At 42.2% G+C, this 576,716-nt stretch overlaps 2 protein-coding genes and 1 long non-coding RNA gene across 11 annotated transcripts; 2 read left to right on the forward strand and 1 right to left on the reverse strand.

The window, feature by feature from the left end:
• The first annotated feature begins 41,755 nt into the window (after window positions 1–41,755).
• LTBP1 (latent transforming growth factor beta binding protein 1) lies at window positions 41,756–405,868 on the forward strand. 7 transcript variants are annotated; one of them, XM_030557132.1, is made up of 32 exons: window positions 41,756–42,632; window positions 43,811–43,881; window positions 71,548–71,836; window positions 125,280–125,455; window positions 147,781–147,948; window positions 193,160–193,384; window positions 202,478–202,755; window positions 217,242–217,344; window positions 222,518–222,589; window positions 252,715–252,837; window positions 262,812–262,979; window positions 267,273–267,506; window positions 271,979–272,001; window positions 273,149–273,251; window positions 274,448–274,546; window positions 279,163–279,288; window positions 281,594–281,719; window positions 288,235–288,354; window positions 292,337–292,459; window positions 294,390–294,512; window positions 297,483–297,605; window positions 312,866–312,991; window positions 325,696–325,821; window positions 335,043–335,186; window positions 348,513–348,695; window positions 349,870–349,956; window positions 354,737–354,865; window positions 356,264–356,404; window positions 358,681–358,851; window positions 392,994–393,116; window positions 398,573–398,722; window positions 404,912–405,868. In XM_030557132.1, the coding sequence occupies exons 1-32, from the start codon at window positions 42,187–42,189 to the stop codon at window positions 405,079–405,081; spliced, it is 4,869 nt and encodes a 1,622-aa protein (XP_030412992.1). In that variant the 5' UTR covers window positions 41,756–42,186; the 3' UTR covers window positions 405,082–405,868. The 7 variants fall into 7 exon arrangements, with proteins under 7 accessions (XP_030412992.1, XP_030412993.1, XP_030412994.1 ...); XM_030557133.1 differs by having other exon boundaries at window positions 41,757–42,632; window positions 274,451–274,546; XM_030557135.1 differs by having other exon boundaries at window positions 41,758–42,632; window positions 267,438–267,506.
• On the reverse strand, window positions 319,248–403,415 carry LOC115648877. Its single transcript, XR_003999682.1, has 3 exons — window positions 403,335–403,415; window positions 336,678–336,822; window positions 319,248–319,318 (listed from the first exon to the last, which is right to left on the reverse strand). It is a non-coding gene; the product is annotated as an uncharacterized LOC115648877 (long non-coding RNA).
• Window positions 405,869–448,890: 43,022 nt separating the features above from the next.
• On the forward strand, window positions 448,891–568,073 carry RASGRP3 (RAS guanyl releasing protein 3). 3 transcript variants are annotated; one of them, XM_030557140.1, is made up of 17 exons: window positions 448,891–449,006; window positions 505,782–505,973; window positions 507,929–508,031; window positions 508,704–508,766; window positions 510,254–510,385; window positions 513,078–513,225; window positions 529,542–529,715; window positions 530,189–530,305; window positions 530,630–530,905; window positions 536,713–536,790; window positions 543,098–543,214; window positions 547,137–547,252; window positions 556,532–556,679; window positions 561,915–561,951; window positions 565,126–565,251; window positions 566,309–566,673; window positions 567,215–568,073. In XM_030557140.1, the coding sequence occupies exons 2-17, from the start codon at window positions 505,904–505,906 to the stop codon at window positions 567,221–567,223; spliced, it is 2,079 nt and encodes a 692-aa protein (XP_030413000.1). In that variant the 5' UTR covers window positions 448,891–449,006; window positions 505,782–505,903; the 3' UTR covers window positions 567,224–568,073. The 3 variants fall into 3 exon arrangements, with proteins under 3 accessions (XP_030413000.1, XP_030412999.1, XP_030413001.1); XM_030557139.1 differs by lacking the exon at window positions 448,891–449,006 and adding an exon at window positions 482,806–482,863; XM_030557141.1 differs by lacking the exons at window positions 448,891–449,006; window positions 505,782–505,973 and adding an exon at window positions 482,816–482,863.
• The last annotated feature ends 8,643 nt before the right edge of the window (window positions 568,074–576,716 follow it).

The following is a 576,716-nucleotide window of genomic DNA, read 5'->3' on the forward strand; positions in this document are numbered from 1 at the left end:
TTCTTGACTTTTTTCAATGTCATCGTATGTCTACTGCATGCTGCTGGTAGACGCGGTGCTGTGGCACTGAACAGCAGCATCCTCTCCCCTCCCTTCCCTGGTGGCAGACAGTACAGTGCAGAAGGACTGGCAGCTGTCCTCGTCATCATCCCATGAGTGCTCCTGGCTGGCCTCAGGTGAGGTTGGCTGGGGGCGCCTGGGTAAAAATAGGAATGACTCCCGGTCATTCCGGGCAGATGGTACAGAACGGCTGGTAACCGTCTTCATCATAGCAACTGGGGGCTGAGCTCCATCAGCCTCCCTGCCTTTCACGTCTAAAGAAAAGATTCTGTACTGCCTGGACTATCATAGCAGCGGGATGCTAGGCTCCTCTCCCCCACACTGTTTAATGTCCTGCCTGGGCTATCATAGCAGCTGGAGACTGCCTCCCCCTCATTTTATCTCACTAAAAAGTCAGTGTTTCTTATTCCTGCATTCTTTATTACTTCATCACACAAATGGGGACACTGCAACGGTAGCCCAGGAGGGCTGGGGGAGGAGGGAAGCAACGGGTGGGGTTGTTGCAGGGGCACCCCCTAGAATGGCATGCAGCTCATCATTTCTGTGGGATCTGACACAGAGCAGCTGTGCTCTCTGGTACACTGGTTCTCTAGTACACTTGCCCCATATTCTAAGCAGGACTGACTCTATTTTTAGATACAACATAAAGGAGGGAATGACCCGGGGAGTCATTCCCATTTTTGTCTTTGCACCCCCGGCCGACCTCAGCGAAGGTCAGCCAGGAGCACCTATGACAGCAGCAGGCGGTACAGAATGACTGATAACTGTCATCTCATCACCAATTTACAATGGCATGGCAGACGGTACAGAACAACTGGTAACCATCTCTGCTACCTTGCAAAGGCAAATGAATGCTGCTATGTAGTGCTGCAGTACTGCCTCTGTCAGCGGCATCCAGTACACATACAGTGACAAAAGGCAAAACGGGTTCCATGGTTGCCATGCTATGGCATCTGCCAGTGCAATCCAGGGGAAAAGGGCGTGAAATAATTGTCTGCTGTTGCTTTCACGGAGGAAGGAATGAGTAATGACATTTACCCAGAATCACCCACGACACTGTTTTTGCACCATCATTCATTGGGATCTCAACCCAGAATTCCAATGGGCGGGGGAGACTTCGGGAACTATGGGATAGCTACCCACAGTGCAATTCTCCAGAAATTGATGCTAGCCTCGGTACATGGATGCACACCACCGAATTAATGTGCTTAGTGTGGCTGTATGCACTCGATTTTATACAATCTGTTTTACAAAACAGGTTTATGTAAAATCGGAATAATCCCATAGTGTAGACATACCCTTAGAGACTAACATTTATTTCAGCATAAACGTTCATGGGCTACAGCTCACTTCTTCGGATGCATAGAATGGAACACAGACAGGAGATATTTATACATACAGAGAACATGAAAAGGTGGAAGTATGCATACCAAGTGGAAGAGTCTAATCAATTGAGGTGAGCTATCGTCAGCAGGAGAAAAAAACCTTTGAAGTGATAATTGAGGTGTGAGGAGAACTTAACATAGGCAAATAGATTCAATTAGTGTAATAACCCAACCATTTCCAGTCTCTGTTTAAACCTAAGTTAATTGTATCTAATTTGCATATTAATTCAAGTTCACCAGTCTCTCTTTGGAGTCTGTTTCTGAAGTTTTTTTGTTGCAAAATTGCCACCTTCAAGTCTGTCACTGAGTGGTTAGAGGGGTTGAAGTGTTCTCCCACTGGTTTTTGAATGTTATGATTCCTGATGTCAGATTTGTGTCCATTTATTCTTTTGTGTAGAGACTGTCCAGGAAACAGTGAAACAAGGTATTTAGTCAAATACATTAAGAAACTGAAAGAATAGGAACATTAATTTCTCTAATCTCTGTAAACTATACTAGTCTTTTGTGTTACATATAACAGTCTTTTTTTTTTTAATCAGACCGCAGTGTGATTTTTGGACTTGCTAGGGTCCCTGTTAAATGTGTTTTAAATTTGTTTTGCCCTTGGAAATATGCTAAGATGTGCTTAAAAATATGTAAATCATTTTCCAGGATTCAGCTGAATGTGTGCTATTGACTTAAGCTCTTTTTTATTCATATAAATCAGTCTTGAAGCCATCCAGGATCTTGATTTGCTGATGAATCTAATCTTGTTAGTACATGCTGTCCTTATTGTTGGTATGTTTTTAGAAAATAGCACTAAAATACCCAGACCACAAACTACCAACAGACCACAAACTACCAACCCAACACCTGTCTTACTATAAACACTAATGTGAGAAACAAAATGTAGGGCTTGACTACATGGACAGATAGTGTGCTCCAAGCCACGGTATGACTCTGCAGGGCACTAATCTGACACTGACTAACTGGCAGTGTGGACCCTGCTACCACACACTACAAGTTCGGTAGAGCAATTTGACCGACTGCCCTTTCAAATGGGAGTATGTCAAAGTGTTCTCCATAACTTTTAGTGTGAGGTAGCAGGGTCCACATAGCCAGTTAGTGTGCAACAGGCTAGTGGACTGTACATTTGTATCTTGACTTGCTGTGTACTAATTCTCCATGTGAACACGCCCTTAGGAATTAGTCCTGCATTTGGATCCTGATAGCTCCTTGCACCCATGCAGAGACCCACTGACTCAAGCATCATGTATGAGGGCCAAACCCCACAAATGTGTACACATTTGTGTAACTTCATGCATGTCAGCAATCTCATTGGGTTACATCACCACCTCTGAGCACCTCCCATTTAAAAGTGATGAGAGGGGGTTCTTTGGGAGGAAGTCTCCATTTGGATCTCCTCTTTAAAATAGCCCCACTTCATCATATTGTGCAGCAAAGTCTGATTTTCTGAGGAAAAAGGCCTGAGATCTGCCTCCAAACCTAGTGGATCCCTAAAAATCTGCAGAGATTCAAGAGAGTCTGTTGTGGAGGTCCTGTGTCTCTGTACCAGCTCTGGCACTGCTTCCAAAATGACTTGTCATGTATTGTAGTTTTCAAAATTCTATGTAGGCCATTCATTCTGGCCTTTTAATACTTAAAAGTCCTTTAGGTGTCTCCTTTGCCAGTCTTGAGTACATTGGGTTGGCATGGGTGGGGTTGTGGGTGTATGAAAAACAGACAGAACCCTTTGCAGCCTAGGTCATAGAGTATTAGTAAAGTCACTCTTTGGCTGTTACTGCATTGCCTGGGCTTCAGGGACAGCCACAGTCCCTGAGCCTTTCCATTACATGATTGGGGAAGGTACTGTTTGAACCCATCTAGTCATAGACATAATGAATCCAACCCTGACCTCAGACTTGCCTTTGAAACTGCATGGCATGTAGAAGGTTACATGCACGCGTCTTGTATGATTTCTCAAAATTCTGCCCCTGCTCCCTGTAGAACTGCACTCAGGAGGGGGAACAGGAATTGCCCCTTTCTGAATGGATGGGGATTTTTTTTTGTTTTTATTTATTCATTCATTTTGCTTGGATGTAGATGAAACTGTTCTCTAAATAGTGAATTCAGGAAAGTGACCATTATAATCCTTTATAGTTTATGAGCTTTGAAAAATATTCTGAATGACACTGAGCAATTAAGATGCCTTTTTTTTATAGTTCTTTCAAGTGTAATCAAGTGAGTAATTGAATAAAACTGAATGAAGGCCACAGCAGGCCACCCACATGTACATTGGCTTTCATGTGCGGTTACAAATAGATGAATAACTCAGGGTGGGGGAAGGTGCAGTGTGGTTAGGTGGTCCTATTTATGTACTATTCAATGAACTTTAGGCATAGAGCTTTCAGTTTAGAGCTATGTTTTCTGTGTATTTTTAAACAAGGATGTTCAATGGCTTATCAATGTTTTAGACTATGTTGTGGTATTTATTTTTTTCAATTTATACAATGTGCCTCTTACAAAGCTCTTGGTGGATAAACAATCAGCATTTTAAACATCACAGAATGTATGTTGTGCCTCATTCTCCGCTGCCTTGTAACTTGTGTGGTTATGTGTCAGCATTTGTGCAAAAATGCTCTAAAACACTACATAGATCACAACAGCACAGTATTACAAACACTTTGCACTCATTTGCACAGGTGTAAATGACACAAGGGACACTGGTAGAGAAGAATCAGGCCCATAGTATTTGAGTGTTTGTGGCAGAAAAATAAGTGAATTTGAAGCAGTGAAAGATTGTAGTTTTAGGGATAATAATTCCTTATTCTAATATATTTTCTTGTTCAGCGTTGGAAGAAAGCAACTTGTTCTACAATTCTGTACCATTGTCACATGACAGATGAAATGCTGGTATTACTCAAAATAATTAGAAATAGTTTACATGCCGATGTATTTCAGAAGTGTATTCTTTTGTACAGGAGTCAAGATGTTCAATTGGAATCAAATCTATGAAAAATGTTGGCATTTGAGAAATCTTCTGCTTCAAATAAAAAAGCATTGGAGTTATATTTGGAGAACATTTATGTGAATTTGATTTTGCATACATTGCACTGGAGTTCCTGATATGAACATGGGAACAGGCATTGGTTGAATACAATAGTCTCACAATATTCCCTATTCAGATCCATAAAATCTCACACTGTGTTATCCTCCTCCAAATCCTTCCTTAAGACTCCCCTTTGCTATGATGCCTTCAGGGCACTACCAGCTGATAACAGCTATATAGGTGGTGAGTTGACCTATTATGCAAAATGTGCTCATTTCACTGTTACCTTGTCCTCTTCTCAGCCTCATTTTCCCATTTCCATTTCCTTTTGCAACTTGTCTTAAATCTGGTCAGTGAGCTCTCTGAGAAAAAGACTCTTCTCGTTATTTGTTTATACAGTGCTAACCCTGCCTAGAACAAGGCCCTGCTCATTGTTTGTAGGTGTTAATGTAGTACAAATATATGTTGTTTTTTTCTAAGATGTGATTCTCTCTTTCTGTTGCATTCACAAAACAACAGAAATTCCCTCTAGGGGGGCAAAATAACACCTGTAAATTTCCATAGATTTTCACTCAGATCTGTTTGGCTGAGGAACTAAAATGTCTGCTTTACATGTGACTTCACTGAGTTAAGTTTTATTGGAAAACCTGTGGAAGGAGCCAAAATCTGTGAAAAAGAATTCAGAAGAGTAGTGATCCAATGTGTGTCAGATCATAGGAATGCAATTGGTGACACTCTCAGATCCACACTTGGTGTAGCTGCAAAATCCATTTCCAGATACTGAGTCCCCAGATATCATGTTGGAGTAGGCACAGAGCACTGAATGTCAACATGTAGGCCAACTATTGGAGGTGGAGTTGGCAGCAAGCAGCGCATTCAGTAGGAGACCTCAAACAAACTTTACTCACTCAGAGGACAAAATTTCCTGTGCACACCCAAACTGGACCTTTCTACAATTGGAAAAAGAAGATTCCTAGCTCTCCATTGACAAACACAGCCCTTGCTTTTCTCATTGGAAGATCTCAAGATACTGGACTTTAAAAGTGTGGCATTTTTATGTATAGAAAAACAATTGGACTGTAAGTCATTTTAGAAGTTTCTATGGCTCCCTCTCAGTCTGGTATAGTTAAGCTCATGGAACTAGGGCATGTGGGTATACACACACAAGGATTAAAAAAAAAACCAGTACTTAAAATAAAAAATCCTTCAAAACATTTTTTCCTTTAACATCTGTGGCGTGTACAAAATACCTGGTTGCACACGACTTTGCCATTTATGAGTGTGGTGGGGGCTTCCCTCTCTGACAGTTAGTTTCAAATCCATACCCCTTCTGAGAAGGCAGGGATTCACCCAGAAATCACTTCAGCATATGTCTCTGTAACCAGCAATTTTATCAGCAGTGGTCACCTTTATCAGCAGCCAAACAGTCCAAGTGCCCTCCAGCATCAGTCCCTCAGTCATCCAAGAGCGTGCTTGCTTCTCTTTGGGCTCTGGCTGATTCTCCTGCACAGAGCAAGCTCATATGGGCAATGCATGCAGGCTGCTTTCTGGGCTTCCCCCCCAGCTTCAAGCTCAGACTCTTTTTTCTTGCTGTGGCAGTAGCAGCACACTTCCTGTCTAGCAGCCCATGCAGTCCCTACTCAGAAAGCGTCCCCTTTACCAACTGAAGGAGAATAGGAAGCTAGGAGTGGATTTCCTGCCAGCTTTATGCCAGCCAAGGCTCTGTGGGTAGAACGCTGTCCCTTTCACAATGTTGGTATGTCGGGGTACCACAGTGAGTAAGACAAAAAACATCCCAAATTCATGCCAAAAAGATAACATTTATATAATCTCTAGTGTATAAGTAAGTACAATATATATGCACTCACACTGTAGGGACTGTGAGAGCTCGTAGGCCAAGAAATTAGTATCCCAAGGGAAGTCTCATTACTTGAACATATTAAAACTGGGACAAAATATTGCTCTAGTGAGCAATCCTGGAAGGAAGTGGACAGGATGACTTCAATTCCTACAATGCATAGAATTCTACTAAAATTGACCCATCACCACAAGTAAAGAATATTTTTTATACCAAGCCCTCTGTTTATTACCTTACATGCTGCTGAATAAATCAAATGTATTTTCCAGTATCCAGGGTAATATCAAAAGCAGATCTGGTCAAATACTTAAAAATTAAATTATTCCAAGAAAAAGGACAAAATTCACCAAATTATTTATTCACTGAATAGTATTTGACCAACTCTATGAAAGTGTCTGGGTAAAATGTACCATTATTAAATCATAACTTTGGATTCCCTGCTAACCACAAAGAAGGCTTCTGTAGTATTCTTGGAGAAGCAACAGGGACACAGGTTTCAGTGAAAATGCTTTTATTTAACAATTCATGTCAATATAATGGATGAAATTGAATACTCAGAAATCACTAAACTCTGTCTGTTGCCTGTCCCTATGTCTCTCTTAAGCCTTCTTCCTGTTAGGGCTTGTCTATGTCGGGGCGGGGGTTAAACTGGATTGATTTGATGGGTATAATGGAACATGCAATATGCAAGCTGCATTAATAGTGTGCAAATAGGATGTCTGTGTGCTCTTTTAATTCACACCATGGTCCTTTGCATCTCTGCTGAGTACTATGCATTCTGGAATTTTTCTCACCATGCATTTGTGGGATCCATCGCATATACCAAGCAGTTAAAATTATGAGAAAATCCCATATGTCTGCTGTCGCTGCCCATACTTTGTTTCTCTGTGGGCCAGTGCCATTGTTTGAATTATTATCAGCCAGCATGGACCTAGCAATGCTCTGTGCTGCTGTGCTGGCAACTATAAATACCCTGCATGGTGTCAAGTATGAGAGGGGTAGCCGTGTTAGTCTGGATCTGTAAAAGCAGCAAAGAATCCTGTGGCACCTTATAGACTAACAGACGTTTTGGAGCATGCGCTTTCGTGGGTGAATACCCACTTCATCAGATGCATGACGACAAAGTGGGTATTCACCCACGAAAGCTCATGCTCCAAAACGTCTGTTAGGGTACATCCAGACTACCCCGCCGTATCGGCGGGTTAAAATCGATTGCTCAGGGATCGATATATCGCGTCTAATCTAGACGCGATATATCGATCCCCGAGCGCGCTTATATCGATTCCGGAACTCCATCAACCCCAACGGAGTTCCGGAATCGACACGGAGAGCCACAGACATCAATCCCGCGTTGTCTGGACGGGTGAGTAATTCGATCTTAGATATTCGACTTCAGCTACGTTATTCACGTAGCTGAAGTTGCTTATCTAAGATCGATTTCCTCCCCCCTAGTCTGGACGAGCCCTCAGTCTATAAGGTGCCACAGGATTCTTTGCTGCTTTTACAAATACACTGAGGGCTTGTCTACATCAGAAAGTTGCAGCGCTGGTGAGGGAGTTACAGCGCTGCAACTTTGAGAGTGTCCACATCTGCAGGGCATCACCAGCGCTGCAACTCCCTGTTTGCAGCGCTGGCCGTACTCCCGTTTTGTCTCGGGTGTAGAGGATCCAGCGCTGGTGATCCAGCGCTGGTAATGCAATGTAGACACTCACCAGCGCTTTTCTTGACCTCCGTGGAAGGAGGAAGCCTCTGGTAATCAAGCTGGTTTCCTTTCCCGGTTTGCTCTCTCGGTCCCGGAGCCAGCCAGCAAACCGCAGGGAAGGAGACCTGCTTGCTCGGGGTTCCGGGACCGAGAGAGCAAACCGGGAACGCCGCGGTTTGCTCTCTCGGTCCCGGAGCCAGCCAGCAAACCGCGGGGAAGGAGACCTGCTTGCTCGGGGTTCCGGGACCGAGAGAGCAAACCGGGAACGCCGCGGTTTGCTCTCTCGGTCCCGGAGCCAGCCAGCAAACCGCGGGGAAGGAGACCTGCTTGCTCGGGGTTCCGGGACCGAGAGAGCAAACCGGGAAAGGAAACCAGCTTCGCCGCGGTTTGCTCTCTCGGTCCCGGAACCCCGAGCAAGCAGGTCTCCTTCCCCACGGTTTGCTGGCTGGCTCCGGGACCGAGAGAGCAAACCGCGGCGTTCCCGGTTTGCTCTCTCGGTCCCGGAACCCCGAGCAAGAAGGTCTCCTTCCCTGCGGTTTGCTGGCTGGCTCCGGGACCGAGAGAGCAAACCGCGGCGTTCCCGGTTTGCTCTCTCGGTCCCGGAACCCCGAGCAAGCAGGTCTCCTTCCCCGCGGTTTGCTGGCTGGCTCCGGGACCGAGAGAGCAAACCGCGGCGTTCCCGGTTTGCTCTCTCGGTCCCGGAACCCCGAGCAAGCAGGTCTCCTTCCCCGCGGTTTGCTGGCTGGCTCCGGGACCGAGAGAGCAAACCGCGGCGTTCCCGGTTTGCTCTCTCGGTCCCGGAACCCCGAGCAAGCAGGTCTCCTTCCCCGCGGTTTGCTGGCTGGCTCCGGGACCGAGAGAGCAAACCGCGGCGTTCCCGGTTTGCTCTCTCGGTCCCGGAACCCCGAGCAAGCAGGTCTCCTTCCCCGCGGTTTGCTGGCTGGCTCCGGGACCGAGAGAGCAAACCGCGGCGTTCCCGGTTTGCTCTCTCGGTCCCAGAACCCCGAGCAAGCAGGTCTCCTTCCCTGCGGTTTGCTGGCTGGCTCCGGGACCGAGAGAGCAAACCGCGGCGAAGCTGGTTTCCTTTCCCGGTTTGCTCTCTCGGTCCCGGAACCCCCCTTGAAGCCGCCCAACAGCGCTGCAGTGTGGCCACATCTAACACCACTTGCAGCGCTGGTTGCTGTAAGTGTGGCCACTCTGCAGCGCTGGCCCTATACAGCTGTACTAATACAGCTGTAACAACCAGCGCTGCAAAATTTTAGATGTAGACATGGCCTGAGACTTCTTGGCTCTATTTCAGCTCTCAGACCTGGAGCTTCGATTTTAAACTTAGCCCACTGCACAACTGAGGAGATGATGTGGTGGCAGCTGCAGCAGCAGGAACGTCAGCAGCAGCAGAGAAAGCAAAGCGAGGAAGAAGAGGACACTGTCATGGTATAATCCCCACTTTGAACCTTAGCGTCCAAAAGATGGGGTATCAGCATGAATCCCCCTAAGCTTAATTACCAGCTTACATCTTGTAGTGCTGCCACCAACTAGGACTTGCAGTGCCTGGTATACTCTGGTCCCCCAAAACCTTCTCAGAGGACCCCAAGACCCAAACTCCCTGGATCTTACACAAGGAAAGTAAATCCTTTCCCCCCACTGTTGCCTCTCCCAAGCTTTCCCTCCCTGGGTTACCCTGGAAGATCACTGTGATTCAAACTCCTTGAATCTAAAAACAGAGAGGAGTGCACCTTGCCCCCTCCTCTTTCCCCCTCCCCAAGAGGTAATACAGATTCAAGCTCTGTGAATCTAAAACAAAGGGATTCCACCTTCCCCCCCCCTTCTTTTTCCCTGTTTCCCACCAATTCCCTGGTGAGTCTGTACTTGAGCCTCAACAAGGGGAAAAAATCAATCAGGTCTTAAAAAGCAAAACTTTTAATAAAAAGAAAAAAAGTAAAAGTTGTCTCTGTAATTTAGATGGTAAATATTACAGGGTCTTTCATCTTATAGACACTAGAGAGGAGTCTTCCCCCCAGCACAAATACACATTAAAATCATTTCAGCAAAATACACATTTGCAAATAAAGAAAACAATCAAAAAGACTAAACCGCCTTCTACTGTTACTTACTATTTGAATAGAAAATTAGAGAGCCTGTAGGTATGTCTGGTTAACCTCTCAGAACCCAGAGAGAACAACAACAAAGAAAACACAAACAAAGACTTCCCTCCACCGACATTTGAAAGTGTCTTGTCTTCTGATTGGTCCTCTGGTCAGGTGGTCCAGGTTCACTGCTTGTAACCCTTTACAGGTAAAAGAGACATTAACCCTTAACTATCTGTTTGCAACTGCTGCTACAGGAGCTGTTCCTTAGGGCAGCTTCACATCATGCAGCACCATTTCTGGGTTTGGGAAACCACTGTGGATTGATCGGAAAGGATCATTCTGCAGACCTGGGGTGATCAGCACTGGTGAGACAATTTCCGGGTGGTGATGGGAACCTTTTTAAAGATAGGTGCTGCAGCGCATACCAATATGAGGTGTGTTCCATACCTGTGGAGAAGCAGGTTGCCATTGCCATCTAGAAGCTGGCCATTCCTGGATGCTACTGGCACTAGACAACCAATTTGGCATAGGATGATGGACCTTTGGGGTCACAGTCATGCAGATGTGTGGTAACACAGAAAAGGTGCCATTGCACCAGGTTAGAAAGCTTTGTAGTACTCAGAAGATTATTGACAGGTTTGCATGAATGGAGTTTCCAAATTGTGTTGGGGCAATTGACAGAACCTATATGCCTCTTATTTGCCTTCACCTCACCCCACTCTAGGCCTCAGAATTTATAAACAAAAAGGGTTATTTCTCCATGGTGCTCCAAGGGCTGAGTGATCAGCATGGCAGGTTTACATACATATATGCAGAATGGTCTGGAAGAGTCCACAATGTTTGGATCTTTCAGAACTCAGTAATATCTACCTTAATGGAGAAAGAACTCTCTCTCACCAGCATCATTATGGACATTAACAGTGTGGAGAATGTTCCAGTTATCCCGGGAGACCTGGCTCATCCTCTGCTACCTGTGTTAATGAAGTCACTCGCAGGCCACTCAGACAGAAGGAAGGAACTGTTGAGCTATTGCATCTGTAGTTGCAGAATGACAGTGGAGTGTGCATTTGGCTATTTGAAAGGAAGGTGGTGCAGTTTGTGGAATAGGTTGAATGCTGCAGAAAAAAATTGCCCAATATTATAGCTGCATATTGTGTTTTGCACAATATTTGTGAAAGTAAGGGAGAAGGCCTTAATGATGGCTGAGAGGCTGAGGAACAGCAACTTGCTCAGCAGTCTGAACAACCAGCAAGCCATCCAATAGAAAATGGAAACAGTCAGGGCAAGACTGGCAGAGATGCCTATTGCTCATACTTTGAGTCTCTGACCGGTACGTCCAGCTGTTAACTTGTGGATGGGGCTTGAGGGGTGAGATGGATTGTGAGCTGTGCAGTCTTATTTATGGGTGGTGGAAGTGGAATGTTGTGGCCAAGGGCGTGCACAAAGGGGGGCAACGTCCACCCCCAATAATCATCCAATGAGGAGAATGAGCTCCTGCCAGAGTGGGGAGGCGGGGAAGAAAAGGAAGAATGAGCTCCTGCTGGAGTGGGAGTCGGGGGAGGGGGCACAGAACAGGCCTTTCCAAAAGGAGTCAAATTTAAATTTCTGCATATGCCCCTGGTTCCAGGCATCCTTATTTTACCTTATGTCTATGCCTGGATACTTTTGTAAAAACCCTGTGAATTATTTAAAATTTATGGATTTGCTGGGAGGGTGGAGGGTCCCAGAGCTTGGGCTCCAGCCTGAAACCGAACATCTACACAGGAATTTTTAGCCTCGCATCCCAAGCCAGCTGACCCAGGCCAACCATGGCTATGCTGCAGGTCTTTTATCCCTGTGTAGACGTACCCTGTGAGCACAGCTGTGTTGGCAAAGCAGGGAGCAGCTGCTGGTGTTCCTGTGTTTTGCTGGGGCTCCAGAATATGGCATGGTCCCAGTTTGAAGCACTGCATTGCCTGCTGCTCTAACACCAGCATGTGCTGTAGCAGAGCATTGTGGCTCTGTGTGGCCTCCAGGAATTGCCTGTACATCTCCATGTCTTTCTCAACAGTGTCTTTTGCCATGCCATTGGCAACATTGTCCCTGGCCACTGCAACACTGTCTTTGGTCACTCTAACAATCTCTTTGGAACATTTCATTACCTCTTCAGTGTCAAGTACAACCTCTACTTCTGCATTGATTTGGGAGTCAGCAGTGATGTCTGCAAACATCCCAAGTTTTTTTGTTTTTTTCCCCCTTCAGGTTAGCCAGCTGCTTCGTTGTTGATAAAGGCCCTGTCTTTGAGGGTCTGTTTGCTGCAGGTGCCATGGCTGTGGGAGTAGGAAACAAACCACAAGCAGTGAGTGTTCATATTCCAAAGAGACTATCATAGCATTTTTATATGCATGTCTGACTTTAGCACCCTGAAATTCTTCCCTCAGAAGACCTCAAGGGAACCTCAGAGATGGCAAGTGATGTGTGCTTGGGAGGGCTGCATCAGGATTATTTGGCTGTGTGATACATGCTGTTTGTGTTTGTCATTGTGCCAGGGAGGCTGGGTGGGTTGGGAATTAGGTTCCCAGTTTTGCTTTGCAGTTTTGCTTTGCTTTGGAGGTGCTTGTATGGTCTTAGAGGAGTTAGTGGAGGGCGTCTGGGACAAACTGGAAGGTAATTCCCTTTAGAATGTCTGACTCTCGATGTGATACTGAGGAGGGTGACTAGGAGGCGGAGAATGATCTAATTTAAAAAGGCAAAGGGCAGATCAGTGAAATATGCTATGAAGTTATCCACCACGATGGTTCCCCCAGAAGTGCTTCAAGAGTGGAGTAAGTTGAGAGCTGTACCTGGGGGAATGACAATGCAGTTATCCCCAGTATTGTCCAGACCAAAACTAAGGCATTTTCTCCATCTTAGATTCTTTATCTCCCCTGCAGATATGGTGAAAGTGAAGTAACATAAAATGAATTAAGGCCAATTTAATTTTGAATCAGTGTGTCCACACAGGGGTTTAATGCAGTGTAACTAATCCACAACATTAGTTAATTCAAATTAAGCTTCTATCAGGGCTGGCTCCAGGCACCAGCGGAGGAAGCATGTGCCTGCGGTGGCACAGCTAAGCAGCGGCATTCCACGCATTCTTGGGGCGGCAGAGTCCGAGTGGCTTTTTTCTTTTGCTTTTTCTTCTTTTTTCCTTCAGCAGTTCTGGCAGCTTTTTTTTTTTTCCGCTTGGGGCAGCAACAATGGTAGAGCTGGCCCTGGCTTCTATAGATAAGCCTTGAGCAGAGGTGGATCAAGATTTTGTGCCCAGAGCAAGTGGGGAGCTCCTCCCCACCCCTTCCACCTGCAACCCTGCCCATGGCCCCACCATGTTCTGCCCCTTCCCCTTGCCCCTCCGTTCTGCGTAGTTTGACTTGCTGTACTGGGGTAAGGTGACTAGACAGCAAGTGTGAAAAATCAGGACAGGGGGCTGGGGTGGGGGGTGGTGTAATAGGAGCCTATACAAGAAAGACTCAAAAGTCAGGACTGTCCCTATAAAGTCAGGACATCTGGTCACCCTATACTGTGGGGACATGTGCATGCTGAAGCCAGTCCCCTTGGTTCACTGGCTCCCTCCCCCTGCTACAGTAGTACCTGGGCTGTCAGTGCTGCGAGGACAGGACGGCATAACAGAGGAGCCCCAGCTGCTGCTGGCAATTACTCCAGCACTGGCTGCTGCAGCAGTGTTACTGTATTGGTGCTGCTGCAGTCCTAAAAGATGTCCTAACCAAAATGGGTCAAAGAGAGAGGGACTCAGATGACATCCCCAACCCTGCCAACTCCAGCTAAATCCCAGACACCACCAGCAATAACAGTCATTATAATCTTTAACACCATCTAAAAGGCTATCAATTAAGGGGGCTTTTCCTTCTAAAATTGAACTTTAACAACAACAGCAGCAGCTGTTCCAGCCCATTTCAACTCACTTCTGTTCCACAAAAGAACAGTTACTACCATCCAGGGCTGTCCCTACAGGGGTGCAGGGCCCGGGGTGGAAGTGATGGATTCATCTCTTCCGGGACCAACCGCGCTGGTCAATTGCACCAGCCCATGGGGCCAACCAAAGTGCATGAGTGAAAGTGAGAACAGGCATTCACATGGCACTTTTGTAGTCGGCGTTGCAAGGTATTTATGTGCCAGATTTGCTAAATGTTCATATGTCCCTTCAGGCTTCAGCCACCATTCCAGAGGACATGCTTCCATATTGATGTCACTCATTTAAAAAAAAAAGTGTGTTAATTACATTTGTGACTGAACTCCTTAGGAGAGAATTGTATGTCTCCTATTCTGTTTTGCCCACATTCTGCTATATATTTCAAGTTATAGGAGTATCGGATGATGACCCAGCACATATTTGTTTTAAGAACATTTTCATAACATATTTGACAAAATGCAAAGAAGGTACCAATGTTAGATTTCTAAAAATAGCTACAGCACTGGACTCAAGGTATAAGAAGCTGAAGTGTAGTCCAAAATCTGAGAGGTTTGGAGCATGCTTTCAAAAGTCTTAAAAGAGCAACACTCAGATGCAGAAATTACAGAATCCAAATCACCAAAAAATAAAATCAACCCTCTGCTGGAGGCATCTGACTCAGATGATGAAAATGAACATGGGTAAGTCCCCTCTGCTTTGGATAGTTATCGAGCAGAACCCATCATCAGCATGGAGGCATGTCCTCTGGAATGGTGGTTGAAGCATGAAGGGACATATGAATCTTTAGCGTATCTGTCATGTAAATATCTTGTGACGCCAGCTACAACAGTGCTATGCGACCACCTGTTCTCACTTTCAGGAGACATAGTAAACAAGAAGTGGGCAGCATTATCTCCTCCACATGTAAACAAACTTGTTTGTGTGAGTGACCGGCTGAAGTAGGACTGAGTGGACGTGTAGGCTCTAAAGTTTTACATTGTTTTATTTATGAATGCACTTTTTTGTACATAATTCTGCATTTGTAAATACAAATTTCACGATAAAGAGATTGCACTACAGTACTTGTAGTAGGTGAATTGAAAAATACTATTTTTGTTTTTTACAGTGCAAATATTTGTAATCAAAAATAAAGTGAGCACTGTACACTTTATATTCTGTGTTTTAATTGAAAATAATATATTTGAAAATGTAGAAAATATCCAAAAATAGTTAAATAAATAGTATTCCATTATTATTTAACAGCGCGATTAATTGCGATTCATTTTTTTAATCAGTTGACAACTAGTGTGTTTATAGTGCATTTGTATTTTTACCCCATAAAACCCCTCAAAAAAACCAACAGACCTGCTAAAACTTAAAAGCTGGAAGCTTGTAATTACACAAGAACAGCCTCCCTTGTTATAAATTCAAGGAACAATATGTTCTTGGAGTGAGAATTTTCTTTCCATTTTAGCTAGATTTTGGGCCTCTCCTGAATGGATAGAGACCATGTCAAATTAACTGCTTGTCTTTTTGCATATGGCCTATTTAAAAATAATTACTGCTAAATTAATAATGATGCCTATATATATGATTTATAAGACAACAATTCTGGATATTAGAGTGTGATTACATGTCTAACTCCTTGCATTTATAACCCCAAAATAGTTTAGTTTACTTTCTCCATGGGGACACAATTTTCTAATCTTAAACCACAAGCAGCAATTTAATGTTAAAAGATTAAAGGATTATTTTAAACAGACTAACAGTTTTAATCAGTATATAACTAAACTTGAATCCCAGGGGAAAACGATTAGAATTAAATAATCTATTATTTCAGGGAAAATACACTTAAGAAAGGGCTGTAGTTTTCTTAAAAGAGACAAATATTAGAAAACTGGTATTTCAAAATTAAGGCTCCTCTTAAAAAATCCAGATATTGGAAAGTAGAAATGCACAATTAATACCAAATAATTATCATGGCTGATGCGTTGAACAGGAAAAGTGCATTAGACCAATTATTTTTCTAATGTTGACACAAGGTATATTTTTATGTCAGCGCATGGAAAAACTCAGTTGTTAGTGTATTTATACTTTGCAGCTAGAAATATACGGATATACTTAAAATCAACTGTGAATAAATCACATCTTCTAAGAAACAGTTTATCATTGTTTTACAGAGAGCACATCCAAATACTCAAACATATGATTTGAATTTTACTAAAACAATTGGAGGATAGTAACCAGCAGCTCCTGGCTGCTGAGCACTTTTGAAAATTAGGCCACTTATTTGGTGCCTAAATATGGATTTAGGGGCCTAAGTTTAGTTAGACGCTGGCCTTAGTGCAGTGTTGATCTATGCTTCTGTTTATGATTCAGTTGGTTCTCCTACTGGCAAAGAAATTCTGAGCTGTAAGAAAGCCACACCATCAAGCAGCTAACATAACTAATCAAATATAGAATTTTTTAAAAAGCTAATATCATTCATTTGTATAGTTTGTGGTTGGGTCTACGATGGCTGTGTAGGAGAATAAGGGGGTGCGTGTTCTCTCACTCATTCACCACTACATCAGAGCTACTTGGTTAGTAACTCTGGGTGCAGGAAGGAGGGCAAGGGCTGCTTGCTGGATGCCACGATGTAGGAGCAAGTGGGTATGTGGTGGACAGATTTCTGTCTCCTTGGCCACCTTCCTCCCTCCTCCCATGCCCACACATATGCCAGCAGAACCAGATGGGCACACTAAGGGAAGAGTATGTTGTGCCCTGAAAAGGTCTATGGCAATGTTCTACCTCCACCCAGAGAAAAAGGGGAACGTGGTAGGAAATGGGCCTCTCTGAGGCATAGTTCCTTCCCAGGGCTCCTTCTGTGGCAGCACAGCTACGTGCTACCTCTTAGACTGAGCCTTTGAGTTCAGCCCTATATAACGCATTACTAGCAGTCAGCTCATTTTTCCCTATTAGGAGGGGGGAAACCCCTCTTTGATGTCATGTTATCATGGGAGCACTGCACGTAAACAAGAGCCCACATTGAAATACACCTCTGACAACATGGGAAAGCTCTAGACAGGGAGGAGAGGTGGAAAAGGAACACAGGATGCACAGACAGAACCCTAAAAATAAAAGGCTATAAATGTATTGCACAGTCAAAAATGAGTGAAATGTTTTCAGAAAATCCTAAAGGGAAGAGTGGAAGAAAAGCAGACCAGCCCTCTGGGAACTCTGCTTTCCTAAGTCATAAAAAACTTCTGGTTTCCCCTGTCTGGAAAAGTTGTCCACAATGCTTGGAACAATGTGTTTTTATTTTTAGTCTTTTACACCAAACAACCATGAAACATCATTTTGATGTAACCATCTATTAAGAGGCAAAAAATGTCTGTCTTTATATGTAAAAATAAAAAGGCTAAAGTTAGACAGGAAAGTAAAACTACAGAGGAAAACTAACAAATACATTTAATGTGCCAAGAAAATGTCTATGCCTTCAACTAAAACAAAATCATTTCTATTTTCCAAACTGCATTATTGTACTATGCTATATATAAAAATGCATTTTATTTTTTCTCCTCCAGTTATGAAATTCATAGAAGTCTAAGATCTCTAGAAGTTTTCAAAAAGAGGGATGTCAAATATGGTAAAAAATAAAACCATACTGTACATTTTATTGAATGAAATGGTTTGAAAACTATCCACTAAATCTGAAGGGAGAATGTGCTTGTTTTTTATTTGTTTTTTTTTCCTGTGGGGATCTCACTGTGTAGGAATGCTTAGTTGTAAAGTTTATGGGTGGACAAATAATCAAAAACTTTACTTAACACTTCAATACATAATGTATTCATTAAATTATAATATATATATTACTCTTTTGTTCTAAACAGTCGTGTGATACATATATACATATTGAGTCTAATGCTGTAGTCTCTAGACTGGCAGAACTCACATAGAATTTTAACTAGGGCTGTCAAGCGATTAAAAAAAATTAATCGCCATTAATCGCACTGTTAAACAATAATAGAATACCATTTATTTAAATATTTGTGGATATTTTCCACATTTTCAAATATATTGATTTAAATTACAACACAGAATACAAAATGTACAGTGCTCACTTTATTTTTGATTACAAATATTTGCACTGTAAAAAACAAAACAGTATTTTTCAATTTACCTAATAGAAGTACTGTAGTGCAATCTCTATCATGAAAGCTGAATTTACAAATGCAGAACTATGTGCAAAAAAAAAACTGCATTCAGAAGTAAATCAATGTAAAACGTAGTCCTACTTCAGCCAATCACTCACACAAACAAGTTTGTTTACATGTGGAGGAGATAATGCTGCCCGCTTCTTGTTTACAATGTCACCTGAAAGTGAGAACAGGCATTTGCATGGCACTGTTGCAGCTGGTGTCTCAAGATATTTATGTGCCAGATGTGCTAAAGATTCTTATGTCCCTTCATGCTTCAACCACCATTCCAGAGGACATGCCTCCATGCTGATGGCGGGTTCTGCTCGATAACAATCCAAAGCAGAGCCGACCGACGCATGTTCATTTTCATCATCTGAGTCAGATGTCACCAGTAGAAGTTGATTTTATTTTTTGGTGGTTCAGGTTCTGTAGTTTCCGCATCTGAGTGTTGCTCTTTTAAGACTTCTGAAAGCATGCTCCAAACATCTCAGAATTTGGACCACACTTCAGCTTCTTACACCTTGAGTCCAGTGCTGTAGCTATTTTTAGAAATCTCACATTGGTACCTTCTTTGCATTTTGTCAGATCTGCAGTGAAAGTCGTCTTAAAACAAGTATGTGCTGGGTCATCATCCGATACTGCTATAACTTGAAATGTTTGGCAGAATGTGGGCAAAACAGAATAGGAGACATACAATTCTCTCCCAAGGAGTTCAGTCACAAATGTAATTAACACACTTTTTTTTTTTTAAATGAGCGACATCAATATGGAAGCATGTACTCTGGAATGGTGGCTGAACATGAAGGGGCATACGAACGTTTAGCATATCTGGCACATAAATACCTTGCAACGCCACTACAAAAATGCCATGCGAATGCCTGTTCTCACTTTCAGGTGACATTGTAAAGAAGCAGCAGGCAGCAGTATCTCCTGTAAATGTAAACAAACTTGTTTGTCTTAGTGATTGGCTGAACAAGTAGTAGGATTGAGTGGACATGTAAGCTCTGAAGTTTTACATTGTTTTGTTTCTGAGTGCAGTTAAATATTTTTGTACATAATTCTACATTTGTAAGTTACACTTTCATGATAAAGAGCTTGCACTGCAGTACTTGAATGAGGTGAATTGAAAAATACTATTTCTTTATCATTTTTACAGTGTAAATATTTGTACTAAAAATGATATAAAGTGAGCACTGTACACTTTGTATTCTGTGTTTTAATAGAAATCAATATATTTGAAAAAGTAGAAAAAATCCAAAAATGTTTAATAAATTTCAGTTGGTATTCTATTGTTTAACAGTGTGTTTAATTTTTTTTAGTTAATCGCTTGTGTTAACTGTGATTAACTGACAGCCCTAAAAACACAAAATTTCCAGCGCAGTGCAGCAAAGAGATCACCTCCAGTAAAAGAACATTAGTAAGGTTTCAAAGTTAAGCACTCAGGTCAAGAAATTCCAGAAATAAGACTGCTTGTGCAACCTTAATTCAGCCCTCTTAGGCATGTGACACAGTCTTTAAGTACATGATGACAAATTGTACAAAGCCCATGCCTCGTTCAGCTCCGAATACAACAAAGCACTTAAGCACATCTTTAATTTCTCATTGGCATCAATGGGACATAAGCATATGCTTAAAGTTACGCATATGTTTAAGTGCTTTGCTGCATCAGAGCCTCAGTGCAGAAGATGGATGGTGGTTGTCATAAACAGATAGCCAAGGGTTAATGTCTCTTTCACCTGAAAAAAAAGTAACCTGAAGCACCTGACCAGAGGACCAATCAGGAAACAGGATTTTTTCAACTCTGGGTGGACGGAAGTTTGTGTGTGAGTCCTTTGTTCTTGTCTTCTGCCTGTATGCTCTCTCGGATGAGAAGTGATTTCTGTTTCCTGCTTTCTAATCTTCTGTTTCCAAGTTGTGAGTACAAATATAGTAAGACAGTAAGGTTTCTATTGTTTATTTGTATTTACGTGGATATAGTGGCTGGAGTGCTTTGAATTGTATTCTTTTTGAATAAGACTGTTTATTCATATTTCTTTTAAGCAATTGACCCTGTATTTGTCACCTTAATACAGAGAGACCATTTGTATATATTTTTCTTTCTTTTTTATATAAAGCTTTCTTTTAAGACCTGTTGGAGTTTTTCTTTAGTGAGGGACTCCAGGGAATTGAGTCTGCAGCTCACCAGGGAATTGGTGGGAGGAAGAAGTCAGGGGGAGATCTGTGTGTGTTAGATTTACTAGCCTGACTTTGCATTCCCTCTGGGTGAAGAGGGACGTGCTTTTGTTTTCAGGACTGGAATTAGAGAGGGTGGACTCCCTCTGCTTAGATTAACGGAGGTTGCTTCTGTGTATTTCTCCAGGAGCACCTGGAGGGGGGAAGGGAAAAGATTTATTTCCCTTTGTTGTGAGACTCAAGGGATTTGGGTCTTGGGGTCCCCAGGGAAGGTTTTTGGGGGGGACCAGAGTGCCCCAAAACACTCTAATTTTTTGGGTGGTGGCAGCAGTACCAGGTCCAAGCTGGTAACTAAGCTTGGAGGTTTTCATGCTAACCCCCATATTTTGGACGCAAAGGTCCAAATCTGGGACTAGGTTTTGACAGTGGTCTTCATCTTTTCCCTTCATCACCAACACTGCCAATTCCTGTTTAGTGGGATCCATACTACACGCTTGCTCATGACATCTCCCTGTCGCTATGACCACTTGTCTCCTTGGTCTTCTCTAATTCTGCAGCATGTTAGGTAGTGTTCCAGTTGTAATGGGGTCTTCAGATGTGCTGCACCTGCCTGGGCCCATGAGTGTGTCTGTTAGGTGAGGTATTAATGGCTCCTGCTGAGATTGTTGTTCCTGAGGCTAGAACTGCTGCACTAGTTTGGGGATGTGGGAGTCCTGTTAGGACATTAGAAAATGCCATATAAATCACCATGCTCTTCTTTCGCCTGGGCACTTGAAGCTCTTTGTGATCAATTAATCCATTAAAAAAAATGCCATGAGTTCATAGAGGAAACAACCCCCACCCCCAGTTCAGCCATGCAGCTGTTTGGAAATTCTGGTGTTACCCTCCCTAGCCTTCAGGTTTCCCCTGTGTGAAATGGGGATAGTTCCTCACCTCTGTATGTGCTTTGAGGTTTATGGGTGACAAAGTGCTATGTAAGTGCAAAGTATTATTATGAGTTGTCTAATAGAACTAGATACAGTATTGTAGAAAATGAACCTGAGACAGAGAGTGTACTGAAATGGTGTACATTTGTCCTAAATATCCATTTGTTAAGGTGTGTGTGGGGGGGAACTTTCAGGGTTTGGTTATCAGGCACTACTGATATATGAGACTCTTGCTTAAAATGTTTGCAGGAAATAAGTAGTGGCTGTGGCATCTCTGTGCTCCTGTTCAAGATTTCTCTCTAGAACAATGAAATATGATGGAAGGGCTTTTATGCTGTGAATCTGTGGGTCATGGTATCGACGGCAGAAATCAACTTTTGGGCTACCTGATTTGGAAATCTTCCTCTATCTTGTTTTCTGGCGTAGTGACAACCTAAAGTAACTTTTGACTGACTGGTTTGTCCTCCCCTACAAGTGGGTACTCTGTTTTCAGTGCACAAACTGCAGTTAGGAATTAATCCTAAATCCACAGGATGAGGTAGTTTACATTGATCAGGAAAGAAGACCAGCAATTCCTTATCATGCTGACAGGCTGTTCTAGTTTTTCTGACCTAATGTAATCTACTTAGGGCTGCGCTGATGCAACGGCACTGCTGTAGCATGTCTGATGAAGATGCTCTATGCTGATGGGAGAGAACTCTCCCTTTGGTGTAATTACTCCACCGCCACAAGAGGATGAAGCTATGACAGCGGGAGAGCATCTCCCACCAATTTAGCACTGTATGGACAGCACTTAGGTCACTGTAACTTGCTGTGCTCAGCCACATGGCTTTTTCACACCCCTGAGTGATATAAGTTATATCAAGATAAGCGCTAGTGGAGACCTGCTCTCCATGCACCCTCTCTAGTGGTGGTTGAGCCACATATAGAAGTTCATACTACAAGCTTGGGTAATAGAGCTGAATCTTTTAGCTCAAGAAGTAGATACTTATGCATTTAGATGCAAAGATCTCAGATTTAATCCCTATTTTTGGTGACCCATTCATGGTTGCAGCACTACAAGTGGTGGCCTGCACGGGGAATTGAATTGGGTGAATCTCTGACATTTAAAAAAAAGCTTCCCCAGCCAGAAGGATTGCATAACATGCCCAGCGTGGCATTTTGTCCCCACTCTCTTTTCCAGCTCCCATTTACTTATGCTTCCCAATGACTCTCCATCCCATCCTGCCTGCTACTGCTTTCTACTTCTTTACTTAAAAGTTTGGTCCCGTCTTTTCATTTCTGCCTCCTCCTCTTTTCTCCCAAGTATCTGGCCCCTTTTCATTTCCTTCTACTGCTGCCTCCCAGCTACTCCTTTCTTTAGGGAAGGGTCTTTTGCCACTACCACCCACTGTTACTTTCCACCCACTCCACCTGGCCTCTTTCAGTCTGTCTGTACAGCATCTCATACACAAGGCCATGGCCTAGTTAAAGTGTTACTGTAATACAAATAATACTATGTATAATTCAGTTTTTTAAAAAGCTTGTTTTATTAATATTTTAAATATATTTCTTGCTGCTGCTGCTCCTGAGTTTCCAGTTCGCCAATGAATTCCACACCAGGTCTTGCAGAAACTGGATGGCTTTGCTACAGAGTTTGGGTCCAGCGTGTCACAGACTATGTTGGGTTTGAACATGATTTTTGAAGAATCAAAAGGAAACTTTTTTACATTGCTACTGGTAATAGCTACATGTTGAAACAGTACATTGAATAATTTTCAACTGTACCTAAACAGGTAGTATCATATCAGGAAAACTGGACCAATTGTTCCAAAAGAATTTGGAAACAAAATGCTGCAGCTATTATGTTGCAGACATAAGAGCAATTATATATGCAGTGCTAACCTAAGTTTTTATTTCAGACAGTACTGCCAACTGTGAACTTGTAAATATAGTACTGTGGGCATGCACATGTTTAAACAAGTGGTTTCCTACCTTCAGGTTAAATTGAGTCATTTATATATAATTGTTTATGGGTTCAGAAAAGCCAGACATCATGTATAATGATAACAAGAAAGTTAAAACACGCAGTCATTTCTCCCATCACAAGTGCCTTCTAGAAAACAAAATATGAACCTGTAATAAAGTTTAGAATCTTTTCCAGGATTTTTAACTTAATCCTTCTGAAAGTATAATGCCATTTGTTATAAAATATTAATAATGATAATAACTTAGCTTTCATATATTATAAAACTTACAACTAGAAAAAAGAGAGCTAATAAAACAAATGCACAAAGAACAATTACATGTTCATAAATGAAACAATTCTGTAACATAATTTGTGCCTCTGTAGTGCTCACACACAAGCCTGTGACCCGAAACATCTTAAAATGATGGGCTCGGGCAGCTAAAATTTGGAAATGTAACTCCTTTTGGATCCCTCAAGCTACCTTGTGGCTTAACCCCCTACTGAAACTCAGAAAAGTATTATTTATCTGTCACAAGTGGCTAGACTTCACCATTCACACACATGGAACTGTCCTGGAAAATTAAACTATGAAAACATTCCAAGAGCTTCAACAGGCTCATAGTTTGTTGAAAGACCATCTTGGACTTTGCTGAGAACTTAGCATATGTATCATCATGGGATCCCATAAAAATTAAACTCCACCTTGGGACCAGTCTAGTTGGTCTACAGTAATTCAAATAAGAGTGTCTTCTATGCAGCTTCTAATACCATATATACAAACTGTTAAGACTCTCACAGCTTCCACCCCAAGGTTATAGATACTGTAGGAATAAATATATACTCTGAATGTAGGCCTGTGTTGTCTTTCAGATATGTTGAAAGAGAGAGAAGTTTGAGGTTTGACACAGACTCTGGAGAGGGACAGCCTGTGACCCATGGCGACAAACTGAGTGAAAGCAGCAAAGAGTCCTGTGGCACCTTATAGATTAACAAATGTATTGGAGCATGAGCTTTAGTGGGTGAATACCCACTTCGTTGGATGCATGTAGTGGAAATTTCCAGGGGCAGGTATATATATGCAAGCAAGAAGCAGGCTAGAAATAACGAGATTAGTTCAATCAGGGAGGATGAGGCCCTCTTCTAGCAGTTGAGGTGTGAACACCAAGGGAGGAGAAACTGCTTTTGTAGTTGGCTAGCCATTCACAGTCTTTGTTTAATCCTGAGCTGATGGTGTCAAATTTGCAGATGAACTGAAGCTCAGCAGTTTCTCTCTGAAGTCTGGTCCTGAAGTTTTTTTGCTGCAGGATGGCTCTCTTTAAATCTGCTACTGTGTGTCCAGAGAGATTGAAGTGTTCTCCTACAGGTTTTTGTATATTGTCATTCCTAATATCTGATTTGTGTCCATTTATCCTTTTCTGTAGGGACTGTCCAGTTTGGCCAATGTACATAGCAGAAGGGCATTGCTGGCATATGATGGCATATATTACATTGGTGGATGTGCAGGTGAATGAACCGGTGATAGTGTGGCTGATCTGGTTAGGTCCTGTGATGGTGTCGCTGGTGTAGATATGCGGGCAGAGTTGGCATCGAGGTTTGTTGCATGGATTGGTTCCTGAGCTAGAGTTCCTATGTTGCGGTGTGCAGTTACTGGTGAGAATATGCTTCAGGCTGGCAGGTTGTCTGTGGGCGAGGACTGGCCTGCCACCCAGGGCCTGTGAACGTGAGGGATTGTTGTCCAGGATGGGTTGTAGATCCCTGATGATGCGTTGGAGTGGTTTTAGCTGGGGACTGTACGTGATGGCCAGTGGAGTTCTGTTGGTGAAGAATTTCCTTGATTTGGACTCTTGGTGGTATGGATTTTCCTTATCCCAGAAGAGGTGGAGTTTTTTAGTCTGTCATGATAACTAAACTAATTTACCAGTGAGGGGAAATGTCCATGTTCTCAAGATGAGAAGGTAATGTTCCATGATATTGGTTAAAGAAAGCTTGCTGAATATCCCCACTTAACTAGTTGATGACAGAGAATTTCACAAGAGGGGAAAAGACATTTAAAAAGACCCATTAAAATATATTTTTGTGCTTAATGACTTTAGAGTCTGGTAATAGAGCATTAAGTATATATTCTGACTTTAACTCCATTGTCATGTTAACAGCTTTAAGTCTGTAAAATGTCTCCTTATGATTTATTTACTCTAATACTTGCCAGGTGCTTTTCAAACAGTTTAGGATGTCACTGTTCTGAGGAGCTTGGGCTCCCTGTCACCCCACAGGCAGCCATGTACTCATTCACAAAGAGCCATCCACTGAAGAGCCTGGTTTAAATTCCTTATATATATAATATTTAATATACACATACACATAGTAATATGCTGCAGGATTGAAAGAAGGACCATTTATTCATCTCAACTTCTAGCTAGAGCTAAATTACTCAGCAGGGTTATCCAAAAATTCTGAGTTCCTAAATACCTACCTATTCCAATCTTAAAAGGTGACTTTCACACTATAGTAGTGATAAGAAGACAAAACTGATTGAAAAAGAATTGTGCAATGGTGGGCCTAAAAAACTTAACAGTTGTTTTAGATAATGAAATATTGTGGTTGGATAATCTCAGTCATTTAAGTATTTAAGGTGCATCCTACAGTATAGAGACTTACAAGGGAATGCTACGGATACTGAGACCATTACTTAATTTATCTTAAGTAACACTGGTAAGGCTTTAAGGACCACCACTATCTTTTTGTCTAACTATTTTAAGGACTTAAGTGGAGCATAGTGCCTTCTTCAGGATCTCTGTACTGGAGCAAATTTCACCCAAATGGAAGAGTAATCTGACATCATAACTAACTTTCATAGATATTTTTCCAAAGAAACTTCAGCTGTCTTCTTTGGAAGAACCATTTTATTCTCTTGCCAGGTAAGCTTGATGGGCATCTTCAAATTCAATACCCTCAGTTGTTAGTTGACAAAGATAACTGTACAACCTCACACAGGAAATGAAGGACAATATAAATAATTTAATGCCACCCAAAATGAATAGAGAAATAATTTGATTTTAGGTCAAAGACAGTCATCTATACTAATACCCTGTGAGCAGGGATAGTCAAAAAGCTTAACACAGAACTACAGAATCTCTGTCTGTAAAATTATCTTCAAGTAGGAGTTGATTATGCTTCCTGTGATAGTCCCAAACTCTGGCTCTTCTAAGTTGCTTGCTTGTTTGTTTCTCTCCTTTATTCACATTTGGAAAGGGAGAAATAGATTTTTATTATTAATTATTATTATGTATTAAAGATTAGAATCTGTAGAAAATACCAAAAGTACTGAAAAACTACATGTACAAGTACAAAAGTACAGATTCTGATTCTATTAAATTTCTAGTCTTCCTGCACATGAGCCAAACAAAGGTTCAATACAAATATAATGGGAAATAGGAACTATGGCTACATAGTTGGATACTGTAAAAGCAGCAAAGAGTCCTGTGGCACCTTATAGACTAACTGGACTCTTTGCTGCTTTTACAGATCCAGACTAACATGGCTACCCCTCTGATACTTGATAGTTGGATACTATTTGCTGCAAAAAGTTAGAACTGTTATCGTGACCAGAGTAAATAAGGGCTCAGCCCTCTATTCCCCACATACCATGTGACTCAAGGAGAAGCTTATTCACAGAGAGAGTATTCAGCATAGAGCCACTTACTCTGGTAATATAAAGGAATTTCCCACCACTTCAACAGATTTATTTCTTTTTATGGTTTCTCACATGAGAAGTGAGTCCAATCCCGGATTTGCAAATGCAGTTGCCTGTCTTGCAAGTGTAGTTGTCATTAGGGGGAGGGTTTGAGGCGTTGGCTTTATGACATACTCTTGTCTCCTGCAAAGACCTTAGATGTCACCCCTCAAAAGTGGACGTGGCCTCCTGGCACAGACCTCTCCATCTGGGTCTGTTCAGTGCAACAAGTTCCTAGGTTTTAATATGTATCTTTGAGGTTGGCCTTTATATCTGAAGTTGGGTTGACCCTTAGAACGGGTTCTTATGCTCAGCTGGCTGTAAAGCACCTCTTTTGATGTATGAGAAATCTCCATGCAGACCGTGTGTCTGACCCAGTGAAGTTGAGCCCTGATGAGCATGCTCACAATGCCATAGTTCAGTGTTGAGTATCCTGTCCTGCCACGTGATGTTACAGATGGATCTTAGGCAGCGAATGTGGAAGCTCTCCATCCGTTTGAAGTGGTATCGGTGGAGCATCCATGTCTCATAGCTGTAGAGGAGTGAGGTGAGTACAACAGTGTGGTAAATTGTAATCTTGGTTCTGAGGCAGACTGTATGCTCCCTTCAGAGTCTGTGGGTGAGCCTGCTAAATGCCAAGTTGGCCTTTGCCAGATGCTGAGTGATCTCATCCTCCAACATGGTGTGGTTGGAAAGTATGCTAAACAGGTAGCAGAATTACCTAACTGTGTTGAGAGGTGTATTGTCAGTTGTGATGCTGGATCGTGGTACTCGTGATGCTGGTGGTCTGGCATTGGCTGGTACATGACTTCTGTCTGTCTTAGACTTATTGTGGAACAAAGCATTTTGAGGCATAGGCAAAATGATCCATGATAAGCTGAATGTCCTTGAGCATATGTGCTATGAGGGCACAAACATCAGCAAACAGGAGCTCTGTTAATAGCTTATTCAGTTACCTTGGCACAGGCTCTGAGTCATTTATAGATTGAATAGACCACCCCCCCACCATCCAATCTGAAAGGGTTGTGTACACCTCTATCTAAGTCCTGGAATGTAAACAAAAGCATGGCTGAAAATACAATGGCAGAGAGGACTGGAGCCATTACACGTCCTGATGAGTCACCACACTCCATCACCCTGGCCCATCATGCCATTGTGAAATGAGCATATGACAGCAATCATCTTCTTTGGGGAACCAGATTTATGAAAGCGACTCCATAGGCTCTCATGATTCACTGTGTTGGCGGCTTTGCTCAGGTCAACAAACATCATGTACAGGTCCTTGCTCTGTTCATGAACCTTCTCTTGTATTTGCTGGGCTGCAAAAATCACGTCTGTGATGCCACAGCCAACATGAAAGCCATATTCTGACTCTGGATACACCAGGTGAGAGATGAGCCTGTTGAGGACAAACTGTGCAAGGATCTTCTTTGCTATAACAGCACTGAGATAGTGTGGTGGTTGTCTCAGCTAGATATGCTTCCCTTCCTTTCATATAGGTAAACTATGAAAGCATCCTTATACTCCTCGGGCATGGTACCCTGTTCTCATATAGTCTTGAACAAGCTGGTGAGTTGCCTGACCAGGTAGGCACTTCCACATTTGTACACTTCAGTGGAATGCCTTTGTGGCCTGGACAGTTACTTGGTGGCTTTAATAACCTTTTCTAAAGAATGGGCCATGGACAGCTTCTCCAGGACAGGATACTGTGGGAGTGAGTCAAATGCCTTCACTGGACATAGTGGATTGATAGTCCAGAAGACTATCAATGTGTTCTGCCCAGCAAGAGAGAATATTGCCTTTGTGTGTGAGTAGCCGGTTACCATCTGCTGTGAGGACAGGGGTTGTATCTCTGGATTTGGGGCCATACACAGCATGGAGACCTTAACAGAAGGCTTTCATGTCATGCTTGTCAGCTACTTCCTGTAGTTCTGCAGCCTTCTGCCCCCACCAGTGGTTCTTCATTAGCCTTAATTGGTTTTGTAGCATTTGTTTGGCCTTATGATACTTGGCCTTCTTTGTTGCTGATTTCTTGTCCAAGATGTAAGACTTGTGTGTAGTGTGCATGGTCTCCAGTAGCCTATCTATCTCAGGACATTCTAATCAAACCAGTCTTGGTGTTTCTGCCTTACAAAGCTAAGAACTTTGGATGCCATAGTATATGTGACATCTCTGAGCTTCTGCCAGGTTGCTGCAATGTCTGTGGAGTTTTCTGGGACCTCAGATGACAGAGTCTTCAGTGTCTATGCCAACTTTTCTTGTTTGGTGGGGTGTTTCATGGCAGCTACATTGATCTTCTTTGATGGTTTGAGGCATCTTCTGGACACCTTGGTAAGAAATGTAGTGACATGATACTTCTCACAAGCTGATGGTCTGATCACCATTCGGTGCCTCTCAAAGAGCAGGTGATGTACATATCTTTAATATCTCTAGACCTTACAATTACATAGTTCAACATGTGCCAGTGTTTTAACCTGGGATGAATCCATGTTGTTTTATAATTGTTGACCTGTTAGAAGACTGTGTTGATAATAGTGAGATTGAACTTGACACACTTGAAGAGAAATAGTTGGCTGTTGGAGTTTGACCTTCCAGTGCTGTGATGGCTTACCCCCCTGCTCCAAGGGGTCAGAGTTGGGTCTCACATGAGCATTAAAGTCTCCAAGGACAATGAGTTTGTCCTGGTGTGGTACCCCTCTGATGATCCTTCTCAGATCTTCATAAAACAGCTCCTTGATATCATCTGTATGAGTCATTGTCTGTGTGTAAGCACTGGTAATGGTGGCATACTGGTCTCCGGACAAGTTTATGTGGAACACCATAGTCAGTCATTGACTCCCTTGGGGAACAAGTCCAGCTTAGTGTCAGTGGAGAGGATGGCAATGGAGCACATGCCTTGTGATGGCATATAGGAGCAACCTGTATTATTATATATGCAGCTATTGGCCAACCACTAAATCCATGGGAAGATGACGCTCTTTGGCTCAGGTAGGTAGCTCATCTATGAGAAGGACACTTCTGAATACAAATCCTGCACCAAAGTTAGCTGCTGTGCTTGTGGCATTTATTGTACCAGTGCTGCAACAGCTGTTTGGGAGTGTGAGAGAGGTTCTGCACAAAAGCTCTTTCACCTAAATCCATTCATAGTGCATGTTGTTCAGCTAACTCAGTTCATTCAAGTCATTTAACCTAATCAACTCACTGGAGTCCTGTGGGGAAGGGGAAGTGGCGAGGTGGACAGCAGAGGATGCTGCTGGCAGTCCTTAGTCACAGCTCTGCATACAGTAGTGATGGTCATTCTCCACAGATCAGGGCAGAAATGGAGCTTGTATCCTCCCAAGGTGATAGAGCAGTGCTGCTCTCCCAAATCTGGGGAAAGGGGACTGAAAAGGAACCCTAAACACAGCCTGCCCTTTCTGTACTGTCAGATTACTGTTCCTGGGTAGTTATCAGCCATCAAAATAATTCAGCCATCAAAATAACGCAAAGATTCACAAACTGACTTTTGGGTCATGGACTGTCCGAACGCTTCTTGATGATGACCAAAGCCCGGAGCAAAGACTAGCTCTTATTGCCAAAACACTGAAGAGGTATAACATAGACATCACTGCCTTCACGGAAACCAAACTCACTGCTGAGTCCCACTTTGAGGAGGTGGGAGCAGGTTACACCTATTATTGGACTTGCAAGGCTGAGACAGTCGAGGGTACGGTTTACCATACCATGTGATGTTACCCACAAGCCACTCAGGAATACAGTCACTACCATTTCAGGATAGGGGTGCTGAGATCCTGTGTATGTTGGTGTAGCTCCTAGATGGGGCGTGAGAGTGTGTATGCTCATAATCCTGCATATTAGTATAATCAAACACACTAGCATGTCTGTTTTAAGGCTGTGCATGTCTTTGTGGAAGAATCTTCCTGAAACAAAGGCACGCTGAGTTAACCAGTTAGTTTCCACTGTACCCTGCCTTATACGTGCATCTATCTGAACTGTTCTGGAGGACTGAGCTTAAATGGAAAAAGTAAATGAACAAATGAATGAATGGTTGACACCCCCAACCTCCCATGTACACCCCTTTTGCTGGTGTGGCTTAGCAGTGGGATGAATGACTCACTGGCTGACTGTCACTGGAATGTCTGAGTGCAGGAAGATGTTGGGGCCATGCTCTGGACCACAAACTGCATACTGTCTAGATTTGTTTGCTATTGCTTTAGGTAACCACAGTAAATTACAATGGCAAGCTTCAAAAAAAAAAGTTGGCAACTACCGGTATTTATTTTAGACACAACTGTTTAGGGCAAGATGCAAATGAACATGTTTCACTTTCACCATCAAATACTGGAGGTCAAATTCCTGGTCCCAACAGCAAAGCCTGAGTAAAAGCCTGCAGGAACTAAAAAGGTGTCAGGGATGTGACTGAATCCTGTACAGACAGTATCAGCTGTACAGGGTATCCTTCACCCTACCATATCATATGGGCCTCAATCCAAAGCCCATTGAAATCAATGGGAAATCCTTCCTTTGGCTGTGGCACAGGCCCATGGAGAGGAGAAGCAGATCTACCTTGCTATCCCCTCTAATCCACGCACTTGTAGGGCTGTGACCCAGTGGATGCACTCTGTGATCTCAATTCTCCTCAGTGAAATCTCTAGGGAGCACTGCTCCACAATGTTCAAGCGTTATAAAAAATCCTGTATGTAGGGTTGGGAGGATGCCCTTTTGCACAGGAGACTAAAACCATTTCAACTATTTTTAGAACTCCCTTGGGTGCCCCAGGATTTGGCCCTTAGGAAACTGGCATGAGGATCATGTGATGAGGGCACTATTGCCTGGTAGTTTGTTCCCTTATTCCCACCCACCTATCTACTTCCTCTTTCTGGTTTTCTCAGCCAGACTGGAACTAGGGTTGCCAACCCTCCAGATTTGGCCTGGAGTCTCCCAGAATTGGCATCGATCTCCCGGTGACTATTGAAAGGAATCCAGGAGATTGTAATAGGATATTTTAAGAAAATGAGATTGTGAGGCTGGGGGAAAAAATCTCCCGGAATAGCTTCAGTCAGAGTTGGCAACCGTAGCTGGAACAGCTGTGATACAGCTGCTCTTGGGTCCAAGTCACTCAATCCCCATTGACTGGGTTTGTTGCATGCTCTGCATTACCATTCTAACCCTGCTGGCTGCCACCACGCCCCTGCAGGCTAACTCTCTTCCACATGGGACAGATTTAAGTCACTTTTCCCTAACTATTCTCCCTACCCCTTGTCCTATGCCCCCAAAGCAGGTTTAACTGGCTGCCCCCCTAGTCCCCTCCCCTTATCTCAGATTTCCTTTAAGACAGCTGCAGACAAGGCCTGGTTTAAGCTGTTCACAGAGTTGTTTCCAGGCTTTGTTTGGGCCTGCTGTATTCCTTCAGGCAGCAGCACATGGTCCAGTCTGCAGCCTACATGAAGCAGTCTCACCCCAGCCCTACCCTGTAGGGCTATTTTTCAAGGGTATCTGAGCCAGTCAGTTGGTCAAATGCCTTACTTGTCTGCACCTAGGCTGGGCTCCTTCTGAGGCATGACATTCCAGATTTGTAAACATCCTGAAACCAAAAACAAGGAGATTGCAGACTTGCATATATTTAAACAAATCTGCATAGACCTGTAGAGAGATGGAGGTGGGGGGGAGAGTGAAGAAGGAGATGGGGGAAGGAGACCTAGCATCTCATTCTCTTCCCCTCCCCACCCTACCTCCAAGCACATTTATTTTTTGTTCTCCCACCATTCTTATTCAGAAGCTCGGAAGGGCAGCACATGGAGGAACTTCACATATGCATCTCTCAGCTGCCAGGGCTGAGGGAGCAGTGCTGGGACCTTCTTCAATCCTGATATTACAAGAGGACATCTGCTGTCCCTGGGAAGAGGTGGGCTCTGCTGCCCATAACCAGTTGTTTATCCTGCTGAGGAAGATAACATTGAGAACGCTAACCTTCTGGGTATGTGTTTAAAAAAAAAAAAAAAAAAAAAGTGAGTGGCAAGTATGCCACAAAGACCCAAATCCTCTTCCTAGCACATTGCCCAAAAGGTCAGGGCATGAAGCTGATGCAGAATTAGTGACTTGGCTGCCTTTTAGATGGAGGTGCCACTCTGCTCTTTCATATTTTCATACCCATTTCTATCTGCTTTTATACCCCTCCACCTATGCAGGTGGGGAAGAAGATTAGGCCCTGACTGCCTGGATTTGTACAGTTATATAGCCTTTAGCAGTCTCTCCAATGTGGATTAAAGTCAATGGGATGGCCCTATAATGATGTTTTTATTTCACACAGATAACTTTCCCCTGAAACTTGAATACGTTTGAGAAGTGCACCATGTAACAGTGCAAATCAGGATTAAATGCTGAAGTTTATTTTTGTAAAGGTTAGTGTTCCTGGCATATGACATACTCATGCTGCTAGAGTTTTCAAATATTAGTTATAATATTTACTTTGGTTTTGTGAAGAACGTGTTAGCTTAAACATGTCTATTCCTAAGGTAAAGTGTAGTAATTAAATTTATTTTTTCATTTTTGTGGTTCATTCCATCTAATTTCCCCCACAGGATGTTTATTTTTAGTGTGTATGGGATTGTACAGAGAAACAAGCAATAGCGGGGATAAATAATCTAATTAAAAAATTCAATTGCTATTTTAATTGTTTTGTGGAGAAGAAATATTTACTTCTTTGAGGGGAAAAATAACTGCAGTGGAATACTATATAGCGGGTGGATTTTTTTTTTTTTAATCCCATACATTTCCAAATGTATTATTTTGTGGGTAAGTGTACTGCAGAGCTCCTAATTTATCTGTTGAAGATACTTCTGCTAGTATTGGGAGTAGGTTTTGAGGGTACATAAATGCACAAGACTACTTTCAGTGTGACATTTATGTCAGCATATTGAAAGGAGGCCAAATCCTACTAGTCTTAAGCAAATAGTTTTTTTGGGTATGGCAGTGATCACTAATGATGGACAGATGCATTAGGTTTTGTCCAAGTGGCTGCAACTTTTATTATAACTTACTAAACAAGGTAATCCCTTAAAGGCAGCTTGTTCTGGTAGCTGTGAAAGAGGAAGAAAAGAGTTGCCCCAAGCTGTCACCAGCCTCTCCGCTTTCAGTGTTTAGATCTAGTGCAGCCTAGCTGTCTGTGTTCTTACCAGCCTGATTAAACCCAAGCTGTTGATGGATCCATTGTATTCCAAGATCTGCATTTACATGCAGGCTACCGCATAGCCAAACCCTACCCCTCACCATGAGAGATTGTTGTCTCTGCAAATCCAACCAGGGATCTAACTCATGCTGCTGGAGTATACAGAGATGCCATTACTCTTGAGCATAAATGGAATACCCCCCAAGCAACCTTCCAACCAATTCTTGATCTAGGTCTGTATGTCCCAATCATCAATATCAGCTGCTAGAGATGTTATCTAGATGAAGGTGTCCAGGGTGCTGTTACAGAGTTTCCCTCATGCATTGGTGTTTGGTCATCAGCTCAAAATGTCTCAGTGCCAGATGAATGTTGTCCTCCGCCCAATCTATAGTCACCAGTCTGAGCTTATCTGTCTGAACCATAGTAGTTTGGACAAACTGAATTGGCCATTGGGCACAGCTACCCTATGCAGCCCAATTCCATTCCACTTGTGGAACTGTCTTATTGTCCACAACCAAATATTTGTCCCTGAGATGGAAGATGATTAACTTGGGGGAAGGAGGGGAAGTATTGTTGCTAAAACTCATAAATTAAAGGCAGTGTTGTTGTAGCCATGTCAGTCGTAGCTGGCTATATCACATGACACAGAGTTGAACCCACAATAGTCTAGTCTCAACAAAAACCCAATGGTGATCTGTCTGCGAACAGCTGCCCGCGTGTGATCTCAGTGAGCAATACTCCAGCCAACAGTACAGATCAAGAGAGGAGCCTCCTGCTCCTATCCTGCCAGGCCAACATGCAAAACTGAAAAAAGCAAATAATGATGTGAGATTACATATAAATTAATGCTCGTTTATAAGAAGAGGGCTGTGGTTGATGGGTGGGTGGGGAGTTACTGAAAGCCACCTATAAGGCTAAGCTGGTAGGCTGTGAGCATTCAGTGAAGGGATAGCTAAACTCTGATGGACATAAGTCCAAGAGCAGATAGAGCACCCTGACCCAATGGTTAGATGTTGTTTTCCAGAAGGCCAGCCGAGGCAGTAGCTGCCCCAACTTGGAATAAACAACAGCAATAGGTCTGTGGGTCCTGATCTACAAAGTCTTCTGAAAAATGGCAAAAACTAAAATTGCAAGAGGGTTGTAGAGTCAGCATGCAAAACCAAATAGGCCTTAACCCTACAGTTCCAAGAGAGGCAAGCAACCATGTCCCAAACCTGGACTTATGCTCACTGAGGCAGAGCCTGTTATTCTGTGTGTACGGTGCCTAACACAATGGAACCTCATTCTCTGTAATAACTAATAATAATAATAATTACTTATTCAGAGAGAAACAACTCTTGGAGAGGAGGAACTGAAAAAGAAACCATAAAGTTGTAGCTGGCACCATAACGTACAAGGAGAAAGCTTGCTTACCCAAGGGCTGCAAAGTATCCAGCATGAGTCTTGCAGCACTGAGACATGCATGGGTTGACCCGTAAAAGCCCCTTAAAAAGGGAGGGCCATCATTGGCCAATAGTCTGTGGTCACTTTCCAAAGCCTGAACTTCAACCCAGTACTGGCTTGACTAGTTGGTTCCCCTTGATATACACCTCTACCCCGATATAACATGACCCGATATAAGACGAATTCGGATATAACGCGGTAAAGCAGCACTCCAGGGGGGCGGGACTGCACGCTCCAGCAGATCAAAGCAAGTTTGATATAACGTAGTTTCACCTATAACAGTAAGATTTTTTGGCTCCCAAGGACTGCATTATATCAAGATAGAGGTGTACTTATAATTACTTGCATGGATAGGTTGAGCAGGATTTGGCCTTTTGTGAAATATTATTTAATATTTATATTGTGGTAGTACCTAAGTGTCTTAACTGGATTTGGCCCCTATGGGGCTAGTTGCTATACCAACAGAGTAAATGCCACTTTCTGCCCAGAACAATAAATAATTTTCCATATAAAATGTGCAGTGCTGCTATGAAAAATTACTATGTGAGAATTAAAGTGACACCAACACATTCTTACTTGGCAGATCTGCTTCTGGTAGTCAGTCATATTTGCTTATTTTAGTGGCTACTTTTTTTTCCTGTTAGCACTATGGCACCAGCGAAGGTAAAAGTGAATGAGCTGGACTCGATTCCTTCTTGTTCCTTATCAACAGGATTATCTACTAAGTTCCATGCAGTATTGTTGTAGCCATGTCGGTCCCAGGACATTAAAGAGACAAGGTGTGTGAGCTAATATCTTTTATTGGACCAATTTCTGTTTGTGAGAGAGACAAGCTTTCAAGCTTACACAGAGCTTTTCAAGACCAGAAGAGCTGTATTAGTTTGAAAGCTTGTCTCTCTCACCAACAGAAGTTAGTCCAATAATAGATATTACCTAAGTTCTAGTCAGTTACACCTGTGCAAAGCCACTGACGAGAGAGGGGGTTGTGCCAGTGTAACTACAGGCAGAATTTGGCCTACTGGTAGTGATGCACAAAAAAGAACCAACTCTAATGGTTGAGTCTCAGGTTGAGTTTGCAGGACTAGCAGTTAGAAAAACTGATTCCCAACATTTATCTCAGAAAAAAGTAGGATTAATGCCATTGAAACCAATGGAGTTTCACCAGTGTATAACTGTCCTGCACCTTCTCCAGTAATTTATACCTGTACAAAGTGGCTTTATAACAGAGCATTGCCAACCTTAAAGGTTCAGAAATCATGAGTCACACCATGAAAAGTCATGAGATTTACAAAAAAAAATTACATTGCGGTTTTGGTCAGTCTGTCTTTTGATATTTTTTAACTCATCTGGCCCAATTGACACCCCCCTGCCATACTGTGTCACTGAGAGAGAACACTACTGCTCTGATTTGATAGCTGTGACAGTTCTGGTTGAGCACCCATTACTGGACACTCACCAGGCAGGTATGTTTGGCCCCACATATTGGATCCATGTGACCCTAAGCTCCCCTGGGACTGGGCAGGCTCCAGCCACAGTCTTTGGCTTCAGCTTCTTGGGTACAATTCCCAGGCACAGACATTCTGCCTGGTATCACTTCCAGGGAATGGATCCCTATGGTCCAGTTGCCTTAGGCCCCCAGGACCAGTGTTGACTCCCCAAGACAGCCCAGTCATACAAACATACCCTCCCCAGAAATCCACCCTGATGGGTATTCTGGTTTATAGGTAACCCTTCAGAGACATGTGATAGTTGAAGCAAGAAAGACAGACTGCAGGAGGATTTCTAAACTAATCACCTCTTTACTCTTATACAAGTCATGAGAGCTGCAACTCTAGGCAAAACAATAAAGCACCTGTACACTGTTCCTCAGAGTGTTACTGCTCTTGAGCGCTCTTTGGGATTTGGTCAGTGTCTTATTAGGAGTTCGAGGTTCTTCCTGGACCTCTCTTCTCCAGCTCAGTCTTCCCTTCCTGAACATGATTTCTCCTTGTTGACTCCATTCAGCTTGGTCTGGTCCAGCAGTCAAAAATTCCCTCTCTCTGAAAACACATTCCTTTGTGTTCCTTGAAGTGCCCAGCATCCAAGCTTTTAAGAGCCAGTTCTAACATCTTTGTTTCTTTGTTCCCCTTCTGGGGACTTTCCACTGCTCCAACCCTACCTCTTGCAGACAAGGTGGGGACCACTGGTTTTCCCTAGGTGGCAGCCATATCATTGTTCTGCTGGGGCAAGGTTATTCAATTATTGATGATCTTTAATGACCGTCCAATTCAGGTGCCCATCCCTTTCCCCTTAACAGAAGAGGAATGAATGCAGTGAAAAACAACCATAAGGCTGTAAACATACAAACACAAAACCAAACTGGAATTCATAAATTCACACAAATTTCCTAAATAGTCGCCGTAGCATTTTACATTCGTTTTGTATAGATGTAAGTGGCTATGCAAGTTGCATGGCAGTAGAAAATCAGGCTCTTAGATGTCAAGCTTCAAAATGTAATTGTATTTGGGAAAATGTTTGTCTGATTTGTCTTTCACTTGTGCAGTTACACACTGGTGTAACTTATTCCTGATGGACACTGGGGTGACGGGAAAATCAGGCCCATGGATCTTTTTGGAAAAATCAATAGAGATTCTTACTGTTAGCTCCATAGAGTTTAAGGCTAGAAGGGACCATTAAGATCACCTAGTCTGACTTCCTGCATACCAGTGGTCCATAAAACTTGACTCCAGAGTTCTTGCATCAAGCCCCGTAAGTTGTGGTTGAACCAGAGCATATCTAGAGAGTGGTTACTCTTGAAATTAATGGTGTGGTATAAGTGGTTTACTGTTACTTTTGTGATTTGAAATTTGGAACATTTTTTTACTTTTAATTTTACTTTTATTTACTCACTGATGTAATTCTCACTTATTAATTGTCAATTACTTTGATTAACAGCTTCACAGTATTTTTGTAATCATTTTGTATTTCTCATTGCATTTTTATATGTTGGTTTAATAATAAAATATAGCAGATTAAAACATTGGCCTCCCAGGGGGCCATTTTCATAGTTACTTTTCAGAATATAACCTTACTTTATTATTCAAAACCATAATAGTTCTGGCAGCACTTTTATCACTAGATTTGTTAGCTGGCAAATCTAGTGCTGAAACGAAACTAACAGATTCTGAGGGAAACTTCACTCCAAGCAATTCTGGTGTCCATTGTTCACAAAAGAAAGATATAGCCCCAGACTTAGTTTTCTCTTGTACTGTTATCACACACATTATACACTTTAGCTTTGCTCTTTATATCTTACTGTACATTCAAAGTCTGTCACATCTTTTTGAGCATTTGAATTGTTGAAATCTTGGTAGCGCTATGATAAACCTCTACAAGTGAGATTCCTCTGAGGTCCATAAGGCAGAACTTGACTTGTATTCTGTTCTTCCTGCTTATATAGAACATCCTTCAGCATCAATGGAATTTCCATTCATTTAGACCCAAACATAGAACCCAGTACTCAACCTGAGAAGGCAGACAGGGCACTAACCAGTTGTGCATATGGGAGGGGAGGAATATTATTCCCTCATAGATCATACAGTGGCTTTGGAGCCTCTTCCTGGAAGATACTCCAGCCAGTAGTGGGAACAGCCTTGGCTACTGCTCTTTGGCCCTGCTCTTAGAGTGTTCTTCATGTTGTGGTCAGATGTCATACTTGTATCCAGCCTCACATTCTCATGCATCAGAACCACACTTGCTCTACTGTCGAGGGAACCTCTAGAGCTACAGAGGAGAAGGCTAGATTTACTCCACGGAGGAAAGAGAATTTTGGATCCAAGATCTGTCATGTAGATTTATGTCAATAAGTCTGTCAGTTCTTTCCATTTGCCCTGAGTATTATTCATTTTTAAAAAATTCATATTTCTATTTATTTTATGAAGGACTTCCAGCTTCTTGGACTTACCTTCTTTGAAGACATACAAAATAAGCAAATGTCCTCACTGTTTGCAGATACAGTAGCTACTAATATGCCACATTTGTCCTCTATTTGACATGATTTAAAACTGTGTTTCTTAAAAGCAACTGGCTTCTGCTTTGGGATGACACAGGTGTTGCTCTCTGTATAAAAAGCCCAGACACACATGTAGATGTGATCTCATTCTGAAAAATTTCTGAATGGCAGCAGCCCCGTGCAGTGAAGCAATCCTGAGTATCCCATCAGTTTGCCTCTTGGTGCTCAGTCCCCACCCCATTTAAAGGTAGTCTTTTTAAAATTATTTTAAAAATATGTAACTTTTGAAGGTATAACACTAAAAATTATGCATTGTTATTCTGCATGCAATAGACCAGCTTCTGCATTAAATAAGATGTATAGGCTCTCTGAGATGGGGGAGAAAGGGCTGGTCTTACAATTAATTTCTTAGGTATATTAAAAGTAGGAGCTACTGTCAGGCTGTATCCTCCCTGTTTAGTTTTTTTCTGCACCGCCTAGACTCCTAGGGCTATTTTGAATGTAGCCTTTACCTGCGTGCCTCTTATACTGGTAGCATTTTCTCTTCAAAGCATCACTGCTTAGTGCTGGGGGGAGGGGTGCAGAAGCCTTTGACACTGATGCTGTGGTGTGAATATTGCAACCCTGAACTCATCTATTTAAAACATCTATTTATATTTGAGGAGTTTTAAATAGATGAGATCTGGAGGGGAGGGAGCTGTTATGCTCATTATACTGACTCTTCCCTGTAGCCTTGTCAATTTAAATGGCTTCTGTTTCATATACAGAATTGAGTAGCTGTGTCAATAGCTCTTAAGCACAAAATCCAGTCAGCTTGGCCAGGCTCAAACTTCTAGAAGTCCTGGAAAGGAGAACCCAAGGAGGAAGTCTTGGGTTACAACCTGTCCAGTTAATGTGAAAGATTTTATTGTTTTCTCAACACCTTGTTCCATTTCCCATCTAGAAAGGTGCACTGTGGATGGCTCTCACATATTAGATCCCAAATACTTCAAAGGATGGAATCTTCAGGGTATCATATTAAATAAAAGAAGTAAAAGTTGTCTGTGATACTGAAGAAAATTATTAATAAAATCAATGTTAAAAAAAGAAGTAAATGGAACTGGGACAAGTTTATCCCCAGCATAACTCTATGTTGGTGGAGTTACATCAGGGAAGAATTTGGGCAATTTGGTTTATCTATTATTTTCCAGCGGTGGTAGTTATTATTTATATAGTCCCTTAGATGTACATAGTGCTTTATAGTAATAAAAATAAAGTCCTGCCTTTGAGGAACTTACAGTCTAAGGCCCTGATCCTGCAAAGATTTAAGCATGAGTTTATCTTTACACATGTAAGTAATCTCAGTGACCTCAATGAGATTGCTTACATGTGTAAAGTTAAGCATGTAAAGTTAAACCTTTGCATGATTTGGAGCCTTAGGCCCCAGTCCAGGAAACTGATCCATACAGATGGATACATGGAGCCTCGCTGGACTGTGTTTAGTCATATTCCTGAAGTTAGCATCCTATGCCTATGCTCTTTTATAAAGATCAATTGGATAATTAAAATTCAAATAAGTCTTAGCAATCAAATAATTTAAGTAGAAACTTACTAAACAGTATTTACTTTGTGAAATGGTTACTTAATTTTTAATAAAGTATCACATGATAGCATTCACCGGGAAAAATGTACTTTTGAGGTGTGAGGGAGCCATTAAGAATACACATTTGAGTTATACATTATAAGCGGATGCATCTGCATCAGATTATACCATCTTATTTGTCCATATTAATCTATACAGTCTCTACACCACTGTTTAGCTAGTGTGCGTGTATAAGGGGATTCTCATATAGAAAACAACTTTATTAACACAATAGCAACCCACTCTTAACTAGTAAAATCCGAGAAGTAACAGATCCCTCAATGACTCCATTGAGTTCTTTGTCCCTTTCTTATAAAAGTGGGGAGGCAGAAAGCCCCTAGCTGTGGCTTTCTAGACCTACACTAACTATATTTTAAAGTGTATTGTGACTGAAGTCTCAGCCCCATTTTATGGTTTTTCCAATTAGGATTTGCTGCCTGACGTCATGTCTGCCCGAGATTGGCTATTCAGTTCTGACACTCAGGGCAGCTACATATTCTCTCTCTCTCACGCAGAGAAACTTTAAAAAGAGTTTTTGAGCCTTATCTGGCTTAAAGACTCTTTCTTGCACACACAGAGAGATCACTGGCAGCTCGAGCAGCCTAAACATCTGCTCCTTATTGAGAACCCCCTTCCATTGCTGTTGTTCCTCCTCCCCTTTTACTGCTGCTTAGAGCTCAGATCGTACCCAGACCTTCCTTTGCTCTAATAATGTTTTCCTGCTCCATGGGACAACTTGTTTGCTGAAATTTCCCAACCTTTTGGGGGCGGATGGGGGAGAACTAAGTTACTCTCCTAGGAAAAAGTAAAGGCGAGTGGAAGCGGCAGCACGCCGGGGGCGGTGCAGCTTGCTCGCAGGCAAAGTGAGTAGTTGCACACACATACAAACTTTGGAGGAGAGGAAATCCTTGCATCGGGAGCGTTGTGGAGTTTGTTGGCTATAGGGGCTCTTGCAATGGAAATGGCTTGGATCAGGTGGGGCTTTTTGCTCTGTGCATGTGTATTTTTGTCACCGGCGCTCGATGCCGCTGAAAAGAGCAGGCTGAGGAGAATCACATACGTACTGCGACCCGGCCAGGCAGGCTCCCGGCTGCAGAGCTCGGCTCCTCTCGGGGGGCAAGGGCAGCGGCAGCGGCAGCAGCAGCGCACTTTTAACGTCGAGCTGAATACCCGGTACAGCACCAGCACCCTAGAGCGGACTCGCAGGATGAGCAAACCGGCAAATCCCAGCATGCAGCTCCGCTTGGGCTCCAGCGCGCAGCTCCATCACAAACCCGGTGGCCCCGCAGCCCCCTTCGCCAAGCCAACCAGGCTGGTTCAGCGCTCCAAGCTGCAGCAACGGGAGACCCGCAGCAACAGCAGCTCTAGCCCGCAGGTTCACCAGAAGCACCCGCTGCAGGGGTAAGGCGAGTTCACCTTCCCTATTAACCACTCCCTCCCTCCAAGCAGCAGCTTCGGAGGATCCCTTAGTGGGCTGCGGAATTAATGAAGTTATCATGCAAATGCATGCCTCAGACTCCCACAACAGTGCAGGCGGGGCGGGCAGTGGCTTTTGCGGTCACCCTGGGGGGCATCTGAAGTAAGAGATTAATCGGCCGTGGGGGCGGGGAGGAAACGTCACGTAGCTCAACATCAGAAACTAACAGCAAGTTCATTAAGGTGCGGGTACATACGGAGGCCGGTCCTTGCCCCAATACAGTACCCGCGGCAGTGATATCCCTGGGACATTCCTCATTGTTATGGTTTGATTGATTGCTGGAAAGTGGGGAGACACCCGACGTCATTGTCCTTTCGTGCCATGGGTTCCCCGCTCGTTTTCTGGGCTAGCCCTGCTGCAGCAGCTCTTTAAAACTGTGCCCATCGCTGCTTTTCGCCGCCTCCTCGCCCCGCAGCGCGAGTGCTGCAAAGGCTGCAGGGCTTTGTCTGTCTTCTCCCCAGCACCTGAGCGTGGGGCTGCCAACCAAGGCAGATTTTAGCCCTGACGGAACTTTTCTTTTTTAAAGCGGGGGCGGTAATCCATCTATCGTGTGTGTGTGAGTGAAGCGGGGAAGAGTCGGATCCAGGCTTCGGAGTCTAATCTTTGGGAAAGCCACAAGCAATGCAACCAGCTCCGAAATCGGTAATCTCTCTCACATGCCCCTGTAGCTGGGCGCCGGGTTGGCTCCTCAGGTCATGTGCAAGGAAAGAGCTTGTGGCCCCAGCTGTATCCACAAACCCAATTCCCTTTGTGGTAGCAGGGGAGACCCCATTAGAGGAGGTATTGAAAACAATGAGCTTCTGTTATGATTTAGAGCTATTGTATCTTTCAGATTAGGGGGTTTCTCCTGTGGGCTTTAAACTCCATTTCCAGCCAACTCCTGAAATAGGTTATAGGGAGCAGGAGTTTGTGGAGTGCTTGTCGTCAGACTCCTTCCCGCCTTTTCTCCCCTCCCGAAGTGTAGAACAGTATTTTCTGGAAGCAATAATTCTCCAGCTGTGAGCAATGTTGAATTACAGGGCACTGCTCTTAAAGCCCTACACCTGGGCACACAGGTAGCTTGTCAAGGGCTGTGTTGGACTGTTCTCTTCCTTTACTGCAGGGTGAACGTCTGTGGAGGACAGTGCTGTCATGGCTGGAGCAAAGCTCCTGGCTTCCAGAGGTGCACCAAACGTAAGTGTCTATGTGGTAACTAGGGATGTCTGGCTAGCTGGGAGGAGAGTTGATAGCCAAAGGTGTAGCCCTAGGCAGTCATTAATCATCAGGAAATACCCTGTGCCAGTCAGCACCTACAAATTGGGGGGGTGAGGGTGGGTGGGGAAATCCAAGGCCTATGAATTATTTTTTATTAGGCAACAAGATACTAACAAGCTCGCTGAACTGAGTTTTATTGTTTGGCTAGTAAATTTGCTTGCTTCTCTCTCAATGTTTTATTTGGGGTTTAAATATTTATACACTTGTGAGAAGGTAGCAGTGCTGTAATCTTAGCATTTGGATTTTCATTCCATTCTAAACCCCTGTTTCCTGGCCCTCACAACTTTCTTAAAGAATGAGCATTTCTCAAGTTGATTCTCTGCGCAGAGGTGAAATTTTGGGGAAAACTTTGTAAAATGTCATTCAGATGTGTTTGAGTGATCAGAGTGTGGATGAAACCCTGATGTTGATATGTTGTGACATTTGTGAGTGGACGGGACTCAGGACCTGACTGGGGTAGAGAAGCCCCCAAACATGCAGAAGTGGGGAGTAGTGACTCTGCAGCATACACTCTCCTGGCTTCAGAGACCCATGTGAGAACTACATGGTCAAGCTCTGCAGAGGGGTGGAGCACACTGGGGAAAGGGTGGAGCTGGAGAATGGCCATGCTGTAAGGCAGTGGTCCCCAACCTTTTGGTGGCCAGTAGCACGTTCATGTTTTCAGAAGAGTGTGGCAGGCACCAACAATTACTCACATACAGGGCCGGCTCCAGGCATCAGTGGAGCAAACACGTGCCTGGGGCAGCAGAGGCTACAGGATGGCATTCTGTTCATTCTGCAGAGTCGGAGCATGTATTTTTTTTTGTTTGCGCCAGTTCTGGGCAGTGCAGAGAGAAGCCAGGAGGACAGAGAACACTGGTGCCTGCAGCCCCGGAGTTCTCTGTCCCCAGCAGGCGCAGGGACGCGGCTTCTCTTCCCTGCTGGGCATTAGGCAGGCCCTGTGCCTCCCGGGGACAGAGAACACCAGCGCTTGCAGCCCTGGAGTTCTCTGTTCCTGGTAGGCGTGGGGCCACAGCTTCTCTCCGGCTTAAGCTGCAGCCCTGCGCCTGCTAGGGACTGAGAACACCGGCGCCTGCAGCCCCGGAGTTCTTGGTCGCCAGCAGGCGTGGGGCCACGGCTTCTCTCCCCTGCTGGGCACTAGGCGGGCGCACATGAATGCCTCGGTGAGCACCAGGGTGCCCACGGGCACCGCATTGGGGACCACTGCTGTAAGGTGTCCTCCCTTGCATATCTACAGGAATTAATTGTGTAAAATAATTCTGGGTGGGTTGATATTATTATTCCTTGCATAAGGAACCCTTGCTGAGTGGGGCAGGATTCAGGGGTGGCTGCATACTTCTTAACAGATGTACTGTTACCCTGGGTCTTGGGAAGAGTTGGAGGCTACTGCAGGGACTCAGGATCTCCACATGGGTGGCCTAGCTTCTGCTAGGTGTCCAGAAAATCAAACAGACCCTGGGACTTTGATCAGTTTAGCAATCAGCAGTTTGTTTTTTTTGTTTTGTTTTGGTTCCCTGTGTGGGATTTTCCAATGTAGGGGGGAGTGTGGCTCTCAGTCTTCAGTGAAGTCATATATCTTCGACCTGTATGGAGAAATGTGTTAAGAACTACAAAAATTTATATAATAGAATGGGTAGCTAAAGAGAACACACAGCACATGATTTCCCTTTCCAATTTCCTTTACATTGAATGCAGTCTTTCAGACTTGCATGTCCTCAAAAATGTGTGGATTGAAATAAATGTTGCTGTGTTTATTTCAACAATTAAATGTTGCAATAAACATTCAAGTAATAGATTTGATTACCTATATGTGTAAGTAAACAGTAATATTTTAATGTGATTAATTACAGGGCTAGAAAAACATACCTGATACTAAGTCACTAACATGGGTAAAAATACCTGCATCACCAAGCTCCTGCAATTTAAGACATAAAACAGTTGTTCATTGTGTACTGTATTTAATTGCATCCTGTTGTCAGTCAAATATTTTCAATACATTATAAAAATTAATTTACTACATCACATTTTTCATTTTTATACCTTCTTTCTCTTCCTGACTTTATTCTGCTACTACTCTCTTGTATTTCCATTAGTTATTAGTGTCTCTTTTTTGAGCAGTTTCAGTTCTTTTTCTCTTTCTCTCTTTCTATATCCCTTTATAGCTTTCTTCATAATAAATTGTGTTCTGTCTTCTCTCTTATAATTTCTGCGTCTTTCACTTCTCCAAATTAGCCATTGATTTTTTCCCCTCTTTTCTCCTTTATTGCTCTTTTTTCTAACTTTCAAGTTTTTCATAAAAGTCACAATCTGACAATCAGAACCATGTGGGGCAGACCCCTGTACTTGTGAGGCATTTCACTTAAGTCAGTTGCCCTCTGTGGAGGAGCAGGAGTTCACTCACAGCTATTGCAGGATTGTCGTCTCATATTGTAATCCTATCAGAACAGGGACCTGTCCTCTGTGAAGCATCGAGCCCACTTTGGTTGCCATAAAATTATTAATAATCAATCTGTCCTCCTTTCCCACCCACCTATATTCTCACTTGCACCCATTCACATACAGTCTCATACCTTTCCACCCACTCTATTATACATTGCCTTAGTCCATCATGTGCTTTGCTGCACATTGGGCTACCCACATTTGCCATCCTTGCCTCTCAACTGCCCTTCTCTCCAAATCTTCCCATTTCATGTTGAGGTGCTTGATGTCATTCAGAACTGTTGGTTTCCATGTTATTTGTGGTCTTTCTTCTTGTGTTTGCTGGCTTCCATTCAAGAGCAGTATTTGGTAAACGTTCTTTTTCCAGTCTCAGCACATGTACAAGCCAATGATGTCTTTTTTTTGTAGATTATTTGTGAGAGGGTTCCTTGTCCAGTAATTTTTCTGATGTCTTCATTCGTCTTCCTATCTCTCTCTGTTATTCCCAGTGTTCTCAGACATTTACATATCTTTCTTGGTAAGTTGCCATGACTCACTGCTATATGTTGTGATAGCGATAACAACTGCTTTGTACGCATTCAGTTTTGTCTTGAGGGAGATATTTTTTAGTTGCCAGATGTTTGAGTCTTCCAAATGCAGCATTTGCCTTCCCGATTCTTATTCTTTCCTCAGAGCTAATACCATCTTGGCTGATGGTACTTCCAAGTTACGTGAAATAGTCCACCTTCTCCAGTTTCTCTTCTTCAATTTTGATTTCTGTCCCTATTAACATATTCCATTCTTAGGTTTGAGATACAATGCAATCTTCTCCATTTCTTCTTTTACTTGGTTTGTGCATTTGTGTAGTCTTGTTGTCATCTTCACTGATAAGAATGATGGTGTCAGCAAAGTCTAGATCAAATAGTATTGAATTGTTCTATTTTAGGCCATGTGTATCACTGTCACATTGTTTTAATCCATAGCTGATGACTAGCATAAACAGAAAAGGAGACAGTACGCACCCCTGCCTTACACCTGTCTTGATGCTGAATGGCTTACTCAATCCATTTTAATACATATGGCTTGAAAAATTTACCAGACACCTAACAGACAGAAGATTAGTAGGGAAAACAGTCTCTCTAGTCCTACCATCCTACTTTAGAGTCTCTGATTTTGGCTCACCCTCACCAGTGAATATCTTCAGTGTTTGTCTCTGCTGCTTCTCAGTTTCTCAAGATGTAGTACAATGGCATTGACCTGGGTCTTCTGATATTGGCTTGGCCTACACTTAAAAGTTAGGTTGACCTAGCTACGTCAGTCAGGGGTGTGAAAAAACCCACACGTCTGACCATCATATCTGTGCTGACCTAGCCCCCAGTGTAGATGCAGCTGTGTCAGTGGAAGAATGCTTCCATGAATGTAGCTAACTTTTTTTGTTTGGGGTGGAGTGTTCCTACACTGAAGGAAAAAACCCTACTGTTGGTGTAGGCTGAGCCTTTGCTGTAGAGTTATGCAGGCATAGCTATGCTGGTACTGTCTCCATAGTGTAGATATGGCCTAAATAGCATTCACTTGGTTGCAACTTGGCAAAGCGGTGAATAGCACCAGAGGTGCTGGAGATGTCTATATGAAGACGTAGGATGATAGCACTGTGTTAGCTTAGGCCACGTCCAGACTAGGTATTAAAATCGATTTTAGATACGCAACTTCAGCTACGGGAATAACGTAGCTGAAGTCGAATTTCTAAAATCGAGGTACTCACCAGTCTGGACGGCGCTGCATCGATGTCCGCGGCTCTCCGTGTCGATTCCGGAACTCCGTTCGGATTGATGGAGTTCCGGAATCGATGTAAGCGCGCTCGGGGATCGATACATCGCGTCCAGACTAGACGCGATATATCGATCCCCGAGCTATCGATTTTAACCCGCCGATGCCGCGGGTTAGTCTGGACGAGGGCTTAGTTTTGGAAGGTTAACTCCACAGCCAGAAGAGCCAGAAACCTCTTTTTTTTTTTTTTTTTTTTTTAAAAAGAGAGAGCTTGGATTTGCAGAAGTTGATGGCTTTCACCTATAATTACTACTCCCCCTAAGTAAGTAGATTTTTTGAGCCCTGATAAATATTTTTTTTCCCTACTGGAATGGCTGTATTTGGTAGGGGACATCTTCCCACATACACAGCCCTCTGCAGGGGTGGTTGGACCTGTAGTGCCTCCTATTCCAGGGGGTGGCAGTCCCTCCGGGACACCCTGCTTCTAACAGAAGCAGCTGCTGAGCTCCCCCAAGCTGCTTTAATGGCAGTACTTGGTACACCCTTTCCCCAAACAGTGGCAATAGGGGCACTGGAGCTGATTGTGTGCAGTCTTAGGAAGATATCACTTACACATCATGTACTGAGTGGGCAAGTGGATTTTTCAAACTCTGGTTATAAACTACATCGTTTGGAGCTACACTGCTTGCAGCATTTACAAGTTTCATCACCTCTATTGAGCTACTTGATCTTACAATCTGTTCCTGCTTCAGCGGGTGAATTTATGCATTCCTGTAAGTAACTAAACAGCTTTGCAGTTAATTGCCTGTAAGTAAATGTGCACCACATCCAACTTTAAGCATGTGATTTTCTCCTGGAATGTTCAAATGTTCAATCTTTCCTTTTTTTTGTTTTTTTTGTTTTTTTGTTTTTGTTTTTTGGATGTTTAAAGCTTTATTTTAAAATAAATCATTTTCAAGCTTAGCAAAACTCTGCTGCTCAGCAATCACATACTTATTGTGTAATAAGTATGGAGTTGTAAAGTTCCGCTTTAAAAGAAAACAATATCTCTGTGTTTAGAACTATTTGACAATGGGAAAATAACTTCAAACCAGCTGAGAAGATTTTGCTCAGACTCTCAAACATTCACCTTTAGATACAGGCCACACATGGAAAATTTGAGCCCAAGCAGTAAATATTTTGGAAAGTTGTGAGCAAGTGAACTGGGCTTGGCTGTAGTGGTTGTAACAAGTAAAAGTGCAATAATCAGGCACTGTCAAATTTTAAAATGTCACTCTGTTTTTATAATATGTTTAATAACAGCACTTAGTATTTGTTGCATTTTCAAAGCATTGTGCAAACACACACTATTTTAATTAATTCTCCAACATTCCTTAGAGGCAGCTAAAAAAGCATTATCTCTTTTGTTAGCAGATAGGGAAATGAAGGCAGTGAGAGGGGTTAAATGTGGCCTTGGGCAAGTCACAACAACTGATTGGCAGAGCTGGAATTGGAAATTAGGAGTTCCTGGCTCCCAGCCCCATACCCATTCTGTTGGGTCATGTTATTTTTCAACTGTGGTATTTGGTAATTACTAGCAAATTCCTGTGTATTGGGTACAACTTCTCTTTATAGAGTTGCCCCTTTCTTTCATTTTGTTTATGATTACAAAGGTGGCTTTTTTTTTTTTTTTTTTTTTTTTTTTGGTACTTGGGAAATTCCAAAGATTACTCCCTGCTGTTTGCAGTACTTGGAATCTCCCAAATAGTGCGTGAGAGCATTTTATAATTATAGCAGAAAGAGATATATTATAAACAGTACACTGATACAGCATGTTAATTTGAGCTGTTTCTTTGCATGCCCAGTGTAACTGTTGCATATCCTAATAAAAATACTGGTGCCTTGAGGAATTCTAGAATCCATTAATGGACTGGGACTAATGAATGCTGGGGGGCAGGTGGGGACAGAGTTGTTGGGTTGTAGTTGAGAAAAGGAAACACCAGCATGTGGTTGCAAAGACGTGGGGAAGGACACCTACCAGGTCAGGTGGATGAATAATCTGTCATTAAACTTTTCCATTTTACTATTAACTATTCCTATGTTTTCTGCTCTCTCAGAACTAATTTACAAGTTGATTCTTTTGAATCTTCTTTGGTTTTACTTTTAAGCACTTGTCTTTCAGTTACTCAAATTAATTTGGATACTTTGTTTCTACCTTAGCTAACTGTTTCCTTTAGACAAAAGTTGTTTTCCTTTCAGATAGAAAGATGGTCCTCAACTGCAGTATTATTACTGTGTATTTATTTGCAGTAGTGCCCATTATGTGCTTTCCTTTCACACGCTTATTGATCCATGGAGAAAGAGGAAAGAGCCTGATTGTTGTATTTACATTCTGCTAGAATGCCTTATTGACCTGCCTGCCATTTTTATCTGTCAGTCCCATTGCTGTGGGGATGGGAGAGAGTTATGAGTCCTCCCGTCAGCAGAAACAGTTCAGCTGTCAGTTTGCCCTTTCTTTGGGGAGACAGACTTCTCACAACTCATACTAGGTAAGACTTTCTCCCCATTGTCTTTGTACCCCGACCCTGACCTTATCGGAGTAATAAACTCTAAATTATGTTTTTCTATCTGTACTTTGAGGGATCAAGCAGTTTGTCCTCCTTCTATTGAAAATCAGATGCTATGTTGTGATGTGAACTGGCACTCATTACTGCAATGCGTGGGTGTTAAATAGCATATTCAAATCAAATTTCTCAGGCTCTTCAGTGCATTCAAACAGTTAAATAGGTGTCTATAGAGGACTGAAAAGAAAAGCTGTCAAATCTAGGTCCTTTCTTGGGTTGGTATAAATATGCAGTGGTGTTAAGACTTAACCACATCCATTTTTCAAATGGTATTAGGAGGAGACTATGGGCCCAGTGTTTTCTCTGTGGGACCTCCTGGCTATTTGCCTTAAATGTTGTGCACTGTGCACTTCAAAATGCACTCTTGGGTGCAAAACCCAAAAACTTGAACAGAATGTGTGATGATTGCTGTGACACTTTGGGGTTCAACCCAGTCCAATAAGGGGTTGTTTTTACCTTTTGTCCTGAAACTTTGGGTGCCTTCACTGCTGTGAGTCACAGCCCTGATGCCAACACCCCGGCTTCTGCTGCCCAGTTATTTTTTTGCAGTGTGACCCCAAGCCCTCCCAGATGGCTGCCTTCCTTTCTGTTTGGGAGAAAGAATGTTTCTCCTTATGTTTGGTCACATACGTTCTACAGAATAATAGCAGCAGGTATCCATAATTCCTCACAGTGTTAATGCATACATTTCAAAATGATATTAATCACCAGTGTGTCCCCACTGGTGATAGTGGAGTTGTTACCTCCCCTCCTTGTTAGCTTTGAGGGCTTTGTTTACTTTATATGTAATGTATCTTAATTATCTCTGCCTGGCATCCAGGCTGGTCAGAAAAGCAAATACACATTCCTTTGTTTAAGGCAGACTGTTTATGCACTGCTTGCCAAACACATTATAAGAACATAATTCTAGTGCACATTTATAACTCTTTTTGTACACACACCTTACAAATTAATGATCAGTGACTTGTTAATTTTTCAATCATATATGTCATGCCACCTTTTGGGTGTATATCATAACGTGTTAGGTGTAGTATGTCAGACTGATCAGGTGCTGACAGAGTAGTGAATTCCAGTGGTCCTCATCACAATTGAACATTAAGTAAGCAGCAACAAGAACATAATTTGGAGGAGGTATAGGGTGTAGAGTTGCATAAGTACTTCCTAGGTTAAGATGGACTGATTTCATAGGAAAATCTTCCTGATGTCTTGCTTGTGCATCTTGGTTTATGCCTAGAAAAAAGTACTTCCTCGTAATAAAATGTTCCTTTCTCATTGGCATCATTTCATCCTTCACTTTAATTGCACATAAGAAAATAAAATGTCTTCCTTGTTAGCAAGCTTATTTAAGTAAGGAGACAGAAACATCTTTCTACATTTAGATTCAGAAATTTGAGTAGCCACTTTTTAATAAAAATGAAGTGGTTCTCAGTCCTCTCTAGCAGGAACAGACACTCATAATCCAGACAGATTTTCTGTTATCTCTAGGTGGTGTTTTAGGCTGGGATTTTCAAAGGATCCTAATAGTGAGGGTCTCAAATCCCATTTAAATTCAGTTGTGTTTGAGCATCTAACTCCCTTAGGTTCTTTTGAAAATAATTCAATAGCTTTAATGATTTATTTTCTCTAATCGAATTAATGGAAGGTTCTCCAGTGCTAGATATTTCTTTCAAATATTTTTTTCACAGTTGAGTTTTAAGTATTGGTTTAATTTGAACTCTGTTAAACTCTGGATTTAAAATTAAATATCCTAGCTACAAAGTTGTTCATTTATGAATTTTTATTTAACTCTACTATGTTTAATTTATTGTCTCTTTCTTCCAAAATATTTTGTAGCAAAGCGAGCAAGCACTTTGGTGAGAAGGGCTAATATGATGTCTAAGTGTTGGAGCCCTAAAACTCCATGCCACAATACTTCTGTAATTATTGGGGTTATTCTATTTCCCAACCCCCTAGGGTACTAGTAGCATGCCCAGTGTACTGTGTCTCAAAGGCCAGTACTGTAGGTGCGTCAGCAGCTAGCCTGTGGGCTCTAGCCCTGGTGGGTCCCCCAAACCGCTCAGACACATGGCTAAGTAAAAGTGTATTTTTACTAGGGCTGACAGGAAAAGCGAGACGTTGCAAGTACTCTGGGTACAAAAGCTTAAAGAGCTACAATTCAAAGTGAGCAATAGCGGTTACTGTTTGGGTCCCTGGGTGGTCCAATTGAGTCAGGGCTCTTCAGGTGTAGTGCTTGGGGTGTCCTCTCCAGTCCAGTCTTTGGCCAAGCAAATAGACGCTTGAAGGTTTCCAAGCCAGGTTCAGTTAATGTGTCTCAATGGGGCTACTTTGCACTAGCTCCTGCCACGCTGCTGCTCCCACATAAGTCCCCCACACAGACCTGTGATGTCACAGCCTGTTCTGAGTGTGGCTCTGTCCACAGATTCTGGGGCTTCTCTTCAGCTCCCTGCTGCCATGCTGCTCACCCTCTAAAGATCCCAGGCACTTCCTGGTTCAGGACCTTTTCCCTTAACTGGTCAGGGAAAGGGGAGAGAGCTGATGGGAAATGTAATCCCTGCTTACTCAGGAGGAAGGGGCTGTCCAGTGGGGAGGAGGCTGGTGGGAGTGTTAGTCCTCTGCTTGAGTTCAAAGTGTGATGGATCTGCAAAGCAACATTGATGACATCAGTGCTCTGGTCTCTTTGGCTTTTCTGTGTATTGGGGACCTGTAAGGATAGTGTGTAGGGAGAGGACACTTTGGGGTCACTGTATTTGGAAACAAAAGAAGGATGTGCAGCATCTGAAAACTTAATTTAATTTTGCTTGCACTTTCAAAACTCATTATATTCTTATCACGATGCACTTAAAATTTTTTTTCAGATCACGCGTTTCACCTTAGTATATGCTTTATAAGCTATGTTGAGCACATTGTTAGTCCAGCATTTCAAATATAAAAAATGCAATATGCGGCTTGTAACATGAAATTTTCAATGCCTCTAGTTGAGTCCGCCTTTAATTTCTGATGTACTTTGGCATTTTAAGAATATTCCATAAAGTTGCAAAGAGAAGAATCTTTGAGAATGTTATATTGTCATTATACTAGCCACACACTTATTTTTATATTGGGAGCAAAAGACTAAGAATATATAGTGAAGGGATTGTTTTTGTCCCATTCCTAGAGGTCATGTTTACACAATCGTGGAAGTCAGTATAGGAATGTGTCAAATGTTTTGAAATGGACCAGTTAAGAATTCCAACAATGTTGCACACTTTTATTAGATGCGTATTTAGGAAAAGAATTCCCTTTGGCCTCACAGTTATGATAAGAACAAAGTCCATGTGTGGAAAGATATAGATGGTCATAATATTTCCTCCACAAGAATTACAAGGATCATATCACTTTTCCAAAGAGTATAGTATTGTTAGCTTTTTCTGAACTAAAAAAAAAAAAAAGCTGAATGAAAAATTATTTATAGAACTATCTTCAAGATGGCTGATACATTTCTTTCAGCTGATTTACAGTCAAATAATTCTCAGTTTTAATGATTTAATGATGTAATCCTATTCGTTATCATTCTTGCAGAAATAAAATAGTTTGTCAAATCCACTCAGACATAATTTTTGAAAATTATTCCTATGAGATATATACCAGTAATCAGATTGTTGTGGGAAAAAAACCTGAATGGCCAGTAATTTGTAGGTGTGGTGTCTTTGCTTGCTTCCTTTGGAATAATGGTTTGAGATCTATAGATGAAAAGAACCATATAAGTGCTAAATATTGTTGATATGTGTATTTTATTTTTAACTTGTTAATTTCACAATTAACTTGTTAATATCAAGGTCTCATCATTATTCCTGAGTTCAGTCATTCTACCAATTCAGTGTCAACGTTGTTTGAGTATGAACTGTAGGATGGACCTAAGTGTATGTCTACACAGCAGTTACACATCTGTGGTTGGCCTGGATCAGCTGATTCGGGCTTGTGGGGTTTGGGCTGTTGGGCTGTAAAATTGCTGTATAGAAATTTGGGCTTAGGTTGAAGCCTGAGCTCTGGGATCTCACAAGGGGGAGTCCCAGAGCCTGGGCTCCAGCCTTAGGCCAAACATCTACACAGCAGTTTTTATCCTGCAGCCCAAGTCAGCTGATGTGGGCCATCTGTGACCATGCTGAGGGTCTTCTATTCCAGTGTAGTTGTACCCAAAGAGACTATTGACACTTACAAAATCATTGCAATCATAAATGTTCTTATCTCTGGGCTATCTTTTCAAAAATGTTGACTATCCTCCTTGTTCAAATTTTATAGAGACTATGCCATGGCTGCACATTCACTCCTCCATAATACAGTTCAGATCTTAATACTTAACAGACAGTTGTTGATCTGATGTCCAAATTCAGCTCTCTGTTTCAGCGATGTAAATCCAGAGTAATACCATTGAGTTCAATGCTATTACTTTGGATGTTCACCATTGTAGTGATAGTAACTGAAAGACTCCAATGAGTTTACACAAGTATCTAGGTTGTTCAAATAAACCTAATATTGAACTTCTAATCACACAGGGTGAAATTTGATGCATACAGATGGCCTGCAAAAGGTCCAGTCCTTAAGACCCACTTATCCTCAAAAAGAGGTTTTTTGTTTTTTGTTTTTTTTGGCACAAGGGTGAATTTCGCTCATGGAGAATACTGAAATATCACTTAAATATATATACAAATATAAACATTTATATTAATTAAAAAACAATGCTTACCATGTCCTGTTATACCACACTTGTACGAACCTATTTTAGTATGGTATCACTGCTTCTGGAGAAGGTGGTATTGTCACAACTCGGCTTTTTTCTCTTCTTGACCTAAAATTGATCCAGACATCTTTTCCAGATCTTATTACACTGGAATCTGAATCAATGCCACATTTATGTTGTTTTAATCTTACCTCTAGTGACTATATTTTTTTAATTTACTCCTATTGTGTGCATTTTTTTGACAATTTACTCTATTTTATATGGGAGAACACTGCGAAAAGAGATCAAAGCAGATATTTTGGAAATTAATAAAGGATGGGCAATATTTCATCAAGCACATGGAGACTGATACATATTGTGACAATGTGTGCAGTAATGGAGCTATTGGGAAGCCACTATTCTATTTGAACTGATGGCTGGCTATGTGCTGTTAAGAAATAAAAATTCAGCGTAGATTTATCCTTTGAACAAGAAGGAAATGTTTAAGGTCTGGGCTCACTAGAAATAATACAGGGCTTATAAAGTTATGAATTATAGTCATTGAATTTTTAATTAATTAAAAATTCAGTTTTGAGAGTGAAAAATATCTGAATCCACCACTCAAGAGACAAGCAAAAACCAGTTGTCTGATAGACCTGATCTTTAAACAAAAGTCAAGAATATATGGAGAGCTTTGAAGAGACTTTTGACAAAGGGTTGCTTTGTGAAAGTGATCCTAAATGTAGGTTTCACTGTATAGTTTAGTGTCTCCAGTGTAGCCTTTAATAAATTGAAGAAATAAACTTGTAAACAAAATGACATTATCAGAACTTTACCGTTCAAGTTGAAAATCAAGGGTGAAGTTTTTAAAACCCACAATTGAGGTCACATTCTCAAAAGTGCTGAGCATTCAACAGCTCCCATTGGAAAAAAAATGTGATCACTTCATTTGAGTGCCTAAATACGAGCTGATGTCTTCTGAAAATCTGTCCCAAAATGTATGGACGTTTTGGATTAAATTTAGCCCTGTGTAAACAGGCACAGATATATTTGACTTCAGTGGAGCTATATTATCTTATACTAAGCCTGAATTTGACCCTATTTGCTCTCTTATATGAAACTTTTTTAGGTTGAAATTGTTTTGTTTTTTTCCTTATATTAAATCTTATCTTCGTTTCTCTGTTTACTATTCTTTACATAACATTAATAAAAGTCCTTGTAAATTCATTAATACTCACTTAGCCCTGGTCTACACTGCGGGGGGGGGGGGGGGGGGATTCAGCCAGTAGTGAAGACCTACACTTTGAATTTGAAGACTTTAAGTAATGTTCTGTGTTATCAAGTGATCTTCAGGCAATTTAAGAATAAAATAAAAACACTTATTGTATAATATTCCTAGACAAAAATTATATTAAACTGGAATTAAAGTTGAGAGTACATCTCAGTAATTTAGGAAAAAATACATTACAGGGAAGTTGGTAGTATCCTAAAATCGAGTATTATAATCCGAAGAAATTTAAAGTTAAGCTTAAAAGAAACCCAAACATGCATATATATGGAAATGTAATTAGGGCACCCAAATAACCTTAACTTTTCCCTGTAGTGATGCCGTCTAGTAACCCCTATGATAATGATTGGGGCATTATATTGTTTGTGGTTTGAGATTAAATGCAATTTTTAAAAAAGACACATTAGATTTTTTTCTTTTCCTCCTTTTATGGTGTCACTGTGAAGCAGAGTTATGATTGTCTTGAGTGCTCCAACTGTGCAGTTCTATACCTGAATATGTTTGGCTTTCTTTTGGGTTTAATCTTAACTCTGAATTTCCTGGGTTTATAAAACTACGTTTTTGAGAGGACCGAAACATTCTTGTGATGTATATATTACCCTGTATTACTGGTAGGTTTTTTCAGCCTTAACTCCATTTTAACATAGTTTCTGTCTAGGAATTTCCTTAGCTGTTTTATTTAATTAAAAATTCCATGAATGAACAGAAAACAATAAATTCAAAAAGAATGTTAGCATGTGGGTATTTAAAAAAATGTACATATGAAATATCAACTTTTAATTTTAAAACATATCTTTTTATAACCATATTCACCAGTATGTTCTAGCTGCTTTATGCCACTCTGTAGTAGCATGTAGCAGCTAGAATGAACGGGTCAATTAAGCTGCTTTGCAGCACCAGAGCAGTGCAAAGCAGCTGGAGTGTATGCCCTAGTTTCCCCTTCCTTAGTGGAACCATGTGGTCAGACCTATAATTACAAAAACATTACATTAGGTGCTCATCCCCCAGCCTCCCCCACTTTTTTTTTTTTTTTTTTTTTTTTGAAATTTACAGCTCTAATCCTCCAACACTTCTGCATGTGCTTAATTTTGAAACTAACCCCATGCTTATTGTCTCCAACAGAACTACGGTACTCGTGCTTCTAGTTAATAGGCATGCAAATATTTCCAGGATAGGGGCCTGAAAGTATAAGGTTTACAGAACTGAAATCATTCTACAGACATTTATTACTGGTTTAAATGTGTACTACATTAATTTATTACATTAAATTAGTAAAGTAACTAAATATATTGACTAAAAACTAAAATATATTGGAATGGCAGTTTACATTTAAGTGATTTTATTGTAGTTGCATTTTCTTTGGTGGTGCCAGAGGGAATATATATCAATTGTTGAATTGCAAGAAAAGAGTATTTTATTGGTACTTAGAGATTATTTTATGGTGAAATATTATAGGAGTTTCAAGGCTTTCTTTCAGTTGATATCACATACTGACACTTGATAACTTTCAAAGTTCTCCTTCCCCAGTCTTTAATTCTTAAAACAATTGTTTCACATTTAGAGCATTATTCACAAGAATATTGCTTGATTAAATGTGTGATTAGAGTGAACTTCACATGGGTTTTTTTTTTCCCCCTTTTGCAGAGTTATGGACTAACATTTCATGCTGAGACTTGGAAGCTTTTTGTTTATTTTGTGATTGAGACCCTTTGACCTCTGTGTTGGGTGTGAGATTGAAATGATCGGGTCTGAGTGCTATAGGATCTGATACAGATGGTATAGATATGCTTCTGTTAACCACCTACTTTTCTATATCTATATATAAATATATAGATATAGAAAAGTATATATAGATAGTGGGCTTGATTCAACACTGCATATTCCAGTTTTAAACCAGTGTAATTTTATTCATTTCTTTAAACCACTATTGTGACCTCCAAACTCTGGCTTGACCAATTCCCAGCATAATTTAAAGCAGTCACTGTATTTTATAGTGGCTTCTTAGCCACCCATGGGCCACTCCATAACCCAGAAATAGCTGGAGTACTGAATACTGAGGACAACACCAAAACACAGGGCCGCCCAGAGAATTCAGGGGGCCTGGGGCGGGGCAGGGCCGGGTCTTCAGTGGCAATTCAGCGGCGGGTTCCTGTCGGAGGGAAGGACCTGCCACCAAAGAACAAAGCGGCGGTGGTAGAGCAGCGTAAGTGCCGCCAATTGGCAGCACTTCAGCGGCGGGTCCTTTACTCGCTCTGAGTCTTCCGCTGCACTGAAGGATCCGCTGCCGAAGACCCGAAGCGACTGAAGTGCCCGCTGCGGAAATGCTGCTGACAACCTGGAGTGGCTTGCGGGGCCCCTGCGGGGCCTGGGGCAAATTGCCCCACTTGCCACCCTGCCCTCCCCCCTGGGTGGCCCTGCCATAGCATCTCTCCTCCCCTGCCTTCTGCAAGGCCTCATGCCAGGAGGCTACAAGGGTGTGGAGAGCAGTGAATGGCCCTATACCATGCAACTCTGGGAACCTCTACAGAGGAATTCCTGATTGGCTTCTGGCCCCTTTATGCCTCTAAAACCTGATTATTTACTTGTTTTGTATTTCAGTGGGACTTAGGGGGCCCAGTCATGACTCAGGGCTCCATTGTGCTGGGTGCCATACAAACACACAATAAAAGATGGTCCCAGTACCAAAGAATTTACAATCTAAATATAAGACGAGATAATAGGTGGCTACAACAAACAGATGGGGAACATAAGGTAACTATGAGACAAAACTGCTCAGATGAAAAGCATTGGTCATAGAATACCAGTCCCTTACTCACAGTTTAGTTTTTGTTGGCATCGCAGCAGAGGAGTTTTAAAGAAGATTTGAAGGAGAAAAATGAGGTGACTTTGCAGCTTTTATCTCTGTCTAGATAATGTTCTTTGTGGAAATTCTTGGTATACATCTGAAAGGTTTTTTGCATAGGATTCCGAAGTTTTGTTTGTTAAACTTTATATCCGATTTTTTAAAAATTTTAAATTAAATATATTACAATTAATTTTGAAATTGGCAACTTATATTAAGGCCTAAACTTATTAACATTATTTAAATTAAATAGAAAAAGTAATATTAAGCAGTACATATTTGCTGCCAAGTTTTAAAGTCAGAGCACTGAAGTGGTGCAAGTACCTGGCTAGGCACCTGGAATCAGAGTTTTGTGAAGTACTAAACCGGTTTTTAGAACAGACTGCTCTCATAGGGGCAGGCAGACTATTTTCTACATTTCAGTTTATTCAACTAGCTCAGTTAAATGTCTAGTTCATTCAAAGTTAAGAAACCAATTTGGGTGCTGATAAATCAGGAAAGCTTATTTACCTCTTCCAATCTATGAATATAAACTATATATGAGCTCTACTAATCATAAGCGGTGGATATAATAGGCCAGGTGAGGCTCAGCCTCCCCCAAGCGCAGCCGCTGCTCTGGACCCCATTGTGGTTTGCGGGTGGAATTTTTGCTTTTAAATATGCCCCATGCAGGTTCCAGGGTGGGTGAGAAGATGGTATGTGCTATTCAGCTTCCTGGGTTCATCAGTAATCTCCCTGGACTCCAGGGAGATTACTAATGAACCTGGGATGCTGAGTAAAACATACTGCCTCCTAGGGGCATACCTGCATGGGGCATATCAAAAGCTCAGGTTCTCTGGAAGAGAGAAGAGCTTTTGAATTTTTGCACAGGGTGGCTTGGAGTCTGCAGAAAGGGAGGTGTGGTTGTGGGGGCTCTGGTCAACCCAGGGCTCCTCTGACTGCGGGGTGGGGGGAACAAGGGGTCTTGGGGCTCCTCCCAAAGGGAATGGAGGTGGGGGGAGGTGGAAGGGGCAGAGCCGGGGGCTAGCCTCCCTGAAGTGGGGCTCCACCCGCTGCACATGCTACTAATTGTAAAAACTTGAAGCACATGTTGACCAGAAACAATCAGTTCAGTACACTAACTACAGATAATACTTCCTGTGTTTAGTCAATTAGTTTTGAATGTAAAATGTGTTAAACGTTTTTTCTTGTATATCCAGCACATTTAAGATAATTTTGTTTAATAAAAAAATTAAAATGCTCTTTGTGCATTTTAATTGAATGTACATTTCATCCAAATAGAGCTTGACACAAATTGCAAATAAAAACATTAATCTAGTAAATAAGAAATGCATCAACTATTTTCTAACGTGCTAATAAATGTATCCTGCAACTAACTGAGTTGTAGGGCCACCATTTGTCTTTATATCTAAATGGGCAGTTTTTCTTCTGGTAGTACCCAGGTTTTCTCTGGGACCCCCATTTTATAGATGGGGAACTGAAACCTTTTAAATCACCCAGGCCCCTAGGCAATTGCCCCCTTTTGATCCCCTCCCCCCATTGGCAGGCCTGGCTAACAACCTTCCTTTAGGTAAATAACTAAAATTACAAATTCAAAACACGATTAAACTTGATTTATTCCTGCTTAGTTATTTAAACCATGATTCCTTGCTGATTAGGCCTCAACTGGAGTACTGTGTCCAGTTCTGGGCGCCACATTTTCAAGAAGGATGTGGACAAATTGGAGAAAGTCCAGAGAAGAGCAACAAAAATGATTAAAGATTTAGAAAACATGACCTATGAGAGAAGATAGAAAAAAATGGGTTTGTTTAGTCTGGAAAAGAGAAGACTGAGAGGGGACATAACAGTTTTCGAGTACATAAAAGATTGTTACAAGGAGGAGAGAGAAATTGTTGTTCTTAATCTCTGAAGATATGACCAGAAGCAATAGGCTTAAATTGCAGCAAGGGAGGTTTAGGTTGGACATTATGAAAAGCTTTCTAACTGTCAGAGTGGTTAAGCACTGGAATAAACTGCCTAGGGAGGTTGTAGAATCTCCATCATTGGAGATTTTTAAGAGCAGGTTAGACAAACCTTTCAGGAATGATCTAGAATGATAATACTGTACTTAGTCGTGCCATGAATGCAGGGGACTGGACTAGATGACCTCTTGAGGTCCTTTCCAGTTCTGTGATTCAAATCAGTGATTTAAATAATTTTAATTTAAATTAATCCATTCTGACTGTGGTGGTATTGATCTTTGTAGTTTGCAACTAATGAGACACCCCTATTGCAGTGTATTTTAGAAAAGTAGCAGAAATGAAAATTACTTGAATTAAAACAACTCGCTTGTATCATAATGTTGACTTCAATGAGAATTACAGATCCCCCAGAACTGCAGAATGTGGCCCTTTGTCTGTTGTGTTCTCAGTTACTATGCTTACATACATAGCATTCTCTATCTTTGCCAACAAATTTATTCCTAATTTACTGGAATCAGCTGTGCAAGATTATACCAGAGACTAATGCAAGACTTATCAATACAGCATCGTTTCTATCATGAAACTTCTGTATCCTGGGCATCCATTGGGCCTAAAAATGGGTCCGAGAGAATAATTTGATGCAGAATTGGGCTTTTCTAATATTATGCATTGGGTATTTAGGTACTCTCATTAAAATACATAGATCGATAGAGATTCTTTGTTAAGACTGCACATGTACCTCCTTTACTGCACTGTACCAGCAGGCAATGTGGGACACCTGTCACGTCAAAGCCAAAAAAGTGCTTTCTGCCTACTTTAACAGAGTGTGTGTCTAGTGAGAGGAAAGTCCCGGGGAGGTAGAAAACTAAGTTGAGGGGCTGCTGGAAAAGTAAAATATTTTACACCTCCCTTGGGGAAAAAAAGAAAACAGGATGAAGGGAAGCCATTTTACATTTCCCCAGGGATTTTAAAACATAATCCAGTTGGCTGAACTTTGGTATGTTGTCATATTTTAACTAATAAGTAAAAACTTTTTTTGTATTTTTCAGATTAAACAAGTTTAAATAAAACCAAATAGTAGAGTGAGCAAGAACAGTTCGTATCATCATAGGATTCATCAGACAATATGCTGGCATAAGCATGTAAACATAAAGAGAAAATTGAAAAAAATCACATGCTTTATAACAAAAACTATTAGCATTAAGCTTAGAAAACACAAACTTGGATTGATTTGGCATTCAATAGGTACAAAATGAGCGCAATTTACATGCAAATGGAGCAAGAGAATGTAGCAGTAAAGGCAGCCAAGGAGGAGATGTAAGATAAATCAGCTCTGCACTTCAATTTACCCCTGTACCATGCCCTGAATTCTGATGGTAAAATGAGTCTCTGTGCAGAAGACCAGCACAAGGCCTTTCCACCACTTTTATCTCACTTCAGCCTAAGGGCCTTAGGCTGGCCCTCTGCAGAAGGGTGAATTTCACCCTCCACAAATACAAAATCAGTGTAAAGCTTATTACTTTGCTACTTACCTTGCCATTTTCTGACTAATTTTATACCCGTATTACATTATTATGTACATCACTGCTGAATTTTGGCCCTAGTGCCCAATTTTGCTCTTATTGAAATCAGTAGCATAACTCCCATTGACTTCCAGAGCAGCAATGTTGGTCCCATGGTTTTGCTATCAGATCTGTACTTTAACATTCCACATTTTAGAAACTCAGCTTTACAGAAAACAACGGTGTTCAAACACAGTAATCACTGTGCATCTAGTTGAAGTTAAATTGTAATAATTAGGTCATATATTTGTGGCATGTTGCAGATGCCTGTCTTGGGTATTTATTTATTTAAAAAAAAAGCAGTGACATTTTAAAGTGGGTATAAGGAGACAATAGACAGTTTTATGATGTATTACAAATGTGACCTCCCATTTTGTCATCCTATGATCTGATAGCAGTCTGTGGTGGTGTTCAGTAACTTCAATAAAAGGGCAGCTGGGCACTGCTGTGAAGATACAATGCAACAATTCTTCATGTGCTGTTACTGGTCACATAAAAAAAATGGATTAAAATTTCTCCCCATAATGTGTATTAGACATGCTGTTGTCTCTTGTCTTATAAGAGTTGATAGTAGAGTAATGCAGTTTGCTCTGCAATGCTTCATATGTTTTATTTACAAATTGGAGAAACTCTTTGGATTTATCCTGCTATAAATGAGATCAGAATCTGACTTGTATGATTATAAATCAGATTTAAAGAATTTCAAAAATTACTTTCTTGGGTGAAAGAAGTTAAGCTGATTTTAAAAACAGAGTTCAAATTCTACTTAGTTGTATTGGTGTAAATCTAGAATAATTCCATTAACTTCAGTAGAGTTACTCAGGATTTATGTTTGTGTAGCTGGAGCAGAATTTGTGATGAGGATCCTAATTATTTGGGTATTTTTGGCAAAATTATGAACTTGTCATCTGAATTACCATTTCATTTTATTTTTGAGAATGATAGGAATTTTGTTTATATTTTCAGATATCCTGGTTGATTGTTTTGTTATGCAGGCTTGGGATGTTTTGGGTGGGTGGTTGTCTTAATTTTATGTGTGTTTTAAACTTGTTAAAGAGCCTGGAGGTTAGGATAGGTGATTTTAATATATTTTAGGTGTCAGTAGAACACAAATTTTCAGGGTTCGTAAAATGTGACTGATTTTATTTTTTTATCCCTGACTCCTACCCAAAATGGATGATATCTGTCTGTTTCTGTGTCTGCATAACTTTATCATCTTTTATAAAGTGTCTATCACCATAGCATCTGGATGCTGTGTGAGGATTACAGAAAAATGGCATGATGTCTCCAGAGAGGCAGCTGTTCTCTGTCTTACTCTTGGGTTAGCCACTGAGCTCCTATTTACCACCAGGTGTGTTTAATAATGCTCTAGCTATGGAGGAGTAGCACTGTGAGCTTCCCTTTTCCACCTGCATTGTCTGGTGGTTTCTGTTTGCAACTCTCTGACCCCTTGTGTCATGATTTGGCAATGTGAGTCTATTCATACTGAAAGAGAAACAAAGTATTATGAAGAAATTTGGCATTTCCTTCATTGAGTGTCTTTATGAACATGGTAAAATACAGTGCAAGTAATTGCCCTCTGATTTGCTGAGCTAATGAGTATAACAGTTATCCAGTAGTTTCTATTTAATATCTTATGCTTTGTGGAGTGTTAAGCTGGTGATGAGGTAGCCATTTTTATATTGTATCAAACAGAATTTCTAAAACTGATAATCCACATTCTTCGCTTCCTTTTTGTCTGGACATGGGCATTAATATAATCAGAAGTCCATTTATCCATCAATAACAATGTACTTAAAATATAAGTGAAATCATTTCTTAAATTGTGATAGTCTTCCAGTGGTCAGACTGATTGCTATGAAGAAATGAAAATCTATGTTGATGTAAAGGATTTTAGATGGAAGCGGAAGAAGATTTGTGTATCAGAGTGGTCCAGTGTGGCCATTAGTTGTGGAGTTCCATTTACTTTGTCATTAAACCTCCAGTTTGAAGAATATTGTGCATGCTTAGCAAGTGTTAAATCTTCTGGATTTCTCTTTGAAATTAAAAGGTCAAAGGTCTATTTTTTCAAAGGCCATGTACATTGGCTAAACTGGACAGTCTCTATGCAAAGAATAAATGGACACAAATCAGATATCGAGAACTGTAACATTTAAAAACCAGTAGGAGAGCACGTCAATCTCCCTGGACACTTAGTGGCAATTCTTCAACTAAAAAACTTCAGAAACAGACTTCAATGAGAAATTGCAGAACTGGAATTAATTTACAAACGGGACACCATCAAATTAGGCCTGAATAAAGACTGGGAGTGGATGGGTCACTACAAAAAGTAATGTTCCCTCTGCTGATACTCTCACATTGTTATCAACTGTTGGAAATGGCTGATGTCCACCTTGATTGCATTGACCTCATTAGTACTACAAAAGTAATTTCCCCTCTCTTGATATTCACCCCTTCTTGTCAACTGTTGAGACTAGGCCACTTCCACCTTAATTGAATTGGCCTTGTTAGCACTAACCCCCCCACTTGGTAAGGCAACCTCCCATCTTTGTGTGTGTGTGTGTGTGTGTGTGTGTGTGTGTGTTCATACTGCTTACTGTATTTTTCGCTCCATTAATCTGACGAAGTGGGTTTTAGCCCACGAAAGCTTATGCCCATATACATTTGTTAGTCTCTAAGGTGCCACAAGGACCCCTTGTTATTGTTGCTGATACAGAATAACAGGGCTGCCACTCTGAAACCTGTAGTAAAAAGGACTTTGAGAAAAGAAATACTCTTTCTTTTGTTCTCATTCTTGCATATTTAGGATGAGATTTTCAGAAGCACCACAGGGACTTGTGCTCCTAAATACCTTTGGTACTTTTGACAGTCTCTCCTTTAACAAATACTGGATTGGAATGAGTTAATAAATTATGTATGCAGGCCTTTATCTTCAGCTTTGATTTGCATTCCAAATTCAGAAACATTCTTTACCACATCTGCCCTCACCTTCTGCAACCTCCTCATACATCATTATGTTTGGGGCAGCTGTCTTAATCCTTTCAACTCACTCTTCTAGCTGTTTCACTACTCATTGTGATCCTTTCCCTTGTTAGCCAATGGCACTTTTTTTCTTTCAGCTCCACTTAGCAGGTTCTGTTGAAATGTTATTGGCAAAAATGCTATTAAAGATTCTAGACTGCATTTTCTAAATATGTGATATTTTTATTTGGGTTGTATAAGAATCACCTCAGCACTGTACACACTAGCAGGTTATTGCTGTTGTTGGAATAGTTTTAAATACAGTTGTTGATTATGAATAAGGTTGCAAGTCTGTCAAGGAAGGCACAGATTCTGTGACTTTCCAGGACCTCCGTAACTTCTGCAGTGGCCGGTGCGGCTGGCGCAGGGGCTGCCTGAGCAACTTGGGTGGCTTCCTGGAAGTGTGACATGTCCCTTGGCTCCTAGGTGGAGACATGGCTGGGGATGCCACATGCTGCCTCCGCCTCGAGTGCCTGTTCCGCAGCTCCCATTGGTTGTGCCGTGCCCCACTCCCAAGCGCCCAAGATTTAGTCAGGGGTATATAATATAAGTAATGGACAGGTCACGGGCTGTAAATTTTTGTTTACTGTCCATGACTCTTACTAAAAATACTGTGACTGAAACCTAGCCTTAATTATAAAACAATTTTTGGGATACTGTGGCAAATTAATAAAATCTGAGTCCAGAGGCAAAATGCAACTAAAATATTTAGTCATGAAGATTTGTTTTTATATTATAAAATATTTGTTACTGTAAATCCTCATGCCATCTTTCTGAGAGAAGGAAAAAATCTCTCCTAAAACCAACCAAAATGTAAACAAATAAATGTAAAAACAAATATAAACAGACTTTTCATAAGGGATAATATTTTTATTCTCTTTGTATAGTGCTTAGCATGTGTCCTGATCTATGACTGGGATTCCTGTGTGCTATAGTAATACAGATAATAAACAATAACATAATATTTGATTCCTCTGGTATCAAACTTTCTTCAGCTATGTAAAGTTCAAGAGGAGATGTACCACCGAAGAACACATTTATTAAAGAACATGACAATATGGAAAACATGTTGAGGTTACATAAAATATTCTAATTCCGACTTAACACTCACGTCATGCACATGTACCATTAATTGAAAAATTCTCAGTGACTAGCACCCAAACAATCTTAATTCCACCCTACCTTCGTTTTTAAATATTTTAAGGACCAATCCAACTTTCATGAAAGTCCCAAGTAGTCTTTCCTTTGACTTAAATGGGTATTCACCCAGGGCATTGCATATTTTTTTTAACATAAATTTGGATAATTGAATATACTTGTGTATTTATTATTTGTTATGTGGTATCAGATTTGATGGTTTGTTGTGACCTAAACTGTTCCAATTTTAATATAGTGGACATAATGTTATAATCTGGTATCAGTTATGTTTAGTCTATGTTTAAAGAATAACTTTATCTCTAATGATATTAGCGGTATATACAATTATTATGCTCAGTAAGAAGATGTAGTTTGACTGACTGTGATTAAATTCTACAATGGGGGCTGTAAGAAGTTACCTTTTAGATAGATATTTGAATTATATTAAGGTTGTTTTGAATTGTTTAGTGCAATAAACTTTAATTTAAATTGAATTGTTTTCAAAAGTAGTTGGTGAAGCTCATTGAAGTGAGGGATGGGCTGTAACATGATATGAGTTTTATAATAGATTCTTTGCTGAATAGACTGCAAGACGGATTGGGAAAATAGGAGCACCATCCTTGGGTGAAACACAACAGTTCAAATAAAAATTAGAGGTTTAATGCTAAAAGTACATGTTAAGAGACTAGAGAAGAACTGGAGCTGACCAAAAATAGCCAGTATCGCAGAGAAAGAAACAGCTTTAAAATTCTGCAAAAAGAAGCCTCTGTTTGCCTGTTGATGTTTGTTGGTTAAATAGGATTGAAATATTCTGGTTTAAGTGGGCTAATGAAAGAGATTACCTACACAGACCACTAGCTCTCCCACAGCTGGAGATTTGTTATAGGAAGTTTATTGCATCAGGATTAGCACAACTTTCATTAATCATTTCTTTTTCTCACATAAATTAATTGTTATGGTTAAGCAGGTGTTAGGCTGATGCTGGCTTTGAAAAGCTGTCTGTCATTACTAACTAATATAACTAGACATATTGAAAGATCTATTGAGACAGGAAGGAAGAAAAATGCAGAGATTATGATATACATTTGTCTGAAATTTGAGAACAATGTGATTGTTTAAAAAGCCCTGCTTTTTCGTTTAGATGGAAATTACTCCACCAACTTTACTACACATGGCATGAATCTTATTTCAAAAGGGGAAAGAACTGTTTTCTATTTTAGAAGAGACAGTGTTTTGTTTTTGTCATGGTATAATTCCCCACTCTGAACCTTAGCCTCCAAGAGGCGGGGTACCAGCATGAATTCCTCTAAGCTCAATTACCAGCTTAGAACCTGTAGCGCTGCCACCAACCAGGAATTTCAGTGCCTGGTACACTCTGGTCCGTCCCCCCCCCCAACCTTGCCCGGGGACACCCAAGACCCAGACCCTCTGGATCTTAACACAAGGAAAGTAAACCCTTTCCCCCACCGTTGCCTCTCCCAGACTTCCCCTCCTTGGGTTACCCTGGAAGATCGCTGTGATTCAAACTCCTTGAATCTTAAAACAGAGAGGAAAATCCACCTTCCCCCCCCCGTCCTTCTCTTTCCCCCTCCCAGACTCTCCCTGAGAGAGAAAGTAATCCTAACACAGAGAGAAAATTAACCTTTCTCTCCCCCTTCCCTCCTTTCTCCCCACCAATTCCCTGGTGGATCCAGACCCAGTCCTCTGGGGTCTCACCAGAATAAAAAAAAATCAGGTTCTTAAACAAGAAAAGCTTTTAATTAAAGAGAGAAAAACAGTAAAAATTATCTTTTTGTAAATTTAAGATGGAATATGTTACAGGGTCTTTCAGTTATAGACACTGAGAATACCCTCCCAGCCTAAGTAAACAAGTACAAATTAAAATCTTTTCAGCCAAATACACATTTGCAAATAAAGAAAATAAACATAAGCCTAACTCGCCTTATCATCTAGTGCTTACTATTTTGGATCTATAAGAACCTGTATCAGGGAGATTGGAGAGAAACCTGGTTGCACGTCTGGTCACTCTCAGAACCCAGAGAGAACAAAAACCAGAATCTAACAGCACACACACAAACTTCCCTCCCTCAAGATTTGAAAGTATCCTGTCCCCTGATTGGTCCTCTGGTCAAGTGACAGCCTAGCTCACTGATCTTGTTAACCTTTTACAGGGAAAAGAGAGATGAAGTACTTCTGTTCTATTAACTCTTATATCTGTTTATGACAGTTTTAAAAAGCAAACTACTTTGACAGAAACTATACAAAACTATGTCCTCCACCAAAAATAGGGAAAATTTCTACTTGCTGATGGTTCAGAAAATCACAGCAAGGAAAAAAACTCAATGATCTTACGTGATAGGTAGGATAATGTAACTATACATTTTGTTGCTTTACGTCATTGTTTTACAATGCTGATATTGATATTTATTATTACTCAATTTTTGTTTTTGTTCTTTTAAGGCCAAATTCTGGACTTATGTGTCTGTAAGGGATGCAGTATAACAGTGGCTCTCAACCTTTCCGGACTACTGCACCCCTTTTAGGATTCTGATTTGTGTACCTCCAAGTGTCACATCAATTGACAGTTACATGCTTACAAAATCAGACATAAAATCCCTGAAAAATAGCTTACTTTCTCATTTTTACCATTATAATTATAAAAAAAAGTTGACTGGAATATAATATTATTATGCGTACATTTCAGTGTATAGTATATAGAGCAGTATAAAAAAGTCATTGTATGAAATTTTGTTTGTACTGACTTCACTAGAGCTTTTTATGTATCCTATTGTAAAACTAAGCAAATATCTAGATGAGCTGGTGGCCCCTGGAAGACATCTGCGTACTGCCATTGTACATGTTCCCAGGGTTGAGCCCACTGCAGTATATTCTTACTGCCACCTGTACTGGTCCTTCTTTCACCAGGCTGACTGATCCTGATGTATAAGTAGGTGCAGTTTGGGATAGACGGGAGTGGAGTGATGGACATCAGCTTTGTTTTTAGAGGTTGGAGTTGGGCAGCCACCTCTCAGAGGCTTTGTATCCCACAAGATTTGCAGATACTTGAGTCTGTTATGGCTGCAGAACAGCTGGGGCCAGGATTTGCAGGGTTTGGTTATTTGTTTTCCAAGATGGTATAGATGCATGCAGTTTAAATTTTAGGGAAACAATATGGTCTAGTAGATTGAGCATGAAGGTGAGAATGTGGAGTTCCCCGAGTTATAATCCTGACAGATCTAAATAATCATTTTCATAATGCTAAGAGGCTGGGTTTTGGAGACTGACCTTCTCTGTCCTCTAGTTCTTTCTCAAGTGCTCTGTAACTTGTGCCATGTTTGTTCATGAGGGTATTACAGTACTTAGCTCTGAGGGAGGTTTTGCTGCAGTCTGTGACATATGCTTTGAATGCCGTTAAGGATTAATTATTGCTGTGCTTTTGCTTCAAGGAAAGCTATTTTCTTGGTGGTGTTGCTAGCTAGAGCTAGGACCACCTGTATGTATGTGGTGTGGTTTTTTTTTTTTTACTATGGCATATGGATGTAAGGCGTTTTAGTCTCCGCTTTAGTGAAAGGAAATAGGTGACTCATTTAACCTTTCTGTTCCTCGTTTTATTGCTCTGTGAAATGAGTGGAACAATTCCCAATAGTGCATTGAATATTTCTGAAGAGAATCTGGTTCGTTGTGTCAATTGTCAAGTTATACACCTCTACCTCGATATAACGTGACCCGATATAACACGAATTCGGATATAACGTGGTAAAGCAGTGCTCCGTGGGGGGGGGGTGCATGCCGGTGGATCAAAGCAAGTTTGATATAACGTGGTTTCACCTATAATGCGGTAAGATTTTTTTTGGCTCCCGAGGACAGCGTTATACCAAGGTAGAGATGGATAACTTGCACCAATTTGATGTTTAATGGGTGTGCAAATGTGTCCAATTTACACATTGAAAGGTGGAAAGCTGGGGAATGAAGCAGAAAGCTACTAACAGGAGGGTATATAATAAAAGTAGCCTCCCACAGTTTATCTTATCTTCTGTTCTTTGTTCATCAGCCTTCTGCCCGTCGTCATGTAAGCATGCACCTTTAATGTCAAATCAGTGTGAGTTACACATCTTTACCACATATACAGTTTATATCACTGCTGAATTTTGCCCATTTTGTTTTTAACCATAAGCTTTAATTCTGTCTTTGGGAAACTCCATAATGTTGCCATTGTACTTTCGGGGAGGGTTTGTTGTTTCCATAATGCTTTGCTTCACCAGTACTTTTTAAAATGTCTTTTTTTCTTAGCTCACTGTTCGCCACCATGCCAAAATGGAGGGATGTGTCTGCGACCTCAGCTTTGTGTGTGTAAACCAGGGACGAAAGGTAACTCCTGTGAGGATACTGCCATGCAAGATACTTCTTCCACTGGAGGTCAGGGCCCTGTGGCTCCACCATGGCCAATTCCTCAGCAGGCTGCTCAGCAGACGTTCTCTCAGAAGGTACAGGTTCCACAGAAAGTCAGCCCGGTGGCTCAGATGATGTTCACTCTCAAACAGAAGTCCCCCGTTGGATTACCTCAGCAACTGCAATCACGGTAAGTTCCCCCCGCCCCACCTTCTTTCTTTCTTTTAAAATATATTAGATTTAAGGAGAGGCATAATTTTAAAACAAAATATTATTCCTTTTAACTCTCTCCGCAAAGCTGCGAGACTGTTTATTAGCTTGGAGATCTTTTCAAAGTTGTTGTGTAAAAGTATTTTTTTTTTTTAACCTCATTAAGTAGATCCACTGTGCCTTTTATAACATATGGGGCAAATCCATTCAATGTACTGGAGAAGTGCCATTGAAGTCAGTGTGCCTGATTCTATTCTCACTATGATTTTTACACTGATGTAACTGTTGATATTAAAAGTAAACTCCATTGATTTACACCTGTGTAAGATGAAAATAAGGCCCAAAATGTCACGACTGTTTGAGTTTAATTGAGAACAGAATCCAGCATGGTAGGACTACACACGAACGAGGGGAGTAAAATTTTACCTTTACATTGTGCTCTGGTGGTTCTTGGCTTTTTCATTTATGATATGTCTTAATGGCTAGAAAAGTTTATTGCTTTTTCATGGTAAGTTTCACCCATCTGTCAGGATGGTTACTTCAACCTGTTTGGAACTTGAGGGCAGAACCAGTCACTGGCAACAGGGGAATTTTCCCCTCCTGAAGTTCCCTCCAGTTTTTTCTGCCTCCACAGTGGCTGAGGGAAATGCCAACATTTGTTTACAATATTTAGATTAACAATTTGGCTCAATAATGTAGCTGTCTAATTCTGTGCTGTGTCCCAGAGCTGCATTTACCTTTTGGGGAGATTTATTCCTCCACTCTGCTTCCCCTCTCAGGCATGGTGCCCCTGTAGGTTTCAGAGAGAACTCTGATCAGAGAAAACCCAGAGACAAAAGGCATGCTCTGTGTCTTCTGCCTGGTGTCTGATGCTTCTTGGGAAGGTGTAAGAGAGGGATAAGGATTTCCTGTCACACCTAAAAGATTGCTGCTGCTGCTATGAGTCGTCATGCCCTAATGTCCAGATTATTATTTCCATCTTCTGTTTATTCTGCCATGCCTTGTCACTGCCTCTATCTCTTCCTCCAGCAGTTGTCTAAGGAATGAGGAGAAGGACAGCATCCCAGATGTGGAAGAACTGGCAGGCAGTAAGGGGCCTCTTGGCCACTGTAAAAGGGATGTGTCTGCCCTGACCTCCCTATCACGGATTCTCAGGAATAATCCAGAGATTTATGCTCAATAACAGCCCCCCTTTTTGAGGATTTATTTATTAACCTAAAATAAATTGAAGTTCAAATATCTTCTGCCCTAGTCTCCCACAGGGCATAGCCCTCTCCCCCAGAATTCTGTCGAATTCCTCTAGGTTTCTCAAAATAAAGTGTCTGTCTACTCACTGCAGTCTCCCACTGGGCATAGCCCCTCCTCCTTAAGGTCTATCTGGCTCCAAGCCTTTCTGCTAGGCACAGTTATCGGCCCTTCCCAGGTTCTGCTCAGTCTCTCCCTATGAGGTTAGGGGGTTGCCCAGGCCCCTTTCTTGGGGCTGTGTTTACTGGACTCTCAGGTCATTCCTCCGGCAGCTTCCAAAGCTCCTTTCTTCCTGAGTCTTAGCAGCAGAAGCAACTCTCCTTTCTCATCTCTTACCTTCTTAAGGTATGAGAGGTCCATGGGTAGCTCCTCCCCTGCTGCTTTGTCTCCCTTTATAAGGCCCAGGTGCCTTCCATTAAGCCCAGTTGGGCAGCAGATACTCATAGGTGCACTGGACCCTGCTTCCTCTTAAAGGGGCCAGTCACCCTTTGACAAACACTGTTTGTTTCTTTCTGCTCTGGCCTCCATTTTATAAAGGCAAAAGATTCCTTAGTGTGCGCCAGTTAAAACTTAACCTGGTATCACTACTGAAGATAAATGTGTCTATTGTCCCTGGTCATCTTGGACTCTGTGTTTCTAACTAGGGGAGATTTTTTAACTGAAAGAGTGGCAGGCTCACTATACAGGCCCTTCACATGTCTCAGCCCCCTCCTTTGGGCATAAAAACTCTCAGGGGGCATGAGACTAACAAAAATAGTCATCCAATACCTTAAGTACCTCCATGTGCTTTCACAAGCAACACTAATATGGGTGGACAGTATTACAAGTGTGGTCCCTCTCAAACTAAAAATCACCTGGTTAAGGGCTTCTTTAGGGGGAGAGTGGGATTCGACTTGTTTCATGTAGTTATATGAGGCTTTGGTCCTTGGGATCAGATGCTCAGATAAATCAGTTCTTTGAGTGCTTGCTCATGTCGATTCTAAGTAGGCATGTGCGTGCTGTGTGCACAGTTGCCGGAAGGTTTTTACTCTAGTGGTATCCATTGGGTTGGCTGTGGAACCCCCTGGAGTCATCCCTTCAAGGCAGTGTATATATGTCTCTGCTGCCTCTTAAGTTTCTTCTTACTGCCAGTGACAGTCGTTGGAGCTGAGCCTCTCTCTCTTGCTTTGGCAAGTGTTTCCCCAAATATCTCTCCTTTTGTCAGCCTGTAAATGGTTAGTGTTAGTTACAGTAGTTAGTTAGCATTGGGGTCATGCCCCAGTTCCTTCCCCTCCTGGGGTTCGGTGCATGCCTTGATCCCAAGGCTTTAAACTGTGTGGAATCTGCCACCAGCCCATGCCAAGGGATGACCCCCATGACTCCTGCCTAAAGTGTCTGGCGAAGACATCAGATTGCTGCAAGATCTGCAAAAGCTTCTGCCTGATGCTGTTGGAGACTCCTGCTAGAGAGTGCCAGATGGAGGAGATGGAGCTCCCTTCCACCTCGGATGCATTTCAGGCAGTCACGGACCTGACTGCCATGATGGCACCACAGTCCTCCGCCAGGTGGGACAAACCTCTGGCACTGCAAGGCACAGCGCCATCCAGAGATAAGCCTGCGATGATGAGGCACTGCTCACTGTCCCCATGGCACCATTCCCTGGCACCATTCTGCTCGGCACCACTGTGGTCTCTGCCTCTGAGTCCGATAAAACTGGGACTCAGAGCACAGAGTCCTATTACTCCAGGCGCAGCTGGCACCAATCAGAGTGGTGCTGCCATAGACAAGAGGCGGGGATAGTGCCATGGCCAGTGCAGTGGCAAGGGCCTTCGCAATGACCTTTCTGGATCCTGCGGGCATATCATCAAGCCCAGCGCACTTATTCCACCAGCTCCCAATCAATAGTTTTGGAAGGGCATGCCCCTTTACCGCCCCGGAACCATCCCCAATCACAAGGCACTGAGACGACTTCAGACCCTGGCACAGAGCCATGTCTAGGTCCCAACTCCAGGACCAAGGCCGCTGCTGGTGCCGAACAGAGCAGCACCGGACAGGATGATTCCAGAGAGACAGGAGGGACCCCGTTCTGCCTAGGACATCTTTGTCATCCTCATCTGACAAAGTGGTGTCTGGTGGTCTTCCTCTGGGCCACCTCCCATTGATAATAGAGCACATCAGGAGCTGTTATGCAGGGTGGCTCATAACATAGGGCTTCAGGCTGAGGGGGTGGTCAGATCAGTGGACCCCAGGGTCGATATCTTAATCCCCAAGAGGCCCCACAGGGTGGCATTACCCCTCATAAAAACCATTCAAACCACCACAAAAACCTTGTGGCAAATTTCTGCTTCCATTCCCCCTACAACTAACGGGGTGGAGAGGAAGTATTTCGTCCCTTCTAAAGGATTTGCACATCTATTCACTCATCCACAGCCTGAGTTACTGGTTGTAGCTGCTGCAAATGAGAAAGAAAGATGGGGGCAGCAGGGCCCAACTCTGAAATCGAAAGACTCAAGGAAGCTGGACCTCTTTAGCAGGAAGGTGTATTCCACTAGGGGGGGATCCAGCTTCGGATTGCTAACCAGCAAATTATCCTCAGTAGACGTAACTTTAATTCATGGAATACTATGATGAAATTTGAAGAGTTAATCCACACAGATTCTAGAGCGCAGTTTGCAACTGTGATGGAGGAGGGCAAGGCAGGACCTCTTTACAGGCCTTGCTGGATGCGGCAGACTCAGCCATACAAACAGTGTCCTCTGCCATAGCCATGAGGAGCTTATGGCTCCAAGTGTCCAGCCTCCTACAGAGGTTCAGTAAACAATTCAGGATCTGCCCTTTTCGGAGCAGACTGATTCCAAGATCCATAGCCTCACCCCTGTTACCCTGAGGAAACATTTTAAACCCCAACCCCCTCCGTACTTCTACCCTCCACAGCCTAGGCAGGACTTCTCCAGAAAGCAGGCCAGGAATGGCAGGCCCAAGCCTCCCCATCTGACTCCAGGCCAAGGCTCAATGAGGCAGTCCTCTGGCTCTACGCATGCCTTTTTGAGGGTTTGCCCCAGGGCAACCAGGGCCGGTGCAAGGATGTTTGGCGCCCTAGGCAAAACTTCTACCTTGAACCTCCCCCCCCCCCGTGCCCCTGCCCTGAGAGAACCCCCCCCCCGCGGCAGCTCCCCACCCTTTGCCCTGAGGCACCCCCCCACCCCAGCTCACCCCTGCTCCGTGCATGAGCACAAGCTCCGCAAGCCTGGGAGGCAGGAGAAGTGAAGCAGCCACGGCATGCTCAGGGAGAAGGCGGGGCAGGGGTGAGCTGGGGCGGGGAGTTCCCCTGTGTGCTGCCCCCCCTTACTTGCTGCAGGTGGCCCTCCCCGTGCTCCCCTGCCCCAGCTCCCTCCACCTAAGAACTGGCGGTGACCAGGGCGGCCGAAGATCCAGCTGCGTAGTTGCTACCGAAGAAAATGGTGCCCCCCAAATCCTAGCACCCTAGGCAACCGCCTAGGTTGCCTAAATGGTTGCACCGGCCTTGAGGGCGATACATCAGTCCAGTCACTGAATCATAGAATCATAGATTATTAGGGTTGTAAGGGACCTCAGGAGATCATCTAGTCCAACCCCCTGCTCAAAGCAGGACCAATCCCCAAATCCCTGAATGGCTCCCTCAAGGATTGAGCTCACAACCCTGAGTTTAGCAGGCCAATGCTCAAACCATTGAGCTATCCCACCCCCCTCTTCACCTTGTTTTCTGAACTCTCTGTCCTACTTCTATTGTGCTTGGGTCCAGATAACCTCAGATTTCTGGGTTCTCCACACAATAGAAGTGGAATATTCTCTCCAGTTCTGTTCCTCCCTTCCCTTTCCCCTTCCCTGTCCCTCTTCAGGTACCCCTCTCACGAGCAACTCCTCATGCAGTAGGTTCAAACGTTCCTGGTCGTGGGAGCGGAGGTTCCTCAGGAGCTACGGGACAAGGTTTTTTTACTCCCGATATTTCCTAATCTAAAGGGGGTCTCAGACCCGTTCTTGACCTGCGAGGCCTCAACAGATTCATGAAGAAGTTGACATTCTGCATGGTCTCGTTGGACACCATCATCCCATCCCTGGATCTGGGGAATTATGCCACCTCAACCTGAAGGATGCGTACTTTGACAAATCAATAGTCCCATCCCACAGACGCTTTCTCAGGTTCATAGTGAACTGCAATCGTTACCAGTTTACAGTCCTTCCCTTCAGCCTGTCAGCAGCCCCTCAAGTTTTCATCAAGTGCATGACAGTTGTAGCCGCCTTCCTGAAAAAAAGGCAGGTGCAGGTATTCCCATACCTCAACGACTGGTTGGTCAGGGGCCGCTCCACAGTACAAGTGGAACAACATGCCAGCGTGATAAGGTCTACCTTCAACAGGCTGGGTCTCATGCTGAATGTACACAGATCAACTCTATTCCCTACCCAGATAATAGAGTTTATAGAGGCAGTGTTGGAGTTGGGTCAAGTCCAAGCCTTCTTGCCGGGGTCTAGTTTTCAGACAATGCATGACATCCTAGAAGGCTTCAGGCAATACCTCACCACTACAGCAAGGAATTGTTTGAAGCTCCTCAGTCATATGGCATCTTGTATGTATGTAGGCTGAGGCTCAGATGTCTCCACTGCCTGGCTGGCATCAACTTATCGACCTGGCCATGACAGCCTGGACAAGGTGGTCACATTCCCACCACAAGTTCTTGGATCTCTCTGATGGTGGCTCAATCCACAGGCTGTGTGCGCAGGAGGTCCCCTTCACCAAACTGCATCCCTTGCTGTCGCTGGTCACAGATGCGTCAGCGACGGGGTGGAGAGCACATCTTGGAGAGATCAGGATGCAGGGCCTTTGGTGCCAAGACAAACTCTCACTTCACATCAATGTCAGGAAGCTGAGAGCGGTTTGCCTGGCATGCCAGACCTTCCAAGCCCACTTTAAAGGGAAAGGTGTGTCGGTGATGATGGACGATACGACAGCAATGTTTTATGTAAACAGGCAGGGTGGAGCTCACTCCTCTCCCATATGTCAGGAAGCCCTCAAATTGTGGGACTTCTGCATAGCCCACTCAACACATCTAGAGGCATCCTACCTCCCAGGTTCTCAGAACAAGCTGGTGGACCATCTCAGCAAATCCTTCTACAACCATGAGGGGTCTGTTCACCCGGATGTGGTGAACACCATTTTCCAATGGTGGGGAGTTCCCCAAATTGACAGGAAGTGCCTGCAGTTCTATTCCTTCCTGAATCACAGTCCAGGCTCGCTTGCAGACTCATTCCTCCTCCCTTGGAAGGACCACCTGTTTTACATGTTCCCACCTATCCCACTTGTCCACAAGGTTCTGCTCAAGATCCACAGGGAGGCTGCAGTCATACTGATAGTGCCAGCCTGGCCTTGCCAGCGCTGGTACTCCATGCTTCCGAAGCTATCAGTGGACACCCTAATCTCCTTGCCCTTCCAGACCTGATCACTGAAGACCCCTGCCATCTCCAGCATCTCAGCCTTGAGTCTCTCCACCTTACAGCTTGGAAGCTTCATGGTTAAACCCGATAAAGCTAATGTGGTTCCAAACCCATTAGGGAGGTTCTCCTTGGCAGTAGGAAACCTTCCACCTGGGCCACCTACCTGGCCAAATGGAAGAAAGTCTCAATCTGGTGTTTGCAGAGCCACACCCCTCCGATGCAGTCATCGATAGTCCAAGATGAGAGGTATTTGGTACACTTAAGCACTGTCAGTCTCGTCAATAAGGGTTCACCTAGCTGCCATTTTGGCAGTCCACCCAGGAGCAGCTGGCCGATCAGGCTTCGCCAACCCGATGGTCAGTTGGTTTTTTAAAGGTCTTGACATTTATATCTGCAAGTTAAGCAGCCGATCCTGGCTTGGGACGTTACTCTGGTTATTTGAAGAGTTATGCCCCCCCCCTGCCACTTCAAGCCCCTAGCGACTTCCTCATTACTCTATCTGTCGTAATAATATCAACTAGGAGAGTTTCCAAGCTTAAGGCCCTAACTTCTGACCCTCCTTACACCTTTTTTAATAAGGACAAAGGTGCAGCTTAGGTCTTACTTAGCCTTTCTCCCAAAGGTCATTTCTCAGTTTCATGCCAATCAAGACATTTTTCTTCCAGTTGGGAACAAAGACTCTGCTCTTTGGATGTTTGGCAAGCATTGACCTTTTATATTGAACGCACAAAACCGTTTCATAAGTCGAACCAGCTGTTCATCACAGTATCAGACAGGATGAAGGGCCTCCTGATGTCTTCTCAAAGAATTTCATCTTGGATCACATCCTGTATCTGGGTATGTTATGGTTTGGCAAAGATACCTGCCACTGCACTGATGGCACATTCTACAAGGGCACAGCCTCCTCGATGGCATTCCTGGCCTAGGTTCTGATTCAGGAGATCTTCAAGGCAGTGACATGGTCCTTGGTCCACACCTTCACTTCCTATTATGCTATCACTCAGTATGCCAGGGATGATGCAGCATTCGGCAGAGCGGTGCTTCAGTCAGCGATTCCATGAACTCTGACCGTGCCTCCTACTTAAGGCTTGGGAGTCACTACTTGGAATTGACATGAGCAAGCACTCAAAGAAAAAGCAGTTACCTACCTTCTCGTAACAGTAGTTCTTCGAGATGTGTTGCTCATGTCCATTCCAAGACTCACCCGCCTTCCCCTCTCTTAGAGTATCCACCAAGAAGGAACTGAAGAGGTGGTGTGTCAGTGGGGACCTATATACACCGCTATGAAGGCGCAACTCCAGGGGGCTCCACAGCCGACCCAACGGGGACTACTAGGGGAAAAACCCTCTGACTGTGCATATAGCATGTGCATGCCTACTTGGAATGGACATGAGCAACACATCTCAAAGAACAATAGTTATGAGAAGGTAGGTAACCATTTTTTCCCAACTATCTTAGTGATACAATGGGAAACTTTATGGAATGCGGAGGCTATTCAGGAGTCAAGGAGAAGAGTCAGTTTACAATCCTGACTCCTGCCAGACACTACAGAAAGGAATACAGCTCACATGACAAACTGAAACAGTCCATGGAGTACAACAGGAGAAAATACCTGTTTGCGAGAGATAGCTAGGACAAGCGCAGGGTCAGTAGCTTCTCACTGTTGCATCAGAGCTATAAGCAGGTCTCCAAATTAGCTTTACCTGGAATTAGGCCCCCCGGTTGGTACCAGGCTCTCTCTCAGTTTGGGAGCAAAAGAGCTTATATGTAGCTTTAACTAAATGAAATCACTGGACGTTGCCCAGAGTGGGTACCCAATAGAGCTGTACAAGAATTACAGGAACAGCTTTGTCCCATTCGCAGTCTTAGCAAACCATGCAAAGGTCACAACATGAATGAAATCATCCATCATCTACTTCACGTCAGAGCATGACAACCTGTTTCCCATCCTGTTTTTATCCCCTGAGAATCAGGGCTCTGCTCTGCTTGTTGCTCTCTGAAACATCTAAATAAGTTCCTCATGGAGGCTTGTCTTCAAAGTGTTCCCGTTTTGCCATCCTCAGACAGTTCTTATGTTTTGCAGATGGATGGCAGCTTTTTTCTTTTCCCTGCTTTGATTATTACCATTACATCTGCTCCCAGGATCCCTCTCCATGATCATGGTAGCAATAATATTGGCTTTAGGGAAGAGAGAAATTCACTTAAATCTTCCTGGACAATTTTTTCTCATCAAAATTCTGAACAGAGTGAAGGTTGAAGCCAACAAAGTATCTTGGATTCAAGACAAAACAGACACGTGGTCCAAGAGAAGTCCATTCCACGTCTGTGTTGAGGATACAAGGTCTCATCTCAGAAGAATGTTAACAGAAGATGAAGATTGCCATGACTGAAAACAAATGGTGTCACAGAAACAAAAAATCAATACTTATTGGAGCCTGTTGGGAATTCTGATCTGATACACAGGCATGCTTTTATGATCCAAGTTCATAATATACCTATCTAGTAATTCTGAGCATTCCCGCCTCATCTCCCTTTATCTTATCCATTGGCAGAGATCCAGCACCAGTTGTATATTCTCTGATTCCACAACTGGTGAATGCATAGAATCGGGTTTTTTTTTTTTTTTTTTTTTTTTTTTTTTTTTTTTTGTTAAGGGATCTTCCCAAATCAGTTCAAGGAATTGGTACCAGAAGGAGAAAGCATGGTATCCACCATTTGGAACACAGTGATTCATTGAATTCTTGGAGCTTTGCTTCTTCCATGGATAACAGACCTGTTCTGGTCATGACAGTTAATGAGTCTCATTGTGTTCTTCTTTCCAGTTATTATGAAAACTCTATCAGTTCTCCTCCAGAGAAGTTCTCCTGTTCTAGGTAGAGCAAAATTTCCTATTTCTATGTGCACTGCTCACCAAAGGAGAGATGAACTCCAAGACTTACATGGTAGAAGTTAGGTTAGCAGAGTGATTCCGACACCCAAAAAATATTTCATTCATTGTAAGTCAATTTGGAGGGCTGGTGACCAATTTCTTTTTAGATCTGGAAACAGTAGATAAAGTACCCTGCCTCTCTGAATGTCAGGACCTGTGATGCGAGATCGTGAATGACATCTTGCAGAGCCAGGCAAGGTCCAAGCTATGTGCCTTCCTACCTATTCCACTGATCTCCTGGGGAATACAAAGGATAGAAGTGAGAGAATAGTAGTGATATGGTTTCTGACTTTTTGGTTAACCTAGAGCCTGATTCACCTAGCTCTGGACCTTCAGATGTGACTGTCATAGAAGAGCTCTGCTACTGCAAGACCAATCCTCCACTGGGGACCAGACAGATTTTTTTGGATGAAGTGATTATTGGTCTCATCGACCCCAAAAGAGAAGTGAATAAATAGAACATATTCTGCTGACTGGTGCAAAGTCCATACTTTACCTGCCATGTTGAAGCTTTGAGTGGCCATAGTCAGGAGGGCTTTATTATGGATGTATAAGTGTGTCTAAGGAAAAAGATCAAGTCTCTGTAGTATAATGCTCTCAGCATGTTCAAGAGAAGAGTTTTTGTACAGATCCCTATTTTAGATGCTTCTTTAGGATGCCAACTTTATCCAATCATGCAAGGTCATAGAGCATGATCTTGGAACCTCATTTTGCTCTGAACAACGCTACCTGTATTGAAGCTCTGCAGAAGATGATGTTATATTTCCTACCCTCTAGGGTAGGTCTCCAAGAGCCTATTGCCTAAAATCACACGAGTATTCTTTATTGGAAGTTTGAACTTTCTCTAACTAAACCCATTAATATACTTTTAAATCAGTCTGGTAGTCCCTCACAACTGTCATAGCATTCATTTCCAAAGTACATTCAAGAAAAATTCCTCCTTTGGTTAAGTTTCAAAGTTCAGTCCTTAGGAACAATGCAATATTAGGGCAAAATAGTGATGACTGCTGTACTGAGATCTGCTAGATGGCCATTAGTTAACCAAATTCTACACATTGGTCATCCAATCTTAGTGAATGACTTTTTTCCTTTCTTTTGGCTGAAGTCTTCCTTTGGTTGTTATATTAAGGGGAGGATGGAGGAGATATTTATATGTAATCTACTTAATTTTGAATTGGCATAGAATGTTTTGGACCTTGAGGTTATATACAGTTCCTTTCTTATCTTTTGTTGTGATCCTGTTTAGCATATGATCTCAGCTGTGCTTGAATCATACTCTTGTTAGATTTTATCTGTTATTTGCTGTTCTTAGCAGTTTTAGGTATTTTAGATACTTTGTCTAGTGTGTTTAGGTTTGTTTGTGTTTTTTCTGTGGTTAGAACACTTGATTCCATGGCTAGCTCTGTCTTGGTGTTGATCACATTGCGGAGCTGAGAAAGGGGTTCAAAAGGTGCCCTGATATAGCCCACACCAGGGGTGATCCATTCTGGGAGGCATAAGAATGGCCATACCAGGTCAGACCAAAGGTCCATCTAACCCAGTATCCTGTCTTCCGACAATGGACAGTGCCTGGTGCCTCAGAGGGAATGAACGGAACTGGTAATCATCAAATGATCCATCCCCTGTCACCCTTTCCCAGCTTCTGGCAAACAGAGGCTAGGGACACCATCCCTTCCCATCCTTGCTAATAGCCATCTAAAGACCTTTCCTTCATGAATTATCTAGTTCTTTTTTGAACCCTGTTATAATCTTGGCCTTCACAACATCCTCTGGCAAGGCTTTCCACAGGTTGACTGTGCGTTGTGTGAAGAAATACTTCCTTTCCATTCCTTCTAACTGAGGTGAGTCTGGCTCTTATTCTAAGGGCCTACAAGGATCAACAAGTGAAATGTCAGACCTTCCTGATTAGGAAACCCTTGTGTGTGAGCTAAGGCTGGTTCAAAATTTTGAATCTAAACTGTTTTTTGAGGAAATATTGGGTTTTTAGCTCTGATTTTTGTGTGTGAGGAGAATGCCTGCCTGCCTGCCTGCCTGCCTGCTTTCCACAGAAAATTTTGTTTCTCACCCCCCTCCTGTGAAAACCCTAAAATACTTGGATTTCAAATGGTGATGCAGTTCCTCATGGCAGTTGTCATTTGATTGCCTCATCATGACCCCATTTTCCTCATGACCTGGGCCCTCTGGCCAGTCTACATCTTCCGTGATGCACGAAGGCCAGGGACTCCCAAATGCAATGTTACCCCCTCTCCAAGAGATACAGATTGACCTGCATCATGAGAAATGTAGTCTGATCAGGGAGCCTGGCCTGTAGAGGAGTATTGAAGCATGAAGCACCTGATCTACAAGTCCTGAGGCACCACAACAATTTTTCCAAATAGCAAATTTTAAGTTTTCGACAAATTTTTTCAGTATTTGAATTGTTGATCAACTCCAGTGGACCCATTAGGTGACCATGGCCGTTGTTCCATTAATAATTCTATTCAGTTATCTTTGACTTCCAAAAGCCAAAATGCAAGGGCTTAGAAGTCATTTTACTACAGTTTTGACACCGCTGCTGGCCATGAAGCTCAGTCTCATGACTAGAGAGATTCTGCCTGAGAAAAAGAAGACAAAGTCCACAAAGGCTTTGAACAGTGCCATGCTCTCTGCAGCATCAAGGCTCTGATCCCTGGTATTACCAACCTCAAGAGATCAAAAATGAGTGGCCCAAAAAATCATAACAAGGAGTCCGGTGGCACCTTAAAGACTAATGGATTTTTTTGGGCATAAGCTTTCTTGAAAAAAAAAACAACACTTCTTCAGATGCATGGAGTGAAAATTACAGATACAAGCATAAATATATATTGGTATGAGAAGAGAAGGGAGTTACTTTACAAGTGGAGAACCAATGCTGAAGGCCAATTCAATCAGGGTTGATATGGTCCACTCCCAATACTTTATGAGGAGGTGTCGATACTAAGAGAGGGTAAATTGCTTTTGTAGTGAGCCAGCCAGTCCCTCCCTATTCAAGCCAAAATTAATGGTGTTAAGTTTGCAAATGTATTGAAGCTCTGCAGTTTCTCTTTGAAGTCTGTTTTTGAAGTTTTGTTGTTTGTTGTAGGATGGTTACTTTTAAATCTGTTGTTGAATCTCCCAGGAGGTTGAAGTGTTCTCTTACTGGCTTTTGTACGTTTCTATTCCTGATGTCTCATTTGTGTCCATTTATCCTTTTACATAGAGACTCTCAGGTTGGCCAATGTACATGGCAGAGGGGCACTGCTGGCACATGATAGCATATATCACATTAGTAGATGTGCAAGTGAATGTGCCCCTGATGGTGTGGCTGATGTGCTTGGGTCCTATGATGATGATGCTAGAGTAAATATGGGGACAGAGTAGGCAACAGGGTTTGCAACGGGGTTGTTTGCTATGGGATTTGACAGGGATTGGTTCCTGGGTTAGTGTTTCTGTGGTGTGTAGTTGCTGATGAGTATTTGCTTCAGGGTGGGGGGCTGTCTGTAAGTGAAGACTGAGATTTTTTTTAAATAGAAAACTATACTGTGGGATTTTTGTTTTTGGTCTTTTCCCATCATGAGAGAGAGAGTTTTGCCCACTCTCCCAAATTTATTGGGTAAGCGAAGTCTGGCACCTGCTGAAAGAGCTTTGACCCCCACATCTACCATCATCTGCCCAGCCATTAATTCTGCCTCTGTCTAGCCCCCACTCCATCAGTTCAGGCCCATTCAGGTCACTTCTCCAGCTCCAACACCAGTTCTGGTCCATTGATTCAACCGCCCAGCACTCAGTGGTTCAACTCCTTCTGTCTCTATGCAGGAGGTGGGAGGAGCAGGAGAGCTGTCCTATCTCTGTTGCTCCAAGTAGGGGAGTGGGGAGAAGAGCCATCCTTAGCTGTTGGGCTCTTTTTGCTCCTTCCTTTCCCATCCCTTCTTGTGAGATAGGCTTTGGGTTCTCAGAGGGAGCAGGAATGGGGGAGAGCTCAGCCTGCAGCAGCTATAGTTGGTTATTCTGTGCCAGGCGGCGGGCAAGTGAGGTGGCTAGCCGCTCAGATTCAGTAAAGGGTGGCTCTTCTCCCTCCCCAACCCTCCCTCTTGGGTCATCATGAGACTGGCTCCAGTACCGGCAAAAATCACATCACTCATGAGAAGAAATCACAAGAGTTGGCACCACTTGATACGCTCCCTGACTCTGACATTGATGGGAGTCATCCAGTGTCAATCCATTAATGCCAGTGACTGGTAAGGGGATTGTGCAGGGTCATTAGCTGAGGGGCTTCTTTCAGCTAATCTGGTGTCACAGTACCCTCGGCATAATTTTCAGGTCTTCAGACCAACAAGCTCGTTAGGATTATGTTAGGTGTAAACCCTAGTTTCATTTTCCTCCACATTCTCTTGGAACATGAACTAAGAGGAAGTGGAGTGGGGAGAATTTCTTGGTGCCCAGAAGGTCAGCACACACCAAGAAAAACAAGCATCATTTTTAGGATTGGAGATTGGATCTAGAGTCCTCTGTACCAGGGATTATGATTCTGAGTTATTTATTTATCTCTTCAGTGCAGATCCCTATTGTGCCTACTGTTTCCCCAGTACTGAAGCCCTGTTGCACCAGTTGCAGGCCTACTCATGCATAGGTGGATCCATTTTGGATCAGACTACTCATCTCCCCATTATGAGCTTTCAGTTCTGGGTGAGGTCCAAATTGGCCTTCGTACCATCTGAAATGGATTTTGAGTCCCCTTTTGGACAACTCCTGGAACAAGAGGGTGGTTGGTCCTAGACGTAAGAACCTGCAGGGCTGGAATCTGGGACCCATGGGTGTTCTGGGCCGCTGACACCTCCGCATCGCCATGGGAAGCTTAGGCTGGGTTCTCACTGGAGGACCCTGTGAGGTGGGGCTTGGCAGGAAGTACCACCCAGCAGGACCTCTGGGGTAGCTCCACTGAGCGCACTGATTGGCTGATACCAGTACTTAAACCAGGACGCACGAAGGGGCATCAACACAGACTGCCTGCCCATCTCTGCTCCAGACCCTGCTTGCAATAGAAACTAGACTCTGGCTTCCCACCCTGGTTTGTCCTCTAGTTCGCTATTTGATTGCTGTCTGTAACTTGGTGCCCAACCCTAATCACCTAGTAACTTGACCCTGCCTGCGTCCTGACACCTGATTCTTGGTCTGCCTACTGTCTTGTCTTGGACTCTGACTTTCTGGTACCAGACTCGACCTAACTCCAGATTCCCTCACTGAATACTAGGTCTGACTGTCCACATCCCAGTCATGACACTAGGAACCATGGTTTCCTTGTTAGCTCTCACAGGAACTACAACTGTACTATATCATTCTTCCGTAGCAGCTTGGGGACAATATTTGCAGGTCACTTATTTATACCACCATATGATGGTGTGTCCCTTGTGGCATAGTCTTTCTTGTACAGTTATACTAACAAGTAGAGTGTACCTCATAGTAGAGCCTCAATTTTTTAATTAACTTATCAGTTATTTTCTTTGAGAGATACGGGAGTAAGTTTAGACTGGAACGTCTGTTGGTAACAGCAGAATATTCCATAGACATTACAAAGTAAATATATTCCATATTCTTGGGAATTCTGCTCTTTGCTTTCAGGGCATTTCAGGAAAGAGACCTGCTTGTAAAATTACACCACCAGTTAAAATGTGGTTGGTTGAAATGGAAGTTGCAGCCACTCTATCCTAGGCTGTAGTGTTGTCAAATTGTTTTAGTTAAACTGGGTTGTGATTGGCTGGTCAAGACATGGATGAGAGGCTTTGACAAATATGTCCAGTTTTAATGTTCATTTTTACTTGACACCATAGGTTTCTGTCTTTTTTTTTTGTTTATGGGTATGTGATCTTCCAGCACTGCCTACCCAAGACTATCCCAGAAAAAATGGCATTTTGACATACGCCTCAAAGCTGTGTCTTTTCTCTGTACAATTTCCCCTCATTTCTAACACTTCCCCTCGCTCCAAGTACAGTACCAAAGACAGTAGCTCTAGAATACACAAGGCTTTACCTGGCTAGGAGCATTTTAACTCCTTTGCTGTTTACCACTGTTCAGGACAAATCTAGATAACATAGTCATGCAGATGCTGGCATCTTCTTTATGTTAGAACTCCTACCATTGATACTACTAGTGGAGCTTCACTGATGAAAGAAAGGGTTTAAAAGTTGGGGGTGGGGAATAGGCCAGTGCAGACAAGGCTGATTTAATTACAAAACTGAAACTGTACTAAGGAGTTGTTTAAAACAGCAAAAGAACTACCGGTGAATATTTATCATTTCCAGTTCTGGAGGGGTAGAGTAACAACTTCCTAGGTGATAAAGGATCTGTATTTCTCTTGGAAACAGAAACACCAAATCTCCGATGATGCTATCTGAAGTAGGACAAAGTGTAATGGAATTTGTTTCTGGACAGCATGGACCAGATTATGCTCCTATTAACACTGGCATAAGTCCAAAGTAACAACTAAAGTCAACTTTGGGAAAGCTGAGAAGCACTTTTGGCATGATCTAAATATGCAAGCATGTTAAAAAGCAGGAAAATCTGTGAAGTGCTTTAGGGAATCTAGGATATTGTAATATACTAGGAAAAACTGTTTTCGATCCTACCCAATAACAGACACTGTGTGCTTGATTTGTGATTCTACTGTAGGGCAGTAGCTTCTGGCATTATACCAAACAGCAGGCCATGGTTATGGCTGAGCTGGCTCTGTCTGTGCTGGAGATAGTTATAGCTATAGAAAACCCCTTTCCTTGCGGGAATCGCTCAGGGCTTGTCTACATGGTGCCTTAGCCCACATTAGAGGGGTGTAAATTCTAGTGCATGCTAGCATGTTGTGCACACTGGCCCATGTGGACCCTGCTAGCATGTACTCAGAGTTCCCCCATGTGCGTAAATGTATTAGCAAATAATTATAAAAATAGTGTTAACTGTTCGCACCTATAAATCTGAAAGCTGGACATCAATGTCTATCAGTGCATGGTCTGAAACAGAGATGTCCTGCATGACCAGGGCCGGCTCCAGGCCCCAGCATGCCAAGTGCATGCTTGGGGTGGCATGCCACGGGGGGCGCTTTGCCGGTTGCCGGGAGGGCGGCAGGCGGTTCCGGCGGACCTCCCGCAGGCGTGGCTAAAGAGGGTCCGCCGGAGCTGCGGGACCGGCGAGTGGCAGAGCCCCCCCCGCAGCGTGCCACCGTGCTTGGGGCGGCGAAATGGCTAGAGCTGGCACTGTGCATGACTATATCTTTCTGTAGAAAGAATAAATCTAGTCCAAATATGAGGTATGCCAAGGCTGTGGGGGCAGGGGGAAAAGGACTTGTCTCCTAGTAGCATTAAGTATTGGTGATGGGGCTTAATGCAGGGACGCATTGTGTTGGAGGACTTTCCTGTGAGTTTCAATGAGTCCTATACAATCTCCCTCCTGAAGACTGCCCCAGCAGTTACTTTTCAATTATATATAACTTCTTGATTTGTACATGATTCTCCTAAACTTAGCTGAGGAGTTGTTCCTCAGTAAGAAATATTTACATGTGAAATGTGGAGGTATTCAGTCTCCCAGATATTTTTGAATTAAAAATCTGACAATACTTTGAAGACCTTTTTTTCCCACTTCTTCAGTAGCACAATAATGGTTTGATGAGATTTTCCTCAAATGTTCAAAAACAAAACTGAAAAAGAGAATATGCTAGTTTAGATTAAACATGAAAACAGCCTCAAAGGAAAAGTTTTCAACAAATTATGAGCATGTGAAAATAGGCCAGTAATGAAGGTCCCAGTGTAAAGTTTAGTTTAAGAAACTGTAAATATCTGTAGAGATCTATGTACAAAAAAAATCCAATAAATTCTTCTATGATGGATTCAATGTAAATTGCAATAACGTTTGGATTTTAAAGTATGCATTAAACAGAAAATTGTTTTATTATTCCATACCATCCAGCTTGAGGACAGATTTGTAGAGCACATGACATTGCTGGCATGTTTTAAAAGAAATTCCTCACTTGTCTGGATGCTGTAATAAACAGTGTTGTAGTCTTGTCAGATATTTATTATATACACCTCATATAATATTTTACAACATATTTTAGTTAGATGAGAAATATTGCTTTTGGATAGTCTAAGCTGTGGCTTGACATGCAGTTTCATTAACACTTTTTTTGAGATGCAATTCTAGGTATGCTATACCAAGGACAAATGGGTTTCAAAAACAGAAAAGGAAGAAAGAAACTTACAAGACAATATTAGCACTTACTATTATGTCACTGGGCAGTAGGTGGCAAGCTTTGCTTTTCATTCTCTTTAAGACTTATTTATAAGCCAAAGAATGCCAGAATTTGAAAAGGGGTGGTTTTGAATTCACTGGAATATGTCATTTCCTGGCAGCACATCTTGAACCACCTATTTTGTTCAATGTGTATAATTGCCTTTCTGTTGAATGCTGAAATGGGCCTTCTCTTCCTCAAATGGCAGATGGATATGAATGCGTACATATGAGCTCTTTTTTGTTCTCTTATGGCTTCAGCAAAAGATTACTAATACACAAAATAAATTAGAAACAAGTGAACTGCTGTCATGGGCAATCCCAAATAATTTGTTGGGTGAGGCCTTGCCATATCCTCTAAACTGGCTGTGGAGCAGCAGCACCTCATTTCTAATAAAGAAAAACTAAATTTTTCTGTTTACCATTCCCCTGAAACGTATTTTCAACTTTTGCCTGGTCAAGCAGTATTTTTGTAATTTACAAAGTTTGGAGTGGGGAAGAGAGTAATAGCAAAACAGTTTTGGCAACTGAGACAGGAAGCAACAAGAAGAACACATCCTAAGATAAACTTCTTTTTGCTTGGAGCTTTTTCTCCCAAAACCACTCTACTGTGCTCATATATTAGATCAGAAGCTGGTGCACTAAAGTGTCAGAAAACCTCCACCCAATGGTTGTTAACTTTTGGTGGAAAAAAGAGAGGATTTTAGAAAATATTGATTTCAACTGTCGTAGGGCCAAAATGTCCATTTTCGGGAGGGGGGAGAAAGAACAGGGGAGGGGGCAGATTTTGTGCCTCCTTTGAGAGACAGCAGAGAGAGAAAGTGGTTCCTGTGGGGGGGTGGGGAAGCTCCTGGAATAAGTTAGAACAGATCCCACAATGGCTACCCATGGGTTGCACTATTGCCTAGAATCTTGTAGCATTGAGAACTCCTTGCATTGGGGCCTGTGGAGGAGTGGGGGCATTATAATATTACTTACATTGATCTATGCTGGTCCAATCCTGGGGGAATTCTCCCTCAGCCCATTTTAACTCATTCTTTATATGCTACTTGAATAGGCAAGAGCCAGAATTGCCCTCTGGGCAACCGAGAAATGCATGTTGATCTTTATTAAATGGTTTTGAATTCTGCATGGTAAGTAGGGTTGCCAGCCCTCTGGGATTGTCCTGGAGACTTCAGGAATTAAATATTACTCTTTAATTAAAGATAATGTCATGTGATAAACCGCCAGGAATATGTCCAACCAAAATTGGCAGCCCTAATGGTAACTGTGAGTGAATTTAGCAGAATTGTTGCCATTGCTAAATTAGTTTACATGAAAACCCATAACATTTGTAGGTGTAGATGGTTTTTATTTAACCACTAATTTAATATATTTTTATTGAAACATCACAGAACACAACAATTAGCATCTGCTATGAGCACCAGCTAGCCGAAGTCTGTTTGCCTTTCTAAAATGGAGGATTATGACCTTTTGATTTCTCCAGTCACACCCTTACTAACAGAAGCTGCTTCACAAAGCAATGTTCATTTATGGTTTTCCAGCTGTTACACTGATCCAGACCCTTAGCGAGGAGTCAGGCACTTTCTTTAGTAGATCAGAGGCGTAGTGCTTCAGGGAATATCTTGTATCCTGAAATATTTCCCCACCTCTGAACTATACAGGCTGCTTTTTGATGGAGCTGTTAAAAGGCTGGGAAGTTCCCACACTGAATTGTCCTTTGATCTGATCTTCATTCTGAAAATGAAGGTAAAACAGATATAACATACATGTCCGGTTCCTCACCCCAGACCTCTCTCAGAGCTGGGAGTTTTTACAGGGCAACCAGGACAGAGAGAAGTCCTGAATGGAGTATGTGGTGTAACCTCATCTAATCTGCCTTTAATTCCCAGCATCTGATTTAAAAGGGCTGCTGGAGAGAGTGTAAAGAGGGGCTGTTGCTAGTTTTTCAAGCAGTTGTGTGCCGATCAGAGAGCTCAGACTTGGGGCTGGGTTCACAGTAATTGACCTGCTGAACAACCCTGTAGCACCTGCCATCCTTTCATACAGATGGTGTTCTGCCTCTTCCTCCAGGTTCCTGCTGGGGAAGAGAGACACACAAGCTCTTCCCCAGCCTTCCCTGCCACAGCTGGATATTTCATTCTGGGGTGTGGGGGGAGGTAGGAGGGGTGTTTCTCCATCAACTCTGATTCCCAAGGCTGAGGGGAGGAGAGGGCGCAGGTACTCCTTCACAGCCCTCTCACTCTCTCTCCTATCTTTGATGGGTATTTCCAGTGTTACCCCAGATTCTTGTGTTCATGGAGTTTTATGGAGGAGGTGCCCCTTTCTCCTCTAAGAAGCACTATGCTGCTTGTATCCTCACCAACTTCTTTGCTTCCAGTTATAACTGCCTAGGGAATATATATAGTAATTCCTTTACACAACTCACAGCTGCAGAATGGATGGGAGGGTGAAGGGGAGAAGAAAGGAACGGGATGGGTTCCTTAAGTTGGTATCAGATAAAATCTTCCCTGCTCTGTAGAGATGTTTTGGGGTTGGGCTCGCTGTTGCTAATTGCCATGGGGATTTATATTCAGCCCAATGGGTTTCCCCTGTCTTCCTAGGTGAGCTCCATTTTGGATATGTCTTTAGCCTGTATGGTTCCTTACAACTCCGGTCCCTACGAACCTTCTCCCTAGCTGAGTATTAATCAGCCAGAGAGGAATCTGTCCTTTGCTGCGATGTCAAGAAGGTGATGAATGCTGTCTGTGCCTCTCCCAACTTCATTCACAAGTGCCTGACATCCTTAAGTGACAGTTGGGTGGGAGATGTTGCAGATTCTACCCTGAAGAAGTAGGAGGAATCGGACAACTATGGAACAAGTATGAAGCCACTTCGTTGACTGGTTACCCTCTGATACCCTGTTACCTGTGCCCCCAACAGGGTTTCAGAGCCCAGGCTGAAGCCTGAGCCTGAACTAGGGTGACCAGATCACAACACAAAAATATCGGGACACATTGGGGTGCTGTCAGCTCCACCCACAGTCCAAACCTGCTTCTCCCAGGCTCCACCCCCACTCTGCCCCAGGTCCTACCCCCTCCTCACTTGCCCCCCCCCTTCCTCATCCCCTGGCCCCTGCTGGCTTGCTGCATCCTTCCTCAGTCCCCCACCCACCGCTTGCCTCCTCACCACCGTGCCCCGGCCACTGGAGCACCCATGGAGTCAGCACCTCTCTCCTGCTCATCTCCTTACCTGAATGTTGGGACAAATGGTGTCCCGATCATACATTGATCGCGACATGGGACAAAGGGTTAAATATCGGGACAGTCCCGATTTTATTGGGACATCTGGTCACCCCAGGCTGAACATGTACACTGCATATTTTATAGCCCTGCAGCCTGAGACCCAGGAGCCTGAGTCAGCTGACCTGGGCCTGGTGTGGCTGCGACGGAGGCCTTTTGTTGCACAGTAGATATACCCCAGGTGTTACAGTAATACAGTTTATCAGGTCAGTGCATTCTCAACAAAGACAAGTGTAAAAAAAGTAACGGATATTCTACTTATTTCTGTCAAAAGCACGGAAATGTTAAATACACAATGGCAGCTATTGTTAATCATATGTTTTTGGTTTTAAATGCTTTCCAAAAATATGTCCTTAAAACAGCCATTTAAAAATTGTGCATCAAAAAGTATGTTGTTTTAAAAACTTCAAAGCTTTTGAATATTTAAGAGGTGGCCGTGGAGACTAGGTGATGGCTCCCATTTTAAAAGACCTATGTTTTTGTTGGCTCTAATCATGTTCTGAAAATGTCATTATGTGCACTGTACAATATTTTCACATTATTCCCTAATTTAATTTTCTGCAAATAGGCAAATTACTTTCCCCCATTAAGGTGTGCTAAGATTTTAAAAATCAAAATTGTTGCTGTTTGTTTTTTTCCCCCCAAGTTATTTGAGCAAAAAAAGAATCCTTTCATTCCTCCAACTGGGAAATGTTCAAGTGCACTCCTTTTCACGTTTGGCAAAAAATAGTTTCCACCTTGAAATGAGACCAAGTGTGCCAAGTTTCACCTTGAAAGATTCCTCTTCCCAGCAAATGTTTTATAAAGTATGACCCTGCAAAAATTGGAGGAGTTGTATGCCAGTGCTTATAGTTCCAAACTTTTACTATGGATCATTTTCTATTAATTACAATACACTCCTAGAAAATGCAACTAAGGAAATTATACAGTTCCATTGTGCTTGAAAATAAGGCAATTACTACATTAAATTACCTGTTTCCTGACTGTTTGAATATTATGTTGCATGTTCCTGAAAAAATTGTTGAAAAGGTTTTGCCATCATAAAAGAATGAAACCAAAGAGACAGTGAAAGCTGATACTTGTTACATACTCCTTTTTATTCTATCCTTGGTGGTCTTTAGTTGTAGATACAAAATTCTTTGGGAATGCCTGTTAAATGTTTCTCTTACCACAAGTACAGTTCAAAGTCAGATTTCTTTTTGATGCTGAAAAGGGTAGATTGCCTAAAACACTCTGTGTATAATTGTTGCCAAGTTGTTTGACATAGTGTGAATGTTGCTGTGGTTTTGTTAGGTCTGCTTCTCTTAATATTCAGAAAGTTCTGAAGTATTCCTGACTCTCAAAAAGGGATTTATATCTGATTCAACTTCCTGCCTGGTACACAGGATATAATATATACATTTTTAAGAATTTCAGTTGTAAGTCTTCTCTGAAAATGTGGATCCTATAGTACTTATATATATTAATTTTCTTTTTAAAATAACAGCAATGGCAATATAAATAATTTGTCTGAAGACATTTGCATGCTTCACACATGTTTTTAATCGTATACAGATATGCCTGAAAATGCGTGTGGTGGTTGTTGGAAACTTGCTGGTTTTTGTCCAATATTAAATAGTGCAGGTAAATGGTTAATTTGGGATTATGCGAGCCCTATGCAATCCACCATTGTTATCAAGGAAATGCAGCATTTTAATTCTCTCAAACGTATTACATTAGGTACAGAATAATTAGATGTAAAATACGGTAAATTTTAAGTAAAAATGTAAAATACTGGATTTTGCTTCCTCCTCCTCCTCCTCTGTAGAAAGCCTAGTGTATAGTTTAAACCTATTTAATCATTGGGTAATTACTTTCACTGAAGTGTTGAAAACAATTGTATAAAACAAGCATAAATAAAATGAAAATAAACATACAAATCTGTATTTGTTAGTTTCTTACAAAAACTAGTGTTAATGAAACCTAAGTTTGAGAAATCCAATGAGGAAAAGTCAGAAAATGTAGAGTTTAAGGCCTAAAGCTCAACTTCCGTTCTGCCTCTGTGTGCTTATGCCTGAAAACATTTTCTCTTTATATTATTACAAATTATTTTATAATTAATATATTAACATAAAATATAACTGGAATTTCTTATGACCTTATATAGTGTAAGTTACAGTACAATAAATATAGATCACAACTTTAAAAAGTGAGTGCCTAAAAGTAGAGTCCTAAATCCATATTTTGATTATCAAATGTGCTCAGCAGCCTGCAGATTCCATTCAATTCAGTGGGAACTTCTGGATGGTCAGCACTTTTGTAAATCAGGCTACTTTTTTAGGTGTCTGATGTGGATTTTTCTTCTCAGACTTCTTTATCAGTCCAGGGATATTTGAGAAGAGAATATCAAAAGCCCCCTCTACCTGCAAAACCTCAACACAGCTGCAAGTGTTTTTCCTCCACCTCCTCCGGCCTCAGATCCAGATAAGGTGACCAGACAGCAAATGTAAAAAATTGGGATGGGGGTGGAGGGTAATAGGAGCCTTTATAAGAAAAAGACCAAAAAATCAGGACTGTCCTTATAACATCGGGACATCTGGTCACCCTAGATCCAGACCTTCCAGGAAAAAAAATCTTCCCAGCAACCATTAGGGGCAGGGACTTATTTCCAACTCCATCCTCCTATACATCTAGTAACAAAGCCTCTGCTAAGCATTCCTGATATTACAGAGCAGATCTGAGAGAATTCTAGGTTGTGCTTTCCAGGAAGAACAGAACAGAAGGAGGAAGAAGAGAGAAGAAAAAAATTATTCTCTCTCTCCCCCCCCCTCCCCACTTACTAGTGATAATGACCAGCATATAGTGAGGATTGAGTATTTCACAGAGGAAACAAAATCCGAGAGTCATGGTGCAAAACAGAGATCGGCAACCTTTCAGAAGTGGTGTGCTGAGTCTTCATTTATTCACTCTTAATTTAAGGTTTTGCGCGCCAGTCATACATTTTAATGTTTTTAGAAGGTCTCTTTCTGTAAGTTTATAATATATAACTAAACTATTGTTGTATGTAAAGTAAATAAGGTTTTTAAAATGTTTAAGAAGCTTCGTTTAAAATTAAATTAAAATACAGAGGTCCCCAGAGCAGTGGCCAGGACCCAGGCAGTGTGAGTGTCACTGAAAATCGGCTCGAGTGCGGCCTTCGGCACATGTGCCAGAGGTTGCCTACCTCTGATGTAATATAAGGATTGCAGCTGAAGATGATGCAGAGCCAGGGAAGATGGAGCTCATCATGAGAAAGGAGAGAGGAGGAAGAAGTGGATGTTACAGAGGATCAGAAGACATCCCAGAATCTTAGGCACAGAAAAGAGGAGACTAAAGAGGACCTATCAATCATAGAAATGTAATACTGGAAGGGAACTTGAAAGGTCATCTAGTCCATCTCCCTGTGCTGAGGCAGGATCAAGTATACATAGACAATTCCTGACAGGTGATTGTCTCACCTGTTCTTGAAAACCTCCAATGACAGAGATTCCACAACCTTCCTTGGAAGCTTATTTCAGTGCTTAACTATCCATGGTAGTTAGAATTTTTTTTCTAGGTCTGTTGATTAATCGCAGTTAACTCACATGATTAGCTCAAAAAATTGCCATTAAAAATGAATCACATTGTTAAACAATAGAATACCAATTTAAATTTATTAAATATTTTGAATGTTTTTCTACCTTTTCAAATATATTGATTTCTATTGCAACACAGAATACAAAGTGTACAGTGCTCACTTTATATTTTTGACACATTTGCATTGTAAAAATGATAAAAGAAATAGTATTTTTCAGTTCACTTCATAAAGTACTGTAGTGCAATCTCTTTATCATGAAAGTGTAACTTACAAATGTGGAATTATGTGCAAAAATACATAACTGCACTCAAAAACAAAACAATGTAAAACTGTGTGGCCTATGAGAAGCACATGGCAAAGAGCACCCACACTTGTCTTGTTCATGGTGCCTCGGGGAGGGCCACCAAAAGGATCGCTGTAAGATCTGCCATGAGTTGCGCCCTAGAACTCTTAAAGAAAGGGAACAGTGGCTTAAGGTGATCCTCATGGAGGCAGCTGTACACCCCCACTCTGACCCAGGCTCAGTGGACTCTGCCTCTAATGCTACATCCTCGACGCAGAGCACACCGGCACCGTAGTCAAGCTTGACGCAGAGAAAGGACTCATTCCAAGACGCTAAGCACCAACACAGCACCGATCCCACTTGCCAGTCTCTCAGAAGAAAAAGAAGCCGGACAGCCGCTCTCCTCTGGCTAAACCCAGAGATTTGAGAACCCAGATGGGCCACAACTCCAGATCTGCTGCTGGGACCATGTCAACTCCTGCCCAAGTCAGGCAGTTGAGTCTGGCCCACCCTTGGTCGCCGGTCCCTACCACAGCAGCTACAGCTCCCTTCAAAGCCAGAAGCTTACCAAGCCGCTTGGGATCTCCTGCACCTTACAGCGCTGTTCTTGACCCCAAGGAGGGAAGAACCTTCAGTGCTGGTGGACCCGCCCCGTCCCCTGGTGCAGTCAAGAGAGAAGCCGGCTATGATGTTGAGGTGCTCCCCCTCTCCATATCCGGCACTGGCTCACTCAGACAGAGAGCCTACCCCCCCGCCCTGAGCTCTCGATGCTCCGGGCACTGAGGCTTAGCTTCTCTGTGATCTTCAGTCTCAGAGACCTGGGAGTCAGTCCGACTCCTATCACTCCAGGAGAAGCAGGAGTTATAGATCAAGGTCTGGGAGAGACAGGAGGGAGCCCAGACGTGGCCTCTGCAGTGGCAGAACTCACCTCAATGGCCCTTCTGGACCCCCTGGGCCTTTCACTGAGGGAAGGGAGGAACCCAAGGTCACTGCTCTGCGATGTCTTCTGTGGCCTCAGCCGCCTTTGTCCTGCCATCAGATACACATCTGCCCTCTTTGCCAATGCCTCTGACAGCGGCACTGTCGACCCTAGAACCATGCTTGGGACCGCCCTTGCAAGTGTCCTTGTGCCAGTCTCCCACACTAGCAGCATTGTTGACGTCGACTACAACAGAGGCACCGATGGCCTCAGCGCCAATGTTGGCATTGAGCCCTCCGCCTTCATCGGTGCCTGCGAGTGGATCGACACTGGCTCCATTGATTGGTTCCTCTCGTCATACTGGTGGCGGTGCTACCATTTGATCCAGTGTCCGCAGCTCTGGCACCGTCTGGCGCAACACTAGCCTGCACACTCCCGCCACACAACGGAGACACTTCCTACCTGCAGCCTCCTCTGAGAATCCATCATCAGAACCGACAGGACAGTTCTCGGAGGAGGAACAGGAGTGGCAGGAGGAGACAACTCCCATCCTCAGGCCAGGGCCTTTTGAAGGTGAGGTCGAGGATGCACCAGATCAGAGACTTTTATGATAAAGAAATTGCACTACAGTACTTGTATTATGTGAATTGAAAAATACAACTTCTTTTGTTTTTTACAGTGCAAATATTTGTAATAAAAATAAAGTGTATATAATCCTACCCTATACACTTTGTATTCTGTATTGTAATTGAAATCAATATATTTGAAAATGTAGAAAACATGCAAAATATTTAAATAAATGGTATTCTGTTAATGTTTAACAGTGTGATTTAATTTTTTTAATTGCTTAACAGCCCTAATACTTAGGCTAAATCTCCCTTGTTGCAGATTAAGCTGATTACTTCTTGTCCTATCTTCAGCCGATGTGGAAAACAGTTGATCACGATCCTCTCTATAACAGACCGTAATATTTTAAGACTGTTATCTCCCTCCGTCGTCTTTTCTCAATACTAAACATACCCAGCTTTATTAACCTTTCAGTATAGGTCAGGTTTTCTAAACCTTTTATCATTTTTGTTCCTCCCCTCTGGACTCTTGGCAATTTGTCCACACCTTTCCTGAAGTCTGGCACCCAAAACTGGACACAGTACTGCAGTTGAGGCCTCACCAGTGCCAAGTAGAGCGGGTCAGGTACTCATGTGTCTTCCATAAGGCACTGCTGTTAATACACCCCAGACTGATATTAGTCTTTTTTTGTAACTAAGCCAACAATATGATGTATATTCAATTTGTCATCTGTTGTAACTCTCGGTTCCTCTTCATCAGTATTATTGCCCAGCCAGTTATTCTCCATTTTGTATTTGTGCATTTGATTTTTGCTTCCTAAGAGTACTACTTTGCACTTGTCTGTGTTGATTTCAGACCAGTTCTTCAATTTGTCAAGGTTGTTTTGAATTCGAATACTGTCCTCCAAAATGCTGTCATCCACAAAATTCTATAAGCATCCTCCATGCCATTATCCAAGTCATTAATAAAAACATTGAATAGTATCGGACCCAGAACAGACCCCAGTGGGAGCCTACTAGATACAGTTTGTCAGCAAACAACAGTTACATAGTTTTCCTTAGTAAATGGTTCTGGTACAAATTTGATGTTAAATGCAGATTTGGACTTGATTTACACTTAAAAAAACCCACAAAACTTCTGTCTAAAACAAAATATTTTTCTTCACTTACACTCAAGAAGCCTCATTGTTTTTGAAGATAAATTTTTATCACCACCAATAAATTGTGAAATACCTTTGAAATGCTTGGTTTCTTAATATTTGGTAATTGTACAATAAATAGACGGGGAAAAAAGTGCATTTAATAGACTGGATTTCACATTAAGCTGATAAAACCAAATGTGACAGGGTGTTGGTTAAAATGATACAGTGAGTAGTTCAGGCGATGGATCTGAATAGTAAATCTCACTTATTTCATTATTCAAGGTTACATAAACATTTGCCTTTTCTTTAACTTAGAATTAAAAGAATGTCGAAGTTGTGCCTTGGAAAGCTAAAAGAAATCTTTGAATGTCAAATTTTGGGAGTATGAAATTAAACCGAAGCTGTTATCTAAATGTAGTAATTCTGCAACATTTAAGAAATAAGTATATGTACTGGTAATCTATTAGTATTTGTGCTGTTCTGATTGATACTTTTGTGTTCGCTTTCTTACCTATGAAATAGTAGGTCATTTCTAGGAGGTAAGTGTGTTTTTTCTTCTAGTTTGTTGAACAGTAACAGGATGTGTAAGATAATGTAAATTTGTTGAATATATTGGGAATTCAAGCATGTGTTGCTTTGAAGTCATTAAGAAGAAGGGAGAAAAAGAGAGCTATAACAGATGTTTCAGTAATGAAGCATGTAAATCAAAAGAATGTGAAAAGAAGCTTCTAAAACTAAGCCCTAAGGATGTAATTTCAAACACCTTACAACTTCTCCTTTTTTATAGTTTAGACTTTCTTTAATGATAGTACTCAACTTCAAGACTGAACAGAAAATGCTTATATAATAGAGGGGAAAAAAGTACCATAAAAACTGGTTTACTGTTGTCCCTTTTTGTTGCCCAAAACTGAGATTGTGACCTTACACTTTATCTGATATACAGATATCAAGCCAAAATACCAGCACTGGGGACCAGGAAAGAGTCAGGAAAAAAAAATCCAAATATTATAACTGCCTTTTTCAAAATATACTTGGAAAAATTCTAAACAAACTTTATAGTTTTTAGATAATGTAAGTTTTTTTTTTAATAGAAAAAAAGAGAAATCATAGACATCCGTAAAACCAGAGGAATGCCTTATAGACTTTAAATTTACCTACTGCACATAGGAAAACAAGTTATTTCTAGACCTCTGGTATGCAATCTGGGCTTTTGGTCACACTACTTTAGAATATAGGCAAAGTGGTTTGGAATAAGAGATCCAGCTTCTTCCAAACATTGTTGGTTCAGGCATATGTCAGAAATTCTTCATAGCTGCCTTCTTGCAAGCTGACATTAAACTGCAGTTAGACCTATTTTTATAATAAAGAGTTAGATTCCTTTTCACATACTTTTATCCTTGTGTTGATCATGGGCTGAAGTCAGGGATACAGTGTTCTTTTAAGTTTGTTTGCATTTCATTGCATTCCAGGGTGATGAATGTGGGTTTCAGAAACTAGAATTAAGTACCAAGTGGAATCTCTACTTCTGCTTTCAAAGGAAGGGTAAAAGAAGTTGAAATATAGTTAGGGTGACCAGATAGCAAGTGTGAAAAATTGGGATGGGGCTGAAGGGTAATAGGTGCCTATATAAGAAAAAGCATGAAAAATTGGGACCGTCCCTATAAAATCAGGACATCTGGTCACCCTTAATATAGTGTTTACGGATCACAAGGCCAAAGGTGGGAACCACTGTCTGACAAAAAGCAAAGTTCTGGGGTGAAACCCTAGCCCCCTGAAGTCAGTGGGAGTTCTTCCTAGAGTGCTTGCTCATGTCCATTCCATATTAGGTGTGTGTGCTTGCCACATGCACCGGTGCTGGAAGTTTTTCTCTCAGAAGTGTCTGTAGGGGATTGGCCCTGGCGCCCCCTGGAGTGGTGCCTGCATGGCGCGGTATAAGGTGTGCCGCTGGCCCTCCCCCACCCTCAGTTCCTTCTTGCCACCAGTGACAGTGCTGGAACTTCTGCTGCTTTGGCTAGTGTTGTTTTGTTCTCTGTTCTTGAAAACCTGTAATACAGTTGTATATAGTTAGTAATTTCTTAGTTACCCCTTAGTAGTAGTTTTCAAACTCTTCATTAGTACCGAATGGGACTCAGCCGGGGGAGGGGCATGCCGCAGTCTCCAGGCTTTAAGCCCTGCAATTGCTGTAAATGACCTGTGCCCATCAGCGATCCACATACCAACTGCCCAAGGTGCTTAGATGAGAGGTACATAAGTGACGTGCCATATCTGCAAGTCCTTCAAACCTAGGATGAAGAAAGAGCTCAATATCCATTTGCAAGTGCTCCTAATGGAGTTGGCTCTCACTCTGGCACCAGAGCAGCGGTCTGACTCCGGACTGAGCACCGCGGCCTCCATGCATGGTGCTCTGCTGGTGCTGTCTCTGAGCTGGCACCAGTCCCCCTCCACAGCTCCAGTCAAGAAGCTGAAAAAGACTGAGGGGAAGATCTCCTACCTTCTGCAAGGGAAAAGAGGGGGCTGGGAGTGAGCGCTGACCTGTGTTGGGCAGCTCAACATCCCTCTCAGGAAGTTGGGCCCTAGCTCAAGTTGAGCGGTGCAGTACATCTCACGCTTTGTCTGTGACTCTGGATAGTGGCGCAGGCCCCGGCTACTTCAGGTGCTGTTGATGCCCAAAGCCCTTCAAGCAGCTCAGGAGATCCTGACGCTCTCAGTGCTGCCCACACCGGCTCCAGCAGTACCCCAGTTTTGAAGAAAATCCACGCTGGCACTTATGCATGTGGTCCCCACCTCAGTGGCACTGTTCCCCGTCAAGAGTGACGTCCTGCCATCGCTCTCCCGCCCGAAGCCATCACACCTCAGGACTAGAGATGCAGGCTCAGCAGAGCCCTCTTTGGTTGCCACACAGAGGGCACTGATCGAGGGACTCGAGGCATACGTTGTCGGTGGATTGGCATGGACCCTCTGAGGCACGCGCCACGCAGCAAGAACTTCTGGATCGGCTCCAATTGTCTCCAAGGGCACAGGACAGATCGAGGATCAGAGATCGCAGATAGCTAGGCCGTCATTGCCCGTCTCCTAGCAGTAGGTTGCCCTACTCGGAAGATCCTCCTGGCAACCGGTCAATATTAGCTCCTGGTCCTGTTCGACGTCCCGGTACCAGTCGAGTAGCATGAGGGCACGGATTGTCGGGTCTCTGATGCAGATTTGCCGAACACTGTCAGCCCCTGAGATCCTGACCAAGACGCCCATTTCGCTCAGACCGGTCAGCTTCAGGACGCATTGAGTGGCACCGGTCGGACAAGAGCTACTGTTCCATCCGATCCTAGTTGCCCAGTACCAAACACTCCATTTACACCTCTGGCACAGAGTGAGACTCCCTGAGTGTGCGTCAAGCCCCCATACTTGCAGTGCTGCCTACATCATTAGCTCTGAAACCTGTCCCATGGCCCCAGGCGCAGTGGCTGGCACCATGGTACCTGTGGAACCCTTTGGGATTCCCCCAACTGTCCCAGGGTGCCTGATTGGTGTTGGGAGCCTTGGAGAGGCCAGTGGCCTTGATATCCTGTCCTCCTCCGGTGCTCACGAAGAGGTTTCCAAAATCACTAATTTCCTGTGGTAGACCTCCTCTTCCCTAGCGCCTATCTCTAAAAGGGCCAAATGCACATATTTTGTGGCAACCAAGGGACATGAGTACTTATACTGTCACCCTGCCCCCAGTTCCCTCATGGTAGAAGCAGTTAACCACAAGAAGAGGCAAGGACAACCAGTCTCCTCAAGTGTTCATTTTTGTGTGTGGCCCCAGGATCAGTTTGGGCATAAGATTTATTCATTGTCCAGCCTTCAGCTGAGTGGCAAACCACCAGCCCTCCTTGGCCGATGTGACTTTAATATGTGGCAAGCCACAACCAAGTTTGAAGGGTCGCTCCCCGAAGCTGCCAAGAAGGAGTTCCGAATGATCTACCTCCCTGTCCCTCTTCAGGGACCTCTCTCATGAGAGTCTCCTCACGCAGGAGGTTAAAGGGTTGTTACAGCTGGGTGCAGTGGAGGAAATTCCTCTCAAGTACATGAACAAGGGGTTCTGGTCCCAGTACTTTTTAATTCCAAAGTCCAAAGGTGGTCTGCGTCCCATCCTGGACCTGTGAAACCTCAACAAGTACCTAAAAAAGCTAAAGTTCTGCATGGTTTCCTTGGCCTCTGTTATCCCTCCCTGGATCTGGGAAACTGGTATGCTGCCCTCTATTTGAAGGACGCATACTTCCACATAGCAATCTTTCAACGACACAGATGCCTCCTCCGGTTTACCGTGGGGTCGCACCACCACTAGTTTGTGGTCCTCCTGTTCGGCCTGGTGACAGTACTGTGAGTGTTTTACCAAGTGCATGTTGGTGATAGCGGCTTACCTCAGGCTCCAGGGATGTCCAGATCTACCCGGACCTTGATGACTGACTCATCAGGGGCAGCTCTAGGTCTCAAGTCCAAAGGGATGTTGCGGTGCTTCAAGCCACATGCCACTCTCTGGGCCTACTGGTGAACAATAAAAAGTCGATATTAGTGCCAGTGCAGAGGATAGAGTTAATTGGAGTGGTCCTCGACTTGACCTGCGCTGGTGCATTCCTGTCGCTGGAAAGGTTCCACGCATTGATGAACCTCATCGCAGAAGTCCTCCGCTTTCTCTTTGACCACAGTCAGGGTCTGTCTGTGCCTGCTGGGTCATATGGCAGCATGCACTTACATGGTCCGCCATGCCAGGCTCCGGATGCTGCCTCTGCAACAATGGCTGTGAACGGTCTACTCAGGAGGTCCCAGAACCACTGGAAAAGATCATTACCATTTCCCAGGCGATACTTACCTCACTGCAATGGTGGACCAACCACAGGACAGTCCTGGAGGGGGTTCTATTTGACAGCCCCCCTCACTCTGTTGAATTGGTGTCGGACGCCTTGAACCTTGGCTGGGGTGCGCACTTCGGCAACCTCCAGACATGGGATGTAGTCCCCAGAGGGGGCAAAGTTTCACATAAACGTCAAAGACCTCCAAGCAGTCCAGCTGACGTGTGGAGTCTTCCTGCCCTGCCTGTTGGGCAAAGTTGGTACGAGTCCTGATGGACAACACAGCCTTGATGTTCTATGTAAACAGGCAAGGGGGAGTGCACTTTTCGGCTCTCTGTCATGAAATGCTCTGTCTGTGGGACTTCTGCATCAGCCATGAAATCCACCTGGAAGCTTTTCACCTTCCTGGTGTCAAGAATACGCTGGCTGACCAGCTCAGCAGGGACTTCTCCTCTCACCACGAGTGGTTGCTCCATCCAGAGGTAGCCTGCATGATCTTCCAAACATTGGGAACTCCCCAAGTGGACCTGACAGAACAGGAGGTACCACCAGTTTTGCTCTCGGCATGGTCTGAGCAAGGGCTCCCTCTCCGATACCTTCCTCCTGTTGTGGTCAAGGAGCCTGATGTATGTGTTCCCTCCAGTTCCATTCATCAGCAGGGTCCTGGCAAAAATCAAGAGAGACAAAGCACAGGTTGTCGTGATCGCCCCAGTGTGTCCTCGCCAACATTGGTTTGGTATGCTCCTGGGCTTGTCAGAGAGCCCTTCCTGACCCTTGCCCAACTCCCCAGAACTGCTGTCACAGGACCACAATCGGCTCCTACACACTAACCTAGAGTTCCTCCACCTCTTGGAATGGATGCTGTGTGGCTAAACCTGGATGTCCTCCTGGGGAGTAGGAAGGCCTCAACCAGACTGACTTACCTGGCCAACTGGACGACGTTTTCCCGCTGGGCATCCAAGTATGGCATCTCTCCCTCACATTTTTTCATACAGGCTGTCCTGAACTACCTGCTCCGTTTGAGGAACCAGGGCCTGGCACACACTTCCATTAGAGTGCATCTTGCAGCCATCTCCGCTTTTCACCCACCAATCCAAGGACAGATGGTGTTTTCCCATGACATGAAGGTCAGATTCTTGAGAGGGCTTGAGAGACTCTTCCCACAGGTATGGACCCTGTCCTGCAGTGGGATCTTAACTTAGTCCTCTCTAGGCTCACAGGCCTGCCGTTTGAGCTGCTGTATTCCTGCTCCTTTTCCCACCTATCATGGAAGGTTACTTTCCTGGTGGCGGTCATGTCGGCAAGGTGGGTCTCTGAAATTAAAGCATTGACCTCAGAATCGTCATACATGGTCTTCTATAAAGACAAGGTTCACCTTCCCTGTGATCCAGGACATCTTCCTGCCGGTGTTCTGTCCCAAACCGCTTAAGACCGGTGAAGAGAGGCGTTTTCATGTGCTGGACATCCGAAGGGCCTTGACTTTTTATTTAGAATGTACCAAGCCTTTCCGTAAATCAACTCAGCTCTTCATTGCTACAGCGGATAGGATGAAGGGCCTTCTGCTGTCCTCAGAGTATTTCCAGTTGGATCAGCTCATGCATAAGGACCTGTTACGAGCTGGCGGGGATTCAGTTGCCAGCAATTGTCAGAGCCCACTCAACGAGAGCACAGGCGTCTTCGGTGGTCTTCCTGGCACACATCCCTATCTAGGACATCTGTAGAGCCACAGCGTTATTCTCTGTTCACATGTTCACAGCTCATTAAGCCATTACTCAGCATGCTAGAGACGACACTGGATTTAGTAGAGCTGTGTTGCAATCGACATGTCCGTGAACTCCTACCCACCTCCAGTCGCTTTGGAGTCACCTACTAGGGAATGGACATGAGCAAGCACTCAAAGAAGAAAAAAGAGTTACCTTTTCCATAACTGGTGTTCTTCGAAATGTGTTGCTCACGTCTATTCCACAATCTGCCCTCCTTCCCCAGTGTCAGAGTTTCTGGCCAGAAAGAACTGTTGTAGAAATTCAGTACCAATTCTGTTCCCACTGATTTCACTGGGAGATGGAGCATGCACTTGGTAATGTGCACTGAAATTTGGGTACAACAGTTCTTTCATTTTTTTTTTTTTTAATTGCTGGGATTTGGCAAACATGGAACAGCAAATATAGGAAAAGGTGAATTTATGATACTGGAAATATGAATAATTGTGGGCTTTTAATAGGCACTTCCATTTTCAGTGAGTGGAGTGACTCTCTTATTCATTGCTTGAGAAATGGAAAAAAGCCCATCAGAAGTTCATTATTAAATATTCCTAGGTTGAGAGAGTGTATTAATTAAAAAAAAAAGCAAATTGAGCAATTTTTAGCACAGAATTATTTTATAGCTTTAGATGTCATTGACCTACTTTTTCAAATATAATTTTCACATATTATTTTACTTTCAAAAATGTATCTAGTTAGAAATGACAAAGTAGGAATCAATGTATACAGTCCTGATCCTGTAAACCTTCACTTACATGCTTAACTTTACACATGTGAGTAGTCCCAGTGAGTTCAGTTTTACTGAGGTGTGTAAAATTAAGCACGTGCATACATTTTTACAGGATCAGGGCTTAGATTATTTATGGTCTGATCCTGCAAGCACTGCACATGTGGAAATTCCATGTATTTCAATATAAGCTTAGCGGGAGTTTAACGTGTGTAGAGCTACCATGACTGGTACCCTAATGAGCCTTTTCCATCTCTGATTTCTGTAACTGAAGGAATAATGATTGAGTGTGACATAACATTAATTGTAATATGCATTGGTCTCCTTATCAATGGAACACTAAACTTCATTAATCAGTTGAAGTATATAAAATTTACTTTCAGAGTTGCATAGTATTTTGTTGAAAATCAGAAAGTTAACCAAAAACAAAAGGAAATAGGCCCAGATTTTTAAAGGTATTTAGCCATTGCTGCACTCAACATTGCAACACCTAACCGATGTAGAAGCCTAAATCTCATTTTCAAAAGTGATTTAGGTACTTAGGAGCCTAAATCTAATCAATGGGATTTTGGCTGTTAAGAACCTAAATCCTTTTTGAAAATGAGACTTAGGCTCCTATATCTGTTAGATATTGTAATGCGGAGTGTCCAAATACCTTTAAAAAATTTGGGCCATAGTCTTTCTGTTCTGTGTTCATTTAAAAAAAAAATCTGTTTTAACTTTCATTCTTTTAAAGAAATCAACTTTTATACTATTTTAAGAAAACCCATTTCTGTATCACTAATCAAATGTTAAGACTTTGTTTCACATCTGTTGTAGATCTGAATTATCAGCCTTACCTGATGTTAGAGTTCTGTTGGGCACAGAAGGGGGGTAGGTGTTGTACACCATAACCTGGGTTCATGTATGCTCTTGGTGAATAGGGCCTTTCTCAGAAAATCCTGTTTGTTTGTTTGTTTTTTCTTATGAAATGTTTCAGAGCAGTGACGGCATAGGCAGCGGTATTGCCTCATCCCTGTTCTGGGAGGATAGGCCAAAAAGCTACTTCCATTAATACTGAAGAAACTTTTCAAACAAATATTGCTTCTCATGTAGCAGGATTTGGCCTTTGATAGAACAAAGCCAACAATACTGTTCTGGTGACTTTTATGTATTGGTTTTGATTTTTTTATAGAAACAAAAATAATGTCAATTTTCTTGTTAAGCTGTCACCGAGCTTCTTTGTGTAAAATCCTTGGCTTGTTTGAGAAAGGGAATACAAAAAAGACTGCAGAGGAATTTTTCAGGCCATGACCCTGAATAATGCTATATTAGTTGCTTTAGCTTTTGTCAGTTCTTCAGTTCCGTTTCAGGGACCTTTTTATGTCAGGAGTCTTGTCCCAATACAAGTAGGATTAGAGCTATCTCTCATTATTCTTTTTAAAGGCATAGCACCTTGTAGATTTGAACCCACAATTTCTTCAAGTGTTGTTTCATGTGAAAACCCATAATGTAACATTAGTTGTGGCATTTCTTATACTTTTTTTTGAATGGACAAGGTCATTGCCTAAATTTACCAAAAGGTTTTGAAAACTGCTGTCCTCTAACAGTGAGTGATCTTAATGTACTACCTAATTGACAAGAAAAACATCTTTGTAGGGATTTAAATTGAAATGCAATCAAACTATTACAATGTATGTTGTTTACACTTCCTTTCCCCCCAGTTGGGACTGAAAAGTGAAACATTCCATTTTTGTGATGATCTTGTGAACAGAGGATAATCACTATCTATTACTCATTATTGTGGTATGAAAAGAATAGATAGGGAAATCTAGTTAACTTAGAAGCTGCTTTAGCTGTACATTTGAAAGTGTTTTATAATGTGTATTAAAATTCTCCTGTTTCTTATTTTTTCTCTTGGCAGTTCCTTCCAGAGCTTTCAGATATAGATTGTCATACCCTTCTGAGCCTTCTGGCCCAGCTGGCCAATGTGTAGGAGGGACAGCATTATGGTTCTACTTCTTTTCCAATCTTTCCCCTTTGGAGTGGCTAGCTTCCATGGGGCCAAGAGAGGAGAGCAGTCTCAGCACTTGAGGGACTACATGGACTGTAATCTGGCCAGCAAAGCTGCTTTCATCCTCTCATCCTGTATACATGTACAGCAGTTGGCATTGGCTGGCCCTCAGGACTGAGGCAAAGAATTTTAAAGATAGTTCCAGAGTATTTTCAAAGGTGGGGCAAGATGTGTGGATGGCTTATGTCATCCTTTCAATTGATGTATGCCTTACTTCCTAGGGCACTAAAAGGATTAAGTCATACTCTGATTTAAGAAGGACCATTTACAGTCCTTGTTGTTTTCTTTACTGTATTTCTCATTTCCTTCCAAAAAGACATCTATATCTTTAATTTGCTGGACGTAGTCCACACAACATAGTGGTTTATGATGACATAGTATAGTAAAAATGAGTTCCTTGTGCAGAAATATACACTTGCTAAGCTTGAAGACTAAATTTAGGCTTGAAAGTTTCCATATAATTTGTAATCTAAAATAACATGCACATTTCTAGACTCTCCATTTATTAAAACATAATTTAAAATAGAAAATTCATTAAAGTGGAGTTAAGATTTTGGTCGCACAACATCCTCTTAAATTCTTCACAGTGTTCTAATCTCTTCACTAACATAAATATTTTTGTGTCATCTGTGTATTTTTTACCATCCAATTGTACACCTTCTCTGGATCATTAACAGATATAGGCCCAGTTCAGCAAAAACTTTGAGCCCATGCTTAAGACCCATTAAGTCAATGGGGCTTAAGTGTTGGCATAGTTAAAGCAGAAACCTCCCTTCCCCAGTGTAGTGCTTATATCAGTACAGCTTATTCTGGTTCACTGAAGCAAAATAAACGATACCAGTACAAATCGTCTTATACTGCTGTAACTTTGTCTACACTAAAGCTTTTACTGGCATAACTTTAGTCAAAAATAAAAAACCAAACACACCTAACCAACACAGTTATGCTGTTAAAAGTTGAAGTGTGGATCAGGCCTTAGACGTGTGCTTCAGTGTTTTCTTGAATTGGAGTCATAGTAAGTAACATCAAGCCTAGTATGGAAAGTTGGGGGCAGGGCATCCTGCTGTTAACCTTTGACCATGCAGAAAATTGACCATTTATTTCTGCTCTCTGTTTCCTGTCTCTTAGCTCATTTCAGTTTCTTGACATTATTTTACTTCTCATCCCATGACAATCTAGGTTCCTTGATAGCCTCTTATAAGGTACCTTGTCAGAACCATTTGAAAATCCAAATAAATTATATAGGGCTGTCGATTAATCACAGTTAACTCACACGATTAACTCAAAAAAAATTGATTAAAAAATTAATTGCAATTGCACTGTTAATAAATTTCTATTGGTATTCAATTGTTTAAATATTTTGCATGTTTTTCTACATTTCAATTACAACATATAGAATACAAAGTGTACAGTGCTCACTTTATATTTTTTATTACAAATATTTGCACTGTAAAAATGATAAATGAAATAGTATTTTTCAGTTCCTCATACAAGTACTGTAGTGCACTCTCTTTATCATGAAAGTGCAATTTACAAATTTTTTTTGTTAAATAACTGCATTCAAAAACAAAACAATGTAAAACTTTAGCGCCTACAAGTCCGCTCAGTCCTACTTCTTCAGCCAATCGCTAAGAGAAGCAAGTTTGTTTACATTTATGGGAGATAATGCTGCCCACTTCTTAATTACAATGTCACCTGAAAGTGAGAACAGGCATTGGTATGGCACTTTTTGTTGCTGGTGTTGCAAGATATATACATGCCAGATGTGCTAAAGATTCATATGCCTCTTCATGCTTCAGTCATCGTTCCAGAGGACATGCTTCCATGCTGATGACGCTCGTTTAAAAAAAAGTGTTAATTAAATTTGTGACTGAACTCCTTGAGGTTGAATTGTATGTCTCCTGCTCTGTTTTACCCACATTCTTCCATATATTTCATGTTATAGCAGTCTCGGGTGATGACCCAGCACATGTTGTTCGTTTTAAGAACATTTTCACTGCAAATTTGACAAAATGCAAAGAAGATACCAATGTGAAATTTCTAAAGATAGCTACAGCACTGGACCCAAGGTTTAAGAATCTGAAGTGCCTTCCAAGATCTGAGAGGGATGAGGTGTGGAGCATATTTTCAGAAGTCTTAGAAGAGCAATACTCTGACGCTCAGAACCCAAACCACCAAAGAAGAAAATCAACCTTCTGCTGGTAGCATCTGACTCAGATGATGAAAATGAACATGTACTGCTTTGGATAGTTATCAAGCAGAACCGTCATCAGGATGGACATATGTCCTCTGGGATGGTGGTTGAAGCATCAAGGGATATATGGATCTTGAGCACATCTGGCATGTAAATATCTTGTGATGTGAGCTACAACAGTGCTATGCAAACTCCTGTTCTCACTTTTAGGTGACATTGTAAACAAGAAGCAGGCAGTATTATCTTCTGCAAATGTAAACAAACTTGTTTGTCTGAGCGATTGGCTGAACAAAAAGTAGGACTGATTGGATTTGTAGGCTCTAAAGTTTTATATTGTTTTATTTTTGACTGCAGGGTTGTTTTTTACATAATTCTACATTTGTAAGTTCAACTTTCATGATAAAGAGATTACACTACAGTACTGGTATAAGGTGAATTGAAAAATACTATTTTTTTTTTGTTTTTTACAGTGCAAGTATTTGTAATAATATAAACTGAGCACTGTACACTTCGTATTCTCTATTGTAATTGAAATCAATGTACTTGAAAATGTAGAAAACATCCAAAAATATTTAAATAAATGGTATTCTATTATTGTTTAACAGCACAATTAACCATAATTAATTTTTTTAATTGCTTGACAGCCCTGAAATTATATCAATCAATAGGATTCTTTGACAGTTTTGTTAACATACTTGAGAATTCACATTGAATAGTGATGCATGGCTTTCCTTTACAGCAGCTGTGCTGTCTTATTGTTATCATATTATGCCCATTGGGGTATTTTGTACTTCCATTTTTAATTTCTTTTCAACAGACTTTTCTAGTACCAAATTAAGGTTTACTGGTCAGTAGGTCATAGGATCATCCTGGAGAATTCTTTGTCCTAAAATCTATTTATTTTATTGCATATATTACAGAAGTTGAATGTACAAAATGTACTGCTAACACCATAAAAATGAAATTTTGATGTGGAAAACTTACTGTGAAATATGGAATAGAGATCAGTGTTGTTTCAATGAAGACTGTACGTTGGACTTCGAGCAGGAAGAGGTTTGACATACTTATAATTAAGCTATCCAGCCATCAAATGGTGGGTTTATTCTTGAATCGCCAGTGTATCATAATGGTGGTGCCTTGTGGTCACATTCTTAATACAAATCTTCATGTGACTGGCACCAGGCCTTTTTTTAAAGTGATGTTGCTGGAGGAGGAGGGGGGTTGGGTTTGGTTTGGTTTTGGTAACCTCCATAAAAAATAAAACTTTTCGTAAGGTGGACAAGTTAACAGAATAGTTAGTCATTTCTCTTTTTCTTGTGCTTTGCCAGTAGAGCGGTGCATATCCTCTTGAACATGTGCATGTGGCTAATGGCTGTATAACATAAATTCGACACCTAGCTAATTCAGTCCGGAATTTTGAAGCATCACTTTGTCAGATGGTTTGATAATGTTATGCAGGGAGTAACAAATCATTATTAAGTATCAGAGGGGTAGCCGTGTTAGTCTGGATCTGTAAAAGCAGCAAAGAATCCTGTGGCACCTTATAGACTAACAGACGTTTTGGAGCATGAGCTTTCGTGGGTGAATACCCACTTCTTCAGATGCATGTGGTGGAAATTTACAGGGGCAGTATATATATGCTAGCAAGCAAGCTAGAGATAACGACGTCAGTTCAATCAGGGAGGATGAGGCCCTGTTCTAGCAGTTGAGGTGTGAAAACCAAGAGAGGAGAAACTGGTTCTGTAGTTGGCAAGCCATTCACAGTCTTTGTTCAATCCTGAGCTGATGGTGTCAAATTTGCAGATGAACTGAAGCTCAGCAGTTTCTCTTTGGCCAAACTGGACAGTCTCTACGGAAAAGGATAAATGGACACAAATAAGATATTAGGAATGGCAATATACAAAAACCTGTAGGGGAGCACTTCAACCTCCCTGGCCACACTATTGCAGACCTTAAGGTGGCCATCCTGCAGCAAAAAAACTTCAGGACCAGACTTCAAAGAGAAACTGCTGAGCTTCAGTTCATCTGCAAATTTGACACCATCAGCTCAGGATTGAACAAAGACTGTGAATGGCTTGCCAACTACAGAACCAGTTTCTCCTCTCTTGGTTTTCACTCCTCAACTGCTAGAACAGGGCCTCATCCTCCCTGATTGAACTGACCTCGTTATCTCTAGCTTGCTTGCTAGCATATATATACTGCCCCTGTAAATTTCCACCACATGCATCTGAAGAAGTGGGTATTCACCCACGAAAGCTCATGCTCCAAAACGTCTGTTAGTCTATAAGGTGCCACAGGATTCTTTGCTGCTTTTACAAATCATTATTAGTGGTTGCTGGTTTTCAATTTGTGTTTTTGTGATGTTTTCAAATACATTTAAACGGAGACTGCCTGCACAGTAACTTTGACTAGCCTGTTTGCTGGTCACAGTTGTTCCACACATAGCTGAGCAATGATAAAGCACCCCTGAGGGCCGTAGTGGCAACTTTCCAGAAGCCAGAAAGTTGTACCTAATTTACATAAAATAGAGCATATTGCAGCTATTTACTTCTTTAGTATGGGGGTTCAGCCCATTGAGGCTACAGATCCCAATATGCAATGCTCAATCTTAATCTAAACAGAATGTAATACCGATGTTGAATTTTTAAACCTTAACGCTTCCCTTTCAATATTTTCATACTATTGTAATTTTTTTCCTGAAAATGTTATGGCTATTCAAGCTACTTTATCTGTTTCTGGAATGTGTTATTGTGAACAACATACATTTCTAAAGCAGAACTTTAAGGATGGCTTAATTTTTCTGTTTAATTTTCTGGATAATTTATAAATTGAATTCATAAATTCTGAACAAATGACTTTATAATTATTTTAATCATTCTAGTATAATTAAAACATTCTAGTCCAGCCAGATGCTTCATAGCAATACTACTATTCTGTTGTGATATTCCTATTTTGAGATGATTAACCTGCATACAAAAGTTTAATTTTGAGCCTCCAGTTTAGTTGGCAAGAGAACAAAAATCATATACTTCATAGCCTTCAAGTGTGATTGAAATGAAAACAGACTTTGAAGCTAGAAGATTGCTTTTACTTACTTTCTTTCCTGTTTTACTGGCTGTTGCTAAAATTTGATACTCTAAGAAGGTGTTGAAGCCTACACTTTCTGGAACCTGATAACATTCTGAAAAAAGCCAATTTATACACACATCCAGGTGAAAAGGCATAGTAAACAAACCTTCCTCCTTTTATTAGTCATTCTTCTAATTAATGTGATTATGCCTTTTTATGATTTAATACCTTTTCAAGGTGGTTCTTTAGCATATTTGGTCTTTGAATATTCACATTACATGAGAATGATAATCTGCTGTTGGATGATTTGTTTATAAGGGATTTAAAACTATCTTTGTGGAGTTGCTTGCAGTTGGTTTTTGATACTTTATGCTGGTACAGTAGTGAATAAGCTTACCAAAACTGTTCTTGTTTCTTAAGAGACCTTTCCCCTTTTGAGAGCTAGGAAACATAAACTGCTGTACATGGATTTTGGAATACTTTTGGGTTACCCCTCTTCTCTTTATAAGCAATGAAAAGTGTTCAAAATCTACCAAGATCTCAACTTTAATATATCTTGCATACAAATAGGAATTTAAACACTTGATGTGTGTAGCACTTACCATATTTTAAACTGTTTGAATTCTCTTTTGTGTTGATACAATATTTTATACAGCTATACAGCCCTTTTCTCCACAAGAAAGATATTGTTATACTGGCATAACACCCCAGCTGGTCACTCTTCTTTTGCTTTGAGTGGTTTTTTCAATTTAGTTTAACCCCCTTCCAGGTGATATAAACTAAAACTAAAAAAGTCACTTTTGTACCAGAAAAGCATCTACACTGGGTTTATACTGGTATAACTGTTAGTTTAAATTCACATCTTACAGTGAAAAGAAAACTTTTCTGTGTACACAAGGCCACAATACTCAGTGTATATAATTACCTTTGATCAGACCAAACCGGGGACTTTTTCTTCTATTTTCCTGCACAATTGTCTTTAGAGTTGCCAACCCTCCAGGATTGTCCTGGAGTCTCCAGGAATTAAAGGTTAATCTTTTATGAAAGATTGTTGTGTGATGAAACCACAAGGAATACAGCCAACCAAAATTGGCAACCCTAATTGTCTCAATTCATTCAGTGTATTTATAGTTCTGCGAATGTTGGTCCTGGTGTATATTCAGTGTGGCATGTGTATGCACTCTGTGTGTCCAGTGTCAGAGACCAGGACATGGGCAGTCGTGCCTGGTGGTTGTAGCAGGAGTTATATCTAGAGCAGGAGTCAAGTCTAGTGCTTCGAACAGGAGGCAGTGGCCAGGAATCAGAGCTGAGGGTCAGAACTGGAGTACTTACAATGATGCAAGGCTGGGGCCAAGGCAGGAGTAGGGCTGGAGCAAAAGCTCAGTTTAAAAACAAACTTTTGAATGAAAAAGCAGCAGAGAGTCCTGTGGCACCTTATAGACTAACAGATGTATTGGAACATGAGCTTTTGTGGGTGAATACCCACTTCGTCGGATGCATGTAGCGGAAATTTCCAGGGGCAGGTATAAATATGCAAGCAAGTTCAATCAGGGAGGATGAGGCCCTCTTCTAGCAGTTGAGGTGTGAAAACCAAGGGAGGAGAAACTGCTTTTGTAGTTGGCTAGCCATTCACAGTCTTTGTTTAATCCTGAGCTGATGGTGTCAAATTTGCAGATGAACTGAAGCTCAGCAGTTTCTCTTTGAAGTCTTGTCCTGAAGTTTTTTTGCTGCAGGATGGCCACCTTTAACTCTGCTATTGTGTGTCCAGGGAGGTTGAAGTGTTCTCCTACAGGTTTATCTGAAACTAGAAACTTCCTAATTTTAATGTGGTAACTTTTCAGATATAGTTTAAAGATTAATTGCTCCTGCACTGTGACTTTGTGAAGTATACCCGGGAAGAAAGATTTTTTGCTGAGATATTAAACTTTCTAATGAAAATGCTAACTTAACTTTTACTATTCTAGCAAAAATACAACACAATATATATGTTGTGATGCTTGGACTATATCCCAGTGACAAGATTTCATCTGTACATTTCAGTTTAATATGCAATTTTTATGAGACTGAAAAGAAGAATGGAAAGTTTTGAATGCTCCCTGCTCTTGAAGACATTGTGAAATAGGCCATATTTTATTAGCACAAAGATATGAAGAAATCTACATACTTGTCAGTTTGAAAGTTAAACCTTGTCCACAATATTTTTAAATATACATAAGCAATTTATTTGAAGAAAAAAACAGCAATCAGAGGGCAGGGTGCACTAATGACTGTATTTTTTTATTTAAATGGAAGGAAAAATATTGGTTATATTTTCATCCTTTCGAAATCCAGGCCTGAATAGTTTCTTAATTATCACAAGAGTTTAAGAAAGATCAAATAATCTTTTGTTATTGACTCTTCCATTTTATTTTGGGGTGAATGTGTAAGAGGGGGAGGGAGTTGTCCTTTGGGGCCATATAAATAGATTGTTCTTGCAAATCAGTATTCCTTAATTATTACTAGGTGTGGGGGCAGAGCATGAAAGAATCAGACTTACAGTAAATAACATGAATTTAGAAGGAGGCAGCCTGAGTCAGGCTTGGCTTATTTAGTCTAGACAGGACTTTTCATGCCAAATGTTGCTGCTTTCATTTCTGTCTGCCAAATCTGTTTGATAAAGGCAGTCCAGGAATGCTATATATCAGAGTAAGAAAACTTTCTTTTGCATGCAGGTTACTTAGTGACATTGAGGTTTATTCCTCCAGTGATGTGCTTTCATAACTTCATAAATACTTGTGATATTGTATGGATGCATTGAAGGGAGAGGTGGCACAATGAGAGATCTGTCATGTGGCTCATGTACACTTTCGCCAAGGAGCTCTTATTAGTCAAATGTATTTAAGTTAATATCCATTTTAACAATTTATTTACAGTATCACTTGCACATATATTGCAGCTGTATAAATCTATGTGAAATTAAATCTTATTTCAAGATCATGCTTGATTATGCAATTCTTAATTTTAATCTTGCAAAATAGCATGTATTAGTATTATTTACATTTACATGGCTGTAATGCTCAGAGGCCCCACTGAGCTATGTTCTGTCCAGACTCATAGGAATAGACAGTCCCTGTCCCAAGGAACTTACGGTCAGAGAAGACAACCAACTTTTTAAAGTTGGGGGCAGCGAGAGTGGGAAACAGTAAGATATGTGGTGCTGTTTATAAATCATTAAAAGAAGGGCCAGTTATCTTCAGCAGTCACTCAACTTGCCTATCACTAATTGGTTGATTTCTTATAGGTGTCATGATACATTCGCTTTGAGGAGAGTTTTATTTTGAGGCAGTAAACAAACGAGACTTCAGAGTTTGTGACTAGGAAGGCTGAGTAAGAGGGTGTCAAGGCGAGAGGAGAAAGGCCATAAAATATGTTCAAGTACATATCAGTGTGGATCCCACTATTTGGTGCACATGTATCTTATGCACACAAGATTGGATTTTTTTTTTTTTGAATAGCAGTGTCCACTGTGGCTGTGCATGCACCTTCCACCACCTAATGCTGACATAAAGTGTGGAGCAGCTGCTACCCTGCCTCAGTTTCCTCTTCCCACAGCTGGCAGCAAGACTGAACCCAGCGAGTGTTGAAACTGCTGTTTCTACTGAGCTCAAATTCATCCTTTTTCAACTAGTTTAGTGAAGAAAACCTGTCTCCACATTCCTTATTCTTTCTTTTCTTAATTTGAACATTCCAAAGGAAAAGACACGACAACCCTGTTTCAGTGGGGCAAGGTGCCTGGTCCCTACTGCCAGGACAGTCTTTAAATTCTTAGTGTATAAAAAGTGACTGAACCACAATGAACTCATCCCTCCTGGGCAACCAGCATAGTTGATATCTACTCTGCCTGGGGGAGAGTCTCATCCTGGATAAGTATTTGATGTGTAAATCCTTCTTGTCAAGGACTTGCAAGTCAAGGGATGCACTCATCTAGAAGCGATCCTTTAGGAGTACAGGGGAAGAAGCTTCAATTCCTGATATTTCTTTATCCCAAAGAAGAAGAGGTGTGTGGAGGGAGGTCCTATCTTAGTTTGGAGGAGATTGAACAAATACATATGCCGCTTTAGAAAAGGAATCCATCATTTCACCTCTGCAGGCTCAAGACTGGTTCATGGCTCTTGACTAGTCAAGTGCATACCTCCACATAACCAATCACTTGGTCCACTGGAAGCACTTGAGTGTTCACAGTGTGGTCAAGGCATTACCACTGCAAGATACTTGCACTCAAACTCTCCACAGTACTGTTGGTCTTTCTGAAATGCCTAGTAGTGGTAATCGCCCACCTGAGAAGACAGGGAATTCACATCTACACCTACTTAGGTGCCTGCTCCTCATCCCCCTGCCTGGATGCTGTCAAATTCTGCTCATTCTTCATCTTCTGAGAGTCAGCAGCAGCCTAGTGGATTTCCTGTGTGGGCAATCAATGGCAAATCACAAATGGTCATCGCACAGATCTGTTGTAGAATCAGTGTTCCATCATTTGTGAGGACAAAGTCAAGTGTCAGAGCTACTCTTCTAGAGGAGGCTTGAGTCCAGGACTGTTACCAGATGCTTTCCTTTTGCATTGGAACAGAGGCCTACTCTCTGCCTTTCTACCAGTTTCACTAATTATCAGGATGATTTCCAAGATCAAAAGAGGCAAAGCCATGATCATTCACACAGCTCTGGCAGGGACAATTTTGTCTGATAGAGCTGCTGCAGATGTCCCATCAGCCTCTTATGCGCCTAGACTTGTCTCACAGCACCACAGCCAGATACTCCATCCTGACCTAGAGTCACTACACCTGACAGTATGACTGTTGGCTGGTTAAGTACCATGGCTAGAGACTCTCCCAACACATCCAGGAAATCCTGAATCAGAGAAGGAAAACATCTACCAGAAGGACATACTAATCTGAATGGAAGACGTTCTTGATATGGGGACATACCAGGTCCAGGCTTTGCAACTGAAGATCCAAGACTTTCAGTTACACTTAAAACAAGCCAGCATGTTGTTCAGCTCCAATAAGATTCACTTCGTAGCAGTCTCATGGTGCCATCCAACTGTACTGTCACATTTGGTTTCCTCTCTCTCCATGGTACAGAAGTTTCTCAAATGGCTATTGCTCGCTTAACCACCTGTTAGAGAACCAACTTCCAGCTGGGACCTCTAATATAGTCCTGCAGCTCAAGGAGTCTCCCTTTAAACCTCTCTGAATGGTCCTTATGTGATATAAGCCTTCTAGGAAGGTACAGTTGTCACACTTCTTGTACACTGTTTATTCAGTCTTTGGCTTTCTGGTACACGCTTTCTGCTGGGGCAGAAACAAGCCAAGGAAAGGGCAGCTGCAGGCTGCAGCTACATAGTGGTAGAAAGTTGTTACCTGTTATAGTCATAATAAAAGGTTTATCCTGACAGTAAATGGCATGTCTACATTTACAGCACCGTAGTGCTTAGTGTGAAGATGCTACCTCCACTCCACTCAGTGGAGATATCCGCCTCCCTGAGAGGTGGTAGCTATGTTGATGGGAGAAGCCCTCCCAGCAACATAGCGCTGTTTACACTGGGGGATTAGATTGGTATAACTTCACCACTCGGGGTGTGGATTTTTTACAGCCTTGAGTAACGTACTTATACTGACATAAATTCATAGTGTAGACCAGGGCTAAGATACTGTGTGTTGTCAGAAGTGGAAGGCACAGCATGCAGAAAGATCCAGAGAGAGGTAACATTGAAATGGCTGCTGCAGAGCCCATGCAACTGCATGTAACTGCCCCACCAGCACTGAGAATCGGGGGGAAATGCTGAATACAGCGATTTGAGCTGGATATGAAGGCCATGAGGCAAATAAACTGGAGGATGAGCAAAAGATTGCTCTTCCCTTAGTGGTGAGAGGTGCGGAATCCCTAAATGTACACAGTGCATTCCATACAGGGGTGATGGGGAAAGAGAGGAAAGCTTTGCAGAAATAATGAAAATGTTTTGAGGATCATGGTGTTCCTAGTAAAATGTTACCTGAGAGAGAGAGAGCTGTTCTGGATGAGAACACAGAATGAAAGAAAAGCAACAGAGGAGTTTGTTACAGACTTAAAACTAAAAAGTCAGTCGTATGAATATGGAATATTAAAATTCTCTGATTAAAGACCAGATTGTCCTAGGGTATAACAATAAAAGTGTCTGTGAATGGTTACTAAGGGAGATGGATTTGACACTAGAAAGGGCAATATGTATTTTCCAAGCAGCAAAAAAACACAACTAAAAAGTGTAGAGAAAGGCATAGAGCATTTGACTGTGAGTACGATAACTTTTCCCTTCCTGGTTTAGCTAACAGAAATTCAATTGGCCAAAGACCAAAACCTGGAAAGCAGGAAACAATTCCAGGAATGTGGCAACCATCATGAGTATAGGAAATGCCCTGCATTCTGGCAAATATGTAGAAATAGTTATAAACCCAGCCATTATGCTGAAAGGTGCAGAGAAAGCAAAAAATTATATGTATTAATTGCAGAAAGGTTTCCTCAAGTGAAGAACAAAAGTTATTTTAAGCACAACAGAGGAGGCTGAAAATGCAAAAGATGGACTAATTAAAATGTGAACAAATGGCACGTATATGACATACAAGATAGACATTGGGGCACAAGTAAACATAATAACAGAAACTGAAATAGAGAGACGTAAGGAGCGCATAAAAGTGGAAGAGGCAAAAGTGTCTGTGAAAGGCTATAATGGAGCAACAGTTCCAATATTGGGAGAGTGTACATCAACAGTTAAAGATAAAGGGAAATTGATAAAACAAGAATTTGTGGTGGTACACAGAGGCAAGCAACCAGTCTTGGGTTTACACATGCTTGAGGTGCTTAGTCTTGCTAAGAGGATGTATACAAGAGTGAGTCAGACAACACAGAACCAGATATGAAAGTATTAATGGCATCTTCTGAAGATTTAATCACAGGAAATGAGTGCCTCCCAATAACTTCTAAGACTCCAGAAGTATTTCACTGTACAGTGATCCAGAGGGTGGACAGTCTAGCAGGTGTGAAAGTGTACGTTGATGATGACCTAATTTGGGGCAATACTGCCATTGGCCATTTGGGAGAGACAAAGGTGGGTTAGCTAATTTCTTTTATTGGACCAACTTCTTAAAAGCTCTGTTCAGTTTGAAAACTTGTCTCTTTCACCAGCAGAAGTTGGTCCAATAAAATATATTACCGCCCCCACCTTCTTTCACTAATATCCTGGGTCCAGCATGACTACAACAACACTGCAAACACTGAACATCTGTGATGACTGAAGAGAGATTGCAAGAGGTAATAACCTTAAAATAAAAAGGTCGAACGTCAGTTTCAAAATAACATAGTTGGGATAAAGAATGACCTCCAAAGGACTCTTACCTGATGAATCAAAGAGTCATGCAAAACTGAACATGTGGAAACCTGAAGATAAAAAGGGAATTAAAAGGCTTTAGGCATGTTGAATTGTGTCAGCAAATTCATACCTAACTGTACAGTTCTCAAAACTCACCTAAGACAGCTGCTTCACAAGGACATTTTTGAGCCACTGAAAGTTTTGAGCCACTGAAAGACATCAAATTATCCACAGCTGCCTTCAACGGAGCGTTGGGAACAGTACTATTACAATGTAATGGAACTGATTAGCTGTCAGTGTCACATGTATGTTGGGCTGTGACAGCCATAGAGAAAATGTTTATACTAATTGAAAAAGTGACACTAGGTCTGGGATATGGTTGTACAAGATTTCACAACTTTCTGTCTGGTTGTAGCTTCAGTGCAGAAACTGATCATAAATCACTGATTGCAATACAGAAGAAGGGACTTGGAGAAGCAACACCAAGGATGCAGTAACTACTTTTATAAATACAGAAGTATGATTTCAGCCTGGAGTTCCTACCTGGATGCCACTTAGTAATGGTTAAACACACCCTCAAGAGCATGTGCTCCATCTGACAATACGCAATCTGATATCTGGATCAATCAGTGAACATACATGTGAATATGATAAGTGTCACGCTGTATCTCCAGGTATATGACATGAATTGGAGACAGAAGCAGCTAAAGATGAAATGCTGCAGGCAGTGGTATAAGTGATAAGTAAAGGTGGAGACAAAATCAATACTTCCCAACTTCCTGTTCCCACTATAAAAATGAGCTTTCGGTGATCTCAGGAGTCCTCTTGAACGGGATCCAGACTGTGGTTCCCACAGTGATGTGAAGGAAAACATTGGAACGAATACATGAAGGGGACCTAGGAATGGCCAAATAAAAAAAAGGAGAGCTAGAGAAGTTGTGTTCAGACCACAGATAAATATTGACATTGAAGAAATGGCGGTTGGAATGTCAGAAGTACAGAGATTCTCAGCAGAAAGAGCTAGTTATATTCCATAAAAATCTTGCAGCTCAATGGGAAAAAGTAGGAATTGACATGTTTAACCTTGAAGACATAATCACCTGGTTATAATGGACCTACTTGACCACTTTCTCAGAAATAGTCGTGCTTGAAGATACCACAGCAGCAACAGTTGCACAGGCACATTAAATCTGTATTTGCATGTCATGGAATTTGAAAAATAGTAATAATGGACAACAGACCACAGTTCAAAAATAGGGAATTTCTGGGCATTCATCTAATCCGACATATCTTCAAGCCAATGGATTAACTAAATGTGGAGTATGTATAACGGGTCGGCAACCTTTCGGAAGTGGTGTGTCGAGTCTTCATTTAGTCACTCTAATTTAAGCTTTCGCGTGCCAGTAATACATTTTAATGTTTTAGAAGGTCTCTTTCTATGTCTATATTATATAACTAAACTATTGTTGTATGTAAAGTTAAAGAAGGTTTTCAAAATGTTTAAGAAGCTTCATTTAAAATTAAATTAAAATGCTGCTCTTACACCACTAGCCTGCTCAGCTCGCTGCCAGCCTGGGGTTCTGTTCACCTAGGCTGGCAGTGGGCTGAGCAGGGCCTGCAGCTGGGACCCCAGACTTGGGGGGGGGGTCCTCGGGTCAGGGCAGAGGGCTGGAGAGTGTGAGGGGTGCAGGGCAGAAGGCTGTGTGTGGGGGGGGGTTTGAGGGCTCAGAGCAGAGGGCTGTGGGGGGGGTGCAGGGCAGAAGGCTGGGTGTGGGGGGGTTCAAGGGTCAGAGGAGAGGGATGGGGGTGTGTGGGGGTGTAGGGCAGAAGACTGGGTGTGTGGGGGTGTTCAGGGGTCACAGCAGAGGGATGGGGGTGTGGGGGTGTAGGCAGAAGGCTGGGTGTGTGTGTGGGGGGGGTCAGGGCAGAGGGCTGAGGTGCTCGGCTCATGGGGGTGCTCCCAGCCCCCTGCCCTGAGCGGCTCATGGCAGGGGTCTGGAAGGGATATGCCCTGTTCCACCCCCTTCCCCAAGGCTCCATTCCTACCTCTCTCTGCGTCCTCTGTGGAGCTGTGTGCACGCTGCCACTCCTCCCTCTCCCCCTCGCAAGGGCCATTAGCTGATCGGCGCAGGGAAGGAGTGGAGGAGGGGCAGGAAAGCACCATGCTGTGGGAAGAAGCCAGGGCGGGGGGAAGCTTGGCTGCTGCAGGACCAAGCTTCTGCCTCTTGCCCCCACAAGGGAGAGCAGTGGGCTGGGGGCCGGGACCGCGGCAGGCAGTTGCATGCTACTCAAAATCGGCTTGTGTGCCATGTTTGGCATGTGTACCGTAGGTTGCCGACTGCTGACGTATAGTGAAGAACTTGCTCAAAAAAGCATTGGATACAAGATAAAGATCCATCTTTAGCACTACTCAATTTATAGAGCTGCATCGCTGAAATGTGGAAATTCATCTGCTGAACTTTACAACAGAAGTATAAATACTTGAGTACCAGATATGGGACAAAAAGAAAAGATGAGTAATAATGAGGAAATGAGTGGGAAAGTACAGTCAATAAGGGAGCAAGATCCCTTGTGCAGTTAAAAAACAAAGACTTGGTAAGAATTTGGAAGGCGCTGGTCAGTCAAAGGTACAATGATCAAAGAAGTGTACCTCTCTCATACTCAGTGATCACAGATGAAGGCAAAATCTTCTGAAGGGATTGTAACTATTTGACAACTTGAGAGAAATAAATGAAGTGAAAACACTTCATCAGAGGCAGGAAGAAAGCCAAGTAGCAACCCGTAAGCATGGTGTGACCCTGATGAAGCCTAGAGTAAGATTCTGGCTTTGGTGTTGGCTAAAATGGCTTGGGGCCATTTTTTGGTTCCTGCTGCCTTCAGAGAGGCAGGTCTTTTTATGTTCCTTGCAAATATACAAGATTGCATCAAAGAATTTACCAGACTTCATCATCAATTTCTACTCCCAGTTGTGACATCCCTAGGGCCCTGAACTTTAACTAGTTGCTCAGGTCAAAAAAGGGGTAGTAATAATTACAATAAAAATACCTCCTTTAAAACACACTTTTAAATGGTAAAGATTTTCACTGTTAATCCATATTAAAAAGGAGGGCTCACTGAATACATTTCTTTAAAATTCTTTCATTTTGCCTGTGGACTAGTGTAAAGTGATTGTAAACTTAAATGCTTTAGTTCATAAGCCAACTACTAACTGACTAAGGAAGAAACTTCCCTAATGAGCAAGTTATATAATTATTTCTTATATTTTCAGCTGAAGTACTTGGTACAAGCCATTGTAGGAAACAAGAGAATGGCCTAGATGCATTGCTACTTGTCTGATCCAGTCTGGAAATTCCTATGTTCTAACAAAATTAAGTTCTGACTTGGACTTCAGAGGAGAGATTGCCCCCTCAACCGTATATATTTTTTGGTAATCTGTTAAATGATGTCAGTGCTTAGTAGGAATATCATAAGACAATCTCTGCAAGTTTAATAGATCCCCTTTGTATGATGAGCTATGGACTGACAAGGCTAGGAGAATGCTAGAGGCATAACTAGGTAGAATGAATTGAAACTCAGTTGCTATGTTTCAAAGCCAAATACTTTTATCCAGTAAGTTTTCCAAACTTTATTTTGAGACCTTAAAATGAGTACAGATGCATTATCAATAATTTTGTGTGTGGTGTGTGTGTTTGCTTCCATGGTTAATTTATTAATTTCCCCTCTTTGTTTCCTTTAAACAGAATGATACCCCTTTCATCTCAGACTTTGATGATGAATCTTCATCATGGCCAGACACAAGAATATGTGATCAAACCCAAATATTATCCTGCAAAGAAAGTGATTTCAGGAGAACAATCCGCTGAGGATTCATTGCCTCTAAGAATGGGCCGGGATCAACTTGCATCACCTTTCCGTTGTGAGTAAACTCTATAGCATAGAGAAAACATAGTTTCAAATCTTGGTGATATTTTGTATGATGTCTGGATGGCTCTAACACGTCATAACATAAGTCAAAATAATAAAAAAACAAGATAATTTTCATACAAACGAGATGGTCATTAAGTATGGTTTCCTGTTTATAAAAAACATTGAACCTGACTCATCTTTAGAATTGTGTAATGGTATTTCCACATCATGTCATCTTTTCAGATAAAAAATGCTCTGTGAACTCTGCTAGATTTAGATATAACAGAGAGTAAAGCCAATATAAACTGACAGATCCCTTCCTACAATCTTATATCCAGAACACACACTTGAGAAGCTGGCATTCTGATCATTGACTTTTTTTAATGTTTAATTTATTATGTGTTTATGTACTTTTGCACAGTAAGGAGAGCTTTTAGTTTGTATTTGTAAAGAATGGTTTTATAGGTGCCCAGCTTGTTGCCTTGGCTCATGTCTCATCATGTGGACAGCTCAAGGACAAGCTCTGTCTTAAAGGGTGGAGACTATGATGAATTATGAGTTAGGCATTACAAAGTGATTGCTGGCTTGATCCGAAGAAATGTTCTGCGCATTAAAAGGTCATGCAGTCAATTTGAGGAAGTAAGGTGCTTATCTTCTATTGCCAACAAACTTTTTCTGCCTAAACTTGATTTCATTATGTGTTAATGGCTATGTATTGTAGTAGAGAGGAACAGTTTCTGCTGTGAATTTAGAAAGAAGGAGCCTCAGACTAGTGAGAGTAGTTGAAAAGTTGTGAATATAGCTTCCATATGCAGTTCTCTGTTTATTTCACTACGCTATAAATCCGTTTTAGTTTGTTTAGATATTTATATTTAGATGCAAACAAAAAGCGTATCCACAGTTTTGGGTGCACTGACAATTAATTAAAATCTCAAGCCACGCAAGAGTAACCACCCAGCAACATAATAAACAACAATGAAATTAACATAACCAGATAATAATTCAAAGCAACAAAATAAACTACCCACAGAACCTCATACCCTAACCTTTTCTCGTATGATAGTCAGTCAGATTGGCAATATCAAGTGATGGTTCTTAAAGCAAAGGCTGAACTTCAAGGCAGTTGGCAATCTGCCCTCTCTAAGAGAGGTGGTGTTAATCTCCAGCAATAATGGACCCAGTCTTTCCTCGCTGGTCTTTACCATTATGAAAGGAAATCAGATTAGCACCAAACAAATCTTAGATTTTTCAGATGCTGTGATGTGTAGGAAAATAACTGTTTATTTGGCTCCTTTGCAGCCACAGCCTAAAAATAACAAAATTATTCTGCAACGGCTACACCAGGGGTTCTCAAACTGGGGGTTGGGACCCCTCAGGGGGTCGCAAGGTTATTACTTGGGGGGGAGGTCACAAGCTGTCAGCCTCCACCCCAAACCCTGCTTTGCCTCTAGCATTAATAATGGTGTTAATTATGTTAAAAATTTTTTTTTAAATTTATAAGGGAGGGTTGCACACAGAGGCTTGCTCTGTGAAAGGAGTCACTAGTACAAAAGTTTGAGAACCACTGGGCTACATGAATGTTCTGTATTTGTATCTATGTAAATAGCTAATAGATAAAGTGCTAGTAAATGGCACTCAAGAATATGGAGCATAATTCCTGGATTTTATAGGACCAGTACAACTTTTCGTTGTGCTCTACAAATGACTTAGTCTATGCAACGCTTTACATCTCCTCTTAATATCAACTGGCAGCCCTAGCAAATAGCAAATCCCCTGCCAATACTCTAGCTGTCTTCCCTCTCACTTCATTTGTTGCAGGTCTTCCATAAAGTAGAGTGACCTGTGAGAACAGTGCTAGGAAAGAGGATGCCTAATAGCCACCTCATTAATGGTGAAGTACAAAAGAGTATTATAAAGGCCTATCAAATCTCTGAGAGAGTGGCCTATTTGAGACAACTGGAAACCTTCTGGTTCTATTAACTTCTGGAGCCTGATTAAAAGAAGTTTCATGACCTGACAAGACTTGTCATGAAGTAATTATAATTTCCAATTGCCTATTCTCCAATCCCAACAGCAGATCCAGAATGTGACCAACTGTATGAGTTGTGGATTTAGTTTGGCTTCTAATTTCTAGAGGCATTACAGTGGATTCTGAGCTCAGAAAACTGCTATGTCTTTCAACATGTGATATTTTAATACAAAATAAATGTCTGCTGCAATTTAGTTAAGTGACTATGTTTCATAAGAGTTCTGCTTAATTAAACCACTAGAAGGAGTAATGATGGCAATATGGTGGCATCCAGTTGAGCAAGAAGGGAAAGGTGAGGTCTGATTAGTAACTATTAAAAATACCCAAGCTTTTCTCTCAACCTAAATTTAAAAAATCTGCTAGTAAATAGAGGTTTTCTTTTAAATCCTATCTATCTTTAAATAACTTTTGAAAAAGATAAGATAGAATATGTTCTGGGGCTAACCAGGAATTCAAAGATAACAATAAATAGAGTGCCAAACAAATGATGCTGTGAGTTTAAAACTAATTCTCGTAATTTTTGCATTCAGTTTTAAAGCACAGATGGCTGCTGCTTTGGTTGAAAGCCAATAAATGTGGGAGGGGAGGGTAAATCTTTTGGCCATGATTTTGTGTATTGATTACTTATCTCCTTCTTGTGTGGTATAAATTGTTCTTTCGAAGTTAGAGTTTGACACCAGGAAGCAGGTCTACTTTTGATCTTGATAAATTCTACTGCCAGGTTACAGGTTCACCCAGGAATTGTTTGACATTCTGACTGAACTGCATCCAGCACTAACCCTGTCCACTCAAGCAGCTTCTCCCATGTAAATGTTGTTAAATAATTTCATGAAATTTAAGCATCGGTTTCTTTTCTGAAATCGTACATTGGAAACTTCTGCTGATAATAGTATACAAAAGCAAACCATGTAAGAGCTTGATAATTGTCAAACCAAAGAATAATGAGAGAAGCCAAACATTTTATTTCATGTGATAGTTTATTTTAGATTCCATTTCAGACACATTTTTTGGCTCAAAATATTTTTTTCCTTTTACACCTTGAATCACTGATTGAAAGAAAATGACAGTTGTTTTACTTGCATTTGTTTGGTATAAAAGTGCTTTTCTGAGATTATCCAGTTTTTAAATATTTATTTTCCTTTGTGGCATATTTTAATCTTTTCATCTTCAGAAGCTAGAATAGCATCAATTTGCAGTAGTTAAAGCCTAAGAACTGCCACATAGCTAGCTCATAGACTCTTATATTAAAAGTAAGCAAAATCCATCTGATCTTTATATACAAGAAAGACTTAATTGTTTTAAAATGCCATATTCCTATATCGATTTCTGTTAACTCCTTAGGTAGTTCCATTCCAACATGGTTAACATCTGAGGTTAAGTTGGTATAATATAAGTCCTAAATAATTGCAGTATAAGACACACCTTCAAAGACAGATCTGCCTTGGGCCATTGTTAGCTTGAGAGGGGGCAAGGAGAGGGGTCGATATAGACCTTTAGGGTGTCTGAAGAGTAAAACTATCAACTCTTTTCCTGAGGCAGCAGCCCCTGTTGGCAAACCTGAAATTCATTGGCAGAGACGTCTGTGCTGTCAGACCAACACTACTGGGAGTAGATAGGAGAAAAACATACTCTGAAGCCAGTAGGCAGAATGGTCTACTGACCCCTCCAGGACCTGGGATCTGGACTGAGCCGTGCTCCATCCTTCTTCTGAGATAAAACCCTTCTCCTGCTGCTAGCCAATGCACTTAGTCCTGTAGCTCAAATGGTGGCACTAGATGCTGAAAGTTCATGGTTCAAACCCTATTGATGATGCGTGATGGAATGGTTATTACAGTTGCACATAGCAGAATTTGTTTATACGCTTTCCCCTTTAAAGAAACCAATAGAGAGACTGATAAAATCCAGTGGATTTCTACAATCTTTGGAGGCTGGATTGAAATACATGAGCATGGGTTTTGATATAGCTAGTGAGGGGAAATAGCTTCCAAGCTGAAATGGATGGTTACATAGCCCACCCAGTATGAGTGAACTATACACCACAAATATTTAGATCAGACCCAGAGGAGAGGCCATGTCTATGGCCTGCTTTATGGGAGCTCTCTGCAAGCCAATAGGTAATATCCAGAGAGCACATTGATTCCAGGAAAGTACATATCCTCACAGATGAACTGTCATTTGCCTGAACATAAAAATCCCCAGGGATAAAAAAATTCTCAGAGATTCCAATGGTAACATTAGCACCAACTTAGAAAACTCACCTGTGAAATTCCCCATTTATAAACCAGCAAGCAAATAAAACTTATAGAGATTCAGATAGGACTTTCTGCCATAAAATTCCATTGAACTTTACTCTTTTAAAACAGCTATTAAATAAATATATACTAGCGAGCTTGAGTTTGAACTTGAATTCTGTAAATATTAGTGCTGGGTTGATGGCTTCTATAAATTAAATGCTACAGAGAAGTATAGACTAGAGGGACTCTGCGGTGTCTTTTAAATTCATGAATGTTTAAATGATGATGAAGTAACTCCTGAACAAAATGTACTCTGCTCCTGGCATTACTGTCAGCAAAATTATTGTGATAATTACTTACTAGACATACCATCTGCCACGCAGTCTTCAAATTCATGCCGTTGACAAATTAGAAGGTACAAAAAAGAGGGATAAACAAGAAAGATTTCCACAGGTTTTTTTTTTCTTCATTTGCTTCTTTTGATAAAGTTGCAAAATCTTTTGTTGGGACTGGGCCAATGCAGAATCAGGGAGCATAACCAATTGCCTGATTGTCCTTCCTGTGCTGCACTGAGCAGAACTCAGACGCAGGGGAGAACTGAGCATAAGAAGGAAAAGGATGTCCTCAGCTTTCCATAGGGATGCACATAATACTCACTCCTAGCTCTAGATAGACCCAAGATGATATAAGAGTCCCACACTTTCCTGGAAGGAAAAGCTCTTTTTAGGCTATATTTAGAGGTTTTAGGTTCCATTTGAGTCCTTTCCAGTTGGATTTATGGCCACACTAAAGTCAATGGGATTTTGCCATTGACTTCAGTGGGGACAGGATATGACCCATGGTAACTAAGGCACCAATCTTAACAAGTAGAGATACACAAAGATAATTTCAGTGAAATATTGAAAACTTTACTCAACACATTTCCACCAGTGCTGAAGCATATGGTCCCTTGGGATCTTAATCTCGTTCTCTCCACCCTCACAAAGCCACCCTTTGAACTACTGGCAACACGCTCCCTCTCCCACCTCTCGATGAAAGTGGAGTTCTTAGTAGCTGTTACTTCGGCCAGATGAGTCAGTGAACTCACAGCCGTGATGGCGGACACCTCCCCCCCAAACACACTTGATATTCTACAAGGACAAGGTGTCCTTGTGGCTGCACCCTAAATTCCTTCCAAAAGTGGTGTCTGAGTTCCACCTCAATCAGTCTATCCACCATATGGTTTTCCACCCCAAGCTATGCACCACCTCCACTAACAAGGCCTTGCACTCCCTCGATGTCTGTCACACACTAGCATTCTACCTCCACAGGACTCGACTGTTTTGCAAATCGCCAAAACTATTTATGACTATCACTGACAGGCCAAAGGGCAAAGCCCTCTTGTCCCAGTGAATCTCCAAATGGGTCTTGGGGTGCATATGTGAATGCTACAAATGATCCAACATACTCCTGCCTAACAGTGTCACAAAGCACTCTGTACGGGTGCAGGCCGCCACTTCAGCCTCACTGGCTGATGTATCCTGATACGATATATGTTGAGCAGTGGTGTGGTGATCTGTCCACACATTCACGGCACACTATGCCATCACACAAGCAGCAGCTACAGATGTAGCCATGGACCAGGCTGTACTGCAGACTGCACTTCCATTTGCATCTTCACATGCACTGTCTGCGCTGATCACTGCTCACGAGTCACCAATGTGTGCAATAGGGCCCATCGCTTGAAGAAGAAGAGGAGGAGGTTTTTTACCTATAATTGGAGGTTCTTTGAGATGTGTGGACCCCACTACCCCAACATCCCCTCTGCTTTGGACTTGATTCTATAATGGTAAGAGGGAAACTGGAGAGGCATTGATCCGCACTACCTCTTACACCTTTGGCTGAGAGCAGAAGGAGACGCACGACATGTGGGCCAATGAACACTGCTAAGAAACAGTTATGGACGAACTCAGGTGCATAGCGCCTGTGTACACCCATGTATGGAATATAGATAGTGAACACCCTTCAATTACAGGGACATAACCCAGTCTTTCCAGGAATGGCCTTCAATTGTATGACCCGTTATCTGGGTCCTGATTTGAGACTGCTCGGACCAGATTCTCAGAAGGGTTGGGCATTTACGTCTCTAGCTGAAGTCAAGGGGAGTGGTGGATGGTCAGCACTTCCAAAATATCAGTCCTTTGCTCTCAAAATAGGCATGTAGTCATTGTGACTTCCAGAGTTAGTGGATACTTTTGCAGATTTTTGCCTTAATCTTTGTTTGCCAGAGTTGCTCATCTGTAAAATAGGGATACTAATACTTCCCTACTTAAAAGGGGTGTTCTGAAGAGAAATTAGTTTGTTTGTTTGAGACGCTGCACTGTGGTGATGAGCTCAATAGGGAAAACCCATGAAGAAATAAAAAAAATCCTTATTTAGTTCAGGATATAAAATAACCAAGGCTTGGGAGGCACACAATGAATGAGGAGGATAAAAATAAATATGGAACAGCTGCCTGATTAATTAAGTAGTCATTCTGTGAACTCATTGAGGCAAGGGTCCTGTGGAAAAAATACTGTGGGATCATGTAATTAAAGACTGTGTCAGTGTATGAGGGAGCATGGACAAGCTTTTATTCTGGCATTTCCTAACTTTTGAGAACTTGTCTTCACATTCAGAATATCATTCCTAATGTCACTTCTTTGTACTTTAATTAAAACTGCAAACCACACCTCTACCCCGATATAATGCCACTCAATATAACATGAATTCGGATATAACGCAGTAAAGTAGTGCTCTGGGGGGGCGGGCTGCGCACTCCGGCAGATCAAAGCAAGTTCGATATAATGCGGTTTCACCTATAATGTCACTTCTTTGTACTTTAATTAAAACTGCAAACCACACCTCTACCCCGATATAATGCCACTCAATATAACATGAATTCGGATATAACGCAGTAAAGTAGTGCTCTGGGGGGGCGGGCTGCGCACTCCGGCAGATCAAAGCAAGTTCGATATAATGCGGTTTCACCTATAATGCAGTAAGATTTTTTTTGGCTCCCAAGGACAGTGTTATATCAGAGTAGAGGTGTATATTTAATCAGGAATCAGCATCTTGCTTATCTAATCTATTTCCATGCCAATCACTGCTGTATAAGCACTGTGCTATTACTTCATCCATTGTTAAAATGCACCTACTTCTGGGATAGCAGTTGGAAACCTTTGATCAATAGTGCAAAACAATAGTTATATTCTGGCTACTGTTCTAGATTCTATCTAACTGAAGTTTAGACAGGCTTTTGCATTATCTTTTAAATATTTCAATGATTCATTAAATAGAAAAACACAAAATGATTTCATTATATGGTTATCCCTCAAATATGCATAGATATCTCCTGTAGCTTTGTATAGAGGTTGCACATGTATCAGAATATTAATATGAAAATCATAAAACAATCATTCTTAATTACTGCCGCACATAATTGTTCCATGTTTATGGCACCTATGTGCATTGTGTTTTTAAATTATAAATACTATTTATTATTGTGAGAAATATAGCAAGACTTGGAATTCTGTTAAGTGTAGAAGACTTTGAGTTAAAATTTTGCCATAACAATACATTTATTGCCTATGAAAATTTAATTTGGATAAGTTCTTATTTAAACCTCAGGCCTTATGCTAGATTTGTTTTGGGGGTGGGAAGAAGGTGAAACTGGATCACTATCTCCATTGCATGATGACACTATTGCCTGTCGATAAGTGTGGGAAAACAGTTGTGGGTACAAGAGGTGTTCTAATAATGAAAAAAGGCTTTCACAGATAGACGTATGTGATTAAACATTATAGTGCAATTCTATTTTAGCTATTCGATATGTGTTGACTTTGGGGAAAATCTCAAACAGAAGCAAGTCTCAGTGGACTGAATATCCTTTTTTTCTTTCTCTTTTGATATTTCACTTTAAAACAACATTGCATAAATAACAAAATAATTCTTCCATTTTGCTTGGCTTAACCAGTGAGACATTTCCCCCAAAAGAGACACAGGGCTACATCTTAATATCTTTTCTAAAGAAGCTCTCCTCAAAGATTTTACGCCAGACTGCAGCAACATCAGTTTAACTATGCAGTAACTAAGTAAATAATCATTTGCTTTTTTATTTAAAAAAAAATTGCTTTGGCTACAGATACTATTAAAATTAATTTAAATTTACTAAAGTATTTAACAATACAAGAGTAATGTTTGTAAAGTTCTTTGAAATCCTTGGAGCATTATATAAATGCATCTGTACAAGTGCAAATTATTATTTTAATAATACTAAATCTTTAATAACAAAAATGAAAAAATCTACAATGGAAGCTGAAATTGATGAACGGTAGGCAAATACAGTTAGTATCTACCCTTTGGTTCTCTAACAATACAGGCATATATATTAAAGATTCTGGTCTACTTAACATGACTTGATAACTACAAGGAATGGCTCCATTTACCATTTCAGTACTCTTCTAAAATGTCCTTAAAGGTTGCTTCCAGGTCACCCAGTGCTTAACCCTCGCTAGGTCAGCGTCACAACAGATTTTTTGAAAAAAAAGAGATTACAAGGATCTTAACATCAGAATTGTTGTTATAGAAGTCTTAAATACCCAGAATTAGTAGGAATTTTGTAAGTAGCTAAGAAGTCGTCTTGTTTCACTCATAAAAAATTGAAAATAGTTTTCTCTTGCAGGCCTGAGTGATGTTACTAACAGGCTATGTCTACACAGGGATTAAGCCTTCAGTGGCCTGAGTCAGCTGACTTGGACTCAGGCTCCAGGTCTGAAAACTTGCTGTGTAGATATTTGGACTTGGGCTGGAGCTCAAGCTCTGGGACCCAGCGAGAATGGATGGTCTCCGAGCTTGAGCTGCAGCTGGAGACCGAATGTCTGCACAGCAATTCTTAGCCTCACAGCTCAAGCCAGCTGACCCAGGCCAGCCGTGGCTGCACTGTATCATCCATGACAAAGAATTACCGCGGGAGAACAGCCTGGAAGCAGCTCTTTATATTCTGTGAAACTAAGATTTCAGTGTCAGTGACATACCTATTTATTTTGGGAATTTACACTCATAAACCAGTTCTGGGCTTTTTTCTGTGTTAAATGAGATGATTTTAATGGAGATTCAGTATATGGAGAGAAATGAATATATTCACAAGTTATCTCCCTGATGACCTGTTTTTGATGGCTCATCCACATATGTCACTGTTTACAGTTTGTTGACTTTCTTAGTACTTTTTAGTTGCTTGCTTCCTTTCAGTAAATGTAATGTTACATTAATGTGCTTTGTAAGCTCATATGCAGTTCTTCTTTATTTCACTTACTTCCTTGAAATGGTGGACAATTTTTAGTTTACACCTTACATTCAGTATCATATTGAGGTAAAAACAACGAGGAGTCCTTGTGGCACCTTAGAGACTAACCAATTTATTTGGGCATAAGCTTTCGTGGCCTAAAACCCACTTCATCAGATGCATGGAGTGGAAAATACAGTAGGCAGGTATAAATATACAGCACATGAAAAGATGGGAGTTGCCTTACCAAGTACAGGGGTCAGTGCTAACGAGGCCAATTCAATCAGGGTGGATGTGGCCCATTCTCAACAGTTGACAAGAAGGGGTGCCATTGGCCATTGGCCAAAACCGGACTGTCTCTACCCAAAAGAATAAATGGACACAGATCAGACATCAAGAATTGTAACTTTCAAAAACCAATAGGAGAGCACTTCAATCTCCTTGGACACTCCATAACAGACTTAAGTGTCCATTCTTCAACAAAAAAAAAAAAACCCTTCAGAAACAGACTTCAACGAGAAACTGCAGAACTGGAATTAATTTGCACACTTGACACCATCAATTTAGGCCTGAATAAAGACTGGGAGTTGCTGGGTCACTACAAAAACGTAATTTTCCCTCTATTGATACTCACACCTTCTTGTCAACTGTTGGGAATGGGCCACATCCACCCTGATTGAATTGGCCTCATTAGCTCTACAAAAAGGTATTTTTCCTCTGTTGATATTCACCCTTTCTTGTCAACTCTGGAAAGTTTCCTGTTAAGTCAGTGGCTTTTGGATGAGGCCCTTACACAGAGACATAATGATCATGGTGACCTTAATAATCTGCTTTCATCCATCCTTGGACCACCTGAATCCTGTTGCATCTTAGTCCGTGTGGAAAGTTGTTGAGTTCAACAACTGATCACACATTCTTGATGTTTATTGCATCTTTATATGTTTTATTCGAGCCCTCAGTGCAAATCCCTATTTGGGATGTTGGGTAAAACCAGCAATGCCACTCTGCCTCTGTGATGACCAATAAATAATGCTGGTTTCTGTCCTGTAGCTCTGAAAGATAATCTGGTGCCAAGTATGGATTTACTGATTTGGGTCCCCTACAAACATTAACCTGAGGAATTATGGTAGAATTTGATTATTTTTTTTTAAAAAACAAGATAAACATGACAAAGCAGAATTGAAACCATTTTGTTAGGCACCACAAACCTTCTGTTCATTATTTAGGCCGCTCTCTTTTGCTGGAATGCCCCAAAGCTTGTTGCCAGGAAACAATAACAGTATTGCTCACACTGCTATTAGGCATGTTTTTACATTGTTTTAAACATGGAAAAATGGCCATAGTCCAAAATCCTCTGTTTGAGGATACTGCACAGAGACTTGATGGTAGTAAAATATACAAGGAAGAAGAAAGGTGATTCATAAAAACCTTTTGACAGAGACCCCAGTTTCCTAACCCAGTCATGATTGTTCATATGCTACACGCTTTTGCAAATGAACAAAATCAGTTATTATTGTCCGCTCCTCTGATTCAGACAAAAAAGTAGTGTCAGTCTCAGAGGGAATGCTTTATCTACAAGAGATCTCTGATGCAGAGGTGTATAATATAGTTACAAATTTCTTGAAAAACCACTTCAGCACTTGTGCCTGCATGTGTAGCAGCTACTTTTATGGTATAAGGAGTGATGCTCATCATTGTGTAGGAGGGAAGGGCAGGATCAAACCTTTAACATTGTGGAATGAAGAAACTTTTTCAGAATCTGTCTGGGTTAATGAAAAAAGATTACTTGGACAGAACAACTTTTGCTATGGTGAATTATTTAACCAAGATACGTTGTATACTTTCTATTTTATCTTAATTCAGTATTAACTACAAGAACTGAAGTGCAGACTTTTTTTATAAATGGGCCAGACATGTTTTCATGCCATGTGTAAGATTGCTTGTTTAATGCAATCAACACAAGTTGTTTGTTGTATACCCCTCTCTGTTCTCCCATCCTGTGGCAGTAGAATGAGGTATGGATTGTTGTGTTGTTCCCAATGGGAATCAAGAAGACAAAGAGTTGCGAATCCCCAGCTCTGATTATGAGAGTCTGAAGAGAACCTCTTTCCAAAGATCTTTTTCTCTCCACCTCAGAAGTACAGAGCCTTCTCCTCAACTCTCCTACTCTCTCCTCTCTCTTTCTTTTGTATTACAGGGATACTAAAGAAGAAAGAGACACCAGTAAATAAATAAAAATAAAGAAAAGAGCAAGGGCAGAAGTACGAAGTCTAAGAACTCTGCTTCACACTGGAGGGGGAAAATGAAAGGCAGAGCACCCAGTACTATGGCCAAATTATATAGAGCAGGCCAGCCATTGTGTCACACTGTCAGAAGGATGCTGGATTAGCTTGATCAGAAAAGAATGGGCTCCCTCGACAGGAGCATCTGCAGCTTTAGCATGCTGTCTGCCTGTTCTCGGCTTGTAGCCTTGCTCCACAGCATACCCAGTGGGAGAAGTGAAGCTGAGAAGAGAATTTGTGAGAGTGAAAAGGGGGGCTTATATGTGGAGCTGGGGAGATTTAAGTAAAGAAGGCAGTGGAGCTCGTGAGAACAGAATAATGAAGAGAGACGTAAAGATGTGGAGAGAAGAAGCACATGAGGAAAAAAAGGGAGGTTAATGGAGGTGAGTACAGAAGGCATGACCTAGAGGTGGAAGGAGTTATATGTGGAGGTGTAGCCTGAGTTGTCATAATGGTGACTATGAGCAAATATTGGAGAAATACAGGAGCATAGGTAATAATGGCAGCACTGAACTTAAGAATGACATGGTGAGAAGGAAGCTATTAAGGCCTCAGTTCTGTCACCCTCCTGTTACATAGTACCTTGCTCTGTGAGTAGTCCCGTTGGCTTGCGTAAGGATGACAGAACTGGGTCTTTAGATAATAACAAATATATATCAAAGGTGTGGCAGTCCTTAATGAAGAAGGCAACAATGAGACAATAGAACTGTGGCAAAAATAATTGAGGGGCAGAGTTTTTTAAAAATGGTAGGAAAAAGGCAACCAGTAGTTGATGGCAACAATGTAATTGTAGAGGTGTATAGATTCATAGATTCATAGACTCATAGACTCTAGGACTGGAAGGGACCTCGAGAGGTCATCGAGTCCAGTCCCCTACCTTCATGGCAGGACCAAATACTGTCTAGACCATCCCTGATAGACATTTATCTAACCTACTCTTAAATATCTCCAGAGACGGAGATTCCACAGCCTCCCTAGGCAATTTATTCCAGTGTTTAACCACCCTGACAGTTAGGAACTTTTTCCTAATGTCCAACCTAAATCTCCCTTGCTGCAGTTTAAGCCCATTGCTTCTTGTTCTATCTTTGGAGGCTAAGGTGAACAAGTTTTCTCCCTCCTCCTGATGACACCCTTTTAGATTCCTGAAAACTGCTATCATGTCCCCTCTCAGTCTTCTCTTTTCCAAACTAAACAAACCCAATTCTTTCAGCCTTCCTTCATAGGTCATGTTCTCAAGACCTTTAATCATTCTTGTTGCTCTTCTCTGGACCCTCTCCAATTTCTCCACATCTTTCTTGAAATGCAGTGCCCAGAACTGGACACAATACTCCAGTTGAGGCCTAACCAGCGCAGAGTAGAACGGAAGAATTACTTCTTGTGTCTTGTTTACAACACACCTGTTAATGCATCCCAGAATCACATTTGCTTTTTTTGCAACAGAATCACACTGACGACTCCTATTTAGCTTGTGGTCCACTATGACCCCTAGATCTCTTTCTGCCATACTCCTTCCTAGACAGTCTCTTCCCGTTCTGTATGTGTGAAAATGATTGTTCCTTCCTAAGTGGAGCATTTTGCATTTGTCTTTATTGAACTTCATCCAGTTTATCTCAGACCATTTCTCCAATTTGTCCAGATCATTTTGAATTTTGACCCTGTCCTCCAAAGCAGTTGCAATCCCTCCCAGTTTGGTATCATCTGCAAACTTAATAAGCGTACTTTCTATGCCAACATCTAAATCGTTGATGAAGATATTGAACAGAGCCGGTGCCGAAACAGACCCCTGCGGAACCCCACTTGTTATACCTTTCCAGCAGGATTGGGAGCCATTAATAACTACTCTCTGAGTATGGTTATCCAGCCAGTTATGCACCCACCTTATAGTAGCCTCATCTAAATTGTATTTGCCTAGTTTATCGATAAGGATATCATGCGAGACCGTATCAAATGCCTTACTAAAGTCTAGGTATACCACATCCACCGCTTCTCCCTTATCCACAAGACTTGTTATCCTATCAAAGAAAGCTATCAGATTGGTTTGACACGATTTGTTCTTTACAAATCCATGCTGGCTATTCCCTATCACCTTACCCCCTTCCAAGTGTTTGCAGATGATTTCTTTAATTACTTGCTCCATTATCTTCCCTGGCACAGAAGTTAAACTAACTGGTCTGTAGTTTCCTGCCTTAATGAGTTTGGCCACAACTCATTAAAAGAGAGTTTCCCAAATCCCTATTCCCTCTTATTCCTAATATTTGTGTAAATATGATCATTGTACACACACACTTTACATAATATAGTATGCCCGTGGGTACTTTTTATATAATTCAGTCTAGTATAAGGCCATCTAGATCTTGGATGAACTAAAACTGTGGTGCTATGTCTAGTTTCCGTGATCAGCCTTGTTCCTCCCCACACCCTCACAGCTTCCTGGAAATATTCCTACGAAGCTAGTGGAAATGGGATTGAATGTGGAGTATGCAAATGCAATCAAACAGTGTATCTAAAAAGAGGGAAAACATTTTATCTTTGCAAATAGGTTCCCTAAATCAGTGCTGTTAAAGTATTAGTATGCAACTATGGAAAATCTTTTGGAATTCATGAATGTTCTAGTCTTTGCTCAGCACTCATGGCTATCATTAAAAAGACTAAGGGCTATGACTGGTCTTTATACAGATAAGGTTTGAGTGGTGGAGATTTTCTTTCCATGACTGAAATGCATAAGGGCCACAGAAGTGCTCAGAAGTGTGCAGATTCTGCTCCATTCCTATTTCCCCAGGGGTAGTTGGCACCCTAAAAGGAATGTGGGGGGTGGCTATGCTCACCTACATTGACCTGCAGAGTGGGGCTGCGCGGCTGTGAGAATAAGGTGAATCTTGTAGTGTTTAGGACTAGATAATGCATAGCTCAGAGTAAGGGTTCCCTGGACCCCCTAGAGTATGCTCCCCCTGCACATTAGCAGATTCAGGGAATCCTTACTCTGGGCTATGCATTGGGCATCAAATTGAAATGTTTTTTGTCTAAATTCCTTTGCTCCTAATGTAAATTAATCTTCCACACCCTGACTGATAAAGGAACTGGGCAAAATCTTCTGGGAGTTTTTAAAGCCGTAGTTTAAATTGTTCTAATCTCTAACAAATCAACAAATTTCACCAATGATCAGGATGATTTGTTGTTCATGACTCAGTGGTGCTTTCCCTGTGTATTGTTAACGGTTAAATAGGTCATTATTAAACAAAAAGTATAAATAAACTTTTTACTTCCACAGTAGATTTTTATACAATGTCAGCTTTCCTTTTGGCCGAAAAAACAAATCTGTTGGGAAGAATTAAACCAAGTGGGGTGGTACAATAACTGGGAGAGACTAACTTTGGGAAATAAGTCATTTCCTTCTAATTTTTTTTTGTCAGCAATTTAAAAAAAGTTGGTCAACTAAAGAGTTCAAAAAAATTGAATTTATAGCTTAAGTGGGAGTACTTTTAACAAGAGAGGAAGAGAGAAAATATAGAGTTGCATTCTTGAGGTCTCCGAATTCTTTCAAGTTTATCTATTGTGTTTTGCACAGATATTTTCCTTGTTAAGACTGTTTGAAGTTGCCTTTAGCATCCCCATCATAATGTCTACAGTCCTATGGAATGACTGGTTATTTAAAGGTACCTTCCAAGTCACACAAAAATTAGTACTATAATGTAATCAAGGAACAAAAGTTGCGAGTGGAGACTCTTTTTCTGCCCTCTAAATATATTTAGGTATACATGATTTTTATTAAATTTGTGGATAATTTGCTCCTTCCCATTCGTCACTCAACTTCACATACGGGATGATACAGTCTTCTTCATAACAAGAGCTGAGAATGGGTGACAGGGCATGGATCACTTGATGATGGATCACCTGTTCTGTTCATTTCCTCTGGGACACCTGACATTGACCACTTCGGAAGACAGGATACTGGGCTAGATTGACCTTTGATCTGACTCAGTATGGTCATTCTTAACGTTTTTAAGAGCCTGATCCTGCTCTTTCTGACATCAATAGCAAAACTCTCACTGACTTCCTTTAGAGTAGGTTCATGCACCGAATATTCACCATTTAAACTATAGAATGTCATCATGATTAGGAAGCCTGCAGCATACTGTAACTGTGAGGATAGCCATGTGAACTTCAGAGGGATGTGTGTAGTTCAAGTTAATAAAAAAAAATATTCCACATACTCATAAAAGCAAAAAAAAAAAAAAAAAAGTATAATTTTTCCAGAAAGAGATCTGGACAGATCAGAATTATAGATAAAGTGGCCCAGGAGGTTAACCTGAGGGATTCTTATACCTTATAACCCTGTGCCAGGTATGGCCAAAGCAGCCGTCAGGGCCATCTGGTCCTAGACCCCGCTAACTGCCTCACTCCTCAGGGCATTCATTTTTCCTACTAAAATATAACAAACCAAACCCCCACTGTTCACAATGGAATGGGAGGAGGAATATCTGTGTTTGGCTTTTATTCTCCATTTCTGATGCTACTAGATTTTCAGGTCTTCAGGGTAGAGACTGTCTTTATTGTTGTTCATGGTACAGCACTGAGTACATTTTGAGTTCTATACTAAACAATTAATATATATTAAACATCTGACATGCTCATCACCACTCTGTCTCAGCACCTTCCAGAGGAGAAGGAAGACAAAGTGAAGAGTGTGTGAATATGTGATGCCAGTTTGAGATGAAAATTTGTTCTTAGTTGCACCTTTGCAACTCCATTGTGAATTTGGCCCAAGATAACTTAACAAACAATACCTATTTAGCACTGATTAGCACATGCTTCCAGCAGTCACTGTAGGCAGTGCTCTTGTGGACACGCAGAAATAACTGAAACTAGCTCTATATAGCAGAAATATCGAAGGAAGTGGTAGTAATGTTGGCTGAGTTCTCTCAAGGTAAATCTATCCCTCAGCTTATGCACTAAAGACAATGGTGGAGCCAGGTTTTGCAACCAGAGGATGAGGATTGGGCGGGGAAGAGGGGGCAGGGCAATGGTTCAGTAGTGGCGCCACCTTCAAGTATACTTTTCAGCTTGCTAATTTCACCAATGTCTGTGTATTATGACCCCTTCCCCCATCTGGTAAAAAATGGTATTTGGGAATCCTTTAAAACTGCACCTCCATTTCAAAAGGGATACCCCATGGAGACAGGAGTGACCCTTTGTGGCCTCCTGTCACCTCCTCCCTCCAGGTCAGTTCCTCTTTCAGGATGACAGAGTGGCAAATATAGCAGCATACTTCTCCATGCACAGACTGTCTTGGAAGGATCCCCACTGGGGTCCTCCACCCCAGAGAGCCAGCAGTCTAGCCTCAAGAGCACCATATGCTGGGACTCATGGCATGGGGCTCCATCTGCCCCACCCCTAATTGGCCTTTGGCCCTCCCGTCCCAAGCAAACTCCTCTGGATGTCAATCTGAAGGAAACCCTAAGGTGCAGGGGAAGAGGGCAAGAGCACCAGGCTGGGGGTGGGGGCCCGATATGAGGCAGGGGAAGGGGCAGCATGCAATATATGGCTGGAACAATGGTGGGATAATACCAGAGGGACTGGCTTCTGGACATGGGGTATGGATGGGGGCAAGGACCCAAGAGAGACAGGACACAGAGGAGTGATGGTGTGAGGTTCAGGATGCTGTAGGACATAAATCGAGTGGGAGGAATTAGGTCATGGAGGCAGATGGGTGGGAAAGCTAGTAACAAAGGGGCAGGGAGCAGATCATGGGGTAGGGAGATTTGGACGGGCACAGATGGGGCAGAAAGCTAGAGAAGGAGACTGATGACATGGGGGGCAGGACTCTAAAGGGTAGGAGGATAGGAGAAGGGGACAGACCCTAGATGATCAGAGGGCAGATGAGGTGGCAAATGAGCTAGGACAAGGGGGAAAAGACAGAAATCAGGAAGGCTAGGATGAGACCATTAGGGCATGGGGAAAAATAGAGGGCAGGACCCCAGGGGGGCAGGTGGGATGGGGATAGGACAGGGGGCACAGAGAGGGGCAGGAGTACTAGTGCAGAGATGTGCCCCAGAGGGCTGCGCAAGGCTGTGGGCTCCCCCAGGCTGCCCTCACCTGGCTAGGCCCTTCAGCTGCATGATCTTTGCTGATGCCTCTGCACACGTGACGCACATTCACAGGTGGTTGTTGCACTTTGATTTAGTCCTGTTTCAGAGAGGACTAGATAGAAGGGCTTGGCTACACTTGCAGATGTAGAGCACTGGGAGTTAAACCAGCCTTCGGAGACCGCAGCAGGGAAACGCTGCTGTGTGTTTACACTGTCAGCTGCCAGCACACTGGCGTGGCCACATTAGCAGCTTTTGCAACGCCACAAAGAGAAGTGCATTGTGGTAGCTATCCCAGTGTGCAAATGGCTGCAACATGCTTTTCAAATGGGGGTGGGAATGGAATGTGACAGGGAGTGTGTTTGTGTGTATGTGGGGGGAGAGAGAATGTTTTGCGGGGGGCTGAGTGTGTGTCAGCATGCTGTCTTGCAAGTTCAGACAGCAGCAGACTCCCCTATTTCTCCCCCTCGCCTCCGACAACAGCAGAATTCCACACCAATGGTTTGCTTTGTCCTGGGGCAGATAAGCATGCTGGTTGTCAGAAATGGAGCTTTGAAAGGGGATATCCTCATGCCGGCAGCCTATTTCAAAACAATGAGAAGAGTGGCCAGTCGAGATTATGGGACATTTCCAAAGGCCAATCACAGCTCAGTAATGCAACACCTCGTCCACACTGACGTCCAGGCATTTCAGCCAGGGTGCAGCAAGCTTTATGCTTCTTGTAGAGGTGGATTACCAGGATGCTCCTGCTGCAGAGTTCAGGCACTCTACTTGCCTTGCCAGTGTGGAGACCTCAGGAGTTAGGGCGCCCAGGGCTGCTTTAATGCACTCTCACTTGTGAGTGTAGCCAAGCCCTAAGTGCAATAAGGAACTGTTAATGCATGTCAGGGTGTATGTGGACAGTGAGTCTGTGCAGCAGCAGGCTAGTCCACTACAGATCACACCAAAGCTTGCTATGAATTGGCTGCGCTAGGCAGCTGCCTACCTTGCTTATACCTAGAGCAGCCTCTATTTATTATACCCTTGAAGAGACACCACAAGGACTCCTAAAGGCTGCTGGGGGGGGGGGGGGGGATGTGCCCCCCATCCCCTTATAACTCTGCCATTGACTGAAGACATAGTTTACACCTGCCTCTTCTACCTTGAGGAAATCAAGACTTTTAAATCCTCTCTAGTTCTATGGTTAATTTTCTCAATAGCTTTGCCATGTCTCTCTTATCTGCTCCTGGAGCCTCTTTTCTTCCTCATGTAGGCTCATTTGCTTATCCTGTTTTGCCATTATTTTGCTATTATATTATTATGAGCACATCATATGGAAAGCCAGTTATATAGCAAGGTTTTCCATTTCCATCTCTTTCTTTCAAATGGATCATGAGGTGCCTACACTATACTTCGGTCTATAAATAAAGAACATGAGCTAAGCTGTGGTGCTGATGTTACCACCATACACTATCATAAATTTGTTTGAAAAAGTAGAAGCTCTAGTTTTGTTCCTGTCAATAGCACAATGGCATTATCTTCTGAAGTTCATTAGGTAAAGATGAAGTATAATGTGTGCCTTACCTTAAATTGCATTGTCCTCCCACACCATAAATTAAGCAAACTTGAGGAAGGTGTCAAGGCTTCCATAGCTGTTCTGTACTTTGTCAAGCCTGAAATAATTATTGTTTTTAACATCAACTCTGCCAAATCTACTAAGAAAGCATTGGAGGATACTGTTTCTCAGATAGGACTAAGTCATACTCTCCTGTGAAAAACCCACAGAAGAAGGGAAGAGGATGCAGAAAACTCTGAGCTCACCTGGCAGAGTTTCTGCCAAAGGCTTTCTTTCAGAATAAAAGTTTGTGGTTTCTCTTTTTTCCCCCTTTCTTCTATTTAGGGATATATATCATGCTCATGAGTATTGTATCTGAACCTGAGGATATGCAGGGAAAGTAAGGTCCATAATTATAAGAGTATCTCTTGTCTTTCTTTCTTTTTTCCCCCTGTGGTCCATGAGACCCCTCTTTTCCCCAGACAGATGCTCAACACACACCGTACAGGGGTGCTTTCTCCAACTTTACACCCTATCCATTTGTTTGGCTGAGGGAGTAGAAGCTAAGGGTACTTGCCAGCCAGGCAAGCAAAAGAAGAATGCTAGTTCCAGGGATGCCCTGAAAAAATGAATTGATGATCTATCAAAAAGATTGTACAACTATTCCAATCACCATTTGGCACTTTACATCCTGAGAGAGAGAGACACACACACACACACAGCAGTGGTAGACTGCAAATTTATAATCGGAGAAGTGAGAGCTAACAGAATGTTGGGTCTAATCCTAAGAGTCAGGCCCACCAATCCCCCAACACATTCCTGTCATGGACATTTTCACGGCAATTATTACCTGCGTAGTAAACATAATTTTATTGATCAAATTGTATTTTAACTCTGTTCCCAAATTGTGGTACTGCTCAGGACTTAGCAGTGTTGTACAGTGATTCCGGAATACAGTTAGAACATGGTTTAGTTTAATCTACACTGGCAAAACCAAATTGTATTTTAACTGAGTTGGGACACGAATGGGAGTCTCCCAATACAGTCGTTTTTACAGTGTAGGTGGGACCTACTTTTGTTACTCAACTAAGCATGTTTTTTTACTTAGATCACTTCATAAAGGAAACCTGTTACAAAAATGTCTTCAAAATATAAAATAGAAAGTCTTTTTTTCCTGGGAAATAAATTTATTTTAAAGAAATCTTCCAAATAAAATGTAAAACACTAATATTTCTTGTGAAACTGTCTTAGGTGTTTTTAAATCTGTCTTTTGGAAGTCTTCACGATTCAAGCCATTTGATTTCTGTTTGTCAAGGGAAGGTGTATCAGCAGTTATTATAAACAATGGCTTAACTTCTGAAAAATCTAAAGTGCCTTTAAATTAATTAAAATTAATGAAATCAGACAGTTGACTAAATGCTTTGTTTTTCTGTATTTCTAGCCTATGCTTGTTTTTTAAGTATTGTTTAGGATAAGGTGGAAGCATGTGTAATGCAGCTGCTGGTCAACTAGAGTTATGCCCTTTGTTGCAGAAAAGACAGTTGGCACAATTGTTTTAATTTATTTTATAAAGAGCCAGAAACAATATAAATTTATATTATTTTGAAGTAGGAAGATTTTCTTCATCTTCCTGAGCTTTATCAAAAAATATTTACCTAGAGGGTATTTCATAAAGTAGATTGGACGGCTTGTGGGTAACCCAACTGCTCTTGCTGCTGGAGCAGTATAAAAAAAGAGTTGTTTTTTTCTCTATATGTCTCTCATTTTGTGGAGCTAAAATTTGTTTTTTAAATGTAAAATTTGAAATTGACAATTTTCACAAATGTACCCTAATATATTTACAAGTACTTGACAAAATAGTAATAACTGAAAATAAAACAACAAAAAATGTATTTGGAAATCGTTTCAAAACAGAATCACTTCTTTGCTTTTTTCTTTTTCTTTTAGATTTAGCTTTTGGCTTTAACATCCAGGTGAGGCGCCAAATATATCCATAATGTAAAACGTACTTGAGTCAAATAGTTTACATGAGGATGAATTTGGCCTGAGGAGTTTAAACTCAAATTAGTATATGGTCAATCTTTGTTACCTTTAAAAACAAAACAACAACAAAAAAAACCTATACGAACAAAAGGGGAAAATGGCAGATTTTCTCCTATAATATTATAAGAGCTCTAAAGTAGTACTTTAAACTATTGATACCTATTAGGCCTTTCCCCTGCTTCACCTTTGTTTAAGTATAAACAGTTGATTTGCAAAACTCAATCTATAATATGTAAATTCATGTGGAGTAATAGTGCCAAAAAACTGTGAAGGGGAGCGGGGGGGGGGGGAAGGGTCCAGGCAGCTGCGTCACAGGGTTTGATCACTTCAGGCTGGGGTGCCAGGAGATTTGAGACAGATGTTTTCAGACATGCCGCATGCCTAAAACATTTCCAGGGGTTGAGCTACAAATAGTGACTTAATAAGTGCAGAAACGGGAAAAGTATGCAGGAGGACACAAGAGTTTATTCACCTCTAGGTGCACAGTCAGCCTCTTTACATTACATCTGCTTGTCAGAGTTGGCTATTTAAGCTGTCATGCCCTTGGTATTGCTCTTTGTCTGACTGTGAATAAAGTGCAGCATTGTGATTACTAATCCTACTCCAGTGACTTGACTTTAAATGTGGTTTTGGAGTGCATCCCGGAGTTCTGTTTGCTAAGCTTCCTACTCCCGTTCCAGGGAAACCACTGGAGGTCGATGAGAGAGAGCACTGCAGGCTGCCTCCTCCTATAGACCTGTTGCTTTTTTCTTTTTATTGTTTGAAGGAAATCAATGGATACCAAAGTGATCTGTTTGTTTTTCTTTTTTTCTTTGCCTCCGCTTGCAGTGGGAAATCACACTGGCCGCATCAAGGTGGTCTTTACACCCAGCATCTGTAAAGTGACTTGTACCAAGGGCAATTGTCAGAACAACTGTGAGAAGGGAAATACCACCACCCTCATTAGTGAAAATGGCCATGCAGCTGACACCCTGACAGCCACTAATTTCCGAGTAGGTAAGTACCCTCAAACCATTCTTATCCTTAGCTTTCTTGGCTAACAGAGAGAGGAAGATTTTTAATGATTAGTACCAGTTGCGCATCTGTTACTCTTTGTGTGGAGAGGCTGTGCTTAAGTAAAAGCAATTGTATGTCAGTCAAGGTTTTTGGGGTTCTTTTGAAATGTTCTTGATCATTTCCCGGATGTCCTAAAGAGAATAGAACTGGATTTATAATCTAAAGTTTCAGTTGCAGAACTACAGTGTACTGAACTACAGCTTCTGCTGAAAACCCCATATCTCAAAGCTTGGATTAATACATTCTGAAAGATTTGTCAGATACTAAAAAAAGTTTGTTTCTCCCTCTATTTATTTAAACTGTAGTAAATGAAGGTGAAAACTAGTTTGTTAGTGAAACTATCCTGAAAAGCTCCGTCTGAGAGTTGCTTGACTCTGCATTTCTGTTACAGTACAGAGTTAGTTGCCAGCTTACAACTCCTGCCCTTTTTGTGCTGTGAATAAAGCAGATTTATTATGTATCTAATATCTTAACAGAAGATTGAAATTTTAGAAATATAATTAAGAATTCTGACATATTGTAATTTCTCTGTGGGAAGTAGTCATGTTACTATTAATGCTCATACTTCCATACTTGTTGAATGAGTATCTACAGTATACTAGTCTATAACCTAAAACTGATAAGTTATGGTGAAACAAATCCTAAATAATATGTGGGATAATGAGTTTACCTAGTTTAACTGCACTATATAGTATAATGATGGTAATATCTCTTGTGCACATATATTTTTTTTCTATAAATTAAGAGAAATCTTGATATGTAGCGACAGGTATGGCATATTGACTTTAAATTCTTTATTTCACAAAAACATTTTCTTGCTGCTGTTGAGAGCGGGTTTTTTGTTATGAAAATACCATAGTATTTTTATCTCCGTACCTTTTTTATCCATTATTTTGCCAATGTGCACTCAGGGAATCATAGATATGCACATTATAATTTTAGTTTCTTGCTAGTATAAACAAAATGTCAGGCAGCATTGATGGTGGCCAATGTTGCCCTTTTAAAAGTGCACTACATTTCAGTTTCTGAGGGGGGGAATATCCAATTATTCTCATACATCCAGACAGAAGATGCAAAGTACAGAGCAGTAATTCTAAGACTGTTACTAGATTACCTTGCTGTGGATGCAAACTCTTTTGAAATCTAAGGACACTCCTTGACAATTCACTTTGGTATAACATGCACCTTAGTAAAACATACGTTTTCTTTTGCTGTAAAAACATGCTTTGTAAAAAGAGGAATACGGCATTGATGTCATTGTGAAGTGTGGATATTCTGAGACTTTTTTTTTTTTTTTTTAAAAGGATTTTACTAACACATGCTAAATTAATTACTTGTAATTGACATTTGCTGTTAATATGGGTATTTATTAGTTCTTGGCAATTGCCCCAGCTAAGCAATTTCCTTATTTGACTTTATTTTTGATAGAAAGGAAACATTGAGGGTGGGTACTTACCTAGTTTATTTGCTGTGTAAAGATGTTCTGTAATCTGATTTCTTCACAAATATTTGAAAACTTTGAGAGTGGAAATCGACCTGTTAAAACATGTAAAACACCTTCCTTCCTGGCCTGAGGCCAGATATTTTTTGATTCAGCATGTACAGTAGTTTCTTAAAAGTACTCAGAAAAAAGCAGTGTATTATAATATTCAGTGGAAAGAAAGGCGAACATTGTTTGGAAATGCATACTAATAAGTGATTGCACATGTATAGATATTTATTAATTTAGGTGTGTTCATCATAATGCATTTCTCTACTTCATACACTTATGTTATAGACAGTATTTGTTAGAAACAAACCAGAAGCATGCTTAGTTGTTCTCAGGATAGTTATCTTCATAAAAATTAAGACTAGGATCTAAGCAAAGATTTTTGGGCTCTCCAGTTACAAATATAATTAGCCTATGAATTTAAAATATTTCTTAAGAACAAGACCAGGGTGAACCAGTGCATCTGTAGACTCAGTTACTTCAGTGGTCCCTAATTTTCAGGGCCCTCTTGACTGATTCAGGGCTTAAAGCACATGTTTTAATGATGATCTGTGTGGTACAAACATCCCAGTTCTAATAAATTAGCAGGAGTCTCATATTCAATTAAGCCTGTCCTGTTCAAGACATTCTCCTAACATACAAACTAGTGATTATCTGACCCTTGTCAGATTCTCCTGTTTTTTAAAAATTGTAGTATATTTTATTTGTGCTGTTGGCTGAAAAAAACGTGTTCTGATATTGCTTAATGCTGCACAGTGCAAAGTTACAGAATGATACATGCAGGTGCTTTGTGGGATCATTTTCTCTTGAAGATGTGCAGCTATGAAAACAGCATGTTTAGGTCAGAGAAAATATGTTTTATCTTTCTATTTTTAAAACCAAGTTTTCCATACATTTTAAAGAAACATCTATCCCATCAGTGAAAAGCATAATTCCACATGCCCTATTTGAACAATTAACCTTACTACTAATAATAGGCACCTATTACAAGGGAAAAATCAGAATGCTGTTTTAGGTTGTTATTGAGGCTAAGTGTAATCGCTTTAGAGACAGCAGCAAAAATGTATACATATGTGCAAGTTTAAATTGTTTGCTGGGAACTTGAAATTAGCAGTTGTTCTGTTACATTGTGGATGAGCTTTTATTGCTCATGATGAACAAACTTTAGTTTTATATTCATTTTCAACCTTAGCTTTGCAAATACTGTATTGCTGCAGTTAGGATTTTAAGCAGAACACATACCTATAATAACGTTTCCCAAGTATTTCCATTTTAATGGCTCATTTTCAGTTTCCTAAAATTTGCTCAGTGTTTTATCTTTTCAGATAAAACTCGGTATACTAGCTCTTAGGCAGGGAGCAAAATTTTTCTGAAAGTTTTTTCCCCAGAAATGAGTGACTGGTTTTCAAGAATATACATATTGGGAAAAACATGAATTTTCAGCTAACTAAAAAAAATTGCAACCTTTCTGAAGAGCTGTAGCACTTTATCTGGAAATTATGAAAACCTGATATTTTTAAGGAAGATAGTCCCTAGACTGTAGCTGTGTCTTTTCATGAGACAGTGAAATTTGGTTTAAAAAAAAATTACCTTGCACATGGATTTCATTACACAATGAGACTAAAAAAACTGCCAATGTTTCATTGGCATGAAGCATGTGTGAATATATAATGTGAATGGAAATTTCTACTGAAGAGATTATCTCTCAGTATTTCACTGGATATGCCCATTTATGCATAAGAAAATTGAGTGGAATTTCACTTCTTACATATATGTAGGGGCTTGCATTATATGGTCTTTGTAGGTGGATATGGAAGCGTGCATGCAGAATACAGCAAGGGCGCCTGCCTCATTCATTAGATACTTTACGCAGTCTATTACATCTAGCAAATTATTATTTTTTAAAAACAAGTATGAAAATCCATTTAAAAAAACTTCACTAAAAGACCATTACATCCGTAAAGTGAAACATCAAAAGTTAGGAAATGCAGAAATTAAGGTGGTCTATGCAATCTTAATTTTGCCCCATTGTGCTTATGATACAACCTTTAATTATATGGTCACGTGCTATTTTTTCTACAGGACCATTACCTGAATTGAGCTCTGTAAAAGAGGCAACTATTCAGTATTTTATTTTTAACTTCACTGTTCAATGTGTGGCCCTGTGCCTCACATACTGCACCCCTTTCAAGCCCTGCCCTGAATGAGTATTTTTTATTTATTTATAGGGTTTCTGTGGTTATCATCTTTGTATCTGAGCACCTCACAAACATTCATGAATTTTTCTTCCCTACCTCACAGGAGTATTGTGAAATACTACTATCCCTATCTTACAGATGGCAAACTCAGAGAGATTAAGTGACTTGCCAAAGGTCACACAGGAAGACTGTGGCAGAGGCAAGGATAGAATCCTTGTTCTCCTGTTCCCTTTTATGTCATCTTTCACAACTCCTCGATCTCTCTCTCTCTCCACTTCTTCACTTCCATTTCAAATTCTCTCTCTCTTCTTTCTCCCCCCTCCTTTTGTCTCACTCTTTCTCTATTCTGTCCTCCCCTTACTTACACCCACAAACACGTTCCCTTAAGAACATAAGAACAGCCATACTGGGTCAGACAAAAGGTCCGTCTAGTCCAGTATCCTGACTTCCAACAGTGGTCAATGCCAGGTGCTCCAGAGGGAATGAACAGAACAGGTAATCATCCAGTGATCTATTCCCTGTCACTCATTCCCAGCTTCTGGCAAACAGAGGCTAGGGACACCATTCCTGCCCATCGTGGCTAATAGCCTTTCATGGACCTATCCTTTATGAATTTATCTAGTTCTTTTTTGAAGCTGATTTATAGTCTTGGCCTTCACAACATCCTTTTGTTTGTTTCAGACCTGCTGCTTATTAATTTCATTTGGTGACCCCTAGTTCTTGTGCTATGAGAAGGCTTAAATAACACTTCCTTATTTGCTTTCTCCGCACTAGTCATGATTTTGTAGACCTCAATCATATCCCCCTTTAGTCATCTTTTCTTTCATCTGGTCTGTGCTTGGGGATTGGAGAAGATTTCTTTCAGTGTGCTCTCCCTTGGGGGAAAGGGGAGGTTCTTAATGGCTCTTTCCCTTCTCCTGTATTGCACAGGGCAATCCAGCGAATACTTATGAGAACTCTCCTGCAGCTTCCCTAGACTGTGAAGTTAACACTCACTTTCTCTCGGACTGATGCTTTGCCCCTGGGGAAAGTGATTAGGGTGCCAGACTCTTCTCCTTAGAGATATTGGTGCAGGTGAACTGTTCTCACCTATGATATCATGGAACTGGGAATCAGAAGCTGCTAGTCCATTCTGCTTCTTTTTCTCTCTTGGTCCCTGTGAACGTTTTCTCAATCTTCTCCCCTACACTGAAAGGTTACTAAGGAGCACCCAGGGATCCTCTGTTGATATGGTTTTGTAATGTCACAGGTTAGAAATGAGCAGGGGCAGCTCCAGGCACCAGCACAGCAAGCATGTGCCTGGGGTGGCAAGCCAGGGGTGGGGCACGGCGTGCCAGTCGTCGTGAGGGCAGCAGTCAGGGAGCCTTTGGCGGCGTTTCTGTGGGAGGTCCGTTGGTCCCGCCGAATCCGTGTGACCGGCGTACCTCCCACAGAAATGCTGTTGAAGGTTGCCTGACTGCCGTGCTTGGGGCGGCAAAAAAATAGAGGTGCCCCTGTTAATGAGTCTCATCCTTCTCAGTGTCCCACAGGCATATCAATCAAATAGGGGTCAGAAATAACAGCACAGACCACAACAATCTGTATATACTTATATACCACTGCAATAATGGTCAAATACTTATATTATCAATAAGTGATGTCGTAGAAACAACTTATATGCTTTATATGCTTATGTGAACAGTACTGAATGATGATGTAGGACATTTATATGCTTATATTATTAAAAAGTGTTATCACATTGACAACCCTACAGTAATATGTGTAGGTTAGGTATGTGTTTGAACAACTTCAGAGCCTTCCTCCGTGATTTATAGACAGAAACCTCCAAGCAGAAGCACAAAGTATTTTGCTCAAATTTTACCCTCTTTTGTGTTTATCCTGTATTTTATGACAGATGCGCAATCTTCCTCATGCCCTTGAGAAAAGATAATGCATGCAGTTTTGCTCAAAACTACACAATTATTTTGCACAGCTCAAATGTCAGAAAACAGATTTGTAAAGCCATACAATCTGGTCCCTAGATACTATGGTGATGGATGCATTTGCAATGCTTAAGCAGGCACTATGCATTATCCCTGAAGATATATTTTGAACCCACTGTGATTCAGTACATGTTGTAGAGCAGTGAAAAGACATTTGGGCACTACGTTATGAAGCAGTGAGCTCTTAGGATGGAACATAGTAGTGGCAACATGAGTTACTATGTAATTATCATTGTTTTAATTGGCTTTCTAGATAATTAGTAAATTCTGTGAAAATATAAAGCAGTATATAAATGGTAAGTGTTAATACTTTATCACAAATAAAGTCATGTTTTTTCAGAGTTGTACTGTTCATTAATTTGTGTTGCCTCTTTAGTTTAAAGGTTAATTTTTATTAAAACAGTTCTGGAAAGTACTGTAGAAAACTCTTAGTTAAAACACAAATGTGACTTGTAAGGAAGCCAATTTTTAACTGTAGTCTTTGTTTGAGAAGAGCTCCAATAGCATTGAGTTGCAGTTAAATGTTTTTAAGGAAATTGCTTTTAAAAAGTCAGTGTAGGCATAGAAAATGAACACCAGATTTCATTACTAAGAAACAGGATGCTAAATCATACCTTTTTTCTTTCCTTGTGTTGCTGCCATTTGCTTTTTAATACGGTGCCCAAGTTCGCTTTCATTGCTCCATTTTATATGTGGAATCCCATAGGATTCAAGAGATACTGTAAAGCTATGAATAAGTGAGGAAACTTCTCAAGGATAGTTTGGTTAATGCTAATACATAAATAGCACAACCAGTCAGGCATATATTTCATATAAAAGTGGAGTGAAAAGACTGATGACGACATATATAAAGACAGTGTGCCAGGGAAGGCAGATTAGAAGGAAGCATAAAGTCAGACAAACAGCTTGTAGAACTGTTTGGATAGAAGTGGAAAAGGGCTTAAAAACTTTTCTGGCTGCTTGTGTCACACACTCAGTATTTAGTTCTCTACCTATTATAATTGTATTTTTATTCATTTGGCCACTCTGCTGCAAAAGGTCCAGTGAGAATTCCAAAAGTGCAACACACTATTTAATGTATTTTCATGTTCCTCATGATTACAGTCTGATCTCCAGTACTTTGTAAGTGTGAAATTTACCCCTGGACAGAGGACCCACACAAGGCCCATGCACCACTTACATTTGAGTAAAGCATTCTTTTGAGGTCTACAAGTGGGATGTTGCTGGTGCAAAGGTTTTGTGTTCATCCTTTGCTTATGGGTGAGCTTTACCCTGTCTGTATAGGAATTAGCATAGGAAAAGAAATTGTAAAACTGGAGAATTACAAATCTGATTTGAAAACATCTTTCAGCTAGATTTTTTTTAAGTTCTTATTACTGACATAGCTAAGGGAGCAGTGATTTTAAGAAAAATTTGATTTTCAAGTTAATGGTGTCCCTTTAAATGTTCTAATCAGTGAATAGGCTGTTTCTGAAGTAATTATTTAGTTCAGGCACAATATTTCATTATTATTGTCCTTAATGAAATGATGATGTAGGAGCCTTTTTATTCTCCTTGTAGTATTAATAATATATTGGGTCAGACTTTTTATTGATTGTATACAGTGGCTATTTAGAAGCATATGAGAATCTTGTAAAGTACTCAAAGAACTGTATCTGTCAAAGTACTGGGGAAATGAAAAAGATATGACAAGCTGAAGTTGTGTAAACAACAAATAGATGGAGTTTTGTTCAAACATTGCTTACTTTCTCTTATGTCACAAGTTCTACAGGCCAGATCCTCAGCTTATGAAAATTGGCATATCTCTGTTGGAAGTCAGTGGTGGTGCACTGATTTATGCCAGGAAAGATCTGACCTCTTATGGTGTGGATCTTGCCCATGATGTTGACTTCTTTTGAATTATACTGACTGCAAAAATCATAACTGCACATAGCCTTATTTGGTAAAAGATTTGATTCTGCTGTTCTTGCAGTAATTACCATTTCCCTTTTGTTGAACTTTATTATCTTTTGCTTTGTTTGCTACCAGATGATTTTTTTTTCTTTACCTGGTAGACGCGTGAAAATTTTAAAATTCTCAACAGCTTTTTTAGAAGATTAACTGTTAACTATATTGCAGCAGTGATTAAGCAAGTTCAATTTGCCTGTCAGTTTGCTTTAGAACAAGGTTCAAGGCTCAGCATACAGAAGTTTGTTCTGTTTTAGCTGGTAATTTGAAATTTAATCTGTACAAATGATGACCATACTTGAAATATTTAGTCATGCAGCAACACTATAACAGCAGTAGCGAAGCCATGGCCAGGCATAGTACTTTTCTTGAGATGTTGGACTGTGTGGATAAATAGGAAAGGAAAACTAATGAATGTAGAGCCAGTTTGTGAGTTCTTTCTACATTTAAAGATCCTAGTTATGATTACTTCATAGTAACAATTTTTGCTTCCATTCCCACAAAAAAGACCAATATTAAAACAAAATTTAAAAAATTGTGTGACCTAATCTGAAAGAACCAATGAAAAATGTTAGCTAAATTGATTTTGAAGGGGACCATTTACTGCTGGTATCAACAGTAGATTCTTAATTTTCTCTGTTGTATTTCCTTCTATAAAGTGAATTTTAGTGCACCGGAGAATGAAGTTCTTTGTTTATTCACAGCAGTGTAAACTTTCCCACAATGATCCACAAGTGGGCCTCAATCCTAATCCTGATGTAAGAGCGTGGTTCAGTCTGCCGACATATTCAGTTTTTTGCCTCCTCTGTTCAAACTATTAAAAGGAGGCACACATGTCCAGTAGAAAATTAACTATTCTGCTCTGTTCTATATAGGTTCTTATACTGCACTCATCACTATAGTAGCTGAGTGTCCTTGTTCTGTCATCCTCTCTGTAGGGGGGGAAGTGTGAGCAGTGGGGTGTCCTGTTTTGGTAAGGGTTGTTTTTTTTAATGCACATGTGTTGTATTTGGTTTAGAAAAAGCAAGGTCAAAGAATTGTCCCTGCCACTTAGAGTGGAAGGTGGTAAGGTTTGTGATGGGACTTAGTTCCTAGGGAGTTCATTCAATGGTCTCATTCCTCAATGGGTCTGGTTTGATTTTCCGTGTGTAAATAAAGCAATACTTTAATTGCTCACTTATTTCCTGTCTTCATATTCGTTAGCGAATGCCATAAGCCAAAGACAGGTCTGGTCCTGGGAAGCCTCAGGTTGTGGAACCTGTGTCCCATTGGCACATTTATAGTAATTCTTAGACTAATTAGCCAAATTTGCCATCTTACCTTGTGGCTCTAATAAAAGTGATATGCTAGTTTAAAAAATTACATTGTGCTGCAGTTCCTTAACTGTTCATGAGATGATGTTACTAGGGCTGGCTTGAGATAAGACTAAGGGTGACTTGTTTCCATCCCCTGCTCAGCTTCAGGACTGTAGGCCATCTCTACAGAGATAAAAACACATTTGTTTTTATAGCACTCATCAAATTGTATTATACATTGCACAGTTTTTTGCATGTGCATTCATATTAAAAACCACAAGTGGAAAATTTACAAAATCTTCACCTGCAGTCATTCAGAAAACACATCAAACATCCATCCTTAAAGTTAATACAAAACAAAAATAAGTTTAATGTGAATGTAATACTTTGTTTTCCTGAATGCAACTTTCACTCTTATGCATAAATATATGTGCAATATATCTGAGCTATGATTACTGAAAACGAGAATGATGAGTGAATTTATCTTATAATGATTACACCATTGCATATTCAAATAAACACATTACCTTGAACAGCTATAATTTTGTTATTGCTAAACCAAATGTCTTTGTACACACCTTGTTTGAATCTCAAGTACATGCCAAGATTGGATGAAACAAAAAGCTGCCGTTGGATTTCCAAGTGCATAAAAGAGTCTGACAAATTCCTTAACTGGTGAAAACACACCTTTTTGTCATGGCCGGATAACTTAGACAGTCAAATGGATTTATTTCAAACAGTCACCTCTGAGCTGAGGACAATCACAAGGAAACAAGCAGCAATCATTGCCCTATCAATAACAGTCTCCCCTGATTCCAGCCCCTACCATTTATGCTTTTTTGGTTTATTCTGCTCCAAGTCCCTTTCTACCTCCGCCCATCCATATACCTTTTCCCCACCCATTATAATCTATCTTTTGGCTCTTGGATGTCAATACCCCTGTAATTAAGTGCTCTGTCTTTGGACGATGGATACGAAAAGCTCTTCGCACCACACTATCTCCTTGTGTTTGAAACTTGAATGGTATGTTTTCTTGTTTGTTTATGAATTCTTTGAGAAAATTTACACTCGTGCTTTAAAAAATGGATTGGGAAATGAGCAAAATCAAAAGTTCCAGATTTAGGGGGTGAAATCCTGACCCTTCTGAGGTCAGTGGGAGTTTTGCCAATGACTTAAATGGGGCCAAGATTTCAAGAAGGCTATTTATGTAACAGTTACATGAAAATGAAGTGGTTGGGGGAGGTTGTGATTGGGTTGTGCTATGCTAGAAAAAAAGCTCCATTTCACTTGGAAAAATTCCCCACTGATTTTTTAAAAGGTAGCAATGTATTTTCTTCACATCAGCTTTGGGGAGAGCCAACTGAACCTGAATCCTTAGGTTTCACTAGGCTGTTTCTGATCAGAACTGAAAAATGATGTTAAAACCACAAGCTTTTGATTTGCCATGGCTGCTTGTCTGGCTTTGGGTTCTGAATTGAAATTCGTGAATAAAACCTAATACATGTTGAATAATAAGAAAATAACACATTGGCAAACAGGCAAGTAATCTCAGCCCCTTTCCCTCGTGAAATCAGATTGAGAGATATCTAGTGTCCAGATCCTGGGCCAAATTCAGCCTTAGTTTAATCAAGTGCAACTCCATTGACTTAAATGGAGTTGCATCAGCTTATACTAGTACTGAATTTATCCCATTGTTTGTCAGTTGTCAAAATTAAGCCTTGAAATTTTTGACTGTTTTAATAAACTCTTTATAAAGTTCTAGGAATTGCCAGTTATGGAACAGAAGGTATATGGATTTCAATAAATTTCTTGATAATTTTAGAAAATGTAGGTCCAAATTTTAAAAACTTAGCATGCAAAAGTGAATGTACATGAATTGCACAAATTGTGCAAGTTAAACAAATAAGGCAAAATCAAGGTTCTAATGAAGGCAAGTCAAAGTTGCATGTATATGGAAAGTGCTTGTGCAAATATACAACTTGTGTGTGCCCACTGAAGATGAAATTCACCCTTTGTGGAGGACCAGCAAAAAGAACAGTGCATCGCTGAGGGAGCCCTACATGAGGCAGCAAATGCGCCCTTGTGGCACAAAAACAGAATACGGTCTGTACACCACTGAAGTGTCCCATTTGAGTCCTACTTTAAAGGCTTGAGTGTGTCTTAAGTACTGCATAGGTTTTGTGCTGGTCTCCTGCAAAGCAGGGTAGGAGAGTGATTTCACCTTGGGAGTTTTGCCATGTGCATCAAGTTTTTAAATTTTGCCATTAGTAAACATTTCTTACCTTCATTATATTTGACAAAGTACTCGTATCTTTGCTGTATTTGTAACACCTTCCATTTAGTTTAGAAATATTAAGCTGCACTGTAATGTAATATTTTATAATGGATGTAATTCAAATTTTATAGTTTTTGAGGCACTCACATCACCTTTCATATTCTGTTATTATTGCTTATTATTCATACGCCATGGATTTACACAGAATGTTATTTATTGCCGTTCCATTTCCCCCCCATCTACTGCTTCAGCAACCTCAGATTCTTAGTGTTCCATTTCCATTAATGGAGCTAGTATTTTGTCAGTATCAAGTGTCCAGTACAGATACAAGGCTTACATTTACAGCTAAATTAATTTTAAAAAATTATTTGAAAGGCTGGGTCATTCCAGACATCTTTCTATGCACTTTTTTAAAAATACAGTGCACATTTTAAGCAGGGAAACATCTGTACTAACCACTTGGAGCCTTTCCTTTTCCTTCTCACACTCACTTGTGTCTTTTATCTCAGTTTGTAAACTCATTGAGGTAAGGACTGTGTCTTTGTATGGCATCTGGCACAGTGAGACCCCGATCCTGATCTTGCACCAGCAAAGTGATTGGGATTAGGCCAATAGATAGCAAAGGCCTAAAGTCTCTGATGGGATCAGCCATAATAATAAACACAGTTTTTGTTACTGTGCATGCTAATCAGTCCTTTGTAAAAGAGTCAAAAACAATCCCAAGCACTTATTACAGCTACATTTTTCTTGACAGCAGCAGTGAATGAATGCAGATGTTTATTTTCTCAGACTGGCTGAAGTCTGTTTTTAAATCAAATTTGTCTTAAAAGTTGTTTTCTTGCAATAATTTGTTCAAAGGGAGTATTAATATTTGTAACATGCCGAAGAAGTGCAGTAGTATGGGTGCAGCCTCATGACTATGCTCTTAAACTGCTCAAGAAAGCCATGTGTGCTCTGTTTTATTCATTCATACTTTTAGAATAGTACAGGATAGATTTGAATGGCTGCGGTACTTTCGGAAATATGAGTGCAAGTGTAAACATTGATTAAAGTGTTTTGAATGGATGATAACCCTGTTGCAGATGTGCATGTTTTTAGTACATTTCTGATTATTTCCATGCGTAGTATATTTTCCCTTCTCACCCATCACCAATCCCTTGGTTCCTTGCCCCTAGACGCCAGGATTTCAGTCTTTCCCTCCCTTCTCTTGCATGTCACCTATTCCCCATGATCTAATTCACTACTCAAACTCGAATGTCTCTCAGGACCTCATGTTCCATCAGTTCCTAAAGCCATCCTCCAGCAAAACTTTGTTTTTTATCAACATAATCCATGTCAAGAAATTTCAAATTCCCTTCATGCTATTACTCGTGATTCTCATAGACTCATAGACTCTAGGACTGGAAGGGACCTCGAGAGGTCATCGAGTCCAGTCCCCTGCCCTCATGGCAGGACCAAATACTGTCTAGACCATCCCTAATAGACATTTATCTAACCTACTCTTAAATATCTCCAGAGATGGAGATTCCACAACTTCCCTAGGCAATTTATTCCAGTGTTTAACTACCCTGACAGTTAGGAACTTTTTCCTAATGTCCAACCTAAATCTCCCTTGCTGCAGTTTAAGCCCATTGCTTCTTGTTCTATCTTTGGAGGCTAAGGTGAACAAGTTTTCTCCCTCCTCCTGATGACACCCTTTTAGATACCTGAAAACTGCTATCATGTCCCCTCTCAGTCTTCTCTTTTCCAAACTAAACAAACCCAATTCCTTCAGCCTTCCTTCATAGGTCATGTTCTCAAGACCTTTAATCATTCTTGTTGCTCTTCTCTGGACCCTCTCCAATTTCTCCATATCTTTCTTGAAATGCGGTGCCCAGAACTGGACACAATACTCCAGTTGAGGCCTAACCAGCGCAGAGTAAAGCGGAAGAATGACTTCTCATGTCTTGTTTACAACACACCTGTTAATGCATCCCAGAATCACATTTGCTTTTTTTGCAACAGTATCACACTGTTGACTCATATTAAGCTTGTGGTCTACTATGACCCCTAGATCTTTTTCTGCCATACTCCTTCCTAGACAGTCTCCTCCCATTCTGTATGTGTGAAACTGATTGTTCCTTCCTAGGTGGAGCACTTTGCATTTATCTTTATTGAACTTCATCCTGTTTACCTCAGACCATTTCTCCAATTTGTCCAGATCATTTTGAATTTTGACCCTGTCCTCCAAAGCAGTTGCAATCCCTCCCAGTTTGGTATCGTCCGCAAACTTAATAAGCGTACTTTCTATGCCAACATCTAAGTCGTTGATGAAGATATTGAACAGAGCCGGTCCCAAAACAGACCCCTGCGGAACCCCACTTGTTATACCTTTCCAGCAGGATTGGGAGCCATTAACAACTACTCTCTGAGGGCTTGTCTACATCAGAAAGTTGCAGCGCTGGTGAGGGAGTTACAGCGCTGCAACTTTGAGAGTGTCCACATCTGCAGGGCATCACCAGCGCTGCAACTCCCTGTTTGCAGCGCTGGCCGTACTCCCGTTTTGTCTCGGGTGTAGAGGATCCAGCGCTGGTGATCCAGCGCTGGTAATGCAATGTAGACACTCACCAGCGCTTTTCTTGACCTCCGTGGAATAAGCAGGTATCCCAGCATACCTGAGGATACCTCTCTGGTAATCAAGAAAACTCCTCTGCCCTGTGCTCACCTGACCCCTCCTTTAAATGCCCCGGGAAATTTCAAAAATCACCTTCCTGTTTGCTCAGTCAGGCGTGGAGAGCAATTAATCAATCAATCATTCAGCGACCATGCCTCCACGCAACAAACGAGCCCCAGCATGGACCAATGCAGAGCTGCAGGATCTAATTAGTGTGTGGGGAGATGAGGCTGTTCAAACACAGCTGCGCTCTAGAAGGAGAAACTACGATACCTATGGTCAGATATCGCAGTCCATGATGAGAAGGGGCTACGAACGGGACGCCTTGCAATGCAGAGTAAAAATTAAGGAGTTGAGGAGTGCATACTGCAAAGCCCGTGAGGGAAACCGACGCTCAGGAGCAGCCCCCACAACCTGCAGGTTTTACAAGGAGCTGGATGCCATTCTTGGGTGTGACCCCACCGTGAATCCTAGAAGCACGATGGAGAGTTCAGAGCAGGGAGACGTGGGGGATGGTGTAGAGGATGAATACAGTGATACTACTGGCGTTGAGGGGGACACCCCGGAGTCTCAGGACACAGGCAGCCAGGAGCTCTTCTCTAGCCCTGAGGAGACTAGCCAGTCCCAGCAGCTGGAAGCGGACGTTGATGAGGAAGCTGAGGATCGTGCTCGTGGTAAGTAGATTGCAATGCTTTGTGCTAGCAGGATTCTCGTTATGGCTGACTGCATGCATGCCTAAACGAGGAATAGCCTATTGATTTGATCTATGACATCTGTGTAATCTGCCTGAGTAATCTCTTGAAAAGTTGCAGCTAGATCTTGTGCAATGTGCTTTAACAAGTTTATAGGTAGAGCCACCGTGGTCCCTGTCCCGTTCAGGCTAACTCGTCCGATCCACTGTGCAGCGAGGGGTGGGGGGACCATGGCCGCACACAGGCGAGCTGCATAGGGGCCAGGGCGGTATCCGCATTCCTGTAGAAGACCCTCCCGCTCTTCCTTGGTAACACGCAGCAGTGATATGTCTGGCATTATGAAAGCCTGTGGATAGTTTAGGGATAATTGAGGGCAGGTACCTAGAAGCACGGCTCCCCAGCGCAAGGCGCTCTGTTTCCTCTGCCCCAATCCACCAAACCCCCCCCCGCCCTTCCCAGCACGTAGGCATCCAGACGGAGTGCTTCTTCCTCACCTGCCCTGCTGTGTGCTCTGTCCGTCCCCCACCCCCCCTTCCAAGCGGGAAACGTGTCCTGCGGGGTGCTTCTTCCTCGCCTATCCCCCCTTCCAAGCTGGAAACCTGCCCTGCTGTGTGCTCTGTCCGTCCACCACCCCCCCTTCCAAGCGGGAAACGTGTCCTGCGGGGTGCTTCTTCCTCGCCTATCCCCCCTTCCAAGCTGGAAACCTGCCCTGCTGTGTGCTCTGTCCGTCCACCCCCCCCTTCCAAGCGGGAAACCTGCCCTGCTGTGTGCTCTGTCCGTCCACCACCCCCCCTTCCAAGCGGGAAACGTGTCCTGCGGGGTGCTTCTTCCTCGCCTATCCCCCCTTCCAAGCTGGAAACCTGCCCTGCTGTGTGCTCTGTCCGTCCACCCCCCCCCCTTCCAAGCGGGAAACGTGTCCTGCGGGGTGCTTCTTCCTCGCCTATCCCCCCTTCCAAGCTGGAAACCTGCCCTGCTTTGTGCTCTGTCCGTCCACCACCCCCCCTTCCAAGCGGGAAACCTGCCCTGCTGTGTGCTCTGTCCGTCCACCACCCCCCCTTCCAAGCGGGAAACGTGTCCTGCGGGGTGCTTTTTACTCACCCGGCCCCCCTTCCAAGCAGGAACCAAGACATCCCACTAACATGGGAGAATTTTAAGCAAAAGTACTCACCCCACTGCTAGACATGTCAGCTTTCTTGAAGTCTACAGTGTTATGTGAGGTATGTGAGAGGGATGCTACCTACAGTTTACAGTGTCCTTCAAAAGTTGATAATAAACAATGATGCCCTGTGTTTTACATGTCTCTGTCTCTATTTTTTCTAGGCAACTCGAGTAATGCAGCTGTGTCACCAGCCTCACGTAGATTGCAGAATTTGAGGCGCAATCCTAGGAAATCAAAAGAGGAGCTGATCAAGACCGTTCTGAACCACTACAACAGGGAAAGTAGGAAGACTGAGGAGTGGAGAAAAAGTGAACAGGAATGGAGGCAGAGTTTACAGGAATGGAGGCTGACTGAAAGCAGGAGACAGGAATTGTCTGCCAAAAGAATAGCCAGGCAGATGATGAGACTCCTGTCTCGGCAAACCAAATCTTTTGAGTCTCTTGTAGCCATGCAGACAAATATAAACCGTGATATCCCACAGCCTTCCCAAAGCACTGTTACTTGTCCCCCTGTGTATCCTCAAAATAGCTTTATGCAGCACCCAGTTCCTTATTATCATCAGCTGCCCCCAACACCTATTAGGTCACCTAGTAACCAAGATATGTTTAATTCTTACCCAGTGCACTCCACCCCAATCGTCCTGCAGCAAAGCAACGGTGACTTGCATCAGGCGGTTTCAATTGAGTAAAATAGGAAATATTAAAACATCTGAATGTACGGTGAACTACCCATACCCCCTTTCCTGTTTTTTACTGTATGACAAATAAAAGGATTTGGTTTGTATTTCTTTCCCTATGTTTTATTGGTGATAGAAATGGTTAATTATACACAGCAATGTAAAGCAAAGCACAACACATGCACCAATCATTACTGCTGGCTCTCAGCATCAAATTGCTCCCTTATAGCATCCCTAATCCTTGAAGCCCTTTCCTGGGCCTCCCTGTTAGCCCTGCTCTCTGGCTGAGCAAACTCATTCTCCAAACGTCTAACCTCGGAGGTCCATTCCTCACTGAACCTTTCACCCTTCCCTTCACAAATATTATGGAGGGTGCAGCACGCGCATATAACAGCGGTAATGCTGCTTTCCATCAAATCTAGCTTCCCGAACAGACTGCGCCAGCGGGCTTTCAAACGGCCAAAAGCACGCTCCACAGTCATTCTACAGCGGCTCAACCTGTAGTTGAACCGTTCCTTGCTCCTGTCAAGCTTCCCCGTGTATGGTTTCATGAGCCATGGCATTAATGGGTAAGCGGGGTCTCCCAGAATCACAATGGGCATTTCCACTTCCCCTACTGTTATCTTGTGATCTGGGAAAAAGGTCCCGGCCCTAAGCCTCCTGAACAGGGCACTGTTCCTAAATATGCGTGCATCGTGCACCTTTCCAGGCCATCCAGAGTAAATGTCAGTGAAATGCCCACGGTGATCCACAAGCGCTTGCAGAACCACAGAGAAGTACCCCTTGCGATTAATATACTCCGATGCCAGGTGGGGTGGAGAGATAATAGGAATATGCGTCCCATCTACTGCCCCTCCACAGTTAGGGAAGCCCATTTCTGCAAAGCCATCTAAAATGTCCTGCACGTTCCCAAGAGTCACAGTTTTTCTTGTCAGTGTTCGATTAATGGCCCTGCAAACTTGCATCAGCACCATTCCAACGGTGGACTTTCCCACTCCGAACTGGTTCGCCACCGATCGGAAACAGTCTGGAGTTGCCAGCTTCCAGATTGCAATAGCCACCCGCTTCTCCACAGAAAGGGCATCTCTAAATCTCGTGTTCATGCGCCGCAGGTTGGGGGCGAGATCATCACAAAGTGCCATGAAAGTGGCTTTCCTCATACGAAAGTTCTGCAGCCACTGCTCGTCATCCCATGACTGCAGGACGATGTGATCCCACCACTCAGTGCTGGTTTCCCGAGCCCAAACGCGCCGCTCCACGGAGCAGAGCATGTCTGTTATTGCCACTAGCACTGTACTGTCTGCATATTGATGCGATTCAGTACCATCGTCCCACTCCTCAATGTCAGTCACACGCACATTTAGCAGCCTAAGGATTAGATCAACAGTAAGGCGAGATGTGCTGGCAATAGTCATTAGTACGGTATTCAGTACCTGAGGATCCATTCTTGAAAGATAATGCAGAAAAACCGCTTTAGAGTCACAATGCTGCCACAGTGCTCCGCATGTGTACCAAAGCAACGCTGGCCGTTGGAACAGGAACAGGAACAGGAAGCAGAAGGACAATCACACTTCCTTCCCCTTCCCACAAGCCCCAGCGCCGCTTTGGGACGAGGTGCCCTGTGGGATAGCCGCCCACAATGCATCACTCCCAACAGCGCTGCAGTGTGGCCACATCTAACAGCACTTGCAGCGCTGCTAGCAGTAGGTGTGGCCACTCTGCAGCGCTGGCCCTATACAGCTGTACTAATACAGCTATAACAACCAGCGCTGTAAAGTTTTAGATGTAGACATGGCCTCAGTACGGTTATCCAGCCAGTTACGCACCCACCTTATAGTAGCCCCATCTAAATTGTACTTTCCTAGTTTATCTATAAGAATATCATGCGAGACCGTATCAAATGCCTTACTAAAGTCTAGGTATATCACATCCCGCTTCTCCCTTATCCACAAGGCTCGTTATCCTATCAAAGAATGCTATCAGATTAGTTTGACACGATTTGTTCTTTACAAATCCATGCTGGCTATTCCCTATCACCTTACCACCTTCCAAATGTTTGCAGATGATTTCTTTGATTACCTGCTCCATTATCTTCCCTGGCACAGAAGTTAAACTAACTAGTCTGTAGTTTCCTGGGTTGTTTTTATTTCCCTTTTTATAGATGGGCACTATATTTGCCCCCTTCCAGTCTTCTGGAATCTCCCCCGTCTCCCATGATTTCCCAAAGATAATAGCTAGAGGCTCAGATACCTCTTCTATTAACTCCTTGAGTATTCTAGGATGCATTTCATCAGGCCCTGGTGACTTGCAGGCATCCAACTTTTCTAAGTGATTTTTTACTTGCTCTTTTCTTATTTTCTCTTCTAAACCTACCCTCTTCCCGTAAGCATTCACTATACTAGACATTCCTTCAGACTTCTCAGTGAAGACTGAAACAAAGAAGTCATTAAGCATCTCTTCCATTTCCAAGTCTCCCGTTACTGTTTCCCCCTCCTCATTGAGCAGTGGGCCTACCCTGTCCTTAGTCTTCCTCTTGCTTCTAATGTATTGATAAAAAGTCGTCTTGTTTCCCTTTATTCCTATAGCTAGTTTGAGTTCATTTTGTGCCTTTGCTTTTCTAATCTTGCCTCTGCATTCCTGTGTTATTTGCCTATATTCATCCTTCGTGATCTGACCTAGTTTCCATTTTTTATATGACGCCTTTTTATTTTGTAGGTCACGCAAGATCTCAAGGGTAAGCCAAGGTGGTCTTTTGCCACATTTTCTGTCTTTCCTAACCATCGGAATAACTTGCTTTTGGGCCCTTAATAGCGTCTATTTGAAAAACTGCCAACTTTCCTCAGTTGTTTTTCCCCTCAGTCTTGATTCCCATGGGACCTTACCTATCAGCTCTCTGAGCTTACCAAAATCCGCCTTCCTGAAATCCATTGTCTCTATTCTGCTGTACTCCCTTCTACCCTTCCTTAGAATTGCAAATTCTATGATTTCATGATCACTTTCACCCAAGCGTCCTTCTACTTTCAAATTCTCAACAAGTTCCTCCCTATTCGTTAAAATCAAGTCTAGAACAGCTTTCCCCCTAGTAGCTTTTTCAACTTTCTGAAATAAAAAGTTGTCTGCAATGCAGTCCAGGAACTTATTGGATAGTCTGTGCCCCGCGATGTTATTTTCCCAACATATATCTGGATAGTTGAAGTCCCCCATCACCACCAAATCTTGGGCTTTGGATGATTTTGTTAGTTGTTTGAAAAAAGCCTCATCCACCTCTTCCACCTGATTAGGTGGCCTGTAGTAGACTCCCAGTACGACATCACCTGTGTTTTTTACCCCTTTTAGCCTAACCCAGAGACTCTCCACACTTCTGTCTCCTATGTCCATCTCCACCTCAGTCCAAGTGTGTACATTTTTAATATATAAGGTTAACCTCCTCCCTTTTTCCCCTGTCTATCCTTCCTGAGCAAACTATACCCATCCACACCAACATTCCAGTCGTGTGTATTATCCTACCAAGTTTCAGTAATGCCAACAATGTCATAGTTGTATTTATTTATTAGCACTTCCAGTTCTTCCTGCTTATTACCCATACTTCTTGCATTTGTATATAGGCATCTAAGATACTGGTTTGATCTTGCCTCCCAGCTTCGCCCTGACCCTCCTTCCTCTCTGCCATTATAGCCCGTGCTCCCTCCTGTTTCCAACCCATCTCCCAGGTCTTGTTCCCCACTTACCTGTAGGCTTTGCTCACCTGTCCCCGTCGAACCTAGTTTAAAGCCCTCTGAACTGGCCCAGGAGAGTTTGGTTCATGGATCCTTCTTTATATGCCAAAGGGGAGATTCACTTGAAAGGGATCATCCTCATTTTATTATTTGTGCAAACTTGCTCCAGAAAAGTTGGTATTGTGGTGGTATTACTCACTGACATAATTGGAGGGAACCCTCCTCATGTTTCAGATACTGGGGAGAGCAGGTGCACTGTGCTGGGTTTCTAACATGACTCCACAGTGTAGTTACTGCTCCTGATGATATTTCAGGATACTCCCTCAGGGTGCCTGTGTGGCTTTGTGTTGCACAGCTGCATTGATCTCTGCTTCAAACCACTCTTTGTTGTTACTTTTTTCTCCATACAAGCTTCCAACAGGCCTTCTAGAAACTTTCAGGCAGGGGAACTACATTCTGGTGGGAGAATGTTATAATGGCAGGGGAGCAGTTGCATTAATGGTACAACTGCTTCCTCCAGCTCTCAGAGCATAGTGATGTGGAGCCTTTAAAGAGATAGTGCCACTACAGTCATGCTATTAAATAACCAGATAGCCAATATGTGTGAGACTCCTGCCCTCCCAGCTGTGTGTATCCACTGAAACGTGGACTCAGAACTTGGAAGGAGGAGAGTACTGTGTATGAATGTTGCACTGGTGTCAGAACATGGAAGGGGGCTTTTTCCAAAGTGGCAAGAGCGGATACAATAATGCATGTGTACCAGGTATGGTACATTTAACATTCCAAATGTTTGCTATCAGTTGAAGTACAGTTTTATATTTTGGACTCTTATTTTGAGTGTTAATAAACAGAGGGAAGTATTAATATTAATGAACAGTGTATGGGTGTTCTGTATAGGGTAGGGAGGGACTTTAAAGTGTTAGGAACATAGAAATTGTCACCCTGGATGAGAGCCACTGTTCATTTAGTCTAATATCCTTTCTCTGACATTGGCCAGCAGCTGATTTCTTCAGAGGAAGGCACAAGAGACCACACAATAAACAGATGTGGGAAAATCTGCCAAAGGTCTCATCCTAATCCCTAATATTTAAAGATTGTTTTACGATCTGAATGTGACAATAGGGTAAAAGTAACACATCTTGTACTTTTGTATTATTTAACTGCAACATCTCTACTTTTATTTATATATATATATATATATATATATATATATATATATATATATATATATATATATAGTATTATTTTCATGTTTGTTTATATAAAAAGAAACGTTTAGTAAGATCAAAATTAATGTATTTCTTGGGATTATTTGACATAATTTTTACTCTTCAAAAATCTATCATCCTTATATAAATTTATTTTTACTTTTTGCTATAGGGAAATTTTTAGAATGATCATATAGTGAACCTAAGGCTTGGTAATAAACCTGTGCTATTATTATACATGTAGAGAATACATAATGGTGTGTTGTGGTACCAAGGTTTGAATGGCATAGGTTTGGGATGACAATAATTCTTGAAGTTGGCAAAGCAATTAATAAATTATGCAGGACCTCCCAAAGTAATACCTATAAAACCTTTATACCACAACACACACGTATTCAGTTTGACACTTATTTTGCAAAAAAACCCCACTATTTTAAGAATGTTTGTTTGAAAGAATTTTAGTATTTATTGGTACTGTCTTCATATCCTTCCACATCCAGGTTTCCTAAGAACTATGAGTCCAACTGCACATGTTTTGCAGGGAGAGGAAATGATGATTGATATGGTGACAGATATGGCAATTTCCTGCATATCCTTGGGAGACCTTACTGAATTAAGTTTAAGTATCTTTGGGGTCCATTGTTTAAATGAACTGTTTATGTATGATTATGTTCTACTTCATGAGGGAGAGTTATCACAGCTCCTCCAGGAATTAAAGCTAGTGGGTGGTAATTAAGGGAAATCAGTCAGGTTGTTACCCCCCCCCCCCCCAGAGAGATGTCCCTTGCTTGGAAGGCTTGCATATACTAGTTCAAACTGAATTCTCCAGAGATCAGCAGAAAAAGAAAGGACTACTGAATAAATATCATGAGTTTAAACTGACTCAGGGCTTTCTTTCTGACCCGTCAAATGGATGGAAACTTCTGTCCAAAGGAATAGGGGAGCAAGCCTCATGGAAGGGTTGAAAAGACAGACACCTACCAGATCCCAGGGCTGGAGTCAAAGTAACCTCTGGTAAGCTTTTGTGCTTGCTTAGAAAGAGTTGTATGGCAACTTGTAATTGCTGGCAATTATGCCATTCATAGCTCTGGAGAGAAAGCAAAGTGCAGATGCTCACCTTTTAGGCAGTCTGGTTTTCTGGAGAAAGCACAGTGTGCCTAGGGAACTGTGCAGCCTGGAAGATTTCTTGGTTAGGAGGAAGAAATGTGGGTCTCCATCCAAGAGAAGTGGTGGGTGAGGAGCTAGGAGCCCAGAGCGGGTGCCCTTGTGGATGAGAGGGGAATACAGGTGCAGTTACTCTGAACTGTGACAGATGCATTTAAGAAATCCCTAAAAATGACTAGCGTAGATTTTCTGTACATGTTGATATTATTTAAGTTCTGACATCCTGCAGTTTAGTAGGGCAAAAGCACAGGCCTTATATCCTTCAATAGTGGAGGTGTTGTGGGGCGATTCCCAACTTTGTATTAGTGCAGAAATTTCAGACCGACTCTCCTCTCATATTACACTCATGTAGGTCAGGATTAACTCCAGTGAAGTCAATGGAGTTGCAATGGTTTAAAACCAATGTAACTGAACAGAGAATCCCAAAGAATGTTTTGTCTCCCCTCCCCTCTTTGCACTTCAAACTGTGGTTGTTTGAAGCTGCTCAGATGTTTGGAATGTTACAAGTATATTTAGAAAAGATGGATTAGTGGGCAAACTGAATGTGATGTGGTCAGAGTTGTATGATAAATGTTTTCACAATTTATTATATGAATATTGCTACCACATGTGAGTATATTTACAGCAAATGACAAATTTAAAGTAATATATTTTTATTTTTAAAGTAAAAATAATCTCATTGTAGTCTTGGGTTTGACCACTGCTGGTGAAGAGGGTTTTCCCCCCTGCAGAGTAATGCATGTAGAGGAACCAAAATCATCACTCTAAAGAGAACTGGATAGCCATAGAGATTGGTCTAGAGAGACAGAACTGTTTCCCCTTTAGGTTACCAATTTGATTCCAGCTCCATATTAGTAGTGTAACATTATGTTCAATGTCCTATATGAAATATGTAGGCTGTTTTGGCCTGGTTCCAAGAGTGCAGGTGGCCACCTCACAACTGACATAAATTGGTACTTTTATTGGTAGTCTCATCAGAGAGACCAGTGATTAAATTGGTATGAATTAGAGGTATCCCCTCCAGAAAAGGGGTTAAAATTCATTTCATTTCAATACAGAAGTCTTGTACTGTCACTACCTGTGTTGTATGAGCTTCTGCTCTGATAATTAATGTTGAGTTTTAGTCTGGAACCTTTCATCAGCTCTAAATTCACTTTAAATGTTAAAGTAAAGAAAAGAAGTCATCACCCTTTTAATGAATAGCCTGTTTTCAACAGCCCTTATTAAAGTCGATCGCTGCAAGAGAATAGTTCCTATTTTTTCATAATCCAAGTTGGGGGGTGGAGGGCAAATTTAAATAGGCCACGTGGGTTTCATATAAACATCTCTATTTCATACCATGAATGAACTGAATCTTCTGCTGGTGATTGTTACTGATAGCCAACCCTAAAATTTGAAAGCATGTGAGGTATTGTATACTAATCATTTAAAACCTGCAAATTTTCTTATGAGCCAGCATAGTTCATAGTCAGACAACCTGCAAGATAGTTTTTGTACTGCTTCAAAGGGGGTTATTTTCACTGACTTCATGAGGCTCAATAATGGCAACGTCTGGCTAGTTAAAATTAAGGATTCTCTACTGATATCCCAGGAACCTGGATTATTAAAAATGTGATAGACTGCATTTTATGGACTACAGTGTATGCCACATTTTTGAGGAGGCCTGTTATATCCTCCTTTTTTGTGGGCACAAATCATGTACTTAGTCCTACAGTTGTTGAGAGTTTTGTTCACATTATTCAAGGGTGCAAAAAAAAAAACAAAAACAAAAAAAAAAACAGGATAAGTTTTTGCAGGTGCAAACTGTGTCTGCAGAAAATGATTTTGCTCTTTCCAAATTTGACTCTGCTGGAAATGGACAACTGAGAATTCTCCATGTTTAGGGGATCTCTCTGCTGGCATAGCCACCTCTCTCACCAGCCCTATATCACCCTCAGGCTAAGGGGAGGGAGTGAGCAAGTGAGAGGGAGAGAACTACCTTCTGTCCTCCACTGATGTAAAGACCTTGAGGGCATAAATTAGAGCTGTTCTTTGCAACTCTTAATTTGTGCTGGAGCCAAATGGTCTAGATTAAGAATCCACAACTAACTCCTGGATGGCCCCCTGTCTCTGCTCTGTTTGATCTGACACTGTTTCAAGATCTATGGCAACAGCTATTGTGATACACCGAGAATCTTGGCTACATCTTTCGGGGCTCCCCAAAGAGGCACAGAATACAGAAGACCATGCAGGACTTGCCCTTTGATAAAATCAGTCTTTTCCTCCAGAAGACATATGAGTCTTTAAATTTGTTAAAAGACTCCAGGGTAAACCTCGCCCTCATGGGTATATATACGACAGCCCCAAAGAGGAAGTACCATAGAAGGTCTTACAAGCCGAGGCCTTTACATCTGCCCTTCTACCACCAATGCTCTTAGAAGCACCCTTGTAAAAGGTAGCAGGTACAAAAGTTCAGATACAATTCCCCATCCACCTCTATACTGCAGCTACGCAACCTCACCATCCAACTAAAAGATACTTTTGATGGGACGCTCGAGAGCTTCAAACCATTTCTGGTGTCATCTCCGCTTGACTCCAAGATCTGCTTTGGTTGATGCCTAGCATGATTTTCCCACAATTAGAGGACAATAACAGTGGACAAAGGACGACTGTTGGATATTATCAACTCTGGATACACCATCATGTTCTCTCTGTTGCTCTTCAGGGATCACTCCCATGAGGAGATCTTCCTTCAGGAGGTAGAACCCCTCCTACAGTAGGGACCATTAGAGCAGTTACCCCTTCAATAACAAGGAAGAGGGTTTTACTCCAAATATTTTCTAGTCCCCAAAAAGACAGAAGGGTTCAGGCCTATCCTTCACATGCAATGACTCAGTATCTTTATTTGCAAGATAAAATTTTCGCATAAAATTCACGTTGGCATCAATTGTACCAACCTTAGAAAAAGACATATGGCTGATAACTCTTGATATGAAAGATGCTTACTTTCACATCACTGCTCGCTCTTCAGATTTGTGGTGGGCGACAACCTCTGTCACTACAGGGTATTTCCATTCAGCCTTGCAAATGCACCCAGAGTCGTCATGAAAGTGTTGTCTCTAGTAGCAGCACATCTCAGACAGGATGGTTCCACTATCTTCCTGTATCGGGATGACTGGCTTCTCACAGGCAAGGCACATCCAGAAATCATAGCGTCACTGCCCCATCTCCTAACATCCCTAGGAGTCTCTGTGAAAATAGAGAAATCCATCCTAACTCGGACTCAGACAATAAATTCATAGGCATGACCTTAGACTCAGTCAAGGCAAAGACTGATCTCCCTATGGACAGATTCCAAGCCATGGGCAGACTGGTAGATATACAACCTTCAGACACAGGGCTAGGTGGGCCTTGCACTCTTCAGTCATGTGGTGTCATGTACTTACCTAAAGCCATTTGTCAGACAACACCTGTGCTGCCTACTGGCTGCTTTCAAACAAGATATGTACTGAGCAAACACAGGCTGAACATTGTAGTGACAATCTCCATCAACATAAAGACCTCTCTGACCTTGTGTGAGGATCCAGCATAAGTGTGTGTGGGCATTCCTTTCCTGCGTTGTCCTCCCAACAGGACAAAAATCACAGATGCCTCTTCGTTAGGGTAGGAGGCTCACATGGGTGGTCACATAGCACTGAGCACTTCAGCACCCTGGGAAACCATGATGCATGTAAACCTGGAACTCAGAGCAGTCTGAGAAACATGCAGAGCATTCTTACCATTAATCCAATCTCACTACATTCTCATAATGTCAGACAATATGGCAACCATATTCTATATAAACAGGGAGAGGCGAGATCCAATCCTATGTATGAGGAAATGGTCAATCTGTGGAATTGGTATATCAAGAACCAGATCACCCTATCATCAGTGTACCTTCTAGAAACCCATAATTTACTGGCAGACAGCCTCAGCAGGTACATTATCACCAATCATGAATGGGAATTACACAGTTCAGTGAACCCCTACCTGGGATCTTTTCATCTCTCAGACAACAGGAAATGCAACATATACTGATCCAGGGGAGTTCAGGACCAGTTCTCCAGGTGATGCTCTCCTACTTCCTTGGACAGACCACCTAAACTATGCCTTTCCTCTTATCCTACTGCTTGCTTAAATACCATGGAAGATTTGACATGACAGAGTATGAGTCATTCTCATCACGTCTAGATGGCCAAGGCAGTTCTGGTTTCCAGTTCCCCATGCACGTCAGCTCAACTGACAATCAGCATTCCTTTCCTTCCAGATCTTGTGACGCAAGAGAATGGCAAGATCAGATATCCCAACCCAGAAACTTTTTACCACACAGCTTGGTATTTGGATGGGCATTAGATTGAGAATGTTCCTGCTCCCACAATGTGTAAGTCTGTCCTTACTAATAGTAGAAAGGGCTCTACGTGAAACTCTTACTTTGCCAAGTGGAAGCACTTCTCTGTCTGGGCTCAGTGGCTCTGTGTATGTTTGGCACTTATACAGAAACAAAATGGCGTCCTCCACCTATGCACCTCACATACATGGTGCATTCAAGGTCATCCTGATGGTAGTGGAATCATTCCAGTGGGGACAAGGAACTGGTACTTGGAAAAAAATCAGGACTGAATTTCTGGTAACTTCACTTTTTCTCTTTGTATGTGCACTAGTGACTCTTATACCTGATATAAAAGATCATGAGACGTAGGTTCCAATCCTGCAGTCTGATCCTTCTGGGTGTCCTGCACTCTAGCAGAATCCACTTGACTTCTAGTGGGACTCGACGAAGGCAATACAGTTCTTGCTTATGGGTCAGATTGCAAGTTTGGCACCCTCTCTTGGAAAATTCTGTCTCTGAGCCAAACCCTGTATGCCCTACTCACCTGAATAGCCCCAGTAAGTTTAGTTAAACTTATTACATGAGTAAGGATAAAAGGACCTGAGCCAGTGTGTACTAGTTTATTTTGTCTTTCATACGGCCCAAACCCTATCAGCTTTCTGCCTATGATTAAGACACAGATCACATATCATTTATTCAAAAGTAGATGGCTCCTATTTTCTAGTCTACACCTAATTTGTTAGACATACACACATTGTTTACAGTAAAATGACACTATTCTCAGGTGACTTTGATCACTAGTCTACTTTTCACCAGCTCACAGATAACTTAATTATTCATGGAGATCAGGATCATCCCAGAAGTTGATCCTAATCCCATGTCTTTCTACTGAGGTTAGAGAATGTTTTTTAAATGGAGAATTTTATATTAAAGAAGGTGGGAGGGAAACTGGGATATAACATGCTTGAAGATACATTTTGGGTTATTTTTGTATTTTATTTTTATTTCGTTTTTGCTGCTTCAATAGATTATTTGAACAGAGACTATCTCGCTCACTACCATGCAGTGCAGATATAAGACTACATTAAGTCACATCATAGTCATTGTTTCATCTGATTTTAATGTAATAAATGCTGTGTTATACATTGAATGTTGAATACGGCTGACAGAGAAGCTTGGAGAGGAGTAATAAAGAAGGTTCTTTTTCAAATGGAAATATCAATAATAAAAAGGGGAACATTGGACATTTCAGGAGATTGGATAAGTTGCTTTTTGTTTTTGTTTGATTAAATGTATTTTTTTAAGATTTGATCTAGAATTAAAATACCACTTTACTTTTTGAAAGAATATTCTCAAAAATTTATAATGCCAGGAAACTATAGTGCAGAGAAACTATATCTCTGTCTCTGAAAAAGCAAACAGGGAGATGTTTTTAAATGTAGGGAGCATGTTCTAAATTCATTTAATTTTACAAAATAATGTAATTATTGTTTACAAATACTGATTATTATAATAGGGAAATATCTTCAGATTTTATTCCATTAATACATTAATCCATCCCTTTTAAAGTATTTAAATTAATTGATCAGCAAATAGACATAAATACTGGGTTTTTTTGTAAGTGCCCTCAGCATTTATTCAACTCTCTCTTGAGTACCACTATGTGTGTTGTGTGTGTCATGTGTCACTTTGTATTTGTGAAGGAAGAAAAAAGTAACAGAAAGAGAAGTCTTGTTTGTCTGAGAAGAATTCCATTAAAGCTACGTGCAAAGTCTCAGGATTACTTACAGCCATTTTTTGAGACTTAAATCCCAGTCATACAGATAGTGTCAGTGTAATTCCCACATGAAATTATTTACAAATCCATGCCCCACAGAGACTTCAGTGGGAATAGAGCTAGGTCAGCATACAGTGGTTTTCAAAATCCTACCCTCAAAGCTATGCCATTCTTTCTTAAATCACCTCACACGATCATTCTTTATTACAGTTTCCTCAGCTCAGGAAAGTAATGAGTGAAATTGATTGGGAGAAAAATTTAGATATAAAAATGTAAATGAAAATTCACAATTCTTTAAGAAGAGTTTATTAGATGGCCAAAAAGCCATGATAACACAATCAGGAAAGAGAACAACTTTGGCTCAAAGCCCATCCTGATTCAGTGGTGAGGTGAAGGCAGCAATTAGACATAACAAAAGAATATATAATAGATAAATGGAAAGAAGGGAAATAGATAGAATTCAATATAAATTGGAAGTTATACTATGCAGAATATTGGTAAGGGAAGCTAAAGACATTAGGAAAAAATCTACATCTGGCAGGGCTAAAGACAACGAGGAGGAGTTTTTTAAGGCATATTAGGAACAAAAGAAATCCTAGCAATGGTGTTGACCTATTACGAGATGGAGATGGTAAAATAGTTAAGAATTCAGAAAAAGCGGAAGTCGTCAATAATTATTTCTGTTCTGTATTTGAATGAAGCAGGATGATGTATTTGTATTGCATGAGGACGATGACATATTTTCCAGTCCATTAGTAACTAAGGAGTAAATTAAACAGTATCTGCTAGGGATAAACATTTTAATGTAGACCCAGATAATCTGCACACAAATGCCTAAAAGAGTTGGCTGTGGAGACCTCTGGTCTGCTGAGGTTAATTTTTAATAAATGTTGGAATATCAGGTAAATTCCAAAAGCCTGGAAGAGAGGTAATGTTATGCCAATATTCAGAAAGGGCAAGTGGAATGACTTGGATAACTATAGGCTAGTTAGTCTGAAATGAGCTCCAGGCTAAATAATGAAAAATCTGATACGAGATTCAACTGATAAAGAACTAATAAATAGAAATAAAATTAATAGCAGTCAACACAGTTTTAGGGCAAAATAGGTCTTTTCAAACAACCCTGATTTCATTCTTTGAGATTACAAGTTTAGTTGACAAAGGCATAGATATAATATACTTAAATTTTTGTAAAGGTTTTTTCTTAGTACCACTCAACATTCTGATTAAAAAATTATCAATGGAGCACATGTTAAATGGGTTAAGAATTGGCTAACTGATGGATCACAAATAGTAATTTTCAATGAGGAATCATCATTAGCTAATGACTAATGGACTGGAAAGTACTTCATCATTCCCATGTTCTGAGTGGGGTTCTGCATGTATTATTGCTAGACCAGATACTATTCAACCTTTACATCAATGATGTGGAGTTATATTTAAAATCAGTGCTGAAAAAATGTGCAGATGACACACAATTTGGTAGAATGGTAAATAATGATGATGTCAGGGCCGTCATACAGGATGATTTGGGTCACTGGGGAACAATTTGTATAATGGGGGTGCTGAGACCATTGAACCATACCATAAACTCTGTATATTATTCAACCCACTTCAAGCCAGGGGGTCCTGCAGAACCCCTACCCCCTCTGCACCTTTAGTTACAGCACGTATGCTGGGAAAGCTGAGCCTATTCAAACAAAATGCATTGAATACAGCCACACAGAAAGTTATATATCTAGGAACAAGGAACTCAGGGCATATCTACAGAATGAGGGACTGTATCCTGGGAAGCAGTGACTGAAAAGTGTTTAGGGGTCGTAGTGGACAAGTAACTCAACAGTAGCTCCCAGTGTATTGCAGAGGCAAAAAAGGCTAATGTAATACTTGCATGTATAAATAGGCATGTGGTGAGTAAAAATAGGGAGGAGATTTTACCTCTGTCTATGGCATTGACCAATACTGGAATATGGCATACAGTTCTGGTGTGCACATTTTAAAAAATAAGTTGAAAAATTGGAGAGGGTGCAGAAAAGAGCCAAAACATTTATTTGTGAACTGGAGAAGATGCCTCACAGTGACAATCTCAATCTGTTTATTTTATCAAAAAGAAGATTGAGAGATCATTTGATTGCAGTGTCTAAGTACCTTCACAGGGGGAAAATCCCAGATACAAAAGGGCTCTTTAATTTAGTGGAGAGAGGCATGACAAGAACCAGTGACTACTAGAAGATAAAGCCAAATTCAAATTAGAAAGAAGGCAAACATTTTTAACAGTGAAGGTGAATATTCATGGAACAAACTACCAAAGGTGGTGGTGGATTCTCCATCACTTGATGTCTTCAAATCAAGATTGGATGCTTTTCTGAAAGATATACTTTAGTCAAACACAAGTTATTGGGCTCGCTGTGGGGGTATCTGGGTGAAATTTAATGGCCTGTGATATACAGAAGGTCAGATTAGATGACTTAATGGTTTCTTCTGGTCTTAAACTCTATGAATCTATGAAAATTCAACCAAATGTCATTAATTTAGATTTTTAAAATGTAGCTCTCAAAGCTTGAGGTACATGTTCAAATTAATTTTAAAATACATACACAATTTCTAGTTGACTTTCTGACTACATTAATTATCTTTTCCAATTTAGTGGCCCAAAACTTTCCCCTCAATCCACCCAACACCATTCAGCACACCTGTTAGAGAGAGTCTGGGAAAATAATTCTTAATGTGTTCGGAGAGTTGGCAAACTGACACTCTGCTGTACCATCAGTGGGTTAGAATGCCAAAGCCCCGGACCCTTTCTGTTAACTTGCTGTCCTTACCCTCCTCACATTTAAATCTGGGAGCTATTAGTTCATGTGCCTCAGCTGGCCTCAACACCACAATATGACATGAGGAGAGAAGCAATTTCTATGGCAATGTATCATCTCCCTAAAACAATCCTTTCACTGAAGCCCAAAATCCCTGTCAAATTGTAAAGTTCAGGGTGATCTTTGGGGCAAAATAGCAGGTTCCACTCTTTGGGCTCCATGTTCACCTCTCAGTCATTAACAGAAACATGCTTGTATAAGGGGGAGTTCTGCATCTGTGGCATATTTTTCCCTTCCCTCAGCACTGATGTTTCAGGTCTTTGGAGGTGCGGGGAAAGGGAAAGAGGTAGCCCTCCTAAATTCCCCCCAACAGAATCCTTGAGCCCAGCTATAGAAATGAAAATAGTGCAATACATTCTGAAAATACACATGGTTGCAATTGTAATAAGGCAGAGTTAAGGTTAATGATGGTTGTTTAAATATGAGTCACTATCTTGTTTGGGAAATTTAGCCTTACTGCTGCATATCATGCTATCTAACAGTCTTGAAATATAATGTCTGCAGCTTTATCTTCACCTTTAGAGAGATGTATGTGTGTGGGGGGGGAACTAATAAGTGACACCACTCCTGATTGATGTAATCATCTTTTTCTCCTATTTCCAGTTCAAAATTTAGAAAATTATTTTTTTATCTATTTAAAATAATAACTTTCAAATGCCCAAAAAAGGTCTTTATATTTTAAAAAAATGATAAACTTGTTTCAGCACTGCTCTTTGTGGTTAATTCTCTTGCTTTGCTCTGCTGTTTTCTCTCTCAAAACGAGCATAATCATGACAGGACTGGCACCACAAAGCTTGTTGTATTTGGCAATAATGTGTTTGCCTTAGCTGTATAAAACACCATACTGTGACAGCACCGTTTACCCATTTGGGACTGGGATTATTACTTTGTCAGCCCACTGGTAATAAACATCGCTTAAATATGATGAAATGGATCATCAGCTGAGGGTACGTCTACACTACAGGATTATTCCGATTTTACATAAACCAGTTTTATAAAACAGATTGTATATAGTCGAGGGCACGCGGCCACACTAAACACATTAATTCGACGGTGTGCGTCCATGGTCCGAGGCTAGCATCGATTTCTGGAGCGTTGCACTCTGGGTAGCTATGCCGTAGCTATCCCATAGTTCCCACAGTCTCCCCCGCCCCTTGGAATTCTGGGTTGAGATCCCAATGCATGATGGTGCAAAAACAGTGTCGCAGGTGATTCTGGGTAAATGTCATCACTCATTCCTTCCTCCGTGAAAGCAACGGCAGACAATCATTTCGCGCCCTTTTTCCCTGGATTGCTCTGGCAGACGCCATAGCATGGCAAGCATGGGCCCTGCTCAGATCAATACCGTTGTAAACACCTCGTGCATTCTCGTACAGTCTATGCTGAACTGGGACCTGCAAAGCCAGGCGAAGAGGAGGCGGTGGCTACGACAGCGCGGCGACGAGAGTGGTGAGGGCATGGACACAGAATTATCTCAAACCGCGGGCCCCTGCACTTTGGAGATCCTGCTGGTAATGGGGCAGGTTCTAGCCATTGAACACCGATTTTGGGCCTGGGAAACAAGCACAGACTGGTGGGACCGCATAGTTTTGCAGGTGTGTGATGATTCCCAGTGGCTGCGAAACTTTCGCATGCGTAAGGGCACTTTCATGGAACTTTGTGACTTGCTTTCCCCTACCCTGAAATGCCATAATACCAAGATGGAGAGCAGCCCTCACAGTGGAGAAGCTAGTGGCAATAGCCCTCTGGAAGCTTGCAATGCCAAACAGCTACTGGTCAGTAGGGAATCAATTTGGAGTGGGAAAATCTACTGTGGGGGCTACTGTGATGCAAGTAGCCAAAGCAATTATTAAGCTGCTGCTGTGAAAGGTTGTGACTCTGGGAAACGTGCAGGTCATAGTGGATGGCTTTGCTGCAATGGGATTCCCTAACTGTGGGAGGGCCATAGATGGAACCCATATCCCTATCTTGGCACCGGAGCACCAGGGCACCCAGTACATAAACCGCAAGGGGTACTTTTCAATGGTGCTGCAAGCACTGGTGGATCACAAGGGACGTTTCACCAACATCCACGTGGGATGGCCAGGAAGGGTTCATGACACTTACATCTTCAGAAGCACTGCTCTGTTTAAACTGCTACAGCAAGGGAATTACTTCCCAGACCAGAAAATAACAGTTGGGGATGTTGAAATGCCTATAGTTATCCTGGGTGACCCAGCCTACCCCTTGATGCCATGGCTTATGAAGCCATACAGAGGCAGCCTGGACAGTGGTCAGGAGCTGTTCAACTACAGGCTGAGCAAGTGCAGGATGGTGGTAGAATGTGCATTTGGCCGTTTAAAGGCGCGCTGGCGCACATTACTGACTCGTTCAGACCTCAGCCAAACCAATGTCCCCTTTGTTATTGCTGCTTGCTGTGTGCTCCACAATCTGTGTGAGAGTAAGGGGGAGACCTTTATGGCAGGGTGGGAGGCTGAGGCAAATCACCTGGCCGCTGATTACACGCAGCTAGACACCAGGGTGATTAGAAGAGCACGCCAGGAAGCGGTGCACATCAGAGAAGCTTTGAAAACGAGTTTCATCACAGGCCAGGGTGCGGTGTGACTGCTGTGTTTGTTTCCCCTTCATGAATGCCCTCCCTTTATTGACTCCTTCCCTGTAAGCAACCCACCCTCCCCCTTTGATTACAGCTTGCTTAAGGAAATAAAGTCATTATCGTTTAAAAATCATGTATTCATTATTAAAAAGTAATTATAAAAAGAGGCAGAAAACTGACAAGGTATCCCGGGTGTGGTTTGGGAGGAGCATAGGAGGGAAGGAAAAGGCCATTAAATACATTTCAGTGTAATGACAGCTTTTTGGTTGGACTGTCCACTGGGGTGGAGTGGGCAGGTGCACGAAGCCTTCCCCCACGCGTTCTTACACGTCTAGGTGAGGAAGATATGGAACATGGTGAGGGTGGTTACACAGGGGCTGCAGCGGCACTCTGTGACCCCGCTGCTCTTCCTGAAGATCCACCAGACGTCGGAGGATATCAGTTTGATCACGCAGCAGCTCCAGTGTTGCATCCCGCCACCGCTGATCTTCCTGCCTACACCTCTGATCTTCCTGCCGCCACCTCTCATCTCGAGCGTCTCTCCTATCCTCACGTTCGTCCCTCCTGTCCTCACGTTCACTGGCATCTTTCCTGTACTTTGCTACTACGTCCTTCCAGTCATTCGGATGAGCTCTTTCATTGCGGGTTACTTCCATGATTTCCGAGAACATTTCGTCTCGCGTCTTCCTTTTCCTCCGCCTTATCTGAGAGAGCCTTCGGGATGGAGTAGGGAGGCTTGAAAAATGTGCAGCTGCATGAGGGAGGGAAAAAAGGGAGAGAAGTATTTTAAAAGATACATTTTACAGAACAATGGTTAAACTCTTTCACAGTGAACAACACTATTCACCTTACGTAGCACATGTGATTTCACTACAAGATCGCATTTTGCATCTTAATATTGAGTGCCTGCGGCTCTGGTGTTACAGATATCACAGACACAGGTCCGGGTATCAGAATTCAGCTTGTATGTGGCCATGGTAAGCCATTGTCCTTTGGCTTCTCCAGCCTTCATATACTCATAGACTCTAGGACTGGAAGGGACCTCGAGAGGTCATCGAGTCCAGTCCCCTGCCCTCATGGCAGGACCAAATACTGTCTAGACCATCCCTAATAGACATTTATCTAACCTACTCTTAAATATCTCCAGAGATGCAGATTCCACAACTTCCCTAGGCAATCTATTCCAGTGTTTAACTACCCTGACAGTTAGGAACTTTTTCCTAATGTCCAACCTAAATCTCCCTTGCTGCAGTTTAAGCCCATTGCTTCTTGTTCTATCATTGGAGGCTAAGGTGAACAAGTTTTCTCCCTCCTCCTCATGACACCCTTTTAGATACCTGAAAACTGCTATCATGTCCCCTCTCAGTCTTCTCTTTTCCAAACCAAACAAACCCAATTCCTTCAGTCTTCCTTCATAGGTCATGTTCTCAAGACCTTTAATCATTCTCGTTGCTCTTCTCTGGACCCTCTCCAGTTTCTCCACATCTTTCTTGAAATGCGGTGCCCAGAACTGGACACAATACTCCAGTTGAGGCCTAACCAGCGCAGAGTAAAGCGGAAGAATGACTTCTCGTGTCTTGTTTACAACACACCTGTTAATGCATCCCAGAATCACATTTGCTTTTTTTGCAACAGTATCACACTGTTGACTCATGTTAAGCTTGTGGTCCACTGTGACCCCTAGATCTCTTTCTGCCATACTCCTTCCTAGACAGTCTCCTCCCATTCTGTATGTGTGAAACTGATACACAGTGCCCTCTGATGCTTCTTTCCTGTTAACATGCAGCAGCAGAAGCCAACCCCCTCATCCAATTCTCTAGGATGATTGCTTTACCCCTCCCCCCACTGCATGGCTGGTATCATGGAAGATCACTGCTCATCACCCCCCTTTCCGCCCCCCACTGCATGGCTGGTAGCTGGGATGATTCCTGCTAGCCAAACGCAAAAAAGCTTAGCGCTATCCTTCCTCTCCTCCCCCCACTTGGCTCCGTGCAAGGAAGGATTTCTTTTAAGCAACAGCCCAGTAGGAAAATGGCCATCTCTGTCCCCTTAATTAAATTCCTGAATTTCAACCAGGTTACCATGAACGATATCATCCTGCTGAGGATAACAGAGCGAGATAAAGAACGGATGTTTCTTGAATGCCAGCAATCACCGGGACCATACGCAGCTATGCTTTGTCATGCAATTATACCCGATTACTTGCTACATACATGGCGTGGTAAAGTGTCCTACCATGGTGGACGGAACAAGGCTGCCTTGCCCAGAAACCTTATTCAAAGGCTTTTGGAGTACCTCCAGGAGCGCTTCATGGACATGTCCCTGGACGATTTCCGCTCCATCCCCAGACATGTTAACAAACTTTTCCAGTAACTTTACTGGCCACGAATGCATCCCAAGCCCTCATGGCAAATCAATCATTAAAAAACGCTTGCTTTTAAACCATGTTTTATATCTACAAAGGTACACTCACCAGAGGTCGCTTCCATGGCTTCACTGTCTGGGCTAGTGGCTTGGGAGGGCTGGGAGGGTAATTCTGTCTGAGTCACAAAAAGCTCCTGGCTGTTGGGGCTAACGGAGTGCTGTGTGCTCGCTGCAAGGTCGTCCTCCTCCTCCTCCTCCTCCTCCGCAGAGTCCTCAGCCATGGTTGAGATTACAACCCCCACCTCGGAATCCATGGACAGGGGTGGGGTAATGGTGGCACAGCCCCCTAAAATTGCATGCAGCTCAGCGTAGAAGCAGCATGTTTTCGGCCTTGACCCGGACCTTCCGTTTGCTGCTTTGGTTTTCTGGTAGGCTTGTCTGAGCTCCTTAACTTTCACTCTGCACTGCACTGAGTCCCTGGTGTGGCCTTTGGCCATCATAGCCTTGGAAATTTTTTCAAATTTTTTTTCATTTCGTCTTTTGGAATGGAGTTCTGTTAGCACTGAATCCTCTCCCCATATAGCGATCAGATCCAGTACTTCCTGTGAGGTCCATGCTGGAGCTCTTTTTCGATTCTCAGGAGACTGCATGATTACCTGTGCTGAAGAGCTCTGCGTGGTCACCTGTGCTGGTGAGCTCTCCACGCTGGCCAAACAGGAAATGAAATTCAAAAGTTTGCGGGGCTTTTCCTGTATACCTGTCTAGTGTATCCGAGTTCAGACTGCTGTCCAGAGCGGTCACAGTGGTGCACTGTGGGATACCGCCCGGAGGCCAATACTGTCGATTTGTGGCCACACTAACCCTAATCTGATATGGTAATATCGATTTTAGCGCTACTCCTCTTGTCGGGGAGGAGTACAGAAACCAATGTAAAGAGCCCTTTATATCGATATAAAGGGCCTCATAGTGTGGATGGGTGCAGCGTTAAATCGGTTTAACGCTGCTAAAATCGGTTTAAACGCGTAGTGTAGACCAGGCCTGATATAAATCAGCAAAGCTCCAGTCGAGATGCTGATTTACACTAGCTGAGAATCTAGCCCAATATCTATCCTCTTGTGCTTACCATATCAGCAGATTTAAAGTAGATTTTTTGTCTGAGTTTAGCCTGCTGCCCAAGAAAATGTTGTGATATACTTTGTCTTTGTCCCTACTGGAAACATCTGAAGTACCTTCATGAACAATCTCCTAGTTTTAAGGATATCTCTAATAGCAAATCATGGTGTTCAATGTTTTTATATTTTCTTTTGAACAGATTCTTGTTATAATTTGTGTAATCCTTCTGTCAGGTTGTCATAAATAGATAAGTAAGAGTTAATAGAATAAAAGTGCTTCATATCTCTTTTGCCTGGAAAGGGTTAACAAGAACAGTGAGCCTGGCTGTCACTTGACCAGAGGATCAATCAGGAGACAGGATACTTTCAAATCTTGAGGGAGAGAAGTTTTTGTGTGTGCTGTTAGTTTTTGGTTGTTGTTCACTCTGGGGGCTCAGAGAGACCAGACGTGCAACCAGGTTTCTCTCCAATCTCCCTGATACAGGTTTTTATAGATTCAGAATAGTGAGTACTAGGTAGATAAAGCGAGTTAGGCTTATGTTTGTTTTTCTTTATTTGCAAATGTGTATTTGGTTGGAAGAAGTTCAAATGTGTATTTGGCTGGGAGAAGTTCAAATTGGTATTTTGCTGAAAAGATTTTAATTTGTACTTGTATACTTAGACTGGGAGGGTATTCTCAGTGTCTATAGCTGAAAGACCCTGTACCTATTCCATTTTAAATTTACAAAGATAATTTTTACTGTTTTTTCTTTCTTTAATTAAAAGCTCTTCTTGTTTAAGAACCTGATTGCTTGTTTGTTTTTTTGTTCTGGTGTGAGACCCCGGGGGACGGGGTCTGGATTCACCAGGGAATTGGTGGGGAGAAAGGAAGGAAGGGGGAGAGAGAGGCTAATTTCTTTCTGTGGTAGGATTACTGTCTCTCTCAGGGAGAATCTGGGAGGGGAAAAGAGAAGGAGTGAGGAAGGTGCATTTTCCTCTCTATTTTAAGATTCAAGGAGTTTGAATCACAGTGATCTTCCAGGGTAACCCAGGGACGGGAAGCCTGGGAGAGGCAACGGTGAGGGAAAGGGTTTACTTTCCTTGTGTTAAGATCCAGAGGGTCTGGGTCTTGGGGGTCCCCAGGCAAGGTTTTGGGGGAACCAGAGTGTACCAGGCACTGAAATTCCTAGTTGGTAGCAGCGCTACAAGTACTAAGCTAGTAATTGAGTTTAGAGGAATTCATGCTGGTACCCCATCTTTTGGACGCTAAGGTTCAGAGTGGGGAATTATACCATGACACAGGTGGTTAATGGAAGCAAAAAGGGCTGGTTTCAGTAAATGTAGGGTCCCTCGTCACCAATAATGTAACTGGTTAGAGCCGCAAACCTTGAAACCAGAGAAAACTAAATAAACCCTCTTGCCCACTAGCAAGCACTCTGAGACTAGACAAATAAGGAAATCTTTATTAGTGGAAAGGGAACATAGTCGTTAACTTGAGAAAACACAGAAACAGAATATATATGTGAATAAAGAGTAAAATGCTCCTTTCCAGTAACTTTGGCACTAGTCCCTCATTCCCTTCCCACTGCCAGTGAGAATGTCCCACAAGAAATAGTCCATTGGCTGCCCCACTTCCCCCACCAAACCCCACTCACTGTTTGGGTCAGCGAGTAGCAGTAGTCGGAAGTGTAGATAGATAGCCTATGCAAACAAAGCTCTCTCTTGTAGCACTTTACCCTTTTTGCCAATAGATGGGATACAGAGCTTTTTCCCTCTCTGGTGCTTCTGGCCATTGGGCTTATATTAGGAAAAAATCTTTATGTCCAACACTAATATTTTTGTTATATATTCACCTTTAAAAAATAATCATCTAGGTACTGCATTAAATCATCTCTCAGAAAAAGAGTTTTGTCCATGGGTATGTTTTCACAGTAATTAGAAGCACAGTTGCAGCCCGTGTAAACATACCTGAACTAGCTCAAGTAACTATAGCAGAGAAGCCACAGCAGCACAGACTTCAGCACAGGCTAGCTGCTCTTGAATACATGCCTAGGATTCCAGGCAAGCTTGTACAGACTATGCTGAAGTTCCTGCTGCCATGACTTCACTGCTATTGTTGTTTGATGAAAGCTAGATTGAGTATATCTACACGTGCTGCAATCATACCTCTGATTGCTGCGTAGACATACCATTTGTATGGATTTGGGGATAAATATATTGGTTAGTCTAGAGATTAATGTACCATTAAATTGGTGCAATTTACTATTCCTTCTGTTCTCCCCTCTCCATCTCCATGATCAGTGTTTGTAACATGAGACACGCTTAGACTCTGTTAGACTTACAGGTTGATGAGTAGGAATGAATCTAGGTAACAACCGCCACCTCCATACCCATCATTTCTGAATTTGAGCCATTAGTCTAAGGGCTGGCTACATTTGCGAGTTAGTGTGCATTAAAGCAGCCCTGGGCATACTAGCTCACTTTCCGTCCACACTGGCAAGGCACGTAGAGCACTCTGACTCCACAGCTAGAGCGCTTCCGGTGCTCCACTTCAGCAAGAGGAATAACATTTGCTGTGCCTTGGCTACAACTCCTGGGTGTCAGTGTGGACGAGGTGTTGCATTACTGCGCTCTAATCAGCCTCTGGAAATGTCCCATAATCTCCTTAAGTCAAGTGGCCACTCTTGTCATTGTTTTGAATCGCTGTAGGAATGCGGATATGCTGTTTGAAAGCTCTGTTTCTCACAGCCAGCCGCTTATCTGCTCCGAGACGAAGCAACCATTAGTGTGGAATGCTGTGTGAGAGAGCAAGAGAGGCGGGGGAAAGGGGAGGTCTGCTGCTGTCTGAACTTACAAGACAGCATGCTGGCATGCTCTCAGCCCTCCAAAAACACACTCTCTCTCCCCCCACATACGCACAACACACTCCTTGTCACACTCTAGTCCCCCCCCCGCATTTAAAAAGCATGTAGCAGTCATTTGCATGCTGGGATAGCTGCCCATAACGCACCTCTCCCAGTGCTGCTGCTGCAAGTGCTGCAAATGTGGCAACGCCAGTGCGCTTGAAGCTGTCAGTGTGGACAGACTGCAGTGCTTTCCCTACTGCACTGCACGAAGGCTGGTTTAACTCAAAGCGCTCTTAATCTGCAAGTGTAGCCATGCCCTATGTATAAAGTATAAGAGGGGTAGCCGTGTTAGTCTGGATCTGTAAAAGCAGCAAAGAGTCCTGTGGCACCTTATAGACTAACAGACATATTGGAGTATGAGCTTTCATGGATGCCACAGGACTCTTTGCTGCTAAGTATAAAGGAATCTAATATGGTGAAATGCAGCTTTTTGAGGGGTCAGGAGAGAGGAATGTAGCAAGAAAAACAATAAACGGGAGTACAGGAATATGCAATTTAAGTATAACACCACTTACTTTAATTTAAACACCAAGGAGCCAGAAGGTACAAGTTACACCTAGTTAGGCTATCTTGTAATCAGAAAATGGGAATAGGTCTTGAATATAAGGGAACACCTCTGACTTTGGTCTTTTGTCTAAAAATGTCTGGTATGTAAAGAATTTGAGTTAGAGGAACTTAGTGTGTACTGATTTTGTCACTTCTGTTAAAACAAGTGTCTCTTCCAGTCTATGACAAATTGTATTTCTGTACTACTCCCTGTGCTTTTTAAGTGCTTAGCAAATTTTCCTAATACAGGAGAAAGAATTACAAGCCTCCATCTCTGCATATATATTAGTGCTGGACAATCTGGAACCCTCAGAAAAAAATCTGCTAGTTTCTTATGTATCCAGTGTAAATACTATTTTTAATTAAAAGTATTGCAGTTTTCTTGAGAGAGCCTGCCCTGTGCATTTTATGCAAAGGTTCTGGGATTAAGTACTTCTATATGTGACTAAATTTGAGTGGTTGTTAACTTGTAAAAAGAAAAGGCAAAGATTAATGGGGAAGTGCAGGGCATTAGCTTGTGTGTGTATTTGAAGAGGGACACAAGGAGATGGGAAACTTTTGACAGCCATCTTCAGCTGATTCTTTGTTACAGGCAAGGAGTTTCCATCCATGTTTAGGGCTTGATTAGATAAGTATAGGCTATTTTCTGAGGATTAGGAGGAATTAGGTCCCAGGAATTTGGTTTGTTGCACATTATTTTGATTGGATTAAAAATTTCAAACTTGACTACGGTATTAAGTTTACTTGGAACTCTTTAAAGGAGTTTAGAGCCGTGAAAACAAATTATATAATGTAATTACAGTGACAAACTAGGTCTCAATTGTTTCATACCTTCCACGCTCCCGATTCCAGCCCCTTTGCTTTGCAAGTTATGCCCACAGCAACTTTACCAGGATTTGTCTTGCAAATACTAAAGATTTCCCAGGCCAGGTATCTCTTTCTATCACTTGTCCTGACTCACCAAGACACAAGATGGAGGGAGTCTCACCAAATCTTCTATGACTGGCTGATTTTGAACAGTGATTGCCTGGCCAGAGCACTTAGTAACACTCACAGAAATCAAAGCCAATTACTAATTGACCACTGGAGGATCAGGAGACTATTTTTAATTTTTGCCCATTCCCCAACCTAGTTTTAAATGAAAGCTGGTACCTTTTAAAATGATAGATTCATTTATGAATCAAGCACAAATCTTGATTTGCTCCATCCCATAGTGGTGGATCCTTAATAGATGTTGGACAGTTTTGGCACCTAACTTGGTTTGTGTATATTTTGAAGCAAGTAGTTTATTTTGCAAATTAGTCTCTTTCTCTCTTCTTTTCCCCCTTGCTTGTGGGTTATCTGTCAGCAGACTGAAATTTCTTTTGTTATTTTATACTCCTATTCCTCCACATTGTTATTACTAGACTATAAATAGCTAGGTGATTCCATCATTACAGTGAAGGTTTTCCTTTCCTTGAAATACAATTATAACAATGAGCCCAAGGATAAACAGATTATAGTTTCAGGAGGTCCTTTGTCTGGATGCTGCTCATCGGTGTTTATGCAAAAAAACTCAATGTTTTGTTTCAGTTCCTTAAACTTAATGGCAAAATAAAACAAAAAAGTGTTTGCCCAGAATGTGAGCTGTTCAAACAAATACTGGCTTTGAAATCAATTTATATTTGCAGAGGTCTCTTCCCCAGGGCACTTCACTCTTTATTAACCTATATTTCCCAGATGGTTGAAAAAGAAGAGGCCAGAGTAGCCGTTTTCTTTCTACTGCTCCCAAGTACCTCTTGTCCTTTTGAGTCCACTTTATCCATATGATAATCCTGTCATTCCAACTCTGCAGAAATTACAGCAGCAGAACTGGGCAGCCTAGTCACAAAAAAAATAAAAATTAACCAACAATTTAAGATGTGAGTCCAGAATCTACTCTATTAGACTAGTCTCAATCTAGAATAGCTCAGTTGACTTCAGAGGAGTTACTATAGATTTACTCTGGTTTAACTGAGAGATGAATTTTCCCCATTATTTCATTACCTAAAGAGACAGAACTGACAAGAATGACAGGTTTCTTATGGTTTAGGAGCGCCTCAGAGAGAATACTAGTTCCTTCTTTCTAGTTTCCTAGACTGTCTCTCTGCTGATGCATGCAGCCTTACAGAGAATTGTATTTGGAATTTTTCACTGTACTCCCTTGTGATATTGGTTTTAGATCACATTAACATTGCACACATTGCCTCGTTGCAAAATATTTTCAGAACAGTTATTACTTGTGCAAGAACTCAAACATGATTCTGTTTTAGGCCCCGATCCTGTAAAGGGATCAGAACATACAGAAACCTGAGGTCCCTCTGATGTCATGCTATTGCACGAGAAGTGTTAATTTTTGTCTGCTCACAGAGAAGCTGATTTTTTTAAGAAATGCCAAAAACCTTTAAGAGGAAATGCAATTTTGTGTGTTTCAGTCCCTGCTCAAATCAGAAACATTTCTCCTTTCTCTGAAATGACTACTTTTCTGTAAAGACAGCTGTTTTTTCCAGCTAAGCCACAACAACAGATTGCTGGTACACACCATAAGACATGGGTTAAAGCAGTCAGTATTCTGAAAGCTGCTAGATCTTTTTATGCTCATTTATAGTGCTACAGTTTGTAGTCCTTTTATAATCCGTTCCTATAAAATGAAAATGAGATAAGCAGACAACAATTATTAAATATATATTTGTATAATAGAATGGAAAAACATTTTAGATTATCTACATACAAATGTAAACATAGTAATATCTGTCCAGTGATTAGGCAAACAAGTTCCAAATCCTGTCAATATAATGTGGTTATACTTCTGCTAAGAGCCAATCCAATTGCTTATTTTTCCAATTCATTTTATACTCCAAATGAACTATGCAGCTCAGTTGGAACTCCTGAAACTTCTAAATCTCCTAGTTTATCTTGTTACAACACACAACATGCACATTCTTTTTCCAGTACTGACCTTTTATAGTAGCTCTAAGAGAGCAATATGCAGTGGTTGTCAAAAGATTACACCACTTGGGTTAGTATGGACAATGTACACATACAACCTGCCACACGCTGTGGCTTTCAAATTACCTTGTAATTCAATACAATCAAACAGTTTAAATCTAGCAAAATATCAAGACATAAAAAGAAAAATTATGGCTTACAAGAGAATGCTATATTATGTCTCCAAGAATCTTATTGTTATGTAAAAAGAATAACACAAATGGCTTTAGCTTATCCTGCGCAACATCCTTTTGTATTTTCTGCTTGATTTAGTTTCTGAAAGTTTTTACAATACAACTAAATTATAGTAGATTCTAAAACACTGTGCTATATTTTTAGAATGGAATGAACCTCAGATGTAAAAGACCACTTATTGTTAAATGTTCACTTTTATGGCTTGGGGACTTAATCTTGCACTTAATATTAAAATTTTCTATGTTTGATCTGATAAATTATATAGACATGAAAGTACAAGTTGGCACAGAAATTATCAGCCATAGGTAGGTGTTTATGTAGGTGCTAAAGTATTTTTAGAACTTGGAACTTATGTTTCTTAGATTATTGGAATAAAACTAATTGGCATTTTAATTATCCTAATGAATATATAGTATATCTATTATTATATAAATATTGGCTCATGTCAGAAAAAAATATATATATAAAGCTACCCTAAATAGGAGACAGATTTTCAAAGAACAACTAGATCACATGGGGGAAATGGGAAATTCACCCCCAGCATTGTCTGATCTGGCAGGGTTTTATCCCTCTCTCCAGAGGGATCACAGGCCTCAGAGTTTTCAGAAAGAGAGATATTTTCCAGGAAGTGGTACCCACACACAGGGGTTTACACCAGGGATGCTTCTGAACCTAGCATTCTTTTTGTCATATGGTGAAATATAATCAATTAGGTTCCTAAGGAAGAAATACACACACTGTGCTTGATGTGAAGAGAGCCAGACACATGAACCATACAGAGGTAATAAGCAGAGTGTTTGGCCCTGCCACTAAGCAATTAAAAACCTGTCTCAAATGGACAGCAATTCCACAAATGTCAGAAAAAGGAAAGCCAGCTAACTACCTTCTCTACCGCTATCAGTAGCACCATTATGTATCATCAGATAGTGCTAAAAATAATCGTAGGTGAAGAGAAATTAACAACATCTCTGTATTTTTCTGGTTTTTTTCTCTTTCAGTTATTTGTCACCTTCCGTGCATGAATGGTGGCCAGTGCAGTTCTAGAGATAAATGCCAGTGCCCTCCTAATTATACTGGTAAACTCTGTCAAATCCCAGCGAAAAATGCCAATACTCCAAAACTTTACCATCAACCACAGCAGGCAAGCAAGACCATTGGATCACATGTCATCCACTCTACACATACTTTACCACTGACTATGCCTGGACAGCCAGGAGTAAAAGGTAACTTTTTTTCTCTCGTGGATGCTTTTCTCTTTGGAGCTAGTTTTACTTTCAAATTGTGGCTGTCAGACCAGTAATGATAACGACATCTGTCTACACAGTTTGAATCTAGATACCACAGCTTGACTCCAGAACCTACCCGAATGATTGGAAGTTATTTTCCTTAGATGGTTGGAATAATAAGAAACACAGTGTTATTGAAATGAGTTTGATAAGGTAATTTTACTTTAATTCATGGTAGAATTTAGTCCAGATCACAGAATTAAAAAGGGTGCCACATTCTTTGGTATAACAAAGTTCTCTCCTGTCAGGTGCATAGCCAGATTTCACATGGGGAAGGACTGAAGACACTGTTCCAGAATGCAGTCTGTAATTTACCTGTGACTGTTAAAGTGGCAAGTTATTAAGTTCCCACTAGTATGAGACAGAGAGTGGTTGCCTTCCAACATAATTAACTCAATGTTAAAATGAAAACAGAATCCATGTTTACCCTTACAATTTACCTCTCACTCTCAGTGAACTGTTGTATGCCTAGGTTGTTTGTTTTTTGTTTGTGTTACTTTTAACTTATAGAGGCCAGGATATGGATCATAAATATCACTTCAGGAGTTTGAGAGAATTTCAGTTAAATACAACAATATTTCAAGTAAGATTGATGAAATCACAGATAAGGTGCTACTGCTGTCTAAACACTGAAAAGTATTTATTTAAAAACAAGATGAATCTGAGAAGAAAACCAGTAATCTTGACCAAACCAAGAGATCAGAGTCTCTTTCAGCCTGCTTGCTGCAACTGACGTGCTGATGCTTGACATTGTTTGATAAAAAATGAACTCAGAGGATTATTTATCAATCTGTTTCATCCATGTTTATTTCTGTTTTTGTGGAGAGTCCCACAGTTAAATTCCACAATTTAGTAATTTAACACTAATTTTTTGTTTGTTTGAATAACCAACCTGATTTTGACTGTAGTTGGTAATGTACAGCCAACTTTTCCATGTTGTTGCACCTGAATTAATAAATTTTAAAAATAATTTTCTGTTGGGATTAAATGTTCACATTTACTTTCTGAATCGCTTTGCTAAAAACAAAACCCAGCTTAATTGTATCTTTATGGCAGGTATAATCTAACTTAATAACTATTATCAAAAGAGGCAATAGCTGTGTAAGAAATACCAGTAGTCATCTACCTTAGAATGAGAAGGTTCTCTTAAGCTCCATCTCCATTCTTCAGTAAATCAGACTGGCAGGGCTGCTACCCAATCCTTTGGAAAACAGGTTATTTTATCAGTGTGGAAATACTAAACCTTATCTTGGGCTACCAAAATTACTTTCCTCTTTTCTTTTAAACAAGAGGATCAAACTGCCGTATACTTAATGTGACCAATGCTTATTACTGTGAGCATTCCATTAGAGGTTAAGATATCCTGTGTGAAATGGTGACCCATAAAGAAGAATAGTTCTTTTTATGTTTGACCATAGTCATCCTTCAGATTTAATGTACAGGTAACTAGCTTGAAAAGTACAGCAAATTTCTTACTCCTGTGAGGAATTTTCCTACCCCTTTGGAAGGAAGCTCCCCATCAAGGTCATCACCAGTCCCATTGCCTTTGCCTCCCATTTCCATTTCCAATGAGGACATCGACCAACTGGGAGAGAAATGCTCCTTTTCAGGATAAGAGGAAGAAATATATTGCCTGTAAGAGACTGGCAGAAAGCAAAGTTTAAGAGTGCAGCTAAATAGGAATTGAAGACCTGGAGAAAGAGGGTCTTGGGGATAAACATTACCTGGGAGGAAGCACTTTCATCTTGATTTGTCAAAGTCTTGATAGGGTGACCACATGTCCCGATTTTGGGGTCTTTTTCTTATATAGACTCCTATTACCCCCCACACCCTGCCCCAATTTTGTCACCCTACAGTCTTGAATTGGCTGAACATCCCTAGCAGAGCTAGATGGACTTAGAAGCCAGCAAGGCACCTAAGTCAACATCAGCCTGCTGAGAACTGTTGAGTCAGAAAGAAGGCACAATACTAGCCTGAAAGGAGTGTCCACTTGCAATGTATTCATGTAAGTGAACCAGTTTTGTTTGCCAGGAATAGCCATGTTCTATTGTCTTTCTTATGTAGTGCAAAATGACATTAAAATAATTGTATCAATTCCTAGTCAAAAGATTTTCCTGAGAGAGGGCTTACCTTTTTTCTTCTGGCAATATTTTCCCCTTTCCCTGTTTTGCCTTGATTACAACAGACCTCTTACGGTATTAAGAAGTTCTGACTTTCTGAAACCGAGTGGGGAATTAAAAACCAGTAAAGCTGTGGAGGCATACTTGCTGGGTTCCCATCAGCTAATTCCTGGGAACTCTGCCTAGCCTAAAGCTGTGGCTTCTCAGACTTAAAAAGAAAGCAGTGCAATAACTTTTACTACAAGGCTGCTTCTTTTAAGCAAGATAGACTGGATACACTGAAAATGCCTGTCACAGGGTACTCGAGAGAAAAAGAGGTGGAAAAGCAAACATAATTTCTTTACCAAAAAAACCACCTCAGACTAAACTAACTAAGCCTTGTGGGAATTAAAGAGTTTTAGCAAAGGAACATTTAACCATAAAGAAGAGCTGCTGCATCTGCTGGAGACAGAAAAACAGCTAAGCAGGATTAGCTAACATCCTTTATAGAGATAGCAGTGTGACAAGACTTTTGTGTGTTCTTAACTTCTTATGAAGGTTGGAAAGGGGAGTTATACCCACTTGTCTGACTGGCTGTAGGAGTGCATTAGAGGAAAGTACATTTAACAGATGCTGAAAATATCCCAGATGCAAAGACTAAATACTGAATTCTAACTGGACTGTGGCAACTTAAAAATTGTGGAGTTTTTTTTTTCTTCAAATTTTATGTTGAACTGCATGTATTAAATGCTTTTAATTAATAACTCAAATGGTTGTAAGGCCCATAAACAGTCCTGAAACTGTTTTCTTGGAAACACAAAATTTAGAGGTGAGAAAATACTTAATACCTACCTACAACCTAACTATGTTTCATTTGAGAATATTGTTTGTATGTTGAACCTGTTCATTACAGCTTTCCTGTGTATAATACATGAGAATTGTTTTACTTCACACTATATTGTATCCAATCTTCAGTAGGCCATTCACCATAACATTTAGCCTATCACCACCAGTGCTTACAAAGGCCATGGCTACACTGGAGAGTTGCAGCGCTGGTGAGGGGGTTACAGCGCTGCAACTTAGGATGTGGCCACACTTGCAAAGCACGGCCAGCGCTGCAATTCCCTGGTTCCAGCGCTGGCTGTACACCCGGTCGAGCCTCGGGTGTAGGGATTCCAGCGCTGGTCAGCAAGTGTGGACGCCCACCAGTGCTTTTATTGACCTCTGTGGTATAAGGAGGTATCCTAGCATACCTTAGAAGCCTCTCTGGTAATCATGCACACTCCACTGCCCTGGGCTCAGCTGACCCCACCTTTAAATGCCCCGGGAATTTTAAAAATCCCCTTCCTGTTTGCTCAGCCAGGTGTGGAGTGCAATCAATCAATCAGCTGCCATGCCTCCACGCCCCAGATGAGCCCCAGCATGGAACAATTCCGAGCTGCAGGACCTCATCAGTGTTTGGGGTGAGGAAGCTGTGCAAGCACAGCTGCGCTCCAGCCGGAGAAATTATGATACCTATGGGCAGATATCACAGTCCTTGCTGAGAAGGGGCCATGAACGGGACGCGTTGCAGTGCAGGGTCAAAATAAAAGAGCTGAGGAGTGCTTACTGCAAAGCCCGTGAGGGAAATCGCCGCTCAGGAGCTGCCCCCACAACCTGCCGTTTTTACAAGGAGCTGGATGCCATACTTGGGTGTGACCCCACTGCCAATCCTACGAGCACGATGGAGAGTTCAGAGCAGGGAGAAGTGGGGGAGGATGTAGAGGAAACCGACAGTGAGGTTACTGGCGTGGAGGGAGACACCCCGGAGTCCCAGGAGGCATGCAGCCAGGAGCTCTTCTCAAGCCAGGAGGAGGCTAGCCAGTCGCAGCAGCTGGAAGTTGCTGGTGAGGAAGAAGCTGAGGAGCGTGCTCGGGGTAAGCCGATTTTTATGTTTTGGGAGAGGAGGGTTTGGGTTATGGCTGCCTGCATGCATGCCTAAACGTGGAATAGCCCATTGATTTGCTCTATCACGTCTCTGTAATCTGCCTCGGTAATCTCTTGAAAAGTTGCAGCCAGAGCGTGCGCAATGTGCTTTCGCAAGTTTATAGGGAGAGCCACTGTGGTCCTTGTCCCGGTCAGGTTAACGCGTCCGATCCACTGTGCAGCGAGGGGTGGGGGGACCATGGTTGCACACAGGCAAGCTGCATAGGGGCCAGGGCGGAATCCACATTGCTGTAGAAGACCCTCCCTCTCTTCCCAGGTAACACGCAGCAGTGATATATCTGGCAGTAGGAAACCCTGTTGAGAATTTAGGGATACTTGAGTGCAGGGCGCCAGGTTCGCGGTCCCCCCTCCAGCCCTGCGGTGCGTTCCGGTATCCCCACCCCCTTCCAGCACGTAGCCAGCCCCACCGTGCGCTCCGGTCTCTCCCCCCCCTTTCCAGCAGGCAGCCAGCCCCGCGGTGTGCTCCGGTCTCTTCCCCCCCCTTTCCAGCAGGCAGCCAGCCCCGCGGTGCGCTCTGGTTCCCCCCCCCCCCCACCAGCAGGCCGGCAGTTACGTGGACCACCCCCCCGCCAGCAGCTCGCCACCTTCCTGTTCACTACTGTCCCCTGTGCAGGACACCAGCTACCTCCTGTACCCAGTGCAGATAAACCACAGTGACCCATCGGTCAATTCCCCCTCCCAGGTGCAGTCGGGGCAGAAACACTCACCCCATTGCTCGCCATGCCTTCGTTTCCCTGGCCTCTCTGTGTTGTTAGGTATGTGGGAAGGATGCTATAAAAAGTCTAAAATCTCCTTCACTGTGTGATAATAAACAATGTAGCCTCTGTCTATTACATGTTTCTATCTATGTTTTTTTTAGTGACCTTGACTAATGCAGCCGGATCACCGCCCTCACGTCGCTTACAGAACTTGAGAAAAAATCCGCGAAAATCAAAAGAAGAATTGATCAAAGCAGTTATGATTCACTACAACAGAGAAAGTAGGAAGACGCAGGAATGGAGAGAGAAAATGTATGAGTGGAGGCAAACAGAAAGCAGGAGAAAGGAATTGGCTACCAAAAAAAATCAAAGCAGATGATAAGCCTCCTGGCTCGCCAAACTGAGTCTTTCGAGTCTCTCGTAGCCATGCAGGCAGATCTGTACCGTGATAACCCACAGCCCTCCCAAAGCTCTCTTTCTTGTTCCCCAGTATTTGCACAAAACACCTTTCTCCAGCAGCCAGTTTCTTATTACCCCCAGCTGCCCCCAACACCTGTACGATCACCTACCAGCCCTGATAACTACAATTCTTACCCTGTGCACTCCACCCCCATTACCCTGCAGCATAGTAATCCTGAAGTGCAGCAGACATTGAACAGTAATCCAAACAGGACATATTCAAACCTCTGAATGTACAGTCCACCACCCTAACCCCCCTGGCCTTTTATGTACTGTACTTTGAATAAAGGATTTTATGGCTTTTACAATACGTTTTATTATTGCAGGAAGTGGTAAATATTGTACCCCAAGGTAGAAAGGAGCACAGCAAAGGCACCAAACATTACTGTTGGCTCTCAGCATCAAATTGCTCCCTTAAAGCATCCCTAATCCTTGAAGCCCTTTCCTGGGCCTCTCTAGTAGCCCTGCTCTCTGGCTGTGCAAATTCATCCTCTAGGCATCGAACCTCGGAGGTCCATTCCTCACTGAATCTTTCACCCTTCCCTTCACAAATATTATGGAGGGTACAGCACGCGGATATAATAGCAGAGATGCTGCTTTCCCCCAAATCTAGCTTCCCATAAAGACACCTCCAGCGGGCTTTCAAACGGCCAAAAGCACACTCCACAGTCATTCTGCACCGGCTCAGCCTGTAGTTGAACCGGTCCTTGCTCCTGTCAAGCTTCCCTGTATACGGTTTCATGAGCCATGGCATTAAGGGGTAAGCGGGGTCTCCAAGGATCACAGTGGGCATTTCGACGTCCCCTACTGTGATCTTGCGGTCTGGGAAAAAAGTCCCGGCCCTCAGCCTCCTGAACAGGGCACTGTTCCGAAAGATGCGTGCATCATGCACCTTTCCAGGCCATCCTGAGTAAATGTCAGTGAAACGCCCACGGTGATCCACAAGCGCTTGCAGAACCACGGAGAAATACCCCTTGCGATTCACGTACTCTGATGCCAGGTGGGGTGTGGACAGAATAGGAATATGCGTCCCATCTATTGCCCCTCCACAGTTAGGGAAACCTGTTTGTGCAAAGCCATCCACAATGTCCTGCACGTTCCCCAGAGTCACAGTTCTTCTTAGCAGGGTGAGATTAATGGCTGTGCAAACTTGCATCAGCACCATTCCAACGGTGGACTTTCCCACTCCAAACTGGTTCGCCACCGATCAGTAGCTGTCTGGAGTTGCCAGCTTCCAGATTGCAATAGCCACCTGCTTCTCCACTGGCAGGGCAGCTCTCAATCTCGTGTCCCTGCGCTGCAGGGTAGGGGCGAGCTCAGCACACAGTCCCATGAAAGTGGCTTTTCTCATCCGAAAGTTCTGCAGCCACTGCTCGTCATCCCATGCTTGCAGGACGATGTGATCCCACCACTGAGTGCTGGTTTCCCGAGCCCAAAGGCGCCGTTCCACGGTGCTAAGCACGTCTGTTACTGCCACAAGCAATTGAGTGTCTTGAGCGTCAGGCGTTTCAATATCATCGTCTGACTCCTCACTGTCACTTTGCAGCTGAAGGAATAGCTCCACTGCCATGCGTGATGTGCTGGCAACATTCATCAGCAAGGTCCTCAGCAGCTCAGGCTCCATTTGTAACAGAAATCTCAGAAATCGCGCTGCAGACTCACAATGCCGCCAAACTGCTCGGAATGTGCAGCAAAGCACCACGGGAACAGGAAGCGGAAAGACCCGCACACTTCCTTCCCCTTCCCACAAGCCACAGCGCCAAAATGGGACGAGGTGCTCTGTGGGATAGCTGCCCACAATGCACCACTCCCAACAGCGCTGCAAGTGCTGCAAATGTGGCCACACTGCAGCGCTGGCCCTACACAGCTGTACGAACACAGCTGTAACTACCAGCGCTGCAAAACTGTAAGTGTAGACATGGCCAAAGTTTAGCATGAGTGGCTAGGGCCGTCCTTAGGCATAGGCAGCATACATGTCTGCATAGGGCACCTGAACATTTGGGGCACCCCGGGGCTTAGTGTCCACACACCCTCCTCTTCCTATCCCTGTTCTGACCCTTCCTGCAGGCTCCCACCATAGCTGGCTGCTGCAGCCTGGTGAGCCTTCCTTTGGAGGGGATCTAGTACTTAAAAGTGAAAAAGCCTTCCAGCCTGCCAGACCAATTAACATAACATGCATCCGACGAAGTGGGTATTCACCCACGAGAGCTCATGCTCCAAAACGTCTGTTAGTCTATAAGGTGCCACAGGACTCTTTGCTGCTTTTACATATCCAGACTAACACGGCTACCCCTCTGATACTTAGCATAATATTGAATATTACTTAGCATAATATTGAAACTATTAAAGAGCCATTCAAGTGGTAATGAAGCCATTTAACAGGCATTTGCCAACCTCCAGGTATATACTGTCAGTTTCTGAATTTATATACAAAAACGGTTATGCATTACTGTAATGTTTACTCACAACATGTTATTCTATTTACTTAATTTAAAACTTGCTTTAAAAATATTTCATTAGTATGTTGCTGAAGATTATAAAATCACATCTCTAAAAAAAATCCTTGCATAGGTTTTTAGATGCACAATCTGTGTATTCATCTTTAGTTTTAAATGCTTGGATTTTCAGACACATAATTTTTTTAATAAATCCTTAAAAAGACCACCCTTATCTAAAATACACGTGCAAGCCTGGGCTGCCATCGGGCATAGGGGCACCAGTTTAATAATACTGCGTAGGACCCCGTAAATCCTACAGATGACCCTGTGGGTGGCACACAGGGATGGTTATTTCTTATTCTCCTTCTCTTTCCCTTGGAAAGCTTTATAGTTTTGCAGGAGAGAGAATCCCTCCCCTCTTTGAGGCTCGTAAGTAACTGTCTGTAAGAGTATTCACCTTCTTTGATTTTTAACTTGTAAAATGTAAGGAGATGAGTCTGTTCTTAGAGAGTTACTCTAACTGTGAATTCTTAAAGTGGATTTAAGAATAGATTTAAAGATACACCAAGATTTTATAAAAATAACATTTAAAATAGGTTAAGAACCCAAATCAATAAAGGGTTTGGATTATGAGACTGATTTAATGAAATTCCATTGGTTTTAACAGAATTACTGCTGATTCACATTGAAATAAGTGAATGGAAGTTCAGAACCTATGTGCACAGACTTAAAACTACAACTCCATTCAAAAACCAAGTATTAGAAAAGCAATCTCTCCTTATCTGACAAATCCTTAATTCAAAGTTCAATGAAGGGAGTGGTTTTTTTCAGATGGTTGGGAGGTTATCAATGGTTCCATGGGCAAATTCAGGACTTAGCTGGTCTACCAAGGTGAAATGATAAACTCTGAATCTTTCTCTGTGTTCCATATAGAGAGACTAGATTTGAAAAATAGAACAACATTTACTATATATCCAAAAATAACATAGTAGAGTTTGAATTCTGGGACTTAGAATGGGAATTTTTTTGTACACAGTCTGACCACAAGTATTAATGTCACACCAGCCAGCTGGACACCTATCTTACACTGTAGTCTTTAACATTGTTTTCTGTAGAGTCTTACTTTTCTGTACAAAGAGTTTGAAATCTCTTCCATTCTAAACCATATGCTATACATTTTAACTTTTTTTCTATGTTTCGGTTTTATGTATATTTTTTCCATTTTTTAGGCTGTAATATATAAATTTTAATGTAAACAATAATACTAAAGAACTATTGAAGACGTTGGGTATTTCCGTTTAACATCTATTCTCGCTATTTTTTGTTTGTTTATTCTTCCAATTATTTTAGTGAAGTTCCCCCCTAATGTAGTGAATATCCATGTGAAACATCCCCCTGAGGCCTCAGTACAGTTCCATCAAGTTTCAAGAGTTGACAGCACATCAGCAGGACAGAAAGTGAAAGTACCTCAGCCAGGACATCCCCAGGTCTCTTATCAAGGTGTTCCATATCACAAGACCCAGAAAGGATATTCTACTTACCCACATCAGCAACCCATTCCTCATGTGTTGCCTGTTTCTGCTAAAACTCAGCTCGGGCGCTGCTTCCAGGAGACTGTTGGGACACAGGTAAGAAATATTTGCATACAGTTTTTGAGATGGGAAGCTTTAAAGCAATATTATACAACACTGAAAAATGTTTCATCAATCAGCAAAGAACATCTCAGCATTTTTTTCCCCCAAAAGAGTTCTCACCTCACACTGACTGCAGAGCTTTCTTTTGAAAAATAGTGCTAATAGTTCACACCTCTTGCTCTGAGCAAGGGCCTTCTCCTGCTGCACATCAGCATCCTTGAAATAAGGCTTTCAGGTGATGTATACAGCTGGGTCCCCTTTCTCCCTTTACTGGATGCTTTTCAAAAATAAGAACAGGTGATTCTCTCCTCATCAAATGGCTGCAGCTTCAGGAAGCTACAGGGAGTGTCTTCAATGCTTTATCCTCTCTTCTCCCTAAACAGCTGTTTTCAGAAGGAGCAGTAGATTTGTCTCCAATGCCCACTCTCTTCAGGGGGCTGCCATCTCCTTTGGCATTTTTTCCCCTTAATCTGCAGCAGCCACGTATGTTTTTCAATAACATAGGCCCGGTGGGTTGTGACTGCTGGATTGTGGTGTGGGAGTGTGTCATGAAAGGCAATCATTAAAGCATGGAAAATTTTGTTCTATCTAAAATAAACAATCTTGCTCCCCCACCACCCACACACCCTTATTCCTCAAGGTCCAGTATTCTCTCTCAACCTCTCAAAACATACCCACAAATAAATTATTTAGGCTTAGAGTTGTTACCATTGATACATTTTTATTAGGGCTGCAATTAATCGCAGTTAACTCACGCGATTAACTCAAAAAATAATCACAATTAATCGCATTTATAACCATAGAATACCAAATGAAAAAATTATTAAATATTATTGGATGGTTTTCTGCATTTTCAATATTGTATTCTATGTTGTAATTGAAATCAAAGTGCACAGTGCTCACTTTATATTATTATTTTTATTACAAATATATGTACTGTAAAATGATAAACAAAAGAAATAGTATTTTTCGGTTCACCTTACACAAGTACTGAAGTGCAATCTCTGTATCATGGAAGTGTAACTTACAAATACAGATTCTTTTTGGTTACATAACTGCACTCAAAAACAAAACAATGTAAAACTTTAGAGCCTACAAGTCAAGGCAGTCCTCCTTATTCTGTCAATCGCTAAAGACAAAAAAGTTTGTTTACATTGATGGGAGATACTGCTGCCTGTTTCTTATGTACAGTGTCACCTGAAAGTGAGAACTGGCATTCGCATGGCATTTTCGTAGCCACCGTTGCAAGGTATTTATGTTCCAGATATGCTAAACATTTGTATGCCCCTTCATGCTTTGGTCACCATTCCAGAGGACATGCTTCCATGCTGATGATGCTCATTTAAAAAAAACAACACATCAATTAAATTTATGACTGTACTCCTTGGGGGGAGAATTGTATGTCTCCTGCTCTGTTTTACCTGCATTCTGCATATATTTCATGTTATAGCCGTCTTGGATGATGACCCAGCACTTGTTCATTTGAAGAACACTTTCACAGCAGATTTGACAAAACGCAAAGAAGGTACCGATGTGAGATTTCTAAAAATAGCTACGGCACTTGACCCAAGATTTAAGAAACTGAAGTACCGTCCAAAATCTGAGAGGGACAAGGTGTAGCGCATGCTTTTAGAAGTCTTAAAAGAACAACACTCCGATGCAGAAACTACAGAACTCAAACCACCAAAAAAGAAAATCAACTCTCTGCTGGTGGTATCTGACCCAGTTGATGAAAATGAACATGCCTCAGTCTGCACTGCACTCATTATCAAGCAGAACCTATCTCAGCATGGAAGCATGTCCTCTGGAATAGTGGTTGAAACATGAAGGGACATCTGAATCTTCAGTGCATCTGGCACATAAATATGTTGCAATGCCAACTACAACAGTGCCATGCGAACGCCTGTTCTCACTTTCAGGTGACATTGTAAACAAGAAGCAGGCAGCATTTTCTCCTGCAACTTGTAACCAACCTTGTTTGTCTAAGTGATTGGCTGACCAAGAAGCAGGACTGAGTGGACTTGTAGGGTCTAAAGTTTTACATTATTTTATTTTTGAATGTGTTATTTTTTTTACATAATTTTACATTTGTAAGTTCAACTTTCATGCTAAAGAGGTTGCACTACAGTACTTGTATGAGGTGAATTGAAAAATACAATGTTTTTGTTTCTTACAGTGCAAATATTTGTAATAAAAATAAATATAAAGTGAGCAGTGTACACTTTGTGTTCTGTGTTGTAATTGAAATTAATATATTTGAAAATGTAGTAAACATCCAAAAATATTTAAAATAAATGTTATTCTGTAGTTGTTTAACAGCATGATTAATCGGGTGATTACTCACAATTAATTTTTTTATTGCTCGAAAACCCTAATTTTTATGCCTGCTTTTATATTTATTTGAAAAATGGAAATGAAAATAGTGAAAAAAATTATAATTTTTTACTTCGGAGAGGGTTTGCTATCCTGAAAAGAGTGAGAAACAGTGTTATGGGAAAAGATGGTAGCAGCATCTATATTTAAGGTTGTCTGACGCTTTCCATTATAAGACCCTGTTTTCAGTTGCTTTTAACTTTGATGAACTTTAATTGTTTGGGGTCAAATTTTCTATGCTGTTCTCTGCTTCAGGTTGAATTTTTTTGGGGAAGCTTTAGGAAAAACAGTTAATCTTTTCTATTTATCTCTTTACTTCTCTGTGTTTAAATTTCAAACAGTACATACATAGAAATTTTTAACAAAAATATATCAGCTTTCAAATAAACTTTGTACACTATTACTTCCTGTGTGGTACGCCTGTTGGTCACCTGTTCAATAGCAGGCTATTATTAAGCAATTTATAAGCTTGTTCCTTGTTAATATAACCTTACTTCTCCCCCTTCTTCCAACTAGTCCTGTAGTTCAGCCAGTAGGAAGTGTTTGAGCTTAACTTTACTTGATACTTAGTTTGTAAGGTGCAGTAAGATTTAAAGTATGAGAGCCATGTAGTTTACATCACGGGGCCATGCACTCGGATGATTCGAAATATTTCACAAAATGTGTTGATAAGAAAGTGTCAAATGCAAGAAAGAAATTTGCTTATCTTGGTGGAACAAGTCATCCATTTGCAGTACATCCATGCTGTATCTGCCACTCCAGATCTCAGACAGATCCATGTCTGACTTTGTATTTAGCAGACCTTTCTGCTTGCCACTGTGGGCAACTAAATTGGATTATGCCTTGGCAGAAGCCTTTGCAGTGAATGCTTCTTCAACAAAAGAAGGGGAGGGAAAGGGACAAAATACAGTTTTTTACTTACTTCTGGGTAAAGAAATGGAAGATGTAGACACTGTAAAAGCTGAGGTAGAAAAATTTGAAGAAAAATGAGTGCCATTAGTTTGAGCCTATTTAGCACTACTCATTTAAGGACCACTCTAAGTTTATCTTAGAGAAGGGCATATGAACCAAATTCATTTTGTATTTATTCATAGTGTCATGCTATATAGTATAAGGAGGACAAACATGCCCTACATTATTGTCTGATTATCAGATTTACTCCTCTGTTAACATGGTTTATTACCAAGTGCCAGAAATATGCTAGGAAGAGCAGGCCTGGAGCATACGCGATACTTCCAAGACAGTTTACAGGCATGCTATCCTTGTAGAAATGCTATGTTTGTACTGGGGTTTGTGTTTTTTGTTTGCCATCATTGCATATTTTATGTTTACAAATTAGGGCGACGTTCTGTCTGTAGTAGTTGGAGTGGAAGGCGTAAAGAATCTACTTGAGGCCTGCATAAGGGCCAGGTAGAATTACAGGCAACATAGCACAGGAATTTGTTCCTCTCTATTCTTTTAGTGGTGTACAATGGGAGAAGAGATGGTACATACCAGTGCTATGGTCTTATCTCCCAGCCAATGGAGGATAGCTCTTAGATTGGTGTAGCTACTTGCACGCTCACCCTGCATGACTGTGGGCTCCCCAAGGCATTCTGCTTGTGTGAGACATATTCTTCTCAGTACTCCCTCTGTTCTGGAGCAGTACCTCTCTGCACTACCTCTGCACGTGGGCAGTGCCTCCCAATTTAGGCTAAGATATGTTTCTATTTCTCCCAAACTTTATTAATCTTTTTAGTGCCAACCTTGGGAAAAAGCCTAGTGCAGTCTGAGAGAATTATTTTGTTTCAAGGAATTTAATTTATAGCTGGAATTACATAGCCCAACTTTCAAAGTAGCCAAAAGCAGGCACTAGGACCTACCATAAATTTGTTAGGTTCAAACAGGTCTGTAATCTAAAAGGAGCCATTTATTTTTTATGTATTCAATATTTGCTGCGTTTTCTTTATTAATACTAGCATGTAATATGTCCTCAGTTAAAATACTTGAGCCTGCTCTGGATAATTTCTGTATTCTTACTTTGCTTAACAGTTGTCAGTGTTTATGTATTTTCTTGCACAGTGGCTTTGCATAGTTGGCTTTAGTACTCTAAAAACCTTTTATTAATTATTCTGAGATCAAGGGTGATTTTACTGTCTGCAAAAGAGACTGAAGAAATGTGTGTGTGGTCCCTTCTAGGCAAATCTACCAAGCTAGTGTAAGATCTTGCTTATCTTCCCATTTCTATTCTCTGCTTTTAGCATGGGTGAAAGTGTTCTATTGATCTGATTTATAAAATTACAATTTATAAGTAAACTGTCTTGAATCTCAGAGATTTACTTGGGGGACTTATCTTGTGTGTGTAGTTATGCAGCATATATATATGTGCAACCTTAATTCAGATACTTCCTGACTGTTCGAGTCTGACTGTGTAATATAAGAGTCTCATTTTCGATAGAATTTATTCAAAGTTAAATGAATTTGTCCAAACCTTTTAACATCTTCTTTCCTTCTGATTGTGTCTAAACTGATTCAGATCTTCTCTCCTTCCTTGTTGAACATAATTAGGTGATCTCCCAGGCATAGCCAGTGATTCTTGTCACTCTGTTTTTTTTCCCACCCCTTCCATGGTTCTCCCCTCTCCCTAACAAATTCCTGCCCACCTTACCTTTTTTGGTATTTCTTGCATGGATCTCAGTTACAATTAGCAGTCTTCACTAGGCCTGGGCTGGCTACTGTAGTCAAATCCCAATTACTCTGGCCTTACCCAGGTCAGATATCCAGAATGTATTTTACATATGTCAGCCCAGAGCATGCAATATTAGAACAAGCAGTTGGCCAAACCCTGGCCCAGACTGCCAAACCCACCTGGTGCCTAACCACCTAGATCCTACAAAAGGACTATAAGCAAAGGCAGGGCCCCTCACAAGGGTCAGAGAAAAGAAGATGGGCAGGTGCAGGAGAGAATAAAAAATTGACAGTCCCCAGGATTCAGTGTGATATATTTTTAGGTATATATTGTTTTATTGTGTATTTTTGTCCTGATCATTGGGAAAAGGAGACAAAGGTGGGCTGATGGGCACCTGTAGAAATAGGATTATTATTATTATATTTTAAAACTTGGGTATAGAGAGAGAGTTTATGTTCTGGTTGGCTCTTAATTTTTCCAAAGTCAGTTCACCCATCCCCACTGCCTTTAGTTTTTTCCAGAATGGAACCCTGAGTCAGTGTTTTTTCTGGAAGATTTAATAGTATTCATTCCATTAGAGGTCCTTAGTGCTATCTCAGAAAGAAACTTTTCTTGTTGTTAAATACTTTATCAGCATCAGAAAGATTGTTGCACATATGTCAGAGACTAACAATAATTCGTCTGTGGTCCATACACTGATATTTCCATGTCATAAAGAATATTGGTCAAATCAATACCTGTATTTGAATCTTTTTGGAAGCCAAGAATCTGTCAGCTTAGAGCATTGGTCCACTCAGCCCTATGTATAAACCAAGCAAACAAGTAGTAATATGTTTCATTTCTTTGACCCCTTCCCACTGCCTTTACTGCTTTTCATTTTAATTCTAATAATATGTCTTTACTGTGACACAGAACATCGTGTTATTTTTCTAAATACTTTTATTGTGTCAGTGATGCACACAAAGTTTGTATTGCTAGTTTGAGTCCTGTTAATTTTACATATGATTAATGTGCATTTAAATTGTTGTGGAACATTTCAGTGTAGATAGAATGTATATTCACATAGGTGCCTACAATGTGTCAAGATTTATGTATAGATTTCTGTCATATGCCACTTTAAATCTTTATTAGAGATATTTCTAATATTGCTACAGATGCTGACATTTAAATAAGTATGTTCTAGTTTTAAGGCTCTTGTCTAAAAAAAAACTTTCTCAAAATTGATTTGATTTCTTTCCAGTTAAATGTAAATAAAGAATTATTATTATTCACAAAAATAAAAAAAAAATTAAGAAAGAAGGAGAAGTTAGCTGTTGCATATTTGACTAACCAGGGGAATTCCCATATCTTCTCTGATTAATATATTATAGTCTAGCCTCTTAAATAGGATTTTTTGAATGTTGGTTTTACATAATCACAGCCATTCAGTTTCTGGTGGGCTGCTCTGTGACTTAAAAAAACCAACAAATTTCACCCCACACGCTCCAAACTATAACAACAACATAGCAAACAGTTTTCCTGTTTAAAGAGAAATATGTAGTTGAAACAACTTAACTGACTGAATGTACTCTGCACCAAATTCAGGCACTTGACAGTGCTTTTGGATCTGCACTGGTTAACTGTTAAGACGTAATCTGTGAAATTTATAGGGTTTGTTTTGACCTATAAAGCCTTCAGCTGCATATCTGAAAGTCTGTCCCTGTTTGTATACCATACTGCTATATGCAGTGTTGTTGTAGGCGAGTCAGTCCCAGGATATTAGAGAGACAGGGTGGGTGAGGTAATATCTTTTATTAGACAAACTTCTGCAAGTGAGAGAGACAAGCCTGTGAGCTTACGCCGAGCTCTTCTTCAGGTCTGGGAAACTTACGGACGCCAGGTGTACACTACAGGCCTATACTGGTGTAACTACATCGCTCAGAGGTTTTGAAAAATCCACATCCCTGAGTGATGTAGTTATACTGTCTTAACCACCCATTTAGGGCTTCTCCCGTCAACATAGCTTCTGCTTTTTGGGGATGAGGATTAACTATGCTGATAAGAGAAGGGTTGGCATAGTAGGATTTTCATCATAGCACTACAGTGACGCAGCTGCAGCACTGTACATGAATACAAGCCCTCAGACTGTCAATGAAAAATACAAGATGGAACAGATTGTTTAGCATAAGTAGTTCACACACATTTCAAGGGACCATTCAAGGAGAAGTGACCCGTTAAGATCCCTCCAGTCATAGGGGCGGGAGAAAAAGTAAGGAGAGATGGAAAGCAGATAGTGGGAGGGTTGTTAGTGGGGTTTAAATTGTTGTAATAAACCATAAATCCAGTGTTTCTATTCAGTCCATGAGTTTCAGTATCTAGCAAAGTTATGAATTTAAGCTCCCAGACTCGTTGTTTGAAAGTGTTGTGCAAGTTTCCTTTCAGGATGAGGACTGATAGGTCAGATATAGAGAGTGGTCACTTTGTGAAGAGTGTTCACCCACAGGTGATGGGGTGTTTTGTCTTTTATCATTTTCCTGTGAGAATTCATTCAAGAACGAGTGATTGGTTTCACCCATGTAGTTGCTATTGGGGTATTTAGTGCACTGGAGGCGGTATACCACCATGTGTGGGACCCATGGATCTGCTATAGATGAGATCAGCAAGGGTGCCTGAGCTGGAGTTCTTACTGTATTAATCTATTTGATCATTGCATTTTTTAAATTGAGGCATATAGAAAATGAAAATAAATAAAAAATAATCTTATTAAAGACTTCATTGAGAATTGTAAGTTATTGTCCATTTTTCAACATGACCAATGTTTTCTCAAGGGAGTACTGAATACTTTAGATTATTATGATGATTGAAGAAAGTAAACATGTACTTGATAAATATCCCAAAGAAATTACTTTTTGGAAGCATTTTAATAAACCATGTTTTTTCAGAAGGGATTTCATATAAGATGTATGTATTTAGGATTGAGGTGGCCCCCATCTTTTAAGTATTGGAATTATTAAAGTATAGAATAAACAGACTGTGGCAGTTGGAAAAGGGTACAAGTTGGCAAAGTTCAGAGGATGGGTTGTCAGATAGGCCCTGTCCCTGCAAAAACATATGCATATGCTTAACTCTGTTCAAATTAGTAGTCCCATTGACCTTGGTTATAAAATAAAGCATATGCATAAGTGTTTGTAGAAACTGGCTGTGAGTCACTAACATGCTTTTTCCAGCTGCAAGTATTAAATAAAGCACAAAACAGATCTGTTTGTGATCAGGGCAGCAAAGTACAGTAAAAGCTGTTTTATTGGGCATGTTGGAAGAATGGGAGAGAGGCAGGTAAATGAAAAACGTCAGTTAATTAAAGAAGGAGGGAGTTTGGGTGTGGGAGGGGATGCAGGTCTGGGGATTGGGGTGCGGGAGGGGTTGTGGGGCGTGGGCTCTGGGAGGCAGTTTGGGTGTGGGAGGGGGCTTGAGGCATGGGAGGAGGGGTGGGGCGCTGGATCCGGGCGGGCGCTCACCCTGGGCGGCTCCCCATAAGTGGCAACCTATCCTGGCTGCTCCTAGGTGGAGGTGCGGCAGGCGGCTCTGCATGCTGCCCTCGCCCCGCCCTGAGCTCTGGCTCTGCAACTTCCGTTGCCTGGGAACAGTAGCCAGTGGGAGGTGTGAGGGTGGCACCTGCAGGCAGAGGCAATGTGCAGAGCTGCCTGCCACACCTCTGCTAGGAGCAGCCAGTATAGGTTGCCGCTTGTACGGAGCTGCCTGAGGTGAGTAGCCCACAGATCTGGCACTCCACAGCCCCTCCTGCACCCCAACCCCCTCCCACTCCCCATCTCCCTCCCAGAGCCCACGCTCAACATCCCCTCCCATGCCCCAACCCTCCTGCCAGCCCCGCACCAACTGGACTATAAAACAGACTTTCAGTGAAGATTAGAAATGCCGGTTTAATTTATATTCTTTTCCAGTTGGTAAAGTGCTGGATAAAACCACTTTTACTGTATATTGATAGTTATTAGTGAATAAAGTAATCCATTTATAGTGCTTTCATGTAAATTAGGTATGATATGGTTGTAGATGTATCAGGAATTAGTATGGAAACATGGCCAGAGTAATGTGCCATTTCGTCAAACAGTAAGGTAGCTCGCTTATTAAACAACATAAATGACCATACTGTACTTCAAATTTTACAGACATTTCCTATAAAAGTGAAAGAATATAGATTTTCATTGCTCGACAGTTATAGCAAATACCTGCCATATTGTAATTTGACAAATTCTTTAAAAAAAGAAGGTAAAGTAAAATCAGATGTTTCACACATTAGTACTTTTTCTTTTCAGAGCACTTTTAAAAACTTTTTTTCTTGCAAGTAGTCTTAAAAATACCAACTCATAATAGAAAATAGTTGTCTGGAATTCCTTGAGGCTCATGGTTTGGCTTCAGAAGCTTTTAAAGAAATAAACTATCAGAAAATCAGTATGGATCCATTTAAACGATATAATGCTTCATCCACAATAGATTCTTTGCAAAATCAATACCCTGAAATATCAGAGGATTTAAGATGTATCAGGTACCAGAAACTTCAAACACTGTTTTAATTACTCAAATAAAAGAAAGCTGGATAATTTTTACTTGCCTATAAAGAATGTTCTGCTTAAGCCAAAACAAATTCTTTACAAGTCCTTTTAGAAAGTCTGGAAATATTTAAGAGTTTCTCTACTCTTCTTGTGAGACAATGCCTGTTACTGAGCCAGTGTTCTATTGGATGATATTCTTTTTAACAACCTGCCATTCAGACACCAGTATGTTTTTTGGTCATTATATCAGTAATATGATTCAGTAAATTTGGGGTCTATTAGTCTGATGTTCATTTGGGAGAAAGAAAGATGAATAGCTCAGTGCTTTCAGTTTGCTTGACAGTGTATGTGTTCACTTTGCAGTATTTGCTATTACGGTATGTGGAAGATAAGTCTTTTAGCTGAATCCTGAAATCATTAGTTATTCCTCAGGCAGGGCGCCCATGGATTTCAGCCAAGATCAATCAGTTAATATCACTTTGTTAATGGTGATATAGTGAGTTTTTATTAACAGCCCACGAAAGGGCATTGCAAAGGGGTCACATGGCAGTGTGAGTCCTGGAAGGCATCCTCATGATTTCAGACAGAATAATTGTGATTGTTGTGGGATATCTTGCCAGATTGGGATTTCTACCACCCTTTACTAGGAGCTCTATTTATTCCTTGGTGTGCTGGTTCAGCTGTGCTGGGGAGGCAGAGGCAGTTGTGGTCTTGCCATCTCTCTAGTTCTTTTGGGGAATTTGTCACTGGCAGCAGCACCCAACTTATGCAAAGACTGGGATTGTGGCTGAAATGCACACAGGGTAACAAAGTAATGTGGCTCTTGCAGCCTCTGTACACGAGCACAGTCTAAACTAACATTGGGAATACTGTGCACTTTTGTGAATTATGCAAAGTATAAGTGGTATAAAAAAATTAAAGATAGAAATGTACAAATGTTTAAAAGTATCTGTCTTAAAGCATCATGAAAGTTGATGCCCCATTAATGGAATCTATTCAAAGCACAATGTGCACATTAAAGGCTTGCCACTTAAATTAGGACTAGATTTATGTGGCAGAGCTGCATTGAAAGCAGAGACAAACGGGGAATTTCTGGGGATCTCTCCAGGGCAGTCCACCCACCTGTTTGTGTCTCAGAATGTGAGATAGAAAGTGTTAAAGAATGATCTGTGGGGGAGCAGGGGGAGACTTCTAAGGAGGTTGAGGTTCCAATCCAAGTTTTCGCCCCACTGAAATGGAGCTTCACTCCTGTGAGGCAGGCTCTGTGGAAGAGGAGAGCCTTTCTGGAAAGTGTGGCTGGCTGGGAAACAGGGCATGCGGTGCCATGAGTGTTGGAAGGATCTGAAGCACTATGTTGGAGGAAACAGGAACATCAGAACTCATAAGTCAGAGTACACGCCAGCATACTTTAGAAGCTCTGCCTGGCTACCACCTTCCCCTGCTGCATATGTCCTAAACCTGGGGCGGAAAACCTTATTTCTGTCACAGGCCATTGACCCACTGAAAAAAATCAGTCGCGGGCCACTCACTCACCTAGGTGGAGGACACAGAGGTTTGGGGCTTCTCCCCACGGGGAAGGCACTGCAGGCTGGATGAAATTAACCAATGGACCAGATCCAGCCCTTGGGTTGTAGGTTCCCCACCCCTGTAAGTTCCCCTGTCCTAAACCATGCAGATCTGCAGCACCATTTATATAGAGCTGAGGAGCCCCAGATGGCAGATGCCTTCCCTTGATGTCAGTTCCTAATGTGGCTGGATGCTAATCGAATTACCACTGATTCTTCAAGCTTCAATTCATCATAGATGTGATGGGAGCAAGATCTTAAATCGTTGCCAGTGTTTCTTGATAGGACTGTAAACCTTAGTTGCCAGATGACTCAGTATTTGGAATCCTTATTCTTGCTTATGGTTTTTATATGGAAATTTGAAACCATTATGACCACAGAGATCGTGATCTTCAGTACAGTACAAATGCTATAGCACCACACCTAAACTAAGAATGAGCTCTACTTTTTTTTTTAATCCTTATGTTTTGTTGATTTTTTTTTCAGTTTAATGTGGTTAAATGATAAATTTAATCTTTTGGGGGAAAAAACAACAAACCAACAAAACAAAACCTGCTTCTGGAGTATTGCCTCTGCATGATGCACACTGTTGGGATGGCTTTTGATGCTGCAGGAGGTTGAATCCTTCTAGAAAAACTGTGTCTATTAGGTGCCGCATAAATGCCCCTAATGGCACCAAATGCTCAGTGTCTGAGGTCATAAGTAGAGGTGCAGTCTCAACCACGTTGATTCCTCCCACTTAAGCTCAGAGACCAAAAAAGTAGTAGAACTGAAGAAGAAGGGAAGGGCAGGAGGTGGGGGAGAAGAATATGAGCATAAATATGCACAGGCAATACTCACAAAGAACTCCAGTTTCTAGTAAGTAACTTTTTTGAGTTTTGCGAGACTAATGCAGTGTCCAGGAAGGCAGGCTGAGCAAATCTAGTTGAACAGGAACACTGCCGTTCCAAACAGTGTGACTGACTGGGATGTCACGTCAAGGGAGTAGTGCTGTATACAGGTGTGAACAGAACTCCTTGTAAATGTTTAGGGCTGCACTTGAAGGAAATATTATGAAAGCTGTCTAGTTGAGTGAGCTCTAAGACTTGGGGCAATTCTGGCTAAGAGGTAGCAAGTTTCAATATATAATGTTATCCTCTCAGAGAGGCATTATGGAGAGATGGCATTTTTCCCACCCCTCACCATACCGGTACACTGATCCCCCTGATATATCACAAAAAATCTGACCCTATTTAAATAAAAGCTTTATACCCTTTTAACATGTAAGGTTAAGTCTAATATCCCCAGGATTGCATGTGGCTTTGGGGGGAAAAGACCTGGGGTGAAATCCTGGCCCTGTTAAAGTCAATGGGAATTTATTTTATCTCTGTCTTTCAACTGACAGATTTTGAAGTCTCTTTGCTCAAGTGCAGTGGTGCTGGAACATATTTTTAGTAGTTGGGGTGCTGAAAGCCAGCCCTCTTACCCCTGTCTGTGCCCCCCACCCCCCAAACTGAGGCTGGGAGGAGGGATGTGTTTCCGGGAGGGGTAACTCGTACAGGGCTAAGGGGGCTGAGGCCACAGCTGGGGGTGAGTGTGGGGGCAGGAACTGAGCCCCGGGCAGGTGCTGGCAGCCAGGAACTCAAGTGAGGGGCCAAAAGCAGAACCCTGGCTGTGGGGCCAAGTGCGGGGCCCCGGCAACGGAGCCCCGGGAGCGGAGGGCCAGGCACGAGGCCCTGGGAACTGAGGCCTGAGAGGAGAGGGTGGGGCAGGGCACTGGGCCAGTGGCTAGGGAGCAGGGCAGGCAGGTGGGGCTTCAGGAGCAGAGCACCCCACATGGGGCTGGGCACAGGGCCAGCAGCCAGGGAGTAGGGCCAGCGGCTGGGACCCAAGCCCCAGGTCAAGGGTTGGGGAGCAGAGTGCGGGCAGAGGGCCGGGAACAGGACATAGGCGTGGGAAGCACCACCAGGCTTTATGTGCGGAGCCAGCGGCTGGGGAGCGGGGCATGGGGCTGTCCCCCGGTACCCAAGGTGGGAAGTGGAGCCCCGGGTGAGGGGTCAGCTGCCCTGCATAAAATCTGGGGGTGCTGCAGAACCCCCTGCACCGCTACTTCCTGTGCCTATGCTCAAGCGTCAAATGTAATCTAGTTCCTGAGTTCAATAGATGCATAACCTAGAATAGTCATTAAAAAGACCAAGGCTGCAGTATTTCCCCCAGGCATTCTTCTAGCCGCTTATGGTGTTTTAGGGCTCCATTCTCCCATCTGGGCTAATCCTGAAAGCACTGAGAAGAGAAAATCTCCAGTTTTCTACTAGTCATATTTCCAAGTAGCTCCACAATTCTTAACTTTTAGGCTGTTATATTGGTGTGTAACTCACCTATTTTCGCTTGCAGAGATGACTCAGGGTGGCACAGGTTCCATGTTGCAGAATTGTTTTGCACCTAATTGATACTCTTCAGGTACACAGCAGGTGTACAAAACTTTCTATATCCATTCTCTAGACAGAAAATTCATTTGACTTGCCTTTGCCTTGCAAGATGAAAAATATGAACAATCAAGAAGGTTTAAGCTTGGAAATTGCTAAAGTGTTAACATATTTACTAATAAAGGGTACTAATGTACATCCAGTTTTCTTTATTCAAGACAAAACACCATTTGAAATAAACGAGAATTTTTGCCTCAGTAAGGACTGCAAGACTGGACCAATTGCTTGCATAATTAAAGAGTCACAAATAAAAATAGATAGGCATCACTTACTTTTTTGCCCAGTCATCTTATGTTAAATTCTCTTTCAGTTTACAAATACTAGAATCTTTCAATATAATTTGACAGTTTCAGTAACTGGTCATAAACATTTGGTACAACTTGTAGTAGTAGAGGTATTTGTATTTTTTAAATGAAATAGGAAATGACATTTAAAAATCATGGTAATACTTTCTTGTCCCTTTTTTAAAAAGAATAATGGGAAAGGTATTTGAGATGATTTAAATGCCTTTTGAAAAATTGCAGGGACAGATTTTTATAAAGAAAAAATTAAGGCGTTACTGCCAATGAAGAATTACTAGCTTGAAAATATACTCACTCTTTCAGTGACTGGTTTTTGTTCTGAAAGTTAAAGGGGAAAAAAATACCAATATAAAATGTTTTAAAACTGAATCTGCTCACCCCCACGAAGAAGGCTTGCTCAAGGCCAGTGCACTATTTAAGTTCCACTGAGGGCTTCAGTGAGTCTTCAGTGGGCCTCTGCAGGTGAGTGAGTTTTTCTCAAGATGATTATGTAATATAGCAATATTCTAGAGGTGAGCATCTTACAGTAGTACTAACCTGAATATTCTTAATTATTCCAGTGTGGTAAAGCACTCCCTGGCCTATCAAAGCAAGAAGACTGCTGTGGAACTGTGGGAACTTCCTGGGGCTTTAACAAATGTCACAAATGTCCTAAGAAGCCATGTAAGTGTGATTTCATTATTGTTTTCTGCATCAGTTCACTTGTTTGTGCTCTAAATACCTTTTCTTTAAGAGAAATGTTAACACTATATTTCAAAAGAACCCTATTATTTGATATAAGAAAGATGATAGAAGGTGCACTCTGAGCTTCAGTGATGACAAAGTAAATTTTTTATTTTTCTCCTTCTCTTCCTAAGCTAGTGATGTGTCATTGTGTTTTCTCAACATAGGGAGATAATGATATTGAATCATCTTGCATTGCCTGGCTGGACTTATATTTTTTTAAAGTTTGCACAGAAATGTTAAATTATAGAGGCACCAGTTTCTACTTGGAGAAAATGCAATGACATCTTGAGACCTTGAATGAACTTTTGAGTTTTAATGCCAAAGCTTTCCAGGCTCTAAAATATCCGTTACATTTTTAAGTCTGTTGTTCGAATGCTGTCTATACAATTAGAGTACCATGAAGACTTTCCCAATATTTTTGCTACAATTTGAGATAATAATGTAAAATACTGAAAAATAGCTATTAAATGATTTTCATGAAGCATTTCATAACTTTAATAAGAAATAATTATACCTAGTTCTTAAATGGCTTTGGGGAGGAAAGACCTGGGCTGAAATCCTGGCCCCCTTAAAGTCAATGGCAGTTTATTTTATCCCTGCCTCTAAGCACTTTACGAAGAAGGTATCCTTATCCCCATTTTGCAGATGTGGAAACTGACACAAAGAGAGGCTGAAGTGACTTTCCCAAGGTCATCAAGCTGGTCATCAGCAATGCAGGGAATAAAATGCTGGTCTCTTGAGTCCCAGACCAATACTATATTCCCTAGGCCACACTCCTGTCCCAATTATCAACGTGGGATACTTAACACAAGGAAATATATTAATTGTTTTGTATGGTGTAGCATATATTTATCCATGAATTTAGGGATGCATTTTTATATAAAAATTCTCAAAGGAAAAAACCTTGTGTCATATTGTGATTGGCCCTTTTATGGGCAGCACAAGGGCGCTGAGGGAGCAGTTTTGCCAGGAGTCTTTTACAGCCCAGAAGGGGAATCTGCAAAAGTTATTACTGACTCAGTCTGCCCCATTGATTTATGAGGTAGTCCCCTAGGGTCCCCTAATCTTATGATTTGCTTCCACATAGGGCACTCATTGGGTGTCTTTAAGAATATAAGAATGGCCATACTGGGTCAGTCCAAAGGTCCATCTAGCCCAGTATCCTGTCTTCTGACTGGCCAATGCCAGGTGTCCCAGAGGGAATGAATAGAACAGGTAATCATCAAGTGATCCATCCCCTGTTGCCCATTCCCATCTTCTGGCAAACAGAGGCTAGGGACACCATCCCTGTCCATCCTGGCTAATAGCCATTGATGGACCTATTCTCCATGAACTTACCTAAGTCTTTTTTGAATCCTGTTATAGTATGGCCTTAACATCCTCTGTCCAGGAGTTCCACAGGTTGACTGTGTATTGCGTGAAAAAATACTTCCTCTTGTTTGTTTTATAACTGCTGCCCATTGATTTCATTTAGTGATCCCTAGTTTTTGTGTTACGAGGAGTAAATAACACGTCCTTATTTATTTTCAGGCATATGTGCCAAATTGTGTTTCATAGTTGCATCAAAGCCTTAAATTTCCATAGAACAAACTTTTCCAAAGAATAAATGTAACAGTTTATAATGAGATTTTATAAAAAATTATACTGTATATATCTGAAGATCTGTATTGCACCAGATATTCTTATATTTTTGATGATGGCAATAAGAATTTTTCAGTGACTGAGAAGAATAGGCATAACCACGTAGTATGTAGCATTAAAGAATTTACCATTGAAATCTGAGATAAAGTGACCAGATCGTATATGTAAAAATAGAATAGCAAATATGAAATACTAGTATTTAAGTCTTCTCATTGGTATCATGATGAAAAAGGGTTGGTTTCTTTAACAGAGATATTGGAAGAGAAGGTACACACAATGTTGTGATTTTGGCAATGTTTGTAAGCATGGAGAAATTACCCAAGTGAGTAATGGGTGTGGAGTTTGTAAATATATGGTGTATTCATGTTCTTCATTCATACACCCACATCTACCTACAGTCTTTCTGTAGATTTTTTTTTTAAGCTTTAAAATGCTGACTTGTTTCTTATAAAGCTGAGCAAACTGACTTATCCTAAAAACTGCCAATACAGTTTAGGAGAAAATCAAATAAACTGTTAACAGTTTGACATTTAAATTGTATCCATGTCTTCTGTTGACTCATTCACAGGATACAGATTCAGGCTCAGATTATTTCCATGTCGTTTTGACAGTTTTCCTTTGCTGAGTTGGTATTACTCTCCATACTGTAGTCATCTTGGAAGAAAATAGACTTTCCAGGGCTTTCTCTTTTATGGTTTTGCACTTTATGATCTTTACTTGAGACTGAAATATTTTTATAAAGGCCAGTTTTTGAGCAGGTTGGATTGAGCATTTGGTTGTCTGCAAGATCCCAATTCAGCAAAAGCATTCAAGCATGTGCTTAAGTCACGCTGTTTATCCTCTTTTCTTTCCCTGTTCAATAAAGCACTAAAGCGTGTGCTTAATTTTAGACACATTCTTAAATCCTGTTGACTTTAATGGATTTTTGCATGTACCTGAAGTTAAACACATACTCAAGTACTTTGCTGAATCAGCAAAGCCCTACTGTGTGCATACACTTTGGCTTGAAACAGCTTTTGTGGATTGTATGCTTAATAATAATGAAAAATATGAGCAGAAAATAGAAACAGGTTATATGTCAAAGGTTTTTTTTTTTTTAAACAAGAGAACCTTTGAATCAAACTGCACAGTTGTTATAGTACAAGTGGAAGCTGATGTCCATTCAGAATGCTTGTCAGTAATTAGTATTTGCTAAATGAGTAAGAAAGAAATGTAGGACTTTATCCATCTCCCACATTGCTCAGCTGTGAGCCAACCCAACATACCTCAAATTCCACTTCACCTGCAGGAAGCAGTGATATTGAAAAAGTTTTGGGGGTCGTGGTAAATAATCAGCTGAACATGAGTTCCCAGTGTGGTGCTGTGGTCAAAAGAATTAATACGATCCTGGGATACATACACAGGGGAATCTCAAGTAGGATTAGAGAAGAGGTTATTTTACCTCTGTATTTAGTATTATGCAACCACTGCTGGAATACTATGTCCAGCTTTGATGCCCACAATTCAGTAAGGATGTTGATAAATTGGAGAGGGTTCTGAGAAGAGAGATGAGAATGATTAAAGGGTTAGAAAACATGATTTATAATGATAAACTCAAGAAGCTCAATCTATTTAGTTTAACATTAAGAAGGTTAAGGGGTGCTTCATTAAATCTGTAAGTATATGTGGGCTCTTCAGTTTAGCAGAGAAAGGTATAATATGATCCAATAGGTGGAAGTTGAACCTAGACACATTCAAACTGGAAAAAAGGTGTAAATTGTTGACAGTGAGGTTAATTAACCATTGGAATAATTTACCAGGAGCCATGGTAAACTTTCCATCACTGACATGTTAAAATCAAGATTGGATGTTTTTCCAAAAGATCTACTCTAGGAATTATTTTTGATAAATTCTATGGTCTATGTCATACAGGTCAGATTAGGTGATCCCTTCTGGTCTTGGAATCTATGAAAATCCTTTTTTCTCTCAATGCTTAGTCTGTACTGTTAAAATAAATAATGATTTGGTTTTAAGAAGGCTGTTTCGTTCATATATACCAGTGGTTACAGACTCCTGAATGGAAATAACTGCAGGTGCCAAGACTAGCTTGGTCCTGCTAGGTAAGCACGGTTGATATATACAGTGCAGTAGCAAGGGCTTGGTCTAAGAGTGGGTGAATTATATAATTTCACCCCAGCATACTTAAAGGCAATAGATAAAGGCATGATACTTGCACCTGAAGTGGTGCAGTCAGAGAGCCCAGGAAGGGGAAAGAGATGTATCTAGCCATAACTGTGACAAATATCATTTCCAATTGTTTTCATTTAAATTTGAATAATTGCAGCCAGTTTAAAGATCAAAATTGCATACGTTTTAAACCCGTAACCCATGAAGAAACGTATCTATTTCTGCTCAAAATATATCCAAAGAAGCTGCATCTGAGACGACTTATTATTATTAATTGGTATTGCCATAGTGCCAATTAATATAATATTATTGTTACCAATTAATATATGTTATTGTTCAGGATGAGACTTAGAAAATCAATATCATAATACATCTTGGTGGAAATAAACAATAAATAGAAACAAAACGATTAATTAGATGAAGACTTTCTAGTTTGGCTAAAGTGAATTCATTTTGTGGTGTTATCCTTTATAATTCACATTAGATAATTTATAATTAATGGCCAACAAATGACAGTCTTTTAAAACTCAAAAAGATTAAAAAGATAAAGCATAAGTCTGTTTCTTTTCTTGTAATTGTGGTTTCACTATTATAAAAATAAAATATTTGACTGCCTATATTTTTCCATGAATCTCAGATATGTTCAGATTTATTATAGTGGGAGCAGCAACAACTGCCATAGTTAAGGTTGCATTCAGGTTCCTATTCTAACTCTGATTTCACTAGCTTGAACATTTCTAAAACAGTTGTCTTCCAGGCTGAAATTTTCCAGCATGGCCACTTCCTGACAGTGATATTTTTATTTTCAGCAAGGATGATTCAGTCATTTTTGAAAATGAGTAGAATGAATCAGAAAGTTTCCTAAGGGACTGTGCCAAGTCAGAGTGTGAAAGTCCTGGCGTGGGGCTTAGCATGCTATAGCAGTGTCCCTATGGTTCATTGCCTGTAGGAAGCTGGTGCACTGAGATTTATACCCTTGTCTTTTTATTGCAGTAACTTCCCATGTAGACAAGCCGCAATTTCAAAGAATTCCTGTCATGATGTTATGTTGTATTATCTGCAAAACAATATTTGATTAATTAAAAATTGTAGTAATGCAAACACAGAAGGCGACAGTATTCAGATTGCATGTACAACCTAAATTTTGGCATTTCCTGACTTTTGAGTGCTTAACTCTGCATCCTTAAAAATGTAAATGTAAATTTTTTTGATACAATTGTATAATAATTTGATTGTGATGCTCTCCATATAAATGTGTCATACATTGTAATAACTAACCAATAGTTTTCTTTTTTCTCCCCAGCTTATCCTGGATACACCCAAATGGTGGAATGCCCCCAAGGTTACAAGAGGATTAATGCTACCTTTTGTCAAGGTAAGATATTTGTCAACAATTAAATTAATTTGTTTTGAGTAAATCTTTTGGGCTAAATTAATAATCCCAGGCCTTGTTCCATTGATTGCAGTGGAGTTACGTGGATGAATTTGGCTTATTGATTGTGCTTGGGAGAAACTAGTGTAACCGAGTCCAAAATATTGGCAGCTGTTTAGCATAACTTACTGAAAAGTAAACAGCTATTTGTATCCTTACTGGTCTTTTCTGACACATAAAGATGGTTTCATAAAATTTTATTTTGGTTGCTTTTTTATGAAAAGTATCAGGCTCAGACTTTTTATATTGCTGAAGGATGTTAAGTCTACCTTTCCTGAGGCTGCAGTAGCATCTGTAGAAAAGTATGAGGGAAGAGGAGAGCAAAGGATTCCTTTCCCTAGTTACTCCTGATTTACACTGATGTGAGAGGAGAATCAGGCCCCATCATTCAAACAGCTCTTAAGTGTTTGTGTACATACTGTACACACAAACATAATCAACAGAAAATATAAATAGAAACCAAATTAGACAGAAATGCTAACATAGGATAGCTTTCTAAAAGCCATAATTGGCACTGAGGGAAATCCTGACAGTGGCACAAGGCGAGACCCCACAGAAACCTAGAAGCTTTACTACAAGAGCAATGGCCCCCAAACACAGGCTGCTGTGCTGAGCTAAGACTGGGCAGCTCAGCCAATGGTGTCACCACCACAGCAAGCAGACACGTGACCTCAGACAGAAGCTCCCTTCCTATACTTCTGTATAGCCATGTACTCCTTTGTAGTGTATGAACTATCACCCTATGGAGGCCTCTCCTCTGCCACATGGACAGGCTTTGAATTGAGCACTACTCTGCAGGTAGCTTAGCACATTCCTGCAGGGCTCCATGTGCTCAACCATGCCCTGGGATTCATGATCAAGCCTTTAATAAGGCAGATAAGTACATTCAAACTGGAAAGTTATTAAATAATTTGACCTTAATTGAATGTTTTCCATTTCCTAATTTGATATTTTTAATAGAATCTTCACTTTGATTTCTAGGTTTTCCAGTATTTGCTTTTTTCTGAGAAAACTGTAACATTCTCATACAGGATTTTTGTTCTTGAGCTTTTCCTGATCCTTTCCTGGAGGTTCTTTCAACCTTAACTTCAGATTAAACAAGCTTTATTTTTTGCCCAAGAATTTGTTATTTAAGTCACAGTACAGTATACGTTTCTTCTGTCCACTGACAAATAATTACACGCTGTCAATATGAAGGTTTTTTAATTTGTGCTTAGTAGGTAACCAAAACTTGGTATCATTATACTGTTGACAAGTAATATCCATGAGTCTGATCTCATTTATACCTGTTTTACATTTGTAACTCCACTGACTTTAATAGAGTTATTCCTGTGTTATATTTAGGGCCCTATCAAATTCATGCATATGAAATTCCGCAAATTCTGGTCTTCGGTGTGTTTTTACCGTATACTATACAAATTTCATGGGAGAGACCAACGTTTCTCAAATTGGAGGTGCTTACCCAAAAGGGAGTTGCAGGGGATAACAAGGTTTTTTTAGGAGAGTTTGCAGTATTGTCACTCGTACTTCTGCACTGCCTTCAGAGCTGGATGGCCGGAGAGCGGCGGCTGTTGGCTGGGTGCCCAGCAGCGCAGAAGTAAGAGTAGCAGTACCACAACCCCCTCCCCCAATAACCTTGTGACCCGCCCCCAACTCTTTTTTGGCTCAAGACCCCTACAATTACAATACTGCAAAATTTCAGATTTAAATAGCTAAAATCAAGAGATTTACGATTTTTAAAATCCCATGACCATGAAATTGACCAAAATGGACCATGAATTTGGTAGGGCCCTAGTTACGTTGGTGTAAAAGTGAGGTAGAATAATTCCTCAGCACAATCAGAGCAATTGCTTGCTTAATGTATGTTACAAGAACAAGTTAACTACCCGCCTTAAGTAAGTCTCTGTTAAGACATTCTTCAGGTAGAGAATATCAACTCATAATAATGTTCTCACTCAAAACAAACTGTTTTGCAGAAACGGTCAATTTAAAATGGATTTGGGTTTTTTCTTTATCAGTGGTAGTCAGTGAAACTAGACAGAACATCCCTCCCTCTCATTTTGCACAATACACACACATACAGTGACTTATGTTGAAAGTTGGAAGCTTTTTGATCTAGCTATCTTCAATTTCTAAAATTTTGCATGATCAAAATGGGCAGTTTGGGCATCTGAAAAGGTAAGTCTTTTGTTGGCTGTGCATAAAAGGCATTTTCACAGTTGATCCTATTGCCCTTGGAATGGTGAACAAAAGGGCAGGAAAAAGATGTAGATGTAGGGCATCATCTTGTAGGTGTGGTGCCATGCAATGGAACAGGGAAAAAAGCACAAAGAGAGAAGAGCAGTTGTGAGTTGTGGAACTCATTGGAGAAGAATGAGTTGGGAAGGAAGAGGAAAAGGAAGGGTAAACTATAGATCCTAGAACATGGTGTTGGCCTGTGGGCATAAGGGCCATCCATGAGTGGTTTCATTGCCATGGACATAAGAAGTTGTCAGGAAACACTTTGAGGGAAGAGAGGTTGAGGGGAGAGGAAACAGGATAATTGGTATCAAAAGACGCACACAGGAATTTTAGGAGATTGAGGTCATTTTCCTGAACAGGAAAAAAACAGTTCCTCACCTTCCTGTAACTATTGTTCTTCAAGATGTGGTGTTCACATCCATTCCAGTCAGGTGTGCATGTGCTGCGTGCATGGTCATCGGAAACTTTTCCATTAGCAGCTACTCTTGGGTCAGATAGGGAGCACCCTGGAGTGGCGCCCTCATGGCACTCAATATATGACCCTGCCGACCCGACCTCCCTTCAGTTCCTTCTTGCCAGTTACTGTGACAGAGGGGAAGGAGGGTGGACACTGGAATGGATGTGTACAACACATCTCAAAGAACAACAGTTACAAGAAGGTGAGTAACCATTTTTTCTTTTTTGAGTACTTGTTCATGTCAATTCCGATCAGGTGACTCCCAAGCTCTCCCTTGGGTATGGGGTCGGAGTTAAGGAACCACTGATTGGAGAACTGCCCTGCCAAAAGCTGCGTCCTTTCTGGCATACTGTGTGATGGCATAATGGGTAGTAAATGTGTTCACGGGCAATCAGGTCGCCGCTCTGCAGATCTTCTGGATGGGCATCTAGGCTGGGAAAGTGATGGATGAGGCTTGAGCCTGCATCAAGTGCGCTATAATAGGCGGAGCTGGAACCTTGGCGAGGTCATAGCAAGTATGGCTGCAGTCCGTGATCCATAACAAAATGCGCTATGAGGAGACCGTAAGCCCTTTCATCAGGTCTGCCACAGGTATGAATAGTTGGTTCAATTTCCTGAGAAGTTTTGTGTGCTCAATGTAGAACGCTTGCGTTCTCCAGACGTCTAGTGAATGAAGTCTCTGCTCCCACGCATTGGCATGTGGATTGATAGAAGACTGGTAAAAAAGTGTCTTGTCTGATGTGGAATTGTTATACCACTTTGTGCAGGAACGCTGGGTGAGGCCTGGGCTGTACCTTGTCCTTATAGGAGACTGAGGATGGTGGGGGTCAGAGGTTAGTGATTTTAACTTAGACATCCTTCAGGCTGAAGTGATGGCAACCAGGAACACTGCCTTCCACGAGATTGTTCCTGCCCCTATGGCGGTAAGGGTCCTACCTTGGGCAGGGTTGCCTCTGCTGGGGTCTTCCACCTAGCCCTTCTTGCAGAGGCCTTCCTGTTGCCTTGCGCCCTATTGCCGATCCCTGCTGCAGGACTCACCACACTTTTTTGTAGTAGTTGTTGCTACTGCACCTGGGCTTGCTCCCTTATAAATTATCTGCAGGCTTTTTTGTTGCTCACCCTGTCAGGTGAGCAAGGATTGTCTCTTCAAGTGGTGGGAATTCTAGAAGATCTGCCAGGTCTTCTGCATTTCCTCCTCCTGTTCAACCAGCCATTGTAATGTCTCCTCCCTCCCCGAGACTACTAAATCTTTCCAGCAGCTTCCCCCATCAAGTTCTCCATCTACATAGAAAAACGTAGGGTCGCAGACAAGCCCCGTTGTGTGACAGGCACCCACTGCTCTCATTTTCTTTGCTCTCCCTCAGGCTGCTCAGAGACCTTCCCAATGTACATACACTGTGTAGTTTATTTACAGTGCTTCATCACTCCACCTCTTACATTCTTATGCTATCATACTATTTACACAGTCATTCCGTTTAACTACTTTGTCTCCCAAGGGATGAGGTGTGTGCTTTTATCTGGTCTCCTTGTTAATGGGCTAATTAGCTCATTAGCTACCTGGCCCCAATCTGAACTGGTAATCAAGAATTTTTTAATCAGGTCCTCCTTGTGGCCTAACTGGTTCAGTTGCTGATTCCCAGCACTCTGTCACCAAACGAGAAGACTTTTTGGGACTACCCCTTTCTGAAAATGTTAGTGCCCATGTGTCATACATGGTAGAAGGGACCAACACTTTGCCAGAGTGAACAATGCTGGAAATATATTTTCAGAGCCCTTTCTACAGCCAAACAGCTCTCTGAAAATTGGTATCATGTTCAGAGAGAGCCAAGAGGGAGTGCACTTTTCTCCCAGAGAATACCCAACTCTCACTACTACTTCGCACACTGTCCCTGTGGGTGCTCCACTCCAGGTGATGGTGCGTCCTGGTGCCATTGATCGGAGATCCTCAGTAGCAGTGCCTGGCTAGGCTCTGCACGTATCCTAGCTGTCTTGCGGCTGTGGGAACGCTGGTCAGTGTGTGCACAGCCTGACCCCCTTCAGCCCAAGGAGTTGAGACACAAACCCTCTTAAGTCTCCTCCACGGCACTGAGCACGAGGGCAACGTTGATTGATGCGGCACGGATCATGCAACCACCTGCGGCACTGGCGGCAGCTTCGTCACTGCCAATGCCCACAGCACTGACTTTGCATGCAGCACCTGTGAATGGCACTGCAAAGCACCATTTGGTGCAGATGAAATCAATGCATAAATCAAGTGGTCGCCACTTCACCTCAGCACTGATACCAGCACAACCACAATACCGGACATTACTGTTTCCTCAGTACCACACTGTCCTATACTCAGCACCGAAGGATCACCTTTTGGTACCCAACCAACCTCCCCTTTGGCATTGTCCACCTTCACAGATTCGGACAATGATAACCAGGGTGAAGATATCTTCTATCCCTACCAATCTCCCCCATACTCTAGAAGTGAAGATGGGGAACAGCTCATACCTAAGGACCGCCACACTCAGGTGTTCCGCCAGCGGTATGGACAATTATGGATGTACCCCCATGCCCTTCCCAATCCAATGGCCACCTTGGAAACCGTGGGTAGTATATAGGTTACATTATTCTGGGACCTCCTTGCACAAAGGGGAGATGTATGCTCTTCACCCACATCGCCCACACCTGCTACTTCCGTGGCCCCTGAGGTTGAGATGGAGACAGAGGATCTGCCCCCCTGTACACAATCCTTCTTCCTCTCCGCACAAGGCGATAATGCCACCTCCGCCCACGACAGCTGATGACCTTAAGCAATTCCAGGACTTATTTAAATGAATTGCTACTAGCCAGTATGTCCCCCAAGAGGAGATTCAGGAGAATCAGCACAAACTATTGAAGATACTCCAACCTTCCTCTACTTCTAAAATTGCTGTCCCAATTAACGAGGCAATTCTCAAACCAGCAGAGGCAATATGGAAAACATCTGCCTCTGCACCTCCGGCATGCAAGATGGCTGACAGAAAATATTTCGTACCTCAAAGGGCATGAGCTTTTTTTTTTCACACCCACAGCCCAATTCTTTGGTTGTGGATGCAGCAAATCACAGAGCCAGACAATCCCAAAATCAGGCCATGCCACAGGATAAAGAGCACAAACATCTAGACCTACTAGGCAGTAAGGTGTACGCATCATGGACTCTGCAGTTCTGTATTGCGAATTACAGCGCCTTTTTAGCTAAATTACAGGAAACTGTTCGAATTCTCTGCTAACCTCCCGGAGGGCAAAAGAACCGAGCTCAGAACTGTGCTATCAAAGGAAAGCTAATATCTAGAATGGCGCTGCAGGCAGCCCTAGGCATGGCTAATAAGGCAGCCCTCACTACTGCCACAGCAATCATAATGAGAAGAGCCTCTAGATGAAGGTAGAAGATTTACCTTTCAACAAAGACAAGCTGTTCTCTGCCAAAACAGACGAGACCCTTCACACTGTGAAGGACTCGCACACCATGCTATGAACAGTGGGCATATATATACCACCTCAAAAGAGGAAGAGGTTCCAGCTCTACCAGCACCCCAGGGAATCTCCCTATACCCGACCTCACTCCAGACCCTATGAGGCGGACAGACAAACAGGCCACGTTGACGCTGACAACCACACCAACAACCCTTGGCACCTCAACCAACGACCTCAAAGCCACAGTTTTGAAGCTTTGGTCGAGGGTTTGAATGACCTTTCCATCTTACCAGCTATAAAGTGCCCATTTGGCCACTGCCCATCATGCGTGGGAGCTGATCACACAAGACCGCTAGGTTTTAGAGATAATCTTATTGGGCTACTCCATCCCATTCACTACCTGCCTCCTTACCGAACCCACCATCCTGTCCCTCTTCAGGGATCCCTCCCACGAGCACCTTCTAAGGCAGGAGGTACACCACCTCCTGCTAGGAGCCCTGGAACCAGTTTCCACTCATCACAGAAGGAGGGGATTCTATTCCCACTACTTTCTGACACAAAAGAAAAATGGAGGGTGAAGCCCAATATTAGACCTCAGAAAACTCAACAAATTCTTACACTCTCAGAAATTCAAGATGGTCACTCTAGGCACCGTAATACCAGCACTGGAACAAAGGGACTGTTTTTCATCCCTCGACCTACAAGACACATACTTTACTTAACCGTAAAACACCTAATACACAATGTTTTCCTATGCCCACTAGGCGAAGCCAAGATCTATTTACAGCTGTTGGGACACATGGCCACCACCGCATTTGTAGTCAAGCATGCCAGATTACACACGTGATGCCTCCGAGGCTGGTTGAACTCAGTGTATAAACCCACCAGACACAGTCTACACAAATGCGTCATGCCACCTCGCCAGGTCTTACAATCCTTCCGGTGGTGGACCACCCCAGAAAACCTATGCGCAGGCATCCTGTTTCAACAAAAGACATCATCAGTCATGATCATGACAGACGCCTCCCTCTTGGCATGAGGGGCCCACACAAACACAAGGCAGGTGGTCACTATTCGAGAGACACCTTCACATAAACTTACTAGAACTCACAGCAGTAAGGAATGTTTGCCTTCACTTCCTATCTGTCATAGGAAATCAAACAGTTTGGGTAATGATGGACAATGTCACGTGCATGTTCTACATCAAAAGGCAGGGTTGGTGCCTGGTCCCCATTCTTTATGCACTGAGGCCATGAAACGTTGAAATTGGTGTATCCGACACCAGATTGACATCTTAGCTTCCAACCTTCTGGAATGCCAAAACATCATGCCAAACACACTAAGCAGACATTTTCCATTGAATCACAAATGGAAATTGAACCCCATGGACTTACAACGTATCTTCCACTTCTGGGGGACCCCATCCATAGACCTGTTCGCCACAATGAAAGACCACAAATGCCCTCTATTTTGCTCCAGGGTGGAGATCAGATCCAGATCCCTTTGGGAAAGCAACACTCATGGACGCATTCCCTGAGTCCTACACAAAATCAGGGACGACAATGCCAGAGTCATACTTATTGCACCAGCATGGCCCAGAGAGACCTGGTACTCATACCTGCTACACATGTCAGTCTGTCCCCCGTGGTCTCTTCCGATAAGACCAGACCTCCTGCTACAGGACAAGGGCTGGATCCTCCATCCACAACTGGAAAAGCTTGGATGCTCCGTGGTTCCGTTTACACAAGCTAACCGGTTCAGAGCAAGTCAAGCATGTGTTATTGAACAGCAGACGTGCCTCCACATGTAACACCTAGCTGCAAAAATGGAAACATTTTTCCACATGGTTCTCGGACAGACAACTTACCCCAACAGCTTGCTTCTTTCTGTGGTGCTAGATTGCCTAGTAGAGCTCAAGAACTCAGGATTATCATTACGTTTTCTCAAAGTTCATCTTGCAGCAATTAACATCTTTCGCGACGGACTCTCAGTGTTTTCACACCTGCTCACAAAATGTTTCCTTGCAGGACTTCACAACCTCTGCCCTGAAACACATCCCGCTACCCCACCTGGGATCTGAACTTAGTCCTCCGTGGACTCTTGAGAACCCCCTTCAAACCCCTAGCTACTTGCTCATTACTATACATGTTGATGAAAGTAGCTTTCCTCATCGCAATTGCTAGAAGGGTCAGCAAAATTAGCGCTTTGATGGCCTATCCACCATATACTCTGTGTTTTTTAAAGATAAGGTCATGCTGCGCCCAGAGGCGGCTCCAGGCACCAGCATGCCAAGCGCATGCTTGGGGGACGGCAAGCCGCGGGAGAAGCTCTGCCGGTGGCCGCGAGGGCAGCAGACAGGCTGCCTTCGGTGTCATGCCTGTGGAGGGTCCACTGGTCCCGTGGCTTCTGCAGACCTCCTGCAGGCTGCCGCCAAATTCGCGGGACCAGGGACCTCCCGCAGGCAAGCTGCCGAAGGCAGCCTGCCTGCCGTGCTTGGGGCGGCAAAATGCCTAGAGCCGTCCCTGGCTGCACCCCCACCCAAAGTTCCTTCCAGAGGTGGGATCTGCATTCCACCTCAACCCACCCATACACCTTCCCACATTCTACTCCAAGCCACATAAAACCCTACAAGAAGTTTCTTTGCACACTCTTAACATCAGAAGGGCTATTGCATTCTACCTAGATAGAACAAAACCATTTTGAAAATCCTCCAGACTGTTTGTCTCAACAACAGAATGATCCAAAGGTGCAGCAATATCTAAACAACAATTCTCCAAATGGATATCGAACTGTATTCACACATACTACCAAGCCCAGGCCATTGAACCCCAAACTGGGAACCGTTCCCACTTCACTGGAGCCATGGCACCACAGGTAGCATTCCTCCACAACACGCCCATTGCGGAAATCTGTAAAGCCGCCACATGGGCTTCTGAGCATACCTTTACCAATCATTATGCTATCACTCAAGACTCCAGGGCAGATGCCTTACTTGGCCTCACTGCCCTATCCTCCTCTACTACACTCAACACTCCCAAGCCCCCTCCTCCTTAAGGGGTACTGCTCTACAGTCATCGGAAGTGGAGCACCACAGGGACAGCACTCGAAGAAGAAGAGAGAGTTACTCACCCAGTGCAGTAACTGAGGTTCTTCGAGATGTGTCCCCCTGTGGGTGTTCCCATGAGGACTCCATGGTAGAGAAGGTACTGAGGGGTTCGGGCTGTGCGTGCACTAACCAGCATTCCAACATCTGCGAGACAACTAGAATGTGCACGCCACCCAGCCAGGCACTGCTACTGAAGATCTCCAACGGCACCGGGATGCACTGTCACCTGGAGTGGTGCACCCACAGGGGAACACATCTTGAAGAACCCCAGTTACTGCACAGGGTGAGTAACCCTCTCTTCCTTTGAAAATTCTGGCCTAATCATCTAAGTACTTGGTCCTGCTAGTGAAGGCAGGGGGCTGGATTCAATGACCTTTCGGGATCCCTTCCAGTTCTATGAGAGAGATATATTTCCATATATAATTAACATTTTGTTCTGCATTGTTTTTGCAGTCAAAAGTCTTCTCTGTTTACAAAGCCTATATAGTATTAGTATGATTTATAACCAGACACTGATTATGTCCTTTCAGCTGAGCGAACTAATGTAATGAAACAACACCCTTTTTAATGTGTGTAAGGATAACAAAGAACCATCTGTGTGCACTTTAATATGAATAGTTCAATAAAATTGCTATCAAACTAGGTTTTTTCCCTCATCGGTACAGTAATTAACTTTTCAATGGGATGATTTATTACATACACACACGTGAAGACCCCAAAGCTGCCATTAAACTCAAAAGACTGAACTTATTAGAGTTTTATATATTTTTTTACAACACACATGCAACTCTAATTTCTGGTTGGATTTAGAATTGTATTTATTGTTTTGTCATTATGATAATGGCTTTCTTGGAAAAAATGAAATTGAATGAAAAAAACAGCTGGTGAAAGGTTGGGTTCTTTCTGTCAAGAGAAGAGCATTCTCTCAATAGAATTCTTTAAAAATGTTACCTTTAAAGAATGGGAAAAATACCTGGATATTTGTTGTTTTTCAGTGAAGTAGGATGTTGATTATGCCCTGGCTCTAGTCCTGCAAACACTTACTCATGTGCTTAACTTTAAGTTAATGCACAGTCCCATTGGTCTTAATCTATTTAGAGTTAAGTATATGCATGAGCATGCACAGAATAATTAATGGACCAAGTTCTACAATAATATGCACAGTTCCGGACTTCAGGATTTGTCCCAATGATTTCAGGAGTGGTTTCCACAGGAATTTGTAGGCAGATTTTGCCCACTGTCCTCTCTGCATTCCTGTCAATGTTCTAATAAATGTATGCTTTCAATATATATTATTTTAAAGAGTGCCACTATTTTATAAGTACTTGTTCTATGGCAAATATATCACATTGCTTAGTCATTAATTTAACAAAACTGTTTTTAACAGGTTCTTTTTCAGTGGTCGTCTCTAAAAGGTCCATATTAACCATGGTGGTATCTACAGTACCAGAGTATTTTTCTATGTTTAAAATGGAAAATAACTTCTGTATCTCCAACACTGTTGTATGATAACTGTTGCCAATTATTGCACTATTGTTTTTATTTGCTGTTGTAGTTGTTAAATATTGTAAAAGTGTCTTAAGTTACTGGATGGCCCAAATCACACAGAAATTCATAAATTATCACAAATACTTAGAATTGCATTCAGACACAAATTGGAAGCTAGTGCAGTATGTGACCTGATTTTCACAATGTACTAAATATCCACCCTCTGAAAATCAGGCTCTTTTAATGTTTCTCAAGATGAGCACTCAAAAAATTGAGCACCCAGAATCACTAATCACTTCTGAAAATTTTCATGCATGAGGTTTTCCTTTTGGTAACGGTAGCTAAATTGAGGGCTGTCTTGTTCGTTGTCCTGTCTGGTGTTGGCATGTTGTTTTTGTTTATTGTGTTTTAACAGATTTAAATTCATCTGTAGGTTTTGACTATGAATTCATGTTTTTGTAAGCAAACACAAATAAATATATCCCCAGAAATAGGGTTGGGTTATAGATTAAACATTGACTATGTGTTTGAGAAATGTGACTCTAAATACCTCTGCTACAGTAAATCCCATCTTGCTGGCATAGAAGGATTTGGGTTAATTTTTGCTGCTGTATTTGCTGATTGAGATCAACTATTCCTTAGAATGACAACTGAGACTGTTAATAAAAAATTTCAATTATATTACAATACCTACATTAGCAAATACAGCTATTTTCTTTAATCCTGTAAGTGTCTATTAAGTTTGCCAGCAGGATTGTTATATTATTCAAGTAATCAAACATAATGGATGTAGTAAGATGCAAGTAACATACACTTCATGTAGTTGGGGAGATGAGAGAAATCAGCAACCTTGCTGTGTCACGTGGGAATAATATTTTCAGTTTCATTAGCGTTTACAATCGTAATTGATGTTCCAACAGACAATAAAAAATAAGGGCCCAGCTGTCAACCCTTCCTAACATTTTGAGAAAACGTAAATGAATAGTCCCAGTATAGCCGAGTAAGTGCTCACTAACATGACTAAGAGTTCCACAAATGAGCCCTAAATGAAATATTCCACACTTAGTTAATTTATAGAATGAATTGTCACATGTTAGGTAATTTAATATATGTACACTTCTTTCAGGGCAATAACTTCTAAGTAACATTTAACAATTGACTTATGAGTACCTTCTAATTAAGAAACTTCTAAATAAGAAACCTCTAAGAAATTATGAGGTACTTAGACAAATTCTATTCTTCATGTAACTGATCTAGAAGATTTATTTTGTTTAAAATCAACAAGCTAAAAGAGTTTAAATATATGAGTCTATTATTGAGAAGTAAATAAAATGCTTTGTAGTAAATGTGGACATTTAATAAACAAACATTTTTCATTCAGCTTAATTGCTTGTTTAATTAAGTGCAGTAAATCCACTTCATGCCTGGAACCTTGTAGAAAGCAGGAGTGTTTGTGTCACCTGGCACGAAAAGTTTGCAACAGAAATTAGAAGAAGAGTACCACAATGCTTCTCAATTCCTTTCTGGCCACTAGCTATAAGTATCAGAGCCTTTGTTCCCTTGCCCTACAAGAGTCCTTCACTATTTTCTTCTCCATACTCTGGGTTTTTTTCCATGTTTCTTTTTTATTTGCCAGCTAGAGTAATTACTGTTTAGAGTAGTTTGTTCTTAGTGCACATTTCTGTTTGGAAAAACAACAAAAAGTCCGGTGGCACCTGAAAAACTAACAGATTTATTTGGGCTTAAGCTTTTGTGGATAAAAAAGTGGGTTTTTAATCCACGAAAGCTTATGCCCAAATAAATCTGTTAGTCTTTCAGGTGCCACCGGACTCCTCGTTGTTTTTGTGGATACAGACTAACCCTCTGATCTTCTGTTTGGGGCTCAGTCCGAGTTTCAGATCAGTAAATGTTCTAGTCCCTCTCCTTTGGTTTAGGGTTTTCACCTTGGAGTAGCATAGAATCATATGATCATAGAAATGTAGGGCTGGAAGGGACCTCAACAGATCATCTAGTCCAGTCCCCTGCACCGAGGCAGCACTAAATATTATCTGGACTATCCCTGACAGGTATTTGTTTAACCAGTTCTTAAAAACCTCCAGTGCCAAAGATTCCACTACCTCCCTAAGTAATTTGTTCCAGTGCTTAACTACCCTTACAGTTTGGAAGTTTTTCCTACTGTCTAACGTAAATCTTCCTTGCTGCAGTTTAAGCTCCTTACTTCTTGTCCACTCCTCAATGGATAAGGAGGGCAATTTATTATGCTCCTCTTTATAACAACCTGTTACATGAAGATTGTTACTATGTCCCTCCTGTCCCCCAGTCTTCTCTTCTCCAGATGAAACAAATCCAATTTTTTCAATCTTTTTCCTTGCAGGTCATGTTTTCTAGACCTTTTATTGTTTTTGTTGCTCTCCTCTAGACTTTCTCCAATTTGTCTGCATCTTTCTGAAGTGGCTGTCAGAACTGGACACAGTACTATAGCTACGGCCTGATCAGTGCTGTGTAGAGTGGAAGAGTTCCTTCTCATGACTTGCTTACAACACTCTTGCTAATGCATCCCAGAAAAATGTTTGCTTTTTTTACAACAGAGTTGCATTGTTGACTCATATTTAGTTTGTGATCCCACCCTTTGTTACCGAAAATGGAAAAATAATGGGCTTCATAAGATATGCCTCTGATGACACCAACATATTAGTATCCAGCTAGCATTTCAGGTTACTTGTACCGTTTGGGGAAGGACAGTTTTCCAGAAAGTGTTTTGATTGTGCTATCTTAACTCCCACGGCTTGATACAATGGGGCAGGTGTGCTCAACCTATGGTCTGTAGGCCATACGCAGCCCACCAGAGCATTTCATAAGGCCCATGGCAGGGCTCAGGCTGTCAGCCCCACACGGTGGGTCTAGGACTGTCTGTGCCAATGACAGGACTCCCAGTATCAGCCCTGGCGGTGGGGCTCAGGCTGTCAGCTTTGGGCAGTTCTTTATTTTTGATTTGGGAGAGGGTTATTTTCTATCATTCTGATACATGTTTTATGCACTGATTTCTTTGTTTTTAAATTGACAATACCATAAATAGAAACACCCTATCTAAATACATGTGAAACAAGCTGAACTTAAAATATAAATCCATACAGGTGACTTTAAATCTTTTTAAAATATGTAGACTTTGTTTGGCCCACACAAAGTTGTGCTTAGATTTATGTGACCCTCCTGTGTAATAAGGTTGGGTACCACTGCATAGGGAGACTCATGGAGGAGGCATTGGCAATGTATCAGCTCTGGACTTTCAATCTGTGTGCTTCTTGGTTTCACTGAAGGCTTCATTCCAAGTCTAAGACATTGTTCATTCCATACTGCATAGATCTGATGATGATCTCTGATCATTACAGACTAACCTATTCTGAGTCATTGGGAACTCTTAAGAAGTTTGGAAAAAAGAGAAAGAGGAGGATGCAGGAGCATTCGCTCAATTTTCAGTCAGAATGGAGTTCTAAAGCAGAGAGAAATCATGTATTCAAAACTCATGAGTCAGGCCCCTAAAAATGTGAGGTTTTTTAAAATAATTTTTGAATTCTTTTATTTGTCTTCTGGTTTCTGCTCCTTTAAGAGTACATTTGCTTCATATTTTCAAGTTTTCTTTGCAACTTTGAGGGATAGAAGCTTACTTTTTAAAATTCTTTTGCAGTCTCTTGATTGCAGCAGCTGGGGCTTTAAGAAGAGCACCAAATAACATGAAACTCATGATAAAATCATGACAGTTGGCAACACTGCCATGGTGACATTTTAGTGGAGCAGTCCATGGAGTTGTAGAGTGCATCAGATTTTAAATCAAGGACTGAGAGGACTTCTTCACTCCTGTAATCCTTAGTTTGTTGGAGAGAGCATCTCTGGTTCTAGAATATCTCTCAGCGCCTCCTGGCACAAAGGTCATCTTGTTGGTTCCTTGTTTTTTCTTATGGTGGGGGGAGTTTTAGGTTCTATCTTGCACCTGATTCAGTGTCAATTACTTGACTGTTTCCCCTTGATCCCCTATTGCTCTTCCTTGGACTTGCTGTCCTTTGGAGGATCTAGTTTCTCCAGATCAGAGAGCCACTGAGTTTGCTTTCTGTTTCTGTAAGTTCCCTTTCAAGGACAGACATTTCTGGGAGCCTTCCTGATATCTTAACTGTCACTGCCTAAGGCACTCGCATGTTTCCCTTTTATGCTCAATGGTCCATTTGGCTTCCCCAGTCCCAGTCTACAATTACTACCTGGAATGGCACAGCCTTTGGTTTGGAAGCACATTTTGTCCAAGACAAAACTCACAAATTACTGTGTATTTTGGAATCCCATCATAAAGGAAAAATTACACATCCAATAAATAAAGGCTTAGAATTTACCAGATATTATGGCTTCCTCCTAGATCAATCCTTCCTGTGGCTTCATTGGGTACTAGTAAAGAAGTTTTAAATATTTTTTCCTCACATCCAAACCTTGGTTTGCTATTTGTCTGAGCTTCAGTGGTAAAAACCAAAGCTCGGTTTCCTGAGTAATGCTTTAAGATGCAGCCAAAAAAAAAAAATCAATAACTTGAAGAAAAAAGCTTATTATACCCTTAAGAATTGAGAACTACTAGCTAGTCCTCTCTTGGTTTATTTAAATATTTGGGAGAATATCTACTGAACCAACTTCCACAAGAGATTTAGGCTCCCTTTCAGCAAGCACTTAAGCCTGCGTTTAAGTCTTATTGATGTCAGTGAGACTTAATAAAATGCTTAAAATTCAACAATTGTTGAAGTACGTGGCTGAATCAGGCAAATTATTTGATTCTGAAGGTCAAAATATTTTGTGATATCCGTTAAGCATTGTATGATGTTTCAGATTCTGAAACAAATGCAGTGCCACTTTCCTCTCTTAGAAGAGACATTTTGGGCTGAAATCATGGGACTGTCCTTGGATGTTCAAGTGAGAACTGAAAATTTAAAGTCTTGAATGTCTTCAGATGGAAATAGATGAGGTCTTTGAGAAAGTGAAAGAGAGCAATCCACTGGATCGGTAGGTCTATCTCAGATTCCATTCAGGAGAGCATCTTTTGTCTGTCTTGCTTCACATTCAAAGGCAGTGCTCCTGAGGTCACTTTCAGTCCAACAGTGGCTTCCTCCCAAATATCAAAGTGGAAGATCCCAGAGGCAGTAGAGCACTAACTCTGCTTCTACTATTCTGTTAGCCCCATTTGCTTGGGATGGCTGTTGCCCTTATCTGGACAATTGGATAGCGCACCATCTCCTCAAGGAGTCAGAGCCTCTTTTTGTGCCATATGTTCTCTCTCTAAATTTTCAGGGGTAAGGATAAAACTAGAAAAATCTACTCTGATTCATATCCAAAAACTAGACTTTACTTGGGCAAGTTTCAGTTCCTTAAAGACATCTGCTTTCTTTCTGAGAGTGTGTTCAGGATTTAAGAGATTCTATTTTCCATCCTCTGTGACAGCCTCAGAAATCTGTTCAAATCATCCTTCTATGCTTACTGGCATCTCCCACCTTTGTGACTAGCCTAAGACCTCTCCATCCTAGTGTCAACTTCTTGAGCAGACACAACTATCTTGATTTCTAGACATCTGTCTCAATGGTACTATGAACTCATGCATCGCAGAACATGGGTCAACAGAGGCTTTATTCTTGAAGAATTACAGTTGCTGTTAAGAGAGTGTGTGTATTTGTGTAAAAAACAGGAATATATGAATCTCAAATATCCATTACATTTTGTGGAGGAATTTCTTCACATGCTTCCCAATAAATCACTTACTGAATGAAATATGAAATATCTTACAATACAAAAAGAGAGTTATGTTACAAAACTGTGAAGAGTTTTGGTCATTTCAGGCAGTTTTTTGATATAGTTTCTAAGATTTTTTTTATTCTTTTGTGCTTACATTTTAAAAAAATTGAGGGACGCATTTTGATAGAAATGTAGATAAAATGGGTTGCTGACATTATTAATGTTTTTGAAATTTCTGAGGCTCTATGTTGACACAAAAATGATAACTGATACTGCCATTGAGTTTACCACTTCTTCAAAAATAAATTTGGTTTCATTCTTTAAATGGCTGGTAGCCAGTGACATCTTTTAGAAAAATAAGATAGCTGAACTCTGTGCTAAAGGATTGATTTTTGTTTAGAATTACATTGTTCAAAATACATGTAATGGCTCTCTCTGTTTTTGTTGAGCTAAAATGTTTTCTTTAAAATCAACACAGTGGATTTAAAGAGCATGCTGTCACAAGGCTGTGGCTTTGACCTGAATATATTGACAAATGCACATTCAGTTCTAGAATTTTTTTATAATGTGTCAAGCGGTGTTGATTCAGTGAAATATAATTTATGCTCATCAAGGATGGAGATGAAGATGCAGATTTCATTTGGTACATATTTCAAATTCTATCTTGAGTTTGTGACCAAATATGGACCTAAATCAACATCCCAAAAAGAGTAAAGACAGTGGCCTTGTGTCTTAACAAGCTGTAGTGAGGATACTATGTTCATGGAATACAAACAGAGAATTTAGATAAAAACAGAAAATACTCTTTTTGGAATGTTACTGCAAGACTATTTCTTAAAATCCAGAATCTTAGCATTCAGGAACCAAGACAGAGAGAGAGGGAGAAAGCAGGCTGCTCCCTAAAGCAAAGAGGCACACTCATCCCACCTTACTCTAGGCTGAATCTTTGCAGATTGACTACTGCTAGAGCGGGTCACATGCTTTCCTATAGAGCCCCCTAGCTGAAAGAGAACCTAAAAAACCCTTTGAGAATTTAAAGTGTTGATTTGCAATTTTAACACAGTTTTCAATACAACACAGTGGGAGTGGTAGAAGGGTGGCTTTACACCACTTTTTTGCTTCCCCTGTTCTGAGCTTAGACAGCTGTTCACACCAATCCTGGTCCCACCCAACTGTAATGGTCCCAGAAGGACCATTGTTGGGATAACCAAAACACAGAGGCACTGCAGCTGTGCTCTTTTCCCCTGATACTCCCTTATGCAGGAGACAGCAAAGGGGATGTGATGGCAGAGCTGGTTAGGTCAGCTCTGGGTTGTTATCTGGAACAGGTCAACACTTAGCTAGCCAATTAGGCCAGTGGAGTAGAACAAAGAGGCTGCAATGGAGACCAGGATTTCCTCCAGTGACTAGTTCATAGGCTCTTTTGATTTATCTTAAACTGTAGATGGCATTGATAACCAGTAGGTTGTGTTGAGTTTTCACATTTTGTTGACTGAGTTATTAGGGTAAAAATACTGCAGTTTGTAGGTGAATTAATGATGCATAATAGCTTTATGACATGAAAGGTAAATAACTCAGCATATTTAACAGTAACCAACCAAAGCATATGTTTTCAGCAATAAATAAATGGGAGATGCAGATCGCATTAGAGTATGCACTAGAATTCGCCCTAGAATTGGCCATTAATCTTTGGAATACTTTACTATTAGGGGAAAAGAGAAGAAAATGGGCTAAATTCTGATGTCAGTTACACTGGAGTCAATCTGGAGTAATTCCATTGGAGTCAGTCAATGACCTTTATTCAGAACTGTGATTGAGCTGAGCATCACACAGCCCAGAAGAGGGATGGAGAAGGACCAAAGGTGGCTTTATGCCAATTCTGGGCCTCCCAGGTTCAGAGGCAGTGGGGAACTGCAGTGGTCTTCAGCATAAACTAGTGCAGCCCCAGGATCTACTTTAATTTTACATAAAGGGCCATTGACACAGCCCACTACAGCCAGAGCACAGTGTATTCTGGCCAAGAATCCTCCCTTCTAGCAACTACCCCTTCCTGGTCCTTTTCATGCCTCTGGGAGAAGGGAGGGAATTGTCTGCTTTGCAGCCTTGTATACCCACAGAGCAAGTGTTCAAAAGCCAGAGCAGATCCTTGAATCAGGGTGTCACATTTTGAGGTGAAATCCAGGCCAGGGAGAAGAGTGGAAGATTGGTGAGGAAACTACCTTGGACAAAGAATGTAGCTTGTTAAGTTGGTTCTTAGCCATTAGAAAGCATACGTTTACTTTTGTTTGTGTGTAACCTTTGCTAATGTTAATAATTCTACTTGGTATCACTTAACCTATGTCCTCTTGTTAGTAAACATGTTATACATTTAATCTAAACCAAGCCAGTGCTGTGTTTACATTGAAGTAATTGTTAACTCCAGTTAATGTGGCAAACTGCTGAGTATTATCTCTTTAAAGGACCATTTCTCTGAGTGGCCCAGAAAAGGTCTGGACACTTCAGGGCAGATGTTTTGGGGAAATTCAGGACAGGAAGTGTGCTGAGGCCATCTTGCCAGGTGTAACCAAAGCTGGTGGAAACCTGGGGTGTCTGTCGTGTTGTGGCAAGCTGCTTGGCATGAGAAGCACTGAACCAGGGCTGCACAGACACTTAGGATACTGCATGCTTGTCTGCTGGCTGTTGGTCTCTGGGCTGTGACCCACAGCAGCAGAGCATTTAAGGCGCATGCGGTTACAGGGCAAGTGGTAACACAATGCCTTACTAGTCTGGATTGCACCCCAAAACATGACATATATATGGCCACTGTAGTGACTTTGCATTTACATTTGGAGTTACCAAGAACAGAATTTGGCCCCATCACTCAGACTTTCTACATCAGAATTGCTGTGTTTATTTTTAAAATCAAATTTGCTTATAATTTGTAATCTTAGCCCCAAAAATTCACACCACATACAGTATGCATAATACAGCCAAGCAAATGATTCACAGCAAATAATTTGTTTGAAAATCTCATCCTCTGTTTCCAAAATCTCAACAAGTTGATCATAGGCTCCTCAGATTTATTCATTATTCTTATTGATTCAGCATATTTTTGCCTTTTTTTCTCATTTTTTTACCTTATGAATTGATTGCAAACAGTTTGCTATGAGCATTTGGGTCTCAACAATGAAAATACGAGATGTATTGGTTGGTCACGTGACACTGTTTCTGTTATGTGACTGAATGAGCCTACCTGTTATAAACAGGAGAAGACACTGGACCTTTGAATCTCTAAGGGAGAGGTAGTCAGAGAAAAGTAGCAGAAAAAGAGGATTAGGTAATTTTTAGAAAATTTTAAACCTTTCACTTTCTGGACTATCACAGTCCTTCCTAGAATCATAATTCCTGGAAAAATTAGATCACTATGAGATTTGCTGGCTGCATATGAGCTAATAAAATTTAATTTTCTGTTGTTACATTCACATCAAATAGTTCTGTATGTGTATGTGGCTGAAAAGGTGTGGTCAGTTCCTTGTCAGATTCTTTTAATTGCCTACGTACCAGGACTCTAGCAAGGGATTTTTTGAAACACTGTCTTCTTTCTGTGCCAGCATTTGTCCCATCCCACATAAAATATTCCACTTCCAATGCAGATACTTGTGTATGTGAACTTAGAATGGGCTCTTCATGATCATTTTTGTGAATAAAACTTCATTGCTTGAATATTCACAGAAAACAAACAGAAAAGAGGCACAAGCATTGCAAATGCCAATTCATTTTTAAATTCAAGCCAATATTTGTTGATTTTTTTCAGTATCTCCCCATCTCTAATATTTATTAGTTAATGTAAGTAAAGACAAAAAGCATTCTACAAGTGCGAATTATTGTTGATATTGTTAAAATTAAAATGAAACCCTCATCTCCAGTCTGATACAGTTTGGGGCCCAAATTCCACTCCTCTTTACAAGACAACATACATATCACAACCTTCTTCTTGCTAATTGTTACAGTGTATTTATTATTTAATCATAATCATTTTCATAATGAGATTTGTTTCTGATAGAACCCAGAATTTGCTGGGTGAGGTAAGGAGTCACCTTCCAAAAAATATATGGCCATTTTAGCAAGTTTTCTGCAACTTTCATCCCCAGCACCACTAAACTCAAAAGAGATGATTTGGCCCATATTTCATTATATAGCAGGTGTAATTAGTTCCGGTTTGTTTAACCAAGTTTTAGTATGTTTTTTGTAAGGAAGTGCTCATTTCAAATTTCATTCTGCAAAACAATTTTTAATATGATTTTACACTATATTTTTTATTACAGATACAAACTACACAGTGTAAAATGTTAACCTATGGTATGGTAGCTATATTTCCATCTAAACTAAGATGATCTTCTGTCATCCCCACATGTCCCTCATACATTTTTTGTTTTACAGCATTAAAGTCACCTTTTTCATTTATAGTCATACCCTTCATGTGAGTGGGCAAACATTCAGATAGGAAATGACTGTTTATTTTAGCCTGTTTTCTCCAGGAAATTCAGCTGCAAAGTGAGTCATTAACACATTATATTTTCTAGTGGCACTTTGACCTTATAGCTAGTAGTCCTATAAAATCTGTGGCAAGGTGTTGTATGCTATCCTTTGTTGTTAAAAATTTATTTTTAATTCATGTTACCCTGAAAGTTTGTGGGATAAATTAATAGTGGTGGACAAGGTAGCCACAAATCACTAATGACTAGAACTTCAGTGTGTTAGGAAGAAGTTCCATGTGTTGTGCACATGTAGTATTCTGGACAATAATGACAAAGGGCCAGATCCTCAGATGATGTAAAATGGCATAGCTTCACTGGTGTCAGTGGAGCTGCACCAATTTATATCAGTTGAACATCTGATCCAAATTATTTGCTCTGCCAACTGTAATTCTAATGCTTTTTAAAATTTTCTTTATTGAGGAATTGTAAATATATATAAATACAGTAGCAAAAAGAACAAAAGAATATTTTACAATAGTAACAGTCATTAATAATAAAAGAAATTCCTTACATAGATTTCTCACGCCATTTTTGTAACAGTTCATGAAGATCAAAACATAAAAACATCCACCTATAAAAGCAGCAACAATTTTTTTTCTTCCTGAGTGACAGTCAATGACACTAAAATATTACTTTTTGTAAAAAAAATACTACTTCCCTTTCCTATTATTCTTTTTATGCTTCAAGAAACACACTATTCAAGATTAAGAAACAGGCCTCAAAGCGCTACAGTTTTCAATCATTCAGTGGCTTTGTGGCAATCTTTTGAAAATTAAAGCCAGCAGGGCAAGAGAGAGGACCAAATTGACAGGGATTTCTTTTTCTTACTTTGAAATGTATATGTGAGTTTTGTCCATGTCTAGCACATGCCACACTTGCTATAACGAGTGTGTGTGCAGAGAGGTTGAGTTGATCTCTCTCTCTCAATCTGTTTGCAGCAGTGATTTTCTGACCACCTAAATCACATAGTTTCATGCTCTTATGCATTGTATCATTTTTCTCTCTGAGTTGGATTGTGCCATTTAGACAATGCCAATGCAGCATAGAGCCTCACCATCCTAGGATGTGTTTTGGACACACAGTCCATTCCCAAGTTCCTGGGAAAACAAAAAGAATGTGCTGCTGCATCATTCCTTTTGAAAATTCAAACAGCTTCCCTGGTGCGAGCAGGCCAGAGCAGAACATGGTGAAGCTGTGCCCTGCCTTCTCCTTTTGTCATGTTTTATTCCCCTAGGAGGAAGCAACTACTTCACATGGGCTTTTCTTATGTTTGGCCCTTGCAGTGTATGGAAAGAAGGAAATGCTGCTTCTGACTGCCAACCACCACCCTTTCTTGTAAATGAGGCCCAGACATATTCTGGCTCTGATTCTTTATAAAAGAGAGTCAGATTTGGTAGGGAAAATCCTCAGCTGGTGTAAATTGTTATAGCTCCATTGAAGTAAATAGAGTTATGACAGTTTATACCATCAGAGGATCTACCTTGATGACTCTGTATTTTCTGGCTAATAAAGTAGCTGGGAAAATGGGCAGGGAGAAAGAATCCTCCCCTGCAGACTCATAGACTCTAGGACTGGAAGGGACCTCGAGAGGTCATAGAGTCCAGTCCCCTGCCCTCATGGCAGGACCAAATACTGTCTAGACCATCCCTAATAGACATTTATCTAACCAACTCTTAAATATCTCCAGAGATGCAGATTCCACAACTTCCCTAGGCAATCTATTCCAGTGTTTAACTACCTTGATAGTTAGGTTGGACGTTAGGAAAAAGTTCCTAAGTCTCCCTTGCTGCAGTTTAAGCCCATTGCCTCTTGTTCTATCATTGGAGGCTAAGGTGAACAAGTTTTCTCCCTCCTCCTGATGACACCCTTTTAGATACCTGAAAACTGCTATCAGGTCCCCTCTCAGTCTTCTCTTTTCCAAACTAAACAAACCCAATTCTTTCAGCCTTCCTTCATAGTCATGTTCTCAAGACCTTTAATCATTCTTGTTGCTCTTCTCTGGACCCTCTCCAATTTCTCCACATCTTTCTTGAAATGCAGTGCCCAGAACCGGACACAATACTCCAGTTGAGGCCTAACCAGCGCAGAGTAAAGCGGAAGAATGACTTCTCGTGTCTTGTTTACAACACACCTGTTAATGCATCCCAGAATCACATTTGCTTTTTTTGCAACAGTATCACACTGTTGACTCATATTAAGCTTGTGGTCTAGTATGACCCCTAGATCTCTTTCTGCCATACTCCTTCCTAGACAGTCTCTTCCCATTCTGTATGTGTGAAACTGATTGTTCCTTCCTAAGTGGAGCACCTTGCATTTATCTTTATTGAACTTCATCCTGTTTACCTCAGACCATTTCTCCAATTTGTCCAGATCATTTTGAATTTTAACCCTGTCCTCCAAAGCAGTTGCAATCCCTCCCAGTTTGGTATCGTCTGCAAACTTAATAAGCGTACTTTCTATGCCAACATCTAAATTGTTGATGAAGATATTGAACAGAGCCGGTCCCAAAACAGACCCCCTGCGGAACCCCACTGGTTATACCTTTCCAGCAGGATTGGGAGCCATTAATAACTACTCTCTGAGTACGGTTATCCAGCCTGTTATGCACCCACCTTATAGAAGCCCCCTCTAAATTGTACTTTCCTAGTTTATCTATAAGAATATCATGCGAGACCGTATCAAATGCCTTACTAAAGTCTAGGTATATCACATCCACCGCTTCTCCCTTATCCACAAGGCTCGTTATCCTATTACAGAATGCTATCAGATTAGTTTGACATGATTTGTTCTTTATAAATCCATGCTGGCTATTCCCTATCACCTTACCACCTTCCAAGTGTTTGCAGATGATTTCTTTAATTACTTGCTCCATTATCTTCCCTGACACAGAAATTAAACTAACTGGTCTGTACTTTCCTGGGTTGTTTTTATTTCCCTTTTTATAGATGGGCACTATATTTGCCCCCTTCCAGTCTTCTGGAATCTCCCCCGTCTCCCATGATTTCCCAAAGATAATAGCTAGAGGCTCAGATACCTCCTCTATTAACTCCTTGAGTATTCTAGGATGCATTTCATCAGGCCCTGGTGACTTGCAAGCATCTAACTTTTCTAAGTGATTTTTTACTTGCTCTTTTTTTATTTTATCTTCTAAACCTACACTCTTCCTGTAAGCATTCACTATATTAGACATTCCTTCAGACTTCTCAGTGAAGACCGAAACAAAGAAGTCATTAAGCATCTCTGCCATTTCCAAGTCTCCCGTTACTGTTTCCCCCTCCTCACTGAGCAGTGGGCCTATCCTGTCCTTGGTCTTCCTCTTGCTTCTAATGTATTGATAAAAAAGTCTTCTTGTTTCCCTTTATTCCCATAGCTAGTTTGAGCTCATTTTGTGCCTTTGCCTTTCTAATCTTGCCTCTGCATTCCTGTGTTATTTGCCTATATTCGTCCTTTGTAATCTGACCTACTTTCCATTTTTTATATGATGCCTTTTTATTTTGTAGGTCACGCAAGATCTTGTGGTTAAGCCAAGATGGTCTTTTGCCACATTTTCTATCTTTCCTAACCATTGGAATAGTTTGCTTTTGGGCCCTTAATCGCGTCCCTTTGAAAAACTGCCAACTCTCCTCAGTTGTTTTTCCCCTCAGTCTTGATTCCCATGGGACCTTACCTATCAGCTCTCTGAGCTTACCAAAATCCGCTTTCCTGAAATCCACTGTCTCTATTTTGCTGTACTCCCTTCTACCCTTCCTTAGAATTGCAAACTCTATGATTTCATAATCACTTTCACCCAAGCTTCCTTCTACTTTCAAATTCTCAACGAGTTCCTCCCTATTTGTTAAAATCAAGTCTAGAACAGCTTCCCCCCAGTAGCTTTTTCAACTTTCTGAAATAAAAGTTGTCTGCAATGCAGTCCAGGAACTTATTGGATAGTCTGTGCCCCGCGGTGTTATTTTCCCAACATATATCTGGATAGTTGAAGTCCCCCGTCACCACCAAATCTTGGGCTTTGGATGATTTTGTTAGTTGTTTGAAAAAAGCCTCGTCTACCTCTTCCACCTGATTAGGTGGCCTGTAGTAGACTCCCAGCACGACATCACCCGTGTTTTTTACCCCTTTTAGCCTAATCCAAGACTCTCAACACTTCCATCTCCTATGTCCATCTCCACCTCAGTCCAAGTGTGTACATTTTTAATATATAAGGCAACACCTCCTCCCTTTTTCCCCTGTCTATCCTTCCTGAGCAAACTATACCCATCCACACCAACATTCTAGTCGTGTGTATTATCCCACCAAGTTTCAGTAATGCCAACAATGTCATAGTTGTATTTATTTATTAGCACTTCCAGTTCTTCCTGCTTATTACCCATACTTCTTGCATTTGTACATAGGCATCTAAGATACTGGTTTGATCTTGCCTCCCAGCTTTGCCCTGACCCTCCTTTCTCTCTGCCATTATAGCCCGTGCTCCCTCCTGTTTCCAACCCATCTCCCAGGTCTTGTTCCCCACTTACCTGTGGGCTTTGCTCACCTGTCCCTGTCGAACCTAGTTTAAAGCCCTCCTTACTAGGTTAGCCAGTCTGTGCGCAAATAAGGCCTTTCCCCTCCTCGAAAGGTGAACGCCATCTGTGCCTAGCAGTCCTTCCTCGAATAGCATCCCATGGTCGAGGAAGCCAAAGCCCTCCTGGCGACACCATCTTCGCAGCCAGGCATTCACCTCCACGATGCATCTGTCTCTGCCCGGGCCCCTACCTTCGACAGGAAGAATCGAAGAGAATACCACCTGCGTTCCAAACTCCTTAAACCGTACTCCCAGAGACCTGTAGTCACTCTTGATCTGCTCAGTGTCACACCTCACAGTATCATTTGTGCCCACATGGATGAGTAGCATGGGGTAGTAGTCAGAAGGCCGGATAATCCTCGACAGTGCCTCTGTAACATCTCGGATATAGGCCCCTGGCAGGCAGCATACCTCCCGGGCTGAACGGTCAGGGCGACAGATGGGTGTCTCCATCCCCCTCAACAGAGAGTCTCCAACCACCACTGCCCTGCGTTTCTTACTATAAATGGTGGCAACAGACCTCCCAGCCTTAGGGGTACGTGGCTTTGCCTCCTTAACTGTTGGGGGTGATTCCTTTTCTCCTGTATCAAGAAGAGCATAACGGTTATCTATTACCACAGCAAGAGGGTTCGCAGCAGGGGTGGAGCACTGCAGAATACCTGCAGAGTGACTCCAGAAAACCTACTTTAGCCCAGTGGTTCATAACCAGGGGTACACGTACACTTGGGGATATGCAGAGGTGTTCCGAGGGTACATCAACTCATCTAGATAGTTGCCTAGTTTTACAATAGACTACATAAAAAGCACTAGCAAAGTCAGTACAAATTAAAATTTCATACTTACAATGATGTGTTTATACTGCCCTGTATACTATATGCTGCAATGTAAGTACAGTATTTATATTCAAATTTGTTTATTTTACAATTATGTGGTAAAAATAAGAAAGTCAGCAACTTTTCGGTACTAGTGTGCTCAGACTTTTTTTTGTATTTTGATGTCTGATTTTTAAGCAAGTCGTTTTTAAGTGAGGTGAAACTTGGGGGTACGCAAGACAAATCAGACTCCTGAAAGGAGTACAGTAGTCTGGAAAGGTTCAGAGCCTCTGCTTTAGCCCAGTAGCTACAGAAGCCACTCTGTACCCTCATGCACCTACCTTCCCATAACCTGTTGAGGGGAAGGATCAGCATATCAGTGAATCCCTAACCCAACCATGATTCACATGGTGCAGGACTCTGCACCACTCCAGGGGTGCAAGCTATGCTGGTTCTGACAAATGAGGGGCCCTCCACACGTGAAGATTTACTATCTACTGTACTCGTTAGTGTGCAAAATGAACTTGTTTGCATTTGTTCTCCTCAGACTGGATTATAGCTTTTAATTGAGTAGGCACAATCTCTCCCCAGGGCTGCTGCTTGCACACAGATGGAGGAGATTGTCATGTGTCTGCCCACACATACCCATACGCTGGCCATGCTCCAGTGCCAGTGTACTGGGAGGCTACAGCAATAATCCAGTTTCTTCTCTGCTCTTTTTCCCTCATCCTGGTCCCTGTATGAGGGAAGAAGGAATGAATGAGCAATCTGTGATCTCCCTGGTGCTCAGAGACTGCTGTTATGAATGGTCCCTGCACAACCATACAAGTTGTGGGGGGGAGGGAGAGGAGGAGCTCCTTGATTGACTCTCCACCTTGTACAGCCACGCAAAGACTTCTCACAATTTGGGCCCCAGCATTAGTGCAAATTAATGAGGGTCTGCTATGTCTCTGACTCAACTTTCTGTGAAAAGAGAAAATTGAGGTGGATTCCATAAAACTTGATTAAATCAAATTATTTATAGTTTTTTACAATGGATAATACAAAATTCCAGAAGATATTTCCTTAGCTGAAAGAATGTGCCCACTGAAGATTTTGACCTCCTCCTAACTCCATCACCCTTTTTTATTCTTCCTTTTTGCTATGAAAGCAGCATTTTGGTTTCCATCTCAGGGCCTCTGTCTCATTCTCCTTCCACAAGGGATTCTGTGGAGTTTATAAGTAAGAATTAGTCAGAATTAAAATCCAGACGAAAATGTTGAAAGTAAGTGTTACGGCAGATAGCTCATTCAGCTGAATTTTGTTCACTGAAAAGTATCCTTTTAAGTATATTCTGATTTTTAGAGTTTTCTTGGAGCAAATGACGGTGTTCATATTGGTCACTAGGATGCCAAATTTTGTGGAGATTATAATGTGGCTGTTTAACAAAATTATAATACTTAGCATTTATGTAGTGTGTTATACTTCAAACCACTTCACAAACATTAGCTTATTTATAATTCTGGATGATAAAAAGACCATTCAAACAATTTTCAAATATACATTTCTCTAATTTTTAATTTAAAAAAAGAGGAGGGGAGGAAGAGCAAATAAATGCAATTTATAAGTTTAGTCATTTTTAAGTAAAATTCTTGATCAAAAAAAAAAAGAAGCACTTAATCTTGAGCCAGATTCCTTTTCCAGCTGCCTTAACAGGTTGATTTCAGTGCAATTTACACAGCTGGACAGGTCTGCGGGTGGCTGGAAATGTTTTAGGTAGGTGGTCATTTACCACAGGGTGAATTAATATGCAGTGAATAGGACATCTTGCGAGGGCTTTTGCCCAAAGCGCATAAGTAAAAATCATTCTAACGTGTCCACCGTTTCTTTTAAAACATTTAAGATTTGTTATCAGTTTGTGGATGGTTCCTGTTGAATCCCTAGATAGAACTCTGTAATGCAGTACCGTATATCAACACAATGGTTCTCTGACGAGCTTAGCCAGAAACAAAAGAGCTGGAAGAGAGACATGAAAAACATACAAGAACTGAGTTATGTTGATGCATCAGAACATGCACATTAAAATTAAAAATAAAAAGCAAATTAAACAGAAGGAATGTTGGTGTCACTGACCTCAGTTTCAAATGAAGGGAGAAGCAGCCAATATCAGCATTTATATACTACATGTATCTTAGCAGAAATGCCTAAATGTAATGGAATTCCATTGGTACAAGGGAACTGGATGTCTCTGTTTGTTTATTGATTGCTGAGAGATGTTTTTAGATACTTGAAGAGAAAGGATGGTTCATCTGGGAAGAGTTTTATTAGAGATATGGTTATGACAGATCCTACAAAAGAATAATTTATAGAACAGAGTACAGGCCGGATGATTTTGAAGAAAACATTGGTATATCTGTGAATTTTAGAGGAAACATAAGCCTCTTACCCCCCAGTCATTAACATCAATAATACAGTGAAACCTATGTTAGAGACCACCTTTGATAGGCAATCTTTTCTAAAAAGTTACTGTCCCATGGTATCACCAAATACATTGAGCATTGTTTTACTCCAACTTTATTAAACACCACCTTTATTAAGCAACTGATTTTTTTCTAGTTTTCTAATAGTCACTCAAGACAGGTTTCACTATACTTAAATGGGTATGTCACAGCTTCCTGTGTGCGTTCAGGAAATGGGGCAAACAAAGTAGCATGCAATAGATTTCTCTCTAAGATATTTTCCATCTTTTTGGTGATAATGGGTTGGTTTTCTATGAATGAGAATGTATAAATTGACTTATTTGCAGGGGGATAAAACTGTTCACAGACTTTCTAGCTGTAACAGTATACATTGAATATTTCTTTTAACTGTATTTATCTTGTAAGCATCTATAAAGAACGAACATTAAAAAAATGAGCACCAGATTAGGGTAAAAGACCAAGCTTGCTGGGTGTGTATAGATAGATATAATTTTCATTTTTGACAATATTTTTCTTTCTCCTCACACGCTTTCTGGTCTGATCTGCAATCCTTCCTATTTATTAATAATGCAAACTTGTCTTCCCACTACTGTGACCCTTGCTTCTCCCTACCCTCGACCTTCAGGTTCTATACTCCCTGCCACATCTCTTCACTATTACATTTTGTGAGCTGTTTGGGCTAGAGACTGTCCTTTATTTTATGTTTTACCTTCCTCCATCACAATTGGAACTAAATCCCTATTTTAGGACGTCAGAGTCTATTGTAATGCAAATAATAAATAATAATATAATAGTCAAGCAATGTTCTGTCCCGTATAAAGTATACCACATTTGTAGTGAATTCTCAAATGTGTAAGTTTTAAATTTGTTAACCACAAGTTTTCTTGCAAGTAAAATTTTGATTTTATCAATGTGCATTGAAAGTAAATAAGAGGGTTCATAACATGCGGAAGCAATCTCATTTTTAAGTTCAGGGTCAGTACTTAAAATGACATGGACATATTTTTTTTCTTGTGATTCTATAAAAGATGCTGAGTCAAATGTTGCTAGTAATAAAAAAGTTACTCTAACCAACATGTAACTACACAGTTTGATCCAATGTAGTATATGCTGCAGAATAAAAGTGTCTTGCAGATAAAACAGAATAACTCCTAAATTAAGACTAAACTGATTAATATTAATGTTCAATTATTTCCATTCTCCCACTGATAAATATTTTTGTTTCCTTACAGACATTAATGAATGCCAGCTGCAAGGGGTATGCCCTAATGGTGAGTGTTTGAATACCATGGGCAGCTATAGATGTACCTGCAAAATGGGATTTGTGCCAGACCCTACTCTTTCAAGATGCATACGTAAGTAACAGAAATTATCTAACATGGGGTGTTTTTTTCCTTGCAACATACAATGAATTAAGCAGATTAGACTTTCAAACAAACTAGTGTTGATTAAAGATATTGTAATCACATATAGTTACAAAGAAGCATCAAGGTCTCTTAAATACAGGACAATAATCAAATAGGAAGATGCCATTCTGAATCACAAAGATAATGGATGACCCAGAGGATGCAGCTCCCCAAACCAGGAAATGTTCAAAGTTGCACAATCAACCATAATTCTGTCATTTCTTAATATATGAGTGGTTGACTTTGCAACCTTAATAATGTTCTTTTAATGTATTTTTTTTTTGTATAATTTCTTAGGTTTTTTAAACAAGCAAACTTTAAAAAAGTCCATGTGGCATCATATTGACACCCACATGGGTCATCAGTGGGGTTGGAATCTTTAGATCCACCATACAGATCTCTGCCACTTTAGCTCAGAGTAACTATAGCAATAGTAGGTTGTCATCATCTATGATGGAACGGCTCTAGAGGGAGATGGAACACTTCGTCATTTGTTAGTGGTTTCACGGAAGAATGACTCGGGAATCTTGTGTTGTGTTTTGAGTATGTATGTGTCAGTATGGAAACCACTCTCGGTGGGTATGCACCTCAGGAATGCCAGATAGAGGTCTTTTGAACAGCAATGTCCGCACAGGCATCCTGTGCCTCCTTGTGCTCCCGCCTGAGGGCATAAAGAGCAGTGAGATGGAACCTGTCAAGTTTCCAACCCGCTAATTCTCAGCTTCAGCTAAATGTTTTCAAAACCTGCAAAAACCTTCAGAACTCTTCTGATTCACTGATATAGGACCACTGTAAACTATGTCAATCCATATGGAGTGAATATTGATGGTCAGACCCTGCTGTCCACCCCTTCTGTACAGACCCTTCGTACAGGACACTCAACATGGCAGATCCCAAACCTGCAGTCTTCAAGGCCTATCCATCTTGTAATAGATTAATTCAGTTGAAATATGTTTGATGTGCCTATCCTTCTCTACAGAGCAGGTAAGTCACAGAATGTGTGGTTGAAGCTTATCTCCTGGAGCAAACTAGGTTTGTTCAGATCCTGAGGAGAGCGCATGAGAATGCTAGTAGCAAAAAAGCCAGATTCATTCAGTGCCCTGTTTAGTAAATGCCTAAGACCAATGCAGAGAAGATGCAACTGTGAAAAGATCTGGCACCAACACCTCTGGCACAGAAGCAGACTCCATTGGCACTGCAGACATCATCAGTACTAAAGCTGACATCTCTGGTGTCAATGTCTGGCACCAAAAGGGAGCATTCCAAACACAGAATTAGAATCCAGGAGTAGCTCCGTGTCATCCCACAGGATACTGTAAAGCTTCCAGACAGAAATCCACCAAGCCCCACATGGCCTTAAGGGCTGGAGATAATGAGCATCCTGTGGCAAAAAGATCTCTGGTACCAACCCTGACTTTGGCAATACGCTCCATGGCATTGATGCCTACAGCTGAAGATGTGTCTCTGGAAGAACCATTAGCATCATTGGTACAAAGGCACTTACTGGTAGTGGTTCACACCCCACGATTAAAAGAGCTCTATATCTTGGCACATCATATATACACAGTCTCAGGTCAAGATGGTAATGCTTGCCTCCATCATTCTCTCTCTCCAAGCTCAAGACTGTTCATGGCTCTTGATTTGCAGGATGCATAGTTCCATATAACTATCCATCTATCCCACAGGTAATATCTAAGATTCACCGTGAGGCCCAACCATTATCAATACAGGGTTCCACCCTTTGGACTCTCCACACTGCTGAGAGGATTCACAAAATGCCTGGCAGTAGGAGCTTTTAAGGCGAAACGGAACCCACATCTACACATATCTCAATGACTGGCTGATCGGGGCAGATCTGCAGTGACCGCCTACTGCGCCCTGGATTATATCCTCTCCCTTTTCTCTCAAATAGGACTCCTTGTGAACTATGAGAAATTGTCTCTTACACCATCACAGATGATGGTGTTAATAGGAGCTGTGATAGAATTTCCTTGGTGAGAACTTTTTTTACCAGAGCACAGGTTCTGATCTCTCCCGTCAGTGATGAAGGATCTAAAATTGAATCTGACAATAGCGATGTATACCAGAGGTTAGACTAGAGGACCACAATGATACCTTCTGGCATTGGAATCTATGAATGTCGTTTGCTGTGTCTTATGTCAGCTTGCAGGTACATGATGCTGTGTGCCAGATTTCACCTGCAGCCCTTACAACTATGGCTGAGGTTGGTGTACTCCCCTTTCAAGCATCACATGACCAAGAGAGTCGCAGTCCCACCCCAAGTCCTACCAGAATTGGCTCAGTGGCTAGACTCAGAGAAAGTACGACATGGGATTCCTTTCTGTCCCCTCCCCAGCAATGACTCATCAGTGCCTGCATGAACCAAATGCAGATGCAAGGGGCCCTGTCCCAGGATGAACTGGATACAAACATCCTAGATCTCAGGGAGATCCAGTTGGCCTGTGCAGCATTTCTGCCTGTTTTGCAGAACTGCAAGGTCCACATCTTGATGGACAACACGTCCACGAGGCACTGTATAAACAAGCAAAGGGCTCTCAGTCTCTCCCTCTCTGCCAGGAAGCCATCAGGCCATGGAACTGGTGCCTTCACTGCAAGGTAACTCCACTGGCTCTTCACCTTCCAGAACCAGCAATGACTTGGCAGATTTCTTAATCTATGAGTCGTCTCTGCAGACATCCAGCACAGAGCCAATATTTTGCCAGGGAGGGCTCCCACAATAGAACTTTTTGATGCAGAGGACAACATTAAGTGCCTAAACATCTGCTGTAGAGGGGGCATGAGCTCAAGTTACTTACCAGACTCCTTCCTGCTACAGTGATCTCCAGGCCTCCTCTCCCAATTACCTCAAACCCAGGGTAATATCCAAAGTCAGATGGGACAGGACCACATTGATTCTAATAGCCCCCTATTGACCAAGGCAGTTTTGACTCTCAGACCTCTTGCAAATATCCGTTCAGATTCCCCCCATCTCCCGATCTTCCTGGACACGATATCTCAGAACTATGTCAGATATTGCACCCGGACCTGCAGTCATTTCACCTGATGCCTTGGATATTGGCTGATTGAGCAATGTTGACAGGTACTGTTCTCAACAGATTGCACAAATTCTCATATAGAACAGGAAGCCATCTTCCAAACATACCAGCTCCTGCAAGTTGAAGCGGTTCTCCCTGTGGGCAATCCAATATAATATGAAAACAGTAGAGGCCCTAATAGCAGACATCCTCAAATACATGGTACACTTGAAACATGCCAGACTGGCTTTTAGGTCTGTCAAAGTCCAACTTTCCAGCAATATCAGCTTGTAATGCTCTGATACAATCACACTTGGTCTTCTCCTATCCAATGGTGTTGAGATTCTTCAAGGGCCTCCTGCATACTTATCCACCTGTTAGAGACCTGATTCCTATGTGGGATCTCAGCATTGTCCTCCTAAAACTTATGAGGCCTCTGTTCAGGCCATGATTGGATTGTTCAGTACATCACTTTACTCTCATGGCAGCCTTTTATTACCTTGACTTGAATGATCAACGAGCTCCATGCCCTTATGGCTGTACCTCCTTACATATCTTTTCACAGGGACAAGATGGTTCTGAGACCACACCCTATGTTTATCCCTAAATTGGTTTCAAAGTTTTACCTGAATCAGTTGATTAACCTAACGGTCTTTTCCCCAAAGCTACACAAGAGACCATGAGAGAAAAGGCTGCCTAGTTTGGATGTTTCCACAACCTGGCTTTATACCTTGATAAGACCAAACCTTTTAGAGCCTCTCCTCATCTTTTTATGGCTAAATCCAGCTTGTCAAAGGGTCAGCTATTCTGTCACAGAGAATCTCTAAGTGGATTAGATAATGTATCTCGCGCTGTTATCAGTCAAGGCACACTCATCCATGGTACATGCAGCATCTTTGGCCTGCTTCAGAAAAATGCCAATATCTCAGATCTGCAAAGCAGCAAAGTGGAAACTTTCGTTAAAAATTACACACTTGACATGGTGGCTAGATCTGATGCCAAGTTCAGGAAAGCAATACTTCAGTTTTTATTTCACTAATGCAACTAAAGCACCTTATTCTCGGCATTCTGAGGTGATACTGCTTACCAGTGCCTTATAGTGGGTACCACAGTGACACATTCTTAAAGATGAAAGAATGGTTACTTACCTACAGTAACTGTGGTTCTTCAAGATGATGTAGCCAGTGTGGCTCCCATGAACCAACCTATATCCCTACTGTTTGGAATCCTCAGCAACACAGGGTTTGAATTATGAGGGAACTGAGGGAGGATCACAGCTACTCTTCACTTTATGCCCTCATAAGGGAGCATGAGGAGGCACAGGGCACCGTGTTATCAATAGGCTTTGATCTCGTGCATGAAACACATGCGTACATATGGTGGGTTCCACATTGACAACATCACAAAGAACTACAGTTATTGTAGGGTAAATAACTATTCTTTCCAACTATTCTTTCTTCTGCTCGCCCCTCTTACCCCAGGCTTTTACCCCTTCTGCCTTGTTCCCTCCAACCTGTCTCAGCATCCATTCTGTCTCTTCTCCACGGTGGCTCCTCGTCCCAGTTACATCCTCCTCACCTAGCCATTGCTGTATTAATTTAGATGGAATAAATGGACCAAAGGTGTTAATGTAACCTGGTCACAGTCCAACAGTAAACAGTGTTAAACAAGGTCGGGGTTTGGTATACAGAGACCTCAGCCTACTTAGTACCATGGCAAACCCACAACTAAAAATCCTTTTAGCTTGCTGTTATAGATAAAGAAAAGAAGGAAAAACAACACATTTGAAATGTAAACTATTAAATAAGGCTTTCATTTTAACAGCATCCCTTGTTCCTTTTCCCTTTAGCTGGAGAGAGCTTTTAGAAGGAAAAACCTCTTGTTTGATAGACTCTTAGATGGTATCTGAGTTGGTAATAACTGTCCTTTTGGGGAAGAGAAAATAAGTTAGTTGAGATGGGCTGGATCAGTTGTTGCTGCTGTTGGTAAAGTCCAATCCTGTTTCATCCCAGATGGTGTTTGGAATTCATCTGGAGCCAGTAGAGGTAGTGATGTCACCTAAGTCCCTCTCTCTGGCCCAGTCTGGTCAGGACAATTCTTAGGATCAGGATGCACAAGGCCCCCAGGGTACCAGGAAATGTATGGGTTGGCAGCCGTGATGGTGAAGCTTGCTCCAGTAGCCATTTTTTCTCTCAAAGTCTCTTTCTTTAAGGACCCACAAAGGGAATAGTGGGTGGAATAGCTCATCCCTATTATTTTGTCCACCATTTAGACTTAGTTTCCGACACACATGTTTTAGTTCACTGATTTCTGGTTCCACACTTTTCTTGTTTACCAAGCATGATCTTAACACAGTCTTTGAATTATATCAGGAAGCCTTTTTGTTTGGACTAATGCAGTGTTTCTGTCTGTCTTTTGTACCTTTTCACATCAGCACTTGTTGTTATAGGTTATTGTAAAATGTCATTATTAATTTAATTATTATATTATTATTTTTATTTATTAACTTTCACAGTGTTTACAGCTGAAGTCATAACTAGGGTAAATTTGTAGGCCCAGTTATCGCAACATGATTCCCAATCTCCATTCCTCAGGCTTCTCATGCCACATTCCAGTCCTGTCTCCTTGCCCAGCAATTTCCTGTTCCTCCCTTCCCTAGTTCCTCATCCAGTCTCTCTCTTGCCTATCCTGGCCTCCACTTCCCCCAGTCTACATTCCCTGTCCCAATCTTTTTCCCTGTCTCTTCGTCCAAGCTTGTCCCTCACCCTTCCCTGGCTCCTCGTCCCAGTCTCTTTGCCCAGCCAGTCCAGTTCTTCTCATGCACCCCGCCCATCCTCAGATCTCTCCCCCCTTCACCCTCATCTCCTTCTCCCAGTTCCACTGGTTCTCTGTTCCAGTTTTCTTGCCCTGCAGTCTCCAATACCCCAGGTCCTCACTGAATCTCTGTCTCCCCACACTCACTGGCTCCCTGTCCCCACCCCATTTCTCTCCAGGTTCTTTGTCCCATTCTGCTCCTTTCTTGATTTCCAGTCCTAGTCCCCTTGCCCAGCCAGTTCTAATGTCTGTCCTATCTCCACCCCAACTCCGTTTCCCTCCAGCCACTCTGCCAGCTTCCAATCCCAAGGCTTTGACACCTTTTATTTTTTGCAGAGGGAACATGTGTGGCAGAGGAAAATTAAAACAACTGAACTTGATCAATTTTTCCAGAGAAATACCATTGATTTTTTTTTTAACATGGCACATTTTCTTAGTAACAGAAAATGAAATAATTAATATGCCTCTGTCATTTTGGCAGAATAACAACTTTTATTCAAAAACTTATGCACCATAAAAGTAAATCATAAAATTGTACATGACCAACAATGCCAACATCTTCTTTTATTTTTCTCCCAAATGGTAGCTTTACAAACAGTCAAACTAATGATTTACAGAATATATAATACTTATGGTTTCACTTCAGATAAGAATTAAAATTGGAAATGAAAAGACCAATTATACAACAGACTTCTTATCTCTGGTTAGCCTTTTGCTGTAGGATACCATTATGCTTAGAGTTAATGATTTTCCTGAATTATTTAATAGCTTTTTTGGATGGAATACCCATGGGATTTCTGATATACTTATACATGTCTTATAAGAGAATTATAATTATATTTTGACATATTTAATAAAGTTTAGATTTTAAGATATTGCCTCCCTATAACAGCAAGGGACACTTTTTTTTCTCTAAACAAAATTTTGTCGAAACTGATATTTTTCACACACAAAAATTGGTTTTCCCTCCTACAGATTTTGTATTGATTTTTATATATTTTCTGAACAGCTATAAACGGGAATGATGTCTAACTGAATATGACATGGATCTTATAGTTAACATTGTCATTTAGGCTCTTGAAGAGAGAATAAACAGCATGATACTGAATTGGTTGATGTTGCAAACAACATTTAGGACAGAGAAGTAAGTCAAAGGAATATTGAGACATTAGAAATATGAAGTAACTATTTACATGGTAATATTTTGATATGAGCACCCTGTACTGGAATTCCACACATGACCCTTAGTTATGATTACCAGCACTGAATGCTGCAGTCACAGAAATTAGGTATGCAGTCTTCCTACCTTAAATATCAAGTATACATGTCCTTACTGTGATACTTACCTTCATGGTTGATGACTCCGTGATATTCCCTTTCGTTCAGACAGGTAATTTGGGTGACAACTTGCTTCACCTTCCCTCTAAACATGCACATTCAGGTGATGTCTAAATCCTGCCACTCCTTCCTATACATTTCCGAAATATGATCTTTATTCACCTTCCAAACTGCTGAAACCGCATAATTTTATTACTGTTACCTCTGTCCTCCCTCCCCTTCCCCACCTGTTTTTTGTTAAACTCACTTCTTGTGCCTTGTTTCAAATTAGATTATAAACTCCACTAGGCAAGAATTGTGTTTCCTGTGGGGTTTGTACAAAACCTAGCACAACGATTGAGACACGGTCTTCACTGGACTCTTTAATGTTACCTCAATACAGATTAATAATATTAAAAGTACTCACATTAGAATCATGGCTTCTCCTTGCTGTCCCTCTCCATATTAGGCTGTCAAGAAGGATAGGATTACGAAAAGCCTCAGTAGTGCTGGTGATTATCATTCAGAGAAGGCATGTTTTATTTCTGGATGATGTATCTGAGCCCCACTTGCGGAAAAACTTGATTTATTATTCTTTTAATGTAACAGACAAAGTCTTTGCTCAGTGATATTGGGAAGGGAATGAGAAGAATGTATCTTTCCTTTTCTGTTTTCCCTCACTAGAATGGAGCCAGCAGGGAGCTTTGGGAGGGGATGTCACCTTGAAAGCAGAGACTGGAATGTCCCTTCCACTCAAAAATAGAGGCGGTGGGAACTCTGTTGATATTATCATGGAAAGGATGTGTGTGTCCCTGAGGGTGGTGGGGACATGCTTTCTGACCACCATGGTATCAATACCATGCCAGATGGGTGTGGGTGCTGGCATCATGATACTACCAAGAAAATAGATACAACCTTAGAAATATGCAAAGGATTGAAGTTACATGTCCCAGGATGAAGTCAAGTTTTGTTAACAGATCTGGGAAAAATAATCTGGAATGCTGATATTTAGTGGGAGAAATCTCTTCAGAATGCAGTAATGCAAAAGATACAACAAAATCACCCTTACAATTTTCCATTTTTGCTTTGTTGATGATGAGATTGTCACCTCAGTATTCTTCCTTCCATTACTCTGTGCTTGATGAAGGGAAAACCTGGGCAGTACTGTGAATACATAAGAAACTTTATTTAGTTATTTGGCAACTTAAAAGTTTTTATGTAGTCGTAGTGTGATTAAGTGGCAAAAAAAAGTCATGGCAGTTTAAGACTACATAAGCAGAGACATCACATATTGTTCAGTGAAATTCCACCATGAAGATTAATGGAGATACTTGAAATGTTTGTTACTAATTTCTGTTTTGTTGAATCTTTAACAAAAACATCTTTTCTCCCAAAATTTTTCTTGGGTGTTGGAGTTAAGTAGGCATTAGCAAAGTGAAAAAGTTGTAAACAGCATGAATAAGAATAATTTCCTCCCTTAGTTAAATCAGGCTTTACTTGCTCCAGATTTCTGAGGTCATAAACTTATGACTTCTCCAATTGACCATAGTGTCTTATAGAAAAAACAGGGTAGGCAATACCTGAATTTCTAATGTGAAAAGCTGATGAGGTAGGGGGAAAATATATATAAAGCTCAATCTCTGCCCCTTTTTCCCCCGACCTTCTGTGTCTGTGCCTTTGGAAGACACAACATAGCCCTAAATTTTGTATCAGACATGAGTTCTGAGACTTAGTCACTGTCCTATGCGGCTGGCTGTTGATGCTCAAATATTAAGTAACTTTTTATAGTTTAAAAATTACATTACAATTAGTTTGCATATATGTTCTGACATTTTCAGTTGATTTCCACATCTCTGAAATCTTTGCCCTTATTTTGATTTAACTGAACCTTTCACCCAGCTCTGTCAACTTTTTTTTTTAAATATTAAGGTTGGATGGATCTCAGCCTCATATTATGTCCACACTAGGCAAAGTTTATATCCTTTGTATGTGCAATGATCAAAAATATGCTAAGGCATTGTGATTTTCTTGGACCAGAGCAATTTTGAATCGCAGTGGAATATTTAATCTCATATATTTCAGGGGGTAGATGGGGCATTGCCTGGGGCATTACTAACTAACTGTTTCAGCAAACACCTCGTAAGTCTGGTGAAAGAAACAAACAGCAGGATAATCTAAAATTGTTCCCTTTATTCAGCTGTTTTAATTACAAAATGTCTTTGTTGTCAGGACTAGAAATAATCAACCAGTTGTTGTTAAAATGTATAAAACGCAGTGAAATGTAAATATCTAATTGCCTTGTCCATTTAAGAACAGCTGTCTGATATATAATATTAAAAATAGCCCTTTTACAGTCCCATCTGTTTGTATGGCTTTGTAAGTCTGAGTGGTGGTGTGACTGTAGCCTTACAGTGTTCTGTATTACTGTTCACCTGCTTTAAGCTTATGCTGTAGTGCTCATGCATGGGAAAGAGAGCTGTTTCTAATTCTGTGCTGCTAGAGCATGGCAACTTCCGGTGTGAACATCAGCTTTGATTCCTAAAATATCAATTTTGTGTTGTGTGTAGTGCTCGTCTGAATTCAGATGCTGTTGATGCCAAATAAGAAATCGTCTTCATATCCTGAGTACTGAGAGACCCAGGCATTTTAAAAAAAAATTGTTGGCAGATAGCAGTGTTAATCCTGTTAGCTGGGTACTGGAACTCCTGTGGTGTTTCTCATGTAAACTCTAGCGTCCTCCTTCCCTTTTTGCTGCAGCTGATAATCCTATGGTCTCTGAAGAGAAAGGGCCCTGTTACCGGTTTGTCAGTGCAGGAAAGCAGTGCATGCACCCTCTCTCTGTTCAGCTCAGCAAGCAGCTCTGCTGTTGCAGTGTTGGCAAGGCCTGGGGCCCACACTGTGAGAAATGTCCCCTTCCAGGAACAGGTAAGAGGTGCCCAGAAAAACCTCAACCGTTCACCCACGCACTGTATGCAGTGTACGTACTATATCATCTCCTACATTTCATCTATTTTTTTACCCTGTAGTTTCTTGCTGGTTTTGTAAATATTAATAGAAAAATACAATACAGGTTTTTTTGTTTGGATAAACAAGCATTCATAACAAAGATGGGATTTTCCTTTGCTATGTAACGGTAGGCTTCCAGTTTAGCAACTAGACCCATCTCAGTGTGGAGGATTTTAAATTACTAATTCCTGTAACATGAAGATAAGGTTAGTTTACAGGGATCTGGATAAATTGAACCGAAGTGCCTTTAATACTTTTCAAACATAAAAGGCAGAAACGAAATGAAGGAAGGTTTTGGGAAATAGCTTGCTGCACCTGCATGCATTAAGTTTTCATTATAAATAGCAGAAGTTACATGTGGGCAAATGTACTCCCCCTTTTTTTCCAATATGTTTCTAACCCACTTTTGTAGGGTGGTGCCAAGGATGGTATCATAGGATTAGTAATACCTTAAAAATTAAATATTACAAATTACTTTTGGCTGAAACAATCACTTGTGGTACACTTAGGGTCAGATTTTATCATCCTTACTTACTTTGAGTAACACTTTATTCCATGAGTTGTCTGGTTGGGTTTTGTTTTTTTAAAAAGGCTTACCGAGCTAAAAAGATGCATCAGTCATCAGCTTGGTACACCAAAGAGATGAGACCATTGGTTTTAGTGAAGCCACTCACAGACTAAGATACTACTCAATGCGAGTAGTAAGGATTATTTCAAAGTGCCTATTAGCTAATGTTACTTAAAACTTAAATGTCAGAATTCTGAATCTTTTAAGGCTTCATTTCAAGATTAGTTCACTATTTCATTTGGATTTATAGTAAAACAAATGACTAAAAACACTTAACATCAGTTCAGTGTTTTAGCTCAATTTTATTACCATTATGTGTATTAAATTTAATAATTGTTTCAGCTGTGTTTAGTGGATTAGTAGGTTCCTGGATTTGTAGGAGATAGAATAGAACTTGAACTATAATACACTGTGTTTACTGAAACTGCTGCTATAGATGTCACTGGTATGACACAGGAAATTTTTATTCTTATCTAGAGCATGGTTTTATGGTACATTGGCTCATATTTTCAGAAGTGACTGGAAATGTTTGGCTGTCCAGCATGGAACATCATAACAGGATCTAATTTTCAGAAAATACTTGGTCCCGTTAAGATGTTTGAATTTGGACTCCAAAAACTGAAGCAATCAAAATTACTAGTTACTTTTGAATATTTGGGCCATTATTTCCTGTATGAATATTTGACTGATAATTCATACATCAATGGTGACTTTTTAAGTCCATCTGTTTTTCACTGTCAGACAAGTAATGTTTGAGCAGTTTTTACATGGAACAATATTCTCATCAGGTGACTAGTTATTTAACTGCAGGAACAATATATGGTTCCTGTGAGAATTCTAAAGATTATGAAAGGGTTTGTGTCCTGCTTGGTCTAAATTAGAACTGGACAAATATCTTTTTGCAAAAGTTTTTCTCAAATAAAAAGAAGTGTTTTAATACTGTATGCTATTCATATAATTAGAGTGACTATTCTAATGATATAAATTCACATATTAGTTTACTAATGAGAGAATATAAAATATACAAAAAAGTCAATTATTAATATGGGAGCCTGATTCTGTGGGTGAAATCCTGGCCCAACTGAAGATAAAAGGAGTTTGCCATTGACTTCAATGGAACTTGAATTTCACCCTACATCTTTTGCATTACTAAAACTCCCACTGAACATACTGCAAAAAAAGATAGGATCCATAGTTAAAATATATATGTGATGGGTTCACTAGAATGAAAAATCTGTGGAGTATATTTGGACATTATTTTGTAATATTGTTTTAGGCACCTAATTAAGTAGAACTTCTGTATGTAGTCATTTTAAAAGTAAGGAACATATTTAAGGGACATATTTTTGAAGCGACTTTAATCTGATCTCCACTTTTGTGTCCACAATTAATTAGAAGCACAAGTGAGGTTATATAGACATCAAACTACCTGATTTGTGACTTCAGTGGATTTCTAAACAACATCTTTTGTCCCTACAAAATTGTACCAGCAATTGACTGCAAGTGCCAGATTGGAGGCTGGCTTTACAATTTTGCCCTGTAATATATTTTGAGCCCCTTTTTAAGGTGGGTAAAACATGAGGTAGCCATTTAATAAAATATATTAGCATTTGCAAAAGTACTGTGCAAATTAGGAATGAAAAAGCATGCAATAGGCTAGATCATGCCTTCTATTGTAAAAAGATCTGAGTGGATCAAAATTAAATGAAAAACTCAGCAAATTTTAAACTATAGGGTTTAAGCTGCATCACCCTCTTCAGCTGGCAAGGATTGGTGGTCTGTTGGGACTGGCTTCATTCATGTTTCAAGATATAGGGGTCTATCTTCCTCTGATGTGAAGTATCATCACTGGAACATGAAGGGCCAGATTCTCTGAGTTCCTCCCTGGGCACTATTGACCCCCTGGGCACTATTGTCCCACATATCAACTTGGTTGTATTTAGAGCAGTGATGGAAATAAGGCCCTGCTCCTACTAAACCCCTAACTTGTTTCTCTCCTCTACCAGCTGAGTTTTTCAAGCACAGTGCAAGAATCCACTATTTTGGGTGGAATGATCACAGAGCCAGAGGCCCTCTGCATCCTGCTACAATTCCCAAACCTCAGAGCCTGGAGTTCATGCAGAGGGACTAATGGGGGGTCAGAATAGATGCTGCTTAGCTTCAACTACCTTTTTTTCTGAAAGATTTATGAGCAGGATTTCCCCTCCTCCCTTCTAGAGATGATCTGATCATATATCAACCCTCTTAGCAAGTACTAAAGAAATACTCTTTTAAAAAATCCAGATGAAGTGTTGTTGTTTTTTTCTGCACATATGGAAAGGCGTGTTTTTTTTTAATATTATACCATACTACAATTTTTTAATCCTGTTATTTCTGCGTGAATCAGAACAATGGATTCAGTATACATTTTAAATTTCAGTGGGGCAAGATCACCACTGTATATTTAATTTGAAGATAATATTGTAGGATGAAACAGGTACTATATATTTGGGGACCTTTTTGGAACCCTTACTTTTGGAGATATTTTGATATTAGTTTAATTTTATTTTTAAGAAAAAATAGGTAACATTATGTTGTTGTAGATTTCTGAAAGACACACCACAGGTTTCCTTTAAATCATTTATTAATATCTTATTTGAGTTACTGAAACATTTTTTATCTTTCATTTAAAGATTAATATATGACAAAATAATTTTTGAATGAGATGTTTCATGTAAATTATAGCCACTGCCTATTTTTTAAATGTTTACTTTTCTAATAACACTGTTTTAAAAGTCAGATTGCTACACAACTCTCTTAAAAACCCCAGTCTAAAATATGCTTTTGCTGGTAACACTCTTTTTTCAGTAGTCTCCTCCCCAGCAATTAGGTAGTATCCAGCAGAACTTTTCAAATTGTAGGAGATCTTAGTATTTCACTGAAATAATCTTTTCCAGGGTTAAATTTCATTCAATTTCACTTATTCTGAGAGACTGATTTATAAACCAGGTAACTCCATGTTAGGACCTATGGAGTATATCATTGTTTCACTAGAATTTTAACATTCATTATGGGCATTATCCAAAGCCAACTGACGTCTATGGAAAGACTCAGTCATGTTGAGTTCAGTGGGCTCTAGTTCAAGGACTATGTCAGGTTTCTAGTATAGTTGATTCATATCACTTAAATAAATGTTATAAATCAAGATTTTTCAGCTTGTTGTTTCTGGTTCAGTGATAGTGAGAAGCTACTTTTTATTCTTTGGCAACTTCAAAAAGGAAACTATAAAAATAATAAATCCTAGTTACTTATGCTCTATAAACAATGACAAGTTTCAGATGAAAAGTCACCTCAGAAATAACATACTATTTGAATTAGATTAATTAAAAGTGGTTCAGATGAAGAAGCATATTTAACACAGCTGAAGAAAAAAATAATAAACTGGAGGAAAAGCCTTTTATAGAGGAATGAATTAAGTCGTAAAGTAATTTTTCAGAGGTATTCAACATTAGCATGCAATAATGTTTGTTCTTAACTATAGCATATTTTGTTATTAAAATGTACATATATTAGCAGAGTTGATTTTTGTTCGTTATATTTTCCGTTGTGTCAAAATATTGCACTTTTAGACTCTTAAAAGGAATATTTTCCCATCCCAAATCTAGCTGCTTTTAAGGAAATCTGCCCTGGTGGAATGGGTTATACGGTTTCTGGCTCTCATAGAAACAAGCTATATCATCACCCTGCAGTTAGAGTACAGCCACCTGTCATTGGCAAGACCCAGATTACTCAGCCTGTTGCTAAAGGTACTTCTCCTCCACCTCTCCCAGCAAAGGAAGAGCCAGTGGAGGCACTGACCTTCTCACAGAAAAGTGAGCCTGAGGTGGCTGTGCAAGAAGGTGAGAGTGGAAAAGGATCTTGAATTGTAGTTTAGTAGATAGCTATGTTTCTGTGCATGTACTTCTGTTTTACATCCTTTTTATACAGTGTTCGTATAGAATTTGAGGGTTTTTTAATAATGAAGAGCTCCATGTTACCAAATGAATTATGCTACAGACTGTAGTTCTCAGCCATTGTTATACAGTAGCTCCCCTTGTACACTGAAAACTCTGCACAGAGAGAAAACCACAGTTCAGCCTAATTTTTGTGAGTAATAGAAACAGAAAATGTTTGTTCTATTATTAGGATTCCGGTAACAATATTAGGCATTTCTAAAATATGAAAAGTCTCATTAGTGTCTTATTTCTTACAATGAGGCCTCTTTCTGTAAGTTTTTTTTCTCAGTCTTTGCATGGGTTTCTGCAAGCTCCTCTAAATACCATTAGCAGCTTTAAAATGGCCTGTTCTTAACATGCTTAATTTGAATGCAGAAGCAAAGAAATACAGACAGCCTGCAGCATGTGCAAAAATAAATGCATTGCCAACACGCTATTGGTGAACAGAATATAGGCAGGTAAAAATCTGATTGTGAGGAGTGTTGTGATGGTTTTGAGTCCTTTTTATATGTTATTTTCAAGAAGTAATTATGCAACTGGTTCACAGAGGCAACAGTTGGAAGTGTCTGAGTAAATTTTGCAGAACTTCATGGGAAATGCAGTCACCATAGATTTACTACTTCTGAGGATCAATTCCCTGGTGTTCCTTTTTTTAAAAAAACAAACAAAAGCAAAAAAACCAAACAAAAACCCCTAACATTTTAATTGAAAAACAAACAAACATAAATAGTCAATTTGTTTTGCATTGGAAAATCCTACCTTGAACTTGGCAGCCTTCATTTTGGAAAACTGAGGGATATTTCTGCATCAGGAAGGTAGAAAAAATGATACTTTTCAAGTAAGTGAGTTCCATATACTACAATACGAGTTACATTAGTAGAGGGAGAGACTTCAGACTTTTCAATCTTTGAAGAGGAATTGTCATCCTGTTTAGGCCCTGAAAGGAAGATAAAGACTACTTGGTATTTTAAAGAACTCAAGGGATTCTCTCTGTTCTAATTCTGCCTTTTCAGTTGCTCGTACCTTTCTTACACAGTTCCTTTTGAGCTGAAATTTTCCATGCTTAGTCTCAGACCAAAAATGAAATTTACACTTTTCCCGCCAGAAATTTTGTGCAAGGATAAACCAAAACAACTGAAGCTAGAAATTCTAAATTTTATAGAACTCAGGGAGATGTGAAAGGTCAGGAAAGTTTGAAGAAAATTGACTCACTAGTTTTAAAATTTACACATATTAAAAAAACACCATGCTCACTTGAAGTCAGTAATGATGAACCTGCGTGTTAGAATTTTTATCCTTTTTATACATTTAATACAACCTTTGACATCTGAAATGCAAAATATTCTTAGTTTCTATGCTCAGTTTACCTGCAGTGCTTAGGAACTGGAGCTGGTGAGGAAATAGTTTTTGTTCCCATGAAAAAAACCCCCACAAAACCTGGGGAAGAAATCAGTTTACAGCAATGGAAAACCGTAACATTTCTACTGAAAACTAGCATTGGGCCAAAAGTGCTTCATTTTTGGTTGCTAGAAATGGGGGGGGGAATCATGTTTTGATTTTTTGGTGACATCCCCTCCTCCCAATTTTTGTTTTGTTTAGTCAATACCGGATATTTTCCATGGAAATTTTCATTTTGACAAAAAAGCCTTTTTTTGGTGGAAAAATTACATTTTCAATTAAACTTTGATCAACTCTATTAAGAACACCTCTGCTAAGGATGCCTTACTCCTGTGGTAAAGCCAGCAGAGATTGCAAGCTCCTCAAGTTGAATATCTCCAGTTTAAGTACGTTTAATTTTCACAGACCGAACAGGTCCATATCAAGAGACTTTCAGGCTCAGTTAATGACAATTTCCTTACTTAAGGGTGGGTAAATTACAGGCCAGGAGCCTGCAGGGCTCATCAGCTCTGTAATGGGTATACTCACCAGGCTGGGGAGCCTTTAGCGTAGCACTTATGCTACATCACAGGTGCACACTGAATCTAAAGTCAGCATAGCCTGCAACAGAAAAATCATCTCAGCATAGGGGACTCCTCCAGTGGCGTAGATCTGGGATAGAGGTTGCTATTCCACCCTTCCTCCTGTCTGCCAGTGTTGAGGGCAGAGCAAGGACTTCTCTGTGATTCCCACATTGCCATACTAGAGTTATGGTGGGGACCAGCCTGGCCTACAGTCAGCCCAGAATAAGTCATGCACCTCTTGAGAATATATTGTGTGCTCCTTGGCCATAATTGGGATGAATCCTCAAAGGAGAGGGAATAGAAACAGTGGCTCCACGAATGCTGGGCCAGTTTTCTGACTGGAACAGGAGCCAGGAATCTGACCCAACATCTTTGAGGATCCAAACCATATTTTAAAAGAATTAAACTGTTAGCAGATGGCATCCTTTAGAGAGTCTGCATTGGATTTGCATTCAAGATAGTCTTTGAGACTTACATAGGATTGACAGTAGCCCTCTTTAAGGATTTAAAAGACTCAGGTCTGTCTATCAGCAGTTAGGATAATATAAAAATACCTAAGATGCATTACATTTTCAAGCTTAAATATTTAATGTTAACATACTCATTTTTGAAAGATTATGAAGCAGTTGACAACATTTAGGGAGTAACTAACTACCAACAAATTTTTGTTTGTAAAATAAAGATTTTTTTTTTAATATGGAACTTTTGAGGACAAACTTGGCAAGAAAGTTATTTCTATTTGTTTTATATTTTGCTACTTTACAGCTTAAATACTGCATAACTGAGCAGATTAATACCAAAACAAAAATGTATTACAAAACAATAATTTATATGCCAGGTTTCTGCCAAATTCATTACTAAGACCGGGTCTACACTAGAAAGTTAGGCCAGTTTAACTACTTCAGTAAAGAGTGTGAAAAATTCACACCCCTGAATGGCGTTCTTAAGCCTATCTAAGTCCCTGTGTAGACTGGGCTAGGCTGATAAAAGAATTGGTGGATTATGTACACCAGTGGGAGTATTCCTTCCATTGGCATAGGTAGTGTCTACACTGAAGCACCAAAGCTGTGTTGCTGTAGCATTTTAAGTGTAGACAAACCCTAAATTTCACTGAAACCAAATACCATAAATAGGGCCCTACCAAATTCGTGGCCATGAAAAACGCATCACGGACTGTGAAATCTGGTCACCACCATGAAATCTGTCATGAAGTCTGGTTTCACCTTATACTATACAAATTCCTTGGGGGGGGGGGGAGATTAGCATTTCTCACAATGGGGGTTTTGACTCAAAAGAAGGTTGTGGGGGGATCGCAAAGTTATCATATGGGGGTCACGGTATTGCCACCCCTATTTCTGTGCTGTTTTCAGAGCTGGGTGGCCAGAGAGCGGCGGCTGCCGGCCAGGCACCCAGCTCTGAAGGCAGCGCCCCACCAGCAGCAGCAGAGAAGTAAGGGTGGCAATATCATACCATGCCACTCTTCTGCACTGCTGCCTTCAGAGTTGGGTCAGGACCCCTACAGGTACAACACTGTGAAATTTCAGATTTAAATATCTGAAATCGTGAAATTTACAATTTTTAAAATCTTTGAATGTGAAATTGACCAAAATTAACTATGAATTTAGTAGGGCTCTAACTATAATATACATGCTTAGTCCTCTCACACACTGTCTGATTACAATAGCAGTACTGTACAATAATATAAAAAAAAACATTTTTGCAGTCGTCGTCTGAGTTACAGAGTCAGCTCGTCAGATAGGGTAAATCTATGGAGCTTTGTTGAATTTCATTACTTTATATTGATTTACTCCAGTTAAGGATCTGGCCCATAATGTTTATCCCAAGTATTTCTTGAGCCAAATTCAGGAATTGCACATGTTTTTGATGTGGTTAATTTGGTTCTTTCACTCTCCCTTTTTCCCCTTAATTCACAAGAATATACACAAGGCTTACAACATCAACAGCAATAACAAAACTACTACATAAAAACAAATGCTTTAAAATACAATACCATAGTTTTGCAGGCATCACTGTGTTTCCCAGCGGCTCTGACAAGTTCTAGGAAAATTATGTAAGAACTAGCTTATGGAGCTGAAAATTAGGGGATAAGATGGCAGGCTGTGTGCAGAGCGTGATTCTGACCTTGTTTTATATCAGAGTAAGTCCACTGACTTTTGCAAAGTTACTTCTCATCTGTACCAGTGTGAGATCAGAATCAAGTCCATAATCTTTATGAGACAGCCAAGCGGAAATTGAATCTGATGATAATTTCTTGGTTAATTGTTTTAAAATGGTACTAAGGCCTGGAATGCACAAATAATTTCAAAACACATTAAAATGACTCATGTTTTTGACATATATTCTTTCTATTCAAACTAGTTAATTCCTTTCCTTTTCTTTTCTTTCTGGTTTTAGTGGCAACTGCAGCCCCTGATCAGGTAAAGCATGAATTCTATATTATATACTTTCACAAATAACTACAATACAATAAAGGATCCATGAGATTTGCATCCAGTTCTGAGAAATGTACTATATATGAGAGTATAATCGTTACTGTTTGAGGCTGTGGCAATTCAGACTCATTGGTAGTACACACATTGTTTAATTTTCCGCTGAAATTTCCCAGTGGCAATGAAAAAGCATCAGTCATAGTCACTTAGGGCTAACACTGTGATTCATCATATGTTCATAAAGGTTAGGGCTCTGATTCATCACTCCATCTGTATTCAGCAACTCACTTAAACATGTGCTTAATGGGCTTTAAGCATGTGCTTAAGTGCTATCCTGAATGGGGGTGCTTCCTTGAATTGAGGCCTAGATGAATAGCATGCAAGAGTACCTCTAACAAAAATTTCCATGATGAGGTTAAATAGGGAAGTCACAGACTGATCTAGATTGCTTGGTAGGCTGAGGCCATTCAAATACAATGTGTTTTAATATAGCCAAATGAAAGGTGGTACATCTAGGGACAAGGAACACAGGCCATCCCTATAGAATGGAGGACTGTATCATGAAAAGTGGTAACTCTGAAAAGGATTTAGGGGTTGTAGTGGACCAGCAACTTGACATGAGCTGCTTTTCTGCTTTGATTTGTTAGGGATAACAATAGCTATGCTTCATTTCACTCCTCCATAGCGATGCAAGCATCTCTAATTTATGAAAATAAAAAGTCAGATACAATGACCATTGTAATAAGTTCTCTGTCAGCCAAAGGCCTACAGAGATGCTCATGAGTATGTCCTATATCTGTGATATAGATATATTTATAAAATATAAAATTGCACTCTAAGCTGCAATTAAATATATTTTTGAACTGTTATGAAGTGAGAGATGGAGCTGCTCATGAGTGGCAACACCAATGTGCAACTAGAACCCTTATGAGTAACCACTTCAGATAATGGCAGTATTGCATGGTATGCCACCATTATTATTTCATATTTTAATTAGTAATACTTAGTTTGCTGTTAACATGTAATAGGTATGGAAAAACAGCAACTGTTTTTCCAGACAGTAGTTCCCCACACAACTCAGAAAACTGCATTAAAATCATATCTTCAAATTGTAAATTTTTAATTTTTTTTTTAGGAATTAGTTTCACTTGATGATCAAGAAAAACCTGTGCTCGAGCCTGGTCAACCTCAGCTTTCTCCTGGGATTTCAACAATTAACCTGCATCCAAAATTTCCAGGTAGCTCTTTTTGATTCCTCTTTTAGCGGAAGACAGTACTTGTGAATCAAAGAATGGAATACTACATTTTGCTGTACGTTGCTTTCTGTTTCAGAATCTAATTGCTAATTTGAAACTCTGGATTCACAGATTTAGCGCCTGACCCTGCAATAATTTTACTCCTGCAAGTGATCCTTACAAGAACGGCCCCATTAAAGTCAGTTGGACTATTTGTATAAGTGCGTGCAGAACTGGTCCCTCTGAGTCCAGTTCTGCAGTGCTCTGCACACAGAGCTCCCATTGAAGTCAATAGGAGTGACATGAGGGGAGTATAATGGAAAGATTATACTGTAAGGAGTGAAATTCTTTACATAGAAAAATTATAAAGGGAATCATAATACAAAACAACAACTAAACTTTGTACCATTATTATTAAAAATGTGCTAAGTGCTTTAGAGAATGAAAACAGAAACATTGTCTCTGCCCTAAAGAAATTACACTCTAACTTCAAACTGGATACAACATTTGAGAGTAATCATCCAAAGATGCGAAAATGAGAAGGTTGACAATTAGACCACATGATGACTGTTACTGAGTGTGCACATTTTGGTTTCATCCAAGTTACTATTGTTCTTAATGGTGAATTGGTGCACTACTTGTGGCAACATGGAAGACGTGGATTTTTTGAAGGGATATTTATTAGAAGATGTAAGTGGCTTGGCTAACAGGTTTGGTGAGAATATTCAGTGAACAGGAGGCAGAATGTTAAAAGTCATAGAGCCAGGAGGAGGAGGAGGAAACAGGAGTGGAACGGGTTGCAGTTGGCATCATTGGAGGAGCAAAGGGTAGGCAAAGTGTTAAGAGTCAGAGACAGATATTGTAGGCTGAGGTGAAATGGTGGATGACCTTGAATATGAGAACACAAAGTTTGAAGTCCGTTGTGCTATGGGTGCAATCCATCTTTGATAATGGGCACTCTCATTGAGGTGCCTAAATCTAAATTTAGGTGCGAAAAATGTGGCCACTAGACATTCTTTAGTACAAAGGCTTTTTTTCACAAGTGGTGTAATGATAAAATCTTCAAACTGTTTTTCTTATTTAAAATCAAAGAAAGATAAATTACAAAAAGCCTTCATACTATCAGATTAGTTCAATGCTGTGTGTTATGTGTTGAAATATATCTTAAATATGATTGTTTCCCATTCTATGTCAAACAGCAGTGATTGAAAAAACCTCCCCTCCTCTGCCTGTTGAAGTTGCCCCTGAAGCTTCTACTTCAAGTGCAAGTCAAGTAATTGCACCTACTCAAGTTACAGGTATGGTACTTGCCTTTTAATGTAAGAACAGGGTAAGATGTGACTGTGAACACATTCCTGACAATAACATCTAACTAGTACCACACTACCGTTGTATTGGGATAGCAAATAGACTGTAACAATAGAGCACAGGGAATACTTAACTGGGAGGTACAACATAGGAGGGCAAAATAGCACACTAAGGAGTATGTTTTCAGCAGAGCTAGGATTTGGGCTCCCCTGGTTGCAGGTACAATTTGCTTCCTCATTTTTATGCCCAGAAAATAAAGGGTGGGTGCAAATACGAATAATTCCACCTTTAGAAACCACAGCAATAGAGGAGGACACGGAAATTGAAAGCTGTCAGAAGGCAAAGATAAGAATGGGATGAAGAAAGCCTGTGAGAATTCTTTGCACTTTAAGACTGCAGAGAGATAACTGACCTTGGATAACTTTATGAAGGTGAGAAGACATTGGAAGACGGTGAGCAAACTGAGGACACTGAAAAGAAGCTTGAGAATCTACATTGAATTCTACTGTAGATTTAATTCACAATCCTTGATGTTTAGTAATGTAATGCAAAGAGGAAAAAGATAGCAGGGCAGAGACTGCTACCCCGTAACTCCAAATGTGATGAACGTCTCGGTGAATATCACACGTGATCTAATCTTCCCCTCATTGAAATCAAAGGTAAAAGTTCCTTTGGTTTCAGTAGTGCAGGATTAAAGAAGTGGACAGCAAGAATGACCCTATACATCGCTATCTACTCTGGTGCTTATGTCAGGACATAGCAGCTGAATGGAAAGCATCACAGACAATTTCAGATACTTGGGGCAAAACCCCCGTTGACTTCAGCAGGGTCCACATTTCACCCCTGGGTCAAAACTGAAGATTACTTCCATGCTGATATTTCCAAAATTATTCTGCTAGTCCTAAAGCAAAAAGAATCATGCTTGTGGATATAAATTACCATAGTTATTTTTCCAGCTCTAGCCCAGTTCCTCACTAGTCTTGCTTCCATCTGCTTCACTCCGCCGAAACTGTTCTCGCAAGGTGTCCAACAGGCTCTTCCTGGTCAAATCTGAAGGTGCGCAATTCCCAGCCTCATCCTCTTGGACGTCTCTATGTTTTTGACACCATCTGTCAATCTGTCCACTTTGCTTGTCCTCTCTGGCTTCTCCATCTGCCATTCTGGCATCTCTTTTGGCATGCCTGCCTCTTTCTCACTCCCACTTCAGTGTAGATTCTTCATGGATCTATTCCTAGTCCTTCACTTTTTTTTTTTAACACATTTTCTTTGGTTAATTTCATCCATTTGCATGGCTTCAACTAATATCTCAATGCTAACTAATAAATTTACCTGTCCACTCCTGGCTCATTCAGTCCTCTATTCCATCCTGCCTCTTGCATCTCCTGGATGTGTCTCCCTCAATTTAAACATAATGCTGTCAAATCTGAATTTCTTTTCTCTCACACCCTTACTGCTCTGTTTTTTCTCTGCCACCGTCATCATCCCTGTTCTCAGGACTGTAACCTGGGAGCCATCCTTTCATATTCTCACTTTCTCCACACATACAGGTCATATCCAGATCCTCTCACTTCCTCCGCCGTGTTATCAATAAGGAATTACATTTTCTTTCTTCTCTATACAAGTAAAACTCCGATCAACTTCAGTCTTGAGGGCTGATTTAATATTTGAATGACTGAGGCAGGATAATTTATTAATTTAACTAACAATTTAAAAGGGACCTTTTATGAAAATTCCTGAAATCACTAAAAGTTCATTTTGATATTTGGAATAGGTAGGACTTGATTTCTCCACTTGTCCCTTATACTTTGTATTACTGCTTGCAGTGTTTCTTTTCCAGCTCATCCCATATTTCTGGTGACAGAGTGTCTGCAATCAGTAGGTGATATCAGAGGTGACTAGAAGGCTCATATCATACTTTTGGACTTAAGTAATCCCTGTATCCTTGAGGCTGTACTTTCTTGTGAAGTGTAATCATTTTTTTATAGTCAGTTTCAACACAGAAGCTCCATCAGTAGAGAGAAATCATGAAACATATTCATGGCCTAACATCGCTTTTTTTAATTTGCACGAACATTTTCTCTACAGCTCTCATAGCTCTTATGGCACACATGACAAGCAACCGTTCAGTTCCATCTGTCTGTAACAATACTCCCCACAGCCTTTCTTTTGAAGCATTTTTGTAGATAATTTTATCTCTTTCACTGGGTCAGATAAATTGAAACACTGGTGTTGATGTTTCTGTATGCTCCAGATCTGAGTGTGCTTTCATGATCTGGCATTCATGCCCATCCTCAGTCTTTGTGAGTTATTTTCTTAGATAAGTTATTTAAACTTTGTAGGTGGGTATGAACTTACTGATCTACTTCAGCATGCCTTGCAATCTCTGAATTCCTTTTTTATCTTTGTGTCTCTGCACAGTCAGTATCATTTAAATATTAGACTCGGTAAATATTGTTCCCTTTGTGACCAGTTTCCTATCTAAGCAGGTGATTTAAGTTGTTTGAAATTGACAGTTTGCCTTATTCCACTTAACGTTGGTTTTTCTTGCAATTTTCAGTACTCTCCACAATTGTTCCTGATGTTCTCCTGCAAGACCTTCTAGTATCTAGGACAGGTTGTTATGAGGTTAAACACTTCCAGTGCAAAACATGTTCCAAAAGGCAATCTCAGGAAACATTATCTGCCAAATGGTTACCGAAAATACAAGTCTTGGAGATTTGTGTGTCCATGGGAATCTGCCAAACCCTTGTGATGTATCTAATTTGCTGAAAAATTTGGCTCCTGCCATGTCAGCAAACATTTCATACCTTGTGGGCAAGAGGAAATATACTTTCTAAATTGTCTTTTTCAACTCCTTTTGTCTCTGCTGTTGCCAAGGACTGAACCCAGTCTGTCAGCTCTTCACAATAATCATATTGCTGTCATGTTTTCCAGCTCTCCCTGGTCTCTCTTTCTAGGCTTGTGGAGCATTTAGGGTGGCGTATATAACAAGCTTTGTCTCTTTCCATAATTGCATCTTGTAAATTAACTGGGAGACACCCTTTTCCTGTGAACCTGTCTTCATATGCCACAAATAGATTGTTCACATCTGGTTGAGGTTTGTTAGCAGACTTGTCATTCAGACTCTTCATGACATACCCCTATTGGTTAGACCTAGCATCTCATGTGTGTGTAAGCTCAAATCTGGTCACTTTCCTCAGTGTGCAATGTGTCACAAACTCTTGTTTTACCATTTCCCTTTTTCTCCTCAGTGACAGTTCACGTTCACTCAGAAGTGGAATTTGTTCCTCACGTGTAACCTCTTGTGCATATTTTTTAGCCATTCATTTGATTTTACAGCTTCTTTCTTTGATGGATTTATGAATAACATTTTGCCTTCATTTGAGTTTTGTGTCACTCTCTACAGCCATTATTTCCATTCCTCTTTGTTATACTGCTTGGCATACAAATATTGCCTTTTCCAGTGCCAGGTCCATGTCTCAGAGTAGCATTTCACGTGTCTTTTTATCATTTCACCCCAAAGGAATTTGATCTTTAATGAGGGATTTTAATAATCGTCATACACAATCCATGCTCTTTATCCAGAAAATATATCGTCCATAGGTAACATTCTTTCATGTAACACATTAGTGCTCAATCCTTTTCAATAGTTTTTTCAAAGCTTTCTTACCTCCTCTTTATGACTTGAAAGGTTCCATTTGAACACCATTTTAACAGCAAAAATCCTGAGTCCTAGACTGGCAAGGTTGATAAAGAGGCATTAAATGAAGTTTAAGGACAAAACTAATGAAACTACGTTCTAAGAGTACGTTTACACTTCCCACCGGATCAGCGGGCAGTGATCAATTTATCGGGGATTGATTTATCGCATCTAGTGTAGATGCAATAAAAATCGATCCCCAACTGCTCTGCTGTTGACTTCGGAACTCCACCGTGGCGAGAGGTGGAAGTGGAGTTGATGGGGGAGTGGCAACAGTCGACTTGCCACTGTCCTCAAGGCCAGGTAAATCGACCTAAGATACACCGACTTCAGCTATGCTATTCGCGTAGCTGAAGTTGCATATCTTAGGTCGACCCCCTTCCCCCCCTAGTGTAGACCTAGCCTTAGACAGAAAGTTTTGACATTTAAACTGAGGTTGATATTGTGAGCTGTCTACAAAAAAAAAATCCTCATATTTAACCGAGTTGTCATACTGCTTATAATAAAATAGCCAAATCTATGTTTCACCTAATTAGGAAATGTGTGTTTTCATAGACAACCTACTGTGATATTGCTAATAACTACAGACTTTGAAAATAATTCTGTAATCTGCTACAGCTAACAGTTTAACATCTATGATTATTTTCATTTTACTCTTTCACTTTTGATCTGCATATGCACCCACTTGACTTCTGTGTGTGGGGGAGAGGGTAGGAAGGGGCGGGAGAAGAGTCATCTGACCACAGGTCTGTTAGTCACTCAGGATAAATTGAACCAATTGGTGTGGTCACAATTGATTTCAGGGTTTCTCTCCTTTTAGCTGGAATAACTGAATATCACCCATTTACTGAAATATTTAAGATAATTTGTAATAAGTTTTTTCTTTGTGTGTGTGTGTATGTATAGAAATCAATGAGTGCACAGTGAACCCTGATATCTGTGGAGCAGGACACTGCGTTAATTTGCCCGTGGGATACACCTGCATCTGCTATGATGGGTACAAGCTGAATGATCAACAGACAAAATGCTCTGGTATGAAAGAACTTTTTCAATAATCTGAAGTAATCACTGTGTGAAACATTTTCAAATGTAGAGCCTGTTCCTGCAAGGTGCTATGTATAATGTAGAAATCCTCTTCTGTACATGCCAAAACTACTCAAAAATGTAATTTATATATATAAAGCAATATTCACCAAAAGCAGGCTCCAGTGAACCTTTCAGATAGTCAAAGATGAATGGAATTTTTTAAAAATAGTTTTTTGTGTGTGAATTTAGTGCTCATGAAAGGTCTCACTGAAGTCACTAGGAGTTGAGGGCAATAAGCAGGAGACCATTTTAACTTGTGTGACCTGTCTCAGTGAGTGTGTGTTTGACAGTCCTAAGTGTGTGATAATATGTAGAGCATGGTGAATGTCAAAATCTATTTTACTTATGGGTACAATCATGCTTTGGAGGCACTAGTCCGCATTTTGGGAGGCGCAGGATCATGCCACCCAATCAGGTGCTCTGGGAGGGATCCTGCCTCAAGGAAACCGAATCTCTCTCAGATTTCACCAGTGCATATTGGACTGTTTTTCTGATACTATCCTTCTGAGAGTGCAGTTGACTCTCTTCTGCTGGCTAATGAGGAGTGGGTTGAGTAGGAAACAGTTACCCTGGCACCTTTCCTGCCCTCTTTGGGATGTCTTACATTGCATGGCTGCTACGAAGATGTAGACCTTGTGCTCTAGGGCAGTGACTCTCAACCTTTCCAGACTACTGTACCCTTTTCAGGAGTCAGATTTGTCTTGAGTACCCCCAAGTTTCACCTCACTTAAAAACTACTAGCTCACAAAATCAGACATAAAAATATAAAAGTGTCACAACACACTGTTACTAAAAAATTGCTTATGTTCCAATGTTTACCATATATAAAATAAATCAATTGGAATATCAATCTTGTACTTACATTTCAGTGTATAATATATAAAGCAGTATAAACAAGTAATTGCTGGTATGAAATTTTAGTTTGTACTGACTTCACTAGTGTTTTTTATGTAGCCTGTTGTAAAACTAGGCAAATATCTAGATGAGTTGATGTACCCCTTGGAAGACCTCTGAGTACCCCAGTTGAGAATCACTGATCTAGTCCATCCCATCACGCTGAGACAGGACCAAGTATTCCTTAAGTCTTCGGTTACAATTGTGCAACACCATTGATAACAGTTCACATGATAGTAACTTGGAGCGTAATTTGGCCCATACAGTGTATTTGAAGGCTCGATCAGTTCTTTCTCTGCATTTTTTCTTTTAAAATAATAAATAAGGCTATATATGCAAACATTCTATTAATGCAGTTTTATTGATGAGATTTTACATGTCCAGGAACTAGAAGTACAGACCTCTATTTGCCCACACCAGCTATAGTTGAGCCATATTTTATTTATATTAAGGGATTAAAATTACACCATATACAAGAATACAAAAGGCTGCCTGTGAATTATGGCAGATGATCAGAGTCACAACTAAATCAGAAATCAAGTTCCTGACTTTTGTAAACAAAATTTCAACAGTAATACTGAATGAACACAGTAATATTTACATTTAATATTATATTTTCAAATGTTCCGTTATTAATTTTTACTTTATCAGAAAGTCAATAACTACTCAAAAATAATACCTCTACTAACTGGTGGTAATACACTATTTAAATATATTTTATACAAATACACCCAGAATAATAATGATTTAAAATTCTTATAATTTTGACTAGCTTTACACTGTTCTATGCTTGTAGCAATGCCAATGCTTAATATGAGGAGTACCACAAATACTGTTGTAACATTAATTACTTGCAAATGGAAATTTTAAAGATTTGAAGAGTGTCCACTATTTAGTTTTCAAGCAATTTCAGTACTCATATAGCTTAAACCAGTAACAGGGCCGGCTCCAGGCACCAGCTTATCTAGCAGGTGCTTGGGGCGGCCACTCCAGAGTGGGGCGGCACTTTCAGCTATTCAGCGGCAGTTCAGCGGAGGGTCCCTCACTCCTGCTCAGAGCGAAGGACCTCCCGCTGAATTGTGGCTTTTTTTTTTCTTTTTTTTTTTTTAGCTGCTTGGGGCAGCAGAACCCCTGGCGCCGGCCTTGGCCGGTAAGCATGATTTTTCCATCTACAACTATTTGGTATATACTTCTTGAGGCTCTTTAAGAGAGCAAAGTGTATAGACTTTCAAACAGTTAAACTCGTTACAAGCCCTGTCTTTTCAAAGGCACATATTTGTTGGGTAGAGTGGGGAAAAGAGTCATTGCCAATTATGTTACATTTTTCAATATCCTTATATTTTTATTTCTTAAACAGATATCAATGAGTGTGTTCAGAGTCCCCATCTATGCTCCCTTGGGCACTGTGAAAATACAGAAGGGAGTTTCCTGTGCATTTGCCAAGCAGGATTCATGGCCAATGAAGAAGGAACAGAATGCATTGGTAACCACTGTTCTTCTTTATTAAAACGATGATGAGAATAATAATTTTAAAACTGATCATTAAGAGCCTGAGCCAAAGTTAACTGAAGTAATTGAAAATACTCCCTTTGACCTCAGTGAGCATTGATTAAGGCCCTAAAGCCCAGATCCTCAAAATCAATGTCCATTTGGGGCCTAAATACCTTTGCGGATGGGGGCTTAAGAGGTCAATATAATGTTTTCTTCATGACATATTTATTAGGAAGCGGGGGAAAAAAACCGAAACCGGACTCCAGGGTGTTTTTATGTGTATAGCTACAGAGGGACATGGTTAACCACACTGAGTGTTGACAATTATTTATTTTAAAAGTTATTGCTTTTTGCAGGTATGAAATCAAGATTCTCCCTGATATATTTTTTTTTCCCCCCAACTGATTGGCTGAAGGGTGAGATATTTAAAAAAAATTACAAAACAACTCCTTACCTCTCAACTGTCCCAAATTTGGCAGGACAATCTGCTTTTCCACAGCTTTCCTTGGAATTACCCAGCTGTCCCTTCTTGCCATCTGTAAGCCCCACAGTGTGAACACACTATTCATGTAACATTTATATGTTGCCTTGATCACTCTTCTCTCCACCTCTCCCTGAAGCTTCAGTTGCACCCACAGCTCTTGTGTCCTCTTCTCTGTTCCCTTTGCATAGGAAAATTGCAGGTGACTCCACATAGCTGTGGCTCTGACCTTCTCTGGCCATCTTCCAACAAAGTATGTATAGGCTGGTGGATTTGATCACCAGCCTGGGAAACATAACTAGCCACACCCAGATCAACTCATAGTCCTTGCCTCAGGGCTCTGTTTTTTGTCCAACACAAAAAAGGAAATGTGGCCTGACAACATAAAGTAATAGTTCTGGTCTCAACATGAGACTGTACCCCTGCCCCCCAGTCTCCTGCAAGTTGGTGGTCAGAACCTTCAGCCAGCTGTGGAGGCAGAGGGGAAGAGCAGTTGCAGGGGCTCTCATCCTCTCATAGTCCTCTTCTGCAGTACAGGAGAGTATTCTCCCATCACGCTCCTGGACCCAGGCTCCCTTCTGGAACTGGGGCCCACATCTGTATCACCAAGCTGGTGATTATCAGATCCAATCACCTGACACTGCTCCTTTCCAGAACAGGGCTGGATGCATCCTGGCCCTTAAAGGGGCAGATCACCCTGACAGAGTATAATGCAGAGAACTCCAGGTAACACAGAGGACCAGGTCCTCAAAAGTATTTAGGTGCTTAGTTCCTATTGAAGTCAATGGGAGTTAGGCACCTTAGTACCTTTGAGGATCTGGGAATAGTTGTCTGGATTTACACCAGTGCAACTGAAAGCAAGATCTGTCTCACAATGTTTCTAATATACAATATATTACTCTCCAGTGTTTTGTTAAATACCTCTTCTTACGTTGAACATTAACATTTTCTTTTGTAATTCTCTGCTCCTTTTCTGTCTGGCAAACATACAAGAAAGAATGGGGGAAATTCATATATTACGTATGTTGGTTATTTGATGATGAATTTAAGCTTATGTGCACCTTTTGGTTTCTCCCCCTACCCCACTTCTCAGATTTTGTTGAAGGTTTGAGACCTCACATCTGTGGAGAAGGCCTCTGTGTAAATACCATTGGCTTATATAAATGTGAATGCTGAATGAAAGGAGAGGCCAATGTCATGAAGAGTTTTGACTCTACAGTAGTAGAAGTATGGCAGTGAAATTAAGCAAACTAAACCACTGACAAGTTAATAGCCGTATGTTAGTGTTGAATCTTCCCCCGTTGTTTCCAGACTAGTGTTTCTAATTTCTCCAGTTAACTTAAAGTCTGTCTTTGCGTATTTCATACCCCTTTAATTTTCAGTTAGCAAATTTGATCATGGTTATGTTCAATTTTTGGATATTTGATAAAAATATTAAATAACACGTCCCATTATGGAAGAATAAATACAACAATGATAAAAGTAAAGCTCTTCTTTTGCAATTCTGTGCTGGGTGATAATTTGGGCAATACTTAGATGCTAGACTAGCAGAAGTTCATCTAACACTTCATTTTAATCTCTTCCCTTGCTGTTCATAAAAACTCTGTCCACAATAAGGCTCATCTTTAACGTTTTACATTTGTGTAACAACAAAAATTGAACAAAGGGATACATTTGCTGTTTGGAACATAAAGCTGCCACCAAACACTGTCATTTCATAGAATAAGAGAGAAGTCCCAGCACATCTGACCTAAAAATGTGTACTTTTCTTTTTGGCATCTGTTTTTCTCTGGTGTGTGTTTTGTGGGATTTTTTTCCTAACCTCTTCAACATTGATTTGATAATCAATGAATTAAAACCACAGTCAATTATTATATTTTAAATATATACTCATTTGTACTTTAATCTAAATTACTGAGCATAGAAGAAAATTGTTAACATATTTCTATAATAATTAGACACAAAATGCCATGTATTCTGTAGGATTGCCTTGTCTGCGTTTTAATAACCCATAAACTGGTAGCAATCCAGCACCACACATTCTTTTGAGTGACTTAGGATGACTTTGAATTGTTTTTTTAGATCACAGTTCAAAGTATTTTTCATTGTTTTTGTATTTGTTTTAAATGATCCTCATCACCTGCTGTGGGACGAGCTGTCCTAGGCTAGTTTATTCTGGCATAAAACATATTGGTCCAGATTTTCAAAAGGACTCCTATCCAACAACCATTATGGATGCACAAGTGAAGGGCTTGTGTACAAGCAAGCAAGCTTAATTGTACTTTTGTGCATGCACTTTTAAAAATGTACGTCATGAAGATTTTCACCATTATACATCAGAAATTATGAAGTGAGCATATTAGTAAATCAGGGTTGCTCAGGGGTAGCATTTAAAGAAAACCTTTTTTTGTTTTGTTACTGTTTTTACTGACAACAAAAAGATTCCCAATTGAGATGAAGTCATTTGCGATTTTTAAAATAAAATGTACATATTTACATGAGTGCTAGGTTGGCTGAGCAATGAAGGAAGAACTGTTTTTATTAGAAGAAATTTAAGAAAATACTGATTGTAGGGCAGTATTTGTAATTGGGTCCAAGCAGAAACACATGCAAAACATGTTTGTTTTGTTTGGCCCTATGCTTCAGAGAACAAGCTCAGACCTGATTATAAATCCAATCCAAACACAAGCTGAGTGGAGAGACAGTTAGTTCATTTGTAGTGTCTTTACCAGTGGATACCAATCAGTTACTTCTCTTGGAGAAGCAATTCCAGTTAAATCCATGGGGACTGGGATGTTCAAAACCTAGAAGTGTGAGCTTGTCCTGCAGGCTCCTCAGTCCCATTGGCCAGGGTTTGGGTTTTGGTTTTTTGTTTGTTTGTTTTTTTTTAATCTAGCTCTAGGGTGGTCCTTGCATAGTTTTTTAAGTGTTCTTTCTGGGCAGGGGCAGATAAGAGAATCATAGTTGGATTATTTATATTGTGTGCTAAAGATGGGGGGAAATAAAATTATTAGAGTCCTTGCATGGTTCTGAAAATAAAATGTTGTCTTAACTTATTAACTTTTTCATTATTTTATCTTTTGATACATCACTTTGAGATTAAGTTTGTCACAGACGGGGGGGGAGTTGAGACTGCTTCTAGGGTTCAAAGTATCGAGCACCCTCAATGCTCATTGACTTCAGTTGGAGTTGAAGATATAAGGACCTTGCTCAGTGTCTTGCAAGATCAAGCCCATCATCATTTCTTCTATCTTTCCTCCTTTCACAATATGTTTAGCAACTTTCCTGTAGGAGACTTTACATACAGACATTCATAGCAGCATCCAGTGATAGCAGCAAATAGATTTGCTGCTGTGGGTTTTGTTAAAGAACTCCTCCTTCTAGTTTGAACCATCCGTTATTTTCTGTTATATTACTGATTTGTTTCAAAACATTCACTCCAGTGTATCAGGTTTCTTATTCTCCCAGATTTGAGACAATAGCTTCCCATTATATAACGCATATAATTCCTGCAAACAAATTCTACATTGGAAACTAGTTAAGGTTGTTGCTTAAGGGAAAAACCCTCCCACGCTAACCCTTCAAACCAAGGAAATGACATGTTAAGGGAACCATTTTCACCACATCATTACACCCACACATGACATTTACCATTCTGACAGATTCTGCAGCTCCACAAATAACTCCCTTCCACTTCCCACACAACCCCCCACCACACACACACACACACACTACTTGCAAATCATTCACTATAACACCACACCTTACTTCAGACTTTACACACCCACACAAACACATATAATAGATCTGGAGCTTACCCAGTGGTCATGTTTTAAGAGTACATACAAGTTACTATTGCTGAGTTCAGAATTAAAGTGTAATATTATCACAGGTGTAGCTGGTACACTTGCCTGACACTTCCCATTATAAGATCCTGTTGTCAGTTTCTTATAACTTTGCCGGACTTTAACTATATGGGCAGACATTTTCCATGCTGCATATCTTTCTCAAGCTCGGGTCTTTGGAAATTTTTCAAAAAAATGGTCCAGCTGTTCTTGAGAACAAGTTTAGATGGAAATAGGAGGGGAGGGATAGCTCAGTGGTTTGAGCATTGGCCTGCTAAACCCAGGGTTGTGAGTTCAATCTTGGAGGGGGCCATTTAGGGATCTGGGGCAAAAATCAGTACTTGGTCCTGCTAATGAAGGCAGGGGACTGGACTCAATGACCTTTCAAGGTCCATTCCAGTTCTAGGAGATAGGTATATCTCTAATTATTATTATATTGTTGTTTTGCCCATGTTAAAAAAAAATCTTACAGCCATTTCCTTCAGAAGCTCTCGTGCCTCCATGTTTTAGAGCAAAGGCTTGAAATTTGGCAAGGGGTGGTCTTTGCGTCAGGGATGTGTCTTTTGCTGTTCTCATGAAAAGCTACCCAAATTTGATCAAGTTCTGAGCCTTTGAAAAATTGCTGTGTGCACATCTCAGTAGAGAATTGTTAGTTTGATTGCTGAATTCTCTGAAGATTAATCTGCACTGATAATGTTCCAACCCAGGGAGGTAGGGGCAGAGCAGTACTTTAGCTGCAGTTGCTTCTTCAGGCTCCTGGGAACCGCTGTGGCACTGGGCACCAGAACTGAGAGCAGCGCTTTCAGTACTCCCACTGCTTATGCCTGGGCACAATAGAATAAGAAACAACTTGTCTTGAATATACGGGGGACAAGAGCCGAGCAGAAGTACGGTGTGCGGAGTAGATTAGGACATGGGGTCGGGGGATGGGGGGACTAGGAGCTGGGACATTAAATGCACCCTGTCCATTGGATGATGCAGGAGACCTATGGAAAAAACAGTATGTGATCATGTAATTAAAGACTAATAGAATAAGGCATATGCATGCACGTGGGAGTGGAATTAAGGCTGCACCGGCAACCTTAATTCTGACATTTCCTAACTTTTGAATACTTGACTTTGCAACCTTAAGAGTCTGTTACTTTAGCTTTTTGTATGTAAAAGTGTGTGTATTGTGAGTAGCGTGATGATCGTTTTTTTTTCTTTTTTTATGTGGAAGGGAGCTGCAGAGACTATCAATGAGAGCTCTGAGGTTTAGACATAAGCTCCCTGCTCTGATGTGACTGAGCTAGACCATCAGAGTGGAATCTGTGCTGATGCACCCACCTAGCCCATAACATTGCCAGAAGCTTTTCTGCAGCCTCATGGGGTTGTCCAGTCACACATACCTTCTTCTTAGACCCACATTATCCACCCATGTCTTCGATTGCCACTCACACTGCCTGCATTCGTAGTCCTCCCATAACTTATCTGCCCTGTAATTCTGCATATTAAAGGGCCTAGGGCAGCCTCAATTTCCTACCTCTATGCCCCCTCCTCAAGCGCTCAACAAATCTCACTTTGGTTAGGGAAACTGGGGGTACAGTGAGACCTGCAGTGCTGGTAAGACAAGCCTCTACAAGGTCCTAAGAGTGGCTGGAGTTAGTTAGCTGTGGGTGCTGAAAACAGAGGAGATTCACCCAAATTTCTCTAAAGAAGGGTTTTTGCAGGTTTATATCTCACCCCAGGAACATTTTTAATACTCATAATACCCTCAGAAATTCAAGGTCGCCTCAAAGAGAATTTTCTATTTTTAGTTTATTTAAATGGCAAATGGGCTGAGCTACACAGAGGTAGTCAGGTACCCTCAAAGCCATACATGTTATATGTCCTTCACTACAGAACCACTGTCAGCAACTCCATAATTTAATTGTGAAGCTACAATGATTACCCTTGTATCTTTAATCAATTTATAAATAAAAGATCTGATCCACAGCTGATATAAATCTGTAGGGCTCCTTTGACTTCAATGGAACAGGGCTGACTTACACCAGACGAGAAGGACTTCAGTAGAGCTATCCTGATATACATCATCTGGTTCAAAGTACACAACTTAATATATAAATGCAGTTATAATAATCAGACTAGTTTGTTCTTCAACAGTCTGTTATTATTCCGACCTAGATTTTCTTTTTTTTAAAGATATTGACGAATGCCTGACCCAAAGTATTTGTCCAGATGAACAATGCATTAATGGTCCTGGCTCTTACCAATGCGTTCCTTGCACAGATGGATTCAGAGGCTGGAATGGACAGTGCCATGGTATGTTCTGTAGTATTTGTATCCCAAATATTGTTATATTTCTGTTTTGAGAGACTGTGGTGTTAATGAAAATGTGCGAAAAAGGCCTCCTATTGTTACTGAAATAGAAACTGAAGGTAGGTAATATTTCAGAATGATTTCTGGTCTTGGAGAGAAAGGGAGTCAGCCAAGGTTTCCTCACTATAGAGCAATGAAAATTAAATTTAGGATGTAAGTATCATGAGCTATAAAAGTGGAATTTTAGAAATATGAAAATACAGAACTTTAAAATTTTAAGAAATTTTTAAATTATTGATATGCTAGAATGCCATTGTTAGGGTTAGTAAGCAAGTGGAAAAACTTGAGATTGCTATAATACTTCAGTGTGAATGGCGTGCTGTTGAAGAAAATTCAGATACTGGTTCACAAAGCACACTGACATCTTTTAATTATCAGTATTTCCAGCAAACCATTCAGCACACCTCTAACAGTTTCACAGCCATTCAGTAAGGATCATTTTTAGCTCAGGTTTTACGGATAGATTTTTCCCACTCCCTATTACTGTTTTTTTCCCAGTTGTTTGCCTTCCTTTTTTCAAGGACATTGACATCTGTTTCTGAAACTGATAGCAAAGGGCAGTCAGAGGTGTTGTGTAATAATTGTACAGTGCTACTTGTCTTCTGGAGCTGAGAGTACCACCTGCTGGATTAATTGAAGCAGGATTGCATTTCAGTTGTGAGGGACGTGATTTGTGTGTGTGTGTGTGCACGCGTGCATGCATGCATAGGTGTGTGTACATATATGCATACGCACACTGTACTTTGTGCAATGATTTGGGACTCTTTCTACAACACAGATTTCCATTTACTGGTAAGTAAAAAGTTGCCTCTTTTTAGATATTCATTTTTTATATATAGTACAGTTGAATATACAGCTTCAAAGGTGGTCTAGGAAGAGTGCATATTTTCTAACATTAGGCTTGATTTCCATACTGCTGCAGAAATAGCTTTACAGAGATAATCCAGTTCAAAATACCAGTATTCTAGTGCAGTCCCAGAATTACATCACTTACATTTTTCATTTTGCCAGCCAGATTATTAGAAGTGCAAGCAGAAATGTTAAATCACTGCATTACTCGCCCAGGGTCACAAACTTAACTGCTTGCTCCAAGCAATAAATCTCTGTTTCGATTTACTGAAGTCATATATAATCTTTTATTAAAGGCATGCAAAGTACTCTTTCCTTTTCTCTTGTTTCATGTAAAATTCTAAACCACATATAACCAAGGCAGTTCATCCACACTTTTCATTATATGATCAGTCTTCATTTTCTGCTTATCCTGGACTTGAATTCCATTCAAAATTATCCACATGAACTTCAGGAGGTCTAATGGGGACAGATTTTTCCTTCTTAACTCAACTCTGTAGCTTTATAATAAAGTGACCTTTAAACAATATGGCAAAAATCCATCCTACTCTATCTGAGAAGGTATTTATAGGCAAACTTGAGAGTCCCTTCTGCACTCAGCCCATTGGTCAGATTCTTGATGAACCTTCATACCAATTGCCATTCTGTAGTTTCCCTCTGCAAGTCAGTTTTCTATAGTTCTTTTCCCTATTCTTGTTCTCCATTCCTGCACTCCTTTTAATTGATCCCTTAGGAAACAAATTCCAACAATCCCAGTGCTCTTTAACAGTACAAATTATATCCTCCAGTGTTTTAAGAAGGTAAGCATATTATTTCATTTTAAATGTAGGTAGGTTTACATGTATACGGCATTAGGAACTGTGTGGGATAGGGACATCGAAATCAAAAACATATGGGCTGAAATTGAAAATCACATCTCATCCTCAAAGGAAATCTGCACAACACCTTCAAAAGATGAGCCTGGAAAGTTAAATTCATAACTCTGCAAAATACTAAAAATCATGGGCTTAATAAGGACATTGGATTTATGGCTCATTACAGCAATCGGTAACCCACTTATCCTCCTTTGTCCTATTACTGTAGAGGTGTTACCTGCCCAAGTTACCTTGCAAGACTGGTCTCTTGCATTATATGTTCATTCAGAATCTGTTCCATGTTGTATTTAGCTGTGACACTCTGGTTACCTTTCCCAGACATGAAGGAGAGCTCTGTGGCAACCTGCAATTGGCCCATGGCAGCTGACTCAGGCTTGTGGGGCTCGTACTAAGAGGCTGTGTAATTGTGGTGTAGATGTTTGGGCTCGGGCTGGAGCCCGGGCTCTAGGACCCTGTGAGATGAGACGGTTGCAGAGCTCTGGCTGCAGCTTAGCTTTTCAAGTTTGAATCAGCTGGCACAGGCCAGCCCTGGGTCTAATTGCAACAGAGAGATACCTGGTGTAAACTTGAAAGCTTGTGTCTTTTACCAACAGAATTTGGTCCAATTAAAGATATTACCACACCCATCTCATTGATACAAGGTCTGGGAATTATTATAATTAGCCTGAGTGGATTGATTTAAATAAATGCAATTTGAATCAATTGTTAATTTAAAAAAAAACTTGATTCTAATAACCAATTTTAATCTTTTTGTTTCCATTTTTAAAAAAAATCTATTGTACATTGAAATAAAAATTGCTGATGTGATTAGTTTACGAACTATTGATTTATATTATAAAGTTGAAGCAAATTTCAGTAAAATGATTGAATAAATGACAGAAGCAGCATTGAGAAATTGTCACATGCCACCTGGATTTTTCCATTGATTTTCCTGCTTTCTTTACACCAAATGAGTTTTCTAACTTAGAATAAATTAATCCAGGCCTGGAAAATGTTCTCTCTACACTTACTACACTTTCTACACTACAGGCTAGTGAAGGAGAAAAACTGGTTTATCACTGCTGTGAATTCTATATCTACATAGCCAGCATTCCCCATAGTACAGTTGTTCACTTTACTAATAATTCCTGCAGCAAAAGTATTTTTTTTAACAATTCTCCTCATTTCCTGAAATGTATTATGGTGGACAGGATTGATGAATGATTAGCAGATGCCCAAGTCACAGTGCCAACCCCATCATTTGTATTTGTATTTAGACACCTAATTTTGTAATTGGATTGAGAACATTGTGTGATATATAACAGAGTGGAGTAAGTGCTTGCTCCATCTGTTTCTCCACTGCCCGCAATTTAAATTTGTCTTTAGTTCTCTCTTTCTGCAGTGTTTTCTGGAGTTCTTTCAAAATTTCAACAGCATCAGCAATATAATATCTATCTCTAGCTATCCTTTTCCAGTTGAATTCAATATATTCATCATGTCTTCTACATTTCTTTTTAGTTGTACGGTACTATTTTTGGCAGTAATGTTGCTACCTACTGTGTCAAATGTTTCTTAAAAAATTGTCATTGGGACAGGTTGGGTATTAACAAACAGTTGAAAATTTCAGCCACCCAATTCCACTCCACATGTTTGGGTAGAATAAGTTCTGACTTTTTTCCTGAATGTTTCCCACAATAGCAATTGGGGGAGTGCTAGTATTTGCAAGACACTGGCAACTGCTAGCATTTTTTAGCAGTGTTGTCTGTGCTTGCTAGGAATAAATCTGTAGAATACAGGAGTAAAAATGCCAGCTCCTGTGGACACCTGATCTGCACTCAAGCTGCACCAGTGTAAGCAACAATGAGCAAATGAAGGGGGGAAAAGATTAGTGTAGATAAGGATAGTATGGACATAGCTAACTCATGGTAGAACTGTGCTTTGAAACTATTCACCAGCCTAAGCTAGAATACAGTTCAGGGATCAAGAAATTTTAGATCCATGTGTTTAACAAAAAAAGTGTTCTAATCTATACTGGATTAGATTTTTTTTTAAGTATGATTTGGACAAACTTTAGCTGGTCCACAATGGCTGGCCAAATCATGTCAGGACCCAGTTTAATTGGATCCATGTTCACATACAATTTAAATACCATTCTATTTGAAAGCCCATGTAGATAGGAACTAATGCATATATATATATTCATGCTTTCTTTGTATTCACAGATATAGATGAATGTCAGTATGGCAATCTCTGTACAAACGGACGTTGTGAAAACATCGAGGGATCTTTCAGATGTACTTGTAGCCAAGGTTATAAACTATCTGCAGCAGGGGACCAGTGTGAAGGTAGGAATGTGGCTAAAACTCAGAATAATTCATCTAATGATTCTATAGCATTTTGCATCCAGTAGGACCCCAAATGCTTTACAAAATAACTATTAATGCAAAACAACAAAATGTGCAATGTAAATCCTGCATAGTTAAAACTTAAAACAAGTCAGAAAATTCAAGAGCTAAAGTTTCTGTGCTAACTTGGCCTTGCTGTGCATTCTGTATACTTTGTAACATATATTATAAAACATTATGATATCTAAGAGTATCAATCTAATAGTCTAACAAATACAAATAAACTCATGTAGATGTTTTAGGGACTTGCTGTGGAAGCAGGAGTAACCTGGGGATCTGTCCTTCAATCATCTTTTTATTACAGATTTATACGATACCTAGGACAATGGGGCTACTTGGTGGTACTATTGTAAAAGGAATAATACTTATTAATGATAATTTATTTCAGATTTCATGTCAAACTTAAACAAATTTTAGGAGGAGACTGAGGGGCTTGGAGGAGTAGCTCAGGAGGCAAGACAGTCAGAGTTTAGAGGAAATATTTAGGCAAAGCTAGACTATGTCCTCAGAACCCTTTATGGAAAAACACACTTACCAAGCTAGGCATACATGGAAAGTTGGCCTTTCCTGAAATGCACACCTCTAAAATAAGGACCTGATCCTGCAATGTGGTGCATGTGTCTAGACACTAGCCAGTCAGTTAAGTCAGTGGAGGTTCATAAATGTTAAAGCCAAAGGGACATGATGTTTATCTCATCTGACCTCCTGTATAACACAGTCCAAAGAACCTCACTCCAGTAATTTCTGCATCAAGTCCATCATTTCTTTTCGAGCTATACCATATCTTTTAGAGGAACATCCAGTCTTGATTCAAAGACTGAAAGTGATGGAGAATCCACCACATCGTTTCACAGTGGTCTGTCCATGCATATCACATTGCTGTTGGAAGATATGAAATGGGTATATCTCTGTTTAATCAAAACCAATTTTGATCCACTGCCCCTAGGGTGGACCGCAACCAGCTAACATCTTTTAAAAAATGTTAAAGCTTGTCAATAGTAGGTGCTAAATATTTTTAAACACCACCAAATTAAAACTTGTTAGCTAATGCAGTTTTTTAAAAACATCTTTTTTCCAAGTTAAGCAAGCATTAAAGACCACGCTATTCCAATAACACATGACTCCCTAACATCACTACGTGGTAATGGTTCGGTACTGACTCATAGAAACATGTGCTACCTTCTGAATCAGCAGTACCACTTCCTGCAGAGTCCTATCCAATTTGAGTATCCTATCCGAATCCAAATGTTGACCTGGGCTGACCCCACTTAAGTTTGTGAGAACTGAAGAGATCACTCTAAACACTGAGAGATTAGCAGTGGCTACAGTAACAAAGAGAGACATTTGATTCATCATAGTTGCAAGATTAATTCTAATATAGAGCAACTGTTTAAATAAGAAAATCTAATCTTTATGTAAAATTTGACAGTATAACAGCCTGCCAGTGTTTGCTTGAAAATCACATCTTGTTAGAAGGTGGTGATTCTGTTGGACATTGTTTTGTGTGTGTTGCTGACACAATGGGCCAGTTGGCTCATTACCTCAGCCAGCTATGTGGGAGATGGAAGAAGCCCTCAGGCAAAGCACGTGCGTGTGCGTGTGTGCGTGCATGAAGGACAAATGAGTATTGAGAGACAGAACCGTAAATGAAGCCAAGTCTGAGGAGAAGTCTTAGGCTGAGGTTTCATCTAATACTATTTTGAACTTACCTGTTCGTTAGTAAACCAAACCAAAAGAAAAGTGATTTTCTTTTGACTCTTCAGTTTTCTTTGAGTGGGATGTGGACACCTTGTGCTTCAAAAGAGGCATTTTCAGAAGCATGGCATTGCTATTTTCTTTTTTAGATACACATTTTTCTTTCCATTCGTAGATATAGATGAATGCCAGCAACATCATCTCTGTACAAATGGGAATTGCAGAAACACAGATGGGTCTTTCAGATGTATGTGTAGCCAAGGTTACACATTATCATCGATGGGAGACCAATGTGAAGGTATGTATGTGACTTAAAACTACTTGTGGATTTTTTCCATGAGATCCTGAGTATTCCAAACGTAGGCACAACCACTTCTGAGAATGGAAAAAGATGTTTTTCTCCTCCTCTTCTCAGTTCTTTACTATCTGATTGATGGTCTCTATCTATACCACCACATATCTCATGTTTTCTCACACGCACAATTCCTGTCACCTGCACCTATGGCTCCAACAGGAACTTGAGGAGAATAATTTGATTGTTTCTTTTGAGTAAGAAAATCACCTCCTTGCTCATATTCTAAAACAGAGGGCAGTATTCATCCCTGGTTACAAATGCTTCTGCCATCATAGAAAGTCCACCTGTGGGGGCTGTCTGGGTTACAGCTGCTTCTGTGGCTGGCTTGGGGGATTGCAGTCAACCACCACAACCCTAGACAGAAGCACTGGCAGAGTGGCCTGGCTTAGCTCCTGTGGAGCCCAGTGGTAGTACCCCTGGGGGGAACGGGGAAACGGTGTAAACGCTACCTGCCCTTCCCCAGAGGTGAATCCTTCTGGAGCTCAGCAGCCTGCTCTGTCTCAGAAGTGCAATTTGCACAACAATCGTACAAAACAGAATAAATAAAAAATACACAGCAAAATCCAGAAGATATGCTGTAGAAAATGATCTTCTTATCTTTTGGTGATATCTCAAATAAGATTTCGGGCCGGATATTAGCAAATTAATACAATAATTAATTCTGGTATATTCTCTGTCCTTGCTTATTCTCATTGCTTCTTGACATTCTTATATGAGCTTCATCTCAAGAAAACCTTCAGCCCAAGGGGTCTCTCTCCAGGTTTCAAGAACAGTTGTTCTGGGTTATCTTAGAGAAAAACCCTCAGATGGTTTCACTTTGGAGTAGACACAGACACAAAGAGGCCAGAGTCTTCCCAGCAGTTCTTCACATACAACTCCTAGATCTTTAAATCTCATATATAGAACAAGATTGCACATGAAGGAGCTTTGGGAAATTCTGTTCAGGGGCTAGAATCAAATAAGACATGCAGAGAAAAAGGAAGATACCATCTCCACAATGATTCACTACCTCTGTTGGTGGGAAAAGAGTAGCCCATGTAGGTAGTCATAGGATCTTCCCTTCACAGACTAGGATGCCAGCTTCTCTTGCAATTCATGGAATCTAATGTTTTAAGAAATCAACGAAAAAAAGCTCTATTTCTTTGGGTTTTTGCACTCTGATCATAGGAGCTATGAACAGTTACAATGGAAGACGAGGGGGTTGTGTAGTATGTTAGGATTAATAAAATTTCGCTTTGAATGAATTTGGCAGAAAACATTATCTTTTTGTGGGGTTTGGCATTTATTCAGTGCAAAGGAGTTAATTTTTTCACTTGCTCTCAGTCAAAGTGAATTACCATTTAAATAAACCATCATTTTTTTCAGTTGAAAATATGCTATAAATATAAAACACATTCATGTGAAATCAAATATGTTTATCAAAAGTTCACATAATGTCATCATGATTAAGTGCAATTTCATCTGAAAAAAGAACTTTCGCATATGCAAGAAAGCTCTTAAAAAAATAAAATAAAATAAAAAGATTAAATCCAAAGATCAGAAAGAGCCTTATGTGCTTTTATTGGGTTCACATCCAAATGGAAAAGGCGGCATCATTTTGGTCTGCTAAAAAGTCATGCATAAAAGGTCAGAATAATAAAAATCCATCACATAAAGCTGTTTGTTTTGTGTATCAAAGAAAATCCTATCTTCCTGTAGCCTACATACTCTTTTTTCTACTTTATCTTCTTTTACTTTCCGTTTTCCTCTAAAACTAGTGAGACACAATCATAAAACGTTAAATAGCTTCCTTTGCAGTAGTGAAATATAGTATCCATGTAATGTAAGCATTTTGGCTATAATCACTTCTTCATATTGTCCTGTAACAAAATAGCTGATTTATTGCTTCCTTGCATTTATCAAAAGCAGCAAAGAGTCCTGTGGCACCTTATAGACTAACAGACGTATTAGAGCATGAGCTTTTGTGGGTGAATACCCACTTCGTCGGCTATCCCTCTGACACTTGCATTTATCAGTGTATCATTTCAGCTGCTACCGTCATATTAATTTCACAGTGGTTGAGGCCCTGATTCTCAGCTGAGACCTTATCCCAAAGCCTAGTTACGTCAATGGAAGTCTTTCCAATGACTTCAAGGGCTTTGGATCAGTCCATTAGTGTAAATCGATATAGCTGTATTGACTTCAGTGGAGCTATGTTGAATTATACTTGCAGACAATGTGGACCTGAGTGTGAATTCTTAATATCATTACCAGTTTATAAAAGTTTGCATGGTGGCCCAGTAGTGTCCAAAACAAACAAGTTCAGAAAGTACTGAAGCTTGAATTCAACTCAATTTACAAAAGGTAATCAGGCAACATAGTTTGTACAATTTATGGAGAAAGCATAAAAATCTTACATATCCATGTGGAACGGATTACATAACCTGGGCAGCGTTCGTTTATAAAAACTGCTTTGAGTGAGATTACAGCATCTTATTGAATGACAGTAGATTAGTTTGTATTGTTTGCATGTAATGGAACTAATGTTGCAGAAGCATCATAGTGCTTGTGTTGCATGTACATCAGACTCTGTATTTGCATCACTGTGGAGTTCGTGTTTTCTAAATGTGCACATGCTTTAGGTTTCTAAGCCATTGAAGTTCTTGTAGTGCAATAGCCCCACAGTTCACATGGAAATGGAGGAGAATTTTGTATAATTGTCTCATGCATCTAGAGGGAGAGAGTTGTCTCAGTCAGCATTACGATCAACATTGTGTGGGCACTCTTGCTATATTTAAAAATTTGTTATTTTTATTTAAATATAGTAAATATAAGCTGTTACCTCAAGTTAATATACCAGTATTAAATATGTCACTTTCAAGAGTTTATTTAGTTTTGAAATTATCTAATTTTTTGGCAATGGTTTGATTTCAGACATTAACGAATGCCTTCAAGACAGTGATATTTGCCTTAGAGGAAACTGCATTAATACTGAAGGTTCTTACGAATGCACTTGTCCAGATGGCTTCCAGCAAATGGCCAACAGGGGATGTCAAGGTATAGTCTGATTCGGTTAAGATATCTGATGAATGTTATAAATTATAGTATAAAAGAGAATCCCAAATCAACAGGATTACAGGCACCTTCTTATCCTTCTCTTCTTGCTATAAATAATCATCTGCTGTGCCACAGGCAGACTTCCCTATACATTGAAAAACTGTTCCAACAGGCATAGTCTCAGCCTTCATATCATGAGGTAGGAATTCTTTATAAACTAACATAGGGTTAGAGTTGTGTCTTCCCAAGTCCTGAGAGAGATTCATTTTGATAACACAGGTTGTGCTGAAAATTACAACAAATCATTTTATACCATTTTTATCAATGTTGTAGATCTGTTAAGCACAAGATTTAAAAAATACAACAGGAAAATAAATGAAAAATAAGACTACACAATTAGGTATATTTATTTTGTATCTTGTTATAATTAATAGCTCTTCTTAGAGTGCTTGCTCATATCCATTCCAGTTAGGTGTGCGCGTGCTGCGTACACATTCGTCGGAAGATTTTTACCCTAGCAACACTCGGTGGGCTGGCAGGGCACCCCCTGGAGTGGCGCCGCTGTGGTGCCGGATATATACCCCTGCTGGCCCATCCGCCCCTCATTTCCTTCTTATCGCCCGTTGGTCGTTGGAACAGTGGAGCGCGGCTTAGCTGATCTCCACCTCCTTAGCTCATTTCTAATCGTTATTGTGTATATAGTTCGATATTCTATATTTCTTCTTCGAGTGATTGCTCATATCCATTCCAGGTAGGTGTACACGCCGTGCGTACACATTTACCGGAAACTTTTTACCCTAGCAACTCCAGTGGGCCGGCAGGTCGCCCCCTAGAGTGGCGCCACTATGGCACTAGATATATACCCCTGCCGGCCCGCCCGCTCTTCAGTTCCTTCTTACCACCGTGTCGGTTACTGGAACTGTGAAGTGCGGCTTGCTGTCCTCCACGTACCTAGCTCTCCTGTACTTTGTTCGTAGTCATAGTTGTAAATAGTTCATAGATAGTTTGATAGTATGTTAGTTAGTTGTGTATTATATATAGTTGTTTAGCTTGTTCGCGGGTGGGCCGTTGCCCTTCCCGGCGCCCGGCACCGGGCTCATGCCAGGCTCGCCGGGCTTCAAGCAGTGCTCGGCATGCAAGAAGCCGATGCCTACTAGCGATCCCCACGATGCGTGCCTCAAGTGCCTGGGGGAATCGCACATAAGTGAAAAGTGCCTCGCACAAAGAAGGAGAGGGATCAAAGACTCCGCGCTCTCCTCATGGAAGCAGCACTGACTCCGGCACCGGCAGCGCAGTCGGCCACTTCTACTCCGGCACCGGACCGCGCTGACACCAGCAAGACTCCCCGGCACCGACCATCCCCGGCACCGGGAGCAGATCCACGACCCTCGGCGTCTGCAACACCATCGAGGCAGGCCCGAGTGGAGCGCCCGGCACCTACCTTGGCCGCAGCACCGCCTGCAGGGCTGCTGTCGACTCTGGGTCCGGAAGGTCCGTCGAGTCCAGCTCCTCCTAGTTCCCCCTTGAGATCAGGGGTCGAGCTGTTAGTACCATCGACGCCGGAGACCTTTGCCTCGGCACGGGACTTGATCGTGCTAACGGAGCCATCGCAGCCTCAGATGGCACCCCCGGGACGAGTAACCTCCAGAGGCAAACCGATGCTAAGAGCGCTGTCTCCAGAATCCCGGCACCGATCACCCCGGAGACGTGAACGCTCACACTCGGGGCGCCGCTCGCAGTCCCGGAACCGTTCTCCCAGGCGGTACCGGTCGTACTCGCGGCACCGATCAGTATCGGCACGGTCCCGGTCTGGCTCCTCTCACCGCCGGCACCGAGACTCTAGGAGCCATTCACCTCGACGTTCGGCTCCTCGGTCGACCTCCCGGCACCGAGCCAGTGGTAGGTCCCGATCCCAGTCGACCTCCCGGCACCGCATCGGTGGCAGGTCCCGGTCCCCACTGCCATCCCGGCACCGTGCTGATCGAAGGTCGCGGTCCCGCTCCCGGCACCGACCTCGATGCAGATCCCGCTCCGGATCCCGGCACCGGCTACCTCGCCGTTCCTGGTCCCGATCCTGGCACCGATACGGGTCGCAGCACCGACCCTCGGCACCGAGGGGAGCATCGAGTTGGCGTACAGAGGCACTTATCAAACAGGCTCAGCGCCTCCGTGGCCTTCCAGGGAACTATCTGCGTCCTCTCAGGTGGACAGCGCCTATGCCTTGGGCCAGGACAGACACTCGGCCCTGTTCCAGGACCCTCCACCACAGGAACGAGGGCCTCAACAGTGGGGGTTTTGGACCCCATGGGCGTATTCCCAAGCCCAGGGTCCACAACACGTTGCCCCCTGCCCTGCGGCGGAACGCGGGCCACCGGAGGCGACGGTGTCTAGACCCCCTCCCTCCCCGGAAGCAGACGGCAGGTCCAGCCACCAGGACCCAGAGCTCCCTCCAGTGACGGAGCTGCAGCCCCAGATAGAACCCCCCGTGGACACTCTGTTGCCGAGGGTTTCCTCGTCGTCTTCACCAGATGAGGCAGTGGCGGGTACCTCGTCCTCCAGCCCTCCCCCGCTAGATCTTAGGGCACACCAGGACCTCCTCCGACGTGTGGCATAGAACCTGGACTTGCAGGCAGAGGAGGTCTCTGAAATCGAGGACCCGGTGGTGAGCATCCTCTGCACCGATGCGCCCACCAGAGTGGCCCTGCCCTTTATCAAAACAATCCAGGCCAACGCAGCTAATATCTGGCAGTCACCGGCCTCCATCCCTCCGACCGCTCGAGGGGTGGAAAGGAAGTACATGGCCCCCTCGAAGGGCTATGAATACCTGTACGTTCACCCGACACCTTGCTCATTGGTGGTCCAGTCGGTGAACGACAGGGAGCGCCACGGTCAAGAGGCCCCAGCGCCCAAGTCGAAGGAGGCGAGACGAATGGACCTCCTGGGCCGCAAGGTCTATTCGGCGGGGGCACTGCAGCTCAGGGTCTCGAATCAGCAGGCCCTCCTTAGCCGCTACTCCTTCAACTCGTGGGTAGCGGCGGGGAAATTCGCAGAGCTCTTACCACAGGATGCCCGCCAGGAGTTTACCACCATCCTGGATGAGGGCAAGAAAGTAGCGAGGACATCGCTACAAGCCTCTTTAGATACTGCGGACTCGGCCGCTCGTACCCTGGCCTCGGGGCTCATGATGCGCGGAATTTCCTGGCTGCAGGTCTCTGGCTTTCCACCGGAGCTCCAACATACTATCCAGGACCTCCCCTTCGAAGGCCAGGGCCTGTTTTCCGCTAAGACAGACCCCAGACTAAAGGACCTTAAGGATAATAGGGTCATAATACAGTCGCTGGGGATGCATACGCCTGCGACACAGCACAGGCCATTCCGGCAGCAGAACCAACAGCAGCAGCGTCGGCCGTATCCTCAGTTCCGTCTGCGGCAGGACCTCACTAGGCGCCGTGGCAGGAACAACCGCCGCAGACAGTCAGGTGGCCAAACAGGGCAGAACCAAGGCTCCGCAAAGGCCCCTCCTGGACCCAAGCCTTCATTTTGAAGGTGCGCCCGAGGGCGCAGTACCAGTTTCCCCTCCGGATCCTTCCCCGCAGTTTTCCAACCGTCTTTCTTTTTTCCTCCCGGCGTGGACCCAAATAACATCGGACCGTTGGGTCTTGCGTACGGTGCAGGCCGGTTATCGCCTGCAGTTTTCTTCGCGCTCCCCCCACCCCCCACCCACCATCCTCATCCCTCTTCAGGGACTCCTCTCACGAGCAATTCCTCCGTCAATGGAGCCATAGAGGAGGTTCCAGAGTGCAAGAAGGGTAAGGGGTTTTATTCCCGCTACTTTCTAATCCCCAAGTCCAAGGGTGGCCTCAGGCCCATCCTCAACCTGCGGGAACTCAACAAGTATATGGTGAAGTTGAAGTTCCATATGGTATCCCTTGGAACCATCATCCCATCCCTGGATCCCGGAGACTGGTACGCTGCCCTCGACATGCAGGACGCTTACTTCCATATCTCCATATTCCCCCAGCACAGGCGTTTCCTCCGCTTTGTGGTCCACCACCGACATTATCAATTTGCAGTCCTCCCATTTGGCCTCTCCACGGCCCCGAGGGTGTTCACGAAATGCATGGCAGTCGTCACCGCACACCTTCGGCGTTGCCGCATTCACGTGTTTCCATATCTCGACGACTGGCTCATCCGGGGCACATCGGAGCTGCAGATCCGCGACCACGTCCGCAGGATCAGCAGCCTCTTTGCTGCCTTGGGCCTCGTGATCAACGTGGACAAGTCTACTCTGCTCCCCACGCAGCGGATAGTGTTCATCGGGGCCATTCTGGACTCTACCCTGGCTAGGGCCTAGCTCCCCTTGCCCAGGTTCCAGTCGCTGTCGGCCATCATTCTGCGCTTGCAGGCAGCCCCGCTGACCTCTCTACGAACATGTCTGGCCCTTCTGGGCCATATGGCAGCCTGTACGTTCGTAACGGCGTATGCCCGACTCCGCATGAGGCCTGTTCAATCTTGGCTCATCGCGCAGTAGTGGCCGGCCAGACATTCGTTGGACACAGTCGTCACCGTTCCTCAGAGGGTACTGGACTCCCTTCAGTGGTGGTTGGACCAGTCCGTAGTCTGTGCGGGGCTTCCGTTTCATCCGCCCCAGCCCTCGGCATCCCTGACTACGGACGCCTCAGATCTGGGCTGGGGGGCGCACTGTGGCGCCCAGAGAACTCAGGGCTTGTGGACCCCTCAGGAGATGGACCTCCACATCAACATACGAGAGTTGAGGGCGGTCCGTCTTGCTTGTCAAGCGTTTGTCCATCTCCTCCAAGGTCGTTGTGTCGCGGTGTTCACTGACAACACGACGACCATGTTTTACATCAACAAGCAGGGCGGCACCAGGTCCTCTCCCCTATGTCTCGAAGCGATGCGTCTCTGGGAGTTTTGCATAGCCCATGCCGTTCACCTTTCCGCCTCCTATCTCCCGGGAGCACGGAACACTCTAGCGGATCGACTGAGCAGATCCTTCAGCTCGCACGAGTGGTCCCTCCGTCCGGACGTCGCCCTCTCACTCTTCCAGAGGTGGGGTCGTCCCCGGATGGACCTCTTCGCGTCCAGGGAGAACAGGAAGTGTCGAGCATTCTGCTCCTTCCAGGGTCGGGAGCCAGGGTCTATAGCAGATGCCTTCCTGATCCCATGGGCAACCTACCTGTTTTACGCGTTCCCTCCCATTCCGCTGATACACGGGGTTCTCCTCAAGGTGCGCAGAGACAGAGCTCGGGTGATTCTCATAGCTGCAGCATGGGCCAGACAGCATTGGTACCCCATGTTACTGGACCTCTCAGTAGCCAACCCAGTTGCCCTGCCCCTACATCTGGACCTCATCACCCAGGACCACGGCAGGCTATGTCACCCGAACCTTCTGTCTCTGCACCTTATGGCATGGCTCCTGCGTGGTTGACAGGCTCCGAGCTACGCTGCTCTACCCCGGTTCGGGAGGTTCTCCTGGGCAGTAGAAAGCCTTCCACCAGGGCTACTTACTCGGCTAAGTGGAAGCGTTTTTCCTGTTGGTGTTCGGAGAAAGGTCTTCTCCCTATGGAGACTCCCATCACCACTATTCTAGACTAAATCTGGTCCCTCAAGGCCCAGGGTCTGGCGTTGTCGTCCCTCCGGGTCCACCTAGCGGCCATCTCTGCGTTTCATCCTGGAGTGGACGGGTGTTCTGTCTTCTCCCACCCTATGGTGGCGAGATTCCTGAAGGGGCTGGAGCGTCTCTATCCACAGATCCGCCCTCCTGCCCCTTCATGGGACCTCAACCTGGTCCTAACTCGGCTCATGGGTCCTCCATTCGAGCCATTAGCTACTTGCTTTCTGCTCTATCTCTCGTGGAAGACGGCCTTCCTAGTGGCCATCACCTCAGCTAGACGGGTGTCAGAACTATGGGCCCTCACAGTAGATCCCCCATATACGGTCTTCCATAAAGACAAGGTGCAGCTGAGACCACACCCTGCTTTTCTTCCCAAGGTGGTCTCAGCTTTCCACATTAACCAGGAGATCTTCCTCCCCGTCTTTTTCCCAAAGCCCCATTCGTCCCGCAGGGAGCAACAGCTCCACTCGCTAGATGTCCGTCGGGCGCTAGCATTTTATGTGGACAGGACCAAACCGTTCTGCAAGTCCCCCCAGTTATTCGTGGCGGTAGCGGACCGGGTCAAGGGGCTACCGATTTCCTTGCAGAGGATATCTTCCTGGGTTACCTCCTGCATCAGGACCTGCTACGACCTGGCCCACGTTCTGATGGGCCGTGTGACTGCTCACTCAACCAGAGCACAGGCATCATCGCTGGCTTTCCTTACCCGCGTGCCAATCCAAGACATTTGTAGGGCGGCGACCTGGTCATCGGTCCACACGTTCGCTTCCCATTACGCCCTGGTTCAGCAGTCCAGAGATGATGCGGCCTTTGGCTCTGCAGTGCTCCAGGCCACAACCTCTCACTCCGACCCCACCACCTAGGTAAGGCTTGGGATTCACCTACCTGGAATGGATATGATCAATCACTTGAAGAAGAAAAGACGGTTACTCACCGTTGTAACTATTGTTCTTCGAGATGTGTTGCTCATATCCATTCCACACCCGCCCTCCTTCCCCACTGTTGGAGTAGCCGGCAAGAAGGAACTGAGGAGCGGGCGGGCCGGCAGGGGTATATATCTAGTGCCATAGTGGCGCCACTGTAGGGGGCGACCTGCTGGCCCACTGGAGTTGCTAGGGTAAAAAGTTTCCGGCAAACGTGCACGCGCGGCGCGTACACCTACCTGGAATGGATATGAGCAACACATCTCGAAGAACAACAGTTACAACGGTGAGTAACCGTCTTTTCTAGTTAGTTTTCTAGTTTTATTAGTTCTTGGTAGTAGTTATTATGTATAGTTGAAGGGGATCGGGGATTAGCCCCTTCTGCTCACCCGGTACCGGGGCCCATGCCTGGTTCACCGGGATTCAAACCGTGCTCGGCCTGTCATAGGCCGATGCCTACAGGAAACTCTCATGACTCCTGTCTCAAGTGCTTGGACAAGTCCCACCTCGCAGACAAGTGCCGCACCTGCAAGGCTTTCAAGTCCCAGACGAAAAAGGAGCGGGACATTCGTCTAAAGCAACTCTTGATGGAGGCAGCTCTAACTCCTCCATCTTCGGCACCAACTGCGGCACTGGGGACAAGTGCCTCCTCCGCACTGGAGCGCACGGGTACAGTGAAGGGTCCTTGACACCAGCCATCACCGGCCCAAGCTCCTGCCCGGCACCGCTCTCTCTCTCCCCAAGGAGCAAGAAGCATAAGACTCCTACGGCTCCCATATCTACGCCACAGTCAGAGCGCATAACTAAGTCGGACCGCCCAGCACCATCAACTGCCACGGCACCGATGGAATCAACGGTGCAGAAGATGGTCTCGCAAGAGCTGTCGAGTCCGGTGCCTACCAGCTCCCCGGCACACGCCGTGTTTGAGCTTACCGTGCCGTCCACGCCAGAGACGTTCTCCACGGCATGGGAGTTGATTGCCTTTATGGAGCCCGAACTGCCTCAACCCCCAGCACTGCCGGTGCGGCTTGTTCAATCATTAGGCAAGCTCGCCCTGATGAGACCATCCTCGCCCGGTGCCACTGAACGTCGCCGATCACGGTCCAGGTCCTGCAGGCACTTTCGGTCCCGTCATCGATCCCGGTCCCGACGCCGCTCGCAGTCCCGGTACCATTCTCCATGTAGGTACTGGTCGTACTCGCGGCACCGTTCAAGATCCCGGTCGCCGACCCGATACTCTCGGCACAAATCCAGGTCCCAGCACCGCTCGCGGCATCCTACCTCTCGCAGCCGATCTCGTCGCGGGGATTCAAGGCACCAGTCGACCTCCCGACACCGCACCGGTCGCAGGTCCCGGTCTCACTCCTGGCACCGGTATGAGTCCGCTGCCGCGTGGAGACAGATTGAATGGACGCAGAGACCCTCCCCAAATGGTCTCAGCTCCTCCGTGGCCTTCTCGTCATCCATCCGTCTCATCCCATGCGGACAGTGCTTCCTATGGGGATTCGAATACTCACAGCAGGTTAGCCCAAGGAACCCATGGCCTGGACCAGGGACCTCATCAGTGGTCCTTTTGGACACCTTGGGCTTATCACCAAGCCCAAGGTAAACCTGCTGTACCATCACCCTCCGGTCCCTCAGAACACCGCGTGCCAGAGGCCACTGTTAGCAGACCTCCCCTGGCTGGTACGGAGGAAGCTCCTGCCCGTGCACCGGACCCACATGATCTTCTGGCTCCGGAGGTGCCCCAGGATCAGGAGTCAGTACAGGACCCACTCATCCCGGGGCTTTCATCGTCCTCTTCTCCGGATGAAGCAGTAGCGGGGATGTCATCATCGACCTCAGGTCACACCAGGACCTTCTGCAGCATGTCGCCCAGAATATCAGCTTGCCAGTAGAGCAAGTTCCAGAGGTGGAAGACCCAGTGATAAGTATATTGTTGGCAGAGGCACCAACTAGGGTGGCCCTCCCCTTCATTCGTTCGATCCAGGCTAGGGCAGACACCATCTGGCAATCCCCAGCATCCATCCCGCCCACAGCCAGAGGGGTCGTACGGAAATACATGGTGCTCTCCAAAGGGTATGAGTACCTATATGTGCACCCCCCTCCCTGTTCCTTGGTTGTACAGTCCGTCAATGAACGGGAGTGCCATGACCAACAAGCCCCTGCACCTAAATCAAGGGAGGCTAGACGAATGGATTTGTTGGGACGAAAAATCTATTCCGCCGGAGGCCTCCAACTCAGGGTAGCGAACCAACAAGCCCTCCTGAGTAGGTACAACTACAACACCTGGGAGGCGGTAGGGAAGTTTACAGAGCTGGTCCCGCAGGACTCCTGCCAGGAATTTACAGCACTCTTGGAGGAAGGACCTCCGTATAGGCCTCAGTGGATGCCATCGATTCAGCAGCTAGAACGGTCACCTCTGGAATCGCTGTGCGACGTATATCATGGCTGCAAGTGTCAGGCCTGCTACCTGAACTTCAGCACACTATTCTTACCATTTGATGGCCAGGGCCTATTGTCACAGAAGATGGACCCTGGGCTACAGAGTCTAAAAGACAATCGCGTAATTATGCGTTCGCTCAGAATGCATATGCCACAGACTCAAAGGCTATCCTTCCGCTCCCAACCTCAGTGCCCTTATCCCCTGCCTAGGCCAAGGCAAGACTTTACCAGAAGGCGAGGTTGTACCAACCGCAGACGTCAGTCTGGACCTCAAGGGGGTAACAATTCCGGTCCCACCAACCCAACAGCGGGACCCAAATCAAACTTTTGTGGATGCGCCCAAGAGCAGTGTACCAATTGTCTCCCAGGATCCTTTTCAGTTCTACAACCACCTTTCCCTGTTCCTCCCTCTGTGGTCCCAATTAACCTTGGATCTTTGGGTCCTACGCATGGTGGAGCTTGGATACCATCTTCAGTTTGTTTCACCCCCTCCATCCCAACCCCTCTCCTTGTCCCTCTTCAGGGACCCCTCTCACGAGCAACACCTCCTGCAGGAGGTTCGGAGGCTCCTTACAATCGGAGCTATAGAGGAAGTACCAGAGGAATTAAGGGGCAAGGGTTTCTATTCCCGATATTTCCTAATCCCCAAGGCGAAAGGGTGCCTCCGGCCTATCCTAGACCTGCGAGGACTGAACAAATTCATGAAAAAGCTCAAGTTCCGCATGGTATCCCTGGGAGTTATCATTCCTTCCCTGGATCCCGGAGATTGGTACGCCGCTCTCGACATGAAGGACGCATATTTCCACATTGCAATTTACCCCTCGCACAGACAGTACCTACGCTTTGTGGTGAATCATCAACATTATCAGTTTACGGTCCTTCCCTTTGGCCTCTCCTCGGCCCCTTGGGTATTCACGAAGTGTATGGCGGTAGTCGCCGCTTCCCTCCGTTGTCGTCGAATACATGTCTTCCCATACCTTGACGACTGGTTTATTTGAGGGACCTCCGAGGCAGAAGTCACCAGTCATGTGAACATCATCAAGGACCTCTTCACACGTCTAAGCCTGATAATCAATTTGGAAAAATCCACTCTGGTGCCTATGCAGAGGATAGAGTTCATTGGGGCCATGCTGGACTCCAATCTTGCAACGACCAGTTTGCCTCTATCTCGTTTTCAGGCTATAGTCTCCCTTGTACAAAGACTTCAAAGCTTCCCAACAACCTCTGCCCACACTTGCCTTGACCTCCTCGGTCACATGGCTGCATGCACATTCGTCACAAAGCACGCCAGATTGCACATGCGTCCTCTTCAAACTTGGCTTGCCTCAGCCTATCGTCCGGGCAGAGACGCCATAGACATTATACTCACAATTCCATAAACAAACAGGGAGGGACACAATCCTCCCCCCTTTGTCTGGAGGTGATTCAACTATGGGACTTCTGCATAGCCCACTCAATAGACCTCGTAGCCTCCTTTCTCCCAGGAGTCCGGAACACACTCACAGATCAACTGAGCAGATCTTTCCTGTCTCACGAATGGTCCATCCATCTGGACATTCTCCATTCTGTATTCCGGAAGTGGGGCTTTCCCCACATAGACCTCTTTGCCTCCCGAGAGAACAGGAAATGCCAGGTGTTCTGCACCCTACAAGGTCGCTCCCTGGCTCCCTCTCGGACCCGTTCCTAATTCCATGGAAAGGTCACCTATTTTATGCCTTCCCACCATTTCCTCTTGTCCACAGAGTTATACTCAAGCTCCGCAGGGACAGAGCCCAACTAATACTGATCGCTCCGGCATGGCCAAGACAGCACTGGTACACCCGGCTGCTCGGCCTCTCTCTGGCAGACCCGATCCTCCTGCCACTCTGCCCGGACCTCATAACACAGGACTTCGGCAGGCTTCACCACCCAGACCTGCAGTCCCTTCATCTGACAGCATGGCTGCTGCCTGGTTGAGCCAATCTGAGTTGCGTTGTTCCACCTCAGTGCAACAGGTGCTGCTGGGAAGCAGGAAGCCTTCCATGCGGACGACATATCTCGCCAAGTGGAAGCGCTTCTCCCACTGGTGCACCCAGCGTGACTTTATCCCCGAAGGTGTATCAGTCCCCATTGTCTTGGACTATTTATGGTCCCTCAAGGAGCAGGGCCTGGCAATCTCTTCTGTAAGGGTGCATCTTGCAGCTATTTCCACCTTCAATCCTGGGGAAACTGGCAGTTCAGTCTTTTCTCACCCCATAGTTTCCAGGTTCCTCAAAGGCTTGGGGCGGCTCTACCCTCAGGTCAAGCGCCCAACCCCTACCTGGGATCTAAACCTCGTATTAGCTAGGCTTATGGGTCCCCCCTTTGAGGCTTTAGCCACGTGCTCGCTGCTGTACCTGTCCTGGAAGACAGCCTTCCTCGTCGCTATCATCTCCGCTAGGCAAGTCTTGGAACTTTGAGCTTTGATTGTGGATCCCCCATATACGGTATTCCACAAGGACAAGGTACAGCTGCGACCGCACCCGGCATTCCTTCCTAAGGTGGTCTCTGCCTTCCATGTTTATCAAGACATCTTTCTACCAGTCTTTTTCCCAAAGTCGCACCCATTGCATCGGGAACAACAGCTGCATACTCTGGATGTCCATAGGGCTCTCACCTTTTATATCGAGATGATCAAACCCTTCCGACGTTCGCCTCAGCTCTTTGTAGCTGTCGCAGAGCGCATGAAGGGCATGCCAATCTCTTCCCAATTAATTTCATCTTGGGTGACATCCTGTATCCAGACATGCTATGACTTGGCTCACATTCCGACTGGCCATCTCACCGCCCATTCTACTCGGGCTAAAGCCTCATCTGCCGCTTTCCTGGCCCATGTTCCCATCCAGGAAATATGTCGCACGGCTACATGGTCTTCCATCCACACTTTTGCATCACACTACGCATTGGTCCAGCAGTCCAGAGACGATGCCGCCTTTGGCTCAGCGGTCTTACATTCCGCAACGTCTCGCTCTGACCCCGAGGTAAGGCTTGGGAATCACCTAACTGGAATGGATATGAGCAAGCACTCGAAGAAGAAAACACGGTTACTCACCTTTGTAACTGTTGGTCTTCGAGATATGTTGCTCATATCCATTCCAAACTCGCCCTCCTTCCCCACTGTCAGAGTAGCCGGCAAGAAGGAACTGAGGGGCAGATGGGCCGGCAGGGGTATATATCAGGCACCATGGCGGCGCCACTCCAGGAAGCGCCATGCCGGCCCACCGAGTGTTGCTAGGGTAAAAATCTTCCGACAAACGTGCACGCGGCGCGCGCACACCTAACTGGAATGGATATGAGCAACACATGTCGAAGAACAACAGTTACAAAGGTGAGTAACCGTGTTTTCCACTTGACAGAGACGATAAATATTCACAGGCAAAACAATTATTAGCCAGCAATTGAGGCTGAAAGGATTTATCCCTTCAGATAGAATACTATTTAAATTTTTTCCTCAAAGAACATAAATGTTTGAAAGTCTTGATAGTCAAAGATTAAGTGCCACTTAGTGAAAACAGTCCAAAACATTTGAAAGTATGCAAATACACATTGAAGATCACTCAAAAGACCTTAATTCTGTCACTATAACACTATTAACCTTCCATTTTCACTTTGTGCCCTTTGTACTATCTTTGGAAACATTTTATTTTGGTTTCCAAGATTTTTTCTAACAGCTTTAAGACATCCCCAGCCTATAACTAGGGACAACTTACTTTCCAAAGATACTGGACCTTACCACTAGTAATAGTTCATTTTCCTTATTCATTTTTTTTTCATAAGAGCTTTAGGTTTGGGTTATGAATAGGTTTTCATAAGAGCTTTAGGTTTGGGTTGTGAATGTCTCACATTTGGAGACACCAATGTACTTTTGATTTTGAGTGGTATATTGAACATTGGTTTTAGAGTGTTATGCCCATGGATTAGGAGATAAGCTAACTCTGTGTCTAAAGACACTTCTATAATTTGTGCAATACGTAATTGTAGTGAAACGACTGTGCTATTTATTTCAGAAGGGTAGCCATGTTAGTCTGTATCAGCAAAAATAAGGACGAGTCCTTTTGGCACCTTAGCGACTAACAAATTTATTTGGGCATAAGCTTTCTTGGGCTATAACCCACTTAATCAGATGCCTACTTTCTTTCACTCCATGCTTCTGATTAAGTGGGTTATAGCCCATGAAAGCTTATGCCCAAATAAACTTGTTAGTCTCTGAGGTGCCACAAGGACTCCTCCTTGTTTGTGCTATATGTATATATAATTAAGCATAGGTATTGCTGGTGTCCATGGACTACATTTGGCTGTAAAGGTGGCCAGAATCGAAGCAAAACTGTATAGTTACGAACAGCTATAGCTATGTTGGTCTTAGGATAGTCGAGAGACTAGGTCTTTATTAATGATCTGGATGATGGGATTAATTGCACCTTCAACAAGTTTGCAGATGACACTAAGATGGGGGGGAGAGGTAGATACGCTGGAGAGTAGGGATAGGATCCAGAGAGTGACCTAGACAAATTGGAGGATTGGGCCAAAAGAAATCTGATGAAGTTCAACAAGGACAAGTACAGTGTCCTGCACCTAGGAAGGAAGAATCCCATGCACTGCTACAGGCTGGGGACCGACTGGCTAAGCAGCAGTTCTGCAGAAAATGACCTGCGGATTACAGTAAACGAGAAACTGTATGAGTCAGCAGTGTGCCCTTGTTGCCAAGAAGGTCAATGGCATATTGGGCTGTATTAGTAAGAGCACTGCCAGCTGATCAAGGGAAATGATTATTCCTCTCTATTCAGCACTGGTGAGGACCCACCTAGAGCATTGCGTCCAGTTTTGGTTCCCCCACTACAGAAGGGATGTGGACAAATTGGAGCGAGTCCAGTGGAGGGCAATGAAAAAGCTTATTTGAGTGTTTTGTAGAGCAAAATCTAAAAGTATATTTATAGTCTGAAAAGTGACTATGTAAAAATGGTAACTTCTTCATCAACAGACTCGATCCTTGTATGTATTTAGCCATCTGCTTACTTTGCTGACTAAGATATGTATTACTACTTTTTACCTCTAGTTACGCTCCACAACCAATGAGACTCCAGAACAGGAGTTCTCAACCTATTTACATTGTGGGCCGCATATACAGCTTTCTGTATGTTATGTATCCTGCACCCACACAAGAGTATTTATACTACCTGTCTGGCTCTGAGGATGTCACATGGGTCGCAGATGCATGCTGATTGGGTCACAAGCAGCCCGTGGGCTATGGGTTGAGAAACACTGCTCCAGAACGTTGAGCTGATTTCTATTCTGGCTCACACATCATCAACAGAATTATTGTCTAAGTTCTGGCTGCAGAAATTTTTATCGTTGATGATGCTTGATCCAGAAAGAAAAGAGTTGATTTTTCTAATTCCAGGTTGAGTTTGCAGGGCAGGCAGGGAGAAAAAATATCTTTACTTGTGAAAACTGAGTAGTGCTTGACTGCTCTGTATGCACCGACATCTTGAGAACATGCCCAAATTCTAAAGATGCTTTTTGGCTGTAGTGTGTAGAAAATCAACTTATTGGAAACAATGTAATCTTCCAAACTTTGCTGTCAAGACCTTGTACCAAAAGCTCGGCTGTGTTCTTGGCCACTTTAGCAGCACAGAGGGGCCAGGAAGCAGTCAGATTAGGCCATCTGAGAATTCTCCTCCTGGCACAAGGGAGTCATCAGCTAGTGCAGAGCTGATGTAGCTAGCCCCTGCACCACTCCCTATCCTCCACTTAGCCACACTGGGAGTCAAGTGAAGGGAGCATGGCTAGACCAGAATGTACTTACTCTCTGGTTGTGCTTAGCTGACATATTGGCCCTTAGAATCTGTTTAACTGGTGGAAGTTAGTTTCAAATGCTGCTCTAACCTGTGCTTGGGGTCAGAGTGGTGTAATTACTGACTTCCTGGCAGACCCTCTCTCTCTGCCAAACTTCTGTTGAGCACCACAGAAAATCTGACCCTTTATTCTAGTAAACATACTCTTACTGATTTAGCACTTTCACCCATGGCTGAAAACATATCATGTATGGCAACTGAAGCACATTTCTGCTAACAGGTATCAGCATTCCTCACATAAATTTTGATAGTTTTACTGACCGTCGTTAACCAATGTAAATAAGTTGTGGCAATATGCCAAACACTAATGCACATTGGAATCAACTGCAAAAGTAATATTAGAGAGAGGAGTTTAAAACATTTTACACTCTGCTCTGTGTTTTCCAGATATCAATGAATGTGAAGGATCTGAACTTTGTTTGCCACATGGGGAATGCCTAAATACAGATGGTTCTTTCCATTGCGTTTGTGAGCAAGGCTTTTCAGTTTCTACAGATGGCCAGACATGTGAAGGTGAGATGAGTAGTGATACCAAAGTGAATTTCACCCTGTAGCCATATGCCACAGTAAGGATTTCATATAGTTTAAGTGCTTATGTTGCTAAAAACATTTCAAACAACATAAAAGTTGTCTTCTTCCTCATTTGAAGCACCTAAAGCTGCATTAAATTTTTTAAAGAGAAGCTAGAGAATTAAATATTAAATGTTATGCTAATACAATATTGAATGTGCATTGTTAGTCACAAGAAGTTAAGAAATGCAAAAATTAAAGGCCAGATTCCTACTCATGTAAGTGATCCCATTGATTGTATAAAACTAGTTGGGTAAATAAGATGGTCACAATTTGGCTCTAAGATTCCAAAACCAACATTAATATAGCAACCTTGCATATAAAGTATATGGTGTTTTATATTCTTTTTTTTCTGGTAAACATGTAGTTTAATATTACTGTTCATGTCATAAAATGTGTAGTATGATATGTACAGAACAAGCAGCAAGACTGAATGAATGTTAGAAACTTAACTTCTGCTTTTCTTGTCTTTTGGTGACTAACTGTGCAACCTTAAGGCTTTATAATATTTAATAAATTAAACTGCAGTGTGTGGGAGATTTAATTGAAAAAGGAAAGAGATGGAGAGAGAGAGAGAGAATAGAACAGGGGTCGGCAGCCTTTCAGCAGTGGTGTGCTGAGTCTTCATTTTAACACTAATTTAAGGCTTTGCGTGCTGGTAATACATTTTAATGTTTTTTAGAAGGTCTCTCTATAAGTCTATAATATATAACCAAACTGCTGTTATATGTAAAGTAAACAAGATTTTCAAAATGTTTCAGAAGCTTTATTTAAAATTCAGTTAAAATGCAGATCTTATCAGTTTAGTGTGATCCTTGCCCTTGCTTTTCCTTGCTGAGTTTTCCAATGTTTGGCACGTATTTGGATACTTTAAGCTGCACACAGGCTTCTGAGTGGTCACTTGTTAACCAGCTCCGCGAGGGACAGAGGACAGATTTCATGTGTGAAAATACCTGTTCACACAGGTACGTGGATCCAAATGCTGAAAGCATTGCAAATACAATTTTCTTCAAACAGTTACATTTCACTGGCAGGGATGTCCAGCACGTCAAAATAGAGGCCCCACGATCTCTGTGGTAGCTTCAAGTGCACTCTGCAGATCCGCAAACTTTGATGTCCACAATTCTGAGCTTTTTAACTGAATGAGTTGCATTTCGAAATCTTCAACACTCATCCACTAAAATACAGACAAATCCAAGGCTCTTTTGTTGAACTTTTCAGGTTTAATTAGCAAAGAAAGCATTAGGCCAAATCGCTGGAAATCTTGAAATCTGTCAGAAAATTCTGATTCCAGTTCTTGCATGTACTTTCCAATCTCATTGACATTGACAGTGCAACGTGTCGATAGCTCTTTTATGAGTTGGCAGTGGTGGAAAGCAGAAGTTTGAATATCCCTGGAAAAAACTGCTAGTTTCACAATAAATGCGTTCCAGTCTTCATAATGATCCAGAACTGTTTGCCCTGCACCCTGGAGACAGAGATTGAGTTCGTTTAGGTGAGCAGTGATATCAGTTAGAAACATGAGCTTACACAGCCATTTGTCATTATCCAGTTCGGGGTAGTTTTTGTTCTTTTTCCAACAAAAAGGCCTTGATTGCATCAAAACAGTTTACAAAGCGCACCAAAACCTCTCCACAACTTAGCCACTGAATGTTGCTGTGAAGTGGGATGTCATTATAAGCACTGTCCATCTCTTCTAGCAATGCTTGAAATTATCTGAGAGTCAAAGCAGATCGAGCAACAAGGAAATTCACAGTCGCACCACTGTATTCATCACATTATTAAGCTCTGAATTAAAAATTTTAGCACATAGGTTTTCTTGATGGATGATACAGTGAAATTTGACTGTCAGGTGGCCAGTTCGATCTTCAGGTAACTTTACAAATCTCTTCTGTTTTCCGACGATGGCAGACAACCATCTGTTGTCTCACAAAATATTTTTCTGATGTCAACACCTCATTCTTCAAAATGGTTTACAAAACTTTCCAGTGTATCTTCCCCCTTTGTTGTGCCATGCAGGGCTTTTAGGCAACAAAGTTCCTCTTGGATTTCATCGGAAGCAAAATATCTTGCAACAACTGCCAAAGGTGGAATGTCATTTATATCCACGCTCTCATCATCTGCAACACTAAACACTGCTGTGTCTTTCAATGCAGTCATCTGCTTTTCCTTAATGTTTTCTGCCATTTCACTTATGCGTCTCTCAACTGTTCTGGCAGAGATGGGCAGTTCTTTTATTCTAGTTATGATTGTATCTTTATTTGGCAAATCATTGAACAAAATCTCTGAACTGCTGAGAAAAACTTTTTATATATTCCCCATCTGTAAACGGCTTTCCGTTTTTTGCAATGCACTGTGCAGTCTTGTAACTTCCTTCTGTAGCTTGATTTTTACTTATGCTTAAGCTTTTAAAAACACTGCTTTGCCTCTCAAAGGCTGCTACTGCCTTTTTGAATGGTTCAGGCTTGTCTACTTCGTCAAGAAAGGTTGTCTCATGCTTCGCTTCAAAATGTTGTCAAACACTTGATGTGCAACAAACAACACTTTCATAACAGAAAGCACAAATAGCACGCTCCTTCTTTTCAATAAATCCAAGTGCGTCTGTCCAAGCAGGCTGAAATGATTGGACACCTAGCTTCGTTTTCTTAGGAGCTGCCATTTTGTCAAATGTTCCCTTCAGCTCTCAGTGGGGGAAAAAATGACGATAGACGGCAGGCACAAGGTCAAACGCAGTGTGGTCTGATAGAAGCAATTTTAAGATGGTGCTGCTGAGCTGCACCCCCTCTTGCCATGTGTGCAACTCTCACTGTCCCAGGCTGGGCATAGTGGGTCACAGCGGGGAGGCTGCAGAGCACTGATCCAAGGCCAGAAGCAGAGCCCAGGGTGGCCTGCAGGGACTCCAGGCCAGAAACCAGGCTGAACAAGGCTGGAGATCGAGACCCTGGCTGGCAGGAGGTCAGTAGCTGGAACCCCAGATCGGCCCTGCTCAGCCCTACCAGCTGGCAGCTCCACTCACCTCAGCTGCCGGAGGCCTGGACCATGTCTGGCAGGGAGCCTGCGCAAGGTGAGTGGAGCTGCGGCAGGGGGGGACCCTGGCTGGCAAGGTGCTGGCAGCCAGAACCCCAGAGCAGCAACTGAGCAGCTCAGCCAGCCACCGCTCTGGAATTTCCGCTGCCGGCTCCTGCCAGCTGGGGTCTTAGCCCGCTGCCAGCCTGGGGCTGCTTCACCCAGGCCAGCAGCGAGTGCTGAGGTGGGACTGGCAGTGGGACCCTGGCTGGCAAGGGCCCAGCAGCAGGAACCCAGGAGCGGCAGCGGGCTGAGCAGCTCAGCCTGCCCCGGCTCTGGGGTTTCCACCACCGGCCCCTGCCAGCCAGGGTCTCAGCCTGCTGCCAGCCTGGGGTTCCTTCACCCAGGCCAGCAGCGGGCGCTGAGTGGGACCAGCGTTGGGACCCCAGCTGGCAGGAGCTGGCGGTGGAAAGCTCCAGAGCGGTGGTGGGCTGAGCAGCTCAGCCTGCTCTGTGTGCCATCAAAAATCAGCTCTCATGCCACCTTTGGCACGCATGCCGAAGGTTGCCGACCCCTGGAATAGAATAAAGAAATGGAAAAAGGTGAGGGAGAAGCAAGAAGACACAGCTGTAAACTGGGAAAAGTATTCATAGCTGGAAAATATTTCCTTTATTTTAAAATCCCATGGTGGGAGTGGAAGGAGAAAATTGGTCACAAAATGCACATAAATTAGAGGTGGTATTCAGACTCCTGGCAAGTTTTAAGTGTGACCATTATTGCTACAAAGTTTAGGCACCTTTAATTTAGGGCTTCTCCAATCTTTTAGCAGTAAAACCTTAACTTAATTTTTTAATGTTCCGATTGCTCCATTTGAAACAATAAAATCCTGTTTGTAATATGTTTAAAAAAACAGACATGGAGAAAATATTCCTGCAGTAGAAATAAATCAAATTGGAAATCATGGTTAATTTCTGTTTGCATGAGGCTATTTTAAAATCCTGTCTTAGTGTTTTAGACATTTCTAAATTTATTTTCAGAACTACAAATAAATAGTTCTTCAAATTAGAATTTTAAATTTTAAACCAAATTCATACATCCCCCTCTTTTTCTCCCTCCCCTTTCTGACATGCTCGCACATACACACACATATGTAGATCCTTTTCATAAATGGTAGTAATAACAGTTCCAGTAATAACAATGGTGAGAAACCTCAACCACAGGCATGGAAAGTTTGCAGATGAGGTGCACTTGGGGTTTTTGTTTGGCTCCAACATAAGAGAGTGTTCTGTTGCTGATTGAAAGCACACGCTGGCCAGTGGTGCTGCTCTACTGTCCTTAGGGTGAATTTTAAAAGAGATTTATGATCCATAATACACAGAAAACATAATTTTTGCCGTCAACAAACCAAAAAGTAAAAATTCCACCAACCAGATTAAGAATGGGCATTCATATAGATACATGGACTATTCAGTCCAGAAATGCTGTGAAACATATAACAACAATTCAAGAGGAATAAAACCAAAATTAAACAATGCAAACAAACACAAAAAAACAGGCATCTTGAGAAGCAGTTCTAGAGAATGCATGAATAGCAGAAACACTGGATAGAGTTATAAGCAGCTTTGTGTTGGAAACTAGGGGAGATGGACTTCGGACACCCAACCAGCTTCTCCACTCCAAATGTTAGTGCTGGAGGCCAGTTAACCCATGTAATCTTATTTACACATGGTGCCACTTCTATAAACCTCAGCCCATCAGTCTACTCAGTGCTGGTACAAAGACCTTCTCTACAGTGGACAGGGCATGTGGAGACCCCCTGCTTGGTTACTGTATTCGTTCCTCCCACCTTGTGAAAGATATACTGGGGAGAAATTGAAGTAATTTTTGTCTAGTATATAATATACCTGCTATATAGTAATAGCTGATAAAGCCAAATATGCTGTTGGCAATGGGATATTGCTGTACTACCATGAAGAGATGAGAGTCAAATATTTAGAACTGGTATGGCACCAATCATCTTGTCAGTGCTCAGTAATTAATAGTAGCATGAACTGAAAGAGCCATGCTTTTCCTGCCATTAGAATAGCATTGTCAAGTATAGAAGAGACAGTGGATCTGAAGAGTTCTGGGGGTGGGATGCATTTTTATGATCTCAAACAATGAGAATACTTCAAAGTTCTCCCAGAATCCAGACTGCTAAAATCATTCATGTAAAATTGTGCAGGATGTATAGACTCCATCCAGTGTTTAGCAGGGAAAGGGTTAAATGACTTCAGTTTCTAAACAAGAACATTATAGTAGGTGTCTTCCTCACTGTAGAGCATAAGGAAGAAGTCAGAAGGGTTTAAACTAAACACTCTATACCACAAGAACAAAACAAAACTGTATGTTAAAGGAACATTATCAAGGTTGCAAAGTCAAACACTCAAAAACTTAGAAAATGCCCGAATTAAAAAACAACCTCAACTAAACCAAAGCAGTAGCTACTAGTTTTAGGGGTCCCACAAAAAGAATGAGGCAGTCTGGCTGGGTCTGTGTCAGTTAGTTAACCAGCACTATTTCCAGAAATGGGGTGGCATCATTCATGATGATGGTTATGTGTACAAAGTTAATCTTAATTACAAACAAAAAGAGAGACAGATTTTTAGCGAAATAGGGATGAAATCAGAAGATGATTTATATCCAGGCATCTAAATTTATTTATAAACAATGGCGAGTAAAATAAAAAGTGCAAAACCCATTCACCATGCTTCACAGGTAACTGGTGGTATATATGGGATGCAGATCAGGCAGTAGATTTGACACTGGGAAATGTACTTTAATTACTTGACTAAGCAAGGCTGCTTATAGGCTCCTGAAGCAATAATAATTCTTTTCATTTATAATTGGCTGCTGTATGCAATCATTTTAATTTTAAAAAATAAAACAAATGTAAAGATCTAAAGCTTTCAAGCAAACACCAATCACTTCAGTTCTGGTTTTTGTATGTCCATAATTTTCAGAATTCAATTTAACATAAAATTAAAAATAAAAAACTATAACATTCCAGGTACTGTGAGAGGATGTGGCTTTCAGCTGCGGAAGCTACTGTTCTTCACACTAGTTGCCTTTGTGAATTTTACTTCTAGATAAGTGAATGAGAATAGCTGTTTATATCATCAGAGTAGGTACTAAGGACATTTTGCTGGATTTCGCTGCCTTTAGTAATGTGGAAAGATGATTTTCCATCTCTCTGGGTTGTTTTCTTACAAGTTCAGATGTTTTCTGGAAAGTTAAAAACAACAACGTAAGATGATTAAGGAGCTTGTGTGGTTTAATTCTGGTCTTGAGTCTTTATGGCTATTGGCCAAAGTAAACTGCACAGCTGTGTAGACTCTACCGTCTTCCAAAGAGTAAATCAAACCTTTGTAGTAGCTGTGGTATTCCATCACTGCCCCCTTCCCAGGAGCTGAATCTGGTGATCAGGCTTGACAGAGTTACCTCATAAGAAAACTCTTGGAAGTAACATTGGGGGACTCATTAGCTTTCCACTGAGCTTGTTGAGATTCTTGTAAAGGTTCTTCCCTAGCCGACTGTCGGCCAGCTTCGGCAGCAATAAGTCATGGCAACATCCTCGGTGCGAAGCAGCAGCCCTTCCCTGATACATAAGCCTCTCCTCTGGTCCTAGCAACTCTCAATTCTGTACCCAGTGCCACTCCAGTGCCTCTTCTGGGAACCCCTTCCTTCTCTCCCGCATCTCCCCTCTCTGTGCCAAGAACCAACTCACACGTAGTAGCTCCCAACACCTCTAAGTGCTACCATAACATATCTGTATCTTTCAGCCCACCAGAGCTCCTCACCCTCTCTGCTCCTTCCCTACTCCACTTGGTATCTGTCATCCCTCTGAGCTGTCAGGGGACTTCTGTGAAGAGAAGATCTTTCTAAAACAAAAAAAAATGGAAATTCATACACAAAACCCACTATACTGTGTATCAGGTAAGGCTATTGTACACACAAAATACCTACCACAAACCTCAACATTGGGGAAATGAGAAGTTACATGATTAAAAATACTTAATTTCTACCCCTCCATCCAGACACTTTACTACTTGCATAGCCATTGTTCACCACAGACCACACATCACAACCTTAACTGGGCCCTTGCTGGGAAGAGAAGGAAGTTTTGAGAAGGAGGAGCAGGAACTCTGGCATTCCTCTGGAGCCCTGGGTATGGTCCACTAAATGTGCAAGTGAATTCCTCCAATGCAGTGTGCAAAGGCCATCATCACAGACACACTAGACCTCAACTTAAATAATATTCTACCATGAAGTCGGAAACTCCATCCTTGACCTGTCAAAAGAAATCCCAGAATAAATTCATGGCACTTTCCAAAATGGGCCACCTTTTTGGTGAACACTTAATAGTTTTCTAGCAAGCTTCAACTGCCCTCTCACATGTGCTGGAGTAGACAGACTGGGGTCATACCCATAATGTATCCACCCTGACCCTGAGGCTAAAGCAGTGACCCAGACCTTAAATGGAAAACAGAGAAACCTCTTCCCTAAGCCAGAGATGCACATCACCATCACCACATGAAATAGCCACCCAGCAATACTTCGCGTGGCCATCTAAACACTATATTTAAAATCCTAGTTATTCTAACTGCCCCCTCATCATTACTATTATTGTTATTTATTAGGAGTATTATGGAAGTACCTAGAGGTCTCAGCCAATATTGGGGCTCTTTTGTGCTAAGCACTGTACTGTACAAACATGAAGAAGGAAGCAGTCCCTGCCCTGTAAAACTTACAATCTGATTAGAATTCAGTGCGATTTAAGCAGATACCTAAATTTAATCACATCTTTAGGTGCTTTCCTGAAAGCAATGTTTCCCTTAATTTGGACTCAAGTGCTTTGCAGAATAGGTATAGGCTAAAGTACATGCTTAAATGTTTTGCTGATTTGAGGCATTCCTTTTAAAGATCTTAGTTATTCAGGGACTCAGTCCTGCACTTATTACTCAGGTAAAACTCTTACTGATTTCAGATCAGTAGGAGTTTTGATTAAGGAATGTGGAACTGGCATTGGATTTTGAAATATATAATAATTACAAAGCTACATTTTAATTGTATAGACATATGGTATCTTAGTTACTTATGTTCCCCCACTTTTGTCTCCATGTAGCAAGATGTTTGCCCATTACAAGCCAGATGCTTTACAGGATGATTAAAGCATCAAATGCCCTTTCCGGCTGTAAAACAGGAGGCCTTTGAGTGAGCTGTCTAGACAAGGAAAAATATTTGGAGCTTGGACCCTCTCTGTAGGTTCCCAGTCACTCACTGTATGAGTCAGTCATGTTCAGACTGTGTACTTTTAAAAACAAAATCATCCTCTGTGGATGTGTTATATGTGGATGTGTTATATATTTAATTAGGACACTTGTTGCAATGATGAATTTTGTTTCTGCTGCTTTTCAGTCAATGACCTCACTTTACCTTTTGAGAACAGACTTATATGATCCTTTCCCATCTGTTTTCTTTAATATATAGCTATTAAGAGAAAAGGATACTGTAATTTATATAATTTTAAATCCCTAGTTCTTGTCTTCTCTGTGTAGACTTTTAAAAGGATAACTGTGTTCTGTGGCTCAGGAATCCCTGTTATTAAATTGTAACTGGCCACTGGAAATGTATGCAGTGCTTTGCTTTGTATTGTCTTATACACTTGGCTCTCAATCCTATATTCCTTTCTCAGACAGAATTCTCATTTGACCTGAATGGAAGTTTTGTCTGAATAAAGAGTGCAAGATCATGACCATTTTCTGTAGCCACATCTACAAAACTCTGCAAACCACAATATGAGGTTAACAGATAAAATATAAAGCTCTTATTCTCAGTAGCAAGAGGAGACAGTCAGAAAAGTGCATGTATCCTGGGTCTCCCATAGTACACTTGCTTTTGCTTTTCTGACTATAGTGTATTCATCTTTAATAATAATTGTCCTATGGTTATGGTGATTGGTTAGGAGATGGAAGTATTTGGAATGCAAGACAAGTTTTTGACCTCTCAACCTTGATCATGTTTCTTTAACATTATAATAGAAACACACGTATTGGCTACTCTTACTGCTCTGTTAATTTTACTGATATTTTTGTTGTGATGTTGAACAGTTCAATAACCAGTTTTTTAATAGCCCATTCCTATTATCACATTCAATTCCTGTGAGATAAGTGTATTAATGATAGTATTCTTTACCAAAGACAAATAACCATTTTCATGATTAATTACTGCAACATTTTTCCTTGATCTGTTTAATAAATCAAAATAAAAAGAATTATATTAAAAACATATATTGGCAAAAATCAATCATCTATTGACTAACCACTGATAAAATCTTATTATCACATTTCCAAGTAATGTTACCTTTAATAGTACAATGCTCTTGTGGCAATCCAAGCTACAAGTGAAAAAATTACACCAAATACAATAATAAATATAAGAAGATAAGTATTTCTAAATTTCAGAGCAATATTGGAAATTTTTCATTAACATAAGTATATATTTTACACTTTTATGTAAGTTTTATATACATTAATAGAGAGGATAATTAAACAGAAAAACTTAGGAGACAAAATGGTAAATTCTCCACCACTTGGAGTCTTTAAAACAAGATTAGATGTCTTTCTAAAAGATACGTTCTATTTCCACCACAATGTGTTGAGCTTTATGCAGGAATCACTGGGTGAAGTTCTGACCTATGTTATAAAGGAGGTCAGACTAGATCAGCCGTAGGCAACCTAGGGCATGCATGCCAAAGGCGGCTCGTGAGCTGATTTTCGGTTGCACTCATGCTTCCCAGATCCTGGCCACTAGTCCAGGGGGCCCTGCATTTTAATTTAATTTTAAATGAAGCTTTTTAAACATTTTTAAAACCTTATTTACTTTACATACAACAATAGTTTAGTTATATATTATAGACTTACAGAAAGAGACCTTCTGGAAACATTAAAATGTATTACTGGCACACGAAACCTTAAATTACAGTGATTAAATGAAAACTCGGCACGCCACTTCTGAAAGGCTGCCGACTCCTGGACTAGATGATCAGAGTAATCCCTTCTGGCCTTAGACGTCTGAGGAGATTCTCCCCCCTGCTCCAGTCCCTTTATGCCATGTAAAGAGGCCAAAACAGCATAGAGGGGCTCTGAAGGCCCTTGATCCAGCTGAGGGAAAATTCCTTTAGAACACCATCTGAGGTAGACAACCAAAGGCTGTTCTCCAAGTACTCCTTCACAAGACTCTGCACAGGGATGGGAGTGGGGCTATGAGTGGGATGGGAGTGTTGGGTAGAACCATAGCCTGTAGCACTGCAGAGATTCTGGATAGTACTGCTGTCATGGGCTGGCAGTGAAAGCATAGGCACCGACTCTGTGTTGCTGCGGGGCTGGAGCACCCCCAGGGAAAAATTAGTGGGTGCTCCATACCCATCGGTAGCGAAGCTCCCCCTGCTCCCACCCCTTCCTTCTTCCCTGAGCATGGCCTCCCAGCTCCTCCCCCTCCCAGCGCTTCCTGCCCGCTGCCTAACAGCTGTTTGGCGGCACTTAGGAATTTCCGGGAGGACAGGGAAGGAGTGGGGATTTGGCGCACTCTGGGGAGGAGGCGGTAAAGAGGCAGGGCAGGGGCAGGGACTTTGGGGAAGGGGGTGGGATTGAGGCGGGGTGAGGGTGGGTCAGGGGCGGGGCCAGGGGCAGGGGAGATCGAGCACCCATGGGGCAGAGGGGAAGTCGGCACTGAGTGAAAGGCTGCCAAAATTTAGGCAACCATTGAGGGGCAGTGACCAAGTGATTCAGAGACCTTACATTTCCTTTGCCTCTTTCAATTGGACTTTAAATCTGAGTGTTTTTAAGAGATTTCACTGATATCATTGCTCAGTGATCTCTTTTGGGAGATGAACAAGGCATGTCTTTCCTGATTCTTTTAGGCCTTTGGTATTGTAAATGATGAGGTGTTGTTGACATCTCCGAACACTGAGAGAGATAGACAGAGCTGCACTTGAATGTCTCCATTCTTTCCTTCCTGAGATTTACCAAAGAGTAACATTGTGGAAATGCTTATCTGTCGAAAGGGTTCTCTTCTATGGGGTGGTTCAAAGTTCTGTTCTGTCAACTTTCCAGCCGAATGAATATGTAAGGCCTTTAGTGGAGACAGCGAGAATGAATATAGGTGCCATCAGTATGAAGTTGGTCAGGAATGAGATGTTGAATTCCATTCCCAGGGGTTTTTTTCTTGGAATCCTTCTGTAATTTACTTTTTTCTCAGTTTCTGTATGTTTTAATGTGCACAACTGATTTCACATACAGCTACAGCCTAAACTTGGCACATTTTATAAAGTAAAAAGAATCACTTCTTTCACCACTGAAATTCACCCACCTCAGCAGCAGAACACAGAAGGTGTTTCACAGTGGACAGCATCACTACTCCACATTTACAATAGCTTTTAGAAATGGAATGCAGAAATAACTTCTCCATTTGAAATTGCAGGGGTGATTTAAGATGGCAGAATATAATAACCCAAACTGGGATTTAGCCAGGATACTGGGGTTAACATTCTTACTCCTGAAAAACATGCCATGAGATTTTTAATGACCACAAGTGGTCAGGATTTTGGTTTTAGGTCTTATTTTGAATGGGGATTAAAATAATATATTCACAGTACTCGTAATACACTTATGATAACAGACTGCTCTCTGCCACAAGCAGCCTCCTTATAGGCTGAGGTGGCAATTGAGTCAGAAGAGCAGACTTACTCAGCACAGTACTCTAGGATGCTCACTAGGGAGGGCAACAACCCAAAAATAGGAGCTACATGCTAAGACCTGAATTCTGAAAATACTTCTGCACCTTAAAAACTTGACCATCTGAGTAAGGCTGTTCATTTGTATAAACCTACAGAATTAGTGCCTACAGCCCGATCTGCAAATCCTTGCTACTGGCACCTGTGCAGAAGGCCAACATAAGGTCCATGCTACTCTTTAAGTCCCACTTATGCGCTCAAAAGCACATGCTTATGTTCGATTGATTTCAGTGAGACTTAAATACATTTTTTAAAGTTAAGCACGTGCGTTGCTGAATTGGGGCCTCAGTGTGCTGGCCTTCGCCACAGGCATGAACTTCGTCCATATTTTTTTTACTATTTAATACTAAAATGATGGACACCATAGAAAACACAAAAAGAGAGAATTCCATTTACAAGAATTATATTATTTACAGTGATTTTTGTTGGATCAAGCTCTAATATTGTGGAGAGGGAGATGGCTAGAATTTGCCAGTCCTGCATAAAACGTTGCCCATAAAATTAGATTTAGGAAATTGTTGTTTCAGTGTTTGTCTGTCTGCATGCAGCTGTTATAATGGAGTAAATCTGAAGCATGTATGTACATCGCTATTATTATATTGTTCTAGAAAAGTGTACTTATAGATGCTCATAAGTTAATTATCTGTAGAGTATTATGTGACTAGTGATATTTGTGTTTCTTGTCCTTTCTGTTTGTTTCCCTTAACATCTACAGATAGACTAACTGTATCTAATTTGTAGAGATGTAATTGTCTACTTGTTAAACTGCCTTTATATTGTGTCTGATGTTAAAATGTCTTATTTGCAGATGTTGATGAATGTGTTAACAGCACTCTATGTGGCAGTCATGGGTTCTGTGAAAATACACCTGGTTCCTACCGCTGCCTCTGTTACCAGGGGTATCAGGACCCACAGGATGGGCAAGGGTGTGTGGGTGAGTTTTTAGATTTTATAATCAATACTGCATCCACCCCAGTGATGAAAAACTGATTTCAAAAGAAAATTCATTTCTTCATAAAATTATTTTGTCTTCCATCATTTTGTGTTAAATTTGCACCATTTCAGAGTAACACAGGACTCAGATATGTCTTTCTCACTAAACCCTGTATACCATGTGGGTACTTACTGTGTATCTTTTTAAGGAGAATCTGTTTTTAGGATTGGAATGGAAACGAACAGCAAATAAGCTGAGCCACTCATTTTATCTATTAAAAAAAACCCACTATTTCTGCAAATGTCAGGCCATTCACAAATATAAATCATAATGGATTGAAATTAATACTTCAGCTTATTTAAATGCAACATCTGTTTAGTCTCTTAGTTGACTAGCCAGAACTCTGTACTACCTCCTACAGGAAATATAGTCTGGCGTGTGGTACAGCCTGTCTGAATTAAACAGCACACCTCCTTAGAAACAGTATGTTTGAACAGGTTTTAACATTACCTTCAGGCTCCAGGAAAGACACCTATCACTGTGAAAAGATATGAGAATTCCATAAATGTGTAAATATTGTAGATTTTTCCAGTGAGTAATAGATTTCCAAATCTGTTGTTAATAGTGGTGGTTGGACCTGAGCACCTTCTGAGACAGCACAAGTTTCTAATATAAAATTAATACCAGATCAACAAAAGGTATTCGTTAAGCAATTTCTTCAAACTAGATTCAGGATGAAACATTTGCCAGTAACGCTATGCTAAGCTAAGCTGAATGAAAACAGAGGAGAGTGAAAGAGTGGCAAAAAAAAAGTTCTTTTTATATATTCAGTAAAAAATAGTTTTACAAATTGTTCTGGTCCTCTTTTGGGGCTCAGCTTGCAAGATGCTGAGTATTCTGACCCCCATTTAAAAAGAAAAACAGAGTTTTAGACCTTAAATCATTTTTCATTAAAATGCGACATTTGCTCCTATTAATATCTGATGTGGGAGCACCACTACAGAGAGAGCCAGTGCTGCTTTTGAAATTTATTTATGTGACGAACCAGATTCACAGCACTCCCTTCACACAACTCAGGCATGCAGCACAGAGACACCTTTGGAGTGGATTCCTTAGGACTAAAAACTATCCATAGCTGGAGGGAAATCCACAGAAGCCATAAAGCCAGCATAGCTGGCTCCTGTGCTACCCATCCATTGCAGCCGTAAAATAATATAGGATAAGGAAGTGTGGCCAGAGTTCATGGCGTCCAGCTGTTCCCAGATGATGGGAACCAAGGCCAGTAGTAGAAAAATAATGGACATAAAATTAGGGAGCCATAACCAACAAGCCCCACCCTTGTCGACTGGCTACTCAATAATAATGGGGGATTTGAACTATCCCATATTGACTGAGTACATGTCACTTCAGGACGAGATGCAGAAATATAATTGCTAGATACCATTAATGACTGCTTCTTGGAGCAGCTAGTCCTGGAAACCCTTAGAGGAGAGGCAATTCTTGATTTAGTCCTAAGTGGAGCAAAAATCTTGTTCAAGAGGTGAATTTAGCTGAACCACTCAGTAATAGCTATTCTATCATAATTAAAGCGAACATCCTTGTACGGAAGGAAAATGCCAAGAAACCCACCACAATAGCATTTAACTTCAAACACAAAAATGAGGAGGATAATTAAACAGAAACTAAAATGAGAAATATGCCTGCAAGATGCATGGAAACTATCTAAAAACAACATAATAGCATCTCAAACTAAATGTATACCACCAAGTCAAAAACAAACAAACAAACAAAACCAGTAAGTGGACAAAAAAATGCCACCATGGCTTTAATATTGGAAGTGAAATCCTACTGAGGAGAATAGAAAGGAGTATGAACTCTGGCAAGTGAAGGGTAAAAAAGTTAGGCCAAAAAAGAATTTGAAGAACAACTAGCAAAAGACAAAAATTAACAGAAAAAGATTCTTTAAGTACATCAGAAGCAGGAAGCCACTGGACGATTGAGGTGCTAAAGGAGCACACAAGGAAGACACAGCTGTTGCAGAGAAGCTAAATGAATTATTTGCATTGGTCTTCACTGCAGAGGATATGAGGAGGATTCCCACAGCTGAGCCATTCTTTTTAGGTGGCAAATATGAAGAACCATCCCAGATTGAGGTGTCAATAGACGAGTTTTGGGAATACATTGATAAATTAAATGGTAATAAATGACCAGGACCAGATGTTTACCCAAGAATTCTAAAGGAACTCAAATATGAAATTGTAGAATTACTAACTATGGTAATAGCAGTTTTAAAGCAGTCTCTGTACCAGATGACTAGAGGGTAGCTAATGTAATGGCAATTTTTAAAAAAGGCTTCAGAGACAATCCTGGCAATTACAGGCCGGTAAGCCTAGCTTCAGTACCAGGCAAATTGGCTGAAGCTATAGTAAAGAACAGAATTATTAGACACGTAAATGAACATAATACTTTGAGGCAGAGTCAATACAGTTTTTGTAAAGAGAAAGCATGCTTTACCAATCTATTGGAATTCTCTGAGGGTGTGAATGAGCATGTGGACAAAGGCGATCCAGTTAATACTATGTATTTGGACTTTCAGAAAGCCTTTGACAAGGTTAGCAAAGTAAGCAGTCATGGGATAAGAGGAAAGGTCCTGTCATGGATCAGCAACTGGTTAAAAGGTCGGAAGAAAAGGGCAGGAATAAATTGTCCGTTTTCACAGTGGACAGAATTAAATAATGGGATCCTACAAGGAGCTATACTGGGACCTGTGCTCTTCAACATACTCATAAATGATGTGGAAAAGGGAATAACTGTGTGATGGCAAAGTTTGCGATGATACAAAATTACTCAGAATAGTTAAGTCCAAAGCTGACTGCAAAGAGTTAAAAAGGGATCTCTCACTAAACTGGGTGACTAGACAACAAAATGGCAGATTACATTCAATGTTGATAAGTGCAAAGTAAAGAACATTTGAAAACATAATCCCAACTATACATATAAAATGATTGGGTCTAAATAAGCTGTTACCACTCAAAAATGACATCATTGTGGATAGTTCTCTGAAAACATCTGCTCAATGTGCAGCTTCAGTTGAAAAAGCCAACAGACTACTAGGAGCCATTAGGAAAGGAATAAATAATAAAACAAAAAATATCATAATACTATTATGTAAATCCATGGTACATCCACATCTTGAATACTTGTGTTTCATTCTGTTCTCCCCATCTCAAAAAGATATATTAGAATTGGAAAAAGTACCGAGAAGGGCAACAAAATTATTAGGGGTATGGAACAACTTCCAAAGGGGAAGAGATTAAAAAGACTGAGATTGTTCAGTTTAGAAAAGAGATGACTAAAGAGGGAAAGAATAGAAGTCTATAAAATGGTGAATGGCTTGGAGAAAGTGAATAAGGAAGTGTTATTTACTCCCTTCACATAATACAAGAAACAGGGGTAACTCAATGAAATTAAGAGGCAGCAGGTTTAAAACAATCATAAGGAAGTACTTTTTCACACAACGCGCAGTCAATCTGTGGAACTCATTGCCAGGGGATGTTGTGAAAGCCAGAAATATATGTGGGTTCAAAAAAGAGTTGGATAAATTCATAGAGGACAGCAGAGCCAGTGCTAGCTCATTGGGAGCCCTAAGGAGGAATATTTTTGCCCTCCCATCACAATACTAAACAACAAGTTCTTATAATAAAAAGCAAATTGCTCTTGAGCTGCTCAGGGCCTTAAGCAATTGCTTAATCTGCTTATGGGGCTAGTGCCAGCTCTGGAGAATAAGTCCATCAACTGCCAGAAGCTGGAACTGGTTGACAATGGATGGGTCACTTGATAATAGCCCTGTTCTGTTCATTTCCTCTAAAGCACTTGGCACTGGCCACTCTCAGAAGACAGGATACTGGGCTAGATCAATGGTTCTCAACCAGGGGCCTGGGGCACCCTGGGAGGCTGCAAGCAGCTTTCAGGGGGGCTGCTAAGCAAGGCCAGCAATTAGACTCGCTGGGGCCCAGGACAGAAAGCAAAAGTCCCATCACATGGGGCTGGAGCCCGGGACCCTGAGCCCCTCCACATAGGGCTGAATTCTGAGCAACTTAGCTTTATGGGGGCTCCTGTGGCATGGGGCCTCAGGCAGTTGCCCTGCTTGCTACCCTTTAACACCGGCCCTGGCTTTTATATGCAGAAAACTAGTCATGGCACAGGTGGGTTGTGGCTTTTTGATAGCGTATTGGGGTGGGCCTCCGCAAAAAAAGGTTGAGAACCTCTAGGCTAGATGGTCTCACCCAATATGGCCATTCTTATGTTGTGTTCTCCCGCCACTGCACTGGATGGATCTCACTCACAGCAGAGAATCTGGCCCTATGAACTGTTCTTAAAACAGATTGGCCTTTGTACACAATTTGTACTTCATTAGAACTGTATCATGACTGTTCAGTTTATGGCTTTTATCAGATTCTGCTTCAAGCTATCGATAGGCCTTTTCAACTTAGTTTGTACTTTATTTCTCTAAGGATTCATAGAAATAGAAAAAAGACTTATTTTTGTGCATTCTCTTTCACATAAATAAATTTGTGGGATAAAATCATAATTTGTAAAGAGTTCTGATTTTTCACTCTTTACTGATAGAAACCTGAGAGAGGTTACTGGTTATATTGGGATGGGCAAACTTTTTGGCCTGAGGGCCACATCTGGGTAGGGTAATTGCATGCAGGGCCATGAATGTAGGATTGGGACAGGGGGTTGGGATGTGGGAGGGAGTGCAGTGTGCAGGAAGGGGCTCAGAGCAAGGGGTTGGGGCACAGGAGGGATGTGGGATGTATGAGGGGTCTCAGGGCAGAGGGTTGGGGTGCAGGGTGCAGGATGGGTTTGCGGTGTGGGCTCTGGTCTGGCGCTGCTTGTCTTGAGTGGCTCCAGGATGGCACCCGGCACCACGTCCCTGCGGCCCCTGGTGGGGGTAGAGGGCTCTGTGCGCTGCCCTTGCCTGCAGATACCTCCCCCGAAGCTCCCATTGGCCATGGTTTCCCATTCCCAGCCAAGTGGGAGCTGCAAGGGGCGGTGGCTGCAGGCGTAGGCAGCGTGCAGAGCCCTCTGGCCCTCCTCCAACCCCCCAGGGGACACAGGGATGTGGTGCCAGCCACTTTTGGGAGTGGTGTGGGGCCCGCAGCGCCATGGGGGTTGCAATCCTGCGAGGCCAGATCCAAAACCCTGACAGGTCAGATCCAGTCAGTGAGCCATAGTTTGCCCACCCCTGGCTTATATGGTATATGGATAACTCCTGATACCACTCATATCAATAGCAAAAATTCTCAATGACTTCAATAGGACTAGGAGCTGACTCTAAAAATCAGAATGCATAAATGCTTTTTAAAGCAAATATCTGTCTGTTTCTTAGTTAATGGCTTCGGGGGGGGTTGTTATTAAACAACATGTTGACAGTTTGCTTTAGTTTTTCTGTGCCTGAAACTTCTAGTTTGACCTTGTTGAGACCCTGATGCCACTGAAGTCAGTAGAACTATTCAGGTGCTTAAAATGAAGCAGATGCATAATAGTTTGCAGGTTCACATCCGACTGAGCTCTGTATTCTGAATAGGAGTCATTTGCACAGTACAGCCCATCAGTCATGAGGCAGTGAGTATTTCCTTGATTTTTATAAAGTTTATTTTATAATAACTGGATGTTACCAACTTGTAGACATCTGTGGTTACCTACAGAATTATGGAGGTATCAGTAGTGACTACATAGTAAAGATTGCATTGAGAATTTAAATTACAGTGGGGGTAAAATCCCTATCTTAATCAAACAAATGATTTCATTGAGTTTCCAAATTCTGCACACTATCTCTTCCTGGGCAAAGGGAGGTTTCTATAATGTTTCCTCTGCCAATGTTACTAAATCTTTTAGAAAACAAATACTTTAAAATATTTGTTCAACTCCCTTTAACTAGACAACCACAGCTCCTATAAACTCCAAGCTCAACATGCACATTCTGATAATGTCTCCCAAATGGGCCAGTTGGGAATTTATATGTAAAACCTTCTAAATGATCCTCCTAATTTGGCATTACCTATTCTAGTAATGCCCGAAGTACCTAGAGCTCTCCCATTCCATGAGCTACGTCTCTTTTTTGTTACCACCTGCTTTCCTCCACGGTTGTGTTCAGCACATGGCTCCAGGAAGACAGACTGGGCTGCTCCAGGAGCTGGGGGATAGATATATCCAGTTCCTGACTGTCATACCCAGACATGCAGCATTAACTGTAGCCCCAGAAAAATGATGTTACCAATTTACAGAGTTTTACTGGCAAAAGTAATGAATACCTTAGAGATTCTGAGGGCACAGTTAAGTTAGTGCATGTGAGCACAATTCTGGAGAACTGGGGGTACGCTTTGCAGGTGGCTACATGGTGGAAAGGAAGGGGATTTTGTTGTGCAGGTAAAGAGTCTGAGTCTGTTTGGTTTTCTGATGTGTGGGTGGTAAGGCATGTTAAGTGAGGCCCCAGTTCAAGAAGGCACTTAAGCACACGCTTCAGTTCATCGTTTAAGGACATATTTAAATCCCATTGTCATAAGCACATACTTGTGCTATGCTGAATAGTAATGCTTTTCTTGATTGTGGCCTTCATCTGGTGTGAATGTCAGTGTTGCTTCAATTTGTGATTTCCTTAATCTTAGTGATTGAATTGAAAGGAAATAAATTTCTTCAAAATTAATTCTAAGGGAGTGGTGGTTTGTTTTTTTTCCCAATGGTATGAAATATAAACTCAGACAAATTAAGCCTATTTGAACTAATGGAAGTAGGCTTGGCAGGATTCAGTTTAAATAGATAGATGTTGATAAACAGCCTGAAATCAATGGTAGAACTGTTGGTAACAGGAGTGCAACCTGCAGGGATCGGGTGTCACCAACGCTGCAGCAGTGCAACTGCAGCCCCACTGTTATGGACCTGCTCCTTCATGCCTGTGATGGTGGAGCTGCAGAGGTCTCTCTCGGCTGCTGTAGGGCCGATGGCAACCAATCCCTGCAGGCACAAGGTGTGAGGAAGGCTGAGGTCCTGGCAGGGCAGAGCAGAGATCCCAGGCTAGGTTGTGAAAAGAGGGAGGATGAGCCCCCAGCCATGAGGGAGGCCACCCTGCTGATGAATGGCTCCGTCCCTGGGTAGGAGCCATTTGCTGCTGGGTGGCCTCCCCCATGGCCACGGACTCATCTTCATGGCCCTGGCTGGGGGTCTCTCCTGTCTCTCTCAAGAACACGACCTTCCCTCACCTTGTGCCTGGAGGAATCAGGTGTCACCAGTCCTGTGGTTGTGCGGGAAGATCTCTGCTGTCATGGCCCCACTCTCACTTACCAGCCAGGAGTGTGGGAGCCATCCCTGGGCAGGAACTGTGCACCAGTACCTCACAGCCATTGCAGTCCTGGCCAGGGATCTCTGCTCCACTAGGCCAGGCTCACAGCCTTCCCTGCAGCTTGGGCCCCACGGCCATGAAGGGAGCTCCTGCAGCTCGACTGTCAGTGCTGGGAGCTCTCAGCACCGTTGCTGTTAGTCCTAAACCCGACTCCAACCCCACCTTAATTACCGGCAACTATAAAAATAGTTAAAAATCAGAAAAAAAATCAATATTACTCATTGAAATTAGGAAAAAAAAATCAAAATTGAATTCTGCCAATCATACATATGAGCTGTCCCATAGGGCTCAGTGTTGATATTTGCTTTTCTTTTGTAATGTGACAGTCATTGGTTTGTGTGTAATATTTTGCATATAATAACTTTTCAAATACTGTGGAGGGAAAAGTAAGGAAGGGAAGAAGAAGAAAAGAAAGTTTGTGGAAGCTTATTTTTGTTTCTTGCTGTTAGTAAAATAAATGGGTTTCTGCACTATGGAAGAACCACACAGTTTTGCTGAGGTGGATATGTGATCATGAGATTATAGGAAATGTTGAAAGTATTCAAACATGCTTGTAAATTATTTTGATGTAAACGGTCTACCAAAAACATTTTTATGGAAAATATGTGTTTGCATGGTTTGTAAACAGTGTTCCCCAAAGAAGATTTTGAACTTCTTAATATGCAGCAAACAAAAGAAAATAATTAAATTAATTTAGAAAGTGTCAAGTTAGTTGACCCAGATAATATAAAAGCATATAAAATCAGTAGTGTAGTATATTATATGCTTACATGTTTATTTTGGTGGATAAAAAAAGAGCCAGTATGCTTTGTTACAAATATTGTACTGTATATTGTCAATTAAATATACAAAAAAAGTATAAATTATGAAAAATAATGTAGTAATTTTCGTCATGTAGTTAGTGGATGTGCTGTATTGTGGACAGTCAGATGTAAAACTCTTGATAGATTTCAGTGGGAGCAGAGTTAAGCCAGTGCAGAGCATTTTTGGTAATCCTGTGTCATTCAAACCATAGACAATTCTCCTGTCAAATAGCAATTCTTCATAGTATTTAGATGAGGTAAGAAGTATTGGGAGCCAAGTTTAGGATTCATGCAATGTTTTTTGGTCCCAGGCCAACAGCAATTGAGAGTACCACGGGACCCAGCCCTTACTGTGGAAGAGGAGACTTGCATTGCTTCACAGGGACTTCACTAGGTGATACCAGAATAATGTTTCTGGGCTCCAGAGCAACCTATAGGGTTTTGTGGGTGAGAAGTATGTTACAACAAAGAGTTTAGAGTACAAAAAGGACACGGTGCAGGAAGGCAGTTTTTCAGGGGGTATAGAGAAGAGAATTCTGTTTGTATACCAGGGCCTAAATCCTATCATCTTCTATCTGTTGAACTCTTTGATTTCACTGACGTCTGAAAGAATGACAGCAAGTTTTGGCACAATAGCTGTTTTAAGTAAAATACATAAATAAATACTGTGGGTTTCCTGCTGTCCTGGTAATAGGAAACATAGCTCAAAAGGAGTCAATATCTTACATTGTAAGAAATGGGAATGAAGGAGAAAGAGTAAAAAAGTTAGGACTCTGGTCTGCCTTAAAATCAACACTGTCATTTTATAATTTTACTGTTTTTTCAATGGCCTTTATCTCCTCAGACACACTAATTTCCTGAGGAGTCAACTTAAGTAGTAGTGAGGTTTTGATTGTTTCTCAGGGATCGCCTTTGTTTTCCTGCAGACAGTATTGGCTCAAACAGAGCAGGTAAAATAAAGAGCTGTCAGCGATGGAGAATGCGCCATAATCAATTTATGCTTCATTCTCCAGATGTGAATGAATGTGAAATGCTGAGTGGGGTATGTGGTGAAGCCCTCTGTGAAAATGTAGAAGGCACCTTCCTGTGTCTCTGTTCCGATGAAAACCAGGAGTATGATCCAATGACTGGACAATGTCGCTTCGGCACATCAACAGGTAAAATACCAGCGGCTTTGCTTGCAGACATAATACAAAGCATAAAAAATGCACCTCCTCCTGAATAACAGCAAGGATAAAAAATTGTGAAAGGCTGTTTAAAAAAAAAAGGAGGATTGGGGGGACAAGTTACAACAAAAATTGTGTAAATTTGGATTTTATTTATTGCTGTAGTTAAATCACTGTTTTCTAAAGAAATTGTGTATTTTAGACCCCTTTTTAAAGCACAGTAACATAATAAGCTATGTGTGCTTTTGGGTCTGTTATTCTTGAACATGCTATAAATCATTAACAACAAAAATATAGCATAGATGCCTTTAATTTTTGTACACAAAACAATCTCAGAGCTCTAATTAGCAGGGCCTTTTTTCACACAGTGTGGTTTGTGGAACATTGTTTCTCATGATGTGTACCATGCTGAGGTGATGATGTCAATGTTGATCTTTGGCAGTGAAATGAAGGCTATGTCACATGAGATTTAAAATATTTTTTTTTAAACTTATATAGATGACTACTGGTGTCTGGATAAGGTTGAAGGAAGTGTAATGTTAAGAGCAAAATTCGTATATGGTAATCCAATCTTATTATCGAATACTAACAGAAGAACTCACAAAAGTCAATAGTTGAGTGGCAATTTGTTTATTTAGTTTGAAAACCCCCAACACATTGGGTCATCAAGACATGACCAGTCACCTTGACCACGTTACTTGTTGATTGTACTCTAGCCTCTTGTCCCTATTTCTTTACTCTTGATCTGTCTTTTTAGATCGTGAGCCTTTCAGAGCAGCCACTGTGCCTTTCTCTATGTTATTCAGTGTCTAACACACTGTGGATGCTACTACAAATACCTTACTTAAAAGTTATCTTAGGACTCTCTCTCAGAAAGTTGCCTCCAAGTGGGCTATACAGCTCCAGTCTGGGGAGAGGAACAGGTCCAAGATAAGGGGGAGTAGAGAATAAGAGGTTGGCAAATTGATTTACATGAGCTTTTCCCCCAAACAAACAAATATTTGTTTTTTAATTTTGAGTTTACATTGCAGGCTGAGCTAGCTTCTGGATAGCTTTAGAATAACTTGCTGTGCTACCAATATCCAGTCTACATAACTCAGAAGGCCCTGGAAATTTCATCCTGTCTCCTATCTCTCCAAATCTTTTGCACAAGGCAAAACTCCTGGTGACTCAAATGGAACCAGGATTTGGCTCACTGAACATATTGCCTTTTTACCTTCCTACTAATAGAGCAGCATTTAATTTTGTGCAACACTTAAGAGGCAAGTTCTTCTTTTTAAAGAATCAAAGCTACACACTCTTTCTAGTTTATTCAGATTCCCACTTTATGTGAGTATGCTTTCTTCAGTATTTTGTTCTGCAATGTTTCCTGAGATGTACTTGCACAGGGAAGCACATTGGTACTGCAACACTGTCTGTGAAACAGCTACATAATAAAATGACGTGTGAACCAATGGCAATGGGTTAGACTGAGGATCTTACCTTACGAAGTGGTTGAAGGAGTGAAAGATCTGGAGAATTGCTGATTTAGAAGAGTAATACACAGCAGTATTGCCATTTACTTGCTTGTGAGGAAACAAACTGCAGTATACTTTCATCTCAAGAGGACTCATCTCAGTACTGATATCTGATGATGATAACATAAATGACAACATTGTTAACTATTTCACTGCTGATCAAAGCATGAAAAAGGAGAGGGTAAATCATAATATGAAGATCTACAGCCAGCTATGAGTACCATCTCATTTTGGTGCCACAAGTGGATGGCACTTGCAAGATTCTAACTATTTTTCCCCAGTCAGAAATGAACCAAGACCTATGGGCCTAGCAGAGTCACATCAAGGGGGAGCCATTCCTAAGGAGCCTAGCAGGACATCTGATTCCAGCAGAAGGGAAGCCAAGCTGAGTTCATGGATGTATCCAAGTATCATTTATTGCTGAGGGAAAGGAAATCCCACAGAGTCCAGCAAGCATGCATGATCACATTGTGAACATCTGTACAGTCTATGGCAAGTGATGTCTCAGTATGGCATCACGAATAAGCAGAACTTCATTTATGTTCAGTTTGGAAGAGAAAAACTTACTTCCTCTCAATATGGACCCCTTCTTTGGGCACTAACAAAACACATACTTACTCATGTTCTCTCCTCTGTTAAAGTTCATCATGGAGGAAGATCTCATACAGGAAACCAGACAGTATGGAAATTAGAGCCCAGTAGGAGCCCTATACACTATATTATTTGACTAATGGAATAAGGGGATCTATTTGTTACCAGGGAACACTGTAAGCTGATGTACATTATGAAGGACAGGACATCTTACCATTCTTTGATCTCTGTTTGCGTGCACAACTGAAGGAAAAATACACTTCCTACAATCAATATTTCATGGGACAGGATATTACTTTGTGTATTATATAGGACACAAAGCATGCCCTTTTCTGGATAGCCTGGTAGCAACTCTTTTCTCATTAAGCTCAGATGGGTTCTCTCTAAGAGTCTGAAGATCCTAGGAACTGATCACCCAAACAAACTGTGAAGTGGTAATATTATCTACTGTGTCTGTAGGTTTGGGAAAATTATTATGTAGTTTACAATGTGTTCGTTTTTCTTTAACTACCTTTTTTTTTTTTTTTTAAACTATCAGAGGTGTAGCCATGTTAGTCTGGATTTGTAAAAGCAGCAGAGTCCTGTGGCACCTTATACCTTTTTTTTTTGTTTTCATTTCATGCTGAAAATTAATGGCTAAATGCCAGGTTGTAGCTGACCCTTGCATGGGTGTGTAAGGCAGAGGAGAGCACAAACAGCCTTTCCTCTTGCACAGGGACTGGGCTCAGTCTAGTCGTTGTTTTCCCCAGAGTACAAGGAATCTGCAAAGCTAGCTATGACAGCAGTGGTACACTGCTCAAAGAGCGCAGGGCCAATTCCACATCCTTCACCTAGCACCAGCCACACCAAGGTGGTGATGGAGTTCATGCTACACTCATGCAAAGGATGATGCAAAGGCCATGCTTCCTGGAGCTTTGGCATGCCATATGCCTGAGTCAGGCACAGTGCTTCTAGGAGCTCCTGCTGTGTGCTCCCATATCACCCCAACATGGGCTTGTGCCTTATTTTACCTGCATGCAGAGAAATATATCGTCTGCCTTATATTGTTGTAAACATTAACACACAAATGTTACAGATGTATTCAGCCTTTGCATATTTGTTTTTATACGTGTGTGCTATTTTGCACATAGAGAAATGTCATCCCATTCCCACTCTACTAAAGAGAAGTAGGATGCCATTTCTACTGAAGGTAGGGGCAGGGCATAACTGAAGCATAACTTTAATTCAGGGACTTTTTCACATGTGGTTAAAGGCCGTTCCCTCTGTATGTTCACACTTCTCTTTATTCATCCCAGGGGACCTAGCATTTTCCTTTTATTTGGCAGAAATTCATCTATTATTTGCTATGTCCTGAAATGATCCTGTCAGTATATGAACATTCAGCTCCTTACTTTCAGCCATCTTGTTGTGTTCCAGTCTTCATTTCAACTCAATACAAAATAAATTTAACAAAAACTCAAATGTGCGGGTTTCAAAGTACCCGTTTCTCTCTCCTTTATTTTGTACCCAAAGTAAGAAACATTCACTGAAACAACAAACACTTTTTTAATATAAAATGAAAATCTGCTGGACTTTTGTGCCTTTTGGTATTTTGAAGAGGAGAAAAAAAATCTTCCTGTATATTTTTGATTTACGGAATATACCTGTGTATCCGTTTAACAAGTTACATAAAAGATTTATTTTATCATGGATTTTTGTGCATATTCAGCTGAATATTGCATATTAGTAATTAATCATTAACATTTTATCATAATTATTAATAGTCATAAAGCATGTTCCATTGTGCACTTAAAATCCCAATATATGTGATTCCTGTACTGACTTCAAAAGTAGTAAAGGATAGTATTTATTTGAAAAAATCTGTCTTCCATTAGCTACTATAGAATATATATTGTTAAAACAAAAATGGAAAATGCAAACTTTATGCATAAAACATATTCAAATAACAGCAAGAACCTGGCTTATACACACGAAGGTCAGTAAAAGGAGAGTTTAGGCCCCAAACCTGCCAGTGCTTTAATTCAGGGGGAGCCCTGATCACTGAATCAATATGACTCTGCATAGGCCCCTGGATCCACCTGTGCAGATGCAGTTGAAGGATTGAGACCGTAGGCTGCAACTCCCATCTTTTGCTCACCTTGGTATTTAAGATAATATGCTCAGTTACTGGGGCATTCAAAACAATAGATTACCAGTATTCATGAAATAAAAAGTGTGCAGTTTTGGCATCCAAAATATAATATGTTTTCTCCTGGACCAGTTCTATAAAAATATGGCCTCACCAAAGACCAGTTATAAATTTGATGCAAAAACTCACGAAACTTCAAGGGTAGAAAAAACAAATATATCTCTAATAGTGTTATAAAGCTAGGATTCTCAGGGGGAAAGTTAAGAGGAGATTTTTGGGTGGCGATCAGGAGAAGATGACACAGAAAAGAGAAATGGGGATGTCTAATAGTGTCATCTGTTTCTACCCTATTAGGTGTGAAGCAGCTCACAAACATCTGATATTAAAGTTTATTGTTCTGATTACCATAGCTCTGCCAACTTACATCATTCCTAACCAATAACATCTCTGCTCCTTAATCTTGGGCCTTTCTTGAACAGAGACTGCCAAACTATTCTTGGTGGCTTTATAATCTGCATTAATGTTTGTTAGGCACTAGACTGAGTCTGGTGTCCAAATCCAAATTGTATGTCTTTACATTTCAAAGGAGACCTTTCATACTGTCATTACTACAAAATAATTTTTATTTAAATATATAGTTCTTTGAGTGCTTGTTCATGTCAGTTCCCATCAGGTGTGTGCGTACCATATGCATGACAGCTGGAAGATTTTTCCCCTAGCAGTATCCGTAGGGTCAGCCTGGGCGCCCCCATGGAGTCACACCCTCATGGTACTCAATATAGTGTCCTGCTGACCCGACCTGACCTCCCTCAGTTCCTTCTTACCACCTGTGATGGCTCGCTGGGACTCCCCATTGCTCTTGCCTTGGCAAACACATGCTTCACAGTATCATGTGTATAGAGTTAAATGCAGTAGTAGTTTAGTTAGTGTAGCTAGTTTTCTCTCATAAGTTTTCTTTGGGGGTCAACCCCCACACTTTCCCCAGCTCTGGGGTATGCCTCAGTCCCCAGGCTTTAAGCTGTGCTCGGACTGTGGCAGGCTTATGCCGAGAAGTGACCCACACACTTCCTGCTTGAAGTGTCTCAAGGAGGGTCACCTTGGGGACTGTTGTAAAATCTATAGAGGGTTTCGCCCTAGGACCCTCAAGGACAGAAAACAGCATCTCTGAGTTCTGCTTATGGAGGCAGCACTTTGGCCTCAGTCGGGCCCTGGCACTGCGGACCCGGCCCCAAGCACTGCCACCTCGGTGCACAGTGCTCCGGCACTGTTGACATGTGAGCCGGAGCCGAGGAAGGACTCCTCTAAGGATCCTCGGCACTGGCACGGCTCCGTACACAGGTCCCAGGCATCAGTCAGGCACTGGTCTCACTCCCCTGTACCCCATAAAAGAAAGAAGGCCGACAGAGGGCACTCCCCGACCAGGTCTAAAGGCCAGGTGGCCAGCAAACTCCCATCAGGTGCCCATTTGGTGGGGCCTCCGTTGACTCCTGCCCCACACTGCTCACCAACTGGAGGACCTATAGCTTCCCTCCAGGCCGGAAGCATTCAAAGTGGCATCGGACCTCCAGGTGCTGGCAGCGCCACCCTCCCCTCCAAGGTGGAAGAGGTTGCTGGTACCAGTTCCTAGCCCAATCCACTCTGTGGGCAAGCTGGCAAAGATGGTGGCAATGAGGGTATCATCCCTTGCATGCCAACCTCCAGCACCATTGGCCTGTGTTGGGGAGCCACTCTGGTCCTCCAGTTGGCATCGCTCGCTGGCATGAAGTGGCTCCACTCCTCCGTGGTCTTCACAGTCGGAGACCTTGGAGTCGGATGTGGAGTCATCATGCTCCAGTAGGAACAGAAGATCCTGCTCCCACCATGACCAACAGCCCTACCCAGCATGGTGGCTGGGACAGTGGCAGGCTCCTCAGTGGCCCTTCTGGACACCATGAGCCTATCATCAGAGCCAGAGTTCCAGACCAGCATCGGTGGCCTCGGTGTCCTTTGGGCTGCTGCACACACCCTCCGCACTGCTGCTGGGGACCCATCCTGCAGCTGTACTGACACTGACCTTCTCGGCACCGACCACGATGTCAACGATCTCAGTGCCAATTGCTGCACCGTCCTTGGCACTGATTGCGGCTCCATCCACGGCATTGCCAGTGACACCAACTATGGCGCCGCCCACGGCACTGGCTGCAGCCCCAGTGTTCCTCAATCCTAGGGACCCCAGAGGTGCCAAGGGCAGGGAATAGGCTCCAGTACCAGTTGCCATCTCATCCTCCTTCTCTCCGGATGAGGCAGTGGCTGGCTGAGCAACTGCTCAAGCCTTAGAAGACAGCAGGGTCCTACAGCAGCTGCTGAGATGGGTGGCCCAGAACCTGAATATTAAACCTGAGGAGGTGGTGGAGGAAGCCAACCAAATGGTCAACATTCTTTCCCCTCCAGGGCCATCCCATATTGCGCTGCCATTGATTAAAACCATCAGCAATGCCGCAAAGACCCTGTGGCAGACCCTGTCCTCATTGCAGCCTGCCACCAAGGGGTACGAGTGGAGATATGTGTCCTCTTAAAGGGGTATGAACACCTTTACACACACCCCCAACTGGACTCCCTGGTACTGGACGTGGCCAACCAGTGTGAGCGCCAGGGCTACAAGGCCCAAGAAATGAGAGGCCAAAAAAATGGACCTCTTCGGAAGGAAAATCTATTCCACACGAGGGTTGCAGCTCCGTATCGCTAACCATCAGGTGGTGGTTAGCAGGTACAATTATAATACTTGTGGGCCATGCAAAAATTTGCAGAACTCCTCCCTATGGATTCTCATGAGGAGTTTTCCTTGCTAGAAGAGGAGCGCAAATTAATTTCCCATGCATCCCTGTAGGCAGCCCTGGATGCGGCATCTTGCACCATGGCTACCAGGGTGGCCATGAGGAGGAGTTACTGGCTGCAAGTCTCTGGCCTCCCCTACGAAGTGCAGCAGACAATCCAGGACCTCCCCTTTGAGGGTCAGACTTGTTTTCTGAGAAAACTGACTCTCATCAGCACAGCCTCAAGGACTTTCAAGCCACCTTGAAGTCCTGGGCCTCCACACCCCTGCCACGCAATGGAGGCACATTAGACCCCTGCCCCCACAGAAGAATGATCAACCTCAGGGTAGGCAGGACAGGTCGTGCAGGAGAAATAGGAGTTCCAGGAAGAGACCTCGCCACTCCTCTGGTCAGGATTCTGGACAGTCTAAATCCTCCTCAGGCCCAAAACCAGCCTTTTGAAGGTGCACACAGGGGCGACACCAGTGCAAAGACTGGTTCCATCCTACTTTACCTTTTTGTCCCGCCTATCCCCTTTCTACCATTCATGGGCCCGTATTATGTCGGACTGCTCGGTGCTCTGCATAGTAGAGAGGGGATATTCACTCCAATTCTCTTCCCTTCCACCCCACTTCCCCATCCCTCTTCAGGGACCCTTCTCACGAGGAGCTCCTCTCACTGGGGGCAGTGGAAGAGGTTCCTCAGGAGCAGAAGGGCAAAGGCTTCTATTCCTGGTATTTCCTAATATCAAATGCCAAAGGCAGACTCAGGCTCATCCTAGACCTGCGAGAGCTCAAGTTCATATGGAACTTGAGTTTCTTCATGATCTCCATCATTCCTTCCTTGGATCCAGGGGATGGTATGCTGCCCTCAACTTGAAGGACGCATGCTTTCATATAGCAATCACACCGTCCCACAGAAAATACCTCAGGTTTGTGGTGCACAACAATCACTTCTAGTTCACAGTCCTTCCTTTTGGCCTGTCAGCAGCGGCTTGGGTATTTACCAAATGCAGGGCAGTCGTGGCCACATTTCTGCACAGGTGTTCATGTACCTCGACAACTGGCTGATCAAGGGCCGCTCCAGGGCTCAAGTGGCGGCGCAGGTCAGATTCATCATTGCAACGTTTGACAAACTGAGCCTTCTCCCAAATGCAGGGAAGTCAGCCCTGTCCCCTGTTCAGAGGATAGAGTTCATACAGGCAGTGCTGGACTCAACCCGTGCCAAGGCATACCTGCCGGAATCAAGGTTCTGGGCCTTGGATAACATCATTCAGAGTCTCAGGCAGTTCCTCCCCACCACAGCAAGGATTGCCTCAAACTTCTGGGACACGTGGCTGCTTTTCATATGTAGTGCAACATGCCAGGCTCAGATTCCGGCCGCTCCAATCATGGCTAGCCTCAGTGTATAGGCTGGTCCAGGACAGTTTGGACATGTTCGTTACTTTGCCTCACCCAGGCCTCAACTCCCTTCTGTGATGGCTCGACCCCCTTTCATCAGCCTCCAGCTAACTCTCACTGGTTATGGACGCATTGGACTTGGGCTGAGGGCACATCTGGGAGATCTCAGGACACAAGTTGTGTTGATGTCAACAGCACTTAATGTTAAGCATACGCCTAAGTGATTTGCTGGATCAGTGCAATATTAAGATATAAAAATATATAAAATACCTTTAGTCTATATTTAGCCCCCACTTTTTATATCTGGAATTCGGAGGCACTAATATAGGCATCATATTTACAGTCAGATAAATGTCTATATGTTGGTATCTAGAATTTCTTTGGTTTGTTTTAAGAAAAAAGATTGAAAAATGTTAAGTATTTTTAAAAACCCAATCAGATAAATAACTGTATTATCCCACAGTTACTTAGTAGAGTAAAATTTCTAATTTTTTAACAATGAAATAAAAAAAATCAGAAATAACCAAAATTGTGAGAAAATAAATATATAGATACTAATCCATTTTTCCAAGGAAAAATTACACTAAAATATGTTTTAAAAGAATCTGTTTATTAAAAGGTTAAGTGTGTGTGTGTGTGTGTGTGTGTGTGTGTGTGTGTGTGTGTGTGTGTGTGTGTGTGTGTGTGTGAGAAAGAGAGAGAGAGAAATTATGAGCTTGTAGACACAGACTGGCCTTTGTAAATTTCTTTTTTAAAGATCTATGTCTCACTCACTTTCCAAACATTCATGACGCCTGCTTGACTAACCCTCAGTCACAGCTGTGTAAACAACAGACTTTTAAAGTGCTGAACAGATAATGGGAGAAGAAACCATCACATCAAATATAAAATGGGAATAAATAATCACATGATGGGAATGTTTCTCCTTCCTCCTGGGACAGCCTCCGAAGCTCTTTCCCTGGTAAATGGTGTGAAAACTTCCATGGTGTTTCTGCTATTTAAGCCTTTGGCCCTGATTCAGTTAGACATATGGCATCTGTCCAAAGAAAATGTATAACTTGGTGGTTAAAGTACTGCTCTCTCACCTTGGAATAATAGATTTAGTTCAGTTGAGTTTCTGCAACACATGATAATCTTAATTTGGTTCCTATTGAATATCAGCTGATACCACAAAACCATCGTACTTTATGAAATGCAGTACATTATGGAAAATTGTGATTATCTGATGAAGGGAAACCACAGACTAAACTAACGAAGATGAAATAGCACTCAGCTGGGTGTTTCCCTTAATGCATACTTACTTACTTTGGCAAAACAGCAAAGGAGAGTTTGCATTGTTGGTGGCAATGTGGTGTCTGCCAGCCCCTCAAACTCCACAAATCAAAACATTCACTTTTCTAAGGAAGTTAGAAGCAAATTCAAATGTATGTTTTGAACTAAAAGCCATAAATGTCTATTACACTCTCTTTAATTGAAACACAATAATAGGCACAACAAAATAAATATTTTTGGCATGCTAATGTTAAAACAATTGTAGCTAATGCAAATTAGAGAGAATAAGCTTAGTAAAACTTACTTTATTTCTTATGTGCAACATTTTCATTTCATCATATTTTACAGATACTTGAAACTAGATGTTTTTATTGCCTATTACGAGAGAGAGAGAGAGAGAGAGAGAGTGTGTGTGTGTGTGTGTGTGTGTGTGTGTGTGTGTGTGTGTGTGTGTGTGTGTGTGTGTGTGTGTGTGTGTGTGTGTTGGGAAGCAGTGGTGGAAGTAAGAGCCTGAGGTTCATTTTATTCCCCCAGCCTCTGTTTTACCCTTTCCACCTTGAGATCCCACATTCCATCCACTATCCTGACAACAAACAGGACTGGATAGGATTGGGAATGGTCCATTCCAAAATTGGCATAGTTGGCTGCTTTTGAATTCCTTAAAGGCCCAGAGAATGAGGTAGATTCTAGGACAGTGAGGTGAACCTAGGTCTCCCTCATAACGGTTTAAACAACTATCACTAGACCAGCCTGATGCATTTTCCTGGACATGCGGGAAGAAAGACAGGATGTGAGGGATGTGCATTACTTAGGTCACAAACTTTATTAATTTAACTCATCTGGGGACTCATACAAGTCATCCTTCCTTCCTCACTTGTTTCCATCTATCTGAGGGGTGCTGTCAGCCCCCTGCTCTTCCAAACTGCCTCCCAGCCTATTGTTGTGACTCCATAGAAGGAGGGTGGTGAGGATTAAGGGGCTGGGGAAAGGAGGTTGTCTTCTCACTGTGCAACACATTAGGAGCCTCAACTTCGTTTCCCATGCTTCTCCTAAATTCACTTCCAGCTCCAGTGTACGAAGGAACCAGACCCCTATGGAGTGAATACCTGCACTGGACACCTGCCACCTGCTAAGTTACAATATCTTGAACCTTACCTCCTGGCCTATCCTGCCAGGTCCCTCAGTTGCTATGGGGAAGGCAAAAAAACCTCCACCCTGCCACAGCTAATGTGTCAGTGAGGAAAACATTCCTTCCCAGTCCCCTAAAAAGCAACTAGTGCAGTGCCCACAGCAGACCACTAAATATGGTCCTTTTCTGATCCCATGGGTGGGAGGGTGGTAGCTACTAATTTGGATGTGAGAGAGGGCTGCCTCCAAAGGGACAAGTTATATATTCTGTGCCCCAGGTGCACAGGGCACCAATGGCTTAGCTTAGCCCCTCCAGGTTCAGTGATGTTTTGGCCCCCTCCGCATATGAAGGAGTGGGGGGGACCCTTAAAGGAGCCATGGCTTTTTTCTTCCTGCTGACTAGACAAAGACAAATCTTTGAGGTTGCAAGCCAAATGTAAATAAAAGAACAATAAGACAAACAACGCAGCTTTGATCTCACTTCTTATATAACATAATGATTTTGAAATACATTATAACTGAAGCATAGAATAAAGATTTCATCTCTTCCTGTAAATTTGGGACAATTTCAAAAAATGTCTCATGACAGTAACGTTACCTTCTAGTCTCAATTGAAATGAATCAAATTAAAAAATATATGAGAATCAGCCAACATGGAATAATTTCGGATAGCTCATTATATTGCTTTAGATGATTGTTGTCACATGTTAAATGCTGAGTATGAAGAATTTTCTAACAGGAAAAATAAATATATTTTTCATCTTAAGAGTTTGCCCTTCTGAAATCCCCAGCAGAACCGGTGCTTTTTACCAATAAATTTGACATCTGTGGTTTCAGAGCACATGGGGAATCCAAATGCAAAATGTTGCAGTCCATATTTATCAAGTATTCTGAAATTGTGGAAACAAGATAATTTCCACGTGCAGCTTCTCTCATCCCAGATCTTACCAAAAGGTGAATATTTTGTGGAAGCTTGAGGTTAGATGGACTAAGTGTTTTGGAAACATGAAAGGTTCGAGTGCTTTTTACACTGTTTTGTATTGTCATATTTCTGAAACGGCTTGCTCCAAAACCTCCAAAGATATTTTATTCATTTATCTCGCAGGAGAACAGGTGCCCTTTAACGATGGTTTGGTAGGTTTTGATTAAGTTTTCTTGTTATTTATTGAGTTAGTAACTATGTTTTGTAGAGTTATTCACTAGGTATTTGAGAACTCTGTGGGATCATAAGTTTTTTATAAATTCCTTTAAACTGTGGATGATAGACTAGATTCAGGGCCAGCCTTAGGGAAAATGGCGCCCTGAGCGAACTTGTATTTTGGTGCTCCTGATCCCCGTGGGCTCCCCATTCCTCCTTTACTCCTAATCCTGCACTGTGCCCCCTTCGGCCCTAACCTCTGTACCCCCCTCCAGCCCTTACCCCTGCACCGTGCTCCCTTCACCCCAACCCCTGCACTTTCCTCCTGTACCCTTAATCCCTGAACCTCTTCATCCCTAACCCTACATTGTGCCCCCTTTGCCCCAATCCTTGCACTCCCCTCCTGTGCCCCAATCCCTGCAACCTCTCCTGTGCCCCAACCCTACATTGTGCCCCCTTTGCCCCAACCCCTGTACTTCCCTCCTGCACCCCCAACCCTGTACTCCCCCTGCACCCCTAACCCTTGCACCCCTCTTCTGCAGAGTCAATATATTTTGATTCCTCTGCTTATCTCTTTCAAATACTGCTTTAAAGTACAATGCAATTGCAAAACCCACCTTAGCATAAGAGGGGGACATGTCCCCTGGTTCCAGATCAGAGAAAGCACGGCCAAGGTCCTGTGTCCTGCAGAAGGAATTATGCCTTGTTTAGCTGCTGCTGTTTGGGAACAACAACATCTCTGTTTCTCCACTGTGCTTGTTCTCTATAAGAACTGAGAAGACTGAGAGTCAGGAACCTGGGTTATGTTCCTGTCATTCACACTGACTCACTGTATGATTTTGTATAAATCACTTAGGACTTAATTTTCAGTAGTACTGAACTCTTGTCTTCCACTGAAGTCAGTGCGAGCTGAGAGTGTTGAAAATCAGACCTTTTCACTCTCTCTGCCTCACTTTCCACATCTGTAAAATGTTTACTAACCTTTGTGAAGTACTTAAAGTGAAAAATGTATTAAAGCAACTTCGTAAGTGCTAATATTGTTTTTAATCATAAAAGTAGAGGTACATGCATGACTTAAACATAGTAGAAGTACAAATATGGAAGCTCTTCCAACACCTAAATCTGAAAGAAAACATTGGTCTGAAAATCAGGGGAAAGATTTTGAGGATTAAAAAATTCACCACATTTTTTTGCTGACACATTTTTCCCCCCAAGGACTCTGCCCCTGAAGATAGAAAACAGTGCTATGACAACATCATGCAGTTGCTTTTCTCCTGTATCTCTTATCAAACTGAGTAATTTGACATACTTTATTTATTTATTTATTTATTTATTTATTTTTCATCTTTAGATTTACCAGTAGATGTTGATCAACCTGAAGATGAAAAGAAGGAATGCTACTACAATCTAAATGATGCTAATTTCTGTGATAATGTGTTGACATCCAACATCACCAAACAAGAATGCTGCTGTACTTTGGGTGCTGGCTGGGGTGATAACTGTGAAATCTTCCCATGCCCCATCTTTGGAACTGGTAAGAGGAGGCTTTCCATCCAGCAATAGTTTCTGAAGGGTTGTGCTTTGTACTAGTATAGGTATCCCTGGCTTTCATGAAGGCTGTTCATAAAGGGCCATCTCCTGCAGCAGCTTACTCAAAACTTTTCCACTCTCACAAAGGCAATAGGAAGAATTCATCTTTGGTGTAACTCCACTGGCTTCACTGGAATTACAGCAGGGATAAGTATGGCCCATTATTTTTCTATGGCCAACACTATCTCCAAATGATTTTTAAAGCAACAATATTTCTGATACAAGTTTTTACCAAATTTTATTGTAATGTTACGGTTCTATTACTCCCCATAAAGTAACAAATTAAGGTGAGCATTTTTATATTTTTGTCTGGCTGTCATTAGTCAGAGCAGCTTAGCTTATGCAGCAATGTGAAACATTGGAATAGATATATAACATGACATTAATTTTACATTCTGCTGCCTACTGTATAATACAGTTAATCATGCTGTCTGCACAACATTTTTAGCATTTAAATACCAATTAGAAGAGCATAACCATATGCTCTTTGGCATAAATATTGATAACAGTACTTGAAGCACAGTGTGTAAACAATGATGGCTGATATTCAATATCCAGCTGGAATAAATCATTTAAGATTAGAACATGTGTAAATTTTTCAGAATGCAAGAGATAACTTTTAAAAGAAAAGTGATTTCTTGTTCTCAGTTCTTATCTTAGCCACATCTTTGAACTGGTGAAACTGTGCCTATTGCTGTGTGTTTTGGAAAGAGCCACTATACTTGAAAATATAAAAGAGGGTTTGTTTGCATTTGAGCCTGTGCCATCTCCAACATAACGTAATTCATTCCCTCTGTGAGCCAGATGATGCAGTTCTTATTGAGTTCCTGCTGAGGCAAAACTCTTTTTGAAGACAATAGTTAAATTCCTGTTGAAGTCAATGGAAGTTTTGCCTGTGTTATGACTACAGCATTTGGCCATAAGGTTATACCTAGGTGTATGAGATTGCCCAAAGGGAATTAATCAGAGGAGAGGTTGCCTAAGATTTCTGAGAATTGGAAAGTAGAATACAATTTTAAATGTATTCATGAACATGAAAATTTTATCATCTGTTACAGTTCTAGATTCCTAAATAACTTTTTTTTCTGATATGATTTTTTGGTTTATTTCTCTACCAGCTGAATTTACTGATTTGTGTCCTGAAGGAAAAGGTTTCATCCCCTCTGGTGATTCATCTTATGGAGTCATTACACAGAATTACAGAGGTCAGTACTAATTAGATATGCTAACTTGTATTAAATATGAACATTTCAGAAATTCTAATAATAGATAGTTTACGTAACCAGCAATGTCAACATATTACTTCAGCTTTTCAACAAGACAGAAACAGCATCTTGAAGTAAAATGTTACTCCAGAATACTTACCTTGTGGTAAACCTGTATTTAGGACATAACACTATTACAGTTTTTTTCTTTATTATTCACATTTTATTCATCTTAGGTGCTGTAATGCTTATAGTATTTTCCCTGTATTCATCTTATACTGTAAGAGCAGATGTTTAAAACACATAACCCCAAAGGTCAGCTTTTGCTCATGTATAAGTAGCACAAACCAGTCTTTAATTTATAAATAATAGTTATGGGGAAAGGCGGGTATGGGGGGAGGGTTCTGTCCTACATTAGCTTGCAGGCGACAATGGGAATGAAAGATTTATGCTTAAGTTATTCTGAAAATTTGAAAATAAACTTAGCTATGCTATTTAGAACATAATGCCATATACAATAATCTGTGAAGAAATGGACATTACTGGAGAGAGCAAAACAGAATATGTGCATGAGAGAGAGTATGTAGGCAAAAAACTTTATTAACAAGAAAAAGTGAGATCAGTAAAATTCCTTTGTTGAGTTAATGAAGTCTGAAACTACTGTTAATTCAGGAAAGTGAATTTTCCACAATGCGTGGCATAAATGCATTGTAATTTTATACAGTTAGAAGGAAATCTGCATAATTGTCTTGAGTTATAAAGTAGCTACAGTATTGCTACATAAAATTACATTTGTTCCTATCAGGCTTGCAGTTTTACGGATCAAATATTTAAAAATCTGAAGTTACTGTTTATATTTATATTACATTAAAAATGCGGTATAATGTAACATACAATATCTGAAAAGAGCAGTAGCATCACATAATTAATATGTTTAGCTATGCCAACATCACCAATAGCTAAGTCAGAAACACAGTCCTTAAAAGTTATACCATATAGGGCCTGATTCTGAGAGATGAAAGGCATCTGCTACGTCCATTAAAATCAGTGGGAAGTATAGGTTCTTGTTGCTTCTCAGGAATAGGCCACTAATTTTTATATCTGAAGGATTGCCCAGTGGCTATGGCCTAGGACTGGGATTCAGTAGACCTGAATTCAAGTCTCTGCTCCAGCTCAGGCTTCCTGTGTGACCTTGGGCAAGTCAATTAATCTCGGTGTACCTTTCTTCCTCATCTGTAAAATGGAAATAATAGTATTTCCCTACCTGACAGGAATATGGTAAGTATAAATACATTAAAGGTTGTGAGGTACTGAGATACTGTAGTAATAGAGGCCTTGATAGATAGACAGATAATATATAGATGAATCAGAAAGATGTCATAATTCTGTTTTAAGTACCTGAAAAAGATCTAGTGGATCTATAGCAGATTGTACAGAACTGGGAAATCCAGTTTCCGAGTACAGTTCTTTTTGGATGAAGCATGCACATATTATTTGTGTCTTTGCTATGCTTATTTATTCTTTGCAACAAAAAATTGGTACACTTGATTTGTAGATGTATACGCGTCTGAGATAAAAAGCTGCTTTGGTTGGTTATGCTGCCTTGCAATTGATAACATCTGCAACTGTTAAGAGTATTAAAATGTAGAAATTAAAATATTTTATAACTAGACATGTTTTCCAGGAAAACTCTCACCATGTTAACAAGATTTTTGCATTGAACAAGTTTTGGCAATATCCTTATAAATGGCATATTTATAGTGGAGACAGTGGACCTGCAAATGGACAGATTATTTTGTAAAATGCGATATTTTTCTCTCGTTAACAATGTCTTTATTTTGCTTTCATCTGCATGCTTCTTTTTGCAGGAGTAACGAGACATTTTTAATGTGGACTTATTTTCAAAAACAAATGTATGTTCCCTTTCCCAAACCCCCAGCTCTCCCACTTTTTCCCCAAACTACGTATTCTGTTTCCATAAGAAAAGATGGAAGTCACTCGGCTATGTGGTTTTTTAAATTAATCATTATAGCGGTCTTGCTGCTAAACAATCAAACTTAAAAAAAATTTAATGTTTAAAATTGCTTAGTGGCTGGAAAAGTGACTGTAAAAATATTTGTATGGTCCTTTCAGCTCTTCTGGAAAAGTACGTATTTTAATAATTTACCTTGAGAACTGTTCAGCAGATGGAAAAAATAGTTTGTAGCTACATTCTTGTTACCCTGGTGTAAATCTGGAGTGACACTATTGAAGCTAATGGATTAACACCAGGGGAATTGAATGCAGAATTTGGCCCAGTTTATCTGCTATACATTTTATCTTTCCTTCTTCATTGGCATTTCTAACACCAGCCTGGTTTAAACAAAGTAATATAGTAAATGTTTGGTAAACTAAAAGAAAAGAGGGTGGGAAAAGGAAGCAAATTCCAAAAGTAACAAAAAGTAAAAGTTTGCTGCAAAGTAAATAAAACTGTAGGAAAAATAGATATATGTCAGCATGGTCTATATTTTTCAATGAAACCTTATTAAGAGCACTAATTCATTTTAGATATTGTTGATTCTATGTGCTAAGAATATGCTTCATTATATGTTTAAATATGGAGTGTACTGTGACTATTGACATGTACGATACATACTGCCTACTTCTGGGAAAATATCTCTCTTGGTCTAAATTATATCAAATGTCCCCAGATACAATAATGATGAATGTCTTATGATTGTATATAGCAACAGTAATAATTATGTCTGTGTGGGGGAAATCTCCATTGAGGTTCCCTAAACAAGTACAAAACCAACACAGCAGAAAATGACTGCAAGATTCTAGATCATACACAATGGAGGAAGATACAGGGGTGCTCAGTCAGTAAACATGTGCAGAGAGCAAAACAGTGATTATAAGGAGCATAGGTGAAGTGCTTGGTCAAGCCATACAATGGTAAAAGGATGATGCAAGCAGGAAAGATGATGATCACCCACAGTGGAAATGTGAATAGCAGAACATGCTGGAATGAGAAACGTGTGATCCTAGCCAAATACAGGTAAAAACTACATGCTGCACACTTGCAGGTGGTACACAACCATCACAAATAGTTGTGCCATAGGACTGGATCCCAGGTTCTCTCTATTAACAGTATTAGGACAATCAATCCATCCAGCAAGCACCACTGCTGTTTGATTATATCATAGAAACTCTAATTATGGAGTGAAATCCTGGCTCCACTGAAGTCAATGTAAGTTTTGCCATTGACTTCAGCGGGGCCCAGATTACATCCGTTGCTTCAAAATGGAGGAGACAAAACCATGACAGCAGATTTACATATACGTAGACAATCGTTGAACTGAGACAGTCACAGAAGAAATAGTTCAGCCAAATAGAAGAAAGGACAATTGATACATGGAAGACAGTCTTGGTCTGTTCTGCTTGAACCTAAGAACGATTATGAAGCAAAAATACAGGAGGTGCAAACTGAGTACTGTTGATTTCACATACCTGGACTGTGAGGAAATGTTTTTATGCCTGTGTACTGCCCTATGTATAGTACAGGGTACTTGGGCCATGGCTACCTCTGCCCTGCTTAGTAAGTTTGTCACCTCTTTCTCCTGCTCTAACCAGTGGGTTTTATCTCTTTGTCAGAACTATCCTTTTGTTGTTGTTTGCTGTCTTAGTAAACTTTTTCTTCCTTAGCCTCAGTCTGCATCAAAATATATAGGATGCATCAGGGCTACCCCATTGTCAGTATTCTGGATTCAGCAGAAGCTGTCCGTACTCACTTTGGATCTATAATATTGTTTTGTGTGACTCTGGGAATTGGCTTTTTTCACAGTCCAGCATGTAGGACATCTACAACATTGCTGCAGTTTGTGCCTCCCACTAATTTCAATTGGCAATATAAATCTGAAATCTTCTTTAGTAGCTTACCAGGCCCAATTTTGGCACCCTTGCACACATGGAGTAGTCCCTTACTTTTGGAGTAGCTACCCACAGAGTAAAGGACTGCTCAGCATGAGTAAGGGTGACAGTATTGGACCTTATGTAAATACAATAGTATTATATCTTCGTATCCACCTTGTCACCTTACAGTCTGCCATGAGTAAGATATAGAGCAGGAGTAGGCAACTTATGGCACGGGTGCCGAAGGTGGCACGAGAGTCGATTTTCAGCGGCACTCACGCTGCCCGGGTCCTGGCCACCCATCCGGGGGCGCTGCCTTTTAATTTAATTTTAAATGAAGCTTCTTAAACATTTTTAAAACCTTATTTACTTTACATACAACAATAGTTTAGTTATATATTATAGACTTATAGAAAGAGACATTCTAAAAACATTAAAATTATTACTGGCACGTGAAACCTTAAATCAGAGTGAATAAATGAAGACTTGGCACAGCACTTCTGAAAGTTTGCCGACCCCTGATATAGTGCATAGCTGCAGCACCCCAGAATCAGACCAGAGAATAAATTGTGGCTCAAAGTCCCAATTCCTCCCCTGCTTCCCCCTTGCTCTGGGAATAAGTTACTTCACCCTTTTTTGTGGAGTAACTGATTACCCCAATGCATCCAGCTAAGATACTCTGGCCACCAAATAGGGAGGCAGAACCAAAGCTCCCCCAGCTCTCCACACCCCACCCCACCCAGTCCCAAATCATTTGCTCACAGTGGCAAGTAGCCCTAACTGTGCTCCCAACAGCCAGAGTCACAGTCAGAACAGGGGAGTAAATGGGTCTTGCTCTATGGTCCTCTATGTGACTGAGTAAGAGCTGTAACTGTAGTTTTCTCCACAGATGCAGATGAATGCCTGCTCTTCGGACAAGAAATCTGTAAAAATGGCTTCTGTCTGAACACACAGCCAGGTTATGAGTGTTACTGTAAACAAGGCACATACTATGATCCTGTTAAACTCCAGTGCTTTGGTAAGTTCTTTAATGCCTCACTCTACATAGAATGGTATGCAGATGGACATGATCAGCAGAGTTATGCAATAAAAATTCAAGGCTGAAATGTGTTGTTTATCCAGAGCTCATAGTAAGGAAAGCACTGAGCTTCCTGTACTCTTTTTAACGGGTGCAGCATGCTCCCCCTTCCTTTTGCATGGCTGGCCAGCTCTCCTGAAGGACATAGAGAGGTGGAAAATAGAACCATGACTCTGCCTACTCCCTCCCTTCTTTTTAGCATACTGCTCCCAGGGGCTTGCATGTCAACAGCAGCCTGTGTGCTCCCCAGAGAATAGGAGCTACTAATCTAAATGGCCTTTGTGTGTGATGCATAAGGTGACAGGAAACTACTCCCTTTCTCTACACACAGTGCCGCTTCAATCTACCAGCTATAATCTAGCTTTCTGTTCTTTGTACACAAATCAGGCACTGAATGGCTGCATGCTTTATTCCACTTTAACTTTGGTAAGTGTGCAAGTTTTAATACAATAAATTGAATTAACACTATGATTTTTGTTAAGTACAGATTTCTCCACGAAGAGTTAATATGCAATGTGGAATTACAATTCAGGTCACTGATGTAACATAAGCACGTTCCTTTTAGTCTGCAGAACCTCTTACTCCTTTAGGCTTGCCATTTGATTGAAACTTATTCATAAGTGTGACCCTGACTTTTGCTGCTTAAGCGAAAAACCGTGTAGACTATGCAGAATAACATAATGAAAGGAAGTAATTTTTGAAACCACAGTAAGAGAGCCTTTCACCTGGGGTTTCTAAGACTATCCTCTACAAAGATATTTTCTTTTCTGATTTAATGTCATTTAAAAAAAACAGCCTACTGTTTCCATAGGGCTAAATTCTTGCTTTTCCTCTCTAAGCCAAGCTTACGAGGAGTAGAGCTATGGTGGCCAAAAAGGAAGATCCCTTTCTCTCTGCAGAGGTACTGAGGGGCCTTTGGCAGAGTGCTCATCAATGGTCCTTACTGCTACCGAATAAAAGAGCAGCATGCAGGCACTCTCTCCAGAATCTGCTGTGGATTCAGCTGGCAAACACAGGAAGTAGTGTGGGCTGGGCCTGTGAAGCACTGCCACGTGTGTTAATCAAGAGGCTGCTCAGTTCTTGAGTGCAATAGGTCAGCATCCTGCCTCTCTCCTGTATGGGTGCTCTTAGTAGGGTGAAGATGTTACCTGACTGCTATTCCTCCATGTGGGCATAGATGCAGGCAGAATTTTTCCCTGTGTAAAATTTGTATTTGGGCTTATTCAAAGATGGTACTGGGGGAAATCTGGTCTTAATTTAAGAATTTGCAAGCATTAATTTACACAATGCAACAAGTTTGATGTTGACTTTTCTTGGTGCATTTCTTCCCTTTTAAAGATACAGATGAATGTCAGGACCCAAACAGCTGTGTGGATGGCCAGTGCATTAACACTGAAGGATCTTACAACTGTTTCTGTACCCATCCAATGGTTCTGGATGCCACAGAAAAGCGATGTATCAGACCAGCAGATTCAAATGGTATGCTCCATTATATGCATTATACTGTTCCTATACAGGATCAACAACTAACACTGTTGACCACGAGGTGTTGTAGAAATGGCTGCAGACCCTACCAAAGGTAGACAGGGTCACTCTTGAGTGGCTCTGCTCCATTCTGAGGACATCTCAGATTATAGTCTTGCGCAGTTTTTTATCTATGCTGAGGACACATTTGTGTGATTCCACAGGGTTCCATCTTGTCCAGTGTATATATGGGACCAGTGGGACTGTTAATGGGTAAGCTTGGTTTGAAGTATTTTCAATATGCTGATGATACCCAGCTCTGTATCTCTGTCTGTTCCAACCTTGAATGTGAAGTGACACAGCCTGCCCAGCATCACACTGAAACTGGGACTTGGGTGAGGGATAGCTGGCTAAGACTCAATCCAGACAAAACAGAGATTGTGCTTTTACAAAAGAGGAAAGATATAGGAGTAAATATTGGGAATTATATCTATGCCTCTGATTACTTAATGGGATATGTCCCTCATTTGTCTCTCAGCTTGGTAACTGTAGGAAGTTCATTTAGGGAACACTTGGTTCATTTTTTCAAGCTTTTCTCCACAACCAGGAGGGTTAGAAGCTTACTACATTTTTAATGAAAGCTGAGAATCTCAAGCAAACTCTTAATTCCAGCAGCTGAGAATTTAAGAAAAACACCAAATAGTCAAAGACTCATGATAAAATTGAAAGAGTTGGCAACACTAACTATGGAATTCTGCATCATACACATTTTTAGAAATGTTAAAACATTTGATTAATAATAGTGTGTATAGCAGTGAATTCAATCCTCTGTTCCATGCAGCCAATGAAGAATTTAACCATCCAAGAGGTTTCCATAATAGGGGGTACTAGTACAGATTGATTAAACATTTTATTTTAAGTGGTTCATACAATAAAGCTGTATAAGTCCTTACCCAAAACTCAACCAGACAGTGGTGTTTTAACTAAACAAACTATGGATAAGATTGTGTTGGGCCCCTGCATGGATGTGCAAGGAGGGGAGAGGGCACAAAGGTCTCCAGACAATGCATGCACTAGGGCTAGCAGAAGAACAATCTTTGTACTCAGGAAGTTCATAGTGCTCCTGCTTTTTAACTGTTGGCACTAGCCTCTCTAAGGTAGAGAGGGAGGAAACAGGGCAACAGTACAGCCACATTCTCTGCCACCAGCATGCAGAGTTCATTATGTATAGATGGATTGTACTTGCACCTTTCTTCTCACTCTCCTTTCAGCTCCCTGGAGCTCAGGGAGGCAATGTCCCATGTCTTAAAGTGTCTAATTCTATCATTTGAAGCCTCTGGCTACATGAGCTGTAAAAGATGGATCTAAACTCAGGTAAACTTCATGCTTTCAGAATACCACATTTCCCTTGTGAGTTGGGATTCAATCCTATGATTTCACATGTAGTGTGTGTAGTTGAAGTTGTATTGTTACACCATGTAACAAATGCAGTTACTGCAGCTAACTAGAGGATGACAATTCCATTTCATGACAACTTTTGTGGTTTCAACATTTGTTTTCATTCTGCATTGGAACAAAACAGAACCATTCAAATATTTTCACTAAAGGAAAATGTCAGTTTTCTGAGCCAAAAAGGCACCTTTTCTATTTGGGTTTATTTCTGGGTAGCTATGGTCAACAGTGATCAGAGAGCCCTAGAACTCAGAAGCCTTCCTGTCAAAAACTTAATTGAAACCAATATGTCTCCACAAAACATTTCAGCATTGACAAAAGAGCATATTTTGACAAAAATAGTGTCTCAAAAATATTCTGCCCATCTCTAGTGGGCAGACTTGTTAAAATGTCTTACTGATACAGCCTTTAGCTAGAGTAAGGAAATCCAAGTTAATGTATTTTAGGATTCACTCCTTGGATGGGATTTCCAAAGCACTTAGCGTTGACCTAACTCTGCTCCCACTGAAGTCAGTGGAAGTTCCAACAGGAGCAGAATTAAGTCAATACTGAGCACTTTGGAAAAATCCCACTTGACAAAGAATTTCAGAAGTGGCTAGGAACTCAGTGTCCCATGCTTGGGTGCCTAGCTTGAGAATCTTTAAAGAAGTCTGTTTTTCCGAGAGTCGGTGCTCAACAGTTTCTGAATTCATTAGTAAATCCATCCAGTTTTGGTTTTATGTAAAGCAATAATGTTAAATTATTCTTATAACCTTTGTTTATATAACACTTTATTTTACCAATGTCTTTAAAATATTAAGAGCATTGTGGTAATGGTGTAATATTGACTTCTCCTTCAGAACAAACCGAAGAAACTGAAGTCTACCAAGATCTTTGCTGGCAACATCTGAGTGAGAATTTTGTTTGTAGCCGGCCTCTGGTTGGAAAGCAGACTACATACACTGAGTGCTGTTGCTTATATGGTGAGGCCTGGGGCATGCAGTGTGCACTCTGTCCCATGAAGGACTCAGGTAAGGAAATGTAAATTTCAGTTCCTAAGATGATTTTTAGAGCCAGTTGTCATTTTAATCTCTTGCTCTGTATTCTCAATACCTGATTTAATAGCATAAAAAAGAAAAAGAAAATTGGCTGTCCATAAACGAATGCTGCTAAATGGAAATAACTAAAGTCCAGATTTTCAAAAGCAACCTCTAATTTTTTGCTGCCCCAGTTTTAAAAACACTCGGGCCTGACTTTCAGAGGTGTTGAGTTTGATGAGTTTGGTCACAGACACCCCCTTGCGACTGTCACCTGACGTGCTGAGATGACCTCTGAGCCTCCCTGCCAACTTGGGACTCCAGAACCCTGCCATGTTGAGCCAGACGTGCTAGTTGGTTGCAACACAGGCCCAGGTCTGGTCCATGCCCTCAAAGTAGCAGACTTTAATCAAAAACCACTCAGCAGGTCACCTCTCTCCAGCACCCAGGCACCTAGCTCCCAATGGGATCCAAACCCCAAATAAATCCATTTTACTCTGTATAAATCTTATATAGAGTAAACTCATAAATTATTGGCCCTCTATAACTCTGATAGAGAGAGATGCACAGCTGTTTGCTCCACCAGGTATTAATCACTTACTCTGGGTTAATTAAGAAACCAAAGTGATCTTATGAAGTATAAATAGTAGAATTTAAGTGGTTTCACATAATAACAGACAGAACAAAGTAAGTTACCAAGCAAAATAAAACAAAACACGCAAATCTAAGCCTAATACATTAAGAAACTGAATTCAGGTAAACCTCGCCCTCAGAGATGTTCCAATAAGTTTCTTTCACAGACCCATTCCTTTCCCTGGTACAGTTCTTGTTAGTTCCAGCTCAGGTGGTATAACTAGGGGTTTTCTCATGACTGCAGCCCCCTTTGTTCTGTTCCACCCATTTTTATAGCTTTGGCACAAGGTGGGAATCTTTTGTCTCTCTGGGTCCCCACCCCTCCTTCTAAATGGAAAAGCACCAGGTTTAAGATGGATTCCAGTACCAGGTGACATGGTCACATGTCCTGTGAGACCCCAAGCATCCATTCTTTCTGGCCTGGCTCACAGGAACACAGGAAGGCTTACAAGTAAACAGGGCCATTTACAACCAATTATTCTAGTTAATGGGAGCCATCAAGATTCTAAACCACCATTAATGGCCCACACTTTTCATAATTACAATAGGACCTTAGAGTTAACTTCATATTTTTAGTTTTAGATACAAGAATGATACATATATACAAATAGGATGAACACACTCAGTAGATTATAAGCTTTGTAATGATACCTTAGAAGAGACCTTTTGCATAAAGCAATTCCAGTTACATTATATTCACAGTCCAAGCATATTTTCACAGAGCATATGGAGTGCAACATCACATTGAGCATCAACCATTCTCTTTGATTTAAATCAGGGGTAGGCAACCTATGGCACAGGTGCCAAAGGCGGCACGCGAGCTGATTTTCAGTGGCACTCACACTGCCCGGGTCCTGGCCACTGGTCCGGGGGGCTCTACCTTTTAATTTAATTTTAAATGAAGCTTCTTAAACATTTTTAAAACCTTATTTGTTTTACATACAACAATAATTTAGCCATATATTATAGACTTATAGAAAGAGACCTTCTAAAAACGTTGAAATGTATTACTGGCATGCAAAACCTTAAATTAGAGTGAATAGATGAAGACTTGGCACACCACTTCTAAAAGGCTGCCAACCCCTGATTTAAATTGCAATTGTGAGTGATTAGCACCTCTAAAACTCAGGCTTTACTTTTTTTTAAATTGACATTCTGAAAATTAGAGACATTTCAGAAAATATAGGCCTGATACATTTTGCTCATTAGTATTACAGAGCAAAATTCAGAGTAGGTTTATTTTCTTGTTACATGCTAACATATAGTAAATATTTAGAAAGAACTATACTTCTTCTTGTGGTCTGGACTAAGATTAAGGTTTAATAGACTAGAGGAAAAGTATTGTTCATACAATTCAGCCAACTGAAAAAAGTACCAGAGTAAGAAATTGTTTTTCATCTGTTAACTTGGCAAGTTTCCTCTATAGCCCTGCTGGACTGCTGTGCTTTTCAGTGAATGATTTTTGTGAAAGAAGAGTTCGTCGTTTCAGAAAGTTACTTTTATTTTATAGTTTTAAAATTTCTGTCCCTCTACGGCAGATGATGTAGCCTGTTCTCTCTCTCTCTCTCTCTCTCTCTGTATTTTACCTTTTACATACATACATATGGATTTTAATAACTCATTTTTTGCATATATACACATAGAGCAATTATATCTTATATTAGACTGTCTACAAAGGCACATGTTGACATGATAATGAAATGTTACTAAAGGTATTGTTTAGAATAATTAGCCCTACAGAAGAATGAGTCTCGGTCATTTAAGATAGATAAGAAAGCCTGTTAGGGGAGAAAGAAATGGGGGTATTGCTATGGATTAAGGAAATGCATGCTCCCAGGGAATATTGCCTAATGCTATTGAAATTTTTGGAGTGTTAGCTAGCTGACATTAATAATTGAAAATGAATGTGTTTGTCTTATTATTTCAAAAGTGGACATTATTTCAAAAAAATATTGATTTGTGTAAGGACAGAATATTCTTTTTATTAATATGACTGGAAGCTAAATGAGTATGGGGAGAAGTCTCTCTGGTTATACACAGACCTCTTCCTGGGACTTGTGGCCTGAACACAGATCTGTTACAGCAGCAGAGTTTTAAGCTGTGAGAGAAGAGATGCAGTTTTATTAGATGAAAATTAAGTGATAGCTGATATGGACTTGTCAATAATAAATCATGCCAAACCAACCTAATTTCTTTCTTCAACAGTGGATATGGGGAACATAGTATATGTGAGTTAAGTAAGGCTGTGGATGCTTTCCCATATGACATTCTCATAAGCAAACAAGGGAAATATGATCTAAATAAAATAACTCTAACGTGGTTGCACAACTGGTTGAAAGATTGTACTCAAAGTGTAGTTATCAATGGTTCTTTATAAAACTGGGAAGACATATTGAGTCTGGGCCCATAGATGTCTGTCCTGGGTCTGGTACTTTGCAAAATTTTTGTTCGTGACTTGGATAATGCAGTGGAGAGTGTGCTTATAAAATTTGCAGCTGACTCCAAGCAGGGAGGGGTTGCAAGCACTTTGGAAGACAGCATTAGAATTCAAAATTCTAGATAAATTGGAGAATTGGTGTGAAGTCAATGAGATGAAATTCAATAAAGACAAGTGCAAAGTGCTGCATTTAGGAAGGGAAAGTCAAATGCACAAATACAAAATGGGGAATAACTGGCTAGGCAGTAGTACTGCTGAAAAGGATCTGGGGGGAATAGTGGATCACAAATTGAATATGAGTCAACAGTTTGCTGCTGCTGGAAAAAAGGCAAATGTCATTCTGGGATGTGGTAATAGGAGTATTGTATGTAAGCAGGGCCACTCAAAGGATTCAGGGGGCCTGGGGCAAAGCAATTGTGGGGGCCCTTTCCATAAAAAAAAGTTGCAATACTATAGAATACTATATTCTCGTGGGGCCCGGGGCCTATTGCCCCACTTGCCCCCCCAAGCAGCCCTGTATGTAAGACATGGAAAGTAATTGTTCCTCTCTGCTTGACACTGGTGAGTCCTCAGCTGGAGTACTGAATCCAGTTTTGGGTACCACATTTTAAGAAAGATGTAAATACATTTGAGAGAGCAAAATAACAAAAATAATAAGAGGTTTAGAAAACCTGACCTATTAGGAAAGGTGAACTGTGCATGTTTCATCTAGAGGAGAGAAGGCTGAGGGAGAACACACTCTTCAAATATGTAAAGAGGACAGTCATCACTTGTTCTCCATGTTTACAGAGGGTAAGACAAGAAGTAGTTTGCTTAGTTTACAGCAAGGGCGATTTAGGTTGGATATTAGGGAAAACTTTCTAACTGTTACCCAAGGAAGTTCCGTAATTCCCGTCACTGGAGGTTTTTAAGAACAGGTTAGACAAACACCTGTCGGGGATGGTTTAGATATACTTGGTTCTGCCTCAGCATGGGGGGGGATGCACAAGAGGTCCCTTCCAGCCCTACATGTCTGTGATGCTATGATTTCATGCCATGCCATATATAGGTAATATTTCAGTATTTTGTAATTTAGGCCTGGTGCACATACAATTTTTGTACCAGTATAACTGTGTTGGCTGGCAGGAGAGGTGGTAATTTTTTACCAGCATAGTTATACCAGACCAATCTCTAATGCGGACACAATTTTATATCATATAAAGGTGCCTTTTACTGGTTTAGCTTATTCCCCTTCCTGTATAAGCTATCCCTGTATAAGCACTTTTCTACTGATATATAACTTTTTCCACTCTATGGGGGTTGCATCATTTTAACCAAACCATTATAGTTAAAGTGATACAGTTTTTGTGTGTAGACAAGATCTCAGTGTTCTGAAGTATTAGCCCAGGTGTGTTTGTTTCTACTTACGTTTTATATTTTATAATTTACTCACAATGGCCTTGAACCAGCAAAGCTCTTAAGCACATGCATAACTTCGCTTGTTCTAGTAGCTGCCCATGTGTTTATATGTTTTTCAAGATCAGGACCTATTTCTGTAAAACTACAAATAAAATCTGATTTTTTTAATTGCCTGGTTAGGGTAATTGTTGGCTGCTGCCCCTGAATAGAGCGTGAAGTACATTGGCTTCCCAGTCAAGAGTAAAAAAAGGAATGGGGGATTGTTTCAGAAAGGAAATTGCAGCCTTCTCCATGTCTTGTAAGCCAAGCAATGTCACAGAACGTCTGCTGTGGGCAACTCTGGGCATTGGAAGAGTTGGCCACTCAGGGCTTGTCTACATCACAAAGTTGCAGCGCTGGTGAGGGAGTTACAGCGCTGCAACTTAGGAGGTGTACACATCTGCAGGGCATCACCAGCGCTGCAACTCCCTGTTTGCAGCGCTGGCCGTACTCCCGTTTTGTCTCGGGTGTAGAGGATCCAGCGCTGGTGATCCAGCGCTGGTAATCAAGTGTAGACACTTACCAGCGTTTTTCTTGACCTCCGTGGAATAAGCAGGTATCCCAGCATACCTAAGGAAGCCTCTCTGGTAATCAAGCAGGTCTCCTTCCCCGCGGTTTGCTCCGGTGTTCTCCGAATCCCCCCTCCAAGCGGGTCTCCTTCCCCGCGGTTTGCAGGGGGGTTCGGGGAACGCGAGAGCAAACCGCGGGGAAGCAGGTCTCCTTCCCCGGTTTGCTCCAGTGTTCCCCGAACCCCCATGCAAGCAGGTCTCCTTCCCCGTGGTGTGCTCTCGCATTCCCCGAACCCCCGTGCAAGCAGGTCTCCTTCCCCGCGGTTTGCAGGGGGGTTCGGGGAACGCGAGAGCACACCGTGGGGAAGGAGACCTGCTTGCACGGGGGTTCGGGGAACACTGGAGCAAACCGGGGAAGGAGACCTGCTTCCCCGCGGTTTGCTCTCACGTTCCCCGAACCCCCCTTGAAGCCGCCCAACAGCGCTGCAGTGTGGCCACATCTAACACCACTTGCAGCGCTAGTTGCTGTAAGTGTGGCCACTCTGCAGCGCTGGCCCTATACAGCTGTACTAATACAGCTGTAACAACCAGCGCTGCAAAATTGTAGATGTAGACATACCCTCAGGGTAAGAAGTGCTTTTACACTTGCCCAGAAAAGCATGACATTCACCCAGTGATGGATTACTAAACTTACTGTGTATCAGATTAATGGTTAACAGAACTGTGTGTTTAGTAGAGTTAAAATAAGACTGGGATAAAACCCGGTAAGCATACTGTAGAGAAGAGTCCAGCACTGGCTGAGGGCCAGATGAAATGATCTAATAGGCCTTTCAGTCTCTAATTTCTGCTGTTCTGTGATAAATAACTGAAAAGTATCAATTTCCAATCTAGCAGAAAAGTAACCAGAAGCCTGGTCTGCAGAGTTTGATTGCAAATCCATACAAAGAATCCTGGTACAGGAGCAACCAGGAATTGAATCTTTCATCAGGAAGGTGGTTGAGTGCATTTCTGAAGTGACACAGAGGAGGGTTAGCCAAGTGAGGCCCTAATGCAGCAAATCCTATTCATGTGATTTAAATTTCAGCATGTATGTAGTCTCGTTAAAATTAAGCACGTGTGAAGGTGCTTGAGGATCAGGGCTTTTGTACATTTGGATAGTCTTTCTGGGGACTACAGAAATATGCTAAAAAGATAGCTAAACCGTCAGCCAAGATAGAATCAGCATTAAAAGTGTGGAAATAGCAGCTCTAAATTAAGTATAAATCCAAGGTTCTCCTGTGCACCAGTCCTGTCTGGGGAGGGTTGGAGCCTCTGAGTAGAGCACTTTAACTGGGGATTGTAGTACCATCGCTGTCACTTGAATGCCCCCCCTCATGGCTGGGGTGCTGTTATAGTGCCTTACCTGTTTTTCCCTTTCTTCAGGGCTCCTTAAACAAAACTCCACCCAGTCTTGCTCAATCACAGCCTTTCTTGAGGGTCAAGGTTTTTTATTACATTAACAAAGTTCCCAAAAATAAACTGGCAGGGTTCCTTCCCCACTCTGAACTCTGGGATACAGATGTGGGGACCCGCATGAAAGAACCCCTAAGCTTATTTTTACCAGCTTAGGTTAAAAACTTCCCAAGGCACAAATTCCTTTCTAGCCTCAGTATCGCTGCCACCACCAAGTGATTTAAACAAACATTTAGGGATGGCCACTTGGAGCCCTACCTTCCCCAAATATCCTGAGCTCCTAACCCCCTTTCCTGGGGAGGCTTGAGAATAATATCCTCACTAATTGGTACAGGTGAACACAGACCCAAACCCTTGGATCTTAAGAACAATGAAAATCAATCAGGTTCTTAAAAGAACAATTTTCATTAAAGAAAAGGTAAAAGAATCACCTCTGTAAAATCAGGATGGTAAGTACTTTACAGAATAACAAAGTACTCAAGAACACAGAGGATTTCCCCTCTAGGCAAAACCTTAAAGTTACAAAAACAGGGATAAACCTTCCTCTTAGCACAGGGAAAATTCACAAGCTAAAACAAAAGGTAATCTAACGCATTTCTTTTCTGCTATTACTTACTTTTTCTGCAAGACTAGATGCTTAGTTCAGATATATTTAAGAAGATGCAATTTCCCAGCCTGGTTTCTTGGCTGGCTTTGAGAGACACAGACCAAAACCTTCCCCCACAGATTTGAAAGTATCTTCTCCCCTTATTGGTCCTTTTGGTCAGGTGTCACCCAGGTTATTTGAGCTTCTTAACCCTTTACAGGGTAAAGAGGGATTTTATGCTACCCTTAGCTGTATGTTATGACACAAACACAAAAGAAATCATCTACCCAGCCTTAAGCTGGGCACAGCCTCTCTCTTCCCTAAAGAAGTATCATTTCCTTAGGGATCACTGCAGGCCACACTCTTTCCCTACAGCTTTACTCTGCAGTTCCCTTGCAGTAGGAAATACCCTCCCCTGTAGCTTACTGCTGCCTTTTATATTAAAACCACCTGATGCTTCTCAGGTGGGGTTCATCTTGTAATCAAAGCTAGTTTAGCCCCAGGTTCTCCAGCCTGTTACAAGGCTGATCCATGGAAGAAGAGAACCAGCAAAAGAAGTTGTGTGTGTGTGTGATCATTAAAGATAGATAATGAAGGGAGAAGTAATGTTTAATTATCTTTTAATAGGTCATGATTTTTTAGTTCAATTTATGTGTTAGTTTAAAATAGAAAATAGGAACGAATACATCTTCATGACATTTGGAAGCATTTTATTGATTCCAGTGAGAACCTTTGAATGTTCTTTGGCTTACATGGAATAATTGTTGTTTGTTTCACCTTTAATATGTAGATACTACCTGCTTTTTATAAATAATCAAAGAGCAATCTAATTATTACCCACAGCTAATAGAACACAATGTACAATGTGCCTGCTAAATAAAAGCATGTAACATGAAGATTCAGTATCTGCCTGCAGATGACCCACAAAGAAGAGCTATGCCTCTCTTTTAAATGCATTTTTAAAATATTTTAAAATACTAAATTATTTTTAAATGGTTGGGCTCAGTGGTTTACTCCATTACATGGGGGCAGCTCCTATTGACTTTCCTGGAGGTTGAATCTTCATAACGGAGAGCAGAAATTAGGCTCAGTATGTCAATAGGAACAGGTGGGCCATCAGCATGGTACAGTAAAGTATAAAATTAAATGTAAACTATCAGGCAAACTACTGTGATTTCACCAAAAACAACAATTTGATTGACCAGTTGTTGTGGCAAAAAGATTTCTGATAGACAGTGAAACCTGGGAAGCAAGATATAACATACTGGCTTTGTATATAATGTGTGTTTCTCCTTGCTGACATTGCCTCCACAGTTACCTTCTAGGAATCACATTGCTGCCAAATTGATGGTGGTTAGGGGCCTGTATATGTCACTGAAGCCTTAACTTTATAAAAAAAAGCTTGCCCCCATACCAGTTCTCACTTTCTCTCTCTCTCTCTCTGCCAGATATTGTTGTCTAGGAAACTTTCTTTCCTTCTGTGTTGTTTTGGGTTTTTGTAATAGAAAAGAAAAAGTAGTGTGACTACTGTGTTTGAAAAAATGTCAAATGAGGACTTATCCTTAAATGAACTTCCACAATGATCTCTAAGAGCTGCAAATGAAGATTTAGACGTCATTTCATGTTTTTGCTAAACTCCATCAGGCTGTCTCTCAAAAGCTTTTCTCTTCTAATCAAGAAATAGCCAGTGCAGGTTCTCACAAACAATATAGTTACCACATACTACTTGAACAGACAGGGAAGACTTCAGTTTGGACTGCCTCTCCGCTGGCAGGAGTGAGAGACTTTCTGGCAGACCATCTCGTTCGGAAAGAAGCCGACCAACTCAAATAGTCATTTAAACCATCAGGGGTGAATCATATATTCATGGGTCAGCCAGACTGGGACTAGTTTTGTACAAGTTAGAACAGGAATTGGCTGAGGGACTGCTCAAGAGCACTTCGGAGCCCAGGTATCTTTATTTTGTACTAGACAAATTCTTCTATATGCCTTTCTTCCATGTCCTCTTATCAGGGGCGGCTCTAGGCATTTTGCTGCCCCAAGCATGGCAAGCAGGCTGCCTTCGGCAGCTTGCCTGCAGGAGGTCCGCGAAGCCGCAGTACCAGTGGACCCTCCACGGGCAAGCCGCCGAAGGCAGTCTGCCTGCTGCCCTCGCGGCAACTGGCAGAGCGTCCCCAGTGGCTTGCCGCCGCAAGCACGCACTTGGCGTGCTGGGGCCTGGAACTGCCCCTGCCTCTTATCTATTATTGTTGCTTTCTCTACACAAGAAGCCTTGAGTTCATTTATCAGTCATGAAGGATGACTCTTTTCATTCCATTGAAAACCAGTTCTTTCCAACTGAACGTGTTAAGGTAATACAGTTTACGTATGTGAATTTTAATAAGTACTGAAGGAACGGGTAGGATATTTGTCTTCATTTGAAACCATGAGCCATGTTTTGATCCCAAATGGGATTGGTTTTTTGGCACTACACCTCTACCCCAATATAACGCTACCCGATATAACACGAATTTGGCTATAACATAGTAAAGCAGTGCTCGGGGGGACTGCAGGGGGCGCTGCGCATTCCGGTGGATCAAAACAAGTTTGATATAACATGGTTTCACCTGAAACACGGTAAGATTTTTTGGCTCCTGAGGACAGCATTATATCAGGGTAGAGGTGTATTATTTTTTCTTGTGGAGCAAAGAATATGAAAATAAAAGCCTTGTTTTTATCATGTAAGAACAATTATAGATAGAAATCCAAACCTCGGGAGCCGTTCACCACTTCACGAACATTTACCAGGGAAAACTTAGAGCTGAGTGAACTGAATGAATGAATCATTTGACATGTCTTCAGTCTATGACACTTAAAAGTGATATCATTGGCTCAGGAGAGAGCTTTCACACTTCCGGGCAAGACTATCATAGTTGCTCCTTTGTCAAATACTTTATATGTTGTGTTGGCCAGATTTACTACAGTAGCAATATGCATATTTCTATTGTTGGGGCACCCTAAAGATTTGTAACATATGTTAAGGAGGATCTGAGGGTGGGAGAAGCATTATCATCAGAACATTTTCATGATAAAATTGGTAGATCATAGAATGATCATTCAGTGACCCAGTTTCTTTTTTCCTTATATCATCTTTCTATCTGAGATTATAGATGACAGACATAAAGAGAAAATATTGGGCCGTCTGAACAGAGTGGCAGCCATTTGTCCAACAGTTTTAAAAATGGTTATAAAGTGAACTCATATCTTAAAAAATAACCTGTAATTTTTGTGTCCTGTCTTTTCTTGGAATATTTTGGCTGCTTCAATTTGTCGTGGTTAGATTTAAACCTGCCTTGTCTCAACACCATCCAATATAAAAACATCTGATGAAGACAGGAAACTTATATCACAGTTAATGCATGTAAATGAGAAAGGTAGAAACAGTGATTTGGTCAGCTGTACACCAGTGATGAAAATCATTCTTTGCAACCCTCCTGTTTCTGAAAATGATTAATGGGGATTCTGCTATTTTCCTGATGTAAGCCCAAATGATTCCCATAGATCCTCTCCAAGTAAAATCATGATTTTATGCCAGCTGAGACTGAGCCTCTGGGGAAAAAGTGGGTAGCATCTATTCAAGTGTTGCTGTTTGGCAGTAAACTTGATAACTGCACAGTAGACAAGTGTGCAATTGACAATATATTTACTGTGATACAGCATGGCCAGAGGGCAGCAGGAGAGTGTTAGCAGGGAGCCTTATTCCCTGCAAGGGGAGGAAGGTTTGTTATAGATTAACTAGAACACCTGAAGCCAATTAGAGCACCAGCAGTCAGTCATGTGATTAAAAACCTCTGCTTCAGTCAGACAGTAGGGGAGTTGGAGCAGGAAGGTTTGGTTGGGGCAGAGAGCAGTTTGAAGGAGTAGGAGAAGAGAACAGTATTGAAGAGAGACAAAAGGAAAGTTTGGAGGAGTGCTGCAGTGGGCTGAGAAATTGAAAAGAAACCCTAGGTAAGGGGCACCTGGCTTGTGTAAAAAGAGGGCAAGAAGCCCCTTCCCAAGCTGAAGGGCAGGAGAGGGAAGCAGCCCAGGGAAAGGAACCGCTAGTTCAAGTGCTTCACCACAAACCTCAGGGCCCCTGGGTTGGGACCTGGGGAAGAGGGCGGGCCCGGGTCCCTCCCTCTCCACTCCCCTCCTCAAGGACACTAGTGGGGTAATTAAAATACCGGTTCAGAGGCAAGCAATGGCGCCCTGAACCTTCCCCAAAGAAGAGAAAGCACAAGACCCAGCATAACAGTACCGGCAATTTGCCACACGTGGTGTCGAGGTGGGATTTTCGCGCTGGGGACTTAGTCCAGGGTTAGGCAAAACCCTCCCATCCTTAAGATGGACAACGTGGTCAAGGCCCTTCTACAAGCCACCGCAGCCCAGCAGGAGGCTACCCGGGTCCAAGCAACCGCCCAACAGGAGGCGACTAGAATGCAGCAGGAGACCAATCATCTGTTGATGAGTCAGGCTGCTCAGGACCAAGCCCTGCTGAAAGACCTGGTGATCCAGATGAAGGCCCTTATGGAGCAGAATCGCAACTGTGAAGGGACCCGGACCATATGGGCTAGCCATTGCCTACCTAAAATGACACAGGAGGATGATGTGGAGGCATACCTCCTGGCTTTTGAAAGAGCAGCCCTGTGGGAGGCCTGGCCCAGAGATCAATGGTCTAGTATCCTTGCCCCATTCCTGTGTGGGGAAGCCCAGAAGGTCTACTACGATATGGCTGCAGAGGCTGCAGCAGATTATTCCCAGCTAAAGGCAGAGATCCTGGCCAGGTTCGGAGTAACGACGGCACTGCAAGCTCAGAGGTTCCATGAGTGGCAATATACGGAGGACAAGACACCCCAATCACAGTTGTTTGACCTGATCTACCTGACCCGAAAATGGCTGTGCCCTGAGGCCCTTAGCTCTGAGAAGATGATGGAGGTACTGGTATTGGACCGATATATGAGGGGGCTACCACTACGTCTCAGGTCTTGGGTTGGCCAGAATGATCCCTCTACCTATGATGAGTTGGTCTCCCTCGTGAAAAGACCGCTGGCAGCCCGCGAACTGTTCCAGACCCCAGGCGGGGAGACACAGCAATTCAGGAAGCCAACCCCAAACCCAAGGCCCCAGGCTATCGAGAACTATAGGAGAACTGTAACCGGGAGGAAAGACACTGAGGAATGGCTCGAGGCCAGGAAGGGACCCGGGGGTTTGGGAAGAGAGGTAGGGGGCCGGCCAAATAGCCCCAGGCAGAGGGTGACAACCGAATAAGGGGGCGGTGTTATGAGTGTGGGGAATTGGGGCATATAGCAGCCCAGTGCCCCAACAAGGAAGAACCTATGCAGTGTAATCTAGGGGATTACAGGGAGCAATGTGGCCTAATCAGCCTAGTAGGGGTCACAATGACCTCATATGGATATACAAGACCAGTAAAAATGAATGGTATAAAGACTATAGCATTAATAGATTCCAGGAGTGCTGTCACGTTGGTCTCGGGGAATTTGGTGGGAACAGACCAACTAACCTGGGCCAAAAACACAGGGGTAACGTGCGTACATGGCACCATTAATTTTTACCTTACAATTCCGGTACGGATTGAGATCCAGGGAAATACTACCAGGGTTTCTGCAGGGGTGGTCCCCAAGCTCCCCTACCCTGTTTTGATTGGGAGAGACTTCCCTGGGTTTGAAAGCTTCCTTACCCCAATAGAGCCAGGGGAGGGTAGCAACCCCCAGGCTGAGACGGAGGCAACTACAGATAGCCTCACCCCAGTGTTTGCCAAATTTGCTCCAGAGTTATTCTCATCCCCTGGAAAATCCCGGAGGTCTAGGCGAGAACGAAGGGCAGATAAAAGGTTAGGGACCAGGATTCTAGCAGCGAATCAAAAAACTTCCCTTGTGGGTAGGCGATCCCGCTCAGGAGACCAGGAGATAATTCAGGCCAAGAAAGACTCGGAGGCAGTTCCTAGCCCAAGTGGGAGCACCCCAGGAGGAAGAGTAGAAATAGGCCCCCTAGAATTAGGTCAGTTCGGTACTGCGCGAGAGACTTTTGGACAGGACGAGGCCGAAGATCCATTATATGCGAACGTGAGGGAAAAGGTAGTGGAAGTAAATGGTGTGCCTGTGGAAAGAAAAATTAAAGGCCCAAGGCCATATTATGTGCTCAAACGCGATCTTTTATACAGGATAGAGCAAATACGAGGGGAAGAAGTAGAGCAACTCTTAGTCCCACGGAAACACATAAGGGCAGTACTAGAGTTAGCTCACAGTCATCTATTTGGGGGACATCTAGGGGTAGACAAGACACTGGATAGAATCCTAAGAAGGTTTTATTGGCCAGGGATACATGCAGAAGTCCAGCGTTATTGTGCCTCCTGCCCTGAATGCCAGTTGCATAGCCCCCGACCTCACTTGCGGGCCCCATTAGTACCTTTGCCTATTATTGATGTCCCTTTTGAGAGGATAGCTATGGACATAGTGGGCCCATTAGAAAAATCAGCACGGGGCCACCGAAACATAGTAGTCATCCTTGACTATGCCACGCGGTATCCAGAGGCCATTCCTTTAAGAAACCCCACATCCAAGGCAATAGCAAAAGAACTACTACAGGTTTTCGCCAGAGTGGGCGTCCCTAAGGAGATCCTGACAGACCAGGGAACCCCATTCATGTCAAAACTAATGAAAGACTTATGAGCCCTGCTTCGCATCCAGGCCACACGGACCTCAGTCTACCATCCACAAATAGATGGACTGGTCGAGCGATTTAATCGTACCCTTAAAAGTATGATCTGGAAGGTGGTAGCACAGGATGGAAAAGACTGGGATACCCTTCTACCGTATCTAATGTTTGCTATATGGGAAGTCCCCTAGGCGTCCACGGGTTTTTCCCCCTTTGAGCTATTATATGGACGCCACCCACGCGGGATATTAGATATCGCCAAGGAAGATTGGGAGGAACAACCCAACCCAGGAAAGAATGTCATTGAGCACGTGACACAGATGAGAGAGCAAATAACTCGAGTAATTCCAATAGTATGGGAACATTTGGAAAAAGCACAAGAGGCCCAGCGGACATATATATTACAACTGTCGGGTGAAAGTACGGAGATTTCAGCCGGGGGAACGGGTGATGGTGTTAGTACCGACAGCAGAAAGCAAACTTCTAGCCAGCTGGCATGGACCATATGAGATAGTGGAAGCCGTTGGGGAAGTGAACTATAAGGTTAGACAACCAGACCGCCGAAAGCCAGAGCAAATCTACCACATCAACTTATTGAAGCCCTGGCATGACAGAGAGACGTGTCTGGTCATTCGAGGAGCTCTACCTCAGACAGATGACCCACAGGGACAGGTAAAGATATCTCCTGAATAACCCCAGAACAACGAACAGAGGTCATTGAAATGATCCACCGGAACCAGGACGTATTCTGTACACAACCGGGCCGAACAACACTAGTCCAACATCATATTGTCACCAGCCCCGGAGTAAGGGTGACGATAAGACCATACTGAATACCGGAAGCTAAAAGGGAAGAAATTAGGATGGAAGTGAAGAAGATGCTGGAACTCGGGGTCATTGAAGAATAGCACAGCCAGTGGTCCAGTCTGATCGTTCTAGTCCCCAAGCCTGATGGCACCTTGAGGTTTTGTAACGACTTCCGGAAATTGAATGAAGTATCCCACCTTGATGCCTACCCAATACCACGCATTGACAAGCTAGTTGATCAGTTAGGCAAGGCCCGATACCTAACCACTCTGGATCTGACCAAAGGATATTGGCAAATTCCCCTGGCCAAGGATGCCAAAGAAAAAACTGCCTTCTCTACATCCGATGGCCTGTTTCAATACACTGTCTTCCCTTTCGGACTCCATGGGGCCTCTGCAACATTCCAAAGACTTATGGATAAGTTATTACAACCCCATGCCAAGTATGCCACCGCCTATTTAGACGACATAGTCATACATAGCCCTGACTGGGAAACGCACCTAGAAAAAGTAGAAACAGTGCTGGATGCCCTGCGAAAGGCCAGTCTCACTGCTAATCCTCTCAAGTGCGTGATAGGACTAGCTGAGGCCAGATACCTTGGGCATGTAGTAGGGAGAGGTTTGGTAAAACCCCAGTGGAACAAAGTGGAGGCAATACAAGGTTGGCCTCGACCAATCTGCAAAAAGCAGGTCAGAGCATTTTTAGGAATAGTAGGATACTATCGGAGATTCATCCCTCATTTTGCCACAAGGGCAGGGCCATTGACGGATCTGATAAAAGCTCGGGGCCCCGAGATAGTGAAGTGGACAGATGCAACAGAAGAAGCATTTGCAGATTTACGGACAACCCTATGCTGCCATCCAGTACTCATAGCCCCAGACTTCAAGAAGGAATTCATCCTACAAAGGGACGCCTTGGAGGTTGGGCTTGGTGCCGTCCTTTCCCAGATGGTAGGGGAGGAGGAGCACCCCATCTTGTACCTCAACCGGAAGCTCCTCCCCAGGGAGCAAAAGTACGCGGTTGTCGAAAAGGAATGTCTGGCGATAAAATGGGCTATGGAGACTCTCCGCTACTATCTCCTGGGGCAGCGGTTTACCCTCATGACAGACCATGCCCCACTCCAGTGGATGCACAGGACAAGGAGAAGTACGCCAGAGTGACGAGGTGGTTCCTCTCTCTGCAGCCTTTCCATTTTTGGGTCCAGCATAGAGCTGGAAGCCAACATGGCAACGCTGATGGCCTATCGCGACGGCACTGCCTCTCATCCCAAATAGCCCAACCCCTTTGTGTTGGGCGGGGGGGTATGTGATACAGCATGGCCAGAGGGCAGCAGGAGAGTGTTAGCAGGGAGCCTTATTCCCTGCAAGGGGAGGAAGGTTTGTTATAGATTAACTAGAGCACCTGAAGCCAATTAGAGCACCAGCAGTCAGTCATGTGATAAAAACCCCTGCTTCAGTCAGACAGTAGGGGAGTTGGAGCAGGAAGGTTTGGTTGGGGCAGAGAGCAGTTTGAAGGAGTTGGAGAAGAGAACAGTATTGAAGAGAGACAAAAGGAAAGTTTGGAGGAGTGCTGCGGGGGGCTGAGAAATCGAAAAGAAACCCTAGGTAAGGGGCACCTGGCTTGTGTAAAAGGAGGGCAAGAAGCCCCTTCCCAAGCTGAAGGGCAGGAGAGGGAAGTAGCCCAGGGGAAGGAACTGCTAGTTCAAGTGATTCACCACAAACCTCAGGGCCCCTGGGTTGGGACCTGGAGAAGATGGCGGGCCCAGGTCCCTCCCTCTCCACTCCGCTCCTCAAGGACACTAGTGGGGTAATTAAAATACCAGTCCAGAGGCAAGCAATGGCGCCCTGAACCTTCCCCAAAGAAGAGAAAGTGCGAGACCCCAGCATAACAGTACTGGCAATTTGCCACATTACAAAAACAAGTTTCATTATCCCAATCAAAACTGTTGGTGCAGTTCCATAATTCACTATAAAGCTAGTCAGACTCGTTTGGTCTTTCTGCCTAAAAGTCCAGTCCTGCAAACACTTGCTCATGTGAGTAGCCCTTACTCACAGGCATATGTGCATTGACTGTAATATTACAAAGGTGACTAATAACTACTTTCATGAGAATGAGTTTGCAGGATTTGTCTCTTTGACATGCAAGAAAGATAAAACAGGTAAGATATATGAAAATAAGAGAAAATCCACTAAAAATTAATGAAGTAATTTGCTGTCTGTAATCTTGCACAACAAAGTATTAAGGCAACAACAGTACAGCTGAAATCAAACAGTAACATTATCTTCCAAATAAAAGTCTTCACAGTTTTGGATCTAATACTGAACTGAAATGGTAACCACAGAAACATTCTATATTCATTCTGGGACTCTGCAGTATGTATATATCTTGTATTAGGCCACCGAACTGACAGTTTGATGAAATAATAATTGTCTTTGTAAGATTCCTGTGTTACAGAACAGTTCATATTGACCTTTCATCTTGTAATGCTATTTACAGAGATATTAGCTTTTCCAGGCCTGTATCACCTAATCTTTTCATCTGTCACTCTGTCAATAAAAGAAATTTATAGTAATTCACAAAACTTCTATTGGGGGGTTCTGAATGGAAAAGGTGCATTCTGAATCAAGAGGAGAAGTCTAGTCTATCTCTGTTTGGATAGTTTTGTAAAAAACGTAGAAATTCTGCCTCCTTGGTCACTTAGCACTTACCTGTTCTTACTATAAGATCCAACTTCCAAACGTTAATGCCTAAGTTTAAGCACCTAGGCACCTTAATCAGCACTTAATGTAGGTGCCTAAAGTGGGTATTTAAGTTCCTAAATATGGATTTAACTAAACTGAAGCTTCCATATTTGAAAATAGGGCACATTGGCCACGATTTTAAAAAACTGATATCTACAATTGAATCAAGCCTTTATGTACATATTTGGACACCTAACTAAAATGTCCTGAGTTTAAAAATTGTTGAGTCTCCAGTAGCTCTTATTGAGAATTTTATGGTGTTGGGATAGATTGTGAAGTAAGGGATATTGTTGCAGGGAACAGTAAATCTGGTGCGGGGGGGGAGTGAGAGAGTCCAACAGAAATTAGATGTTGAGTAAGATGGGGGAGAAACGGGTGTGTGCATGTATGTATGTTGGGGATTGTGTTTTGTTTGGGGGAGATTGGTATATTAATGTGGTTTTTTAAGCCTGCATTAGAAATCGCTGTTCTAGTACCCAGCTGCAACAGCTACGTCTTTTCAGTTGCTGCCTTAGTGTAGCTAGGAGAGTGAAACAGTTTTGCCAGGAGCTTAAGATATGGAGGTGGTCAAGCTCCCTCAATTCCTGTGGTGCTGGTTTGGAGGAAATACGATGCTGAAAGGAAAATAGGTATGGTGGAGGCTATAATACTGTCATGGACCAACTATTACTGCGTTCTGTTTGGTGATGCATCTGCAGTCTCTAGCAGGGATAGACAGAATAACTTCGCAGTGGTTTTGTTCAGTTCTTTCTGGGAGTTCAAAGATTTGGTTTTGGGTGATTAACCACTGCAGAGAGCTGCAAAATTCCATGTTCACATTCGTCCTATTCAGTGCGTATATGGTCTATTGGGAGGTTTCATTGGGAGGCACTGGCTACTGAGGAATCCAACTTTGTTTCCACCTCATCAACTCTGGCAGGTGCAGCAGAAGTGCCTTACCTTGTGTCTGAATGAAATTGGGGCTTGAGTAAAGGCTAACTGGCTTGAGGCTTCCTATGAGGAAGACTGGGGAAATGTTTTTAAGTTGTGGGAAACCACCTGGCAGAGTTTATATCAGCTCTGGGCATTAGTTACTCAAGCTCATAACCTTAGGATTTTGCATCGTTCTTGGTCCTCTAGATGTTCAGGTACCTGCTGTTGATAAGATTAAGTTTTATCATCTTTCCTTTGCAAGTAGGGTGAAAGCAACTATTTATTTTATATGTGGATGTAGTGACCATTCTCCACGCCTTTGTCACTTCAGGATTCGACTATTACAATTTGTTCTATATAAGGCTCTCCTTGAGACATTTTCGAAACGTTGCTGGGTGGAGGAGTGTACAGTTACCACTAAGAAAAGGTTCATACAGAGAGCACGTTACATCAGTGCTCCAGGATCTGCACTGGCTGCCAGTTAGTTTCTGTCTGGAATCTATGATGTTTTGACCTATAAAGCTCTAACTTGTTTGGACCCTGATTACCCTCTCCCCAAATTTTATCTCTATAGTTGCAGTCAGTCATCAAAGGTGCTCAAGCTAGGTGCGAAAATGCTGGCAAAGCATTCTCCATGAGAAGTCCTCAGTTCTGGAATTTCTCTCTCCTTGGTCCTACAGAGCCTGGAGTTTTTGGCTTTCAAGCATATTGCAAAGCTTTTGTACTATTGGATATTTGTTTATTTATGGTAAAGTACTTAATTATTAGGTTGTTGTACTGTTGTATAGCTGTTTAGATGGCAGTGACAATTTATACTGAAAAAATGTTTTAATTATGATTTTAACTATTTGTACAAGTGCCTGTGGTGAAGATGTAGTTGCTTTTAAAAACTTTGACTCATATATTCATTTACTTTTGGTATGAATCCTGATCTGAAAAAAGAGACCAGAGATTGGGTTGTGTATTTAAAAGAGGAAAAGCGAAAGCTGATGTTCCTACGCCTCAAATCGTGAGTGAGTGAGTGGTTGGAAACCAGCAGTGAAGTTATCATAGACATAGCTTGACTCATTGTAGTTTCACTAGTCTGCCACAAGCAGTAGGAGAAATTATTATTTCAACAGATCTGAACAGCCTAAGTTCTGAAATAAAAAAACCTGAAAGTTTCAGCAATAAGCAGGTTGGTAACCTGAGTTTCTTCAACTTCAACAGGAGAGTTTATCCATTGTGAGCTTTTCTGAAGCCATTTGCTTTAGAGCTTATCTCTGCAAGAACCTAAATATCCTTCCTTAATTCCTGGAAAAATCATTTGTTGTGACTAGTGCCCTTTCCTCTTTCTTGAGCTCTATGAATTAAGAAGAAATAACCTTGTCATGTGTATTTAACCTAAACTCCAATTTATAGCAGATGTCAAACATGTAAGTGAGGATAGCTGTCTAAATGTAGAACAGAAATCTTTTCAGTCTTGGGTCATAGATGATGCAATTTCCTGAGAGAGCACAGCTTAAGCAATTCAGACTGATAGGAATCTGATTGGGACACATATTTGTGTAATAAATATTTTCTTGGCGTTGTCCTTGTCTCCAGTGATTTCTTCTATGGTGAAACTGTCGCATTTTAAAATATTTCTAAAGAACTGTCATGGTGTTGATACGTTTGGCTCTTTTTTATGTGATGCTGACAGTTATAAGGTGCTGGGCAGAAAATAAAGCTTTCTTTGTGGTGGGAGGGAGGATTTGGCCGTTGTTCATTTGTAATCATGGTCATGTCAGGAAAAACTGTTTATAATATTCTGTGTTAAATATATGAAACAATAGCATAAACTAGTTGACAGGAGATTTGGGATCCAGTTTTCAGAAGCTCAGGCACATACTTGAGCACCTCTTTTGCATGTACACTGACCATGGTTGCATGTCTTGTCACCACAATTTTACAGGCAAATTACATTACTCAGGGTTATCTGAACCTAAAATTATGATAATTAATCACTGTTTTTTAGGAGGTGTCAGGAAATAAATCAGTGGGGGACACAGTGTCTCCCTCTCATAAATGATTGGTACACACAAGAGTGCTTCCACCTAAAAACGCTTGCTTTTATTGAGTACAAAGCACACATCTAAACTAGCAATAGTCAAGAGTGTCCCAGAATATAGTTATCAAAAGTCTGAGGTGATGCTGAGTGACAGCAGCAGGTTTCCCGTGGCCAGCCTTCCTCCTAGCTTCTAGGGAGATTGATGTTAGTGTCTTCTTGCTCGTAGAAAATCGAAACTTTTCCAAAGTACACGTTTTAACTATGTTTTTAAATAAGTAACTTAAAACAAAGAATAATTCAAAGTAACTTCTAATAGGCTAACAATTTCCCTAGCAGCAGCAAAGAGTTCATAATTTCTACTTATTAGTAAAGCAACTCCAGCAAGAAACTTATAAACACAGGCACCCAGACCAATGTCAGCTCTCCTTGTTAGTAACACTGCAGTTGTGCAGATGTTTTTGTCTGCCTAAGCAAGGCCAAATTCTTCCTTGCCACGAGGTATCCTCACTTCCAGCTTATGGTGGCTAAGTGCACAAGATGGCTACAGGCTTTATCAAGTTCAGTTCTCTTGAAACAATCAGATGTACATTTATTTGACTAACACCTCTGAAAATTCAGGTACATGTCCAGTCATTGGACTTATATCAGACTTGTGTTTTATCTTCCTTTTTTGTCACCTAGTAGTCATGGTTGACTTCTGCAGAGGTTTGCATGTGCATCTTCCTATTTTCCTCTAAAACACACTTACTTTTCGTGCACAATTTAGGCAGCTACTTTTGAAAATAAGTCCCTTTAAATTTTTGGAAGCTCACATCAACTTCCTTATGCATTAGTCATCTTAAGTTACAAAATGCACTGCCCATATATTTTTTTGAAAGTACTTCTTAAGAAGAACTTAGAAACATATGGAGTAATATACACATCATAAAAAGGAAAATCCTGTTCTTGAGCCATGGATATAATAGCCCTGATTAGAGCCAAGAGATAGACTAGGAGAGAAAATATAAACAAACAGTAAATGCTATTAACATAGATTATGAAACATGAAAAATAGCTATGCTTTTTTATTTCTTTATAGGAACACAATTGGTTTGAAATTGTCCATTAATTTCTGCATTATAGGTAAAATATTACTGTCGTGGTTCAAGCGTACTTGCATCTCTGTCCCCTCTTCTGATCTCACTGAGTGCACAACTTCCAGGTCATAGGCCATGAGTCTTCACCTCTCTGGGGAGGAATCTCATGATTCTCCCACTCTTAGAGCAGGGTGCTAGGCTACAGAACCCAGTAATAATCAGGCTTACTCCACAATAGGTCCTACTAGACTCTGTACCTGTGGTTCTTCCCTCTGGGAGCTTGTGACCAGTGATGAATACAGTGACCCAAAAAAGCCTTCTTAAAACAAAGTATTTGTTTAATCTTAACAAAACACAGAATAGCAAGGGGAAAGGTTTAAAACAACAGAACAAATACATGTGTAGTTATGTTTCCATCTTCCATATAGGGTGACCAGATGTCCCGATTTTTGGGTCTTTTTCTTTTATAGGCTCCTATTACCCCCCATCCCCGTCCCAATTTTTCACATTTGCTGTCTGGTCATCCTACCCCCATGTAGGGGGACCTGTTAGTCTATCTTCTGTCTTTTCAGACACCCCAGCCGCTGGGGCCTAGTTCACTTTAGTTCAAAAACCCTGTCTCCCTCCCATTCAGAGTCTCTCCTTTAATCCCTCTCAAGTTTTTGATCTGCCCTCTCCCTTCATGGGGTGGGAGGGGTGATTCAGTTCTGCCAAAGACAATCAGGCAAGCCCACCACAGAAAGAGAGGTAGCATATCATAGTTAATACTCCTGGATGTTTACTGAAGAGCTATTATCTGGGCTGTTGTCCTTCTTTCTTGGTAAATTTCCTAAGCACCTGGCTACTGAATTAACCTAATATAGGCATACAATAAAAATCTTTAAAGTACTCAGACAAACATTTGGCGTATGTAGTATTCATAGTAGGGCTGTCAAACTGTTAAAAACTTAATAGCGATTAATCATGAGATTAAAAGAAGTTTTGATTAATTGCAGTTTTAATCCCACTGTTAATAGAATACAATTTATTTAAATATTTGTGCATGTTTTTCTACATTTTCAAACATTGATATCAATTACAACACAGAACACAATGTATAGTGCTCATTTTATATTATTTTGATTAGAAATATATGCACTGTAAAAATGATGAAACAAAAGAAATAGTATTTTTCAATTCATCTCATACAAGTACTGTAGTGCAGTGTCTTTATTGTCTAGCAGTGTGATTAAAACTGATTAATCATGACTAATTTTTTTAGTCTAATTAATTTGTTTTGCATTAACTGCTTCAGTTAATTGTGATTAACAGCCCTAATTTCATAAATTAATACAAGCAAATCTGTCACAAGTATGCACCAAACAAGTGTTTAATTGAAATTTCCTAAGTGACTTTGTTAGAATATATTAGGTCACACTTTACATGAAAGATACATTTATAAATAGTTTATAAAGTATTAATAAAAGATGAATACACCTCCACCCCGGTATAATTATACCGTGACCCGATATAAGGCGGGTTCGCATACAAGGGAGTAAAGCTCTGACATGCACTCTGAGCAGCGTATTAAGGGTGCCAGGCCGGGGCAGAGGGTCTCGGTTGCAGTCAGGGGCTGCCCTCCCTGGGTCTGGGGGGAAGGAGCTGTGGAAGGGCACTTTTGGGGACCCTTGCCCCAGCCGTGTCGCTCGGGGAAGGGGCCTTGGGGGAAGAGATCCCCCCCCACACACTCACCAGCAGCGACAGAAGCGGAGCAGCCCGGCCCCAACCCGCTCCACTCCGCCAGCTCCTAGCCGCAGTGCTCTGCTTCCCACCACAGGTGAGTACAGGGGGCGTCCTTTCCCCAACCTCTCTGCACTCACCTGCGGCAGGAAGTGGAGCAAGGTGGCCCCAGCCGTGTCGCTGGGGGTCGGCTGGGGAAAGGTCCTGCACTAACCTGCCCGGCAGGAAGTAGAGCACCACAGCTGGGAGCTGGCAGAGTGGAGCTGGCTGGGGCTGGGCTGCTTTGCGTCCTGCTGCCAGTGAGTGCGGGGAGGTTGGGGAAAGGATGCCCTCCAAGCTCACCTGGTGCCGGGACAAGGAAAGCAGAGCAGGCTGGAGCCATGTCACTCTGCTTCCTGCCACAGGTGAGTGCGGGGGGGCATCCTTTCCCCAACCTTCCCGCACTCACCGGCAGCAGGAAGCAGAGCACCGCGGCTGGGAGGTGGTGGAGTGGAGTGGGCTGGGACCGGGCTGCTCCGCTTCCTGCCGCAGCCGGTGAATGCTTGTCAAGGGGTGGAGGGGAGGGGATGGTTAGAGGTTGGAGCAGTCAGGAGACAGGGGGGTTGGGTAGAGGGTAGGGTCCTGGAGTGATTAGGGATAGGAGTCTCTGGAGGGGGCGGTCAGGGAATGGGGGGGGTCAAAGCAAGTTTGACATAGTGAGGTCTCACCTATAACGCAATGAGATTTTTTGTCTCCCAAGGACTGCGTTATATCGGGGTAGAGGTGTAGACATTTTAATAAATGATTAATCAATTGTTATAGAGTCCAACAGGTTCTGTATAACCATGGCTTATTACCATCTACGACACCTCCTAATAATGTGCTTATAACTATTTATAAAACACATCCTACTCATGTCTGTAACATGCTTACAACATTTATTCTTCTTCGAGTGATTGCTCATATCCATTCCAGTTAGGTGTACGCGCCGCGCGTGCACATTCGTCGGAAAACTTTTACCCTAGCAACTCAGTGGGCCGGCAGGTCGCCCCCTAGAGTGGCGCCACCATGGCGCTCCATATATACTCCTGCCGGCCCACCCGCTCCTCAGTTCCTTCTTACCGCCCGTGTCGGTCGTTGGAACAGTGGAGCGCGGCTTAGCTGACCTCCACTTCCCTAGCTACTCGTTTTCTCGTATATAATTATGCAGTTATAACACTTTTATATATATATTTGTATGGTTATACGTGTTTTCTTTGCTAACATGGTTAGTTTAGTTAGCGGGGTTCAGGAAGTAGCCCCTTCCATGAGCCCAGTGCCGGAGCCATGCATGGCTCACCGGGTTTTAAAAAGGGGCCCGGCTTGCCAGAAGCCGCGGCCGAAGAGAGATCTACATGACTCCTGTTTGAAGTGCCTCAGGGAATCACACTTGACAGATAAGTGCCCCATTTGCAAGGCTTTTAAGCCGAGAACAAAAAGGTGCGGGACTTTCACTTGCCCCTCCACCTTGGGCGCGGAGCGATGTTCAAGCGGCGGGCAGAAGCGCCTCCTCGGCACCGGACCCCGCCGGTACCACCAAGGCCTTTCGGCACCGACCGTCGCCGGCACCGATGTCGACTCGGCACCGCTCCCTTCTTCCGAGGTCGAGAGAGTCTACGATTCCTGCTGGTGCCTGGCGGCTCCCCGGCACGCGCCGTGGTTGAGCCCCCTGCTCCCGCTACTTCCGTGCCACCTGCATCGCAGCCAGAGAGCTCGCCTCAGTTGCGTTATCCGGCACCGTCACCTGCAGAGGCACCGATGACTTCGGCTCCGTCGATTCCAGTCCCCCAGGACCAGGGAATCCGGTGCCTGGCAGCTCCCCGGCTCGCGCCGTGGTAGAGCTTACTGCTCCTGCTGCTTCTGTGCCAGCTGCACCACAGCTAGACAGCTCGTCTAAGATGGCTCGCCCGGCACCGACGACGTCGGCACCGTCGATCCCGGTCCCACGAGGGCCGTAGAATCCGGTGCCTGACGGCTCCCCGGCACGCGCCGTGGTTGAGCGTATTGCTCCTGCTGCTTCCGTGCCAGCGGCACCGCAGCCAGAGAGCTCGTCTAGTCGGATCGCCCGGCGCTGACACCTGCTACGGCACCGATGACGTCGTCACCGTCGATCCCGGTCCCATAAGGGCCGTAGAATCCGGTGCCTGACGGCTCCCCGGCACGCGCCGTGGTTGAGCGTATTGCTCCTGCTGCTTCCGTGCCAGCGGCACCGCAGCCAGAGAGCTCGTCTAGTCGGATCGCCCGGCGCTGACGCCTGCTACGGCACCGATGACGTCGTCACCGTCGATCCCGGTCCCACAAGGGCCGTAGAATCCGGTGCCTGACGGCTCCCCGGCACGCGTCGTGGTTGAGCGTATTGCTCCTGCTGCTTCCGTGCCAGCGGCACCGCAGCCAGAGGGCTCGTCTACGTCGGATCGCCCGGCACCGACACCTGCTGCGGCACCGATGGCGTCGGCACCGTCGATCCCGGTCCCACACGGGCCGTAGAATCCGGTGCCTGACGGCTCCCCGGCACGCGCCGTGGTTGAGCGTATTGCTCCTGCTGCTTCCGTGCCAACGGCACCGCAGCCAGAGAGCTCGTCTACGTCGGATCGCCCGGCACCGACACCTGCTGCGGCACCGATGACGTCGGCACCGTCGATCCCGGTCCCGCAAGGGCCGTAGTATCCGGTGCCTGACGGCTCCCCGGCACGCGCCGTGGTCGAGCTAATGCTCCGGCTGCTTCCGTGCCAACGGCACCGCGGCCAGAGGGCTAGTCTAAGTCGGATCGCCCGGCACCGACACCTGCTGCGGCACCGATGACGTCGGCACCGTCGATCCCGGTCCCGCAAGGGCCGTAGAATCCGGTGCCTGACGGCTCCCCGGCACGCGCCGTGGTTGAGCTCCTGTTCCGGCTGCTTCCATGCCAACCGAAGCCTCTGAGGCACCGACAACATCGGCACCGTCGATTCCAGTCCCACAAGGGCTATCGAATCCGGTGCCCGACGGCTCCCCGGCACGCGCTGTGGTTGAGCGTATTACTCCCGCTGCTTCAGTGCTGACGGCACCCCAGCCAGACGGCTTATCTAACTCGGTTCTCCCGGCACCGGCACCTACCGAAGCTCTGATGACCTCGGTACCATGGATCCCGGCCCCACGAGGGCCGTCGAATCCGGTGCCTGACAGCTCCCCAGTACGCACTGTGGTTGAGCCTGCTGTTCCCTGCACGCCGGAGATGTTACCAACGGCGAGGGCTCTCAGTGCCATGACAGAGTCAGTGCTGCCTGACCCGGGCACCGCCGGTACGGGTAATACAGTCTCTTCAAGGGACTGTCCCCTGTCAGTACAGCAGAGCGGCACCGTCCATGATCACGGTCCCGCAGACACTCCAAGTCCTGTCTGCACGCCGGACACCACTGGCAGTCCCGGTACTGTTTTCCTCGGTACTGGTCACACTCGCTGCACCGGTCGGTATCCCGTTCGCCGACCCGCTATCGGCACCGTTCCGACATCTGGCACCGGGGCAGGTACCTTGACTCCTGTAGCTCTTCTCCGAGCCTCGAGATCTCGGTCGACCTCCCGACACCGTTCTGGTTGCGGGTCTGGATCTCGTTCCAGGTACCGATACGCCTCCCGATGCCGGTCCCCGGTGCCGAGTTGGGCAAGGTCCGAGTGAGTCAGAGACTCGGCCCGTGCCTTCTTTTAGTACCTCCATGGCCGTCCGGACACGCATCCGTGTCATCCCATATGCGCAGATTTTATGCTCAGGACCACGATCCTGATATGATGGCCAGCGGGCGCCAGCCCCGAAGCAGAAAGAGCCTTGGCGAATGCAAGGTGTACTCTGCAGGGGCCCTGCGCCTCTGGGTAGCAAAGCAACAAGCCTTGCTTAGCTGCGATAATTATAGCACCTGGGTGGAGGAGTTTCTCCCTCGAACCTCCCACCTAGAGTTCGCTGCCGTCTTGGAGGACGGGGGAAAGAATTTACCCTTTGTTGGTAAAGGCATCTTCGCGGCAGAGACAGCCCCAGACTGCGAAGCCTGCTGGACAATAGGGTCCTAATGCGTCTCAGCATGTATACGCCTGCGACCAAACGCAGGCCTTTATGGCCCCAGCCGCCATACTCTGTGCCTAGCCAGAGGCAGAACTCTGGAAAACGGCAAGGCCAAGGTGGTCGCAGACAAACGTCAGGCCCCCTAAAAAGCCAAAGTCAAGGTCCCTCGCAATTACCACTGGGACCAAAGACGGACCTTCCAAGGTTCGCCGGAGGGCGGTGTACCAGTCGCAGGACGGGATCCTGATCCCGCTTTCTCCTGGCATGGCCCCAGTTACTTTTAGATCGCTGGGTCCTGCGCACGATGGAGCATAGGTACCACCTTTAAATTGCTCCAGCCCTGTCCCCCTTCAGCGGACGAAAGGGGCTAGGGGTTTTACTCCCGTTATGCCCTAGTTCCCCACTCGAACACAGGTCTCAGACCTCCCTGGTCCTGCATGGACTCAACCGGTTTGGGATAAGGTTGAAGTTCTGCATGGTATCCCTGGGAACCATTATTCCATCCTTGCCTCCTGGGGGCTACTATGCCGCCCTGGATAGGAAGGACGCGTACTTTCGCAATGCCATCTTCCCTCCGCACGGGAGATGCCTCCGCTTTATAGCCAGCGGTGAATACTCCCGGTTTACGGCCATAGTCGCCGCCTACCGTAGCTATGTCGGATATGCGTTTTTCCGTATTGGGACGATTCGCTTATCCGAGGAGACTCTGACACACAAACCACTCAGCCCGTGGGCATCGTCACGGTCTTATTCACAGATCAAGGCCTGATGATTACTATAGAGCAATCCACTCTGGTTCCCACGCAGAGGTTGGGCTTCCTAGGGGCTATCTTGGTCTCCTACCTAGCTGGAGCCTGCTTATCACAACTGCGGTTTTAGGCGATGGCATCAATCATCTGAGGTCTGAAGGCTTTCCCAACGACCTCAGCTCGTTCTTGTCTCAGTCTCCTGGGTCCATGGTTGCCCGCAAGTTTGTAACCAAACACGCCAAGCTCCGCCTCCGTCCTCTCCAAGTCCGGCCCACCTCGGCGTACCGCTTGGACAGGGAGCCAATGGTCATGGTAGTCACCGTTCCCTCGAACGCCTTAGGCTCCCTAGAGTGGTGGCTAACTCCCTCCTTGGTGTGGACAGGATGCGGTTTCATCCGCCCCAGCCCTCACTGCCCCTGACGGCGGACGCATCATCTCTCTGCTCGAGTGCTCATGGTCACCTCCGAGCTTAAGGCCTTCGGTCTTCTAGGGAGCTGGCATTCCTCATTAATGCCCCAAAAATGAGAGTAGTCCGCCTGGCATGCCAGGGGTTCCAGCGGCAGCTGCGAGGCCGTTGTATCTCGGTGTTTACAGCCAACACAATGGCCAGGTGCTTCATAAGCATTCAGGGGGGACATAGTCCTCCCCCCTTTTTTGTCAGGAGGCCATCCATTTCCGGGTCTTTTGCATGGCCCACTCGATGGAGCTGGCGACGTCCTTTCTCCCAGGCGTTCGGAACGTCTTATCTCTTTGACTCAGCAGGTCTTTCCTGTCTTACGAGTCATCACTCTGCCCCATGTGAGGCGTCCCGCTTTCCGGAAGTGGAAATGGTTCCTCACACAGACCTGTTCGCTCACCGCGAGTGCAGGAAATGCCAGGTGTTCTGCTCCTTCCAAGGTCTCTCCTCGGAATCGATCTTGGACGCATTCCTGATGCCGTGGAACGGCCAACTGCATTATGCCTTCCCGCTGTTCCCACTGGTTCGTTACGTCCTGCTCAAATTCCGCAGGGGCGGAGCGTGCATCATCATGATCACTCCAGAGTGGTCCAGGCAGCACTGACATACCACGTTGCTCGGCCTGTCAGCCCAGACCTCATCACTCAGGGCAATGACAGGCTTCGTCACTCGGACCTGCAGCCTCTTCGCCTCACGGTGGCTCCTGCGTACCTGAGTCGGGGTGACAGGCAGCCTTCCACCTGGTCAACGTACCGAGCCAGGTGGAAGCGTTTCCTTTACAGCTGCAGTACGCTCGATCTTGCTCCTGCTGAGGTCTCGATCCCCTCTATTTGGCCTGCCTCTGGCCTTCAGCGGCAGGATCTGGCGGTATCATCGCTGAGGATACTCTCAGCAGCCATCCCTACCTTCCAGCAGGCTAAGATGGACGTTCAGTGTCCCACGCTCTATGGGTTCGAGGTCCCTCAAGGGCTTGGAGCGCTTGCACCCTCGGGTGCGCCGCCCAGCCCCGCCCTGGGGCCTCAACCTAGTCTTGGCCAGACGGGTCTCTGAGATCAGAGCTCTTACGAAGGTTCCACAAAGACAAGGTGCAGTTATGACCGCACCCGGCTTTCCTCCCTAAGGTGTTTTAGCCTTTCATGTTACCCACAGCTCAACGCAATGGGCATAACCGTTGCACTCCTTGGACATCTGTGGAGTGCTCGCATTATATTGTGCTGACAGAATCATTTCCTAAGGTGCCCCAGCTCTGCCCCGGTAGCGGGCCAAAGGGAGGGCTTGCTTGTTTTCCTCTCAGAGGATCTCATCTTGGGTGATGGCGGACATCCCCACTTGTTATGATTTGGCTCATATTTCCCCAAGCCACATCACCGTGCATTCTACCAGGGCTCAGGCTTCATCTGCCGCCTTGCTGGCTCGTGTTTCTACCCACGAGACCTGTCGCGAAGCTCCATTGGTCCTCGGTCCTTACCTTTGCTTCGCAGTATGCCCTGGTTCAGCAGTCAAGAGAGGCTGTAGCCTCTGGCTCGGCAGTTTTATTCTGCCACATTTCACTCCGACCCCACCGCCTTTGTAAGGCTTGGGATTCACCTAACTGGAATGGATATGAGCAATCACTCGAAGAAGAAAAGACGGTTACTCACCTTTGTAACTGTTGTTCTTCGAGATGTGTTGCTCATATCCATTCCGCACCCGCCCTCCTTCCCCACTGTCGGAGTAGCCGGCAAGAAGGAACTGAGGAGCGGGTGGGCCGGCAGGAGTATATATGGAGCGCCATGGTGGCGCCACTCTAGGGGGCGACCTGCCGGCCCACTGAGTTGCTAGGGTAAAAGTTTTCCGACGAATGTGCACGCGCGGCGCGTACACCTAACTGGAATGGATATGAGCAACACATCTCGAAGAACAACAGTTACAAAGGTGAGTAACCGTCTTTTAACCATTCATTTATATGTAACTGTTGTACAAGAGCTAGCAGTGAAGACATTCAAAACTTAGTTGCGTCAAGGAAGGCTCAGTGAGACAAAGAAAAAGTTCCAAATTTCCAATAGATTAGATAATAAACTATGTGCATTTTGTATTGACAGATATGCAATATAAAATACCGTCTGAGACTTCAAATTATCCAGGTCATCTGTATTAAAAATAGGCTAGCAACTAGTTCCACCACTGTGTTACATATTGCAGTAAATACAATTTTTACATGACTATAAAATATGACAGAGGGGTCTAAAAATATAAACAAAACTAAAGTGTAACATTTTACAGACAGATATATTGATACCGCTAACGCTGATTACATGGAGATGCATGAGCCAATGCATTACAATGGAGATATCTGCTAAGAAAAATACAGTACAGTAACTCATTTATGTAGACTTACTGTTATATTTACAGTAAAATGGGTAGAATCATGCGTCAAGGCATCAACTCAAGAGAGGTCTCCAAAGAAAGTATTTTGTATCAGTTGTTGCATTATGTACATAATTAAAATCAAAGATAAGTACATTTTCAACACTAGTGCACAGTATGTTAAATAATAATAATGGGTGTCACACATTTAGGAGGGTTGCATGTTTACTCTTTAGCAAATTGTACTGGAATATTCATTCTCACAGGCCCAAATATCATGATGTTACATTACAGTTGCAGACTCTCCTACAAATGCCTTAAACATGGAGAGTTGAGATTTCTGGCATTGTATACTAATGTATTTTGCAATGGTAGAAACAGCAGGAACTTCAGACCATCTGGCTACTGGTGGGTGGTTTCTACTTTTTTTTCAATTAGAATATTTTTAAAATGTATTGTATATAGTGCAATTAGAACCTGTCCCAATTATGAAATAGATGTATGAATACTCACAACATGGGTCAAGAAAATTCCCAGTGCTAGGGTTACATGGTATATAATGGGCATGATTTTCAAAAGGGCTGAGCATCAGCCTAACTCTGCTCTCATTAAAGTCAATGGAAGTTAACAATGTTAAAAACCCCACCCCAAGAGAGAGAGTTCTTAAACTGGCAAGTGATCCCTCTTGCATGAGTTTTGTAACATTCTAACTCCGCTGATTTCAGGGGAGTTATTCTTGGTTTAGATCAGTGTGAGATCATGGTCTTTTAATTTGGAAAAAAAAATAATCAGTCATTACAGTTGCCTAGTTCTGAAATATGTAGTATTTGACATTCATTGGTTTTAGATTTAAAACAAATGTATACAGAAAATTCTGCAAAAAGAAAATTACCTCAACTCTTGAAAGCTCTAAACATTTCAAGAATTATTACGCATGGGATAATACCAATGTTCCTGTTCATTTTTAACCAAAAATTATGACAGCTATTTGTACTTTGGGTAGTGTTCAGTTGCATTCCTTCCAGTTTTTCTTAGTATTGGATATTCTTTCTGTTTAAAATGTTTTCCTCATATGTTCAATATTCATGGTAAATGCATTCTATGCGAAGATTTGTAAGGCATGTTGGACATTCTTGCTATGAGGCAAGATTATATACATAAACATTTTAACATGACATCTAGAAAAGTAAACTAAGTCCCTTTCCTGATAGATACATCTTTCTTTGTTGTCACCTCTTTCTCTGTTTCATTTTAAATATATTATTTTGGTGCTTCAGAAAGTGAAGGCATGATAGCATTGGCTAAATCAAGGCAAAAAATGCAAACAGTTAAAAAAACAATCTTCCTCATATAGATCTCAGTTCTGACAATCCTAGTGGTTAATCTAACCCTCTGCTCTCTTCTAAACAAACACTGCCTTAAATTGTTTATGGACAAAATTCTTGGTTTATTTTTGTGGTCTTAACTTTCTATCTACTTACATACCACAACGACCCAATGGAGTGCTATGATTTACACCAGCTGAGGATGTGGCCCTGAGACTTTGCTTCTTGTCCTGAGTTAGGTGCACTGTGGGGATCAGCCCATGGAAAGAACTGTGACTCCAAGTCACAGTCCCTTCCTGGTTCCCACTCTTGATCCACAGAGAAGTATTCTGCTGCTGGCCCGTATCTGCAGCACACTACTTTTCCCTCCTCCTAAACTGTTTTGCCCAGAGGCCAAAGTCAAAGCTCTACCTAATTCCCAATCCTCTCCACCCTCTCATCTGTGCATGAGGGAAATGGCAGGCCCACAGAGCCTGCTCCCCTTTACGCTCCCTGCTTCCTCCATGCATAGGCTGATAATGCAGGGAGGTAGTTTGCAAGGTCACTAGCACTGAGTGGTGGTTTCTTTTGTTCTGGTCAGAATTATGAATGTTTTAGGGTAGGTAGTAAATTCCCTTTGTCAAGGGAGATGTTGATAATCTCTGTTCAGAGGGGTCTCAGGTTCTGTCTACTCTTGTATCATCCAGAAAAGATCTATATATCTAAGTGCTTAGATACGATGATAGGCTGTATACAAAACCCTAAGACAGATAGGAAGGCCAGAGAATCATTGTGAGAGGTTGGTAGCCCCAGCTGCCATTTAAACTTCCATGACTTTTTTATGAATAGGCTGGATTCTTGGAAGGGAGGGTGTTGTGTATCTGATCCTATGAGCAAAGTGTTGTTCTTGATAGCCACATGCATGTGATTTTCTCTGTGAAAAAGATGTCATCTCCACCCACTGAGTGGTTCTAGCTTCTGGGCTTGAGTGAAGACAGTCTGATTTTATGGAGCCATTTACTATCTGGAATAGTTCTACATAGTGAGAGCTTGCCAGTTCTATGGCCATCACACCAGTGCCTGAGTTTTTTCTTCATACTTTTCCTGTTATAGGTTATCTGAAAACCAGTTATTCTGTATGGGAAGTGTTGCTTTGATGCTAAAATGTCTGCAGCAGTATTCAGGAAGTGGCTATGGATCCATATGACAATGAGGTTTTTATTCCAAAGCATCTGTCTTGTATGTAGTTCATTGCAATATGTAATAATAGTTCAAGTACAGCACTGAGGCTGGTCTAACTTACAGTGTGGGACAGGCAGAAGATGTAATGCAATCCTCCTGGGGTGAGGGGGTCATCAGCAGAGGGATCAAACCTAGGACATCTGAACCGAAACAAAAAAGCTTCTACTACCTCAGCTAAAAGATCCAGGTCTGTTTATTAACTTACAGCTAGTGGCAGAATCATAAAACATGGTCCAGCCACTAGCAGAGGACAAAGAGCCACACTCTGTATGCAGTTATGGTAGCATAAAGTTACTTTCCCAGGACATCTCTGCCTTTTCAGTCCCTTAGCCAAGCAGAGCTTGGGAGGAACTGATATCTGGGCACTCTGGTTTTAGCACATGGCCCGCATCGTGGGACAATGAGAAGTGGCTATGATGGAAGGATGCAAAGTATTCTCTACCTACACTGGCCCAGCTCTACTGGCCAGTGCAGTGTATGTGGGACAGATATGGACCCACTCTCTCCTCACCCGCTTTGCCTTGTTTTGGGTGGCTAATTCCAACACCTGTTCTGGCCTGAAGTAGTCTTTGCAGTCAAGGGATACAAAGACTATAATTGCAGCTGGCCCTTGTGCAGTGGGAGTGTGGTAAGCTGCTTATGCCTTTTCATCCCCTCCTCCTTTGAAAAGACTGCCAAAATCTGGCCCTTAATTTTTTGGAGAGTTGTTAATTCAAATCCATTCCTTCAGTGTAAAACAACTGAAGTCACAAAAGGGATTAATTTGGCCCATTACATTTTAATGACATTCTTCTTGAAGGGGAGAGAACAATTTGTAGAAGCTTCATATTTATGCTTTTTCTAGGAAAGACATTTATTTCCAGCTGACAGGAGTTGCAGGTCATTGGAACTGCTGTAATGTGTCCTTTGTTACAAGTGTGCTTAGTTTTATGTCCTATTTTGTTTTTCCTCCTCAGAGGATTATGCCCAGCTGTGCAATGTTCCAGTTTCAGGATCTCGACGACCATATGGACAAGATGCTTTGGTTGACTTTGAGGAACACTATACCCCAGAAACTGATCCATTCTTTGTTGAAGACCGTAAGTAAATATCACTGTTATGTAAAATTCTTGAAAGCAGGATTATAACTTGGATTACTTCCCTGTAGTTGGCTTCATTCATCTGTTTGCTTCTGAGTAGTGTGGCCTATTTATTTATGTTCTACTTATTCCTATTACATTAACTTTGTCCGGTGTTCAGGTTCCAGCGCCAGAGTTGTATATGAGCCCATTTGGGCCCAAAGTACAATATTATTTTGTTTAATATAGTGAAATAATGTGTGCCAGGTATACTAAATTTATATTTACCAACAGATTTACAGCTAAAGGTCAAAAGACTAATTTTTCTTTGGAGCATGCGACTCAAACTCCTTTGGGGTATATAAATTTTTTTTTTTTAATTCTTCATGCCAGCTTTCCATGATTTTCCAGCAGAACTTATGTGGGGGAGGTGGAGTGTGTGCATGATGTTCTCACTCCAAAAAAATTGCCTAGTTTAGCATGACCACTGAGTATGATTTGCACAGGCTTTAGTTGGAATGCCAATACACACACAAATGAATAGGTCACGGGGAAAGCAAAGATCTTCCTACAGAATCTTATAGAAGTAGGGTTCTAAACTTATGTTTGAAAAATGCATGGGTTTTTAATTGAATAAGAACCTGATCCATCTTGCTTTGAAGTCGGTGGAAATCTGTTTGATCAGGACCTAGGCCAGGGGTTCTCAAAACTTCATTGCACCACAACGCCCTTCTGACAATAAAAATTACTACATGACCCCAGGAGGAGGGACTGAAGTTTAAGCCCCCTCGAGCTCTGCTGCCCTGGGGGGTGCGAAAGCTGAAGACCAAGGGCTTCAGCCCCAGGCAGGTAGCCTATAACTTGAGCCCCGCTGCCCAGGGCTAAAGCTCTTAGGCTTGGGCTTCGGCCCTGGACTTCAGCAAGTCTAAGCCAGCACTGCTGACCCCATTAAAATGAGGTTGTGACCCACTTTGGGATCCCGACCCACAGTTTGAGAACCACTGACCTAAACTACTTGTACTGCCTTGAATTCAGCTTACACCCTTATACCAGGGCTGAATTTGGTCCAGCATATTTCTTCAGTCTTACGTTAGAAACAAAATGGTGGTTACAAAAGGAACAGGCAATCCCAACTGCCTTGTACATATAGCATGCAGGTATCACTTCTCTCTTACCCAACATGTCTCCCATTAAAATGAGTTAATAAGTTAAAAGAAATAGTGGTAAAAGAAATCAAAATGATAGCTTTGAACAGGGCCAGAGGACTACAGTGAGTAGCAGAAGTTAGAGATGTATTCCCTGCCGCTAATTGCACAAGTACTAATAGGATGAAATTCAATAAGGACAAATGTAAAGCACTAAACTTAGGAAGGAATAATCAATTTCATGAATACAAAATGGGAAATGACTGCCTACAAAGGAGTTCTGCAGAAAAGGATGTGGGGGATATAGTGGGTCACAAACTAAATATGAGTCAACAATGTAATACTGTTGCAAAGAAAACAAACAGTATTCTGGGATGTATTAGCAAGAGTGTTGTAAGCAAGATACGAGATGTAATACTTCCACTCTATTCAGCACTGATAAGGCCTCAGCTGGAGTATTGTGTCCAGTTCTGGGCACCACACTTCAGGAAAGACCTGAACAAATTGGAGGAAGTCCAGAGGAAAGCAAAATGATTAATCAGAAAATCGAAAATGATTAAAGGTCTTGAAAACATGATCTATGAGGGAAGACTGAAAAAATGGTTCTGCTTAGTCTGGAGAAGAGAAGACTGAAGAGACATGATAACAGTCTTCAAGTACAGCAAAGGTTATAATAAAGAAGAGGGTAGGAGATTGTTCTCCTTATCCACTGAGGACAGGTAAAAAAGAAATGGGCTTAAATTACAGCAAGCAAGATCTATGTTAGACATTAGGAAAAACTTCATCTCTAAGGGTAGTTAAGACCTCGAACAAATTGCCTACAGAGGTTGTGGAATCTCCATCACTGGAAGTTTTGAAGAACAGGTTAGACAAACACCTGTCAGGGATGGTCTTTAGATAATACTTAGTCATGCCACAGTGCAGGAGACTGGACTAGATGACCTATCGAGGTCTCTTCCAGTCCTATATTTCAATGATTCTATTAAATTTAGTCTACAGAAACCAGAGTTCATCTCTGTTTAATACCTAACAAACCTAGTAGACTTTATGCAGAGCTGTACAAAGCTAAACAATATTGACTTCTAACACTGATGAAAATTATCAGAGCACAATGAAAACCCCAGAAAGATATGATCGTGTCCCCAATATCATAGAAGAGAAATAGAGTGGGAGACATGCTTTCTATTCCAGTGTCCAAATTATAAAGGGGTGTAAAAAAGTACTTCCTCAAATTATAAGCATTGATAAAAGACTTAATAATAAGTTATTAGAGAACTGTGTGTAACCCTAGGAGATATCGAAGAGATATCAGAACTAGAATCTCTCTGGCATCCTGCCACTAAATCAGAAACAATAATGCCAATGAACACAGACTGTAACCTAGAACACATCTGTGTAACCCTATCCTGGGCAGATGCTTGAGCAAATGCTGTATATGCCTCAGCAAATGCCCAAAGTTTTGATCCTTTTGGACATTTTAGCCAGTTGTATTGTTGTTAATAATGATCATTTTAATATAAATGTTTATTATATGGTAGTACTCAGAGACCCCAAATGGGATTGAGACCCCTTGTGCTGGGTGCAATACGATCCCAGAAAAGAGACTATTCTTGCCCTGAAAGGCCTACAGTACAGATCTTGACATGCGAATTAAATATTTTTCAATTTTATTACCATTGGATTCTCTTAGAACTGCAAACAAATATTTGTTACTTATTGCAAGCAAGCTTAAAAATAGACATGTTGCAGTATGGATTATAGTGCAAACAATCTTGTTTAAACCAGTTTCAGCTAATTAAAGATTTCAGCATGCTATATGTGAGCACAGTGCAGAACAGATGATGTCTTTCGTTTGTAAAGAATTTGTTCAAGAGCACCACCTTTTCCCTGCTTGACAGTGTTTGTTTTTCATAAATAGTCATCTATATCAGGGCCCAGCAAATGCCTGCAATGTAAAGGAGCCCCTCTAACTGGATTAAAATATAATAGAGGTTGTTGAAAAGTTTCCTGCTTTCTTGTAGTAAAGCAAAATAATCTACTCAGTACATTATTATATATCTGTATCTTACTGCAGTTTACTACATTAATAGGAAACTTTGTAATGATCCCTACTATATGTGAAGGTGTGTACTCAACAAAGTAAATATATGTTCAAGTTAATTTCTAAGTCTCTATGGTATGTGGCACCATTTTTGTTATGTTGATCTGTTCCACAATTCAAGCTTATCCCAAACGAAGCGCATTTTGGCCACAAGTGGACATGAACCTGTGAAGTATCCAGACAACCTTGAAGAGCCAGTGCTGGACACACTAGATTTGTGCAAATAGAGGGCATATGGATGAGGACAGAGAGGGTACAATTAGAAAGGTAGGGCATGGATAGAGAAAATGTGAGATGAGGGAAAGAATGAGAGGAGCCTGGACTAATAAGGGAAAATGTGAAAAGGCAGTTGGAAGGGAATAACAGTAAAAGAGAGGAAGAGATTAATAGAACATATAGTTGAGGTGTATTATACATATCAAATATCTGTTAAAAATTATTCCAAATATATGAACAGGTTTTAGATATACCAATGGTCTGTTTGTGGAGTTAATGTGTGAATTAAATGTCAGTAGAAAATCCCCTCTGTGTGTCCCCTGCCATGCACACACCATGACCGCATAAAAAACCAAACCCCAGTATATTATTTAAACTGGATCAGGAGGGATGTTATTAAATGCTGTGGACTTTTTCTCAAATATTCTTTTTGATGTGGTTGGCTGCCATCTACAGTTCTGTTTGATTTATTGCATCTAAGAATGGAAAGATAGTAAGACTGTTGTATAATAACTTGTTGGTACTTAGATGAGCACTTTAATCTTACTGAAATTCAATGAGCATTTAAAATTTTTGAATAAGTTTTGAATAAGTTTTAAAATATATGCATTCTTCCCCTATTATTATTATGTTATTGTCTAGAGACCCTAAATCAGGGCTGAAGGTTTCCTCATAATAGGCATTGTACGAACTAGGAAAACAAAGACAGTCCCTATCCCAGAGAGCTCACTACCTAGGATTATGACAAGACACAGTAAAGTAGTTTATAAGCATTTATATCAGTGCCCATCATCCAAGTATCTGAGTGACATCCTAAAGAGTTATTAGCCAAAACCACAACAAGCTAGTAGTCTAATTTCCTCTTACTTCACTCAAGGCAGTTGGGACTAATATTTTTTTGCATGTTTCATCTAGAGCAAGAATGGGGCAAACTTTTTGGCCCAAGAGTGGGGAAATTGTATGGTGGCCATGAATGCTCATGAAATTGGGGGTTGGGGTGGGGGTGAGGGCTCTGGCAGGGGGGGGTTCTGGGGTGGGGCCAGGAGTTCAGGGTGCGGGAGCGGGTTCCAGGCTGGGGCAGGGGTGCAGGTGGGGGTGATGAGGGCTCCAGCTGGGGGTATGGCTCTGGGGTGCAGGAGGTTGGGACCGAGGGCTTCGGAGGTTGGGAGGGGGATGAGGGCTGGGGCATAGGAGGGGGTGAGGAGTGGAGGCTCCAGGCAGTGCTTACCTCAAGCAGCTCCCCAAAGCAGCGGTATGTCTCCCCTCTGGCTTCTACATGGAGGTGCGGCCAGGCAGCTCTGCGGTACTGCCCTGTCTACAGGTGCTGCCCTTGCAGCTCCCGTTGGCCCCATTTGCTGGCCAATAGGAGCGGCGGGGGCAGCGTGCGGAGCCCCCTGGCTGTCCCTACGCATAGAAGCTGGAGGGGGGATGTGCCGCTGCTTCCAGGAGCCACGCGGAGCAAGCCCCTGACTGTGCTCCCTGGCAGGAGCTCAAGGGCTGGATTAAAATGTCTTAAGGGACGGATACAGCCCTTGGGCCATAGTTTGCCTACCTCTGATCTAGCATAATTACAATATAACTTCTTCCCTCCACTTTTTATAGTAATATTTAGAAGAGCTTTTATAATTATTTTTCAAATTACCCTAAAATACTTCTACATCAGCACTATAAACTCTTATAAAGTCTGATTTTACAAGATTTTATTAAAGTAATATTTTATCAATGAGATAATTTATTAAAATGTGTCTGTTAAAAATGGATCAAATCTTTTAACATTAGTTATACACATTTCAAACAGCCATTTTATTTTCATCTTAAAATATAACTGTATTTTATTAATATATTAAAAATTCCAGATGGAGCAGATTTGCTAAAGCTGACCTATATTCTACAAAGTTGAGTCACATCCCAGTAAACCCCTGAGATGATACATTTGTTTAAGAAAAAAAAATAAAAATAAAAAAAGGGATCAGCGTCTCTCTAACTTATTTGTTTGCAATACTTTCTCCACCTAGGTTTTCTGAACAGCTTTGAGGAGTTACAAGCAGAGGAATGTGGCATTCTGAATGGATGCGAAAATGGCCGGTGTGTCAGAGTCCAGGAAGGCTATACCTGTGATTGTTTTGATGGCTACCACTTGGACATGGCCAAAATGACTTGTGTTGGTGAGATTACAATGCAATATTTTACATACAATTCATTTTTTGTATTTTAGCAGATTTACTCACACAAGCAGACCCTTTTACTTAACTTCAGTGAAACTACTTATGTGAGTAAAGTTACTTATTTGCCATAGGAGAAAACCTTTTTGACAAATGATCATCTGAATTATGTTAAACATTCTAAATCTATATATGATATATTGAAAGCCATTTTCACTTGAGCAGCCATCTCTGAATTCCTAGATCATTTGAATATCAGTGAACAGTTGTCCTAGGTATCCATGAGAAATATGGGATTGTGGAGTGTATACTACTAATAATTAGCTAGGGAAACATACTATTCATAATAGTTATAAAAAGTATGTTAGCTTGCCTGTGTCAATTTCAGTGCTAAGCTAACTAGTATGGTAAAGGTACTATTAATTAAAAGACACTCAGTAATAACTCACATAAATAAAATGTAATACATTAAATTGCAGAACAAGCTTTGGTTAAAATTTTCAAAAGTATTTAAGAGAGTTAGAAGCCCAAGTCCCATTTTCAAAAGTTACTTAGGGACAGATTTTTAAAGGTATATTTAAGCACCTACAGGTTCAATAGGTGCCTAGTGGGATATTCAGAAGTACCTGTGTGTCTGACTCCCTTTGAAACCATAGAGTTGGAAGGGACCTCAAGAGGTCAGTCAATGGGAGTTAGGCACACAGGTGCTTGTGAGAATTTCACTGGGCACCTAAATATCTTTAAAAATCTGACCCTAAGTCACTTTGGAAAATGTCATCCCTTATCTAGCTGTATCATATGTTTTCCAATATACAAGTATATATATATTCACATGTATTTTTCTGTCCTTGTTTCCCCAAGATATTTTTAAGTGAATGTATTACTCATGTAAAGAACTGAACTGAGAGCACTGGAGATTGACATACTCTTATTATCTGCAGAACAGATGCAACTCTAGTAGCAGCACCGTACGCTTCTTTATACTGATCTGCCCTAACGACTGTCTTCACTGCCAAAAAAAGGTGTGGTTTTACAATGAGATAATTAACGTATATTAGCTATATCTCTGTAAATTGCTAGTGAAGGCAAAGGGTCTGTGGTTGTTACTGCAAAGTAGCTAGCTGAGGTCAACCAGAGGTGATGGCATATACTGTTGATCTTGTCTAACTGCACTGCAATAAAAACTACTTGCACCATGTCTCCAATAGGATTTTACAGCAAGATAGTTCATACGCATTTGTTCTCTCTCTGTAAAACAAACCAAACAACCAACCACCTTTTTTGGCAATGAAGGCATAGCCCTACTGCACCTCAGTCCAATGCTATAGAGACTTGCTGGAGGAGTGAGGTAGATTTCTCTTCACAACTATTAGTCACTGGCCTCTCTGCTAAGACTGCCAACTAGTGCTAGCTGTATTTCTTTTCTTTTTTAATATGGTTATGTAAGAATTGTATTACACCAAGAACTGAGCTCAACAATGCATTTCACGTAGACCACTGAACAGTCACCGGATGGCACTTTATGAGCAAGCTTCAAAGGATTAGTTCTTTCTCAAGTGAAGGTCCCTATTGTATTCCACTGTGGGTTACGCATGCACACCATGCTCTCGGAGTTGGAGAATTTGAAAGTAGTATCCATTGATCTGTGCATGTGCCCTGACTTGCCTTGTGCTTCCATCCAAGGCGATAAAGAGCAAGGCAGACCGAGTGCCTCTCCAATTCCTTCTCACCGCTGCATAGTCTGGTTCGGAACCTTCAGTGCCTTTGTCTCTGACGCAGTTCTAATAATTACAGTTGTAAATAGTTTTATCAGTTTTAGCCGTACTTTTTCTAATTTTATTTGTTTCCTAGTTTTAGTAGTTACTAGTATTAACAGTTAGATTAGAATAGACTTCGGAGATTTTCATCGTCTGTCATCCTACTTGGTATGCCTGTTCAAGTACTAAACTATTCCTAGAATCCCTGGCTTCAAACTTTGTGCCTCTTGCTCACAATCCTTCTCAGTCACCGACAACCACCAACGCTGCCTCCACTGCTTGGGAGAAACTCGCATCCCAGCTAAGTGCAGTATTTGCCAGTCCTTCCCCAGCCATCTCAGAGAAGGCCGAGTATTTGTTCTCTGGAAGTATGTCATGGAGACCTCATTTGGACCCAGGCCAGGGAACCCTACCTGTATGTCAGCCTGATTCAGCGAGGAGCGTGCCATGTGCTCTTGCGTCAAACTCTGGTGCCAGCAGAACCGCCCCCACAGATCCATGGTGGGGCCTAGTCAGGAGATTAGCAAGCGGTCCCCTAAGTCTTCCTCCAAGTCCAAGGAACTGAACATTCCCTCCACTAGCTCGGCCCAAGGGGATGTACCACATTCTAAGTCCCACAGGCATGAGAAGAAGACCCATAAACAATGGGATTCAATGGTTCCTTCCAGGCAGCAAACCATTGGTACTGCCATCTCCAGCACCTCGCAAGATGCTCCCACACCAGGAAGACTTCAGCAACGGTACTGGCGACCGGAAAAGAGAGAATACTCCTTACACCAAGGAGATCCAGATCCATGGCTGCACCCCAAGATGTCTTTGCCTTACTGAATCCAGAGTCTCCTCCTCTATAGGGTCCCTCCACTTCCAGAGAACTCATATCTCCGCCACAGGATATGCCTACAATACTGGGTCTATCACCCTCCTCGCATATGTTATACACCACTCCATTGTCTCTGACAGTACTGTCATTGGAACCAGCATCCACCTTTTACTCTTCCAGTGAATCAGAATGGGGGAAAGAACTGCCTCTGCCATACTGCATCTGTCCAACATCACAGATTTCAACACACTCATGGAAGCAACTAACTCCTCAGCCTTCCTAGAGCCCCTGGCATCCCATGCCAGGGGAACCCTGCAACCTCCTGTTAATCCTGCTTTATTGGCCATATTGGGGGCCCTGGACACAGTATCCTCCTTCGGTGCCTGCTGAGAAGATGAAAGGGCTCCCCGTCTCATCCCAGCATATTTCATCGTGGATCATGTCCCGCATCAGAACGTGCTACGGCCTAGCTAAAATTCCAGCCCCACCGTTAACGGCGCACTCCACAAGAGCACAGGTGTCATCTGCTGCATTCCTTGCGTAGGTCCCTATCCAGGACACATGCAAGGCAGCAACATGGTCTTCCATCCACACCTTTATGTTGCACTATGCTATCACCCAACAGGTGAGGGATGATGCAGCCTTCAGCAGGACAGGACAGTACAGTAACTCCTCACTTCAAGTCATTCCGGTTAACGTTGTTTCATTGTTACGTTGCTGATCAGTTAGGGAACATGCACGTTTAAAGTTGTGTAATGCTCCCTTCTAACGTTGTTTGACAGCTGCCTGCTTTGTCTGCTGCTTGCAGGAAGAGCAACCCATTGCAGCTAGCTGGTGGGGACTTGGAACCAGGGTGGACCGGCAGCCCCCCTATCAGCTCCATGCTCCTCTAAGTTCCCTGTGAAGCAGCTGCCCAGCAGGCTAGTAATTGCAGCTGTCCTCCCCCCACACACACACTGCCATGTGCTGCTCCTGCTCTCTGTCTTGGAGCTGCTCCCCAAGACTCCTGCTTGCTGTGGAGGGGGGAAGGGAAGGAAGAGGGAGCTAATGTCAGGGTGTCCCCCTCCCCTCTGCTTCCCACTTACCTCATCTTCCATAGAGCAAGGGGGACACACCAGGGCTCAGGATGGAGGGAACTTGCAGCAGCTGCAGTCTCAGCAAGCTGATCTAATTAACAAGGCAGTGTACTTAAAGGGGAAATGCGCATATCTCCCTCCATTCCTGCTGCCTTGCAGAGTGAGAGTGTTAACCCTTGAGGGATCAGCCAATTGCTAGTTCATCATTTAGCAGTAAGGGAAATATCCCACCCTCTGACTCCTCCACCTCAACCAAGCTTCACAATCATCATCACTGTGTACCAGTATTAAATTATTTGTTTAAAACTTATAGTGTGTGTGTGTGTACACACTATTGTCTGGTGAAAAAAATTTCCCTGGAACCTAACCCCCTCATTTACATTAATTCTTATGCGGAAATTGGATTCGCTTAACATCGTTTCGCTTAAAGTTGCATTTTTCAGGAACATAACTACAACGTTAAGTGAAGAGTTACTGTACTGCAATCAGCAACTCGGTGAACTCTGACCCTTCCTCCGTCAAACCTGCTTGGGAGTCACCTATTGGAATGGACATGAGCAATCACTCAAAGAAGAAGAAAAGACGGTTACCTACCTACCTTTTGTAACTGTTGTTCTTTGAGATATGTTGCTCATGTCCATTCCAAATCCCGCCCTCCTTCCCTGTGCCGGAGTATTACAGCAAGAAGGAACTGAGCAGGCAGTGGGTCAGCAGGGACCTATATATACTGCCATAAAGGCACCGCACCAGGGGGCTCCACAGCCGACCCGACAGGTACCACTAGGATAAAACCTTCCAACAATCGTGCACACAGCGCGCGTACACACCTATTGGAATGGACATGAGCAATCACTCAAAGAAGATCTCGAAGCTATGATGGCAGACCTGCCATTTACAGTATTCCACAAGAATTAAGTTTCCTTAGGCTTACACTTGAAATTTTTACCAGTCCATTCACTTACCCGTTTTCTTCCCAAAACCTGCACACATCTGCAGAAGAGCTCCATTCCCTCAACATCCAACAAGCTTTGGCCTTTTACCTGCAAAGAACAAAAACAATCAGGAAGTCCCTTAGGCTGCTTATTACGGTAAGAGAGAGAATCAGGTGACAGGCCATCTCCACCCAGAGAAACTCCAAATAGATTTCCAGCTGCATTAAACTCTGCTACTAGTTGTTAAACCTACTGCTCCCACACACACACACGAACATTCACTCCATTGGGGTCACTCCATTAGAGCTCAAGCTCAAGCAATGACCATGGCGTCCCTTCAAAATGAGTCTTACATAAACATATGTAGAGCAGCCATGTGGAGTTCTGTCCACACATTTGCAAAATGCTATATCTTGGTGCAGGACTCAGTGGCGGATGCCTGCTTTGGCACAGCAATTCTCCACATGACCCTTCCATCCTCCTCCTTGCACCCTCCTCTAACTCAGGTATTACTTTCAGTCACCCACAGTGGAATACAGTAGGGACCATGACTCAAAGAAGAGGAGGAAGTTACTTACCTGTAACTCAAAATTCTTTGAGATGGGTGGTCCCTGTCTGTATTCCACTTCCCACCCTCTTTCCCCTCTGCTTCAGATCTGTCAAATTCATAGTGGAGAAGGAACTGGAGATGTGGTCAGTCCACCCCACCCTTTATTGCCTCAGACAGAAGGATAAAGCAAGTCAGGCACATGCATGGACCAATGGACACTACTCTGACTTTGGGCACATGGTCCAGGGAGAATACAGATCAGGACCACACCTTGAAGAGCCTCCTCATTTTTGTTGGTAAATATCAGTTTCACCATGCACACGCATACTGACCAAAAAAATTTCCTTCAGTGATTGAAATTTATAGATAGGCAAAGTAAGAAAAATGCTGCTTCAGAACTTATTAGAGTTTGACTGAAGGATATTTATTTTGTGTATTTTGACATGTGATGTTGACAATTAGTGTTTTAACAGTTATAAAACTTTAATTTTTTGAATCTGTGTCTATTTTCATTAAATAATTGTCTGACCCCACCCAAAAAAATTTCTTTTGACTGCAAAAATTTTCACAGTTAAAAATTGAAATGTTTAAAATCCATAATTATGTGAAAATGTGTATAGATAAAAATAGAAAAAAACTAAATGTAAACATTGATATTATCTGATGAAATTAGAAAAAAATAAAAATCAAATTCTGCCTATTTAGAAGTGAGTAATTAATAATAATTGTTTAACAGCCTAGATTGAATTCAAACTACTGATTTAGCAGTGAAAGACTGTTTAAACCATTACTGATTCCCTATGATATCCACTTCACTGTTTTCTTTTCCATTAAATGTGTATTCATTAAAAAGCTTTTGATCCTCCCATATAGTTCTGCCTAATCTGAAGTTAATACACAGTTTATCACTTTTTCATACATGTTCTACCATTGATGATGATAGAAGTTAATTTAATGCATCCAGGGGGAAATAGTCTTTGTGGAGGAAAATGGCAACATTGACATGTTTAATTATACTGCAGTTTATCTACATGTTCCGGTGTGTCTGTTTTTGCAGATGTGAATGAATGCGATGAACTGAACAGTAGGATGTCTCTCTGCAAGAACGCCAAGTGCATTAACACAGAAGGTTCGTACAAGTGTTTGTGTCTGCCAGGCTATGTACCTTCAGACAAGCCAAACTACTGCACACCACTGAACTCAGAAATAGACAGTGAACTGGAGTAGAGGAGAATCTACATAACCTAAGCCCATATACTCTGCACTGTATAAAGAAAACGAAGAAATGTATTTAACTTGAGCTGAGGATGCACCTAATTTAGAGTGATGACTTTATGGAAAACAGCATTAAAATGTGTTTCTTGAAGGTGAAATGTGATGGGTTGATATTCATCAGCTTCACTGAAATGACAGACCAAATGGACACATTTCTCTATATGGAAGAAAAACAAGTATATAGTGTGTTCATAAGTACAACTCATTGGAAATGGGCAAAACAGTGCTGTTATTTTAAACAGAAGAGGGGGTGGTTGTGTTGGGTTTTTTGTTTTTACTATTGCTTGATTTAATTGGCATTTAAATAGCAGTGAAAATATTTTATATTACTTTTTTCATTTTTTTGATTGTGCAGTTCCTTTCCTACCGTTTCTCTTCAAAACATCTTTTTCTGAACAGTGCAAATTCTTTTATACAGATTTTTAAGGCCATTTTAGAAAAGTTGTAACACAGGGTAATGCTCCTCCAGTTCTTTTCTGGACTGGAACATTGGTCACTGACTTTTTTAATTGCTGGTTGTCTGCCCTGTGGAGCAGGCACTGTTTGTTTTCAAATGTTTATACACCTTGGAAAAAAGTCCTTTGTACTCATTTTGTATTCTACATGGTCTTTTACTGCACTTAAAATCCTTAGAACCTTTCTTGCCAAGTTTCAAAGCTGCTAGTGGACAACCATTGGATTCCTTTTGTATATTAAAACAAAAGATCTGAGCTCATGTCTGTATTGTAATATGTAAATTGAACACAAAAGAGATCTTGTATGATTACCCTAACATATTAAAGCTGTATATTATAACTCAATAAAATCACTTTTTTCTTTTTCTTTTTTTTAGAAAAGAAGCTGTTTATTAATTGTAGATTATTTTATTTCTTTCATGGATTTACTGATTTTTATTGGCATTTGTTTTCTCATGTTTTACAATGGAGTCAACAAAATTAGGGTACCAGTATATATCTCACTAACCAATATTTTCATACACTATTGGGTTTATTTTACACTAATCTAGTTTTAAGGATTCATCGTGTTATATTTTCTTCTCCCATATTGTTTTATCAAGGCCAAGACTTTCATTGCAGACTAGATGATCACGATGGTCCCTTCTGACCTTAAAGTCTCTAGGCAGGGCTGGCTCCAGGCACCAGCATTCTGCTTGGGGCGGCAATCTGCAAGGGACGGCAATCCCTGTTGTCCGCAGCGGCTTCAGTTAAACATAGAAGCTGCCGTCGAATTGCTGCCACTGCAGAAACACGCCTGCTGCCCTGAGGGCACATGGACTGCCCCCGCCGCCCGTGGCGGCAATTCGGTCCACTGCTTGGGGTGGCAAAGACTGTAGAGCCGGCCCTGTCTATAGGCACCCTCCAAAAGACTCAAAGTTAAACTCCTGTGGGGAGATTTTCAAACACATTTAAGGAAATTAGGCTGACTTGAAAGTTGACTTTTCATTGGTTTTATGCTTCTAACTCCCTTGGGTACTTTGGCAAATATCCCCACTAAATCCTTAGTTAGGCACCTATGTAAGTGGCTTGATTTTCAAAAGCAACTCCCACTAAAGTCAATGAGACTATTGGCACAACTAAAAGCTGATAATGAGTAATGGTGGTTACAGTCTAGCCCCAAGTGGGCTATGCTGGTAGAAGAGATCTATCAGGAGAAGTAGTATAATTCAGTATGTCTCTGTTATAACAGAGGCCACAAGGTCCATGCCCTTCATGCTAATCAGCTAGAGGAGGAAATCTTCCTTCTTGTCGTAGCTGAAAATAGATGAAAGTGGCATGAAGGATGGAGGAGTCCTGGAGCAGCAGCAGCACTCTGTCACCGTTGTCTATGTGGGTATCATTCGCTTCAGGCTGATGGTGATGGTTCTGGGATGATGTATGGATGAACAAAGAAGAGCACAAAGGTGAGAGAGAGAGAGAGAAACAGGTTTAACAGAGAAGTGAGATGTTTAGCACAAGTGCAGAGAGAAGTAAGATTAATCAAAATGGACATAAAGGAGGGAAGAGACTACAAGAGAAGCTGAAAAAAGAGGTCTTAAAGCAAAAAAGAAAAAAAATATAAAAATATTCTAAATAGGTAATGTAGTGGGTTGGTGGTGGTTGCCCTTCCCCTCCCCCCCTCCGGGTCCGTGGGAGGTCTCTACGCCTCACCACGCCCGTGTGTCACCCACCATGGGGGAATTAGCGGGGCAACACACAGGGCTGGGGCTCTGGCCTTCAGTCAGAGCAGAGCAACAAACAGGAGGCTCAAACCTGTAGTCGGGTGAGGCAACAAGTCCTTCAGGCTCAGGCAGCGGTAGAGCACCCAAATACAGTCCAGGGGGCTCAGGCAAGATTCACAGAGCCCAGTGTCCTAGCTTGGCTGGCTATAGGCTGATACAGGCCTCCTGGCCTACAGAGCGGAAGTACTGCCACCCCAGGGGTGGGATGGCAAGAGAGATGCAGACCCGCCGAACTCCACCGCATCCCAGTCCAGGGCCCTCTCAGTGGCGGGGGTTCTGCCACTGGGTCAGTGGAGATCCACCCGCAACACACTGACCTTGTACCAGGCCAGCTCTTTTGTTGTCTAGTTTTCCAGAGCTACTTCCTAGCTCCTCCTCAGGGTGTACCTGGATCCGTAGGGGGTCCTCTGGTTGTCAGGGAGAAGTCCCGTGGCAGTCCCAGCAACTCCTCCGTGGCTTAGTCAGCGGGTGGCTCCCAGCTTCACAGGGGCCCGTGGCAGTCTCCCAGCTCAGGAGCAGGCAGGAGGCATCTGACTCCTTCAGCAGCTGCAGCCCAACTAAGCTCCCAGACCTGCCTTTTATAGTTCCTATCCCACCTGCTGATTTCCAGTGGGAGGGCTGAGGGCAGCCTGGCTCCGCCCACCAGGGCTCAATGAGTGGTCCCTCCTCCTCTGTGTCCATGGGAGGCCACTCCACCTCGCTACAGGTAATCACAGAAATGTAGGAGTGGAAGAGACCTCGATAGGTCATTTACTTCAATCCTCTGCACCCAAGGCAGGATTAAGTATTATCTAGACCAGTGGAACCCAAACTTTTTAACTCACCCCTCCTAGTGGGGCCATCCCCACAGATTGAAGACCTCTGCTCTACACCATCCCTGATAGGTGTTTGTCTAAACTATTCTTAAAAACCTTCAATGATGGAGATTTCACAATCTCTCTTAGTAATTTGTTCCACTTCCTTACAGTAGGAAGTTTTTCCGAATGTCTAACTTAAATCTCCCTTCCTGCAATTTAAGCCCATTACTTCTTTTCCTGTCCTCACTGGTAAAAGAGAACAATTATCACCTTCCTCTTTATAACAATATTTTCCATACTTGAAGACTGTTACCATGTTCCCCTTCAGTCTTCTCTTTTCCAGAATAAACAAGCCCAATTTTTTCAATCTTTCCTTGTATGCCCTGGCTTGGGTCGAGTCCAGTACTGCCCCTATTAACTCTATCCTCTGGACAGGAGACAGGGTCGATTTCTCTTCATTTAGGAATAGACCTAGACTCTCGAAGGTAGCTCTGATAAATGTGACCTGAATTTCCACCTGGGTCCTGGAGCGGCCTTTGATCAGCCAGTCGTCGAGGTACAGAAAAATCTGTACCTGGTGCCTCCGCAAGAATGTGGCAACGACTGCCATGCCCTTGGTGAATACTCGAGGTGCTGCTGACAAGCCGAACGGGAGGACAATAGATTAATAGTGGGTACCATTGACCACAAACATGAGGTACTTCCTGTGGGGCTGAGTGATTGTGATGTGAAAATATGTGTCCTTCAAGTCAAGGGCGGCATACCAATCTCCTGGATCTAGTAAGGGGATGATGCGGAACTTGAGTTTCTTTACAAACTTGCTGAGTTTTCGCAGATCCAGGATAGGCCTGAGGCCACCTTTGGCTTTTGGTATTAGGAAATACTGGGAATAAAAACCCTCGCCTGAGAAATCTCCTCCACTGCCCCCTAGCGATAGAAGCAACTGCACCTCCTAGATGAGGAGTTGCTCCTGAGAAGGGTCCTTGAAGGGTGGGCAGGCACAGAATTGGATGGAGTATCCCCTCTTTACTGTGTGGATCACCCAGCAGTCCGAAGTGATAAAGGACCATGCATGAGAGAAAAGGGATAGTTATCTTGTCAGGAAAAAGTAAGGCAGGATAAATCCAGTCTCTGATTTGGTGCGCTGTCCTCGGCCACATGTTCAAAAGGCCGGTTTAGGGCTAGAGGGCAGATTGGGCTGGCCAGAGCCCTGGCCTGAGGATGGGTGTTGCCTCCTCCTGCCATTCCTGCTCCTCTTCTGAGAACCATCCTGTCAGTTCTACTGATGGAATCTCGGAGGAGGTCTCCACTGTGTGTCTTCTCAGAAAACAGAGTCACACCCTCAAATGGGAGATCCTGAATAGTCTGCTGGATCTTGTAAGGGATCCCTGAGACTTGGAGCTAGGATCCCCTCCTCATGGCTACCCCAGTCACCATGACCCTAGTTGCAGCATCTGCAATGTCCAATGCAGCCTGGAGGGAAGCCCGGGAGACTAGCTTTCCCTCCTCCACCAAGGCTGAGAACTCGGTTCAGGAGTCCAACGGGAGGCGCTCGTTAAATTTGGTCATCACCACACCAGTGTTATACAAGTACTTGCTGCTGATGGCCTGTTGGTTCAAGATACAAAGCTGCAGACCTCCTGTGGAATAGACCTTTCTCCCAACAAGGTCTAGATGCCTAGCCTCCCTGTTTTTAGGAAACCTGTCTCTCACGCTGGTTAGTGGCGTCCACAACAAGAGAATCGAGGTGGGTGGGAGTATAAATGTTTGAACACTCTGGAGGGCACGAAATAACACCTCTCATTGTGCTTGGCAGTGGGCAGCAAGGAAGCTGGGGTCTGCCACAGGGTCTTGGTGGTGTCCACAATGTTTTTAATAAGTGAAACGGCAATACGGGAAGGTCCTGAGGGGGCAAGGATGTCCACCATGGGATCAGCTTCCTCGACGACTTCCTCGGCCTTAATGCCCAGAACCTGAGCAGTCCTGCACAGCAACTGCTGCAGCACCCTTTTGTTCTCGAGCACTGGGGTTATGGCTTGTCATAAACAGATAGCTAAGGGTTAATGTCTCTTTCACCTGAAACACCTGACCAGAGAACCAATCAGGAGACCGGATTTTTTCAACTTTGGGTGGAGGGAATTGTGTGTCTGGTGTCTTTGTTTTCTGGCTGCCTGCTTTCTCTGAGCTTTGGAGAAGTAGTTCTGTTTTCTAATCTTCTGTTTCTAAGTGTAAGGACAAAGAGATCAGATAGTAAGTTATATGGTTTCTTTTCTTTGGTATTTGCATGAATATAAGTGCTGGAATGCTTTGATTTGTATTCTTTTTGAATAAGGCTGTTTATTCAATATTCTTTTAAGCAATTGACCCTGTGTTGTATTATCTTAATACAGAGAGAACATTTGTATGTATTTTTCTTTTTTTTTATATAAAGCTTTCTTTTAAGACCTGTTGGAGTTTTTCTTTACTTCAGGGAAATTGAGTCTGTACTCACCAGGGAATTGGTGGGAGGAAGAAATCGGGGAGATCTGTGTGTTGGATTTGCTAGCCTGATTTTGCATTCCCTCTGGGGGAATAGGAAAGTACTATTTGTTTCCAGGATTGGAAACAGAGAGGGGGAGTCCCTCTGTGTAGTTTCACAGAGCTTGTGTCTGTGGATCTCTTCAGGAGCACCTGGAGGGGGGGAAGGGAAAAAGGATTATTTCCCTTTGTTGTGAGACTCAAGGAATTTGGGTCTTGGGGTCCCAGGGAAGGTTTTTCAGGGGGACCAGAGTGCCCCAAAACACTCTAATTTTTTGGGTGGTGGCAGCAGGTACCAGGTCCAAGCTGGTAACTAAGCTTGGAGGTTTTTCATGCTAACCCCCATATTTTGGACGCTAAGGTCCAAATCTGGGACTAAGGTTATGATATGGTGTGCAGCAGGTGGGATATAGACAGAATCCAGAAGCCAGTAGGAATATTATATTTTTCTTTTCTCTGCTAAGGGCTTTTTAGCAGAGAGAGAAACAGTTGGTTTTAAAAGGGAACCAGAGAGAATTTTTTTTTCTGCTCTCTCTGGCAGTTTGTGGCTTGCATGTTAAGCAAGAAGCCATTACCAAACTGTTAAGGGTCTTTTGTCATGCAATAGCCCTCCCATTAGGAGGCAAGTACCAGCACTTATATGCATGCAAATAAAGTGGTTTTTCTGGTTTCCCTTCATTGAACATTAGCTAGAGAGAGAAAAGGAAAAAAACACTGTTGCTAGGCAGACTTCAGGAGGCAACAGAGAACCTGCAGTTCAGAAGATAAACACCGGAGGGCACCCCAACACAAGAAAACAGGAATCATGACTTCTAAGGCAAAAATGGAGGCCGAAGACCAATTCAAAGAAGCTGAACACAGGCGACAACTGGAAATAAAACAAGCAGAGATGGAAATAAGAGAGAGAGAAAGAGAGGCAGCACACAAAAGAAAACTAGAAGAAGAAGAGGTGGCCCACCGCCGAGAAATGGAAAAACAACAAAAAGAGAATGAAGAGAAGGAAAAACAGAGAAAACATGAACTGGAGTTGGCAAAAGCTGGGCTGCATGTGCCAGCCAACCCTAACAACCCGGCGCCAATTATTGCTCCACAGCACAGGAAATTTCCCACCTACAAGGCAGGTGATGACACCGAGGCCTTCTTGGAAAATTTTGAAAGAGCCTGTCTTGGGTACAGCATCCCCGAAGACCAGTACATGGTAGAATTAAGGCCACAACTCAGTGGACCTTTAGCAGAGGTGGCAGCTGAAATGCCTAAGCAGCAAATGAATGACTATAAACTTTTTCAAACCAAGGCCAGATACAGGATGGGGATAACCCCAGATCATGCCCGTCGGCGCTTCAGAACCCAAAAGTGGAAACCAGAGGTGTCATTTCCCAAACACGCCTACTACATTGCAAAAAACTATGAGGCCTGGCTAACAGGAAACAACATTCAAACCTTGGAAGAACTGAACCTCCTCATACAAATGGAGCAGTTCTTGGATGGTGTTCCTGAGACATCACACGGTACATACAAGATGGAAAACCCAAAGATATCGCTGAGGCGGGGGAGATTGGAGCCAAATGGATGGAACTGGCAGAAAGCAAGAAAACTACTGTCAAGGGGAACTATTACCACAGGGGGCACACAGACCATAAACCCTACAACCGAGGACAGCCAAAGACCCCACATACCACCCAAGTAAAGCCACAGATACCCTACCCTTCAACCTCACCAGTCTCCAGTAACTCACCTCGGCCCAGTGACCCATCAGATGGAAGATGCTTTAAGTGTAATGAACCGGGACATATCAAGGCCAACTGTCCCAAGAACACCATGCAAGTGCAATTCATTACACCACCATCACACCAAAGATCCCCAGGCCCGGATGCCTCTCAAATACCCTTGGAGCGAAGGGAAAATTTGAGAGTGGGCGGAAAGAAGGTTACTGCGTGGAGAGACACGGGGGCACAAGTGTCAGCTATCCACCAATCCTTCGTTGACCTCAAATTCATCAACCTAAAGGCCAAAGTTACAATTTACCCCTTCATGTCACAAGCTGTAGACTTGCCTACAGCTCAACTGCCTGTCCAGTACAAAGGCTGGTCAGGAATGTGGACTTTTGCAGTCTATGACAATTATCCTATCCCCATGCTACTGGGGGAAGACTTGGCCAACCAGGTGAGGCGGGCCAAGAGAGTGGGAATTGTTACCCGTAGCCAAACCAGGCAAGCTTCCAGACCCATTCCTGTTCCTGAGCCGTCCACAGAGGCCCCGTCTGTGTTACCAGAGACCCAGACAGAGGTAGTGGACCCGGATTCCATGCCTATCACTGAAACAGCCACAGCATCTCCAGTCCCAGGCCCGGAACTGGAACAGCAACCAGCACCAGCAAGTGCAACCACATCTTCAAACTCAACGCCAGAGGGCGCCAGTGAGCCAGAGCTGGCAGAAGCAACAGACAGCCATACCCAAAAGGCTCAGCCAGAGCCTGAAATACCCTCAGGTGCACCAGCGGAGAGCGGTTCACCAGCAACGGAAACAACCCCATCACCTACATCGCTTCCAGAGGGACCAAGCCCAAGTCCACAGTCTGAGGAAGAACTGGTGACCCCAGCCTCAAGGGAACAGTTCCAGGCTGAGCAGGAAGCAGATGACAGCCTTCAGAAAGCGTGGGCGGCGGCACGGAGCACCCCACCGCCTCTCAGCTCTTCTAATCGATCCCGGTTTGTTATAGACCAAGGACTTTTATACAAGGAAATTCTTTCTGGTGGACACCGGGAAGAATGGCAGCCGCAAAAACAGTTGGTGGTTCCAACTAAGTACCGGGGGAAGCTCTTAAGCTTAGCCCATGATCATCCCAGTGGCCATGCTGGGGTGAACAGAACCAAGGACCGGTTGGGGAAGTCCTTCCACTGGGAGGGAATGGGCAAGGATGTTGCCAAGTATGTCCGGTCTTGTGAGGTATGCCAAACAGTGGGTAAGCCTCAAGACCAGGTCAAGGCCCCTCTCCAGCCACTCCCCATAATTGAGGTCCCATTTCAGCGAGTAGCTGTGGATATTCTGGGCCCTTTCCCAAAAAAGACGCCCAGAGGAAAGCAGTACGTACTGACTTTAGTGGACTTTGCTACCCGATGGCCAGAAGCAGTAGCTCTAGGCAACACCAGGGCTAACACTGTGTGCCTGGCCCTAACAGACATCTTTGCCAGGGTAGGTTGGCCCTCTGACATCCTTACAGATTCAGGGTCTAATTTCCTGGCAGGAACCATGGAAAAACTGTGGGGAAACTCATGGGGTGAATCACTTGGTTGCCACCCCGTACCACCATCAAACCAATGGCCTGGTGGAAAGGTTCAATGGAACTTTGGGGGCCATGATACGAAAATTCATCAACGAATTCTCCAATAATTGGGACCTAGTGTTGCAGCAGTTGCTGTTTGCCTACAGGGCTGTACCACATCCCAGTTTAGGGTTTTCACCATTTGAACTTGTGTATGGTCACGAGGTTAAGGGGCCATTACAGTTGGTGAAGCAGCAATGGGAGGGGTTTACGCCTTCTCCAGGAACTAACATTCTGGACTTTGTAAGCAACCTACAAAGCACCCTCCAACACTCTTTAGCCCTTGCTAGAGAGAACCTAAAGAATGCTCAGGAAGAGCAAAAGGCCTGGTATGACAGACATGCCAGAGAACGTTCTTTCAGGGTAGGAGACCAGGTTATGGTCTTGAAGGCGCAACAGGCCCATAAGATGGAAGCATCATGGGAAGGGCCATTCACGGTCCAAGAGCGCCTGGGAACTGTAAACTACCTCATAGCATTTCCCAATTCCTCACTAAAGCCTAAAGTGTACCATGTTAATTCTCTCAAGCCTTTCTATTCCAGAGACTTACAGGTTTGTCAGTTTACAGTCCAGGGAGATGATGCTGAGTGGCCTGACGGTGTCTACTACGACGGGAAAAAAGACGGGGGCGTGGAAGAGGTGAACCTCTCAACCACCCTGGAACGTCTGCAGCGGCAACAAATCAAGGAGCTGTGCACTAGCTTCGCCCCATTGTTCTCAGCCACCCCAGGACGGACTGAACGGGCATACCACTCCATTGATACAGGTAATGCTCACCCAATCAGAACCCCACCCTACCGGGTGTCTCCTCATGCCCAAGCTGCTATAGAACGGGAGATCCAGAACATGCTACAGATGGGTATAATCCGCCCATCTATCAGTGCATGGGCATCTCCAGTGGTTCTGGTACCCAAACCAGATGGGGAAATACGCTTTTGCGTGGACTACCGTAAGCTAAATGCTGTAACTCGTCCGGACAACTATCCAATGCCACGCACTGATGAGCTATTGGAGAAGTTGGGACGTGCCCAGTTCATCTCTACAATAGACTTGACCAAGGGGTACTGGCAAGTACCGCTAGATGAACCTGCCAAGGAGAGGTCAGCATTCGTCACCCATGCGGGGGTGTATGAATTCAATGTCCTTCCTTTCGGCCTTCGAAATGCACCCGCCACCTTCCAGAGGCTGGTAGATGGTCTACTAGCTGGACTGGGAGAATTTGCAGTTGCCTACCTCGATGATGTGGCCATTTTTTCAGATTCCTGGCCCGAACACCTACTACACCTGGAAAATGTCTTTGAGCGCATCAGGCAGGCAGGACTAACTGTTAAGGCCAAAAAGTGTCAAATAGGCCAAAACAGAGTGACTTACCTGGGGCACCAGGTGGGTCGAGGAACCATAAACCCCCTACAGGCCAAGGTGGATGCTATCCAAAAGTGGCCTGTCCCAAGGTCAAAGAAACAGGTCCAATCCTTCTTAGGCTTGGCCGGATACTACAGGCGATTTGTACCACACTACAGCCAAATCGCTGCCCCATTGACCGACCTGACCAAAAAGACCCAGCCAAATGCCGTTAAGTGGACTAATGAGTGTCAAAAGGCCTTTACCCAGCTTAAGGCGATGCTCATATCTGACCCTGTGCTCAGGGCCCCGGACTTTGACAAGCCATTCCTAGTAACCACAGATGCATCTGAGCGTGGTATAGGAGCAGTGCTCATGCAGGAAGCAACAGATCACAACTTCCATCCTGTCGTGTTTCTCAGCAAGAAACTGTCTGAGAGGGAAAGTCACTGGTCAGTCAGTGAAAAGGAATGCTATGCCATTGTGTACGCCCTGGAAAAGCTACGTCCATATGTTTGGGGACGGCGGTTCAAACTACAAACTGACCATGCTGCACTAAAGTGGCTTCATACTGCCAAGGGGAACAACAAGAAACTTCTTCGTTGGAGTTTAGCTCTCCAAGATTTTGATTTTAAAATTCAACACATCACAGGAGCTTCTAACAAAGTTGCTGATGCACTCTCCCGTGAGAGTTTCCCAGAATCCAGTAGTTAAAAAGTGTTCTTAAAATGTAGAAGTCTGTTAGTTATATACTTAGTAGTATATGTAAAGGTGCATGTGTTGTATTAATCTGTTTATTTTCAAGTTCTAGAAGGAAATTGCCGCCAGTGAGCTTCCCCACTGTCTGCAATTTGGGGGGCGTGTCATAAACAGATAGCTAAGGGTTAATGTCTCTTTCACCTGAAACACCTGACCAGAGAACCAATCAGGAGACCGGATTTTTTCAACTTTGGGTGGAGGGAATTGTGTGTCTGGCGTCTTTGTTTTCTGGCTGCCTGCTTTCTCTGAGCTTTGGAGAAGTAGTTCTGTTTTCTAATCTTCTGTTTCTAAGTGTAAGGACAAAGAGATCAGATAGTAAGTTATATGGTTTCTTTTCTTTGGTATTTGCATGAATATAAGTGCTGGAGTGCTTTGATTTGTATTCTTTTTGAATAAGGCTGTTTATTCAATATTCTTTTAAGCAATTGACCCTGTGTTGTATTATCTTAATACAGAGAGAACATTTGTATGTATTTTTCTTTTTTTTTATATAAAGCTTTCTTTTAAGACCTGTTGGAGTTTTTCTTTACTTCAGGGAAATTGAGTCTGTACTCACCAGGGAATTGGTGGGAGGAAGAAATCGGGGAGATCTGTGTGTTGGATTTGCTAGCCTGATTTTGCATTCCCTCTGGGGGAATAGGAAAGTACTATTTGTTTCCAGGATTGGAAACAGAGAGGGGGAGTCCCTCTGTGTAGTTTCACAGAGCTTGTGTCTGTGGATCTCTTCAGGAGCACCTGGAGGGGGGAAGGGAAAAAGGATTATTTCCCTTTGTTGTGAGACTCAAGGAATTTGGGTCTTGGGGTCCCAGGGAAGGTTTTTCAGGGGGACCAGAGTGCCCCAAAACACTCTAATTTTTTGGGTGGTGGCAGCAGGTACCAGGTCCAAGCTGGTAACTAAGCTTGGAGGTTTTTCATGCTAACCCCCATATTTTGGATGCTAAGGTCCAAATCTGGGACTAAGGTTATGATATGGCTCTACCTGCCAATGCTTCATCAGGTGACGAAGAAGAGGAAGCACTTATACAGAGCCGACGCTCCCTGCCATCTGCCCCCAGGGGGTCCCTAGACTCTTGGGGTAGCTTTGGTGCCAGTGATGCGCTCGACAGTGCCAAGGCTGCAGACACTGGACCAAGTGTTAGCGCCATCATCAGTACGACGGGAGGAACCATCGATGTAGCCGGTGCCAATCCGCTTGTCTGCGCCAATGAAGATGGAGGGCCCATCACCAGCATTGGCGCCAGGGCCATCAGTGCCTGCACCATAGTCGACGTCGACAATGGTGCCAGTGTGGAAGTTGGGTGCATCAGCGTTGCCAAGGGCAGAGCCGGGATCGGTGCTGAGTACAGTGCCGGATTCTGACGGTGCAGCTGTCAGAGGCATTGGTGCATGGGCAGGCGCTGAGGGCAGATGCGTAGCCAATGGCGAGATAAAGGTGGATGAGGCCACAGAAGATGCTGTGCAGGTGACCTTTGGTCCCTCCTTGTCCTTAGTAAAAGGACCAAGGGGTCAAGAAGGGCCACGGTGGTGGGTTCTGCCACTGCAGAGGCCACGCCTGGGGCTCCCTCCTGTTTATCCCAGACCTCTATCTGCGGCTTCTGCTTCTCCTTGAGCGACAGGAGTCGGACACTAACTCCAAGGTCTCCGAGACTGAAGAGACCGTGGTGGAGCCTCACCTCAGTGCCTCCAGTGTTGAGAGCTCGGGGAGGGGGTAGGCTCGCTGTCCGAGTGGGCTGGTGCCGAGGGACATGGAGAGTGAGAGTGCCTGGACATCATAGCTGGCTTCCCTCTGGAGTGTACCAAGGGGTAGGATGGGTCTGTCTACACTGGATGATCTTCCCTCCTTGGGGGCAAAAACGGCACCATAAGTGGTAGCTGCTGTGTAGGGGTTGGCAATCGAGGGAGTCCCGGACTCAACTGCCTCACCTGGGCAGGAGTTGACACAGCCCTGGTAGGGGATCCAGAGCTATGGCCTGCCTGGGGTCTCATTTCTCTGGATTTAGCTGAAAGTGAACGACTGTCCGACTTCTTTTTCTTCTGAGGCACTGGCACTTGACGATGCTACCGGGGCACTCCGAGTCAAGGACGAAGCGTTAGGAGCCAAGTCCCCTGAGCCTGAGTCAGAGTGGGGGCTTAGGGCTGCCTCCATGAGGATCACCTTAAGCCACTGTTCTCTTTAAGAGTTCTAGGGTGGAACTCGCAGCAGATCTTACAGCGATCCTTTTGGTGACCCTCCCTGAGGCACCGTAAACACAGAGTGTGGATAATTCTTCGGCATGCGCTTCATGCAGGCCACACAGATTTTAAACCCAGGGGACTGCAGCATACCACGGCTCTGAGGAGGCAGAATAGGGGGAAACCCCCAACAACTCTATACTAAGAACTCTAATACAAAGAACGGATACTATAGTAACTATATAGAGTAACTACAGAATACGCTTGCTAAGCAAGGGCTAAGGGAAGTTCCAGACAACTGTCACTGGCAGCAAGAAGAAAATGAAGGAGTGGCAGATCGGCAGGGCTCTATATTGAATGCCATGAAGGCACGACTCCAGGGGGTACCCAGGCCAGCCCGACGGATGCTGCTGTGGAAAAATCTTCTGGCCACCATCCAGGTGCGCACGCACACACCTGATTGGAATGGACATGAACAAGCACTCGAAGAAGAATAAGCACTGACTGGTGGGACCACATCGTTATGCAGTTATGGGATGTTGAGCAGTGGCTGCAGAACTTTTGCATGCAGAAGGCCACTTTCCAGGAACTTTGGCAGAGTTTTTCCCAGCCCTGAAGCGCAGCAATGCTAAAATGAGACCTGCTTTGACAGAAGCAAGAGACGATCACTGTGGAGAAGCTTGCAATGCCAGCCTACTACTGGTGAATGGGAAATCAGTTTGGAGTTGGTAAATGTACCGTGGGAGCTGTTGTGATCCAAGTGTCCTAGACCTGTAATACTTCTCCTAAGAAGGATAGTAACTCCAGGCAATGTGCAGGACGCAGTGGATGGTTTTGCTGTGAGGGGGTTCCCTAGCTGCAGGGGGTGATAGATGGCATGCATATCCCTAGCTTGGCACCAGACTACCTTTCCAGAGAGTACATAAACCAAAAGGGATACTTTTTTATTGTGCTTCACGCACTGGTGGATCACAGGGGGCATTTCACCAACATCAGCTTAGTATGGTCAAGAAAGGTGAATGACGCACACATCTTTAAGAACATGTGTCTGTTCAGAAAGTTGCAAGCAGGGACTTCCTTTTCAGATCAGAGAATAACCATCGATGATGTTGAAATGCCAATAGTGAATCTGGGAGATCCAGTTCTCCACACTATTGTATTCCTCTCATGTACTTCTGGTGTTGTTAATAGCTCTAAAAATGATACACTCCAGGTGAAATCCCAGCTCCAGTGAAGTCAATGGGAGTTTTGCCACTGACTTGCATGTAGCCAGGATTTCACCCTCCATTCTGGTTCATTTCCCCTTCCTTACTTCAACTTACTCTCAAACCTCAGGTGGTCTGCCCAACTAGCAACAGATCACAGAGCAGAAACAAAAAGCACTTGAACACAATGTGCTCATAGACTCATAGACTTTAGGGTCAGAAGGGACCAATGTGATCATCTAGTCTGACCTCTTGCACAAAGCAGGCCACAGAACCCTACCCCTCCACTTCTATAACAAACCCCTAACCTATGTCCGAGTTATTGAAGTCTTCAAATTGTGGTTTGAAGACCTCAAGCTGCAGAGAATCCACCAGCAAGTGACCCATGCCCCACGCTGCAGAGGAAGGCGAAAAACCTCCAGGGCCTCTGCCAATCTGCCCTGGAGGAAAATTCCTTCCCAACCCCAAATATGGCTATCAGCTAAACCCTGAGCATGTGGGCAAGACTCACCAGCCAGCACTCAGGAAAGAATTCTCTGCAGTAACTCAGATCCCATCCCATCCCACATCCCATCACTGACCACTGGGCATACTTATCTGCTGGTAATCAAAGATCAATTGCCAAAATTAAGCTATCCCATCATACCATCCCTTCCATAAACTTATCAAGCTTAGTCTTAAAGCCAGATATGTCTCTTGCCCCCACTACTCCCCTTGGAAGGCTGTTCCAGAACTTCACTCCTCTAATGGTTAGAAACCTTTGTCTAATTTCAAGTCTAAACTTCCTAGTGTCCAGTTTATACCCATTCGTTCTTGTGTCTACATTGGTACTAAGCTTAAATAATTCCTCTCCCTCCCTAATATTAATCCCTCTGATATATTTATAAAGAACAAGCATATCCCCCCTCAGCCTTCTTTTGGCTAGACTAAACAAGCCAAGCTCTTTGAGTCTCCTTTCATATGACAAGTTTTCCATTCCTCGGATCATCCTAGTAGCCCGTCTCTGAAGCTGTTCCAGTTTGAATTCATCCTTCTTAAACATGGGAGACCAGAACTGCACACAGTATTCCAGGTGAGGTCTCACCAGCACCTTATATAACGGTACTAATACCTCCTTATCTTTGCTGGAAATACCTCGCCCGATGCATCCTAAAACCGCATTAGCTTTTTTAAAGGCCATATCACATTGGCGGCTCATAGTCATCCTGTGATCAACCAATACTCCAAGGTCCTTCTCCTCCTCTGTTGCTTCCAACTGATGTGTCCCCAATGTATATCTAAAATTCTTATTATTAATCCCTAAGTGCATGACTTTGCACTTTGCACTATTAAATTTCATCCTATTACTATTACTCTAGTTTACAAAGTCATCCAGATCTTCCTGTGTGATATCCCGGTCCTCCTCCGTGTTAGCAATACCCACCAGCTTCGTGTCATCTGCAAACTTTATTAGCACATTCCCGCTTTTTGTTCCAAGATCAGTAATAAAAAGGTTAAATAAGATTGGTCCCAAAACCGATCCTTGAGGAATTCCACTAGTAACCTCCTTCCAGCCTGACAGTTCACCCTTCAGTACGACCCGTTGTAGTCTCCCCTTTAACCAGTTCCTTATCCACCTTTCAATTTTCATATTGATCCCCATCTTTTCCAATCTGACTAATAATTCCCCATGTGGAACCGTGTCAAATGCCTTACTGAAATCGAGGTAAATTAGGTCTACTGCATTTCCTTTGTCTAAATAATCTGTCACCTTCTCAAAGAAGGAGATCAGGTTGGTTTGGCATGATCTACCTTTAGTAAAACCATGTTGTAATTTGTCCCAATTACCATTGACCTCAATGTCCTTAACTACTTTCTCCTTCAAAATTTTTTCCAAGACCTTACATACTACAGATGTCAAACTAACAGGCCTATAGTTACTTGGATCACTTTTTTTCCCTTTCTTAAAGATAGGAACTATGTTAGCAATTCTCCAGTCATACTGTACAACCCCTGAGTTTACCGATTCATTAAAAATTCTCACTAACGGGCTTGCAATTTCATGCGCCAGTTCCTTTAATATTCTCGGAAGAAGATTGTCTGGGCCCTCCGATTTTGTCCCATTAAGCTGTTCAAGTTTGGCTTCTACCTCAGATGTGGTAATATCTACCTCCATATCCTCATTCCCGTTTGTCATCCTTCCATTATCCCTAAGCTCCTCATTAGCCTTATTAAAGACTGAGGCAAAGTACTTATTTAGATACTGGGCCATGCCTAGGTTATCCTTAACCTCCTTTCCATCCTCAGTGTTTAGTGGTCCCACTTCTTCTTTCTTCGTTTTCTTCTTATTTATATGGCTATAGAACCTTTTACTATTGGTTTTAATTCCCTTTGCAAGGTCCAACTCTACTTGGCTTTTAGCCTTTCTCATTTCAGCTAATCTAAAGCCCACACCTGTATTTGTACCGGCTGCTGACTTGTTTTTCAGCAGCATGTGAAAATCACCTGGGTTGCTAGTTTCTTGCTAACACTCTGCCCCCTCTCCCTTCCCTATGAGTCACTCCAGGTGAAATCATGCTCACCCCTCTCATTGGAGTCACTTCTTTGATCCAGACAATAATTCAGCCTCTGGTTGCATTCCAGGTCCTCTTCTGCACTCCACTTCAGATGAATCTTCTCGCAAATCTTCCCCTGCAAACTCGTCCATCAACTCCAAATCCCTTGTTATCCACATAGTTCCCTCTAACTGCAGTTTCCCTGTACTTTCGATTTCACCATTCCAGTCCTCGTCTTGCTATAAATCTGCTTTCTCCTCATCCTTTCCAGTCAACTATATTTAAGTTGATATGATAAGTTTATGGAGGGGATGGTATGATGGGATAGCCTAATTTTGCCAATTAATTGATCTTTGACTATTAGCAGTAAATATGGCCAATGGTCTGTGATGGGATGTTAGATGGGTTGGGATCTGAGTTACTACAGAGAATTCTTTCCTGGGTGTTTGGCGGGTGAGTCTTGCTCACATGCTCAGGGTTTAGCTGATCACCATATTTGGGGTCAGGAAAGAATTTTCCTCCAGGGCAGATTGGCAGAGGCCCTGCGGGGGTTTCGCCGCCTTCTACAGTGTGGGGCACGGGTCACTTGCTGGTGGATTCTCTGCACCTTGAAGTCTTTAAACCATGCTTTGAGGACTTCAATAGCGCTCAGACATAGGGCAGGGGTAGGCAACCTATGGCACGTGTGTCAAAGGCAGCATGCAAGCTGATTTTCAGTGGCACTCACACTGCCTGGGTCCTGGCCACCAATCTGGAGGGCTCTGAATTTTAATTTAATTTTAAATGAAGCTTCTTAAACATTTTTAAAACCTTGTTTACTTTACATGCAACAATAGTTTAGTTATATATTATAAACTTATAGAAAGAGACCTTCTAAAAACGTTACCATATTACTGGCACGCAAAACCTTAAATTAGAGTGAATAAATGAAGACTCGGCACACCATTTCTGAAAGGCTGCCAACCTCTGGGTTAGGGTTTGATACAGGAGTGGGTGGGTGGGATTCTGTGGCCTGTGTTGTGCAGGAGGTCAGACTAGATAATCATAATGGTCCCTTCTGATCTTAAAGCCTATGATTTACAGGGTCACATTTACCTTTGGCTTCAATGGGCTTACACCAGGGTTGAATTTGGTATCAATTAAGTAACTATTTTAGCTTCTTAATGCGCCAAGGTTTAGGGAGTCCAGTAACTCAAAGTGCCAAGTAATAAATATAAAATAATGTCAGACACGAAGCAAAATTCTCAGACCTACCACAGAATAAGTTTAAATGAGCTATTTTTCAAGAATGTGTTGCAGAAATACTTACCTCACCCAATCCCTTCCAAGTCCCTCAGTCACCATCATCTGAACTGTGAATTAAAATGTACTGTGATCAAGGGCCAAGAAGGCAGAAATAAAGTCAAGCTGAATTTTTAGATATGGTACATTTTTTAACTTGACCTTCAGTTAATCCAGTTTTATCATATCAGCACAAAGTAGGATAAACACCAAGGGCTTGACTCCGTTCTGAGTAATACTGATGTAGATCAGAACTAACTGTACTGGAGTCAATAGAGTTACGCTGTTGTAAAACCGGCATGAGATCAGAATCAGGCCCCAAGCTATGGTCGGGCTACAGACCTTGCTTATACACACCAGATGTGTTCATTATAAGATGCTTCAATGCTCTGCCAGGTATGGCTGAGGTTCGTTAAAAAAGGAATTTTACACAAAGTGCCATCTAGTGGCGGAACAGTTTGTCATTCCAGTGCATCTTCCCTTTTACATTCCTATCATTTACAATATTAACATGATCGTGCTGATTTTGAAGTTCAGTACAAATTAGTGTGATAATTGTCTCTGAATTGTACTGATTTTCTAATTATTTGACCCAAATGCATAACAACTTGGTCATCTGGCTGTCCATTAATTTCAATGACTGACTGTGGTTGGTTTCGAATAGTTTCAGCTTCTTCTTGTTTTGCATCTGCCCTCTGTAGTTTGCACTGTTGATCTGTCTGAGGAACGAACTGTAGATGTTGACAATTTCTGTTGAATTCTCCACTGTCAGTCTTGAAGACATAGCATCTGGGAACTGAATTCTTTTTCTTTACAACAGTTGAAGTTGTCCAACCTTTTTCTCCATCCAATATGACATGAACGTGGTCACCGGATTCTAGATCTGGCAGTTCTCTAACTGAATTACATCTATTGTAAAAATGTTTATAAGCAAAAGTGCACTTCAGTTTCTTGATAACTCTACAATATTTTCTGTTGTTCAAGTACTTATTTCTATGTACCTGGAAAAATAGTTCATGACTACTAGATGATGATGTCCTCTGAATTTGCATGAATCTGCAGCTAGTCTCTTCTAAGTTCTGTCTGGTAGAGGTGTTGTTATTAACGGTTCTTTGTGTTGTGTTGGTTTGTTAGTTCTGCAATGTTCAGATGCAGATACTTTATTCTGTATGTCCTTGCTGATGCCTGGCCACCACACTGACTGGGTGGCCTATTCATGGCATATAGTTAATCCTTGACATCCTTCATTGATGTGGTTTATGATTTCTCCTGTCATTTTGTTTGGAATTATCATGCCTTTAATCATAACTCCATTTGACTCCTTTAACTGTCCATGCACCTCAAAGTAGTCTCTTGTCACTTCCTTAGTGTCCTTTAGATACTGCCTCTAATGTAACTTAGAACTTCCTGAAGTTGCATGTCTGTCGAGGGTGCTTTTGAAGCCGGTGTCATCTCTTTTCTAACCTTGGTCTATATATGTCCATAGCATCTACATATACCTTTATATCATCTTCAAGCTCACAGGTAGTTGAGTGCGATGCTGGCCTTTGTGACAGAGTATCTGCTACTACCAGATTTTCCCCAGGAACGTATTTAGCAATGTGGTTAAACAACATTAACCTTATCAATAGATGTCATTTCGGTGGTGCTTGATCCAGGTTTTTTCCATTGATGAGGGTTACAGGTGGTTTATGGTCTGTAATCAGTGTAATGAATCCAATCCACATAGATATCTGTAAAAGCTCTCATATGCTTGCCTGGCACTCCATTTCAATCTGTGCATATCATTTTACTGCTTCTGTAAGTGTGCACCTGGCTTCTTCTCAGAGACATGTTGTTGCAACAGTGCACCACCCAGGCCATAGCTGCTTGATCTGCACTATTGTGAGTTTGTTCACATCGTAGTACTTCAGAACTGCAGCTGTTGAGATAATTTCTTTTACCTTTTTGAAGGCTGTTGATTTTGTCTCCATAGCCACGATGTGTTCGACTTAACCATTCATTCAATGATTTTGTCACTGCAGAAAGATCTTATTAGGTATCGACCAAGGTAATTTACCATCCCCAGTATACGATTCAGTTCTAGCACATTAGTTGATGCATTGAATTCTCAAATTGCTTTTACTTTCTCAGGGCTAGAACTGATTCCATTTTTGTTTACTGTCTGTCCCAAAAACTCAATTTAGGGTACATGGAAAATGCATTTTTCCTTGTTTAGCTTCAGTCCAGACTGACTGGTTAGGCTTAGTACTTGTTGATTTTGTTGGGTTCTTCCATTGAAGGTCGAGGTATCAGAATATTGTCCATGAAAACAATGAATCAGTTTATGTCTGTTAACAATTCTGCCATCTTTCTTTGGAAAATTTCAGGTGCACTGTGTGCACTGGGGTCCAGCCTGGGGCCATTCAACTGCTGTGCCCCCTTAACTCTCCAGCCAGGGCTGTCTCACACAATGCTTTGCTAGTGACAAAGAGCAAACCCCTCCAGGCGCTGTGATCACTCAGCACAACAGCATGTGGAGCCCCATACCCAGCTAGATTGAATGAATGCTCCCAGAACCACTCATGAATCACTTAGAGAAAGGAACCAGCCAAATACGCATAGCTCCCAGCCTTGTACCTCAGGAATATACCATCTTGCACTGCTCAAGATGAGCCGTGCAAATTTATTAATTGGTTCTTCACTTCATCAATGGAAAGTGGATATACACCAGCCTTTGCAATCCTGGGCTGATTTGCCACACACTTCAGACAAACTCACTGGTAAATATAAACACTAGAAGAAGATAGATTTTAAGTGATATTAAGTGATAGGCAAAAAGTCAGAGTGGTTACCAAAAAAAAAAGAAAATATAAGCATGCAGTCTAAACTCTCAACCCTATTAGACTGGGCAACAACTAGATTAAGCAGTTTTTCTCACCCCACTGGATACTGCAGTTCATAGTACAGAGGTTTCACCCTTGAAACCTGGGCCAGTCTCCCCTGTTGGAGTCTTAAGACTTCTCGGTGTCCTTGTTGCTTGCAACATAGGTGAGGGCAGGAGAAAGGCCAAGCATGTCCCCATCCCGTATTCTATTTTATACCGTTGGTCCATGTGCTTGGTGAATACAAGTCCATGCATGTCTGGTGGGCATTGCTGACACCCCAGGCAAGATTTAGCAATTCCCCTGGTGTGGCCTCATGTAGGTGAGTCATTTAATTGTAGCTCCCTTGCTGGAAAATGACTGTTGATGCTTGTTTAACACCCCATCTGGGTGTTGGTTACTTGCCTTGCTGTTGTCTCTAGGAAGCTAATATCTGGCTCATTTCCCCACTTACAGCATGTTTTAGTGGCAATCAGAGAACACAATCTCATAACCTCATATGAACTAAAGACATATATATTTAGATAGAACAGTGACTTTCAGCTGATCATAACCTTTTCCCTGATACCTCACAGGGCATGCTTTATATGCAATATCATAATTATATACAGATGAGGAATATGGGGGTCACAGGGCACACCCCCAAGGTATAGAATGTCACACACTGGTAGTCCCAAAATGTAATCTTTGAAAGCAAAATATCCCCAAGGGTGTGACAAATGTAGTCAGTTTAGCACTTTCTCTGCCTGAAGAAATTTGATAGAATCTGCTCAAGACATCCAGCCTGGAGAATACCATAGCTGCTTTCACTCTGGAAAAGAAGTCATCCAGATTTGGGAGGATATATTTTTCTCCCAAAACTAGTTTATTAAATCTTTTTAAATCCAGAAAGATTCACATTTTTCCATTTGTCTTTATAAGTAGTGTGACGGAGGATGACCAGCTCATGCTAGAATGTATTCAGGTCAATTCACTTGTGTATTAGATCAAAGCAATTGTAAATGTATGTGTGTTTTGGGTGTTTAAACTTCATAAAACTAATGGGATGTTGTTTGTATTCACCTACATATTCCTGTCATAATATAATATCAAACATTTTACATGGTAAATATCCTTGCAACTAAATTACCTATCAGAGAAATCTTGTGAAATGCTAATGAAGGACTGAAGGATGTTAACAGATAATCCTGATTTCAAAGCAGGTGATCATTGCATGTGATGATCAAGGTCAAGGACTATGAATGCATTCCTGGCTATCTGTCATCAAAGAAAAAACTCATGTGGTTACAGACACTGTCAGCTAGCTTTCTGTGTAAAAGAGATATAAAAGATGGATTCAAGGAAAGATCCTTCATTTCTGGACTGTTTGGATTCTAACAAGGCAGAACAACTGAACAAGAAGACTGAGATCCCCAGAATTATTCTATCCCTGGAAAAGACTTTTGGGAAACAGGCAGCATTATTACCTTACTGCCACTATTTGGAGTTACAAACTGTGATTTACCAGTTATATTTTACCTGCTTTAACCTCTCAATAACTTTCATTCTTTTTTTCTTAGTTAATAAACCTATACTTAGTTTACTATAGAATTGGCTGCTAGTGTTGTCTTTGGTGTAAGATCGTGAGTATCAATTGATTTGGGGTGAGCCAATGGTCCTTTGGAACTGGGAGCAATCTGATGTGATATGATTTTTATCACAAAGTTCAGTTTGGGTGCCAAGATAGACTGGAGAGACTAAGGCAGGGGTCTCAATTTACCTTAGAGCCAGTGCCAGTCCTCAAATCCTCCCAGCGAGCCAATAATGTCACTGAAGATGGTGTACAGAAAAGAAAACATTTATATTAGTTTTATTATTTCTAAGAAATTTGAAATAAAAGATACGTCATACGGCTTTATACAATTCTTCACCTGCCAGAGAGTTTTTGGTGTTTGCCAGACACTTGGCAATGCTTCAGTTCTGTCAGTTTGTTGATGTTTGGCATCAGTGACTGAGCAGTGGAAACCTTCAGGATTGCAGCAAGGTGTGCCTCAGAGAGTTGTGTTTGGTATTTTGACTTGTTTATATTCATTGTGGGAAAAAATGACGCTGCCTCCATGGCTGACTCTGCCCGGCAGCTAATGATGGTATCTCTGTCCCTCTCCCTCAGCCAAGGGGAGCTGCGGAGGGTGGCGCCTGCAGCAGATAATGCTGGCAGCGTGGCTGCATGCATCTCTCCTCTGAGTGGCGCAATGGGGAGGTTCTCGGGCCGCAGATGGCCAGCAGGCCTGGACTTTGAGACCCCTGGGCTAAGGGGACTGTCTGTGACACCCTGGTAAGACTGGTATAGTGATCCAGGAGTTCACATTTGTTACTGGGTTGGTGAAATCTAATTATAGAACACACCAGGTCCCTTGATCACCTACACTTTGGATGCATAGCTTTTGTTTTTGGAGGTTGTTTCTATGGTGAACTAGCCCATGCAGTTCCGAATACCTACAGGGATGGGTCAGGTGACTTCAGTTCTGGATGCAAGTACCCAGCTCTGCAGAACCTGGGGAAACTGATAGTCCCACAACGCCAACAGGAGCCTGTGCAGCGATACAGCCAGGGAGTAGTGTGGAGAGTAGGTGCCACAGGAAGTAGCACCCAAGAAACTCAGAATAACAGTACCCTGCAGTCCTCTGATTGGCCAAGTGCCCCTAGTTAACTCCAGGGGTTGCCCCAGGAAGTTGTTTGTGCAGCTACACAGACTTTGGCCTACTGTAACGCCAGTCTTTGCCTTGTCTCCTGATGTCTGGTCTCTGAATCCAGCTTGATTTCAGCTCCAATTCCTGCCTCTTGATTCTAAATGGGTACTGCCTCTGATCTCCAGCCTGACTCTGATTCCTGCCTCTCGATTCTTACTTGACTCTTGTTTACAGAACCTGGCCTTATTAGCACTACAAAAGTGATTTTCTTCCCTTGATATTCACCTCTTTTTGTCAACTGTTGAGAATAGCCCACTTCCACCTTAATTGAATTGGCTCGTTAGCACTGACTGACACACACACTTGGTAAGGCAACTCCCATCTTTTCATGTGCTGTGTATTTATACCTGACTCTGTATTTTCCACTCTATGCACCTGATTGAGGCCTGGTCCACACTACACAGTTAAATCGATTTAACTCTGTATCCGTCCACACTACAAGGCACTTTAAATCGATTTTAAGGGCTCTTAAAATCGATTTCTGTACTCCTCCCCAACGAGAGGAGTAACCCTAAAATCGATATTACTATATCGATTTAGGGTTAGTGTGGATGGAAATTGAAGTTATTGGTCTCATTCCTTTAATGTAGCTACCCAGAGTGCACCGCTCCGGAAATCGATGGTAGCCTAGGACCATGGACGCACACCACCGAATTAATGTGCCCTAGTGTGGACGCATAACATCGATTTTATAATATCGGTTTTATAAAACCGGTTTTAGTAATTTCGATTTTATGCTGTAGTGTAGACATAGCCTAAGTGGGTTTTAGCCCACAAAAGCTTATGCCCAAATAAATTTGTTTGTCTCTAAGGTGCCACAAGGACTCCTCGTTTTTGCTGATACAGACTAACATAGCTACCACTCTGAAACAAGTTTCTAAGCTAGTTTAGGTCTTCCAAGTTTGTCAAGTTTCTCTAGGTTTTGGTGTTTCACCATTTCAGACTGTTTTGCTATTTGACTAAGTGTGGCAAAGGTTAAAATTCTCTTCAATTGTAGCTGTCGTAAAAAGTTTTTATCTGTATAGTTAACCCAATAACCAGCCTGTCACTGATATTTTCATGTTTTGCATTCCCCAAAAATCACAATTTTTAGCCAATGAATGCAGAATGCTTATAAAATATTCAACATTTCCCTCTGGTTCTTGAATTCCCTGGTGAAAACACGCTCTTTCATAAACCACATTTCTCTGAGGTATGCATCAAACATAGTCAGAACCCTTTCACAGTCATCTTTGTGACTGTCTTCAGTAAAGTCAAAGGATTTAAACGTACACTCTGCTTGCTTCCCCATAGCATAAATTCAAGAAGATACCTCTATACCAGGGGTTCTTAAACTGGGAGTCAGGACCACTCAGGGGTCGCAAGGTTATTACATAGGGGGTCGCGAGCTGTCAGCCTCCACCCTAAACCCCGCTTTGCCTCCAGCATTTATAATGGTGTTAAATATACAAAAAAGTGTTTTTAATTTATGAGGGGGGGTCGCACTCAGAGGCTTGCTGTGTAAAAGAGGTCACCAGTAGAAAAGTTTGAGAACCACTGCTCTATACCTCCAGATACTTCATGGAGTTTGCAATGTGAAATCTTGCAAAATATTGTTTCCAGTCTGTCCATTCTAAAGGTTTGTCAAAGCTGAAGTTCTCTGGGTCACTGAAGAGATCATACAGATATGGACTGGCTACAGAGCTTGCTTATACACACCAGATGTGTTCATCATAAGATTTTTTAATACTCTGTCAGAAATGGTTGAGGGTCTTTTAAAAAAGGGTATTTTACGTACTGCCACTTAGTGGCTGAACAGTATAATACAGTTTAGCATTCTGTTACACAAAGTGTTTAATGACTGGAAAGAAAGGTAGGTAAATATAACAAGGAATTGCAGACACACATTACGCTCCCAAAATGTGTTTGCATTACACACTACATTAAATATGATATGAATAGAAAAAAACAACAGAAGTGAAAGCTTTGTAGATGTATATTGTTCAGAGCTTTTAAGAGCTGAGGTATTCTCTACCTCCAGTCATTATCACTAGGGGTCAGCATAGCACCTAGATTGCCAGTTCGTTCAAGATTATTATATGATCAGTTAACAAAACCTGTAGTTTGGAGAGTGATAAACTTTGTATTTATAAATAGCCTTAACATGAAAACATAATTTATCTGACTCTTCATTCCTCACATGAAAATCCAGGCCCCATACTGAAAAGAGAGCAATCACTGTTAGCAGCTGAAAAGTTAGAAACAAATCTTGGGATAAGGACTGTTTAGGATGCTTAGTGGGCTGAGTAAGGTAATTGAATTCTAACAATTGTTATTTTAAAAACCTTCCAATAGTCTAAGGTAAAAGGTATCATGTAAAAATGGAAGTATAATCTAGCAATCTCACAGCTGACTGGGAGACAAGAGCCTTGGGTTTGCACAAACTTTCCCTGGTGACTTTGGGCATACCTACATTTTGAGCTGGAAGTGTCATTTTCAGCTCAAATAGACATACCCACATTAGCTTTGATTGAGTTAGCATGCTAAAAATAAAGCATAGCTGTAACAGTGTGAGAAGCTAGCTGCTCTTAATAGGTGCCTAGCATCTTGGATACTTGCATACTAGCATACTTGGGGTAGCGAGCTCCTTCTGCCACTCATGCCACATGACCATACTCTACTTTTAACATGGTAGGTTGTGTCTGTTCAAGCTGGGAATCACACCTTCCAGCTTTAGTGTAGACATACCCTTTGAGCAAGTCACTATGCAGCAGTATCCTCATTTATGCATTTGGAATGATAACACTTCTCCACTACACAAGGGTGTGGAGAGGGTTAACTCATTTTTGTAAAATACTTGGGCTCACTGGATGGCAGATGCTATACATGTACTAAATATACTCTATTACAGGTAAAGGATTACAATAATTCCATACATATCCAAAAATGTCAAAGAACAATACAGTGGCAAAGTGAAGAAATGGCAGTACAAGCTTATGACATCATTATACATAAAAAAAAGTAAGTATTGCCATACTGGGTCAGACCAATGGTCCAGCTGGCCCAGTATCCTGTCTACTGACAGCGGCCAGAGCCAAATGCTTCAGATCGAATGAACAGAACAGGGTGATTTCACATGATCCATTCCCTGTCATCCAGTCCCAGCTTCTGGTGGTTGAAGGTTTAGGGGACACCTGGAGCATAGGTTGCATCCCCAATCATCTTGTCTAATAGCCACTGATAGACCTATCCTCCATGAATTAATCTAATTATTTTCAATCCCATTATCCCTTTGGCCTCAAAACATTCCATGGCAGCAAGATCCACAAGATGACTGTGCATTGTGTGAAGAAGTATTTCTTTTTGTTTGTTCTAAGCCTATTCATTTCACCAGGTGACCCTTAGTTCTTGTGTTACACTTTCTCCATACCATTCACAATTTTATAAGCATGAAATGCCTGCAAGCTGCATGGAAACTATTTAAACATGCCAAATTAAATCTATACACCAAATCAAAAACAAGATAAAAAACAATAAGGACCAAAAAATACCACCATAGCTAACAGCAGAGTAAAAGAGGCAGTTCAAGGCAAAAAGGCATCCTTTAAAAAATGGATGTCAAACCCTACTGAGGAAAATAGAAAGTGGCATAAATTCTGACAGGTCAAGGATAAAAATATAATTAGGGCAAAAAAGAATATGAAGAGCAACTAACAAAAGACACAAAAATTAACATCATTTTAAGTATATCAGAATCAGGAAGCCTGCCAAACAATCAGTGGGGCCGCTAGACACTCAAGGTACAAAAACAGCATTCAAGGAAAACAAGGCTATTGCAGAGAAGTAAATGAATTTTTAGATCAGTCTTCACTGAAGCAGATGTGAGGGAAATTCCCATACCTGAGCCATTCTTTTTAGCTGACAAATCTGAGGAACCGTCTCAGATTGAAGTGTCAATAGAGGAACGAATTGATAAATTAAACAGTAATAAATCACCAGGACCAGAAGGGATTTATCCAAGAGTTTTGCATGGGCTCAAATATGAAAGTGCAGATCTGCTAACTGTGATATGTAACCTATCACTTAAATCAGCCTCTGTACCAGATGAAGACTGGAGGATAGCTAACATAACCCATTTTTTAAAAAAGGCTTCAGAAGCTATCCTGGCAATTACAGGCTGGAAGCCTAACTTCAGTAACAGGCAAATTGGTTGAAACTCTAGTGAAGGACAGAATTATCAGACACACAATGCACATGATGTTGGCAAAGAGTCAACATGGCTTTGACAAAGTCCCTCACCAAAGGTTCTTAAGCAAAGTAAACAGTCATGGACGGAGACCAATGGTGCAATCTTGGCTTCATGGAAGTCAATGGCAAAATCCCAAGTGAGCCAAGATTTTGCCCCAAGTGTCAATGCTGATATACTGTATTATCTGGATCTTTCAGAAAACTCCAATGAGAGCACTCATAAGGTGCTACTCTAGGTAATCTAGTAGGAGAGGGTGGAATCACCCCTCTGCACTTTCCTTACTGAGAGCTCACCAGTGATGGCACTGGCTAATTGCTTGGAGTTGAGGACTCCCACAGGACTTTGTCCTATCACCCCTCTAGTTTAAGGTTTATCTCTAACTACTCGGAGAGATGGTGAAGAGGTTTGGGTGACCAACTCTTCCATATGCTGATAGAGCTCAGCCCTGTCTCCTTTTCAACAGTCCCTAACAGAACTGTTCCCTGCTTTCACAGTGCTTGGCAGAGATAAGGAATTGAATAAAGGCCAGGTATCTCTAATTCAAGCCAGAAAATGTAAGTGACACTGGTAAACAAATGTAATCACTCTGAAATATTGCCAAAGGAAATGAATCTGATTCTCCTCTCTCTAACTCTGATATAAATCAGGAGTAATTGCCTTACAGTCAATGCAGTTATACCAGTGTCAAACTGGTGGAAATGAGAGGAGAATGAGGCCCATATGCTGCTCCCACACCTGAGCTTATCTGTCAGCAAAAATGGTGGCAACTTTGGGGTTTTACTGGATTACACATTAACACCTGATGTCTAACTAGCAACAGAGACCAGCAACAGCTTTTTATCACTATTTGGGTAAGAGATGGCAGCTAGAGCGCAGGGCCGTCCTTAGGCATAGGCAGAATAGGCAAGGGCCTCACACTGCCTGGGGGCACCACTCTGCAGGCAGCCCAGACAGTGTAGAAGCAGGGCTGCTGGGTCCTAGAGAGAGCCGAATGCAGCACAGTCTGAGGAATGGGATTGGCTGCTGGGGTCTCTGGAAAGGGGAGGGGGTAGGGTTGGGAAAGGAGCTCACCTGTGAGTGTGACTCTTTCCCCCGGCTGAGGTCAGGTGAGGCAGGCTCTGTGGCTCTGGAACCAGTATCCTTTGTTGTCTCCCATAACATCCATTCTTCTCCCCCCTGCCCCACGGAGCACCCCCTCCTTTCTCCCTCCTCCCCAGGAGCACCCCTCTCTCTCCTCCCTCCCCTCCGTCAGGGCAGGGTTGGGTGAGGTGCTGGGGGTAGGTGGGGGGAGGGGAGGCTGGCTGGCTGCTTGCTGAGGAATGAAAGTGAAAGTAACTCACTTCCTGGGCAGGCAGCCAGGACTGGAATGTCACACAGGGTTTGGATGGGGTTAGCCAGCTGTGTGACAAATCGGGGTTGGGGTAGGGTGAGCAGATATCCCTATTTTATAGGAACAGTCCCAATTTTGGGGTCTTTTTCTTATATAGGCTCCTTTTACCCCCTCACCCCCCCCCATCCCTGTCCTGATTTTACACACTTTCTATCTGGTCACTCTAGGTGTGGGTAATTGGTGCCTATATAAGACAAAGCCCCAAATATCGGGACTGGCCCTATAAAATCAGGACATCTGGATCTGGCCACCCTAGCTGGGGAGCGCCTCTCCCCCGGGCTGGCAGCTGCCAGCGATCCATCTCATCCGGGGGGAGCTGCACAGGGCAGGATGAGCTGCTGTGGCTCCATGGGTGCCCTGTCCCTGAGATCAGATGCTGTGCTAACTTCACCATGGTCCATAAGGCTGGTGGTGGTGCCCATTGGCGTGTGATTGGACCTGAGGGTTTGCTGCTGCTCTTGCTACTCTGCACCCCAAGAGGTGGATTTTGGGGTCCTGCAGTTTTCCACCTATCTCCTCCTCTACTGCAGCTGTTGGACCAGCGGGCTGGGGGGTGAGCCAAGCATGAAAGCAGTACTGTGTTGCCATTTAGATTGTCATTTAACAACTTTGTTTGCCAAAAATTCTTGCTAACAATCCTGAATCCAATTTCAATATTATTTAAAAAAAAAATCAATATCTTAGCCAAAAACAGATAATTAAGTTGTTGACAATTATTAGTGACAGGTTTAGTTTGACGCAGGGAGTGGGCCAATTTTCATCCGAGAAACAAAAAATGTTGACTGACTTTCCTATAGCCTGTTACTCCTGATAAGAGCCCTCTAACAACTGTAATATGCTCATCTCCTTACTAGTGTATAAAGCAGGGGTCGGTAACCTACGGCACACGTGTCAAAGGTGGCAGGTGAGCTGATTTTTGATGGTATGCAGCAGCAGGCTGAGCGGCTCAGCCCATCACTGCTCTGGGGTTCCGGCTGCTGCCCTATTGCCAGCTGGGACACCAGCCATCAGCCCCACTCAGCACCTGCTGCTGGCCTGGGGACCCCCAAGGAACCCCAGGCTGGCAGTGGGCTGAGCAGGCCAGCTGAACCACTCAACCTGCTGTCAGCCTGGGGTTCCATTCACTCAGCCGGCAGCGGGCTGAGTGGGCTGGTGGCGGGCTGAGCAGGGCCGGTGGGGGGTTGAGTGGCTCAGTCTGCTGCCAGTCTGGGATGCCAGCAGCACTCAGTCTACTGCTACTCCAGGGTTCCGGCTGCCGGCCCCTTGCCAGTCAGGAGCTCAACCGCCAGCCCCACTCTGCCTCCTGCCAGCCTGGGTGAGCAGAATCCCAGGCTGGTAGCGGGCTGAGGGGGGGTTGGCGGCCGGGATCCTGGCTGGCAGGAGTTGGTGGTCAGAACCCCAGACCAGCAGCGGGCTGAGCAGGGCCTGGGATCCTTGTCTAGGGTTCCAGCCACCAGCCCGCTGCCAGTTTGGGGTTTCATTTACTCAGCTGGCAGTGGCCTGAGCAGGACCGGTGGCCAAGACCTCAGATAATAACAATAGTTTATTTATATAATATAGACATAGAGAGAAACCTTCTACAAACATTAAAATGTATTACTGGCACGAGAAACCTTAAATTACAGTGAACTTGGCACACCACTTCTGAAAGGTTGCCGACCCGACCCCTGGTATAGAGTGACCATATGTTGTACTAAGATTCTCCTGCTTTTTTTTTTCCCTGTGAGTCGTTATAACTTTTGCCAGCCCAGAAGTTGGGCAGCCAATGTTTTACGTTTTCACAATGTTTTCTCCAACTTTCATAAAGTAAATACATAGTTAATATGAGTTAAAAAGGCCAGGGACACTTCTTTGTGAAGAATCTGTACAGCAGATCATGCCCATAGACGATCCAGAAAAGAAATTTGAGGTTGAATTTTTTAATGTTGTGATGGATAAAGCAGTATCTGCTGTTGATGAAAGGTTTAATACCTTGCAAGTACACCATGAATAGTTTGGATTTTTGTATGACATAACTAAATTCAACGAAATAGGAAAACAAGAGCAACTAATGACAAAGTGCAAGAACCTAGAGAGCCTCCTGAAGCACGGTGATAGTTTTGATTTAAATGGACTTGAACTGTACGAAGAATTGAGTACACTGTCATCAATGTTGCCACATGCAAAATCGGTGATGGACATTGTACAGTTTATTCATACCCGCAAACTTGTTGACATATATCCTAATGTGTACATTGCCACTCGTATTCTACTGACAATTCCTTTAACAGTAGCGTCAGGAGAACAGAGTTTCTCAAAACTAAAGCTCATTAAAAACTATCTCCGCTCTACAATGAGTCAGGAACGCTTAACTGGTCTTGCTATTCTTGCAATCGAACAAGACACGACTTTGTCTTTGTCATACGATGACATTATTACTGATTTTGCAGCCAGAAAAGCCAGATAGATTGCTTTTAATTAAAAACAAATCTTTGTTTCAATACCTCTTGTCATAAACAGATAGCTAAGGGTTAATGTTTCTTTCACCTGAAACACCTGACCAGAAAACCAATCAGGAAACCGGATTTTTTCAACTTTGGGTGGAGGGAAGTGTGTCTCTGAGCTTTTTGTCTGTCTGCCTGCTTCTCTGAGCTTTGGAGAAGTACTTTCTATTTTCTAGTCTTCTGTTTCTAAGAGTAAGGACAAAGAGATCAGATAGTAAGTTATATGGTTTCTTTTCTTTGGTATTTGCATGAATATAAGTGCTGGAGTGCTTTGATTTGTATTCTTTTTGAATAAGACTGTTTATTCAATATTCTTTTAAGCAATTAACCCTGTGTTGTATCATCTTAATACAGAGAGAACATTTGTATTTTTTCTTTCTTTTTTATATAAAGTTTTCTTTTAAGACCTGTTGGAGTTTTTCTTTACTTCAGGGAAATTGAGTCTGTACTCACCAGGGAATTGGTGGGAGGAAGAAATCAGGGGAAAGCTGTGTGTTGGATTGCTAGCCTGATTTTGCATTTCCTCTGGGTGAAGAGGAAAGTGCTTTTGTTCCAGGATTGGGAACGGAGAGGGGGACTCACTCTGCGTAGTTTCACAGAGCTTGTGTCTGTGTATCTCTCCAGGAGCACCTGGAGGGGGGAAGGGAATCAGGATTATTTCCCTTTGTTGTGAGACTCAAGGGATTTGGGTCTTGTGGTCCCCAGGGAAGGTTTTTCAGGGGGACCAGAGTGCCCCAAAACACTCTAATTTTTTGGGTGGTGGCAGCAGTACCAGGTCCAAGCTGGTAACTAAGCTTGGAGGTTTTCATGCTAACCCCCCAAATTTTGGACGCTAAGGTCCAGAATCTGGGAATAAGGTTATGTCATGGTGGCAGTGGCGGGAGATAGACAGAATCCAGAAGCCAGTAGGAATATTATATTTTTCTTTTCTCTGCTAAGGGTTTTTTAGCAGAGAGAAACAGTTTGGTTTTAAAAGGGAACCAGAGAGAATTTTTTTTTTCTGCTCTCTCTAGCAGTTTGTGGCTTGCATAGTAAGCAAGAAGCCATTAGCAGACTATTGACAGTCTATTGTCACACAATAGCACTCCCATTGAGAGTCATACCAGCACTCTATATGCATGCAAATACCAAAGAAAAGAAACCATATAACTTACTATCTGATCTCTTTGTCCTTACTCTTAGAAACAGAAGACTAGAAAATAGAAAGTACTTCTCCAAAGCTCAGAGAAGCAGGCAGACAGACAAAAAGCTCAGAGACACACTTCCCTCCACCCAAAGTTGAAAAAATCCGGTTTCCTGATTGGTTTTCTGGTCAGGTGTTTCAGGTGAAAGAGACATTAACCCTTAGCTATCTGTTTATGACACCTCTTCATATAAATTTCCAATAAAATTTTGATAAATTAAAAAAAATTTGCATCATTCTGTCATCAGAATTTTTCTATAGTGCTGCTTCTTTAGTGCTAGTCCATCAGCATTACAGTGTGCTTAATTAAGTTAAACTGGTTTTAATAATGTGAATGTGGCAAGTTTTCCAATACTGTAAGCTTATGTTTGTGTTGCTAAGAGCAGATCAGGCACAGGGGCACCGGTTTAATAATCTCGCCTAGGGCACCATAAATCCTAAGGCCGGCCCTGCTAGAGCGCATCAAGAAACAGAAGACAAAATTTGCAGGAATTTTGAAAATTTAGAAATGTTTTCATTCTATTTTTTTAACAAAATTATTGTGGGTTTCGCAATTTTTCATTGTTTTTTCATCAAATGTTTTTCATTTTCAAAATGAATCTTACTAATCCATAATGTGCTCATTTTTGCACTGTGTTATTTTCACAAGAACAGCTATCTGCAACTACTTTTTAGCAAATACTTAGCAGCGTACAGAATACTGTAGGGAAGTCGCCTCTTACTAAGAATGATACTTGGGCAAAAAATTAGCATTCTTTGGTTAGTATAGTAATCATGATAGGTAAAAAAAGAATTAAATGTTTTTACTAGGGCTGTCAAGCAATTAAAAAAACTAGTCGTGCTGTTAAACAATAGAATGCCATCCATTTTAAATATTTTTGGATGTTTACTACATTTTCAAATATATTAATTTCAATTACAACACACAATACAAAGTGTACAGTGCTCACTTTATATTTATTTTTTTATTACAAAGATTTTCACTTTAAAAAACAAAAGCATTGTATTTTTCAATTAATCCCAGACAAGTACTGTACTGCAATCTCTTTATCATGAAAAGTTGAACTTACAAATGTAGGATTATGTACAAAAAAACTGCATTCAAAAATAAAACTTTAGAGCCTACAAGTTCACTCGGTCCTACTTCTTGGTCAGCCAATCACTCAGACAAACAAGGTTAGTTACAATTTGCAGGAGATAATGCTGCCTGCTTCTTGTTTACAGTGTCACCTGAAAGTAAGAACAGGCATTTGCATGGCACTGTTGTAGCCGGTGTTGCAAGATATTTACATTCCAGATGCACTAAAGATTCGTATGTCCCTTCATGCTTCAACCACCATCCCAGAGGACATGCTGATGATGGATTCTGCTTGATAATGATCCAAAGTTGTGCAACTTGATGCATGTTCATTTTCATCATCTGAGTCAGATGCCATAAGCAGAAGGTGGTTTGGGTTCTATAGTTTCTGCATCAGTTGCTCTTTTAAGATTTCTGAAAGCATGCTCCACACCTCATCCCTCTCAGATTTTGGACGGCACTTCAGATTCTTAAACCTTGGGTCAAGTGCTGTAGCTATTTTTAGAAATCTCACATCGGTACTTTATTGCGTTTTGTCAAATCTTCTGTGAAAGTGTTCTTAAAACGAGTATGTGCTGGGTCATCATCCAAGACTGCTATAACATATATGCAGAATGTGGATAAAACAGAACAGGAGACATACAATTCTCCCCCCAAGGAGTACAGTCACAAATTTAAATGATGCATTATTTTTTGAAGTATCGGAGGGGTAGCCGTGTTAGTCTGGATCTGTAAAAGCAGCAAAGAGTCCTGTGGCACCTTATAGACTAACAGACGTTTTGGAGCATGAGCTTTCGTGGGTGAATACCCACTTCGTCAGATGCATGTAGTGGAAATTTCCAGGGGCAGGTATATATATGCAAGCAAGCTAGAGATAATGAGGTTAGTTCAGTCAGGGAGGATGAGGCATTGTTCTAGCAGTTGAGGTGTGAAAACCAAGGGAGGAGAAACTGGTTTTGTAGTTGGCAAGCCATTCACAGTCTTTGTTTAATCCTGAGCTGATGGTGTCAAATTTGCAGATGAACTGAAGCTCAGCAGTTTCTCTTTGAAGTCTGGTCCTGAAGTTTTTTTGCTGCAGGATGGCCACCTTAAGGTCTGCTATAGTGTGGCCAGGGAGGTTGAAGTGTTCTCCTACAGGTTTTTGTATATTGCCATTCCTAATGTCTGATTTGTGTCCATTTATCCTTTTCCGTAGAGACTGTCCAGTTTGGCCGATGTACATAGCAGCGGGGCATTGCTGGCATATGATGGCGTATATTACATTGGTGGACGTGCAGGTGAATGAACCAGTGATGGTGTGGCTGACCTGGTTAGGTCCTGTGATGGTGTCGCTGGTGTAGATATGTGGGCAGAGTTGGCATCGAGGTTTGTTGCATGGATTGGTTCCTGAGCTAGAGTTATTATGGTGTGGTGTGCAATTACTGGTGAGAATATGTTTCAGGTTGGCAGGTTGTCTGTGAGCGAGGACTGGCCTACCACCAAAGGTCTGTGAAAGTGTGGGATCATTGTCCAGGATGGGTTGTAATTCCCTGATGATGTGTTGGAGGGGTTTTAGCTGGGGACTGTATGTGATGGCCAGTGGAGTCCTGTTGGTTTATTTCTTGGGTTTGTCTTGCAGTAGGAGGCTTCTGGGTACACGTCTGGCTCTGATGATCTGTTTCCTTATTTCCTCGTGCGGGGATTGTAGTTTTGAGAATGCTTGGTGGAGATTTTGTAGGTGTTGGTCTCTGTCTGAGGGGTTAGAGCAGATGCGGTTGTACCTCAGTGCTTGGCTGTAGACAATGGATCGTGTGATGTGCCCAGGATGGAAGCTGGAGGCATGAAAGTAGGCATAGCGGTCGGTAGGTTTTCAGTATAGGGTGGTGTTAATGTGACCATCACTTATTTGCACGGTGGTGTCTAGAAAGTATACCTCCCCTGTAGATTGGTCCAGGCTGAGGTTGATGGTGGGGTGGAAGCTATTGAAATCATGGTGGAATTTTTCCAGAGTCTCCTTCCCATGGGTCCAGATGATGAAGATTTCATCAATGTAGCGAAGGTAGAGAAGGGGCGTGACTGGACGAGAGCTGAGGAAGCGTTGTTCCAGGTCGGCCATAAAAAATTATTTATTTTTTTTACAAGCATCATCAGCATGGAAGCATGTCCTCTGGAATGGTGGCCGAAGCATGAAGGGGCATACGAATGTTTAGCATATCTGGCATGTAAATAGCTTGCAATGCTGGCTACAAAAGTGCCATGCAAACACCTGTTCTCACTTTCAGGTGACATTGTAAATAAGAAGCAGGCAGCAGTATCTCCTGTCAATGTAAACAAACTTGTTTGTCTTAGAGACTGGCAGAATAAGAAGTAGGAGTGAGTGGACTTGTAAGCTCTAACCTTTTACACTGTTTGTTTTTTTAATGCAGTTATGTAATAAAAAAAATCTGCATTTGTAAGTTACATTTTCACTATAAAAAGATTGCACTTCAGTACTTGTATGAGGTAAATTGAAAAATACTATTTCTTTTGTTTTATCGTTTTTACAGTGCATATATTTGTAATAAAAAATAATATAAAGTGAGCACTGTGTACTTTGTATTCTGTGTTGTAATTGAAATCAATATTGAAAAAGTAGAAAAACATTCAAAATATTTAATAAATGTCAATTGGTATTCTATTGTTATATGTGTGATTAATTGCATTTTTTTATTGCAATTAATTATTTTGAGTTAATCGTGTCAGTTAACTGCAATTAATTGACAGCCCCCGTTTTTGCTCTGCTTCAAATGTATTTATTTGGAAGTTTTAATTCTGCTCTTGTATTTGTTTGCAAATTGGGAATTTTTTTTGAGCTGGACATTGTTGTTAAAGAACTGAACTAGGCAACATGAGATTTCTTCTATTCCTGGTTGTACTACTCATTTGTTTGTGTGATCATGGGCAAATCACTGTGTGCCTCCTGTAGTGCACCCACTCCATCTGGTTACCTCCTTTAATACCAATCTGTTTACAGGTTTTGATGGACAGGCCTGGGTTCTTCTGAATCCCACTACCCACTCAGCAGGGTGTAACATCTGGCCCATGGGACCCTCCTGCCCAGCCCTTGACCTCCCGGCCAGGGAGGCTAGCCCCCGGCCCCTCTCCTGCTGTCCTCCCTCCCCTACAGCCTCAGCTCGCCGTGTCGCCAGCACTCTGGGTGGCAGGGATGCACACTCCTGCCAGGCAGTACAGCTGTGAGAGCTGCCAGCCTGGCCCAGTGCTCTAGACTGCACAGCAGCATGGCTGGCTCCGGCCAGGCGGCGTGGCTGCCAGTCCTCGTACTCTGAGTGGCATGGTAAGGGGGCAGGGAGTAGGGTGGTTGGATATGGGACAGGGGGTCCTGGGGGGCAGTCAGGGGACAGGGAGCAGTTGGATAGGCGTGGGAGTCCCGGGGGGGCCTGTCAGGGTGGGGGTGTGGATAGGGGTTGGGGCAGTCAGGAGACAGGGAGCAGGGGGGGTTGGAAGGGTCAGGGGTTTTCAGGGGGGCAGTCAAAGGACAGGAAATGGGAGGGGGCGGATGGAGGGGCAGGCTGTTTGGGGAGGCACAGCCTTCCCTACCTGGCCCTCCATACAGTTTCGTAATCCCAATGTGGTCCTTGGGCCAAAAAGTTTGCCCTCCCCTGGTGTTTTATTTTCTTCCCATATAAATTTATTTGGCAGTGCCTCCATTCCCCTCGTTCTTTCCTGGCAGTGTCACCGGGGTCCCTTGGCAGGAAAATTCTAACCACAGGATAACCCCCACTTACGTGCCATACAGTTGGAGACTCCCAAGAAATATTGTGACCACGGTACCTTCTGGGCAGTCGTTAACAATGTGGCTGACTGGGTTCAGTACAGCCCAAAGGACTCGCAAATGGGATAAGGTGGTAAGTCCTTCCTCAGGTTTAACAGGCAGCAGGTAATAAAATCCTCAACCCTTTACCCCCTGGCTTGAGGACACAGTTTCGGGAATAGGGGGTCTCCCAAACACCTTCCCTGACTAGCTGACTAATAGATGATGTACTCACAACCTCTGTGAATGATCCTCAGGTTCAGAGCTGACTCTAGACTCCTCAGTCACTGGAGAGGGGATGATGACCACTGCTGGCAGACCTGCTCTTCATGCAGGAGTCAGGCTGCTTCTAGTCCCAGGATTCCCCCTCACTACCAAGAGGTGCAGATTACAAAACTGGTGCAGGTGCAGATTACAAAACTTCTCAAATCGAAACTTTAGTCTCAGACACACTCTCAGCAGGCAGCAGCCCTGGCCTAGCAGCCAGAGCAGTGGTGCCATGTGGTGCCTGATCTGTGACCTAGAGAGCTGGAGGGCAAACTCAGCCCAGCTGGGAGAAGTTTTCCCAGCAAAACTCTACAAACTGAGAGTCACCTTGGAGCACGAAAGGTTCAAGCTGAAGGGTCTTGCTTTAGGGCCCCAGAGGCCAGTTCTCAGGGGGAACCCTGCATGGAAGTCTGAGACTCTCCAGCTCCCCACACAGCCAGACCTGCCCTTCCCCTAGATGGCTCCAGACTGCTCCAAAAATGGTTTCTCCCCTCTCCTCAGCTCCTTTGGCTGGGGGTGGGGAGGAGGCCGCAGAGCATCTCACTCCTTATTGGTTGCTGAGCAGACTCTGAGTCTGCCTTGGCTCCGGCTCCCTCCCAGGGACAGTGTGCCCCTCCCTGAGCTTCCAGTACCAGCACTTAGAACCCCAGGAACCTAGGTAAACTCCTTAGGGGTTACACTCCATTTCTACAGCAATAAAATTAGGATAATACTTCCTAACCTCATAGGCCTGTTGTAAGGCTTACGTCCTAAATGTTTGTAAGTGTGTAGGAAGATTGGATGGAAGACATTAGAGAAATGTCAAGCCTTAGGATTGTGAAGCCATGGCAGCCGCTCCAGTACAGTAACTCCTCACTCAAAGTCATCCTGGTTAATGTTGTTTCGTTGTTACCTTGCTGATCAATTAGGGAACATGCACATTTAAAGTTGTGCAATGCCCCCTTCTAACGTTGTTTGGCAGCCACCTGCGTTGTCCACTGCCTGCAGGAAGAGCTTGCAGTTAGCTGGTGGGGGCTTGTAACCAGGGTGGACCATCAGCCCCTACATCAGCTCCCCGCTTCCCTAAGTTCCTTGTGCTGCAGCTGCCCAGCAGGCTAGCAATTGCTGGGCAGTTCAGCTGTCCCTCCCCCCACTGCCATGTGCTGCTCCTGCCCTCTGCCTTCGAGCTGCTCCCAGAGAATCCTGCTTGCTGTGAAGGGGGGGAGGGGAGAGCTAAGGTCAGGGTGTTCCCCCTTCCTCCCCACTCCTGCACCCCGCTTACCCCTTCTCCATATAGAGCAGGGAGAGGACACAGACGGAGAGAAACAGAGAGATCCTGGAAGAAAAACAGTATTAAATTGTTTGTTTAAAACCTATACTGTGTGTATATCTATATAATATATAGTTTTTTGTCTGGTGAAAAAAATTTCCCTGGAACCTTCCCCCCCCCCCCCGTTTATATTCATTCTTATGGGGAAATTGGATTCGCTTAACATCGTGTCGCTTAAAGCTGCATTTTTCAGGAACATAACTTCAAAGTTAAGTGAGGAGTTACTGTACATACCCAAGGTCCTGGGCAGGCTTGTGCTGTTCGTGTTGCCTCAGTTGCCATGCTATTGTTTGCGCTAGCTAGATCAAAACTAGGTCAGGTATGTCTACATGTGTGCTGCAGTCACTCATCTGATTACTGTGTAGACATACCCTTAATGTCAATAGGTTAAAGTGCCAGTGGATAGCACTCAGTAATACATAGCATAGCTCCTGGGTTTTGCAGGACTAATAAAACTTGTTGTGCACTACAAATGGTTTCCTCTGGCAGTTATTTTAATCAGCACCTAACACTGTACTCCCTCGGTAATGCAATGCAAACAAACGGAGGTGGGAAGGAGAGGACACCATGGAACTATCCCTCTTTACACTGGCTGCAGAATGGGACCAGCATTTAGGATGGGAGTGTATGCAGCACCCCATATAGGGATATAGCAGCCTGCACACTTGACTTGTGTGCCAGAGAGCTGCAGGAGGAATTCTATCTTTCAGTGCCCCCCACGTCGATAATACAGCTCTACACCAGTGGTTCTCAACCAGCGGTACGTGTACCCCTGGGGATACGTAGAGGTCTTCCAGGGGGTGAGTCAACTTTTGCCTATTTTTACAACAGGCTATGCAAAAAGCACTAGCAAAGTCAGTACAAAGTAAAATTTCATACCGACAATGACTTCTTTATACTGCTCTACATACTATACTCTGAAATGTAAGTACAATATTTATATTCCAATTGATTTATTTTATATTATATGGTAAAAATGAGAAAGTAAGACATTTTTCAATAACAGTGTGCTGTGACACTTGTGTTTTTGTCTGATTTTGTCAGGTGAAACTTGGATCTACGTGAGACATATCAGACTTCTGAAAGGGGTACAGTAGTCTGGAAAGGCTGAGAGCCACTGCTCTACAGTACCACAAATACATGATTCTGCAAAAAGGCATAACTGAGCCTCTGCAATTTAGGAAAGCCATAGAGTAGGAATGGTGCTGTGAGACAAAATAAATCTTTGTTCTGCTCTGAGAAACACAGTTCTTCTGATTATTCCTCCTCAGCAACTTTCTGTCATACACCCTTTCCTCCTAGTGACTGTCTTTATATTAGCTGTTGTAGCTCCATCAGCTACTGGTCTTCCAAAGAGCTTTTTAAAGTGCAAGTTGGAAGCTGTCTCCACCAGGCCTTCCATGAGGGAAGGGAGTACAAGTAGCTTCTGGGGTAGTGTTTTTTTTTTAATTGGGAATACATCTTTTTTAAAAGCACTACACCATGGATGAGAATTTCCTCTTGTTGTCTGATGACATCAGAGAGTGCCAACAAGAACTCCTTCTTAAAGCCTTCCATTCAATTCTTAACCCTTTGGAGATATTTTTAATTAAAGTTGAGGAAAGGTATAGTTCATTTTTGATGCTCAAGAAAATTGAGGCTAACAGCACTGGCAGACGTCTTGCAAGGTTTCTCCCACACTCCTAACACACACTTCTGTGCCACTCCAGCCCTATGTCTCTCTTGGGCATAGACTGCACAAGGTGCTAATAGTGCCAGATTATGTGAATTTATGTCCAAAAACACTGGCAACTCAATCAGTTGATTCATGACATAAATTGAATTTGAATAAGGGACTATACAAACAGAACACCACTGAGAACCCTGTGCGTTAAAGTCCAGTGCTATTCTGAAAAGTGACTGTGTAAAAACACAGCATTGGGACTATGTTAGAACAACCAACAGAAATATCCAAAACCAAAAGACCTGGTAGTAACGAAGGACTTTAACGATATAGACACCTGTTGGACAAGAAAAATGGCAAAACACAAAATTTCCAATAAGTTCTAAGAATGAGGGACAACTTTTTGTTTCAGAAGTGGAGGAAGTAACCTGAGGGACAGCCATTTTTGACTTGATTCTGGCCAAGAGGGAGGAATTGATAGCGAATCTGAAGGTGAATGGCAATTTGGGTGACAGTGATCATGAAATTACAGGTTTCATGATTCTAAGGAAAGGAAGAAATGAGAGCAGAAGAATAAGGATGATGAACTTCAAAACTCAGAGAACTGGTAGGTAACAAACTCAGAGAACTGCTAGGTAAGGCCTCATGGGAAGAAAATCTAAGGGATAAAGGAGTTCAGGAAAGCTGGCAATTTTTCAAGGAGACAATATTAAAGGGACAACTGCAAAACTATCCTGATGCGAAGGAAAGAGAGAGAGAATTGTAAAGGGCCCATATGGCTGCCTCAGGAGCTCTTTAATGGCCTGCGAAGCAAAAAAAGGAATCCTACACAAACTGGAAACATGGATGAATGCTAAGGAGGAGTACAAAAGAACAGCTCAAGCGTGTAGAGACAAAATCAGAAAGGCTAAGGCACAAAATGAGTTACACCTAGCAAGGGACATAAAAGGCAATATAAAGAAGTTCTTTAAATACATTAGACTCAAGAGAAAGAGGAAGCAAAGCGTAGGTCCCTGCTTAGCATTATAGGAGAGAGAATAACTGATGCCATCAAGAAGACTGGGGTGTTTAATGCCTATTTTGCTTCAGTCGTCACTAAAAATAATAAGGGTGAACAGATCTCAACACAATTAACAAAAAGGGAGAAGGAACACAAGCCAAAATAGTGAAAGAACAGGTTAAAGAATATTTGCAGACGTGAGATGTAATCAAGTCAGCAGAGCTTGATGAAATTCATTCTAGGATATTAAAGGAACTAGCTGAAGCAATCTTGAAACCATTAGCAATTATTTTTTGAGAACTCCTGGAGGACAGATGAGGTCCCAGAGGACTAGAGAAGGGCAAATATAGTCCGTATTTTTGAAAAGGAGAATAAAGAGGACCTGGAGAATTATAGATCTGTCAGCCTAACTTTGATACTTGGAAAGATATTGGAACAAATTATTAAACAATCACTTTGAAAGCACCTACAGAATAATAGGATTATAAGAAAGAGTCGGCATGGATTTGCCAAGAACAAATCATGCCAACCAACCTACTTTCCTCTGACAGGGCTACTGGCCTAGTGGATGGGGGAAAGCAGTAACCGTGATATATTTTGATTTTTAGTAAGATTTTTGATATAGTCCCATGTGAAATTCTCATAAGCAAATTAGAGCACTGTATTCTAGATGAAATTATTATAAGGTGAGTGCATAAATGGTTGAAAGACTACTCAAAGAGTATTGTCAATGGTTTGCTGTCAAACTGAGAGGGCATAGCTAGTGGGGTTCTGCAGGGGTCAGTCCTGGGTCCAAAATGATTCACTATTTTCATTAATGGCTTGGATAATGTAGTGGAGAGTACGCTTATAAAATTTGTAGAAGACACCAAGCTGGGAGGAGTTTTAAGCACTTTGGAGGATAGCATTGGAATTCAAAAATGACCTTGACAAATTGGAGAATTGATCTGAATTCACAAGATTAGATATGGTGTGTGATTCCTACACCTATTATAATATACATTTTGGAATCTTAATTTACAGCATTCCCTAAACAGTTTTTTGTTTGCTTTTATTAAAACATCTCCACATGAAATCTTTGTTTAAACCCACAAAGCGATCGTTGGCGTTTGAGGGCAAGCAAAATTAATACTAGTTACTAAAGAAAACTATGTAAGGTCAAGAAATCAGATGCTGTTATGTCCCATCACTGTGCTGTGTAATAGACCTGGATGAAATCCTAATAACATTTTATTACCAATAATGTTCTGCTCATAGAGATGAGAACAGCATCTGAAAAACATGTTAAAAAACTGCATCTAAAAATTTTATGTACATTTAAGTATTCAAAAACAAAAATATAAGAGCTCTCCTTTGTTTAAATATATTTCCTGCTTCTTTATTGTTATACACTGTGTTGTGGCAGACCTATTTATAGCCCAAGAAAGGGAAAAACCTCCACTGGAAGCAGAAAAACTAAGTTGGGAAAGAATAGCAGGAAGTGTGACTGCCGTTTAGCCAAACAATCTAGAACTAATTGGGCTCAAAAGCTCTCCAGCTTTACTGTAGCTGCTGAGAGTAAACAGAGCACAATTCTGTTTTTTCTTCAGAATCGTTAAAAGGGGGTGGGGGTGAATAATGAAAATAATCTAAGTACTGAAGAAGAGCAAAGAAAAATCTCAGCAGCTCAACACATGTAACAGAAGTTATTGTGTGGGAAAAGAAGACCTATACAGTACTGAAAAGGGGTGCACTGTGTCAAATTAAGGTCAGTATCTCCTTATGGCATTTCTGCTTGCTATACTCTTAATGCAGTTGTCCACAGTTTTGCAGTCTAGCAGCTAGTAATAACCTAGTGATATGTTTGTGTGGCAAAATTCATTCTCCATACATTTTAGTATGCACTTCGGAGAATGAATTTTGCCACACAAACATATTACTAGGTTCATTGGCTTTTAATGATAAAGCTTGCTTGAGAAATAATTGTGGTTTGGTTATAGATCCTTAAGAGTTCCTCCTAAGCAACAGAAATCTTTTCCAAACAACTACCATTAGATAATTTTGCTATTTCCGATATATTTGTCTTCTGTTTGAGCTTACAGTTATTAATTACTATAGCCATTTTGATGGAAGCTTTTTTCCCCATAAAGAAAAACATGGTCAATACCAAAATGTACATTATTAAAAATGTCACAAAATAAAAGATTTAATCTTGTCAGACATGTCCAAACAAAAGAATCAACCTATAATGGAGGTATCTGAAAATTTATATTGTTCTTAAATACATGATAGCAAATTACATGTTTGGAATTAGTTTATTATTTGCTTGCTTATTTAATTTCAAAATGATGCAGCAGCCATTGCAAAGTCCAATGTAATCAGTGGCAGACTGAAATAGATTAGAAAATGTAGACCTTTTGTTTTAGTGTATTATTTACACATTTTATATCCTGTCATGACAAACATAACCTGAAATCATCTATAAAAGCTACTTTGTAAAATGTCAGGGTATAAAATATATCATCTTACTGGATGGTTACTAAAAAGAACAGAAGACTCTTAGGGGAAAGACCTAAAAATACAGATTTTCATTCAGTGATAACAATTGAGATTAGTATCAGAGGGGTAGCTGTGTTAGTCTGGATCTGTAAAAGCAGCAAAGAATCCTGTGGCACCTTATAGACTACAGACGTTTTGGAGCATGAGCTTTCGTGAGTGAATACCCACTTCGTCAGATGCATGTCAGGTTGTTTTTTGTTTTCTTCATTTCAAAATTGCTTTGCCTCATGCCAGAATAAGAGGTGGTGGTGTGACTTGAAGGCAAAATGGTAGAAATACAAGTTACAGAATACTGAAATATTCAGTGATCTCCACATGGTATGGATAGTACTATGGAGTTTTCACCATTCTTGAATTAGTCTTGAGACTGATCATTATACTTGTTTCGGTGATGTACTGTATTTTGTCTATCACAGTACAATCCCTATTACTCATGAATTACTCATATTATTAAGGATTAGTGTCTTATTGTAAAATGTTCCTGATGAGGAAAAGAAAAGGAAATGTGTATGCTGTTACGCTGCTTTATCCTGGTAGGATGCTGTTATGTTTAGAATCTGTTGTTGTGAAGATAGCAAGGCAGGATGTCTGCTGATACACATGGAGGTGAAAAGCTGGGATAGGACAATGGTAAATAGTGTCAATCAGTGCTGTTTACTAACGGCCCAATCCTGTGTAGTGCTGAGCTATGATTTCAATGGAATTTATGATTATCCAGCACTTCATGGCATCAGATCCCGTATTCTATCTGGTTTAAAGCACTCCTTGTTTCTTTACAACAGTTGTCTTTTCTAAGAGATTGTGATCCTGCTCCTGTGAGGCGTGGAGTATCTCTGGTGAGAATGAAGTCAATGGCAATATAGATGCTCAGCACAGCACAGGATTGTGGTCTATTAAAATATTTGCAATGGATACCTTGGTAGATACAATTGATTTTTGTGGAAAAGGTTGATAGTTAATTTATTCTTACTCAACACTATTTATATTTGACTTCAGTAAAAGTTTTGTCAGCATAAGGACTGAGTAAAAACAGAGAGGATTTGGCTGATTATATTTAAGTCGCAAAATGCCAAATTGCGCAACCCTTATTAATACAGATGAGCTCTTGCTCACTTCAGTAGGGCTACTCAGATGAGTAAGTGCTTATCAAACCGTGTAAGGGTTGCAAAATCTATGCCTAAATGAATGCAATTGGTTTTATTAATATTAACAGCTAGGCTTCAGTGACCCAACTGAACAGCGACAATATTCTCACTTTGTGCAATGCATGTCTATCAGCCTTGTTAATTCCAGAAAATACAGGATAACTTGATCACTTTCTGTGCATAAGTAGTCAAACATTCAGAATTTTTCTGCTCTGAGATGTTCATTACATTATTATTTAAAAAGTACATTTGGTTTGCACTTGTGTACAAAACCTGAGACTATTGTTTAGCCAGGAAGAGGAAAACTGTTTGGGAACCAGCCATTTTATATTGTTAGTTTGTAATAATTACCATGGCTTAAAATGACAATAGTGTACTGAGGCAGTTTCATGGGCGCCTATGAAAAAGAGAGAGTATATTATAGAGATTACTTAGAAATTGTCATTCCACATTCTTTATGAAAATATCCCTATGATTCGAATATGACATAACTGAGATATACTTCCTGCAAGATGGGTCATGTGAGATATCATTGGAAAGGTTATGATTTACTGAATGCGATTATCCTATTTGTATGCATGTATCATTTCTGTATCCGAAATTAGGAATATTAACTATTTACTTGTATTTCAACTATGCTACTTTGGCTGACGCCCACTGCCAACACTTTGGGTACAACAATGTAAAAGCCAGACAGGGTGGATGGCCCATCAGCAAGGACAATGGACTGTAAAAGAGCTTGGTCTTCCTGTGAACCTGTGGGTCAGCCTGTGAAGAACGGCTACAAGGGCCCTACAGAGTCAGGTGATGCTAAAACATTACCTGGGATTTCATGTAACTTTCCACTGTAAGGGATGGAGAGGGTGTGTGTGTCAAACTAGGAAACAAAGAACTCCCGCCTTATGCAAATCCTATTTAAGCATGGGGAGTGAGGTAATCTAGGGCATCAGTTCTCCCCTGCTACCCCACCCAAGATGACTGCTGGAAACAAATAAGACTGAACATGGGGAAAGAACTGGGACCAGGCTGGAAGGGCATCTGGCCTGTGAAAAAGATTATTAGAACCACATTTAGGGTGAGAACTCACATGTGACCAGTCTCTTTAGTGTATTAAGCTTAGTTTGCATGCTCTGTTTTATTTTCTTAGTAATCTGCCTTGTTCTGTCTGCTACCTCCTTAACTACTTAAAATACACCTGTTATAGTTAATAAATTTATTTCTGGCTTATAATATAACCCAGTTTATGTGATTTCTAACTGGGAGGGCGAGAAATTGTGCATACCCTCTTCCACATTGATGGAAGAGGCATATGTAATATATCTTTGGGCCTGTACTCCAAGAGAGGTCGATATCTAAGTGCTGGAGCAAGTCCCTTAAGCTGAGTCTTCCCAGAGCTGATCTGCAGCTGGGTGTGGCCCTGCCTGTGGTGTGTGTTAGAGGAGGTTTTAAGAGACTGGCTCAGCAACACACGAAAAAGGGGGAACATACTGGCAGAACAAGTAGACTCAGTGGTATATCAGCACACCAAGTGACTTCCCAAGGGGTCCAACCTGTCACACATACTTTTAATAAATTCATACTCTTAGAAAGGATAATTAGGGACAAAATGCTGATCATATACACTGATGTAAATCCACTGAAGTCAATACAGTTACTCTAGTATAATCAAGGACAGAGTTAGTCCCACAGAGTTAAGTGCACTCAACATAGCAGACTACCCACCCTTCTACCAACCCACCCCACTCTTCTCTGTTTCTCACACTATGGGAAATGCAAAGCTGGCATAGAGCTACCTTTACCCACTCCCATACCCCTTCACACCTAAACTCAGCATGGGAACAGAGCAACTGAAAATCAGGGTCATTATGTCTGCAATACTGCCAACACCAAGTGCTCAGAAATTGTGAGTCAAACTCGAAATAATCATGAGATTTGTCTTTAAAACCATGAGAATTTTAAATACAATAAGTGTCAGGTGCTTTTTATTTGCCTTTTGGTCTTTTGACATTTTAGGATTAATGTTGTCAAGCCTTCCTCCGCAACTAAGAAAGCTAGAACTTTAACTGAAATAAACTGAGAGTCTTATAGAATCACATGATTCCAGGAGCTGGGGCTCTACAAAAAGCACCAAATATAATAAGACTTGCATTAACCTTACCAGGGCTGACAATACTATGTCTGTCAGCTCACTAGCTTCAAAACACTATTTGTAGAATAAGGAAATATATATCAAAAGGAGGGATTCTGTACTGATGATGTAACTACCCCCAAGAGAGAGCAGTAAGCCTTACTCTGCAGCCACTCCAGAATATATAATAAACTCTGATTTTATAGGAAACAATAGACATGTTCAAAACATATAATCCAGAAGGATTTTATAACTATTTTGTGAGATTCATAGATTCCAAGGCCAGAAGGGACCATTGTGATTATCTAGTCTGACCTCCTGTATAGCACAGGATAAAGAACGTCCCCAAAATAATTCCTAGAAAATATCTAGTTTTGATTTAAAAATTGTAAGTGATGGAGAATCCACCTCAAACCTTGGTAATTTGTTCCAGTGATTAACTATTCACTGTTAAAAAATGTTCGCCTTATTTCCAGTCTGACTTTGTCTGGCTTCAACTTCCAGCTGTTGGATCATGTTATACCTTTCTCTGTTAGCCTGAAGAGCCCATTATTAAATATTTGTTCCCCCGACAGGTACTTATAGGCTGTGAAAAAGTCACCCCTTAACCTTTTATTTGTTTAGCTAAATAAATTGAACTCCTTGAATCTATCACTATAAGGCATGTTTTCTAATCCTTTACTCAATCACTTCCAGTATCCAGATAAACTCCTTTTAGTGAACACAGGCATTGACACACCTAAGACTTTTACCTTTAAAAATAAAATAGAGTATGATACTTTTCCCCTGAATGATTGGTAGTGACAACAACTTATTAGCAACTGTCAGGTGTTCAGCAATCTACGTGAAATGACTTGGTGGTGAATCAGATGTAAACTGAAATATGAAAATTTATTCTCCACTCATTCTGCAGGGGGTTAATGTGCTTAACTTCCATTAGAATTAACAAGAGTTGTTATTAAATTTCCCATCCATTATGTTATGAATAAGCCCCAAGCTCGTCAGAAGTGAACTAATACAATAAAACAACATGGTAAAGAATGTTTTTTTATGTTTCTCTAATCTAATGACTTTCCTCTCTGCTTTATTGTTGAATAGAGAGAGGTGAAAAATACAGTCATAAATCATATGGAGAACAATGAAATGCAAACATTTGTATTGATTTTGGTCTGTTATTTTAAAGTGAGGCCTACTGTTGTTGGTTTCTACCCACCCTGCCTTTAATGTGTCTACACTTAAGTGTTGTAGGCCTAAAATAATCTTTTTTCAGTATTCATAAACTGAAGTATTAAAAATATCAAGTTTTATTCTGAGATACCTACATTAAATGCACAAGCCAAAAGTGTTTTATTCTGTGAGTTTATCTGAGCAGGTAATAATTTACCACTGGCCAGTCCCATCAATAAATTATTGCCCCCCATACCATAAGATAGCTCAAATACTCTGGCCAGTGAGTAAGAAAGGGAGAGTCAAGGGTCCATCCATTGCCAACCCACCAGCTATGCTGCAAGTAGCCTCATTTATTCCTACATTTCTGGACTCAATGTCTGGTTAGCCCCCATAACTGTGTAAGGAAAGATTGCTACTCCTTTGCATCTCTTTGTAGTCACATTCTGGCCTGCAACAGGGTGGCTTGCCCCTTAAGGGCTGGAGAGCCTGGGGCCAGCCAACCCAGATTATTAAGGAGGCTTACCTGGGTCAAATCAGGTAATTTCCTATAAGGGCAGCAGGTGTTGTAGAGGTGGGGGAGGGTTGGGAAGGTGCAGGAAACAATAAGCTGTTATAGGGAAAAGCTTGCTCCTAGAGAGCTAGAGCCCAAGCCCTGAGGCTCCAAACAGGTAGGGCCTGTCAAAGCAGGAAAGGACATAGGCTGGAAGGCTTGGGAGTAGAGTGAATTGGAGACTGCTAGGAATGAGCAGGCTCCCACAGAGGCATCTAAGGTGTGGTGTTTCCTTACTGAGACAACAGGAGGAAAAGTCTGGAAGTGACCTGGTAATAGGATAAAACTGATGGACTGTGTTTTGGGACTTTGAGTTTTATTGTGGAGCTTTATTTATGTGACTAAACCTGGCCCCTTCAGAAGGGATGGTGAATGAGCAAGTAACTCCTGAGTGGAGTTGAAGAAAGCCTTTGAGGGAGAAATTGTAGCAGGGCACAATAGTTGCACCCTGAAATGAGGGGTGCATGGGAGGTGGCTGATCCCACTAAATGGTCCAATAAAGTTATAAGAAAGCAGCAGAATCTTGGAAACAAAGGTGTTTTATTAGGGGGCAGTTAAAGGAAGCTTTTCTAGAACACATGTGAATGGGTGATCTATGCAATAGCCTAGCACAGCACACGGGGGACAAGCAAAACATGGTGGGGAATTACCCACCTGATAAAGTGCTTTCAGTCCTGGGTGTGTATATTGCCAAATGACATGCACTTAAAAGAAGAGCAACGAAAAGACTAATACTAAAAGCTGATTTAAGAGGAAATATTTAAAATGTTCAATATGCATAAGCTGGCTAAGAACTGTCCAAAGCCCAGCATGCTGCAAATATTTATGCAGGTGTGTTCACTTCAAGTTGGTGAGTAGTCACATTAACTTCAACAGATTCATAGCGTTTAAGGCCAGATTCATAGCATTTAAGGCCAATAGAGCAGGGGTAGGCAACCTATGGCATGCGAGCTGATTTTCAGTGGCACTCACACTGCCCGGGTCCTGGCCACCAGTCTCGGAGGCTCCGCTGCTGGCCTTGGGGTACCGGCCGTCGGTCCCCTGCCAGCCGGGGTTCCATCTGTCAGTCCCACTCAGCCCGCTGCCAGCCCTGGGTCCCGGCTACTGGTCTGGGGCGATCTGCTGCCAGCCTGGGATCTCAGCCACCAGCCCAGGGCTCTGCAGCTGCCCCCAGTTGTGATCCACTGGCCCCAACCTGGAGCAGTGAGGGGGGCAGACAAGGGCAAGAGGGGGCGCAGCTCAGCACCCCCACCTTAAAAATTGTTCCAGCATCCCTGTGCTGGGATATTTTTAAGTCCTGATTTGCTGCTTACATCACTATCACGCCACATGGAACAGCACACTGCGTTTGAAGTTGAGATTAGAATGTACAAGCAAGAACAGGAATCAGAATTTTCTGATAAATTTCAAGATTTCCAGCGATTTGACCCAATGCTTTCTTTTCTAATTAAACCTGAAAAGTTCAACAAAAGCAACTTGTATTTCAGTGGATGGGTGTTAAAGATTTCGAAATGCAGCTCTTTCAGTTAAAAAGCTCAGAACTGTGGGCATCAAAATTTGGAGATCTGCAGAGCACACAATTTAGCCTTAAATGCTTGGATCTTTAGATATATAGTTTTTTTAAATAAATCCTTCAAAAGACCACTCATCAAAAATACACATTTTAATTTTAATTACTATAGTAAAAAAAAACCTTGCTTCCAAAGTCTTCCTGTTCTTTCTGTTCATCCCTTTCTCCCTTCATCCCCCTCTTCCCCTCACCTTTGATGAGAGCCCTTAAAGGGACAACACCCCTTTCCTTCCAGATAGTTGGACAAAGAGTTTCCCTTTCTTTACTTCTGATTGTCTGATTAACTAGTTTTAAGAGAACCCTCCAGTAAAATCAATGTCTAGTAAGATATAAAATCATTTGTTATGCCTAAAATCTTTGGAAACATATTTTTTAAAGTTGGTGAAATTTCATAAACGTGTCTATTGTTATGGAGATCACACAGAGTAAATTAGTGTTCCCTTTTTCTAAAAGCAAGGAACACTGTAATGAATACACTAAACCTCTGTGACTGATTAATTTAAAATAATGCTTTGTTTCACTGAGTTAAATATGTATTAATCTGGAATGATTATGAAGGCTTAAGAGTACATTTAAAATATAAAATCAGCTTAGAAATACTGATTAAGAAAATGTAAAACAGACAAGAGCTGTATCATATATTCCATAATATTTAATGTTGTACTCAGCAAGACTCCAACAAACTTCAGGGCATATCAAAAAACCTATGACTTACATATTTTATTCCCAAGTTTAGTGCTTTTATTTAGATACTGTCTACATGTCCAGTCTTCACCATCTGGCATGCAATGGAAACATGCTTCATTTTCTTTAGAAAGAAATTGCAGAAGTGTTTTTTTTTTCAAATGTCAGTTGCTTCATTTGGGTTCAAGGATTTGGCTGGAAGGGGGAGAGCAGGGTGGGGGAGGGAAGATAGGATGGAGGCAGTGGGGAGAGGGTGGGGCCTGGGTGGAGTGGGGTGGAGCCTGGGGTAGAGCAGGAATGGAATATGGATGGAGCCACAGGCAGAAGAGGTGGGCTGGGGAGCTAGCCTCCCCAAGCGGCAACTTCACCCACCACCCATGACAGCAGGTAAGAGTGGTAGGCTCCCACACACCCAGCGCGTGCTGCAGTCTCCTTAGGCAGGGGCCGTATTCACAGAGCCGAATGTGCCAGCGCCGTGCATTCTGTATGAAGGAGAGTGTACAGGGGTCTCTGCAGTGAACTGTGACTCACCGCTGCCATGAAGCAGGCTGGGCATCTCGGTATCCTTTGCTGCCTCATCCCTCCCTCCACCCCCTGGGCTGCGCGCCTGGGCTGCCATCGGGCATAGGGGCACCAGTTTAACAATACTGCGTAGGGCCCCATAAATCCTAAGGACGGCCCTGCTGAATGGGAGTTAAATGGTGCATGGGCTTGTGTCAGTTTTCATCATGGAATGTATCCACTCTATATTTGGAAAATTGACTTCCCTTTTTTAAGCGTAAATAGCTTTTGCTGATGGTGCAGCATTCTTGGAGTCTGACACTAATGTACTGTACCAGTGTAATATTGTGTTGTGTTACTCTACTGTTCTGGACTATTCTGCAGCATGTTGTGGTTGTTTAATAAGAGTGAGGGAGCAGTTTCCAAGGACTGAGCAGCTCAGTAATAATGGAAGAGGGAACTTGAAACAACATCCAAATAACTGAATGTGGGAAGGCAAAGCTTTGGACTGGTGCTGGATTTTTTAAAAATATTTTGCCTTCTTCATAGTTACTGCTAGTCCCTAGTCACAGGTCACAGTTACATGACAAAATCTCTGCCTTCTCCCTCCAAGGCAACTGATTAATGAATTTTAGAGATTGATGATGGTTAAACATCCACACTGCCTTCATCCCAGTGTGATTTCATAGCTGCTATATGCTCTGTACTGAATCCTGAACACAGAGGAACATTATTTTGTATGCATTATTCAGAGTATAAGGGTGAATAGATACCTCACATATGGATAACAAAGCAAGACAGCATCTTTATTCTGTTACAGGCTATACGTGGAAATCTCAGCAAGAGGTAAAGGCCCAGTTTCAACCATGCTCAATAACTTCAACTGAGTCAAACAAGTGGGGAATTTAGCCCCTAGAGGGCGGGACTATGGAGTAGAATGTCACAGGTGATGAGACTTGCTTATCCTCTCAAGCACAAATGATGAGCATTGTAGTGACAGCCTCCGAGAAAGCACTCAGCTCTTCACATGGAAGAGGCTCAGGCTCTCTAGTCTCATCGACTGACTGCAGAGGGAGCTGGGGGTAAGTCTTCACTACCTGCCGTATCAGCGGGTAGCAATCGATTGCTCAGGGATTGATATATCGCGTCTCATCTAGACGCGATATATCGATCCCCAAACGCGCTTATATCGATTCCGTAACTCCACAACCCAAATGGAGTTGCAGAATCGACAGGGGGAGCCGCAGACATCGATCCTGCGCCGTGAGGACGGTGAGTAATTCGATCTTAGATACTTCGACTTCAGCTACGTTATTCACGTAGCTGAAGTTGCGTATCTAAGATCGATTTTCCCCCGTAGTGTAGACCAGCCCTGAGGGTTTTTTGTAGCACAGATGAAAAGTTTTCAAAAACTCAAATCGTTTACAAAAATCATTCAGCTTTTTTAGACCAGCTCTAACTTTCAGCAGCTTTCTGGTTCAAGCTTTTTAATCCTCTTTCCTTGTCTTGTAAATTCATTGTAAATGGATTGTTTTAAGTTATTCTGGATTGCCTGTATCAATTGTAGGCATTTTGGTGCAAGGTAGAGGAAGATCAGGTATATCAGCCTGTCCCCATCTCATTGTGCAGAGTGTACAATCAAAGTTCTCACTGTTAGGATGTTATGATGCTGTGGTTGGTAGCACTTACGTAAAGATTAACAAGCAGAACATTTTTCACCTGCTTATGTATAAGGCAAATCTTGATAAATAACTTGTAGTCTAGTCTTGTTTTGGGAAAAGCTCTCTGAGCTGGATTATTAACAATATGGTGATTCACAAACATCTTATGATATGCTATCAATCTCTCTGTCAGAACAAGTGACGTTGGGCTGATTGGGGAATAAAAGGCCCCTTCTTAGAAATGTTATGCATCATTTATGTGGGCTTTTAATCACACTGTATTTGGAAAACTGTAGGATGCATTTAACTATGAAAGACACAGAAGCACTATTTCCAAGTTATCTATTCAGACTAGAAATGTATGTGTCTTTTTCACTTAATGTAAATACTCAGCATTATGTGATATACCCAGAAACTCCACAAAAGAAGATAAAATCAGATAGAAAGTCTAGTCTTGTGGATGTCACAAGACAGAGACATGAAATTTGTTCCCAACTCTGCTACACATTTCCCATATGACCTTGGGCAAGTTTTTTAAACTCTGTGTAACTCAGTCTTCCCATCTGTAAAATGGGGTTGATATTTCTTAAGGATGTTGTGAAAAGAAAGCTCTGTGAATATTACCAAAAATGCTAATATTCAATAGAATGTCTTATTTCAATCTATAAAATGACAAGAGGTGCCTCTGTAAGTCTAGGTACCTCTGACAATTATTTAAATACACTAAATCAGTATACCAAAATATATGGTGGCCCCACAACATATAATCATTCTAAATAACCACTCAGCATGAAAAGAAAGAATCAGAACCACTGTATAACACCCAGTTTGTGTTCACTTCCCACAAATGTTCTAACTAGTAGTTTATTGGCAAAAATGTTTAGCTTAAGTCCTTGTTTTAGCAATGTTGCAGAATATCTGTGGAAAGTAAATTCTAAAATCACGAATGTGAGTATGCACACTGGAAACTCCTGCAGTTCTAGGTTGGTGCATGCTCCGTTGCTCTGTGGGGATAGTGCTTCTGTGCAGCCTGCTCAGCATATGGCAGCTGTGAAGTGCTGGAGCATGCCCAGTGCAGATGCGAATTTATCAGGCAAACTGACTGGGCTCTACTAAGCATGTACACACTGAGATTTTTAAAGGGCTTATAACTTGACCGAATTTGGGTGAATTTTCACAGGGACAACAAAAGGCACCACAATGCCAGTCTCAACTCCCTGACACATTTCTATTCTGTGCTCCCAAGCATGAAGTTAATGCTTCTGAACAAAACTCCTGTACAAATTTTTTAACCTGGCAACACAAAATATATATTCCTTCATTTCTGAGAATTAGAACTTTCAAATTATTTAATTTTTTTTTTTTTTTAAATCAACCTGAGGCAGACAAACAACATAGAGAATTTCAGGCCAAATAATTAAATTTTGGTAAAGTTACAAGTAACTGAAAACATAATCTTGTAATGGAAAGTGGTTTGAGAATGGTAGCCATGTTAGTCTGTATCAGCAAAAAGAACGAGGAGTACTTGTGGCATCTTAGAGACTAACAAATTTATTTTAACATAAGCTTTTGTGGGCTAAACCCCATTTCATCGGATGCATGCAATGGAAAATACAGTAGGAAGATATATATACAAAGAGAATGTGAAAAAAATGAGGGTTGCCATACTAACTATAATAAGAGTAATCAATTAAGGTGGGCCATTATCAGCGGAGAAAAAAAACTTTTGTAGTGATAATCAGGCTGGCCCATTTCCAACAGTTGACAAGAAGATGTGAGCAACAGTAGGGGGAAAATAGCATGGGGAAATAGTTTTTACTTTGTGTAATGACCCATCCACTCTCAGTCTTTATTCAAGCCTAATTTAATTGTGTCCAGTTTGCTAATTAATTCCAATTCTGCAGTTTCTTATTGGAGTCTGTTTTTGAAGTTTTTTTGTTGGAGTATTGCGACTTTGAGATCTGTAATTGAGTGACCAGGGAGGTTGAAGTTATAATGTTTTTTGAATGTTATAATTCTTGAAGTCTGATTTGTGTCCATTTATGCTACTCATTTATGCTAATTTTTCCCCCTACTGTTACTCACACCTTGTCAACTGTTGGAAATGGGCCATCCTGATTATCACTACAAAAGTGTTTTTTTCTCCTGCTGCTAATAGACCACCTTAATTGATTACTCTCGTTATAGTTAATATGGCAATACCCATTTTTTCATGTTTTCTATGTATATATAGCTTCCCACTGTATTTTCCATTGCATGCATTTGATGAAGTGGGCTTCAGCCCACGAAAGCTTATGCTCAAATAAATTTGTTAGTCTCTAACGTGCCACAAGTACTCCTCATTCTTTTTGTAATGGAAAGTGTTACTCAAGCTTAATTGTAGGCATTGCTAACTGCACCACCTATAATTAATTGACAAATAATTTTTAATGTAAAAAGAGAATATATTTCAAGGCATAAGCATTAAAGGTAGAGATACAATTGACCTGTTGACTCCAACTCTGCATCTCTTGATTTTCAGTGTTTGATTTCTCAAGCTTAATATTGCTATGGGGTTCCCCCTCCCAATAATATCAATACGAGGATCATGTCTTGATAGAAATCATACATAAATGGATGTAAGTATTTGCAGAACTATAGCACCCCAGAGCTGAAAGTATTTTGTAGAATTCAGAGTAGATTTATTTAAACTGTTCATCACTAATGTAGCTTATAGATGCTGCAGACTGAGGTAGCTTGCTATAAAACTGATAACCCTTGGCTTCAAGATTTACTTTTCATCATGTTCTTAAGATGCCCTTCAGTTGAACAACTTCATGTGAGTGCTGTTAGGTTATTTATAGTAGGCATTTTATTCACACTTAGATATTATTAAAACATCCTGTCTTGTGAAGACTTCCAGTTTTTTTTGTTTCATTTCTGTTGCTAGTGAAAAGATATATGTTATCTGGACCAGTGAAGTAGACCAGCAAGCCCAGCAGCTGTTTTTTAGACTTGGATTCCACATACTTGAACAACTACAGTCAAATGACTGTTGTAAGTTAGGAAATTGATGTATATAATGGACCAGATCCTCAGCTGGTGTTAACTGGCATAACTCCTGTCATAAACAGATAGTTAAGGGTTAATGTCTCTTTTACCTGTAAAGTGTTAAGAAGCTCAGTAAACCTGGCTAACACCTGACCAGAGGACCAGTCAGGGGACAAGATACTTTTAAATCTCGATGGAGGGAAGTCTTTGTTTGTGTTGTTTGTTTTGTTCATTGTTTGCTCTTGGGGCTAAGAGGGACCAGGCGTACACCCAGGTTTTCTCCAATCTTTCTGAATCAGGGTACATCTACACTACGGGATTATTCCGATTTTACATAAACCGGTTTTATAAAACAGATTGTATAAAGTTGAGTGCACGCAGCCACACTAAGCACATTAATTCGGCAGTGTGCGTCCATGGTCCGAGGCTAGCATCGATTTCCGGAGTGTTGCACTGTGGGTAGCTATTCCGTAGCTAACCCATAGTTCCCGCAGTCTCCCCCGCCCCTTAGAATTCTGGGTTGAAGCCCAGTGGCTGATGGGGCAAAAATCATTGTCGCGGGTGGTTCTGGGTAAATGTCATCAGTCATTCCTTCCTCCGGGAAAGCAACGGCAGACAATCATTTCGCACCCTTTTTCCCTGGATTGCCCTGGCAGATGCCATAGCACGGCAACCATGGAGCCCATTCAGCTTTTTTTTTTTTACAGTCACCGTATGTGTACTGGATGCCATGGACAGAGGCGATACTCCAGCGCTACACAGCAGCATTCATTTGCTTTTGCGTGATAGCAGAGATGGTTACCAGTCGTTCTGTACCGTCTGCTGCCAGTGTAATTTGGCAATGAGATGACGGTTATCTGTCCTTCTGCTGCTGTCATGGGTGCCCCTGGCTGAGATCGGCCGGGGGCGCAAAAGCAAAACTGGGAATGACTCCCTGAGTCAATCCCTCCTTTATGGTTTCTAAAAATAGAGTCAGTCCTGCCTACACTATGGGGCAAATGTACTAGAGAAGTAGTGTATCAGAGAGCACAGCTGCTCTGTGTCAGATCCCGCAGAAATGATGAGCTAGATGCCATTCACGGGGGGTCCCCCTGCAACAACCCCCCCTGTTGCTTCCCTCCTCCCCCAACCTTCCTGGGCTACCGTGGCAGTGTCCCCCCCATTTGTGTCATGAAGTAATAAAGAATGCAGGAAAAAGAAACACTCAGTTTTTAGTGACATAAAATGAGGGGAGGCAGCCTCCTGGTGCTATGATAGTCCAGGCAGGACATTAAGCAGTGTGGGGGAGAGGAGCCCAGCATCCTGCTGCTATGATAGTCCAGGCAGTACAGAATCTTTTCTTTTCACATGAAAGGGAGGGGGCTGATTGAAGCTCAGCCCCCAGTTGCTATGATGAAGACAGTTACCAGCCGTTCTGTACCATCTACTGGGAATGACCGGGAGTCATTCCCATTTTCACCCAGGCGCCCCCAGCCAGCCTCACTTGAAGCCAGCCAGGAGCACTCATGGGTTGATAAGAAGGACGGTTATCAGTCCTACTGCACCGTCTGCCACTAGGGAGGGGAGAGGAGCGGATACTTCTCTTCACTGCTGCAGCATCACGTCTACCAGCAGCATTTAGTAGACATAGGGTGACATTGAAAGAAGTCAAGAAATGATTTCTTTCCCTTTTCTTTCACCTGGGGGGGGGGAGTAAATTGACGAGCTATTCCCTGAACCACGCCGGACAATGTGTTTGAAACTACAGGCATTGGGAGTTCAGCCAAGAATGCAAATACTTTTCGGAGACTGCTGGGGACTGTGGGATAGCTGGAGTCCTCAGTACCCCCTCCCTCCCTCCATGAGCGTCCATTTAAGTCTCTGGCTTCCCATTACGCTTGTCATGCAGCACTGTGTAGCCTGTAGATTTTTTTTTCAAACGCTTTGGCATTTCCTCTTCTGTAACGGAGCTTTGATAGCACAGATTTATCTCCCCATACAGCTATCAGATTCAGTATCTCCCGTACGGTCCATGCTGGAGCTCTTTTTGGATTTGGGACTGCATTGCCACCCGTGCTGATCAGAGCTCCAGGCTGGGCAAACAGGAAATGAAAATCAAAATTTCGCAGGGCTTTTCCTGTTTACCTGGCCACTGCATCCGAGTTGAGATTGCTGTCCAGAGCGGTCACAATGGTGCACTGTGGGATACCGCCCAGCGGCCAATACCGTCGATTTGCGGCCACACTAACCCTAATCCAATATGGTAATACCGATTTTAGCGCTGCTCCGCTCATCGGGGAGGAGTACAGAAACCGATTTAAAGAGCCCTTTATATCGATATAAAGGGCCTCGTAGTGTGGACGGGTACAGCGTTAAATCGGTTTAACACTGCTAAAATCAGTTTAAACTCGTAGTGTAGACCAGGCATCAGTCTCTCATGTTTCAGAATAGTAAGTAATAGCCAGGAGAGGGGATTAGTCTTATGTTTGTTTTCTTAACTTGTAAGTGTGTCTTTTTGCTGGAAGGATTTTTACCTCTGTTTGCTGTAACTTTGAATCTCAGGCTGCGGGGGGGAAGTCCCTCTAGTCTATATGAATCTGAATATCCTGTAAATATTTTTCCATCCTGATTTTACAGAGATAATTTTTACTTTTTCTTTCTTTAATTAAAAGCTTTCTTTTTTTTTAAGAACCTGATTGATTTTTCCTTGTTTTGGAATCCAGGGGATTGAGTCTAAACTCACCAGTGATTGGTGGGGAAAGGAAGGGAATTGTTAATTCCTCTTTGTTTTAAGATCCAAGGAGTTTGGATCTGTATAGCTTCCCAAGGCAACCCAGGGAGGGGAAAGTCTGGGGAGGGGGGGAAAGGAGGGGGGATGGTTTATTTCTCCTTGTTTTAAGACCCAAGGGGTTTGGGTCTTGGGTTCCCCAGGGAAGGTTTTGGGGGAACAGGAAGTGTGCCAAACACTATATTTTGGCTGGTGGCAGCGTACCAGATCTAAGCTAGAAATTAAGCTTAGAAGTGATCGTTCCGGTCCCCACTTTTTGGACACTAAAGTTCAAAGTGGGGAAAAAAACCTCGACAACTCCACTGAAGGTATGTTGATTTACCACAGCTGAATATCTGGCCTATTACTATAGATGTAGAATGTTTTTTAATTCTGTAAAGATTTTTAATTCCCGCCCCACCAGTGCACAAAAGGAGAGTCACCAAATGCCAATAACTCACAAAATAATTCCATGACCTGTACTGAATTGAGCACATTATCAGTGCTCAAATTAATAAACATTCATATGAATAATTAATAGAACAGAACTATTACACACTCAAATATGTCTAAAAAGCTAAGAGAATCACTTAATAGTAAAAACAAGCCATAAAAAGGAGAGGTTTTGCTCTTTTATTATTTCTTTATGGCATCAAAACAGTGTTCTAGGCACTTTATTTTGCAAAATACACAAAGTGAATGACTTACAGTTGACCCCAACATGAATCAAAAGGATAGTGTAACTTCTCCATTTTCCTCACATTTTTTGTGGCTTGTTTTGTTAAGTTATAGTTACCTTGTGCTTAACTTCAACTTTTTAACCTTATACTTTTGGATGTGCACTGATTTTTTTGCCCAGAGCCTGGGCTCCAGCCCAAGCTTGAAATCTACGCTGCAAGTTTATTGTCCTGCAGCCTACGTCCTGTTGAGCCTGAGTCAGCTGACATGGGACAGCCATGGGGTTTTGTGTGAGTGTATATATCTATCCTTAGCACACAGGATGGACCTACTTTGGGAAGGAATCAATGAAACAAAGGAGACTGTCATTTGCCTCTTCTGTTGCAGAAGTTGGAAGGTTTGTGATGAACGATGCAGGAAATTGCAGGAAGTGAAAGGTCAGTCTCTCAGTTAAGGCAGTTGAATGCCAACGAGGTAGGAACACTGGAAGATCCCTAAAAGTGGGGGGCCCTGTGCTGCCCCTTCCCCTGAGGCCACACCCCCCTCTCCCAAAAAGTGGGAAGCCATGGCTTCCTGGCCTTCACTATTCCAGCGCCCTTGCTACAGAGTTATTTTTGGGTGGTGGGCGAGTAACTTGTGTCACGGAGTGTGGGGGAGTCCAGCCCTGCACCCCTCTTCCTGGGACCCACAGTGACTCTTAGCCAGCCAGTAAAACAGAAGGTTTATTGGACAACAGGAACACCGGTTACAGCAGAGCTTGCAGGCACAGTCAGGACCCCTCCCTCGAGTCCTTCTGGGCTTTCAGGGTGCTTGGATCCTAGCTAGGATACCCTGAATTCCGCCCACACAGCCCCAAGCCCAAACTCAAACTGCTTCCCTCCTGCCACTCCCTTCCTTTGTTCCCCTTCCCAGGCAAAGGTGTTGACCTTTCCCCTCCCTTACCTAGCCCTGGCATCGTCCATCCCCTAAAGTCCTCCCCTGCTCTCCCACTCCCCACACAGACAGTCCCTACTGCATCACATCTCTCCCCCCTTCGAGACTGAACTGAGCGGGGTCACTCTGTCCAGTGACCTGGGGAAGTTCTGGGCCCCCTCTCCGGGACAACGCATCCGCTGTCAGGTTGGCACTTCCCTTCACATGGACCACGTCCATGTCATAGTCCTGCAGGAGCAGGCTCCACCTCAGGAGCTTGGCGTTGGCTCCTTTCATCTGGTGCAGCCAGGTCAGGGGAGAGTGGTCGGTGTACACGATGAAGTGTCACCCAAAGAGATATGGCTCTAGCTTCTTAAGGGCCCACACCATGGCCAGGCATTCCTTCTCGATGGCCGCGTAGCTTTGTTCCCGGGGTAGCAGCTTCTTACTCAGGTACACGATGGGGTGTCTCTCCCCCTTTTCATCCTCCTGCATTAACACTGCCCCCAGTCCCGTGTCTGAGGCATCAGTGAACACCATAAAGGGTTTGTCAAAATCTGGGTTTGCCAGAACTGGGCCACTAACCAGAGCCTCCTTCAGCGCCCGGAAAGCCTCCTGGCACTGCTCAGTCCAGATCACCTTGTCTGGCTTCCCCTTTTTGCACAGTTCAGTGATGGGGCCGGCTATGGCACTAAAGTGGGGCACGAACCTTCGATAGTACCCCGCCATCCCAATAAAGGCCTGGACCTGCTTTTTGGTTTGGGGAGCAGGCCAGTCTCTGATCACCTCCACCTTGGCTGATTCCGGCTTCAGGCAGCCGCTCCCCACCCGATGGCCCAGGTAAGATACTTCAGCCATCCCCACCTTGCACTTCTCAGCCTTTAATGTTAACCCAGCCTTTCGGAGTCGGTCTAGGACTTGTTTAACCTGGGACATGTGGTCCTCCCAGGTCTGGCTGAAGACGCAGATGTCGTCAATATATGCCACGGCAAAGCTCTCCATCCCCCTCAGTAGCTGATCCACCAGACGCTGGAAGGTGGCCGGCACTCCCTTGAGGCCGAAGGGCAGGGTCAGAAACTCATAGAGCCCCAGAGGGGTGATAAAGGCCGATTTCAGCCTGGCATCTGCGTCCAGCGGCACTTGCCAGTAGCCTTTGGTAAGATCCATAGTGGTGAGGTACCGAGCACCTCCCAGCTTGTCTAGGAGCTCGTCAGGCCTGGGCATAGGGTAGGCATCAGATACGGTGATGGCATTGAGCTTTCAATAGTCCACACAGAACCGGATTGACCCATCCTTCTTGGGGACTAGCACCACTGGCGAGGCCCAAGGGCTGGAAGACGGCTGGATCACCCCCAAAGCCAGCATGTCCCTGACCTCTCTTTCAAGATCCTGGGCAGTTTTACCAGTGACCCGAAAAGGGGAGCATCTTATAGGGGCATGTGACCCGGTCTCCACCCGGTGGACAGTCAAATTAGTGCGTCCAGGCTGGTTGGAAAACAGCTGTCGGTACAGATGCAGCACCCCTCTGATCTCAGCGTGCTGGCCCGGGGTCAGTTGCTCAGAGAGGGGAATCGCCTCCAGGGGGGAACCAGCTTTTGTCTCAGGGAATAGATCCACTAAGGGGTCATCTCCCTGCCCCTCCCAATGTCCACACACGGCCAACACCACATTCCCCCTGTCATAGTATGGTTTCATCATGTTCACATGGTACACCCGATGGTGATGTGCCCGGTTTGACAGCTCCACCACATAGTTTACCTCATTCAGTTGTTTGATAACCTTGAAGGGCCCTTCCCAGGTGGCCTGGAGTTTGTTTCTCCTCACGGGGATAAGAACCATCACCTGATCCCCGGTGGCGAAGGCACGGGCTCGTGCTGTGCGGTCATACCAGACCTTCTGCCTCCTCTGGGCTCGGGCCAGATTCTCCCTGGCCAGGCCCATGAGCTCGGCCAGTCTTTCCCGGAAGGTCAGGACATACTCCACCACTGACTCTACCTCGGGAGCGGCCTTCCCCTCCCATTCGTCCCTCATCAGGTCTAGGGGCCCCCTCACCCGCCTTCCATACAACAGTTCGAAAGGTGAAAACCCGGTAGATTCCTGGGGTACCTCCCTGTACGCAAACAGCAGGTGAGGTAAGTACTTGTCCCAATCTTGCGGATGCTGGTTCATAAATGTTTTTAGCATCATCTTCAGCGTCCCATTGAACCTTTCTACCAGCCCGTTGGACTGGGGCTGATACGCTGAGGCCCAGTTGTGCTGGACCCCACATTTCTGCCATAAGGACCGGAGCAGGGCCGACATGAAGTTGGACCCCTGGTCAGTTAAGACCTCCTTCGGGAACCCCACCCGGCTGAAAATTGTCAGCAGCGCATCTGCCACTGTGTCTGCTTCGATAGAGGACAAGGCCACCGCCTCGGGGTAGCGAGTGGCAAAATCCACCACCACCAGGATGTATTTCTTCCCTGACCGGGTCGTCTTGCTGAGGGGTCCCACTATGTCCATGGCCACCTTCTGGAAAGGTTCTTCTATGATGGGTAAAGGCCTCAAAGCCGCTTTCCCCTTGTCCCGGGCCTTCCCCACCCTCTGGCAGGGGTCACAGGATTGGCAGTACTGTCGGACATGGGTAAAGACCGCAGGCCAGTAAAAGTTCTGTAGCAGCCTCTGCCTGGTGCGCCGGATTCCCTGGTGCCCTGCGAGAGGGATGTCATGGGCCAGGTACAACAGCTTGTGATGGAACTTCTGGGGAACCACCAGCTGCCTCCTGATCCCCCATGACTCTACTTCCCCTGGGGGAGCCCATTCTCGGTACAGGAGCCCCTTCTCCCACAGGAACCTCTCCTTGCAACCTCTCCTCATGGTCTGTACCGCACTAAGGTCAGCCCGATCCCTGTGCTTCCGCAAGGAGGGATCTTTCTGCAACTCGGCCTGGAACTCAGCAGCTGGGACAGGAATGGGGACCGGCTCTCTCTTGCGGGCTGGGTCTGAGGCCGCAGCCTCTCTGCACCGTGCCCCTGGGCGTTCCCCACTCCCTGAGTTAGGGTCCTGCACCTCAGGTCGAGTACCTTCCCCGTTGTCAGGGAGCAGTGCCATTTGCCGACTCTGACTATGAGTCACGACCAGGGCACTCTGGGTGTTACTAGGCCAGTCCTCAAGGTCCCCTCCCATTAACACGTCAGTGGGCAAATATTGGTGTACCCCCACATCCTTGGGGCCCTCCTTGGCCCCCCATTTCAGGTGTACCCTTGCCACGGGTACCTTGAATGGGGTCCCACCCACGCCCATCAGGGTCAGGTAGGTGTCGGGCACCATCCGATCTGAGGCCACCACCTCGGGCCGGGCCAGCGTCACCTCTGTGCCCGTGTCCCAGTACCCAGTGACCTTCCTCCCGTCCACTTCCAGGGAAACAATGCACTCTTTCCGGAGGGGCAGCCCCGCGCCCACCCGGTAAACCAAAAACCCGGAACCTGGAGCATCCACAGGTGGTATGTTGCCAACCCCCCTTTCCTGGGAATGTAGCCCCTCCTCCGATTGGGTTTTTACCCAGTCCACCCTCTGCGGGTTGGGTCTGCTTGGTCTGTCCCTGAGCTTGGGGCACTGGGCCCGTATGTGACCTCGTTGGCCACAGCGATAGCAGCCCATATCTCGTGGGTCCCCTTGAGTGGGTCAGAGGGACCTGCTGCTGGATGTTCCCCTTTTGGGGGGGTTCTCCATAGGCCCCCTTTGGGAGGTCCCATGATGACTCTCTCTCTGCGTTGAGGCAGGCCTGCTCCTTCGAGACTCCTTCCTGCCATCCCCTGCCCGACTGTCCACAAATTGGTCGGCCAGCTGGCCTGCATGCTGCGGGTTCTCTGGCTTCTGGTCCATCAACCACAGCCTCAGGTCGGATGGGCACTGCTCGTACAGGTGCTCCAGTAGGAATAGGTCAAGCAGATCCTCTTTGGTTTGGGCCCCAGCTGTCCACTTGTGGGCATACCCCTGTGCCCGGTTGACCAGTTGTAGGTATGTGACCTCACGGGTTTTACGCTGGCTCCGGAACTTTTTCCGATACATCTCAGGAGTCAGCCCAAACTCGCGGAGCAGGGCCTGTTTGAACAGTTCGTAGTCCCCTGCCTCCGCCCCTTTCAGTCGGCTGTACACCTCCACGGCTGTGGAGTCCAGTAAGGGGTGAGAACTGCAATCCTGTCTGCAGGGTCAACCCTGTGCAGCTCGCAGGCATTCTCAAAGGCCGTCAGGAAGGTATCTATGTCCTCCCCCTCCTTACACCGGGACAGCAAGTGCTTATCAAAGCTCTTTGTAGGCTTGGGTCCCCCCTCACTCACCGCAGCCGGAGCCTCACTGCTCCTCAGCCGGGCCAGGTCCAGCTCATGTTTGCGCTGTTTCTCCTTCTCCTCCCACTCACGCTGGCGCTGGTTCTCCTCATGTTTACGCTGGTTCTCCTCATGTTTATGCTGTTTCGCCTTCTCCTCCAGCTCTCGCCTCTTTAACTCGAGCTCTTCCCGTCTCAGCTCCCTTTCATATTCCAGCCACTTCTGCTCCACGGATGCCGAGCGTTGCCGGGAGGATCCCCTGCTGGGGGGTGAGCTTCGCCGTGAGGCTCCCCTGCTGGCCGGGGGTGTCACGGTGCCCTCGGTATACACTGGGCTCCTCCCCGCCCTTCCCCTACGCCTAGGAAGGGGGTGTCTCGGGAAGCCCTCGTCTGCCAGCTGACCACTCCCAGCGGGGACAGACACTGGTGCCTGCGCTGCATCTGCTCGGCTGCTTCCCTCAGAGACAGGGCTCCGTTCATTCATGCGGTCTCCCTGCTCCAGCTGGGCAATCAGCTGGTCCTTGGTGCGTCTCCCCGGGCGCAACCCCCTCTGCTTGCACAGCTCCAGCAGGTCACACTTGCGCCGCTTGGCATACATCTTCCTGCTGGGCACTCACAGGCCGGGGTGCTCGCCGCTCCCCACGGTTTCCAGGGGGACCCCTAGTGCACCAGCCCTTCGTGAGGTCACCACCCTCTCTGCCAGGGTCGAGCTGTAGACTCCTCCGCCCCTGGGACCGCTCGCTGCAATCCCCCGGGGGACCCTGTTACTGCAAAGTCCTTCTCACTGGGCACACACTCCCAGGGGTTAACCACCCCTTCGTTTTACTGCTCCCCAGTCACTTACTGCAGGAAGTGCCGTCCACGGGGTGCAGTATCTCCCGCCGCTGTCACCAGTTGTCACGGAGTGTGGGGGAGTCCGGCCCTGCACCCCTCTTCCTGGGACCCACAGTGACTCTTAGCCAGCCAGTAAAACAGAAGGTTTATTGGACAACAGGAACACCGGTTACAGCAGAGCTTGCAGGCACAGTCAGGACCCCTCCACCGAGTCCTTCTGGGCTTTCAGGGTGCTTGGATCCTAGCTAGGATACCCTGAATTCCACCCACACAGCCCCAAGCCCAAACTCAAACTGCTTCCCTCCTGCCACTCCCTTCCTTTGTCCCCTTCCCGGGCAAAGGTGTTGACCTTTCCCCTCCCTTACCTAGCTCAGGTTACAGGCCCTGGCATCGTCCATCCCCTAAAGTCCTCCCCTGCTCTCCCACTCCCCACACAGACAGTCCCTACTGCATCACAACTTGCACTGAACTTTTCCAGGCAGTCACCTCTGCCAGCTTTCATTACAGGTCCTCCTGTGACCCTTCCTTGTGGTAATGTTATGGTCGTCAGAGGGAAGTCAGTTATCAAAGGCAGCCATTGCCATGACAGCCAGAGTACTAGTGACTCTCCACAGGTATGCAAATGAACTGGAAGGAGGGAGTGATGAGTGGTTGATTAGCTCTGATCTCACAATGGCAGGAGATGGCAGCAAATGTATACTTGGGAGCGAGAGTAATCAAGCTTTTCCAGTTTTTCCCAAATTTCCTAAAAAGCCAACAACATACAAACACATGGGCAGTCACTGCATAAACATTCATTAGTAGCTGAAATTTGGTTCAAATGCCTCACGACATGTTTACAAAAAAGGGTTCTGAAAAAAGGTGAGACACTGAGACAGGGGTGCTGGAATAGGGGGGGCAGTGGGCCATGGCCCCCACTTTTTACTGGCCATGCACGTGAGCAATGCAGGGAGAGGGTGGGGTGGTGCAGGAGAGTGAGGCCATGGTTCAGGGGCTGGTGGCCCCTCACTTTTGGGACCTTCCACCGCTCCTGCACTGAGGTGCAGACCCTCTAAAACAGAAAATTCTGTTGCTTCCTTAACTGTAGTCTTACGGTAGTGAGACCATAATAACAGAACCTTTATTAATGGGGATGATGCACACAAAGGAAAGAAACAAGCTTGAGTCTTAGGTTGTATCTGCACTACAGTTAAAAACTCATGACTGGCCTGTGCCAGCTGACTCAGGCTAAGGGGCTGTTTAATTGTGGTGTAGATGTTCTGGCTCAGGCTGGAGTTCAGGCCCTAGGGCCCTGCAAAGTAGGAGGGATGCAGAGTTCAGACTGTAGACTGAGCCTGAGGCTATGTCTACATTGTGGTAAGTCGACCTATGCTACGCAACTCCAGCTACGTGAATAATGTCGCTGGAGTCGACGTACCTTAGATCGAGTTACCGCAGGGTCTACACCGCGGGGAGCTGATGGGAGAAAAATCTCCCATTGACTTACCTTACTCTTCTCATCGGGGGTAGAGTACAGGGGTCAACTGGAGAGCAATCTGCAGTCAATTTGGTGGGTCTGTACTAGACGCGCTAAATCGATCACAGGTGGATCAATCTCACAGCGTTGATCCTTGCCATAGTGTAAACCTGCTCTGAATATCTACCCGGAGAGCCTGTTAGCTGACACAAGATTGTCAGTTGGCACGGGCCAGCCATGGGTGTCTGTGACAGGATCCCTGCGGTACAACCTGGGACTGTGGGACTGCTGTTCCCCCTTAAATCATTAATCTGGGTTGTCTCTCTCACAATGGTGGCAAATAGCAAACCCCTCCAAGTGCTGTTACCACTCAGTACAACTGCATGTGGAGCCCCACACCTAGCTGGATTGTATGAGCGCTCCCAGAGCCACTCATGAATCACACCAGAAAGGCACCAGCCAAATCCCCACAGTTCCCATCCTTGTTCCTTAGGATATACCATCTTGTACTGCTCAAGACCCTTTCTTCAGCAATGGAAGTTTATTAATTGGTTCACCACTTCATCAATGGAAAGTGGACATGCGCCAGCATTATAACCTGAGCAGATTTACCAAACACTTCAGGCAAACTCACTCGTAAAGATAAACAGTAAAACAAGTTTACTGATTACAAAAGATAAATGTTAAGTGATAGGCAAAAAGTCAGAGTGGTTACCAAAATAAAATAAAAGTATGCAGTCTAAACTCTCAACCTATAGACTGGGCTACATCTAGATTAAGCAGTTTTTCTCACCCCACTGGATATTGCAGGTTGGTCAGTCTTTTCATATGCAGGCTTTCCCTCTTAGCTTCGGGACCAGTCTCTTCAGTTCCAGCGTTGTCATTGCCTTCAGCGTAGGTGGGGGAGAAGAGCGAGGATGAAGCAGGGGGCCACTGTGTTCTGTTTTATACCTTTGTTCCATGTGTTTGGAGAACCTAAGTCCAGGCACGTCTGGTCGGCATTGCTCAGTCACCAGGCAAGGCTGAGCAATTCCCCTGGTGTGGCCTTGTGTAAGTGAGTCATTGAATTGTAACTCTCTTGTTGGACCATGGATGTTGATAGTTGTTTGACACCCGCCCGGGCATTGGTTAGCTCCCTTGTTCTTGTCTCTGGGGATCTAATATCTCCGCGATTTCCCAGTTCACAGCATATTTTAGTGACAACTATACGACACAATCTCATAACTTCATATGCACTAATGATATACATATTTAGATAGAACAACGGCTTTCAGCAAATCATAGCCTTTTCCATGATATCTTAAATGGCTCACTTTTCAGGAATATCACAATTATATATAAGTATATATAAAATTATGAATATGAGTGTTACAGGGTGCTAACATGAGGTATAGAGTGTCACAGTGTCTAATTGCAGTGTAGATATACCCTAAGAGCCCCACCTGTGCTGCAGGACAGGCAGTCAGGAAAAAAGCTACTTTTCACTTGTAAATTGACTGTATTTATTATGGAATCAGTAACAGTCCACAGTATGTTTTTTAGAGTCACTTTTCAGAATAGAACTTCACATTGAAGTCAATGAAACAAATCATCAGGTCTTTACTTAGACCCAAATAATTCCCTAAGGAGAAAAGCATGTATGGGAAATGGAACTCCCTGAGCTACATATGGGCGTTTCCACCAGATCTTTTTAACACCCCTGTGGAACAAGGAGGCATTTCATCCCCAAAATATATGGCTCTCCTGATATCAGTGGGGATATACTAGAGGTCAGGTGCTTCCACACTGCCTTCTGCTCCACTGCTGCTTTCATCCCAACTTGTCCAATGAATGTGGTGGAGCCAAGCGGACTAGCGCTTCACTTGCCTGCAACTGCACCCAGAGCTTCTCTCGCACACACACCCGCAAAAGAGAGTGGGGCTCCATTATGGAAAAAGGGACATGCGAATGTTAAACCAGCCTTGGGCAGGATTCACTTTTCTGTTTATTCCCTGCTGGTTTCTTTGAGCATGGGGAAGATAATGCATGTTGCACACCTTGCAGTTCTGTCCCCTCTACATGCATAAATCCCCATCTCGGCAGTTGACCATCTGTCCACATACAGGTGGGATACAAAAAAAGCATCACTTATGAAGCACCTTTGTTTGGATTTAATCTGAGATTTTCTTTCCCTTCATTTAATGTTTAGAAAATACATTTTGCTGCTTTTCTAAGAGAACTCTTCAAGAAAAACTGCAGTTTTACTGTAATAAAAATCTGGGAAGCCCACAAAAGCAAGGATAATCAGACTGAAGGCTGAAATCTCTCTCTCCTTGACTCTTGCTGTAATATAGGTGCCTGATGTATTGTATGCTTTCAAAACAGTGAATGAGTTTATGTAACATGTTAAATCTTATGCACAATATAGTAGGCCAAGGACAAAGGGACAGTCCGAACATATCACTTAATTGTTCAGTTATGGGTGGGAGGGCTAGTTCAGTGATTTGACCATTGGCCTGCTAAACCCAGGGTTGTGAGTTCAATTCTTGAGGGTGCCACTTAGGGATCTGGGGCAAAAATCAGTATTTAGTCCTGCTAGTGAAGGCAGGGGGCTGGACTCAATGACCTTTTGAGGTCCCTTCCAGTTCTAGGAGATAGGATATCTCCATTTATTTATCATTACTAGCAAATGGATTAATTACTTTTATTACAATTAAAATAAATTAATAACACTGCTCAAAACAATTCCCTGAATTTGCCGGATGGTGTTCATTATAATAATATTTATAATCAATAAATGTAATGAAAATATATAGTGCACTTTAATTTAGATTCCACTGAATTTCTGCTTTGCTTAGGGTTAGACATTAGTGTTCCAATATCAAGAACAGCAGATTGTCATCTTTGTTACTGTGATGTAAATGCAGGAGACTCTGAAATTGTGTACTTATTCCAGAATTACATTGGTGTATGTGAAATGTCAATCTAACCAAAAGTGTCCTTGCTTACACGAAGGATAAGAAAAAGGACCAAATTCAGCTGAAATTGAAATGAGAGACAATAAAACAAGAAAAACAAAAGATCTCTGGAAAAAGAACAGAAAGATAATTTCATAAAGTACTGAGAGACTCATCCTGATTGCTCAGTGGTACATTAAATAGGCTTTTTAGTGAGTTAGCCATGCTGACATCTGCAGAAGGGGCTTCTGAAGAATAAGGGTGCTGAGTATTAATGAAGGCTTTGTCTATGCTTGGAAGTGTTTGCTGGTATAGATATACTGGTAGAGTTATGCCAGCAAACCCCCCTAGAGAAGATGCAGCTTATGCTGGCAGAAGTTTTTTGGGGTCTTTTGTTTGTTTTTTAAACAAGTATAGCTTAATCCAGTTCCCCAAATAGAATAAGCTGTTCTGGCAAAGGGACTCTTTGTTGGTATGATAGCATCGGCAGTGAGGCTTTTGCTGGAATAGCTTTGTCATTTAAGGGTGTGATGATTTTTTTTTCCCTCGCGCTCTTGACACAGCTATGCTGGCAAATATTTTAAGGATAGACAAGGCCTCAACAAGAGAAACTCTATTTCTAAACTTTCTTGAAATTAATCTTCCCAAGTCCATTTTCTTTATTTCTCTCTAGATCCACAGCTGTGCCAGAGCAGTGTTTGACATAAACCCACCTATGTCAATTTTCCACCCACCCTGAACCTGAAGGATGCTTGGCATCACTGTCTGCCCACTACAAGTTAGAACAGCCTTGAAACTGCTCTAACAAACACTAATGAATAATGATCCTGGCACAGCGCTGTCAGGCAACACATTCCAGCCTTGTTCCCTTCTACCCCTTTCATGCCCTCAGCCTACCACAGAATACAATGCTTGGAGCAGGCATGAACTGGCATAATATTGGTACTACACTATTGGAATCCTCAGCTGCTCTCTCAAGGGTTAAGTCTAATGCCCCCAACATTATGCCAGCTGGAGATTTCTCAGTGCATATTCTGCAGCTCTCTGTTCCTGTTGGACTGGAGAAATGGTGCAAAGGGCCCAGAGTAGGGGCCAGAATGTGGACCAAGTTTTGTTAAGAAGATTGTCTTAAAACAAAGAAATAGTATGTAGAACAAATTTAATATGGAACTTTGCAACGCTCACCTGAAATTTAGTTACAGTGAATGAGAGGAAACAGTGCTATGACAAAGGGTGCAAGTAACTTCAAGGACTTACCAGTACGCAGGGTGACTGGGGTCCTGGGCAAAGTGAGTGGGGCGGCTCTGGGCCCCCAGAAGAGCAGGGCCTAAGGCAGAAGGAGTGGGATTGGGGCTAGGGGCTCTGATGGTGATTTAAAGGGCCTGGGGCTCCGGCCACTGCCAGGAGCCCTGGGACCTTTTAAATCACCAGGCCCCGGGGCAGCTGCCCCTTTTGCGTCCCCCCATCCCTGGTCAGGAGCCCTGCCAGTACAGTGTTTAAAGTGCTGCCGCAGCAGCACTTTAATGTCGGCTGTGTACCGGCCTCTACCAGCAGCCACTTTCTTACCAGTATGCTGTGCTGACTTACTTTCACCTCTGACTGTGACCTGCTGAGTCGGCCTGACAGTCTCATGTCTAGTTCTTCTAGTTAGAGTGTCTCTGAGTTGCTGCCGAACATCTTTGTCTCTTCTGCAATCTTCTCCTTTCCTCTCTCTCTATTATACCTTTAGAAGTTCATTTGATTAGCCCAACTAATCATATAAGACACCCCCAGCCTGCCTAAGTGCTGTCTCCCTCAGGGGGCTGCTGGTTTCATGCGCCTGTTTTCCCCAGTCACTCCTCATCGTAATCAGTGTTACCAACACAATATAGGTTACAGTTTCTCTAATCTCTTTGAGAGTGTACAAACACATCACAGTAGAACCTCAGTTACGAACACCAGAGTTATGAACTGACCACTGAACCACACATCTCATTTGGAGCCAGAAGTACGCAATCAGGCATCAGCAGCGCCCCCCCCCCCCCCCCCCAAAAAGAGCAAATACAGTACTGTGGTTAAATCTAAACTACTAAAAAAAAAAAAAAAAGGAAAAGCAGCATTTGTCTTCTGCATAGTAAAGTTTCAAAGCTGTATTAAGTCAATGTTCAGTTATAAACTTTTGACATAACAACCATAATGTTTTGTTCAGAGTTATGAACAACCTCCATTCCCAAGGTGTTCATAAGTCTGAGGTTCTACTGTAGATGTCTCTAAACATTTTTGCATCACCCACTTTCTAGGAGATTGTCCAAGCTAACGTTCTTCAAGGATGTTCCTGATTCAGCTGATGGTTCCTGCTTTTAAAGAGACAGGTGCTTTATAGACTCATAGACTTTAGGGTCAGAAGGGACCAACATGATCATCTAGTCTGACCTCCTGCACAAAGCAGGCTTTCATTTCTTTCATAATTAATTCTTATCAGTAAGTCTTCTCTAGATGAAATCTAAATAGACCGATTAAAACCCAGTCTGCCATAGTGTCTCATCCTGAAATCCAAATAACACTGTCACTTGAGTATTCTATTTCCTAAAGCTGAAACCATAGTCTCCTGTCTCTTACTGCTTCACCCCTTCTTTTCAGAGAAAAGTTGGACAAAGGCTGACTCCTGTTTAAATCACCATTTCTATGGTATGCTGGGACTTGGGACTACTCAGAGGATCCCATCCCACCAGCACAGGGGGAACTCTAGTGGCTGCCCCCTCACCCATGGGTATTGCTGGGGGGGGAGGGAAGGGATGTGGTTCCAGTAATGGTCCTTTGGGATCATGGCCAGCTGGTGTAAATTAACTTGTGCCAAGGATCTAGCAGGTCCCAGCAGCAAGGAGACCAAAAAAGGCTTAAAGTTACCTTTCCCTGCCCTTTGCACTCCAATTGCACAGCTATCAGCAGGGCAGGGGAAGGTGGGATTTCAAATTCAAACTTCTGGAAAACCACTTACTGGCTGAACAGGCAGCCCTAATTCTGCCCCAGAGTGGGTCTGGATTATCAAAACATTATTCTACGTTGTATTTTGGATGAAAATTGAATTTAAAAAGCAGTTTGTATTTTGATTTGTCTTTCTCATCTTCACAAAAGGCACTGTCACTAGAGAATCGCCCTCTCGATCTTCTCGCCTACACTTGCCCACCATCATTTAGATTGGTTCTATTGATGCATCCAGCATCTCAACTGTTTACTATCTTACCGATTAATTATTAATTGGGAACCAGTGGTGTGTGAGCCCCTGTCACCTGCAAATTCCAGATCCGTCTCCACAGAAGCCCCATCTGGTTAGCCCCATAAACAAATCAGAAAAAGACTTCTGGGTGGCTGCTAGCTCAAGAGTGGAGTTGTTGAAAGCCCAAGTTACTTAGGAGCCCAGTCCCCACTGGTCTATGCTGCTTATTCATTTAAATCCTTTTGAAAATTCCATCCCGAATTCTTATTTTGCAATCTGTCTTCTCTAGGGAAAATGCTTTTGTGTTTAAGGCCATATATTTCAGTCTAGATTGTATTCCCAACAATGCCTCAGACTTTGTGTCACCTTGGACAAGTCATTTAGGACAGATTTGTAAAGATACGAAGGATCCTAAAGATGCAGATAGGCACTAAGTGGGACTAGGCACTTTTGAAAATCCCATTAGGTGCCTATCTGCATCTTTAGGATCTGAAGTACCTTTAAAATCTAGTCACTAGGCCAGGGGTGGGCAAACTATGGCCCATGGGCTGGATCCGGCCAGCGAGATTGCCACCCCCATAGTGCTGCGGGCCCCACGCTGCTCCCGGACGTGACTGGCACCACATTCCTGCGGCCCCTGGGGAGAGAGAGGGGGCAGAGGGCTCCTCGCCTGCAGGCACCGCACCCCACAGCTCCCATTGGCCGGGAACGGGGAACCACGGCCAATGGGAGCTTTGGGGAAGGTACCCACAGGCGAGGGCAGTGCATGGAGCCCTCTGCCCCCTTCTCCCCCAGTGGTTGCAGGGACATGGTGCCGGCCTCTTCCCAGAGCAGCGCAGCATGGGGCCCGGGCAGGCAGGGAGCCTGTCTTAGCCCCACTGCGTGCTGCTGCCCCCTGGAACCACTCCAGGTAAGCAGTGCTGGGGCAGAGCCTGCACCCTGAACCGCTCCTGCACCCTGCACCCCAACCCTCTTCCCTGAGCCCCCTCCTGCATCCCAACCCCCTTCCCTGAGCTCCCTCATACATCCTGTGCCCCTTCTCTGCCCCAACCCCATGCCCTGAGCCCCTTCCTGCACACCATGCCCCCTCCCTGCACTCCCTCCTGTGCCCCAGCCCTACATTCATGACCCTGCATGCAATTTCCCCACCCAGATGTGGTCCTCGGGCCAAAAAAGTTTGCCCACCCCTGCCCTAGGCTGAGGTTTCCAATGGAGCCTAAGGCAATTAGGCACACAGGTCCCATTGAATTTCAGTGGGATTTGAGTGCCTACCTCCCTTAATTTCCTTTGAAAATGTTCAGCATTAATTTCTGTTTCTGTTCCCCATCTATAAAAGGGGATAATGATGCTTCCTTTTACCCACTCTTTGTTTGTCTTCTCTGTTTAGGGTATACATTCTTTAGGGCAGGCCCTATGTGTTTGACAGCACCTAGCCCAATGAGTCCATATCTTGGTGCTACCGTAAGATAAATATTAAATCTATCAAAGGTATTAATTAGGCATCTCTCATCCTGGCATCTGAGCACCAAATATACCATGCTTCCCACCAAATCCAACTATTCCCAAACAGGACCGGCTTTAGGAAGTGCGGGACCCAATTCTTTTAAAGTTCTTTTTTAAAAAGATGGACCTGAACTAGAAATGAGCTCCGTTTCATATGTGTGGGTCCCCGCCACTCCCTGGGGTGTGCTAGGGTGACCAGATGTCCCCATTTGGGGGTCTTTTTCTTATATAGGATCCTATTACCCCCCACCCCCATCCCGATTTTTCACACTTGCTGTCTGGCCACCCTAGGGTGTGCACATGTGTGGGTTCCAGCTGCTCTCTGTCCCCCTCATTAAAGCAGGTGTGCAGGGTTACTGCCCTGGGAACTTCAGGGCACCAGTGGACATCGGGCTGGCTGGAGGCAGGGTAGAGGCTGACTGGAGGTAGGGTCTGGCTGCAGGCAGGGCAAGGGGTGCAGGGTTGGCTGGAGACATGGGGGTGTGGGGTGATCTGGCTGGCTTCGGGCAGGGCTGCAGTTGGCTGCGGCATGGGTTGGCAGGGCTGGAGGCAGAGGAGTGCGGGACTGGCTGGCTTCAGTCAGCGGGGTGCGGCAGGGGTTGGCTGGAGACAGGGCGGGGGGTGCAGGGCTGGTGTGGGTAGGGCAGAGGGTGTGGCAGGGGCTGGCTGGAGAGAGGCTGGCTGTGGGCAGAGGGTGCGGGGCTGGCTGGAGACAGGCTGTGAGGGCAGGCCACGGAGTGTGGGGTTGGAGGCAGGGCTGGGGGTGTGGAGCTGGCTGGAGACGGGCTGGTTTCGGGCAGGGGGTGCAGGGCTGGCTGCAGACAGGATTGGTGCAGGCAGGGCAGGGGGTGCAGGGCTGGCATGGGCAGGAGGTGCGGCAGGGGCTGATAAGGGCAGGGGGTGCAGCAGTGGCTGGCTGCGGGTATAGCCCATCCTGTACGGTGAATGCCCCCTCCTCCTGCCTCCCTCACCAGGGTAGCAGCAGCAGCCCAGGGCTCGGGGGCTATTTAAAGGGCCCGGGGCTCACCTGCTTCCACCGCCCTGGCCATGTAAATAGCCGAGGGAGCCCTGGGGAAGCAGCGGGGCTCCAGGGGCTATTTAAAGGACCAGGGAGGCAGAGGCAGCTGGAGCCCCTCCCACTGCCCCAGGACTCTGGAGGCTATTTAAAGGGCCTGGGGCTCCCCTGCTTCTACCTCCCCGGCCCTTTAAATAGCCATGGGGAAGCAGCGGGGCTTCTGTGGATATTTAAAGGGCCGGGGCAGTAGAAGCAATGGGAGCACTGGACTTTTTAAATAGCCCCCAGAGCCCCGCAGCCCTACCCCAGGGCTCCAGCAGTGGGGCTCTAGTGGCAATTTGCATGGCCTTGGGAAGTCCCAGGCCCTCTTAATTGCCTCCTGGGGAAGCCGGGCCACCCTGGTATGGTGCACTGGCTCTTGCCGGAAAGCCACACTGGGGCTTGGGTTCGGGACCCTCTTAGGGGCAGGGCCCGATTCAGGGGAATTGGTTTAATTGGCCTAAAGCCGGCCCTGTTCCCAAACCAACTTTAGGGTTGTGCTCAGCTTAAACGTGCCTGGTTTTTGGAAGCTTGGCATAGCATTGTTTGAAGGGGAGATTAGTGCCACCCCACATTTGAATTGTCCTGCTCCTGGCATTAAGGCCAAATTAAAATATAGAACCGTGTAAGGTGAGAAACAAAACTGAGCAATCAACAGGGATGCATTTAACTTTCCATTCGAGCTGCCCCTGCCTTGGCTTAAGGCTTATCTACTTCTTGTCAAGTTTAAAAAAAAAAATTAGTTGTGGAGCACATTTCCCCGCATTCCAGGCAAATGCTTTAGCAAAGGCTGCTGTTATGAAAAGGTTTTCTAATAAGGAGAATAATGATCTTCAGATTCTGACCTCCTGGCACAGCAGTGAGATTTATCAGAAGGGGCATGTGACTAGTTAAGACACACAGCCCCAGCTTGAAGGAAACAGCTGCTCATTTCATGCTTTAGCACTTGGCAGTTGGACAAGGAAGGGTGATGTTTGTGTTGAATACCTCTGCAGAACCAAGTACAGTAAGTGATTTTCCTTGTTGTTTTTTTAACTGCCAGTGCTTTCCTATTTTCGTTTTAGACCTCTTGCAAAAACACTTAAGGGTGAGGCATATTTTGTCACCTCACTGATAAACAGTCATTCATGTTGAGAATGACTATATTTTTCTGGACCCTTTGTTAGTAACAACATTGTTCGCTGTTGCAGAAATGAAATGGGTATTTTGTTTTGTCCTAGTTCTAGCAAAGGAAAAGGGTGTTTGTTTACTAAGATGGTGATATGGAAAGGTCGTTTATGGTCCATGTGTCTTCTGTTCTCTGTTGACCTCCAAGCAGAACTCTGAAGTGGATTAGGGCACAAAGGGGGAGTGCTGTCATTATTATATTTGACTTTACAATATTAATGTTGAAAATCTACAAAGGAATTCCATCAAAACAATGCAATCCAGCTTGAAAGAGTTGCTTGTGACTGGTGTTACTCTGTGTTGTATGCTGATGAATGAGACTGGATTTTTAGAAAGGAAAAAATGGAAACAGGCAGATAGATACAGGAGGGAAAGCATAAGATATGCCAGTAAAGGCTTCATTGATTGACAATCCTAGATAAAAGATGTGTGCAATCCTGCCAAAAAACAGGGCTCACCAAACCTCCTAAATATCTCTGGCCTTCAGAATCCAATTTATATTTGGATTCTTTGAGAGTTTTTTAAACTTCAGGGATTCTTTCACTTTCTGATAACTTGTGTCCTAACATCCCAGCATAACTGTGTATTGGTCTGAAATGTGCAAGAAACAAAAGTGTTATAATGCACACTGTAAAATAGATGGATTTTTATACCACAACCAGTTATTATTGGCCTGGGACGTAGGAATTGCCATACTGGAACAAATCAATGGGTCACTGAGTCTGGTATTCTCCCATGAGAGTTGATCTGTACCAGATGCTTCAGAGGAAGGTGAAAAGGAGTGAGTGTGGAGATCAGTAGAATCCTGTCCAAGATGATGTCTCTAATGTCAGAAGGCAATTTCAGAGTTATGTTTAATGCAAACACCGGCTAGCTTTTGAACCTTTACTTTCCTACAACGCTGGGTGGAACAATTATTCTGATGCCAGCTTGCCAACAGGTCCAAAGGAGAAAATCAGCAGATTCTTGCCCAGTGCCCCCAGAAGAGGTAGTAATATAGAGGAGTGCAACCTCTGCCCTTTCCCTCACCCTATGGAAGAGAGGGGTATTTTGGGAGTGGGAGGTGGTAGGCTGGGATGAGAAGTGCCCTCCATATATTATCTCACCGCAAACTGGTGGGAATTCTCCACCTATGTTAAAGGTGAAAAAATCAGAGCTGCTTGAAATTCCACCAGTTTCCAAATGTCTTTTTTTATTGGCTATAACCTCAACACAGACTAGCTGGAGCATAAAGCACTTCAGCCACAGCCCATCCTTCTGTTCTCTGGCCCTTCCCCAAACCTGACCCACCCACTATGCAGAAACGGAGCGGGGGTGGGAGGGTTGGCAGAAAGGTGTTATAGCTGCTCTGTGCTAGCTGGAGAATCTTCAGAGTATCAGAATATTCTGTGGGGCCAATGCTAGCCCCTTTTGGGCTTCTCCGTGTAGTCAGTAGCATAAAGGGGCTGCTTTATAAAACAGACCCTGGCACTGGTGATTATTACATGGTGAAAATGATGTAACTGCACAGTGCCAAGATAATTTGCAGATACTGGAGAGTTACTTCTGAAAAAACAGCAATGAAGTAACTATTTCACTATACTGCAGGCACACAGTTTGTGCTTTGACAATCTCCCCACTGTGTATATTTCCTGTTAAGATCATCTAAATTTTGCAGACTTCTACAATGAGATTGAAAACAAAACTAAAAGTTCTAAACTATACACACACAGGTAATCAGTGTTATTTAGCCTTAATCTGTAATGTACCTTTAATAATTTTTTTTTAATCTTTTCATTATAAATAGACTCATAGACTTTAAGGTCAGAAGGGACTGTTATGATCATCTAGTCTGACCTCCTGCACAATGCAGGCCACAGAATCTCACCCACCCACTCTTGTAACAAACCCCTAACCTATGTCTGAGTTACTGAAGACCTCAAATTGTGGTTTGAAGATCTCAAGCTGCAGAGAATCCACCAGCAAGTGACCCGTGCCTCATGCTGCAGAGGAAGGCAAAAAACCTTCAGGGCCTCTGCCAATCTGCCCTGGAGGAAAATTCCTTCCCGACCCCAAATATGGCGATCAGCTAAACCCTGAGCATGTGGGCCAGACTCACCAGCCAGCACGCAGGAAAGAATTCTCTGTAGTAACTCAGATCCCAACCCATCTAACATCCCATCACAGACCACTGGGCATACTTACCTGCTGATAATCAAAGATCAATTGCCAAATTAATTGCCAAAATTAGGCTGTCCCATCATACCATCCCCTCCATAAACTTAGTGCTCAACGAAAATGACTGATTGATAGCACCAGGTACTCAAATCCTCTGTCCACAGAACAGAGAAAACATGAGCAATGACAGCCCAAAGTTCTCCATTCTGCTATTTTGTTTCAATCCTTATCTCAAGTTCACTTTGTTGTTCATTAAGCAATGACCATGCGCTTTGAACAGGGCCTGTACAAGGATATTTTGCGCCCTAGGTGAAACTTCCACCTTGCATCAGCCCACCCCAGCCCTTCCGAAAACTAGTAAGCTTAGCATTATACACAGCCTGTCAGAACGGGTAAGGGCTTTGTAATGTTTCTTTTTTACTTTTAAGGCATTTCAATTGTTTGCCATTGCCTCTGATGGTGTCCCATTCAAAGTCTTACTATTGTGCAAAGCTAAACAATTGAGCCTCGCATTGCATCACCAGCCAGGTTAGGCAGGGTGACAAATCCCTCTTGCCCCAAAGGGCCATTATCCCCTGGTGACTAATTTCTACTTCAAGTCTATAAAGCAGATTTTTAAGGTAAATACATTATTCCTTCAATATTACCCATGCACATATCTCACAAAGATTCTAACTCTTGATAAGTTACCAGCCTTGTGTAGATCCCTTCCACATTACTCTTTGTGGGTAAGTGCCCTGTAAGACATGTGAGGGGTGCAATGAGTTTGTCAGGCCTGCAGTGACAGCTGTTTGTGAAGATCAGGGGGCCCTTTTCCAAGGGGTGCTGGTGTCACAGTGAGCTTGGGGTGGCTGAAAGTATGGGGCAGGGCACTGAGGCTGGTGGGGCAGGTAACACTCACTGGGCTGGGAGGCAGGAGGTGCCGGGATGGGGCAGGGGCAGGTACCTGTCAGTATCCAGCACTTGGGCAGTGCCAGAGCCAGCAACCTCTTCACCTCGGAGTCTCCCCCGCTTGCCCGGGGGCCGCCACTCCTCTCAGGCTCCCTGGCCTGAGGACAGAGGCGGGGGGTGCCGCCACAGAGGAGACACAAGGGGTTAGACTCAGCTGGGGCCCTGCACCTGCCAGCCGAGAGCTGCAGGAACTGGGCGCCGCTTGGGGGGAGCTAGACAGCCCGAGCCCAGGGTGGCGGCAGCCTCCACAGCAGCAGGGGCAGGTGGGGAATGTAGCCTGCCATGGGGCAGGAGAGGCTGCGCTGCTGCTGCTGTTTCCTGCCTACAGCCATCCTTCTCCTATGCCCGGGAGCCACAGAACCCGAGCACGGTGAGGAGGGCTTCTCCCTGCCGAGCCAGGGCACTGCTTTTCGGCTCCCCCAATCACTTGGCGCCCTAGGCGACCGTCTAGTTTGCCTAGTGGTTGCACCAGCCCTGGCTTTGAAGGATGAGAGGGTATTGCAGACTATTCAGTTCTTGGCCTTTGTGATGAGTTTCTGTTAATGCTACTGTAATTGTGAGGATAGTTACTGCTGCTATTCATGGAGTACCATATGGCTGTAGAGTGCATTACAGACAATTGGAAATTAAGATCTGTGTACTAGGGAAGTCTTACCATCAAGGACCTGATTTTGCAAAAACTTAAATATGCACTCAGCTTTATGCATATTGGTCCCATCGATTTCACTGAAGTCAATGGGACTACTTGTGTGTAAAGTTGAGCATGTATTTATTTTTATTATCATAGCACCGAGGGGACCTCGTCATGGACCAGAACCCCACTATGCTAGGTGCAGTTCAAACACCAAATGAAAACACTGTTCCTGCCCACGAAGGGTTTACACTCCAAGTATAAGACACAACAGATGGATGTAGACAGATGTGGGGGGGAAGAACAAGGAAACGAGTATCGGTTAGCATGACAGGCAGTGGTGTCTGCACTCTAACAGCTTAACCATTGCCAAATCTTTCCATGACCAGGATGTAAAGGCCCAGTCCTCAGACGTGCTGAGCACCTGATCTCCCATTAACTGCAAAAGGAGTTGAGGCTGCTCAGTACCTCACAGAAGTTGCTCACCACTTGGTAGGATCAGAACCTGACTGATGAACAGTCCACGGAATCTTTTTTTGGTTACATACAGAGCTGGATTTAGGCCAATTCCCCAGAATCAGGCCCCGCGCCTAAAAGGGCCCCACGCCCGCGTCTAAGAGGGCCCCACACCTTAGGCATCTTTTTGATTTTTAAATTTTTTTTACATACCTGGCAGCGTTCCGGGTCTTCGGCTGCACGTCGGCTTCAGGGGGTCCTTCACTCGCTCCGGGTCTTCGGCAGCATTTCAGCGGCAGGGGTATCAGAGCAAGTGAAGGCCCCCTCACCACCGAAGTGCCACTGAAGACCCGGACCGCTGCCGGGTATTCGAATCAGGCCCCGCAGTTCCTAAAGCCAGCTCTGGTTACATAGTAGTAATTTACAGGAATGATATTGGTGCCACTTCATAGAAAGTGTAACTACTTTACACTGGGTTCTAGTGAGAGGAGACAGAACAGATTCTGTTAGCCAGGATGGCATCCTTGTCCATCTTTAGAAAGCATGCACGTGCTCCTATCTCTCAGAACTTTAGCAGTTTCCTACTATATGATTTTACTTTTGCTTTTCATGATAAATAGAGTTTAGAAAACATTTTTATGTATTCTTATTAGACTAAAAATCCACACTTAAAGTCAAATACAAATAAGTGGAGATTAAAGATTTGCTTTCACAGATCTCTGGACAAGCATATTGCTGCTTTACAAATTAACTGAAGAGCGAATACAGCTTCACCAACCCCATTCTTTCACTGGAAATGCTATTGCAGACAGGGCTGCTCCTAGGAAATCCCTAGATAAAGAAAGGAAACTAGAGTTGAACATACTGTAGGGGTTTGCTTGACTTTTTCCCAAAACTGTCTGGATCTGGTTACAAAAAACTTGCCAAAATACCTTTAAAAATAATTGTTCCTCTGCTAGTAAATCTGTGTTATGATGTTTTGATTTTTCCACTGTTGAATATAACTGCTGTATTTTCAAGTTATCCCCTTATTTTAGACAGCAATACATAGCAACGTATTTGGTGAACAGTACAGTACTATAGTGCTAGCTTAGCAAAAATAAATGTTTACAATATAAGGATTTTTTTTTTTACCTTTTTATAAAAGTTATTTTGAGTGTTCAGTCAATAGCATTTGAGGATTCAGGCAGTTTCAGACCTCAGACCTTTTTACTAATTGCAGCTGTGACTGTATAATTCTTAAAGATCAGATAGTAATTGTTATAAAACACATATTAAAGGCATAGATGTCTTAAAACATAATGACCTGATTCTGATCTCAGGTACATTCACATAAATCTAGAAAAGTCTATTGAGATTAAAGAACTAACTCCAGATTTTTGAGCTGAATTCAAAATCCAGTCTACCGCTTCTACACAGTTTTTTATCTGATTTTAAATTTAGACAGAAATGAAACTTCAGGAAAGGTTCAAGAAAATCAAGTACATTGCTGCAGAACTTCAGGCATGAGTAGATCCATTGACTTCCATGGGACTACTTCCATGTGAAAAGTTAAGCATAAGTGTAAGTGTATTCAGGTTGGGGGTCAGTGTGTGGGAGTGTGGAAATACCCACAGCTCTGAAGTTGGTGGCTCATCAGAAAATACATCTTCCTCTGAGAATTACTCTGATTGTTTTGGTGGCCATCTGGTGTCTCACTTCTCTGAAGCACTAATCCTTCTACTGTGTCCTCTGACCACATTCAAATAAAAATATTTTGGTTTGACTGTTTCTACACTGTACACTTCCATCTCTGAGCTCTCATTTCTTTTTGGTTAATTATATGGAATTCCACAGCTGAGGAGAAGACTGCTCCGAAGTCTGAAGAATCTGCCTGAGTTATTAGTCAGTGTTAAACTCAAGAACTTGAGCTCTTCTGATCTAGATTTGGTATATTTTCCTATTACAAACAACCGCTTTGCTTTAAATGAGCATGAATGGTTCATTGATACTGGTAGTTCAAAAGTCTCTGGTATACTCTCAGATGTGGATATAACACAAAAGTTGTGTTGCTTTAACTATAGCAGTATACATGTATATAACTAATACCTCCGCCTTTCTCCTTCTAGTGGTGATGCATTTGCTCTCCCTGAAGTTCCTATAGTAAGAGGTGATGCTTCAGTATGTGAAGCACAGATCTAGTGGGGGTGAAGCAGGAGGGGAGAGGGAGAGGGATAGCAAAGAGCATGGCAGCAACAAGGAATGCATGAAATAGCAGCTCCCATCTAGGTTCTGCCAGAGAAACACAGATTTTTAACTAGTTAGAGAGAGAGAGAGAGAAAGCTCATCACTTATTGTAAGCAGACAGCTGATTTTCTGTGTTACAGGCCAATGAGCAGACTTTAGTAGTGAAAGTTAGATATTCTACAGTAAAACGGGCATGTATTCTGACATGCAACAAGTATTTTCTATTTACTCTCATACACTAAATGTAAAAGCAGCATTAAAAATGTGTATCTACAAATAGCTTAGAGGCAAGCCAGATGTCTGACTCTGGCTGATAGATTGCTAAATATGGTGCTGTTACTTGCTCTGATACAGGGGTCTTGAGTACAGGTTACATTCCATTCTCTTGCCATTATACCATATTCTCGGCATCCCCCTACATTTTATATAAAGAAATGGCTTTTCCACAGTTAAGAATTCCAGCTCACTAACTCGAATATCAGTGACAGGATGTGTGAGGTTATAGCTCGTCTCTGATATCATGGGACCAACACTGCTGCAGCAACCCTGCATATAACTATATCCTCCTGAAATAGCCAGCATTATAAATGAGTCTTCAAGATTTGCTCACCATAGTTCATAACTCTCTCATCCCTCAATTCATTTTATCACTCAGATCCAGAAGGCCAATATTTAACTCATCTCTGCCCAAAGTCATTGGTGCCAGCTCTCACAATACTTGATGTTTTCCTTAAAGCCTCAGCTGCAGAATCAAGAGAGTGCTTGAGAATCTCAGCTTACCTTTTCTTTCTTCCTTTTTAAATGAAAGTTTCCAGCTCTTAGTTTCAGATAAAAGCTTGGAAACATGACCCAAGTGTGACTAAAGGCTCAGAAAAAGAACTATTTTTTTTTTAATTCTTATGGTTTTAAGCCAGCCTTGTGATGTTTGGGGGAGGGGGGCTTGCTCTTGCTTCCAACGGGTTTAGGTTGGCAGTACTACATCGTAGGCCTCAGAGTAAGGCCATGATCCTGCAGTGACTTACATACACACTCAACTTTATGCACATAGGCAACCCCACTGAATTCAGTGGGATTAATTACATATGTAAATGTTTGCAGGATTGGGAACTATATCCTTTAGCTAGCCTTCTAGAATTTATAAAGGCTTTATCACTATATCAGAGGGGTAGCCATGTTAGTCTGGATCTGTAAAAGCAGCAAAGAATCCTGTGGCACCTTATAGACTAACAGACGTTTTGGAGCATGAGCTTTCGTGGGTGAATACCCACTTCGTCAGCATTTGACGAAGTGGGTATTCACCCACGAAAGCTCATGCTCCAAAACGTCTGTTAGTCTATAAGGTGCCACAGGATTCTTTGCTGCTTTATCACTATACTGAACTACAATCCCGATCAGAATAACCAATGAACTTGTGGGCTTATTGTACTGCTTATCAGGTGGCTTCCTTAAGAGTCTAATAACCCTTCTCAGTTACTAGACATTTCTTGCTCATTTTAGCACAAACACTCATTTTTCCCTGTGAAATTCACAATAGCCTATTTTCTGGAGTAGCTACAGTTTCCAGACTTCTTATAAGTCTCTTCTTATTATTGTCTTTAAGCCTCACTCTTATTTCTCATTCTTAGGAAACATTCCCTCTTTCTAACTTCACCAGTCCTTTTATCCCAATGCTTAGGATGCTTCCTTCAGTGACAACACTTTATTCAGTGACAATCACCATATCTGATAAAGACTTAATTATTTTTAAACACCCCAGGAAGGGGCTTTGTGAAAGTTGTTTTCATTTTTTCAATTTTAATTTATGGCCTACTGGGCCAGCTTTCAAAGGAGCTCAGCTCCCAAGTAGGTACCAAAATAAAGGGAAGATTTTCAAATAAATTCAGAAATCAGAGCTCTTTTGAAACCTGGCTATGTGTCCCAATGGAAACAACTGGAGGCTGAGCACTTTTCAAAAATCGGTGCCTGGGCCACACCCAGTTTTGTGCTGATTTAACTAATCAGTTGAGAAACTGATAGGATGGAATCCGCAGAAGAATTTTGACAACGCAGTGCTGAGCACTATGGTGCCTCATTTATAGGCACCTAGAAAATCACACACTGGAACAGCAGACTGCTTCAAAAAGCCTGAGTTGGGTACCTAGGCTCCCCATACAATGAATGGGGAGAGGCAGACACTGAGAAAGGGATCCACAAATGCTGGAATGCTGAGTAGTCCCTGCCGAAGACAGCCAGGGAGAGATGCTGATGTGTTATGCCCTGCCCCTTTCTCAGAGAGAGGTTCCTAAATCCAGGTTGCAGGGAGGCACCTAGCTCTCCTGGCAATCCACAAATGGGAACCCCTCTCCTGGCTTAGGCACCTTCATAGTTTCTTATAGAAGAGAGTTAGGCTCTTGCCTCAGTCTCTCCTATTGATGCCATTCTACAAGTGAACAAAGAGTGACTAGGGGAGAGAGAGACAGTCTCTAATCCAGTAATTTGGAGCACCCACCTGGGAGGCAGGAGACCATGGGTTCAAATCTTTCCACCCTCTCAAGCAGAGAGGAGAGAATTGAACCCAGGTCTCCCGCTTCCCAGGCTAAAAGTTTTATAAAGTGAGTGGCAGCCAGATTTTGAATAGGACTCGATCAGTATGTGCTCTCTGAGTATGCATACTGGATCAGGCCCCTGGATAAGTTAGGTGGCTGAAAGCCCTGGTTTGTAAATTGCTCTTGCACTCAGGTGGGAGATGGGCATCTGGGAAGCTTGGAACAAGGCAGCTGTGCACATGTCTAGAGGGAAAAATGTAGGCACCGAGGGAATTTTTACTGTGAGAAATGTAGGCACCAAGTAAGTTTAGGCACCTACAGGATGTGATGGGTTCACAGTGGGGGATTTAAGTGTCAAAAAATGGGATTTATGTGTCTCAGTAGCTTCATGGAGTCCATGCACAGAATAAAATTGCTGCAGTTGCTAGTGTTGACACACTACACTGTAAATTTGCCTGAATGGAAGGGAAGTTATTTTGAATACCTGGCCCTGCTACTGGATGCTCAGTATTTGAAAGTCTGACTGTAACTTCTTTAAAAAAAAACATTTAGCCCATGATTTCTAAATCAAGCCCTTCCTGTTGTCACTGACTCTAATTCCTCCCACACTTTAATTTCCTCTTCTAATTTGAGTTCCTTTTTCACCTTGGATTTTCTCTACACAGGATGCAGTCAGGTTTTCACACAATAGTTGGTTTGATATATTTCCAAATTACCACTGCAGATACTCTGTCAGGTGACCAAACAAGGCTTTCCAAAATTTCTGATTAAAATAATCTATTCAAGAGACATTAATGCTCTCCTGATAAAGAGGAGACTAAAATCTCTTACCAATGCCCTTCACCCACATACATGAATTAATTAGGCTGGTCTGGGAGTTATGTTCCAGTCTACAAATGTTTGGGGCGAGCTCACACTGGCCTGTACAAAGGTGTTAACTACCTCAGGTTAATTGGCAATCTGTTTACCTCAGGATTAAAAACTTCTAGTGCAGCCAAATCCTTAGTGGAATATAAAATTCTGGTATTTAAAGGTAGAGTAGTTTATATACTCAAACTGTCGCAGAATGACAATACTATAAGAATATTGCAGGCACAGAATCTGCAAAAAAAAAAAAATCTCTAATATTCCCCACAGACTTTTTTCAGGAGAAAATAGTTTAGGCTGTAAATATTGTTCTCTTCTCTCCCCTTGTTTTACATACTTCTAGTGATGTACATTAGTAAACAAACATTCTAAAATCCAGCTGGATAGACCAATGATGCTTTATATTTTTATGAGATCTATTGCACTGTATGCTGTTGTTCTTGTGGAACTGGGCCTGTATTGGAATAGTTGTTAGTTAAGTATCTGTTTTAGGAAGGAACCCCTACAAGTCAAGCCAAAGAAGGTCAAATTTCCCATTCTTGTATGATGTACTGTATGCTTAAGTGTTGTTCTCTAGTGAGTGTTTGTCAGATGTTGTTTTTTTCCTCCCTTCAGTGGAGAAGGGTTTTCTTATTTTAAAAATCACACATACCTCCCCCTTGGGGGGTAGTTATGCTATTATTTTTGTTTTCAGTCTCAAATAAGCTTGCATTTCCTTGTCATAAATCTTCTAATGGGAGGGGGGAAATCTGTTGTAGCTAGTAAGTTTGCAAAATAAGGTTTTAAATCCTTAACAAGTCCACTGATGTAATCTACGTAATAGAGTCAGGGTGATATGCATACTGTTTCTTAATAATGCTTGCTGTGTGCCAGCAACTTAGAGATATACATTAATTTTTTAGCAGTGGGCAGAAGGAAGGAACTGCACTGATGCTGTGTCTTTTAATTCTTTACTCTATCAACTTGTTTTCAGAATGCTATAAATAGCACTGGAAGCTTGTTGTCTTTTTTTATGTTATTGTACTGATCAGTTTGTCTCCCAAGACAGGCTGTTGTCAAGGGAATGGGGCTTAATCAGCTGATTCTTATTTGGGAGGAAACAAAACAAAATATGTATCTAAATCTGATCAAACTAACTACTGAGAAAAGTGCATTGTCTTTTCTGCTTCACCATGAATAATACCATTTTTTCAGGAAAGAATTAATATTTTAAGAACATTGAAATGTTTGGTTTCAAACAACACCATTTATATACCATTTAAAAAAAATTCTCCCTGCATCATTGTTCAGAAACCATGAGTCTGCCATTGTTTCACTCGCCTTCCCTAGGGAAGCTTGCACGAAAAATAGACTAGGAAGGAAGGCTCTTCATGTATTTTGATGTTCAGCATCGGTGGGACAGATTTATTAAAAGAATGACTTGTCGAAGCCTCCCAATTCTAATTCACAGAAGTTTCTGCCTACTTTCCTGTCGGGCCATTCATGTGTGAATTATGAGCCATCCAATGCTTTGTGCAAATGCAAAATCCTGACTCTGCACAAGTGCCAATTTCTGTGGTTGCTGTCCATTGCACATTCAGGTGAATTTGCATGAGATCCCTGAATCCCACAGCAGATCTGCCAGATGTCAGGCATTTGGCTTTGATATCATGTCCCCCTACATACATAATTTGAATCTGTAGTGGCTCTTTAAAGATGAGCTGTTATTGATTAAGTGGAACACTGCTGCCAGGAAGCGGAGAGGGTACTATGTATCAGCCCTGAATGGCTGCTCTCTGCTCCCCTCTTGCTTGGGGAAGGAGCAGTTGTATGAGAGCCATTCTCTGTGGTCATCAAAAGTAAGGATCAAGCATAATGCCCTCAGAATGGCTCTTTCTCCTTGCTTGGCTATTGTGACATTTAAGCATCCTTACCCTGTGCCCTCCGTTTTTGTACAGCTCCCTTTTTCTCAGGCACCTACCTTCCTACCTTCTTTAGCTTTGAAAGTCTCTTGCTGTCACCCCCAGTCTAACAGCATCCTGTGTGGCTTACACATGGTTAAAGTATTTCTGAATCTGACTTTCACACTGGACACACTCACAAGAGAGAAGATGAATGATGTAACGTTTTATGGTCAGCACTAGTGAAAGTTATCTTCTTTACAGTAGGAGGCCACAAATGTATCTGAAACTAATGTGCATTTCAGAGACAGAACTATGGGTATAATAGTAATAGGAGCCAAAAGGAAAAATAGGCACATGATCACCCCTCAACATGGAGATCGTATTTACAAATCATGATAATCATTTCTGGTTTTACTTCTTGGGCGTATTTTAATATACTCTAGTTCAGCCATTTCTAGAGGCCTTAATTATGTGAAAAAACTGTTCTGAATTAGCAGGGGGTTTGGTGACCATGAAAAATTTTAAATGAAAATGAGGGTCCTCATGTTGCTAAAGTTTGAGATCCACTGAGCTAGACGGTAAAGAAATTAGAAGTGATGGAATGGATAAGACAGAGTCTGGGCCAAAATCACTTTGGGGAAGAAAGCTACTAGTGGCTCCTCGATACAGTGCTTGTGGTGTGTTACAGACCACCAGGATCCGATTTGGATATGGATAGAGACCTCTAATGTTTTTAATGAAATAAATACTATTAGGAATTGTGTGATTATGGGAGACTTTTGAAAAACAAATTCTGAAAGCGAAAGTAGGTAAGGACATAGAGGTGAACAGTAATTGGGATAAAATACAACGTGGTTTTACAAAAGGTAGATTGTGCCAGACCAACCTGATCTCCTCCTTTGAGAAGATAACTGACTTTTTAGACAAAGGAAGTGCAGTAGATCTAATCTACCTGGATTTCTGTAGGGCATTTGATACAGTTCCATGTGGAAAATTATTAGTTACATTGGAGAAGATGGAGATTAATATGAGACTTGGAAGGTGGATAAGGAACTGGTTAAAGAGGCAAGTACAACAGGTCCTACTGAAAGGTGAACTGTCATTCGGGAGGGAGGTTACTAGTGGAATTCCTCAGGTATCAGTCTTGGGATCAATCTTAACATCTTTATTACTGACCTTGGTGCACAAATTGAGTGTATGTAATAAAATTTGCGTATGACACAAAGTTGGGAGGTAGAACCAATATGGAAGAGGACCGGAATTTCATACAAGAGGATCTGGACAACCTTTTAAACTGGAGTAATAAAAATGGGATTAAATTTAATAGTGCAAAGTGCAAGGTCATGCATTTAGGGACTAACAAGAAGAATTTTTGCGATAAGATGGGCACTTATCAGTTGGAGGAGACAGAGGAGGAGACAGATCTGGGTGTATTGGTTGATCACAGGATGACTATGAGATGCCAATGTGATATGGCCATGAAAAAGGCTAATGCAGTCCTAGGATGCATCAGGTGATGTATTTCCAGTAGAGACAGGGAAGTGTTAGTACCATTATACAAAACACTGGTGAGACCTCATCTGGAATACTGTGTGCAATTCTGATCTCCCATGTTTATGAAAGATTAGTTCAAACAGGAACAGGTGCAGAGAAGAGCTGTTAGAATGATCCGAGGAATGGAAAACCTACCTTAAAGAACTTGACTTGTTTAGATTAGCCAAAAGAAGTCTGAGGGGAGATATGATTGCTCTCTAGAAATACATCAGAGGGGTAAGTACCAGGGAGGGAGAGGAGCTAAGCACCAATGTAGACAAAAAAAACAAATGGATATAAACTGGCCATCAGTAAGTTTAGGCTTGAAATTAGGCAAAGGATTCCAACCATCAGAGGAGTTAAGTTCTGGAACAGCCTGCCAAAGGGAGCAGTGAGGGCAAAAAACCTAACTGGCTTCAAGACTGAGCTTGATAAGTTTATGGAGGGGATAGTATGATGGAACTGCCTACAGTGGCATGTGGTCCATCGGCAACTGCCAATAGCAATAATCCCCAATGGCTGGAGATGGAACTCTAAGTAGGGAGGGCTCTGAGTTACTACAGAGAATTCTTTCCCAGGTATCTGCCTGGTGGGTCTTGCCCACTTGCTCAGAGTCTAACTGGTCGCCATATTTGGTGAGAGAATTTTTTCCCAGGTCAGATTGGAAGAGTCCCTAGTGGGGTTTTCACCTTCCTCTGCATCATGGGGTACAGGTCACTTGCAGGTTTAAACTAGTGTAAATGATGAATTCTCTGTAACTTGAAGTCTTTAAACCATTATTTGAGGACTTCAGTTACTCAGCCTATCATGGTATAATTTCCCCACTCTGAACCTTAGCGTCCAAAAGATGGGGTACCAGCATGAATTCCTCTAAGCTTAATTACCAGCTTAGAACCTGTAGCGCTGCCACCAACCAGGAATTCCAGTGCCTGGTACACTCTGGTCCCCTCAAAACCTTGCCCAGGGACCCCGCAAGACCCAGACCCTCTGGATCTTAACACAAGGAAAGCAAACCCTTTCCCCCACCGTTACCTTTCCCAAACTTCCCCTACCTGGGTTACCTTGGAAGATCACTGTGATTCAAACTCCTTGAATCACAAAACAGAGGACAATTCACCTTCCTCCCTCCTTCTCTTTCCCCCTCCCAGACTCTTCCTGAGAGAAATTAATCCTGGCACACTGAGAAATCAGCCTCTCTCTCCCCCTTCCCTCCTTTCTCCCCACCAATTCCCTGGTGAATCCAGACCCAATCCCCTGGGGTCTCACCAGAATAAAAAAACAATCAGGTTCTTAAACAAGAAGAGCTTTTAATTAAAGAAGGAAAAAACAGTAAAAATTATCTTTGTAAATTTAAAATGGAATAGGTACAGGGTCTTTCAGCTATAGACACTGGGAATACTCTCCCAGCCTAAGTATACAAGTACAAATTAAAATCTTCTCAGTAAAATAACAATTTGAACTCCTTTCAGCCAAATGCACATTTGAACTTCTTCCAGCCAAATACACATTTGCAAATAAAGAAAACAAACATAAGCCTAACTCGCTTTATCTACCTAGTACTCACTATTCTGGATCTATAAGAAACTGTATCAGGGAGATTGGAGAGAAACCTGGTTGCACGTCTGATCTCCCTGAGCCCCCAGAGTGAACAACAACCAAAACTAACAGCACAGCACAAAAACTTCCCTCCCTCAAGATTTGAAAGTATCCTGTCTTCTGATTGGTCCTCTGGTCAGGTGACAGCCAGGCTTACTGAACTTGTTAACCCTTTACTGCCAAAGAGATATAAAGTACTTCTGTGCTATTAACTTTTCTTATCTGTTTATGACACAGCCAGAGATTAGGGGTCTATTACAGGGGTGGATGTGTGAGCTTCTGTGGCCTGCAATGTGCAGGAGGTCAGACTACATGATCATGATGGTTACTTCTGACCTTAAAGTCTGTGAGTCTAAGGAATCCAGATATGAAATTGCAGAAATACAAACTGTGGTATGTAACCTATGACTTAAATCAACCTCTGTACCAGATGACTGGAGGATAGCTAATGTAACACCAATTTTTTAAAAAAAGGCTCCAGAGGTGATCCTGGCAATTGCAGGCTAGTAATCCTAACTTCGAAACCAGACAAATTAGTTGAAACTCTAGTAAATAACAAAATTATCAAACATGTAGATGAGCACGATTTGTCGCAAGACTCAACACTGCTTTTGTAAAGGGAAACCATGCTTCACTAATCTATTAGAATTCTTTGGGGGGGGTGTCAACAAAAAAGTTGGACAAGTGTAATCCAGTTGGTATACTGTACTTGGACATTCAGAAAGCCTTTGAGAACGTCCCTCACCAAAGGCTCTTATGTAAAGTAAGCAGCCATGGAATAAGAGGTAAGGTCTTTTCTCATTGATCAGTGACTGGTTAAAGACAGGAAACAAAGGGTAGGAATAAATGGTCAGTTTTCAGAATGGAGAGAGGTAAACAGCAGGGTGAGGGAAACAGCAGGGTCCCCCAGGGATCTGTGCTGGGACCAGTGCTGGTCAACACCTTCATAAATGATCTAGAAAAAGGGGTAAACACTGCAGTGGTGATGTTGGCTTGCAGAGGATACAAAATTACTCAAGATAATTAAGTTTAAAGCTGCTTATGAAGAGTTACAAAGGAATCTCACAAAACTAGGTAACTGGGAAACAAAATAGCAGATGAAATTCAGTGTCGATAAATAAATGCAAAGTAGTGTATAATCTCAACTATACATACAAAATGATGAGGTCTAAATTAGCTGTTACCACTGAAGAAAGATCTTGAAGTCCTTCTGAATAGTTCTCCGAAAACATCTGCTCAGTATACAGTGGCAATCAAAGAAGCTAACAATGTTAGGAATCATTAGGAAAGGGATAGATAATAAGACTATAAATATCATAATGACACAATATAACCCCATGGTACACCCACACCTTGAATACTGCTTGCAGATTTGGTCATCCCACCGCAAATATATATTAGAATTAGAAGTGGTACAGAGAAGGACAACAAAAATGATTAAGGGTATAGAACAGCTTCCATGTGAGGAGAGATTAAAAAGAATGAGACTGTTCAGTTTGGAAAAGAGACAACTGAGGTGGGGCTATGATAGAGATCTATAAAATCATGAATAGTGTGAAGAAAGTGAATAGGGAAGTATTATTTACCCCCTTCACAAAACACAAGAGCCAAGGTTCACCTAATGAAATGAATAGGCAGGAGGTTTAAAACAAACGTAAGGAAGTACTTCTTCACACAATGCACAGTCAACTGATGGAATTCATGGCCAGAGGATGTTGGGAAGGCCAAAAGTATAAATGGGTTCAAAAGAGAATTAGATAAGTTCATGGAGGATAGGTCTATCAATTGCTATTAGCCAAGATGGTCAGGGATTCAATCTCACACTCTGTCTCTAAGCCTCTGCCTGCCAGAAGCTGAGGCTGGACAACAAGGGATGGATCACTTGATAATTGCCCTGTTCTGTTCATTCCTTCTGAAGCATCTGGTATTGGTCACTATCGTAAGACGGGAAGCTGGGCTAGATGGACCATTGGTCTGATCCAGTGTATGTTCTAAACCAGTTTTGGGTAGGGGAGTTCAAAGGGGCAGATGGAATCCTTTGTCCAAAAACCTAAGCTGTGGAGCAGCTCTGCAGTTGGTTATGCAGCCTGTTGGATACAGTAGCATCTCTTGTTAGAGGACTTGGCAGTACTGACCAGTCCTGGATCAATTAGCCACGTCACTGTCATTCTCCCTATGAACACTACTATGGAGCACTGTGGTGTGCAAAGTTCCCCCATCATGGCTTCTCTGAACCCTACCCTTCCCATGCTGCTAAAAGATGGAGGTTCCACTGTGTTTACGGCCTTCTGCCATCCTTCCTTGTTACAAACTACGATTTGGTCCTTTATGTACAGTATTGCTAGATCAGAGTTCACTATAAAAGATTCCACAGTATCTGGTTTCACTTACAACAATGTCTTTTGGACATAGCTATTCCCTTGTTCGGTAAATGCAATAAATGTTGAACAAAATTCTGCAGCATTTGAAGTGGGCCTATATCATTTTTAACAAGTTTAGAGGATGTCAGTGATTTCAGTTGTGGTTAGTGAGGCAAATATGATCCATTCTTAAACATTCTGTGGAGGACTTTAAATACTTTGCTAATGCAAGCAATTTGAAGTAAAAATGTAGTTATCTGCATAGTAATAAGTAAAAGTACTGATCACTTACGTGTTAACTTAAATGCTTGTGAAAAGCTCTCTAGTGGGGAAAAATCTAGAACGGTGACTTTTCCATCCTACTGCCTGTATTAACTGTGGTCCAAATAGATGGCTTATTTACTCTTCCCGCCATGGATTTAAAGGTACAGCATTTACATTGCCCATGTGGTCTTCCCTCTTCTTATTTATTTATTAGTAGTCATGTTTGTTTACAGTAGTGCCTAGGAACCAACCAAGAATTGGGGCCCCATTGTGCTAGGTGCTGTAGACAGTCCCTCTCCTGAAGAGTTTACAATTTAAATAGACAAGACAGATATAGAAGAAAAGAGTAAAAATATAGAGGATATTCTAAAGGCAACTTCTCTTGTGCCTTCTGCTGCTATTACATTTTCCTGTTCGGCTGTTTGCACTCAGCTTTTTGTCTTTCCCTTTAGCAATCATGTGACTGAAGCTCCTGTTAAGAAGAGTATCCATTTTCTTTTAGAAAATGGTTTACTGAAAAAAAACAACCAAGAATGCTTTAACCTTGTAAAGAATGTCTCTCTCACATTTCCTCTGTGAAGTTTATGAGTGAACCAAGAACCACTGAGGTGCTTGAATGTCAGAGCTGGAATGTTCACCTGTGTCTCTGTCACTAGGCAAAAGAAAAATAGGCTTCTTTTTTTAATTAGCAGGGAAAATTCTACACATACAATTGTGCCAGTTTAACTAGAGGGGTAGTTTAAATGTAACTTTGTGTCTAGACATTCTGAAATCTGTTTAAACCTGACCTATTGGTTTAGTGCATCTCTTACCAGTATAACCAGTTTTAAACCAATATGAGTGCCCTCACAGGGGGTTTGCACTAGTTTAACTAAATCAATTTTTAAACTAATTTAAGGTAAACGGCTGTAACTTGTGTATGTAGACCACCTCTTAGTAGCCTCTTGCAGCAAAGATGTCTTTTGGTTTTACAACTGACAACAGGAGCCATGACTTGAGATTGTTAAAGTTTAAATGCACATTTGTTCACAACATGTAATGTTTTTGTTTCTTTGTGCTTGCACTTATGAAAGTGATTCAACAAGTATGAAAAAGATCACCCATTGTACTGGCAATATACTCTGTTTCCAAAAAGAACTCTCTCACCGCATTTCTCAAGAGCTCACTACCTGTATGTTCATTTAAACAGAACTAGCCAGACCACAATATCACCATTTAAATAACTTCCAATAATATTACAATCACAGAACAGAATGATTAGTTTGCTTAATGAACTTCCTGCATATGTGGGTTCGAGGATAGATAACTTAATTCATTACGACTTCCTACCCAGGCCTATGTCGCCATAGGCCTTTCTCCCTTCCCAGAAACAGCACTTCTGAATAGCAACATCTATCCAGAAAGGTGATGTGTCAAGAGATAATCATAACATATTTTACACTGTGACTCAGTCCCCAGAAATATTAGTGTTGTGTCCCAACTTACAGGGAGTGTCTTAAACAAAGCACTGAGAATTGGTACGTAACTATGTCAACTGTATCTACTACAGTATCTGAGTGTTCCAGCTAAGCTCTTAAGATCCTGTCCCAGCAAACAATAGGCACACTGTAAAATTTGGAGTAAATTATCTCCTTTGAAACAAACTTGTTAATAATTTAGAGGGGACAGCCCCAGAGAATTACAGTAAGGTTATTTACAAGGTGTTGCTACCTGTGTCCAACAAGCCTTTATTACTTCTAAACCTATGATTAACCAGCTATGACTTTTATTGTATTTCTATGATAAGACCAAAAAAAACCCCTTAATGGGATGAGCTAGCCTTGCTGAGTAACATTATAATCTTATTGATGTTGCCTTTGTCTACTCCCCTACCCTTACAGTTACTGCTGTTTCATTAACCGTCTCCTTGTATCATTTCAGAACTAAATTGGGAAGTTTCTTGGGGCAGAGATTTTGTATCTCATCTCTGTTTGGAAGCACCTAGCACACTCTCTGATGCAATTAAATTATTGCCATTTCATCTGCCTAGTGAAGAAAAAGTTGTTTTTAAAAAATACTCATTGGCAAAAACTCCTCTCTGATTTTGCTTCCTATGAACTGAAAGACTGCAATCCAGAACATATTATATTTTCACTCAGCTAAAAGTTAAGGTTGCACATTACCCACAGTTTCGTCTCAAACTCTTAAGAGGTGTCTTTCATTTCTCAAAAGAATGCTATGGATCAAAATTTGAAGAGTAAACCTTACTAGTTCTCCATGAAGGAGTAATGGGCATCAACGTGTCTAGAATCTAGGCCAATTTCCTTTGCAGGCAATTATGTTAAAAAGTTTGAAAAGATGTTGTTCTATGATATTCCTGTGTTAGAAGGCAGGGTTACATGGTAAGCATTAATGCTGTTACCAGCAGGGGCAGCGCCAGGCACCAGCACACAAAGCACATGCTTGGGGTGGCAAGCCCCTGGCGGCGCTCTGCTGCTCGCCGCAAGGGCGGCAGGCAGGCAGGCTGCCTTGGGAGGGGCCGCTGGTCCCGCAGGACCAGCGGACCCTCCACAGGCATGCCACCGAAGACAGCCTGCCTGCCCTGCTTGGGGGGGCAAAATGCCTAGAGCCACCCCTGGTTACCAAAACAATAATTCTACATTTCCAGCCTTTCTGGGTTTTTTTGAAATACACTCAAATGAGGTTCCATTTAAGATTTTATATTTCTAATTCTAATTCTCTCTCACTGAAGATTTTTTTGTTGTTTGTTCTGGGAATTATACATAGCTTGGAACAGAGCATGAGCTTTATGAATGTAATATGTTTCTTTCCAAATAAGTACCTAACACTTCACACTACATACTATGTCTGATGATCTGATTGCATTCCTCCAGAATCTCTACCTTCTCTTGTCCTGTACCTTTGATTTTTTTTTAACCTTTTGGAAAGTCTCTCTAGGTAACATTTTGGGTTACATAGAAATGATTATGCTTCCAGTCCCTGCCCAAATACTGGGACTGAGCACCTTCAACTCCCGTTTGAAGCCAGTGGTAACCGATGATACTTAGCACTTCCCCAAAGACACTTGGCAGCTTACAGGGTCACGCCTGGGAATGTGGAATTCCCATTAGTAGTCTATGAATCTTGAATGTTTGTAATTATATAGCACTGAGTATTCTTGTTGCTGTTTACCACAAAGCTATCTTTAATTGTGGGATAGCACTTTGATACCACGGTGATATGAAATCTTACAATAATGTAGCAATAGTATTTAATCTGAGGTTTGTACATAACAACACAAATGGTGAGAATGAGTTACGTAGGAAGGGTGATCTAATTGTTAGGGCACTGGACTGGAACTCAAGACCTGGATTCAGTTCTTGGCTCAGCCACAGACACATACCTTGTCCAAGTTGCTTAGTCTACCATGTTTTTTGTCTGTAAAAATGGAAACTGTATTTGTCTCATAGGTGTTGTAAGGATAAAAAGCCATTACTGACTGTGAGGAGCTTACATACTGTGACGATGAGGCCATATAAGTAGGTGGGTAGATGCCACAGTATAAAAACCTCACTGAAATTAACATGGGGACATTAGCTATTGCTGTTTCACCCTCTCAATAGTATAATTGAATTATTTTAATTAGCTGTATTATCTGGAACTATTACAATGTAAAGCAGCACTAACAAACTGAAAAGCAGGACTGAATTGCGTGCTGTCCTACAGTTCTACTAGGCAAACGTTCCTCACTCCAAGAAATGTGCCATGATTACTTTTGTCATTTTAAAGTATTGACTGAAACAGTATTTTAAAGTGCAGTAACTTACCTTTGTAAAAGATTTCTTTAGGGGTGGGTGAGTTGGCTGGGGTGGGAATAAATGTCAACTGAGGTTGGTTTAAACTGTTGGGTGCTTGATCCTGTGGAAAATTAAGCCACTTATTTAGGTACCTAGACAGGGATATAATAGCCTAACTTTAGGGACCCCTTTTATTTTTTAAAATCTTGGCCTTATATTTTGCTTTTAAGGTCTTTATTGTAACATAACCGCATCGTGAATTCAACAGCCTCATTCCTAGTGAATTCTTAGCAGGAACTTCTGCCATTGCTGTGAAGTCAAGAGTTATTTTAGAATAATGTGATGAAGGGGTTTGTGTGGGGAAGGTCAGATATAGCCTGTTTGGTGGGGTGCTTTGGTAAAAGGGGTGTTAGAAGGATACTATCCCTGGGGAGGCAGAGTTAAGGGTGTGATCTATGTCAGATCTGATAGTTGCCATAAAGTGTATATCTATGGGTGGAGTACAGAGTATATCCTGTTCAGTGGATTACCTGACAAAACTTCAAAAAGTTAGGTAGTATGTAGCATCCTTTAAAAAGAAACTTGTCAGAATTCCAGCAATGTTTAGATTCATGAACCACTGTAGGTCTCCCATTGGCTTTTTTTTCTGAAAAGTGGCTGGATATGCTACATATTGTTCATTACATGTTCTGTATTTAAAAGAAATTTATGTAAGTAGAACAAGTTGAGATTTGAAATAAAGGTTGACAAGAAAATCTACGGAGAATCTATATACCACTTAATACTCCCTTCTACTCTCTAATTGTAGACTTTTTTAAAAGGCTGACTAGATTTCTAGAAATTTGGAATCAGCCAAGAATAATAATAATAAAATGTGCAATTCTTAAAATAAATGCATTTTAGTAGGTGTTGAAAATGCTACTTAAGGGTCTTGTAAATTGTTAGAAGAGATTTACAAAGAACAGTTAGGTGCCCAACTCCAACTGACTGTCAAAGGGAACTGGACACCTTTCCCTCCTTTGTGCCTTTGAAAATCTCCCTCTTACACATTAGTGTATGCCCTGTAGAATGTGCCTGTGAACTTTAGTATTAACCATTTTGTGGGTTTCCGATCAATAAATGCATTACCTTAAAAATCGATCATTAAACAGTAATACTACATGAAACTATTTTTGTTATCTGTTCTGCTTTACAGATAACCCACATTTTGTTAGTACTTCAGTTATCAGGCATAAAGAAAATATAATGGGCTGTAAAAGAGTGTATCAATTATATGATATGTGCCTTAGTGTAACCTCTGTTTTCCAACATCACTACATATTTCTTTTGGACTAGTGGACAAAAATTGAAAAATATATTAAAATAAAAGTTGGAATGAACTAAACATGCATAGCGATTTTTGATGTATACTCTGTGTTGTGTGAGGGAAAAGATCAGTCTACAAAAGGATGCGCTAAACTGTAAACATTCTGTCCTCATAATGCAGCATTACAGTCCTATCTGTGGTTATTTCCTTTGCTTTCTTTCTCCAGATTTTCCATGAAGCCTAGCTAAACATGCAACCAGCAATACATTGATAAGGCCCATGCAGCTGTGGAGATATTCTTCTACGTGGTGAAAATGGCTCTAATTTTTTGACAACGATTAAAGGACAATGGGGTCAAATACACTTGGGAAGGCTGCAACATTAGATGAACTTTTAAACACTTGCATTGAAATGTTTGGTATGATTCTTCAATCTTTTGTTTCATTGCTTGCTGGTCTTGAAATTCAATTACTATTATAAGTTCACCCAGGCTATTATCTATCAGTTGATCATTTGTTTGGCAAACAAATTCCTTTAGTTGTGAAATTTTCCATGCTTGGTTCTTAGCCCAGAGGAAAAATTTTGTATTGAAAAGTTTGAAGAAAATTCTTTCCTCTGAATAAGGGGGCGGGAGAGCTTCTCTCCTGTCCTGATGAGTTCAAACACTGTGTATTTTTAGTAATATACATTACCTAATACCAAAAAAGTTAATCCATTTAACACAGGAACAATTGATAGACTGATTTAAACATGTGGGTCTGTATTAAGATTAGATAACTATACAGTTAGATTATTTTATGAATTTGCCTCTGATTTTTTACAAAAGAAATAGGAATATATTTCTTGCTGCACTGATTTTTGTTTGTTTGTTTTTGTTTTGCTGTGTTGTTTACACTGGATCTTTTTCAATCTAGTGCTACTTCTGGAAGCTTTTCCCATGCATTGTGTAGTAATATAATTGCAGGTTCTCATTTTAATCAACCATTACCTATAGAACTTTCTATCATTTATGTGAGCCTGTTGCTAATCATATAATTTACATACTTGGATGCCCTTATGGATTGTCATACATAGAAATGAATACTAATCCTTTGAAAAAACAAAACAATGACCCCAAGTCTCCAGTCAGCAGTGATTATATTAACTCACAAAGTGCTAGTTATATTAAGAAAACAAATAATAATATTAGGACCTTTCATTTTATGGAACATGAACATGCACCACCTCTTTCCACTTTAAAAGGTAGTAGGCCTCGATTCATCAAAGCACTTAATCAAAATGAGGCATTCTGAATTGCTTTTATTTAAAGACCATGTGACCACTTGGTTTGAATGAGGTTATAATTTGATTTCATTTTTGAGGAGAGAGAGATAAATCTTCTCTCTGTCAGAGATGAAATCACTAAGGGCCAGTTACTGCAACTGAATCTAAGCAGACACATCATTGCACCCATGCATATCCAGTTGCCAATTCTGGCCCTAAAATGATGCAAACCCCATATAGGACATACTTAACCAGAGATAGCAGAGGCTATTTACATTTTACATATTGAAATGATCATTCCTCCTTCTCTTTCCCCCAAATATATACATACACTTCTCTTTTGAATACTGAAGTCAATAATGTGTGTGATAATGTGTGTGTGTGTGTGTGTGTGTGTGGTTCCCTTTCCTCTTTGTCCCCTTTGATTTACTCTGGTTCTTCATTAAATATTCTCTATAACTGGAAAAACATTCTCCACTCCCCAGCTAGCCCCTCCCAATACATACACATTTGAATGTAACATTTGGTTGTCATGGTCAGTTTTTATCAATGAATGACACGATTGAATTTCTGATGATCATTTGAAATTAGGTACATCCAACTGAACTTGTAATTATAATGTCTTACTAACCTAGAATTCTGGGGTTTGAACACATTTTAGGTAATGGGTTATTATAATTAGTTGCTATCAATTTTCTCATGTTCAAAGCTTTTTTTTTTTTAAATCCCACTTGGAGTTTGAAGAAGGCACTCTGTTGAAACAGTAACATTGCTATTGTGACACTTATAAAGTAATATTTTATAAAAGTTTTGGGGAAGGAGGGAATTATATTAATTTCCTTTCATTTTAAACTGATATGATTTGATAATCGATGGGCTACAGCCATTGTCATTTGCTGATTCTCACTGCTAGAGGAGCATTTTACTTGTTATGTTTCTGTCCTAAAGATATTTTAATTGACAGTGCACTGGATATATTTTCATTTTCAATATTAATACATCTGCCTTCCCTGAAGAGAGGTAATAGATCATGGACATCTGGAAACTGGCTGATCTCTGCCCTTAAATAATGCATGTCATTTAACTTAAAATGGTATCTCTATTTTACAGATAATAAAGGACATTTGGGCACCAGTCATTTACCAAGAATGGTTCTTTTAATGCACCGGTGGTATCTGCCTTCCACAGAACTAGCCGGCAAACTTCTCTCCATATATCCTTTCAAAGATCCATATAACCTAGCATTAGCACTTTGGAAGACAAACTGTGATAACATGTAAAATCTGTGCATTAAACCGTAGTATTGGAGTGCCGTCAGCATAGAAGGCTCTTAAGCAATTTATGGGCCTGGTCCAATGTCCACTGAAATCCTTTCAACTGATTACAGTAGACTTTGGATCAGGTCTTTTATGAACCTGCTGAAGTGTGCTTTGAATTAGCATTTGAGATGTACAAAAATATTTAAGGACACAAAGATACAAATGGAAGTTTGGCACTTAACTCCTGTTGACTTTCTATGGGAGTTGCTTGCCTGGCACCTGTGCCTTTTGAAAATCTCCTCTGTCATCGTTCAATATCTGCTGATATCCTTGATTAGCCTGTATTGGTGGGAAATTATTTGTCCAGCAGAATATTCAGAAATAGTGTGTACTGGATGCATATTTTTGCTAAGACAAATGGCAAATTGCTGAATTGGAAATGCTGTCTATTTTTCAGTGTGTTATTTCATCTCAAGGTATAGCACATTTCAATTTGGAGGAATAACATACAAAAAATACTCTACCCTGTACAAAAGTGAAAACTCTCTAAATGAACAAGACTGCTGCACGAGTGAAAAAATGTTACTGAAACCATGATCATGAAGCTTATTCTTTAACTAATCTACCTATAGAGATGCCAGTGGGGAAAAATGCAGTGAATTCCGCTTAAAAATCTGCTGTTTCATGAGGTAAAAATGCTGATTTTTTTTCACTGGGATTTGGTTTTTATAGCTCTGAATAGTCAATTTTTACAAATAATAAAAAATCCTAAACCAAGTCAGTCCACCTCTACTAATGCTTTGTCTTGGGCTACTTTACAGACATAGAGTTGGGGGAAAATCCTATTCAGAGCAGTTATTCAGCTAGGGTTATTCAGGTTTTTGAACACTTACACAGTATCAAGCTACAGAGCTTACTGAAAACTCATGCTACGGTTTGACTGGTATTTGTTCTTTGAGTTTTAACACTCAGACTAGATTGGCACAGTATGCAAAACGGGGGGGAGGGGTACATCATAGTACAATCTAGAATGGTATAAAAAGATTGTCCCTGGATTGTTCTCTCCAGTTCATGTGAACCCTAGATAATTCGAACCAAGGGTATGTCTTTGCAAAGAAAACAAACAAAAATGTGCGTTAACACAAGTTAAAATAGCAATGAAGACATAGCAATTTGACTTTTAACTTTGGTTAGCTGCTCAAGTTCAACACCCAGCTTCCTTATAGGCTTTAACTTCAGGTACTAACCTGAGTTAAAAGTCAAGTAGCCTTGTCTTCACTGCTATTTTAATATCAATTTCCTAACCCATGTTAACATACTTATTTGCAATGAAACATACCCTAAGATAGGATGCTTTAGCAACTTTAGTGCTGCCACAGGTACCTGGTATATAGGATCAGGAGAATGAATAGCAGGTGCTGCCTTGTCAAATTGGTAAAATTTTCTGACATATACCTGAATATTAATCTAGTAAGGCTGCCTCTGCACAGGACTGTTTGGTTTTTTGTTTTCCTTTTTTCAGTACAAGATAATGTGTGAATTTAAACAGATAGAGCTATGCTGCTTAACACCACCCTCCCGTAGCTCATCCCAATGTGGATACATGTGCTCCAGTCTGAGGAGCTTTTTTCAGTGGAGCTTATGTTGCTTGGGAAAGGGTTAAGCCAAAGCAAAAAAAAAGCCAGTTGTACTGGAACAAAAGTGTCCTCATGGAGTATTATACTGGCATAACTATATCCATCTAAATTCACACTTTGGGGAAGCTTTTTCAGTATCAACCATATAGGCAAGGCCTTACAACTAAATGTGGAGTATATTTTGAAAGGTGCAAATGTCACTTAGGTGCCTAACTCCCATTGAAATGCACCTCAGAAGAATCCCACTGTGTTCCACTGAAGGGAATGTGCTCACTTGGGGAAAGTATGTAATAAGAGGCTTTTGCATGTGTATCATTGTCTTCTGTTGGATGAAGCACGTCAGAATTTGTCAAGCACATTGGTTCAGTTACTGGAAGAGCTAGTGGTGGGACTGCTGTTTACCACATATGTGACTTTGGATCTCCAATGATTTCTTCTGAGTGCCATGTGTATGGTGGCTGAGAAATTATGGCATGCATCTATGCAGCCACAGAATGTTACAGCTGGATCTTTGGATAACCTTTCTCCCATGATTTCAGGTACTGGATTTTGGAATTTCCAGCAGAATTTAACTTGGATCTTGGTTTGATTCGTCTGACTGAGGAGTTCCGGGAAGTAGCCAGCCAGCTTGGTTATGAGGAACATGTCCGCCTTATTGACATCTCCAGCATGTACGAATATCATTTGTCAGGTCCCACAGACACCTTTCTTTCCATATTTTGTAACACCAGAGCCCTTACTCAGTACAGAATGCATTCAGTGATATTGAGGATCCCATTTTGGTTTAAAGGGATGACATAGTAAGCACTAAGAAGTAATTATCAAAAAGATGATGTTCTCTCCAAAACTGAAATAAATTTCCAAAACGCCATTTGAGATAATATAGATTGGCAAGTATCACATATACTGAATTGTAGTGAAGAAGAATTGCTATATTTTTATATATACACTGTTCCTGATTCTATATGTTGCAAAGCCAGATAAATAAAGAATACTATGCTGTTGATGGTGGTTATTGCTTAGTATTGCGATAATGATGTCTTCATACCAAATAAGCTGACATTGCACTGGGCATGCAACACCAGCATAGTTAAGGATGGCAACATTATTATATACTTTGCAATTCCCTTGTGTCATCAGGGAGGCTCAAGACTTTTCTTACTGCCCCCTTCCCTCCAAAAATAAACAAAACCACCCCAATGCTGAATTTGATTATTTCACAGTTGCATCACAATTTTTTAATGTATTTCAAAGGCAGTTTGTCCATGATATTTTGTTTTAACGGGGTCATCTCTGGAGTTTTCATTGCTAGTTGTTCTTTTGTCCAAATTGTTAATTTCAAGTGGATAGGGAATCAAACCAGGACTTTATACCTCCAAGGTCTTAACATTAGCAGAGAAGCTGTATTAGCTCTTTCACTAGCTCATCCGTTAATAGTGGTTTTCTTTAAAATATGGCATATGCTTAGTAGTGTTTCCTTTTGTAAAGAATGGCAAAATGAACTGGGAGGAACCTTGTATTGCTCTTCAACAAATTTTGTCTCTTTCCCCCTTCCCCTCCTCTCTCTATTCATTAATTGTGTGGCAGCAGACTGTCTTTTTTTTCTCAATTTTCTCTGAAAATTGCTTTCAAATATTTCTTGGTCTACAATTTCTTTATGATCAGTTTGTTTCATATTTGAAATTTTGACCAATTTTCAATGGACTCTGGAGGCAGATAAGCTTCTGTTCTCTGGATGACCCTCTAATTCTTAGAGTAGATCTACTTTATAGGTGCTAAAGAAGCATAGCTTTGGCACTGCAGGTGTACCGCTGTAGCAGCGTGATGGAGGTGCTTTCTACATCAACAGAAAGGGGGTTTCAAATGTTGTAATTAATCCATCTCCACAACAGGAATCGTTCCCTCAATCTAGCTGCATCTACACTGGAGCCTAGGAGAATGTAGCTAGATTAATCTAGTTTTATTGTAGACCAGTCCTTAAAATATAGTCTTAGCCTGCTTGGATTGGGAGTAAATAATCCATGTGATGTGTGTGGTTTCCAATTTATCTTGTTGAGAATTAGGTGGCTATATCTCCACGTTTTAAAAATGCATAAATAGAGATGAGTCTGAATAAAAACTGATTCCAAACATTGATGAATGTCAGAAAATTTCAGCTCCAGATAGTGTGGCTTGGGCTCATTTCTATAAATACTTTAGCCAAAGGACTAAATTTTTAAAGTTAAACTGGGATTTAGTACAGCTAGTCAAAACTTGTCCAGCGGAACATTTTTCCACTAGAAAATGCTGATTTGTCAAATTGAAACGTTCCATGGGAACGTGTTGATCTTGTGACAAAATTTCATTTTGATATTTTCAAGGGAAACATTTTTATAAGGTCATAAAATAATAATGTGATATACACATACTTCATTCAGGATAACAGAACATTTTGACCTTATTAGAAAGAAAGATTTCAATTTTTCAGCGCACATTTTTTTCTTTTAATATAACTTGTTTATTATAAACATTTTTAAATGTTCTGAACTGATGTGAAACAAAACTTGAAAATTTCCTTTCGCAAGAAATTTTCAAAATTGAGATTTCATTCTAATTTGGAACAAAAACAAAGCCAAAATCTTGACATTTCCCACAAAATGGATTTAGCTACCTAACTCCCCTGGACATCCAAAAGTTAGGAGTCTTAGTCCTAGTGCTTTGTTTTTGAAATAATAATAATAGTAATAATAATAATAATAAATAAATAATAAATAATAATAAAATAATAGCATTTCAATGGTGAATGTCTACAGCAGCCAAATACAAAGCATGGGCCTATGGAGGAACAACAAAACACACACATGCAAGCAAAAGTTCAGTAAGGTGTTGAGTATATGTGAAGCTTAGTGGTATGTCAGCAGAGCAAAGTACTTTCCTAGCTGTCATATGTAGTTCACAGATGTCCTTTCTTCTTTTGTTCCATTTTTCAGGGCTTGTAGTCTTCCAGATATCATCAAAACAAAAACATCCCTCAAGTCTGACATTATCTAAGTCAATTTTTGGTCTAATTTGATATTAGATGAAATGTAGCAATTAGGTCCTATTGAATTAGGTGATACAGTGTAACACAGAAGAAAGAATTGTTCTTGAGTGCCAGATACATAACTCTACTGCTGTACATCAATTCAGACAGTATCTATTTAATTCATATCATCTGTTGCAAACTGGAAGAGATCTTTGTATTCTGAGTGGTCACAATATGCTGGATGTCATAGTTCAGGGAACTCTTGATCTGCCTCTTGCATATCTGTATGCCCAGATTACAGTTCACATGAATTTTTTCCATGGACAGGATATGCTGATTGTACCTCTTTTCTGTTGCAGTCCCTCCTATGACTGGATGAGAAGAGTCACTCAGAGAAAAAAAACTTCCAAGAAGGGAAAAGCCTGCCTGCTGTTTGACCACCTGGAACCCGTTGAATTAGCTGAACACCTCACTTTTTTGGAGCATAAATCTTTTAGAAGAATTGCTGTAAGAAGCTTACAACTTCTTGTTTCACTCAGTTATAATCTGACCAGAGCAATATGCGTAAACTGAGAGAGTTTGCCAGCTTTAACATTTATAACACTTTCATGTTGTATCCAATTTAATTGTAGCAAATATTTATAAGACTTGGGAGGATGAATCAAGTGGGGTCCTGCAGGGTTCTGTCCTGGGTCCAGTACTGTTCAATATTTTCATTAACAACTTGGATGATGAAGTGAAAAATATGTTTATTAAGTATGCGGATGACATTACACTGGGAGGGATTGCAAACACTTTGGACAGAATTAGAATTCAAAATGATCTTCATTGGACAATTGGTCTGAAACCAATGATGAAATTCAATAAAGACAAGTGCCAAGTACTGCAATTATGAAATACACAAATGCAAAATGGGAAATAACTGGCTAGGCATCAGTATTGCAGAAAAGGATCGGGGGTTAAAGTAGATCACAAATGAAGTCTGAATCAGCCATATCATGTTGTTGCAAAGAAGGCAAATGTCCATTCTGGGATATATTAACAGGAGTGTCATACGTAAAACACAGGAGGTAATCATTCCACTCTATTTGGCAATGGTGTAAGGCCTCAGCTGGAGTACTGAATCTGGTTTGGGACACCAAACTTTCAGAAAGATGTGAACAAACTGGAGGGAGTCCAGTGGAGGGCAACAAAAGTAAGAAGTGTAAAAAACATGCCCTTAAGGGAAGGTTGAATGTATTGGCCATTGTGATCATCTAGTCTGACCGCCTATATAATACAGGCCGTAGAACTTCCCCAAAATCATTCCTAAAGCACTGCTTTTAGAAAAACATCCAATCTGGATTTGAAAATTGTGTGTGATGGAGAATCTGTCACAACCCTTGGGGAGAGTAATTAACCATTGGAACTATTTACCCTTAAAAATGTATGCCTTATTTCCAGTCTGAATTTTTCTGGCTTCAACTTCCAGCCATTGGATCATGTGTTATCCATTCTCTGCTAGATTGACAAGTCCATTATTAAATATTTGTTCTCCATATAGATACTTATAGACTGTTATTAAGTCACCCCTTAACCTTCTTTGTTAAACTAAATATATTGAGCATCTCAAGTCTGTCTCTGCAAGGCATGTTCTCTAATACTTTAATCATTCTCATGGTGTTTCTCTAAACCCTATCCATTTTATCAACATACTTCTTGAATTATGGGCACCAGAACTGGATACAGTATTCCAGCAGTGGTAGTACCAGTGCCAAATACAGAAGTAAAAATGACCTCTCTACTTCTACTTAAGATTCTACTCTTTATGCATCCCAGGATCACATTAGCTCTTTTGGCCACGTAGTCAAACTGGGAGCTCATGTTCATCTGATTTATCTACCATAGGGTTGCCAACTTTGGCTGGACAAATTCCTGGAGATTTCATCACATGACATAATCTTTAATTAAAGATTGGTCTTTAATTCCTGGAGACTCCAGGATAATCTTAGAGGGTTGGCAATCCCAATCCACCATGACCCCCCAAATCTTTTCCAGAGTCACTGCTTCCCATGATAGAGTCCTGCATCCTGTAAGTATGGCCTACATTCTTTGTTCCTAAACACATATGTTTACATTTAGTCATATTAAAAAGCAAGTTGCTTTCTTACACCCAGTTTGCCAAGTGATCCAGATTGCTCTGAATCAGTTACCTTATTATTTACCATTCCCCCACTGTTCAGAGAAGAGAAGGCTGCTGGGGAACATAAATTCTTCAAATATGTAAAATGTTGTTATACAGAGGATGGTGATTACTTCTTGTTCTACCCTCAGTAGACATGGAGAACAAGCAATGAGCCTAGTTTGCAGCAAGAGAGGTTGTGGAATTGCCATCCAAGAAGGCTTTTATGAACAGGTTAGACTAACACCTGTCAGGGATGGTCTAGGAGTACTTAATTATGCCTTACTGTAGGAGGGGGGGACTATATGACTTCTTGAGGTTCTTTCTGGCCCTACACTTACGTGATTCTAGTATCACATCCCATCATTCATAATACTGTAGCAAAGGTTGGATCAGTACTGTACTACCGTTATATTTTCATGAGTTATAATTTTTACCATAAAAAAATGAATCCTATGCAGTAATTCTGAGTGAGGACTACAACTATGTGCAAGGATTTGTTTTGACCAAACTAAAAATTACAAATCAGTGCCTTTTGTTTCTTGGGGAAATAGTTAATTAGTGATCAGCAACCCTCAAAGGCTTTGTTTCAGATGGAGCCTGGACTATCTGACACCCCACTCCCAATCACATCATAAGAATGGCCCTACTCAGTCAGACCAAAGGTCCATCTAGCCCAGTATCCTGTCTTCCAACGGTGGCCAGTGCCAGGTGCCCCAGAGGGAATGAACAGAACAGGTAATCATCAAGTGATCCATCCTCTTTCGCTCATTCCCAGCTCCTGGCAAACAGAGGCTAGGGACACCATTCCTGCCCATCCTGGCTAATAGCCATTGATGGACCTATCCTCCATGAATTTATCTAGTTCTTTTTTGAACCCAGTTTTGGCCTTGGCCTTCACAACATCCTCTCACAAGGAGTTCCACAGGTTGACTGTGCGTTGTGTGAAGAAATACTTCCTTTTGTTTTTTTTAAACCTGCTGCTTATTAATTTCATTTGGTGACCCCTAGTTCTTGTGTTATGAGAAGTAGTAAACAACAGTTCTTTATCACCTTCTGAAACACTATTCTTTCATTCTCCTGGCTTCATTTCCTTCTTCCTGATTCCCAGGAGATCCTCCTATCCTCTCAACTCCATTTTCTTTGCATTGTCAATAGACTTCTGCCTTAGCTATTGCATTATGGGAATAATTCCAGTCTGATGCTCATCCTACCACATAGTTACTAGCTGAGTTCAATTTTACCTGCTCCAGTGCTTCCCCTAGAATTTGTGGTTCTACCTACTCTCCCACCTCTGAATTCAGAGAAACCTTAGAATTTATATATGCTGAAAGGAGTCACTTCTCTCCACTACCACCCAAGTTCTTAATTGCTCAGAAGAGGAGTCAATACTCCCTATTTTGGGGGCAACTGTTTATTATCTCGATGTAAACAAGATAAAAGGTATCTAGATATTATGGTGATTAGAGATCATCCACTGGGTGACTTGATTTCTGCTCCATGATGCATAAGAGGTGAAGAAAGGGGCCATTGTTAACACTTCTTAGTTCTTAAAACCTATTGCAACTTTCCTTCTCTTTTAGTTCTTGGTTTATGGACTGCAATGTTTATGGATGACTTTCCAGCGTTGTACTCTTAAAAGGAAACTGTTGGGGTTGGTAGGCCCTAAATTTAATCCCTACATTTGCTCTAATCCCTCCACCATACAAAACAAAATCTTGGATCTCAAATGCTGAAACTAGTAATGTAAGCATAAGTGGGAGAGCAGCTCTTATATTTGTCTCTATCTGCTCATCCAGCAGATCTTGCTAATATGTAGTATTTTACTAAATTGCAAAACTGATTAAACCCTACAGCAAGATGATATTGTTCCCAAGGAGCTAGGCAAGATGGCATGGAAGAAGTCTTGTGCTGAAAGATAGTAATGCCTGCTACAAAGCCAGATGTAAAAGATCTCCTTGGAGCTGATGGTTGGAAGAGAATGACCTCAGTAGAAGTGGGAACTGAGGAAAATTCAGACCTAATCACCTTTCTTGATTAGAGTCATACATCTGGAACAAAAGGAGGAGATTCTTCAGACAAAATTGGATGACAAAACAGTGACCAGAGGAACAATATTAGAATTAAAGGTGTTCAAGAACCTCAGAAAGGGTAACCCAGTTTTGTATGCACCAACACTAACTAAAAATCTGTTAAACCTGGATTCAGCTAGTGAAGGGTCCATAGACAAAGCTAGCATGACTTTAGCTCTTCTAGTAGTAAACAGAAACTATCCCAGAGAGTACGGTTTCCAGATTCCATTATTTTCAGCAGAAAAGATGCTGTTATGAGGAAGATCAGGAACTGGAATAAATCTTTGTCCAAAATCTTTGTTCCTTGATTCTTCAAGAGAGGGAAACAATATGAGGAAAAGAAACAGATATAATTGAGGTTTCTCTTTTAAATCATTACATTAATTCAAAGTAAACTTTACACTATTCTGCATGTGAAAGAATGGGGAGGAATTTGAGCAGGAGAATAAATGACAATTAACTGTATAATGCAGGGCCAAGTGAAGACATGGAGGAAAAGGATAGGCTTTCTGGCAGGTGGCAATGCCAAAGAACAGGGGCATGGCTTTTTCAATTTTTATTATATATATAATGTACGTATGTATGTATATGAAAGCTTTGTGGGACTCCCAGAAGAGGGACTCTTCAAACCTGCAGGAATGGTGGCTATATTGGTGGTTGATGTTTGAAATCAGACAGTTACACTAATAGCTAATGCCTCTGTTTGAATTTACTAGCTCTGATATTTCTCTATAACTAGTTAGGCTTTTTAGGATTCAGGACAGAAGTCAATTAAACTTACTTTTTCTTTCTGGCATGATACAGAAGTTAAAGAGGGTATCAACTGTGAGGTGTTAATTTTTAAATAAAGGTTATAGACTCATAGACTCTAGGACTGCAAGAGACCTCGAGAGGTCATCGAGTCCAGTCCCCTGCCCTCATGGCAGGACCAAATACTGTCTAGACCATCCCTAATAGACATTTATCTAACCTACTCTTAAATATCTCCAGAGATGCAGATTCCACAACTTCCCTAGGCAATCTATTCCAGTGTTTAACTACCCTGACAGTTAGGAACTTTTTCCTAATATCCAACCTAAATCTCCCTTGCTGCAGTTTAAGCCCATTGCTTCTTGTTCTATCTTTGGAGGCTAAGGTGAACAAGTTTTCTCCCTCCTCCTGATGACACCCTTTTAGATACCTGAAAACTGCTATCATGTCCCCTCTCAGCCTTCTCTTTTCCAAACTAAACAAACCCAATCCCTTCAGCCTTCCTTCATAGGTCATGTTCTCAAGACCTTTAATCATTCTCGTTGCTCTTCTCTGGACCCTCTCCAATTTCTCCATATCTTTCTTGAAATCCGGTGCCCAGAACTGGACACAATACTTCAGCTGAGGCCTAACCAGCGCAGAGTAAAGCGGAAGAATGACTTCTCATGTCTTGTTTACAACACACCTGTTAATGCATCCCAGAATCACGTTTGCTTTTTTTGCAACAGTATCACACTGTTGACTCATATTAAGCTTGTGGTCCACTATGACCCCTAGATCTCTTTCTGTCATACTCCTTCCTAGACAGTCTCTTCCCATTCTGTATGTGTGAAACTGATTGTTCCTTCCTAAGTGGAGCACTTTGCATTTATCTTTATTGAACTTCATCCTGTTTACCTCAGACCATTTCTCCAATTTGTCCAGATCATTTTGAATTTTGACCCTGTCCTCCAAAGCAGTTGCAATCCCTCCCAGTTTGGTATCGTCTGCAAACTTAATAAGCGTACTTTCTATGCCAACATCTAAATCGTTGATGAAGATATTGAACAGAGCCGGTCCCAAAACAGACCCCTGCGGAACCCCACTTCTTATACCTTTCCAGCAGGATTGGGAGCCATTAATAACTACTCTCTGAGTATGGTTATCCAGCCAGTTATGCACCCACCTTATAGTAGTCCCATCTAAATTGTACTTTCCTAGTTTATCTATAAGAATATCATGCGAGACCGTATCAAATGCCTTACTAAAGTCTAGGTATATCACATCCACCGCTTCTCCCTTATCCACAAGGCTTATTATCCTATCAAAGAATGCTGTCAGATTAGTTTGACACGATTTGTTCTTTACAAATCCATGCTGGCTATTCCCTATCACCTTACCACCTTCCAAGTGTTTGCAGATGATTTCTTTAATTACCTGCTCCATTATCTTCCCTGGCACAGAAGTTAAACTAACTGGTCTGTAGTTTCCTGGGTTGTTTTTATTTCCCTTTTTATAGATGGGCACTATATTTGCCCCCTTCCAGTCTTCTGGAATCTCCCCCGTCTCCCATGATTTCCCAAAGACAATAGCTAGAGGCTCAGATACCTCCTCTATTAACTCCTTGAGTATTCTAGGATGCATTTCATCAGGCCCTGGTGACTTGCAGGCAGCTAACTTTTCTAAGTGATTTTTAACTTGCTCTTTTTTTATTTTATCTTCTAAATCTACCCTCTTCCCGTAAGCATTCACTATATTAGACATTCCTTCAGACTTCTCAGTGAAGACCGAAACAAAGAAGTCATTAAGCATCTCTGCCATTTCCAAGACTCCCGTTACTGTTTCCCCCTCCTCACTGAGCAGTGGGCCTACCCTGTCCTTGGTCTTCCTCTTGCTTCTAATGTATTGATAAAAAGTCTTCTTGTTGCCCTTTATTCCCATAGCTAGTTTGAGCTCATTTTGTGCCTTTGCCTTTCTAATCTTGCCTCTGCATTCCTGTGTTATTTGCCTATATTCGTCCTTTGTAATCTGACCTAGTTTCCATTTTTTATATGACGCCTTTTTATTTTGTAGGTCACGCAAGATCTCATGGTTAAGCCAAGGTGGTCTTTTGCCACATTTTGTATCTTTCCTAACCATCGGACTAGCTTGCTTTTGGGCCCTTAATAGCGTCCCTTTGAAAAACTGCCAACTCTGCTCAGTTGTTTTTCCCCTCAGTCTTGATTCCCATGGGACCTTACCTATCAGCTCTCTGAGCTTACCAAAATCCGCCTTCCTGAAATCCATTGTCTCTATTTTGCTGTACTCCCTTCTACCCTTCCTTAGAATTGCAAACTCTATGATTTCATGATCACTTTCACCCAAGCTTCCTTCCACTTTCAAATTCTCAACGAGTTCCTCCCTATTTGTTAAAATCAAGTCTAGAACAGCTTCCCCCCTAGTAGCTTTTTCAGCTTTCTGAAATAAAAAGTTGTCTGCAATGCAGTCCAGGAACTTATTGGATAGTCTGTGCCCCGCGGTGCTATTTTCCCAACATATATCTGGATAGTTGAAGTCCCCCATCACCACCAAATCTTGGGCTTTGGATGATTTTGTTAGTTGTTTGAAAAAAGCCTCATCCATCTCTTCCACCTGATTAAGTGGCCTGTAGTAGACTCCCAGCAGGACATCACCCGTGTTTTTTACCCCTTTTAGCCTAACCCAGAGACTCTCAACACTTCCATCTCCTATGTCCATCTCCACCTCAGTCCAAGTGTGTACATTTTTAATATATAAGGCAACACCTCCTCCCTTTTTCCCCTGTCTATCCTTCCTGAGCAAACTATACCCATTCACACCAACATTCCAGTCGTGTGTATTATCCCACCAAGTTTCAGTAATGCCAACAATGTCATAGTTGTATTTATTTATTAGCACTTCCAGTTCTTCCTGCTTATTACTCATACTTCTTGCATTTGTACATAGGCATCTAAGATACTGGTTTGATCTTGCCTCCCAGCTTTGCCCTGACCCTCCTTTCTCTCTGCCATTATAGCCTGTGCTCCCTCCTGTTTCCAACCCATCTCCCAGGTCTTGTTCCCCACTTACCTGTGGGGTTTGCTCACCTGTCCCCGTCAAACCTAGTTTAAAGCCCTCCTTACTAGGTTAGCCAGTCTGGTTAGATTGGTTACTAGTAAGTAATAAGGGCAGCAGCATGCTGACAATTAAAAGGGACTATGGGGTGGGTGGAAGGGCAACCTTGTGAAGATGGAGATTGATAGATAAACGTAAAGTCCATTGGGATCTGCACAAGGCCTCCTATCTGACTCTCAGGGTATGTCTACACTATGAAATTAGGTCGAATTTATAGAAGTCTTTTTTTAGAAATTGTTTTTATATAGTCGATTGTGTGTGTCCCCATGCAAAATGCTCTAAGTGTGTTAACTCGGCGGACTGTGTCCACAGTACTGAGGCTAGCGTCGACTTCCAAAGCGTTGCACTGTGGATAGCTGTGAGTAGCTATCCCACAGTTCTCGCAGTCTCCGCCGCCATTGGAATTCTGGGTTGAGATCCCATTGCCTGATGAAGCAAAAACAGTGTCGTAGTGGTTCTGGGTACATGTCATCAGGCCCTCCTCTCCCTCTCTCCCTCTGTGAAAGCAATGATAGACAATCATTTCGCGCCTTTTTTCCTGGGTTACCTGAGCAGATGCCATACCACGGCAAGCATGGAGCCCACTCAGCTCACAATCAAATACGTCTCCTGGGTGCTGGCAGACATGGGACTTCATTGCTACACAGCAGCAGCTCATTGCCTTTTGGCAGCAAATGGTGCATTAGGACTGATAGCCATCATTGTCGTATTCCTGGGTGCTCTTTTAGCTGACCTTGGTGAGGTCGGTCAGGGGTGCCTGGGCAGACATGGGAGTGACTCAGCCAGGTCATTCCTGTCTTCTGCTGAGCACCCAGGAGATGAGGATGGCTAGCAGTTGTACTGCACCATCTTCTGGTGAGCAGCCAGGAGATAATGATGGCTAGCAATCGTAATGCAGCATCTTCTGCCGAGCACCCAGGAGATAACAATGGCTAGCAGTCGTACTGCACTGTCTGCTGCCAGCCTAAGATGTAAAAGATAAATGAAGTGGATCAAAACAAGAAATTGACCCGATTTGTTTTGTATTCATTTGCTCCTCCCTCCATGAAATTAATGCCCTCCTAAACCCAGGGTTTTGGGTTCAATCCTTGAGGGGGCCATTCTGGGTGACGGTTGTTTGTGTTTCTCCTTGTTGCAAAGCCACCCCTTTTATTGATTTTAATTCCCTGTAAGCCATGTCCTCAGTTGCCTCTCCCTCCGTCAGAGCAATGGCAGACAATTGTCTCACGCCTTTTTTCAGCACAGACACCATAGCACTGGGAACATGGAGTCTGCTCGGATCACCACAGTAATTATGAGCACTGTAAACACCACATGCATCATCCTGGAGTATACACAGAACCAGAACCTGCAGCACGGTTACGAGACTGATGAGGACATAGACATGGACATAGACTTCTCACAAAGTATGGGCCCCGGCAATGTGCACATCATGGTGTTAATGGGGCAGGTTCACGCCGTTGAAAGTCGATTCAGGGCCCAGGAAACAAGCACTGACTGATGGGACTGCATAGTGTTGCAGGTCTGGGAGGATTCCCAGTGGCTGTGAAACTTTTGCATGCGTAAGGGCACTTTTATGGATCTTTGTGACTTGCTTTCCCCTGCCCTGAAGCACCAGAATACTAAGATGAGAGCAGCCCTCACAGTTGAGAAGCAAGTGGCGATAGCCCTGTGGAAGCTTGCAATGCCAGACAGCTACTGGTCAGTCGAGCATCAATCTGGAGTGGGCAAATCTACAATGGAGGCTGCTGAGATCCAAGTAGCCAACGCAATCAAAGAGCTGCTGATATCAAGGGTAGTGACTCTGGGAAATGTACAGGTCATAGTGGATGGCTTTGCTGCAATGAGATTCCCTAACTGTGGTGGGGCAATAGACGGAACCCATATCTCTATCTTGGCACCAGAGCACCAAGCCAGCGAGTACATAAACTGAAAGGGGTACTTTTCAATGCTGCTGCAAGCCCTGGTGAATCACAAGGAATGTTTTACCAACATCAGCGTGGGATGGCCAGGAAAGGTACATGACACTTGCATCTTCAGGAACTCTGGTCTGTTTCAAAAGCTGCAGGAAGGGACTTTCTTCCCAGATCAGAAAATAACCGTTGGGGACCCAGCCTACCCCTTAATGCCATGGCTCATGAAGCCATACACAGGCACCCTGGACAGTAGTCAGGAGCTGTTCAACTATAGGCTGAGCAAGTGCAGAATGTTAGTAGAATGTGCATTTAGACGTTTAAAAACACGCTGGCGCAGTTTACTGACTCGGATAGACATCAGCAAAACCAATATTCCCATTGTTATTACTGCTTGCTGTGCACGCCACAATATCTGTGAGAGTAAGGGGGAGACGTTTATGGTGGGGTGGGAGGTTGAGGCAAATTGCCTGGCGTCTGATTACATGTAGCCAGACACCAGGGCGGTTAGAAGAGTACAGGACGGCATGATGCACATCAGAGAAGCTTTGAAAACCAGTTTCATGACTGGCCAGACTACAGTGTGAAAGTTCTGTTTGTTTCTCCTTGATGAACAGTCCCGCCACCCCCACTTTGGTTCAATCTACTTCCCTGTAAGCTAGCCACCCTCCCCTTCCCCCTTCGATCACCGCTTGCAGAGGCAATAAAGTCATTGTTGCTTCACATTCATGCATTCTTTATGAATTCATCACACAAATAGGGGGATAACTGCCAAGGTAGCCCTGGAGGGGTGGGGGAGGAGGGAAGCACCGGGTGGGGTAGGAGAGGAGAGAAAGACAGAGCCACACTGCACTTTAAAACTTATTAAATGTCAGCTTTCTGTTGCTTGGGCTATCCTCTGGGGTGGAATGACTGCAAGACCGGAGGCCCCCCTCACCGCATTCTTGGGCGTCTGCGTGAGGAGGCTATGGAACTTGGGGAGGAGGGTGGTTGGTTACACAGGGACTGTAGCGGTGGTCTGCGCTCCTGCTGCCTTTCCTGCAGCTCAACCAGATGCTGGAGCATATGAGTTTGATGCTCCAGCAGCCTGAGCATTGACTCCTGCCTTCTGTCAGCAAGCTGATGCCACCTATCATCTTCAGCCTGCCACCTCTCCTCGCATTCATACTGTGCTTTCCTGTATTCTGACATTGTCTGCCTCCATGCATTCTGCTGTGCTCTGTCAGTGTGGGAGACAGAATGAGCTCAGAAAACATTTCATCTCGAATGCGTTTTTTTGGCCTTCTAATCTTCACTAGCCTCTGGAAAGGAGAAACATATGCAGCTGGTGGAGGAAAAAAAGGGAGAGTGGTAGTTCAAAAGACACATTTTATAGAACAATGGGTACACTCTTTCACGGTAAACCTTGCTGCTAACATTACATAGCACATGTGCTTTCGTTACAAGGTCGCATTTTGCCTCTTATTGAGGGAGGGCCTGCTGGTTTGGTGTGAGAGATCACACCACAGTCTTTTGGCTTCATTAATCTTCATAACATGTGGGAATGGTTTCAAAAAGCAGTGCCCTCATTTCCCATACCAAGCGGCTGTTGGGTTGGCCATTTAAAATGGGTTGGCAATTTAAAAGAAGGGGCTGAGGTTTGTGGGTTAGCATGCAGCACAAACCTAACTTACTCCCCACAACCCAATTCTCTGAGATGATCACTTCACCCCTTCCCCCACTGCGTGGCTAACAGCAGGGAACATTTCTGTTCAGTCACAGGCAAACAGCCCAGCAGGAACGGGCACCTCTGAGTATCCCCTTAATAAAATCACCCTATTTCAACCAGGTGACCATGAATGATATTACTCTCCTGAGGTTAACACAGAGAGATAAGGAACGGATGTTGTATGAATGCAATGATTCCAGACTACGTGCCACTGGCTTGGTATGGTAAAGAGTCCTACCATGGAGGACGGAATAAGGCTCTCCTCTCCAGAAACCTTTTGCAAAGGCTTTGGGAGCACATCCAGGAGAGCTTTATGGAGATGTCCCTGGAGGATTTCCACGCCATCCCCAGACATGTTAATAGACTTTTCCAGACACTATACTGGCCACGAATGCCAGGGCAAATTAATCATTAAACATGCTTCCTTTTAAACCATGTCTAATATTTACAAAGATACACTCATTAGAGGTCCCTTCTCCACCTTCAGGGTCCGGGAGGCAGCCTTGGGTGGATTTGGGGGTTACTGGCTCCAGGTCCAGGGTGAGAAACAGATCCTGGCTGTTGGGGAAACCAGTTTCACCGCTTCCTTCCTGTGAGCTATCTTCAACCTCCTCATCATCATCTTCCTCATCCCCCAAACCCGCTTCTGTGTTGAGTCCTACTCCATTGATGGAGTCAAAGCACAGGGTTGGGGTACTGGTGGCTGCACCCCCTAGAATGGCATACAGCTCATCATAGAAGCGGCATGTTTGGGGCTGTGACCCGGACCGGCCGTTTGCCTCTGGTTTTTTGGTAGGCTTGCCTGAGCGCCTTAATTTTCACGCAAGTCCCTGTTATAGCCTCTGTCCGTCATGCCCTTGGAGACTTTTTCAAATGTTTTGGCATTTCATTTATTGGAATGAAGTTCAGCTAGCATGGATTCATCTCCCTATACAATGATCAGATCCCGTATCTCCTGTTCTGTCCATGCTGGAGCTCTTTTGTGATTCTGGGACTGCATGGTCACCTCTGCTGATGAGCTCTGCATGGTCACCTGTGCTGATCAGCTCGCCACACTGGACGAACAGGAAATGAAATTCAGAAGTTTGCAGGCCTTTTCCTGTCTACCTGGCCAGTGCATCTGACTTGAGAGAAGCTGTCCAGAACGGTCACAATGGAGCACTCTGTGATAGCTCCTGGAGGCCACTACCGTCAAATTGCATCCACACTACCCCAAATGCGACCTGGCAAGGCTGAATTGAGTGCTAATTCCCTCATCAGAGGTGGAGTAAAGAAACTGATTTAAAGAGTCCTTTAAGTCGAAACAAAAGGGCTTTGTCGTGTGAATGAGTCCAGGGTTAAATCGAGGTAATGCTGCTAAATTTGACCTAAAATCGTAGTGTAGACCAGGCCTCAGAGGAGCGGTCAGAGAGTTGTCACAGAGAAGCAGATAGCTGTTATGTGGGGGGGCAACATATATAACTCCATTGAATTTGTTGTAATTCTCAATCTGTCCAGGAAAGTCAAAATACTTCTTTATTTTGGAGGTACATAGCGGAATAAAGGCATAAAAATAAAGATAAGGGAGGGAAAAGGAGACTGAAGATTGGTTAAACAAAGAGAAGATTTGAAAGCTTCTGAGCAGCATCTGAGAGATATTGGGTACCTTCACCACTAAGGTATCTGCTATACATGGCTGTAGTAGGAGGCCATCTGATGGCCTAAGCAATTCTTTATCACTAGACTGACAAAAAGTCATTGTGGCCTGGTATCCTTAGCAATATTCTACTTAAATTACAGCAAGGTCATAATCTGCTGGAGACCCATATTTATGGGACAATGGGGACAGGGGAGGGGCAAGAAACAACCTTCCAAAAGTTCAGGTAAGTAAAACACTTAGTAATAATAGCTCTCCTGTAAAGTAGTATATATGAACATTAAAGGACTGACTATTATCAAAAGAGAGCAAGCCCTGGAAGAACTCAAACTCCCTTGCAGACTAAGGCTATGTCTACATGTGGATTCCGAGCTCGAGGAGACATACCCACGCTCTTGGGCACTAAAAACTGAAGATAACCGCAGCAACGCTAGCAGCACTGTGGGGGAGAAGGGAGACAGCTAGCTGTTCTGAGTACATGCTTGTCAGAGACCCTAGGCACATACTCGGGGCGGCTAGTCCATCCGACCACTTGCACTGACACAGCTACACTATTTTTAATGTGCTAGTGCAATCAGAGCTAGAACAAGTGTGTCTCCTTGAGCTGTGAAACACAGCCCAAGCACCAAGTGCAGACATACCCTATACTGTACAGAAAGTTCTTACTGGAATAAATGTGATAAAAATAAAAAATTGGGAAAGATATAGGTGCTGTGTCTAACCTCTTTAAGTGAAATTCTTGCTCCCTTGAAGTCAATGGCAAAACTCTCATTGACAGCAATGGAACTGGGATTTCACTCTTTATGTCAACAATGCCATCTGTCAGCATGCTAGAGAGGAATTCACTCTAGGGAAAGAAAATTGTTGTATTCATGCTCTCATAACTTTAGCATGATAAGAGAACATTTCTTTAATATATATTTTGATTGCAGAATGTTATCTCATCAGCAAAAAGTGAAAAATATAATGAATGGAAGGGGATTAATTGTGGGGAAAGACAAAGACTCATAGACTTTAAGGTCACAAGGAAACATCATAATAATCTAGTCTGATGTCTTCCACAGTGCATGCCACAGAACCTCATCCACCTAGTCTTGTAATAGACCCCTAATCGCTGGCTAAGTTACTGAAGTCCTGAAATTATGGTTTAAAGACTTCAAGTTACATAGAATCCACCATTTACACTAGTTTAAATCTGAAAGTGACCCATGACCTATGCTGCAGAGCAAGGTGAAAACCCCCCAGGGTCTCTGCCAATCAGACCTACGGGGAAATTGCTTCCTGACCCCCAAAATGGTGATCAATTAGGCCCTCAACATGTGGGTAAGACCCCAGCCAGACACCTGGGAAAGAATTCTCTGTCGTAAGGTAGAGCCCTCCCCATCTAATGTCCCATCATCAGGAATTGGAGATATTTGCTGTTAGCCATCACAGATCATCTACATGCCATTGTAGGCAGTCTAATCATACTATCCCTTCCAAAAACTTATCAAGCTCAGTCTTGAAGCCAGTTAGGTTTTTTGTCCTCCACCGCTACCTTTGGAAGGCTGTTCCAGAACTTCACTCCTCTGATGGTTAGAATCCTTTGCCTAATTTCAAGCCCAAACTTATTGATGGCCCATTTATATCCATTTGTTCTTGTGTCCACATTGGCATTTAACTTAAATAACTGCTCTCCCTCCCTGGTATTTATCCATGTAGTTATAGAAAGCAATCATATCTCCCTTCAGCCTTCATTTGGTTAGGCTAAGCAAGCCAAGTTCTTTAAGGTAGGTTTTCCATTTCTTGGATCATCCTAACAACCCTTCTCTGCCCCAGTTGCAGTTTGAATTCATCTTTCTTAAACATGGGAGACCAGAATTGCACACAGTATTCCAGATGAGGTCTCACCAGTGCTCTGTATAATGGTACTAACACCTCCTTATCTCTACTGGAAATACCTCACCTGATGCACCCTTGGACTGCATTAGTCTTTTTCATGGCCACATCCCATTGGCAGCGCATAGTGATCCTGTGATCAACCAATACAGCTGGGTCTGCCTCCTCCTCTGTCACTCCAACTGATACATCCCCAGCTTATAGCAAAAATTCTTGTTAGTTTCTAAATGCATGAACTTGCAGTTTGCGCTATTAAATTTCATCTATTATTCCAGTTTACAAGGTCATCCAAATCTTCTTGTATAATACTTGTCCTCCTCCATATTGGCAATATCGCCCAGATTTGTGTCATCTGCAGATTTTATTAGCATACTCCCACTTTTGTGCCAAGGTTGTTAATAAAAATGTTTTTAAAAAGTAACATTAATAAAAATGTTAAATACAATTGGTCCCAAGACTGATCTCTGAGGAACTCCACTAGTAACCTCCCCAGCCAGACAGTTCACCTTTCAGTAGGACCTGTTGTACTCTCCCCTTTAACCACTTTCTTATCCACCTTTCACTTCTCATATTAATACTTATCTTCTCCAATTTAACTGATACAGTTCCACATGGGAAATTATTAAATGCCTTATTGACATCGAGGTAGATTAGATCTACTGCATTTCTTCTCAGTTATCTTCTCAAAGAAGGAGATCAGGTTGGTCTGGCACGATCTACCTTTTGTAAAACCATGTTGTATTTTATCCCAATTACCGTTCACCTCTATGTCCTTAACTACTTCCTCTTTCAAAATTTGTTCCAAGACCTGGCATACAATTGAGGTCAAACTAACAGTCCTATAATTTCCTGGATCATCAACCTTCCTGATCACACTATAGCAGACCTTAAGGTGGCCATCCTGCAGCAAAAAAACTTCAGGACCAGACTTCAAAGAGAAACTGCTGAGCTTCAGTTCATCTGCAAATTTGACACCATCAGCTCAGGATTAAACAAAGACTGTGAATGGCTTGCCAACTACAAAACCAGTTTCTCCTCCCTTGGTTTTCACACCTAAACTGTTAGAACAGGGCCTCATCCTCCCTGATTGAACTAACCTCATTATCTCTAGCTTGCTTGCATATATATACCTGCCCCTGGAAATTTCCACTACATGCATCTGACAAAGTGGGTATTCACCCACGAAAGCTCATGCTCCAAAACGTTAGTTATCCTGTTAGTCTATAAGGTGCCACAGGATTCTTTGCTGCTTTTACAGATCCAGACTAACACGGCTACCCCTCTGATACTTTATCCCTACACTTTCTGATCTCCACAAGGTAGCTTTCCTTGCTGATCCATTCCTTGTCATCTTGATTTCCTGAAGGTGATAAATTCATATTCACAATGTCTGTCGCAGTATTTCTGATTGTATATAAAGAGGGAGGAGAGAAATGTTTTATAAGTTCCTCATAAAAAACAATTTAATGTATCTTAAAGAAATAAGATAAAATTGGTAGTCTCTTTCTAACCAGTGGGACTTTTAAAAAGAAAAGTGGCTTAAATATCATTTTGACTCTATACAGTCCTTAACTGTAAATCTTTCCTTGGCTAGTTTACAGATTACCAAAGCTATGTGATTCATGGCTGCTTGGAGAACAACCCCACCCTGGAGAGATCAATTGCATTATTTAACGGTATCTCTAAGTGGGTCCAGCTGATGGTTCTTAGCAAGCCAACGCCCCAGCAAAGGGCAGATGTAATCACAAAGTTTATCAATGTTGCACAGGTAAGACTAACTTTTGAGTGTTTTTGTTTGCTAGAATGAAATAATAGAAACTGATGCTACAGAAAACTAACTAGAAATGCAGGCAAGCTGCTTTCTTTCTGAATACTTATTCAGCCATAGCTGATGCTCATTCATTGAGCTATTTGTAGATCAAAATGTTAAACAGATGTTCCTAGATATGAAAATTTAATAGTAACTTCTCATTACTGTTCTCATTTTTGGCTTCTTGTATTCAATATGACATTTTTGGAATTAGTCAGTTGAATGTTTTTATGTTGTCCAGCTCCACAGGAAATCAGAGGTGCTAAATTAGGTCGTTATGATGTACTGTGATCCAATCCATATTTCTGTAGAATTTCCATTGCATTTTAGCAGTAACTAACTTTATCTGCTTTAGCACAGGTATAGCAGTAGTCAGTGTCATACGGTAAAAGCCCTCAGTGTTTTTGCTGATATGTTTAATTCCACTGCAGAAGCTGCTTCATCTCCAGAACTTTAACACACTGATGGCAGTTGTGGGAGGCCTAAGCCACAGCTCTATTTCTCGTCTCAAAGAAACTCACTCTCATCTATCTTCTGAGGTTACAAAGGTACAAGAGTGTCTCTAATATGAAGGGATCCAAAATATAAATATCATACTTTTCTGTGTAATATCTATAGTGTGTAATGGGTATTACAAGGCAGACATTGCAGCAGCAGAACACTTGAACCATGGTACTGGGGCAGCCTAAAAGGCAGACTAGGCAGGTTGCTCTTAATAGAAAATTACTAGATTGTGAGGAACTTCTTTTTGGGTGACTGTGGTGGGGATAAAATGGATGTATTCAGCATCCTGATGTGACTTGCTAGTCAGAATAGATCAAACAAATGTTATGAATGGTCTTACAGAGTCTTGCTTCTATGGCTGTTTATAGGACTGGAATGAGATGACAGAACTGGTCTCCTCCAATGGAAACTACTGCAACTACCGCAAAGCTTTTGCTGACTCTGTTGGCTTCAAAATCCCCATATTAGGAGTTCACTTGAAAGACTTGATAGCCGTTCATGTCATCTTTCCAGACTGGATAGATGAGAACAAAGTAAACATAGTGAAAATGCAGCAGCTATCCATTACCTTGAATGAACTGGTTTCCCTGCAGACTGCTACCCATCATCTAGAGCCAAACATGGATTTAATTAACCTGCTAACAGTAAGTGTCATGAAGGTTCTGATTCACCTCTTGTCACAGCCCAGTAGGTGCACTCAGGTCAATAGGACTATTTACGAGAGTAAAAATTTGCAGGACAGCACTCTTAGTATTTTTTTTTATAAAGGTGAAGATAAATAGGACAAATATACAAAATAGAAACCAGTCTAGGTAAAACATGTATAAGGTCACAGAAAACTTTGACAAGATACAGTCTTGGCTAGTTGGAGCTAGAAGCTGGGACAACTGAACTGATAGACTTCCTACTCTGTAGAGGAGATGTACATCTCCGTGCTCTGAGATGTAAAAAAGAGGTTCTGACCATTTACAGTTGTTAAACGTACATTGGCATTTCTCACTGTGTCTAAACCAGAGTTGTAAAACAAACAAACAAACAAAACCCTGTATGACTATGCAGACAGTGCACAGGAATTCCACTCTAATTTCTGCGTTAAAATATACCTTTTTAATTTAATCTTCATTTGTTTTATGGGGGAGGGGGATTTTCTTGTTCCCTTATACACAAACAAATCTGCTCTACATTTTCAAGTTTGCATATTCTTTCAAACCTAAATATGAGGAAGTGGGACTTTAGACAGAGAGACCATTGCCTTCAGTGAAGTCAGTGGTTGTAAGCCCTTCATGGAGTCATACTATGAATTTTTTTTCAACATCTAGATACAGTTCAGATTGGTACCATATAAATAACTAAGATAAACTGATAACATTTCCACAAAGGAATCTATTATTCTACTCTAAGAACAAAGTCATACAGTAGATGAAATATTTCTGAAATATACTAGTCAATAAGTCAATGAGAATAGTTTGATCACGAGGGGAGAGAAAAGCTAAGATTTGCTGCTGGGGGCAGGAGGGGGCAGTCAGGGGACAGGGAACAGGGGGACTGGATGGGGCAGGAGTCCTGGGGGGGCTGTAAGGGGCAAGAAGCAGTCAGATTGGGGGTGGGGGCTGGGCCACACCTGACTGTTTGGGAAGGCACAGTGGAAACCTGATGTGGCCCTCAAGCCGAAAAGTTTGCCCACCCCTGATCTAACCCAACGTAATATAAAACTATTTAGAACACCAATTTGAGATCTAGTGCTCTCACTGATGTCAGTCATAATTGCTGAGTGTTCAGTACTTTAAAGGTCAGGCCACTTATTTTAGGTGCCTAAAATATGTATTTAGGAGCCCACTTATTAAAATCTTGGCCCTTATGCATTTCAGTATAAAAACGAACATACTGTGAACTAGAAAGTCAGTTGCTTAGACAAGGTGAAAACAAATAAAGAGCTGTGTGGTAACTAAAATGTCACAAAGTGAGTATTGCTATACTGGTGCATGTCACATTTTCCCCCCATATTAATGTGGTATAGGAGAGTGTGACAAAATGAGAAACGGCTTGAAGCACGAGAGGCTAAATTCAGAGGTGATGTGTAAATTAGATTTATTTATACACTCTTATTAACGTGCAAGGAAATCAACCTTGGTGTGACTTAAAAGCTGAGGAGAGAACAAGGTGTAAATTAAAAGAGGGGGTGGCTTAATCTCACTTAAGAGTTTTACACTGTTGGTCTGTGCTATGCTCCCTTCCCCTCTGATTCTCAACATTTGAGCTACACTAGTTTAGGGCATGTATACAGTGCCCTGAAGTTTGAATTATTTGGGGTGAACAGCAGTGTGCACCAAAGTGCTGCACTGTACATTCCAGATAAATTTAAAAGTCCCTAGTTCTCACTAATGTAATCCTCTTCAAACAGGACTCCATCAGTACAAACTAAGGACTTTTAAGTTTGTGCCCACAGTGTCCACACAGGGAAGTTACAGCATGGAACTTTGGTGCACACTGATATCCACTCATCCCCTTAATCGGAACTGCAGGGCAGTACAGACATGCCCTTAGTCTCCCATTGACTGAGTGGGCCAAATTCATAGGTGATTTTTATAAAGTTTCTTTAAAACTGATGCAGGTAGCCAGGCAGCAACAGAACTGGGAAAGGTTCTAGGAAAAGCTCTACAGAAAGAAAGAGTAGTTCTAAGAATAATACTGTTCTCCTCCCGCCATTCCTCCACTCCCTCAAGAGTATTACTGGAAAAAGATAATTTGAAAGGAGGGTGGGAAGGCTTAATTTAATGCTGGGATAGTAATACCTGCTGCACAATCTCTCCAATATTGATGTGACTTCACATATAACATGGATTAACGTCTGACTGTAGGCAACTGTTGAATTCCTTAAAAGGACTGAAGATAATGCATCAGTACTTTGCTAATCTACCACATATTTAATACAACAGCATATTAACCACATTTGGTGCCAGAATTTTTTGTTTTCTCTCTATTTTTAGCTTTAACAGTTACTTAACTAACCTGTTCTGAGACTATGCAAATAACTGGAAAGTCCCAATCATTTTTAGTCTAGCAAAGCAAAGTGACAAATACATAAAAATCTAATGGAAAGTCAGTCACCCTCATAAACTCTTGCTCTGTGAAGTTTCTTTTACAAAAGAGAAAATTGATTTATAACTTTATTTTTCAAAATGATTTCTAAATAAATCAAGAATGATAATTAAATTAAAATTAAGAGCTACTTTCATTATAAAGGGAGTCGTAGGGTATTTTTTCCCCAGCAGTTTTCCTTATCTTTCACTGAAACGCTGTATAACTAATCAGTAACTGTATGATGTATTGAGAAATACATAGTAATTGTATATCCTTAAATTATTTACTAGTATTTAAATGTATTGAGTAACTAATCCCAACCCCTAAAATCTTTTATGGCTAGACAATATTTAGTCCTACATTGTACTTGCATATTAAGTTTATTAAACTAAATAAATCTACTCATTAAAGGCCTAATCTCTATTGGTGTAAATGGGTACAATGAAATATTAATGATAAAAATTGCAAGCTGCAATATAGGTACACTCTCCCTCCCCAAACATGCACCCTCCCTTCTTATCCTATCTCCAAATAGCAAAACTTCTCTTGGCTTCAAAGGGAGCAGGACAAGATCCTTAAATTTCAAACTACTAACTCTCATTCGCAACCTGATCTACTAAATATCATTGGCTTTAATGAAGTTTTGTCTGTTTATATGAGCAGAGAATTTGGATGTACGTGTACGTCGGTAAATAACTACATGAACAAAATGTATTACAACAGTTATATAAAAGAGTTGTGTAGCTCAAAACCTTGTCTCTCTCACCAACAGACATTGGTCCAATAAAAGATGTTACCACACCCACCTTGTCTCTCTAACAGTTACATCATAGTACATTTATTGTCTCTGGGGCAAATGCTGCACCCCTACTCACCCACCAATATGGGCATGCAAGGCTCAGAAGGCAATGCACCAGTAAAATTAATGAAGCTGAATGAGTGGAAGACTCTTCAACTGGAGTGTGTGATCCTACTAAATGTTACATGTATGAAATGAATCCAAATATCTCTAATGTGCCTTATTTAGTCTCAAATGTGAACAATGGGTAAAATTTTTCACTAGCGCCTAAGTCCCATTTTCATTGTGACTGAGGCTTCTAAGTGACTTAGGCCTTCTGAAAATTTTATCCAGTATCTATTGTTATTAATGTGTCCTCTGAAGTTCTCCCAAAATGAAGTTGAGTTCTGGGTGAGCTAAATTTCAAAATCCTATCACTTGTTTAAACGTATGAAGCCACTTGCACCCATCTATTTCAGAATAATTTTTCCTCATAAATCTGGAGTCAAAGATAATTCGGTAAATAGCACCTCTTCAAATCTTTGAACAAAACAATCTTGATTTTGCAAGGTAGATGATAACTTCAAATCATATCTGAATTACTCCAGAATCTATTACAATAGGGACAAGATCATAGGAAACATGTAATGTTGTCTCCTGCCTCTTGCATACTCCAAGCCGTTAGTGTTGATGATTTCTTTCCTTTATAGTTTAGAGTGGTAAGACATTGTGTAGGACAAATCATTATTGTTAGAGCTGAATGAAAGCTGCTAAAGTAATTCACAAACATTTGTTTTCATTTTTAGCAATTTTTTTACTATATTTGTGCCCTTCTTCTCATTTGCACAACAAATCCACTAGCCTGGAGGACTATTGGGTTGACCACGCCCATCCAGGAGGGTCTGGGAATGGAGCTGAGGGAGAAGGCGCTCATTCAAATACATAAAGATGTAAGGCCACATAAGCAGGGAGTGCCTATGGTATTCATAGTTAGTAGAGTAGGAACTGGAGACATGAGTTGAAGTAACTGGATTGGTTGGGAATGAAACACTGTCTTTGAGGTCTCTGCTGGTCCACAGAAGGAAGGAGTTTCTCCTTTGGCTTGCATCTGGTTGTGTACCTCATGAGATAGGGTCTATGCTGGTGATTCAAGTGTCCTCAGTCTCCAGGGTTTCTCTTGAGTTATCTGAACACTAGGACTTCCTTCTTTGTTACCACTTGGCATTATCTCTGCAAAGCAGCAGCAATAGTGCACCTGCTTCTGATGCAAGGGACCATCCCAGATCATTGCTGCTCACAAGCAGTGGATGGGGTATAGTGCCCTGCTCTCAGCAGTAACCATCACTGGACTGGAGCAGTTAGCAGCACTGATCCTATTAAACATCTCCTCTGCTGAGTCCTGCGGGTTTGGGCCTGCCAGGAAGGAAAAGAAGGGAAAGATAGCGGAAGCAGGAACACAGAAGGGAAAGATTGCCACGGCCTCTCCCCCACCCCACCCCCCAAAAAAAGTCCTAGGACTTCCCAGCAAAAAGCGTAATGTGATCTGCTTATATAATGGATTTTGTGATGCAGTTAACAGACTTTATACAGGGGGAGGGAGCGTAAGATGGCACTACCTCTTCACAAGTGAGCAAGCTGCCTCTGTGAGCCTGGATGGGCTCAGTCAACACATTCATCCTCCAGAATAGTGGATTTCCTCTTATAAGAAGTCTAATTTATGGTAAGACAAAACTGATAGGTTTGACTATTGATGTCTGTCCTTGAAAACAAGTTTGCTGGCAGAAGTGTTTTGTCGTGACACTATAGAATATGGGCAGAGGGTGAATTTTGAATTTGTAGTGACAAGTATTTGCACCAGCAGCTTGAGGCTGAGTTTTATGTTCATCCAGTCAGGGAATAGAAATGGACCATGAGACTTACATATCCAATCAAAGCAGCTTGAGTTTTGAGCTGCCTGTACGCAGTGCTCATTGCAAATAGGTTCAGGAGATTCGTGGGCTGAAATGTGTTATATAAAAGATTTAAGAAAAATATCCAAGATGAACAAAAAGGTTTGTTGAAAATAGTTTGCCAAGTTTTAATCAGCACGGTTTAAAATGTTACCTCTGTTTATGTTACAAATACATGACCAGGATGTTTGTTTCCTTCTTGCATCTCTCATATACACTGGATTCTTTTTCCAGGATTGTTGATTGCTGAGCTGCTGACAATGAAGTGTTTGTGGCAGGGTAATTCTTTGCACATGTTTTCATCCTTTGACAATGGTCAAAATGTGGGCCTGCCAAACGTGACATGTTGTAACATACTGCAGCTGGGGACTGTAATAGTTCATATCCTCTGCTGACTAGTACAGAAGGCGACTTGCAACACATTTGGCTAGTGGGTTACAATACCTCCATCAAAAATAGTATTACTGCATATTGGTGCACCTCCACACACAAAGCCTCCTTATGTACGCTGAGTGCCAAATGGCGAAACTCCCACTGACTTCTGTAGGAGCAAAAGGAGTCCCTTGTTCTAAATTACTAAGCTTGCTGTCATTTCCCACCTGATCGAATAAATATCACTGTTTTCCTTCCTGCTTATTTACAGCTTTCCCTGGACCTCTACCACACAGAAGATGATATTTACAAACTCTCATTGGTGCTAGAACCAAGGAATTCTAAATCAGTAAGTCACTTTTATTGAATTTGAAGGGGACACAGTTGCATATCATTTTAGTATATTTATAGTAGCAGTAATGAGATTATACACTTAAATGCCTGGGAGTTAGAGGAAAATACACCTATTGGTGTTTGCCTGGTTAAAGTTTAATTAAAGCCTTTTTCATATGTGTTTTATTATGAAGGTGGTCACTCATTATAGTTTTTATATGCATTTGTAAACAGGATAATTTAGAAGCTGCTTGTAAAATGTCCCAGATTTCATGTCTAATGGCTTTTAACCAAGCCTTGACAGGTTGCAAGAAGTGGTGTTTTATGTTAAGACGCCATTTATAATTTTACTATTAACTAAATATTTTTCATGGGCCCCTTACTCTGATTGATCAAATTTAAAAAAAAAATTAGTCCAGAGATTGGTCTGCTGTTAATGATTTGGTATTTTATATCACATCACACTTTCTCACTTTGTTTATAAAAACATCAACTATACATTGCACTCTCAAACATGATTCATAATAATGTAAATCATATTACAGTAGGAATATGTTTTAACATCTGTATTTTTCCTATGCTTTAAAATAACACATTAGAGTGGACCCTGAGAAACTGATGCATATTTTATTGTGTTTTAAGAAGAATAAAATGTAGCTGAATCTAGTAAACATTTAATCAGTATTAATGGACCCTTAATTTAAATTTATTACTATTTGGCCGCTAGTAAAAATCTTAAGACTCCAAAAAAGTCCACTTTCAGTTTATGAATTCTAATATTGTTTTGCTCATCCAGGGCCCAGTCCTGCCACATGTCTCAACTCTAAAATCAGTGGAAATTGAGGGAACCCAGGCACCTTCTAGGAGATGTTTAGCAGATTGAAGGCCTGGGTCCCAAAACTTCTCAAAGATGATTCTATGTAAATCCAGTCTTTTCAAAGCTTGCCTGCATTTTGTAGATTTTAACAGCTTTGCAACCCCAAGTATATTGTTTACCTGTCAGTAGCAAATCATTTTGGGGGATTAATCAAGTTTATTGATATAATCATAGTGCTGAGCCCATGAATAAGAACTGTTACTGTGGACGATGTGCTGTAAGGTCACCTTTGCTCTGGTCAAATGTGGAACAAAAGAAACCTTTTTCTAAAAATACCTGATAATGGGGACATCTCCTCTGACGATTTCAACAGGCTTTCAGTTTTAATTCACGCTCAATTCCTGGAATTAAGTTAATGCTTCTTTGTTCTTCTTGGTTTGATAGTAAAAACTCATGCTTAGATTGATTTAATAATCAATCTATCTCCCTCATCCCTTGTCTCCTCTGAAACCCTTATATGCCACCATTGCCAGCAACAACTGCAACACTGAATTGCTATAGCAATGTGTCAGGAAGTAATGATGGACCATTACTATGAACAAATTAAATAAACACTTCACTGCTTTATTCTCCAGTCTCTTTTTAAAATATATAAATATTTTTTTTTAAATACTGCAGGGAGCAGTCCTGTGTCCTTAACAATATAATGAATGATCAGGGACTTCTATATAAGTAATTAATGAATAATCATGGACACTCAGCATTTGCAACAGAGTACCAAAAATGCTATAGCAATTTTCATTTGATAGCAATGTACCAATAATAATATACTGTTATAATCCCAAATTTAGAAAAGGAGGGTAACATTTTCAAAAGCACCTAAGGACTGGCCTACACTAATTTTGTTTTGCTCTTTTAACTATACCAGTATAGTTAAAAAGTAGTAAAACCCTGTGGATGCAGATATACAGCGTAAAAGCTCTAATACGGTATAAATTATTCTGGTTTGAGAAGCAAAGTTTCTGCATCTTAATGCCAGTAGAACTGTATCTACACGAGGGCTTTTACTGGTATAAGGATGTTGGCAAAAAAAATCATACCCTTAATTGACATAGTCCTATTGGTAAAACTTAATCATAAACCAGCCCTTAGTCTCATTTTCATTTAAGACTTAGGCTCTTAAATCAATCAAACGACTTAAGAGTCAATGAAAAGGTAAAACGGACTTTAGAGTGAGTAATCAAAACTATAATCAGATGCAGTGTTTCTGATACTTCAGAAAATTCAATTAGTTAATTTACGGACACTGTCCATTAAGTTTTCTTACCCCAGCTATTCTTTCAAATAGATTGAGTTATTCAAATCTATATATGAAATAGGAAAAAAAAAATTTTCCACTTAGCTATAATTATTTTGAGGGACTAGGTTTGATAAAATATCCATCCAAATTCTTATATTTGTAAGAGTGATGTTATTGAGTTGGAGCAGGCCAAAAAAGTAAAAATAAAATAAGGTTTCAAATCAAATAAGCATTTGTAATGGCAATGTTTTGTTCCATATCTAAGCCCAACAGTATAATGTGGTTACTATCAATTACTCATCCACCTAATAATTCTATAGATAATGCATTTTATCCAGGCTCCGGCCAAAGATGTCTTGGCCTTGCCAATTTGGTTTCAGAAATTTGCAATGAAATATGTAAAATGGTTAATAGACAGCACTAGAAAGAACAGCGTTCTGCTAGTGTATCCTTTAAACTGGGCTCAAATTATATTTTAAATTGTAACTGTATGCAAAATTTTAAATTGACAAGTGGGTTCACAAGAGCTGAGCCACTGCACAATCTTGTTTATATTGCCCTTTTCAAACCCTCTTTTCCCCTCCACCCCTCTGCCCCCAAAACATACCTGATTTCTTCTCACCATCCCCCTGTCTCCCCCTACTCCCCCCCCAAAAAAAAAGAATAGAGGCTGGCTTAAAAATTTACAGCTTTAAAAATGTTTGGGATTCTCTTTATTTATCTTCTGGTTTTAGCATTTAGGGATTACTCCATTTATTAGGTTAAAGGTGATTCTCTTGCATAACTCCATGAGCTGGGATGTTAAGAAAATATCATGTGAGATAGCAACAATGGACCTATAAGGCAGGAGTTCTTTGGTTTGTTCATTATCTCCAAACCTCCCTATTGTCTCCATCAATAGTCATGTAGCAATAAGATACCAAACTTGCAGGCCAATCCTGCAAGATGCTAAGTGCCTCCCAGCTCTCTTGGACTTCCCCACAGACTATAGGTTTTCAGAGTCTCTTGTAGGTCTGCAGGGGATTCCCTGACAGACTAGGGATTTTCCTTTCTGAGAGGCTCTCTTTCCCCATTACCCCGCCTCCAAGGGAAGGGCAGCCAGTCAGAACTGCTGTGCATGCTGGGTGGCTGCCTAATCCTTCAGCATGTGTCACAAGCAGCGCTCTCTCCCAGCAGAAGCTGGAGCACTCCTATGAACTAAGAGTTACAGCTGGTCAGAAAATTATGATGAAACAATTGTTTGTGTCTGAAAAGCTAATTCATTAAAATCAGAACTTTTTGTGGTATCGTAACAGTGTCAACAACACTTCATGACCAGCAAATTGTTTCTCAGGCCCAGGATGGAATTTCTGGTCAAAACAAGAGAAACACCATCCCAGCACCTTCTCTGAATAACCGATAGCCTGTGGCTAGAACACCCAACCGCTATGTGAGAAACCCAAGTACTCTGCCTGATTTAGAGCAGGGACTTAAATCTGTCTCTTCCACTTCACAGTTGAGTGCCATAACCACCAAGCTATTGGCTATTCTGGGGTCTCTCTTTCTCTCTCTCTCTTTTCAGCTTGAAAAGGTTTCATCCTCCTGCAGAACAGGAACATTTTCAGAATACCAAATTTTCACAAGATGGGAAGAGCATTCCCACTCAGCTCCACTGAGAGATACTGTGAGGTACTAAATGCCTTCTATATGCTGAGGTCTGCAGGAGTTGAGAGCGCTCTGTACCTCACAGGATCATTCCCTACTACAGCAATGGTTCCCAGACACCCTAGCATCACTCTGCTATGCTCTGGTGTTTTAGGGTTATTACTGAAGGATGTTTTTTATTTTAAAGGGAAAGGACATTTCAAAGAGTGACCAGAACAATAAGAATGCAGTAATATCAGCTAGACTCTCATTCAGAGTAGTTATAAGTTTAGTATGTTAATTTTAAAAGACTGTGTACTTCAAAAATGTGGAACTTGCAGTTGCAGGAGAGCAGCAAACTGTTCCTCTGAGACATGAACTCTAGCAAAGAAAGTCCCTCGTATCTTAGTCTTGAGACAAAAAAAACCAAAAAAAAACAGTTTGAGCATGATAGATTTGGAGAGTCATTTGTCACATTATTTTCTTGTTTGAATTAACTTGAGCTCTCTGGACTTGTGAGTATAGAGATTTCTCCTTCCTAAACTTGCCTCCACAGTCTCATTGTAGGAGTTATATACCTAGGTTTGCAGCTACAGAAACTACAAGAGCAGTGAGGGGGGAATGTGTGCGTGTCCCTCAACTCCTAACAGCCTTGGGCCAACGGTATAACTAATTCACGCCACTGATGCATCAAGGTCCTCTCTGCCTTACAAACACAGCTGCATAGGAACCTATACCCCTTTTTTCCCCCTCTTGATGGCAATGTCTAAAATCCTTTTATTATATGTAGCTATATTGATAGTTTTTAAAACACAAATTCTAAACACTACCTAAGTTTTAGATAGTTTAACATGCTCTGCCTCAAGTCACATGAGCTGGTACCCTTCTACCAGGTAGCCTGACAACCTGTAAGATTCAAATTCAGTGATTGCCAAAATTACACAAGCCCCTTTTAAGCCTTTGGGTTCTTGATCTCTCTTCAGTGTCTCACTGAAGATTTCTTTCCTGGTTGCCATCACCTCAGCCAGGTGTCTCAGAGTTGCAAGCATTAATAAACAAGTCCACCTTACACCATTTTTCATAAGGCTAAGGCTATTTTGAGGCCTCCCTTGACATTTATAACCAAGGCTGTCTCAGATCTTTCACTTGAACAAGTCCATCTTGTCCTTTTTCTTCCCTAAATCACATAGTCACTCAGCATGAGCCAGATTGTACTCTAGGTATCACATGTAGAGCTGGGTATATGTTTTTCTCTTTAATTTGCCAAATAATGCAGCTTTGGTCAAGCCAAAACTATTTGTGACAAATTCATGAATAGTTCTGGCAAAATAATTTTTTGGAATTTAAGCACTATTCATAGAACAGGAGGGAGGTTTTAGGGCACTCACCTAGGAGATGGCAGATCCAAGTTCAAGTCCCTGCTCCAATGACTATTTAATTAGTTACCGTTAGCAGCGCTGCCACCACCACCAGGAAACTCTCCCTCTGCTTTCAGTACCCAGAAACTAAACAAAATGAGATGTTTTGTTGTGGGTCAAATAAAATGTTTCATTTGACCCAAAATGAAGTTTGTCATCAATTCTTCTATTCAAAATTTTGCACAATTGTCGGTTTGGGTCAAACTGAATATTTTTCCAACTTTTCAGAACTGCCAACGAATTGAAAATCAGTTATTCACCCATCTCAAGTCACATGCGCTGTCAGCTACTGTTTAGAAAAGAACATGCTATTCTGAAAATCAAACAGGCTGGTTGGTGCCTTTGGAGAGAAATCCAAAGGTTAGTCCCTCTGCTCAAATGCTGTCTAAATGGATTAGGCTGAGTCCACAGTCCTCTTATGACCTCCCTAAAGTCCCTGTGCCAGGAATACTTATGACTTGTTCCACTAGGATTGGCAGCTTCCCAACCAGGCAGTCGTAACATGCCTTTATCAGAAGTCAGTAGGGCACCTATGTGGAACTCTGTCAATGTTTTCATAAACCATTAGTCTCTTGACACTACACCAAGCATAAATGTTAATTTCAGGAGGGCACTGCTTCAATCACTGTTGAACAAGCAGCGCTCCTTGTCCCACCTCCTCAGGGAGGACAATGCTAGTTGTCTCCAAGTGGTGTGATTCTGTGGAGGCAATCTCAGTAAGGAGAAAAGGAAGTTACTTACCTTGTGTAACTCCTGTTCTCTGATTGTCTTGTCTCTACAGTGCCACACTGACCTTCCCTCCACCCCTCTATTTTGGAGCCTGGTTACTGTTGAAGCACCTGAAGGTAGAAAGAAACTGGAGACAGTTAGCAGGGAAAGGCTATTCATGCCTGCACCTTCAGTTATCACTGCTCCTGGAGGTTTGGTGGCTGCATGCTTAGGCATAGGACTCCAACAGTATGGGAGCAATACAATCTGAGAACTGGAGTTGTGTGAGGTAAGGAACTCCCCTCTTCCTTGAGACCTTACTTGACATCTTACCAAACAGGTTTTTCACAGCCTTGTTGATCAGATAATTTGTCATTCTGGACTGCAGTGTTACTTTAGCAATGAACTTTGTTTTTTCATTAAAATTTGAAAAATACTGTTTTCTAATTTCTGTCAGCAACCTACCTCCCCAACGACCCCTAACAAGCCAGTAGTGCCACTGGAGTGGGCATCTGGAGTGCTACCAAAGCCTGACCCAACCATCATTAACAAGCACATAAGAAAGCTAGTGGATGTAAGTATTTGAGAGATTATATTATTCAAAACAACTTTGCCTTTCCTGAGATTTCCAAGAGCAAGATGAATTTCTATTTTATAGTAGACATTTTATAGTAACTTGTGATCTTCATCCTTGTACTGTCAGACTTTAACTTTACTCTGAAAAATCAAAGATCAGGTCAGCAACCTAGTATCCGTATGCCAAAGCATAAACTTTCAGAAGAGTTTGAAGTCAGGCTGCCCTTTTTATGGGTTCTATTTGTAAAATGAGTTGCAAATGGATTTTGGCAGGCACCAGTGCAACTGCAAGCCTTTCTGAAATCTTATCCCCAAGTGCTACAGTACCTTATGTTTGCCCTGACTTGCTGACAAACCTCATGATTCTTGGCATCAGTGTGTTAATGCAACTTTTTGACAGCTTAAAAATCAAGCAAGTCAAATTTGTACTTCAGAATCAAAAGGGCAGAATTGATTTTTTATTTTATTTTATATTTTTGTTCAGGATCTGACAAACAGTCTAAATTCCCTGTCCCTCAATGAGTCATCTTGAGAGAGAAGCCATGCCTAGTTTAGCAGCATTTGGTAGCCTGAGCATTCTATTGGTTTCCAAACATCAGGAAAACAATATACTGCTATAAACCTCAACTCCAATCTATTCTGGACCACAAGGTCAATAGATTTTTTTTTATGACTTGGTTACGATTAATCATTGGTTAAGATTAGCTCACATGATCCTGTGATATAAGGCCACCATAAGCCTGTGCTAATTGGGGCTGCAGCACAGTTAGGACCATCTCTTGCTTCCATTTATTTAAATGGGAACAGGAGCAGGGTCTTTGAGTGCAAAGATCTGGGCTGCATTAATCCTAGAGATGAGCTATAACTAGACCTTGGTGGTTCAGATAAAATGGGAGCTGGATCTGAACAGTCCTGGGGTTTTTTGTTCTATTGTTTTGTTTTGGGGTTTTTTTAGATTTGCAAAATAAAAACTACAAGGCAATCTGTGACCCATTTCTGATTTAAATTTAGACTGTTGATTGTCTGGAGCATATTGTACATGCTGAAGGTAGCATAGTCAGTTTCCGTTTCCCATTTTAGAGGCTGATGTCAGATATGTGGGCATAATTAGGTTGAGAATTGTGCTCTGGAGCTAACAGACCGATATCAGAAGGGGTATGTAAGGTGGAACAAAGAATTTTTTTGCTAATTTAGATTCCTTTAGAACTACTTACATTTGCTCCACTGAAGTGTAACAGACTCTTAATGGGCTAATTTGCATACTGAGGAGCCAGAAGAATCATAGATTATTAGGGTTGGAAGGGACCTCAGGAGATCATCTAGTCCAGGGGTCCCCAGTGTGGTGCCCAGGGGCACCATAGCACCCACTAGGGCATTTATGTGCACCCACCTAATGCCCAGCAGGGGAGAGAAGCCGTGGCATCACATCTGCTGGGGACAGAGAACTCCTGGGCTGCAGGCTGCAGGTGCCAGTGTTCTCTGTCCTCCTGGCTCCTCTCCGGCTTCTCTCTGCACTGCCCAGAACTGGTGCCAAAAAAACCTAAAACACAAAAACAAAACAAAAAAACCCCAAACCACTCTGACTCTACAGAATGGATGGAATGCTGCGCCATAGCATGTGCTGCCCCAGCATGTGCTTGCTCCACTGGTGCCTGGACCTGGCCCTGTATGTGAGTAATTGCTGGTGCCCACCACACTCTTCTGAAAACATGAATGTGCTACTGGCCACAAAAAGGTTGGAAACTGCTGATCTAGTCTAACCCCCTGCTCAAAGCAGGACCAATCCCCAACCCCCTAAATGGCCCCCTCAAGAACTGAACTCTCAACCCTGGGTTTAGCAGGCTAATGCTCAAAGCACTGAGCTATCCCTCTCTGCCCCCTGCCCCCATATTAAAAAATCCCAAAACAAACTAGCACTCTGTGGAAAGTAGGAGGTTTCTACTTTCCATAGAGTGCTAGTTTGTTTTGGGATTTCTTAAGGCCAGAAGACACCATCAAATCAGCTAGTCTGTCCTCCTGTACAACACAAGCTATTGAATTTCACTGTTTACTACTCTAATGAGCCCAATTATTTGCATTAGTGTCTGGATGGCTTTCTGGAAGATACGCTTTAGTCAGTCTTGATTTGAAGACATCAAGAAACGGAGAATCCCCCAGTTCCATGAGTATTCACCCTCACTGTTAAAAACAACGTGTGCCTTATTTCTAATCTGAATTTGGCTTTAGCTTCCAGCCATTGGTTCTTGTCATGACCCGCTACACTAAATCAAAGAGCCCTTTAGTACCTGGGATTTTCTCCCCGTAAAGGTAATTATACACTGTAATCAAATCACCTCTTTTCTTTTTGATAAACTATATATTGAGCTCTTTAAGTCTGTCACTCAAGTCATTTCTCCAACTGTCAAATCATTTTTGTGGCTCCTTTCTGCACCCTCTCCAATTTTCCCACACTCTCTTTACAATGTGAACACCTAAACCAAATGTGCAGTATTCTAAGTGTTGATCTCACCAAGGTAATATAGAGAGGGGAAAAAATCCATTATTTCCTTGCTTAAACCCCCTAAGGACTGCATTTGACCTTTTTGCCAAATCATCACACTGGGAGTGTATCTTGAGTTGCTTGTTCACTATGACCTCTAAATTCTTTTCAGAGTCAGAAACTTTCCAGCATAGTTTCCCAATCCTTGTTTCTAGACCTGTGACCTTGCATTTGGCTGTATTAAAACATACTTTGTTGGAATGGTACCACCTTGCCAAGCAATCCAGATTGCTCTGTATGACTGTACTGCCCTCATCCTTATTTAACATTCCATCAATTTTGTATCATCTACAAATTTTTTCAGCAGTGATCTTCCAGATTATGTATGACAATGTTGAACAGCATCATTTGATCATTTTCCATGGACAGCTAATTTTTTTTAATCTGTCAGTTATCTAGTTCCTAATCCATTTAGTGTGTGCTCTGTTGATATTGTATAGTGCTAACATTTTAATGAGAATATCATGCAGTATTAAGTCAAATGCCTTTTTAAAAAATCTAAGTATACATAAATCTACACAGTTGCATTACCAACCACATCTGTAACCTCATCAAAAAATGAAATCAGGTTGTTTGATAAGATCTATTTTTCCATAAAAAGATTTTGACTTTGACATACACCTTTTTCCCAGTTTTATGGCATGTAACTTATAATTCCTTATGCATCTGTACAGTGGGAATGCAAATAGCTGCAAAGAAATTAAATGAGTGTGGCGGGGGAGGGTTTTGCTTACACTATCTTATGCAACCTTGTGAATTTGGGACACTATCTGTGTTTACATTAGGTGGTATGTCATAGATTGAGTGTGTGTGTTTGAGTGCAGGGGATATGGATGTCAAAGTATTTATAAATAAAGTAGATTTATGAAGTACAGTAACTCCTCACTTAAAGTCATCCCAGTTAACGTTGTTTGTTCATAAACTTATAAAACGTAAGCAAGAAAATCTGTAATACGGAAAAGATAGTGTTTTATGGGTGCGTGGTGTTTTACCAAGTACATGATGCAGGATGAAAAGGGTTACATTGTATGTTGCAAGAGGGGAATGATTTGACAGCATGTGTGAATAAAAGTGAGTAGGATTATTGTACGTGTGGTGGGAGCACAGCAGGATGTACATTACGTTACTATCGAGGGCAAGTTTTCTTTGAGGAAGTGGCCTTTACTCTACAGTCTAACAGATCTGAACATGAAAGTACCAGGTACTAATAGCAGGCATTAGATTAAATTAACCAGTTCAGCAGTGTCTGATAGGTTTGGACATTTAACTCACATAACTGCAAAACTGAAGAGCTGTTTGTAGTCATAAATGTGCATTGATTGGATTTTATTTTGCCACTGTGTTGTCAGTGAGACAGACAATCACTTCCTTCATATTTCAGTCTGTTTTTAGGAACTATGATCATGACCATGATGGCTATATCTCTCAAGAAGACTTTGAAAGTATAGCTGCCAACTTTCCTTTCCTGGACTCCTTTTGTGTATTGGACAAAGACCAGTAAGTTTTTAATTTTTCTTTAATTTCTTTCTTTGTTTCATTGGATTTTTAAGTTAAAGAATACACAATGCCTCTCAGACATCCAAACTTCTTATATATCTGGCTTTTCATCCAGAAACTGGAAGAGTAACAACGATTAATCTTTTACCTTTTGTTATTTTTTTTAAATTATTATTATTTAGCATTTATATTGCAGAAGTTCCCAGGAGCCCTCCAGTTCAGGGTCCAATTGTGCTGACATTTAGACAATCCCTGCCCTGAGGAGCTTACAGTCAAAAATATATGATATATCAGATGGATAAAACAAAGAAGCAGGCAGGTAGGGGCAGGGGAGATGGGGGTAACAAATAGTACAGAATGTGCACAATTCTTAGCCAGTTGGAAGTGGTTATCATAACTATCTAAATTTGAACTGGCAGTTTACACAAACAGGTGACACTGATTAGTTAAACCATTTAGAACATGTAAAAGAAGACCAGGGGCTGCTAACAGAGAGTTTTGCAAGGGGGTTCTCCAGGTGAAGGAGGAGCAAATACAGCATCTGTGGGCTAAGTGACTGTCTGTAGTGTGTGTGTGTTTGTGTTTGGGAGTTACGTGCTGTGTGCTGAGCTTGTGTTTGTCAGTCTGTTTGTTTGTTTGGTGGTTTGAAGGACCGTGTGCTGTGGCTGGCAGTTGGAGGCCGTGAGCTTCAAAGGAAGGTATGAAAGCTCGAAGCCTCTGGTAATTGGCTGAGCCTTAATCAGTAGGTGGGGCATTAACTCAGACCAGGGCTTTATAAAGCCACGCACAAGCGCCAGGGGCTGCTAACAGTGAGTTTTGCAAGGGAGTTTTGGAAGGGGAGTGGGAAGGGAGGAGGGGTCCCTTGTCAGTCCTACCTGTTCCCCTGTAGTCCCCTTAAAACCTATAATCCAAACCATATTCCAAAACCCTTTTCTTTAAACCACCCTTTCATTAACTAGGAGACAATGCAGGCAGAAGCCCAGCAGCAGAGTGGGGGCTATCCAGTTTATTGTGCTGAGTGTAGCATGTATGATTACCTGCTTTGTGGGCTGGTGGCGTATGTGTGCAGTCAGTGCAAGGAGCTCCTGGCCCTCAGAGACAACATACGGACTTTGGAGGCCAGGGTGGTGGAACTGGAGAAGCTAAGGGAGGCAGAGAGGTATGTTCATGAGGCTTTTCGGGACACTGTAGAATTGTCCCACCTCCGCTCAGACAGCCTCTGTGCTGTTGAGGAGGAAGAAAGGCCCAGGGAAGCAGAACAGTCAATGGGAGCAGAGGGAAACCTTCCCATAGTTGGGACCCTCCTTCCAGATGGTGCTGGGGTTACCTCTTGGACGGAGGTTACCTCTCCGGGGGATGGAACTCCAGTTGCTAGGAAAAGGCAGGTGTTAGTAATGGGAGATTCGATCATTAGAAACATAGATAGCTGGGTTTGTGATAACTGGGAGAACCATACGGTGACTTGCTTGCCTGGTGCAAAGGTTGCGGATCTCTTGAGGCATCTAGACAGACTTATGTGTAGTGCGGGGGAGGAGCCGGTGGTCGTGGTACATGTAGGTACCAATGACATAGGGAAGGGTAGGAGAGATGTCCTGGAAACCAAATTTAGGCTGCTAGGAAAGAGACTGAAATCCAGGACCTCTATGGTGGCATTCTCAGAAATGCTCCCAGTTCCACGCGCAGGGCCAGGTAGGCAGGCAGAGCTTCAGAGTCTCAATGCATGGATGAGACAATGGTGTAGAGAGGAGAGGTTTACGTTCATTAGGAACTGGGAAAACTTTGGGAATGAGGGGAGCCTATACAGGAGAGATGGGCTCCACCTAAACCAAAGTGGAACTAGACTGCTGGCACTAAACATTAAAAAGGTTGTAGAACAGTTTTTAAACTAGGAGATGGGGGAAAGCCGACTGCTGCAGAGGAGCATGTGGATCGGACATAGACTTCTCTTAGGAAAGAGTCTGATGATAAGGAATCTCCAGGTTACAGTCAGGAACAGAGGACGGAAGAGGATAATGTAAGGGCCAGATCAGATGATAAACAGTCACATAAAAAAGAATCTGGCACATCAGAAAAGGGCAGACAAATAAACAGGGACAAGTTTTTAAAGTGCTTGTACATGAATGCTAGAAGTCTAAATAATAAGATGGGTGAACTAGAGTGCCTTGTGATAAAGGAGGATATTGATATAATAGGCATCACAGAAACCTGGTGGACAGAGAGCAATCAATGGGACACAATCATTCTGGGGTACAAAATATATCGGAAGGACAAAACAGGTCGTGCAGGGGGAGGAGTGGCACTATATGTGAAAGAAAATGTAGATTCAAATGAAGTAAAAATCTTAAGCGAATCCACATGTTCCATAGAATCGCTATGGATAGAAATTTCATGCTCTAATAAAAATATAACATTAGGGATTTATTATCAACCATCTGACCAGGACAGTAATAGTGATGATGAAATGGTAAGGGAAATTAGAGAGGCTATCAAAATTAAGAACTCAATAATAGTGGGGGATTTCAATTATCCCCATATTGACTGGGAACATTTCACTTCAGGACGAAATGCAGAGATAAAATTTCTCGATACTTTAAATGACTGCTTCATGGAGCAGCTGGTACGGGAACCCACAAGGGGAGAGGCAACTCTAGATTTAATCCTGAGTGGAGCACAGGAGCTGGTCCAAGAGGTAACTATAGCAGGACCGCTTGGAAATAGTGACCATAATACAATAGCATTCAACATCCCTGTGGGGGGAAGAACACCTCAACAGCCCAACACTGTGGCATTTAATTTCAAAAGAGGGAACTATACAAAAATGAGGGGGTTAGTTAAACAAAAGTTAAAAGGTACAGTGACTAAAGTGAAATCCCTGCAAGTTGCATGGGTCCTTTTTAAAGACACCATAATGTATACCCCAAATTAAGAAATACAGTAAAGGAACTAAAAAAGAGCCACCGTGGCTTAACAACCATGTAAAAGAAGCAGTGAGAGATAAAAAGACTTCCTTTAAAAAGTGGAAGTCAAAGCCTAGTGAGGCAAATAGAAAGGAGCACAAACACTGCCAGCTTAAAGTGTAAGAGTGTAATAAGAAAAGCCAAAGAGGAGTTTGAAGAACGGCTAGCCAAAAACTCCAAAGGTAATAACAAAATGTTTTTTAAGTACATCAGAAGCAGGAAGCCTGCTAAACAACTAGTGGGGCCCCTTGACAATCAAGATACAAAAGGAGCACTTAAAGACGATAAAGTCATTGCAGAGAAACTAAATGGATTCTTTGCTTCAGGCTTCACAGCTGAGGATGTTAGGGAGATTCCCACACCTGAGCCGGCTTTTGTAGGTGAAAAATCTGAGGAACTGTCACAGATTGAAGTGTCACTAGAGGAGATTTTGGAATTAATTGATAAACTCAACATTAACAAGTCACCGGGACCTGATGGCATTCACCCAAGAGTTCTGAAAGAACTCAAATGTGAAGTTGCGGAACTATTAACTAAGGTTTGTAACTTGTCCTTTAAATCAGCTTCGGTACGCAATGACTGGAAGTTAGCTAATGTAACACCAATATTTAAAAAGGGCTCTAGAGGTGATCCCGGCAGTTACAGACCAGTAAGTCTAATGTCGGTACTGGGCAAATTAGTCGAAACAATAGTTAAGAATAAAATTGTCAGACACAGAAAAACATAAACTGTTGAGCAATAGTCAACATGTTTTCTGTAAAGGGAAATTGTGTCTTACTAATCTATTAGAGTTCTTTGAAAGGGTCAACAAACATATGGACAAGGGGGATCCAGTGGACATAGTGTACTTACATTTCCAGAAAGCCTTTGACAAGGTCCCTCACCAAAGGCTCTTACGTAAATTAAGCTGTCATGGGATAAAAGGGAAGGTCCTTACATGGATTGAGAACTGGTTAAAAGACAGGGAACAAAGGGTAGGAATTAATGGTAAATTATCAGAATGGAGAAGGGTAACTAGTGGTGTTCCCCAAAGGTCAATCCTAGGACCAATCCTATTCAATTTATGCATAAATGATCTGGAGAAAGGGGTAAACAGTGAGGTGGCAAAGTTTGCAGATGATACTAAACTACTCAAGATAGTTGAGACCAAAGCAGATTGTGAAGAACTTCAAAAAGATTTCACAAAACTAAGTGACTGGGCAACAAAATGGCAAATGAAATTTAATGTGGATAAATGTAAAGTAATGCACATTGGAAAAAATAACCCCAACTATACATACAATATGATGGGGGCTAATTTAGCTACAAGAAGTCAGGAAAAAGATCTCGGTGTCATCATGGACAGTTCTCTGAAGATGTCCATGCAGTACGCAGAGGCGGTCAAAAAAGCAAACAGGATGTTAGGAATCATTAAAAAGGGGATAGAGAATAAGATTGACAGTATATTATTGCCCTTATATAAATCCATGGTATGCCCACATCTTGAATACTGTGTACAGATGTGGTCTCCTCACCTTAAAAAAGATATTCTAGCACTAGAAAAGGTTCAGAAAAGGGCAACTAAAATGATTAGGGGTTTGGAGAAGGTCCCATATGAGGAAAGATTAAAGAGGCTAGGCCTCTTCAGCTTGGAAAAGAGGAGACTAAGGGGGGAAATGATAGAGGTATATAAAATCATGAGTGATGTTGAGAAAGTGGATAAGGAAAAGTTTTTTACTTATTCCCACAATACAAGAACTAGGGGTCACCAAATGAAATTAATAGGTAGCAGATTTAAAACAAATAAAAGGAAGTTCTTCACACGGCGCACAGTCAACTTGTGGAACTCCTTACCTGAGGAGGTTGTGAAGGCTGGGACTATAACAATGTTTGAAAAGGAACTGGATAAATTCATGGTGGCTAAGTCCATAAATGGCTATTAGCCAGAAAGGGTAAAGAATGGTGTCCCTAGCCTCTGTTCATTAGAGGATGGAGATGGATGGCAGGAGAGAAATCACTTGATCATTGCCTGTTACCTTCACTCCCTCTGGGGCACCTGGCATTGGCCACTGTTGGTAGACAGATACTGGGCTAGATGGACCTTTGGTCTGACCCGGTACAGCCGTTCTTATGTTCTTATAATAGAAAATGGTACTGAAAATATCAGAGTGATGTGGTGTTTAATTAATTCCCTGTTTAATTAGGCCTCTGAAAATATTAACATCTTGGTGAGGTGTGGATTTAACCCTTAATACTATAAAGCACATCAGCATGTGAGATGTGCCATTATTGGATCTGGACGTTGGTGTACGACTCTAAGGTCTCTGAGTGATTCACATTTATTAGATGTGACTGGGGATTTTTTTAATGGAATGCTAGACTCATAGACTTTAAGGTCAGAAGGGACTGTTATGATCATCTAGTCTGACCTCCTGCACAATGCAGGCCATACAATCTCACCTATCCACTTCTATAACAAACCCCTAATCTATATCTGAGTTATTGAAGTCCTCAGATTGTGGTTTGAAGACCTCAAGCTGCAGAGAATCCTCCAGCAAGTGACTCATGCCCCATGCTGCAGAGGAAGGCGAAAAACCTCCAGGGCCTCTGCCAATCTGCCCTGGAGGAAAATTCCTTCCCGACTCCAAATATGGCGATCAGTTAAACCCTGAGCATGTGGGCAAGACTCACCAGCCAGCACCCAGGAAAGAATTCTCTGTAGTAACTCAGATCCCATCCCATCTAAAATCCCATCCCAGAGCACTGGGCATACTTACCTGCTGATAATTTGGCAATTGATCTTTGATTAGTTGCCAAAATTAGGCTATCCCATCATATCATCCCCTCCATAAACTTAGGGTTTGAGCATGGGCCTCCTAAACCCAGGGTTGTGAATTCAATCCTTGAAGGGGCCACTTAGGGATTTGGGGCAAAATCAGTACTTGGTTCTGCTAGTGAAGGCAGGGGGCTGGACTCAATGACCTTTCAGGGTCCCTTCCAATTCTATGAGATAGATGTATCTCTATCTATTAAAGGGGGGAGGGATAGCTCAGTGGTTTGAGCATTGGCCTGCTAAACCCAGGGTTGTAAGTTCAATCCTTAAGAGGACCATTTAGAGGTCTGGGGATTGATCCTGCTTTGAGTAGGGGTTTGGACTAGATGATCTCCTGAGGTCCCTTCCAACCCTGATATTCTAGTCTTAAAGCCAGATATGTCTTTTGCCCTCACTACTCCCCTTGGAAGGCTGTTCCAGAACTTCACTCCTCTAATGGTTACTTCCTAGTGTCCAGTTTATATCATTTGTTCTTGTGTCTACATTGGTACTAAGCTTAAATAATTCCTCTCCCTCCCTAACATTAATCCCTCTGATATATTTATAAAGAGCCATCATAACCCCCCTCAACCTTCTTTTGGTTAGGCTAAACAAGCCAAGCTCTTTGAGTCTCCTTTCATAAGCCAGGTTTTCCATTCCTCAGATCATCCTAGTAGCCAGTTTCTGAACCTGTTCCAGTTTGAATTCATCCTCCTTAAACATGGGAGACCAGAACTGCACATAGTATTCCAGATGAGGTCTCACCAGTGCCTTGTATAACCAACCATACTAACACCTCCTTATCTTTGCTGGAAATACCTCGCCTGATGCATCCTAAAACTGCATTAGCTTTTTAAGACACCCAGATCCTAGGCAATGAGCACCCTACAAATAGATATCTTATAATTTGTCTTCATGTGTGGTACCTTGTACACTTTTTCAGTTGCTTCCTCTTAAAGATGTAGCTAAGAGTGAAAAGATCCACAATAGAGCGAGTCAGAATATGAACTGGAAGGGTTTTTTTTAATTGATTATTTATTTGTTTTTTCCTCTGATGAAATTTGCTTGGGTTTTTGTTTTGGAGGAAGGTTTGAAATTTTGTAAAATTACTCCAGAGTTTACAGGAAATTCTCAAAACTTTTCAACATTTTTTATTACTATTGTCTGTCAATTTTTCACAAATACAAAGGCCACTTTTATATTTTTGAAGGAAAGAGACGCAATCTCCATGTAGTTAACGATGCCCAACCAATCAGAACCAAATTCTAAAAGGCAGGTCCCATCCAGGTACAGCTCCATTGCCATTTGAAAGGTTGCAGCTTGTATTATACTTTTTTAAAATTTAAATAATAAAAATATACCTATGCAAGCTCTAGACATCCTACCCATCTAGGTACACAGCTACAGGCAAACATACAGTGTGGCTTCATGTGCTGGAGCATAGCCTCCTACCATGCTTGTTTGCCATCCTTGTTACTTGGTTTCAGTCAACAGGTACAGGCTACTCTTACTAAGATGTAGCCTTTTCTCCAGATCTTCCTGGGAGCAGATCAGGGCCAGGACATCAGAGTTGCTCTAACTTGTCCTATTAGAGCATCTCATGAAACGCAGTGATGCTAAGAGCCCCAGGGGTGTTCAATGTTTGGGTGAGTTTAGGCCACTAGAGCTAAAGCCCTGACTGTTTCTATGTCAAAATTATACAAGCCATATGCTTTGCACAGCTGCTCTAAAATATTTTCAGTTGGTGAAATAGATGTCATGTGTCTCAGCCTAAAGAACATACGTGGCACACCGTGTGACTGCTGCATGAACAGTTACATCAGAACAATCTCCTCGCCTGTTCTGAAGGTCTGGTATCTGATATGACCAGCCAGAACAACAGTCTTGTTACACAAGAGAATCCTCCTGAATCAGTGTGCACTGATGTGGTATTGTAAGGAAATGAGGACATGGAAGTTATCTTGCTGGGCTTTAGAGTGACACTTCAAGGAGATTAATGGGAGATGGCTTTTGTTGTTTGTTTGTTTTTTTGTTTGCGGGGGGCACAGAGGAAGAGGAAAACATCAAGTATTTATTACAGGGAAACAGCAATCATTGAAAGAAGGGTAGGAGGCTTTTGGGGCCTTACAAGGATAGTGTCAATAAGCATATTAATTTGGCTTATCACAAAAGTATTGCTAAATCAGTTTACATTAATATATGAATGCTTTAAAATCAGTATGAAAGATAGAGAATAGAGCATTATCATGAGGAGAGATGTAGCATTGCCCTGGCACCTGAAATCTAGGATGAAGCAGCACTCTGGCACATTTCCTGGTGCATGGGGTTGCAACACCACTCAAATTTGGCATGGCTGCCCCTCCAGCATGGAGAGAGGAGCAGCTGGGCCAGATATAAGTGGTATTGCATATCCAACACTCACAAATTTGGCCTGACTGCCCCCCATCAAGTCAAAGGCATGACCTCCCAGGCTGACTTGAGTGCTGCCATGATCCCGTGTGCTGGATCACATCACTCAAATTTGACCTGTGCTGTGTGAGTGCCGAGCAAGCAGTGGGAGTGAGTGGAGCCACAGGGTGGCTGGGATCTGGAGGAGCTGCCCTACCCTGGACAGGAGTGAAATGCTGTGCTTGATGAGTACTGATGAGTGACCGGAAGGGTCCCGTGAGGGGCTGTGGGCAAGTTGCTGGTGGACTATGGAGTGAGTGGGAAGTGCTAAGGTGGTGAGGGTATGGGGGATATAGGGACTGTGACTGGTGGGATTGGGGGTTTGCTGTGAGTGGGATTGTATGCCAGCCATGGGTGGGGGGTGGGCTGTTAGGATAAGTAGGGGCTGATGGAAAACTATTGCCAACGTTGTCTGGCCAGCCAGTTAAATTGGTTTTTGGAGTGGCCCAAACATAGCAGGAGCATACCAACAATTGTTGCCCTTATTTGAAATTTGTACAGACTATTAATGTTGTAAAAACAATATCTTACATATACCAGCAATGGGCTTTTTAACTGACTGCATGGGTGCTTTGGATATGCCTTGCTACTTAGTTTACAGTTTGGTGCATAAAAGCTGAGTTAAGAATGTCTTTTTTTGTTGTGTGTGTTTGTTACTAAGGTGTGAAGTCTCATAACTGCTGTTGCAGTTTCAGTTAGATAAAACGGACTGGTAAAATGTTGGTTGGTTATTATGGTCATGTCACACACAAGATAATCTCTCAAATCTATCTCATGGGTGAGAAAATTAGCAACTTGGGATCATTTCTGCAGGGCACCTGCACTATAAAGTTTAGCACTACAACACTGATCATATCATCAGGAGAGAAAGCCATGCCTGCTAGGCAATGAATTTAGTTTTAGCTCTTTAATAAGGGGCAACATTATCTCTTTAGAGCATCTGAGTAGAGACTTGGTTTCTCTGCCATCTCTTTTATATATTATGTTCTGTACATATGTATTCTATATGTTTTTAAACAGTTGAATCAAAAAATGTCCGAAGTGGCAACATATTAATAGATTACCCTGAAATTCTTTGAACAGGGATGGTCTTATCAGCAAAGAAGAAATGATGGCCTACTTTCTGAGGGCTAAATCGCAGCTACAGTGTAAAATGGGACCAGGTTTTATTCATAACTTTCATGAGATGACCTATCTTAAACCAACGTTCTGTGAGCACTGTGCAGGATTTGTAAGTATGTTTTTAACACTCTCATGCATCACATATAGACTTAGTCAGACTCAGGATATGATGAACTAACACCACAAAAAGGAAATGGGCCCCAAACACTAGCAAGGAAGAATAGTGGCTTCATCCTGGCCTAATATCTCATTACAATGAGACGCTGAAAATGTTTAATCTGTGCTGTCCATATTTTCTTCCTTTGGCTTTTGGATGTTTGAGTTTTATGACTTTCTCTTTGGGAAAGAGAGGTGATGGCTTAGGAAATAAGGGACTAGAGATTCTTGGAGAATCCCTACAGAGAGGTTATCTACATGGGGAGCTAAATCATTCAGAAGTAAAGTGGCATTATTTAAAGCTAAAGTGAATTAAGACCACTTCTGAATGAAAGCATCCAAACAGGGGTTTAATTAACTTTACATTCACACTTCTAATGCACTTCTTTTAAATTTGCATCTGCAGTTAATTCAGTTTACTTTCTGGTGTAGCCAATCCCAAAGAAAGTGGGTATGTGGAGCAGAGGGTGTGGATGAAGAAGAAGCAGAAATTTTTCATTAATTTGCTCTTGGCACCATAACTCTGCTCAGATTGAGAAGAATGTTACAAAAAAAATCCCAATAAATCAATGGCACTTTTAGCAACATGTATAAAATATGAAAAATGATTTGATTTCTCCAACATAATGTACAAAATGTCATCAATTAATGATAGAGTTCCATCTTTTAAACAAATTAACTCTTTACTGAAGCATTTCCTGAATAGTCAGCAAACCAAATATTTTTGTAAAACCAATAATAAACCTTCCACTACTTCTGCTCAAACAAGTCATAATAAAAAAATGAATCAGTATGATTTAAATGTTACTTTTAAATGAATGTAAAATATAATCTGAAATATTATGCTGGATTACCATTTTCCCATTTGAACTTCCATTGAGGAAGTATTATTTTTTCAACACATAATTGCTTTCCATATCACTCAGTAGCAAAAATCCACTCTCCTTTAGGACCAACATAATATCTGCCCTTTGTTTCCCTTCTTTCTGCATATTCCTTTCTTTCTCTATCTTTGTGAGTCTTCTATGTTCTTCCCTCTCTATTTCCTTCCCTGCAGCAATTCCCACCTCCCCATGGTCTTCACTCGCACTTATTCCCATTCTAACTGCTAAAATGATCAGCAGTGGAATAGTTAATGTTGACATTGAAGTGGCCTCATGGGGGTAGAGGAGGTCACACTTATTAGATCTGTCCTTTTCAGGCTATCTGCAGTTGCAGGAAGACATCACTGCATTGGTTACACTTGATTCACATGAGGGTTAAAACTTGGTACTTTTTTCAATGAAAGCTGAGATGCTGCAAAATCTGTGGGTCATATAAATACACCAATCAAAATGGATCTGGCCCAGGGACCATATGTTAGACTTCTGTGAATGAGAGCATTTAATGTTAAGAGATCTATTGTCTGTTCCAAAACTTTTTGTTTTATTTCATTGTGGAGAAAGCAGAAGATTTGTTAATAGATCTCAGTATATTGACAAGTAAACCATGTAGGGCCTACAGATTTGTTTTAATTTAAAAACCTCATGGTTAGAAAGAGGCAATAAATTTATCTTACAGGCTATTAAAGATCTGAAAACCGCTGAAAGCTGTTTGTGCATATAATGCACTCTTCTAATGTGGAAGATATGCTTTAGTCAAAAGTTATTGGGTTCAGTGGAGGCAGGGGCGGCTCCAGGGATTTTGCCACCCCAAGCATGGCAGGCAGGCTGCCGCCGGCGGTTTGCCTGCGCTGGGTCCGCTGGTCCCGCGGCCGGTCCGCTGAAGCCGCGGGACCAGCGGACCCTCTGCAGGCAAGCTGCCAGAGGCAGCCTGCCTGCTGCCCTAGCAGCGCCAGCAGAGCGCCCCCCGCGGCTTGCCGCCCCAAGCACGCGCTTGGCATGCTGGGGCCTGGAGCCGCCACTGAGTGGAGGAGTAACTGGATGAAATTCCATGGCCTGTGATATACAGGATGTCTGACTAGATGAACTAATGGTCCCTCCTGGCCTTAAACTCTATGAATTTTAAGATCTGTTACTTAATCTGCTACTGTGAGACAACAGGATATTCCACAAAGCAAACTGGAAGAAAACTTTATCACCTTGAGATGGTCCCCAGTTCTCTGATCTGCTTTCTTGCTTTTTCCATTGATGTCATTTTAGGAGTAGTTTTTTGGGGCCTGATCATAGAATCATGGAATATTACAGTTGGAAGAGACCTCAGGGGGTCATCTAGTCCAATCCCCTGCTCAAAGCAAGACCAACACCAACTAAATCATCCCAGCCGGGGCTTTGTCAAGCCAGGTCTTAAAAACATCTAAGGAAGGAGATTCCACCACCTCCCTAGGTAACCCATTCCAGTGCTTCACCACCCTTCTAGTGAAATAGTGTTTCCTAATATCTAAACTAGACCTCCCTCACTGCAACTTGAGACCATGGTTTCTCATTCTTGACCCTGAAATGTGCTGAGATTTCAATAGCAGTCAAACAGTGTGTCTGTGGCAGAGTGGAAATCAAACCCAGATCTCCAGTGTCCTATCCACAAACCCATCCTTGTTCTCCAAAGGACTAAACTTTTTACTATTTGTCCTGTTCTGGAATAATTCAGTACAGCTGTATTTTTCTGATTTCTGTTAAATCCAACCAAAGAATAAGAATGTATAAAAGGTGGTATTCTGGGTAAAGAGAGAGGGTCAAAGATATCCCTGATGCAAATTCACTGAATCCAATGACATTGTGCCAGAGGTGAAGTTGTCCCAGAGTATGTAATGAGAGCAAAAGAAATTGAACTTAAAAGCTCTTTATACATTACTCCTGCATATCAGTTCTGTTCATCCAGGGGTAGTGCATAGTTCTGAACTGATGTGGTGATTCAAAGTCAAAATGATGTGCACTGAGAGTGTACAAGGCTGAATTGAAATGACAATTAAAGGTCAGTGCTTGCCAATAAAATATCTATTATTAAACACATGTGAACATTAAATGTCAAGCAAAAATCTCTTGGCATTTGGCAATGTTGAACTGATGTGGCTATTACAGGTCAAAGTCGTATCCAGTGTTGTATTAATGCAATGGGGATCCTTCAGACATTTCCACTTAGTTCACAGCTACCTCACGTTAGCTCCCAGAAAATCTTTGTCAGACATGTTCAAACTTGCTGGGGTAGAATCTGTAACTTGAGCTCCATTGTGTAACCATCATAGTGATGTCAAATTAGAAGCTAAGAGAAGGTACTATGTTGAATGAGTAGGATAATTCAAAGTCAAAATGATATTCAGTAGCACTGGTCCACAGATTAATGGAAGCAAATAATTATCAAAAACTATTTCCTGATATGAAGAATCATAAATAACTATCAGCAAAAAAAACTGGTAAAATCATGTAAAATAGTGAATAGTTCTGGTCAGTTCTGGTGTCACTTTCCAAACTAATACAAATGTGTACTATTCTCATTATCTGGCCACGTAAATCAAGTTCAAGTTTAGTGTGTAAGTATTAAGAGAAACAAAGGGAAAGGAGAACTTTAGCAATATAGCAGTGGGTATAAATTATGGACTAAATTCACCACCCACCCTTATTTTTGTTGCTGTCCCCTCTATTGTTCTTTTACCACCTTCCTTCTATCTTGGTTGCTCTATTCCACTCACCTATTTTCCTTTCCAAATCCTTCTGTTTTGCCTGCATCCCCTTACTTAGTTTTCCTTTATATCCTTTCTCCTGCCTTTTACATACTCCAGCTTTTCCATTGTCTGTTTCCTTAATCCCCAAATTTTCCCACACCTCTGCCTGTTTTTTTTCCAAATGCACTTGTGCGCACACACATGCTTCTCTCCACATATCTGTTTTGGCTCTATCCCCACCACACACTTTTTTAAAATGTGTTTCAGCCCTCTAAACTTGCTTTTTTGGTCCAGTTTGTCAGAAGGGCACTCCAGGCTCTTTATACTGAGTAACAATGGAGCTGTATTGCTCCCGCATCATTCTCTCTCCTCCACCCCCTCAATCACTCTCTGAAGAAGTTGGAGCAGCATCAGCCAGGCTGCTGGGGAGTGGGGCAGATTTGTCCTGCTGATGGGATTGCAGATCGTCCCAGGTCCCTCTTCTCAAGCTGGCACAATTGCCTCTGGTTGTTTACCCCTGGGAGCGGCCCTCCTTTTAAATTCCTGTAACCTAAAGGATGTGGTACACAGATAATAGCTTACTGGAATTTTCTACTATCCACTTCCAAATGATCATACCTGTGTTAAGAACATAAGAGTGGCCATACTGGGTCAGACCAAAGGTCCATCTGGCCCAGTATTCTGTCTTTTGACAGATCAGTGTCAGGTGCCCCAGAGGCAATGAACAGAACAGGTAATCATCAAGTGATCCTTCCCCTGTCACCCATTCCCAGCTTCTAGCAAACAGAGGCTAGGGACACTTCAGAGCAAGGTTCTGCATCCCTGCCCATCCTGGCTAATAGCCTTTGATGGACCTATTCTTCATGAATTTATCTAGATTCTTACATCTTACATTCAAGCTAACTTGATTCAAACTTAGCGAAGCACATGTTGCTTGTTAAGAGCCTAATACTACACCTTCCACTTGTGCAAGCTGTCTCATCTACTTCAGTGGGACGTCTGGGGTGAGCAAGGACTAATTATGGGACAGAGGGTTGCAGGGTTGAGCCCTACAGCCTGTTTTCAAGTCAAGTTTGACAATTGTCTTCAGTCATTTTTGGAAAAAAATAAGTTGGCCAGAACTGTCTTTTACGGTGGGTGGATTGGTGACTGCTATAGTAAATGAGAGAGCTGAATTTTTAATCTGCGTTATTTTATCCTGACATACCTGCACATCACATGCCATCCAAATAGCCAGAAAATGGCTATATTAGCATTGCATAGCTAGATTACATTAAGCACTCCAAGCAGTGTTATACTTTATGCTGGTTCATTTAGATAAACTGCCAATTTTTCACCCATTTCTGGAGGCAGGCATGTTCTGTGTCTCCTCTCCTATGTGAGCTTCATTGTAGGTAAGAGAAGTGAGGGTGGAAGCCAGTCTAGGTTTATCACAACTGGAGGGGGAGTTCTATCTAACAGGAAGGGTGTTGAGAGCATTTATATCCTGTTTGTGATTTTGTAGCTATGGGTATTTCCTTCATTTATGACCTTGTTTTCCTTCCAGCTTTCTTTTCTGATTCCTCTATGTTTTTTTGTCTTTCATTACAGCTCTGGGGTATAATCAAACAAGGATACAAATGTAAAGGTAAATACATAATGCATGGATGTTGTTTTCAAGACATAGGTATTATGATGTTTAGCACAAACAAGTCAGACTCATATTTTTGGCAAAAACCTTCTGTTCATCCAAATTTTGATGTGTCATTTGCATAAATTCTCAGTAATCTGTGAAGTTGTACTGTTATAAGACACCAGCTACATGCTCATACACTACAAGCCAGAAATCTAGTATGATCTCTGGTTCCACAAGGATGTAGTTCAGTGCTAGTGATTAGTAAAACTAACTCACTCCATGTGAAGTAGAGAGAAATCCTAGCATTTTGATTTGGCCCTGAAGCTCAGGAGAGCTATGTGTGCTGGCAATGCTCTGTCTTCCTCTTGTCTGTCTGTTGGATAAGCCTAGTAGCCTCAAAATGCAATAGCAAGAATCAGCTACTTGCAAGACAGTCTACTTTTTAATTCCTAGAATACCTGATAGATTGAGATCTCATTTCCAGGTTTCTTCCCCTCCAATAAAAATTTCATTTAGAAAAACCACACAACCTGCAGCTCTTGTAGTCCTGCCATTTGAATGCTTTCTGCAAACTTTTTCCTTAATTGTTGAATCAGCATGTATTGTTCATGAAGTACAGGTCTACTTCAGTAAGAGACATGGAAAACAGCATTGTGGATTCCATGACTCTTGCAATTTCGTGATTTCCAGGGCTCACTTTGGTGCTGGATGGTCCTAGATGCATGCAGGCTCCGTCTCTTTGGAGACACTTATTGCCTCCTCGGACTTCCCAGGGACAAGTAACTTATGACTTTTTTTTCCCAAGGTGCAACATACTTCCATTCCTGTTGACCTGTATTTGAGGGGACCATGGCTCTGTCCATTCTCCATCTCTCTCTGCCCACTATTGCTCAGTTGCACCTGGGGGAGGCATCCATGGCATGGACCATATGCTCCCAGAAGCCCCAGGGCAGCAACTGTGGCTAGCTACTGTTTGGTCATGCAAGGGACTGGATCTTTACTGCCTTCTGTTCCCATGTGCAACAGCACAAGGGAAAGCAGCAAAACAAACCTTTATTAATAAAAAGATGGGTAGGCAGGGCTTAAATTCCTGCCCTGAAAACTCAACTTAGGATCTGAAAGCCAAGCTGACTTCTCTCCTGTTCACACATCATCACCCATACAGTGGCCCAACTGAGATGTAGTTAAGGCGGTGTGGTCTGGTGATTAGAACACTGGAGTGGGACTCAGGATACCTGTGACCATGGGCAAGACACTTCACATCTTTGTGACTCATTGCCCCAACTATAAAATGGGGATAATGATTCTGACCTCCTTTGTAAAGTGCTCTGAGACCTACTGATAAGTGCTGCAAAGAGCCAGGTGGTGTTTATTGTTGTTTTGTTTATTAACATGCAATTGAAATGTGCTCCTCTCCAGAGCCCGGGTGCCAGGTAATGATGCATGACCATGAGAGAGTTCAGTTTCACTTTCAGGTCCCAGTTGAATTTGCAGGGAAGCAATTTCAAAAACCACCTGTCCCTTGTGAGCACCTGCTGCTCCATGAACCATTACAAATGGGTTCTTCCTCTTCATCTTCCAAGCCACGGTCTCCTTTTTCCATTTTTAAGCTTACTGACCTTGTGCCATCAGGGGGAATTGACTATTCAGATGACAACTTACATTTCCCCCCACCCCCAGTTCCCCAGCCAAGTGTCACATCCAAGAAGATAACTATATGTTCTGATTAATAGACATTGGGAGAGATTAACCATCTCCAAGTAGGATCCTAGAGTCAATTTTATTTGTTTTTACATTCAGAGAAGATAAAACTCCAAGTAAAGAAGGTAATGGAGGGATAGCTCAGTGGTTTGAGCATTGGCCTGTTAAACCCAGTGTTGTGAGCTCAATCCTTGAGGGGGCCATTTAGGGAACTGGGGTAAAAATGTGTCTGGGGATTGGTCCTGCTTTCAGCAGGGTGTTGGACTAGATGACCTCCTGAGGTCCCTTTTTGATTCTGTGATAAAGTGAGCATATTAAATCTGGAAGCTGCAGCAATGGAATAAGCGTAGAACCAGTCAATATCCTTTTTAGAGGCACTTACTGGAGTGGAACTATACTTTAAAAGTGATCCATAAAGAGTTAGTTATAAGAGAGACATTAATAAGATGAATTTTCAAAGAAGCCTAAAAGAGTGAGGAAGAGTCAATGGGATTTCGGCATTGATCTTCTGTAAGTGCCTTTAAAAATGCCAGCCCTTTAACTGGCTTCTTTCTCAGCTGCCTTGCCAAAGTAACAATATGTCCAAAACGTGCAGATTTAGACTATAAATAGGGCTTCTATTTTGGGGGGGTGGTTGTTTAATTGGAGGGGAGGTATTATTTGTAGCAATTTTTGAGTTTTATGTAGCTGTTCAAAAATCAGGGATTTTTGGGGCCTTCTTTTTGTATGTATTGCAATGAGTAATGTATATTATATACGTTACACATTACAGTAGTATACAGTTTACACTATAATGAGTAATCTCTTTGTAATGTTTCCTAGCATACCTGAACATGGTTATGTTTGAAACAGCACTAAGCTAAAATCTACTAGGGAACTTTTATTGCACACTAGCAGGGTCTGCACAGACCAATGAATATGCAACATGTGAGTGCACTTTAGAAATCACACTACCATAGTCCACACTACTGCCACGTGGTGACAAATCCTTAGAAAGCAGTAACCATATCTGATGATTTTTCTAGTGTTCATTGGATAAATGCTGATATTTTTTAATTGGTGGGTATTTTATCAGTGCTTATCGGTTACACTCAATATTCAGAAGCCCTAACCATAAATAGAAGCTCCTTGAAATACCCAATGTTTGCCACACCAAACAAAAGACTCAATTTATCCACTGTTTTGGAGGTTGGTCCAGTGGAGCGGATTCTTTGAAGATGGTGACCTGATCAGATCTGCCTTTAGCCTCAGTGCACTTTCTGGTGCTATTTAAATAAAAAAACCAAAAAAACCCACACCTTGACTGACTTATTCGTGCTAATGACTAATTGTCCTGGAAACCAACCATTTGGTAACCCACAAATTTCCCTTGCTTTTTGTTTTCCCCAAATCTTTCTGATCAGATGTTTGTATGTTTGTTCATGGCCCTTAGGGATTACCACACACTAAACTAACTCTCAATGATTTGACAATTTTTTTTAACAGATTGCGGTGCCAACTGCCATAAGCAGTGTAGAGACCTGCTTGTGCTGGCATGCAGGAAGTTTGCCAGAGGTACCTCGATGGGTAGTAATCATGGTTCTCTGCCTAACAGTCCATCTCTGCCTCCAGGTAAAAGTAGCCTTTATTACTAATTTACACTCATTTTGAATGCTTTTTGACAGCACCCACTATCCAAACTGCATTCGCTCTAATTTAATCGTTATATCTGCACACAGAGCAAACTCTTGGGTGCCTAAAGGTATTCCCATAATTCATCAACACATCCTATTGTAGTTTCCAGCTACTTTAAGACCTGTTGTATTCTTCAAGGGCATAATTACAGTCCTCACAGACGGGATTCCTTACAGCAGTGCTTCTGGGGCCTTTGAAGGAGTGAATGCTGGAGCAACAGCTCCATTGCCATTTGAAAGGTTGCAGCTTGTATTATACTTTTTAAAAATTTAAATAATAAAAATATACCTATGCAAGCTCTGGACACTTTCACATGTAAGTAATAATACAGTAAAATTCACTCCTCCTGGTAGCAGGCTGGCTCTGCTGTCAGTAGTTGGGGAAGGTAGCAACACTACTCCAGCCTTACCCAATCTTTTACTTGCCCTTGCACCATCTCTCCCCATTTACATGTTGCAAGGCCGGTGGCAGTCCCAGAGTGGGATATGGACATTGCAGATAGGGTGCGGGAGCCCTATCTGTACCACCTCCTTCTTACTGGAGCTGCTCTGGGGCCCAGAGGTGTGTTTCCAAACCACGGTAGAGCTGCCATTCCACTCCAAGAAGAATTTTTGCTGAGTCAGGTAGAACTCCTTAGTGGCTTACTGCTGCAAAGCGACCCCTTCTCCTCCCCGATCCCTAACCCTAATTTTGCCTTCTTTTAAAAAAACTAATTTTGTAAAGCCCCATGCAGACCCATTGCACTATATAATGGCTTGATGATGCCACCCTTACTGACATTGAGTAGTAACTTACGCCAAGAAGAGTCCTGCTAAAAAATCAGTGGGGCTCCCCAAGGGAGTAAGGTGCTACTCTATCTAAGTAAGGTTGGAAGAATCAAATCCTAAATGTTAAATGAATTAGTAAGGAGATGCCTACTGAAAAGATCTTGGAAGCATTTAGTGAACTTGAAGTTGTATATTGAAAATAAATTATTCCAATCTCTCTTCTGTAGTACAAGATGAAGTATTTGAATTCCCCAGTGTTGCTACAGGGCATCAGGACCTAGATGGCAGAGCAATCACCCTAGTGACTGGCTCTTCTCGAAAGATTTCCGTCCGACTCCAGCGGGCTACCACCAGCCAAGCAACACAGACAGAACCACTGTGGCAGGAACCTGGCTGGAGTGACTCAGGTTCTCATACCTTCCCCAAAATGAAGTCCAAGTTCCATAGCAAAGCTGGAAAGAACAAAGGCTTTGCAAAATGGGAGAATGAAAAACCCAACGTACAGGCCCATGTGGATATTGAGGTAGAGACCACAGAGCATATGCTGGATGAGAATGGAATAGAAACACTCCAAGAGAGACAAGAACCTGAGGTGGGTAATAAAGCATGAGCATGTCTGTTTAAAATCCACTACTACTCAAAGTTTGCATAGAACTGCTTTATGTGCATTTTTAAATGCTGGTTCTTTGCTTACATTTTTGCTATCACTTAATAAGATTTCACTTGTTAAACACTAAACTATCAAAATATATAAGCATCTATTTTCTATAAACCCAGACATTGTTGTGTGTCTTATTTTTAACTCTAACACTGGGGATGATTTTTTTTGTGCTTTGGAAGTGCTCTCTTAGAAGTCAGATGTTCTACTTTTGTGGATTATTTGCCTTCTGAGATATTAAATAGGTAGAATAATCTGTGAGTAATCAGACCATATTCTGTCCTGTTGTGCCAGTGTAAAACACAGTAACTCACTGGGTTCCATAGAATTTGGACCTGATGGACACTAGTGTATGTGAAAGCAAAACATGGCCAGTTACTGCAAGGAGCGGAAAAAAAGATAATATCCTAGCACAGTTGGTCAGTAATGGCAGTGGAACTCTGAGGTGTAAAGAGTGCTTGTTTTTTGGTTACAGGATAGCTGATTGCTTGCCCTAAAAGATGGAGGACAATTAAGATGGCCATAAGAACACAGCAAGATATGGAATTCAGTAGACCACTCTTGAATGAATTCCTGTACCTCACGTTTAAACCTTATGAATCCAGCAGACCTTCCTGTTATCTCATTTAATAGGATGTTAGAGTCAAAATGCGCTATTTATTTTCTCACAAGTCATCTGGTGAACATTGCTTAGACAGAGCACAACAGTGTGTTATGTGACTCAGTCTTCTGGTCTATAATTTTTTTATAGCGATATAACCACAGGTGGAAACTGACTCTACACCCAATCCTACAGTTCTATAAACCAGTGAGGATGGATTTTATCTTCTTTGAAAGCATCGCATCAGCTCATTGTGTTTATACACAGCAAAGGTGATGAGGATGGCATCTGAGCACCCAAGTTTATTTGATAAAGCTTCTTATTCAGATGCTCATAATAGTCTTTTATTTGGAAAGAACTGAGTTTATGTTCATTGCTAAATCTCAAACAGGAGACTTTGAAAACGTCAGAATTAAAAATCCTCCTCTAGGATGCATTCCTTTGCATACTGTTTTTCAAACTTTTAAGATGTTTACATTGTTCTCATTAAACCTGTGTGTATTGATGTGCAGCACATGTTTATAATACAGGCCATATGAGAAGGGTCTTTCAAACATACAACATGTGTAAAAGGACTGTAGGAATTTCAGGACAAATATCATTATTCATGTCTGGTTATACAATAAATGGACCGATGCCCTTTCCCCCAGCACTGATTATGGTAAAATTAACATGTAATAAACATTTTAGTTTTACTTTTTTTAATGTCCTTCTTTTAATCAAACTGAAAATATCTAAATAAAATTTAACACTAGATTTAATTAAAAGCAACCTTTAATTTAGGAATTTCACTGTCTTTGTGTCAACTTGATCATAGTCAGTGTCCCTCACAAGCTGGTACTTGGACCTGTACCATGAACACACGTGTGTACTGATTTACTAGTTTGGGGCCAAGTCCTATTAAAATAAAAACCGCAAGGGGCTTATGTTTTTAAATCACTTGGGCACTTTGGAAAATCCCACACTTAAATTTTCACAACTCAAATTGACAGTCTGGTTTGGATTAACTCAGGTTTACCCATGATGGTAAAGAGAAAAAAACAACCAGAAAGACACTATCTCTAAGGTATCCTGAGGACCTGAGCTAGCTATGGGTTTCAACTTGAGAGGTGTGATCCCTTCATTAGAATCTCAGCATCTCTCAAGATCAGGCAACTACTTGTGTAAACTAACTGACCCATAAATCAGCCTCCAAAGGACTCCTCTTGTGATTGCAAGTCTCTAAATGAAGTTCGTGTTTACAGGCTCCCTTGTCTGGTTCACAACCTGTATCCTGCACGTTTCTCTTGCTTGGAAATCAGTAACTGAAGCTTTTAATAAAGTTGTGAGCCATAATTAAAACAGGAGCAGGAGGAACTATTGCTTCACCATTTTAGGAGGAGGAAGAGCTGTGGGAGAATATTGAGTTCCCAAGCCAGGTTGAGGAAGGAGACCTATGTCCTTCTTGTGTTAACCTCAGTGTGTGACACACACAAGTACCAATAAGCATTGGTCTAGATTTCCTGACCTGAGTCACATAGGGTGACCAGACAACAAGTGTGAAAACTGGGACAGGAGGTGGGGGGGGGGGGGTAATAGGAGCCTATATAAGAAAAAGACCCCAAAATCGGGACTGTCCCCATAAAATCAGGACACCTGGTCACCCTAGTGTCACATGACACCACATGATGGGATCGGTACACACAGCTTCCACATACACAACAAAAACTATCTGGTAGAGGAGTTTAATGTAGTACATTGTCTATGATGTGAAATATGGAATTAACCTGAATTGCTTCTATTAATACTTCTTAAATGAAATGTAGATAACTGACTACATTCATTTAGGACTGAAAAGTAAATATCCTAACTCATAAATGAGAAAACATGGATTATTTGAGAATATGTTGGCAGCCTGGTTTGGTTTACTATGAGTTAGGCAGAAAGGATATAGTTAAGATTAAATGAACAGCCAAACCGGTTAGAATGCACCCTTGTCCTTTTGTGTAACTTCTAGAGCACCTGCTGAGCCCCAGTGCAGTTGTGTAAATGTTTACTGACTACTAGCTGCAGCATCTTGCTCAAATTCACAGTCTCATTTTACCTGTTTTTCTTCCTGATCACAAATCCAGGAATGTGTGCTTGGAGACACTTACAGGTCCTGAAAGCATTTATCTGATCTGTCAACTGAGCAACTACAACAATCTTTCCTCCAGACTTTTAGAATTGATGTCTCATTATCCACTAGAACTATAAATTTAATCATTTAAAAGCTGGAATTCTACATTTTTCAGTGCTGTGAAGCGTTAGTTTATAACAATTGTATGGAGCAAGACACTAGTTCTTAACTGTTAGACTTCGTCTTTGGTCTAGTAATGCTTTTTTGGTATTGGTCCAGGATTGGGTCTCTTAGTTTCAAGTGTTCCATTGTTATTTAACAGTGTCCTAAAACCTATTCTCACTTTACCAAACCTGCAGAATTGATTCTTGTTGAGAAATTGAGGGAGTGTTTAAAATCCTATAATCTGGCTGTGCTGGAGAGTGGCATCTAGATTTTCTTCTGCACAACCCAAGCTAGTGCATTTAGTCCCTGTGGAAGGAGATCTGATTCTTGCTATGAGGAAACTTCAATGGATCTGGCAGATCACATTGAGCAGAGCCAGGGCAGCATCTCTGGCCCAAAGTAGCACTGACAAAGCAAGAGCTAACAAATAATCTTGCCTGAGTGAGCTTCATCCAGTATGGGAGGCCCTGAATGCACTAAGATGCAACCACTGAGCAGATAGTTTCATGATTCTCATGGTTCATGAAGGCCAATGACAAATGCTAGGATTCTTTAGTGATGGAGATTCTTAGTGCTGTGGAGTGCGGGCAACCCTTAAAAGCACCACAACATTGCACGGTTATGGTCCCAATGATTTTTCAGGAAACATGTACTCTGTTCACTAGGTTTGCCACCTCCAATATGCAGGAAAAAATGGTCACTGGCCAAGCCCTCCATCCCAATCCTCAGGTGAGACTCCTTATCATCCCCTCCCAGAAGCCCCTGCCTCCCATTTTACTCCTTACTCCTCTCTGCTGGTAACCCTGGAGTTCGTTCTACTGTCTGGTTGCTGAGGTTTTGGTAGGTTGACAGCACAGGATTACGTGCTGGTTGCACTCCCAGCCACATGATTTTTGCTGTAGTTAGAAGATTGATGCATGGCCCTGGATGCACACAGCTTACGGGTGAAAAATCCCAAGTGAAAAAACAAACCCTGGCACATTAAATCTTTCCACTGGCAAGGCAGTACAAAAACTGGCCAGGCTGATTTAAAAAAAGCCATGTGGCAACTCTACTCTGAGCAAAAGCTGTGTCCTCCCAGGTGCAAGCCCTGAAACCTCAGCCTGGGCTTGGAGAGTGAAGTTGGGCTCACTCCTATTTCACACATCAATAAATGAAAGTCCTGCAACCCTTCAGTGACAACTGTGCCATTAGGCTGCACAAGGGTAACTGACTGGCATTTAGTGACCAATGCAACTGATGACGGACAAGCAGGAACAGAAACCAGTGCACTCTGTTGCTCAGCCTTCCTTGGCTCTTCAGGGCCAAAAAGAGTGTAAAACAATGAAAACTTATTTTGGCCACTCAAGCAGGCAGATGGGTCTCTGAATACATCCAGGAAAGAGATCTGTTGAGTAAGAAGGTACTATTTTTATGCAGTCACTTTTCAGAGCAGGAACAGCCCATTACTCATGCTCTAAACAAACTACTGCTGGCCACTGCTTACTCTAACCTACCTTTTCTGGAGATGCTGATAGAAAAATCGGATCCTACGGTTCCTTTGATTAAACAGGCTTCAATCTTGCAAATACATCATCTACATGCTTAACTTTACTCATTCGAGTAGGCCCATTGAGTTCAATGGGAGCTACTTCCATGTGTAGTTACTTATGAGCAAAAGTCTTTGCAGCAGAGGGCCTAAGGTGATGATAGTGAGAGAAGATTACAGAGCAGCTAACTGGAGAATAGTTCTCTTGTAACAAATTGTTCCTTGAGTGTTCCAGGCGTATTCCCACTCATGGGATTTGCTGGTGCGTGCAGCTCACATGGTGGAACCTTCTCAAAGCAGTGCCCAGAGCACTCATGTGCCCCTTCGACACATCTTCTCACCGTTCCTGAGTGTTCTGAGAGCAAGGCTATGAAAGGGGGGTATGGCACCCTCAGTTTCTTCCAACTGCAGCAGCAGATGGAGGTGAGCCTCTGTAGATCCATCGGACCCATATCCTTCTCATTAAAGAAGTCACTTAATGTAACTTTAGTGTGTGTTAATATAATGTTAAGCTTGCTTAGTTGTTCTTGAGATTAAACTAGTTAAGACTGATTCTGACTGGCTTTACAAAGTATACCTCTTGTCCAGCGATCTCCCCAGAATCCGTTGCCTGTACCAGATGCTTGGTCTGCCTTGGAGAGAATCACTCTCATTCCAGGTGTTCTATCTGCAGCATGATTACCCGAAAGGTGCACAAGGAGCACCCAGAACAGGCTGCAAGCCTTATTACTGCAAGAAGTTCTGTCTGCAACAGCTCCCAGATCTGACTCCATTTAAGGGGTCTTTGTCTAGGGTGAAAAGACTAGTGAGTGTCTGCTCTTGACACCTTGGGGGTTAAGATGAAGAGAGCTATACAAACGATTTCCATATCTGCCCCAGCACCAGGATCCAAGACCTCGAGGCAGTCAGTTCTCAGGTTATCGGATTCAACCCCAAAGTGCTCAGAGACTCCCTCGGTGCCGACCTTTGAAATCAGAGCCACACTGCATAAAAAACCTTTGGATAAAGCTCCCGTTAGCAGAGCTAAATCACTTTCAGGAGACTCCTCAGATCTGGATCCAAGAACATCAGATCCTAAATCCAAGCCTAAGATTCCAGTTCAGGGTAAATCTCTGCCTAAGAGTCATCTCCCAGTTCTGAAGATTGCATTGGATCTGAAGATCATTCCAGAGCCAGTGGTCATCTATATATCACCCTGCTACTCTGCACCAACCTTTACTATGGTGCTGCAAGTGCACCATACAGATCCACAGTTGAATCCACTGCTGGATCCACAAAGGACAAAAATTATTTCTTTTCCCTAAAGAGGATAAAAGGAAGGTTCGTGGTAAGTATCCTCCTCAGAAAATACCATGCAGTGATGTTAGGTTATCAATATCATTAATGTGGAAAAAGGTGTCCATGGTTGCCCAACAGCAAAGGAAGCTGGCCAATGCCTTGGTAATGGAGGGTCAGACAGTAGTTAACCATATGCTTAGAGCTTCTTTTCGTGCATCAGATTCAGAAGTGTGTGAGCAATTGTGTCCTCTATCGTGCTACCCAGACATGCTTGGCTGAGATCTCCTACTTTCCCATCTGAAACCCAATGGAAGGTAAAAGACCTTCCCTTCAAAGGTGATGGGTTATTTAGTAATCAGACCAATAAGACACTGGAAAAGGTGAAGCCCAAGAGGTCAACAGCAAGTTCTCTGGGTATCTATCATCCTCCAAGGAGAAGGATCTCGGAACTTGGCTTCAAGTGCCATAGGCAGCCCTAACACCTTCTTCTTTGTAGTCATCTTGTTCACAAAGATGTCATTTTCAACACCAGCAGCCTCCTCATACATAACTGGAGTAAAGGAGGATACCTTTTAAACCTTGAATGAAGGGAAAGCAACCTTCAATTTTGACTTTAGATTCAACCATCAAGCCTCAAGTTTGATGTAAGATCAGGAACTTCAAACCAATCTGCATCTACCCTTCATTCCTACCCTTTGGAGACATCAACACTTGGAATTCACATTGGACAAATGGATTCTGGAGATCATGGGAAATGGTTATGCCATTCAATTAGATTCCCTTTTTCTTCCCATCCCTATTCAGGCACTCCTCTCGTGAGACAATGGTAAGAGAAGAGGGTCACATTCTGTTGGAAGCAGGAATGCTAGACGATGTGCCAAGGGAATTCAGAGGTCAAAAGATTCTACTCCTCATATTTTCTGATATGGATAAAAGATAGAAGGTTCTGTCCAATATTAGATCAATGGAATCTCAGCTCCTTTAATCAGAAAATTCCGTTTCCACATGTTGACACTAATATCCATCCTACCCTCCCCACCTACCCTAGATTGGCTTGCAGGTCTATCTAGAAGATGCATACTTCCATATCTCTGTCAAGTACCAACACTATCTTTGTTTCCTGATTGGTATGAAGTACAAAGTCTTACCGTTTGGTCTATCTACTGCCCTATGTGTTTACAAAGTACCTATCCAAAGTAGAAGCTCATTTAAGATGCCACAGTATATTTGTCTTATCCTTATTTAGATTGCTAGGTGATCAAAGCCTCAGAAGAATGGCTTTCCCAAGGACATATTTTACACGTATTCCTTCTTCAAGGGGTTAGGACTCAAGATGAACAAGTAAAAATCTCTTCTGCTACCTATAGAAAGGATTTCTTTGAAATGAGCAGTTACCTATTTCTGTAAGGCAGAACCTTTTGCCAGAGGAAAGATTTCTGAAGTTTCAATCCACCACAGAGATGCTTCATCAAAATCCTACTCAGAAAGCAATCTTCTTTCTGGGTCTCATGGCTTCAGCCACTTTTGTCACACCTTAGGCTCTGCTCAGGATAAGAACTCTGCAGCACTGGCTGGTGTTAGGTTACAAACCAAGTGCAGATAGCATATTTATATGGCTGACTATTCCAAGAAAAATACTGCTATCCTTGATGTAGTGGATTCAACATTACAACATTCTGAGGGGGTAGCTTTCAACCTTCCACCTCCATCAGGAATGATCACCTCAGAGGGCTCCAACCAGGGGTAGGGACTCGGGCGGCATATTTCAATAAATGAGAGTAATGAAAATAAGACAAGCTGGGGCTAGGATACAGGTGGTCGCCTCAGCATGGCCGGGGCAGCCAAAGTTCTTGAACCTTCCTCACCTCTCCTACAGTGTATAGACCTCTCCTGTTTTCCTCAGACTATGTGTACACTAGAGACCTTACAGCAGCACAGCTGTACCGCTGCTGCACCACTGTAAGGTCTCATGTGTAGCGTAATCTCTCCTGCCGACATAGCGCTGTCCACATGGGCACTTTTGTTGGTGAAACTTTCGTTGGTCAGGGGTGTGGGTTTTTTACCGACAAAAGTGCTAGTGTACACATAGCCTTATTAGCTCAACAGGACAGCAAAATTTATCAGCCAGATGTTCCTATCACTACATCTGACTGCATCAGGCTTTCAGACCCTAAAAATTCCTGCTTATTAGAAGGGCAGAAGACATTAATGCTAAAAAATGGTCTGTTAGAAGGTGTTATGATCTCAAGTGGACTAGGTCTGTGAAGTGGATAAATGAGGAACAAGTAGATTCACCACTGGCACCAATTTAGTCTATCCTTGAATACTTAATTAAAGCTTTCAGGTTCTTCTATATCCTCCTTGAAAGTTCAACTAACTGCCCCCCATGGGCTCACAGAAATCAACCTTTGCACATAATACAGTTCAAAAATTTATGAAGGACCTTGCCATTAAGGCTCCAGTACTACCATGGGATCTCAGGTTAGTCCTATGCAGCTAATGAAGCCTCCCTTTGAGCTTAGGGCTCACTGTGCTTTGTTCCATCTGGCACTTGAAGAAATGAAGGTTACTTATGTGTAAGTGGAGTTCTTGAGATGAACTCTGCATATTCACATCCCCACTCACCTTCCCTTCTTCCTCAGAATCTTTATAGCCTCTGGATTGTGAGGGGGTGGTGGAAGAAGCTGAGGCAATCAAAGCACCATGCCCCCCTTTGTAACCTCACCTTCAGCAGATTCAGGAACACAGAAGAGGTGGGGTAGGAGGGATGAGTGAGCGTTCCAGTGTGTACTGCTAGCAGCTGGTTCCATTGGCTGAGCTGCACCAAGTGGCACATCCCATGAATGGAAGTAGGGAGAGTCATCTCTAAGAAGGCCAGTCACAGGTAAGTAATCTTTATTTACTGAGTTCATGGCCCTTGTTTTCAAGGTGGGTGAGGTAATATTGTTTAAGGCAGTGGTCCCCAAACTGTGGGCATGCCCCCCCTTCGGGGAGGTGTGGCAGGCCCAGGCCAAATCCTCCCCAGGGATTGGGGAGGGAGCACCATCAAGTCTTCCCCCAGTTCCACTCCAGCCCTGGCCCCAGTCCCAGCTGCCTGGACACTACAAGTCTGGTTACCTGCAGTAACCGGCCACCTGTGGTGGGAAGAGCAGCAGGTGCTGCTGGAGCCTGGAGGAGAACTCAGGGACAGCTCTGACGAGAGAGGTACTGGCAGCTCCCCCATCCTGTCCTGAGTGCAGGTCCCCTTACCTTGCCCTAATCACCCCCAACCCCAGAATGCAATTCCCTCTCCCCTGTCCTGCCCCTCTCACCCCTTCCCACCCCAGTTCCCGGGGGGTGCAGGCCAGATAAGAGGGGACAAAACTGAAAAAGTTTGGGGACCACTAGTATAGTAGATCAGCTGAAATAGATACATGGGTAGGTGGCAGTTGTTCAGGATTGTTGTGGATGGCAGTGGTGCCTAAATGTTGGCCAAAAGCACCTATAGAAGCAGTTAGGTGTCTATGTCCCTTTGTGAATCTAGTGCAAAAACCACCAGTGAAAGGCTGATGTTGTTACAGGAGGGGATCTTGCTCATGAGTAAGAACATGAGAACAGCCATACTGGGTCAGACCAATGGACCGGCTAGCCCATCTTCTGACAGTGGCCAAAGTCAAATGCTTCAGAAGGAATGAACAAAACAAGGCAATTATTGGGTTATGGTTGGCTGTGCATTGGGTGGAAAAGTACTTCCTTTTGTTTGTTTTAAACCTGCTGCCTATTAATTTCATTGGGTGACACTTACTTCTTGTGTTATATGAAGGGTAAATGACACTTCCTTATTCACTTTCTCCACACCATTCATGATTTTAAAGACCTCTGTCATATCTCCCTTTAGTCATCTCTTTTCCAAGCTGAACAGTCCCAGGATTTTTAATCTCGCCTCATACAGAATCTGCTCCATACCCCTAATAATTTTTGTTGCCCTTCTCTGTACCTTTTCTATTAATCTTTTTTGAGATATGGTGACCAGAACTGTACACTGTAGTAAGAGGAGGCCCTGAAATATAAACCTTGGTATCAAGGCCCAGTATGAGGCCTAAGGCCTGAATTAAAGTAATGGTCAAGACTTTGCTAACATAAAGCAAAGTTAAACTCTGAGCCAGAGGCAGGCCCTGCTCACAGAAGCTGGCAAGGAAAGGGCTGATACTGCAAAAAGAGACATACCTAAAAGGTACTGGACACCAGATATCAGAACATTTGCATACTTGTACACTCCACACAGATAACAAGGAACAGGCTGACCCATCCCAATGACAGAGCCAAAA

Source organism: Gopherus evgoodei, chromosome 3 (assembly GCF_007399415.2).
Source record: "Gopherus evgoodei ecotype Sinaloan lineage chromosome 3, rGopEvg1_v1.p, whole genome shotgun sequence".
Lineage (NCBI taxonomy): Eukaryota > Metazoa > Chordata > Testudines > Testudinidae > Gopherus > Gopherus evgoodei.

Coding starts and splice junctions, on each gene's coding strand:
- LTBP1 (XM_030557132.1), top strand. CDS start 42,187: ATGGAAATGGCTTGGATCAGGTGGGGCTTTTTGCTCTGTGCATGTGTA. Junction 193,385..202,477: donor TGGACAGCCAGGAGTAAAAG/GTAACTTTTTTT, acceptor CAATTATTTTAG/TGAAGTTCCCCCCTAATGTA. Junction 262,980..267,272: donor ATGTCCCCTTCCAGGAACAG/GTAAGAGGTGCC, acceptor TCCCAAATCTAG/CTGCTTTTAAGGAAATCTGC.
- RASGRP3 (XM_030557140.1), top strand. CDS start 505,904: ATGGGGTCAAATACACTTGGGAAGGCTGCAACATTAGATGAACTTTTA. Junction 508,767..510,253: donor AAAATCTGCTGTTTCATGAG/GTAAAAATGCTG, acceptor CCATGATTTCAG/GTACTGGATTTTGGAATTTC. Junction 530,306..530,629: donor TATCTTCTGAGGTTACAAAG/GTACAAGAGTGT, acceptor GGCTGTTTATAG/GACTGGAATGAGATGACAGA.